The sequence below is a fragment of the Schistocerca piceifrons genome, chromosome 1 (genome assembly GCF_021461385.2).
Source record: "Schistocerca piceifrons isolate TAMUIC-IGC-003096 chromosome 1, iqSchPice1.1, whole genome shotgun sequence".
NCBI classification, from domain to species: domain Eukaryota; kingdom Metazoa; phylum Arthropoda; class Insecta; order Orthoptera; family Acrididae; genus Schistocerca; species Schistocerca piceifrons.
Window position 1 is genome coordinate 532,575,909 of NC_060138.1, and position 523,786 is coordinate 533,099,694.

At 42.2% G+C, this 523,786-nt stretch overlaps 1 protein-coding gene across 5 annotated transcripts; it reads left to right on the forward strand.

The window, feature by feature from the left end:
- Positions 1–120,852: 120,852 nt before the first annotated feature.
- LOC124798904 (phosphatidate phosphatase LPIN2) lies at positions 120,853–441,459 on the forward strand. Of its 5 annotated transcripts, XR_007016978.1 has the most exons (22): positions 120,853–120,934; positions 260,098–260,169; positions 307,107–307,170; positions 403,900–404,226; positions 404,440–404,696; positions 405,004–405,810; positions 406,522–406,802; positions 408,739–408,819; positions 411,365–411,624; positions 413,824–414,030; positions 414,190–414,340; positions 414,471–414,702; positions 423,543–423,793; positions 427,383–427,532; positions 429,135–429,291; positions 429,372–429,520; positions 429,634–429,761; positions 430,457–430,568; positions 433,643–433,757; positions 436,671–436,774; positions 437,056–437,244; positions 439,924–440,061. XR_007016978.1 is itself a non-coding variant. In XM_047262446.1 (21 exons), exons 5-21 carry the CDS (start codon positions 404,508–404,510, stop codon positions 440,114–440,116), a joined length of 3,564 nt encoding a protein of 1,187 aa, XP_047118402.1. In that variant the 5' UTR covers positions 120,853–120,934; positions 260,098–260,169; positions 307,107–307,170; positions 403,900–404,226; positions 404,440–404,507; the 3' UTR covers positions 440,117–441,459. The 5 variants fall into 5 exon arrangements, 4 of the variants coding, with proteins under 4 accessions (XP_047118402.1, XP_047118394.1, XP_047118421.1 ...); XM_047262446.1 differs by lacking the exon at positions 437,056–437,244 and having other exon boundaries at positions 413,827–414,030; positions 439,924–441,459; XM_047262438.1 differs by lacking the exon at positions 437,056–437,244 and having other exon boundaries at positions 439,924–441,458.
- Positions 441,460–523,786: the final 82,327 nt, after the last annotated feature.

Consider the following 523,786-nt stretch of genomic DNA (forward strand, 5'->3'; position numbering starts at 1 on the left):
AAATTCCAGATTTGTGGGCTATTTGGACGTGGGAGTGGGCCGATGTTTGACTGCATGGGGATGTGAGGTGGACATACTCTTCGACAAGATTACATTTGACCACGTCTGGCCACTGCAAGGAAGAATCGCCATATTGTACACCAAGCACATCGTAACTGCTTCTACTCTGCGCCTGCCCTGCAAGATTCTGTGTCATACCCATCTCTGGACGGAGACTAGCAGCAGTCGGACCAGGGAATTACCGTCCCATACGTAGTCTGCCGCTAACACCACAACACAGACGGCTGCATTTGGAGTGGTGCCATGAGTCGGAAGCATGGCCTGCTGATGAATGGCATCGCATTGTGTTCAGCGATGAACTGCGGTTCTGCACTACACCGGATGACGACCACTGGTTGGTCTGGCGGTGACCCTGGTGGGTGCAGCTTGTTACTGACGGTGTCGTGGTGTGTGTGTGTGGGGGGGGGGGGGGAGTAATCGGGCATGGCTTCAGATCACGGCTCATAGTGATTAACGGAACTCTGATGGCACAACAGTTCGTTACAGACATCCTTTGCCGTCTTGAGTTACCTCTCATACGACAGCGTCGTGGTCCCAATTTTCAACCGAACAATGATCGTCCATACATGGTATGTGGTTTTGTGAACTATGTGTGTCATGTTGAGGTACTGCCACGAACAGCAAGACCCTCAATCTGTTCCCGAATAGGACATGTGTGGGAACAGCTCGGACGTCAGCCCTATCCTGATGCCAGTATCCAGAACATCATGGATTAGTTAGAAGAGAGGTCAGCCATTTTGTCTCAGGAGAACACAGAAAATTTGGATTCCCTTCCGAATCGAATCAGTGTATGGATCTAGGCCAGAGGTGGTGCAACGCCATATTGAGAAGTGAGCTAATACTGACACGATATTTATAAATTTGAGTCGATTTTGTAATCACTACAGCAACGTCACACGTCCTCTGAACCAGTGAAGCTCCATTTTGTTTCTTCCTCAAATGGTTCAAATGGCTCTAAGCACTATGGGACTTAACATCTGAGGTCATCAGTCCCCTAGACTTACAACTACTTAAACCTAACTAACCTAAGGACATCACACACATCCATGCCCGAGGCAGGATTCGAACCTGCGACCGAGCAACAGCGCGGTTCCAGACTGAAGCGCCTAGAACCGCTCGGCCACAACGGCTGGCCGTTTCTTCCTCTCCTTCTGGGTGTTTCACGTGTGTTATCCGGTAGTGTAGTGACAAAATTTGTTGGTAAACTTTCGGTGTCACATCAAGATGTCCATTTAGAACACATCCCATTATAAAGTACTAACTATTCCTGAAATACAGCTGTAGTAGTTTTTACTTATAAGTGCACTATTCAAGTACGGAGTCAGTAGACGATTAAGATGGAAACAAGACACACAAAGGGGTTTGTCGTATCGGCCGCCGCACAGCAGCCGTCAACTCGGCGCGGCGTGCTACAACACGCGCGGCACACAGCGAGTACCGCTGGCGCCGCACACGATGTCAATAACTGGCGCAAGTGAACGCGTCGTCGCGGGGTTAGCGGCAGCGTACACACCACTGTCGATACGGATTACCCTGGCGGCGCTGCCCTTGCCACCAGAGTGAGCAACCGTATAAGGGCGCCATCTACCAACACACTGATTGGCCGGACCTGCGGATTTAAGCGAGCTCCCTGAGCTCGTTTAAGCAGTTCAATCTTCGCCGATGACTGTGTTACTACCCGGCTGCTGGATTCACGACGACCGAACCGTACCGTGGCCTCCCTGGCTGGAAACTAGCGACGCGTCGGTATCGACTGGTTGGGAGTGGTTTGGACTTGTATTCTCTACTAGTGACTCTGGTTTCTCCTTGGCCCTGCAGTCAGCGAAGTGTTGTGTAGTCGAACTTAAGTTTTGTGTTGAGTGACAGAAGGTCAAATAAATTTGGTTATCACGGAATATTTGTTGTGTTATAGTGCGGACATGTGATATCTCTTTATATTCGATGAATTATTCTGATACAATTCTACCCTTGAATGACGTTTACTAATTTTCTATTTTCATACTCGCAGAATCCATGCGCAAAGTAGTTTCATACAATAGCTGTGCCATGAGCGCATAATTATTCTTTGTAGTACTCTCTCTGGCGGTTGTTAGAAAAAAAGCTTCCGAGATTATCTTCGTGCCGATTAGCCGGAGCATTGTTTGAAGAATTGTAATCTGAATATTGCGATTATGACAAAAGATAACTGATACGAAATTGTACGATTAAAAGGGATATATATATATATATATATATATATATATATATATATATATTCCTCCTTCATACAAAAGGTGTGTATTTGACATTTGAGAATTAATGATATTCATCGATATATTGCGTAGTTGTTAATCAATAGGGAACTTCCGAAAGACTGGATACGAACCTGCATTTAGTAATCCAAGAGCTCCATTACTTCTTCGAAAGGTTAAACTTCATCAAAGCCAAATATCCGCTTGATCTGAGGTTTCCCGACTGATTATACAACGCTCCCAAAATTACGAGGCATTTTATTTGTACAGATTAGCAGACTGAAGCAAAGCACGAGCCTGCAGAGAAGAAGAATCATCGCCTGATTTCATTCTAACAAGTAAAATTTCTGAATCATTTTGAGTGACTGAGTTATGATTGTGTTTCCTATTATGAATGATTGATTGCTCGAACGAATTGAGAACTACATAACTACATAATTACATAGATAGGAGGAAAAATTACAGACATAACAGGGTTAGTTTCTACACAATCGCACTGCCCGCCAGAAGTTTCCGCGCGACCGCACTGTACGCCTTATCGGTATTTGTGAGACAGGAGACAGCGGGCGACGTCAGAGTCCACAGATAATGAGCTGGGAGACAGTGGGCCAAGGACGCCGCCGGCAAGTTCACTGTCGCCGCCATTATATCTGCGCCGCGCCTTGGGAAATTTCGCGAGCAGCGCCTGGGGACCGAGCGGCAGTGGAACGGCGGAAAACAAGGCGGGCCGCGATAAGACTGGCTACTCTGTGGCGTCTTTGTGTCTGCTCTCCCGCTGCGCGCCATCACACACTGCTGACCGGCTCCCGGTTTTTATATTTGCTTCAGAACGATTAGTGGTGTGATATTATTTTACAGCATTTCCTCTAAGCATACGTGTACGTCTACAAAGAAATTGTGGTGATATTACTTGAACAGGAAATTTGGAACATCGCTGGCAAAATATAAGGGAGATTAAGGGGATAACGTGAGAGCGGTAGTTGTGTACAAGGTGTACCAAAAACAATTTTATGAACGAACATACGGACAGTAATAATAAGTTGTACCTGTCTGGGCCAGTCGCAGTGGCCGAGCGGTTCTAGGCGCTTCAGTCTGGAACCGCGCGACCACTACGGTCGCAGGTTCGAATCCTGCCTCGGGCGTGGATGTGTGTGATGTCCTTCGGTTAGTTAGATTTAAGTAGTTCTAAGTGCTAGGGGACTGATGACCTCAGATGTTAAGTCCCATAGTGCTCAGAGCCATTTGAACCATTTTTTGGTACCTGTCTGGAACGCGAAACTGGTTTTTCTGCACTTAGTGAACAGGTGCCTTACACTACGTTATGCGTAAGCAATATTCCACAGCTTCAATGTGTCTGAAAAGCGTTATAGCCAGAAACTATTGCACTGCGTAATTTAGATTGAGGTGAGAAAAGCCATGGGATACCTCCTAACATCATCTCGGACCTTCTTTTGCTCGGCGGAGTGCAACAGCTCTACGTGGCATTGACTCAAGAAGTCGCTGGATGTCCCCTGCAAAAATACTGAGCCATGTTGCCTCTATAGCCGTCCATAATTGCCAAACTGTTGCCGGTGCAGGACTGTGTTCACGAACTGACCTCTTGATTATGTCCCATAACTGTTCGATGGGATTAATGTCTACCGTTCAGGTGCCCAAATCGTTCACTGTAATTGTCCAGAATGTTCGTCAAACCAATCGTGAACACATGTGGCCCAGTGAGATGGCACACTGTCATCCACACAAATTCCATTGTTGCTAGGGAACATGGACTCCATGAATGGCTGCAAATGGTATCCAAGCAGCCGGACATAACCATTCCAGTCAATGATCAGTTCAGTTGGACTAGAGGACCCAGTCCACCTCACGTAAACACAGGCCACACCATTATGGAGCCACCAACAACTTGCACAGTGCCTTGTTGACAACTTGGATCCATGGCTTTATGGACACCACCCTCGAACCCAACTACCAACTCTTACCTACTGAAACAGGGACTCACTTGACCAGGTCACAGTTTTCCAATCGTCTAGGATCCAACTGATAAGATCAAGAACCCAGTAGAGGCGCTGCAAGCGATGTCGTGCTGTTTGGAAAGGCAAACGCTTCGGTTGTCTGCTGCCATAGCCCATTAATGCCAAATTTCGCCGCACTGTCTAAAGGATACTTTCGTCTTGCGTTCCACTTTGACTTCTGCGGTTATTTAAAGCAGTGTTGCTTGTCTGTTGGCACTGACAACTCTACGCAAACGCCACTGCTCTCGGTCGTTAAGGGAAGGCCGTCGGTCATTGCGTTGTCCGAGGTGAGTGCTAATACCTGGAATTCGGTATTCTCGGCACGTTCTTGACACTGTGGATCTCGGAATATTGAATTCCCTAACGATATCCGAAATATAACGTTCCATGAACCTATCCCCAACTACCATTCCGTGTTCAAAGTCTGTTAATGCCCGTCGTGTTGGCATAATCGAGTCGGAAATCTTTTCACGTGAGTCACCTGAGTACAAATGACAGCTCCGCCAATGCACTGGCCTTTTTTACCTTGTGTACGAGACGCAGTAATCACTTGTACATGTGTATATCGCTATCCCACGATTCTGTCACTTCAGTGTAAAATACTTTTTTGTAACAACCGCTCTCGTCGTCAGAAACGACACAACCCTCTCTTTCCAGGATGCATCCTCTGATTCGTTAGAGATGGGGTCATAAAGCCATTGTATCTTCTCCTGAGGCAAGATGGCCCACAACTATTGTAAATGGTCCTTGATATCCTGGCTATTGCCACTGGGACTGTTTAGTCGTCCGATCTCGTCCTTCGCATGTTCCATCAGGGACAGAAATGGGGATATATGTGACACGAAGTACCTCAACTCCACGCAAACAGTTTATACACACTCGTGCCATGTGTGGACGAGCATTGTCCTGTTGAAAAATGGTACGACGAGACTGTCACGTGAGAGATAACACATGAGGAAGTGGGATGTCCGTGATGTATCTTTGTGCTGCTAGACTTCCCTCAATTGCCAGAAGTCGTGACCTGAAATCATACACGACAGCTCCCAACTCGATGACGCCAGGCGTAGCATCCCCCTCCCCAACAACACTGTAGAGACTGCTAGGCGAAGTGACGGCAGAAGCGACAGCGTTGCAACTCACGCTTGCTGCCGGCGGGCGTTAGTCCCTGCCCTGTAGCGCATTTAATGAAGTTTTTGGACGTACACTGATGAGCCAGAACATTACCACCACCGACCTACCATCGATATAAGCCCGTCCAGCCGATAGCAGCGTCACCTGGCGAGGAATGACTGCTATGCAGACACACGCACGGTGCATGTAATATCAGTGAGCGTGCTGTCCGTGTGTAGAATAGGGAAGAGGAGCGACCTATCTGAGTCTGGCCGAGGGCAGGTTGTGATGGCCCAGAGGCTCGGCACAAGCATTTCGGAAACTGCACAACTTCTCGAGTTTTCGAGGAATGCTGTGGTGAGTGTCTTCAACAAGTGGCGAAACCGAGGTGAAACTACTCCCAGACGTCTTGGGGCTACAGATGTCGGACATCGTAGGCTGAGCAGACTGGTAAAACAGGATGCTGGGCAGAGCACAAGTATGTCTGAACACACAGTGTACCGAATGCTCCTAACGATGGGCCTCTACAGCCGACGATCCATGCATATACCAATGTTAACATCACGACATCAGCAACTACGACAGAAATGGGCACGTGACCAATGACATTGGACGTTGGCACAGTGGGAGAGCGTTGCATGGTCTGAGGAATCCAGCTACCTTCTTCATCATACCGATGGGAGTGCACGAATCCGCCGTCTTACTGCAGGAAAGCTCCTTGACACCTGTGCTGCGGGACAGAGACAAGTTGGCGGGATGTTCCGTCTTTGTAACTAAATGAAAGGCACTTTGTTTTTTACCATATGCGTTTCGCTTCTTTTATTTATAAAGCATCTTCAGTGGCCTGTAATACATGTTTGGTGTGTATCCGTGTGTGATATTTTTCATTTGTTTTGTGTGTGTGTATTTTGTTATAATTGAGTGTGTCATTCCTTGTGAGAAGGCTTTCCTTACTTTTTTCAGTGTGTGAATGTGTCATTCTTTATGTGCTGTGTGTGTGTGTGTGTGTGTGTGTGTGTGTGTGTGTGTGTGTGTGTGTGAGTGAGAGGGAGGGGAGGGGAGATTCATTAACGATTCATTCTTGTTTTGTTTCACATTTCTGTTTGTTGTTATTTCAGTGGCTAACATGATCAGTGAGTCATTGCTTGCGACCAAATCAAAATAGGCAGTTTTTAACTCACTGATCATGTTAGCCACTAAAACAATAACAAGCAGATGTGAAACATAATCAGAATAAATAATTAATGAATCTGCCTCTCGTCTCATCCCCCCCCCCCCCCCCACGCGCGCACACACACACACAAATTCACTCAACAAATGAAAAATAAAGGGGGAGGGGTGTGACAGCACTACACACAGTACCCTCTGCCACTCAGCGTAAAGTAGCTTAGAGAGTGTAGCCGTAGATGCAGATGATGTAGACTGGTGCAGTGAATCACATGCCAGTTTAAATGAAATACAGGGTGTAACACGGAGACAACGACCAACGTCGTGGCTCTATAGAGGGTGCCTTAAAGAACAAATTGGGGACAGCAAGTACACGCTGACCAGCCACAACATTGTGACCTCCGGCACGGATAATAGCGGCGGTGCGTTATGGCATGAAAGCAATGAGGCCATGATAGGTCATTGGAGGAAGTCGGCACCACACACAAGTCACCTAATTCCCATAAATTACGGGGAGAGATCCGTTGAGTTCTGACACCACGATCGATCACATCCCAGATGTGTTCGATCGGGTTCAGATCTGGCAAGTTTGGGGCAGCACATCAATTGGAACGCGCCTATGTGTTCCTCGAACCACTCCATCACGCTCTTGGCCTTGTGATATGGCGCATTATCTTGCTACAAAATGCGACTGCCATCGGGAAACATGATCGTCATGAAGGGGTGTACGTAGTTTGCAACCGGTGTAAGATACTCCTTGGCCGTCATGGTGCCTTGCACGAGCTCTGGACCCATGGATTCCCACGTGAATGTTTCCCACAGCGTAACGGAGCCACCGCCAACTTGTCTCTGTCCCGCATCACAGGTGTCGGAAATGTTGTTAACATTTACATCGATTTCTCTTCACTTTCTCCTTCAATGCTTTTTGTCTTGTAGGCGGCTATTCCTGCCATTTGAAATTTTATTTCTGTTTTACTTTTTAACCAGAAAAATTAAAATTAAAAATTCAGTTGCAAGTAACGGGCTACGGCTATTTGCACACATACAAAAGATAAACGGAATTTTAAAATGTGAATTAGCTAGTACGGACTCTGCGAAGAACCTAAATCAGGATGACTGGGCGGGGATTTGAATCTAGCTTCTTACGAACGCAGTGCTCTTTTCTTATAATCTCAGCAGCTCGCACAGAGTGATTGCGGCCGATTGCGTGCCCCAGTACGAGTATTAACAACAAATAAATGTGTGGTCCATCGCAATGTATCTCGTGCGGAGATAAACGGTCTAATTTCAAACCAGATACAGTTCTGGGACCGAAAATTTGGATCGGATACCTCCCTTGCCTTCAGTACCTATCCAAGAAGGGATCTTATCGTAGCTGAATTGAAAACGCTCTCGCTAGAATTATTAAGCGCCATAGTCTAATTATATTTGCATTACGATCAATTACTCTTATAATATAAATAATCGCATAAAGAACCATATTTAAATCCACTAATAACCTTCAGAATCATTTCTGGGGAAATTTCAAGTTACAGGGACAGTATTTTCACACTACAAATCGCATTATAACAATTATACCAGCAGAGAGTTCTCAAAGTCCTTGTTTTTTGACAATTGATTCACAATATTTTATAGTCGTTAACGTCCTGAATCGTTACTTACATTTCCCTTTTCTCAAAAAATAACGAAGGCATGAATGTAAAACTAGCACTAAAAACAGCCTCTACAGCGACTTCGAGGGATAGTATTAGCACAGATGGGAGTCAGATAAATGGACGCATACCTATTTACAAACCTGTCAGTGCGTAATAAATTTCTTTTTCGTAATACGGCTGAGATTATGTCTTAAAGAATAGTCTGCAACGCACCTTCTTCAACTCCGTTGGACAATATCTTCGCATAAGTTTTTATAATTAATGTTTAGATTATTTTGAAAATAAAATTAGCGTTTTAATACGTTAATACTGCGTTATGTTAAGCATGCCACTGTATTACAGTTAAACTAAATGTACATCCTTAATTTCTTTCTACACTCAAGAAGATTCTCCACTTTTGACCGCTGGAATACGACTAATGTGCTGTAGAGCTGGAAATAAAAATATAGCGACAATGAACTCTAAATCTCTTCTTGCATATTCCACTGCTCGCGGAGGTTACCAAATGAAAGAGCTGAGATTGCAGAAAACAGAGCAGTGACCGACATATATAATTTAAGTTAGGATTTAACTCAACCTGCTATTAAGAAGCGGAGATTAACTGAGAAACAAAGGGGATGTACAAGATTATTGTTTAAATATGTGTTCGATTCTCTACTGTTCGAATCTTACATTTTGCGAGGTAAATGTATTCTTCGAATCACCTCTGAAAACGTTTGTTTGAATTTAGCTATGCCGCATACAATTGTATCATTACTGCTGCATGTTCCCACGTTTCGATATTGATGGACTGTCAATAGCAGAAGTGTTACTGTTAATTTCCTTATCAAATGAAGAGATAAGTGGTATTCACCGTTCTCTACGAGTGTTATTTTCTTTGAACGCAACAGTTAGGATGACTTGATAGTGTTTCAAGGTTCTAATTAGATAAGCTTCGTCAGTCTTAATTTTGCACGTGGCGTACGCTGATGGGGGCTTTAGGAGGGAAAAATGGTATTTCATTGTTTACAAATGCTGTCAGATTGTAAATTATTTTTTATGTAGTTGGCAGAAGTAATTCACTGAATATTCATGGAGAGCGGAATATTTAGATCGGATTTTAGACTGCTGTTTTCTGTTTTATTGTTCACAGTATGCCGCTAACACGCTGTCTTTTTTAAGTCCGTTCTAGTCTTTAAGGAAATATAGAGAAATTTCGTTACAGACATTATGTCTACCACTGGTTTCGTGGAATGTGTGGAAGGGATCGCAATGCGCATTAAAACGTTTTTCAGCAAGTGGAAAATTCGAAATTTGAAACGATATACCAGATAATAAGTGAACTTTCAAAGACATATTGACGAGATAGAATCTGCAATAGACCCTCTGGATAGTTAGCGAAAAGCTGTACAATTCTAATTGATTATGCTATTAAAATGAAGCGAATTAAAAGAAAAATTGCTTGCAATTGTCTGGGAGACCGAAAGAGGGAGGTTCAGCTGAAATATTAGCTTCTGTCTGGGGTTCTTCCGCCGACTGATGATTTTACTGACGTTTCGTGAGCACGAGTGGCTGGCATTGTCAAAGCTTCACCCTCCATTGCCGGTGGTGAACTGGAGTCGAGCTCGCGGCCGCAGACTATACGTACCTGGAGCGCCGACGTCCGAGGACTTCTCGGCGGTCATTTCGGGTGTGGTTTTCCTCTTGCTACCTGCGACGGTCGTTCGCTGCAACACGAGTATCCAGGAGTTTATCTTAAGGCTTTCTTCTTTCTTGTTGAAGCCATTTCCGTGATTTTATTATTTCTACAGCCTCTCTGAACAAGCGCTTGCGTTAGTGGGACTTGCGTGTCGGTGAATTTTACTACGTGGTCGGTCTCACTCAGTGCATTCTCCGCCACGGCCGATTTATTCACCTGCCGTAACCTCCAATGTCGCTTTTTTTCTTTGATACTGGTGTTGATTGATCGTCCAGTAATTCCGACATAAACTTTTCCGCATGCGCATGGTACGCGGTATGTTCCCGACATTGCAAGTGGGTCCCTTATCTCCTTTGACAATCTAAAACACTCTTTGATCTTCTTTGTTGGTTTGAAAATCGTCTTTACGCCGTGTTTGCGCAATATACGGCCGATTCTGTCGGTCACTCTGGGAATGTATGGCAGAAAGGCCGTACCCGACACTTCGTTTTCTGATTTGTCACTTCGCCGAGTGTTTGGCTCTGTCACACTGCTAATATAACTTGTGGAGTATCCATTGCTCCTCAGAACATTTTCCAGGCGTTGCATTTCGCGTCTGAGGAGCTGCGGCTCACATATTCGTCCTGCTCGTGTTACGAGTGTATTAATCATGCCTCTTTTCTGGCTTGGGTGGTGGTTTGATAGTTGGTGCAGATATCGGCCCGAGTGTGTTGGTTTTAGGTACACACTGTGTACCAATAGGCAGTTTGTCAACAAGTGGCCACGAAAGACTTAACGATTTTGAAACATTAGCGTAGTTTCCTCTTTTGATTAATTTTTATAACATTCATTCCTAAATGTGTTCTTCACGTAAATGAGACTGTGTAGTGTAGAATATAGTCTGTTTGATGTTGATGAGGAGAAGAAATAGAGAGAAAATAGTATGTGAAAACCGAGAAAGAGCTATTTCTTGCTCCTCTCGAATAGCGTCAATCAGTAAACTCCCTCTTATGCCCCATCCTTTAAAGAACAGAACTCCCATGTATAAAACAGCTTCAGATGTTGTATTACCTTAAGTATGAGTTAACGTGTTAAATATTTGACGTTAAGCAGCTAGGCGTGAAAAAGCTTAGAAAAGGTTATTGTGTTTGAAAGTGGAAGTCGCTAAGTGCCCTCACTATGAAACTCTGGATGAGCACAATCACGACAGTTTCCACTCCGTTTTAAGAAAAAGCTAATTTTCAAGAATCCCAATGTTTACAACCTCATATCTCCTTAACTGTGGGTCCTACAATGACATAATTTTGCAGGTATATTCAGTAGTACGTGTGAGTACTTCTTAATAACTAGATTATGACAACATTTTAAATGTTTCATTTCGGCCAATAACTATACGAAATACTGAAAATCAAATTTTAGTCGCCCCTGGAAGCGTTAGATATGGAGCCTACAACTGGAACTGCGCACTGTTCATCGGGTTAGCAATTTAGTAACACAGAGTGGACTGCCGAATGTAAGGTCCACATCCCAACGACAGCACACCGTCAACAATGTCACACGTTCTCTGTGAGACAATGAGTTGGAGAGTAGATTTTAATCCACAACATTAAGGCACAGACTTATGATAAGGAACGCTACGTCAGCACATCTGCTGTCCCAACGAGATATTGGCGATGAAAATCTGTCCCGTCGCCAGAAATCGGTATATCACAGGTCGGACTACGCAATGCTCTAAGACCAATCTTTCTTAGACCATTACAATGAATGACGAAGGAGTTTGTGGTGCAGCTCCTTCTCAGATAAGAAAGCTAACTATCCACAGTGAGGTTAGACACTTGTTACAAAACATACTTCTCCTCCATCGCGACACACTGTAACTCCATTTGAAGTCAATTAAGTTCAGATGTGTGCATTACACTTACTATTTGTAAATCACTTGATTGCTGCTGCACCTCTTACTTCTAAACTGGCAGAAATTGGACAACTTCAGGATGTTAATGTTTTTTGTCTAACTACTCTAATAAAATAATAATAATAATAATAATAATAACAATAATAATAATGTATACAGCAGTACAGTAACCCTTATGTTGTTACTGCCGTGCTGTCAAATTCATTTATCTGTTTCAAAGCGAGTAATGAAGCAATTTCTGGAGTACCACATGTACTATCTGCAACTTGGAGAAGATATTTTCTTGACATATTTAGCATTTATTATGTATATGTGTCACTTTTATCATCAGCGATATACAGGACAAAGCACAACATATACGTGTAGCGACCAGATTATGTGAGGAACCTCTAACATCCACCACATTAATGCTACTAATTGAGGAAAGGTAATTATTGATAACTTATATAATCAACATTAGACTCTTAAAATTGTGATAAAAGCAATGATCTTTTGAAGATAATTTAGTTTCGTGACTGAAACAGAATCGAATCGTTTAGTTTTTACCAATCAGAAAATTTCATTTTAACCCTCAGGGAGTATTATCTCCAGGTTGGGAACCACTGTCGTAGACGAATGAACACACTATAAACATAGTTATAACGACTGTAGTCATTGTAAATCTATGTTACTATACAAAGACAAGTCTTCGTTCAATGTTGTTACCAAAAATTCGAAGAGTTTTTGATCTATTTACTTCAAGTTTGTACATCTTATTCTACTGAACACTCGGACGGACTCAGGTTATGTATGTATTTAACATATATAAGTATAAATATACAGGGTGCTACAAAAAGGTACCGCCAAATTTTCAGGAAAAATTCCTCACACACAAATAAATAAAAGATGTTATGTGGACATGTGTCAGGAAATGCTTGATTTCCATGTTAGAGCTCATTTTAGTTTCGTCAGTATGTACTGTACTTCCTCGATTCACCACCAGTTGGCCCAATTGAAGGAAGGTAATGTTGACTTCGGTGCTTGTGTTGACATGCGACTCATTGCTCTACAGTACTAGCATCAAGCACATCAGTACGTAGCATCAACAAGTTAGTGTTCATCACGAACGTGGTTTTGCAGTCAGTGCAATGTTTACAAATGCGGAGTTGGCAGATGCCCATTTGATGTATGGATTAGCACAGGGAAATAGCCGTGGCGCGGTACGTTTGTATCGAGACAGATTTCCAGAACGAAGGTGTCCCGACAGGAAGACGTTCGAAGCAATTGATCGGCGTCTTAGGGAGCACGGAACATTCCAGCCTATGACTCGCGACTGGGGAAGACCTAGAACGAGGACACCTGCAATGGACGAGGCAATTCTTCGTGTAGTTGACGATAACCCTAATGTCAGCGTAAGAGAAGTTGCTTCTGTACAAGGTAACGTTGACCACGTCACTGTATGGAGAGTGCTACGGGAGAACCAGTTGTTTCCGTACCATGTACAGCGTGTGCAGGCACTATCAGCAGCTGATTGGCCTCCACGGGTACACTTCTGCGAATGGTTCATCCAACAATGTGTCAATCCTCATTTCAGTGCAAATGTTCTCTTCACGGACGAGGCTTCATTCCAACGTGATCAAATTGTAAATTTTCACAATCAACATGTGTGGGCTGACGAGAATCCGCACGCAATTGTGCGTCATCAACACAGATTTTCTGTTAACGTTTGGGCAAGCATTGTTCGTGATGTCTTGATTGGGCCCCATGTTCTTCCACCTACGCTCAATGGAGCACGTTATCATGATTTCATACGGGATACTCTACCTGTGCTGCTAGAACATGTGCCTTTACAAGTACGACACAACATGTGGTTCATGCACGATGGAGCCCCTGCACATTTCAGTCGAAGTGTTCGTACGCTTCTCAACAACAGACTCGGTGACCGATGGATTGGTAGAGGCGGACCAATTCCATGGCCTCCACGCTCTCCCGACCTCAACCCTCTTGACTTTCATTTATGGGGGCATTTGAAAGCTCTTGTCTACGCAACCCCGGTACCAAATGTAGAGACTCTTCGCGCTCGTATTGTGGACGGCTGTGATACAATACGCCATTCTCCAGGGCTGCATCAGCGCATCAGGGATTCCATGTGACGGGGGGTGGTTGCATGTATCCTCCCTAACGGAGGACATTTTGAACATTTCCTGTAACAAAGTGTTTGAAGTCACGCTGGTACGTTCTGTTCCTGTGTGTTTCCATTCCATGATTAATGTGATTTGAAGAGAAGTAATAAAATGAGCTCTAACATGGAAAGTAAGCGTTTCCGGACACATGTCCACATAACATATTTTCTTTCTTAGTGTGTGAGGAATGTTTCCTAAAAGTTTGGCCGTACCTTTTTGTAACACCCGGTATATGTAATATATAAAGAAGGAACGTTTTTACCATAAATCTCAATAAGTTCTTGGCCGATTTACTGCAAATTTTTACATGATACTCTAATGAACATTCAGAGGGACGTTGGTTATATATTTTTGTATCGTATGTAATATGTAAACATATATTTAATGTATAATGGCGAGATGTTATTACCAAAAACTCGAAAGATTCTTGACTGATTTACGCCAGATTTTTACAAGATGCACAGCGAGCATTAGGAAGGACGCAGGCTATAAATTTTAACACATATAATATACAGTAAGTAGATATGTATAATAAATGAAAAGCACCAGTTTGCTTTTGTTCTACAATATTATGTATATGTATATGTAATATGCAAAGGTGAAATATTGTTAGCAAAAATCTCGAAAAGTTCTTCACTGATTTACTTCAGATTTTTACGCAATACAGTAATAAACATTCAGAAGGACGTAAGCTACAGATTTTCTAAACGACAGCGTACATGTTTTATGATAAAACTGACCGCAACAACTATATTGCTGTGCTGTGCTGTGAAAACTAGATGTTTTCTTTTTCTTCCTCTATCAGTTTCAATTACAGTAGCACGACAGGTGAACCACTAAACAGATTGCTTCTCCCATGTATATTCTTTCTTCTTATATACAATTTTAAACAAAAATTGTGTACACAACAATGTACTGTTTTGTTCTCTTCCTTGGCGTCGGTTTTACAGAAAACGGAAAGTCGTATTTATGGCTTATCAGCTCGTGATTCGAATACTGCTACAGAATACGAATCGTCCGAAGCTTTGTAAACCTACCCAATCCCAGATGAAAACTATGCGAAATACTGTCATCAAAGTGGCATTCCCACAGTTCCACAGGCTGGAGAGGTCTTCCTCTCGCCCCATACACCAATGATCCCAATTCATTTTAAGCGACCTTAATTCCCAGTCAAGGTTTCGACTGTAAAAGCAACAAACAAGGCTCAAGATCAGAGAGAGAGAGGTAAGAGGACTGTCTCAATGCAGGATCGCACTCTGCTTGTAAAGCTGTATTATAAGAGTGATGACTGTGCACACGTCGCTCTGCAGAAGTTCCGGACACTGAAGAGTTTGAAAAAAGTCGTTGGTCCGATGACTGAAGTGTGTCTGGAGAAAATGATTCGAAAATTCGAAAAGACGGGTTCACTTGGTGTGCAACCTGGTAGAGGGAGGAAAGAAATTGTTCGACGTCAGTGGAATCAGGGGCCACAGCAATACAGGAGGAGACGAGTGGCGGTGTGCAAACATGTAGAGCACAGAGAATTTCCAGAACATTGGATATACCCGTGAGCACGGTGCGTAAAATCATACGACACATCCTTCTTTGCTATCCATTCAAAATTACCCATTGTGCACGAGTTGCTTTCTGTTGACCTGCCAGCGAGAGAGACCTTTGCTTTAGAATTTCTTGCTCGCATGGATGTGGGTAATGAATAGCCGTGGAAGATTTTGTGGACAGACGAAGCCCATTTCCACCTGACAGGATATGTCAATACACAGAATTGTCGAATATGGGCAACGGAAAATCCACTCGCAAACCAATCAGTACCACTTCATTCTGAAAAGGTCACTGCGTGGAGTGGGTTTACGGCATCATTTATCATAGGGTCATATTTTTTCGAAGAGACAGGTGCTTCCGGTCCTGTTACCTGTACCATCACTGGTAAGCGCTATGAGTGTCTTTTGCGCAATATGAACCAACTATTGGTATAATTAAAAGTAGGAAATGAGGTCATGGATTTGCTGGTAATGGAACACAATACTACTTAGGAACACATGGGTATCCTGGACGGTTTTGTAATACTGATGGTAAACTTTTAAAAAAAGTTGCACAACAAACTGCAAAGCCCTTGTCTATTCATTTGGATTATTTTAATTATGATCAAGGTATTGAGAAATCTCATCTTGTTGGTCATTTGAATAGACCTACAAGTGTTAAATTAATGCCTTCGTTTACATTGGGTATTAATCCAGTCCCTAATAATGCACCAGCAGATTCAAATAGTTATGTCAATTGTAAAATGATTGTAAAAATTACTACAGCAATTGAAATAGGATTCTCTGTAAAAACGTACAATACTTTTGTAGAAACATTAGACCATTCTGGAGAGCTTTACATGAAAGGCGACAGTGAAACTATAACCTCAATTTACAGTGTTATATCATTTGACTGTGGTACGGGAGTAGCAACTACTATAATTGCAGGTACAAGTCGTACTGCCAATATTGTATTAGATGTACCAAAGAAGAAGAGGCAAACACATGAGAATATAGATGTGGAAAGCATAGAAATAGAGGATTTAAATAAAGATACTCATTGTTAATGTTCTAAATACATTTATTGTATATATTTTCATTGTTACAATTCATATTCAATAAACAAATTATACAATGTATAAGGATTTAATTCTTTTACAATTCTTGTATTCCATGATTTCCAATAATATTTCCCAATTCTTTCATCCCATACCTGACCTTCAAAATAATCACAGTTTGAACATACAATAACTGGAGTCTTAGCTAGCATATAATCTCCTTCAAACTTAGTAGGCATATTTGTAGGATTCCCAGAAAATATTGTTTTCAATTGTTCAAAACATCCAGGATCATAATTTGGATCATCCATGACAATTAATCGTATTTACACATTCTTGTAATCCAAATGATTCATTTTTATTATTTATATTACACCAACCAGTATTTAACATTGCTGCTGCAACCATTTGAACAAAAGTGGATTTAAATGAGGTTGGTTCTCCTATTAAATTTAAACAATTCTATTTTCCATTACTTCTATTAAGTATATGAAATAATGTAACAATAAAGTGTCTCATAACTTCTTCATCATCTTGAAACTGGTATCGTAAGAGATCTTTTACAATTTTTCCACTAATATTTTCGTCGTAATAGAAATAATTGAAATTAGAAACATAAGATTCAAAATAAACACCAGCAGCATTACATATATATTCACAAAGTTGAAGTACACTTAAATGACTTGTTTTAATTTGAATATGCTTAATGACATTTGATAACACTATTACTAAGTGTACAAAGTGTTGTATTGGATCTCCATATAGAAGTTTCTATTACTTTATTAATTGGTACAGTCAAATTATTTTTTACTACACGTACGAATTCCTCAAAGGAAAGTTTTTTTTTGTGACTTGTCCACTTTTCGTAAGTCTGTCGAGATGTTGTTGCGATGTTACTATTAGATTCCTTACAGCTTGATTCAAGGGAGAATGACTTGAATCTGGATTTACATATAATTTAATTTCCCTCTTTTTGTGTCTCCACCATTGAGACCTGTTGATATGCTTTATTGTTTGAGTTGAATAAAACTGAGCAATCATAAAACAGTTCTTCATCCTCGATCGATGAAGAGGATGAAATAGCGTTGTTTTTTTGAACTGAAATACTGCAATAAATTTCTTCAGCCTTGTTTGTTGGCTGTGTTAAAGACTGTTGTATATTCTGACTTCCCAACTCTATTAGTGAAATATGTTCTGAAGTAACATATGCACCATCCATTTCGTCTGTTACAGCAATGGACGACGTGGATGTGCTCTGAGCTCGTTTCTGATTTCTCTGCAAGGATGAAGAGAAATCTGTTTCTTTGATTTTGTTTGCAAAAGAATCTAATGCAATTTCTAATGTCTCTATAACACCTCGAGTATTGGCTTTGGATGAACACAGAGTGTGTCCAATTACATTCTCTAAATTGGATACACAAGCAATTAATGATGTGGTCTGAGGTGATTTTTTCCCATTCGCCCTTCAATTTGCTGTAAAGTTGGTAAACGTTCAATTTGATATTTTTTTTCAAAGTGAGAATGCAACCATAAAATGAATTTAGACATTCTTGAGGATCGTCAAATAAATTAATAATTTTAACTAATAGACTTACAATTTCAATTACATCTATTGTTAGTCCGTCAGTATCGTCGTTGTCACTTGTTAGAGTTGTTATTTTTGTTTTCTTAAGGGGAGTTACCTCTTTTTGTTCTTCTGTATCAGAAGTTTTTCTCTTATGCCCTGTGCCTATATCTTTTGCTGGTGTCGTTGGTCTTGTATCGTCTTCGTCTGAATAGTCAGAAGATTCTGATGAAATGTCCTTTTTAGACATATTAAAAAATAAATTTATGTCTTTTTGAGTTGGAGTAAAGTATTTAACTTGTACTTCTCCAGTACACTAATCTTTTAGCTACAACTTTGTTATTATTATTATTAGGAGCAACTACATCAAACCATTTATATGCACAACCCCATACAAAAATATATGTGTATTAATAATTATAACACTGTTTTGTTTAATTTGTTCTACTGACTTCCGTAACTGAAATGTAGTTAATTGTCCAGAACTTGTACCACCAGTTGATGAATCAGTATTACTAGTACTTTGCCGTAATTGTTGATAAGATCGTGGTTGTTCTTCTACTTCCATTTCTGTGGCTGCAGAAGTGCTTGGAATTTGTAATCCTTGATCTTGAAACTTGTTGTCAATTAAATTAGGTTGATTATCAGGTCTTGAAGATGGTCCTGATGTCGGTTTGTTGTCATGTTTAGGACGTTTCGCTTCAGATGGAGTATCGCTAAATAATTCAGTTAAATGAAGATCTTCTAAAGTATCAAAAAAATCCTTGTCTTCAATAGTTAACTCCAATGATTCATCTAAAATATTTCCCTTACGTTTTGCGGCACGTTTACGATTAATCTCTCGTATTGCTGACCAAGGTAACCGTTTCTCTTCACCACGAGCAGTATACTTTGTAAACTTCTCACGATTTGACTCCATAACCCATCGTTAACTAAGGAGAACCAACCATAAAGTCCAACGCTGCCTCTTATATACCTACTCGCAACTTCATTTGTAATACAAATGAGGACATTTTTACATAACTGATTACTTGCCAGCTCTCCAACAGCGTGGATCTGTGGATGGGATCATTTTCGTGCAATAAGGCGCACCTCCGCACATTGCACATCCATTTAAGCAGCTGCTGAAGCGCCATTTGGGAAACGCTACAATTATCACTCGCCATTTCCCTACAGCCTGGCCGTCCCGATCACCTGATCTTAATCCGGGTATATATTTCCGGCTGTGGGGCTCTCTGAAAGATGTTGTATTCAGTGTTCCTATTGTAAACTTAGCTGCATTGAAGGCACGCATTGCGCAACACATTCTAAACGTGACCCCAGAGACACTTCGATCAGTTGTGGAACATCCTGTTTCTCGATTTCAGCTTGTTGCAGAAAAAGTTGGACAGCATATTGAACATGTCTTACGCCAGTCACACGGAAATTAATAATCCGAGTTGATTTTGATTGATGCTTTTTATGCAATTTGTGGTCTCAGGACAATTAAAAACCGATTTTTCCCATGCGATGTGATATGACCTTGCTGTGGTGTATGGGCTTACGTAACTAACAATATCACACCAGTACACCCATGCACACTGAGTAGTACAGTCTGTTTAATATCAAACGTACACCTTAGACATTGTTGTAGGATTGATTTGTCATTTGTAGTCGACCACTATTAAATTATGATGCTTACAGCGCCATCTATTGCTACCTTTTTTTAAGTATGAGGGCTGTTCAATAAAGAATGATCATAATTTTTTATGGTCATCATTTCTCGCGCTAAAGTTTAATCTTATGATATTCTGTTAGCCTAATGTGCAACAAACACGAAGTAGTAGTTTCATTGTTGGGACTCCTGGCAAAGTCAGAGATGTTCAGTATCGCCTACCGCTGCAATGGAGGTAACACGCGAAACAATATGCGGCTTTGAAATTCTGTTTTCGTCTCAACAAATCTGCAGCTGAGGCCTATACAGTGTTACAGGATGCCTATGGAGAGTCTGTTCTTCCCTATAGCACAGCTGTAAGGTGGTTTAAAATGTTTAAAGAGGGGAGACAATCAATTTCAAAGGAAGATGGTCCCAGTTACTGCTCTTACAGAAGAAAATATCAACACTGCTGCTGTCATTGTTAGAGAGGATCGACGAATTGTCTTAAGATCACTTCCTGAAATACTGAACATTTCACTGGGTGCCACCCACACGCTGGTGACATAAACATTACATATGACACGCGTTTGTGCGCAATGGGTTCCAAGACTGTTGATTTCCAAACAAAAGGACATTCACGTGCAGGTCTGCATGCAATTAAAGTTAATGTTAGAGGAAGATCCGGAGTTTCTTTCAAATGTAATCACTGCTGATGAAACTTGGCTGCATCATTTTGATCCTGAGAGCAAACAGCAAAGCTCAGTGTGGAAATCTCCTTCATCACCAACCCCCAAAAAAGCAAAAGTGGTTGTTTCTGCTGGGAAAGTTATGGTCATCTCATTCTTTGATATTCATGGAATGGATTATCAGCGTGTTGTACCTGCACACACATCAGTAACTGGACAATACTCCAGGGATGTCCTGAAAACATTGCAAGTCCATATCAGGCGCAAAAGACCACATTTCCCTGAAGCAGACTGGATGCTGCACCACGATAACGCGTGGCAGCATATTGCCAATGTTGTTGCTGAATATCTTGCAAAAATCAACGTGAAGTCCATCCCTCACCCTCTCTACAGTCATGATTTTGCCCAATGTGACTTTTTTCTGTTCCCTAACATGCAGAAACGCCCTGTTGGGAGGCATTATCAACCATCAGAAGCAGTGATGAAGGCTGTGGAGGCGATTTTGAAGGACCTCTCAAGAAATGTTTTCCAGCTTGTATTTGAAAACTGGCAGAAACGCTGGGACAAGTGCATCGTATTCATGGGAGACTACTTTGAGAAGGACCATCAAAATTACGAGGATGAGTAAAAGTATGCTGTCAAAAAAAAATTAATGACCATTCTTTATTGAACAGCTCTCGTATTTACTTTTATTCTGCCATGCGTTTTCCTCCTTCTCCGATAATATTCTGCTGCAATTTGACGTCATTCTGACCAGTGGTGTTATTTCTACAGTGGTTTGAAAGTTTAACTTTAATTATAATCACCCTGCACATTGGCGCACAGAACGTGAGGACGAAAGTAATTTTTGCACGATGTGTGTCTGCTAAGTAACGTAGCTCGACGAAACTTGTACAATATATAGGAACTGATCCATTATGGTACTGAACGTGGCTGAAAGAGACACGCAGAGAGACCAACAGAGATGACATTTTTATTCAAAGGCAATAATTACACTGAAATCACAGCGTATTACGAATGTCGGGACGTGATTCTTAATAGGGTGTGTGATCACCACGGTCGACAGTGCATGCTCTACAACGCGCCCCCATGCTGGCCAGGAGGGTGATAAGGAGTTCCTGTGGTAGGGAGTTCCATTCCTCCACTAGCGCGGTTGACAGCTTTTGGATGAGCGTTGGTGTATGTGGGGGTGCTGCAATACATCTACCCAACGCACCCCACATGTGCTCGATGGGATTTCAATAGCGGGAACGGGCAGGGCCGTTCATTCGCCGAATGTTCTCTTTGTCCAAGAGCTCGTCCATCTGCGCTGTTCGATGTTGACGTGCGTTGTCATCCATAACAATTTTTGGTTGTTTGCTCTGCATTCTATGACCGGGAGGCCTTTTCGGGCAGTTCGGTCTCATCCTATTGTTGTTACTCATTTAACACCACCCAGGAGGCACGTGTGACTTAGGGTATGTCACGGACGCGAGTAACCTTGCCTTCTCTTAAAATTTGTGAGCATCATTCAGTGTCGGAAACTGACAAACCTGCTTAGCAACATGCTAAGCAACAGACTTTTCCAGATTTACTCTGATAACGACAGAAGCAGAGTCTTCAAAGTTGTAAGCAGGCTGTTTAGGTTTTTATATTGATAACGCCACGTAGCGCACTGTATGAAAATCACTGGCTGTGCTGCGTGCAGTCTGTGGCTGGGTGGCATTGTTGTAATATTCGCTATTGTAGTGTTGGGCTGTTGGCTGTTAACAGCGCGTAGCGTTGCGCAGTTGGAGGTGAGCCGCCTTCAGTGGTGGATGTGGGGAGAGAGATGGCGGAATTTTGAGAGCGGACGATCAGGACGTGTGTCCATCAGAAAGAGTAAATTTGTAATATTGGATATCATGGACTGATATATATATTATCACTTTCGAACACTATTGAGGTAAATACATTGTTTGGTCTCTATCAAAATCTTTCATTTGCTAACTATGCCTATCAGTAGTTAGTGCCTTCAGTAGTTTGATTATTCAGCTGGCAGTAGTGGCGCTCGCTGTATTGCAGTAGTTCGAGGAACGAATATTTTTGTGAGGCAAGTGATTTGTGAAACGTATAGGTTAATGTTAGTCAGGGCCATTCTTTCGTAGGGATTTTTGAAAGTCAGATTGCGTTGCGCTAAAAATATTACGTGTCAGTTTAGTGTTGATCAGAATAAGTAAAGAGAGTAATGTGCGTTCAGTTTTGCTCAGCTGTTTGAAAAGCAAATAATGTAAGAGGTTTATCAGCACAGTCATTCATAAATTTTTCTAAGGGGACGTTTCATAAAGTAAGTGGCGGACTACCTCAAGGATCTGTATTGGCCCCTCCTTTTCAATTTATACATCTATGACCTGCCAGCCACAACCTCAAGGAAATTCATATATGCTGATGACATGTGTTTGGTAACCCAGAGCTCCAGTTTCATCACTGCTGAAAGCGCATTAACTGCCGACATGGAAATCCTGGACTCATACTTCAGGAAATGGTGCCTCCGCCTAAACCCTCAGAAAACTTTTACTTCAGCATTCCATCTAGGAACAGACACTCTGACTATAAACCACAAGTTAAACTCCGAGGCCAAACCTTGAAGTATTGCAGCACACCGTAGTACCTCGGAATAACACTCGATAGGTCCCTAACTTTCCGACAACATCTCTCCAACGTGGCCGCAAAAGTGAAGACCCGTAATAATATCATTCAGAAGCTTGCTGGTACCTCTCGGGGTTGCAGCGCTCAAACCCTAAGATCGACTGCTTGGCACTATCATACTCTGTCGTTGAATACTGTTGTCCAACTTGGATGAAAAGTGCTCACTGTAGCAAGATAGATGCGCAACTCAACCAGGCATGGCTACCAGTTTTAAGTAACATCCAACCTCCAGCTATAGAAGATCAGATGCTCTCCTGAAGACCTGGAAAAACATTCAGAAGAACCCCCAGCTACCCGTACACAGCGATATATTAGTAGCAGGACATCAGCTCCTGAAGTCAAGAAAACGACCTTGGCGAACTGCACTACACCTTGAAGCCTCCGACTTTAACATCAACGAAGTATGGAGAAGTCAGTGGGAAAAATCGTCAGTGTTCAACGATCATCTGATTGAAAAGCCTTCCATGCGAGTTCCAGGTTTCACACTTCCCAGACGTCAGTGGAGAACCATCAACCGCATTCGAACAGGACAAGGGAACTTAGGATATCTAAAGCACAAATGGGGCTGGGAAACATCTCCAGATTGTGACTGTGGAGCTGCCCTGCAAACAATCACATTGTTGGTGAATGCCCGAAACGAGTCTTTGGGGGATCAATAAATGACATCCACCATGCATCACCTGAAGGGCTCAGCTGGGTCAACAGACTAGGCTTAGAAATCTAAGAACTTGTGTAATGTGTAGATAATTTAGCACAATACTTTGAACATTTGATTTTCTACATGTATTTTGCTTGTCATTTCTTACACTGTATACTCTTAAAATTATGTATTTGATCCAAGATCTGTGTCATCATAAGATAAATAAATAAATCCATGAAAATGAAATCATGGCCAAAAGCACACCAGAAAAAACACACGTGGCGAGGGAGTACACTGTCAAAATAACATTGGCCGGTGGGTGTACCGTGTTCAAATATTTGCACGTCAGTGCACCCCTGTAACATTATGCCTCCCCACACTGTAACAGCTAGACCATCAACACGATCGTGTTCGACAATGCTGGACGGACCTTCATATGGCGAGTGTTGAGAACACGTATTGCACTCGGAAATATTGTCGATATTTTTGTCACTAAACGACAGTCTGGAACTGTATCGAATACCTTCCGGAAGTCAAGGAACACGGCAGAAGTGCCTTTATTCGGGGATTCCGGCTACAAATTTCTGGGGCTTGTAGAGGAGAGTGAGCACATAATATTTTGAATAGGAACCCATGTCCGTAAACGTACCGTTTCCGTACTAAGACGGTTTCAGTTCAGATGTTTAATTCATCCACTTCTGCTTGAGGAACTGAATTACGCGAACTGAAGGTAATAACCCGAAAGGAAACACAATGAAACATTCATTTATCGCTTAACCACATTTGTTTTTATTAAGGCTGAAACACTATGTTCTGCATTACGCTGAGTTTTGTGTTGCAATAATGTAAGCACATAATGCTTAAGAGTTAATACAAACAAATGTGCATAAGTGATAAATGGATGTTTTGTTATGTTTCCTTTCGAATTGTTTCCTAATAATAGTACTACGTCACGGCTAATTCAGTCCTCAAGCAGCAGTGGACGAGTTAAGCATCCGAATTGAAACCGAGGTAGAAGGGAAACGGTACGTGTCGAGACATTGCTTCCTTTTCAAAATATTATCTACTCACTCCCCTCTATCGGTCCTAGAAGTTTATAACGACAATTTCCAGACGCACTGTATCCCTACAGCAGCTCGACCGGTCGCTGTACCTCACTCCATATTTTTATGATGTACTTTCGATTATGAAAGGTATTATTTTATTCTGTTCCATGAGCGGCTCAGCAAGAAATTGACAGCGACTGTAGTCCTCACATCCGAGAGGGTGGTTAGCGCCACCGGACATATTCGCCATCAAGTCAGAGGGTTGGGGAAGATACCAAGAGCGTGATATTCTTCCTAAGCTTATTTTTGTTAACAGTGAATGAAGAAACAAGATGTAATTTGTGTTGTAAGACCTTCAGTCCTATTTGAGATCATGCAACGTCAAGAGTTGTACTCTGGTTTTGGAATGTTGTAAAAGTCACAAATTACTGAATACATTAAAAGCTATAGCGTAGCAAGACACTATAAGCATAGTTTTGCAATAAAACATCTGTGAAGTGTTAAAATTAGTTTGAAGATCATGGTGTTCTGATCTATGCTGATAATTCTGAGAAGACAATATTTGAGGAAGTGGTACTGGGATGACTAATGGCATTATAAGAAAATTTATTATTAAAGAGGAAATTCATATTGACACTAATGAAAATGTGAAAATTATCATTGACTGGCAAAAACTTACACAAGTGGCCACAGAACTTCAATAATCTGATTTGTGATCTGGTCAAGGTGATTAGTGATACTGAAATATTCTTTGTTTAGAACATACTGAAAGTTTCAGTGAAGTGAGTCTCTAATTTCAAACCCAATTCTGCGTTTAATTTGAAAAGTGGATGCTCTCTGTCAGAGACTGTATCATTCAACTGTGCAGAGGTAATTATGATCTACCGTGAAAACAAATTACGCGGATTATATCAAAAGTGCAAATGTTTGAAGTTTCGTGACATTATATGCCCATTTATCTTCTATAAGTGAAGGATATTTAACATTAACTAGCAATGTTCGTAAACAAATGGACCATATGCTAAATAAGTGTTTTTTTGTGGGACGAAGATACTGTTACTAGCCGACTAGACGGCTCGTAAAAATTGTGCCTGCGCTTGTCGGTATCGATACTGCATGACATGTCGTTGCCGTATCTTTCATATGTGTGTTGAAGTCAATTCTGACTGAATAACAGCGCGATTAATTACACATAAACAGTTTTCTGATTTCACGCTTAGCTTGCGATACCGCAGACAGTACGTAAAGCGGTGATTTCATTCAGCAGGTGTTTGTGTACCTGTTTGTATCGGCATAACATGCCATGCTGTATCTTATCTTTTAGAAGTGGATTTAAGTTAGTTCGGGCCGAATAATATAAACAGCTTTGTCATTTCAAGTAAAATAATTCCTTATCTTTGCTTCAACAGTGAAACATTGTTTTTGAGTTTTCGCAAACAAAGGATGTTTTCTTGACAGTGCTGATACCGCGTTCTTCGTATGAAATACTATGTACTCAGCTAATTTATCAGTAGTCGAACTAAGAGACCTTTCAAAATAAGGAAATGACAGCTTCAAGGATACGCAGGGAAAAGGCTTCATTGGAGTATTTCCAGAGATGATTTAACGTTTTCTTTTCTTCTGCTTTTATGATGCCATTATCGCTTTTTTCGACTGTAGCATATTTGAAAGGGTTGTGAGCGGCTACCATGTTTTCGAGAGCGTAGCGTATAATGCATCGACAGCTACATACGTCCATGCAAATTACTGTTGTGGCAGAACAGTTATCACTGTGCAACGTGTGTTTCCTCACGTTTCTTCGACGTATGGAGCGCGGGATGAATGATTGTTTAAATGCCTCTGTGCGTGCTGTAATGAATGTAATCTTGTCCTCACGATCCCTAGAGTACCAATACCTAGGGGCTTGTAGTACATACCTAGACTCATCAGTTAAAGCCGTTCTTGAAACTTTTTAGTAGACTTCCGCGGGATATATTGTATCTATCTTCAAGAGTCCGCCAGTTCATTTTATTCGACATCTAGGTGACACACTATCACGGATCAAATAAACCTGTAACCATTGGTAGTGCCATTTTTTGCATACGGTATATATCCCCTATTAGTCATATCTGGTATGTATCCCACACACTAGAGTAATATTCTAGCACAGGTTAGTTTTTATCAGATAATACTTCCTTATACAATGAAGCGCCGAAGAAACTGCTATAGGCATGCGTATTCAAATACAGAGATAGGTAAACAGGCAGAATGTGGCGCTGCGGTCGACAACGCCTATATAAGACAACCAGTGTCTGGCGCAATGGTTTGATCGGTTACTGCTGTTACAAAAACAGGTTATCAAGACTTAAGTGAGTTTGAATGTGGTGTTATAATCAGCTCACGAGCGACGGGACACAGAATCTCCGAGGTAGCGAAGAAGTGGGGATTTCCCCGTGCGACCATTTCATTAGTGTACCGGTAGCGAAGAAGTGGGGATTTCCCCGTGCGACCATTTCATTAGTGTACCGTGAGTATCAGGAATCGGGCACAACATCAATTCTCTGACATCGCTGTGGCCGGAAAAAGATCCTGCAAGAACTGGACCAACGACGATTGAAGAGAATCGTTCAACGTGACAGAAATGAACACTTCAGCAAATTGCTGCACATTTCAATCCTGTGCTATCAACAAGTGTCAGCGTGCGAACCATTCAACGACACATCATCGATATGGGCTTTCGGAGCCAAAGGCCCACTCATGTATACTTGATGACTGCACGACACAAAGCCTTACGCCTCGCCTCAACATTGACAGTTGATGACTGGAAATATGTTGCATGGTCGGACGAGTCTCGTTTCAAATTGTATCGAGCGGATGGACGTGTACGGGTATGGAGATAACCTCGTGAATCCAAGGACCCTGCATGACAGCAAGGGACTGTTCAAACTCGTGGAAGCTCTGTAATGGCGTGGAGTGTGTGCAGTTTGAGTGATATGGGACCCCTGACACGTCTAGATACGACTCTAACAGGTGACACGTACATAAGCATTCTGTCTGATCAGCTGCATCACTTCATGATCGTTGTGCATCCCAACGGACTTAGGCAATCCCAGCAGAACAATGCGACATCCTACACGTCCAGAATTGTTACAGAGTGGCTCCAGGAACAATCTTCTGAGTTCAAACATATCCGCTGGCCTCCAAACTCCAAAGACATGAACATTATTGAGCATATCTGTGATGCCTTGCAAAGAGCTGTTCAGAAGAGATGTCCACGCCCTCGTACTCTTACGGATTATGGACAGCTCTGCAGGAATGATGCTGCTAGTTCCCTCCAGTACTACTTCAGATATTAGTCGAGTCCATGGCACGTCGTGTTGCGGCACTTCTGCCTGCTCACGGGGGTCCTGCACGATATTAAGGCAGGTGTACCACTTTTTTTTTTTTTTTTTTGGCTCTTCACTGTAGATACCTGCACCGTCTGCAAATAGTCTGAGGTTGCAATGAATATTGTCTGGCAAATCATTAATATACAATACGAACATGAAGGGTCCAAATGTCAAATGCTTTTTAAAAGTGAAGAAATACTGCGACGCACTGAAGAAAAATATTCACGTTTCGTTCGGACGAATGTTTTGTAAGGTACCTCTTTCGTGAACGACAGTTTTAGGGGATTCTTATTATGAATCTCAGGAAGACATCTATTTTTTCTTCGATTACTTTTGAGCGATCGTTCCACTTTAAATTGTTGCGTACTGGTAGTTACAGATATTTAATGAATGTGTTTCCACAGATTGTTCGGCGATCGTGTATTGTAACAATAACGGTTCTTTGCACGTATTTAAGCGCAATTCGTTATATTTATTTATGTTGAGGGCCAGCTACCAGCCGCTGCACGAGGCATCGATCCTCTGCAGATCTTCCTTCATTTTCCTGCAAGGTTCTTGCGCTGAGACTTTTCTGTATAACACCTCTATCTGTTAATAGTCTGGTGGTGTTCCCAACGTCATCCATTAAGTCATTTTTAATGTGCTGCGAACAGTAATGGTCCTAAACACTCCCTTGGGGTACAAAGCTCTCTTACGTCTGATGATTTCTTTCGTTGAGAATGACAAGCTGCTTTGCTATTTGCTGATATTACGTGCGCTCGTTCATTCTGCGACGATGTGAAACTGTTTCAAACGATTTCTGGAAGTCAAAAAACACGGTAGAGCGCCGGTATCTACTATCTTCTGCGCCTCATAGAGTACCAGAGCGAGCTGGGTTTCATACGATCATTGTTTACGGATTCATAAAGAAAGATTTACGCTATCCTTAAAGATAACAATATGCGAGTACGAAACGTGTTCCGAAGCTCTACAACAGACTGATGTCTGTTATATAAGCCTATAGGTGTGCGCGTCTCTTCGACGATGGAAATGATATACTTTCTGGAATTCATTGTATTTTGTTGATCTTGGATACAGCTGTTGCCAGTGATCCAGTGAAAATATCGTCGCTTCGTGTCGCAGGATCGCTGCGCACTTCTCTGCGTGGTAACGGCTGGGCCGCTCCTACTTGTGGTAGGATAACAGCGTCATTGTGACGTCAGAGGTGGGCTCCCTGCAGCTTAAGTACCCTCCGCCTCGTTACCAACTTCCTGCCTCTTAAGCCCCTCTACGTGTACGCAGAGCGGAGCGCGCAAGGTCACAAACTGAAGGCACGCTGTAGCACGGGCACAAACTGCGAAACGAAACCCGTAGCTGAGTAGTTCTTTCTGAATTGTGAAAGTCAGAATAACCAAACAAATTCATATGAAAACACCTTAATCCTCCTGCTGTGGCACAACCTTCGTGTGGGATTACCTCGTTATTCACCCTGCAGTGCGTATTTAAGACAACGTACCCACTCTTCGTCAGATCGCGAGATACACTCACGAAGATACCACCTCACATGAATCCACAGATAATTTCCAAATGATTGGAAAAGAGCACAGGTAGTCCCAGTCTTCAAGAAGGGTCGTCGAGCAGATGCGCAAAACTATAGACCTATGTCTCTGACGTCGATCTGTTGTAGAATTTAAAACATGTTTTTTGCTCGCGTATCATGTCGTTTGTGGAAACCCAGAATCTACTCTGTAGGAATCAACATGGATTCCGGAAACAGCGATCGTGTGAGACCCAACTCGCTTTATTTGTTCATGAGACCCAGAAAATATTAGATACAGGCTCCCAGGTAGATGCCATTTTCCTCGACTTCCGGAAGGCTTCGATACAGTTCCGCACTGTCGCCTGATAAACAAAGTAAGAGCCTACGGAATATCTGACCAGCTGTGTGGCTAGATTGAAGAGATTTTATCAAACAGAACACAGCATGTTGTTCTCAATGGAGAGACGTCTACAGACGTTAAAGTAACCTCTGGCGTGCCACAGGGGAGTGTTATGGGACCATTGCTTTTCACAATATATATAAATGACCTATTAGATAGTGTCGGAAGTTCCATGCGACTTTTCGCGGATGATGCTGTAGTATACAGAGAAGTTGCAGCACTAGAAAATTGCAGCGAGATGCAGGAAGATCTGCAGCGGATAGGCACTTGGTGCAGGGAGTGGCAACTGACCCTTAACATAGACAAATGTAATGTATTGCGAATACATAGAAAGAAGGATCCTAAATTGTATGATTATATGATAGCGGAACAAACACTGGTAGCTGTTACTTCTGTAAAATATCTACGAGTAGGCGTGCGGAACGATTTGAAGTGGAATGATCATATAAAATTAATTGTTGGTAAGGCGGGTACCAGGTTGAGATTCATTGGGAGAGTCCTTAGAAAATGTAGTCCATCAACAAAGGAGGTGACTTACAAAACACTCGTTCGACCTATACTTGAGTATTGCTCATCAGTGTGGGATCCGTACCAGATCGGGTTGACAGAGGAGATAGAGAAGATCCAAAGAAGAGCGGCGCGTTTCGTCACAGGGTTATATGGTAACCGTGATAGCGTTACGGAGATGTTTAGCAAACTCAAGTGGCAGACTCTGCAAGAGAGGCGCTCTGCATCGCGGTGTAGCTTGCTCGCCAGGTTTCGAGAGGGTGCGTTTCTGGATGAGGTATCGAATATATTGCTTCCCCCTACTTATACCTCCAGAGGAGATCACGAATGTAAAATTAGAGAGATTCGAGCGGGCACGGAGGGTTTCAGACAGTCGTTCTTCCCGCGAACCATATGCGACTGGAAGAGAAAAGGGAGGTAATGACAGTGGCACGTAAAATGCCCTCCGCCACACACCGTTGGGTGGCTTGCGGAGTATAAATGTAGATGTAGATGTAATGATTACAAACAGATTCTGTACGCTCTCACGGTCTGCATGTGGGCATTAATTTTGTAATGTACAACATAAATGTTTCTGTTTCCAAGAACAACTTTCTAATTAGTCTTAAGAGGATTCTTTGATTTTCTGTTACAATCTCAACTCAGAGATCACGCTTAACTAAGAGCCCTATCAGTTCAACATAGAGAAAATATACGAAAGTAGGAGATTCTTCACCTGTGTTTTACTGGTCGATGCTCGGAATCTTTGCCAACATTGGTCAGCGAGTTCCTGCTCTGACGAAAAACAGCGAAGTTCAGAGCGCCCGGAAGGAGTACACTTCACAGTATGATTTGATAAAGTAATTTCAGAGAGTAAAGACTTCTGGTTAGGAGAGGAGAGACGACTCATGAGACGAGTCTTGCTTCCATTAGATGGATGACTGTACTTAGGCATTAAATACAACGAGATGGCTGAAGTCACATTTCCAGCTGCTGCTGCAGCCGGCTACTTTATTTTGCTAAGTTGGACCATCGTCACAATCGCTGATGACGTTTAGGCGCGAAGCTAACTCGCTCCCTTCAGGAGCCGAGTAAGCAGTTGTAAAACTAGTTGCTCTCACTGCGCATTTAGGCAGTCTTCCGTGTGCTCACTACTTTCAACTAACAACTTACGCACTAACTGGTCACATCCGCGGATTAGTAATTTAAATGTGTTTCATCCTCCCAACCCCTTTGTGCCACGATAATGCTATAGTGTTAAGATCCGTCGACCGTTTGTCAATGGCTCTTTTTAATACATCGATGGGTATTTCTCACGTTTAAAGACAGTAAATATTATTTTTATAGTGATCAGTTGTTCCCGTCCATAGCCAGAATATCCCTCCTCCCGTTAATACGCAAAAACAACAAGTGAGGTTATTTTGTAAGAAATATTATTGTAATGTTTATAATATTATGTAACACATTAACTATATTTCTTTTTTATTCTTCCAACAGGAAGAAGGCGTGCTAGACATTCAGTACCAGATGATTCATATTGTTGTGTTCGTCAGTCCGAAGACTGGGTTGATGTAATTGTTCATTCTAATCTGCCCTGTGGAATACTCTTCATCTCTGCATAACTAGTGCGACCTACATCCATTTGAATCTGCTTACTGTAGCTCAGCCATGATCTCCCTCTACAATTTTTTACCCCGCCCAAGTTGACAATTCCTTTATGTCTGAATAAGTGTCCTGTGAACCGACCTCTTCTGTTAATTAGTTTGTGTCTTTCTGCCAACGGTCCTGTCAAAAAGAGTGCAGAGGTGGACAGAGGTTCAGAGCGAACTCTTTCCGTTGGGGTGGGAAGAATCAGTAATGACCAACGGCATGAGTATGCAGAATGCAGTGGAAACCACTGCATTAAAAACACATAATGTGTACCCACAGGATATGTGGCCTGTAACAGAAAAGTTGGCATGATGATCTCTCTATTGATAAAAGATTCTGGATTAGTCCCCCATTCGGATCTTCAGGACTGGAGTGCGAAGGGGGAGGTGACCATGAGAAAAAGAATGAATAACCAACCAAAGGATAACGTTCTACGAGTCGGGGCGTGGAACGTCAGAAGTCTGAACGTGTTATGGAAGCCAGAAAAGCTGGAAAAGGAAGTGCATATACTCATCTAGATGTAGTGGGGGTCAGTGAAGTGAACTGGAAAGAAGACAAGGATTTCTGGTCAGACGAGTATACGGTAATATCAACAGCAACAGAAAATGGTAAAGGAGGAGTAAGATTCGTTATGAATAGGAGAGTATGGCAAAGAGTGAACTACTGGGAACAGTTCAGTGATAAGTTTGTTATCAAAAGAATCGACAGCAAACCAGCACCAACAACGATAGTTCAAGCATACATGTAGTCGTCACAAGCGAAGATGAAGAGAGAAAGTATATGAGGACATTGAACCAGTAATTCAGTACGTAAAGGGACATGAAAATCTAATAGTTATCGGGGATTGGAATGCCGTTTCAGGGGAAGGAATAGAAGAATGGGTTACGGGAATATATGGGCTTGGTTGTAGGAATGAGAGAGAAGAAAGAATAACTGAGTTCTACAATAAATTTTAGATGGTGATGCGAATACTCGAAGAAACACAAGACGAGTTGGTGTTCTTGCAAAAGCGATTTCAATTAGATTACGTCATGGCCAGGCAGAGATTCTGAAATCAGATATTGGATTGTAAGGTGTACCGAGGAGCACATATAGACGAATAATGATGAAGAGTCGGGTGAAGAAGAGACTAGTCAGGAAGAAACATTACCCAAGGAAATGGGATACGGAAGCACTAAGGAATGAAGAGGTATGCTTGAAGTTTTCCGAGGCTATAGATACTGCGATAATGAATGGCTCAGCACGCATTTCACTTGAAAAGAAATGGACATCTTAAGAAAGGGCAATCGCAGAAGTTGGAACAAAAGACATAGGTACCACGAAGATATCTGCGAGGAAACCATAGGTAACAGAAGAAATAGTCCAGTTGATCGATGAAAGGCGGAAGTACAAAAATGTTCAGGGAAGTTTAGGAACATGGAAATAAAAGTCACTTTGAAATAAATACACTCCTGGAAATTGAAATAAGAACACCGTGAATTCATTGTCCCAGGAAGGGGAAACTTTATTGACACATTCCTGGGGTCAGATACATCACATGATCACACTGACAGGACCACAGGCACATAGACACAGGCAACAGAGCATGCACAATGTCGGCACTAGTACAGTGTATATCCACCTTTCGCAGCAATGCAGGCTGCTATTCTCCCATGGAGACGATCGTAGAGATGCTGGATGTAGTCCTGTGGAACGGCTTGCCATGCCATTTCCACCTGGCGCCTCAGTTGGACCAGCGTGAGACGACGCTTCATCCAGCCCCAAACATGCTCAATGGGGGACAGATCCGGAGATCTTGCTGGCCAGGGTAGTTGACTTACACCTTCTAGAGCACGTTGGGTGGCACGGGATACATGCGGACGTGCATTGTCCTGTTGGAACAGCAAGTTCCCTTGCCGGTCTAGGAATGGTAGAACGATGGGTTCGATGACGGTTTGGATGTACCGTGCACTATTCAGTGTCCCCTCGACGATCACCAGTGGTGTACGGCCAGTGTAGGAGATCGCTCCCCACACCATGATGCCGGGTGTTGGCCCTGTGTGCCTCGGTCGTATGCAGTCCTGATTGTGGCGCTCACCTGCACGGCGCCAAACATGCATACGACCATCATTGGCACCAAGGCAGAAGCGACTCTCATCGCTGAAGACGACACGTCTCCATTCGTCCCTCCATTCACGCCTGTCGCGACACCACTGGAGGCGGGCTGCACGATGTTGGGGCGTGAGCGGAAGACGGCCTAACGGTGTGCGGGACCGTAGCCCAGCTTCATGGAGACGGTTGCGAATGGTCCTCGCCGATACCCCAGGAGCGACAGTGTCCCTAATTTGCTGGGAAGTGGCGGTGCGGTCCCCTACGGCACTGCGTAGGATCCTACGGTCTTGGCGTGCATCCGTGCGTCGCTGCGGTCCGGTCCCAGGTCGACGGGCACGTGCACCTTCCGCCGACCACTGGCGACAACATCGATGTACTGTGGAGACCTCACGCCCCACGTGTTGAGCAATTCGGCGGTACGTCCACCCGGCCTCCCGCATGCCCACTATACGCCCTCGCTCAAAGTCCGTCAACTGCACATACGGTTCACGTCCACGCTGTCGCGGCATGCTACCAGTGTTAAAGACTGCGATGGAGCTCCGTATGCCACGGCAAACTGGCTGACACTGACGGCGGCGGTGCACAAATGCTGCGCAGCTAGCGCCATTCGACGGTCAACACCGCGGTTCCTGGTGTGTCCGCTGTGCCGTGCGTGTGATCATTGCTTGTACAGCCCTCTCGCAGTGTCCGGAGCAAGTATGGTGGGTCTGACACACCGGTGTCAATGTGTTCTTTTTTCCATTTCCAGGAGTGTAGTTAGTGCAGGGAAGCTAAGACGAAATGGCTGCATGAAAAATGTGAAGAAATCGAAAAGAAAATCATTGTCGGAAGGATTGACACAGCATACAGAAAAGTCAAAACAACCTTCGGTGAAATTAAAAGGAAGGGGGGTAACATTACGAGTTCAATGAAAATTCCACTGTTAAATGTAGAGAAGACAGCAAATAGAAGGAAGGAGAACACTGAAGGTCCCTATGAGGGAGATAACTTATCTGATGAAATGAGAGAAGGACCAAGAGTTGACAGGGAAGAGACAGGGGATCCAGTGTCAGAATCAGAGTTTAAAAGAGCTTTGGAAGACTTAAGATTAAATAAGGTAGAAAGGGATTGATAACATTTCATCGGGATTCGTCAAATCATTGAGAGAAGTGGCAACAAAACTGGATGGTGTGTATAATGTATGAGGCTGGTGATATACCATCGGACGTTCGGAAAAACAACATCCACACTCTTCCGAAGATGGCAAGAGAGGCCAAGTACGAGAATTATCGCAATCACGTTAATAGCTCATGCATCCAAGTTGCTGACAAGAATATTATACAGAAGAGTGGAAAAGAAATTTGACGATCTGTTAGACGACGATGCGTTAGGGTCCGCAGCTCGTGGTCTCGCGGTGGCGTTCTCGCTTCCCGAGCACGGGGTCCCGGGTTCGATTCCCGGCGGGGTCAGGGATTTTCTCTGCCTCGTGATGACTGAGTGTTGTGTGCTGTCCTTAGGTTAGTTAGGTTTAAGTAGTTCTACGTTCTATGGGACTGATGAACATAGATGTTGAGTCCCATAGTGCTCAGAGCCGTTTGAACCATTTTTGATGCGTTAGGCGTTAGGAAAGTAAGGCACCAGAGAGGCAGTTTGATGTTACGACTGATAATGGAAGCAAGACACGTTCGTAGGCTCTGTCGTCCTGGAGAAAGCGTTGGACGATGTTAAATGGTGTTAAATGGTGCAAGATGTTCGAAATTCTGAAAAAAATAGAGGTAAGCTGTAGGGAAAGACGGGTGACATACAATATATACAAGAACCAAGAGGAAACAATGAGAGTGGAAGACCAAGAACGAAGTGCTCGGATTAAAAATGATGTGAGACAGGGATGTAGTACTTTTCCCCTAATGTTCAGTCTACACATCGAAGAAGCAATGACGGAAATAAAAGAAATGTTCAATAGCGGCATTAAAATTAAGGTTGAAAGGAAAGTAGTGATAGGATTCGCTAATGTCACTGCTATGCTCAATGAAAGTGAAAAAGAATTACAGGATCTGTTCAGTGGGTACAGAATATGGATTGAGAGTTAATTCAAGAAAGAGAAAAGTAATGAGGAGAAGTAGAAATGGGAATAGCGCGAAAATTAACATCAGAATTGGGGATCACGAAGAAGACAAAGTCATGAATTCTATCACCTAGGCAGCAAAATAACCCATGGCGGACGGAGCAAGTAGGCTATAAAAAGCAGACTAGCACTGGCGAAAAGGGCATTCCTGGCCAAGAGAGGTCTACTAGAATCAAGCATAGGCCTTAATTTGAGGAAGAAATTTCTGAGAATGTACGTTTGGAGCACAACATCGTATGGTAGTGAAACGTGGACTGTGGGGAAACCGGAAAAGAAGAGAATTGAAGCATTTGGCATGTTGTGCTACAGGAGAATTTTGAAAATTAGGCGGACTGATAAGGTAAGGAACGAGTAGGTTCTCCGGAGAATCGGCGAGGAAAGGTATATGTGGAAAACACTGAAAAGAAGAAGGGGCAGGATAATAGGACACCTATGAAGACATCAGGAAATAACTTCCTTGGTACTTGAGGGAACTGTAGAGGGTAAAAATTGGAGACGAAGAAGGAGACTGGAAAACATGCAGCAAACTGCCACTGCTACTTGCATCCAGCAACTACCACTCTGTGAGTAAAAAGTTGGCACAAGAGAGGAATTCGTGGCTGGTCGCATCAAACCAGTCAGAAGACAGACTGATTAAAAAGAAACAGAAAAATTTAAGTGAACTGTTTGTAGTCCACCTTTCACATCCGTAAAAGAAAAACTATTTCAGAAAAGACTTCGTGTTATTTAAATTTATATTAGACCTAAGCAAATTTCTCTTTTTGAGACAAGTTTTTTTTGCCATTGCTAATCTGTCTTTTTATATCCTCTTTCCTTCGACCATCAGCAATCATTTACTTACTTTCCTGCGAGAGTAACAAAAGCCATACACTAACTACTTTTAGTGTCTAATTTCGTAATTTAATTCCTGACTAATCTAATCGCCTGACTTAATTGGGCTACATTCCATTACCTTTCTTTTACTTTCATTAATGTTCAACTCTTTATCTTTCCTCAAGGTACTATCCATTCCGTACAATTCTTCTTCTACGTCTACATCTACATCTATACTCTGCAAAGCCCCATGAGGTGCATGGCAGAAGGTGCGTCCAACTGTAGTAGTTATTATGATTTCTTCCTGTTCCATTTACGTAAGGAACGCAGGAAGCACGACTTTTTGAATGCCTCTGTGCGTGCAGTAGTTATTCTAATCTTATCCTCACGATCGCTATGTGAGCGGTACGTAGGGGACTTTAGTATATTCCTAAAGTCATCATTTATAGCCGCTTCTTAAAACTTTGTTATAGACTTTTTCGGGCTAATTTGCGTGTATCTTCAAGAGTCTCCCAATTCATTTCCTTTAGTATCTCTGTGACGCTCTCCCACTGATTAAACAAACCCGTGACCATTCGTATTACCCTTCTCTGTGTACGTTTAATATCCCCTGTCAGTCCTGTGTGGTGTGGATCCCACACACTTGAGCAATATTCTAGAACCAGTTGCATAAATGATTTTTAAGCAATTTTCTTTGTAGACTGATTGTACTTCCCCAGTATTCTGCCAATAAACCGAAATCTACAACCTACTTTACCCACAATTGAACCCATGTGATCAATCCATTTTATATCCCTCCAAAATGTTACACCCAGTTATTTGTATTAGTTGGCCGATTCCAACAGTGACCCACTGCTCTTATAGTCACAGACTACTACGTTTTCTCGTTTTGCGAAGTGCAAAATTTTACATTGCTGAACATTTACGGCAACTTGCCAACCTTTGCACCACTTTAAAATCTTATCAAGATCTCACTGAACATCTACGCAGCTTCTTTCAGATAATACTTCATTATAGAGAACTGCATCATCTGCAAAAACCCTGATTTTACTAATAATGTTGTCTGCAAGGTCATTAAAATACAACATGAACAGCAAAGGACCCAACACACTTCCCTGAGGTACTCCCGAAGTTACTTCTAATCTGATGATCACTCTCCCTCCAAGATTACATGCTACATCATGCCTACCAAAACGTCCTCAATCCAGTCACAAATTTCACTTAATACTCCAATGACCATATTTCTGACAATAAGATGTGGTACTGACTCAAATACTTTATGGAAATCAAGAAATACAACATCTACCTGATTCCCTTTATCTGTAGCTTTCAGTACGTCGTAAGAAAAGTGCGAGTTGGGTTTCACATGATCGATGCTTTTGAAATCCATGCTGGTTCGCATTGAGAAGCTCATTTTCCTCGAGATACCTCGTTATGTTTGGGCTCAGAATATGTTCTCAGATTTTACAACAAATGGATGTCAAGGATACTGGACAGTAGTTTTGTGGAACACTTCTATTATCTTTCTTGTAGACAGTTGTGACCTGTGTTTTTTCCGAGAACTGGGCACGGTTTTTTGTTTGAGTTATCTACGATAGATTATAGTTAGAAGAGAGGCTAACTTAGCAGAAAAGTAAGTATAGAATCTGACAAGGATTCCATCGGTTCCTGGAGCTCTGTTCAATATTAATGATTGCAGATGTTTCTCAACACCACTGACAGTAACACTCATTTCATTCATCTTTTCAATGGTGCAAGGATTAAATTGGAGCAATTCTCCCGGATTTTCCTTTGTAAAGGAACATTTGAAAACGAAGTTAAGCAGTTCACCTTTTACTTTGCTATCCTCAATATCAGTTCCTGTGTCATCCTTTAGGGACTGGACACCATTTTTGTTGCCACTAACAGCCTTTACATACGACGAGAATTTCTTTATGTTGTGTGAAAGATCATTTTACTATACTCTGCTACGGTAGTCATTGAAGGCATCACGCATTGCTCTCTTGCCAGCCAAAAGCGTTTCACTCAACATCTCTCCATCTATAGTCCTACGCTTCGCTTTACACCTATTATGCAGTAATCCCTGTTTCTTTAGAAGTTTCTTTACAGCGATTATATGCCATGGAGGTTCCCTCCCATTATAAACTGTTCTATTGGGTTCCTATCTATCAGAGGGAACGGTCAACTATTCTTCTAAACTTGAGCCAAAGTTCCTCTACATGCTCATGACCTGTGCTGAAAGTTTCAAGTTCCTTGTTGAGATATGGCACTACTGATTTTTTATCAGGTTTACCGAATATATATGCCCTTCTTTTCTTGTAGTTCTTCTTTGTAATTTGATAATCATTGTTGCAACTGATAACAGTGACATGAGTGGGGTTCCAAATTCTCTGTTCTAGATTGTTTTCACAGAAGGCGTTTAGTAAAGTTTCACAGTATGTCTAATCACACCCACCACCAACAAAACTATCATTTTCTCTATTAATTGTTGGATGATTATTGTCCACTGATGATTACAGTATGACTGAGGAACTTATATACAACTGAACTGAGGTTTTCTCTACAGTTTTCAGTGACATCAGGAGACAAATCTGATGGGCGACAGAAGTATCCAATTATCATTTTATGCCCACTGCTGATGCTGAGTCTTGCCCAAGCAATCTCACATGCAGCTTCAATTTCTATCTCAGTGGATTTGACTTTATTGTCTACCGCAACAAATACATCACCTCCGTTTCCCTTTTTCCTATCCTTTCGATATACACTTAAATTACCCCCAAAAATCTCACTGCTATCAATTTTAGGTTTCAATGATCTTCCTGTACCTACTATTACGTGCTTTTCATGAGCGCTTCAAATTCTAGCACTTTGTTACCAATCCTTTGGCAGTTTACCATCAGGATTTTAATAGTCTCATCAATTTAGAAGCAAATGTTTCCTTTTATCTTCTGTCTGGACAATTTAAAAATCTATAATATGGTTAACAAGCTGTTTGTTTAACTCTTGGACTTGTTGATTGACAACCAAATTTCTTTTGCATTTTTACTCTAGAATTAGAATTTATCCATGTTAAACAGTCTCTTCCCCCAGTGTTGCTGTTGTTAACTATTAAATTACATTCTTTTTTACACTCTCCTTGCATTCGAAAATTATAATTATTTGTTAGATATTTGCACATTTCTTCTTTACTAAAAATACAAGCAAAATCTTGTGCTATGTCTAAATCTAATAAGTAATAGTGTTCCTTTTTAATTTCTTCTAAAATTTCTGGTAACTCTCTTAAGAATACATTTAACTTCAGCTTGTTCTTTTTTGTAAGGAACACCAATAGGATTATTATACAGTATTTTTGCCTTATAATTTCTATATCTCTGCTAATAATTTTGTTTAACGCTTTGAACTATTTGTGTATTGGAATTTTTGCTTTAGTTCATGGGTAATCAAACTAAATTTAGAAACTCTAGATCTCAAAAAACTGTTAAAGCTTCCACAAGCTTCTTTTTTATGAGAAATTTTCTGTTTTAATTTTTCCTTTACAATCTATAAAATGTTATTTTTACGACCATGTTGTTGCTGCAAAATAGTTCTGTAATTGGTATAAATTCATCCAATTTTTTTCTCCTTTTCTGAAAATAATATCTCCAGTATTTGCAATAAAATTATTATTCTTTGAATTTTCTGTAAATAACCAGAACCCAAATCTTTTGTGGGATGGTTTTTATTTCCAAGTAGCTCTCTTTTAGGATATTTTTTGTTTGTAGTGCTTATTTTATTTCCAACTTCTGTTTATCAGACAAATTTTAATTTGAAGTAGGTAGAATTAGAGATACAAAATTATTCTTACAGGACATAAAAATGCATAAAATTTAATTATTTTCAAAAGGTAGTTGAAACTGGGTAGCTGAAAAAAAGTAAAAGTTATTTTCGTACCTCTATGACTTTATCTCTAACCAATGAGTAAACCACGAAGGGTCATAGCCTCAACAATGTGAAGACAAAAAGCAAGAAAAATGAAGTACTTTATCCTTTAGAAATATTTGGTGGATTATTCAAAGATTATAAAGAAATTATTTGGAAAGGAGTTTTATCTGTAATCCTTACCTGGTCTCCAAGTGCTGGAGTTGCCATTTTTCTATGAGCTGACCATAATCAATCTGGCATTGAAGATGTGACTACACTTACTAAGGCAAAATTGTTGTGGAATCAATGGAAATCTGTGCCCTGTGGTTGGATACAGAATATTCAGTCGACCTTGAGCAAGAGAGACTAATAATTCGAGGATTCCCATATTTCTTTGAACCATAAACCATAGAGATTGCTGGGTTGAATGGAAAGAGAAATTTTGAACTAGATATCACCAATTACTATAATTCAGCAAAATCTGATATGCCTTATTTCGTCTATGTAGTTTTCCAGACAAAAAGGAAGAATAATCAACTGATTGACTCTTCCTTGTTTGTTCACATCAAATTACAGAATACCTATATAAATAATGAAAGAAATGGAATCCAGATCCACCAGATAACTGTCTGAAAGTGTGTGATGCTTCACTAGATTTTAAGAGAGCCACACAACTGAATAGTGACATAAATAGAAGTACCTTCAGTTTTACAGAAAAGTATCTTATCTGTATTAAAGATATGTCTATGAGAATGAATTTGTTAACTACTCAGAAAAGAACAGTGAATCTGTGTACCACATTCAGGGCTAAAACTCCGAATGATACTCTTGCCTGTATAGTCATGTATGGGAAGAAACATTTAATGTATGATGCTCAACCTAGAATTTTGAGTGAAAATTCTTAATCTTCAAAAATTTTATTCTTATACACTACTGGCCATTAAAATTGCTACACCACGAAGATGACGTGCTACGGACGCGAAATTTAACCGACAGGAAGAAGATGCTGTGATATGCAAATGATTAGCTTTTCAGAGCATTCACACAAGGTTGGCGACACCTCCAACGTGCTGACATGAGGAAAGTTTCAACCCGATTTCTCATACACAAACAGTAGTTGACCGGCGTTATCTGGTGAAACGTTGTTGTGATGCCTCTTGTAAGGAGAAGGAGTGCGTATCATCACGATTCCGACTTTGATAAAGGTCGGATTGTAGCCTATCGCGATTGCGGTTTATAGTAACGGGACATTGCTGCTCGCGCTGGTCGAGATCCAATGACTGTTGGCAGAATATGGAATCGGTGGGTTCAGGAGGGTAATACGGAACGCCGTGCTGGATCCCAATGGCCTCGTATCACTAGCAGTCGAGATGACAGACATCTTACCCGCATGGCTGTAACGGATCGTGCAGCCACGTCTCGATCACTGAGTCAACAGATGGGGACGTTTGCAAGACAACAACCATCTGCACGAACAGCTCGACGACGTTTGCAGAAGCATGGACTATCAGCTCGGAGACCATGGCTGCGGTTACCCTTGACGGTGCATCACAGACAGGAGCGCCTGCGATGGTGTACTCAACGACGAACCTGGGTGCACGAATCGCCAAATGTCATTTTTTCGGATGAATCCAGGTTCTGTTTACAGCATCATGATTGTCGCATCCGTGTTTGGTGACATCGCGGTGAACGCACATTGGAAGCGTGTATTCGTCATCCCCATACTGGCGTATCATCTGGCGTGATGGTATGGGGCGCCATTGGTTACACGTCTCGGTCCCCTCTTGTTTGCATTGACGGCACTTTGAACAGTGGACGTTACATTTCAGATGTATTACGACCCGTGGCTCTACTCTTCATTCAATCCCTGCGAAACCCTACATTTCAGCAGGATAATGCACGACCGCATGTTGCAGGTCCTGTACAGGCCTTTCTGGATACAGAAAATGTTCGACTGCTACCCTGGCCAGCACATTCTCCAGATCTCCCACCAATTGAAAATGTCTGGTCAATGGTGGCCGAGCAAGTGGCTCGTCACAATACTCCAGTCACTACTTTTGATAAACTGTGGTATCGTGAGGAAGCTGCACGGGCAGCTGTACCTGTACACGCCATCCAAGCTCTGTTTGACTCAATGCCCAGGCGTATCATTGCCGTTATTACGGCCAGAGGTGGTTGTCCTGGGTACTGATTTCTCAGGATCTATGCACCCAAATTGCGTGAAAATGTAATCACATGTCAGGTCTAGTATAATATATTTGTCCAATGAATACCCGTTTATAATCTGCATTTTTTCTTGGTGTAGCAATTTTAATGGCCAGTAGTGTAAATGGAGGTTCTGCTGAAGATGCTCAATAACACAAACAGTTCTAATTTCTTTAAAAAGAGTAGTGAGTTGGAAGTAAGTAATTTATGTTACATTACAGGATGTCAATATTTAAAAACTAGATACAGTGAGATAACTTGTATGGAGCTTGATAGTACATTTTAAATTATTAGTGGTTGGGATTTTCAATTTCCTGAAGATGGAAATATTGAACTGTGATATAAGGGAATGAAGAAACTTAAAAACAATGATAATGAATTTCATGATCTAGAATTTTTGGTTCAATTGGAATTGGCTGCCACTGACTTGTTCATTATTAGTTTTTAAGCTATCCTTTTAAATATTTTTTGTTCAATAACTAATTTTATTTGTTAATTTATGCCAGTGCATGTAGTATGTGGTACGTTGTTGATTTTTATGTAGACGATATTGTTTGCTCAGTCATTTATGTTGTAGTGCGCTCAACATGCCCATTAAATAATGTCTGAACCACTACTTCCTCTTTAATGACTTTCGACTCTTATAACTGCAGTGTAGTTTTTGTACAACTTGTTGATAATTTATCACTCAGTGTATTTTATTCCTACTACCTTCAGAATTTGAAACAGTGTGTTCCAATGAACATTGTGGAAAGCTTTCTCTGAATCTACGAACGTATGATTGACTTTCTAGAACTGTTTTGTATGATAAGCTGTAGAGTCAGTAGTGCCTTGTGTGTTCTTACATTTCTCCTGAACCCAAAGTGATTCTCCCTGAGGTCGACGTGTACTAGTTTTTTCATTCGTCTGTAAATAATTCGTGTCAGTATTTTATAAGCATGACTGATGTTCGGTAATATTCATACCAGTCAACACCTGCCTTCTTTGGAATTGAATTTATTACGTTGTTCTTGTACACTGTGTAAAATTAACTTTAATAATACAAATGCAGTAACTTGTAATGTTGATTGTGCATTCCATGTAATAAGCTAAACCTAAACGTTCTTTAATTTTTAATGAAAGTTTGTAAAGTAATTAATAATTTCTTTAGTCGAATAACTTTCGACGTAACTGTTAACATAGAAGATGTAGTTCGGTGAAAGTCCGAATACGAATAAAGAAACAATTAAATAAAAAAATTGTCTCACTAAACGCAATTACTTCGGTCAAAATCTTTGCACAAGGCTTTTGTCAGAAATGACGTGGAATGTCAGCATTTGTGGATAAAGCTTTGAGTACATTCACTAAGAGAAATTTAAAATCCAAGAATCTGTTGAAATCGAGTCTCCGCCTATCAGATAAGTTTTAGTTTTTCTTTTCGAATCGGTGTAACTCTCCTTTCGGTATTTCCCAGTTTTCTTCAATCTGCCCAACAGCCAGACCACATTTATGTTACGTCTTCAGTGCCAGGTCAGCTTTCCTTGTCCTTATCTACAACTTTTCTCTTTTTCTAGCCAACATGCTACCTTTATCTTATTACTTTTCGCTCTCCTCTGTAGTTCTGACTCTCCTCATATTAGACAACATGTATTCCGATACAGTCCAGATTTGATACTTGTGCTGCTGCGTTTATGGTAGTAATTCATCCTTCCATTTGACGGGAACGTAATGATAAAAGTTTTTACGTATATAAATAATTAAAAATCAGCAGCAAATCGCGTTGAAGAGGACCGCAGTAAGACAGCCGAAACGTCTGCAATTTAGTTGCTTTAGTAGTTTACAATGACTCGGGCCAATATCCAAAACTATTTTATGCAAAATGACACCGGTCTTGGTAGCCTCGGAACTTATAAAAACAAACAATTTTTCTCACATATTTTGCAGTAAAAGAAAAGCAAAGAGCCTCCAATTTCTAGAGTTTCTTATCCAAACGATTTGTTCATTTTTAATATTTAATAATAAAGGTTACTTTTAATTACGCATATTTCATACGCTACAAACTATTTTATTTACACTTGTTCAGTTTGTGGCTGCTTGTATACAGGTGACACAGGTTAACTATAGATTCTAAGAGACGAAGGGGTAAATATTAAGAACGAGCGCTGAATGTTGAAGCACACGCGCTGGCGCTTGGCGGCATGTAGAAGGGACGTTACGACACATCGCGTGTCTCCTCGTTAGTCGTCAGTACGATGTGATTTCGTCAGGAGCGGCAGAAGGACCTGGTGAGCGTCATGTGGAGAACAGCTAAGCGGACGGAGATCGTGGTCGGATGGTGGCCTTCCGAACGACCTTGCCACGGCTTTCTCTCCAGGAAGCGGCGCGCCGAGCTTATGTCCAACCCAACACCGTGCCAGATTGTACTGCCACCTGCCTTCACACCCACCCAGATCGTCCAGGACGAAACCAGGTCTTAAATTTGCGATCCTGGATTACTTTTTAAGATTCCGTACCGCAATCGGTAAAAATGGAACGCTTATAGTATCACTTTGTTATCTGCGTGTCTGTCCGTCTGTTAAGATCTCTATTTCACAGAATGGGTAGGGGTATCAAGTTGAAATTTCATGTCACATACTAAGGTCTACCGTCCCTTTGCTGTACGAAAACTTTAAACTTCTATGTCAATGCAGTCAAAAGATACGGCATTTACATAAGCTGATACTGGCAAATTCGCTCATCAAAAACTGTAGAGTATGTATCTATGTAGATGTAGGTTCTGTATGTCTAGCCGATCGTCAACGGAGCTCAGAGTGTTCGGCCAGACGGCTGGCTGCCCTCTGTAATAAAAAGACTGAGTGAGGTGCTCAACTAAGAACTTGAAGGGGTGTTTATGTGACGTTCGCCCAGACAAAATAATAACAACGACGAAGAAAATGAAGAATTTAGGAAACAAAAGAAAGGCATTAACGACTGTGTCTGGAAACCGAGGAGTCGCGCAATTGAATCTCGATCGAGCAGCGCATTTTTTCAGTTTTTGGTTTCAGTTGGCTTTCACCTCTCACATGGTGACCGTACGAAATTCCCGTCACCGGTTTCATTCATATTGATAGGGCGTGTAGGGCACGACTGGGACTTCATGCTATATAAATAAGAAGACGCAACTATCAACCGTTTTCGAGAAACCCGAGTCCTAAAATTTTAGGCCTGCTTATACGCCTTGAATGGTCGTTAGCACTCAAGGAGTCCGAAACTGAGAGAATAAGCAGTTAGTTTCGCAAGCATCAAGTCTTTGGATCGAATCTGCCTACCGGTAGTTATTTTTCATTCTCACGTTATTCTTCCAACGCGCAGTGTTAAAGTGATCCAGTCCAAACGCACTCTGCTGGTGCAACCTTATTTTTACATACTGGCAAGCAACCTTGTAAAAAGACTATAAAATTGCGTGTATATCTTCGAACAGAATAGAGAGGGATAACTTCTAGACAAGTATGGATAAAAATTCAACCAATCATACACCATCAGTCATCTGTACCAATATTCGGAGATATGCTTCCATATGCGTGGTTCCCTGCTAAAGCGTCTCATGACCGAGAACCGCTTATTAATGTAAACCAATTTTGTTTTTGCAATAGATACACTAAAAAATCGTGCACATGCAAAAATTCTTCGCTCATCAAATGCTGTGTGTCGCAATAATTATTTGTTTCCATGTTTCTACCATCAGTATCATCCTAATTCGTGCAATGATTCATAGTTTACCTATTACATCTGTTAAAAACGTAGATACAATAATATGAAAATGTCTATCTGATTTGATTGTAAGTTTTCGCGTATCTTTTTTTTTTTTATTTACAGTCTCTTTACGAAAAATGTTTTTCTCCATTTTTCAGGACAAATATTATGCTTATAGTAAATGAATCATTAAATACTGATAGTTTGCACAGTTATAATAAATCTGCCATTAGAGTTACGTGGCAATGAAGAAAATTACCAATAGCGAGATTCAATCCAGAGACTTTTGTGCTTATGGAACTACACACTTACTCGCTCGGCAGCGAACTACTCGAGTATTTGGGACCTTAAAAACTATATAAAGAAGCCTAAAATTTTCAGACTCGGTCTTTTGGAAAACGGTTGAGAGATGCGTGTTCCAGTTCAAATATGTTGAAGTCCTAGTCATGCTCCACACACCCCGTCAACATGAATCATACCGGTGAGGGAAAGTTCTTACGGCCCCCTTGTCAGTGATGTGAAGAATCCCCAGAAACAACACGTAGTGCGGATTCCACATTAAACTGATGTAGGTTAGGAACGCAAGACGCCGAAGTGACGTACAGTAGAAAAACTTACACCAGGCCTTTATATATACTGTAACACCCCACCCATCACTTAGCTGGTTTTGGCGTGTGTTCACTCCAACTAATTAACTAACAGATCAACAGAGAGTGCAAAAACTGCGGCAATATCGGATAACGCAAAAAAGTAATATGGCTCTGTGACTCCTGATTGAACTGCGGTGGCAGTGTTGACATTAATTTATTCAGAATTGATCACTTTTAGTTAAAAAGGGGTTCACATTGATGTTATATTAAGCTATTGAACACCAGATGCAGATGTTGAACCTAAAATTAATTAAGAAAGTGACTTGGGATTTCAACTACTTGATTGAAAACAGATGCAGTCGATTAGCACAAATTTATTTAAACTCCTGACCTTCAATCATCACATTACAAGACTCTCCTATCAGGCAGTGGTAATAAATTGCGTTTGTGTGTAGTAAAGCGCAATAACTCAAAAGTAACTCCTATCAACTGTCCCAGACGTAATGCGAAGTGCGAGAAGAATTCTACAATACACAGCCCATGAAACCCTCGTGGAAACTTTGTCGATGTGATCCACAAATTAATCAGTGGTCGGAGACGGCGCGATAACACCAAATACAGCGTGGCCGAGCGGCATCGTTGTGCAGACGTCGGCCGACCTTGTGGCGCTGCAAGGCTGTGCTCGTCTATTCACTCCTAGATATCTTGCTCAGTACATAGCTGAACCAAAACTTTCTATCTCCAAGCTCAATCGTTCCATTTGCTAAGTCCTAAACTGCAGAGATGCTCACTCTTTCTCAGGCAAGCTGAGTAAAGAACGCCACGTCCGCACTCTAGGCAAGCTGGGAATGGAAGACCTCTACGGAGACTTCTCACAGTCTGCTCATTGCCTCGGTTTCCCCTCCAGCAAAATCACTTACGCCAATTGCAGCACAAGTCGCGTTAATTATGCGTCGCTTCCCAGCAGTGACCAATGCCTGCTCTGAGAAGTGAATAAATTCCCACAAAATTTCCCTTCCTTTCAACTTCTGCTAGTTCGCTGCTCCCAGGCCACCCGTCAAGGTTAGCATCTGCACATCACCAAGTTTTCCGGAATTCTGACTCCCAGGAGAGTACTTCAAATTCCTTGGTCCTATGTTTCCATCAGAGGCCGGTGTATTTCATTCTGTCGCTCTTCACCTGATTTGCTTCAGACTCTGCGGACCATGAATTCAGTGTGAAGTTGCTATAGTCATGAACATGCATATTTTGACCTCTGTTGACTGCTCCACCATAGCTTTGCGCGGCTTTTTCGCATGTTTTACAGAAGACGGGACGACGGACATTTATCAACAGGCGTACAAGTTCTCTGTCTGTTTCCTGGTACACCAGCATGGAGTCGGGGTCAACCACCCACTCACTGTCACTCATCTTAAGGCGGCTGGAGACCGCGCCGTGTTACCGCTTTCTCAGAGCTTGAGCCACCCTAAACTGCCTGTTGTCGCTTCTCTTCGCCATTCCCCAGCCAGCCACAGTCGACTCTAAATGCTTCCCTGGGGTAAACTAGAGTCCAGTAAATCGACTCGTTTCCACAAAGTTTTTTTACTTTAAAACCACCACCTGACATTAATTATTCCAATATGTCCATACTATACCCTCTAGAAGATGCATTGTGCCTTGTCAGCCATTTTTTGTTCAGCCCTACTGTTCACTCAACGTGAGTTGGGTGATCTTTAATGACTTCATGTAAGGGGCATAGTTCTTGCCATCTTACAATATTTAACAGCCAAATAAACTGGTACACCTGCCTAATATCGTGTAGGGTCCCGCGAGGATGCAGAAGTGCCGCAACACGACGTGATATGGACTTGTCTAATGTCCGAAGTAGTGCTGGAGCGAACTGGCACCATCAATCCTGCAAGGCAGTCCATAAAGCAGTAATAATATGAGGTGGTGTAGATCTCTTCTGAACAGTTCATTGCAAGGCATCACAGATATACTCAATAATGTTCATGTCTGGGGAGTTTGTTGGCCAGCGGAAGAGTTTAAACTCAGAAGAGTTTTCCTGCGGCCACTCTGTAGCAGTTCTGGACATTTGGGGAGTCGCATTGTCCTGATGGAATTGTCCAAGTCCATCAGAATGCGCAATGGACGTGAATGGGCGCAGATGATCAGACAGGATTCTTATGTGTCACCTGTCAGAGTCGTATCTAGACGTATCAGGGGTCACATATTACTCCAAATACACTTGCCTCACACCATTATAGAGCTCCCCCAGCTCGAACAGTCCCTTGCTGACATGCAGGGTCTATGGATTCATGAGGTTGTCCCCATAGCCGTACACGTCCATCCACTCGATAAAATTTGAAACGAGATTTGTGTGACCAGGCAACATGTTTCCAATCATCCCGTTCTTGCGGGGTCTTTTTCCGGCCGTAGCGATGTCGGAGATTTGATGCTTTACCGGATTCCTGATATTCACGGTACACTGGTGAAATGGTCATACGGGAAAATCCCCACTTCATCGCTACCTCAGAGATGCTGTGTTCCGTCGCTCGCGCGCCAAATATAACAGCACGTTCAAACTCACTTAAATCTTGATAAGCTGCCATTGTAACAGCGGTAACCGATCTAACACTTGGTGTCTTATTAAGATTGCCGACCGCAGCGCCATATTCTGCCTGTTTACATTTCTCTATATTTGAATATGCATGCCTGTATGAGTATCTTTGGCGCTACAGTATATACCGGGTGATCAAAAAGTCAGTATAAATTTGAAAACTTAATAAACCACGGAATAATGTAGATAGAGAGGTAAAAATTGACACACATGCTTGGAATGACATGGGGTTTTATTAGAACCAAAAAAACACCCCATATTGCTAGACGCGTGAAAGATCTCTTGCGCACGTCGTTTGGTGATGATAGCCGCCACTTTCGTCATGCTTGGCCTTCCAGGTCCCCAGACCTCAGTCCGTGCGATTATTGGCTTTGGGGTTACCTGAAGTCGCAAGTGTATCGTGATCGACCGACATCTCTAGGGATGCTGAAAGACAACAACCAACGCCAATGCCTCACCATAACTCCGGACATGCTTTGCAGTGCTATTCACAACATTATTCCTCGACTACAGCTATTGTTGAGGAACGATGGTGGACATATTGAGCATTTCCTGTAAAGAACATCATCTTTGCTTTGTGTTACTTTGTTATGCTAATTATTGCTATTCTGATCAGATGAAGCGCCATCTGTCGGACATTTTTTGAACTTTTGTCTTTTTTTGGTTCTAATGAAACCCCATATCATTCCAAGCATGTGTGTCAATTTGTACCTCTCTATTTACATTATTCCGTGATTTATTCAGTTTTCAAATTTATACTGAATTTTTGATCACCCGGTATATATATATATATATATATATATATATATATATATATATATATAAAGTAAGATTGTACGGAACCCTTAGAGCGCAAGTCCTTATTGCTCTTGTCCACCCTCTTTTAACTGAAATTTTAAACATTGTTGCTGGCTGAAGTCCAGCAACTGTGCGTTAACTTACTTACAGAATGTACAGGGTGTACATAAAGTCCGGGAACACTTTCAATTATTTATTGCACAAGAACCAAACATTGTACAGATATCATACATATGTCATTTTGAAGAGAAACCCTGAAAGTATTTTTTTTTTCATGTATACCGCCACAGCGTAGTTTGGTAATTTGCCGATAGCGCTAGTCGCAAACACGGCGCGTTCAGGTGCGGCGCGAATTTTCTGTGTGTTTGAGTTGATGAAATGGCCTCCCCGATCACCAGATCTCACTCCGTGTGACTTTTTTCTGTGGGGACACATTAAAGATATTGTGTACGTACCGCCTCTACCACGTGATGTTGCAGACTCCAGGAGAGAATACGGGAGGCGACCGCCACAGTCGACGATGCCATGCTGGGACGAGTACGGCAAGAATTCGATTACCGTATTGACGTCTGCCGGGTCACTCATGGTTCTCATATCGAATGTTTATAAAAAAAAAAAAAAAAAAAAAAAGGTTTCAGAGTTTCTCTTCAAAATGCAACATGTATGACATCTGTACAATATTTAGTTCTTGTGCAATAATAATTCAAAGTGTTCCCGAACTTTATGTACACCCTCTATGTGTAGCCACCTCGGCTGCGTAAAATTGTTGTCAAATTGACCATGGTTTCGACAGCACTAAGGCAGTCTTCATCAGAATAAAAATTACATAGGATTACCTGTCATCACACCATGAGTGAAAAACATCCGAGCAAAAATGCTCTCGTCAATTTAATTGGTCCTTGCGTACCCCCCATATAGCCGTCCGTACGCCCCATATAGCCGCCCAGAATTGCGCTCAGCTGTCATATGGGGAGTCCCATCTATCTTTGATCAACCCAAAGAACTATTAGTTCAGAATAAAAACAGAAAATACATCAAGCAAATGTTATTTATCTACCACAGAGACAAGAGAGACATTAACCAACATGTCTGCCTTTCTAGTAACTTCGTTCGTTACGAAGACATGAACATATCTTTATTTGGTAACCCACTGCCTCCCCACAAGACTTGTTCGATATCGTATCACAATGTACCATTCACGTAACCATGGCGTTAATAAAACCGTTACACAAAATTCATTTTGACTGTCCTCTGCTAGGATACAATGCAGGTACCCGGGTCAGTGTAAGCCGTCCACAGGCTGGAGCTGACACTTAGCAGATGGAATCACGAGGGAAATGCACGCCGGTCAATCAGTCAACCGTCTTCAGTTGAAGCTTATGTGAGTACAATGTACACCAACGAAGAGAAGGTAGGAAAGTCAAACACCTATGGAGAATAGAGGTTAGCAAAAGAGCAATGATCGTTGTGCATTTTCCTTTAGTTTCTATTTATTTGCTATCGACTGCAGCAGGTGGATGAATTACGCGTACGCGTTAGCGCATGCGTCTTATGACAAACAACTGGCGCACGAAAACTTTGGTCACAGGTTTACTCTACGGATTACGACGTTACAAAACAAGACTTAACGAGATCTGTCAAAAATTCCGGAACATTCGTAATTTCGCACGAGTGGTGGAAATGCAGTTGGCATTCCTGCACATTCCTGTGTTTAATGTGTAACTGCCGGAAGTTTCATCGTTGTATGGCTGTTAGTTATTGTTCAGTGCAGTATTGAGTATAGCGTTCTGTCGCTCAGTTTGAGAATTTTGAGAAGGCGGAGCTAGACGAGCAACGCGTCTGCATTAAATTTAGCGTGAAACCCAAAAAATTCTTTACAGTGGTACACTAAATCATAAAGGAAGCCTACGGTGATGGACGCTTAAGCCTGACTCGGTGTTACGAGTGGTTCACGCAATTTAAAAATGGTCCGATGGAAGTTAAAGATGAACCTCGCTCAGGACGCCCTCCGACGTCTACCGACGACGCTCATGTCAGGAACGTCAACGAAATTTTGGGTGCCAATCGAAAACTGACTGTCCGAAATCTTGTAGAAAATGTAACATTTCAGTTGGATCATGTCATGAAATACTGACACAGCACCTTGGAATGCATCATGTGCCGCTACGTTCGTCCCACGGCTCATGAGCCAAGACCATAAAGACCTTCGCCTTGCAATCTACGAAGAGCTTTTGGATAGCGCAAATGAAAACGAGATATTCCTTGAGAGAATCATAACTGGTAATGAGACGTGGGTCAAAGGTTATGATGTTGAGACCAAGGTTCAGTCTCCACAGTGGAACGGGAAAGACTCTCCAAGACCAAAAAAAGTCGTCAGGTTAGGTCAAGCTGACAGTTTTCTTTGACTTTCAAGGATTAGTTGGTCACGAATTCGTGCTACAGGGACAAAATGCTAATCGATGGTACTACCGGTTACGATGCCAGTGAGAATATGTGAGATGGAAACGGCCTGAAATGTGGCGAGACAATTCACGGCTCTTGCGTCACGATAGCGCTCTCTTATATTCATCCCTGTTGGTGTGTAACTGTTGCGCGAAAAACTAAATAACTGTGCTGCCTCATCCGCCATACTCTTCAGACCTGGCCCCTGCGGACTTTTTTGTTTCCAAAGTTGAAACACCTTCGAAAGGACGAAGATTTGCAACAGCAGATGAGATAAAAGAAAATTCGCAGACGACGCTTCGCGCGGTTCACCAAGAGTTGTACCAGGGCTGCTTCCGGAAGTGGAAACAACGTTGGGAGCGGTGTATCAATTTCGGAGGAGAGTATTTCGAAGGAGATTATGCGCAGTTAATGAAAAGTGAGCGTAGAAAAATTTTATGGGCGAAGTTCCGGTATTTCTTGAACAGACGTGTTTAAGGAAGTACACTTTTCTTCCAAATACTGTCAATGAAGTGCACTACAAATGAACAGAGTCAATTAAGGTTTCATCTGCAGAGATTATATGTGTAAAATCAAGTGGGACAAATTTCTAAGGTTGTAATGTAGTTGACGCTCCTCTCACGGCTTCCTTAGGAATTTCCAAAACTACCTTTTCATTTCGTTTCGTTACGTTCACACTACCTGATCAAGAGCAGCCGGACGCCTATTACTGGACATTAACATGGGATGTGTCCACCCTTCGCCTTTAATTCTGCTAGGGAAACTTTCAATGAAATATCTGAATGTCTGTGGAGGAGTGGCAGCTTATTCTTCAAAAAATGGTTAAAATGGCTCTGAGCATTAGGGGACTTAACTTCTGAGGTCATCAGTCCCCTGGAACTTAGAACTACTTAAAACTTACTAACCTAAGGACATCAAACACACCATGCCCGAGGCAGGATTCGAACCTGCGACTGTAGCGGTCGCGCGGTTTCAGACTGTAGCGCTTAGAACCGCTCGGTCACCCCGGCCGGCGCAGCTTATTCTTCCTCAACAGCTGACGCCAGAGAAGATAGCGTGTAGAATTCTCGAGTATCTCCCTGGTCACCTCCTAAGTTGTCCACGATATTTAGACAAACAGACTCATTGTCATCTTGAGATGACTCCTGATGAATGCTACTCGGCCAACCAGCAGCAGTCATCAGGAACCACCTGAAGATGGCAACGAGTCTGTTTGCCGAAAGAGCGTGAAGAAGGTACGACGTGACCCGGGCAAATACCCGGGAATTTTATAAGTCAGAAATAGGCCCGGAAAATATCACGTAGCATATCGGAGAAGGTAGTGGCATTGAACGCGGGAACAAATTCGATGTTCTAACTCATCCCAGAGGTAGCAACTCGGGGCACACCATTCTGTTTCATGAATGTTAATGTTGACAAAGCATTGCCTCACAGATGCTGCATTATGACAGGATCATTCTCACGTTGATACAAGTAATCATCTCAGAACTGTTCCTCTATTGTATGCAGTGTTCAGTGCTGTAAGATGTGTTCATATCCTTCGACATTTAGCTTTTTCTTAAGCTCAATAAGAGGACCACCCCTCATGCATGCATCAAGTAGACGAAGGATCTCGCCTTGCGCCCACCGGCTGCTTCCGTTAAAAACCCTGAAAAACATAATATCATGCGGCGAGAAGCGATACTTACGGGCTTTCTTCGGCGCCAGATGCTGAGGATGGTGGAGCAGTGTCCGACAGCGGCGGCCGTGAAGCAATTCCACCGCCGATGGACCTTCGCGTGGATGCGAACGACAATGGGCGAGAAATAGTTGCAATGCTTGATCCCTGGCGTGTGCGGTGTGAAGTTTGGCCATCTGCTGTTTGAACATTCTGACAAAACGTTCCGCTTCTCCGTTTAACTGTGGATGGAACGGTGCACTAGTTACATGCTGTATGCCATTGCGTTCACATGTTTCATTCAAGTTCATTTGACGTGAACTGAGGGCCGTTGCCCGACACTATGATTTCAGGCAAACCTTCGAAAAAAAAAAAAAAAAAAAAAAAGGATAAAGCCGGCCGACGTGGCCGAGCGGTTCTAGGCACTACAGTCTGGAACCGCGCGACCGCTACGGTCGCAGGTTCGAATCCTGCCTCGGGCATGGACGTGTGTGATGTCCTTAGGTTGGTTAGGTTTAAGTAGTTCTAAGTTCTAGGGGGGCTGATGACCTCAGAAGTTAAGTCCCATAGTGTTCAGAGCCATTTGAACCATTTTGAACCAAAGAATAAAGGACAACGCCTGAACTATGCTACGTGAGGTTGTCGAGTTCATTGGCACAGCAAAAGGAAACTTGCTATGAAAGCCTACCACAATCAACCAACGGATGTTCCAAAAAGGACCCGCAAAGCCTATGTGCACACGTTGCCGTGGTGATTGCGACTTGGGCCAAGCAGACAATTTTTGTAGCGAAGCGGATTGATTTTCTGCACATGCGTCACACTGTGACGTCATCTGTTCTATTTGGGTGTCCATACCTTGCCAAATACAGTTTCGACGCGCTAACTGTTTCGTACGAAGAGTCCCCCAGGGTGAAGTACTGGAACATTTCTTTTTGCAACACACGTGACTGTCCACTGTCATTTTCAACAAGAATCATAACTACACAGCGAGACCATGCCGACGTGCAAAGTATCGGCGCACTACAGAATTCGTTGTGCTATGCAATGAGCCAGGCGAAGATGTACGAATGTATTTTAGCAGAATGTTCGAATACGAATCAGCTTCCTTGACCTGTGCAATTTTCCTATAGTTAAGAGGAAAGGATTGAAGCAGTTTAGAAACATGAGCATCGATGTGACAACAAGATGCAACAGAAGCATTAAAATCTGTATCAGTGCCAATCGGAAGACATGAAAGTGCCTCTGCATGACCATGTTGACCTGTCGACGACACACAATCTCGTACGGCTATTGAGACTACAACGAAGCCCATCTTTGTGATTTTTGGGCACTTCGTCCAGAAACCGCGTTCATCGGATGAAACAAGGACTGCAATGGCTTGTGTCCTGTCACTAAGTAGAATTTACTGCCATACAAATAGTGGTGGAATTTGGTGATAGCATACACAATAACCAATGCCTCTTTCACTACTTGTGAATAGTTACACTGAGCTTTGGACAACGCTTTTGATGCGAAAGCAATAGGCCTGTCATTATTACCTAATCTGTGTAAAAGCACTGCACCGATTCCGTAAGAGAAAACGTCAACTTGCAACACAATTGGTTTGTCAGTATCAGAGTGAACCAAGCATCTATCACTGAGAAATGCATCTTTAAGTTTTCGAAAAACTTCTTGGCACTCATCTGTCCAAACAAAGGGGACGTTCTTGCGACGTAAGCGATGCAGTAGAGCTGCGATTTGTGAAGCAGTCAGTTTGAACCGAATATAATAGTTCATTTGGTCTAAGACGGACTGCAATTCTGTGATATTGCGAGAAACTGACAGGTCACGTATGGCTAATAATTGCGACTGAAGAGGATATACACCTTCACTGTTTATGACGTGACCAAGATACTGCAACTCAGGTTTATGAAAATCACTCTTGTCCAGTCTACACTTTAGTCCTACATCAGATAACACACGAAACAAAGCACACAAATTTGCAATGTGTTCTTCAGGTGTACGACCAGCAACGACAATATTGTCCAAATAGTTTGATCAGTTTGGAACTTGAACAGTCAGCTGTTCCATATACCGTTGGAAAATGTCGGGTGCAGAAGAACTGCCAAAAGGCAAACGCAAATATTTAAACAAGCCCAAATGAGTGTTCACTACACACACGGTTTGAGATTCTTCATCTAGTGGTATCTGAAGACATGCGTCGCGCAAATCAGTTTTTGCAAAGTAGCGACCAGCGCCTAATCTGTCCATGAGATTCTCTTGACGTGGCAATGGATAAGTATCAATCACAGTTTATGGGTTGACAGTAGACTTAAAGTGAACGCAGAGGCACGACCTGAAGGTTTGGGGAGCAAAACCAGTGGAGTTGCCCACTGACTAGCTTGTATCGGCGCAATAGCTCTTGCAATTATTTAAGTTCACCAGCTGCTTTGTCCTGTAAGGGAATGGGAACAGTTCTGGCCCAGTAAAATTTCGGCTGAGCATTGTCTTTCATAGTAATATGTGCAAAAAAATTGTTAGCCTTGCCTAAACCTTCAGAAAAGAGTTCAGGCAATTCTTCCAGCAAGCTAGCTACACTGTGTTTGGCATTAAATGCAGTCACTGACAATACATTGTCGTGAATTTGAAAGCCAAACAAATTAAGGCCAAATACGTTCTCACTACCACGTGACTGTAGCACAGTGAAAGTCTCAGTTCGCGTATGCGAGCGATACATGGCAGGGAAAGTACATTTTCTGAGAATGGGAACGTCTTGTCTATTATAAGCTGTCAGGTGCGTATTAGGTTTAGACAGGCGTGGGAAGCCGAACAGTTCATACGTGTTACGATTCAGCAATGTAACAGAGGCATCCGTGTCCAATTGAAATTCACACGATCTCCACAAGGATGCAAATGAACAAAAAGTTTGTTGGACTGGTGTAGCACTGAAGAAACTGTTTGCTTGCTTCTTTTGCTGGTGCCAGCAGCAGGCTTTTATACACTGCATTGCACCACATTCACACATAGGCCCTGTGACTAGATTTTTGTGAGTGGGCAGAATTCGCATGTTTGCTCCGTTACAAACATATGGATTGTACGCGACCTTTCTTGCCACAAGCGTAACACTGCATGTCTGGACGGGATATCTTGGCGTTTGTGCCGTGAATAGCACCAAAGGCATGACTTAATTCTGTTCACTGGTGTAGCCACCTGTTTAGAGAACTGATTACGCATCTTGGCACAAGTGTGCTGTTGCAGCCTACTGGGCCGATTGTGAGCAAGGGATGACTCAACTCGACAAATTGGTGCCTGCTCAGATTTTTTGACTGCTGCAGCATCTGAATAATGCTAATCAAGAATTTGCACTATGTGATGAAATGATAAATTTGACTGTTTCAAAAGCTGTTCTCTAAGTTTGACATCAGTTGTACTGTACATGATCACATCATGCAACATAACATCTGAATGTAAAGCACTGCAAACACATTTTAATTTGCATTTCCTTGTCATATCCTGAAAATGTGTTACCCACTCACGATAAGTTTGTTCTGACCTTCTCTTGCAATGAAAGAATTGATACCTAGATGCCATCACATTCACTTGTTGGTCATAATACACTACTGACCATTAAAATTGCTGCACCACGAAGATGATGTGCTACAGACGCGAAATTTAACCGACAGGAAGAAGATGCTGTGATATGCAAATGATTAGCTTTTCAGAGCATTCACACAAGGTTGGCGCCGGTGGCGACACCTACAACGTGCTGACATGAGGAAAGTTTCCAACCGATTTCTCATACACAAACAGCAGTTGACCGGCGTTATCTGGTGAAACGTTGTTGTGATGCCTCTTGTAAGGAGGAGAAATGCGTACCATCACGTTTCCGACTTTGATAAAGGTCGGATTGTAGCCTATCGCGATTGCGGTTTATCGTATAGCGACATTGCTGCTCGTGTTGGTCGAGATCCAATGACTGCTGGCGGAATATGGAATCGGTGGATTCAGGAGGGTAATACGGAGCCCCGTGCTGGATCCCAACGGTCTCGTATCACTAGCAGTCGAGATGACAGGCGTCTTATCTGCATGGCTGTAACGGATCGTGCAGCCACGTCTCGATCCGTGAGTCAACAGATGGGGACTTTTGCAAGACAACAACCATCTGCACGAAGAGTTCGACGACGTTTGCAGCAGCATGGACTATCAGCTCGGAGGCCATGGCTGCGGTTACCCTTGACGCTGTATCACAGACAGGAGCACCTGCGATGGTGTACTCAACGACGAACCTGGGTGCACGAATGGAAAAACGACTTGTTTCCGGATGAATCCAGGTTCTGTTTACAGCATCATGATGGTCGCATACGTGTTTGGCGAAATTGCGGTGAACGCACATTGGAAGTATGTATTCGTCAATGCCATACTGGCGTATCACCCGGCGTGATGGTATGGGGTGCCATCGGTTACACGTCTCGGTCACCTCTTGTTCGCACTGACGGCACTTTGAACAGTGGACGTTACATTTCAGATGTGTTACGACCCGTGGCTCTACCCTTCATTCGATCCCTGCGAAATCCTGCATTTCAGCAGGATAATGCACGACTGCATGTTGCAGTTCCTGTACGGGCCTTTCTGGATACAGGAAATGTTCGATTGCTATCCTGGCCAGCACATTCTCCAGATCTCTCACCAACTGAAAACGTGTGGTCAATGGTGACCGAGCAACTGGCTCGTCACAATACACCAGTCACTACTCTTGATGAACTGTGGTATCGTGTTGAAGCTGCATGGGCAGCTGTACCTGTACACGCCATCCAAGCTCTGTTTGACTCAATGCCCAGGCGTATCAAGGCCGTTATTAAGGCCATTGTAGGTTGTTCTGGGTACTGATTTCTCGGGATGTATGCACCCAAATTGCGTGAAAATGTGATCACATGTCAGTTCTAGTATATTTGTCCAATGAATACCCGCTTATCATATGCATTTCTTCTTGGTGTAGCAATTTTAATGGCCAGTAGTGTACTTGCAATGTAGTAAAGAGTGGAACCGTCGCCAGAGGTCGATAAGACGGTGACTCCCAATCTGTGAAAGCTGCACCAGCTCCATCCGGCGTCCCTGGAGACCTCCGCAGCGCATGTTGGCTGCGTGCCTGGCGAGTGGCGAGGCCCCTGGAACTTCCGCAGTTGCCGACGGTCGTAAGGAAGTTGCAGCGCCGCTCACGGCTACCAGACGATTGGCCCATGCCGGGCGGAGTGGCCGTGCTGTTCTAGGCGCTACAGTCTGGAGCCGAGCGACCGCTACGGTCGCAGGTTCGAATCCTGCCTCGGGCATGGATGTGTGTGATGTCCTTAGGTTAGTTAGGCTTAATTAGTTCTAAGCTCTAGGCGATTGATGACCTCAGAAGTTAAGTCGCATAGTGCTCAGAGCCATTTGAACCATTTTTTTTATTGGCCCATGCAAGCCTGCTCTTACACAAACTGCTTGATAGCCTCTGGCATACCACCAAACCTCGCAGTGCCATCGTCAATATTTTCTCTGCCATTTTTTCTGTTTCTCAGCAAAAACGAAAGATCTGCATCCACATCCTGTAAAATGTAGACGAAATATACCCAGAAATTAAAAATACTAAAAAATAAATGTAATATGCTAAATAAGATGCAAATGAGGGAAATATAGGAATAAGCAGTGTTTTACAGTTCTACGAACTACCAGCATGGTGGAATAGCCTGGGTCAACAACTTCTGTTAATCAGTACAACGAAAAACCAGTCCAAAGTTGCAAATTTCACTTTTTTTATTCACTCAATGATTACTTTCGGCTTGAGACCAATTTTCAAAACATCGTAACATAGTCAGAAATGGTACGAGGTGTGGCTAGAAAAAAACCGGACTAGTACTGGTGAAACAATAAAACGAATGCAATAAGGCTGAAAGTCGCGTGGCCTGTCACGTGACTCTCGCTCCGCCTACTGCTCGAGTTTCATCTGCCTCCTGCACTCAGTCTGCCCGTGGCGCCTGTTTTAAGTAGTTGACGTTTTGTCTGTGCGTCGGAAAATGTTGAGTGTACAGAAAGAACAGCGTGTTAACATCAAATTTTGTTTCAAACTAGGAAAATCTGCAAGTGAAACGTTTGTAATGTTACAACAAGTGTACGGCGATATGATTGTTTATCGCGAACACAAGTGTTTGAGTGGTTTAAACGATTTAAAGATGGCCGCGAAGACACCAGTGATGACACTCGCACTGGCAGACCATTGTCAGCAAAAACTGATGCAAACATTGAAAAAATCGGTAAACTTGTTCGACAAGATCGCCGCTTAACAATCAGAGCAGTGTTTGAGTTAACAGGAGTTGACAAGGAAAGTGTTAGACAGATTCTTCATGAAAGTTTCAACATGAACAAAGTGTGTTCAAAAATGGTTCCAAAGTGTCTCACAATTGAACAGAAGGAACGCCGAAGAATGATTTGTTCTGACATTCTGGAAAACGTTGAAAGTGATCCCACCTTCTTACAAAATGTTATTACTTGCGATGAATCGTGGTTTTTTACTTACGATCCCGAAACTAAACGCCAATCGATGCATTGGAAAACTCCTGGTTCTCCACGACAAAAAAAAGCACGAATGTCAAAATCGAAATTCAAGGCAATGATGATTGTTTTTTTGACATCAAAGGGATTGTGCACATTAATTGGGTACCAGAGGGACAAACAGTGAATCAGCATTACTACATTAGCGTCCTAGCTACCCTACGTGAGCGAGTACGGAGAAAACGGAACGATTTGTGGAGAAAAAAGTCATGGATCCTTCACCAAGACAATGCCCCAGCTCACAGTGCGTTGTCAGTGAAGACGTTTTTGGCAAAACACAACATTCCCATCTTAGATCATCCACCCTACTCACCTGATTTGGCCCCCTGTGACTTTTTTCTTTTCCCTAAAGTCAAGTCAGCTTTGAAAGGAACTAGATATGAGACTGTTGAAGCAGTAAAAGAAAAAGCGACGGAAGTAATGTATGGACTTACCGAAAATGATCTGCAGCATTGCTATGAACAGTGGAAAATTCGTATGGAGCGGTGTAGAGACCGAGGAGGAGAGTACATTGAAGGAGATAACATGAAATTGTAAATAATTGTAAATAAATGTTTTTTCCAGCATCAGTCCGGTTTTTTTCTAGCCGCATCTCGTATTTCCGAATATGAAATTTCGACTGTGTTACGATGATTAGAAAATGGGTCCCGTCCCGAAACTAGTCATCCAGTGAATAAAAAAAGTTAAATTTGCAACTTTGGACTGGTGTTTCTTTGCACTGAATGTTTTACAGTTCCTGTTATACACTGCTACTGGTCGTAGCAGACGCCTAGTTGACAAAGTCACACACATGATCATTTTTCCAGTAATGCGCCGTCTTCACGTTAATGGAAAATAAAATCGATTCACGTTTTAAATCAGCGTGCTAATATTGAATATGTTTCGCCATTTCCCTTTGACATGCTAGAAACAAAGAGAGCTAATACATTTTGTTTATTCACTTATCGTGTCGGAAGAAAACAACATAGATTACAAATATTTACATCTTAACTAAGGACGAATAATAGGGACTGCAGATCTTGCACATCTACAGAACAGAACTTGGTAATCAAAAGAGCACTGACAGTGGGCACAAAGCGAGACGGTAGAAGTGGGCCAAGTACCCAGCGAGTGACAGGGGAGAAAGAAACCTTCAGAAACAGCACTCACATCCTGCCCCATCACACAGCCACACGTATCAGTTCTGTATCAGTTTGAACAAAACCGGAATATATAACGGATACTGTGTATCAACCGTGTCCAGAACCATTCCGTAGTGAGACCTCAGAAATATTTGGTCATTCACCGCGGAACAAACTTGTGGTGCACCCACTTCCCCTCTCGTCCACCAGCTCAGATCTTGAGAGCGCTCTTTACAAAGGCTGTGGTCCGCCCATCCCCTCATTCGCAAAACACAGGCTCCATTAATTCATTCTAAAGCATAGGGCTGTGGAACGAGTCAACGTATACGTTAACAAAAATGGAGCAAATCATAATTACTTTATATACTGCACTGACAAAGATCTGCTCCTATACTGCTTGACGTCATTTGTAGTTTTTCAAGGTAAATTTGATTTTTTATTGAGGTGACATCCAATAACTAGTCCACATTGGGAATCACAGAGCTCTCCTGAACCACCCACTGTGCAATTACTACTTCTCCACTGACTACACAGTACTTGGGTTGGGTTGATTTGGAGGGAAGAGACCAAGCAGCGAGGTCATCGGTCTCATCGGATTAGGAAAGGAAATCGGCCGTGCAAAGGAACCATCCCGGCTTTGCCTGAAGCAATTTAGGGAAATCACGGAAAACCTAAATCAGGATGGTCGGACGCGGGATTTAACCGTCGTCCTCCCGAATGCGAGTCCAGTCTACACAGTACTCTCCGCGTCCTTCTATACGGGAGGGTCGCCACTCGTGCCATAATGGTCAATATCCAGATGGTTTTGATCATAATGTGTACGATGCTGTTGGTCTGGATTTCTTTTTCTGGCTGCAAATTTTCGTTGTATATCAGGAGGAGCAATTCCTTCTCTTCTCCTCTTTCCAGTCAAATACCGGCGGTGAGAATCTCTTTCACCAGCAGGATTCGAACCCGCTGCTACCTATTTGAACGCCAACGCACAGGCGTGCGTTAGTGACCTCGGCAGCGAATGACGGTGGCCGGCCTAGTGGCGTGACACGGCGTGTTAGCATCACGCGAGGAGCGGTGTGCGTCACGCGTGTTTGGGACACCGAGACGCTCCATACTGCTGTGTAAGCATCAGGGCTCAATTTTGTTTTGTCTGAGTATTGCGCGAAACCAAGTGAGTTGTAAGCAGTCTCCTTCGTAGACTAACTGTGCAACAGCTCTGCTATATTTTGACACAACATTTTTTTCTCTCAAATGTTATCAAATATGGCGCAAATCTGTTGAACGAAGTAAAGACGGACTTCTACGAATCTTTTACGCAGCAGACGAAGTGGGGCAAGGGTTACTAAGATCAGGCAAGAAGCCTGTCGTTGGGGGAAGACCTGAGAGGCAAATTCAGATAGAAAACTTCTCCAGAAAGGTTGGACCATACATAGCCTGTATTGACAGGTACATTCGCTGCTCTCGTATTGTGGGACCTGTGGCATACAAGGCACGTGCATTCAGGTGTACAGAAGTACAAAGCATGTGCAGAGGTCCTCTCAGTTTCTGGCTGTTCTCCCCGGGTTGTCACTGTCAATTTGCCGTGGCTTTGTTTGAATTTGGTGTTCACTGCGACCTAAAAGAGTAGGGCCGGCCCAACGAGGCTCGTTGGTATTTTGGAATTGCGCAGTCTTCCATTGTTTTACATTCCCAGAAGAAGTTTCAGTTTAATTTTGCTTCCCTCTTCCTGAGATGAAAACTTTTTTCTTTTTTTCTAAATTCGTTCAGTTTGAATTGTTTCCTTTCACATACTGCGGAGGAAGTGTTCTCAACTCTCATAGTTTTTAGCATCCACGTACACGGTGTCCCTAAATAATGTATACACTCTTTGAAACAGAATACCTCTTTAATTAATAAAGGAGGCAGAAATACAGTTTTTATGGGTAATAATTTAGAAGGCGGTGTAAAACATAACAATGCTTTATTTGTTTCAGCATTGTCAACAAACATGTCGGTATCGTTTGAACCACGGAAATGGGTGATAAAGTGTTACTGGAAAACAGAGAATGTGAGTGCGTTTTGCCAACGTTGGAGAGTTGAATTTGCAACACCTCCACCGACAAGAGTAACAATTACAAGAATCAGAGATAAGTTTGAAGTCGAAGGAACGGTGTACAATATGAAGAAGGGATATAGCGGACGAAAGAGAAGTTCAACACACAACGTGAGTGTTCAGGTAGTAATCCAGGCATACACACGACCCCCGAAGAAATCTGTGAGGCAATGCTCTCGTGAGACTGGGATCTGCAGAAGCAGTGTTCATAGAATTTTGCGGTCTCAGAACTTTAAGCCTTACATTCCATGCTGTTAACGAGGATGATCCTGATAGGAGAAGCGAAATTTGTGAGTGGTTCATCAACAAATGTGAAGAAGAGCAACGTTTCCAAGATCGAATTATTTGGTAAGATGAAGCGACGTTTAAACTTGATGGAACAATTAACCGCCATAAGTTTATGTACTGGGCCAGGGAGAATCCATATGTAACCGAGCAAAGGCATGTTAATCCACCAGGAGTAACAGTCTGGTGTGGTCTGTCTTCGAGAGGGTTAATCGGGCCGTACTTCTTTGACAACACTGTCACGGGTGACTCCTACTTCGAAATGTTGGAAATGATAATTTCTGGTCTTAGAGTTGTGTTTGGAAATGAAGATTATTACTTTCAACAGGATGGGGCACCACCTCACTTTCACCTGGATGTGAGGGCATTTCTCAATCGTAGATTCCCTGCCAGATGGATAGGACGAAGAGGGAGTGTGGAGTATCTCCAGATTTAACTTCTCTAGACTTCTTTCTGTGGGGTACTCTCAAGAACACAGTTTACGCTGCAAGACCACACACACTGGATGATCTTAGAGAGCAAATTGGGCAAGCGTGTGATGCTATTCAGTTGGAAACAATGAAGTTGGCATGTCGCTTAGTCGTAAGTCATTGTCGACGGTGTATTGCGATTACCATTTTGAACATTTACCACCTTAAGTCGGACCATGAGGCACCTAACACCACAAAAATTGTATTTCTAACCCCTTTCATTAAAGAGATGTTCAGTTTCAAAGATTATCTACATTATTTTGGGACACCCTGTATTTGTGTTTTGGGCTACTCTAAATATGTATTTGGATCGTATACGCTAGTTTCTCTGCCGACGGCATAATGTGACGGTGTACATTAGCTATGATCTTTCTGTTTAAGGCGCGCGCTAGGAATCTACTTTTGAACAAGCAATTCAGTTCCCAAAAGGACTGCAAGCCACTTTTATCCTCCTGTTTATATGTTGCAGTGTTCTTCTATTTGTTATTTTCAGTTGGCCACAGCTGCAAAAAAAAATTGTCAATAGTTCAACAATTTATTACCTATATTAAATGTTCATAGTCCACTTATCTGACTACAACCAAATTTGGTCTTCATACACCGAGCCAAGTGTGTTATTAATTCATTGAACTTAGAGTCAGGAGAAGCGGAGTCCAAATCACTGCCTGGACACCCATATTTGGGCTTTCCGTTGTTTCCCTAATATGAGTGCGGTTATAAAGTGCCTTTGAAAAGAACATTGTCGATACTTTCCGGATCCAGCAAGGCGGAAGTTTCTGATCTCTCCGTAGTAACTTTGCTGAAGCGAGCTTAAAACCTAGCCTTCTTCATTTTTTAATTTAGTTAGTTATTTGACTTACGAGATTATGTGCTCCGCTAAGTTCTTCAATTCTCTGTTAAAGTTATTCTCCAATCGAAAAAATTTCTACTAGCCCTCGTCATTCAAAAATGCAAGATGCTCGGGGTATGATCCAGTGATTAGAGCTCTTTCTTCGTCCCTACAAAGCGATTAAAAATCAATTTGTAACCTATCTGTAAAATATTCGATGTGGGGGAGATTGTTCTGGGCGACTGTGGCTTGAACAACATGCGATATCGACCCACCACTCTTGCTGCCACACTCGGCTCACGCGAGTTCACAAGCTCTCCTGGCCGCATGCGAGAAACTAGGCACTAGGCAAGACATTACTAATTTCTTTTAAGTTTCATGGAATGGAATGCTTTTCAGTTGTGACAGAAAACGCGCTCGGATACTAGTCACACAGAGTGTTTCCGTAAGAGCGTACAAAAGTTTAACAGGTCATAGAGGATAGACAATTTGAGGTAGGGAACCTGGTGTCGGAGAAGCCAGCTTAAGGAGATAATAGGAAAATCACATTACTATGTACTTTTTTATTTGCTTTAGTTATAATTAACTGCAAATATCTTTATTGACACAATGAACGTACCATTTGTACTGTATCTTACAAAATATGCTGAAACTGACGGGCATCAACCTCAACGCAAGTATGACATCGGCGAACAAGATTCTGACACACCCTGATAAATATCCATAGTGTGCTTCGAACCACATCACAGACAGATACAATTCTAACAACTGATTCCATCTCCTTATAGACTGGATTCTCATACACAAGTGACTTTAGATATCCCCGCTGCAAATAATCAAGGGGATCAGGTCAGATGACGTCGTAGGATATGGAATAGGACCTCCCCCTCCAATCCCGCGACTAGGAAATACAACTCTGAGATGGTCCACGAACTGAGGCGGTGCACCGTCATGTTATATCCGCATCCTCTCACGAACAACCAAGAGTACGTTCTCCAGCAACCCAGGTAGAACTCTTTGTACGAACCTCAAGCCAAGGTGGCCATACAGACCACCAGGTAGAAGATATGGCCCAATGAGATTGTCACCTACAGTGTCGGCCCACATATTCACAGCAAAACGTACTTGATGGTGTGACTCTACTATAGCATGAGCGGTTTCTTCGTCCCACACATGGCTATTCCTGCTGTTGAAATACCATCACGATAAAATGAGGGCCCACCAGTAAAAAGCACGATTTGGAGGAAATTTGTTCGATCAATCCGTTGTTGGAGCAACCGGTGACACAATGCGACCCTTCGTGCAAAGTCAGTCACAAGCATTGCATGGACTCGTTGTGGGTGATATGGGTGTAATTGTTGTCGTGTAGTGCTCGCCAGGCGCTAGTATGTGCAGCGCCCATTTCACGTGCAGTATGACGAGTACTTTTAGTGGGGTCCGCTGCAACACGTTCCAACACCTCCTCTTCAAAATTGGGTGTGCGAATGGTCCTCATCCTGCCAGGTCCCACATTTCTTCTTTCCAATGAACCAGTCTGCCCCACTTGTCGATCGAGAGAAATAAACACTCGTCGTGACAGATGACGCCTGTTAGGAAATCGTTTCCTTTACAGCCTTTCAGCAGTTAGAGCGTTGCAACGTGCTTCCCCATACACAAGGTGCATATCAGTCAGTTCTGCGAAACTGTACCGGCACTGCCCCATCGTATTGTACTGTAGTTCTCTGGATAACACTGAGTAATGAATGGGACTGTCGTTGATTCATAGCACGTTTTGTCATGTGATAATTAAATACGATGCAACGGAGCCACCTTATGGACGAGTAAACTAAACAAAACCTGCCTCATGACTTCCTAGTAATCAGGCTCATCCTTCTTTGTTTCCTTGCAGGAAATAAAGAATGTACACGTTTATAAACAGCACAGTTCGTGTAAACTTGTGTGCGTGTTAGCTGTAAACAATCTGGAAAACAGTAGTGCTAGAAAAAGCGGTGAACAAGTTCACTTTCGTATCTCCTTAAGCTGGCTCCTCCGACTTCAGGTTCCCTACCTCAAATTGTTCGGGGAGCATTCTCTGCGCCCTGTTACATTTGCACGCTCTTATGGAAATATTCTGTATGAGAACTACATTATACAACAGTATGATGTGGCATTATGTGGGGGATCTGTTACGAATGTGCTCAAAATGCAAACTGCCACTGTCTACACCACAAAAATTTCTTGTAAACATTTGCCCCTTATACCTCATAATGTACTGTGTGTAAATTACGAGGGCTATTCGGAAAGTAAGGAACGATAGGTCGCGAAATGGAAACCGCAGTGAAAATCAAACCTGTTTTGTTTGCAACAGTTAGCTACAACTTTCAGCTACTTATCTCCAGAGTCGCCGATCCGACTTAGACGTTTGTCTAGCGTTGTACCAACTTTCCAACACCCTCGTTATAGAAGGCAGCCGCCAGTGCTTTCCGCCAATTCTCTACACTGCCCCACAGCTCGTTGTCTGTGCCAAAATGTTGTCTTCATAGCCAGCGGTTCATGTGAGTAGAGATGAAACTCAGAGGGAGACAATTACGGGCTGTATTGTGGGTAATCAAACATTTCCAATTGAAAACGATGCAGGAGCATCTTCATTGTCCCTGTGGGATGCGGCTGAGAATTGTCTTGACGAAGAAAACGCAGGACAGGTATGTAATGTTGGCTGCATAGCTTCAGGCGAAATTTCTCAGCAGGCCCTCGTACTTGGTGCTACACCACGTTTGGATACGTGCATTTCATCGCGTAATATACAACTATAGGAAGCATAGCCAGAGTGCTGACGATATTTTATCTTTAACTTTGTTATCGGTATCATACAAGGTGTAACACCACGGAGAAGGGGTGAAGAGAAGCAATTGGGCGAATAGAAAAGAAATTTTCAAACTTATTGTATGCTGCCGTGTCGGAAGCCAAACGGGAATTCCATTCAAAAATTTGTTTTTCTGGGTTGGTAGTGAGTCAAACACAAAAATTATAAATTTCAACGTCGGCGACACTGTCAGTTGATGTTTTGTTTAGCCTTCGACAGGCATCGAATCTGTTTCTAAACATGCTTACTTCGAACTTTATCTGTACATAGCAATCGAAATTATTATAATGGATCAAATATAATGACACGATGTGCCTGTATTAATTTGTTACAAGTTAATAGTATTGACATGGAATAGTATTACTAAAGGTGGCACACCAGAGAGACAGTTTATTTAAAAGTGATTAAGGACCTCTTTCTCGCAACAATTATAAATGAAAGTTTCTCCAACTGCGAGTTGGTCGAAAGCAGCGATAACAAAGTACAAATTCATGTGAATGCTGCATTACTCTGGAATGCTAGGTTAGCTGTGATTCGTTCATGTAACAAGAAGACTTATTTACGATTTCTGGACTGGGCTAGGGTGTTTATAGGTTTAAAAGCCTTCCGTTAACTAGCAAACTCTTTTCTGCGACTAAATACGATATATATAACAAGGTAAAATAATTTTCTTCGACAAAACCTTCTGAGATAATCACCGCTGCACGCAGATGACATTCAGACTGTTGGAATCTATGGGGACTGACAGTGGGTTCGAGCCTGCTTGCAGTCCGGCTTTAAAGACGAAAGACTTATCTTCATTTAAGTCGTTACATCAAATATAAATTTTCTCCTTATGCAGACCAGTGATCATTACTCCATCGAGAGCGCTACATTTGCATGGTAGCCTCCAATCCGTCTGAAATGCTCCGCTAAATAAATAAATGTCGTGTGGCTAGTGCCTCCCGTCGGGTAGACCGTTCGCCGGGTGCAAGTCTTTCGATTTGACGCCACTTCGGCGACTTAAGCGTCGATGGGGATGAAATGATGATGATTAGGACCCGGGCGCTTAGGATTGACATTCTGTCGCGCTGACCACTCAGCTAACGGCGGCTGACAGTGGTCCGCTGAATCCTTTTGTAAGTTCAGTTTTAGAAGAAATAGCAGCTGCGGCAGCGTCGAGCATACAGAATTCTACGGCGAGCGTCTTCTTAATGTTACGCTGGTGCATAAGATCGTAGCGTCTTTCCATAACTTTAATAAACACAACAGGTACACACAACATCTACATCTACATCCATATTCCGCAAGCCACCTGACAGTGTGTGGCGGAGTGTACCTTGAGTACCTCTATCGGTTCTCCCTTCTATTCCAGTCTCGAATTGTTCGCGGAAAGAAAGATTGTCGGTATGCCTCTGTGTGGGCTCTAATCTCTCTGATTTTATCCTCATGGTCTCTTCGCGAGATATACGTAGGAGGAAGTAATATACTGCTTGACTCCTCGGTGAAGGTATGTTCTCGAAACTTCAACAAAAGCCCGTACCGAGCTACTGAGCGTCTCTCCTGCAGAGTCTTCCACTGGAGTTTATCTATCATCTCCGTAACGCTTTCGCGGTTACTGAATGATCCTGTAACGAAGCGCGCTGCTATCCGTTGGATCTTCTCTATCTCTTCTATCAACCATATCTGGTACGGATCCCACACTGCTGAGCAGTATTCAAGCAGTGGGCGAACAAGCGTACTGTAACCTACTTCCTTTGTTTTCGGATTGCATTTCCTTAGGATTCTTCCATTGAATCTCAGTCTGGCATCTGCTTTACCGACGATCAACTTTATATGATCATTCCATTTTAAATCACTCCTAACGCGTACTCCCAGATAATTTATGAAATTAACTGCTTCCAGTTGCTGACCTGCTATATTGTAGCCAAATGATAAGGGATCTTTCTTTATATGTATTCGCAGCACATTACACTTGTCTACATTGCGATTCAATTGCCATTCCCTGTACCATGCGTCAATTCGCTGCAGATCCTCCTGCATTTCAGTACAATTTTCCATTGTTACAACCTCTCGATATACCACAGCATCATCCGCAAAAAGCCTCAGTGAACTTCCGATTTCATTCGCAAGTTCATCTATGTATATTGTGAATAGCAACCGTCCTATGACACTCCCCTGCGGCACACCTGAAATCACTCTTACTTCGGAAGACTTCTCTCCATTGAGAATGACATGCTGCGATCTGATATCTAGGAACTGTTCATTCCAATCACACAATTGGTCTGATAGTCCATATGCTCTTACTTTGTTCATTAAACGACTGAGGGGAACTGTTTCGAACGCCTTGCGGAAGTCAAGAAACACGGCATCTACCTGGGCACCCGTGTCTATGGCCCTCTGAGTCTCGTGGACGAATAGCGCGAGCTAGGTTTCACACGATCGTCTTTTTCGAAACCGATACTGATTCCTACTGTGTAGATTTCTAGTCTCCAGAATAGTCATTATACTCGAACATAATACCTGTTCCAAAATTCTACAACTGATCGATGTTAGAGATATGGGTCTATAGTTCTGCACATCTGTTCGACGTCCCTTCTTGAAAACGGGGATGATCTGTGCTCTTTTCCAATCCTTTGGAACGCTACGCTCTTCTAGAGACCTACGGTACACCGGCGCAAGAAGTGGGAGGGGGGGGGGGGGGCAAGTTCCTTCGCGTACTCTGTGTAAAATCGAACTGGTATCCCATCAGGTCCAGCGGCCTTTCCTCTTTTGAGCGATTTTAATTGTTTCTCTATCCCTCTGTCGTCTATTTCGATATCTACCATTTTGTCATCTGTGCGACAATCTAGAGAAGGAACTACAGTGCAGTCTTCCTCTGTGAAACAGCTTTGGAAAAAGACATTTAGTATTTCGGCCTTTAGTCTGTCATCCTCTCTTTCAGTACCATTTTGGTCACAGAGTGTCTGGACATTTTGTTTTGATCCACCTACCGCTTTGACATAAGACCAAAATTTGTTAGGATTTTCTGCCAAGTCAGTACACAGAACTTTACTTTCGAATTCACTGAACGCCTCTCGCATAGCCCTCCTCACACTACATTTCGCTTCGCGTAATTTTTGTTTGTCTGCAAGGCTTTGGCTATGTTTATGTTTGCTGTGAAGTTCCCTTTGCTTTCGCAGCAGTTTTCTAACTCGGTTGTTATACCACGATGGCTCTTTTCCATCTCTTACGATCTTGCTTGGCACATACTCGTCTAACGCATATTGTACGATGGTTTTTAACTTTGTCCACTGATCCTCAACACTATCTGCACTTGAGACAAAACTTTTGTGTTGAGCCGTCAGGTACTCTGAAATCTGCTTTTTGTCACATTTGCTAAACAGAAAAATCTTCCTACTCACAGAGTCGTTAGCCATCGGTATTTACTCTCCTTCACTACTTACAACAGCCCACCAACGCTGGGGTAACGTTTCGATAACGATATTGTGGAAATCACATGGTTTTGAGGCGAAGAACTCGTCGAGCCATGTTCGGAGCATATTTCATCCAAAAAGGAAGCTCTTGAAGATCGTTCGGTAGGGGGGCGCAAAAGGTGAAAATCTGAAGGTGCAAGATCAGGTGAGTAAGGTGGGTGCGGAATCACTTCCCACCGCAACTCCTATATAGAGTTTCTTCTCAGTCTAGCGGAATGCGGACGGGCGTTATCGGGCGTAGCATCACTTCACGTGGTCTTCCTGATTCTTGTTCTTGAATTTCGTCTGCAAGATATCTCAGTTATTGACAGTAAATGTCAGTAGTAATGGTTACACCCAGGGAAGCTACTCGTAGTACATCACCCCGTCACTTTTCCACAACATGCATAAGATTATCTTTCATGGATGCGCTCAGGTATTTGTACGGGGAGCTACTGTTTTTTTTTTTAATGAACCAATCGTTTCTTATCCCTGCGTTAGCATAAAGACCCATTTCTCGCCACCAGTCACGGTACAGAACAGGAATGGTAGGTGTTGTTCACGAGTCAACTGATAAAGAGCAAGCAGAGATGCACACGTCGTCACCTGCTGATTTTTATGATTTTGGCTTAGAACATGCGGTACCCGTACACCAAATACGTGAACCATCTCCACTGCATGCAAATGTTGCACGATGGTGGAATGATCACAGTTCATCACATTTGCCAGTTCTCGAGTACACTGACGTGTATTAATGCGTTTAAAATCGTCAAACGCCGAATGTCTTCCTGAACGTGGGGAGTCAGTAGTGTCAAAACTATCCTACTTAAAAGGAGAAAGCCAGTTTTTTTTCCGTGCTCTGTCCAGTGGCATTATCGCCATAGAAAGCGCAAATGTTCTGACTGACTCCGCTGCTGTAACCCCTCTACTGAACTCAAACAGAATATGTTGGAAATCTTCTGATTTCTGCACTTGGCACATAATTTTCTAGCGTTCACAACTCCATTCTCTACCTCCAAATGACAAAATGGCAATATGTTACCTCAAATAGCTACAGTGAACTACAAATAAAAATTACAGTCGATAAATAAACCCATAGCAACCGGAATACCAACATGCAAAACAGAAACACTACGAACTTACGCACCAATCTAATATTTTCAGCTCAACGAGATACCGAGCAGCGTATCCGACAAAATTTGCTGACAAAGAAAATCTATCGCTTTAATCCCTTTTTCTCGGATCACTATAAGAATCTGAACAGGTGTATACAACAGACTTTAATGCACTGTAATTTAATAACCTTAGACAGCATTTAATGAACTTCAGTGTGTTAAACTTGACAAGAGTAATAGGTTAGTGAACTATCTGTCAGCAGCTACGTAACTAAGTACCAGAAATATGTCACGTAAATAAAATATTGCCCTTTCGCTGTTAAATAGTTATTTCATTGTGTTGTTTTGGTTTAAGTACATGCTAAGCAAATGTGCAGTTCCGTTTCACTAACCAACAGTTCAGTTTTAAACTTTAATCTGACTTGTGTTAGGCTCATTGAAACTGTAGGGTTGTCTTTTTCTAGCTCTGTGAGCGAACAGAAAGAGTAACCTTCAGCGTTTCTTCAGCAGAAGACTACGAATTGTACGGAAATGAAGAACCCCCTGGCACTTTTCTCAGCCCAGAAGATAATGCCGTGATTAAAGAATATGGAAAGAGTAAGCGGTCATTTAAATTCTATACACGTAATAATTTGTTATTTAGAAGGCAAAAGTTATGTTTTTTAAAAGAACAAGACCGATTGAACACGTTTATTTTAACAGACGAGAAGTCATTTTTTAACCAAGGAGTTCTTGTTCAAAAGCTCTTGGTTACTTCTGGAAATAAAATTTGTTGATTAAAGGTATGATAATTTAGGGAATTGATGTCAGTGACCTAATCTATTAACAAAAGGACAATTTCGTCAATTAAATGTTACAGCAAAGTAATTAAAAACATAAGAATTTTTATTTGGAAAACAAAATAAAAACTACAATTCCTGCATTAAGTTTGGTTTTTATATTAGAAAAACTTTTTTAAAACAGATAAATTTTGCTTCTTATTCTTTTAGATCCATACCAGATTTTAGCGTGTCCCTAGTCATCTCAGATACCAATAAATAGAAAGAGTAATAAGATTAACACTGCTGTTTCTATTCATCCCGTTATGCTAGGTCAATAGAAACACCAAGCTTTTATTTTTTATGTGGTATAAGCATGAGTTGGTCCCAAGACTAATTGTAAATTTAAATTTATGCGAAAGACCTATAATCCCATAGAATTTTGTTTTTTAGATCTCCTCTTAGCCGCGCGGGATTAGCCGAGCGGTCTCGGGCGCTGCAGTCATGGACTGTACGGCTGGTCCCGGCAGAGGTTCGAGTCCTCCCTCGGGCATGGGTGTTTGTGTTTGTCCTTAGGCTAATTTAGGTTAAATAGTGTGTAAGCTTAGGGACTGATGACCTTAGCAGTTAAGTCCCATAAGATTTCACACACATTTGAACATTTCCTCTTAAAGTTATCTATTTTTTTGTTTCAATGTTGAAAACTGTTTCTATTCACACCATTCCAAGGTACACATAAGTGAGATTTAATGCTCACATCGGTATGCGTGCGACAGCAGGCGCACCTGCTATGTTCCAAAACGCCGCGCATAAAAACGGGATTTTCCGATGCACATGCCTCGGGTTCTATTGGTGATAAAAAGATAGGGTCAAATGTTTTGGATAGCCTTTGAACTAGGGACCATTTGTACACCCATCATGAGAATCGTCTTAGTGTCACTATCCTACGGTTAAGATCAATGGGAATATTACACACTTCCTCCTTCTTAAGCCAATGGAGCAAATCCGTTGGTTCTTTTTGCATTTAATGTGATCTACGGTGGACTTGATGTGACTTACGGAGGTGCCATTAGTTGTTGGGCGATTCCTCGGAAAACCCAACAAAATGGTTTTTTTACTATATTTTCGGCGTCACCAGCGGACCAAAACCCAGCTGACGGTTCCACGACGAATGTTCCTTTACTTCAGTAAGGCAATTACACCGTCCCGCATTGCCGTTTGATAATAATAATAATAAATACGAGCTTTCGGAGTATCGGAGCAGACCTGCGATTGGATTCAAGAGTTTCTTGCAGGTAGAACTCAACACGTCGCTCTTAACGGAACTAAATCGACAGATGTAAAGGTAATATCCGGAGTACCACAGGGAAGTGTGATAGGACCGTTGCTGTAAACAGCATATATAAATGATCTAGTAGAAACAGTCGGATGCTCTTTAAGGCTATTCGCAGATGATGCAGTTGTCTATACCAAAGTAGCAATGTCAGAAAGTAGTAAGAATTTGCAGAACAACCTGCGGAGAATTGATGAGTGGTGCAGACTCTGGCAGTTGACCCTGAACGTAAATAAATGTAACATACTGCGTATACATGGGAAAAGAAATCCACTACTGCACAGCTATATAGTTTATGACAAACAGCTGGAGACAGCGTCTGCCCTAAAATATCGATGCGTAACTATCCAGAGCGGCCTTAAGTGGAATGACCATATAAAACAGATAGTGGGAAAAGCAGACTCAGATTCATCGGAAGGGTCTTCAGGAAATGTAACTCATCCATGAAAGAAGTGGCTTATAAGGCACTTGTTCGCCCGACTCTTGAGTATTGTTCATCTATCTGGGATCCCTATCAGGTAGGATTGATAGAGGAGGTAGAGAAGATCCAACGAAGAGCGGCGCGTTTCGCCACGGGATCGTTTAGGTGGCGAGAAAGTCTTACGGAGATGCTAAACTAACTCTATTGGCACACGTTACAGGAGAGGCGTTGTGGATCACGGAGAGATCGTGAGAAGAGACAGCAGCAGTAGGGAGGAAGGAAGGAATGAGATATTAGCAGTAAGAGAGCGAGAGGGAGACAGTGACACTGAGCGGAGACTTGGTAGTAGGACAGAACGATGGGGGCTGTGCCTGTGAAACAAGAGACAATGACAGAGAGAGGCAAAGAGATAATGGCAATGAGTTTGGCTGAATGAGTGTGAGTCAGTGAGAAAGGGTAACTGGTAGTTGATGGGTACGCGCGACTTACAGCGACGGACTAGTGGGAGCGAGTAAGTTACAATTAGGTGAGCTTGTGTGAACTTGAGGTGATATGCATGTTAAAAAATGCACGAATATGTTCGCGTGCCAAAATTTTGGGGAAAATTTTTCAAGGTGCAGAGGAAGGTAGAATGAGGTAGCTGGTATTCCACTTGTCAGTCAGTGTCTTTTTCGTCCAAGAGGCCTCCGTTGAAACTACACTTCTCGTGACATAGGTACGCTAAGTGCAACGGCGGAACGGTGATCTTAATGTCCCGGTTGATTAGGGCACGTAATTCATATACATAAATTGCAACAGCTCAGCAGAAATAAACAGATGCACGAGGCACGGAGCTGGCGGCGGACTCGCGAGATGACGCTAGCAGAGCGCCCTCTCAAATATGTTCAAATGGCTCCGAGCACTATGGGACATCTGAGGTCATCAGTCACCTGGAACTTAGAACTACTTAAACCTAACCAACCTAAGGACATCGCACACATCCATGACCGAGGCAGGATTCGAACCTACGACCGTAGCGGTAGCGGGGTTCCAGACTAAAGCGCCTAGAACCGCTCAGCCATTCTGGCCGACAGAGCGCCCGCTCACAGCCAGCGAGCAGCCTGAGGCCTATCTGTATCCCGACGCCTGCTGTCCAGGCGCGGCTTTTTCGCACAGTGGGCAGGCCGCCAGGCGGTGGGAGGCGCCGACACCGACGGGTTTCGCAACCGCCTCCCAAATAGACCGCCGTGACCTTCGATACGCTACTTCCCAGACGCTCATCGTGGTCACGGTGCCTCGACGGGTAAATAAAACCTGGTCGCCAGCAGCGAGAGCACCCCGACCCACGAGCAGTACTTGGATACAGTGAACATGACTCTGCATCTCAAAACGAAAGAACTGGTAGTGTAGCATGTGTCACGCTAAGTTCAGTTGGTTCCAATAGTCAATGGTGAGTACCATTGACTACTGGAACCTACTGAACTTAGCGTGACGCATACTACACTGAAGAGCCAAAGAAACTGGTACGCCTGCCTAATATCGTGTAGGGCCTCAGCGAGCAACATCGACTCGACTAATATCTGAAGTAGTGCTCGAGGGAACTGTCACCATGAATGCTGCAGGGCTGTGCCGGCCGCGGTGGCCGAGCGGTTCTAGGCGCTTCAGTCTGGGACCCCGCTACCACTACGGTCGCAAGTTCGAATCATGCCTCGGGCATGGATGTGTGTGATGTCCTTAGGTTAGTTAGGTTTAAGTAGTTCTAAGTTGAGGAGACTGATGACCTCGGCTGTTAAGTCCAATAGTGCTTAGAGTAATTTGAACCATTTTTGAAACTATAGGGCTGTCCATAAATCCGTAAGAGTACGGAGATCCCTTCTGAACAGCACGTTGCAAGGCATCCCAGATATGCTCAATAATGTTCATGTCTGAGGAGTTTGGTGGCCAACGGAAGTGTTTAACTTCAGAAGAGTGTTTCTCGAGCCACTCTGTAGCGATTATGGACGTGTGGGGTGTCGCAGTTTCCTGCTGGAATTGCCCACGTCCGTCGGAATGCACAACGGACATGAACGGATGCAGATGATCAGGCAGGATGCTTACGTATCACCTGTCAGACTCGTATGTGGACGTATAAGGGATCCCATACTCCAACTGCACGCCCCACACCATTACATGGCCTCCACCAGCTTGAACAAATCCCCGCTGACATGCAGGGTCCATGGATTCATGAGGTTGTCTCCATACCCGTACACATCCATTCGCTCGATACAATTTGAAACGAGACACGTCCGACCAGGAAACTTGTTTACAGTCATCAAAAGTCTAATGTCGATGTTGACGGCCCCAGGCGAGGCGTAAAGCTTTGTGTTGTGCAGTCATCAAGGCTACATGAGTGGGCCTTCGGCTCTGAAGGCACATATCGATAATGTTTCGCTGAATGGTTCGCACGCTGACACTTGCAGATGGCCTAGCATTGAAATCTGCAGCAATTTGCGGAAGGGTTGCACTTATGTCAGCTGAACGATTCTCTGCAGTCATAGTTGGTCTCGTTCTTGCAGGATCTTTTGCCGGGCGCAGCAATGTCGGAGATTTGATGCTTTACCGGATTATTGATATTCACGGTACACTAGTGAAATGGTCGTACGGAAAATTGTCCACTTTATCAGTACACCAGCCGGCCGTTGTGACAGAGCGGTTCTAGGCGCTTCATTCCGAAACCGCGCTGCTGCTACGGTCGCAGGTTCGAATCCAGCCTCGGGCATGGATGTGTATGATGTCCTTAGGTTAGTTAGGTTTGAGTAGTTCTAAGTCTAGGCGACTGATGACCTCAGATGTTAAGTCCCATAGTGCTTAGAGACATTTTAACCATTTGAATCACCACATCGGCCGGCCGGTGTGGCCGTGCGGTTCTAGGCGCTTCAGTCTGGAACCGCGTGACCGCTACGGTCGCAGGTTCGAATCCTGCCTCGGGCATGGATGTGTGTGATGCCCTTAGGTTAGTTAGGTTTAAGTAGTTCTAAGTTGTAGGGGACTGATGACCACAGATGTTAAGTCCCATAGTGCTCAGAGCCATTTGAACCATTCACCACATCGGAGATGCTGTGTCTCGTTGCTCTTGCATCGACTATAACACCTTGTTTAAACTCAATTAAATCTTGATATCCTGCCATTGCAACAGCAGCAACCGATCCAACAACTGCACTATACACTTCTTGTCTTACACAGGCGTTGTCAAGCAAAGTGCCGTATTCTGCCTGATTACATATCTCTGTATGTGAATACGCATGCCTATATCAGTTTATTTGGAGCTTCAGTATAGTACGGCCTCTGTAAATAAACATGACAACGCATCCGCCCGGGGGTTTATCGACGAGGGTCGGTGTGCCTGCAAGGCTGAATGTGGTTTTTAGGCGTTTTCCCACATACACTGGGTAAAAATAAATAAATGTCGTGTGCCACAACGGTCTGGTGCAAATTTTTCAGTTGGACCCCCCTTCGACGACTTGTGTGTCCTCAAAACCAACGACATTCGCTCTTACCCGAAAGGTCACCCATTCACGTACTAGCAGGGCCAACGTTACTTTACTTCGGGGATCGGTCTGGAACCGGTGTTACGAATGGGGCAAGGTCCTTGACAACCCCTGGTACCCTAGTCCCCCTAGTCCCGTCTCTATTACAAGATTCGCAAACATTTAGAACACTTTCGCTCACTTCCACATGAATGACACTAAACGCTGTCATTTGAGGCACGGGAGTTGCCTGGGTGGTGACTGGTACGTCTTCCGGCCATCCGTTAAATTAACCACGATGGATCCGTAAATAACCATGCCTACCCTAAGCTGATGCACGACAAAGACACAAGAAAAAGAAGAAGAATCAAACGTGGCGATTGCTGGAACGTATCTGCTGCATGGAAAGGAAAGGAGGTTGCCAAGTCGAAATTCAAAGAGGTTATGTACGCAACAATAGCAGATTGATTAGCGTTACACGACTCTGTATTTTAGAATTCAGTTTACAAGGGGAAGGCGATCAACCGATTCAGTTTTTATTTGGTAGGTCGCTTGCGCACAATCTAAAATGAAAGACTGTGAGATACTCTGGCTCGACAACTACCCCTAAAATCTATGACGCGCAGTTGACTCTCAATTGACGAGATCGATAGATAACTGAAAACCGAGCATTTTTCATCTCAAATAAGGGGTCCACAAACGCATATTTTCCTAGAAATCTAGAAAGGGAACTTTTTCGACTTCCGCTTATGCGCTGTTCAACGAAAGCGCCGTTGTTGTGGCGACCAGGCTCTGGCTGTGGAGAGGAGAACCTATGTTCGATTTCCATTATCACTCTACAGTTTTTATAAGTATTTTTGCCATTTCGAAATTGATAGTCAGTGAAGCGTTAGTAAAGTATGTAAATCAAAACGAAATAACAACAAGGTAGGAAAAATACATTTATGAAACGACTTGGATCAGTAAAGAATTAGAAATTTAATCATAATCGATTTACAATGTCTCTACATTCAGTCTGTTACATGTCCTTAATATCCTTCGAACCACTAAATGGGTGATGTCATATAAACATTCGAAGTAAATATACATGGGGCACCAAGAACATCTAACGAATGAAATTTCCGAGCAACAGCATTGTTCTTTCCGAAGATTCAGAGGAAAACAAACTTGGTTTACACTTTAAAATATGTATTTTTCGGAATTAATTTTGATTGATACCACGAGTACGATAACACAGTAACATTTGTGCTGAAAGTTGATCATGATTTATGCTGTGAATCGCTACTGCACCCAATCAGTTGTCCATTTACTGCTGGGTTTCCAGAAACCGATTATAATTTTAAAGCCTTGGAATAAAGTTTTTAATTTTGTGATAAAGTAAGCTTCACATGGCTGGCACACATGTGTGCAGTTTGGCGGTGTTACTTCTACAGTGCAAGTCGATTGACCCTCATCCTCTATAAACATGCTGTCACACATGACCGTGTTAGTTTGTCCGCCCCATGAGTCCAATACCACATAAAACTTGATATCAGCCACGTTCGGTTTTAAAATGTTCTTAAGATGTGTTTTGAAAATTGAATTGTTCTATTTCCAGGATTTGGAGCAAGTTAGGTAAACATTTTTCAACGGGACGATTCAGATCTTCGATACCCCGAGGACCAAATTAATCATTAGTTACTTTTAAGCATGGGGAAACTTAGGCAATAGTTTTCCAGATGCTGTGATGAAATACTGCGCCGTGTACGAATATGTTATTTGATGTACACTACCAACTGCGACAAGAGTTAGTTTTTCTCCTGGTGCGACAACGTGTGTCTTGCTGCAGTCTTATTCCGAACTGGCTTCATGCAACAAGGCTTAAAATTTTAATTCTTTACCAATACGAGTCGGTTGAGAAATTTATTTGCCTACTTTGTTTTTATTCCGTATTGATTTATTTATCTTATTAACCCTCCTATGCCTGTATGCCTGTCACTTTCGAAGCGAAGAACAATACAAATAAATAGAAAACTCGTACGTTGGCGGCAGCAACTTCAGCGGCAGTTTTCTCAAAAATGGGGGGCTCTTGGGAAAATAGAGTCTTTCATTTTAGGTTGTACATAAGTATCCTGCAAAATATGAGCCATGTTATGGAATCTCATAGTTGAGTGGGGGGGAGGCGGGGAGGGGGGGGGGGGGGGGAGAGGATTGGGAGGAACTACTACTGAGTCAGCTGCATCGGGACTTTATGCGGAATCAGCGGTGACGAGTGAAAATATGTACCAGACCAGGATTCGAACCCGCATCTCCTGCATACTAGGAGTTGCGTTCACCACACGCCACCCGAACTCAGTGTTTATCTCGCAACTGGGTGGACTATCTCGGAACGATTTCTGGCGAACCCACATTCCCACCTAGCGCCACGTATCCGCAACCGCCGTCCATGTACTCTATGTTCGCTACTTTGAGATTCCCGCAGGAGGTCGAACGTAATTGTGCATTCACATTGAAGATGGTGGATTCGTTGCCCATTAAGCCAAATTAATTATATGAATGCGTGGTGTCTGCTCTTGCGGACGTGTCCGAAAGAACAGATACCAAGTATTGATATAAATAATAAAAAGATAGCTGAATCGGTTGGCTAGGGTTGAGGTCTTCCCCTTGTTAGAGTAGTCTGCATCCTAAAATTGGTGGTATAGGATCAAAGGCTTTCCCTCTTACATAGCCCCCCCCCCCCTCCGCCACCACCTCCGCTATCCCCGCCCCTCTCCACCCGCCCAGTTTTAGTCTAGTATCGCCTTATTAACGTTCTAGGCCTTTTCCCCGTGATGGTATTCCAGCTTGTTATCGATTACCTTATCTATGCCACCGACTCCCTTAAGAGACAATGAAACCGCGGTATACAAAGACGTCCAACACAAGATAGTTATAGCTGTGCTGACTGTGGATAAAAGCGGACTTACTGTGTCTTATAAAACAGCCTAATAAAAACGTTGAATGTTCATGCTCCGTGGTGACATTTTCTTTTTAATTTGTAGAATTGAAACCTTTAGTGTTCTAGAATACTTAGTCGATCCGGGAGTAGAAAATTGCATAATCCGTTTTCAGGATGAGAGAGTCTCGATTTGGGTAAATAGTGAGAACAGAGGAGAAAATAGCCGACGGATATGAAATCAGACATACTCCAATTTAGCTTCGGGCTACAACCATATCGTAAAAGCTCTGTAGAAACATAAATTGACAAGGACAAAATGTATTATGAAAGTTAGTGTAACTCAGGACCAGCATTCAATGAGAAGAATGTCGTAAAGATCCGGAAATCACCCTCAAATTGGTCGAAAGAACTGACTTCAGCGCTTAAGACTGAACCAAGATGGTCCTCGTTTCCTAAATCTGACACATTGCCCTGCAGCCGTACCAACTTGGTTGCGGAATTCGTAGCCGTGTGACTGCGTCTCTCTCTGTGGTGCGCTCTATAGAATTAGAGATGATACCAACTCCTGGAGTGGACATTTTTTCGGCCTTGAATCTCCTCACTTCTATAGCGCAGAAAATAGCTTTTTATCCATCCGTCTGTTGTATCTTGATCCACACATGAAGGGCAGATGAGCACACTTGTAGTATGAAATGGCGGTGTTTCCCTTCCTCTTATAGAATCGATCTGCCGTGTAAAACTGAATATAATCTGATCATGTCCCCTCAGGCCTCATTTGCTCACGGAGGAACGGTAAACTGCTGTTTTTGCTAAATGGGGACAAACAGCAGGAAGCGATCGCTGTGAGAATAAGGAGCAAAAAACGTGATGTGGACAATAGCCAAGAAATGCACGGTGTCAGTGCTACAGGATATTTATTAATTCATCATGCCTGTACAGTGCAGTGCAGTGGACGACACGCTTGATGAAACCACCGTTAGACAAGGTGTTCGAAGAGCCAACAGGGGCCTCGAAGCTAGCGCGACCACGGTGCAGCAGCTACTGACGCAGAACTTCAAATAGGCGATCCTCCAATTCAGCCGCGTCGCAGGCAGTCGCAGGTACAGGCAGTGTCTGCATGTCGGGAGTGGGCTCCAGATACACGACTTATTTCAAGTGTCTCCACCGGTAGAAATCTAAAGGGTTCAAGTATGGCATCTGGCTCGGTCATACAGCTGGACCACCTTGTCCGAGCCATCGGCCAGGGTAGATGTTGTTGAGATGTCTCTGCACGGAAATACGGAACTCAGATGGAGCACTATCTTGTATTACCCACATTACCCTTTGGGTCACCAAAGGCACGTCTTCCAGCAAGGGAGGCAGGGTCATCACAGGAAGAACAGGTACAACTCATCTGTGATGCATTGTGAAAGGGTGACTATTCCCAGGACACAGCAGCCAATAATCCCCGCTCGCACACTGAGGCTGAACGTGTGCTGGTGGTTCGCTGCCACCGTACTATGAGAATTCTCCATATCCCACAGGTGGGTGTTGTGAAGGTTAGCTATGGCCCCTTGTATAGGTCGCCTCATCTGTGAATAGTGTGGATGACAGGAATTCCAGCATCTTGGTGGCCTGTGTGACGAACCACCGACAATAACATCGCCGTGGAGATAAGCCCGTATGTAATAAGACCTGCACGCATTGTAGGCGATACGGATGGTGGCAGTCGCGCAGAATGTTCCACGCAGTTGCCTGATTTAGCCCATGCTGGCACGCCGCACGCTAGATGCTGACACTGGCGTCATATTCTACAGTGTTTGACACCTGTTCCTCTAAGGCTTATGTATGTACTGCCCGCACCCACCTTTCATATTTACTCATTCCCATAAACGAGCACATCTCACACAAACGATGACACACTGTTTCAAACAGTTTATGGCGCGATTGCTGTCAGTTCTCCCGGTACAGTCCTGCTGCTGCCGACCATTGTCATTTGCCTGTCCGTATGTACAGACCTCGTCAGGCTGTTGCTTGATGGGAGTACTGGACCGTTGTCTCACAGTTCTTAATTGCACGACACACGGCCACTCCTGAGTGAGTGAGTAACAGCAGTGAAGCAGATGTCCCGCAGTACTGACGTGTGAGCGGATCGCTGTCATAGATAACATTGTCTTCTTGAGTGTGAAGCTAAATACTAGTACTGACAGAACATTTCCATTTTGCTGGTGTGTTCTCATGTGAGCTTCCACTAGTTGAAACCTACAAGATCTTTTATCTCCACCTTCACGTGGATGTATCTCCCCTGGAACGCATTTCCAGCTATATGTCTATATGATCTGTTTTGCTCCTTATCTTTTCAGTGATTGTTTCGTGCAGTTGGCCCCATTTACGAAAACCAATCTACTTTCAGGGCCGGTTGTAATTCAATTAAAACTTATGAGCCCGTGGTCCAATATACAGGGTGAGTCACTTAACGTTACCGCTGGATATATTTCGTAAACCACATCAAATACTGACGAACCGATTCCACAGACCGAAAGTGAGGAGAGGGGCTAGTATAATTGTTTAATACAAACCATACAAAAATACACGGAAGTATGTTTTTTAACACAAACCTACGTTTTTTTAAAGGAACCCCGTTAGTTTTGTTAGCACATTTGAACATATAAACAAATACGTAATCAGTGCCGTTTGTTGCATTGTAAAATTTTAATTACATCCGGAGATATTGTAACCTAAAGTTGACGCTTGAGTACCACTCCTCCGCTGTTCGATCGTGTGTATCGGAGAGCACCGAATTACGTAGGGATCCAAAGGGAACGGTGATGGACCTTAGGTACAGAAGAGACTGGAACAGCACATTACTTCCACATGCTAACAACTTTTTATTGGTCTTTTTCACTGAAGCACATGTACATTACCATGAGGGGTGAGGTACACGTGGTTTCCGTTTTCAATTACGGAGTGGAATAGAGTGTGTCCCGACATGTCAGGCCAATAGATGTTCAATGTGACGGCCATCATTTGCTGCACACAATTGCAATCTCTGGCGTAATGAATGTCGTACACGCCGCAGTACATCTGGTGTAATGTCGCCGCAGGCTGCCACAATACGTTGTTTCATATCCTCTGGGGTTGTAGGCACATCACGGTACACATTCTCCTTTAACGTACCCCACAGAAAGAAGTCCAGAGGTGTAAGATCAGGAGAACGGGCTGGCCAATTTATGCGTCCTCCACGTCCTATGAAACGCCCGTCGAACATCCTGTCAAGGGTCAGCCTAGTGTTAATTGCGGAATGTGCAGGTGCACCATCATGCTGATACCACATACGTCGACGCGTTTCCAGTGGGACATTTTCGAGCAACGTTGGTAGATCATTCTGTAGAAACGCGATGTATGTTGCAGTGCTCTCCGATACACACGATCGACAGCGGAGGAGTGGTACTCAAGCGTCAACTTTAGGTTACAATATCTCCGGATGTAATTAAAATTTTACAATGCAACAAACGGCACTGATTACGTATTTGTTTATATGTTCAGATGTGCTAAAAAAACTAACGTGGTTCCATTTTAAAAAAACGTAGGTTTGTGTTAAAAAACATACTTCCGTGCATTTTTGTATGGTTTGTATTAAACAATTACACTAGCCCCTCTCCTCACGTTCGGTCTGTGGAATCGGTTCGTCAGTATTTGATGTGGTTTACGAAATATATCCAGCGGTAACGTTAGGTGACTCACCATGTATAACTGTTTCCTGACGTTCATCCTCATATGCACGACCCATCTTCTTACAAGGGAACCTCCCCATCGCACCCCCCTCAGATTTAGTTATAAGTTGGCACAGTGGATAGGCCTTGAAAAACTGAACACAGATCAATTGAGAAAACAGGAAGAAGTTGTGTAGAACTGTGAAAAAATAAGCAAAATATACAAACTGAGTAGTTCAAGGGAAGATAAGCAACAATAAGAACAATAGGAACGCAGGAGCGCAGTGGTCTCGTGGTAACGTGAGCAGCTGCGGAATGAAAGGTCCTATGTTCAAATCTTCCACCGAGTGTACATTTTAAATTTTTAAAACTCTTATGTTTTCATCACTTTTTTGGGAGTGATTATCAAATCCACAAAAAAACCTAAATCGGTCAAGGTAGAAGAATCTTTTTGCCCATTCGCCAAGTGTACAAGTTAGGTGGGTCGACAACATATTCCTGTCATGTGACGCACATGCCGTCACCAGTGTTGTATAGAATATATCAGATGTGTTTTCCTGTGGAGGAATCGGTTGACCTATGACCTTACGATCAAATGTTTTCTGTTCCCATTGGAGAGGCACGTCCTTTCGTCTACTAATCGCACGGTTTTGCAGTGCGGTCGCAAAACACAGACACTAAACTTATTACAGTGAACAGAGATGTCAATGAACGAACGGACAGATAATAACTATGCAAAAATAAAGAAAGTAAAATTTTCAGTCGAGGGAAGACTTGAAACAAGGATCTCTCGTGCAGCAGCTCACTCTACCGCGGGTCCACGGCGCTTCTAAGCACACTTCTTCCATGATGTTGCTTATGTGGCCCATGGACTACTCAGTTTGTATATTTTGCTTATTTTTTCACAGTTCCACACAATTTCTTCCTGTTTTCTCAATTGATCTGTGTTCAGTTTATCAAGGCCTATCCACTGTGCCAACTTATAACTAAATCTGAGGGGGGTGCGATGGGGAGGTTCCCTTGTTAGGTCCCATTGAGACATAAACTGACGGGAAAAAGTATCGCAACACCAAGAAAGTTGGTAGACATGTTTCTACATCCGAAAGGTGATGTCTGTTCAGATTTCGCACAGCTTGTATAAGAGTGGCACTAGTATTGCTATTATGAGGATGCAAATCAGGTTTGACAAAAATGCACGTTGTAATGGCCGTGAGTGTTAGTTATCTTTGAGATTGGACGTGGCGAGTTGATGTTAGTCAAGGATGCCTCTAAGGCGACAAAGACGCCATTATCGACACCTCACCGAGTTTGAACGACGTCGTGTTATAAGGCTGGACGTTCCTTCTGCGATTTTGTAGAAATACTTGGCAGAAGTGTAGCCACTGTACATGATTGCTAGCAGCGGTGGTCACAGGAATGTACGGTCGCAAGAAGACCGGGCTCTGAGCGGCCACATGCCACTACCGTGAGGAAAAACTATCGTGATCAGCATACATCTCTGGTGCATCGTACTGCATCTGCAGCAGAAATTTGAGCAGCAGTTGGAACCAAAGAGACACAATGAACTGTTACAAATCGGTTACTTCAAAGACAGCTCGGAACCAGACGCCCTATAGCGTGCATTCCACTGACAACAAACCACCGCCAACTGCGAGTTAATTTGTGTCAAGCGATAGCTCATTGGAGGACGAGGTAGAGATCTGCTGTGTTTTCTGATGAAAGCTGATTCTGCATCGGTGGAAGTGATGGCTATGTGTTCGTCAGAAGGAGGCCAGTTGAGTGCCTGCATGCTTTGGACTTACACCTGGAGTTATGCTGTGGGGTGCGATTTAGTATGACAGAAGGAGCACTCTCGTTGTTATCCCCCGCACTCTATAACTGCAAAATTGTACGTCAGTCTGGTGGCTGTAACTGTTGTGCTGCCATTCATGAACGGCTTTCCAGGGAGTGTCTTCCATGAGGATAACTCTCATCCACGTACTGCTGTTATTACCTAACATGCTATAAAGTGTGTTGACATGTTTTCTTGGCCTGCTCGATAGCAAGATCTGTCTCCAATCGACCACCTATGGGACATCATCGGACGACAACTCCAGCGTCATCCACAATTAGCACTAACCGCCCCTGTATTGACCGAGCAAGTGCAACAGATATGGAACTCCATGGCACAAACTGGCATCCGGCACCTGTACAGCATAATGCATGCACGATTGCATAGTTGCGTTGAACATTCTGGCACTTATACGAGTCATTAATGTACCAGCATTTCACGTTTGCAATGGCTTTTCTCGCACTTGTATTAACCTGTGAACTTGCAATATTAATCACTTACATATGTTACCTAGACACGTGTATTCCAGAAAATTTCATTACTCTGCATTAATTTTTACGTTTGAACCGTGGCGCGGCTGGCGCCTGTGTTCTCGCACTTACAAGGGGAGGCCGCCAATTGTGAAATTCAGATTCGATTCATACTGCGCATAATAAAAGCTCATGGCCAGAGGTGTAATGTGGCAAAGCACCAAGATGCACTTCTCAGCCGTTGTCGAGAAAATCGACAGTTAAAAGAAACCTTGCGGTGAAATACTCTCTACGATTAATACTTGTCTACAGCGTCGTGGCGCAGCGGTAAGCGCTCGGCTTCGTAATCCGAAGGTCGCCGGATCGAATCTCGCGCCATGCAAATTTTTTTTATTGTTAGTTTTTTGTAATTCAAATATATGTATATAAATTATTAATGAATTGCTTATGCATGTTGGTGAAGGCGGATCGCTCTCCAATTGTACCGCCTCCATTTTTCCGTTTTTTTTTTTAACAGGGTGTACCAAAGCTCTCCCGTCCGCACTGATTTTCGACAATGTTATAAGTTGCGCTAGGGACCGCATGTACCTTCTTTCGAAGTTAGCAGGCAACTAGGCTGTTATGCGGCGGCTTGTTTCGGCCCATTCAACATCTGTCATTCAAGTGTAACGAGCGAATAACGGAGTTTATATTTCATACCTGCCACAGCAAATTTGTGTTCGTGGGGTCTCTATTCTAATTCGAACGTTTGACTTACGCTATACGTATTCGTTTCGGAATATCGTTTCTACGTCTTCCGTTAACTATACGTGGTTAACATTATGAAGACAATTAATAACATTTGCGAAATACAACTTTGTTTGCGGAAAACATAATGATGTTCGAAGTCGCCAGTTTTTCCGCGACAAACGACTTTCAATAACTTATTATATGCATAATTGTTGCAACTGATTGCCGGGAATTATATATATATATATATATATATATATATATATATATATATATATATATATATATTTGAATTATAAAAAACAAATACTAAAAAAAAAAATGCATAGTGCGAGATTCGATCCGGCGACCTTCGGATTACGAACCCGAGCGCTTACCGCTGCGCCACGACGCTGTATAGAATTATTAATCGTGGAGAGTATTTCACAGCAACGGTTTCTTTTAACTCGGTTTTCTTGACAACGGTTGAGAAGTGCATCTTGGTGCTTTGCCACATTACACCTCTGGCCATGAGCTTTTATTATGCGCAGTATGAATCGAATCTGAATTTCACAATTGGCGGCCTCCCCTTGTTAGAATGGCATCGCTGCCATCGATTATAGGGTCACCATCTTTGCCTTCCGCGATTCAGGTCGGTGGTCGGGTGGTTAACAGAGAGTAAAGAGACAGCAGAGTGGATATTCGCAGGGTCGGAGCTGGCTTGTTGACGTTTACCGTAAGGCCTGTGGTACGACGCCTGTACGCTATGGGCAGGGTCAGCGAGAGATCCCGGTAGTGACTTGATGGGACCTCGGGTTTGGTATCGCGGTGGTGCACTGTTGTGTTTTGGGGCTTTTCTGCTGCGAGGGCATGTATAGGTTCTTGTTAATGGCCATTGAAATTGAGATGTGTCTATGGCGTGACGGAGGAAATGTGTGATGCTCGCCGCTGTTGCATGTAAAAACGCTTCGTCTGCCTTGTGTCTGTGCAGGAAATTATGTGAAGCAAATAGCTGATACCACGGCGACGTCTTGCTCTCACGCGTTGTTGAATATATTTCGGAATTACTGAATGGTGAAGATAACCCACGTGTAAAGCAAATCAAGCCATTTGCGCCATACTAAGGTACTGTTTTATTCTGCTTAAATCTGTGTCAGTTATTTGTGCATTTATATGCCCTGCTTTAGTTTCAGAAGTTATACAAGTGTGTAAACAGAGAGCTATGTGGAAAGGGATGTAAAGTTGAAACCCTTCCAATAACTGAATACACTCGAGCTCTGTATTACTGAAGGTGCCTTTCGATACCAGCACCTACCTTGGGTAATAAGTGTTATTCGGAGGTTGTCATCGTACTGTAAGTAATTATTATACACAAAATTGTTTATTCTGATTATACTAAATTGGAGATGTAAGGTCGGTTGTGTGCCGCTGTAAATTACTATTGTCTCCTCTGTGTGGCAGCCTAGCGTTGTCAGTGGCTTCAATCATTATTCCTGTCATATTTCGAGTTTTGTATTCGCGGGTTTGCTTAAGCTGACACTGTTGAGTTGTAAGACCTATAAACAGGCAAGTCAAACTGAGTATTCTATGAGCTCAAGACGATATTCTATTACGTGGTACCTTAGTTTGTTAAAGGTTAGAAGTATTTTACGTGTTATTAATATTCTGCTGTTTGCTTTGTCTAAAGAGGAGCTAGTTCTGTGAAGTTGTCGTTTATATTTTATTAGTGTGTTACGCGTTGTGCCTTTTCATGTTAATTGTTTTTAAAAAGCTACAAATGACTCTGTGTTTGTTACAGGTAGCTGAAACTGACGTGTTCATGGGGGTCGCTTCCTGACGGGGTTGATAGTGGCCCTTTTTGCCACACCACATCCGGCTATCCTCCTTCAGTACATTTTCTCGCTTATATCGTTACTAAGTTTGTCGAGTGTAATTAGGGCTTACTGTAATCACCTTATATGTTTAAGTTAAGTATCTCCCTTGTCAGGAGCGAACCTTCCTGGATATGGTCGTATTCTCATCTGTAAAGATTGATAGTATTATTCACTTGTTCTCGTCACAAGTATGATTATTTATCTTGTTACATTTAATGTCAGTAAAATGTAAGTGTTAGCGAGGTCCGAATTGGGACGTTGTATTCTCCTCTTGTGGAAACAAATTTAAGTGATTTTATTCCTTTTTTTAAGTAGCTTTTAGATGCGTACATTTTGCCTCCATGTTTGGTGTTTTTATGGCTTCCACGTTAATTAAAATTACAATAAAGGTAAATTTGGCAACGGAGGGTTTCGCGTATTTATTAGTTGCTAAGTGGATCCTAAGTTAAGTGCAGGAACCCTACCAACGTTGTTGCTATTTTTTCCGCCAGTGTACATTAACCACTCGGCGCATAGTATTGAGAACCTAAAAATACGAACATGGGCTCATTTGCTCTTCAACGATGTCTCCCTCTGGCGGGAACTAAACTTCGACATTTACTTTTGTGTATCGGCCATGGCCTATGAGCCCCAACGTGTTGATGGATCACTATCGTGACCAGAGAATTTAGTGTTCTTATGGAAATTGGGAACAGATGTCGGCCCCATGTACTACAGCCTTGCTTGATTCTTTTCCGAAGATAGACAAGGATTGAACAATGAAGTGACGGAGAAAACTGTGGAACACTTTTTCGGCTCTGTTTTGTGAAGGTTCTCATCGGTCTAGAGCAACACAATCGCCGCAGCGTGAAAAGAAATCTGTGTCCTGTAACTTCCTGTACAGCGTCCTCTCCCAACAACGAGAACAGAACTCTGTTGTCACGGACCATGTGACATGTTTGTCGCGAGTGCTAGGTAATAGTAGACGCTACTGCAAAGGACGAAATAATACGACGAATTTGGTGGAGGAAGGCCACTGAAACTTCATGGTAGGTTAAAGCTGTGTGGCAGACCGGGTCTCGAATCTGGGATTTTGCCTATGAACTGAGCTATTCAAGGATGACTCACGATGACGGCAGGAGAGAGGTACCGGAAGAAGTGAAGCTATGAGGGGGATCCTGGATCGTGCTTGCATAGCTCAGTTGGTAGAGCACTTGCTCGCGAAAGACAAAGGTCCAAAAGCTGGCCGCTGTGGCCGAGCGGTTCTAGACGCTTCAGTCCGGAGCAGCGCTACTGCTACGGTCGCAGGTTCGAATCCTGCCTCGGGCATGGATGTGTGTGATGTCCTTAGGTTAGTTACGTTTAAGTAGTTCTAAGTCTAGGGGACTGATGACCTCAGATGTTATGTCCCATAGTGCTTACAGCCATTTGAACCATTTTTTGAACAAAGGTCCAAGGTTCGGATCCCAGTCTTGCACATAATTCTACTTAGTTGCAACACACACTCCACTGAAGAGCGAAAATTCATTCTAGAGGAAGAGGGATAATTATAATGTAAGGCAGAGATTATTTAGTATGACTATTTAGTGTCTAATGTTTGTTAACATTTAATATCCACAAGATTCTTGTAAACTTACCCTGAATAAAAGAACTTGCTTCTGGGAACCTATTCCTTTACATGTGGTTTACCACTCGTTATATGTGGATGAACCAAAGTTTAATATAGCGCTAATTACATGTCAAAAACGACCTTTCCTCCAAATACAGTGTAAGACAAAAAAATACAAACCGACGCAACACGAAGAAATTATCCGAATGGAACGGAAATCGCAGATGTGACGTATATGTAGAAACAAACAAATGATTACAGTTTTAGAAAAATTGGATGATTTATCCAACAGAAAGAGCTTCACAAATTGAGAGTCTGAGCTGCATTACTGCTCAAATTACGTGCTAGAGAAACCAAAATTGCAATTTAACCACAGCTACTCAAAGGAGATAGGAAGCTAGGGATCTTTGCTTGTGGGCAAACTCGTAGTTGGTACATAATTTTAATTTCAACTAAAGAACAGATTTCATTATTACAGAATCAGAATAACAATACATAAATTTCATTCGGACCTTTGTCCTCTTAAAAAAAATACAAAATACAAAATGGAATTACCGAAGATCAAGTCTTTAAATTTCGGACGCTTGTCCTTCACCAAACTTACAAAAACTATGTGATTGGATCATGAATTAATATAACAAACAGCATTTTAAAAATATTAATTAGATCTGATTGCAAAAGGATCACAGACGGTCACCACCATAAGCACGCTATTAAGTCCATTGCTCACGTAACCAAAATTTACACAACACTAATGATTCACATTTAGTTATTTATGAAAAGATCTCGTCCTTCCCGGCGGACAAGCCGGATATTTAACTAAAGGACGGAACTGCGGCTTGTACTCGGAATAAACGAGTAGAAAGCAATCGCCAAGCAATTTCGAAGATGATCAGGCTGCAAGCCAGGGCAGAAAACACGCCGGACACACAAACGATCTCAGCCTGCCCGCCAAGGCGGCAACCCCATCTGCCTCACATACCAGATCATTTCTGTAACGCCAAATAATTCACGCGGCAGACAAATTCAATTTGTCATTCGCGTTTTTCAAAATTGTGCAAGGCTTACTAACTAAGTGACTATCTGTAGCCTAACTGAAAACCAAGCTGAGACATTTACCGAATAAAAGAACAACTAAAATTACACTGACTTAACCAAAGCTCTGCCCTTCATATTAAAAGAAAGTCTAAAACCAAGACTGGGCGAAGAGCACACTAACCAACATACTTCATCAAATTAACACAGCAAGGAACGTTTAAAACAAGCAGTAAAACTCTATTTCCTTTTGCATTTGCCGAAACAATTAGACTCTGTTCCGCGGAAACAACACTTCAAAGCCTTAGACCTCGTAACTTCAGCATAACACTGTCTTATTCAGAACCATCCTTAACTGATGTCCGACAGATACAACATGCCACCATAAGCTTCACAAATCTTCACAGGTTAACAGCAGAATATGAATCATACGTAAATTCATGCTTCCAGTTACGCGATGAGAAGACGTCCAGCATGAGACGACGGACCCGCCACCGTCTCGCACGCAATCGCGTCGACTAATCAGCACCGTACACACGGCGCGCTGCAAAACGGCGAGGACGGCGAGGACAGCGAGGCCCAGGCACAGCGGATGGAGACGAGGGCCTGCCTTCAAAACATGTCGCCTCGTTGAACGCCGACCGGAGAGAGCCCCTCGGCCATACGCTTAAAGCCGGAAAACCCCTGGCCAAGCAGTCAGAGATACAAGACCAGGCGTGTCGATATGAGCGACGCAAGGGGAGCATAACTAGCGCCAGTCGCCACGGCTCAAAGTCAATAATGTGTTTGTCCACCTCTGGCACATATGCAATCAGTAATTCGACTTGGCATTGATTGACAGAGTTATCTGATGTCTTCCTGAAGGATATCGTGCCAAACTCTGCCCAACGGGCGCGTTAGATCGTCAAAATCCCGAGCTGGCTGGAGGGCCCTGTCCGTAGTGCTCCTAACGTTCTCATTTGCGAAGAAATCCGGCGACTTCGCTGCCCAAGAAATGGTTTGGCAGCTGAAACTCTCGCCATGTGCAGGTAGGCATTATCCTGCTGAAATGGAAACCCAGGATGGCTTGCTATGAAGGCCAACAAAACGAAATGTAGACTATCGTCGATATACCGCTGTGCTGTAAGGGTGTCGTGGATGACAATCAAAGGGGTCCTGCTATGAAAAGAAATGGCACCCCAGAGCATCACTCCTGGTCGTCGGACTGCATGGCTGGCGGTAGGATTCGTATCCCACCGCCGTCTGGTGCACTTCCAGACACGTCTTCGCTGGATCTATAGTGCGACTAGGTTTGCGATAAGCCTTATCCCTGCAGTCTTCATCCATTAACGCCTATCCAACTGAAGCTACATGACAGATTGTCCAGTATCCGCTCGATAACCACACCGTTCAAAACAGTAGTCAACCCCCATAGACTTCACATAATACTATGTAACACCTTCATGATAGTTCAGGAAGAACGAAAACCAGAAGTTTATGTCACATCCAGCTGAAGCCACACATTGATAATTACAAAAAATGTTCAAATGTGTGTGAAATCTTATGGGACTTAACTGCTGAGGTCATGAGTCCCTATGCTTACACACTATTTGACCTAAATTATCCTAAGGACAAACACGCACACCCATGCCCCAGGGAGGACTCCAACCTCCGCTGGGACCAGCCGCACAGTCCATGACTTGATAATTACATCTCGGAAGTAGAGCTACCAGGTAGTGGGGACGCTGATTGCTATTTTTCGCCTGCTGTTCCGAGTAGAAGGATTAAAATCAGGTGATTCACCGGATCAGTTGAGGTGCGATAAAGTGTCTAAGTGTTCATCAAACCAGCTACATATGTGTGCAGCCTTGTGAATATGGTTGTTGTCATCGTGGAAGATGGGAGTGTCCACACCATAATCATCATAGTGTTTGTTGGTCACCAAGAATGCTGGAAATATCCTGGTTCACGTTCACGGTAACCTGAGTAAGTGGGCCCGACTCACGGTACGATAAACACAACGTCACAGAACCTCTGCAGTCTGAAATACACCCTCCATAAGCTGCGAGATGAATGCGTTATTAGACCGTCGGTGAACTAGATTTCTTGCACTGATTTAAAAAAGTAGCGAGTCGTCAGGTCATACTACACAACTCCAACCAGCTATTATCCAGTTTCTGCGTTTTTTGGACTGTTGAAAACGGGCAGCTTTATTTGCCTCTGTGAGCAATCGTCTTCTACAAGGTGCCAGACTCCAAGTAACCATTACATGCAATTCTTTTTTCAATATTCTCTCCGTAACAGGTTGAGGTAAAATAAATTCATTGATAGCAGTAAAGCCTTTCACACTCGGAAAATTTTAGAACTTCTTAAACCGTATTAAGTGGCAGTTAATGGTGCACCATCCCTTGTAGACATGTTGGACAGTCAGAGATGCGCTGATCCAAACAATCGACTAGCACATACAAGCCACTTCACTGCCATGTCCGCCCCATTAGCTGAATGGTCGGCGTATCTGATTGCCATGTAGCGGGTCAGGGTTAAATTTCTGGCTGGGCCTTGCCACGGTTCGCGCGGGTCCCCCGTCGGAGGTTCGACTCCTACCTTGGGCATGGATGTGTGTGTTGTCCTTAACGTAAGTTAGTTAGATTAAGTAGTGTGTAAGCCTAGGGACCAATGACCTTAGCAGTTTGGTCCCATAGGAACTTACCACAAATTTCCAAAATTTTCCGGCTGGGCCGGAGATTTTCTCTGCTCGGGAACTGGGTGTTGTCTTGTCCTCGTAATCGTTTCATCATTATCGACACGCAAGTCGCCCAGCGTGGCGTCAGCTGAAAAGACTTGCGACTCGGCGGCCGAACTTTGCCAAGTGGGGAATCCCAGCCAACAGTGCCATAGGATCATTTCATTTCACTGCCAAGACTTTCTGTACGTCAATGGTGCAGATTCACATGTACCGGTTCTACACCGTCGACTCCGCTTTGTACTGACTAATGTACTTTTTTAAGGGGGTGATCAATAATTTGTATAGTGAGCTTATTTTACTACCCTACAGCTAACTAAACTAATCTAACACACTAAGAAATGAGGTTGTATGTCGCCTGTTGGGCGCCACAAGCTTCACTGGAAGCCCTGGTCCCATGACGACAAATTTACTGTCCATCGCCGGTTGGGCGCCAAAGGCTCCACAAGAAGCCCTGGTCCCATGACGACAAATTGTTCAAGTGGCGGCCTGCCGGTCGTTACACGAGCGCACAGACCGGCGGCCTCTCCACCTGGGGGTCCCAGCGTTTTAATTTCCGGACTCCGTCCATTGCAGGAGCGCCGCCCGCGGTAATTCCCCGTAAAACGCTGAAAAACACCGGATTGGGGATTAACAGCTCCCTCTGCATGCAGAGAGAGCACAATTAGGTTAGGTTAGAGAAGAGGACCCCAAGCGCTAGCGGGCCGTTTGCCCTATTTAACTCCCTAGTCGTCATCACCTTGTTTGGAGCTCACAGGCTCCAAGAGACAAACGTGACCGACGCCGTTGTACACCACTAAGACGACCAGATGGCATGGAAGATTCCCCAGCAAACAGTGCTGCGCTTTTGATAACTTCTCTCGGGGATTGGCAGAGACGCTGGAATTTTCTGCGAGACGGGGAGAATTTGACCCGAAGCCTAAGTCGTAGCCCGTCTGATTCGAGAGCTCTCTAGCGTCACTGTTAGCAGGTAAGAAGCAGGGAGGAGAGGAATCTTCTTAGGGGACCCCGCAGGTTCCGACCGGCAAAGCCTGACGCGAGGGCGACGGACGGCCACTGCGGCCGCCACTCCCATCTCACCACGTGTAGGGGCGTTCTTCCCACTGTCTGAGACCATTAAACCCCAGTGCAATCAGATATTAACTAGTATCCCCCTCTTTCACCATCATCAACATTAACACGTAACTATACTTTAGAATGAAAATGCAGTCACTTTGAATGCTTTTATTTGTACAATGACGCAAGATAATTGATATTTAGTTTTTTAGGTATTTCATTAAAACTGTAACTAATGAGTCAATCAGACAATTGGTACTGCTTATTTCTAACAACCTTTTTATCCTCTTCACTCCTGACATTAAAAAAAATTCTCAGGGAATTTTTATTTCCCCATTTTCCACCAATACTAATAAACAAGCTCGACACTCATGCAAATGAAATACTTTTTTTGATGATTCAGTAATGCATAAATGGAAGTTCCCGTTTGTGGACCTGAAGTCTCATTTATTGTGAAAACTTACTAGTCGTAGCTGCGTATTTTCTCTCCCCTTCCATCCAATAATTTAAACGTTTTACTCGGCAATACATATATTTTATCTGAAACAGTAAACTGTATGGGCTAATGCTCACAGAAAATAGGGTTCTTAATGTTAATGTTTTTTAAATATAGGAATTCTAATACAGGTTTTTGTTGATAGTCTAAATTAACTTCACAGACGAAAGAAAATAATAATCATACAATCATTTCTGTTAACTAACAATTTGCCGTTGCTGTGGTCTGTAGTCGGAAGACAGGTTTGATGCAGCTCTCCATGCTACTCTATACTGTGCGTACCTCTTGATCTCCGATTAACTACTACAGCCTGCGTCCTTTTGAATCTGTTTACTGTATTCATCTCTTGGTCTCCCTCAACGATTTGTCCCCATAACTCATTCGAATCCTGCCCCGGGCACGGACGTGTGTGATGTTCTTAGGTTAGTTAGGTTTAAGTAGTTCTAAGTTATAGGGGACTGATGACCTCAGATGTTAAGTCCCATAGTGCTCAGAGCCATTTGAACCTTCCATGCCCCTGGACTCTTATTACTGTCGTCTGGTTTCTGTTCAAGTTGTAAATAGCCTTTCGCTCCCTGTATTTTGCTCCTGCTATCTTCAGAACTTCAAAGAGAATATTCCTGTCATCGTTGTCAAAAGCTTTCTCTAAGTCTGCAAATGATATAAATGTAGGTTTGTCTTTCCTTAACCTATCTTCTAAGATAAGTATTGCCTCAGTATTGCCTCAGGTGCTCCTACATTTCTCCGGAATCCAAACTGATCTTCCCACAGGTCGGCTTCTAATAGATCTTCCTTTCTTCTATAAAGGATTCGAGTTATTATTAAACTGATAGTTCGGTAATTTTTACACCTGTCAGCAACTGCTTTTTGTGGAATTGCAATTATTACATTCTTCTTGAAGTCTAAGGGTACTTTGCCTGTCTTATATATCTCGCATACCAGACGGAAGAGTTTTGTCATGGCTGGCTCTCGCAAGGCTATTAGTAATTCTGTCGGAATATCGTCTACTCCCGGGGCCTTGTTTGACTTGGGTCTTTCAGAGCTCTGTCAAATTCTTCTCACAGTATCATGTCGTTCATCTCACCTTCATCTACTTCCATTTCCTTTTCTATTATATTGCCTTTAAGTTTATCTCATTATGTAGACCCTCTATATGCTCATTCCATCTTTCAGCTTTTCTTTCTTTGCTTAGGACTTGTTTCCCATCTGAGCTCTTGATATTCATACTGCTGCTCCTCTTTTCCCCAAAGATCTCTAATTTTCCTGTAGGCGGTATCAATCTTTCGCCTAATGAAATATGCTTCTTAATCCTTACATTTGTCCTCTAGCTATTCGTGCTTAGCCATTTTGTACTTTCTGTCAATCTGATTTTTTTAACGTTTGTATTCCCTTTCGCTTGCTTCATTTGCTGCATTTTTATATTTTCTCCTTTCATCACTTAAATTCAATATCTCTTGTGTTATCCAAGGAATTCTACTAGGCCTTGTGTTTTTACCTATTTGCTCCTCAGCTGCCTTCAATATTTCATCTCTTAAAGCAACCAGTTCGTCTTCTACTGTATTCCTTTTCCTTGTTCTAGTCAATTGTTATTAACGCTCCCTCTGAAACTCTCAACAGCCTCTGGTTCTTTCAACTTAGCAAGTTCCCATCTCCTTAATTTCTTACTTTTTTGCAATTTCTTCAGTTTCCATCTACAGTTCATAACCAATACATTGTCCGCCTCCGGTAGCAGCGTGGTCAGAGCAACAAAATGTCAATCCTAAGGGCCCGGGTTTGATTCCGGGCTGGGTCGGAGATTTCCTCTGCTTGGGGACTGGATGTTGTGTTGTCCTAATCATCATCATTTCATCCCCATCGACGCGCAAATCGAAAGACTTACACCCTGCAAACGGTCTACCCGACGGGAGGCCCTAGTCACACGACATTTACATTTTACCAATAAATTGTGGTCAGAGTTCACATCTGCCCTGGAAACGTCTATCAGTTTAAAATCTGGTTCCTAAATCTCTGTCTAACCATTACTTAATCAGTATGAAACCTTCCTATGACTCCAAGTCTCTTCCTCATATACAATCTTCTTTCATGATTCTTAAACCAACTGCTAGCGATGATTAAATTATGCTCTTTGCAAATTTTACCAGCTGGCTTTGTCTTTCATTCTTTTCCCCCAGTCCATGTTCACTAACTATTTTTCCTTCTCGTCCTTTTCCAGTCCCCTAACACAAGTAAATTTTCGTTTCCTTTAACTATCTGAATAATTTGCTACCGCTAGTAAATAAATCTTTACGTTTCATGATAAGCTTCAAAACAATTATTATTCACAACACATAAATACATTGTACATTTGATGCACATTTCTATTGTCTTGGAAATTCAGCCAGGTTTCCTGCATTTTGAGGTAGTTGGCCAACTTTGTAAGACTTAACAACTGAAACTGGTTGCAGCACATCTCTTCTTGGCTTTTTATTCAGATTTTCTACATCATCTTCATCTCAGAGGAATGTACTGAGCCGGCCGTTGTGGCCCAGCGGTTCTATGCGCTTCAGTCTGGAACCGCGCGACTGCGACGGTCGCAGGTTCGAATCCTGCCTTGGGCATGGATGTGTGTGATGTCCTTAGGTTAGGTAGGTTTAAGTAGTTCTAAGTTCTAGGGTACTGATGACCTCAGATGCTAAGTCTCATAGTGCTCAGAGCCATTTGAACCATTTGAATGTACTGAACTAGGACGTCTTCTCCTAGCCAGTGGCACAACATTTTAACGTTTTTATTGTTTTCCAGTCAGTTTCGTGTAGTTTAGGAGGACAATATTCAGCCAAGAATGAGAATTCCCTGTCAGACAATTCCACATTGTTGACATTAAAAATAATTACTGATTTCTCATTATTTAATATTTCATGCAATGCTGTAGACCGTAGAAATAACTGTTATTTAGGTATTCCATTATTGGAGAGCTTTTTTTTCTTTATTGTGATTTTCAAACCTTTACATAAAGGTAGGCCGACAGCGGCCTATCTATGCCGCTCTTCGGCCATGGAAAAAGATACATTAAACAGGAAGACAGAAAAACGTACATGGAGGATACATATTCAAATAAAGGAAGGTGTTCACAGACGCACTGGTTGTATAAAAAAAATATTCAGCACTATACACAAATGGAGACACAGAGTTGCACACGTGACTGTAAGAACAGTGAAGGAGAGACACTGATGATCTGATGGGAAGAGAAACACTAGCACAGTGGCGACGAACTTCGGCGCACGAAAACATACTGTTTGGACGTAAAAGTCGGGGGCCTGCGATAGGGAAGAGGGGAGGGGAGGAGGGAGGGGGAGATGCCAGAGGGAGAGAAGAAGGGAGAGGGGGGAAGTGGGTATGATGGGGGGGGTGGAGCCCGGGAAGGGGGGGGGGGGAGAAGGAGAGAGGAGACGGGAGGAAGTTGAGGAGGGAGAGATGGGAAAAGAAGGAGCCCTGGGGGAAAAACACAGGAGGAGGAAGTGGAGGATCAAATCTGGTAGGAGGGGTAGATGGAGGGGACGAGGGCATCATCAGGGAGGGGGAGTTGGCGGAAACCACCTTGGGCAAGGGTATGGAGTGTGGTAGGATGGAGAGCGGGTGGGATACAGATGTACAGGCACAGCAGCAGGGTGGGAAAGGATGGGAGAGACAAGTGGGTGAGAGGGATAAAGTTTATGGGAGGTGTAAAGGATCGGTATCCGTTCAAGAAAGAGGAGGAAGTGTAGGAAAGGAATTAAGTCGTAGAGGATCCGCGTGGGGGATGGGAGGCAGATGCAATAGGCGAGGCGGAACGCGTGGCGTTCCAGAATTTGAAGGGACTTGTAGAAGGTAGGAGGGGCGGAGATCCAGGCAAGATGGGCATAACAGAGGATGGGGCGAATGGGGGATTTATAGGTATGGAGGATTGTGGAGGGTTCCAGACCCCATGTGCGGCCTGTATTGGAGATCTGACTGAATTTGGCAAATATGCATTAGGGCCTGACGTCCACATACGAGGACCTTCAGAAAATGTGTTATTTCGTAGTAATGAACAAAATTTGTGCAGATCTGAACTAATGCTCAACATCTAGAAACGTTAGCGTCCATTAAGCAAAAAACAGATGTTCAGTCTAATATTTAGGCATAATAAATATTCACATACCTTCCCGGTTTGCAGAAGTAATCATTTTCTGCTTAGGACCAGCTGTAAACTAACGCATGAGTCGTTCCATGCAAGGTGCAGCGCCCTGGTTTTAAAACTAGGAAGTGGAAGGTCCACACTCGCGGACCGTCGGTCAATAAACGGAAGAGTACGCCTGTTTACGGAGAAAAACAATAATGAACGAAGGTCCACATTTGTGGACCGAAGGAATGGAGAGGCTGTGGAATGGTGAACAATTCTCAGTGCACTTCGTTCGCTACCTACAATCTTCCTCAGAAAAGAAGCGAACCATCCACATTGGGGTAGGCACACGTTGCAAAAGATGTTTCCTGCGCACCACTCCTCTTCCTAGCGGCACTTGCTTTACCCACGCCTAGCACGCCCGTTTAATAGCTTAAAGTTAAATGTGTGCACTACGCTGTTTGTAAATCACTTGTTTGCTTGACTCCTTATTTCTGAAATGGCGCCGGCCGTTTTGGCCGAGAGGTTCTAGGCGCTACAGTCTGGAAGCGCACGACCGCTACCGTCGCAGGTTCGAATCCTGCCTCGGGCATGGATGTGTGTGATGTCCTTAGGTTAGGTAGGTTTAAGTAGTTCTAAATTCTAGGGGACTGATGACCTCAGATGTTAAGTCCCATAGTGCTCAGAGCCATTTGAACCATTTTTTTTCTGAAATGGCAGACATTGGAAAACTTCCGGTGGGACTGCTGGAATTACTGCAATCTCATCCGAAAGGTCTGCTGCAGTTCTTGAGGACTACGAGGGTTGTTGCGATACCCTTTAAACTTGAGGGCTCCGCCCACAAAGTAATCGCACACTGACACCGGGTGACCTGGGTGGACAGCCAGTGCCACGACCAGACTGACCTCTGCAAACTGCTCTGCCATGACCTGCCAGGTGTGGAGGTTGTGTAAATGTGCTCCAAGGCTCGGAAGGCTGTGCGGGCAGTTGCTCCATCCTGTTGGAAATAATTGTAGGTCTTTTCCTCCTCCGTTAACACTGCCACAAATGGTTTAAAAATATCCGGGCCATTTTTATTGCCCCACCCTGTACAATGTAGGAAGTAGATGTGAGGTGTGTGGACTATGTGAGGAAAATGTTCATACATTCATTTCACAAGCTATAACATCCATGGTATTCTGGCACGCGTTACTTCTAGTATTTGTAATAAAAACATTTAATTATTGGGAACTTACGCAGTCAATATTACAGTCCTATGAAATAGAGACAATAGCAACGATGTTTTAAAATTAATTTAGTTTCATGATCGAAACATAATAGAACCCTTTTTCGTTTTTCCCCTCAGGGGGTAATTATCACATGTTGGGATTCACTGGTGCTTACGTCACACTGTTCTTACGCAGTCGCCCCACGTTTCTAAATCCTCCACAGTACACTCACTGATCGACTTGTTGAGAAGCCTTTAGGCATCAAGCTAGTGCTTGGTCTCACAGTTCTCAGTGGCAGAAGCTACTCATCTGTATTCAAGTGCCTGTTTGTTCATCGCATCGGAGTTCCATCCACATCACTACATCGATCCCCAGGTGTCATCGCCAGATCAACGTCGAGAGGCCAGCTTCTGCTGTCACGGACGATCGCTACTATCACCACCGGACCGCACGCGCTACGACAGCCAAGCTGTCAGAAAAAGGACATCCCTCGGAACCGCTTGAACCACTGCTACGACGACAACAGCAATTTACATCACACACCTTGCTGCCTGAACAACTGCTATGTGTCAGACGTTCGCTAGACCTTCCCAGAACTGGCGAATTGCCTGACGTTCACAAGCAGTTTTTAACGTTTATAGTCGCCGAATTACGACACCGACTTCGTGTTTTTCTAACAGAAGTATTTACTTTTTTCTATTTGAAAAAAGCGTCTAAGAGAACTTCAACGACATAACATGTATGAGACTTGATCAAATAGTATGAAGATAACAGAGCCGCGGACCACTGCCCCGTCGTCAGGAGGAGAGGTTCGACAAACGTCTGCCCTGTTATACAAATGTAAGCAAACAAGTATCTCAGTTATGGTTCTTGGGTTTACCTGCGCGCTTGAAACCCATCAGTCTGTGTTCTACTGTTGGAACAATCACATAACTTGCTCGTACAGCTTCTGAGGCATGCACAACGTATATGACAGTCGAAACAATGAGTGTCGCCAAGCTATTAGAGCAGTGGTGGGTTTGTAGCCTGAAGAGTATACGGCTCCTGCAAAGCTCTCACGATGTCTTTGCAAAGACTATAAAGAAACTCTAGAAACTGGAAGCGTGAAGACTAAAATACCCAAGGTAAAAAAAGTAAACTTTATGAAAATAAATGAAACTAACATTTCAACAGCAGTAAAACGCATTGCAAATGTCACTAAGAGACATCTCGGAAGTATGAATGGGTTCAACCACACGAGTGTTCTGCGAATTCTACATTTCATCGCATTTCATCCTCTTCACATTTCGCCGCATCTGCAGCTTCATGGCAATGACTTCCAAAATTGGTTACAGTTCTCCGAATGTTATCTACGAAAAGTGCAAAGTGATGCGGTATATCTACGCAAACTTTTATTTAATTAGAAACATCGTTTACAAGCCATGGGCTAGTCAATCTGCGCAATATGCACTAATCGTCAGTTGAAAAGCCACGCTGACTCAAAGAAGAGGATGAAAGCAAGGCTCTTAGTTAATCATCGTTTCTTGCGTGTTTTTCAAGACCGGCAAGACTGGTCCCTGTTTTGTTAATGAGACTCTAAATGCATTCAGGTATCTCGAGTTCCTAAGATATGCTGCTGCCGGAGTTGTTGGAAAACACCCCACTGGACTTAATCAGTGTGGTACCAACATGTCGGATGTCCCTCCACTCCGCACATGTAATGACAGACCCTCTTAAGAGAACATTTGGAGAACATTGGAACTGTCGGCAAAAATAAAAACAAGATGTCTGTTAGAAAACACCGACGACTCACGAAGGCATGAAATTCCTTATAACACATGCTTGTGCTGCCGTTAACTCCAGATGAAATTCAGTGTGCAGTAGAGTTTCTCCAGAATCACTTCATAGCGCTTAGCAGTGCTCAACGTCAACATTTTGAGCATTTGGTATGACAGCCACGATAACAAACACACGAACCGTACCTGAGTTACGTGGTTGCTTACATCTAGTATCAGAGGGAAATCGTTTGTGGAATCTCTTCTCCTGAAGGTAGGAGAGTCGTTTCTTGACACTGTTACGTCAAGTCCTATACATGTTAATTCGTTGAAGTTCTCTTAGAAGTTTCTTTCAAATGACCAGAAAAAAGTGTATAGATACATCAGCAAAAAAAAAAAAAAAAAAAAAAAAAAACCATAGTCGGTATCGGAAATCGGCGACTATAAACGATAAAAATTACTTGCGAACGTCAGAAAATTCGCCATATTGTTGTATACTCCAGGATTGTCAAGCTAGCGACTCATTCCCAAGAGAATCTCCATCATCATGGAAACCAGTGACCTATGTTCTCTTTCACCCCTACTCAGAATCATCTCCTCTTTAAGGGGAAATGGAGGAACTAAACACAGCCATAAACCCCCCCCCCCCCCCCAGCTAAGAAGCAACCAGAGCCTCCGGTTTATAGTGTGGACAGCAGTGACTAAAGGGATTGATTTGAGACTCAAAAAAGAAAAAAAAAAACGAGGACGAGGTCTGTTCAAAAAATTCCGGAATATTCGTAATTTCGTGCAAATGGTGTGTTTGAGCGAAATGCTGTTGGCATCCCTGCACACGTCTGCTGTGTTTAGTGTGTAACTGCTGCAAGTTTCATCTGTGTATGTCTTTTAGTCGTTGTTCAGTGCTGTATTGAGTGGAACGTTGTGATGACAAAGTTAGAGGAGCAACGCGCCTGCATTAAATGTTGCGTGAAACGCAAGAAAATATTTACAGAGGCACGCCAAATGATGCAGAAGGCCTACGGTGATGAGTGCTTAAACCGCACGCGGTGTTAACAGCTACCGACGACGCTCATGTCACGAACGTCAATGAAATTTTGCGTTCCAATCGAAGACTGGCTGTCCGATATAATGCAGAAGAGTGTAACATTTCATTTGAATCATGTCATCAACTCCTGACACATCGTCTTGGAATGCATCGTGTTGCCGCCAAGTTCATCCCATGAGCCAAGACCAGAAATACCTTCACCTCTCAATCTGTGAAAAGCTTCTGGATCGCGCAAGTGAGAACGAGATGTTCCTTAAGAGAATCAGAACTGGGGATGAGACGTGATTCTACGGTGATACAGTTGAGACCAAGGTTCAATCTTCACAATGGTTCGGGAAAGGTGCTCCAAGACCAAAAAAGCTCGTCAGGTCAGGTCAAATGTCAGAGACATGCTCATCTTTTTCTTTGACTTTGAAGATTTAATTCATCACGAATTCATGCCACAGGGGCAAACTGTCAGTCGATAGTACTATCGGGACGTGTTGCGACGCCTGCGATAAAATGTGAGAAGGAAACGGCCTGAAATGTAGCGAGGCAATTCACGCCTCTTGCATCAAGATAATGCACCCACCCTGTTGATGAGTGACTGTTGCACAAAAAACGAAATCGCTGTGCTGTTTCATCCTCCATACTCTCCACACTTGGCCCCTGAGGACTTTTTTAATTTCCATAGTTGAAAACCCCGCTGAAAGGACAATAATTTGCAGCGACAGACGAAGTAAAAGAAAATTCGAAGACGGCGCTTCGCGCGGTCCAGCAAGAGGTGTACAAAGTCTGATTCCGGAGTGAAAACGGTTTGGGAGCGGTGCATTAGTTGTGGAGGAGAGTATTTCGAAGGAAACCACGCACAATAAAAAAAGTTCAAATGTGTGTGAAATCTTATGGGACTTAACTGCTAAGGTCATCAGTCCCTAAGCTTACACACTTCTTAACCTACATTATCGTAAGGACGAACACACACACCCATGCTCGAGGGAGGACTCGAACCTCCGCCGGGACCAGCCGCACAGTCCATGACCCACGCACAATAAGTAAAAGTTAGACCTCATATAACCACCAGAACGAGAATTTTAAAATCCCACTGATATGCCCTCACTGCAAGCAACACCGTCTTCACAAACGGAAGATAAAGATGCACGAACCGAAAATCTCAGCTCTCACCCTCTTCCTTTGTCAAAAACGTGGACTCACTGTCCCCATACTTATTATTGATAAGTGACTCCTGAAAGCTGCCTGTTAAACAGCCACGTTTAATATTCAGTTTTGTTATTGTATGTTTCTTTTACTTCGTGAAATAGTTTCGTGGCATAATAGCAATGACGGTGCTGTGCGGAGCATCGGCTACAAATGTGAACATCTTTGGAAGTTTAGTCTGTGAGGATTGAATGAGTCTTGCTTCAAGACGCTTCCGGTAGTGCAGGCCTGAGGGCTGACCGGTCTGTAGTGCTATTGGTTGGTCTGGTGAGCAATGTAGGGAGTTGTTGAGTGCGGCCTGTCGCAGGGAGGTTTACTGTTCGTGACAGTGTCGCTACTGGGACGGTCTGCAATGTGTGGTAACCGAAGAAAATTTCACGAGCCACGATTGCTAAAAAAACATTTTTTGGATGACCAGTTTCGACAGATCTACAATGTCATCATCGGATCTTATGCTTCGAAATATGTTGTAATATTTTAAAGCATAAGATCCGATGATGAAAGAGCAGCCCTGTTGAAACCGATCACCCAGTAAAATGCTGTGTTAACGATCTTGACTTGTGGAATTCTCTTCAGTTACCAGGGCTGTTGTTTGGTGAATGGTTTACGTTGCTGGAGTTATCATTAGACATCATCCATCTCCAAAGTAATTTCATTAATAATTCGTGAGGTGCTTGTATTCCATGGGTAAATTTACATTCATGTTTCGGATTTGATATGAACACCGCGAGTGGACTTAACGTTCCACATGCCATTATTAATCCATTATGAGGTCAATAGCTACGAAGTTTGCAACAGAATCAGACTTTAGACTCTTAAGACGAAGAGTAATTCACTTTCATTTATTTTAACTTATTAAATGCTGTGTATCGTGCATGAATTTACAGTAAATAAGGCGAGATGCTGGAAAAGCTTGAAGAAACATTGTACGTACTTCTACCGAAGTGTATATGTTCAGTATTTCATATCTGATTGTTATAATCACTTCTCGGTTTTACATCTTCATTCCACGGTGACCGACTACGAATCGTATTGGTAAAAAAAATATTCATTATTCCTGGAATGAGATGATTTTTCGTGTTCACTTGTGTCCGATTCCTGATGGCATGCCTGCTAATTACCATTGTGCTGTTACGTAAGTGTGAACTGCTCCTTCAGACATTGAGAACATTTATAGAGCCGTCATTTGCGACTGACTGCTGAACGACTCTACTCCCTCAACGTACATTTCGCGCAAGCACCGCGACAAGGTAAGAGAAATCTGGGCTCGTACGGAGGTATGTAGATAGAAGTTTTTGCCTCATTCCGTTTGCGAGTGGGACAGAAAAAGGAACGACTAACAGTTATACATGCACCGTATGGTAGCTTGTGGAGCATGTGTGTATAGATAGATGTAATATGAGGTCAATCATTTTACCTTTTAGTTTCACTATGTTCCTTATTATACGTCAGCGATGGAGTGTCACGTGAACCCCTAGTACTAGATCTAGATTATCACGCAGACCAGGTAACAGTGACCAGTGTGCTCTGTTAAAGAGGTTTCTAATATTTCGCCGGGTGCAGAAACTGAGCGCACGTTAAGTGTGAAGGGATCATACATGTCATGCTGTTCGACAAGTCCTGCGAGTTTGAGTTGTTGCAGGCTGTTACTTCTCGGTATTTTAAGTTTTATACGTATTGATATATAAAGAGATGTTTCATGAACTCAAATGGGAAGACGACGCTCTTTTCTTGAGGCACTATTGCAGAAATTTAGAGAACTGGCATTTGAGGTCACTGTGGATCGATTCCATTGCCGCTAAAGTACATTTTGCATAAGGGCCACGAAGATAAAATACGAGAAATCATGGCTGATGAGTAGGCTTGTAGACAGCCGTTTTTCTCTCGCTCTGTTTGCGAGTGGATTAGTAAAGGAAATGAGAAATAATGGTATGATACCCTCCGCCAAACATAGTAGGGTGGCATATGGAGTCAGCAAGTAGGGTAGATGTAGATGAAAGAGATCACTATAAAGCATGGGACTGTAAGAAGGCTGTCACTTTTACCGAGAGACAGAAATGATTTGGTCAAAATACGCTGAAGATGAAGGGTCACATAATACGGTGATAGTAGTTCGTGCGTAGAAAGGTCGTTGCAGGCGACAAAACAGTAAGCTCCATATGTTCCCTCCATTCGCACTTGTAACGGCGGGGATTCATGCACTTCTAACGACGTGTACCGCACGAGACTAGTCACGCGGCGTGATACACCAGTGATTAGCAAACAAACATCTACCCGGACACGTCGATTAATTCTAGGGACTGATACACTTGTGGAGGTCGCCAGCCGCTATTTGACTCGCAATGTAGGGTTAAAATAGTCGCTTCTCCAGTACTAACGATAAATACGTGCATTATCAGTGCAAGCGTGCTCAAGACCCTACCACGGGAGATGAAAACAGACACCACAAACAGGCAATGTACGCCTTCCAGCTGGTTCCTTATAGCTTCAGCGGAAAGTTCCATTAAGACAAAACAGGATAACAGTTCAAAGCTATACCCGGTCGAGAGTCACTCGGAAATCAAAACACTTCAAATTTCCAACGAAGAAAATGAAGTTTATGAGCTTCAATCAACCCTCACCATATCCGCCACGTCTATCAATACTACCGTCAGATAGATGATACACTGGCGGAAATTAATACTTTGAGCGAACGATACAAAAATGGTACTCCAGTAATTCCACGCTTGTGGATTCTCTTGATTAAAACTTCATGATGAGAACGTTTTTATGATTTTCAGACAGGAAGAAAGTCATTCCCGTAGATGAAAAAAGGTGAGAGTACGTGATTGCTCTTTGGTGTGTCTAACGTTACTGGGACTTGTATTGTGTATTATACTGGGGACCTAGAAACGACGGATAGGCTTCGTCCCACCGTAGCCCTCAGTGGTTCACAACCCCACAACAGACCGCAGCAATCCACCCACCCCACCACCGCCCCACACCGAACCCAGGGTTATTGTGCGGTTCGGGCCCCAGTGGACCCCCCTCCCCCCCTCTCCCCCCCCCCCTCCTCCGGGAACATACCAGACGAGTGTAACCCCAAATGTTTGCATGGTAGAGTAATTTTGGAGTACGCGTACGTCGAGACAGTGTTAGCGCAGCAATCGCCGACATAGTGTAACTAAGGCGAAATAAGAGGAAGCAGCCCGTTGTGATGATTTGAAAATGAGTCTCGGCTCTAAGCTAGTCATCGAATGAATACAAAGTAAAAATTTGCAACTTGGACTGATTTTTCGTTCTACTGATTAACGGAACTTACTGACCAAAGCTACTCCAGCATACTGGAAGTTCATAAAAGATGTGATCAGTTTTGTATTACCATTCGGAAACAACGAAGATCAGGCTTTAATGTTCCCCAACAGCTTCATTAGAGGCGGCATAGGAGCTCGGAATGGGCAATCATGGTAAATGATATTTGGACTACCTTGCCAACTGAAACATCCCAGTATTTGCGTCAAGCTATTTGAGGAGGCACCAAAAGCCAAAATCTGATTTAGTGAACAGGGCTTTGAATCCGCTCCTTCCGAATGAAGATCCAAGTGCCTCAATTGCTCCGATGTCTCGCTAGGCATGTATTGCTCGTTGGCAGACGTGATCGAGTTGCAGATGCATCGCTGTCTACTCTTCTCGAACTTGTCCAGTGGCATTCCGAAAGTCATTTATATACTATTCTTGAAAAACTATTATCTCGGTCTCGGTATTAAGTTATGGAGCAAGTGATCAGACTGTATCAAAGGCAGCAAAGATGATACTGAAGTAATAGCAGATATAACCACTGTAAAATAGAAAAAAAAGACATTGGTACTCATCAAAGAAATGCTCTGCTCATTCTTCGTGGATACAAATATTTCGTTTTTCATATCTCACTAGACAAAGAGTTACACGCCACTAATTTCCAACATTGGAGTAGTGTCAGTAGGTTCTGGAGTATGTACTGCTCCGAGAATGGCACAAAATTCTGGTACATCTTACAACACAAAGCCATAAGAACAGACGACTCACAATTTTAAAAGCACTTTCACACCGTAATATCTTGTCTGATTTGTGAAATATTTACATCATTGTATCCGCGATCTCGAAATAATGCACTGCACTGTTCCGTTTAAAACATCAACGTTGATATCTTCTCGACGCGTTCACTTCTGCACACCCTGTTTGCTGCGACTATAAGCAGCACCTTTTCTACCATTAGGCAATACCAGACGGGAAAAAGTGAAAAATCCGTTTTAAAGCGACCGAGGACAATGCATGAAAATTGAGGGCTGTCTTCAGCAACTGAGGACGTCTGGTCACTTTAGCTTAATGATTAAAAGTGTAAGAGAAGAGCCGAGCGGTCTAAGGCGCTGCTGTCATGGACTGTGGGGCTGATCCCGGAGGAGATTCGAGTCCTCCCTCGGGCATGGGTGTGTGTGTTTGTCCTTAGGATAATTTAGGTTTAGTAATGTGTAAGCTTAGGGACTGATGACCTTAGCAGTTAAGTCCCATAAGATTACACACACTTTTTTTTTTTTTTTTTTTTTTTTTTGTAAGAGAAGATTTGCGCAGTTGTGCCGTTGGGTGTTGTTGGTGCTTGGTGGCGTGGCGTGGGAGGGGTATGGGAGTGACTGATGGTAGTAAAAAGTGCGGACGTCATTTTTCAGTTCTCGCCTATGGCGACAAAACACCTAGTAATGGCCCTGCCCCTTAAATGGCCCTGTTTTTCAGGTTGCTCATTATATGTACAGCCAGCAAAGGATATTGAATGTCATAGTGCATTTCAACATTTCTGGATGACGATAAAGTAATAAATACGAGCTAATATTCTTTTATCACATAGATAAGAAAAATTCCGCCTTTTGCAACCGACCGTTTTATTTGTGTCTACTAAAAATGCCTCCCCTATTCATGTTAGGCATCTCCAGTAGTCTGTCCATTGAAGAAACCTATACTACATGCACCTAGTACATGTAGAACACCACACAGGTACATGAAAAGGACATATAAATGAATGTACGTGTAAAACACACAACTATATAGTTGCAAATAATTAGATAATTAAATGAGCTTCCAACAATCACAACAGCTCTATTATCAAAATATGTATAATTACATAATTTTCTTGTATATTATAGACCACTGAAGATGCATAGCACGAATGGGTGACACATGTTTGGTACACATAAATAAAATATTCGGTTGTAAAAGAAGGAACGTTTTCTTGTCTATATGATAAAGCATCACTGAAGCGGCAGCGTATTAGGAGGAATAACTGCATTTATTAAAAATATGGGCTACATACTCTCATATGGAGGAAGGCTGTCTGACGCATCATGTGCCTTGCAGAGAAGGTTAAGGTTCAAATGGCTCTGAGCACTATGGGACTTAACATCTGAGGTCATCAGTCCCTTAGAACTTAGAACTACTTAAACCTAACTAACCTAAGGACATCACACACATCCATGCCCGAGGCAGGATTCGAACCTGCGACCACAGCAGTAGCGCGATTCCGGACCGAAGCGCCTAGAACGGCTCGGCCACCGCGGCCGACGAAGGTTAAGGGATGTGCCGCTATCCCTTCTGTACATTACAGACCATTTTTGTTCTCATTGCTCTATCTTGACCAGACCAACTCCTAGAAGAAACGCACATACTTTTCATAAGAAAATGTGATAAGTCCCGCGTACTGGGCACTGACTACTGTTGCAGAAAAGCTGCCTCCCGATTGTGGACGTTCCTGATAAATCTTGGTACGTTTCAGGTTTATTTTTGGTTCATGAAACCCAGACAAATTTGTGAACGCAGGCTTCGTGCTGAGATACGCTGATGACGTCGTTGTTTTAGCTGAAAATAAATGTATTGAAGCTGCGTTAAGTAGAATAGATAAAATTAAGAGAAAAATAACACAAAAATAAACGAGTCTAAAATAAAGGTTATGATCTGTGCCAAAGGAAGGGAAGAAAATGGTTCAAATGGCTCTGAGCACTATGGGACTTAACTTCTGAGGTCATCAGTCCCCTAGAACTTAGAACTACTTAAACCTAAGTATCCTAGGGACATCACACACATCCATGCAAGAGGCAGGATTCGAATCTGCGACCGTAGCGGTCGCGCGGTTCCAGACTGTAGCACCTAGAACCGCTCGGCCACCACGGCTAGCCGGAAGGGAAGAGAAAGCTAGAATACATGTATACAACAAGCTATTGTAAGAAGCCGACTCATTTTCTTATTTAAGAAGCAACATCACGAGAAACTGAAGAATCAAAAAAGAAATAATAAACCGCAACAAAAAGTGTCTTCAGTGGAAAAATGGAGAAATTAATCACGAAAAGTAACAAGCTACCATTCAAAAAGATGTTCACAAAAGCCCACGTTTGGAATGCGGCGCTGTATGACTATGAGATCTGGACTCTAGGGACCGCATTAAGTAAAAGATTGAAGTCTTTTGACAAGTGTTATTACAGGAATTTCCTGAACACGATCACAAATAACAAAGTCCTTAAAAGAATGGGAGAGGAGGTTACTGATCACGGTTGTAAAAAGAAGAGTTCAGATTTATTTATGTCATCAGTTGAGACATGAGGGCATTCTAAAGAAAATAATAGAGAGGTGTGTCAATGGGCATTAGAACTAGAAGAAGGTCACGACTGTAGTACACAGATTATACACTCCTGGAAATGGAAAAAAGAACACATTGACACCGGTGTGTCAGACCCACCATACTTGCTCCGGACACTGCGAGAGGGCTGTACAAGCAATGATCACACGCACGGCACAGCGGACACACCAGGAACCGCGGTGTTGGCCGTCGAATGGCGCTAGCTGCGCAGCATTTGTGCACCGCCGCCGTCAGTGTCAGCCAGTTTGCCGTGGCATACGGAGCTCCATCGCAGTCTTTAACACTGGTAGCATGCCGCGACAGCGTGGACGTGAACCGTATGTGCAGTTGACGGACTTTGAGCGAGGGCGTATAGTGGGCATGCGGGAGGCCGGGTGGACGTACCGCCGAATTGCTCAACACGTGGGGCGTGAGGTCTCCACAGTACATCGATGTTGTCGCCAGTGGTCGGCGGAAGGTGCACGTGCCCGTCGACCTGGGACCGGACCGCAGCGACGCACGGATGCACGCCAAGACCGTAGGATCCTACGCAGTGCCGTAGGGGACCGCACCGCCACTTCCCAGCAAATTAGGGACACTGTTGCTCCTGGGGTATCGGCGAGGACCATTCGCAACCGTCTCCATGAAGCTGGGCTACGGTCCCGCACACCGTTAGGCCGTCTTCCGCTCACGCCCCAACATCGTGCAGCCCGCCTCCAGTGGTGTCGCGACAGGCGTGAATGGAGGGACGAATGGAGACGTGTCGTCTTCAGCGATGAGAGTCGCTTCTGCCTTGGTGCCAATGATGGTCGTATGCGTGTTTGGCGCCGTGCAGGTGAGCGCCACAATCAGGACTGCATACGACCGAGGCACACAGGGCCAACACCCGGCATCATGGTGTGGGGAGCGATCTCCTACACTGGCCGTACACCACTGGTGATCGTCGAGGGGACACTGAGTAGTGCACGGTACATCCAAACCGTCATCGAACCCATCGTTCTACCATTCCTAGACCGGCAAGGGAACTTGCTGTTCCAACAGGACAATGCACGTCCGCATGTATCCCGTGCCACCCAACGTGCTCTAGAAGGTGTAAGTCAATTACCCTGGCCAGCAAGATCTCCGGATCTGTCCCCCATTGAGCATGTTTGGGACTGGATGAAGCGTCGTCTCACGCGGTCTGCACGTCCAGCACGAACGCTGGTCCAACTGAGGCGCCAGGTGGAAATGGCATGGCAAGCCGTTCCACAGGACTACATCCAGCATCTCTACGATCGTCTCCATGGGAGAATAGCAGCCTGCATTGCTGCGAAAGGTGGATATACACTGTACTAGTGCCGACATTGTGCATGCTCTGTTGCCTGTGTCTATGTGCCTGTGGTTCTGTCAGTGTGATCATGTGATGTATCTGACCCCAGGAATGTGTCAATAAAGTTTCCCCTTCCTGGGACAATGAATTCACGGTGTTCTTATTTCAATTTCCAGAAGTGTATTATAAAAGATGTCGGCTGCGGTTCCTACTGTAAGATGAAGAAGAAAGCAGAAAGACGTGAAGATTGGAGACTTGCTGCTATCGACGTTGCTGCCAACCAGACAGCTACCAACGAAACCTCGTATTCAGCACTAAAGGGAGGAAGGCTTGTAGACCACACTTCGGTTTCATGCCACCAAAAGATACACGAGTGTTGTCTTCTAGAAACGTCTCGCCAAAGAGATTCCTACGTAGTACTCAAGACGATAGCATGTTGTATCGTGTATTCCAACAAAGATGTGTGTAATAAAACGGAAAATGGCACGTACGACTAAGCACACAACAGATCAGAGCCCATGCAGAGTTTTTCAGCAATAAGTAGATCAATATAAATAATCTAAATAAAATTAAATTACAGTAAACCAAGGAACAATGTGTTCTAAAATAATGTAGGCTAGAAGAGAGTGTACCTGGACTGAAAAACTGCTTTGTCACAGTTCCACGCAAAGCCTCCACATCACCTGGGAAGTGAAGTAGGGTAATTAGTACAGGGCCCATCGATATTGTCTGTCATCCGAATGAGGCGCGGAACTAGACCGTGGAGAAAGTTGGACGTGCCAGTGTCTGGTCACTGTGGATTGCTTAGTAGAGGTACCAGAATCATTCTACGTTAAAGGAACGAATAAAAAAATCAACGGTCTCAACTGTAGGGTAGCCGAAAGACCTTAGCCAGTAGTTCACACCAACATACGGGACTTCACAGTCCTCTGTTTTAGCAAAGATAACAAATATCTCCAAACTCTTCTACTTTAGGTTTGTAGTATTTCTGAAAATTGGAATGAAATTCATCAGTTCGCTGTACTGTGTTCTCTGAAAAGAAATCACTTATTTGTGTTACGCTAATAGTGACGAGCGAATGGAAAATCAATAAATAAAGCTGAGCCACCGAAGGTGCTGTGGGGAGAATGAAGACATCGTTATTCAGAAATTCGTCCTCATTCCTGACGACAACAGAGTACAGATTCAGTCTTTGAATGATGATCGAACAAGTGACTTTTACTGACCGCTATGCAACTGCACTGAAAATTAGGACCAACATATATTTCGTTTTATTTCTTTCATCCGTACCAGCGGCTTTCGCTACGGCCATAAGGAATCATGTGCTGGAAGATGGACGAGGGTGCAGCAAAGTACACATATTTATCCTTCAATTAGTCCGCAGTGTGAGATAGATATGCCTAGATACCACATTACAAATGTAGCCACACTGTATCATAATCGCATTACAATAAGGAGACAAAAGTGATGGAATACCTCCTAACATCGTGTCCGACCTCCTTTTGCCCGGCATAGTTAGCAACTCGACGTCCCATGGACTCAAGAAGTAATTCAAAGTCCCCTGCAGAAATACTGAGCCATGCCGCCTCTATAGCCCACCATAATTGCCGAACTGTTGTCGGTGCAGGATTTTGTGCACGAACTGACCTCTCAGTTATGTCCCGTAAATGTTCGATGGCATTCACATCGGGCGATCTGGATGACCGAATCATTCGCTCGAATCGTCCAGAATGTTTTTCAAACCAATCGCGAACCATTGTGGCCTGGTGACATAGCGCATTGTCATCCACTAGCATTTCATCGTTGTTTGGGAACATGAAGTCCATGAATGTCTCCATTTTTTTCATCATCTATCTTTTGAGTGGTTGGATGCGGCACTTCACGAATTCCTGTCCTGTGCCAACCTCTTCATCTCAGAGTAGCACTTGCAACCCACATCCTCAATTATCTGCTAGATGTATTCCAATCTCTATTTTCCTTTATAGTTTTTACCCTCTTAGACTTCCTCTAGTACAAAGGAAGTTATTACCTGATGTATTAACAGATGTCCTACCATCCTGTCCCTTCTTCTTGTCAGTGTTTTCCATATATTCCTTTCCTCTCCGATTCTGCGTAGAGCCTCCTCATTCCTGACCTGATCAGTCCACCTAATTTTCAACATGAGTCTGTAGAACTACATCTCAAACTTCTCGATTCTCTTCAGTTCCGGTTTCCCCACAGTCCATGTTTCATTACCATCCAATGCTGTTCTCCAAACGCACATTCTCAAAAATTTCTTCCTCAAATTAAGATCCGTGTTTGACACTAGTAGAATTGTCTTGGCCACGAAAGTCCTTTTTGCCAGGTCCTCCTTGCTCCGTCCGTCATTGGTTATTTTGCTGCCTAGGTAGCAGAATTCATTCACTTCATATACTTTGTGACTATCAATTCTGATGTTAAGTGTCTTGCTATTCTCATTTCTGATACGTCTCGTCGCTTTTGTCTTTCTTCGATTTACTCGCTGTCCATATTCTGTACTCCGTAGACTGTACATTCCATTCAGGAGATCTTGTAATTTTTCTTCACTTTCACTGAGGACATCAATGTCATCAGCGAATCTTATCATTGATATCCTTTCACCTCGAATTTAAATTCCAGTCCTGAACTTTTCTTTTACCTCAATTATTGCTTCTTCGAAATATAGATTGAACAGCAGGGCCGAAAGACTACGTGCCTGTCATACATCCTTTTTAATCCGAGCACTTCGTTCTTGGTCTTCCACTCTTATTATTCCCTCTTGACTCTTGACTCTTTCTACAGCTTACCCCTATTTTCCTCAGAATTTCAAACATATTTCACCATTTGGCACCATCGAACGCTTTTTCCAGGTCGATAAATCCCGTGAATGTATCTTCATTTTTCATTACTATTGCTTCCATTATTAATCGCTACGTCCGAACTGCCTCTGTGGTGCTTTTACCTTTCCTAAAACCAAACTCTTCATTTAACAGTGGAATTCCCATTACACTCTTAATGTTACCACTCCTGCTTTTAATTTCACCGAAATTTGTTTTGACTTCTCTATACGCTGAGTCAGACCTTCCAACAAACATTTCTTTTTCGATTTCTTTACATTTTCCATGCAGCCATTTCGCTTTAGCTTCGCTGGAGCTCCTGTTTATTTCAGCCCTAAGCGACTTGTATTTCTGTATTCCTGAATTTCTCTGAAGATTTTTGTACCTCCTTCTTTCATCGATCAACTGAAGTATTTCTTCTGTTATCGATGGTTTTTTCGCAGTTACCTTCTTCGTATCTACGTTTTTCTTTTCAGTTTCTGCGACTGCTCTTTCTGGAGACGTCCATTCCTCTTCAACTGAACTGGCTACTGAGCTATTCCTTATCGCATTTTCTATAGCCTTATAGAGCTTCAAGCGTATCTCTTCATTGTTTAGTACTTCCGTGTACCACTCTAAGTAGCTGAACATAAACATTTCAGGTCAATGATCGGTTCAAATGGAGGAGGGGAGCCAGTCCATCCCATGTAAACACAGCCCACACCACAACAGCCACCACCAGCTTGCACAGTGCCTTGTTGACAACTTGGGTCCAAGGCTTGGTGGGGTCTGCGCCACTCTCGGGTCCTGGTATCAACTCTTACCAAATCAAATCGGGACACATATGATGAGGCCACTTTTTTCCAGTCGTCTAGAATCCAAGTGATATGACCAGGAGCCGAGGAGAGACACTGCAGGCGATGCCGTGCTGCTATCAAAGGCACTCGCGTCGGTCGTCCGCTGCCATAGCAACAGCACTGTCATCGTACGTCCCCCAACAATTTATAGGATTACTTCCCGCAGTGTTGCTTGACAGTTGGTGCTGATAACTGTACGGAAAAACCGCTGCTATCGATCGTTTTAAGTGAAGGCCGTAGATCACTTTGTTGTCCGTGTGAGAGATAATGCCTAAAATCTGGCACTGTCGGCACAATCTTGACACTGTGGATCTGGGAATATTGAATTCCCAAACGATTTTCGAAATGGAATGTCCCATGCTACCATTGTGCGTTCAAAGTCTCTTAATTGACGTCGTGCGGTCATAATCACGTCGTAAACGTTTTCATACAAATCACCTGAGATGCCGGGAGATGCCGGTTGTGGGCTTGCAACCAATTTGTATTCGTGCTACACACATTGCGCTTACACCTGGAGTTATGGTCTGGGGTGAGATTTGTACGGCAGCAGGAGCACTCTCGCGGTTATCTCACGGACCCTGACTGAAAATTTGTACGTCAGTCTAGTGATTCGACCTACTGCACTGACATTCCAGGTTTTTTTTTCCCAACAGGATAAAGGTCGCCAACACTCTACAGAGTGTCGACATGTTGCCTTGGCCTGCTCGATCACCAGATCCAATAGCGACTTCGTTGGATGACAACTCCAGCGCTCTCGACAAACAGCATTAACCATTTCTGTATTGACATACCAAGTGCATCAGGCTTGGAACTCCATCCTACAAACTAGCATCCGGCACCTGTACAACAGAAAGCTGGCAGGTTTGCATTCAACATTCTGGCGGTTACACTGGTTATTAATGTACCAGTATTTCACTTTGCAGTGGCTTATCTCGCACTTACATTAACCTGTGAGTCTGCAATGGTAATCACTTAAATATGTTACCTAAACAAATGAATTCCTGAAATTTCATTGCTCTACATTACTTTTTTATGTAGCGATTTTTTCTGCTAGTGCGGTATATGTTTGACTACAGTAAGCAGTTTCAGCTGTATAAAGGATACCGTAGTTATGAAGATATGAAAAAATTTTCGCAAGACAGACTAAGGTGGAGAGCTGCATCAAACCAGTCTTCAGACTGAATACTACGACAGCAGCTATATGTTTTCGGGATTGTAAATGCCACCAGGTAAGTGTATATTGTAACCGAATTTTTTAGTGGATGCTTGTTTGTTTCCTTTCTCCTTCCGAGACTACAGATCGATTACGAAGCGCCTCCACCTGAATGTCTGGCGAGTCACGCCCCCCTTGCTGTCGGCTGACTCCTTCTCAGAAGCGGCGCGAGTACAAAAACAAGTGATGTTTTCGCTGGCGCCGCTCCCGCTACGCAGTAGGCCGAGAGTTAGCTGTAAACACTCCACTTACGCGGCCGATCGCACTACGCGCCGAGTCGGTCCGTACGGCGCCAGGAACACGCCAGGTCCAGGGCCGTGACGTCAGGGGCGCCGATTGGCCGCTGCGGCAGCGCACGGCCCCGCGATTGGTCGGCGCGGGAGGCGTGTTCGCTCGGTTCCAAGGCCGGTCGCTGTCAATGAGCTGCGCGACGCTACATATATATATATGGCGGCGTAGCGGCGCCGGGCGCCTAGTACGTCACTCTCAGTCGGTCTGGCAGGTCCGCGAGACAGTGCCAGCCACCCAGGGTCGCAGCTACCGCAGTCTTCGTGATAGCGCAGGTATGCAAAGCTTTCTCAAATATACTTCGTGGGACTGGCGGAAAAAGTCTTTTAGTTGTTAGCTGCATAACTCTCTTTCTGCATTAACATAGACATACACGGTGTCCCAGGAAGAATGGTTTATATACACGAATACGAAAAGGATGTTCATTTGAAGCAAAAAAACCTTCATATGGACATGTGCCCTAATCCGAATGCCTTCATATGGACATGTGCCCTAATCCGAACGGTTTTCGAGAAAGAACACATTTAATGTACATTTGTTTTAGGTCTAGTGCCACGCACGTGTACTTCTTATCCATGCAACTTTTTTGACGTTTTATTCTAGAGCAACATACATCATTGTTTTGAACTGCTTTGCTCGGGATATCTTTCTGCCATAGGAATAGGAATGGACTTAAGTTTTAACCCTGTGGGACTCCCTCTCTCATTTCTTACCCTTCCAGCATTGTTCGTATTATTCACCACGGTGTTTTGCATTCGGTTTGTTAACTGTGATTCAAACCAGTTGTGTGCAAGGCCATCAGTTACATAAATAAATAACAATTTACATGAAACTCTTCTGGGTCTGGGCTCGCATTGTCAGTGTGTAAAACTTACGACTTTTCTGTCACTATTGTTGTAGGCGGCCTTCCTCAGGTTTCTATAAAAAAATTAAAAAAATAAACTAGCTAAGGAAGTCCACTCGCAATAGTGGTCGATACGTCGGAATTTTTACGTATTGTCAATGCGGTCACATACCCAGAATAATTTTATTGACTGTGACAATGGCCGCGGATGGTTACGTTTGCATACATTAAATATGTTACAGCTCGGAAACCATTCGGAGTGGAGCATATGTCAATATGAAGTTTCTTGCTTTAAATCAGCGTTCCTGTCATATCCCTGAATATTGACCATTTCTCCCGGGACACCCTGCGTAATAATCGAAAAGGTAACTTCCAACTTATCGCTTATTTATGTAAATTTGTTACAAAAACGTGAATGCGCTTATCTTTGCGTCCGCTCAGTTCAATATCGACCAGAAGAAGAAAAATTACGTGTGCTTCTCATTTCTCATTTATTTTAAGACAACTGAAACTGAGTTGGCAGCAGAGACAAAATTGCCCAGCTGAATACCTAATCGATAGTAAAGGATACCTGACGATGAAAATAAAGGTGGAAACGCTGCGTAAAACCACGAAACTAATCAATAAGAGTTACGTCGTAGAAGAGGGCAGGTGTGATACAACTTCTATTCTCTCACTTTAGTGTTCTGCCACCATCGACGAAAATATGCAAATCACGTGCCATATATTGTCCACATTTAACTGCTTTACACCTTAACCAGCCGAGGGCACCCCAAACGATGTTAAAAATCGCTATAATTCAACTATTAACGTAAAGAGATTTGGAAAGGGTGATCTACGAAAAATACACAGCAGGTTTCTACATCTACAGGTATACTCTCCAAATCATTATGAAGTACATGATAGTGTACTTTCCATTATACCAGTTATTTGAGCTTCTTCCCATTCGATTCAAGTATGGAGCGCGCCAAGAATGATTTTAAAACGCCTCTTTGACCGCTATAATATCTATATGCATATTCCGCAAGACACCTTATTGTGTTTGGTTGTGGGTACTTTGTGTGCTATGCCACTATTCCCATTTCCTGGTCAGAATCCCGGATGGTGTGCAGGAAAAATGATTGTTAAGTCTCCGTGTAAGTTCAAATCTCTGTGATTTTACGTTCACGGTCGTCTCGCAAGTTATACGCTCACAGAATTTTAACAGTAGCCCGTATCGCGATGCACAATGCATCTTTTGCAACGTCTGCCACTAGAGTCGGACGAAGTTCTCAGAGACGCTTACGGGTTCCCTAAATCAACCTGTGACGAAACGTGCTGCTCTTCCTTGGACCTTCTCTGCTTCCTGTATTATTCCTTCCTGATACAGATCCCGACTCAAGAGCAATATTTGAAGTATCGGTCGAAACACGGTTTTATAAGCTACCTCCTTTGTTGACAGATTACGTGAGGATTCTCCTAATGAATCTGTCTGGCATCTGCCTCTCCCGCGGTTATTTTTACGTGATCGTTCCGCTTTAAACTAGTCCATAACTTTAAACTGGTCCGTTCACATACTCGCTGATATTTAGTGGATGTGACTGGGCCTTTCAGCCTTTTCATTTGCCGTATATTTCCACACAATAATCGCTTTACTCTTTAACTACTCGAGGGCACTCCAAACGACGCTTAACGTCTCTAAAGCTCCACCCTTTTCGTAACAAGGTACGGAAAGTATGATACACGAGGGCTGTCCAGAAAGTAAGTTACGATTGATCGCGAAATGAAAATCACAGTGAAAATCAGAAATGTTTCATTTGTAACAGTTAGCTACACCTTTCAGCTACTTCTCTACGTAGTCGCCGTTCTGACTCAGACATTCGTCGTAGCGTTGTACCAACTTTCCAATACCCTCATCATAGAAGGCAACCGCCAGTGCTTTCCGCCAATTCTCTACGCTGGCCTAAAGCTCGTTGTCTGTGCCAAAATGTTGTCTTCATAGCCAGCGGTTCGTTTGAGCAGGGATGAAACTCAGTTGGAGACAATTACGGGCTGTATTGTGGGTAACCAAACATTTCCAATTGAAACGATGCAGGAACATCTTCATTGCCCCTGCAGAATGAGACGGAGAATTGTCTTGAAGAAGAAACCGCACGACAGTTATGTTATGTTGGTTGCATAGCTTCAGGGGAAAATTCTCACCAGGCCCTCGTACTTGGCGGGAGACACTATTTTCTATAACATCTTTACGTGCTCACTAAGAGCTCAGGAATGAAAAGAGCGACATAATTCTACCTAGAGTCATACTAGAGACACTGCCCAACACATCTTGGCACAGCTTTATCGGATTTTCATAGTCGTTTCCATTTCGCGACCGATCGTAACTTACTTTCTGGACAGCCCTCGTATATACGTATGAGGGGTAGGAAGGATATTGCTTTGAATGATCCCAATTTCATTTTGCGTTTTGAATCAGCTGCAACAACTACTGTAATGTTGCACGGACTTCCGCGGGTACCTATCCACGAATGAGTCACATTCTAAAATTGCCATTTCTGAGATAACTAATTTGTGCAAATGCTTATGAATGGCACAATTTTTATTCAACGATCTAAAATTAAATGCCTCCTACGATTAAATTCAGGGTAACCAAAGAATTATTCACAAAAATATTTTAAATCGTAAAAGAATAATGCTAGGTTGTCAGTGGAAATTAAAAATATATAATAGAAAATAATCACAACAGTTGAGAAAAACTTCTCAGATAGTAATAAAAGCAATTAGGAAAAATGCCCGTCAAATACACATTATAATGGAAGAACAGAAATAAGCATAAAAAGGAACACAATATTTCCGATCACGCTCGGCAATTGTAAATCTGCAGTTTATAAAATGACAATCAGTGCTAGAAATGCGCTATTTTTTTCTAATAAATATAAGGCCTACATCCCATATTCCAGAACGGGGCAAGTAACCCAGATCGAGCTTGGAATATTCTCTCATGACCGACTATAAGTTAAAATGTTAAGTTTTGTTCCACCAGACAAAGAGACAGCGGCATAGAGAGTCCCATCTTTCTTCGCAGTACACACTGAGCATATCAAAACAAAAGTCAATAGGGAAGTCTTTATCGTCTTATCTACTTCTTCTTTGTACATCTAGCATTTTTTTCTTGTATCGATTGGGAAACGAAAAACTTATTTCGGTGCGTAATCCACACAGTGGTAATTTTTCAGTGCAAGCAATGGAGCCTATTGATATTCACAGTTGTTCTCTGCCATCCAATTTCTTCTTTTTTTATTTCTGCGGTGCGTCGTAATGAAAATTATGTAAAAAGTTATGAAACAGCCATTACTACTACCAGTAGTTGAATTTATCCTCATTTTTCATCTACGACAACTTTCCGTAAACTCTCTCTCTATATGAACACACACACACACACACACACACACACACACACACACACACACACAAAGCTCTCAGACTCCTTTAACAGCCAGAAGTTGTTTGAGACAGAGTAGTAGGAGGGAACGCTGCCAACAGACTGCGCAACTCTTACGCGGCGGCGTGCCGCATTAGTAACCCAAGTGCCATGAATCGAATGCCCCGGAGCATAGGCAACCCCCCAGACGGGCGTGTCAGGCGCCGCGCGTATCGATTACGTCTCAGGCGCCACAACCATTCGGCGCCGGCGTACGAAACTGATACTGCGGGAAATCCATAACAGACTTACGTGGTGTGTGTAACTGTCGTGTAGTAAAGCTGTTTCTGGTCGCAGATGTGCAACAAAATTACTTTCTGCCAACACATATTTCTCATGTTTTCATTATTTATGAGTTCGTTTGCACCTTAACATACTCACGAATATTCCGCTTTTAGAGGTCTGTTTATAAAAGATTTTTAACTTGTGTAAGTTCGTAGTATTTCACGGCCAGTAGAATGCCGACTTACATAGTCGCCCTGAGAACGACCACTCCAATATCGGTCGAAACGTGAGCATTTGACTAATTTTAGTGTTTCATACTGATGGGGCCTAGTACCCAAAATGATTCTATTCAAGTTCTTTGACTTGGATAAATTCGACTTCTACTCATGGAGAAACCTGATTGACACTTGGTAGAAAAAAAAATTTAATTTAGTCCCAATTGAAGTATGACAGTGCACGCCATATACTGCTTGAGATATGTGGTTGCTAAAAATAGCCAGTGAATGGTCGAAATCGGTCACAGTTAAAAGTGCGTTACTGTGATTGTGCCTACAGGAAATAATAAAAATATATGAGTAATGAAAATAGACATGTATATTCATTAATACATTTAGTTAACGGATTTCTTCCACTGATGACCTCATCTCACCCATTAAATATTTTCAAAAAGAAGTGAACTATTAAACATCTTAATCGAAGGAAGACGTTTCTTGTAGATAGTTTCACTTCTGACCGTGCTCACTCATTCATAGTCTTGTAGTAACTTACCTTTCTAGGAAACAAGTGCTTTGCAAACCGTATACCTGTGCAATTCTTTTACCATTCAGTCGTTCTCTCTACACTTTCTTGTATTTTAATGCGAATTTTAAACAGCTTTAATCGCAAATAATTGCACATCATATGATATACTTTCTCTTTTAAGGAACAGTACTTCGCATTCCATTGCTCTTTCACGAGTTTCTTACATTTTTGCAGTTACTCACCAGTATGGGAAAGGAAGAGGGAACCCTGATGTGAGAAAGAATAGAAAAATCAGTGAGATCTGGCAGAAAGGATAAACGTCAGAGCGGATATCATTGTATGTGAAGTAGCGTTGGGACAGGATATGAAGTGTGTATAGGTGCAGGATCAGGGAATGTGCTGTTGGGTCAGCAGCATTCTGGGGTTATTTACTCTAGATAAGGGGGGTGGGGGTGGGGGGGGGGGGGAGCGATAAAATTGCTCGAATGTTGTTTACATAAGGTAGCTAAGGTAGATGGAGATGTTCACTGTGGCTGCAGGAATTTGATGAGCTGGTTCCGATAGCTTTTCATAATGGATGAACAGAGAGAAGAATTTGATAATTTGGTATCAGGTAACGGATATCTTCCGCCTTTCTTTGCAAGAGGCGATGCATTGGAGACGACGAAGAGAATACCAGCGCACGGATATCCGACCTGCTTTCTGGGTGGACTGGCGACTTTCTAGCAAATATAACGCAGCATATTGCTCTTAACGGCCATAAGTACCTTATGGCGTATCCTAAGACACAGTGATATAGATATTTTTGTTAGTGGATTACGTTGGAAACTCCGTGAACACGGACATACACTTGGTTCACGAATTGGCATTTGATCCTCAACATAAACAAATGCAACATACTGCGAATATATAGGCGGAAACTCACTTCACTGTATGAGTACAAGATTGTCAAGCAATAGCTGGTAATATGCAAACGTGCGGAATGATTTGAAGTGCAACGACGGCATAAAACTAGCAATAGGAAAGGCATAAGACAGATTCATTGTGATAATCCTCAGGAATTGTAGTGGACCAACGAAGGGAAAGAGATTGCTCACAAAATCCTCGTTCGACTTGTACTTCAGTGATGCTCCTCAGTATGTGACTCTCACAAGGTAGATTTGACAGAGAAGATCCAAAGGAGAGCAGCGCGACTCGTGACAGGTTCATTTAGTGAACGCGAATCCAGTTTCAGTGGTAGATGCTACAAGAGAGCCAATGCGCTTCACGGTGTGGTTTAATGTTAAAATTACGAGGGAATGGATACCTAGAACAGCCAGTCAACATACTGGTTCTACGTTCTACATAAACCCTCTGATAAGTATCCTCACATTACTGTATAATGCGAAACTGACTGCTAGATGTCACTAGAGGCGAGGAGTGTTGTGTTGTCAGTAAGGAAGCGGTAACAGGAGAATGACTCGGTTACCAGAGGACAGTGACTTTGAACGAGGACTATTCATCTAACAAATTTACCAGTGACATTTAAACTAAAGCTCCACGAGTCGACTGTCGGTGATGTGATTGAGAAGCTAAACCGAGACCAGGCAGTCTAATGTACTGACGGCAGAGACTGTGGAGCACTGCGGAGTGTGGCTGTGAATAAATCGCATGAAATCGGCAAATGGAATCACTCGTGAGTTCCAAAGTGTTACCAGAAGTGCAGCTAGCACAATGACTGTGCAGTAAATCAGTGGAGCGACTCTTCATAAGCCACACACTCCTGTAATTAATGTTAAGCGTTGCTTGATGTGGTGGCAAGAGCGACGGCAATTGAATGGAAGAGGTGGGGTTTGGCGAATGCCTGGAGAATAACTTCTGTGACGTGTAGTGCCATCAGTGAAGTATGGGGAAGGTCGTGTTAAGGTGTGGGGTTGTTTTTCGTGGTTAGCGTGTGACCCTTCCCCCCCCCCCCCCTTTCCTGTTGCGCTCTAGAAAACACCAAATACGGAAATATATGAACGCATTTTACAGCACAGTGTACTACCTATAGCAGTGGAACAGTTCTGAGATGATGACTATATCAGCATGACAACACGCCCTCCCGTAAATCAGCACCTGTGAGGCAATGGTTTGTGGACAATAAAATTCCCGAAATGGACTGCCCTTTCCAGAGTCCCGACTTCAACACCACTGAACACGTTTGAGGAGACAGAACTTCGGCTTCGCTTCAGACCTTCTCCGATTTCGGCTCTTGAAGAAGAATGGGCTGCCATTCGTCCACAGCCCTTCAGAAACCTCTTTGAAAGTGTCCCCAGCAGAGTTCATGCGGTCGTAAATGAGAAGGGTGGACACATCCCACGTTAACCTCCCTAAATAGATGTCTAGATACTTTTTATCGCATAGTGTGTCTCGCGAAAACATCATGGAGGTAAAATTAGAGCCATCAGTCTTGTTTGAGAGACTTGACAGCTGCCTTTCTTCCAGCACTCCATTCGCGACTAGAACAGGGAACCGGAGAAGCGACAGTGCTGCACGATGTGCCCGCTGTCACACTCTGTAACGTGGTTTCTGAGTGCAGGTGTAGATGTAGACTGGAGATGTAGACGAGCCGAGAGGCGAGAACATAGGGATTACTGGAGCTCGACACGGTCGGTGTGCGCCAGTGTGAGGCAGTGAAAGCCGCCAAGGACGCGGGCCGGCTGTTTGTTTACTGGAGCCCAGAACCCAACCTGACAGCGGTACGGAGCGCTCCGTCAAGGACTCGCGCCCGAGGTCGCCCAGTCGTAAGATCGGTCTGTATCCGCGCCGAGCCCCCTGCGTTGCTGCGGGGACCTCTCATTGGCTGAGGCGGCGCTCGGCGACCACGAGGACTTATCTCCTTTGCCGAATTTTGCTAACGCCAGAAATTAGTTGCATTGCTGCATATACTCGCCTCTAGGCAGAGGCCGTCGGTTTTAACGAGAACTTATCAGACGCGTGAGTCCTTGCTTGCACGATTGCTGTCTCGGTGGCCGTGGTCGTCTAGCGGGTAGAGCACTAAACTCCAGCTCTGTAGGTCATGAGTTCAGTTCCAGATTTAGAGGGGGGTGAGGGAGTTTCTTGTTTCAGTCCCTCCAGAACTACCAGCACTGCCTGCCACCAAATGAATACCGAGGATCTTTCCCGGGGCTAAAAGGCAGTCGTGGCCACGGGCCCGACACTCTCCCCCTCCTAGTTCCGTGGCAAAGAAAGTTGCACCCTACCTGTAGTCAGGCCAATAGCGCGGTCTTAGCTTGCCTAAGAGACTACACCTCACAGTACTGTCTCGTGTTGCTCGCTGGTTACTGGGTACGTGCATGGGTACAAATCCAAAGGTACATCTTTCAATTCCCAGTCAGTCACGTTGTGTGTTTGTTTTGCTTATCGCTTCTTTCACCCATACCAACACCCCTTAATATGAAAAATGGCAAACTGTATCGAGGTTCGGATTCCACGTTTCATTGTAGGCTTCCCTATAACTGGTCGGCTTGCTCAGTTCAAAGTTGGGAGGAGAGCTATAGACTAACGCCTAGTAAATCAAACCAGCAATCGAATTGAGGACAAATTTACTTTTTTACCTCTCTTAGCGGCCATGAAGATAATGACTAGGCAACCGTAAGCTTGTTCGTAGGTGTAAGAGCAGTCATCCTCCCGAAACGCGTTCTTGACTGGAATGAGACGACGCTTTTTCATGGTACAATAAAAGATATCCTCTGCCACCCACCTCCCAGTGACTTACATGGCGTAGTTGTAGACTTAATTGTAGTTTTAGATAAAATAATGGAAGGCAGATTGAAGGACTATAGGACATCTTTGTAACAATTGTGGACTAAAGAAAGTATATCGTTAATTTCAGATGCAATAAGATTGGCAAGTACAAAGGTACCTCATAATTCACAACTAATAGTAAACTAGCGACTCGCCCCACTGGCTGGGCGACTTCTCTGGCGAAGCAGTAGTAAATTATATACATAAACCTTCCTCGTGAATCAGTCTATCAGTGGAAACTGTATCAAAATTTCTGGGGTAGCATTCACATAATGACAGAAAAATGCGGCGGTCGAAATTAATTTGTGAATAAATCAGAAAGGCGGGTAAGTGTTAACAAGGGCATAAGGCAGAGTTACAGGACGTAAGACAGAGTTACAGCTTATCACCGCAGTCCTTCAAGTAGTACAACAAAGAAGCAATGAAGGGAGTGAAAGAAAGCATCGGAAGAGGAACTGAAGTGCAAGGATAAGGGTTAGCAAGGCTAAGATTTGCAGACAACATAACCATTCTAGTTGGCTGTAAAGGTTAGTAAACCTTCTGAAAGGAAGGAACTACCCAGAACGACTCATGTGCAGGGTGATCACAATAAAACTATACAAAACATAAACGTCTGAACAGTCTTGAAGGCCCAGTGGTACCGAACGGCCGTCGTGTCATCCTCAGCCCTTAAGAGTCACCGCATGTGGATGTGGAAGGGAATGTGATCAGCACACAGCTCTCCCGGTTATTATCAGTTTTCGTCACAGGCGGCGCTACTTCTCAATCAATAGCTCCTCAACTGGCCTCATAAGCGCTGAGTACACCCCACTTGCCAACTGCACTCGGCACGGTGACCCACCCATGTGCTAGCCAAGCACAACAGCGCTTAACTTCGTCGATCTGACGGGAACCGGTGTTACCACTGCGGAAAGGCCGTTGGCAAAATAAAACTGCCCAGAAATGTATTTCATGCATCCTAAGAAAGGCAACCCAACATACATCACCAGCTTGCCCCCTACAAGGCAGGTGATATAAGTTGCATTGCCTGTCTTAAGACGCTTGAAATGTATTTCTGGACAGATTTATTTTGGTCATTTTGTATAACAAAAGCAATGGCGAAGGTGTTAAGGTAAAAGGCAAAGTTCCACATTCTGACCGTATACGGGCCAATCAGGCTCGTCCTATCGCTGTGACATCCTCATTAGATGAAAAGAGCCCCCAAACTTAGTGGATATTCTTTGGGTATGATACTTTTTTCTCTGTGTCAATAAATGTGTAAAATTATATGAAACTCTACGTAAGCGAAAGATTAAGGGAAGATACCAGAAATAGGTTAGCATAGCCAAGAAAATTTTCTTCAATAACAAAGCATTTGAAAGTTTAAGAATAAAGAACTGAGAACATGTGAAATGTGGTGCTGCAGAAGAATGTTACAGATTATCTGCGCGTATAAATTACGAAATGAATCAGCACTAAAAAGAACGGGTGGGGGAACAAGCCTCCAGAAAAAGGAATAGATTATCGGGGCATCTAGGAATAGTTAGCCTGGATCTGGAAAGAGCAGTAGAGGGGAAACATAGCAGGGATGGATACCATCTGGAACACACCACACAGATTACATGACAATGTTGTCGGGCCTGCTGATTGGCATGCCTGGAAATCCAAAGGTCGTGGGATCGAATCCCGAGAGAAATTTTTCAGTCTGTCATTAACCTAGCCTCCACCTCTCAACGACGTGAGCATTTACCAGGAGCGACACGTGGATCGGATTTCACGTTAAGCCCAAGGTCCCCTTCTTCTGAGAGAATTATTGGGGTCGGTTAGCGACACCTAAATCACTGGGACGAATGACTTGTACCAGGCGGCTGGGCCAGGCGGAATTATTTTTATTGTAGAGGATGTCGAGCGTTGCAGTTAGGTAGAGATGAAAAGATTAGGACAAGGTAGGGAAATACGGAGAACAGCACCAAACAAGTGAAAATGCTTTACGTTAAAGAAAATGAAGGCGTTAAAGCAAGAGTTAATAAGATAAAAACAGCGCACTACCTCACTACCGATATCTCTAATCAATATCCCTCAATTCTAAACTTAGACACTACTCTACAGTAATTCGCTCAGCAACACTTTATGCCTCAGACTCCAAACAAAAATTCGATGGTGACAACACACTGGAAATCACAGAAAGTAAAATACTAAGGAAAATTTGGGGCCAGAGACCAAACGCAATACAGAAGACCTCTTAATAGTGAACATTATATGCATATTGAAAAAAATTGCAGACATAATTATGAAAAGAGAATTGCTTTCTGTCGCAACAGACTGACAAACACTGTTCATTTATTTGGCAAATTTAAAAGGGAAGGGACTAAGACGAGATCCTAATTACTTAACAAGTTATTGAGTACCGACTGCCACTGAAAGAGAAATTACTAGATTCCAAAGGCTTTGACGAAAATCCCAACAAGACTGGAGCCACGAGGGCAGAAGAAAGAAGAGACAAACATACAGAAATTATGAGAAAAATATCGAAGAAAATATAATAGTAGTCCACAGTGGCTCATACGTAAAGGAAGAAAAAAAAGGAAGAAAAAGAAGAAGAAGAAGAAGAGATCCGCTGAAAACGCCTTCTGGCGGCTTCCGGCGCCCTTTGTGAAAGGCCATATTGCTCCAGTGAATGCAGGCACAGTAGTATCATGAAACATACGCTGCCCTTTACCCTTTCAGAAACAAACGCTGTAGTAGTATTAAACTAGAGAAGCCTGGCAACTCTTCATATGGGGAAAAATGAGATACACGTGATAAGAGGGTAGCATATTCACCGAGCTTCAAAACTTGGACATCTGGAACAGGGAGCTAAATCAGTCAGAATTTAGTGAGCACATCTATTGTATTCGAACACAAAAAGAAAAAGTCTCGAGAAAAGACGGTTCATTGTCAGGGTGTGCAGAAACCAACAGACATGGTTGTCAGAGAGCTGAAGTCAGGAGCTTAAAACTATGTCAGCTGATAGACTGCAAGCAATTACTACTACTATTTTCTTCTGCAACCATTCCATAATCGCATTTCTCGCGAAGAATTACACTGATCCACTTCTGGTCGACACGAGTCATTTCTTTCTTATATCAAACGCGAAAATTGGACTGCCTTTAATATGATTCCAGGAAGGTAGATGATGGCGATTTCTTTAAGCTGTTCGCTCTTCTCAGGATCGAAACAACATCAAATCACTCCCTTCGTGCATGTCAATACTGAAGTTTTTCGCAGAAATGAAGACACTTGCACAGGATGGTCCAGCTTGGAGAGCTGCATCAAGCCAGTCTACGAAATGAAGACGACGAAAACAGCTACATGTGACACTCCGGTAATATTGTGCTTGCTGCGATTAAAATAAACTTCAAAAAATAAATCGTAAACAAGCACCACTATTTGGTTTACGTCACATTTCTTTGCCATCTGTCTCGTACAGCTTAAAGGGAGAGTTCTCAATGTCGGCGATAAGAGTTGGCGACCTTTAAGAGCGGCAATTTATAGTTGGGATTTGGACGATCGTATCATTTTCATGCAATAATCGAAAACTTGACGGAGAAGTATGTAATTTCCTTCTCTTAGTAGAGATGGAAAGAAAATACATGGAAGTAATTATATCACTGCCGTTTGTCCACAGTGAACTTGCGCAGATTTCTTCTAATCACAGCGCGAGCGATTCAGTTGGGTTTTCTTCCTCTTCACATCATTCAAACACTAAGAATGCGTTGTGTGGAGTTCTTGTGAAACAGTTTTCAGCGACGGCGCTGTCTGACGTCTTTACGCTACATTCAGTAACCGTGACGAAGACGGCAAATGATGCTACTGATGACGTCACGGTTAGCGATAATCTCGCCAGGTGTTTGTTCTCATTCTTGAAAACAACGCTATCAGCGGTGGTCGTATTTATCGTTTTTATCTGAGACTGTGCGGTGAGTGGTTAGAACGCAGTTCCGACATCTACCGCTAGAGCGCTGCAGAGTGGCCTTTCGCGCGTTGCCTGGCTGTATTTCGTCACTTCACTGCCAAGTTAGTTACGGTTGTTGTGAAATCAGGGCAGGTTAGAGAACATTTTTCCACGCAAGCGAGATATTATATGGCACCCTGCCTAGCTCCATTCCCGCTCCGCCAGGAAATTATTTACCTTTACTTGGACTCTTGTTTTGGATCTTAAAACCTTTCAATGAAAGCAGAAAGTCAGACCTATTCTACAGCTCTAGGTTCAGTAAAAATAAGCAAAGAGGAAAAAATGAAAACAAAAAATTTGTTTTTTTCTTTAGTTTAATAATGAAACGTTTTACAATCGTAGTTTACAGTTTGAACTTCAGTCGAAAAAGTGCAAAAGAAATACAAAAAAATATCGCCCAATTTTACGAGTATACTGACGTGTCCAATGTAAGAAAATGTTTAGCTGTGCAAGTTATATTTCTAGAAAACTCACCACCAAGTAGCTAAATTCCATAAAATTGATATAGACGATATTTTATGTATACAGCTGAAAAGCAAAACACAAAATTGTGTTTGACAAGAAAGTGAAGTATTCCATTAACAAAGTCATGTGCAGACGGCACACGACCACAAACTGTAACATGTTAAGATAGGCCTTGGGTGAAATTTGAGCCCTACTAGAAGGGGACTTCATCGAAAAGTTTGTATTTCATATAAATTTATACTAACCAATAGGACAATATTTCATACTGAAAGTCAGTGACAGCTCGTAAGAACTCGCTCACCAGTTCTGTCGCCAACAGCTCTTTGACGGATCCATGTTTGCGCGAATGTTTTTCCTTCTAATGACGTACACATTAATTATGGTACACACTGTATACAAATTTTGCGAGTGCATAATGTTTGAGAGTCTTGAGCTGCTCTAAGCACGTATCTTTCGTGCAGTTCAAAATGGTTCAAATAGCTCTGAGCACTTTGGGACTTAGCTTCTGAGGTCATCAGTCCCCTATAACTTAGAACTACTTAAACCTAACTAACCTAAGGACATCACACACATCCATGCCCGAGGCGTGATTTGAACCTGCGACCGTAGCGGTCGCACGGTTCCAGACTGAAGCGCCTAGAACCACTCGGCCACTCCGGCCGGCTTTCGTGCAGTTAGAGTTGATGAAAGACAAGAGATATGCTTTTGTTTCAGGTAAATTTTATTTATAAGCGCAGCTGCGCAAAACATCCAGAAATAATACGCATTTCTTACAGGGGTATATCAAAATGTTACCTTGGAGCTACACACTTTCACAGTGGGAATTCCTACAGTAGAGAATGAATCCACAGGGAGACAGTGCTGTGAAAGGAAACATGCGGTTCTTCTGGAACAAAATAAGAGAAGAATTCTTAGTTGAGGACTAAAAAAAAAAAAGGTCGGAGTGGCCGAGCGGTTCTAGGCGTTACAGTCTGGAACCGCGCGACCGCTACTGTCGCAGGTTCGAATCCTGCCTCGGGCATGGATGTATGTGATGTCCTTAGGTTAGTTGGGTTTAAGTAGTTCTAAGTTCTAGCGGACTGATGACCTCAGAAGTTAAGTCCCATAGTGCTCAGAGCCATTTTTGAACTAAAAAAAAGAGTGTAAAATAAAAGCAGCTACACTCAAATAGCTTAAGGAATTCCAGCTGCTATGTTCAGAGGCTGCCTTCAATATAAGGTTGCTTTCACACGGGCACAACTATTACAAGCGACATTTATGTGGGTAATAGTTGTCACAAAAACCCATTGCGACAGCCCCTTACACACTCTCACTACATTTGATGCTCTTCAGTACGCCTTGTGACTGACGATAAAATGGAGAGTTACCTGTATGCTAAATAGTATATTACTTCTTATGTGTAACGTTCAATATAATATAGTTATCACTAGCGCCCCGTCCCAACTTCACACCGGTTGCACTAAGTTTCTCTGGCCTGACGACTTGTCTGGCGTAGTGGTAATAGATTATATACATAACCTTATCCATGAATCAATTTATCTGTTAGTGCAAACCGTATCAAAATCTCTACAGTAGTCCCTCACATTAGCCTTCACGTACAGAAAGAAAAACGCAACGGAGAACTTAAATTCCCAACATGTAATGATAAATACGTGTAGATTACGGTCAAGTTTCAATGCTCTATGTCTATGGAGTTGCGGTGGCTGTCAAATTTACTGATTTTCCCACCAGATTCCGCCTCTCCTGCAGTTGACAACTTGTAGCTCTCATCATTGCTTCAGGATGTCATTCCAAGCCCCAATTAAATAAGGAACATATAACAATACATTATTATACACTGATCATTACTACAATTATAAATTACAGACACAAACCTCCCTCGTGAATCAGTGTGTCTATTAGCGAAAACTGTAGCAAAATCCCTGAGTAGTTTCTGCATACAGGCACACCAAAACGTAGATTCTGTTAATACTAAGCAGTCACTATTATATTAATCACAAAAAAGTCCGCCCCGGTAGCTGAGTGGTGCCGGCACGGTAGCTCAGCGTGTTCGGTCAGAGGACTGCTCTGTAATAAAAAACTGAGTTAATCGATCATCAACGAACTTCATCGGATGTCTTACGACGTCCGCCCCGAGCAGATACAACGAACAAAAGCGAACAAAATGAGATTTAAAAAAAAGTGGGCAGCGCGACAGACGCAATCCTAAGGGCCCGGTTTCGATTCTCGGCTGGGTCGGAGATTTTCTCCGCTCAGGAACTGGATGTTGCGTTGTCCTAATCATCATCATTTCATCCCCATCGACGCGCAAGTCGCCAAAGTGGCGTCAAATCGAAAGACTTGCACCAGGCGAGCGGTCTACCTGACGGGAGGCCTTCGCCACACGCCATTATTAAATTATTAAATCACAAAAAACCACCAATAAAATAAGCTGGTGCGACTCTTTACGGAACATACATTGTATATTAAGGCAGGAATATGACTCCTTCTCGGAAAGGAATAGAAAAAAAGTACTCACATCATTGAAACTTTTTTATTTTCCATGTAGTCTTCTAGTAGATTAATGTACTTGGTCCAACGATGTTCTAATGCCTTGATCCCATCTTGAAAATGAGTTTCCTCCAGGCCTGCAAAATAGTTGTCAACTCCGGCCATTAATTCTTCGTTTGAAGTGAATCTTCGACAACCAAGAAAAATTTTCAGTTTTGGGAAGACATGGATGTCTGACGGAGCCATATCAGTTGAATAAGGCGGGTGCGACAACAATTCATACCTTAGTTTGTGTAATTTTGCCATGGCGACGGCACATGTGTGCGGGCGCTCATTGCCTTGATGGAAGATAACTTTCTTCCTTGCAAAACCTGGCCTTTTTTCGCGTATCTTTTGTTGCAATTTGTACAGAAAGTTAGCTTGGTATTCTCCAGTAATTGTTCGCCGAGTGGGGAGATAATCAACGATCAGAACCCCATTCGCATCCCAGAACACTGATGCCATGATCTTTCCCACCGAAGGAATTGTCTTTGCTTCCTTTGTTGGCGGAGAATCAGCATGTTTCACTGCTTTGACTGTTGTTCTGTCCCTGGAATATAGTAGCGCACCCAAGTTTCATCTGTGGTCACAAACAGGCGCAAAATATCTTGTTCGTTTCTCCTAAAATGGGCCAAACATTGTTCCGATATGTGCATTCTCAAGAGTTTTTGATCCAGCGTCAAGAGTCATCGCAGCACCCATCTTGTAAATAATCTTTTCATTTCTAATTCTTCAGTTAAAATGTGATATACCCTGATGACATCTGACAAGCGTGTGCAATTTCGTGCACATTCAATCGGCGATCCACAGTGACCATTTTGGCACTTTTGCAATGATTTCTGGAGTAGTAACACATCTTGGCCGACCACTGCGTGGATCATCATTTCCCGACCAAATTAAATTCATTTGTCCACTTGGTAACAGTTGAATATGAAGGAGCAGAGTCCCCAGTGTATTCTGGAAATCAGTATGAATGTCCTTTGCTTTCATACCTTTCTTTATTAAGTAAAAATGGTTCAAATCGCTCTGAGCACTATGGGACTTAACTGCTGAGATCATCAGTCCCCTAGAACTTAGAACTACTTAAACCTAACTAACCTAAGGACATCACACACACCCATGCCCGAGGCAGGATTCGAACCTGCGACCGTAGTGGTCGCGCGGTTCCAGACTGCAGCGCCTAGAACCGATCGACCACACCGGCCGGCTTTTATGAAGTACTTAATCACTGCTCGAATGTCGATTTTTTCCACCTTCGCAAATTACTACGCGGGAACGGCAACAGAGCCACGTCACCGCCACAGCTCTCTTCCAAGAGCACTGACGTGAGAGGTGTTTGCAGGCAACAGTCCAATGAATATCACGTGAACAACTCGTTGCGCTAGCGCTGACCTCTCGTGGTGAATCCGAGAACTTTCCAAACTACCCTCGTATTACGTTTTATGGTCGGAAATATTGAGTCCATAAACAAAACTGATTACAGTAGTGGTTTCGGAATTCAAAATAAACTTATAACTCCACATAAACAAAAGCATGTTGGGGTCACTGCGAATGCAGCACTGCATTAGAAAGTACGAAGAGTTCTAGCTCATCTCCTTTTCAGAAGAGTATACCCCATTAAAGCAATAACAACTCTTAATTAATTGTCCCTTGTAGTTACTGTGGTGTCACCGCCAGACACCACACTTGCTAGGTGGTAGCCTTTAAATCGGCCGCGGTCCATTAGTATACGTCGGACCCGCGTGTCGCCACTGTCAGTGATTGCAGACCGAGCGCCACCACACGGCAGGTCTAGAGAGACTTATTAGCACTCGCCCCAGTTGTACAGCCGACTTTGCTAGGAAAGGTTCACTGACAAATACGCTCTCATTTGCCGAGACGATAGTTGGCATAGCCTTCAGCTACGTCATTTGCTACGACCTAGCAAGGCGCCATAGCATTTGATACTTAATATTGTGAAGCTTGTACAGTAACGAGAGATGTTCACCAATTGTGGATTAAAGTTAAGTATTACAGCAACTGCGTCCGTTTTCTACGTTCTCATTTCCTTGTAATGTTCCAGACCTCGCGCCAGTCAGCGTGTAATTAAACGCGTGCATTTCGGCCTCCTCTAGCAACACAGTGTTGGCTCTTCTGCCAACACTTCGGTTACAACTTACAGCATTTCGCTCAGGTTTTTCAGACTCCTTACTAAGATCAACCGGCCGGCGATGAGCGATTTATCGTTATACCTCAATGTCTCTGATCACGACCATCTATGAGCAGAGAAGTCCCTTTAGCGCTCGAAATCAGCAGATAAATTACAGTTCAAACCAGCCTTCGTTACCGGTTTTGCAAATTTAAAACTGTCAGATTTCTCGCCATTAATTATCGTCATAAACCCCTGGATTAACCCCTCCAACCATATCGGCCGAAATATCCTATCGCGTGTAAGCGCCTAACTATCCTAACAAAAGCACTTCGTGATCGGCCGACTGAAACATCATTCACGGGCGTCTAGCGTACGCGGAAGGCTTTCTACACCGAAGTGACAAAAGTCATGGGATAGCGATATGTATGAATACAAATGGCGGTATTGTCGCGTACACAACTGCAAGAGGACAGTCCGTTGGCGGAGCTGTCATCTGCACTCAGGCGATTCATGTGATAAGGTTTCCGACGTGGTTGTTGGCGCACGACGGAAGTTAACAGACATTGAAGTCGGAATAGTAGTTGAAGCTAGACGCATGAGACATTCCATTTAGGAAATCGTTAGGGAATTCAATATTCCGATATCCACAGTGCCAAGAGTGAGCCGAGAATACCAAATTTTAGGCATTGCCTCTCACAATGGACAACGCAGTGGTCGTTGGCCTTCACTTAACGACCGGGAGCAGCGGCGTTTGCTAAGAGTTTGTGTTAACAGATAGGAAACACTGCGTTGAATAACCGCAGAAATCAATGCGAGACGTACGACGAACGCATCCGTTAGGGCAATGCGAAGAAATTTGGCCATAGTGGGTTATGGCAGTAGACGACCAACGCGAGTGGCTTTGCTAATAGCACGACGTCGCCTGCAGAGTGTTTCCTGGGCTCCTGAACGCATAAATTGACTCAAGACAGGCGTGGTCAGATGACCCCCGATTTCAGTCGGTGAGAGCTGATGGTATGTTTAGAGTGTGGCAAAGACCCCACAAAGCAGAGGACCCGAGTTGTCAACAAGGCACTGTGGAAGCTGGTGGTGGCTCCAGAATGGTGTGAACAGTGTATCATTGACTGGAAATGGTTATGTTCGGCTACTTGGGAGATCATTTGTGGCGATTCATGTAATTCATGTTCCGAAACAACGATGGAATTTTTTATGGATGACAATACGCCATGTCACCGGGCCACAGTTGTTCGCGGTTTATTTGAAGAACATTCTGGACAATTCGTTAGCGCCTGACATAAAGCCCGTCGATCATTCATGGGTGATTTTCGAGAGGTCAGTTCTGGCACAGACTCGTGCATCTGCAACACTTCCGCAATTATGGACGGCTATAGAGGCGGCTTGGCTCAATTTTTCTGCAGGGGACTTCCAATGACTTGTTGAGTCCACGCTACGTCGAATTACTGCACCACACTGGGCAAAAGGAAGTACGACAAGATATTAGGAAGTATCCCGCGACTTTTGTTATCTCAGTGTATAACGTTTTCTGTAAGATCTCAGCCACTGTCAGCCAAAGTTTTTCGCGTTTTCAGAGTGAGCCTGACCAAGAGAAGACTAAGAGTCGAATCAGAAATTCATATAATACTGTTTGTAAGTAACTTTAGTTCTCTATCCACAAGATGCCATATCATTTAATCATGTATGTTATATTTTTAAAGATATTCAAATCTCTTCAGTATGAATTTTCACTCTGCAGCGGAGTGTACGCTGACTTGAAACGTTCAGGCAGATTGAAACTAAGTGCCAGACGGGCAGTCGAACTTGTGACCTCACCTTTCGCTGGCAAGTGCTCTGTGGACTGAGCTATCCAAGCATGCTAAAAACCCGCATTCACTGCGTTACTTTCGTCAATGACTTTTTCTCGTACCTTTCATACTTGAAAGGTTCTCCTGCATACCTCCTGGCGGCTCAAGATAGTTCAAATGGCTCTGAGCACTATGCGACTTAACTTCTGAGGTCATCAGTCGCCTAGAACTTAGAACTAATGAAACCTAACCAACCTAAGGACATCACACACATCCATGCCTGAGGCAGGATTCGAGCCTGCGACCGTAGCGGTCGCCCGTTTCCAGATTGTAGCGCCTAGAACCGCACGGCCACTCCGGCCGGCTCTCCTGGAGGCCAACTCTCCTTTCCTCCAAGACGTGCTAGTCCCGTAAGGCACGCAGAACTTCTTTGAAGTTTAAAAGATAGTAACTAAAGCTGCGGGGGAGCGTCTGGAGCCGTGGTTGAATAGCTCAGTCGGTAGAGCATTTGCCCGCGAAAGACAAAGATCACAGGTTCGACTGCCCATCTGGCTCACAATTTTAATCTGTCTGGTAGATTCAATATAAATCTTGCGTTTTTTTGGAATAGCCATAAAGCAGATTTTGGCAGCTAGACTTCAAACGTTTGAGGATATGGAAGTTCAGAAGCCAGAGAACTCTGTAGCACTTTACGCCCTTAAAACTAAACTGTTTCTGTTTGCCGCTACTCGGAGGAACTCTAAACACAGTTACTGGAGTTATATTTCAAGAGGCCATACGCGTTTCACCTATGGATGACTGTGCTGTGGCCGAGCGGTTCTAGGCGCTACAGTCTGGAACCGCGCAACCGCTACGGTCGCAGGTTCGAATCCTGCCTCGGGCATGGGTGTGTGTGATGTCCATAGGTTAGTTAGGTTTAAGTAGTTCTAAGTTCTAGGGGACTGATGCCCTCAGCAGTTAAGTCCCATAGTGCTCAGAGCCATTTGAACCATTTGACTATGCTGTTTGCCAGCCGGCAATTGGGCGACGGCCCGTAATTGGCTACTACAATATCGAACCCCGCGCAATCTAAAGGTTCAACGACCGCATTACTGTGAAGCCATTAGAAAGACAACTTGCCCTACGATTACAGACAAGAGGTGGGAATGGCCTTAGCAGTATCTGCCGAGTAATGAGCCCGCATCCTGCGACAGGATCGTGGCCAGCGTAGCGAAGTGCGGTACTTGAGGCACCGCACTAGCTAACATTCGGCAGGAGTTTGACGGACATCCGTCAGCGTACCTCGATTTCGGCTCCATGCATGCTATGTGCTTGCCGTGACTGAGTTGAAGCTTCTTTTTATCTCACACAAATATAACGGGGCATTCTTACACACCTTGTTTTCTCTGCAAAAGGTTTTACAATTTACCTGTACCTGCAGTAAGGAACGTAACATAGCACTGCTGACAATGGGGGAACCTCACATTCCTTGCACCAAGCATGAGGTGTTTAATCGTGGAATGAAGGTCAGTTTTTGATGCAGTAATACCTCTTTAATATTTATAGTCTTGCAAAACTAGATTAGACATCATTATGAAAAACGTTCACATTAGCAGTATTCTCCTCTCCGACCTGGCAGTGAGGTACCAAACGTGTAGTTGTGTTGATGTTTTTGTTATGAAAGATTATGAAGTGAGATTTAGTGCTTCTGATACTAGGGAGCAATATCTAATGAAAAGAAGGGACAGAGTGAAATTCAGTGCCTGCCTTGTGGTCCGTTCTTGCCAAAATTATTGTGAAGCTAAACGCACACACCTTTGCTCACAGTATTAAGAACCATTTAATACTAAGAAAATCCGCAGCGTAATGGGTCCAAATATCCTGGATGGACATTATGGATTACGAGGAAGGGTAGACCTATACTGCTAAAATGAAAGATTCAGTTAAAAAAAATAAGACTAGTATGTTCGGGCCATCTGTTTGCGGCAAATTTGAAGAGGCTGACAGCAAATTTTCAGTATTACATTGATGAATAGACCCTCGAGTTACTAATATGTTTTACATTTCACAACTGGTTTCGGCTCTTATGTTGAAGTCATTTCCCCGTAGATCTGAAATTGACACGTAAACGCATAATGTAATGGATACGTAAATGCTGTACATAATAGGTCACAAAAGATCGAAACAATGTCGTGATTACGAAAGGAAGTCGGGTTGATTTAAAAGTGACATGCCCAATAACATCATAGGAAAATTAGGCGTTTCATGACTGTGAAAACTGTACATTCTGATTCACTGACAGTAGTGTCATATGTTACCTTTAGAAGGATATATATTTTGACGTGTTCGAAAGTTTAAGTTGAATGCTTTAGCAATTGAAAGTAGTTATTATTTAACAAAATTCTAAAAAGTTGCGGAACAACAGCACTCTCTAAATATAAAGGAACTAAAATTTTAATGTACTTAACGGTAGCCGTAAAATTTCCGAGAAATAGTTCATGGAAGTGAAAAGCATCTTGAACTGGCTGGATTAAATCGAGGGTATATCTCAGACCGGAAAAAATATATGTCAGTGGTCGACAACTTTAAAGACTTCCATGCTGAACAGAAAGCCAACAGGGAAATTTTGAAATTTGTGGTAAGTTCCAATGGAACCAAACTGCTGATGTCATCGGTCCCTAGGCTTACACACTAATTAATCTACCTTAAACTGACTTACGCTAAGGACAAACACATCCATACCCACGCCCGAGGGACGACTCGAACCGGTGAGCCGCGAGAACCGTGCGAACCGTAGCAAGGCGCCTTAGGCCGCTCGGCTAGTGATCAGGAGGGTGGACAAACAAAAAGAAGACAGATTGTTTGAAAAAGAATGCCAAAGCTTTGGGCTGTAAAGAAAGCTTCCAGTTATGTGTAATAGTTACCTAACCTAGTCTTTAATAGCCATTATCATTTTTTAAAAAAAGAGAAGAAACGTCTCTTCTTGCTTTTCTGCCAAATTCCGCTGATGAAAGTTTCACTGACGCCAGGACTCGCAACTCTGTCGTCCACCGTTTGATCGACGGCCTTGCATCATCCATAGTTAGTGACATTCACAAGTTTCGCGAGATTGCATTTCACACAAAAGCAACATGTGTGGTAAGCATATTCCGTTTGATGCAGTGTATACGTGGCAGGGCAGCCCCGCCTCAGATCCACATACAAACTGTCACTGCGGGACTATACTTCTGGTGCGAGTTTCTGCTGACGCGTATTCCTCATTCAGAAAACCGTCTACTGTTCGCAGAGAAGAAGATGGGAAAAGTAATCAATTATTTTATTTTAACCACGAGATGTCTGTATAAAAAACCAAAGCGATGGGTTTACAAATGAAACAATATTTCACGGCTTAAACTATAGCAAAATTATAGAACAAATACGCAATTTGAGTGGCCGTGCGGTTCTAGGCGCTACAGTCTGGAGCCGAGCGACCGCTACGGTCGCAGGTTCGAATCCTGCCTCGGACATGGATCTGTGTGATGTCCTTAGGTTAGTTAGGTTTAATTAGTTCTAAGTTCTAGGCAACTGGTGACCTCAGAAGTCGCTCAGAGCCATTTGAACCAATACGCAATTTCAGTTACTTACGGTATATTGCAACTTACTGTGATGGCATGAACATTAAAGACAAAACATTTTTGTCTAAAAAAGGAAGTGCGGTATAACTGACAGCACATTTAATCCATAAAATAAAGCTGAATCACGTTTGATAAAGTGATTGCAATCTCCGTGTGAACATACTGCAACAAACAAATGGACAGTAAACAGGTTATATAAGCTGCCGAGATAAAATTTCTAAGATCTGTGCCAGACTATGAATAAAAAAGAGGTAATAATACATGGAACGAACTGATCATTTTCAATATAAATGGTGGAAAACAGGGCACCAAACTAAAACGGAAATAACGTTTAGAACGGATGAACAATAAAGATTTCAAAGATCTTTTTGGAGTGCAAGCCAAAAGGACGATGGGAGCACAGTATCTCTCGAAGAAGGATCCAGGCACATTGGTCTAAGTGTTACAGATAAAGATGATGATGATGATGATGATGACGATGATGAAGATGCAAATGAGTCCCAGGAACGGATTGAGAAGCTAGAGACGTACACTGGGCATTTAGGACTGAATGATAGCGTCACGCAAATATTCTCTATACAATTTGGAACCATTTTCGTGACAGTCAAGTTCGCGAACACCTGAATTACGTTCAGACGGTAACATCATGAAATAGAGAATGATCAAAGCCTGGAGCTGAGTGAGCATTATGTTGTGTATTACATTAGAGCCTTGTCAGACACACAGTGAGAAGTCACGTGTCTCCTCGGCAAAAACGATGCCACCATGGCTTTAAATAACGTCGTACTCTGAACGTTTATCTCAAGCATCACTAGCAATATCTCTCTCTCTCTCTCTACTGACTGCAGTCGGACTTGACAGCGAGAGCCAAGCGGCTCGTACACAAACACAAAGGAGACACAGTGCGTGCCGCCGGCCCAATTGTTCGCTACTCACTATATGGTACTTATGGTCGGAGGTCCCTGGCAATACAGGCAAGGAAGGCTACGACAAACGAACAGCGCTCGCCGCTACACTGACGAGGAGATGTGTAACATAATAATATATCTTTTTTTCCTTTTTATTTGTTGGTATCTGCGAAGATATCTCGTAGACAGCGCTTTTTCATTGGCAGTCAAGTCGCCGAAGTGGCTTCAACTAAAAAGACTTGCAATGCGGCGGCCAACCCCGAAGGGGATAGCCGGCCGGAGTGGCCGTGCGGTTCTAGACGCTACAGTCTGGAACCGAGCGATCGCTACGGTCGCAGGTTCGAATCCTGCCTCGGGCATGGATGTGTGTGATGTCCTTAGGTTAGTTAGGTTTAATTAGTTCTAAGTTCTAGGCGACTGATGACCTCAGAAGTTAAGTCGCATAGTGCTCAGAGCCAGCCCGAAGGGGATATCCCGGTCAATACATACCATACGATCATTTCATTTATGCCGGCCGAAGTGGCCGTGCGGTTAAAGGCGCTACAGTCTGGAACCGCAAGACCGCTACGGTCGCAGGTTCGAATCCTGCCTCGGGCATGGATGTTTGTGATGTACTTAGGTTAGTTAGGTTTAACTAGTTCTAAGTTCTAGGGGACTAATGACCTCAGCAGTTGAGTCCCATAGTGCTCAGAGCCATTTGAACCCATTTCATTTACACTGACGAGCCAAAACATTACGACTAGCTTCATAACACCGTACCGAGCGAGGTGGCGCAGTGGTTAGCACACTGGACTCGCATTCTGGAGGATGACGATGCAAACCTGCGTCCGGACGTCCTGATTTATGTTTCCCATGATTTCCCTAAATCGCTCCAGGCAAATGCAGAGATGGTTCCTTTGAAAGGGCACAACCGACTTCCTTCCCCATCCTTTCCTAATCCGATGGGGCCGATGACCTCGCTTTTTGCTCCTCTAAATGGTTCAAATGGCTCTAAGCACTATGGGACTTAACATCTGAGGTCATCAACCCCTTACATTTAGAACTGCTTAAACCAACTAACTTAAGGACATCACACACATCCATGCCCGAAGCAGGATTCGAACCTGCGACCGTAGCAGCAGCGCGGTTCCGGACTGAAGCGCCTAGAACCGCTCGGCCAAAGCGGTCCGCGCTTCCCTGGTGGATGACGACGTACATCAGACACAGAGCTTCTAGAGGCATCCAGTTTGTCGACCTCTTTGCTCCATCTTCAAGGCAGTGCTCAAGTGGGCGTAAGAGCTACGCGATTATTCGTAAGAAAACACGCATTGATCATCAACGAAGATAATAAGAACGTGATTAATCAGGCATTCCCTGCGTGTCTCAAGTCCTCTTTATTCCGGGCGATAAGATACCTGCAGACAAACAGTCTGAGATTGAGGCTTCCACTCTGTCGCCTCCGCTTAGAGATATGAAGCGATACGAGATGCCCAGGCAAGCGCAACGCATCTCCTTTGACATTTCCTGGATATGATATTTGAAGTTAGTATCAAAATGGGAAACCCGGAAAAAAAGAAAACTGAAACATTTGAGATGTGCTGTTGCTTAAGGATTCTGAAAATTAATAGGACTGATAAGAAATGAGGAGCTTCTCCGTAGAACTGACGAGGAAATGAGTATGTACAAACTATGAGGGGGACTTCAAAAAAAAAATAAAAATTAGTCCGCTAGCGTTGCTACCTCTGGATCACGGGGTCCCGGGTTCGATTTCCGGCCGGGACGGAGATTTTTTTCCACTAGGGGATTGGGTGTTTGTGTTGTCCTCATCATTTCATCACCATTCTGGAAAGTGGCGAGACTGGGTTGTGTAAAGATTGGGAATTTGTACGGGCGTTGATAGCCGCGCAGTTGAGCGCCCCACAACCCAATTATCATCAAAAGATAATTTACATTGTAGTCTCTCGCTAGAGCTATTGAGCAACAAGAGTGACACATTGTCAGAAGAGAGTACGAGTTCTGGGTTTCCTGCAGACTCAGCTCTGCTGCGGTATGGATAACAGTGTGGGAATGAGATGGCGCGCCGACTGGAAACGCACTCCAAAGTGAAAGCACGCGGGGCAGTACGAATCCTGTATTACAAAGTCTAAAGTGCGCACAAATTCACTATGAAGTTCTGGTGGTGTATGGACCAAATGCAATGTTTCGTCCAGCCGTTGTGAAATGTTGCCAACACTCTGGTCGAGACTGCAGAAGCGTGAGCGATGGTGATCAAGAAGGAAAGCCATCCACCTCGACCACTGACAACTGTGACCAGGCAATTGAGATTCTGGTTCGCACCAATCGCAGATCTTCCGACGATGATGACGTTTACACATTGATCTCGGATGGCTCCGTGAGCAAGGAGCAGATTTCTTTCGTCTAGAAACCGAGCGATTGGTAGAACGTTCCAACCACTGTTTACAGAGATATTGTGACTGTTGAAAATTAGTGTCACTCTGAATTACATACTTGGCCTGCCATAATAACATGTAACTTAATTTTTCTACATCTACACCTACATCTGCATGATCACTCTGCAATCAGCAACTAAATGCCTGCCAGAGGGTTCAATCGAACAAGTTTCAAACTGTTTCTCTACCGTTACTCTCGCTAACAGTACGGGGAAAAAACCAACACTTACATTTTTCCGTGGGAGCTCTGGTTTCTCTTACTTTATTACAATGATCACATCTCTCTGTGTGGGTGGGCGCGAAGAAAATACTTTCGCGTGAGGAAGAAAAAGTTGGTGATTGAAATTTCGTTAAGCGAAAGAGTCTTTGTTTTAATGAAAGCCACTCCAACTTGCGTATCATATCCGTGACACTCTCTCCCGCATTTCGCGATTGCCCTTCTTTGAAAGTTTTCGATGTCCTCCGTCAGTCCTATCTGGTATGAATTTCACACCGCGCAGCAATACTCCAGAACAGGACGGACAAGCGCAGGATAGGCAGTCTCTTTAATAGACTTGTTGCATCTTCTAAGTATTCTGCCAATAAAACGTACTCTTCGGTTAGCTTTCCCTAAACATTATCTATGTGATCATTCCAACATAAATTACTCGTAATTGTAATCGCTAAATGTTTAGTTGAGTTTACAGTCTTTGGAGTTCAAATAGTTGAAATGACTCTAAGCACTATGGGACTTAACATCTGTGGTCATCAGTCCCATAGACGTAGAACTACTTAAACCTAACTAACCTAAGGACATCACACACATCCATGCCCGAGGCAGGATTCGACCCTGCGACCGTAGCAGCCGCGCGGCGCCGGACTGAAGCGCCTAGAACCGACTATAGACTTGCGTTATTTGTCGCGTAACCGAAATTTAGCGGGTTCCTTTCCAATATTTAGAGTCAACTGCCACTTTCTGCATCATGTATATCTTGTCTAAATCATTTTGCAGTTGTTTTTCATCATCGGCAAATGACAAAATCATCTGCAAACAATCTAAGAGGGCTGCTCGGATTGTCTCCTAAATCGCTTACATAGATCAGGAAGAGTAGAGGGCTTATAACACTTCCTTGCAGAACGCCAGATATTATTTTTGTTTCACTTGACGACTTTCCGTCAGTTACTACCTTTCTGACATGAAATCACGAATCGAGTGGCACCACTGAGACGATAGTCCATAGGCACGCAGATAGATTAGACGTAGTTTTTCAGGAGTTGTGTCAAAATCTTTCTAGAAACCCAGAAATATGGAATCAATTGTTGATCCCCTGTCGATAGCACTCATTACCTTGATGCCTCGTTGTAGTTGATAGGAGATGTTTTAAGACATCAGGGAGTAACTTTCATGATGCGAGATGGAGCCGTAGAGGGCAAAAATTTTGGAGAAAAACTAAGTTTAATATGTATTTAACAAATAAATGAGGACGTTGATGTTAGCGCTACTCGGAGGTGAAAAAATTGACAAGGGGCGAGAGAATCGTGATGAGCCACTAAGAAGTATAAGTCGCGTTTGCCCACGGTCCCAGGATTTATAAGGCCGTACCTACACATGGGCAGAGAAGCAATCAGCTTTTCTGATTGATAAGTGGATTAAACGGGTTCGCTCCCTGGCAACATGAAGGGATTTTCCTTAGTGTGGGAACTGGAACGACATCTACGAAGCCGCGAGAGGGTTACTGAGTAAGTAGCTGAAGGAGAAGTAGAGATTCCGGTTTCGAAAGCCATCATTTATGACCAGGGAGGGGAGTGCCTAGAGTAATCACCCACTTCCAAGATTGCCGTCAGACGACATCTTAGAGAGCTTGCACTCGAGACCAAAAGGTATGGAGGCAACTGAATTTATAGTGAGTTATTCAGGAAGGATGAGTGTCAGGCAACGTGAATGACTGGCCGAAACACTGTCCGGTGTGATGTACCATGTTCAGCTAGATAGGAAAGTACTACACGGTCCAGTCACGTTAATGTGACAAATGGTTATGTTCGACGTGAACGTGCAGTAACCACTCACAGACGTCAGGTGGCAGCAATAGCAGTGGAGGATATATAAATAGTGTCGGGGTAAACAGCGGAATAGTTGTCGTAATGCGGAAACGGAGCGATTTTTCTGAGGTCCAAAAGGGTACGACCATTGGCTTTCGAACCAAGGATGGAAGCATTTCCGCAATGGCTGAGCTCGTAAAATGTTCGCGTGGCGCTGTTGTAAAGTATACTGTGCAAAGGACATTGGCGCTAGCCAAAATCGGCGCCGAGGCAACTGGTTCACCCCAGGCCACAGATAATAGGCGTGAAATACGGCTGCGGAGATGTGCTCCGGTGAATAGACGTGCGACTGTTCTGACGCCTAGATACACCAAGGGGCTAACAACAGTGTCTCATCAACGACCGTTCGGCGAACGTTTCTGGTATGGGTTCCGCAGCAGGTGCCTGGTTCATTCGACCGTGCTGACTGCTGTACATCGCCAACGAGGGCTGGAATTTACACGCGTGTACCGTAACTGGACGTCCATTGAGTGGTGACAGGTGGCCTTCCCAAATGAATGGCGTTTTATGCTCCATCGGACAGATGGCCGTCCGCATCTACGGCGTGAAACGTCTGAAAGCAAACACCCTGCAACAATCGTCGGAAGGGTCCAGGCCGGAGAGCATTCCCTGCGTGAACTCGTCGTTCTCGAAGGCACAATGGATCAACACAAATATGTATCTGTTCTTGGGGATCAAGTCGACTTCTACATACACATTATTTTTCCTTGGCACGACGGCGTCTATCAGCAGGACAATACAACGTATCACACAGCTAGCAGTGAACGTGCGTGATTCGAAGAGCACCAGGATGAGTTTACTGTACTCCCCTGGCCACTGAGCTCCCGGATTTAAACTCAATCGAGAATCTGTGGGACGGCGACGACGGGGCTGTTCGCGCCAAGGATTCTCGACCGAGAAATCTAGCGCAGATGGAGTCGGCATGGTTGCAAATCCCTGTCGGTATATTCCAGAACCTCATTGACTCTCTTCCTGCATGTCTCACTGTGATCCGCGCTCCAGAAGGTGGTTATTCAGCCTGTTGACAGGTGGCCACATTAGTTTAACTGTACACTGTGTTACCAGATAACAGCTGTCTTTCACGGCACGGTAAAAATATTTGATACAAATGAAACAAGCCTGCATTCAGTTATTTCGATGAGTGTTTACGTTAATTTCGTTATTTACAGGGTTCCCAGTCTTTCGTAAACAGAAGCAAGTAAGGTCTTGGATTGAAATGAAATGATCGTATGGCATTGTTGGCCGGGAGGCCCCATGAGGGGAAGTTCGGCCGCCCTATTGCAAGTCCTTTTTAGTTGACGCCACTTCGGCGACTTGCAAGTCAATGATTATGAAGAACACACAACACCCAATCATCACGAGGCAGAGAAAAATGCCTGACCCCACCAGCAATCGAACCCGGGATCCCGTGCGCGGGAAGGGAGAACGCTACCGTAAGACCACGAGCTGCGGACTAGGTGGGTCTTGGATTGATCGGTAATGAAACAATGCAAAATTTATCGCATTGTCGTTGCAAGCAATGATCTTTAACACAATGTGTTGTTCCAAGTTTTGGATTATTTCACAAGCTCGCCGGACGCACAATTACTCATCCCCTTAGAAGAGCATAGTTGCCTACTTGGAGCACTATAGATGATGTGGAACTGATGGTAGGTGCTCAAGTGACTGTCCACCGCTGGCGTAAAAAATGGCAGTGAAACAGTGCGTATTTACCATTCGGTTGTATGAAATCATCGTAGTAAGATGGGTCGAAGTGGGGACATTACAGAATGGCAGAAACGAGTTGTGTTTGGTCGTACCCGTGACCATACTGCCAATAATGTTGCCTAATACGTTGGTGTATAAATGCTTTCTGTTCAGCGGCTCTACAAGGATCAGTGCATCATTCGCAGCCACGTAAAATAGTCTCAGAGCAGTGACCGTAAAATGGTCGTTGAAGAAGTGAGGCACGCCTTGCCGGTGACAATTGGCGAAGTCACCTGAGTCAGGCCATGTTAATTCTTAATGTCGGAGAAAATTCTGAGACAGATGTTGAATTCTGGCAGTAAACGTCTTTGCAAATTGTAGCTCTGCGGAACCTAATCGTCAATGAGTGGCTTCAGCTGGGCGGACAGCTGTATGTAATGCGGAATTGTTCTCTAAATGCCGTGCGACATGGAGCCGCCAACATAAAATGAGGCAGGAAGTGTTGTCAGTAGGGAAGCAGAAACAGCAGAATGAATCGGTTATGAGAGGTGAGTGACATCGGACGTCACCTATGCACTGAATGCCTCCTGAGTAGCAGATCCACCAAGAACATTTCAAATCTTCTAAAGATGCCCAAATCGACTACTGGTGATGTGATTGTGAAGTGGAAACGCAATGTATCAACCACAGCTAAAGAAAGACCAGGCAGACCCCGTGTACAGGCGGACAGCGACCGCACGGCATTCCCTAGGGTGGTTGCAAGAAATCTCATGAATTTAGCGGAAGTAATCCCTCGTGAGTTCCAAAGTGCTACCAACATATTGTCTGGGCATAGGAAGTTGAAAGGAGCGGGGTACAATGGTCGAGCAGCTCCTCATAAGCCACACATTCATTATGTGATCAAAAGTATCCGGACACCGTACTGAAAGTGACTTAAAAAGTTCATGGCGCCCTCCATCGGTAATGCTTGAATTCAATATGGTGTCGGCCCACCCTTACCCTTGATGACAGCTTCCAGTCTCGCAGGGATACGTTCAATTAGGTGCTAAAAGTTTTCTTGGTGAATGGCAGCCCATTCTTCACAGAGTGCTGAACTGAGGAGAAGTATCGACGTCGGTCGGTGAGGCCTGACACAGCGTTCCAAAACATCCCAAAGGTGTTCTATAGGTTTCAGGTCAGGACTGTGTGCACTCCATTCCATTACAGGGATGTTATTGTCGTGTTACCACTCCGCCCCAGGTCGTGCATTATGAACAGGTGCTCGATCGTGTTGAAAGATGCAATCGCCATCCCCGAATTGCTCTTCAACAGCGGGAAGCAAGAAGGTGCTTAAAACATCGATGTAGGCCTGTGCTGTGATAGTACCACGAAAAACAACAAGGGGTGCGAGCCCCCTCTATGAAAAACACGGCCACACCCTAACACCACCGCCTCCAAATTTTAATGTTGGCACTACACAGGCTGGCAGATGACGTTCACCTGGTATTCGCCATACCTACATTCTGCCATCGCATCGCCACATTGTGTACCGTGATTCGTCACTCTACACAACGTTTTTCCACTGTTCTGTCGTCCAATGATTACGCTCCTCACAACAGGTGAGGCGTGATTTGGAACTTACCGGCGTGATTTGTGGCTTATAAGCAGCCGCTCGAACATGAAAGTTTTCTCACCTCCATCCTAACTTTCATAGTGGATCCTGTTGCAGTTTGGAATTCTTGTGTGATGGTCTGGACAGATGTCTATTACACATTACGACCCTCTTCAACTGTCGGCGGTCTCCGTCAGTAAACAGACGAGGTCAACCTGTACGCTTATATGCTGTATGTGTTCCTCCATGTTTCCACTTCACTGTCACATCGGAAACAGTGGACCTAGGGATGTTTAGGAGTGTGAAAATCTCGCATACAGACGTATGACACAAGTGACACCCAGTTATCTGACTACGTTCGAAGTCCGTGAGTTCCGCGGAGCGCCCCATTCTGCTCTGTCACGATGTGTGATGACTACTGAGGTCGCTGATATGGAGTACCTGGCAGTAGGTGGCAGCAAAATGCACATAATATGAAAAACGTATGTTTTGATCACATAGCGTATATCTAGTCAATGCTAAGCGACAGCAAGTTGTTGAAGAGCGCCGGTGCTTGACACTGGATGACTGGAAACGAATGATTTGGAACCAAGAAATACGCTATATCACGCGGCAATCTCATGGAAGGATATGGTTGAATTTATACTGCAAACATGAGTGGTACCAACAGTGAAGCATGAAAGACGTGGTTTTACAGTATGGGAGTGTTTTTCGTGGGTAGGCAGGGGCGACCTTATTGCGCTTAAGAACACGCTAAATGCGGAAGGACTTCGTCGAGCAGAGGAACAATTCGTAGACAAAGTTTGTTTTTATGAGTATGACATTACACCTTCTCATAAAGCAGCGTCTGTCAGGCAACGGTTTGTCGACAATAACATTCCTCAAATGGACTGACCTGCACAGAGTCTTGATCTGAAGCCAGTGGAACACCTTCGCTCCAGACCGCAGTGTCCAACATCATTACTTTCTTCGGTGCGATTCTGGAGGAAGGCATTCAGAACTCTAACTGAAAGTGTCCCCAGCAGAGTTCAAGTCGCCATAAGGGCGAAGGGTGGAAGCACCGGACATTAATGTCCACTAACAAGTATCCACATACTTTTGATCAGATAGAGCAGCATACCGGAAGAAAGTTGTGGACACTCTTTCTTGTCAAATTGAAACCATTATCAAGACTGGAGGTGGTGTCACACTGTATCAAAGCGATTTCTCATAGGGTTCAAAAAATGCTTCAAAGACTCTGAGCACTATGGGACTTAACTTCGAAGGTCATCAGTCCCCTAGAACTTAGAACTACTTAAACCTAACTAACCTAAGGACATCACACACATCCATGCCCGAGGCAGGATTCGAACCTGCGACCGCAGCGGTCGCACGGTTCCAGACTGTAGCGCCTAGAACCGCTCGGCCACCTCGGCCGGCTTTCTCATAGTGAAGACTCTTTTTTGTGCCATACGGTTACGTGACAGAATTACTGAAATCTGTTTCTTTTAATTCAGTGAAAAGTGATGCTGATGTGAAGGGCTGCAAATCGCCGTCCTGGCCTGGTCGCCACATGCCCTAGTTACGTCACCGGCGTTGTTGTGCCTGAGACCGGAGAGGTGGCGCCGGCGGGTTGCGGGCCCGCCTTGACGTGCCTTGCGGAGGTACGGGAAAAGATCGCGACCCTGGCAAGCCCTGGGAATTCGCACGTGTTTACGCGGCGGCACGTGGTGGCTGCGGCTGCTATGTTTAGCCTATTAGCCGCCTCCCGCCATATTCGGCCCCTGGCACTCGTGTTTTCTGCGCTCTCCGTCTGACCGAGAGGCCGATGCGAACCGGACGCCGCTGCAAGCGGTAAACAGCGGCCGCAGTCGCCGCTTATCTTCAGACCGTGACTCCAGTTGCGAAACCCGGGATGCGCTTCTTTTGTGACGAGATCTGCTGACGGTCGGGCGACTCCTATCATCTGCTAGCGACGTCAGTTGCCAGTTCTCGGCATTTTACCGCTCTGTGGAATGGCAGATATACAGTGCAACTAAAGTTGAAATTCCAGGTCGGCGAAGAGGTTGAAAGTTGCGACACTATTTGTAATCGTCGTGCCGGCCGGTGTGGCCGTGCGGTTCTAGGCGCTTCAGTCTGGAACCGCGTGACTGCTACGGTCGCAGGTTCGAATCCTGCCTCGGGCATGGATGTGTGTGATGCCCTTAGGTTAGTTAGGTTTAATTAGTTCTAAGTTCTAGGCGACTGACGACCTCAGAAGTTAGGTCGCATAGTGCTCAGAGCCATTTTTTGTAATCGCCGTGAGTACTGCCTAGATAGCTAGACTTTAGTACACTTAGCTCGGCAGGACTATTGTACTACTCTAATCTCGTTAAGTTCGGGTGTTCTGCCGGTGGTCCGCCTCTTCCCAACACGATATTGCGGCGCCGTTGACTCGACTTCATCAGGTCTTCCCTGGTCTCAGGGGAAAGCTGATGAGGACTTCGAGTTACGGTGTCAAATATCGTGTTGGCAAGACGGCACAACACCCGATGCGAGCGAGATGACAACAAGTCACTGGGAAAGCGTAAGATATTCAAATTGTACTACTTTCACTAATTATCACATTTGCTTATTTTTTGAAAGACATGTATCTTTTTAAAAGGGGTTCGTGGTCTCCTGTGGCTGGTTAGGGTAACTGCATTTTATTGAAGGTAAAATCTAGATTGTTACCGTATATCACGTTCCTCTTCAATGTCTTCTGTACGATAGATGTTTCGACCCCTCTGGTGGAATATTCTTCAGGATACCGGTACTGTTAAATACCAGTGTCACGTTTACTAATAAAAAGGAGTTTTCACGCGTTTATGCTGAAGAAGCGTAGTTATTGGGTGAGGTTCTTCCGGTAACCATTGGTGGGCCATCGTCGTTAGAAAGCGAAACAGGCAGCACAAAATAGGGAGTGTGTTTATTAAGATATTGTAGTCACGCCGCCGAAGTGGCTTCCTGATCGTTGTTTGTATTCTTCGCGCACCGTATTTATGTCCTTGGTGGCAGGAGGCTGAGAAACTGTAAGCCTATAGCCCTCTTCTCTACTGAAGTTACTTTTGTTTTCGGAAATTTCAGTCGCTTCTCGGAGTTTCCAGCTATAAGTGTTGGTTTTCTCGCGCAGCACACGTACCATGTTTAAAACAGTATCTTGACCGCAGATCTTTTGATGTTTCAGCGGGTGAGTTGGTGCAGTCGTTAGCACACAGACACGCATTCGGGAGGAGGACTGTTCAAATCCACGTCAGACCATCCATGATTTCCCTAAACTGCTCCATGTTAAAGTCAGGATGATTCCTTTAAAAGGGTACGGTCGATTTCCATCCCCTTCTTTCAAACATTCCGACCTTGTACTCTGTCTACAACAACCTCGATGTCGTGAGACTTTAAATCCAAATCTTCCTTCTTTTTCCTGATGTTCCGCTACCACAAATTTCACAAACTGTTTTAACCGCATACTCTTTAATACGTTCTTTTACAATCCGGACCCTTTCGTCCGTATACACCATGCCACAGCCACGCGTCACGTCAACGTTCCCCCTCTTTGCAGCTACCGGTTTCGCTTATTATGTACAATGACGATGACTTGCCAGTAGCAGCCACAAGAATTTTATTTATCTAATAACCCCACTACCTCAACATAAGCGCGGGAAAACTCCCTTTTATTAGTGAACGCGACACTGGTCTTTAACAGTGTTCGACTTACCGAAACACTAGAATATTCTGGAGAAGATCCCAGCATAGGGGTCGAAACGTCGATCGTTCGGAAGAAAATTAAGAGCAGCGTGACTGGGCATATAGCATCCTAGAAGATTTTGGTTCCAATGACATCGGCCACGGAAGACTGCGGAGTTAGATAACTGCATTTAGCGTGATTACTTATCGCCATTTATCTTTGTACCTGTATTCCACTAGCGTCCTTAGAAGCTGTACTACTGAGAATTGGTCACTTCCATGCTAGGAACCACAGTGATGTACATAATGGTAAATGGCTCTGAGCACTATGGGACTGTACATCTGAGGTCATCAGTCCCTTAGAACTTAGAACTACTTAAACCTAACTAACCTAAGGACATCACACACATCCATGCCCGAGGCAGGATTCGAACCTGCGACCGTAGCGGTCGCGCGGTTCCAGACTGAAGCGCCTAGAACCGCTCGGCCACACCGGCCGGCGTACATAATGATAATAATTGGTTAGTCGGGGTTATCCTGTACTATCGCCAGCTCGGTCACCGGGTATGACACCAACGATTTCTTCTTGTAACGCTACGTGAAGAGGCTCGTTTACTAGACTCCAATCGATATTCACATGGATCCAGTTGCCATGATTGTCGCAGCCGCCAGGTAATACGGCAAACTTCTGCGATGATTGTGCAAACAGTCGACGATGCTCTGCTGTACATCCTGCCGTGGTCAAAGTAGTCGACATTTTGAACAACGCCTGTGAGGGAATAGTTATGCGTTTGTTACATGCTGTACTCTACAGTGACAGAACAGGTAGAACACACTATTACAAATGTGTGTTTCCTCTGTTGTTGCATTAATCTGTGTTGTGTGTTGCTCTGTTTGGTTAAGCTCATTACAGGCCTACCGCAGAAACAAAGGTAGATGGGATAACAAACCGTATGATATCTTATATCAAAATCCTCAGAATATATCCCTGAATGACCTCTGAAATTTTGTTGGAAGAGATCTGATTCACACAATGTGAAGTTTTTTCATTGAAGAATGGAGCATGGGAAGAGCGACTGACTGGACGCCGCTGTGCGAGCTGTTATTCGCTTAATTCAACCTGCACAATCTCTAAGACATAGATACTTTGAGGTCTAGAGAATATTCATAGTTTGATTTAGGCCTAGAAAAACTGTTTCTGAAGTTTTTTGAGCACTTTCTCACGAGTTGCTCGCGCGGAGTCTTTCTTCGAGGGTTTGCCAGTTGAGTTTTTTCCGCATGTCACTGACGCTCTATCTTAGGTCAAACAAACCGGTGGCCTAGTGTTGCCCATCTTTGGGTACATTCAGAATCCCCTTTCAGTGCAATTTGGCGTGAGTCCCACACAGCTGAGCAGTATTCTAGAATGGGCCACCCGAATGCTTTGTAAGCCATGTCGTACGAAAATCGTTCCACTTTCTCAGTATTCTACTAATGAAATGAAGTTCGGCAACTTACACCCAGTAATTTGTATAAATTTACTGATTTCACATGTGACTCAATGAAATTGTAGGCACAGAATGCCAATTTTTCTCTTTTTGTTAAGTGCACGGTTTTACATTTTGTACCTTTAAAGCAAGTTATCAGTTTTCCAAAATTTTGAAATATTGTAAAGATCTGACATCGTTTTCCAGACAGTAATTAATTACAGATTAGTGCATCACCAGCAGTAAGTCTGAATATGATCTACCAGATTATTAATACATAATATGAACAGCAAGCGTCCTAAAATACTTCCCTTGTGCACGCTGAAGTTACTTTCACATCTGTCGACGGCCCTCCATCCAAGACAACATGCCGCGTCCTCTCTGCCAAGAAATTGTCGACCCCGCCATAACTTTCGTTTCGTATCACAAACGATCGTACTTTCGTTAATAAGCGTTGGCGTGGCACTGGGCCAAATATGGTTATTGCGGCTCTTCTGTTGCCAAAATACACAGAGTTGTTCTTATGGGGCAGCCGCAACTATGTAAGTCCATTTAGTAAAATGAAGAAACAGCACAAGAGTTGCTTAATCCACCATCTTTTGTTGTGTACACGACAGGTTTCCGAACACTTAAAGTTCCATCACTTGGTGTAAAAAGTAAAATCAACCATCTGAGGTCATCCTAACCACAATATCATCATGGAACCGAAGGTATAGTGTCAAAAGGATAAAAGGGACATAAATTCCATCCAAAACCGTCTCCTCCCCCATGCTGCGCGACCGGAAGCACAAACAGGAAAGCTATCTGCTATCTAGTAAGCACTAGGTACAAACTATCCACGAAGTGCGTTGCATTGTATTGTATGGGACTGGGGACCTAGAAACGACGGAGAGGCTTCGTCCCCGCCGTAGCCCTCAGCGGTTCACAACCCCACAACTGACTGCAGCAGTCCACTCATCCCAACGCCGCCCCACACCGAACCCAGGGTTATTGTGCGGTTCGGCCTCCAGTGGACCCCCCCCCCCCCCCCTCCCGGGAACGTCACACACCAGACGAGTTTAACTCCAACGTTTGCGTGGTAGAGTAATAATGGTGTACGCGTACGTGGAGAAAGTGTTTGCGCAGCAATCGCCGACATAGTGTAATTGAGGCGGAATAAGGGGAACCAGCCCGCATTCGCCGAGGCAGATGGAAAACCGCCTTAAAAACCACCCACAAACTGGCCGGCATACCGGATCTCGACACTAACCCGCCGGGCGGATTTGTGCCGGGGACCGGCATGCCTTCCCGCCCGGAAGGCTGTGCGTTAGACCGCACGGCTAACCGGGCGGGCAACGAAGTACATAACTTTCCTGTTTGTGTCACGGGTCGCGCAGCACGGGGGAACGGTTTTTATGGAATTTATGTCCCTTTTATACTTTTTACACCGAACTTTCGGTTCCATGGCAACACTGTGCTGAGGGCGACCTCAGATGGTTAAGTGATTTTATTTTTTCACCACAAGATGCATCTTTAAATGTTCCGAAAGCGGTCGTGTACTCAACAACAGATTGTGGATTAAGGAACACTTGTATGGTTGCTTCATTTTACAAATATTTCCAAAATGTAGAGCTGTCCTTCCAGGCAAACACTTCGCTTTGTTGTTAAACTGTTATACCTTAGAATAACCGGTCACCCACTGGGTCGGGTTGTTCCGAGGCGCACTATAAGAGAGTTCTTCTCGGGAAGGACTCCGGTTGTTTACCATCAAGCTACGTCGGTCGCAACAACCGAATGTATTTGGAAAGCTCGTTCTCCTTGAGGGCACTCTATCGGCTCCGGCCGTGGCATTCTGTCGCTGAGCAAGCACCGCCTACGACCTGTGTAACAGCCACGTAACTTATGTGACAGTAGTGGCCTCCGCATTCAGAGAGACGAACTTGTGACGAAATGATGCGACGAAAGCAGTTCCGTAGCTCCGCCACGCAGGTCTTGAAGGCTAGAGTGCCCAACACGAAGAGGTACACATACGTCACACCGACTGTTGTCTCTTGGAAACGTCGTTTAATTGTTTTATTAGGAGGAGATTAGTGTTTAACGTCCCATCGACAACGAGATCATCAGAGACGGAGCGCAAGCTCGGATTAGGGAAAGATGGGGAAGGAAATCGGCCGTGCCCTTTCAAAGGTACCATTCCGGCATTTGGCTGAAGCGATTTAGGGAATTCACGGAAAACATAAATCTGGGTGGACGGACGCCGATTTGAAACGGCGTCCTCCCCAATGCCAGTCCAATCTGCTAACCACTGCGGCACGTCACCCGGTTAATATTTATTAGCTATTTGTGTACTATATTTTTTTATTATATGTGGGGCTTCAATAAGTAAAGCAATACATTTTTTCTCGACCAATTTCGGTTGAAAAAATTCAGATTTTGTTGTGGAACATCGTGGAGTATTCACGCTCCAGTCCCTGTAGATTACTGAAGTTGCGATAGATGGTAACGCTATATTTAGCCTTCAAATTGACGTCTGTACGGAGAAGCGTTCCCAGAGCTGTCAGTGAGTTTCTTTTAGCGGGAAACCAGAGCATCCCAGACATTCGTAGGTGCTTGCAGAATGTCTGCGGAGAACTGGCAGTGAACAACAGTTCGGTGAGTCGTTGGGCGAGGCGTCTGTCATCATCACAACAAGGTCGCACAAGTTTGTCCGATCTCTTGCCGGCCAAAAGCTCACTCCTGCAATGTCGGAACGTGCGGATACACTTGTTCGAGGTGCTTGACGGATCGCAACACATCGCTTCTCAATTGGACGTCTCTGTTGGTAGTGGGGCTCTCTGATGTCCTCCCTCATGGTGCAAGCGTGAATTGAATTGTATCGTGCCAGCCTCAGGCTATTGAAGAGAAGGCCTCAGCGTGTTCTTCGCCACAAAAATGGAAACGAACTTCCTCGTTCTCCATGAGAACGCAAAGCCTCGCACAACTCTGCGAACCCGAGGGACATCGTTGTACTGTTCTTCCCCATGCGTCCTACAGTCCGGATCTCGCATCTTCCGTCTTCTATTTGTCTGGGCCAATGAAAGCTACACCCCGCGGGAAGCAGTATGTGGACGATGAGGAGGTTATTGATGCACCAAGACGCTGGTTCCGACGTCATACAATAGAGTGGGACCATGCGGACATGCAAGCCCTCTCAGTAAGGTGGCGTAAAACCGTCGTACCGAACGGAGATTATGCGGAAAAATAGTTTCGTAGCCCCTCGAACAAACTAGTGTGTCGAACAGTGAGAGAAAAGCAGTTTTACCTTTATCGCACCTGACTAAAAAGGAGAAAAAGAAAACGGTGGTCAGCCTTGAACTGAAATGAATAACAGCTGTAGATTGTATGATTCCACAAAACAAAAATGGTTCAAATGGCTCTGAGCACTATGGGACTTAACATGTGAGGTCATACGTCCCCTAGAACTAGGACTACTTAAACCTAACTAACCTAAGGCCATCACAACACATCCATGCCCGAGGCAGGGTTCGAACCTGCGACCGTAGCAGTCGCGCGGTTCCGGACTGAAGTTCTATAAAATACTTAGGAAGTGCGTCTGTCAGACTTTTAAGTTCCATAGTGATGGAAGAGCTTGGGTCGTCTGATATTAAATTTTTCACGGTGGAAAACAAATTCTCTTCATGACGTTTTTAATTTGATGTCCAAATAACTACATTTTTTTATTTCTAATTTAACTGCAACCAATTTCGAACCAACAAGATATCATCTTGATGCACATAACGCAGTAAATGATGTCAGTACATCCGCAACCAAAAATATCCGGACATTACTGTGTAGTGCGGAATAGACCATTAGGTGTCACGAGAGGAGGACTAATGTCCAATAATAAAAATGCTCAAATGTGTGTGAAATCTTATGGGACTTAACTGCTAAGGTCATCAGTCCCTAAGCTTACATACTACTTAACCTAAATTATCCTTAGGAAAAACACACACACCCATGCCCGAGGGAGGACTCGAACCTCCACGGGGACCAGCCGCACAGTCCATAACTGCAGTGCCCTTGACCGCTCGGCTAGTCCCGCGCGGCTGTCCATAAATAGCTGTCGAGATACTTTTCATCGGATAACGTATATCATCTGAACATGAAGCAGCTCATCCAGCCAACAAAGCGTGTGGCTGCACCTCAAGCACCAGACACAACCAAAAATTTTCGCCTGTGAAAGTAGATCTCTCAGTTCAATTCCGTTTACGAATGTCAAAAATACCTCAAACTGAGCGATTGTGGGAAAAATTTCTCCTGCCTAAACTCGTAAACTTACTAACACGGTGGAATGCGCCATTACCAATGAAAATATAATTATTACATTTGAGTAAATCTTTCGATTAATTACTTAACCAATACGGTTTTGCGTCTTTAATAAATTGACTGGAGAAAGGTGGGGCAGCGTCCAGCCTGAACAATTTTAACCATAGTAATAAAAGCAGGTCGTTCCATTTTTTAAAAAATCTCACCAGTGAAGTGCATATATTCATACGTTCAGATCGCAGACGCCAGTCTATAGTATAATTATGCCACACGTTTTACACTCGCCTATTATGACATTTGTGCAGACTAGAAAATCTCCTACCTAGTAATCAGCGTGTATTCTGCAAACAAACATCTTGTGAAAGTAAATTTGCTCTTTCGGTGCATGAGATCCAGAGAGCCGTAGATAATGGTGCCCAAGTTGTGTTCCACGTCTCCGGAAAGGGATTCTATACGGCTCCGCACTTTCGCTCAGTGGACAAAAGAAGTGCTCATGGATTACAGAACCCGCTTTGTGATGGGATTCAGAATGTCCTAGCAGACAGATCTCAATAGGCTGTGCACACCGTCACATGGTAGCAAAGATAACATCGTTTTATCTAGAACAACGTTAAGCCACACGGTAGCAAAGGTAAAACTTAATCTTTTTATCTTCGCTAACATGTGATTTTGCCTTTTTCAGCCACATTTGTACTTCAATTTGCATACGAGGAACCAAGAGTGGCGTTGTTATGTATTTCCATTGTTTCGTCTTCTGATTTTATACTGTGGGACCTGTTATACCATAGTTTACATAATGTATAATATAAATTTACACCGTACAGAGGAACGGACTGACTGCTTCAAAATTGCACAAAAGCGAAATTAAGGTGGCCCATCATAAAATATAGACAACCACTAACGAACATAACTTCTTACAATCAATTTATAGCCAATTAAGTTAATGGAATCTACTTTATTTTTCAGTCGTTTACGTATAACTCTCGCAGAAACCGTGTAGATAAAATTACACTAATCAACAGCTCGCACAGTGGTACATAAGTGACCGTGCTTCCCTCGTTCCATCAGCGAAGGGAACGAGAAGAAATAATAGGGGATAATAAAAAAATGTGGACTGCCAAATATTTGATGCTGGTTCGCGCACTGTAGCTGACGGTGTATAGTCTATTCGACTTGACGTTTAGCTCTGGGTTTTCACTTTCCAGAGAATTTAATTACATTAAATGTTATGCAGCAGAACAGGAGCCTTGTTTCACATATATCTCTCGGCATATTCCCACTTGTTATCGTCTTACCTTATTTTTAGACTGCTCAGTTTTCTGCGAAATACCGCCACTTCTCAGACTGCCGCTATTTACAACGCTATACGAAGGTAACACCAACAAAGTTTCGACCCAGAAAGTCTTCCGCAGAGCCACCCCCCCCCCCCCCCCCCTCCTCACACACACCTGATGAATGTCGTGCTTCCTTTGCTTGTGTTTTCTACTTCCGTGAAAACATCTGTAGACTCGCCGGTGCCCGTGTTTGCTATTCTGAGGCCCCGACATAGAAAGCACCAACCAAATGCTTCAAATTTATCTGAAATTGCGTCAGTCTCTCGAAACAGAAACGAATCTCACCAGCTTGTGTAGCAGTCGTGATATCGTGAAACTTGACCGGGACTCGAAACCAGAACATTACCTTTCGCGGACAATACTCTTACCAGCCGAGCTATAAAAGATCGGCACCCCTGTTACAAATCTGCAAGTTGCTCTCTCCTGGTTCTCAAACTTTACAGCAATCCTTGCAGTGCTAGTCTAGTAAGGTGTGCAGCTGAGGTTCTGCGAAGTTTGTAAACTGGAAGTGAGTCTCTGAGGGTTCTTCGTGCCTCGTGCTCGATAGCTCAAGTGGAAAGAGTACTGCCTGCCAAGTCAAGGTTCTGGATTCGAGTCCCGGTCCCGCACACAGTTTTAATCAGAACAGCGCACGTTACTGTGTAGGATAAAAGATTCGTTCTGGATTCGCAAATTCGGCTGAACTGCGTAAACTTCTTCAAAATGCCATTGACTTTTAGCGGTATAGGTAACTCCTTTTCGGTTCATTGGAAAGAAAAGACTTTCACTTGGACTAGAACATTCACTGATAATTTTCTGAAAAGACGTAGAACAGAGTTTTCCAAAGTGGTACACATTAAATGCTGCCGAGTTATAAAATAATAGAGGAGACTAGAATGACATCAAGAAACTGATGGGATACGTTGTGGCAGAGCGAAGCTCTGGAGACCACACCATCATTCAAGGCCGGATGTTTTTTTGTTTTCGTAACAACGAATAAAATCTTCAACAAAGTCGTCTGTGAACGCCTGGCGGCCAAACAAAACGTTTAAGTGCAGTACTCCATCTCTATTATTCTAAACTTCACTAGAGTTCTGCTGTGTACATAAGTTCTCATATCTACCGCAGACGGAGCATATATTCGGATTGGAAAAGTTGTGGAAAGAAATCGAATATTTCATTATGAAAATGAATCATCCCAGCATCTGACTTAAGTGATTTAAGAAAACCAAGGATGATGGACCCAGGTTCTACCGAAAGCCAGTCCAGGTTGAAACTTCCTGGCAGATTAAAACTGTGTGTCCGACCGAGACTCGAACTCGGGACCTTTGCCTTTCGCGGGCAAGTGCTCTACCATCTGAGCTACCGAAGGACGACTCACGCCCGGTCCTCATAGCTTTACTTCTGCCAGTATATCGTCTCCTACCTTTCAATCTTTACAGAAGCTCTCCTGAGAACCTTGCAGTTTTAATCTGCCAGGAAGTTTCATATCAGCGCACACTCCGCTGCGGACTGAAAACCTCATTCCAGTCCAGGTTCTTAATCACTGGACAAACTCGTTCCCGACGTTTATGGTAATTAACAACTACATATTATTTTAGTCAGCTGTATTAGTACAGCATTTTTATTTGCAGTTGTCACATCGGAAGATAATGCGACGTTTTTTTTCTGTTCTGCGTGTCATGTCTTTTCAGAAAGATGGCGACCGTTGTGCTATATTTTTCAAATTTCTTAGATGCTCAAATCAATGTGACAATATCTGGGATGTCGAGCCAGCACAGGAGGTTGTGCGACGTTGAAACTCTTCTCCCACCAAAGGCATGTTTCCTTTCTATCTTTCCTTCAATGATAAGTTGCACTAAGCTTCGGAAATTGTGTCCAAAATACAATTCTTTCCTGAGTTTTATAGTGGTTATGACTTCAGTTTTCTTATCAGTACGGCGAAATACCTCATCACTGGTCAAGTGGTCCACCTATTGATCATTAGCATGCAGCGGTACATCCACATTTCAAACGCCTTCACACTGTTCATGGATGAGATTTTAAGTCTCAAAGACTCTGCTTTACGTAGTAGTACAGATAACGCAGCCGGCTGGTGTGACCGAGCGGTTCTAGGCACTACGGTCTGGAATCGCGCGACCGCTATGGTCGCAGGTTCGAATCCTACCTCGGGCATGGATGTGTGTGATGTCCATAGGTTAGTTAGGTCTAAGTAGTTCTAAGTTCTAGGGGACTGTTGACCTCCGAAGTTAAGTCCCATAGTGCTCAGAGCCACTTGAACCATTTTGAACAGATAACGCAAGTAATGTATGGTAAATCGAAGATCGCAATTGAGTTTTTTAAATGCTGCCCGTGCTCTGCTCTTTATCGTGATTCCATATTTCTGCTAGCTAGCATCTTAGGAATTCAATTTTTATTATACTCTGAAGTATGTCCTATACAGTGTGATAACCTTTTTGTCTGTTCTTTTATTGTTAATTACCATAATTTCAGTTTTTTTGGAAATATGTTCAAACTGTTTGCTAGTGTTCCTCTGTTCAGGAGTTGTATGTTAGTCGCGCGGGGTAGCCGTGCGGTCTGAAGCGCCTTGCCACGGCTCGCGCTGCTTCCCCCTTCGAAGGTTCGAGTCCTCCCTCGGGCGTGGGTGTGTGTGTTGTCCTTAGCCTAAGTTAGTTTAAGTTAGATTAAGTAGGGTGTAAGCCTAGGGACCGATGACCTTAGCAGTTTGGTCCCATAAGACCTTACCACCACCAGGTCTATGTTATCAGAAAGTATCACATCGTCCTTTGCGTAACATAGGTTGTTTACATGTGTACCATTGACCTTGATTTCTTTGTGGATTGGTTCGATGATTTTCGACAGATAGCTTCGGAACATAAGGTGAAGTTCGCCGGAGATAATCGGCAGTCTTGTCTGATACCTTTTAGTATTCTGAGTTCATCTGAAACACGGTTGCCAACCTTAATGTGTCGCGTTTCGTTCCAATACAGCTTCTCAACTGCTCATTTTAAAATAGATTCTATGAATCTGAGCTGATCAATAAGACTGTGCTGTTTAACATTGTCAAGTCTTTTCACGATGTATGAACGTCTGTTTACTGACTGAGACCATTTTTCGGTTACACCTCGACTGTCAACAATTAATAAAGGAAAGGAAAGTATCCCTGTAGGTCGCAGATCATTGAAATATGGGAGCTTGATTTCAATGAATCATTCAAGACAATAGAAATCACACATTGGCTGTTTGAACTTTCTAGTACTTTTCTTTTCATATTTTATGACAGAGCAATCCGGGCGGACTGTTTGAGAATTCGGCGCTTTACAGGGATTGGATCTTTTCAGGTAAGTCTCAAGGAGCCGCGATGGGGGCGTTCCCAATAGAAATATGTGCTGCTTTAATTGTTTTAGTTCATGTACAGTGAAAAGTATATGCGACGCTTCAAACCAATGTGCAATACACGTCCCGTACTTTCCCCACACACGCAAGCCGCAACATAACACTTCAACCGCCTTGAAACGTGCTTCAATAAAATTCTGGTACATTCCATTAAAACCATGCGCCTGGAGATTAAACAGATGATGGACAATTGGTAACTATGTGGTGGGCTGACGTCACATTCCCCGCAAACTTCATACTACAAACCATACTGAAAAACGTCGTTCCATGCAAGCAGCATATTTCATAGCAAGCTAGTTTTAATACAGTAAGCATTAAATGTGAAATTTTAACTTCGCAAAACGTCGTCTGCCTGGTGTTAATTCTGTCAGCCAGTCACGGCATAGGACATGTGACGCCATCTAAACGTTACTATGTCGTCACATACGTCACGCGCTGTCCCCGCGCCAAAAGTTGCAGCAACTTCTAGGCATGTCAGGTGCCACCGACGCAATAGCCTGAACTACTAACATTGGCCCACTTACCAGAGGACATCCCGTGGCGCGAGAATTGTACGACATATACAAGATTCAATTCATACTAAACGATCAGTACGATAGCTTCTCGTGAAGTAGTATTTGTTGGTTTTGCCACCTCACAAGCAAATTAGCACCGTTAAAGCTAACCTTGGCGTTGGGCTACACTACAGGCTGCCTGTCAACACAACCTACAAAATAAAGCAAACAATAATGCAGACATACTGAAGTGAACTTTGTCGACGTTCTGTTTTATGGCCAGATCCTATATTTGTTTGATGTTGCGTGTCCTGTGTTGCGATTAAGTTGATGGGTGGCAATCGAACGACATACAGCTGGTTTACAGCTTGGGAAGCCAAAGTATCATGTTACATTGGATTACAAATGGCTCTGAGCACTATGGGACTCAACTGCTGTGGTCATCAGTCCCCTAGAACTTAGAACTACTTAAACCTAACTAACCTAAGGACATCACCCACATCCATGCGCGAGGCAGGATTCGAACCTACGACCGTAGCAGTCGCACGGTTCCGGACTGCGCGCCTAGAACCGCGAGACCACCGCTGCCGGCGCAGTACATTGGATTACATAAGTAATCCTATTGAGAGGGGTCTCTAGGATGTTGAAAGAAATCAAAGGCGTATATTTTATCAAAGTACATTACAACAGAATGAATTAATATTATGAAAATTATTGTGCTACTGCAACCATGTTGATTATAAAGTAGCCTGCTACTGTGAAAATATTCTTCAGAGCAGTAAGAGAAATGACCCAACAAAATTGTTTAATTTAATCAAAGATGACACCATATTACCCACAAGCCGTTTAAAATGAGGAAAACATGGTATTCATTCATATGACTGACCCCTTAAAATTGTTGCAATTGTTGTTTTTGGTCATCAGGAGGCTAATCAATATCTGTATTTTTGGGGCCTAACCAGCTGTCAGAATACCAAGTATATTGATGAGGTTTGTGAAGAATGTAACACCAAATTTTTATAATACGATTCTGTATTCTGAAAATACTGTTCTAGTAAGTTAAGTTTTCCCAGAAGTCATTCAGTAGTTAATTAATAAATGGTATATTCAGAACAACAAACTATTTTCTTCTTCGTTTTGTTCACCATAATCGATGTTTAAGGAAAGCCTCCAGCTGTGCCAGTCATGCTTTGTGCAATGAAAAACTGCACCAGTTACTTCTTTTGCCATGATTAGCGCAACGCGTTTCGAGAATTCATTCTCATTTTCAAGTGCATTTGTTTACATACATATCTTTAGCAACATTTGCATGCGTGATTTTCAGCCTATCTTGCAACGACGTTGCATTTTCGAGGCTATACTGCTATCGGAAAATCGGACAACATGAAAAAAAAAAGGCTCTGAGCACTATGGGACTTAACTTCTCAGGTCATCAGTCCCCTAGAACTTAGAACTACTTAAACCTAACTAACCTAAGGACATCACACACATCCATGCTCGAAGCAGGATTCGAACCTGCGACCGTAGCGGTGGCGCGGTTCCAGACTGTAGCGCCTAGAACCGCTCGGCTACTCCGGCCGGCGACAAAATGAATCTTGGAATGTTTCTTATATGCTAATGCTAGAGATGGTATTTTTTCTGTCTATATACAGGTTTTGTGCCTCCCTCCTCCATTGCACAGAATATCACACGCACGCAATTCATCCATTACACTGTTATTTTTTATCAAACATTTTAAGTGATGAGCTGCGTGTCCGTGCTATTCTGTGCAATGGAGGAGGGAGGCACAAAACCCGTACATGCACAAACAAAAATACCATTTCTAACATTAGCATATAAGAAACATTCCAAGAGTCATTTTGTCAGATTTTACGATTGCAGTATAACCTCAAAAACACAACGTCGTTAGAAGAGATGCAGAAAATCACATATGCAAACTTCGCTAAGGATGTATATGTAAACAAATGCACTTGAAAATGAGAAGAATTCTCGAAACGCGTTGTGGTAAGCAAGAAAAATTAAGTAACTAGTGCAGTTTTCATTCTGCTTTTCTTTCTGCTTCAAATAAGTTTTAGCAGTAATCACGCGAACCGCAAACGTAGATGAATGAGGCTTTTCTGTGATTCTATGCAATGTGTTTCCAATTGAGGTTGCTGTCTATTTTTAGCCCCAAAAACGTCTTTGATGGTTTTCGTATTTAAACTGACGTTCTAAGAAAATATGGAGGTACGATGCAACGGATTTAATGAGCTTACGGGAACGTATCGTTCTTGGCACGAAAATAGTGGCGAATGCGACGACAGCCCACGGTAGACATCTTGTGAGTTATGCTCAGATTGTAACGTCTTTCCCACACGAGCCGTCAGTCCCGTGAGGACGGGACGCCCGCGGGCTGACAACAGCTGCTCTCATGCGTGGAGCGGCTGGCTGAAGCCGGGTGACCTTGGGCGGCGGCGCTTACGACCGCGACCGCCCAATTGCACGCTTGTTGTCCGCACCGGAAGCAGCCAGGCTGGAGAAGACCAGCAGCCGGCCAGCCGCCTGCTGCAACGCACGATCGCCGCCGCCCTTGCCCCCACACTTACGCCACTGACAGCTGAACTGCGCCCGCCTATTCAGACTACCCCGTGGGGCTCCTCGCACTGTGTAGCCTCCCCACTATAGTTGTTTCTGTCTGAAATTTAGCCCAACTTTACCTCCTACCTTATAAAACCTAAGTATTACCAAAACCATGTTTTCACAAACTGCTACCCAACTGACACTCACATGCTAACCCTTGACCAAACACAACCTAATTTGAAGTGAACTGTAACTGATCTGAATGCAACTTGTCTTTACATTAAATGTTCAACTGAAGGAAACAATATGGCCCTAATCAAAATTTCCACTTACATCGCGTCTTGAAAACACTGTTGCAGATTTCTCGAAATCACAACCGCAAACAGCAAGCAGGCAGCGGCTCCGCTAGATTTCTATTTCTAAATAAAATTTCCAAACTGTATTCAAAATGGTTCAAATGGCTCTGATCACTATGGGACTTAACATCTGAGGTCATCATTCCCCTAGAACTCAGAACTACTTACACCTATCTAACCTAAGAACATCACACACATCCATGGCCGAGGCAGGATTCGAACCTGCGACCGTAGCGGTCGGGAGGTTCCAGACTGTAGCGCCTGGAACCGCTCGGTCACCCCGGCCGGCCAAACTATATTCAGCCTGTTTCATACCACACGGTACCATGTGTTAAATATGTAATGATCAATGATGGGATGGATAGAGTAACTATTCCTATGAAATTAAATTCTAAGACAACAATTCTAAAATGAAGTATGTATTCAAAAAGACAGAGTAAAACTTCGCGTGATCTTCACACTTAACATAGGTCTGAACAATACTATGCTTAACAAAGTACTATGCTAACAGTGAATGCCTATAAAAAATCTGCTTAATCAGTTAACATGTTAATGCATGGCCGGCCGAAGTGGCCGAGCGGTTCTAGAGGCTACGGTCGCAGGTTCGAATCCTGCCTCGGGCATGGATGTGTGTGATGTTCTTAGGTTAGATAGGTGTAAGTAGTTCTGAGTTCTAGGGGACTGATGACCTCAGATGTTAAGTCCAATAGTGCTCAGAGCCATTTGAAACATTTTTTTGTTAATGCATGACTCGGTGAAATGGGGTGGTCTTTCTTTCAGCTATGAGCAAATGTACAAAGTTAACTGACAACAATCATCCTAAGAGACTAGGTAAGCAGTGCTGCAGTCTTACCTCAAGCTTCTTTTCTTCAAAAATAATAACATTATTCAAACTTTATATCCTCTTCACTTTCTAATATATACTTCTTATTCGTCCTTGCTGTCCTTTACAGTCTTCCTTCATCTAACGGATATAATCATAAGTGAACACAGCATTACAGAATACCTGGCACACTCCAATTTCGAATATGCGCAGAGATGAAGACTGTGCAACAAGACCAAAGATTGTTTAACAGTAACGTAACTTGCTCTCTCTCTCTCTCTCTCTCTCTCTCTCTCTCTCTCTCTGACGTGCACATCGGTAACATACAAAAACCAAAATGACATGACCACCTTACAATTGTCAGTAACCGTCCTGGTATATCTATCCCCGCTGTTCTCATGAGTGGCTCTCGGTAAAACGTCCCGAAATACATCGCGAACAAACGGCCAAAGAGACATACGTGCTATTTATAACTAGTGAGTAGACTGACTACTCAGTACGTAACTAGGCTCTGCTCAGGTGCTGCCTGCAGCCATCGATCTGATCTGATCATACATGACTTTCACGACCGGTTGCCTTATTACTGGCGAATCTTCCGGGTCGTATGGTCGTGACCCATGAAACTTTTTTAGGGTGCGGCCAATATAGCCGGAAAATTGGAAATTTGTGGTAAGGTCTTATGGGACCAAACTGCTGAGGTCATCGGTCCCTAAGCTTACGCACTACTTAATCTAACTTTAACTTACGCTAACGACAACACACGTATCCATGCCAGAGGGAGGATTCGAACCTCCGACGGTGGAAGCCGCGCGGACCGTGCAAGGCGCCTTAAACCGCACGGCACAATATAGCCGATTTCATCGCCAGAACGTAGAGATTTCGGACGACAATAGGTGAAATTCAAATTACGAGACTTCCTGACTGATTAAAACTGTGTGCCGGAGCGAGACTCGAACTCGGCACTTCTGCCTTTCAGGCGCAAGTACTCTTACCGACTGAGCTACCCAAGCACGACTCACGACCCACCCTCATAGCTTTCTTTCCCGTCCAGTACACAGTTTTTATCTACCGTGAAGTTTCATATCGGCGCACACTCCGCTGCAGGGTGAAAATTTCACCCTGAAAACACCCGCCAGGCTGTTGATAAGCCTTGTCTCTGCAGTATCCTTTCTTCCAGAAGTGCTAGTGCTAGGTTCGCAGGAGAGCTTCTGAGAAGTTTGGAAGATAGGATATGAGGTACTGGCGGAAGTAAAGCTGCGAGGGCGAGACGTGAGTCGTGCTTGGGTAGCTCAGTCGATGCCGGCACCGTAGCTCAGCATGTTCGGTCAGAGGGTTAGCTGCCGTCCTCAGAAAAAAAAGAACTAACTTAGTGAAGGGATGAACGAAGAACCTGAACGGGAGTCATCGGCCGTCCAATCCGAACGAATTCAATGTACAATATAGAACAAAACGAGGTAAAAAAAAAAATCGGTAGAGCACTTCCCGCGAAAGGCAAAGGTCCCGGTTCGAGTGTCGGTCCGGCACACAGTTTCAATCTGTCATGAAGTTTCATACCAGCGCACTGGCCGCTGCCTTCGTTCATAAAATTCAAATTAGTTTGTTTTTTCGGCCACATCGATCGTCACGGTACGAAACATAGATTGTGAGAAGGCGATAAATTTAGTTAAAGAAGGAGTTTGAGGCAGCCTGAAAATGAAAATATCACGGTCGGGACGTAGTTCGGAATCTATAGACTGGAATCGCATGTTTATTGGAAACAGCAAGCAGGCAAAATAATGGTCGGAAATCTTGGGTGTAAATTATAAACTCAAAAAATAATTTCTTCAAGTGAGAAGGATGGCGTATCTTACCGTCAAAGCTACTGTCGTGAACCTTTTCAAGGTTGTGAAAGGCGGGCTGTCTACAAATTATTATTACTGCTTACTCGCGTACTGGTGCCTGTAGGGTGGTGATTCTGTTTCTGTCACATGAAGTGGTTTGTAATATGGTGTATGTGTTTCCACTTTCCAGTGCTAGATGTTCAGACTGTCTTAATCTAAAGTTTATGTTTGTCTTTCACACGTAAGCTGAATGGCAGTCACTGGAGATTAACTGACCTATGTATACACAGTTTCAAATAAATTCAGCAAAACAGAGTGTTTGTAATCTTGCTTTTCAAGGTCGCCAAAAATCGTCTCGAATACGTAAAGCCGAAGACTCATATGTGAAAGACTTTCGGATAGCAAAAGTTAATTTAGAGTAGCTGGAGAGGTCTGATTCGAACTTTTTTAATTTGTCTTCATAGTGAGTATGCAGTGGACCCCCCCCCCCCCCCCCCCCGTCTTCAAAAGGTGACAATATCCGGCTTCACAACGCTGCACGCCCATGTTCCTGGTTGGACTAAAACGACGCATTTGCCGCACCTAGACTGGCCTGCTAAATTAGCCGATCTTTGTTGCACTGAAATCGTCTGGAATTACACTATTGGCCATTGAAATTGCTACACCAAGAAGAAATGCAGATGATAAACGGGTATTCATTGGACAAAGATATACTAGAACTGACATGTGATTACACTTTCACGCAGTTTGGGCGCATGGATCCTGAGAAGTTAGTACCCAGAACAACCACCTCTGGCCGTAATAACGGCCTTGATACGCCAGGGCATTGAGTCAAACAGAGCTTGGATGGCGTGTACATGTACAGCTGCCCGTGCAGCTTCAACACGATACCACAGTTCATCAAGAGAAGTGACCAGACGTTTTCAGTTGGTGAGAGATCGGGAGAATGTGCTGGCCAGGGCAGCAGTCGAACATTTTCTGTATCCAGAAAGGCCCGTACAGGACCTGCAACATGCGGTCGTACATTATCCTGCTGAAATGTAGGGTTTTGCAGGGATCGAATTAAGCGTAGAGCCACGGGTCGTAACACATCTGAAACGTAACGTCCACTGTTCAAAGTGCCGTCAATGCGAACAAGAGCTGACCGAGACGTGTAACCAATGGCACCCCATACCATCACGCCGGGTGATACGCCAGTATGGCGATGACGAATACACGCTTCCAATGTGCGTTTACCGCGATGTCGCCAAACACGGATGCGACAACCATGAAGCTGTAAACAGAACCTGGATTCATCCGAAAAAATGACGTTTTGCCATTCGTGCACCCATGTTTATCGTTGAGTACACCGTCGCAGGCGCTCCTGTCTGTGATGCAGCGTCAAGGGTAACCGCAGCCACGGTCTCCGAGGTGATAGATGGTCCATTCTGCAGCAAACGTCGTCGAACTGTTCGTGCAGCTGGTTGTTGTCTTGCAAACGTCCCCATCTGTTGGGTCAGGGATCGAGACGTGTCTGCACGATCGGTTACAGCCATGCGGATAAGATGCCTGCCATCTCGACTGCTAGTGATACGAGGCCGTTGGGATCCAGCACGGCGTTCCGTATTACCCTCCTGAACCCACCGGCTAACAGTCATTGGATCTCGACCAACGCGAGCAGCAATGTCGCGATACGATAAACCGCAATCGCGATAGGCTACAATCCGACCTATATCAAAATCGGAAACGTGATGGTACGCATTTCTCCTCCTTACACGAGGCATCACAACAACGTTTCACCAGGCAACGCCGGTCAACTGCTGTTTGTGTATGAGAAATGGGTTGGAGATTTTCCTCATGTCAGCACGTTGTAGGTGTCGCCACCAACGCCAACCTTATGTGAATGCTCTGAAAAGCTAATCATTTGCATATCACAGCATCTTCTTCTTGTCGGTTAAATTTGGCGTCTGCAGCACGTCATCTTCATGGTGTAGCAATTTTAATGGCCAGTAGTGTATTTTGAACTAAGAGTGAAACGCAGGTATCAACATCCCTGCAAGCTGGTAGCTCTACACTTTGAAGGAGTGGCTTCAGCTGGTAACGGCATACCTCATTATCAAGGATACAGGCAGTGCTACACGATATAAGTGTGATGTCTCCTGAAGAACGAGTGCATTACTTGGGTTAGTTGTCAAGTCACTAGCGTTTGTCTTAACGTTCTGCCACCACACCACGTTTGTCATGTTGTCTTTTATTGTATATGGAACAGGACATCGTTCTGAGATGACCAAGGAATTGCTGCAAAGGATACTTCTGAAAGCATTCTGTCATTATAGCTAGATTACTCTTCTTCCAGCTAAAAGAAATATAGGTGAAAGCACTTTCGCTCAAGCACAGCTGAAACGTTCATCGAAATGCGTATACCGATTCTTCATTTATATGTGAAAAAGTTTGATACAGTGAGAGAATTAGTACTTTTTAATTCATCCTGCCGCATCTCTCAGTGACAACTGACCCTTTTTTTCCAAAAGGAAGTCTCCAATTATTTAGAATAATTGCAATGTACGTTTTTGAAAACTCAGGAAATGGTCAAATGGCTCTGAGCACTATTGGACTTAACATCTGAGGTCATCAGTCCCCTAGAACTAAAACTACTTAAACCTAACTAACCTAAGGACATCAGACATATCCATGCCCTAGGCAGGATTCGGACCTGCGACCGTAGCGGTCGCGCGGTTCCAGACTGAAGCGCCTAGAACCGCTAGGCCACTCCGCCGGCGAAAACTCTGATTAAATACTTATATATTCAACCGATTATCAGCAGATGGTGGCAAACCATGCTTTCACGTGAACAGGCATTCTGTTCTACATACGTTCCCGTGTAATTTATAATTATGTGATTTGAAATAAGATGATTTTATTCTGTATTTCGTACAGCGCTGGCACATTTGGTGAAAGATTAACGCTCCCTGTGTCTCTGTGAGTGCTGTGTCGCCGTTGATAATACGGCGCCCTATGCATGGTCTCGAAAACAGCCTTTGTAGGTGCTTTTTGTGAAGTAGTCGGGTAACAACAGACTATAGATGATACTATTTACTGCGCCATGTGTGTTAAGTTTATTCACATTCCACCAACGAACGCTACAAGAGAGGAATTAACGCCTCCGTAAGAGCTGTTGCTTGTTTGCTCTTTCAGATCACTGCAGGAGAGTTATATAGGGAGCTGAAGGATATTCGCGCAAGCTTTTCTCTCTACGTATTGGATAACTGCGATATCTGAGAAAAAGTCCGAATTTACAACTACCGATGGTTTTGTTGAGATATAACATAAAGATGAGAGTGGTTCTATTACTTTTATTGCGGCACACCAGAAGCTGAATGTGTCTATGGACGACTCTCTTATTTTTTTAATGTGAAAGTACCGAATCGTACCGTGGTTCGAAGACCACTTTCAACTGTAATCAGCCCTGTTACTGTATGGGTTATTCAATTCAAAGGTCAGAGGAACGCTGGGAATGCACTGTGGAGCTCCTGCTCGTGTCGCCAGTACAGCTGTGCTGCTGAGCCTGCTGCAGCATAAACGAATGTATTTATTTCGAAGGGCATTAGGACCCATTCATCGCTGACTCACTACCGGGCATTGACACAGCCTACGAGAACCCCGCTCGGCGCATCAGCCGCTCTCCCCCCCGACACTCGGTGGCTGAGGTCGCGGTTCGACCTACACGATGTGTATCGATCTCTCGCAGCGCGCCGCAGCCGGAGCGGCTGCGGCATTGGTCGACTTGGTCACGTGACACGGCGCGGCGCCCGCATCGACCGCCGGGGACTGTCCCCGATTCCTGCTCTCTCCAGACCCCAAGGCCGCTCCCGCACCCCACTCCACCTCGCCTGCTTTCGCTGGCAGCTGCCTGCCGGGACGGGGCGTTTGTTTGCAAAGCACATGAAATGGAGCTAGTTAATTCGCCCCAGTTTCCATGCCCCCCCCCCCTCCTTCTGGATTGCCGAAGTCTGATTCACATGCGTATGTTGTTGATCGCTGAATTTTGAGCAAAAGCAGTTCATTTCGCGCAGTCCTCATATCTACTCCCACAAAAGCTCACAGACGATTCCAACGGTGTAGCAAAATAGTTACGGAGTTCCTAGTACCTCGTAGATAGTACGCGTGCACCATCTCAGTATCGATGGAGAGTATGCAGTATATTTGGATCACACAGGCACTTTTTCAAGTCACTGTTCAGTGTGTCTTATGTGAGTTAAGCGAGGGAAATACGACAGTCTTTGTATAATCCGCGCATTACAAACTCACACTCGTCGCATTCACATCAGTAAATGGAAAATGTCCATCCGATCGTTCCTGTCAATCACCGCTCCGTATGTCGGTTTGCACGTCCAAATTGCACTGGAATTTACGAAGTTTGCTGCAGGATTGTCGAACAGTCTATCTCGAATACCGTTTTTCTATATTTCCTCAAATGTGTTTTGAGAGAACATTGTGGGCCTCAAACGGTGGAGCAGTATGTGACGTCTTTCACAGACAGACATAACTTTCTCAGAAACCAAGGCCGAATATGTCTTCCATTCCCCTTCCCTGCATCCTCATACCGATATTTATGTAACTATAGTCGTCGGAATAGCTGAGCTTCAAATCTCGATGATGCACACCAGCTAAATGGAAGATGAGCCTAATAACAGTCCACGAGACTTCTTGGATTCTTGTCTTGTTAGAATGGTTTCGGTAACTAAACTACCCCGTTCGTCCAAAAAGATCCGAGACTGATTTCATTCTTGCCGTACGAGCGATGTCAGCGCAATAACTACCGTGGCAGCTTGTACCAACACTTTTCAACATGTACATTTTTTGTGTGTGTATGTGAAATCTTATGGGACTTAACTGCTAAGGTCATCAGTCCCTAAGCTTACACACTACTTAATCTAAATTATCTTAAGGACGAACACACACACCCATGCCCGAGGGAGGACTCGAACCTCCGCTGGGACCAGCCGCACAGTCCGTGACTGCAGCGCCATAGACCGCTCTGCTAATCCCGCGCGGTAAACATGTACATTCGACCAGTAATTTGTGAGTAGGCAGTTGGTAATGAACCTACGGCCTTAATCTGTCAACGTTGTGTGACGAATCGCAATGTAGGAATGAACTGAACATCACTAAATCAAGTGTTCAAACTATTCTCCAAAGTGTGTTCAAAAAGAGCGAAGCGTATTCGGTGTCCAGCACATATCGGCCGGCCGCTGTGGCCGAGCGGTTCTAGGCGCTTCAGTCTGGAACCGCGCGACTGCTACGGTCGCAGGTTCGAATCCTGCCTTGGGCATGGATCTGTGTGATGTCCTTAGGTAGATTTAAGTAGCTCTAAATTCTAGGGGACTGATGACCTCATATGTCAAGTCCCATAGTCCTCAGAGCCATTGGAACCATTCGAGCACATCTCGACTCCCGAACAAAAAGCGATGGCTCGTGAACGCTTGCCGCATCATGATTGAAACGAATACGCGAACAGTTCTTTTCTGTAAAAAGTCCCCATGGGTGACGAGACTTGGTGTTATCAACACGAGCCTACAACAAAACGATAAAGTGCGTAATACGTCTCTGAGCGTTCGTCAAGACCGAAGAAGGTGAGAATGTGGCGCGCGAGTTGAACACTATCACAAAGCAGGATTTCCGACAGTTGCATATGGTCATGACTCAAGCTACTCTGACTCCCCTCTGCTCGCAACGCGCCAGAGGTTCTCCATACACAAAGATAAACAACGACACAGCTACTACCATTTCGTCGTTGCCATCGAAACATTTCAATGAAGTTTCCTTGGCTATTACCCAGAATTTCGTTATAATTACAATCAATTATATACAGTCAGAAATAAGTAACATATTACATGGATTACATATTAAATATAGTTCCTATAATAAAGTTTACAGCTTCAGAATCATAAGTACAGTACAAGTTATCAAAGGATCAAAAAATTTTTGATTGATGTAGAAGGTATTTTGTATGCATTTTCGGTGTTACATGGCGACATACCATCAGACTTCCGGAAAAATATCGTTCCGTGCGTTGTATTCAAATGGGGGATGACTTTGTAGCCGCCGGAGTAGCCGAGCGGTTCTAGGCGCTACAGTCTGGAACCGCGCGACCGCTACGGTCGCAGGTTCGAATCCTGCCTCGGGCATGGATGTGTGTGATGTCCTTAGGTTAGTTAGGTTTAAGTAGTTCTAAGTTCTAGGGGACTTATGACCTCAGCAGTTGAGTCCCATAGTGCTCAGTCATTTGAACCATTTCTTTTTTTATGACTTTGTAGAACACCTGCACGTTGAAACCACCGTCTACACTTTCAAAGCAACCTATACTAATGCGAAATTTTTTCCCAGTTGGAATTTTTCAAACATAGGCTTCGCATTCGTTACTTCTTCGGTTAATATGAAAACGTTATTGAGTAGTGTCTTTTATTACTCGTGAGCCATATTTTACAATTCTCAGACTAAATTTATACCAGCTAACAACTGCAAAAAGAATAACAGAAAAGATACGCTAAATTATACACAAGTATCTGACGACAGTCTGGTATACGATTCTGCAAGGAATTCTCAACTCCAACACATTAGGAAGCTCCAAGAATTTTCACTTCATTCCACAAATCGTCATTAATTTACGAAGTGATAGAAAGGTCGGTAACTCGTAAATAATGGAGGAAAGTGAACTTATACACATACATTCTGTCTTCCTGCAGTTCCAAAATGTGTCTGACCAGGAACGAATTTATTTGGTAGACGACAAAAGCAATATTAAATGGAGCGAAGGTTAGAGCTCATATCAGAGTTTAATGTAGAGTCGACAACGAAAGCTCTAGAACAGAAGACTAGAGAGAAGAAATTGCCGGTGCCATTGTCGTGGTTTCCCTACTTGCTTTAAGGCAGTATCTGAAGGGTTCCTTTGAAACAAATGCTGGTATTTTGATTCCACTTCCATGCTTAATTTGACCTCGAGTTTCGTCTACACTGGACTCGCATTCGGGAGGACGACGGTTCAATCCCGCGTCCGGCCATACTAATGTAGGTTTTCCGTGATTTCCCTAAATCTCCCCAGGCAAATGCCGGGATGGTTCCTTTGAAAGGGCACGGCCTACTTCCTTCCCCGTCCTTCCCTAATCCAATGAGACCGGTGACCGCTATGCCTAGTCTCCTCACCCAAAACAACCCACATCAAGTTCCGTATCGAATGACCTCTTGATGTTCCTTTTCACTCTGTCTCGGCACAGACACAGTGAAGCCATGAACCCAAGTTGTCAACAAGGCACTGTGCAAGCCGGTGGTGGCTCCGTAAAAAATGGTTCAAATGGCTCTGATCACTATGGGACTTAACATCTGAGGTCATCAGTCCCCTAGAACTTAGAACTACTTAAACCTAACTAACCTAAGGACATCACACATATCTATGCCCGAGGCAGGATTCGAACCTGCGACCAGACTGTAGCGCCTAGAACCGCTCGGCCACTCCGGCCGGCGGCTCCGTAAAGATGTGGGCTGTGTTTAAACGGAATGGACTGTGCCCTCTGCTCCAACTCGACCGAAAATTTGCTGGAAATCCTTATTTTCGGCTACTGGAAGATCATTTGCAGCTATTCATGGATTTCATGTTCCCAAACAAGTGTCGTGTCACTGGGCCACATTGCTCGCGATTGGTATGAAGAACATTCTGGACAGTTCGAGCGATTAATTTGGCCACCCAGGTTGCCAGACACGAATCTCGTCGAACATTTATGGGACATAATCGAGATGTCAGTTTGTGCACACAATCCTGCACTGGGAACACTTCTCAATTATGGACTGCTATAGAGGCAGCATGGCAACGGCCTTGCCGCAGTGGATACGCCGGTTCCCGTGAGATCACAGAAGTTAAGCGCTCTCGGACGGAGTCGGCACTTGGATGGGTGACCATCCAGGCCGCCTTGCGATGTTGCCATTTTTCGGTGTGCACTCAGCTCGTCATGCCAACTGAGGAGTTACTCGACCGAATAGTAGCGGCTTCTGTCAAGAATGCCATCATAACGACCGGGAGAGCGGTGTGCTGACCCCACGCCCCGCCTATGCGCATCCTCAATGAGGATGACTCGGCGGTCGGATGGTCCCGGTAGGCCACTCGTGGCCTGACGACGCAGTGCTTTATAGAGGCAGCATGGCTCAGTATTTTTGCAGGAGACCTGCAGCGACTTTTTCGGTCCATGGCACGTCGAGTTACTGCACTTTGCCGGGCAAAAGGAGGTCCGGCATGATATTAGGAGGTATCAGACGACTTTTGTCACCTCAGTGCGTATGTCATGTTCGTAGTGTAATTTTTCTGTTCATATGAATGTGTGCGGGTGTGCCTAGAAACGAGGAAAGTTTAGTTTGCGGATATCTGGGACGTGAGACGCATTCGTCAGAGAAGGAAAATCCCGGCTGCCAGCGCCAGACCCCATGTGAGTCACTGGCCAGACGGCGGCCTGCAGATCGACCCCTGGCTTAGCGCCGCCGCTGCTGTCAGCGTCCTTCCCGCTTGTGCGCCCGCCGCCAGTGCAGAGGCTACGTTACGTGGCGGGGCTGAGTGGGGAGGGGGCGCGGGATTAAGTAACAGATGCGCCGACTGCTGCAGCGTCGCCAGCCCTCCGCTGCAGTCGACTCCGCCGCAGACAGCGGTATCGATTACTGTCGCGCGCGGCACGCCGGGAAATCACTGTGTGTAACAAACCACCAGCCGCCAGGCGTGTCACCCGCAGTTAACGACTACGTTCGCTCCTGAGATGCCAGCTCCATCATCAGAATGCCCTCCGTACTCTTGCGTCCATTTCATACTTCCGTAATGCTGCTTAAGAGTGATGACGTAAAAGAAACTCGAACCTCAATCTAAGTCAGTCACTGGAATAAATCCAATTGCAACAAATGAACATATGTACCGGACCGGGACTCTAACCGGATTTCCTGAACACGTGTTCATAGAGAGGTCTGCGCTACGCTTGGTTGCGGATATTAGCACAGTCGTTGCATTGGCACTCCGTCAAATGTGTCGGCAGGGTATTATGATGACTTACAGCACTCTACCTTCCTTTAGGTGGTCTGCAGTCAGTCGTGTTGTAGGCTACGTTAGTATTCCTCGTGTTTGTGTGCCTTATTGTACAGTACTGTTAACTCTGGGTACGTATCATGGTGTTTTGCCTGCTTCCAAACGTAAATTCACTTATGTGTTTACTGTTCTTGCGCCGTTCGCACGTGCAAATGGTGCAGTACATTTACATTTTCTCTCTTCCACCACTTGTTAACAATGAAAGCGTACCACTCGACAAGTGAAATGGCGGATATGATATTCTGCTATGGTTTTGCAAATGGACGTAACCAGCGAGCCCGTTCCCTCTACGCTGAAAAACACCCACAGCGCAGAGTACCTCTGATAAGCTGTTCGGCAGACTTTTACAGCATCTGAGGGAGACATGTACCCTTGCACTTCGGAAGGACGACAATGAAAGGCCCCGCACAGTCTGCAGCGTGTGCTACGTTCGATGGAAGAAACCCCTGGGACCCGTGTGCAACGACTAACAGCAGCAAAGGCGAGCCTCACTCGTATATGGGGGTACTTCATGAACAACTGCTCGCCGGCCGCTGTGACGGAGCGGTTCTAGGCGATTCAGTCTGGAACCGCGCTGCTCCTACGCTCGCAAGTTCGAATCCTGCCTCGGGCATGGATGTGTGTGATGTCCTTGGTTAGTTAGGTTTAAGTAGTTCTAAATCTAGGGGACTGGTGACCTCAGATGTTAAGTCCGATAGCGCTTAGAGCCATTTGAACCATTTGAACGACTGCTGTACCCCTATCTTCTACAGCGTGTTCGGGCCCCAAGGCCACAGGATCATCATGGCAGACAGTGGTTCTGTCAACGGCTGTTGCAGATGTGTGCCGCAGATCCACTGTTTACGTCCAAGATTTTATTCACCAATGAAGCAGGGTTCGCAAGAGATGGTGTTGTTAATTTCCATAACCAAAATGAACGGGTAGATGTAAACCCCAAGCAATTCAGGACAGAGGGCACCAACACCGATTCTTAATTAACGTATGGCGTACTTGGCGGTAGGACATACTTGCTACATTCTTCATTATCTGGACTTTCTCAGTAATGTATTTCCTATCTTGCTGGAGGCTGTGCCACTGCAGCAACGAATACAAATGTAGTTCATGCATGACGGCGCACCAGCACACTATGGTCACAATGGCCGCGAACGTCTGACGCACAAGTTTCAGGACCGCTGGACTGGCCGGGGAAGGGGGGGGGGGCACACCTTGGCCTTCTCGTTCCCCAGACCTCAATCCCATAGACTTTTGATTATGAGGACACTTGAAGGAACTGGTATACACCACGCCAATCAACAATGTACGGACGCTGCAGGGTCGCGTCTTCATTGTGTGCCAGCAGGTACAACAACAACCGTATACACTTCAAAGGGTGCATCATTCCTTACACCGAAGGGCAGAGGGGTGCTGTTTCATGAATGGACGCCACTTTGAACACCTCCTGTAAACAAGTGTTTATAGCAGAAAGTATACATTTCCTGACTCACGCTTATTGAACTTATCTTTGTTTCGATGAGTACTACCGTCACTCAAAGTATTTTCTCTGGTATTCCGGCAGATATTTGCAATTTCGTTTCCGTATTATGTAACTGGACTAAGCCCAGACATATACTGGGTGTTACAAAAAGGTACGGCCAAACTTTCAGGAAACATTCCTCACACACAAAGAAAGAAAATATGTTATGTGGACATGTGTGGGGAAACGCTTACTTTCCATGTTAGAGCTCATTTTATTACTTCTCTTCAAATCACATTAATCATGGAATGGAAACACACAGCAACAGAACGTACCAGCGTGACTTCAAACACTTTGTTACAGGAAATGTTCAAAATGTCCTCCGTTAGCGAGGATACATGCATCCACCCTCCGTCGCATGGAATCCCTGATGCGCGGATGCAGCCCTGGAGAATGGCGTATTGTATCACAGCCGTCCACTATACGAGCACGGATTGCGTAGACAAGAGCTTTCAAATGCCTCCATAAATGAAAGTCAAGAGGGTTGAGGTCAGGAGAGCGTGGAGGCCATGGAATTGGTTCGCCTCTACCAATCCATCGGTCACCGAATCTGTTGTTGAGAAGCGTACGAACACTTCGACTGAAATGTGCAGGAGCTCCATCGTGCATGAACCACATGTTGTGTCGTACTTGTAAAGGCACATGTTCTAGCAGCACAGGTAGAGTATCCCGTATGAAATCATGATAACGTGCTCCATTGTGCGTTGGTGGAAGAACATGGGGCCCAATCAAGACATCACCAACAATGCCTGCCCAAACGTTCACAGAAAATCTGTGTTGATGACGTGATTGCACAATTGTGTGCGGATTCTCGTCAGCCCACACACGTTGATTGTGAAAATTTACAATTTGATCACGTTGGAATGAAGCCTCATCCGTAAAGAGATCTTTTCCACTGAAATGAGGATTCACACATTGTTGGATGAACCATTCGCAGAATTGTACCCCTGGAGGCCAAGCAGCTGCTGATAGTGCCTGCACACGCTGTACATGGTACGGAAACAACTGGTTCTCCCGTAGCACTCTCCATACAGTGACGTGGTCAACGTTACCTTGTACAGCAGCAACTTCTCTGACGCTGACATTAGGGTTGTCGTCAACTGCACGAAGAATTGCCTCGTCCATTGCAGGTGTCCTCGTCGTTCTAGGTCTTCCCCAGTCGCGAGTCATAGGCTGGAATGTTCCGTGCTCCCTAAGACGCCGATCAATTGCTTCGAACGTCTTCCAGTCGGGACACCTTCGTTCTGGAATTCTGTCTCGATACAAACGTACCGCGCCACGGCTATTGCCCCGTGCTAATCCATACATCAAATGGGCATCTGCCAACTCTGTATTTGTAAACATTGCACTGATTACAAAACCACGTTCGTGATGAACACTAACCTGTTGATGCTACGTACTGATGTGCTTGATGCTAGTACTGTAGAGCAATGAGTCGCATGTCAACACAAGCACCGAAGTCAACATTACCTTCCTTCAATTGGGCCAACTGGCGGTGAATCGAGGAAGTACAGTACATACTGACGAAACTAAAATGAGTTCTAACATGGAAATTAAGCGTTTCCGGACACATGTCCACATAACATATTTTCTTTATTTGTGTGTGAGGAATGTTTCCTGAAAGTTTGGCCGTACCTTTTTGTAACAGCCTATGGTACTCAACACTTCTTCCATGCGACGCCTAGCGTCGATGGAAAGCATATGTTTGTTTCCCGTTACAAACAAAATGAATTTAAAGTGAAATTTTAGGTGCCCATTCGATAGAGCGCTCCCAGTTCAGTCTAGTGCGCTATTTTTTTTACCAGTATGTACTGACAGGGAGAGTAAAACAAGAATAGTAACCAGTACTCCAACGGTGATAGCACTGCCCTGGCACACGCTGACTCATACCGCCAAGCATGCAGCGTTATTGAGGTTCTGCTGGATTGCTGTTTATTCTTAGTGTCCCTGTTAATACATATCGATAGAACGAATATCGAACTAGACAAAATTGGGAGCGCTCTATCAAATGTACACGTAAAATTTCGACTTAAAATAATTTGCACTTAATTTTCTGTCAGTGCTTGGCAGAACATGATAATGATATTAAAAAGGAAAAACACTTCCTAATGTTCTGAAAACTCATACTTACTTGGTCACGAGCGGGCTTTCGGCTTCTCAGGCCATCTTTAGGTAACAACTGTATGTCGCAAACAGAGATAAACATGATGGGCGACTAACACAGATATTATTTGTGCAGAAGATACAATAATGTCAAAGTATTTGCAAAGGAAAATATTACAATACCTTCCAAAACGGACATAACTATTTAACTCGATACAGAGGAAACTGCAGCTCTCAGTACTCATACATATCCAGAAGCAGAATGTCCCACATGTAAAGATCATCAAGAATTACAAAATGAATAAATGAGGCTATGTGACCGGCGTCTTGTTCAGACAGAATAGTTTGAAACTGTGAATTAGGAGCGGCTGGTCCCTGCGGAGGTTCGAGTCCTCCCTCGGGCATGGGTGTGTGTGTGTGTGTGTGTGTGTGTGTGTGTTTGTCCTTAGGATAATTTAGGTTAAGTAGTGTGTAAGCTTAGGGGCTGATGACCTTAGCAGTTAAGTCCCATACGATCTCACACACATCTGAACATTTTTTGTGAATTAGGAAAGAAAGGGAAATACATTGTCTTTGAAACCCTAATTAAAAATTCCTCGTTGTATGTGGCCACCGAAACGGATCTAGCCAGGCGGTCATTGGGCATATTCAGAAGAGAGACAAATACGTAACGAGAAGATTAGATCACAAATGGGTATAAAAGTGTCATTAATATTGAGCAAAAGCATTTAATATGGTATGATGGCCTCCAACGGATGGATGAATCCAGGTTACCTAGTAGGACCATACTTTGAATAGCACCGAGCAGCAGAAAAGGAGCAACGAGGGTAGTTTGGAAAGAGGGAAAAGTAAAAACAATGAGATCAAGATATTTAAGAGAAGATTAATGGTCAGTCTGGAACCGCGCGACCGCTACGGTCACAGGTTCGAATCCTGCCTCAACCATCGATGTGTGTGATGTCCTTAGGTTAGTTAGGTTTAAGTAGTTCTAAGTTCTAGGGGACTGATGACCTCAGATGTTGAGTCCCATAGTGCTTAGAGCCATTTGAACATTTGAAGATCAATGGAGCGTTAGAGAATCGTGGGAATTGAACATCGTAAAACGCCGCAAGATGTTCTAAAACTGATATAATAATAAAAAAAGGCAAACGTTATCTGAAAAAGTGACTGAAGAAACAGATGTAGCTTTGCTTCATCTGCGTGGAACTGAGGCACAGAGAAACCCCTGTTACCCCACATTGTGGATGCAGGAGATTCAGATTTATTGCTGTACACGTAAATTCAGATTTATTGCTGTGAGGAATTTCATTCCCTATTTGCAGGGCGTATCAGGAACACCTTTTACAAATTTCGGAGATAGTAGCCTCGCATCAAAGCAGAAAAATCTATATAAACAATTCTCAGAGAACCTTTTTCTTAGTTAGTAATGGGTGTTTACATTCAGTGTGTTTCGGGATAAAATCCGGTAACTGAAGTTCGTAAGCAATAATTAAAATTTATTTTGCTGTCTAAACCACTGATACTATCAATTCAACTTAATTTCAAATGGCTCTGAGCACTATGGGACAACATTTGAGGTCATCAGTCCCCTAGAACTTAGAACTACTTAAACCTGACTAACCTAAGGACATCACACACATCCATGCCCGAAGCAGGATTCGAACCTGCGACCGTAGCGGTCGCACGGTTCCAGACTGAAGCGCCTAGAACCGCTCGGCCACACCAGCCGGCCAACTTAATTTGTTGGTGCATTCTTTATATTCTTGATTAGAATGTGTTGCTGTGGAGGTATCTTAACATTCATCTAAATTTTAGTTTAATTAGTTTTGAACTTTTGACTTAAGTAGTAGTAGTAGTAGTAGTAGTAGCAGCAGCAGCAGCAGCAGCAGAAGCAGAAGTGTGCTACGTAACAAATTATCAGTCTCACTAATGCAGGATACTCATTTCCTGAGCAGGTGGATATAATTTTATTGCTCTGTCGCACGGACGGAAGTGATACAATGCTCCATGGCGATGTCCAAATACGTTTCCAGGCAGAAGACGGTTGAGTCGTACACTTTAGCCTGTGACTGAACGAAGATGAGTCTTATCTCCTCCTCCTCCTCCTCCTCTTCCTCCTTCCCCTTCCCCTAGTTCGACAAATAATTGTACAGCCGTGCTAAGTGGATTGCTGAAAACCTGATTCTATGACAGCAAATTGTGCCATGTTGCGTTGCATGCAGTTAGATAATATTTCATTTCTTAAAGTGGTGATCTTTTCGACCTCGATTTTTCACGTTTTTCCTCACTCTGTGATTAAAGTGCTGACGGTGGTGTCAATAACCGGTTGTTTACAGGCAAATGGTATTCTGTTGTTGCGATAAGTTGTTACAGTATGACAATGGAGTGTCCACGTGGGAATCAAAGACGGTTGTCGTTTATTTAATGCTGAGAATAGGCTCCGGAAACCGCGCATCAACATATTGGAATGGTCCATTTCTGGAGATCGGTGAGGACTTTACGAGAAAGAAGCAGATAACAGTCTGGGGGCTGTATTGTGGCAATGTTCCATAAATCATCACATCCGCGTTGAGTGCAGGACAATGCCGAAACCGCCACCGCTGCGAAGAAAAGGCATAGTTTTTCGTAAGCACCTGTGTTAGAATTCTTTATCCAAAAACTGTAGGAGAGGACAAGTGCCCCCTCTTGGCTTCCTGCCCATAGTCTCCATGCGGTTGCCTGTGGAGGGTGATACTCAGTCTTGACTACAGTAACCAGATTCAGATGGATGTAGCGTACAGAAATTATCCAGAGATGAAGAAGTTTGCAAAGGATAAACCAGCAAGGAGAGCTGCATCGAACCGGTCTTCGGACCGAAGACCACAGCAACACAACTATGACCATTGCGTCTCACTCGTCCACATAACTCATAAAGTACGGCTTAATATGGTTACTTTCCATAGTAAGAAATTGTCTCCTTTAAGATTGTCGGTGACTTGTTAAATATCTAGTACATGTCGGATTCGGGGTTGGATTTGGATCCATTTTGATTTGTCGTTAACATACTTCCTCTAGAATACTAAATTCAAACTGAAATCTCGGAACTGCGGGTACATATTTAAGAAGTACAGAGCCAGGCGTAGTGAGTGAGTCAGCATCTCCGAATCGCGCTAGTGAATAACGATTAGCCGTTGGGAAGAGGCTGCGTGAGTCAGATTGCTGGTGCGCGGTGTGGGTGTCGAACAGAGCTCTGGCCGAGCCTGCAGGGGACTTTGGACCACTGGCTCAGCTCCAGTACAGAGAGGGGCACGCGGGATCTGTCGGCCGCGGCTGCCAGCGGGCGTGGGCGGCCAGGTACACACGGGTACCTTCTGGACTGTAGACTCCCACACAGTCCGGAGACCGTCCATCAGTCTACACCACTGGCCATTGAAACTGCAACAGAGCGAAGGCAGCATGCGTGGATATGCTAATGATCAGCATCTTTTAAAAGCACAAAAAGTAGGTAGGTGCAACGCCATCTGCATTACGTGTGTAGGGTAAGATTGCGCAGCGGTCTTCTCATTCTGAAATGGTATTTCAGTGTAGCTTGTTTGTGGGAACGCCGTGTTATGGCTTGCGTAAGTAGGAGAAATGTCTGCCAGCATGTGTCGGAATTCGAAACAGGAAGAATCGTCAACTATAGACACCTGGTTTTCTTTCCGCGGCATTGTTGCTAGCCTGGGACGGGATCAGACGAATGCTATCCGAATATGGAATCGATGGGTTCAGAAGGGCCATACTGGAAGCCACCAGCAGCTCAATAGGTCTGTGCGACTAGCGCTGGGAGAACATATAGAGGGTGGGCAAAGCCGCCGTCTATGGAAAACGTTGGCATTCGAAACAGCTGCCAGTCGCCTCGAAATGAATGAATACGGGTGCTGCATGGTTTTCAAGGGTATCTTATACTATTTTCCCTGCAAAATATTCGCAAGTTCAGCTAACGATGAGGGAGGTGGATAGCCATCACCAAAGTAGTCCACAAAGGGTCAATAATATTGAGAACTGGTGACTGCGGTAGCCAGATGAGATGCGACAATTCATCCAATCGTGGACAATGCGAGCTGTGTGAACAGGGCTTCCGTCGTCTTGGAAAACAGCATCACCGTACTGGAACGAACATTGTGCCATGGGATGGACCTGAAGAGCCGAAATGGTCACATAACCCTTGGCAATAATGCGACCTTGCAGAGTACCCGTGGGGCCCATGGAACACCACGATTTGGCTGCCCAAACCATCACCGAACCCCCGCCATGTTCGACGCTTGGGAAGTAAACTCAGCCGGAAGCTCGAATCAGTGTGCAACAAGACTCATCCGACCAAATGACGTTCTTCCATTACTCCGTAGTCCAGGATTTACGGCTTCAGCTCTATGTTTCCCTGTTATGTGCATTTGCATCAGTGATGAGTAGTTTTGGATTTCAAGCTAGCCCTGCAATTCCGTGCTTAGGCAGATCTCTACGTGTCGTGCGCAGACAAGGTTCGAGAGTGCGACATTCGGTTCTACAGTGACCTTTGCAGCTGTGGTCGTCTTACGTTTCGATACAATCCGCCACAGTCACCGACTGTACCGCACTCTCAATACAAAGATGTTTTTCCGCTTTCCCTGTCCGCGGTATAAGTCTCCGATGCGGCATCTCTTTAAACATCAGACATCTCGGCCACAATGGTTACAGAAACGCTCGCCATTCAGCATCAACAATGTGCCCATGTTCTGATTCACTTAGCTCCGACATAATGCCCTCACAACTGCTCAGAACACTGTCTTAACTCGACAGATACTTGCAACTTATTGGGGCATTGCACATCTGCCGTTCGTGGTCAAATAAAACAGCGCAACCTACACTGAAGCGCGAAGGAAACTGGTATAGGCATGCGTATACAAATACAGACAGATGTAAACAGGCAGAATAAAAAAAATTGTTCAAATGGCTCTGAGCACTATGGGACTTAACATCGGAAGTCATCAGTCCCCTAGACTTACAACTGCTTAAAACTAAGTAACCTAACGACGGCACACACATCCATGCCCGAGGCAGGATTCGAACCTGCGACTGTAGCAGCAGCGCGGTTCCGGACAGAAGCGCCTAGAACCGCTCGGCCACAACGGCCTGCTTAACAGGCAGAATACGGCGCTGCGATCGGCAGTCCCTATATAAGACAAGTGTCTGTTGCATTTGTTAGATCTGTTACCGCTGCTGCAATGGCGCGTTATCAAGATTTAAGTGAGTTTGAACGTGGTGTTACAGTCGGCGCACGAGCGATGGGACACAGCATCTCCGACTTAGCACTGGAGTGGGGATTTTCCCGTACGACTATTTCAAGAGCGTATCGTGAATATCAGGAATCCGCCAAAACATCAAATCTCTGATCTCGCTGCGGGCCGGAAAAAGATCCTGCAAGAATGGGCCCAACGATGGCTAAAGAGAATCTTCAACGTGACAGAAGTGCAACCCTTCCGCAAATTGCTGTTCATTTCAGTGCTGGGCCATCAAGAAGTGTCAGAATGTGAACAATTCAACGAAACATCACCGATATGGGTTTCCGGAGCCGAAGGCCCACTCGTGTACCCTTGATGACTGCACGACACAAAGCTTTACCCCTCGCTTGGGCCCGTCAACACCGACATTGGTCTGTAGATGACTGGAAACATGTTGTCTAGTCCAACGAGTCTCGTTTCAAATTACATCGAGCGGATGGACGTGTGCGGGTAAAGAGACAACCTCATGAATCCATAGACCCTGCATGTCAGCAAGGGACTGTTCAAGCTGGTGGAGACTTTGTAATGGTGTGGGGCGTGTGCAGTTGGAGTGGTATGGGACCCCTGATACGTCTAGATACGACTCTGACAGGTGACACCTAAGTATCATGTCTGATTACCTGCATACGTTTGTTCATGTGCACTGTGCATTCCGACAGACTTGGGCAATTCCAGCAGGACAATACGACACCCCATACGTCCAGAATTGCTACAGAGTGGCTCCAGGAACACTCTTCTGAGCATAAACACTTCCGCTGGCTGGCAAACTTCCCAGACATGAGCATTATGGAGCATATCTGGGATGCCTTGCAACGTGCAGTTCAGAAGAGATCTCCACCGCATCGTACTCTTACGGATTTGTGGATAGCCTTGTAGGATTCATGGTATCAAATCCCTCCAGCACTACTTCAAACAGTAGTCGAGTCCATGCCACGTTGTGTTGCAGTACTTCTGCGTGCTCACGGGGGCCCTACACGATATTAGGCAGGTATACCAGTTTCTTTGGCTCTTTGGTGTATATTCTTCCTACTAGACGTACACGTACATAAGTATAATAGGTTATCTGCTAGCCTTACTAACGCTGCATTTCCACTCGCCAGCACCGTATCTATCACAGCCGTACTCGAACTCTGCTGCGTGTAGGATGATCAATAAAAAGGATTGAAAAATAAAATGGTGAGACGGCAAATAGAACTGGTCTCAAAATTTCAGCTGAGAAACCAAAATTCATGACAAACATAGAAATGCACCAAAATTCATAGAAACACAGATAGCTAAAAGAGAGCGAGTACGTAATTTCAAATGTCTTGGAGAAAACAGAATGCATTAGAAAAATTTTCAGTAGATGTAAGATTTAACAAAATGGGGAGAGCGTGTGGTTTTACAAAGAATATTTACAACAAGAAAGGCATATCTAGAAAAACAAAACCAAAACACTATACCACAGTGGTACTACCAGTATGCTTGTAAGGATGTGAACGCCTAACAATGAACTATAAGCTGGACAGAATATTGGTACTCGAAAGGCAGATAGTTAGAAAAATAATGGGTGCAATGCAAACAGCAGATGGCTGGAAAAAAGTACTGAGGAGATCTACCAAAATGTAGAGAAAATATCAGAAGCAATGGCTAAATGAAAACTAACCTTTTTTGGATATCTCTACCGAATGAACGGGAACAGGCTCACGAAAGAAATATTCCTGTATTTCTAGAAGAAGAAATCGACAATAGCTTGGATTACAGAAATAAGAAGAGATCTACAAAGAAACAACATCAAAGGATCAGAAATACCAGACAGTAGTCTTTTTAAGAACAAAATATTAAAGTTAAAAGGCTTTCAATGCCGAAGAAATAAGAAATCGGGAATAACATTGACAGAAGAAATGGAAAGACAAAATGTGGAGAAGACAGAGGAGCCGGCCGGAGTGGCCGTGCGGTTCTAGGCGCTACAGTCTGGAGCCGAGCGACCGCTACGGTCCCAGGTTCGAATCCTGCCTCGGGCATGGATGTGTGTGATGTCCTTAGGTTAGTTAGGTTTAATTAGTTCTAAGTTCTAGGCGACTGATGACCTCAGAAGTTGAGTCGCATAGTGCTCAGAGCCATTTGAAGACGGAGGACTGGAAAAACAGAAAATAACAAGGAAGGATGAGGAACTGAGAAACCTCTGACGCAACTCATTTCCTGCGCATGATTTCGAGCGTCATTCAAAGGAGCATCAAATGCCTTTCTAATCTGTTTTATTTGTTACCTTTAGTTATATGATTCTACAGAACTTTCATTTTCTTTTAATTTTCAAGTTTTGTTCACAAACAGTGAAAAATAATTTATTATAGATGGGTATTCTATTATTTTCCTAACTAACCTAAAACTTTCAAGCAGTTAAATGTTTTTTGCACAGCCAGACCTTATGCTGCTCTGTTTGATACCCCATTTGTCCATTTCTCACTCTTCGCTTGGCTATGAAAATTTGGACACAAGTACATTGTGTAGTTTATAGTGTGTCTTGTTTTCATACAGCTCAAAGATCTGACCATAAAGTACACAAGCTTATGTAATTTTTTTTGTTGCAGGTAAGTCCTCGTTTATTTGAGGAAGAATTGGGCTACGCATTGCAGCAGTGAGTAGTCATTGCCACCCAGTACATTAATTTACCGACTATGCCGAGATACTGAATGTCTTCGCAGAGAAATATAGTAACGACACATCCAACACGCCCGCCATGAAGCGGCTCTACGATATGTTGTAGAAGACACGGAGCGTGGCAGATGCGGCCAAAAGTGCAGGAAGTGCCGACATCGGAGAATCTGTTAGACGAGCAGGCTGCCAGTATGAGCTCTCCGTTGTTATTGCCCACAAGGCGCTGCCAGGGCGTCTAGATAAGCAAACGTACAAAATTCCTGCTGGTCATGAGGTGTTTCCTGAAGGCAATGGAAAGCATGTAGCTTTGAGTCTGTGGTTCATGTCATCTTCAACGCCAAATGGGAAAGAACTCTATGATAGGTTCCGGTCTGACGTGGATTGACTCCACCTTGATGTATATGTGAAGGTTCAGAATTCAGCCTTTTAGTCTACAGGAAACACATATCAGCTCTGAGAGTGCAGTCTGGACGATAGAAAGTCTGTGTTTCACAAGCTACGTAGACCATCTTTATCATTTCTTTCATAGCTCTGAAATATTGACCGCTAAGTTCAGATGATGCAACAATTTGTAAATACCATACCTGTAGCAATAGACGACTTGCCCAATAAGTAGATTCCAAGGAGACGACAGTGACTTCATAAAGGCCTCACTAAAGGTTATTGGATGGTTAAGTTCTTTCGACGAAGAACTCTGCAGAAACTACTTAATTAATAACGTAGCTAAATGTTCACTTGCTTTATTTTTATAACAATTTGTTAATAATGTCTTATGTTTGTCTTATATCTTAATTTTGTGATTGGAATTTGTCACACTTATCTTTAGTTCTGCCATGTGTTAAATAAACATACGAATTACATCTACATCCATGCTCTGCAAACTACTGTGAATGCATGACAGACAGCACTTCCCATTGTACCACTTATTAGGACTGCAGCGCGGGAAGAAAGAGTTTTACATGCATAATCTTGTCCTCAAGGTCCCTGTGGGTGCGATGAGCACGGAGTTGTTGTATATTCCTAGAATCACCATTTAAAGTCGGTTCTTGAAACTTTTTAAGTACGCTTTCTCTGGGTAGTTTGCTTCTATCTTCGAGTTTCTGCCAGTTCAGTATCTTCACCTCTGCAACATGCTCCTAACGGTCAAACAAACCTGTGACCATTCGTGTTGCCCTTATCTTGGTACTTTCAGTATCCTCCGTTGATGCTATTTGCTACAGGTCCTACACACTTGAGCAATATTCTCAGATGCGTCACGCGAGTGATTTGTAAGCAGCCTCCTTTATAGACTGAGTGTATTTTCCTCGTATTCTACCAATGTACCGTATTCTACCGCCTGCTGTAGCTGCGACTGAGCGTACGTGATCGTTCAGTTTCATATCCCAGGTACTTGTATGAGGTGACCGATTCCAGTTGTGTCTCGTTGATACTGTAGTCTAAAGTGTATTTTGGTTTAGTGAAGTGCACGATTTTACATTTCTGAACATTTAACGCAGTTGCTGATCTTTGCACCATTTTGAAATCTTGTGAAGATCCAATCATATTTGCGCATCTTTTTTCAAATGATGCTTCGTAATCGGTAAGTGTGTCATCTGCGAAAAGTCTGAAGTTACTGTTAATATTGCCCGCAAGGTAATTAATATACGACACGACCAGTAAGGGTGACCACATACTTCCCTGGGGCACACCCAAAGTTACTTTCGATCCGAGGTAACATGCTGCGTTCTCCCCAACTAGAAATCCTCAATCCAGTCTTAAATTTCGCGAGCGGTCTAAGGCGCTGCAGTCATGGACTGTGCGGTTGGTCCCGACGGAGGTTCGAGTTCTTCCTCGGGCATGGGGTTTGTTTGTCCTTAGGATAATTTAGGTTAAGTAGTGTGTAAGTTTAGGGACTGATGACCTTAGCAGTTAAGTCCCATAAGATATTTTGCTTGATACCCACCCGTAATTTCATAATTTTGATAATAAGTTACAAACACAATTAATGCAGTTTAAGTTCTCGTTTCCAGAACGCGTTCCACGGAAAAAATGTAAAAGTGTTGTAGTAGCTTCAACCGTATAAGAAAATGGCACATGGGGCTAATTGCGACTGGGAACAGTGGTACGTCACTGGAGCAATATAAACAGTCGAAAGAGAGGCAAGCTACTGGCCGAACATTCGCGAAACATACATCAAACCCTCTCTTACTGCACGGCGTGGAAGCGTCTGCAAGCATTTGGACAGCTAACAATAGCAAGCGCGGCGTGAGGACAGAAAGCGTTCTGAAATAAAGAGCGATGTCTGCTGCTGAGATCCTGTCTCCAGTGTAGGCTGTGAGCCAGTCCTTGTGGTCTGTCTGCGGTGCAGCGGGCCGCTCCAGTCATGAGAGCTGGAGCAGGCCGTGTTACGACTTCCGCCCTGCTGCAGCTTGTCTGTCCAGTCCCGCACTCGTCAGCACTGTTTATTACCACGAACACATACGCCGCCATGACGCTGCTCTTGCCAGCGATACGCTTCGAGGTTGACGTCTTTCACCTTTACTTTTCTGTCTTACACTTTTAAGGATAATGAAAACTAAAAAACACACACACACACACACACACACACACACACACATACTCACATACTCTTCGCAAGCCACTGTACAATGTGGCGAAGATTACTGCATACCAACATTAGCGATTTTCTCTCCCATTCCAACGAGGAATGCGCCGTAATGCCGGCCACTGGTGGCCGAGCGTTTCTAGGCGCTTAAGTCTGCAACCGCGCGACCGCTACGGTCGCAGGGTCGAATCCTGCCTCGGGCACGGATGTGTGTGATGTCCTTAGGTTAGTTAGGTTTAAGTAGTTCTAAGTTCGAGGGGACTGATGACCTGAGATGTTAAGTCACATAGTGCTCAGAGCCATTTGAACCAATGCGCCGTAATCTCTTATTTTTTTCCTTGATTTCTACGGAAAATATTCGACGGTGGCAGCATAATGGTCACGCAGTCTTTGTCGAATACTGATTGAGTCTATAAGTACATGCAACACAGTTTCGCAAGAACAACACCATCTTTTCTCCATAGTTTCCCACTGCAGTTCCCTCGTCATCTCTGTCTCTTTCGTACGGGCTGTACCTGGCCTGTTACGATCTTAAGAAAGCATGTCAGAAGTCGTTCGAAGTCTACTCCCATGCCTACCTCTGAAGGACTCCGAATACTGGGTCATTACTTTCGGACAACTTCACACAAACGTCTTGTATGTCGTTTCTTTTGCTTATGCATTGCACTTTCCCAGGATCCTTCCAAACAATCTAAATCTTCTATCTGCATTGCCTACAACTCTTTATAGTTCAATTTTAGAACGTAGCACTGCGGCGTTCATACGGGATCAACGTAGATGAGGAGCTCTTAAAATACGCGTGCAGTTCGGTGTTTATTGATAGAGAACTTATTTCCCAAAGTGTAACGTTCCATGGCGTGTATTTGAGCCAACTTTCTACTGCTGATTGGTGGCTAAGGAACGTATCATACAGCTCACAGAAACAACGTCGCCATCAAGGAATTCTTCTGGTGATAAGCATCTGCCTGTTGTATCGTCGAATGTAATAGGTTTTGAGTGAACAAAGCAGCTAGTGCTTTGATGTTAGCAGAGAGGCAGCAACAGCAGCAGAATGGGTCGATCAGAAGAGCTCAGTGGGCTAGTCGGTGGATGTCACCTGAGTAACAAATCATCCTTTTTAAAACTGCCGAAGTCGACTATTGTTGACGTAACTGTGAAGTGGAAACGTGAAGGAACAACCATAGATAAAACAAAACCAGGCGACCCTATATCACTGACAAACAGGGACCGTGAGCATTGTGGAAGATGGCTGTGAAAAAGCACACGAAATCAGGGGAGAGAATCACACGCGAGTTCAAAAGCGCTGCTAGCATTCCAGGTAGTACAGTGATTGTGCATAGGGAGTTAAAAAGAATGGTTACAATAGTCGAACAGCTTTTCATAGGCTACAATGTCTGTAGTCAATTAGGTAAAGAGAAATGCCGTCAGCCACACACCATAAGGTGCAATGTGGAGAGCAGAAGCCGATTTAGACTAGAATGACGCAGTGGTGAAGGCGTTGAACCACTGTTGTGGACGAGATATTTTCATCAAGGAAGGAACTTGTTATAGACCATCTAAATCACCTGAGACGAATGCTTCATCAGCCTTGCCCAATTCAAGCTCGTAGTGCGTCGGCAATGACGTCGATGTTAACGACAGCCTACATTAAAACTTTCGATATTTGTTCCTCGTTCCATGGGAGGAAAGTAAAAAGTGCCCTCTCAACTGTGGACACGGTTCGATTGACGGAAAGTGGTTGCAGGAGTTCATTCAAGAAAGCATGCGGCCACCGCAATCTCCGCCTTGTTGGCGCCGGCTACCAATCTCCAGGCGGCAGTGAAAGCGACGCCAACGTAAGGGAACTGGCCATTGGCCGTAATCGGTTGCGTAACTCCTGGACAGAAGGCGCGAACCTGTCTCCACTCTGAAGTCCGTACAGCTAGAGGAGGCACCTGTGAGCTGACCCATAACTTAGGTACCGCGCGACTGCGTCGCTCGCCTGCCGCGATCAATCACGTGAAGCGAATTGTTTACGCTTCCATGGCAATATCTCAGTTTATCAAATCGTGCATCGAACAGATCTCAGTTACAGCTTAATTTCAGCGGGGTAAGTTGTGTTTGTAACACTCAAACGCGGCCTCGCGGGATTCGCCGAGCGGTCTGAGGCGCTGCAGTCATTGACTGAGCGGTTCGTCCCGGCGGGGGTTCGAGTCCTCCCTCGGGCATGGGTGTGTGTGTTTGTCCTTAGGATAATCTAGGTTAAGTGGTGTGTAAGCTTAGGGACTAATGACCTTAGCAGTTAAGTCCCATAAGATTTCACACACATTTGAACAACTCAAACGCGCTCGCATAATACAAATGGATGTCATTTCTACAGTGCTGTCCACTGGGTGACAAAAGTCATGGGATACCTCCTTATATGGTGTTGGACTTCCTTTTGCCTGGGGTAGTGTACCAATTCGATGTGACATACGCACAAGAAGTCGTCGGGAGACCCCTGCAGAAACGTTGAGCGATGCTGCCTCTATAGTCGTCCATAATTGCGAAAGTGTTGCCAGTGTAGGATTTTGTGTACGAACTGACTTCTCAATTATGTACCATAGATGTTCGATGGGATTCATGTAAGGTGATCTGTGTGCACAAAACTTTCTTCAAACCAGTCGTGAACAATTCTGGCTCAGTAACATGACGCAGTGTCATTCATGAGAATTCCATCGTTAGTTGGGACCATGATGTCCTTGAACGGTAGCAAACAATCTTCAAGGAGCCAAACAGAACCATTTGTAGACAACGAACGGTTCAGTGGGGCCAGGGCAACCAGTTCATTTCATGTAAGCACAGCCCACACCATTACAGGGCCACCACCAGCTTGCACAGTGCCTTGTTGACAACTTGGGTCCATGGCTTGGTGGGGTCTGCGCCACTCTTGGGTCCTACTATCAGCTCTCACCACATGAAATCGGGACGCTTATGACCAGGCCACGGTTTTCCAGTCGTCTAGAATCCATCCGATATGATCAGGAGCCTAGGAGAGGCGCTGCAGGCGACGTCGTGCTGTTAGCAAAGGCACTCGCGTCTGTCGTCTGCTGCCATGTCTCATTAACGCCACATTTCGCCGCACTGTCCTAAAGGACATGTATGTCGTACGTCCACCATTAATTCAAGTAGTATTGCTTGTCTGTTAGCACTGACTACTCTACGCAAACGCCGCTGCTCTCATACGTTAAGAGAAGGCCGTCTACCACTGCGTTGCCTGTGGTGAGAGGAAATGCCTGAAATTTGGTATTCTCGCCACACTATGGACAATACGTCGGAAATCTTTTCACATGAATCACCTGAGTACACATACAGCTCCGCCAATGCGCTGCCCTTTTATACATTGTGTACGCGATACTACCGCCATCTGTATTTGTGAATATCGCTATCCCATGACTTTTGTCACCTCAGTGTATATTTAACTTTCTTCAAGCGAGTTATCTCAGTACCTTTGATGACTGCATTCAGGTAGATTCATATGGACGTCACCGAAACTGAACGGGGCGGAACAGCAGTTAGTTACGTGTTCCATTGAACAATCTCACAGTAACCGTTACGATGTGGAACGTGTCCAGTGCATAAAAATGCATGGGTGAATCAAGGGGTTTTTGTGTTGTGATCGCACAATACTGAACGCCAACAAAACGCCACGTCTCCTAGTCGAGTGCTTAAACATGGAAATAGGGTTATGATGTACTAAAAAACAGTATTAAGGAAGTATCATGGCAGCAGAGCAGCGTTACCGGGATGCGCAGACGGAGGCCAGCGCACCGCATGCTGGCTTTTCATCGAATGGCGGTTCGCACCTGACTGTTCGTCCACATAAATCTTTTTCTCGTTTTTCATTCTCTCCCGAAATGAGGGGGTGAGACTTTATTTCCACAAAGTTCTTCTGAGCCACATTTGACGAATGACAATTTTGCGGTTCTCTACGTCAAAAATTGAGCCATATGATATGAACTTTATTTTATTTTGTGTCCCTTATGCAGTCACAGTGAAGGGTGTGAGGTTCACGATATTAGGAAGTCCGTACACCCCTGATGTATTGTAAATCCTACATTCTACTGGAAACTGGAGGAACAGGAAACGTATGCACCAAACATTTTGAAAGATTGTTTATTTTCTCTCGAGAAGCTATATGCATGCAAAGGCAACAAAGAACGGATGGCTGCACACCGTCCTTTTGTTTCGCCCTTTGCATCTTCTTTTCTTTCTTGTTGCTAAACAACGAAGTACCGTATCAGGGCACAAAGGAATAGCTGCCAGTGGCATTGCTTTATATCAATGGGGCAAGTTCAATTTGTACCGAACCACATTCGGACCCGGATCTCGTGCTTACTAGACAGATGCTCTGACCACTAAGCCATCCGGGCACTGTGGTCACCACAACCGCACTGACACCCTAGCAGACTGAAATTCTCAACTCATACCACACACCCTCCCGTAAGAGTTAGAGCTTGGTGTGCATCTGCACTGAGGGGATCACTGGTCATCATAGCCTTTTTTCAGAATGTCCGAAAGAACGGACACCATACATACAAATGTTCTGTATTATTCTCGCTCACTGGAGTTGACTGTTTCGTTGTTGAAGAAGCTATCACTAAAAAAACTGTTCTTTATCTGTCTAACTCTTATTGATACAGAGTGTCAGTCTTTTCGTTGCCGAGGTATTGCAAAATCTAAATAATTTTTTGCATTCAGACATGTCTCCCCTCGGCTAAAGAACAATTGAAGGAAAAATATGAAGTCCACTTGCAACCTTTGCAATAACTGTAGTATATGGAGAGGTTGTAACAATGGAAAATTATACTGAAATGCAGGAGGATCTGCAACGAATTGACGCATGGTGCAGGGAATGGCAATTGAATCTCAATGTAGACAAGTGTAATGTGCTGCGAATGCATAGAAAGAAAGTCTTTTATCAGTTAGCTACAATATAGCAGGTCAGCAACTGGAAGCAGTTAATTCCATAAATTATCTAGGAGTAGGCATTAGGATTGATTTAAAATGGAATGATCATATAAAGTTGATCGTCGGTAAAGCAGATACCAGACTGAGATTCATCGGAAGAATCCTAAGGAAACGCAATCCGAAAACAAAGGAAGTAGTTTACAGTGCTCTTGTTCGCCCACTGCTTGAATATTGCTCACCAGTGTGGGATCCGTATCAAATGGGGTTGATAGAAGAGATAGAGAAGATCCAACGGAGAGCAGCGCGCTTTGTTACAGGATCAATTAGTAATCGCAAAAGCGTTACGGAGATGATAGATAAACTCCAGTGGAAGACTCTGCAGGAGAGACGCTCAGTAGCTCGGTACGGGCTTTTGTTGAAGTTTCGAGAACATAACACTCACCGAGGTGTCAAGCCGTATATTGCTCCCTCCTACGTATACTTCGCGAAGAGACTGTGAGGATAAAATCAGAGAGATTAGAGCCCTCACAGAGGCATACCGACGATCTTTCTTTCCGTGAACAATACGAGACTGGAATAGAAGGGAGAACCGACAGAGGTACTCAAAGTACCCTCCGCCACACGCCGTCAGGTGGCTTGCGGAGTATGGATGTAGATGTAGATGTATAAACAAAGAGAGCAATACAATATAGATTCAGAACATGCAAAATCGTAAACCCCACTACTATAACAAGTGCGGGCGCGTCGAGAGTAGATTAATAACCAATGTTAGCAGGCAACGTCAACATCAAAGCTTTCTTCCCGAGAGTTCTTTACGCTGGCGTTTCGTTCCGTTTTCTTGACGACCTTTGCGAATGCCGCCATTTGAAACGCATTCTGGAATGTTTTGACATTCCTTTCCGTTGTGTGATGTTCACTGTGAATCGCCCTTTATGCTCTCAACAGTCTCTTGTAGTTTTCTACCCAGCATAATACATAGCCACTGCGACAACACGTATTACATAGTACAAAGGTATGCAGGTTAATATTCCGCGCAAGCCCATGGCAGCGATATTTTAGTTCTGTACGTGACCCATTTTCCGCCCACTCATTTCAAAATGAACTGGGTTAAAACTACGGGATCTGTCCATTGTAACGGCATCCCAAGAGCCGAGAAGATTCCACCGGCTGTAAGCGCTTTCAGCTCCCACCACTGGGTCAGTACCATTGGCTCGGCTCCACTTTTGTGTAGACTGCGGCAACTAAAATAATTGCCGGCAATTTTGGCGTACGTTTTTATTTTGTTCAGCGTACATAACCTGAACGTATTCGAGGTGAACTAGTTCGCGGAACTGTTTGCCTCCGGCATGTTGTGTACCGCTTTCGCAAGCGTTCCTTGAATTACTTGCCTTCGAGGAAAGAAACAAAAAAATTTCCGAGCTCTTAGCGTTCCGAACGAAATGTATGTTTACTCCATCCATTGGAAGACGAACAGCAGTCTCGCAAAAGCTTTTCCTGGCCTGTTTCGTAGGACGTTCTAGAAAATTAGCGCAAACAATTATATATGTGCGTATTTTTTTGAATTTAATCTAGAAGAAAGATCATATAGTAAAAGAACCAGGTGATTTATCATGAGTGTATACCAGGCTTCAGGTCAAGAAACTATTTCGCCCTTAGAATTATTATGAATTTTCCGTTTCTTTTACATCGCTGGTGGCTCTTCACCACAAATTTAGCTGTTAACGGAGAAGAATAAGTTGCAAGACGGCATCCTTTTGATGTTCTTAACGTCCTCACAGTTACAAAAATGTTAAGTTTTAAATTATAAATTCATTTACCATGGCGTCCTGATATTTGGTAGAACTTTATACATTTTCAGTTAATGTTTGTATTAATGAGGTTGCTTAACAACATTAAAGAAGTAACAAAATGCGAAAATCACTCAGCCACATTTCTTCAACAAAATGTACTAAGGTATTTGTTTTCTTTTTTCAGTTTGGTTTCATTTTTCTTTTCCATGGTATGTAAAAGCCTCTGAATAAGAGACATATTTATACCTTTTAGAAAAATTATGTAAAATTATTGCTGTTGATATTCATCAGTGCTTTGCAGAACACTTTAAACTATAATTTTATTATTCAGTATGCTTGATCTATGTATCGTAAAAAGATAGAGAGAAAACGTGAATGACTCAAAGAAATTTTAATTTCAGTGTCTCTGAATCTTACCTTCTGGTAAGTATGATCTTATACCACGGAATAGTGAGACAGTATTTGGAATTTATAGCAGGATGGCATGTCAACTAATGTTCTTCCGCAATACGACGAATAACAACCGGTTTTGTAGATTCGTTAATGCTGTTTCAGTAACCTTTATTTTTTTTTAAGTTTTAACCCTGACCGCATTAAAGAGTCTTATGCCACTTAGTATCTGGTTGCCTGAATGCCAGCTGTAGCCAATGACAACAACAAAATAAGCCACTATCTCTAGTACTGATTATGCGGCTAGCTAACGAAAGACAGATCAGTCTTCTATTGTAACATCTCACAACGTTATTAATGAATTAGAGCAGTTTACAAACTTAGTCAATTCCTAATACATACTTGGGTCATATACAGGGTGAGTCACGTAAAACGTTACACCCCTTTTATTTCGTAAACGGTTGCACATATCGAAACGTCAACCGTATTAAAGTGAACCATCTATGTACTTTTTTATTATAATCTACTATTATAATCTACTGAGGAAACACGAAATGAACAAATAAGACAAAGATAAATTAAACCTATAAAACACACTCAAAGAGACAAAACTAGTGAGGAATCTAACATCTCAAAATATAATTTGAATCTTCATTACGGAACTACTGGTATTTTCCGTTTATTTTTATGATATCAGTAGTTGATTACTAGGCACTGTGCGGAAGATATTTATCCAGTATTGTATTGGGTAGGAAAAGCGAATTATTACAGCCCATTATTTTATCTCAACTCCTCCCCTGCCCTCACATCCCGAAGGGTAAAATGTCAACACTGTCACTCAGTTACCCCAAAAACTACAGATTGAACACTAATGTAGTTAGTTTTCGATTAATTTTACATGTCACCCCCTTCACATTCCCACGCCATCGCTAAGAGTGCTGGCGGTGTCTTACGCCAGCAGTATAGTTTACCACATACTGAGTCATATACGCAACAACTTTGCTTCAAATTGCCTTAGACAAGCCACATTTATACCTACATATGACAATCTCCTTGGTCCCATCCCCGCAGATAGGGATGCTAGGGACATATTACCACCACGATAACTGCCTACTGCTACTAAAAGCCATTAGTCATACACGCACCACAGTTCGTTCAAACTTCTCCACACTTTCCAGGGTCATACTGGAACATACACAAACACACCTTTCCAGAGTCATACTGGAACATACACAAACACACCGTGTGTGTGTGTTTGTGTGTGTGTGTTTGTGTCTGCGTTGTTTAGGGGTATTTTCTGGCTGTTTTGGTGTGGTGTGGTCTCCGGCGACTGCGATTAATTCGGTTTGCAGCCCCAATAACCCCTGTTTATGTGAAAATACTTTCACAGCAGTGGAAAATGCAGTATTACGCAGTCAGCGAAACGTACACCACTAAACACAGAGTAGACAGTTATGTAGAAATACAAAAGCGTTGAATATTGTTCTGGTGAGGTTACTGAAAACGTCGTCCGTTTATATTTATACATAACTGACACCTGGGTGCTAATGATTGCCTATCAAGCTCAAAACGACCAGGTACACTCCTGGAAATGGAAAAAAGAACACATTGACACCGGTGTGTCAGACCCACCATACTTGCTCCGGACACTGCGAGAGGGCTGTACAAGCAATGATCACACGCACGGCACAGCGGACACACCAGGAACCGCGGTGTTGGCCGTCGAATGGCGCTAGCTGCGCAGCATTTGTGCACCGCCGCCGTCAGTGTCAGCCAGTTTGCCGTGGCATACGGAGCTCCATCGCAGTCTTTAACACTGGTAGCATGCCGCGACAGCGTGGACTTGAACCGTATGTGCAGTTGACGGACTTTGAGCGAGGGCGTATAGTGGGCACGCGGGAGGCCGGGTGGATGTACCGCCGAATTGCTCAACACGTGGGGCGTGAGGTCTCCACAGTACATCGATGTTGTCGCCAGTGGTCGGCGGAAGGTGCACGTGCCCGTCGACCTGGGACCGGACCGCAGCGACGCACGGATGCACGCCAAGACCGTAGGATCCTACGCAGTGCCGTAGGGGACCGCACCGCCACTTCCCAGCAAATTAGGGACACTGTTGCTCCTGGGGTATCGGCGAGGACCATTCGCAACCGTCTCCATGAAGCTGGACTACGGTCCCGCACACCGTTAGGCCGTCTTCCGCTCACGCCCCAACATCGTGCAGCCCGCCTCCAGTGGTGTCGCGACAGGCGTGAATGGAGACGTGTCGTCTTCAGCGATGAGAGTCGCTTCTGCCTTGGTGCCAATGATGGTCGTATGCGTGTTTGGCGCCGTGCAGGTGAGCGCCACAATCAGGACTGCATACGACCGAGGCACACAGGGCCAACACCCGGCATCATGGTGTGGGGAGCGATCTCCTACACTGGCCGTACATCACTGGTGATCGTCGAAGAGACACTGAATAGTGCACGGTACATCCAAACCGTCATCGAACCCATCGTTCTACCATTCCTAGACCGGCAAGGGAACTTGCTGTTCCAACAGGACAATGCACGTTCGCATGTATCCCGTGCCACCCAATGTGCTCTAGAAGGTGTAAGTCAACTACCCTGGCCAGCAAGATCTCCGGATGTGTCCCCCATTGAGCATGTTTGGGACTGGATGAAGCGTCGTCTCACGCGGTCTGCACGTCCAGCACGAACGCTGGTCCAACTGAGGCGCCGGGTGGAAATGGCATGGCAAGCCGTTCCACAGGACTACATCCAGCATCTCTACGATCGTCTCCATGGGAGAATAGCAGCCTGCATTGCTGCGAAAGGTGGATATACACTGTACTAGTGCCGACATTGTGCATGCTCTGTTGCCTGTGTCTATGTGCCTGTGGTTCTGTCAGTGTGATCGTGTGATGTATCTGACCCCAGGAATGTGTCAATAAAGTTTCCCCTTCCTGGGACAATGAATTCACGGTGTTCTTATTTCAATTTCCAGGAGTGTATTTCACAAATAATGGCTGCATCTTCAGCTAGACGGGCAACCAGCTCTTCTGGAGTGTGTCGTACTTCAAACGTTTCATCTCCCATCACAAGAAGAAAACCAAAGCAGTTCAGCAACATCTCTAAAACAATATTCATCACACTGCAGTCTGAACACCGTCTCTGAACATCACTAAAGTCAAGTCCTTCACGGACCCCTGGCGGGGAAACGGTGTTCCTGTGACTTTTTGCCACAAACAATAGCGTTTCTTCTTTTTGTCTCCCCTAAATATTCCAAATTTTTGAATATGTTTTTTTTTTACACCGTATACATACTGCACGTCTCACCTCAAGTCATCAGGGTCATTTTCTCTGGTGTTTGGGCAGATATTACCCATTTTGTTTTCCAATATGTAGGTGCAGTCAACTCAAATACGGCTCGTCACATGTTTCATACGACACCTAGTTGCTTTGATTCTTCTCTCAAACAAAACAATAAGCCACGTTTCCCTTGACTCTGGTGTCGACACTGAAACACGAGACGAGCAAATAATTTTGTTTGAATTTACTCCCTGTTTTGAGTCATCGGGCTTACGACTGGTTTGATGCAGCCAACCCCGATTTCCTCTCCTGTGTCAATCTCTTCATCTCGAGTAGCACTTGCAACCTACGTCCTCAATTTCTTCCTGGATGTATTCCAATCTCTGTCTTCCTCTACACGTTTTGCACCCTGCAGTTCCCTCTAGTACCGTGAAAGTCATACGCTGATGTCTTAACAGATGTCCTATCATCCTATCCCTTCTCCTTGTCAATGTTTTCCACACATTCCTTTTCTCTCCAATTCTGTACAGAACCTCCTTATTCCTTACCTTATCAGCCCACTTAATTTTCAACATTCGTCTGCAGCACTACATCTCCAATGCTTAGATTCTCTTCTGTTCCGGTTTTCCCACAGTCCATCTTTAACTACCATGCAACGCTGTGCTTCAAACGTAGCAACTCAGAAATTTCTTCCTTATATTACGACCCATGTTTGATGCTAGTAGACTTCTCTTGGCTCTTTTCGCCAGTGCTAGTCTTCTTTTGATGTCCTCCTTACTCCGCGTCCGCAGCTCTTGGTCTAGTGGTTAGCGTTGCTGCCTCTGGATCACGGGATCCCGGATTCGATTTCCGGCCGGGTTGGGGATTTTCTGTGCTCGGAGACTGGGTGTTTGTGTTGTCCTCATCATTTTATAATTATTCGTGAAAGTGGCTAGATTGGACTGTGTAAAGATTGGGACATTGTACGGACGCTGATGACTACGCAGTTGAGGGCCCGCAAACAATCATCATCATCATCATCATCATCATCATCCTTACTCCACCCGTCATTGGTTTTTTGCTGCGTACTCCTTCTGCACATTACAAGAACGAAACTCAAATATCTACAGAAACAAAGGAGGAAAGGTACCTAACAATGTTTAGGTAATAATTACGATTTTATTAGACATATCATAGCGCGTTCTCGGCAAGTCTCTGCTCCGTGTAGCTTCTGCGAGATAAGAGACAGAAGGGCTGATCTACCGCGTAGCGTGACAGCAGTCTCACCACAAACCGCGCGCCAAATTCCCAGGCCGTGTTAGGCCGGCCTTGGGTGTCGCTCTGTGAGACTGGGAGGAGGCGGAAGGTGAGCAAGAGCTAATCCTAGCTGCAGCCCAGCTTAACGAAACAGCCGACACGTAATCGAGGTGCAGTACACTTCCGCAGAGCGGGGGCGGTTTCGTATATGCAGACGCGGGGGTGGTGCTATATCTGACGGCTGCAGGCGCAACGGGACCGGCTGCTCTGGCAGCAGCACTCTCGATTCGTTGGACGACTCCTTTTTTAGCCTCCGCCATTACGCCCACCTCCGCAGACGAGGTCGCTAACACAGCCATGTACAAAGGCGCTCGGCTCGGTGGTAGCCAGCCCGCGTAATCCACGTTAATGCAGATGAGGTGGGAAAACAAATGTATAATATCCGAATAAAGTATTGGTACCGTGCCGTTTGACACAGTCTCGTCGATTAACTTCACTCTAAGAAAAGAAAATAACCAATAACAAAAGACGCACCACGAAGGAGTAGAAAAGATGGATGAATACAGACAAACAAATGATTACATTTTCAGAAAAATTGGATTTTTTATTGAAGAGAAAGAGCTTCACAAATTGAAAAAGTCAATAACGCCTGGGTCCACTTGTCACTTGTTGAGTGACAAGTGGGGTTGTTTGGGGAGGAGACCAGACAGCGAGGTCGTCGGTCTCATCGGATTAGGGAAAGACGGGGAAGGAAGTCGGCCGTGCCCTTTCAAAGGAACCATCGCGGCATTTGGCTGGAGTGATTTAGGGAAATCAAGGAAAACCTAAATCAGAATGGCCGGACGCGGGATTGAACCGTCGTCCTCCCGAATACGAGGCCAGTGTGCTAGCCACTGCGCCACCTCGCTCGGTGCCTGGGTCCACCTCTGGCCCTTATGCAAGCAGGTATTCGACTTGGCATTGATCGACAGAGTTGTTTTCTATCCAATTGGCGCGTTAGATCGTCAAAACTCCGAGCTGGTTATAAGTGTCCTGTCCGTAATGCTCCAAACGTTTTCAGTTGAGGAGAGTTCCGGAGGCCTTTGCTGGCCAACGCAGGGGTTGACAGACATGGAGACAAGCAGCAGAAATTCTCGCCTTTTACAGGCAAGCATTATGGTGCCGAAATGGTAGCCCAGGGTGGCTTGCCATGAAGGACAACAGAACTGTGTATAGCATATCTTCGACATACTGGGTGTAGAATATCTTCGACGCGGATGACAACCAAAGAGGTCCTGCTGTGAAATGCAGTGGCACACCAGACCATCACTGCTTGCTGTTAGGTTGTATGGGGGGCGACAGTCTCGGTGGTATATCACTACTCTCCGAGGCATGTGCAGACACGTCTCCATCCTGGAATCTCTGAAGGACACGGAGGTGCCTAATAATACTCGTGTGAAATAGCGTAATCAGCACATGACAGAGGTGCACCTGAAAAAGGGATCATTAGGGTCTCTTCCTGGTCGGCTGGTCGAATTGTGCAATATACGAGTTTCTGGGGCATTCGGATGTAACATTGGCCCGATGTTGGACCGCAGGGGAACGCGAGGCCAGGGATAACTCTTCTTCAAGGTTCCAGCCGACCAAACCTCACCACCAAAAGGAAGGATGGCCCTATTGCGCACAAAGCACATCATAATCCCTTCACATCAGTGCCTGGCATCCAGAAACAAGTAAAGGGCGCCCTGCAACTTTCTCTGTCATTCCACACCATGCAGCAGTTGGACTACAGAATTAGCGTCCCACGTGTAGGCTGCCCTAGCACGACAACACAAACTGTGCGTTTGGAGTGGTACTGTGACCCGAGAGCGTGGACTGCTGTTGTGTGGCGTCGCAAATGTGTTCAGCGATATTCTCCACTACCCCCGACGATCCGCGACCCGCGAGTATTTCGGCGACCTAGGGAGTGCTCCCATTCTTCCAATGTTTTGGAAAGCGAAAGCGTTGTTATTCCTGGCGGCATGGTATGGAGAGCCATCGGGTATGACTTCATGACACTGCTCGTAGTGGCTCAGGGAACTCTGATGACACAGTGGTATATCACGGGCATGCTGCATCGTCATGCGTTACGTGTTATGCGAAAGTACCGTGGTGCCATTTTTCAACAAGAGAATGCTCGTCCATGCATGGCACGTATCTCTATCAAGTGTCTGCGTAATGGCCCAGTAAGATTCCCAGGTCTTTCCCCAAACGAACATGTGTGGCATCAGCTGAGACATCAACTCCATTGCAGTGCCGGTATGCAGGATAACAAGGACCATTTACAACAGTTGTGGACTAGGGTGTCTCATGAAGAGAATCAGTACATGCATCCAGTCCAGAGGGAAAAGAGAGGGGGGGGGGGGGGCTGCAACATCATACTGATGGCGGTCTTTGGTGTGACGTCATAAGCGCGTGACTGCGTGTGAGATCGCTCTCTAAGTTTTCATCTATTTTTAGGTTTCAGATATATATTTTAACTGTTTTTGTGATAATATTTACTATATAAGTGACTTATTAGTGGTTTCTTCATTCACCTCTGCATTTCTTGTGTTGTGGCCTGATATTTGTGAGTGTTTCGTATCGAGCAACTTAACCTCTTACCCGTGTTTACATTCCGCGCTGACCAGTTGCAGCTGTAGCGGCGCATCGAAAGCTAAGTACTAATTAATAGTTTGTGTATAGTAGTTTATTTAGGAACTTTAGTAGTCTTCAACCGATGTTCTTGGTGTTTTCCGGTGAAATAACTTCAGAAGAAATTTTTGCGAACTGCTTTCAGTTTCGTTACTGTTATTAGACGTTTGATTTTCTTTCTGTGTTAGTATTTTGTTATATTCTCGTTTGTTGTTGATTAATACTGTCAATAATAGTAGTTACTTCCCTTGTAGAGCAAGTTTGTGATAATTGTAGTCAGTTTTTAACATCTTCTTATTGTAGTAGCGGAACTTAGATAAAGTTGTTTTCTTGTTTCAATAATTGTAAAATTTTACCATGAGTGAGAAGTGTGGGCTTTGCCGTAGGTTCGTGAGTAGTGGATTGCGGTGTGAGACTTGTTCGAAGTATTTTCACTGGGGGGAATGCAGTGGGGAAGCCAGTGGGCATTCTGGTGAGATCCTCTCCTGGAACTGCAGGTTATGTAGCAAGAGTAAGTTGATAGAGGAGCAGGAGCGTAAGATCTGTGCCCTTCAGGTGCAGTTGAAAAACGCACAGGAGGAGCTAGATAGGATGAGGAGGGAGAAGGGGGTTGGGGAATGGGAGCTGGCTGTTGGCAAGAGATCTGCTAGGAGAAGGAGATTTTCAGATAGTTTTACTATTGGTGTTTGTAATAGATATGACCAACTGTCAGAGTCTAGTGGAGAGGAATCTCTAGTAGCTGTAGATGTAGGAAGTATGAAGCAGACCTCAGCAGTTACGGTGGCTAGGACAGTTGCAAAGTCTAAGAGAAAGAAGAAGGTTCTGCTGTTAGGTAGTTCTCATGGTAGAGGTGTAGGCCAGCAGTTGCAGGAAGTTTTGGGGAGTGAGTACCAGGTCACCAGCATTGTGAAGCCTAATGCAGGATTGGCTCAGGTGACTTTTAACATAGATGGGTTATGTAGGGATTTTACTAAAGAGGATCAGGTAGTGATTGTGGGTGGGGCTGGTAATAGTATTGATAGGGATGGGGAATATGACATAGATGGTGACCTGGAAAAGATAGCCACTCAGACTGGCAACACGAATGTGCATTTCGTGGAACTGTTTCAGCGTCACGATCGGCCTCATCTCAATACAGCCGTCAGGCGTAATAACATGAGACTTGGGGGTGCGCTGATGACAGAAGGCATGAGTCACATTTCAGTGGTGTCGGTGGAGTCTATCAGTAGGACGGGTTTCACTAGACATGGCCTGCACCTCAACAGGTATGGGAAGGGGAGGTTGGCAAAACTTATAGGTGACAGCATAGGTGGGGGTGGTGGGATCACTCATGGGAAAATTCCGGTAGTTGTGGGTGTTAGAGCTGTACCTTTTTTAGATTGAAGTCAGCTGATAGGTATTCCTGCTTAAGGGAAGTCTCTCTAACAAAGAAACCACTTTCTACAAAGCTTGGGTATCCGATTAATGAGGGAATTAGTATATTTCATCAAAATATACAAGGTATTAGAGATAAAGTTAGTGAACTGCTTATAGATGTTGACTCTGAAATTATTGGTATATCTGAACACTTCTTAAATAAGGAGATAATTCAGAGGCTTCCTTTACCAGGATACAGGTTGGCTGGCAGCTTTTCTAGGAGCTCTTTGCGGTGTGGGGGAGTAGCCATGTATGTGATAAACGGTATCCCATTTGAGTCAATTGATGTTTCAAAGTACTGTACTGAAAAGGTGTTTGAATGTTGTGCAGGTGTGGTTAAATTTAGTGGAGCTAAACTTCTTACTGTTGTTATTTATAGATCCCCAGACTCCGATTTCACAACATTTTTGCTAAAGCTAGAGGTGGTTCTTGGTTCACTTTATAGGAAATACAAAAAGTTAGTTATATGTGGTGACTTCAATATTAATTGTATAAGTGATTGTGCAAGGAAAAGGATGCTGGTAGACCTCCTTAATTCATATAATCTTATGCAAACCGTATTCTTTCCAACGAGAGAGCAAGGGAACAGTAGAACAACCATAGACAATATTTTTGTTCATTCGTCATTATTAGAAGGGCATTCTGTTAGCAAAAAGGTGAATGGCCTTTCAGATCATGATGCACAAATTTTAAGTCTAAAAGATTTTTGTGCTGCAACACATGTTAAATATAGTTACCAACTTTTTAGGAAAGCTGATCCAGTTGCTGTACAGACTTTTGTAAACCTTATCAAGGAACAAGAGTGGCAAGATGTTTATAGTGCTGATACAGTAGACGATAAATACACTCCTGGAAATTGAAATAAGAACACCGTGAATTCATTGTCCCAGGAAGGGGAAACTTTATTGACACATTCCTGGGGTCAGATACATCGCATGATCACACTGACAGAACCACAGGCACATAGACACAGGCAACAGAGCATGCACAATGTCGGCACTAGTACAGTGTATATCCACCTTTCGCAGCAATGCAGGCTGCTATTCTCCCATGGAGACGATCGTAGAGATGCTGGATGTAGTCCTGTGGAACGGCTTGCCATGCCATTTCCACCTGGCGCCTCAGTTGGACCAGCGTTCGTGCTGGACGTGCAGACCGCGTGAGACGACGCTTCATCCAGTCCCAAACATGCTCAATGGGGGACACATCCGGAGATCTTGCTGGCCAGGGTAGTTGACGTACACCTTCTATAGCACGTTGGGTGGCACGGGATACATGCGGACGTGCATTGTCCTGTTGGAACAGCAAGTTCCCTTGCCGGTCTAGGAATGGTAGAACGATGGGTTCGATGACGGTTTGGATGTACCGTGCACTATTCAGTGTCCCCTCGACGATCACCAGTGGTGTACGGCCAGTGTAGGAGATCGCTCCCCACTCCATGATGCCGGGTGTTGGCCCTGTGTGCCTCGGTCGTATGCAGTCCTGATTGTGGCGCTCTCCTGCACGGCACCAAACACGCATACGACCATCATTGGCACCAAGGCAGAAGCGACTCTCATCGCTGAAGACGACACGTCTCCATTCACGCCTGTCGCGACACCACTGGAGGCGGGCTGCACGATGTTGGGGCGTGAGCGGAAAACGGCCTAACGGTGTGCGGGACCGTAGCCCAGCTTCATGGAGACGGTTGCGAATGGTCCTCGCCGATACCCCAGGAGCAACAGTGTCCCTAATTTGCTGGGAAGTGGCGGTGCGGTCCCCTACGACACTGCGTAGGATCCTACGGTCTTGGCGTGCATCCGTGCGTCGCTGCGGTCCGGTCCCATGTCGACGGGCACGTGCACCTTCCGCCGACCACTGGCGACAACATCGATGTACTGTGGAGACCTCACGCCCCACGTGTTGAGCAATTCGGCGGTACGTCCACCCGGCCTCCCGCATGCCCACTATACGCCCTCGCTCAAAGTCCGTCAACTGCACATACGGTTCACGTCCACGCTGTCACGGCATGCTACCAGTGTTAAAGACTGCGATGGAGCTCCGTATGCCACGGCAAACTGGCTGACACTGACGGCGGCGGTGCACAAATGCTGCGCAGCTAGCGCCATTCGACGGCCAACACCGCGGTTCCTGGTGTGTCCGCTGTGCCGTGCGTGTGATCATTGCTTGTACAGCCCTCTCGCAGTGTCCGGAGCAAGTATGGTGGGTCTGACACACCGGTGTCAATGTGTTCTTTTTTCCATTTCCAGGAGTGTATAATGCTTTCCTCAAGACTTTTCTCGTGCTCTTTGAAAGTTGCTTTCCGTTAGAACGTTCAAAACAGGGTACTAGCACAAACAGGCAGCCTGGGTGGCTGACTAAAAGAATAAGAATATCTTGTAGAACAAAGTGGCAATTATATCAAAACGTTAGGAACAGTCAAAATCTAAATGCAGCAGCCCATTACAAACAGTATTGTAAGGTGCTTAAAAAAATTATTAGGAAGGCAAAAAGTATGTGGTATGCAGATAGAATAGCTAAGTCTCAGGATAAAATTAAAACCATATGGTCAGTCGTAAAGGAAGTGGCTGGTCTGCAGAGACAGGTCGAGAATATAGAATCAGTGCGTAGTGGGGATGTCCGTGTTACTGATAAGTCGCATATATGTACAGTACTTAATAATCACTTTCTGAATATAGCAGGTGAACTAAATAGAAACCTAGTCCCAACAGGGAATCATATAGCGCTCTTAGAAAAAAGTGTTCCGAGACTGTTACCTGAAATGCTCCTCCATGATACTGACAAGAGGGAGATTGAGTTAATAATTAAATCACTAAAGACCAAGATGGATATGACGGGGTATCTAGCAGAATACTGAAGTATTGTTCCACGTATGTTAGCTCAGTACTTAGCCATATCTGTAACTTTTCCTTTAGGAGTGGTCGGTTTCCTGACCGATTAAAGTACTCGGTAGTGAAGCCACTTTATAAAAAGGGAGACAGGGATAATGTTGACAATTATAGACCTATTTCTATGCCATCGGTGTTTGCTAAAGTTATCGAGAGGGTTGTATATACAAGGTTACTGCAGCATTTAAATTCACATGATTTGCTGTCAAATGTACAGTTTGGTTTTAGAAATGGCTTAACAACTGAAAATGCTATAGTCTCTTTTCTCTGTGAGGTTTTGGACGGATTAAATAAAAGGTTGCGAACGTTAGGTGTTTTCTTTGATTTAACGAAGGCTTTTGACTGTGTTGACCACAAAATATTACTGCAGAAGTTGGAACATTATGGAGTAAGGGGAGTAGCTTACAATTGGTTCGCCTCCTACTTTAAGAACAGAAAGCAGAAGGTAATCCTCCGCAATATTGAGAGTGGTAATGATGTTCAGTCCCAATGGGGCACTGTTAAATGGGGCGTTCCCCAAGGGTCGGTGCTGGGGCCACTGCTGTTTCTTGTTTATGTAAATGATATGCCTTCTAGTATTACAGGTGATTCAAAAATATTTCTGTTTGCTGATGACACCACCTTGGTAGTGAAGGATCTTGTGTGTAATATTGAAACATTATCAAATAATGTAGTTCATGATATAAGTTTGTGGCTTGTGGAAAATAATTTGATGCTAAATCACAGTAAGACTCAGTTTTTACAGTTTCTAACCCACAATTCAACAAGAACTGACATTTTAATCAGACAGAATGGGCATGTTATAAGCGAGACGGAACAGTTCAAGTTCCTAGGCGTACGGATAGATAGTAAGCTGTTGTGGAAAGCCCATGTTCGGGATCTTGTTCAGAAACTAAATGCCGCTTTATTTACCATTAGAACAGTATCTGAAATAAGTGACATTTCAACACGAAAAGTAGTATACTTCGCATATTTTCATACCCTTATGTCATATGGTATTATTTTTTGGGGTAATTCTTCTGATTCAAAAAGGGTATTTTTGGCTCAAAAACGGGCTGTTCGAGCTATGTATGGTGTAAGTTCGAAAACCTCTTGTCGACCCCTATTCAATAGTCTGGGAATTTTGACGTTGCCCTCACAGTATGTATTTTCTTTAATGTCGTTTGTTGTTAGCAATATTAGCTTATTCCCAAGAGTTAGCAGCTTTCACTCAGTTAATACTGGACAGAAATCAAATCTGCATGTGGAATGCACTTCCTTGACTCTTGTGCACAAAGGAGTGCAGTATTCTGCTGCATCCATTTTCAATAAGCTACCACAAGAACTCAAAAATCTTAGCAGTAGCCCAAACACTTTTAAGTCCAAACTGAAGAGTTTCCTCATGGCTCACTCCTTCTATTCTGTCGAGGAGCTCCTGGAAGAGATAAAAAATTAAGCAAATTCCAGTGTTACATTCTTGATTTTCTTTATTTAAACTAACGACTTGTCGCCTGAATATGTTTCTTATATTTCATTTTATCTGTTTCTACAATCGTGTTATAATTTCATGTATTGACTCGTTCCATGACCATGGAGACTTCTCCTAAATGTGGTCCCACGGAACAATAAATAAATAAATAAATAAATAAAATAAATAATTGGGCTCATACTGCCAACCGGAAATTTGACTCGATTTTGTAATCACCACGATAACTTCAAATATCATCTCAACTCGTGAAGTTTCATATTGTTTCCTCCTCCTGTCATGGGTAATTTACTTTTTTTGCTAGGCAGTATATAAGAGGATTCACATTTGTGAGGGATGACTTTCAAAACCCTGTTTGGCCAACAGTATTTACAGTTGTGTCGTTTTTCATAAATCGATTTAAACGAATGCAGGCAAAGTTCCTTCAGACATGTTTCGCTTCATTCCCTGCCCCCATCATTGTCCGACTTGGTTGACGTGTGTCTCGAATTACTTAGATGTCGACGGACCACTAAATTACATTGCTCAAAAGAATTAGGAGAACATGAGTTCTGGGCGTCTGCCATACTCCATTGAGCAATAACTGATGACTGGGTATGTTACTGAATTATACATTTATCTTTCAAAATTAAGTACACAATAATAGATTATCACAGCCTCGATCGTTTACATAAAAAGAACTGAAATGTCCGATAGGCGACGCAAGCAGAGTCGAAACAATCATTTACCCCGTCATCCTAGTGTTTTTCATTGGACTTCTAGAGCCTCAATAGTGTGTATACTCTCCGTGAGCGTTTGTCACTGCCTGACAGCTACATAGCATGCGCCATATAAGTTTGTGGAGCTCACCCTGTAGTATCCGTTTCTGTTCTTCAATGAGGGCCCATAAGCGTTCTTGGAGAGGCTGTGGTGGGACCACCACAGACACGTCTGTTCAGCAACTCCTGCATGTACACGTTGTGGTTTAGGTCGGGTGACACCACCGGCCGTTCCTTTACTTCAATGGCCAGGCTTCACAAGACATTCCTCCTGACGCTCGCCACATGGGCCCTGGCATTAGAAGGAATTCAGGACCACCATATGCAGCATCCACCAAATGGTCCAACAGGATCTGTTCGGTGTACTGCCTGATAGACAGAGACAAGAGCCCCTCAACATCGCAGAACCATGGAAATCTGTCGATTTCCTCGACAACACTGGGCACTTACTGCTAACCACGAGTCTCCGCACACCAACCTTGTGTCAGAGGACATCTGCACTCGTCTGTGAACAACACATTTCGCCAGTGACGGAGTTGCCAGTTGACATGGGAACGGTAGAATGAACGCGAGCTGCAAGATGATGTCACGTGAAGCGAGGTACTGTAACAGGACGTCTGGGTCATACGGTCCATCCTCGTAACCTGCTCTTTACAGTACAATCGGACACAGCCGTTCCAGTGGCCCTTCTGAGATAGTGTCCAGTGCTCTGGCGGTATCCCTACGACACTGCAACGCTTAGATGGCCAGACATCGATCTTTACGTGGGGTTGTAATGCGTCGGTGACCTTGCCAGCTCGCCTTGTGAAATGACCTGTCTCCCTTTAGTGTGCCCATAACCAATGGACGAAGCATGCAGATGCATTGGCATCTGCGGCAACATGACCTAAATTGCATCCTTTTTGGATCAAACAGGCTGCCCTTGCAACTTGCACAGCATTAAGATGTCGCAGTGCATGTGCGTAGTTGAATACAACGTCCACAAATGACAACTTCCATCTGTATATCTGACCGGTATTCACTTCCTTCTAAGCTGTCAACTGACATTGTAATGCAGAACACAGCCAGTAGACGGCAAATAATTTTAATTGTTGTCTACATTGACAGCTAAGATCTCAAGCCATTCAGTAAAACCACAAGTGCCGCCTGTATCAAAACAGATTTTGATACACGTGTTCCCCTAATTCTTTCGAACAGTGTATCGAGACAGTTCCACCCTGTCTAATATGGCTTCACAGGGATAAATATTCTGTGATAAAATTAAAGGATCTGTATAACACAGGAACATTCTAAAGGAAATATTGCACAGAACCATGCTGCCCAGTAGGTTAGTACGGATGCGGCTTTTGGATAGAAAAATAGTGCTTCCTGAATATAAAAAAGCAGCAACAATATGTTGCTCTTAAAAGAATATATAATGCTATTACTAATAAGTAACACTCCTTGTGAGCGCTATCACAAAAGAGAAGCGACATAACGATGATTTTACATAAGAATGGAAGCGTACAATTTCATTTATTTATTATTTAACCTCTGTTCTTTATGAAATGTAACCAGATTCCACCATGTGAGGTTCGTATGTAACATACTTTACAATCTAATTTCTAGCATATTTTAGAGGACTTTTTTTCAGTAGTGCGCTTCCAGTGTGCCCATTCCTGACGTTTAGTTCTTCGTATCGGGAATACAAAGTGACGTCACAATCAAAACCGACACCCATACTCAAGGCTGGTGTCGAACCTCCACTCTCCACGTTGTGTCCGTCGACGTTGTGGTCGTTAGAGTAGAAATGCTAGGTCTGTTGTTCAAAATCCGCGAAGGAAATGTGCGGGATTTCTTGTGTAACAGACAAAGAGAGATGTACTGCCGTATTATCTTATAAAATACTGAAGCACTGAAATATATCCGATGTTTCCACCGTACTGAAGTGGCGTTCCACAGGGCATAGTCTGAGGAAGGCATTTGCAACACGGTCGAAACGTCGGGTATATTTGAGTATTTTATAATAAGATGCGATATTATATCCAGAGGGATTATAATGAGACTGACACCCGACGCGGAAGCCTAGTTATTTGCGAGGGGCTTTCAATAAGTAATGCAACAATATTTTTCTGAAAGCAGGTTGGTTCTATTCAGGTTTCCACTACGCCATATTATTTTCCACTCTTTTGGCTACAAAGCCCTATGTTTCAACATAATCTCCGGTCAGCGCGACGGCCTTACGCCTTCTTACTGGGAGATCCTGTATGCCTTTATGGTACCACGCTACTGGTCGACATCGGAGCCAAATTCTTGCTGCATCAATTACCTCCCCATGTCCCAATTACTGTTTCCCGCAGAGTACAGACTTCATTGGGCCAAACAGATGGAAGTCGGAAGGTGCGACACCTGGGCTGTAGGGTGCATGAGGAAGAACAGTGCAACGAAGTTTTCAAAGCTGCTCTCGGGTGCGCAGACTTGTGAGAGGAACGTGAAGTTCGTTTCCGTTGTTGTGGTGACGAATACAATGAAGTCGTTTCTCCGATTTCCTGAAGGGAACGCAGCTGTGTGCGGCCGCCCGGTGCGCGGAAGAAACGGACAGGTTTGCGAGACCTTGTTGCGATGACAGACGTTTCGCCCAACGACTCACCTCGCTCTTGTTCGCTGCCACGTCTCCGAAGACGTTCTGCAAAAAACGTCCCACAACAAATTCCGCATTGTTTGAACCGAAATCACTCGAGAAAAAATGTGATGCCTTACTTATTCAACGCCCTTCGTATATCAGATCAACCCAGAGTTTGCCTGTGGCTGCTTACGGAATACATACCGAAAATTTAACCGCTGTCGTACCTCCCTGGGTGGAGACTGAGATTTTCTTTCTGCTTACAAGAGAACCTCCCCATCGCAGCCCCCTCAGATTTAGTTATAAGTTGGCACAGTGGATAGGCCTTGAAAAACTGAAAACAGATTAATCAAGAAAACAGGAAGAAGTTGTGTGGAACTATGAAAAAAATAAGCAAAATACACAAACTGAGTAGTCCATGTGCAAGATAGGCAATATTAAGGATAAGATGACACCAGGAGCGCCGTGGTCCCGTGGTTAGCGTGAGCAGCTGAGTAACGAGAGGTCCTTGGATCAAGTCTTCCCTCTAATGAAAAGTTTAATTTTTTATTTTCAGACAATTATCAAAGTTCAGGCACTCACACATAAACAACTTCGCTCTCCAAAATTCCAGGACACGTTCAGATTTGCTCGGACATATGCAGGATTTGACGGTCTACACGCGGAAAAACTTGAAAACGTTAAAAACATGCTTTGACAGGGCACAGGGAAAACTGTGCGACTGTGAAACTGTTGCATTCGTTTGTTGCAGTTTATGTGACAAACTCTTATGTTTTCATCACTTTTTTGGGACTGCTTATCACATCCACAAGAAAACCTAAATCGGGCAAAGTAGAAGAACCTTTTCACCCATTCGTCAAGTGTACAAGTTAGGTGGGTCGACAACATATTCCTGTCATGTGACGCACATGCCGTCACCAGTGTCGTATAGAATATATCAGACGTGTTTCCCTGTGGAGGAATCGGTTGACCTATGACCTTGCGATCTGTTTTCGGTTCCCATTGGAGAGACACGTCCTTTCGTGTACTAATCGCACGGTTTTGGGGTGCGGTTGCAAAACACAGACACTAAACTTATTACGTCAATGAACGAACGGACAGATCATAACTTTGCGAAAAAATAGAAAGTAAACTCTTCACTTGAGGGTAGTCTTGAACCTAGGATCTCTCGTTTTGCAGCTGCTCACGCTAACCACGGGACCACGGCGCTCCTGAGCTCACGTTATCCTTAATATTGCCTATATTTCACATGGACTACTCAGTTAGTGTATTCTGTTTATTTTTTCATATTTCCACACAACTTCTTCCTGTTTTCTTGATTGATCTTTCAGTTTTTCAAGGCCTATCCACTGTGCCAACTTATAACTAAATCTGAGGGGGGTGCGATGGGGAGGTTCCCTTGTTGGAACGAAGTCACCTTTCCATCTGCTTGTTGACACTGTTGTAACAAGAAGCTTGGACGAAGTCAGCAGCATTTCAAAGCCACACCCCTCCCCCTTTTTTGCGGCGTTTGTTTGGTGATATGGCGGATCTCCGAGAAACACACAGTGACTTCTGTGAGCTGAGGTTTCGCGCACAGGCACTTTGTCCAGTGCAGAGTAAACAAGCCGGCCCTCGGCGTAAACAGAATGCGCGCCGTGTTTGCCAGGGCCCTTGGCTCCTGCGCGGGATGTTTGTCGGCGTTCGGGCGCCCGCGGCTCGCGCCTTCCCATCGCACTTGTTTGCTCCTGGTCCCCTCTCCTGTTACTCTGTCACCGTCTCAAGTAGTGTCGCCATTGTGCTATTCACGGTTCTTTGTTAAGAATCGCAGCTCGGATCTCATGATACCTATTTCAACATTAGCTTTCAGTGTAGTTATCCATAACGCTCGGACATCGCTAAGCGGATTACATGGACACATACCATCTGAACTAACGTCACTGAAATGGAACAAAATTAACACTGCTAAAGTAATCAATTAAATGCGTGGATGTGACACTATATCAGGCAAGTTCGGTTTGAAATTCTGGACAAACAAATATACGTATCTGAGGAGACCATTTGCTTCAGGTTGGGGGTTGGGTTGATTTGGGGGAGGAGACCAAACTGCGAGGTCATCGGTCTCATAGGATTAGGGAAGGATGGAGAGGGAAGTCGGCCGTGGCCTTTCAAAGGAATCATCCTGGCATTTGCCCGGAGCGATTTAGGGAAATCACGGAAAACCTAAATCAGGATGACCGGACGTGGGAGGCTTCAGGTGATTGTTTACAATAAGCAGGAGAGCCGCGTTAGAGTCCAGGACTCACTACTGTTCGTGATGTCGCCAAAAGGACGGTTTCTAATGTAATTTGTGAGTCACTAATGATGGTAGCACATCTTGTGAGTTCGGTGCTGTTTTCATGCCATAGCACTCTGAGTTCAGAAAAACTTGAAAACGGCGTTTTAAGAATAAATTAGTTACACAATCGAAATAAAGTCTTAATAAATATACAGCCTAATGGGGAGAACGTCGTCGTCAATTCAACAGGTTTATAGCTAGGCCGCCCAATATAAACATGTCGAGATTTTACACATTATTATGGGAGGCTAAGTAACGTTTACTGAATGCTGCACTACGTTTCAAAGTGAGGCAGGTACACGACACGTGCTCTTTCTTGAATACCGGCTCTCCACTGAAGTCTGCGAGAACAACGTTCAAGGATTCCCACCTTTGCCGACCGGTGTGGCCGAGCGGTTCTAGGCGCTTCAGTCTGGAACCGCGCGACCGCTACGGTCGCAGGTTCGAATCCTGCCTCGGGCATGGATGTGTGTGATGTCCTTAGGTTAGTTAGGTTTAAGTAGGTCTAAGTTCTAGGGGACTGATGACCTCAGATGTTAAGTCCCATAGTGTTCAGAGCCATTTGAACCATTTTGATTCCCACGTTTCTACAAACGACGGTCGGAAAGTTTTACAAATTGTTCAGTTCTTCGACAATAGAAATGCGCTCCTTGGTCACGGGGAAGCCGTTTGAGAACTGCTGTGTGAATGTCCTCATCATTGGAACCCCCCAGATGTTCTTTCTGCTTGTCGAGAAGATGGAAATCGCTCGATGCAAGATCTGAACTTCCGAGCGGCATGACCGACGTGTGTGGTGGCTTTGTCAAATTTTTGGCACCATTTCATTACGGATGGTCACGACACTGAATGTGGTGCGTATACCGCCAGAATTTGACGGTGAATCTGCATATAAGTTAGAGGTTCTGCCCACAAGAATCGTACAGTCCCGCACGCTTCAACTTTGGAACATGTTTCCAGTTGCCGAGCCACTTCAGCTGCACGCTGAGGCACCTGTTATTCGTACCACAGCAGACCTGCGTCTGCAGCAGACCCAGAACATGTACACTCTTCCGACCATGCGCCACTCTTCTTCCCAATTTTAGAGTGGAAACCTTACCTTTTGAAGTTCCTAAGAACTTGCCGTAGATTTCTTTCCTCGTTCATCTCCCTACATTTATTCCTTTAACTATCGCTGTCGTGCCCGCACACCACCATATCAACAACAATTTTTAACTATCCACTAACTTCACACGAAAGTGTCTGCATTTTTTTCTCAGCTACTTCACCACGGCAGGCGCTACATTACCATGCAACACTGTGCTCCAGATATATATTCACGCAGTTTTCACAGAAATACGATTGGATCGAAGAATTTATTGTTGATATATCCCAGTACCTTATACGGACAACGAATGTTAGACATGACCAATGTCAGTATCGAGTGTGCCGCAACTAATCGTAATAGGACCGCGAATGTTCTCAACACACACGAACAATGTAGCCATTAAGATCAACTCTACTAACTCACATTGTTCACTAACGATCACGTTAACAGGAATATAGGTGAAGGAAAGTAAGAAGACTAAGACTTGGACTTCTCCAATTCGATGTATTGTATGGCAGCTCTCTTTAAATGTGGATAAATGCGAAAAGAGGATAAAATGCAGGAAACGATCCCTGAGAAAATGGCGTATTCACATAAGACCAGAAAAGTGTTCCACGGCAGGTACACCCTTTTGAAGGTGTATATAAAAGATCTGACAGTGACCCCAGTATCAGCACTAAGCAAGTAGCCTGCCAGCATGGCGTAAGCCGACCGTGTGTAACATTCTCCAAGACAACTGCCACTACCCTTACAATGGGTACATGCCTTGTTACCTACGGACTTACATCCATGGCGACGGTTTTGTCGCTGATTCGCAGCACAGAACATCACGGTGTTGGAATTTCTGTCATCCATCATCCAATTCACATATGAGACTACCTTAACGAGGGATAGTATCATTAACCTTCACAACACCCCCGTGTGGGATGGAGAATATCCACGGAGTGATGGCCGCGAATCATCGCCATCGGTTTAGCTTCAGTGTGTGCGCGGGTACTATTGGCGACCGCCTCGTGGAACCATCCATCCTTCTAGAACGCCTCAGTGGTGAGACATATCTGGCTAAAACTCTACTATAGACAGAACATTCCAACTCGTCTGGTGTGCTTCCCATCACTAAAACCTACACTGTCAAAGATCTTACATCTCCACCTTCAAGTGAGTGTATCTCACTTGAAGCGCATCTCATTTTTGTTGTTCTCCCCCTTCCGTGTTTCGGCCATTTTGCGTAATCTTGTTTACCGAACTATGTTAGTAACCTGAATTAATTCACTTCTTCACTGCTCTTTAGGAATCAGATGTGTTATCCACTGAAATGTTGCTGTGAGGATTTCTACAGCCAAGTCACTGTCGCTTCCCTTCTTCTGTCCATTCGCAAAGAGTAAGTATTCTGTGTGCAACAACTACGAACGGACAGTGCCAACGGAAATTTAGAAAATACTTGGTAAATCAATATGTCGCTAAGAACATGGCCTGTCTGGGAACGGAGCGCGACTACGACAGCACAGCAGCGCAGTTCGCGCCGCCGCGCTGTGTCGTTCACTGCCACGTCAAGGTCAGCCATCTTAACACGCTCTCACCTCTGTAACACATGATCAGCGTCGTGCTTTTCCACTTAGCTACTTTGCTTCCGCTGCCTATTTTAAGGCATAGACGTGCTTCCATGCGTCTTCATAAATTACAGAAACAGGGAGCAAAGAGCGAAGTGATAAAATTGCAAAAAGAAGACCAGTAGTTACCGTACTATAATAGCACATTTTGCTGGGAAGTATGGCAGCCTAAATGGAACTGTGACTCACTGAAGAATCAGTCCATTTATTGTACTAATTGGTTCCGCATGATTTTACGCAACACCAATTGTTTTTAGTTTCCTTACCGAACGTATTTTAATACATCTTTATTATCAACAGTATGGTCTTTATTACATTTGACTGTCATACGCGTTGGATGCGACTAAACTTCGTGGTTTTGAAATTAGCGCCTAACGAATTTGTAATATGCTGACTTGTATATAATACGTAATTTAATGACTTGTGGTAGGTTGAATCATTCACGGAGTCATTAACAGCCGCGGAGTTCAGAAGATCCAACATGGATAAAATAACATACATATGTAGTGTTTTTATTCCTCCGTCTTCCATGCCTCTGCATGCTTGGGTCCGGGGAAGTATATCGGTCGACGAGTCTAGCCTTGGTAAGGAACTGCCGGTTGATCTAATTTTGGGGTGTGATTTAATCAATAAAACCGGCTTGGTCATGGATTATTCCGGGCACACCTTTTCCTTTAAGTTCACTCCTGATGAGAAATTTGGCCTTTGCGAATGCGCTAAACCTACTGTGCTTCTAACTGTCGGCGCGTTGGCCTTTGACTTCGTAGCTAACGAGTTTGATCTGACCCGTTTATTGCCCCATCAGGATTCTCAGTTACGCGATTTTTTGCACACTTTTCCCCAGGTCTGAATGATAACTTGCATGTTACTAACGTTCTTGATTATCATATCCGTCTGTTCGACAATATTCCGGTTAGGCAGTCCCCATATTGCCTCTCACCCCCTAAGGTGAAGATACTCAATTCTAAAATATCTCAGATGCTCTAACAAGGAGTGATTAGGCCCTTCTACATTAGCTTATGAGTCCCCAATATTTCTTGTACCTAAAGATCAGGGTCGCGATTTCAGACCTGCGGTTGGCTACCGCCGTTTAAACGCTAAGGTTGTCCTCGAATCGGTACCACTACCTGATCTGCATAATTCTTTTACTTGGTTTGCCGGCGCTGATTGGTTTACGGTCCTTGATTTGAATCAGGCCTATTATCAGATTCCCTTGGCTGAAGAATGTAAACATGTTACCACATTTTGTACTGATTGGGACTTGTTTGAGTGTAACAGAGTTCCTTTCGGGCTAGCAACTGGCGCGGCTGTGCTTACTCGTTTGCTGGATAATATCCTTGGCGACTTGAAGTTAGTCTGTGTGTATAATTATTTTGACGACTTAGTTATCTATAGAGGTACGTTTCAGAACCATTTGGAACATATTCAGCAAGTTCTTTCAAGATTATAGATAGCCGGGCTGAAGGTTAAGCCTATTAAGATGACGCTAGCCAAGCAGCAGGTATCTTTCTTAGGTCATATAGTGTCGGGTCAGAGTATTCGCATTGACCAAGAGCGAACTAAAGCCTTACGGGCTTTGCCTCCGCCTACTGATAAGCGGGGAATTGCTAAATTCATAGGCATGGCGAACTACTTTAGGCGTTTCGTTCCCAGTTTTGCTCAGTTGAGGGCACCCTTAAATCAGTTACACCGGAAGGGCGCGCGTTTTGAATGGAGATCCGCCCAGGAGGCTGCCTTTGAGCACATTAAGGCAGCAATAGCCAATCCTCCGGTTCTTGAAGTACCCGATTTTAATAAAAGGTTTGTTGTTCAAACTGACGCTTCTATAGTTGGTATTTCAGCTTTTCTCTCCAGAAGTTTGAAGGGCAGAGACAGCCATTAGCCTACGCGTCTCGTCGGTTAACTAAGGCCGAACTTAAGTACTCGGTCTATGAGTGCGAGGCTTTGGTCGTTTTATTTGCATTAGAGAAGTACCGCTTCTACCTTGAACATCGGGTTTTCCAGTTAGAAACCGACAATCAGGCTTTGAGCTAGGTGTTGGCTAGGCCGCGTAAAACTGGCCGTATTGAACATCTTCGAAGCATGGCAGTGATATCTAGGCTGAGTGTTGTTCCGGCAACATTGAGACTCATGACACAGTGATGGGGGTACGAGGTAAACGGGAAAACGTGCAATTGTTGCTATTAGATAACGCACAAAAGAGCTGGTTCATACGCCTAGTAAGAGAATTCTTAGTTGGATGAGACTGAGTACCAGCCCAGGATTCGAACTTGGACATCTGCCTTACGCGGACACTGCTGTTCCATTGCATGACCCCATGAGGATTCCGTTGTGCATATTATAATACTTCATAAAAAAGCTACCAATCTCAGATTTGATGACATTCTTCTCTAACACATTTTATCGTTTCTTGTCGTCAGCTGTTTCGAAAATTCCTCGCCAGATGGCTGCATTGTATTTACAGGACAAACTGTGAAGTGGTCAGTGAGTGGTTCTCAGTGATCGATGAAGTTACTCGGCCGGTAGATAAGGCAACAGCGATCTGAAAGGATACTTCCTAGCAGAGGTGTGGTGTTCTGGGAGAGATTTGCTGTTTAGTGAGCACTCAGATGCCCGGCAGCCAAAAGACTCATATCAGAACGCGGAGCCATTGGTAAGCTGAACGTGGTGTTTAATTGAAAAGAGGCGGACTTAATGAGGTCCAGCGGAAGACAATAAATGCCGTTCGTATCCGTGGAAACTTAGAGTGCTGTTTCTGTCAGTATATGTTTCCTTGCTTGACTTTGAACTGTTATCCTGTTTTCTTTAAGGAGGTAACTATCGGCGGGAGCTACTGCAAGCCAGTTGGACGCTTTGTAATGACTGTTTACGGTGTTTTTTCCAAATTAGTGGTCTAATTTCATAGTCGTTTGGATTCCTACAGGGCATTAATTAGTTATATAGGACTAGTGACAATTTTAACTCTTTTTCGCGGATCAGAAAGAGTTTAGCGACTTTTAATAATTTTTTCATAGTGTGGGGCCACAGTCATAATATATTTCTTTAAAGTCAGTACCGCATTAGACTGTTATTTATTTGCACTGTTACATTTGCACGATCATGATTTCGGCTTCAAAGTGACATTAATAAGTGTTTTAATGTTATATAATGCCTAAGATGGCATTCTGTCGTATTTAAAATACACTATTAGACACATTTTGAATACAACAGTATGCCATCTTAGGAACTGTATAACATTAAAACACTTGATAATGGCACTTTGAAGCCGAAATTATGATCGTGTAAATGTAACAGTGCAAATAAAAAACAGTCTAATGGCGGTACTGACTTTAAAGAAATTTAGCGAGTTTGGTGACTAAGGCATTCTTCCTTGCAAATGCGAAAACTGCACACAAATGTGTTCACACGTTAATAACAGGTACTGCATATAATACATTTTAGCAGAAACCAGTGTTCCACATTCATCCTCTCACCACAATGAAATTTTAAATGCAATTAATACACACTGTTATACTTTCGTCATTGGATCTACTAGTGAATCCTGTACAGCAAAAGTTTACCAAATGCAGTATCATTCAGTGTAGTGGAAGTAAGTTTACATTGTACCACACGATACCATGTACAAACATCCGCTTTGACATGGTATACTACTGCTGCACAATAGTACCTGCTACAACGAATACGTCTTCTGTCACTAACACCACGAAGCGTACTCTGTGGGAAGAAGCAACACATACTCATTTCCGTGACAAAATGTAATAAAGTTGAACACAAGGTCTGTCAAAAGCTGCTAACATAAAGTTCTCCATCAAATGCGAGAAATTACGAAAAATAGATGCGAACAGAAATAAAGTAGAATACGAATAATATACTTACTACACATTTAAACCGAGCAGTTCACATATAGATTCGTAGGTAGCAACAAATGTATACGGAACACTATGCGACGAAGCCCGCTTTTGTTTCATATGAAAGAAAAATAATATGGAATTATTTACTCCGCCTAATATTACAGATGCTAGCAAAAATGAAGCAGAATACGAGCAATATGTCCAAAACGCAATTCAAAGAGTGCAACACACACAAGAAGTCACAGTGAGCAACACAGTGTGACGAAACCAGCTTTGACACTGACGGAAAAAAATCGCAACATCAAGGAGGAGTTGTGCGACAGCACGAAGGCTGGTAGGCGTGTTTCTACATCTGAAAGATGATGTCGCTTCAGATTTCGCGACACTCGCGAAAGAGTGGCACTAGTCGCGCCACCATGATGATACAAATAAAGTATGATTTAAATACACGCTGTAACGATCGGGAGCGTTACTTACCTTTGAGGTCGCTTTTAAGGCGACGAAGTCCCCATTATCAACATCTCAATGAGTTTGGTTGGTTGATTTGGGGGAGGGGTCCAAAGAGCGAGGCCATCGGTCTCAGCAGATTTGGGAAGGATTGGGAAGGAAGTCGGCGGTGCCCTTTCAAAGGAACCATCCCGACATTCGCCTGAAGCGATTTAGGAAAATCACCAATGAGTTTGAGCGAGGTCGTGCGATAGGGCAACGAGAAGCGGTATGTTCCTCCTACGATATTACAGAAAGACTTGACAGGAATGTAGCGTGGTTAATGATTGCTGGCAGGGGCGGTCACAAGAATGTACGGTCGCAAGAAGACCGAGAGCTCCGAGGTGGTGTTGAATGTATGGCTCTGGCGCATCGTACTGCATCCGCAGCAGCAATTTGAGCAGCAGGCGACACCACAGTAACACAACGAAGTGCTACAAACCCGTTACTTCATGGATAGCTCCGAGCCCGACCTCCTGTAGCGTGCATTCCACTGAACCCAAATCACCGCCATTTGTTTCAATTGTGTTCAAACAGGAGCTCTTTGGGGGAGCAGGGTGGGGATCTGTTGTGTTTACTGATGAAAGTTGATTCTGCCTCCGTGCCAGTGATGGGCGTGTGTTGGTTAGAAGTAGGCCAGTTGAGGGCCTGCAGCCAACCAGTCTGCGTGCTAGAAACACTTGACCTTCACCTACACTTATAATCTGGAGTGCGATTTGATACGATAGCAGAAGCACTCTCGCGGTTATTCTATTCACCCTGACTGGAAATCTGTTCGTCAGTCTACTTATTCGACCTGTTGTTCTACCACTCATGAACAGCGGTCCGCCGGTCGATGTGGCCGAGCGGCTCTAGGCGCTTCAGTCTGGAACTGTTCGACCGCTACGGTCGCAGGTCCGAATACTACCTCGGGCATGGATGTGTGTGATGTAGTTAGGTTTAAGTAGTTCTAAGTTCTAGGGGACTAATGACCTCAGATATTAAGTCCCATAGTGCTCAGAGCCATTTGAACCATTTTGAACAGCAGTCCACGGGGTGTTTTCCAACAGGATAACGCTCGCCCACATTCCGCTGTTGTAAGTCAATTTGCTCTACGGAGCTTCGACATGTTGCCTTGGCCTGCTGGATCACCAGATCTGTCTCCAGTCGAGCACATACAGGTCACCATCGGACGACAGCTGCGGTCTCATCCACAAACAGCGTTAACCGTCCGTGTACTGACCGACCAAATGCTACAGGCATGGAACTCCAGCCCACAGAGTGACACTTGGCACCGGTAAAACATAATGCATGCACGTTTGCATGTTCACATTCAACATTATGGCGGTTACATCGGTTATAAATGTGCCAACATTGCAGATTTTCAATGGCTTATCTCGAGCTTATATTAACCTGTGATCTTGCAATGTCAGACACTTAAATATGTTACCTAGAAAAATGTATTTCCGAAATTTCATTACTCTACATTAATTATTTTTGGTGTCGCAAGTTTCTTTCCATCAGTGTATGTACTACGAACAAAAACAAGTGTGGAAGGTTATAAATTACCCAATAGAAAACTGGGATGAAAGGTGATCAACTTGCAGCGCTCCAGGGGACAAGGCAGCGAACGAAAATCATCTTATCCGATGTCCATATGAGTTTCACCCCCCTGTGTGCGACCTAACATGTCATTAAAGCTCTTAGGAGGCGACACATGTAATTTTTCAACGCGACCGTTCGATTGAAAAGAACTTGACCGTCTTCCTTGCCCCCAATTTCTGCCTATACTCTGAAGACCTCATGGTCAACTGGACAACTTCCTTCCTTCCTTTTCAGCTTGAAGACAGCTTTACCTATTAGTCATTATCATCTTCGTCAATTCGGAAGATGAGCAGCAAGCGGTGATACATATGAGTAAACAGTAATATATGTCCTTTTACTCAATGATCCGAAATTCATGAGGATAAGCGGCATACACGAAAGACTGTAGTGTAATGTAAAGTTCGCCCTGTGAAGAAAGCGGATGGTAATGGTTACGTTATTATATATTCTGGTGAATCAGAAATAGCTGTTAGGGTCGCTACCAAGAGTTGTTCACGGCCAGGAAGAGCAAGTTCGAGGAAGGCAGCTGTGTAGCAGCCCTCTTGTCCTATTGCGTCGTGTACCGCCTCTCACCGCTCCCCTGCAGCCTCACAACGCATTAAAGAGTTGCCTGCCGTGTAGCGGCGGATGGGGTCGCTTTAAGCCGGACAGAACGGCCGCGCGCCGGACTCCGCTCTTGGCACCAACACGCGGAGACGCGTCCAACTCCACCTAAGACATTCATTCACGTCACACGAGTAAACAACGGTTACGTATAATTCGCGGTCAAGGTGTCATATAAATGTTGAAAAATGTGACCATTTTAAAAGAAACTACAAAGCGTCATGTACCATTACATACAACACACACTGCCGGACAGAAAAAACTGAAGCACGCGAAAGACATGGTCGGCTGTCAACGTCTCTTCGTACATATACACACTATCGGCCGGTATGCAAATGATTAGAGTTGCTGTTCCCTGTGACAAGTACGACGACCACCAGAGGGCATTAGTGTCGTTCGCATTTAGTGTTCTACCCAGGCGTGGTGGCGTCGCGTACTCGTTTGAGACAGCATTATCAGCACCTGACAGAGGTCGGAAAGGACCTCGTTGTAGGCCTCTATTCGGCCGGCTGGTCGATTCCTGCAATATCGAGATTTGTGGGGCATTTGGATACGACAATGCCTGATGTTGGACTGCAGAAAAAGTGAGAGCAAGCATACTTTTTTAAATGCAGCCTAGTCGCCAAATATGGGGTGTCTAGGAAACCTACTTTCTCGGATCGCTAGAAAACATTCAAACAAATCGTATTAATGAGTTTTATTATAAAATTTTAAAAAATACAATACTTAACTTGGTGTTACACAGATGTGTCGCAAGCAAAGGGCGACAGACAAAATAAGAAATATGTTCTATAACACTCCCCAAGCCTGCGTTACGTAGACAGTACAAGCAAGTGATTAGAGTTGGCGCTTCTGTCCAAGTTGCTAGTCTTCAAGCTTCTGTAGAGGTGGTCGCGACAAGCCGGGCACGACGTTGGTATCCTCTTCGCATGGGGGCCGCAGCTGACACGTTGTCGTCCTGGCGAGGGGTCGGTCAGCGTGTGATCGGCTGACGTCTTCTCGCAGCCCTCTCTGTTCTATCGGTCCTGACTGGCGTACCAGCGCGTGACTTTACGCCGTAACGTACTTGATATCAAGTTCCGGTCGACCACGTCTCACCATCCGAAAGGAGTATCGCCTTATTGTCCACCAAGACCAACTTATACATTGAATTTATTCGCAATTGCAAATATGGAAAACCATTAGCTGTGGAATGGAAGGCGACAGTGAAAATTTGTGCCGCACTAGGACTCGAATCCGGATTTGCCACTTATCGCGAGCGATCGCCTCGCCATTCGGCTATCCGTGTACGACTCACGGCCAGACACAAACTTACATATGCCGTCAACCACGCGTCTACAACCTGTACCCGTACATCTATTATGCATATACCCGTACAGGTCAGACATTTTACTTGAAAGTCGCCTGCCCGGTATCGGCAGATAAATACGATATTGCAGAGCCTGTATTATTCCGAACTACGATGCAAAGTGCCCTTGGACGCACACGCATCGTAAAACCATCGTAATTCCTCCATATCTGCGCTTCACATTCCAGAACAAGTAATGGACTTCCTGCTACATTCTGCTTGGAGACTTGTAACATCCGGACTAGGGGCTATCATCCCATGCGTAGGCCGTGGTTGGAGTGGCTTTTTGAATGGGAAGCGTGGACTGATGGGGACGAATGACGCCGCATTGTCTTCAGTAATGACTTGCGGTTCTTCGCTCCCCCAGATGGTGATCGTCGTAGAGAGTAGCGGAGGCCTGGAGAGAAACCCCATTCTTCCAATGTTTTGGAGAGACACAGCGGCGTTGCTCCTGTGGTCATGTTGTGGGGAGCCGTCTGATATAAAGTCAGGTCACGGCTGGAATTCTGACGGCACAACGATACGTCACAGAAATCCTGCTTCCTCGTGTGTTACCTCTCATCTGCCAGTGTTGCAGTGTCATCTTTCAAAAGAACAACACTCGTCCACACACTGCACGTGTCCTTATAAACTGTCAGCGTGATGTTGAGGTACTCCTATGGGCAGCAAGATCCCGAAAAATGGCTCTGAGCACTATGGGACTTAACTACTGTGGTCACCAGTCCCCTATAACTTAGAACTACTTAAACCTAACTAACCTAAGGACATCACACACATCCATGCCCGAGGCAGGATTCGAACCTGCGACCGTAGCAGTCGCGCGGTTCCGGACTGCGCGCCTAGAACCGCTAGACCACCGCGGCCGGCCCAAGATCCCGAGATATGTCCCCTATAGAAAATATGTGGAACCACCTCGGATCCAGAAAAATTATCCAGAATATCAAGGACCAGTTACAACATTTCTAGGACAGCTTATCGCAGGAAAGGATACAAAACACTTACAGCACCCTTCCCATCCGAATAATACATGCAGAAAGGTTACAACACCTTACTGATAAGTGGCCTGATACTGCGAAGTTCTGTCTAAATTTCACTTGATTACACATTGCAGTAACATGATCCATGAAGTTTCATTTCTTTTCCTCCTTCCTTTCTCCGTACTTCATTTATTTTGCTAGGTAGTGTACTTACTGCTGCCGCGCGGGATTAGCCGAGCGGTCTAAGGCGCTGCAGTCACGGACTGTTCAGCTTGTCCCGGCGGAGGTTCGAGTCCTCCCTCGGGCATGAGTGTGTGTGTTTGTCCTTAGGATAATTTAGGTTAAGTAGTGTGTAAACTTAGGGACTGATGACCTTAGCAGTTAAGTCCCATAAGATTTCACACACATTTGAACATTTTTATTTACTGCTTCTTCCTCTTGTCGAATCGGCCTTCTACAGATCACACTATTTCCGATGGACATTTTTCCTTGTGCCAGTGCTTCCCTTTAGTCCAATTTTCCCGCGTTCGTTCTAGTCTGACTTAAATGATTTGGCATGTGACTTGTAACGTCCAGAGTAGCGACATTGTAGCGCCTAGCACTGTTCACAGGAGGACGTCACAGCTCTGTGTTCTCCACACTGATCTACTGGTTTAAACTGTTTCTCTCTCTTAACAAAATCACGCAAATAGTCTGAAATTCAAGTAAGATGTAGATCTGCGAAGTATAAACATCTCTAAAATCTGTTCTTTAACTACCGTCAAGTTTATGTCAACTTTCTAAAAGTCCTTTCTCAGGTACTTACCCGTCCGAAAAACAGTTTCATATTTATGAGGCTGTATGTCGAAAATTATTAAGCTCCTCGTGATACATTTTTTTGTTTATCACCAAAATATCTGGCTCGCCAACGTGTCTTTCCAAAGCTTCCTGGCACTTTTCATTTTCTACGTATAAGCTTAGGAAAACAGTCGTATTCGCAGCTTTCTCAGTATTTAACTAATAACAGGAATACGTTTAAAGTATCTATCATCGACAAAAAAATCACAAAAGAGTAGTGAAATATGGCTCTGATCACTATGGGACTTAACTTCTGAGGTCATCAGTCCCCTAGAACTTAGAACAACTTAAACCTAGCTAACCTAACACACACCCATGCCCGAGGCAGGATTGGAACCTGCGACCGTAGCGATCACGCGGTTCCAGACTGTAGCGCCTAGAACCCCTCGGTCACCCCGGACGGCAGTAGTGAAATATAGATGTAACATACCTCTGTAAAGTTTCTTAGCACCTCAAAAATCCATTCCCAAATCTAATTAGGGCTTCAGTTATAATTTTTTCTTGAAGTAGGAGTACCTTTCACGTGTGAATAATTTCCCGCTCCTGACGGGTAAAATGCTTTGCGTAGCGCGAGTGCCAGAACACAGGGAGCCGCCTGTGGCAGTGCGGTTGCAACCGGTGTACATACCAGGCCAGCCAAATCACAACTAATATCAATAGGACCTCGCTTTTCCTTCCTCACTTTTCAGCGTTTTGTCAGTTTTTAGTTTTGGCTATTCTTGGGGTTTCTTCTCGAGCTGAACACATTTTTTGGATACCAAGTGTTATCACCACTTATTTCAGAATCTGATTCTACCGCGGTGAGACACGCCACCTTATCTTGAAGAGAGAGTAGTGAAGATCCGATTACTGAATGAGCAATGCAATCGTAGAAAACAACCCCCTTCCCACGAATGATGTCTGTGATTTTTCCTGCAGCGCGGGTGAAATAAAATAAAACTGGCCCGGAAAATATTCAATGCACGTTAAGATAGGCAACCACACTTACATCATCTGCCCCAGGCGTGGATGATGTTCAAATGGCTCTGAGCACTATGGGACTGAGGTCATCAGTCCCCTAGAACTTAGAACTACTTAAATCTAACTAACCCAAGGACATCACACACATCCATGCCCGAGGCACGATTCGAACCTGCGACCGTAGCGGCCACACGGTTCCAGACTGAAGCGCCTAGAACCGCTCGCCAACACCGGCCGGCGTGGATGATGTATTTTGGGTTCAGATCTTAAGGTGCACGGAATATTTTCCATGTCAATTTTATTGTGTCCACGCTGTGCATGTCCACAGAGTTCATGGTTCCGTCACCTTCTAAATTCACCATTTTCTTTTACTTCACCTAGAATTTTGCTCAATATCTGTTTTCCTCTTACTTCTAATTTTTGCCTGCCGGAGTGGCCGAACGGTTCCAGGCACTTCAGTATGGAACCGCGCGACCGCTATGGTCGCAGGTTCGAATCCTAACTCGGGCATGAAACTGTGTGATGTCCTTAGGTTAGTTAGGTTCAAGTAGTTCACCCATAGTGCTCAGAGCCATTTGAACCATTTTTTTTTCTAATTTTTGGATAGGAATTTCACACAGCAAGTTATTCTGAGGCACGAAGGGCCTCCGGTCGTATTAGTGTGTTGTAACGTCGTAATTCGGCGTTGATGGATACTAATTTCCCCTTGTAGACCCTTGTGATTAGCTCATATCTATTGTCCTGGTCCGACGACAATCTTAATATCTCGGATATGCACAAGTTGCAGGTGCACAGTTGCTGGCAGTCCAGAAGCCAGTGCAGTAGTCGAGGCAGCGCTTGTATGCCATCAGATTCGGAAATTCCATCCACTGAACGGCGCGCTAGCTTCCGGTTGTGTGTGTTGTTGAGCAAAACGCCGTCCGAGGCTCTGCAAGTGGTGACAAAACCCCGCGAAAAGCAAGAAGTGAGCTAGTAGGCCGAATTGATCGTGAAGGTCACGTAAGTGCTGTAGACAGTCGGTCGACCTTCCGCGTCCACACTTCAGGAAAACGCAGAGTTAAATCAGCCGGGCAGAAGGACGAGTAACGACAGACGACATTCAGTGTCAGCTTATCACATGGCACGTTTCCAACAGGAAACGATCAGAAGAATGTGCTGGAAACAACTGTGTTTTACTATGTGGCAGCGCCCCAGGATACGGTCATTAAAAATTAAAATTATCCCATTAACAATACGGTACCACACCCTGCTCACAGTGGCCGCTCCATGTTTCATGAAGTGCGAAACTGAGACAACAAATGTGACGTTGCGATTGGAAGCGCTTCCTCAGAAAGTATCACAGCAATCTTAGGAACACTTGAATAAATGTTGAAGTAAGTGTGTGAACGCAGATGTGGAAGACTTTGATGGATGTTGTACCCCTGTTGCAAGGTTCGCTTTTTATCTTTATTTGGCAAGTATATATTACTGTGATTTTGTGACTGAATATCCTTCCTGCCACCCGTCGTAGATTGACGTGGGAGAAGAAGGTGGTGTCCGCCATTGCTCGTGAATCGTGTAAGCTTCGTTGTGTGTGTTGCCGTTTTTTAATTTTCTGGGTGTATTGTTTTCTGAGGCGGGGGTTGTGGAGCAGGGCAGCATTTGCCTAAGCAAGTATATTAAACCGTTTAAAAACCACACACATTTTTCTGTATCGGGCTAAACACGAGACAGATATTTCCGGAAAAGATCTAACATACACCTTTATACTCAACACCTGCTTTTTAGAAACTTTTCTTTCTTCAGGAAAGTTTTTCTTGGTATTGCCACCTCTTATTTCGTTACCAAATTTCAAATCTGATCTGCTACTCTCAAAAACTCATTTCCTAATTCAATTCCTTCTTTATCATTCTACTTCATGTGGCCACATGCCGTTACCCTTGATATGTTTTAATTGATATATTTATCTTATAGCCTTTTTCTTCAGTACACTATTTAGTCTGTTGAGCTGCTCTTCCAAGACTCTGTACCTTCTCTGAAGGATTTGCAATGCCATCGGCAAACCTTGCGATTTTAATCCATTTCCCAGAACGTAATTTCGTTTCCAGTTGCCTCCTTAATTTTGTATACTGCTTGCCCAATATTCAGACTGAATAATCGAATTCCCTTCGCAGTTACTGCATCCATTTCATATCCCAGTATTCGTACACCACTTCTTTGGCAGTCGCCTTGATATACTTAGGGTAATGCAATTATTTTTCACTTAATTGGACGTTTTTGCTAATGACGCATCTTCAGACATAGTGTATTTAAAAAACGTGAGCAAAGAAACGTTTGTGTATAAATTGGGTTGGGTTGATTTGGGGGAGGAGACCAAACTGCGAGGTCATCGGGCCGTGCGTGCCCTGTCAAAGCAACCATCCCGGCATTTGTCTGAAGCGATTTAGGGAAATCACAGAAAACCTAAATCAGGATGGCCGGAGACGGGACTGAACCGTCGTCCTCCCGAATGCGAGTCCAGTGTGCTAACCTCTGCGCAACCTCTGTGTATAAGTGTTCTGTTTTCCGGTCACGTCAAATCTGGGTACAACCTGATGCTATCGACTGTCACCTCCACCGCTTTCGTCAGAAGTAACTGACGAAGCGACCAAACAATTGCTCGTAACGAAAGCGATGAAGGTTGTATTCGAAAGTTTGAAGTTTCCCAGATTTGAAGCGGTAAGAAAACCGACAGCGTTTTATAGAAGTCATCGCTATGAACATACTTCCCAAATAAACATTTAACTATGGAAGCCCAGAAATAATATAGCAACGTAAATAATAGACAGAAGCGTAAGAATTTACTTCATTATAGTTCTTAAAAATGACCTGGAATAGGAGACGATGGCGAAGTTGCGCCATTAGCAGGAACTATACCGTCATTCACCAGGAATGACTTGGGAAAACAACAGAAATCCCAACTGCGGTCTCGCAAACTAAGCTCCATCCAAAATGGAGAAAAATAGATTGATAACTGAACCAACCAGCTTTGTGGACAGTGTTCCCTAACACTGCATGAGAAACGTTTCGGCGCCTAGCTATGAAGAATCCTCATTATTCAGAGTCGGTGCTGTACAAATTGGACGTAAACGGATAAGAAAGCAGCTGAAGATTTTTTACTCGAATGAAATGTAATTACGTCAGAATCGTGTCTAATTATCATTATGTGCGTTCAATATAAGCAGCAGATTCCGTTAGAGATCGTTTCCATCCCTGATTCCAAAATGTATACTTCCAAAAATTTTCCATCTTATTGAGATACTTTTTCATTCCGTGCTGTAATGTAACACTAGTTCGTCTGCAAAAACCATGTTGTCGATAGAATTACTTACATGCGCAAAGCAAATCACAGCGCAGTCGAGTCAAACACTCTTACGGTGTTTGTACGGCGCATATCAGGCTTTTAGTGGCCGTTATCGGGAGCACGCCTTTTAGTGACATGCTAGTTAAGGCGACTGTTTGTGTTGTAGCAGCGTTATGACGATAAATATTGTTTCCTTTTTGTCGGCAGCGGAAAGTGGGACGTGCGTTAAAATATTTATTCAAGGCAGCTGCGTTTGTACACGCTACAACGCAGCGATGGCATTGCAGACGCTTCACTGAAGCGTAGGTTCCTACAACACTTCACGTATTGATGAGGCAGAAAATCATCTCGGAAAACGTGTTCGTTTATAAAGTTTGATAAATGCTGACCGGCTACCGCTTACGCTCATTATCACGCTGGAGATTCCAGCTAGATGAGGATTTTACGCCAGACAGGAAGACAAAGGCTTAAAGTGCCAGTATAATGCTCCGGCAGCCGAGCTAATGCCGGCCTCAGTAGCAAACATACAACTTCTTGTTGGAAAAAAAGACTGTCTTATTTTATTCGGACTAAGCATATTCAACTTTTTGGGATAAGATGATACCTACATCGAACTTCCTGCTGTATTTTATGGCACTGTTGACTGTTTGTTTGTTGGTTGGTTGTTTTAGGGGTGGGGATCAAACAGGAGGTCACGGTTCGTTTGGATTAGGGAGGGATAGAAGAGGAAGTCGGCCGTGCCCTTTCCGGAATTTGTCTGAAGCGATTTAGGGAAATCACGGAAAACCTAAATCAGGATGTCCGGACGCGGGTTTGAACCGTCATCTTCACGAATACGAACCCACTGTGCTAACCAGTGCGCCATATCGCTCCGTGACTATTTGTGAAGATGTATGTATTTAGCAGAACAATAAGCAAGATTTAACACTCTTCTGAAATTCATATTTCGTGGAATAATAAGCAACATTCAGTGCTTTTCTGAACTTCAGAAATATGAAACTCTCAAAAACAATCAACATTGCCACAAAATGACGCAGGGTTTCCTATGTAAGTAGCACAAAAAGCAGTTATTTTCTTACAAAGTTGGGCACGTTTTTTTAGTTCAGTTTTATGCCCCGATAAAGTAAAACAGTCGTTTTTAGCATTCCACACCTCAGTCGATAAAAACGAAACGCTTACAGGTTCACCTTGTTCTCTGTGTGTCTCTCTGTCCGACTGTTCTGAATCCCTTTTCTCAGGAATTAGTTGGTGTATCAAGTTGAAATATATGTCTCATATTAAGGTATACGTTCCTTTGTCGATAAAAAAATGGAAGTATGTAAGTCGATGCAGTCAAAAGATACAGCCGTGTATGTCAATTATTTTGATAGTCAGAAATCACTCACAAACCTACAGGCTACTTCTCGTTCACCCAGAATCATCAAATTTACCAAGAAGCAAGGTTTCACACACCAACAAAAGAAAAAACTTCGAAAATGGATAGTCTGCAATTATGTAACACTAAAAAAATGTTTACCACTTGTTATCAGTCTTTGTCCGTCCGTCTGTTAAGATCCCTTTCTCTCAGGAACGGGTTTACGTATAAAGTTAAAATTTATGTCACGTAGTAAGGTCTATGACCCCTTGGCGGTATAATAAACGTTAGCTTCTAAGTCGATGAAATTAAAAGATTCGGTCATCTATATCACATATTTTGATACTCGTAAACTCGCTCATTTAAACCTATAAAACCTTGAAATAGAATCATGAAATTTGGCAAGAAGAAAGGTTTCGCAATACAAATACAGCAAAAAATCCGAAAATTGTAATTATATCACACGAAAAAATATTTTTATTGCCATTTGTTATTCGACTTCAGACTTGAAATTGAAACATTCTCGAAAGTCTTGGAATCTGTGGGACCAATATCTTGCCAGTATCAGTGTCGACAACAGGCAAAAATCGTCGAAATCCTCGATTCCAGCAACGGATGAAACGTCTGCATACATAATTAAATCTGTTTGGAACCCTTAGTGCACGAGTCCTACTAGCTCTTGGCCATTTTTCTAACATTGTTTATCGATTAGTGAGCACTACGGATTTATTTAAGCACATGCATATCATCCCAGTCCAACGGATCATTATCTACGGATACTGTAGAAATTATTTATTTCATTATTTCAGTTTCAGACTTTGGGCCATTTTCAATCGGTACTGTTAAAGCTTTTGCTTCAGCAGCATATCAGGCTTTAAATCATCCGCCATGCATACATGAACTTGGCTTGTATACATGTCGGAGGATCTTAAAGCCTGACATGTGCTGAAGGAAAATCTTTAGCAGTAGCGATTGAAAATGGCCCAAAGTCCGAAACTGAAATAGTGAAATAAATAATTTCTGCAGTCAACAGTGTGTACGACGTCCTTTAAAAAATTCTAGATGATGTGCACCCGACCATGAGAAGTTAATCTACGGATATATTAGTGACTTTTTAACTCTATGAATTTATCTACAATATTCCCGCAAGCATGAGCAATTCTGAGATGCATAATGAACAGTACGTTTAACCTACTTTTCGTTGATTCAGATTATCTGCACTATATCTCTTGGCAACCTGATAAGGTTTCTTGTGCCAGAACACAAAATTCCGCGCTGTGTTGAAAAGAAGGATGTACAGCCTCTGCGGGACAGGAGAACGTGCCTTCAACATTTTATACGAAGGCCCGTTCTAAATTCTGGCGCCAGTTACAACGGGCTAAGCACCAGCCTTGCGGATTATTCCCGTCTGCAGTTTTCATCTGGTGAGCTGGCAAATTTCCAGCCTGTGACTCGCTCCCAATTGTCCCCGGCAAATTCCTCTCAACCTTCAATCACGGAATTAAAATTTCGCTACAGTAGCAAACGTGTATTCGGTCCTTATTAAATTCTATTTTATGACGTTCAAATTTTTCTGACCATCAGTTCTAAGTAATGTGTCAACTAACAGTAAGTACGCCTTTTAAAACGGTCCAACCTTTAGTCCACGGAATTACTATTTCGTAAGAATTGTCAACTAATATCCAATCTTCTTCAACTTCTGGCATCCTACGTTACTGATAAGTAGTAATATTAATGCTTGGTGAACAGTGCTGACAAACATTATGAAAATCTTTTAATACGATCATCAGCTTTAAAAGTTACGTCATACTGTCGATAAATTCGCTGCTGTTAATGTTTTTGGTGTTGAGACAGCAACCAGCCACAAATTTAAGTTTTTTTATTCAAAAGGTACCGTTACCGGTTTCGAGTCATTGCGATTAATCGTCAGACGGCTTCCATTACAACACGTGCTGCGTTTTTTACTGATTAGTTATCGTGAAATGTCGGTTTGGAGTACTTTCTTTCATAGTTTTCGTCCAGCAAAGTATGTCTTGATAACTGTACCGTTCTCCATGCACTGACCATGACTCTAGCATATTGCTACATTTAAGTACAATAAATGCATCTGACTAAATCCGTGCCCGCATCTCGTGGTCGTGCGGTAGCGCTCTCGCTTCCCACGCCCGGGTTCCCGGGTTCGATTCCCGGCGGGGTCAGGGATTTTCTCTGCCTCGTGATGGCTGGGTGTTGTGTGCTGTCCTTAGGTTAGTTAGGTTTAAGTAGTTCTAAGTTCTAGGGGACTGATGACCATAGATGTTAAGTCCCATAGTGCTCAGAGCCATTTGAACCATTTGAACTAAATCCGTCTTCACCAGAACAAACATAAACAGTAACAAATAGTTGAGTTAGATACAGATAGAGTTTATGATAGCTGCTACAATATTTTTATTCATTAGACATTCATAAACGTTACCTTTTGATCTTACACATCTAAAGGTTTTTTTCCATGGGTGAATGAATTCGTTGATCGTCCACGTACAAGTATGTGGGCTAAGTAAAAAAAAATAGTACAGGTTGTAGAAAATAAAATCTAATAAGAAGGTTGGTATATGGAAACAAGCCACACAACCTTAGATTAGAGATGTACTGTTGTGATATAAGGCCATAACAGTGATTATTAGTGTCAACATGTTCATTGACCTCTGTAAGGAGTTTTCAAGATACGAATCTTATCAGTCGCAACATCGAGATAAAAGTTGATTGAGGACACATTAATACAAAAGTACATAGGTAAAGCTGACACCAGGCACCCCCACTGCGACGTCCGGAATAAAACCTGTTGGTAGTTCTGTGGAGGACTCTTGAGTCATACAATCCGCTTGCCGCTTGGGAACACAGGACATTGACGTACGAGATTCCGTAGTCCATTTGTCACGCTACCTACGTAAGACTACGCTGCATCCATTAAACGTACAACACCATGAAAACAGCATTCACCAAACGTACGAAACGTCACATTGCTATGAAAAGTACAACATGCTTGACTATTGCAAATGATTATCATTTCAGTACATATGGTCAAAACAGCTAAGAGAAAAGGTATGTAAGTTACCTAGCGAATTTCTCATTCATAAATCTTATCTGAATGTTCACTGTAAGAGATCGTGTTATGCCTCGTGCAAGTTTCTAACAGGAAAATATCTAAAATTGTAAAAATCAGTAGTCCTGCATCTCATGATAGTTTCGAATGCATTGTGCTAGATGTAACGCCACTTTACATTCCGTGCATTCTCACGTCGTTTCGCTTGGTACTTTGTGTTTCATCCAAGCTTTACACATCGAACATTTTTTAACGTTACCTCTGCTTTATTTATTTGGTAATCAATATATGTTTCCTTTCTCTGACCGTGTATTGCTTTCTGGATAATGTACGTATTGCGTAGAGCCATGTCATACGTACAAAAAAAAAAAAAAAAAAATTAGCCGGCTTTCGTTTCCACGAGTGTGACTGTTCATGTTTACGTTTGGTCCGCATTTGCTTCCACGAGTTGGATTCGTCAAAGTACGGCAAGAGGTTAGGGCAACATATAGTAACACAGCCGTATCTGTCCGCCAGCATATACCATAGTTGGAGCCATTGTGGCTCCCATAGGTGGTAGATCTATGTACTAAACTTCGCTCCCTGAATACCTCAGAGTCACGTACAGATTTAATCACTATTGCTCCTACTACACTGTATACGCACAATAAGAAAAAAAATTTCATATTTGCTATCCTCCAGTTTTAATGGGCAGCTACGTATTACGTGGACTACATATTCAAAGAAGACACAGCCGTGCACCTATACTGGCTATGGCGGGTGACAGTACTCTTTTTGTAGGTTGAGGGAAGTTCTCAGAGATTGTTCTCGGAGGCGTCACATCCGCACAGCGTTGAGGCCGCGTGTATCTGGTGATACGTCCGTCTGACGGCGGATGTTGTGACAGATCCCCTCCCCGGTTTGTAGAGGTTTGTCCCAGACGTGTCGCCACCGAGCGTAGAAACTTCCACACCACATCCGGTGTACCTCCCAGGTATACCTGTATACGTGACCTGCGCATCTACACAACCATAGTGTACCAAATGACAGACGTTCTATTCTACACTTCCTGATCAGAAGTATCCACACACTCCTATGTAATGTGGAACTGACCACAGGTGCCACGAGAAGCGGAATCGCCAGTACAAAAGGGGGAGGGCGGGGGGGAAAGTTTGTGTTGTCAGTTGTCAGCAGAGATGATCGTTCAGGAGAGCTCAATGATTTCGAACGTGGACTAGTCATTGGATGTCACCTGAGTAACAGATCAAATGGTTCAAATGGCTCTAAGCACTATGGGACTTAACATCTGGGGTCATCAGTCCCCTAGACTTAGAACTACTTAAACCTAACTAACGTAAGGACATCACACACATCCATGCTCCAGGCAGGATTCGAACCCGCGACCGTAGCGGTCGCGTGGTTCCGGGCTGAATCTCCTAGAACCGCTCGGCAGTAACAGACCCCTCAGGGACACTTCAACCCTTGTAAAGCTGCACAAGTCGACTACTGGTGATGTGACTGTGAAGTTGAAACGTGGAGGGACAACTACAGAACTACAGCTAAACTAAGATCAGGCAAGCCTCACATATAGCCGGCCGAAGTGGCCGAGCGGTTCTAGGCGCTTCAGTCTGGAACCGCGCGACCGCTACGGTCGCAGGTTCGAATCTTGCCTTGGGCATGGATGTGTGTGATGTCCTTAGGTTAGTTAGGTTTAAGTAGTTCTAAGTTCTAGGGGACTGATGACCTCAGCAGTTAAGTCCCATAGTGCTCAGAGCCATTTTGAACCTCACGTTTAGACGGACAGGGACCGTCTAGCATAGCGGTGTGATTGTAAAGAGATCGCATCAGATCAGCGCAATGAATCACTTCTGAGTTCCACTGTGCTACCATCCAACGCAATGACTGCGCGTAGGAAAAAGAATGGAGTACGATGCTCGATCAGTTCCTCATATTCGTATGGCATATAATTATGTAGTCAGTGCCAAGCCACGCTTGAGTTCGAGTTAAGAGCCAATCCCATTTGGCAGTCTATGACAGGAAACGAGTGATTTTGGAATGATGAAAGATGCTATATCCGGTGGAAATCTGATGGAAGGGTTTGGGTTTGGCGAATGACTAGAGGACGTTACCTGCTACCATGTGCAGTGCTAACAGTGAAGTAAAGACGAAGCGATGTTACGGTATGGCGGTATTTTTCGTGATTACGGTGTGGTCTCTTTATTGCGCTCAAGAAAACCCTTAATGTGAAAGAAATGAACCCATTTTACAGCAATGAGCACTGCTTAGAATAGAGAAGCAGTTGATGATTGATAGTATCAAGATGACATTGCACTCCTATTATAAAGCTGCGTGGTTTGTGTACAAGAACATTCCTGCAATGGACTGGCCAGTCCGGAATCAGTTGGAACACGTTAGGAATATGTTAGAACACCGGCCCTCGGCCAGTATTACTGCCTTCTCTGGTTTCGGCTCTTGAGGATGAGTACCTTGTCATTAAAGACATTCAGACATCTCACTCAATATGATCCAGCAGAGTTCAGGCCCTCATAAATTCAAACGGTGGATGCACCCTATGTTAACGTCCACTGTGGCTGGATAGTTTTGCCCGATTCTTGAATATTGTTCATCTATCTGGGATCTCTATCAGGTAGGACTGATAGAGGAGATAGAGAAGATACAACGAAGAGTGGCGCGTTTCGTCACGGGATTGTTTAGCTGGCGAGAGAGCGTTACGGAGATGCTAAACTAACTCTAGTGGCAGACATTACAAGAGAGGCGTTGTGCATCACGGAGAGATTTACTATGGAAATTTCGGGACAGCACTTTTCAGGAGAAGTCAGACATCATGTTACTTCCCTCTACATACATCTCGTTTCGGGGTGCACTCAGTCTCGTGATGCCAATTGAGGAGCTACTCGACCGAATAGTAGCGGCTCCGGTCGAATAAAACCATCATAACGACCGGGAGAGCGGTGTGCTGACCACACGCCCCTCCTATCCGCATCCTCAAAAGAGGATGACACGGCGGTCGGATGGTCCCGATGGGCCACTTGTGGCCTGAAGACGGAGTGCTACATACATCTTGCGTATTGACCACGAGGAGAAAATTCGAGAAATTAGAGCCAATACAGAGGTTTACCGACAACCATTCTTCCCACGCGAGTGGAACAGGGTTGGAGGGATCAGATAGTGGTACCGAAAATACCTTCTGCCACACACCATTAGGTGGCTTGCGAAGTGTGATGAAGATGTAGATGTATAATGTACGACATAGATTAACCCGCAAGACACCACGTGTAACTTCTTAAAGCTTTATTATTACTTCTAAAGTCGAAGACATTTATTTACTAAGATAAATAAAGAACAGAATACTTATTTACAACCCTCAACATCTTTTCCATCCTGCTCTACCACTAGCGGTAGGACCTGTTGCACAGACCGACTAATATGTGTTCCGTCAGGTGTCTGAAGAATTAAAGTCCCCATTATTCCGTCTCTTCCTTGTCTTCTTTCATTTATGCGGCCTCCATGCACGTGCGCATCGGTTGTGTATCCCCCTGTAACAAGGAAGGCGTCTGACAGGTTTCCTGTTAGGACGCTAGACTTCATGATAGTTTGTTATTTCGAGAGGGCGCTATTTCTTCCATCTCGTTTTGCATCTTTTCTCTTTGCCTCTCCTCTCCTCGAAGATCCTTCGTATAGTGAGCTCAGGACCGGTGGGTAATGTAGTTAGCCGTTCGCATGTTGAGAATTGACTTGATGTCAGTGTTTCCGCGTCGCCATGCGTGATTGGTGGCAATTTGATTGCAGCTTTTATTTCCACGAGTAAAGCTCTAAGTATATCCTCGTCTACAACGGATGTTTAGAAAATCTGTCTCTGGCAATGTTTCGTTGTCTGTACCATACGCTCCCACCAGCCTCCCCAAGCCACCAGTGATACAATGAATTTCCATGAAACACCGCACTGATGAATGTGCTAGCTGACCTTCGTGTTCTTACAGAAATGAGAGAAGTCTTTTAGCTCCATGTTCGCGACTTGAAATTATTTATATTATGAGAATAAATAGTGTTTGGGAGTCCTCTCCTGGAGGAAAATCTTCTGAATTTCATCAAATGATAGAAAATTCGTATTCAGTTTTTCATCGTCATAAACAGTTTTCACCGTATAAAAACTGAAGCTCAAAGCAAATGTCAAGCGACGAAAATTCCCAGTGTGTATATTACGGCATGATCTATTGGCAATCTTACGCTCTGTGTGTCCGCAAACACGACTCATACTCTCCACACTGTTTTCATCAAAGTGGACACCTGCTGTGGCGTGAATTTCAGATCAATATGCAGGGTTTACTCTGAATGTTCTCTCAACTTGTTTACTCCACCATCTGCGTGAACTCAGCAGTGTCTCACAGAACAGATAAATCACGCTTTGGGCGCATGTATGTGAAACAAACAAAAGAGGGGGCGGATTTCGTCCTTTACTCCCTGTGAGATGGTGTTGACAATAATACTTGCTTCCCAGAAGCTTTAGGTAAATAATGGTTAAACAAATAAGTTGTGAGAATATTTCGACTCGATAGAAAGTTCTAAAGAGCCAAACAAGTAGTGAGTGTATTCCAAAATTGTTCAAATGGCTCTAAGCACCATGGGACTTAACCTCTGAGGTCATCAGTCCCCTAGACTTAGAACTACTTAAACCTAACTAACCTAAGAACATCACATACAGCCGGCCGAAGTGGCCGTGCGGTTAAAGGCGCTGCAGTCTGGAATCGCAAGACCGCTACGGTCGCAGGTTCGAATCCTGCCTCGGGCATGGATGTTTGTGATGTCCTTAGGTTAGTTAGGTTTAACCAGTTCTAAGTTCTAGGGGACTCATGACCTCAGCAGTTGAGTCCCATAGTGCTCAGAGCCATTTGAACCATTTGAACATCACATACATCCATGCCCGAGGCAGGATTCAAACCTGCAATCGTAGCAGCAGCGCGGTTCCGGACTGAAGCACCTAGAACCGCTCGGTCACAACGGCCGGCGAGGATATTCCGACTTAATAGAATGTTCCAAAGAGCCACATTCACACTTCCTCTATTTCTGTAACGGCTAGTCGATTCGTACTACAGTGGAATAGTGTGTGTGTGTGTGTGTGTGTGTGTGTGTGTGTGTGTTTTGTTTGTTGTTTGTTGAGAGGAGACGTCAATGTGAATCAGAGCGAGCATGCTGATGCGGCACGCGTATTGTGCAACACAACGCAACGGCAGGGAAAGTGGTAGTGGGTGGCTTCTCCATTACCGCGACGACTGGCCGTGGATCCGCCGGAAGATATCAGCTCAGGCTGTGCCAACCTGTTCCACAGAAGCGCCTGAATGTTACAGTAAGCTCAGCATCAATGCATTGCACAAAACGCAACACTAGCAGAAACAGCCACCTAAGTGTTTGACACCACGGAAAACATTTACAGTGACGTAGGACAGTATACGCGAACTCATTAGAGAGGATGGTAGTATTTCTTTTTATTCATTTGTTTTCTGACTGGTTTGATGCGGTCCACCCCGAATTCTTCTCCTGTGCTAGCCTCTTCATCTTATAGTAGCACTTGCAGTCTACGCCCTTGTAAGGTGGCTACAATTTCGCACCTTACAAGCACTCATTCACATACTTTGCCGTGATCTACAACCACATTAGGTATTATTTGACAGGTAGTACATCGTATATATGAATATTTAAAGGAGACTGACATTGTCACATACGCCTTGTAAATAATTTTTAATGCTTATTGCATGAAAGGTGACGGAGTGTCTTTATTATCATACTAGTAGAGGTTGGAAGACAGTGGAAATGAAACCGCAGACAGAACTCAAGCCTTGGGTGGAAGGCCCACACAGGTGTGTTGGTCCTGCTTAAACACAGGAAATAGCAAGACGGACGTCGTAGCACCTAAGCGCTGGAGCACAATAGAGTCGCGACTGGCCGGCTTTGTAGCCGAACCGGAAGGATTATACTTCAGAAAGTACTAAAATCTTGGACGCAGGTGAGAGGATCGAAGAAGCGGCACCTCGGAAACCACGCAGGCTTGGTTATTTCCAAGGGTTTTTACTCAGAAGCGTACCATTGTACGAGTATAGGATTCTCCTCGCAAACTTTCCGCGCTGGACGACAAAAGATTACAATATGGTTGCTCGGCGTTTGGAAGAATCTGTAGACAGGGAGAATATTCCGTGGTTTCGGGAATATGATTTATTTTCGGAATTACGATGGTGGGGAGCCAAGCCTTGCTGGCAAGCCAGCGGTGGAGATACGAGGTCTTCCGTTGTGAGCGCCCTTGTGTGACGGTCGCGCGATATCAGCTTTTGTTGCTACAGATGGACTTGCTGTCTTTGCTCTCAGTAGAGTTTATAGTTAGAACAGTTAGGAACTGTACTGTTGCGAACCTATACGATTCTGGACTTAACCTCCGGTCGGACATTGTTTCCGATGGATAATCCGGACAGAAAAGCTTGCCTAGAGAATTTTATAGCGTCATCTACCCAGACGTTATTTGAGGTTTGTCCTGCGTTCAACCATGTCTCGTCCAAATAGCATACAGGCTAGCCTTCATCTCTCAACAATTGTATGGTTCGCAGATGATGCCACTTCCATAAAATATCATCCCTGGCTATTAGTGTGCAAACGCGTCCAAGCAGAACATACTTAAAATTAATTCTTTTAATGATTTATAAAACATAGTTCTCCGAATCAAGTTTATAATCCCCATCCAGTCACCCACACATACGTTTTTAATGTTTTTATGAATACTTTAAGGCAGATACTGGGATGGTCCATTTGGAAATGATACATCTTTGTCCTATCCGACATTGCGTTCCTTTTGTAATGACATGGCACCCTAATCATTTCTCTTTTCCCCTTTTGCTTGAATCGGGATGTCTCTCGAACCTGTAAAGATCTTAGCTTACTGTACTTTTATCTTATTATAAGGACAGATTTCCACCGGTTTCTTTACTCAGCCAAAGAGGCAATCAACTGGGAAAGTATACCACACTTGCAACTCGTCGAAAGCGAGTGTGGGAAGGTGCCGAATGTACCCGACTGTGGGGAGCTCCCAGTTCGGCATCTGAAAAATGGTTCTAATGGCTCTGAGCACTATGGGACTTATCATCTGAGGCCATCAGTCACCTATACTTCGAACTACTTAAACCTAACTAACCTAAGGACATCACACACATCCATGCCCGAGGCAGGATTCGAACCTGCGACCGGAGCAGCAGCGCGGTTCCGGACTGAAGCGCCTAGAACCACGCGGCCACAATGGGCGGCTGGACATCTGACCCAGCTCCGCTGGTTACACGGGCATTATAGTGCCTTACGAGCGTTTACCTTTAAGGCGTCCTCTCATGGTACGTGAAAACAATCGTGGACGAGGAGTTGGTGACCTCGCATCGCAATTCCACGTTCCATTACATCGCGAAGCTTGAATGGGATATCTGGCACTTTAGATTTTTACCTTATTGACGGGAATGTGGTCAAGATGCAGCGTCGATTTTACGTCACAAGCAGAACTTAGGAGACACCGTAGGGAGTTCGTATTTTGTGGTTTATATATTATAGCGTAGCTGTGTGAATGTAATTTGTTTGAAAGCACCAGCAAACTGAGAATCTCTCGAAAACGCGTCGTTTTATGTACGATTTATTATAATAAAATGATAGGGAACTACACATCGGCAGATAAAGGGTTCTAGAGTTAAAGTGCTATGAAAGTGCGACTTTTCAGTTCTACGGCACAAGTGAATGGTTTTTTGTTCAATTTTTCATAGTTAAACGTCAAGTAATCATATTTTTAGCTCCAAGCTTCAGACACTGTGTACCATACAACTAAAACTATGTTGTCAGTTTTCAAGTCTTACTATAGTTGATAGGCCGGCCGCGGTGGCCAAGCGGTTCTAGGCGCTTCAGTCCGGAACCGCGCGACTGCTACGGTCGCAGGTTCGAGTCCTGCTTCGGGCATGGATGTGTGTGATGTCCTTAGGTTAGTTAGGTTTACGTAGTTCTAAATTCTAGGGGACTGATGACCTCAGATGTTAAGTCCCATAGTACTCAGAGCCATTTGAGCCACTATAGTTGATAGTGTCGTAGACTGTAAGGAGAAAGGTAGCAAGTTCGCATCTGGCCACTTCCAAAAGTTTTTTCGACTTTTGTCCTCTAAAAGATTTTGTGGCTTTCTTATTAATCTAATACAACTATTATCTCCGACAGTCGATATTATTAATAATATATGAGGGGCAATCAAAAAATGCTGTTTGAAGGTGTTGCTGCGGCGTATACGTAACGTAGTGCGACTCGGATGCGGATGTATTAGCTCAAACATGTAATCAAGAGAATAGTATGGCATTTGTGTCTTTCCGTTGTGCGTGCAGTAAATACGGGAACATGAACTATGGCACGTTCCTTCAGACGTAGGAAGTCATTTCTGAGCATGTAGGAACGACGACGAATACCGTGTGTAATGTGATTCGCAATTGGTCACACTTCCGGTGTAAGGACAGCATGCCCTTGCCTGGGTCATATCTGCGGGCGTGCATGCCTCGGGGCCGGTGTGCGCCTGTGCTGGCAGCTGCCCGCTCCTGGCACGTGTCGGTCGCGTGCGCGCGCCCACAACACGCCCAGCGGCGTCCACTCACGCGCCGCTACACGTGCTGCTGCCAGCTGCCAGCTGACTCCCTGCTACACCTGTCCCGTCTCACACACACACACACACACACACTTGAACAGGCTTCACCTGTCTGACTTATGGAGTAGCCTTTATATCCTTGCATTGCTGCCAAAGTTAATGTTGCTAGGGACGTCCCGAAATTGGGAATACGAGCAACAATCGATACTGTACCGCGACATTTATGTCTACGTATATATTCCGTAAGCCACTAAACACTACACGGCAGAGGATACCTTCTGTCATTCACTGCTAGTCTTTCCCATCCCTGCCGCGCGGGATTAGCCGAGCGGTCTGAGGCGCTGCAGTCATGGACTGTGCGGCTGGTCCCGGCGGAGGTTCGAGTCCTCCCTCGGGCATGGGTGTGTGTGTGTTTGTCCTTAGGATAATTTAGGTTAAGTAGTGTGTAAGTTTAGGGACTGATGACCTTAGCAGTTAAGTCCCATAAAATTTCACACACTTTTTTCCCCATCCCTGTTCCATTTGCAAACAGAGCGCGGTAAAAATGACTAACTCTACGCTTTGTACGAGCCTCCGTCGTGACTTAACGGGGCTTCTTGCCTCGGTGGAAAGTACACTCCTGGAAATTGAAATAAGAACACCGTGAATTCATTGTCCCAGGAAGGGGAAACTTTATTGACACATTCCTGGGGTCAGATACGTCACATGATCACACTGACAGAACCACAGGCACATAGACACAGGCAACAGAGCATGCAAAATGTCGGCACTAGTACAGTGTATATCCACCTTTCGCAGCAATGCAGGCTGCTATTCTCCCATGGAGACGATCGTAGAGATGCTGGATGTAGTCCTGTGGAACGGCTTGCCATGCCATTTCCACCTGGCGCCTCAGTTGGACCAGCGTTCGTGCTGGACGTGCAGACCGCGTGAGACGACGCTTCATCCGGTCCCAAACATGCTCAATGGGGGACAGATCCGGAGATCTTGCTGGCCAGGGTAGTTGACTTACACCTTCTAGAGCACGTTGGGTGGCACGGGATACATGCAGGCGTGCATTGTCCTGTTGGAACAGCAAGTTCCTTTGCCGGTCTAGGAATGGTAGAACGATGGGTTCGATGACGGTTTTGATGTACCGTGCACTATTCAGTGTCCCGTCGACGATCACCAGTGGTATACGGCCAGTGTAGGAGATCGCTCCCCACACCATGATGCCGGGTGTTGGCCCTGTGTGCCTCGGTCGTATGCAGTCCTGATTGTGCTGCTAACCTGCACTGCGCCAAACACGCATACGACCATCATTGGCACCAAGGCAGAAGCGACTCTCATCGCTGAAGACGACACGTCTCCATTCGTCCCTCCATTCACGCCTGTCGCGACACCACTGGAGGCGGGCTGCACGATGTTGGGGCGTGAGCGGAAGACGGCCTAACGGTGTGCGGGACCGTAGCCCAGCTTCATGGAGACGGTTGCGAATGGTCCTCGGCGATACCCCAGGAGCAACAGTGTCCCTAATTTGCTGGGAAGTGGCGGTGCGGTCCCCTACGGCACTGCGTAGGATCCTACGGTCTTGTCGTGCATCCGTGCGTCGCTGCGGTCCGGTCCCAGGTCGACGGGCACGTGCACCTTCCGCCGACCTCTGGCGACAACATCGATGTACTGTGGAGACCTCACGCCCCACGTGTTGAGCAATTCGGCGGTACGTCCACCCGGCCTCCCGCATGCCCACTATACGCCCTCGCTCAAAGTCCGTCAACTGCACATACGGTTCACGTCCACGCTGTCGCGGCATGCTACCAGTGTTAAAGACTGCGATGGAGCTCCGTATGCCACGGCAAACTGGCTGACACTGACGGCGGCGGTGCACAAATGCTGCGCAGCTAGCGCCATTCGACGGCCAACACCGCGGTTCCTGGTGTGTCCGCTGTGCCGTGCGTGTGATCATTGCTTGTACAGCCCTCTCGCAGTGTCCGGAGCAAGTATGGTGGGTCTGACACACCGGTGTCAATGTGTTCTTTTTTCCATTTCCAGGAGTGTAGTTCAAGCAATCTGTACTGCTGTTCCTGCTGCTGCCTGTGGTGTTTGTTACTTCTTGGTTCGAATTTTTGTCTCGACGTCACTGTTTTGGACTTCGTCTCTTCTTTTGCTGCTGGTGCGTGATCGCTACTCGCGCAGTAGGTCCGGCCAGCGTGTGGTCGGCCGCCAGTGCATCTGATTGTCCGAGCCACTGCCCAGTTGCTTTTCTGACTCCCGCGTTGTGGCGTAGAATCACGTTGCTATTTGCCGGAAGCGCTGTTTTAGCGGCGGTATTCAAAAAAAAATTAGGAAATTTGTGGTAAGTTCCTATGGGACGAAACTGCTGTCATCAATCAGTAGGCTTACACACTACTTAACCTAACTTAAACTAACTTACACTAAGGACAACACACACACACACACACACACACACACACACACACACATATGCCCGAGGGGGGACTCGAACCTCCAACGGGGTGAAGGCGCGTGAACCGTGGCACGGCGCCTAGACCGCGCGGCTACCATGTGCGGCGCGGTATTCCAGCAAGCTGGCGAGCGAACTCTGCCGGGAGGAGACGATCCGCCATCTCCTCCATTTCTCGCTACGGTCCGCACACCAAGCCATCTCAGCATCGTTCGTAAGAGTCCGGACACCACATGTCTTCGCGGCCCTTCCGTGACATGTTTGGTGGTGGCTCTGAGCACTATGGGACTTAACATCTGACGTCATCAGTCCCCTAGAACTTGGAACTACATAGACCTAACTAACCTAAAGACATCACACACATCCATGCTCGAAGCAGGATTCGAACCTGCGACCGTAGCGGTCGAGCGGTTCCAGACTGAAGCTCTTAGAACCGCTAGGCCACTGCGGCCGGCGTTTGGTGGTGGCAGGAGGATTGTTTTCTAAACTTTCTCGGTAGTTCAAATGGTGCAAATGGCTCTAAGCACTAAGGGACTTGACATCTGCGGTCATCAGTCCCCTAGAATTAGAACTACTTAAACCTAACTAATCTAAGGACATCACACACATCCATGCCCGAGGCAGGATTCGAACCTGCGACCGTAGCAGCAGTGCGGTTCCGGAATGAAGCGCTTAGAACGTTCGGCCACAGCGGCCGGCTTCTCGGTAGTGTTTTGCGAAATAAAATGCCTTCCAGGGACTCCCATTTGGATTTCATGGAGTGTTTCCGTAATACTCACGAGTTGCTCGAACCTACCGGTGACAAATCTAGCCTAATGGATTTACTGGTGGCCAACTCTTTTTACTCCGTCGCTGACGTTTTTCGTAGAACCAACTGATGTGAATACAAAACAATATGACCACTTGTTTAATAGCTTGCTTGTTCACCCCGATGACGGCGTCTGTGGAGAAGACCATCAGCCGAGTGCAGCAAAAATGTAGTTCACCCCTAGATCCGTACCTTTCCATTGGTCGACTGTCGAATCCCGATGGTCCTGTGCCCACTGCAATCATAATGGACGATGTCGTTCGATCAACATGTGAACACGTAAGAGTGGTCTGATGCGGAGCTCCAGGTTCAACAATGTACGATGAACGTTGTGCTCCGAAACACTTGTGCGTGCACCAGCATTGTTGTCGCGAATGGGTCGCTGATGTGCGTAGAAATGCATAAGATTGCACAAGACGAACATGTAGGAATGCAACCTAACGTCAGCCAGGGCGCTGGGAAGCAGGAGAGGTTGCGTTTTGTGGCAAGGTACGCTGGAGCTACATGGCCAGCTACGACAGAATGTTCTGGAAGGACGACAGGATACGGGAGACGTGCGTGATCGCGGGGGATTGCATCAGACGAGGCTGTATAAGCAGGGCCGCCGGTGCTGCTAGGGAGGAATCGACAGTTGCCTTAGACGCTGGACCTGAGTTACTCTTCCCTCGGGACGGGACTTAGTTTCTCGTTTGCCCAACTTACATTCAATGTGTTGGTGCCTCTTAGGGTTCAACAGTGGTCTTATCCTACCTCGTGTTTCGTCTCAGTTATTTCATCAGAAGTATACGTCCCTTAACCCACCGAGTTCCCTTATCTGCAAAGAATTTCCAGCTTGTTTTCCAGCACCAGGACCTCGAGTTGGACGAGCCATCTCATTACTGGATTTAGCGTCTAGCTTCCATCCTAATCCGCTCGCAGACGAAACATTGCACGATACTACAGACGAAACATTGTGCTCTTTCGGCACAGATGCCGCAGATCACCATCTCTCCTCAGACAAGCCTACGAACCCCACGTTCTGTGAAGAGTCATGCACTTCAACCGTTTAGCACCTAGTTTCAATGTCTTTCTACCTCTTTCGGTAGATGCTCACGACAGTAGCACGTGAACGTTTGGTCAACTTCGTCGTTTCCGAGATAGTCTTTCACAGGATCTGCGTAATAATATCTTCCCTTTGTCAAAGTCGCCTATCTCAATAGAGTTCCCCATTTGCTAGGGTGGTTCTCCGTCCATGTCTCCTTCACTTACATACTCTTGTTAGCGCATCACGTGCCCGCAACAGGTTACGCCCAACATCGCGGTGGACAGTGGTCGTAAATGTTTCGACTCATCAGTGTATGTGTTAGTAATAGTATGAAATAGCGCGAGTATTAGTATACTTTCGCAGTACTGTAATGCGACCAAGCTGTAAAACGGTTTCTTCTATCTGATGATCGCTGCACAATAGCCTAAGAATTATAGTACTTTCAACATTACTGCCCAGTCAGCAATCGTGATAATCTAATATATAAGAAACTATCAGCCTCGTTTGCGGTAATGAAACCAACCTTTACCTAGGTTTCAGCCCAAGTAATTGAGCCTTCTTCAGAAGATAAACGCGGTGGCCGAGCGGTTTTAGGCGCTTCAGTCCGGACCCGCGCGACTGCTACGTCGCAGGTTCGAATCCTGCCTCGGGCTTGGATGTGATGTCCTTAGGTTAGTTAGGTTTAAGTAATTCTAAGTTCTAGGGGACTTGATGACCTCCGATATTAAGTCCCATAGTGCTCAGAGCCATTTGAACCTTTTTTTTTTCAGAAGATAAACCTGATTATATAATATGTCTACGAGGGCATGGTCTAGAAATAAAACTAAAACAGCCGGAATAGGCCTAAGAATTATCCTACGTCACTCAGTGGATTGAACATTTACATGTTTTGTGACAAATTATTTATTACCTTTTAAAGAAAATTATGTTTAAGAATTTTTTACCCATTCCACATCCATAAGGGACATTTCACATGGCATCTTTGGGACGTACATTAGCATATTTCTTTTTCTTTCCAATTATTGTTTGTGTATTCTCGTTTTTCTGACATGATCTACATCCTGTAGGATCTCCTCATTGTGGATCTCTTGAAACGAGAAGTACATCAAATCTAATTTAACACCTCTGATCTGCTTCCAAGTCTTCCCTTAACACGACCCGGTTTGGATCCCAGATGAATGACTCCAAGTGATGTGTCGCTTGTGTGGAAAAATGTTCTCCATCCAGCACGTATGGGTAGCAAAAAATTTATGTCAAGGCCAAAATTTTGTTTCCTGTTAAAATATTACTCCTGAATCACGACACACGAATTTCGATCGAAATTCCTCTACTGAAATCTAATAAGACCTAATAAAACATCTCAGCTGCAGATGAAACCATTATGTTGGATACCGGAAGCATCAAATTCGGGTTGTAGAATGTTTTCAGAAACATCCCATTTGAGAGAGACAGTTGCAAATGCAGTGACGATACCTGCCCCTTCCTGATACGAAAACGTAGCTACCTGGCTGCATCTTGTCAGTGCTATGCATCTGTCAGTATTTTGAATCGTTTAAGAGCCATTCTTATCAGGAATGAGTGCACAGCACGTGGGCCGTGGTTACGCAACTAGTGATCCTGTGTAAGCATCCAAAGTCGCCACATTGTTATGTTATCTTCACAGTAACAACTGACTAGAGGTGACTGACCCGTGCAACTCACCTTTAACAAAGAGCATTAGGCGCCAACTATCGATCTCTCATGTCGTATCTTCCACACGAAAGAACTCACTCCGACGCTAGTGACTTCATCGTCGATGGAAATTTTCACACTAAACTTCGTTTTCTCTTTCTCTTCAGAAGTGGCTGCGCACGCATGCCAACAGAATGTGGTGCCGCTGGTGGAAATATTTTGAAAATCAGAAATTCGTACAAATATCTTGAAACATTGTTTATGAACGCCGTACACTCCTTCGTAATTTTTTCTCAGCTGTGTGTCACAGTGAACCGATAGTTCTTTTTCTTAATATGTCCCAGCATATAAAAATTGAAGTGTCAAAATTCTTACCAGAAATACACTCCTGGAAATTGAAATAAGAACACCGTGAATTCATTGTCCCAGGAACGGGAAACTTTATTGACACATTCCTGGGGTCAGATACATCACATGATCACACTGACAGAACCACAGGCACATAGACACAGGCAACAGAGCATGCACAATGTCGGCACTAGTACAGTGTATATCCACCTTTCGCAGCAATGCAGGCTGCTATTCTCCCATGGAGACGATCGTAGAGATGCTGGATGTAGTCCTGTGGAACGGCTTGCCATGCCATTTCCACCTGGCGCCTCAGTTGGACCAGCGTTCGTGCAGGACGTGCAGACCGCGTGAGACGACGCTTCATCCAGTCCCAAACATGCTCAATGGGGGACAGATCCGGAGATCTTGCTGGCCAGGGTAGTTGACTTACACCTTCTAGAGCACGTTGGGTGGCACGGGATACATGCGGACGTGCATTGTCCTGTTGGAACAGCAAGTTCCCTTGCCGGTCTAGGAATGGTAGAACGATGGGTTCGATGACGGTTTGGATGTACCGTGCACTATTCAGTGTCCCCTCGACGATCACCAGTGGTGTACGGCCAGTGTAGGAGATCGCTCCCCACACCATGATGCCGGGTGTTGGCCCTGTGTGCCTCGGTCGTATGCAGTCCTGATTGTGGCGCTCACCTGCACGGCGCCAAACACGCATACGACCATCACTGGCACCAAGGCAGAAGCGACTCTCATCGCTGAAGACGACACGTCTCCATTCGTCCCTCCATTCACGCCTGTCGCGACACCACTGGAGGCGGGCTGCACGATGTTGGGGCGTGAGCGGAAGACGGCCTAACGGTGTGCGGGACTGTAGCCCAGCTTCATGGAGACGGTTGCGAATGGTCCTCGCCGATACCCCAGGAGCAACAGTGTCCCTAATTTGCTGGGAAGTGGCGGTGCGGTCCCCTACGGCACTGCGTAGGATCCTACGGTCTTGGCGTGCATCCGTGCGTCGCTGCGGTCCGGTCCCAGGTCGACGGGCACGTGCACCTTCCGCCGACCACTGGCGACAACATCGATGTACTGTGGAGACCTCACGCCCCACGTGTTGAGCAATTCGGCGGTACGTCCACCCGGCCTCCCGCATGCCCACTATACGCCCTCGCTCAAAGTCCGTCAACTGCACGTACGGTTCACGTCCACGCTGTCGCGGCATGCTACCAGTGTTAAAAGACTGCGATGGAGCTCCGTATGCCACGGCAAACTGGCTGACACTGACGGCGGCGGTGCACAAATGCTGCGCAGCTAGCGCCATTCGACGGCCAACACCGCGGTTCCTGGTGTGTCCGCTGTGCCATGCGTGTGATCATTGCTTGTACAGCCCTCTCGCAGTGTCCGGAGCAAGTATGGTGGGTCTGACACACCGTTGTCAATGTGTTCTTTTTTCCATTTCCAGGAGTGTACTATCGTTTTCAAAGTTTTGATTATATTTTGATGGTTTGTGACTGCAAAAGGCGTTTTATAGTGTTATGAAGTGGAATAAATCATTTGAAAAGAAGAGAAAACTGCTATTACAGTTTAACGTGCTGAGCTATAGCTTCCAGGAGAGGGAGGCGAGGTAACAACGAATCGGAAACGTGTCCAGAATTTACCAACTTCGCGTTGGTACAACTGCCAGCACGATGATTTTTCTGCAGTTTTCCACACTCGTCCAGGTAAATACCGAGCCGTTTCCCCATCTATGTCACAAAATGACAGCACACAAATGGTTACCAGTATGGTTCACACACAAAATTTACATGAATCCCAGATAGAGGTGGCGTAGGACTCTTCTAAGAGAATTGTGGCGAATCTTATCGTATCGTGCCATGGTTTTAAAAATAAAACTGCCCGCTCGTGACTGAGAGAGTAGCTATCATTAGCGGCTGGTATTCCCATTGCTGGACAAATACTGAACAAACATAGATTTGACGGTAAAATCCGTCCAAATGCATTAACGTGCGTTTCTAGTGATTGTATATTATGACAATAAAACATCTTGCCTTTTTCTTCCAGGTTTGCGTTTCGTAGTGCGTGAGCAGTCTACTGTCTACGAAACACTTCTTTGGACGAATCACAGTTTGTGAGGTGAGTACATATTATTTCGTGGTATTTTTTCCCGAGCGCACGCTAATTACAACGATATTTACTTTTTTTTAGCAAGCAGTTATGTCTTTGAAACAGAAAAGTATTCAAATCCCAGTCCATCACTCCAGATTTAGGTATTTTATCGTTTCCCTAAATCCTAACAGAGTTATAGCAATTCACGAAATATGAGGTTTAACGTATCGCTTATAAATGTTGTTTTGTCGGTAAAATCAACAACGTATCGCTTATAAATGTCTTTTTATCGGTGAAGTGAACAAACAAGTAATAATAATAATAACTGAAAAAAGAATACCATACGTGTGAAATCTCTAAGACTGGAGCCTTGCTCGACATACAGAGCGTCTAAGGAGGAATGGTCAATATTCAGGGGTATGACAGGAATGATCACACGAAGCGAAGAAGTCCACTAAACATGGGCTCTAAAATGCATACCTTAAGAACTATGACCACTTGTTAAATAGAAGAGATATGTTTCTCAGTATGAGAAATGGACAAGTGGTCACAGTTCTTAAGGTATACATTTTAGAACCCGACTTTGCTTCTAATAATCGTTCCTGTCACATCACTGAATGACCATTCCTCGTGAGACATCCTGTACACAGAAAGATCCAAAGTAACCTAAACCTGTCACGGATTTAGTTAATAATATGAATTGCTATCACATGTTCATTTCTTCCTTAAAATGGAGCAATAGAAAATTGTCGCACTACGGCAATAGGGGACTGTGCATATTACTTTTTATTTTATTTATTTTTATTCAACCTAATCTGATTAGGGCGATCAGCCCCTCTCTTACAACGAACCAGGGTTTCACACATATAACACCTTTTTTACATCACAGTTGCCTAACAAATAACAATTTTAATATGACAAATAGCATTAAAATTGTTTAATGTCTATAATCATAATCTCAGGAAATAATACTGACTGTGAACTAATGAAGTTAATGCTGGCAGTGCTTCTACTACTGCTGCTGTCGTAACTGATGATGATGATAATCACGAGCCTGAAAACGAAATACTGAAAAATCAACAGTGAAACATATTGCAAAAACACACACGCAATGAGTCTTCTACACAGGATTGGTTATGGTAGTCATAACCATAATATTCCAGTCGTAAAATTTCGATGTAAATAATGGTTCTACGTTAATTTTTTGTATGGTTGCAGATGACAAACCATGAGATAAAACAAGTACATTAAATAACAAAAACAATCCAGGAAATCCACCGGATATAGTAACAAGGCTTATATATAAAAGTTTGTCTATTTTGAAAATATGTCAATACCGTCTTAAAAACCCAAATTTATATATACAAGTAATAAACAGTATTCTTCCTGTTTTATAGAAGGATAATGAAAACCCACTGATGATGCTGAAACTTTAGCGAAATATATTTCGGAAATAAAAAGAAAAACAAAAATGGTGTTTTGCTCAAGACAGACCCTCTCCAAAAACAAATCTACGTTCCCGTACTTTGAATATATCGGAGAATACATCAAACCGACAGCTCTTGCAAAAACCTCACGGCAAAATCGCCTCCAGAAAAGCATAGTCCAAAACCTCTACAACAAAAAGTCCATGTCAAGACACCAAAAATTCGACGCAACAACACAGTCATAAAACCAACAGTCGTCTACGCAAGTGAAGCACTGACCTTCAACAGAAAACACGAACTGGAAGAAACCAAAAAAGAAGAGAGAAAGATCAGGAGGAAAATTTTAGAGCAAGAAATACTCAAGATGCTTACCTTCTGCAATGAATCAAAACAACACAAAAACTTTCAAACATCGAAACTGAATTTAAGAAAAGGCGAATGGAATTCTTTGATCATTTCAACTGACTGCCAGAAAAGCGATTGACAAAAAGGATAATAGACTACATAATATCACTTAATAACTCAACATCTTGGCTGAGTGAAACTCGAAAGGACCTCAAAAACGCAAACGTAAGACCAACTGTGAGGGATTTCGAGAACGTGACTAAACGATGGAGTGGGACAAAGGATATTGCTCTGATGGCAACGGGTGTTCCTGCCATGTTATCAGACGAGAGCGTTAAGGTAGAGGAGAGAGATGGCGTACAATGTACGTTGATAAGACAATAGAGAAGGCAGAGGGTACGGAAATCTCTACACTTTTCTGTGAAGAATTAGGATAACTGTGAATATGATGGTGAAATATGGTCAGAGAGTCGAACATCACAGTACAACGAACACACTCATACATAATCAGTTCCAGGCGCCGTGAGGTTTCCTGAGAACGTCCTTGTAGGAAAACATCGTTGTGATCAATAATTGGAACTATAAGTATTTGTACAAGTTTTTTTTTTTTTTCAAGTCAAAAGGGAAGGGCTTTCTACATTTTTGTAGGTCATGGGGAGACGCTGATGGATTCTTGCACACTGCCGTTACGTGCTCAGCCCTTTTCCGCCACAGCCGGCCGAAGTGGCAGAGCGGTTCTAGGCGCTGCAGTCTGGAACCGCGAGACCTCTACGGTCGCAGGTTCGAATCCTGCCTCGGGCATGGATATGTGTGATATCCTTAGGTTAGTTAGGTTTAAGTAGTTCTAAGTTCTAGGGGACTGATGACCTCAGAAGTTAAGTCTCATAGTGCTCAGAGCCATTTGAACCTTTTCTGCCACAACTGAAGTCAGTAAGGCATTGAAGTATAAAATTTTAGCCTCCAAGATCCAAGCAAGTTCTTAGTCCAAATACTGGAATAAAAAATCACCCTCAATTGCGTACCATCTTATTGTTCAAGCTCGTCGCCGGTTGGCTGAAATGAACCGAACTGGACAAAGGTACCAGTTCGATAACAACTCACTGCGCGTACATCTGTAGGGAATGAAAAGTAGGAGAAAGCTGAAACAAGGGATATTTACGGGAACTGAGAAAACACAGTTATAAAATGTGCCCTCGTTAGCAACAGACAGCTACCTAGTGGTGTGTAGCATCCGGTATCGCTCTCATGACGTCGTTGTGGCAGGGCTTCTACGGACACAGTGTCGAAGTGCCATCCTTATCCGTGACGGCAGACTCACTGCCACTGCTACGATCTGAGTCCAAGGTATTTTCATCTCGCTCAAGCGTGTTCCAGGTGTGCTGAATAGACCTGAGTTTCCACACAAGCACCATCGTATCCATGGAAAGCTCATCAAGCCATTTTGACACAACTAATCAGGGATGTGGAGTACTGCAGGCGTAAAAACGAAGAAAGAAAGGTTAGGGTTTAACGTCCCGTCGATGACGATGTTCTTGCAGACGTAGCAAAAGTTTGGATGGAGAGGGAAAACAACCGTGTACTTCTCAAAGGAATCCTCCAGGGTTGACGACATACGAGGCGCGTTGAGTAAGGAAAGAAACGCAGTTTTTTTTCTGAGAGCAGGTTCGTTTAATTCAGGATTCCAATACACCACGCTATATCCCTCTCTTTTGTCTACAAAACTCTATTTTTCAACATAAGCTCCGTACAATCGACAGCCTTACGCCACCTTACTGGGAAGGCTTGTATACCAGCATGGTACCACTCTACTGGTTGACGTCAGAGCCAACGTCTTGCTGCATCAATAACTTCCCCACCATCTACTTACTGCCTCCCGCGGAGTGCATGCTTCACTGGGCTATACAGAAGGCACTTGGAAGGTGCGAGATCCGGGCTGTAGGATGGATGAGGAAGAGCTGGTGGACGAGTGTGTCAGCACCACCAACAGAGACGTCCAGTTGTCCAGTGAGGTGTTTGGCTGTGATCCGTCGACCACCTCGAATGAGAGTGTACGCACGTTCCAACACTGCAGGAGTCAACATTCTGCAAGTGCCTATGAACATCTGTGATGTTCTGGTTTTCCGCCTAAAGTAACTCAATGACGGCTCTCTGCTTGGAACCCATCGGCATTACAGACGCCATTTTAAACGTTATGTATAGCGCCGCCACCTATCGGAACATCAAGTTACTATTGTGGCTGAATCGGGAATATTCCACGATGTCTCTCAGCAAATTCCACATTTTTTTAAACCGAGATTGACCAAGGAGAAAAATGTGTTGCATTACTTATTGAACGCCCCTCGAACATTCCTTACCTATGGCGTCGTACGCAGCCGCAACACATTCGTGAATATTATCTGTTCGAGCACTGCATGAACGAGACGTTCTTACGCATATCGGATCACACTGTTTTCGCCTCCATTGTCTTTCTGTATTACCTAGAGTTCATGCCCCTGTCGGTAAATGGTAGTTCTTCTGGAGTTTCATTTTTTTTTTTTTTAGCGTTTCTGCCTTCAGAAATATGGTGGTGACGTCCGAGATGGAAATAAAGAAAGTAGGAATTCTATTCTGGAAAGGACAGATAACTAGTTCGTATATATTGAAGAAACACAATTAAGAGGGTCAAGCGAGCACGATATATGGGAATTTATGGACTTTATTTTATATGATTTAGGATGCTGTTTGTCATTGAATATCAGGGGACAGAATCTCACGGCTCCTAACTTCTTAACTTCGTAACTTGAATTACGTGAGGACGATTAATATTTTCATTGATGTTTGGTCATATAATTAGTTTCTTTAAAAACTATTATGATTGTTACTGATGACAGTCAATTAAACTGCAAGTAATCATTTAATTTCTTAGTCGAATTTTCTCCGATCAGTTGAGTCCATAGTGACATTGTACTTTCGCAAGGCCGACCTGCTCAAATGGTTCAAATGGCTCTGAGCACTATGGGACTTAACTACTGTGGTCATCAGTCCCCTTGAACTTAGAACTACTTAAACCTAACTAACCTAAGGACATCACACACATCCATACCCGAGGCAGGATTCGAACCTGCGACCGTAGCAGTCGCGCGGTTCCGGGCTGCGCGCCTAGAACCGCTAGACCACCGCGGCCTACCCGACCTGGTCCTACAATTTTAACTGGGCAGTAACGAATGTGAGTATCGAGAGACTTTCATGTAACGAAGCTGATCCGTAGCACTTTAAAGAGATCATGGACGTTCCCATAACAAGTGGCACCCAGCAAGTGCACGTGTCTATTGTCACTCTCCCCTCCCCTCACCCCCCTCCTCTCCCTCTGCCCCTCCATAGCAGAAGTCACAGCATGCGCCGACGCTACAGCCGGAGCTACCAACACTCGTTCACAATACAAGGCATTTCTCTAAGGCCCGCTGTAGGCGATCGAACAGTTTGCCAAATTATTTGGCAGTGTACCGTTTCGTTTGGCGTGCCTGGCAAAGACGGGATTTGGCGTGTTTGAGAGAATTTTGGATTGACGGCCAATTTGACAAATAACTTCACGTTAGATTTGACAAATAGAACTCAGTTGCTTGCCAGACTTCCGAGAAGAGGGACCGTATGCATTTGGATGTTGACAGCGTATTTTAAGAGAAAAACAATTTGTATTTCGGTTCATATCGTTGTATCGTGAATTCTCTCTACTGCGTGAACTAAGTTCGGAGAAATGTATGGACGTAGAAAAAAGATCAGATGCCATTACGAAAATAGGTAAGATGTTATTACTTTCCTGTCTCAATACAACGAGGGAGATATACGGAATTAGTATTTTATGCGCAATCTACTTCAGAAAGTAAGTGACACATGTCGTCCCTTGCTAAGACCATGGCGCAACGAGTGTGCCGCATTGTCAGAGGAGAGTACACGGCTGGTCCCGGCGGAGGTTCGAGTCCTACCTCGGGCATGGGTTTGTGTGTTTGTCCTTAGGACAATTTAGGTTAAGTAGTGTGTAAGCTTAGGGACTGATAACCTTAGCAGTTAAGTCCCATAGGATTTCACACACATTTGAACATTTTGGAGAGTACATGTTCCGGATATCCTGAAGGCACGGTTCTGATGCGGTACTGATCACAGGTGTTTCACAGTACGTGACTGAAATGGTACGGCAACTGGAAGTGTACTCCAAAGTTGAAGTGCGCGGGACAGTGGTACCATGCGACTTCCATCGTCTCTGCAACCTGAAAGAATATCTGGGGGAAAAGATTTTCCAAAGATGAGGACGTTCGCAGCGATTCTCAAATGGCTCTGTGACTAAGGAACGGATTTCTGTCATCGAGAAACTGATCCGTTGGTAGAACGTTCAGACTATTTTATACAGTGACTTGCTGACTATTTTGAAAAATAGCGACCAAACTGCTGAGGTCATCGGTCTTTAGCTTTACACACTACTTAATCTGACTTAAACTAACTTACGCTAAGGACAACACTCACACCCATGTCCGAGGGAGGTCTCGAACCTCCGATGGAGGGAGCCGCGCGAACCGTAGCAAGGCGCCTGAGACCACGCGGGGTAAGTGTGAAACGTCCCCTTTGAACAATTATACATGACTGTGCTTAAACTGACACACAATATTTTTAGTGCAACGCAATCTGACTTTCAAAAAATCCGTACAAAAGAATGGCCCTGACTAACATTAATCTATACGTTTCAAAAATCACTTACCTCACAAAAATCTTCGTTACTCGAACTACTGCAATACAGCGAGCGCCACTACTGCCAGCTAAATAAAAGATTCAAACTACTGAAGGCACTAACTACTGACAGGCATAGTTAGCGAATGAAAGATTTTGATTGAGAACAAACAATGTATTTACCTTAATAGCGTTCAAAAGTCATAATATAAATATATAGCAGTTCATGACATCCAGTCTTACAAATTTACTCTTTCTTAGTGAGACACGTCCAGATCGTCCGACCTCAAAATTCCGCCATCTCTCTCCCCACGTCCACCACTGCTGGCGGCTCACCTCAAACTGCGCAGTGCTACGCGCTGTTAACAGCTAACTGCCCAACACTACAATAGCCAACAACAATGCAAACCAGCCACAGACTGCACGCAGCACAGCCAGTGATTTTCATACAGAGCGCTACATGGCGGTGGCGTTACCAATGTAAGAACCTAAATAGCCTACTTACATAGCCCCCATGCTCCCCACAAAAAATTTTACAAATTGTTTTGGGCAGTGGCCAACAATGATTTGATAAAATTTTTCATAATTACAATAACAAAGATATCAAATGCACACACTTATTGATACAATGTTGGTCAAAAGCTAAAATTTTCTCACAGTCCATAAAGACAGTCCTGATCGTTCATCACAGTAAAATAGCAGTGTTTTTCTCAAAGTCTGAGCAGTAAAAGAAAATGCACATGGAAGTAGTGGATTTCCTTGCAGTCTTGAAGATGTAGTGTTGTCCTTCCAACAGAAAGACAGTGCTGACTCTTGACATGCAGACAGGTAATGGGCCACAACAGAGCAAACCCACTGCAGAGTCAGTCGAAGTTTTGAAGAATATTGGTAGGTAGGTCATCACAGAGTAGACCCACTGTAGTCCTGGTAGAGATTACGGTATTGGTGAGTCATCAAAGGTGTAGACCCACTGTAGTCCTTGTAGAAATAATCGTATTGTTGGGCCATCAAAGATGCAGACCCACTGTAGTCCTTGTAGAGACGGCCAGCAGCCATCTGTTGCGACTGTGTAGGTGCACAATCACCATCAAAGAGTCTTGCGGACAATATAGCAAGTTCATAAACCACCACTTGTGCACTCACAAAGTTTTTGGAATTGTCCTTAGAACCAGCAATGCTGTTAATCAGTCCCTTGCTGAATTATTAACACACGTCCAAACACTAACAGTCCTTTTTTTTTACATATTGTGCATATACTATGACCAACAGAAACGTGTGCAGTAAAATGTAACTTGATTTGACGAACTGGTGACTATTACAACTGTATAACATGAGAATACAATAGCAAAGGTACAAAATAAATCATTAAAGAACATAACAATACAGATAACATTTGTAGTGGTACAGGCTTTACAAAAGAATAGAAATAAACATATACACCAGTGTTACAGGAAATATGATATAATTAAATACATAAAAGATCAGAATAGCTTTTGAAACATCAACTTCACACATGAGCATTAAAACAGAACAGAATAAATAATGTCCAAACATCTTTACAAAGAAAATAACATATTATTAGAAAAATTCCACAACATAACTCATATCAGCTAAACACATAAAGACAGGAGAAACACAAATTCACGTAGTGTAATAACACAAAAATACAGGACAGGGTTTGTTTTCAGTGTGACATTTGGTAATGCAGTCCAACACAAAACTTCATTCCATAGATCTTTCGTCTTATTTCAACATTTGTTTCCACCAAAAAAATCCTATCCAAGCATGCTTTCTGTATTTATATGTTCACATATTTCTTACCTCATTATTTATTTTCCATTATCTTACCTCATCATTTATTTCCAAGAAAATCCTACCTAAACCTGTTCTCCGTAAACCCTACTTTTTTGTTCATATCCTCTTTCAAAATATTTTTTTGGCCAAACCATTTTCTTACAGCTTCTCAATGCATTTCTTCCAATTCATCGCAACTCGTTCTCTTATATAGCCTACCCTATCTTCAGCTAACTTAAATCTACTGAGCTCAGATGCTAAACTAAGGGACAAGGCAATGCAGCAGCACAAAACAATTAACACAAACAGCAATGACAAAAAAAAGCAAATTGGCAAAGCAAGCAGCACTAAATGTAATAACTTATATCTAAACATGACAAACCCACAAGCAGAAAAAATAGTACACTAAAGACAACAATGCAGATAAGGGAAATGTATATTCACATCTTAATGTCTATGTAATTAAAGTGGTGCTCCACAACTTATTCTACAAAAGAAATTACTAAGTACTTGAAAAGAAAATTCTGTGTGCAATTCCTGTGAAGGGAAATGTCTTTTTGTGCTCCTTTGGTTTCTTTTTTTTTTTTTTTTTTTTTTTTTGAAGTACATCATAAAGTTATTATTTACTGGGTCTGTAGCCATAAAATATTTATATTAGTACATCTATAAAATTTTATTTTAACCAATGCTGCAGTGCAGCTAGAAACTAGATATTAAACAAAATAGGCAAAGCAAGGCGTGAAACGTCTTTCACTAGCCATATGGCATTTCATAATCCAGTAAACAATCTTTCAACTAGCAAGACAATAAACGTTAAATGTTTCTCATCATTTCATTTCAGCAAATATCATAAATTAAGAACTCTACAGTGTAATCATGTTTTCAAGTTTGAGCGTGTCGTATTTGCGATGTTTTCTACAAAGAACTGTCAATATCGAGGTTAATGGCCTCTTTTTTTCTCCACCTAATGGCTTTTTTTCTCCAGGCGACGCACAGCTGGGCATCAACGACGCATTACGTCGAGGTCACTTAGCTTTCTTACCGAAATATTTACGACACCAGTTTGCACTACAGTGACAGTGTCCTCGGAGTCTTTCGTGACGGCATACATGAATAAAACGTTCTCGGTTTTCCAGCCGCGTCAGTTCAAATAAAATGCTCGAGCTTACGATGGCCATCTCCGCCATCGTCGTCAGGAGTTCAGTGTGCAAAAAATTTTCGCCTGCATTGTGATACACTCACGCATTTACACACATTTCATAACTCTTAAAGTACGATTCTCAGCTTATTGATCATAAACATACCTCAACAGCATAATACACATCGTCATCGTAATAATATCATAACAGATCAATCACATCTCAGAATCGTCGCAGCTTCTTTCAATAATTTCAAGACCTTCAATAAAGTCATCTACCTCAAACGTACTTCAAAAATCATGATCCCTTACCAAATACATCATTCAAAGCTCTCATAGTATCACAATGGTTCCGAAAAAAATATGAACAGTTCACAAAGTACAGACAAAATACAATTTCATAAGTGTGAAGTTATCCAACTGTGTAATTACGTAAACATCTGACACTGATGTAGTAAAATAAATGTTTGTCTCTCTCAGTTAAATGATCAGATAGCTGTGTAATTTATGTGTTAGAGAAATATGGTACCGATGTGTAAAGTTGTATAAGCAAACACCATATTAGCTAGGGCTCCTTGTGCTTGCCAAACACATGGTACACAAAGTAGGCATGTACACCTCTTAGGATTAATGTAATTATACCCTCAGGTGTTACAGATTACAGCAATGGAATGAAATGTATCACGGAAAATCTCTGTATCATTGTAATTCAAAAATCTTTAAAAATAAATGTTTTAATTACAAAATTAATCACTCAAATACGTGTACTGTAGCGCTAAACTGTGCGTCTTGTTGTAAGATAATCTCTGTGGAAGTGCCGTAGTTATCGTCCTCCGAAAGCTAAGTTCTGCAGAAGTCAATGTACTTACCTCATGATAAACAAAATTGAAATGCTTTGCGTATAGATATCTTACTTATTACGCTTATTACCGTGATGAAGAAAGTATTGCGCTGTAACGTATTGTTGTGCTACAGAAAAGGCTGTCTCATTGTAGCTATACCACAAAAGTTACTACTAAAACATGTTTTACTTTCCAGAATAATTCAGAAAAACTGTGCAGATATAAAACAGAAACACCGCAAAAGCAACATTGTAAATTGTCACTCATTAGTAGCGTCGTGATAAAATCGTGTAGCTGTCACATAAACTAACCACTGTGTCATCTGGTATCTCACAGAAAGTACTTTAAATCCAGAATGTATTTTCAAGTAAACCAAAATTTGCATTAAAATCTCATTAGCAGTACCAGTATATGTTCTAAGTATGTAAGCCTGATAGTCGTTACGTAATCGTGCAACTAAGAAGCAAGAACGTACAAATAACAACACCGTGTCGTCTGTTCACTACAACAATGCATTCGTAATTTCTGTTTAAAAATGTTCCCTAGGTTCTAGACTGGATAGTTAACTTTAAAACATAGTTGCATGTTAACAGTTTCTAAGTGTGACAAAGCATACTAGTAACGTGAAGTGAAAAGTTTTATAGCAAAGACTAAGTTAAAAAGCAGATTATCTCTCAATAAACGGTTTTACATGTGAAATGTGGTGCAATCCTTTACTCTTCCTAGTACGCAGAGGTTCAACTTGAACGCAATTATCATGCGGTATACGTCGGTAAGGAATGCTAAAATTTTTCTCAAGGTTAGCGTCTATGTTATTTTTCTCTGAGCCAGCCGGCGCACGTGGCTGCCTGCGGTGCGAGTCATTGTCTGCTATCTCTTTGTTGGCATGCGTCGTTATTGGGATTAGGAGACCAAACTTCTACAAATTCACCTTGTCGAGAGGGTCATGCCCTGTTTGAATCCCGCCAGTTCTGATGCAATTCGGGTCTGTCGTTACGATCATATCGTCTGTCGTCATGTCGGTAGATTCCATAGTTTCTTTCTTGTGGGTCACGTGGTGGAGAATTTCTCCCTGAATCGTAACTGCGCACTGGACCGTTGCGTCTGAAGTTATTCTGTCCCCCTTGATAATACTTATTTTGATTCCCATATTGTCTGTTTCTCTCATTGTCTCTGTGATAGCCATTACTGCGGAGAGGTGATCTTTCCCTGTAATTATTACTACTCTGCCAACAGTTGTCATGCAGTTGGTGTCTGTTTTGGTCACGATTTACGTTGTAAGAATAGCCTTGTCGTGTCCATTTATTATTTCTGTCATCGCGGAATTGTGACGGATGTGACCTGTAATTGTTGTGCTCCTGTTTTCGCATTCCGCGATTGTGAGCGTCAATTTCCAATTCTTGTAACAGTCCCTGAAAAGCTTCAATGTCGTCTTTGCAACGTCCTGCCAAAATAATATGTCGTAAATGTTCAGGCAATTTGATTAAGCAAATGCGGATGAGTTCTGAGGGGATGTAAGGGTTTGACAGGTGCAACATGTCTTCAAAATATTTAACAAGACTGGAAAATTCAGATTGTTCGAAACGTTTCATCATTATGGTGCCATGTTTTACTCAGTCTTCTGTAGCTTGAGACCAATATGCTGAGAGGAAGGCATGATAAAATTCTCCTTCACTGTGACAATCGTGAAGGACAAATCACATTCTTTCAGGTGGTTCATTCTCTAAGTAGCCACACATAAATTCTAATCTATGCTCTAATGATCAGTTGGGAGGAAAACAATGAGACAATTGATGGAGCCACGCTTGTGTATGAATGTCGTTGCCAGAATTCTTAAATGTTTTGAATTTACGTGTAGTAATGAACAGCTTATAGTCAAAATCATCGTGTCGGCGAGTAGCATATCGGTCATTGTTACTTCGTTTCGGCGGTTCCATCTCAAAATTCGGTGTACCTTGCCAATTTCTTTCATAATTTCCGATGTACCCCGTGTTATTATTTTGTGGCTGTTCCGTATTTCTATGTCCCTCTTCCCGTATTGGAGCGCGAGTGTCCTCTGAAATACGTAATTCTTGTATTGCCTGTGTCAGCTGATTTTGTACTTCACGGATTTCTCTTTGGTGTTGCGTATTAATTTGATTCTGATTTTGTTTGAATTTCCTAATTTGTTCACACTCTTCTGTGTCATTAAAGACGACCGGTTTTGTGTCATTCAGATTATCATCTACCTTTGTAGTAGATAAATTATTTAGCTGATCCGAAAGTTCAACTACTTTCTCTTGATAATGAACTAATTTCCTCCGTGTGTCTTTCTGAAACAATTTCCAGAGTATCTACTGTGTCCTTTAAGTGAGTTTTTGCAAGTTGCGTAACCGAATTGGTAGATGCAACTGAGTCAGTTTTAGCTTGCAAGGTCTCATGATTTTCATGAACAATAGTTTGCAGTTCTTTTATGGCTGCTTCGTGATTCTGTAATGCATTTTCATGCCGCGAAAAAATAGGTTGAAAATGCTCACAAATTTGTGTTTTTACGTCATTACAGACTTTTTGACATTTCGATTCAATGTTATGTAACTCAGTAGTTAAATCTTCACATGTTTGTTCAAGCATATGTTCCACTGAGTCTAACTTTTGAAGCTTTTGTTCCATTGCGTCTAACTGTTGCTGTGTTTGTCTCTGGTGTTGTTCCATTGTGTCTAACTTTTGAAGATTTTGTTCCATTGTGTCTAACTTTTGAAGATTTTGTTCCATTGAGTCTAACTTTTGTAGCCTTTGTCCCATTTGTTGCATTAACTGTAATAACAATGCACTGGTGTCTGAAACATGTTCCTCGATGCTTTTCGACAGTGAAGTTGCACCGGCAACATTCACATTTTGACAAGCAGAAAATGTGTCTTGACTTATTTGAGAAAACGGTGAGGACCCAAAACCTGAATCTGCAGTATTTGCAAGATTGTGTCCTGTCATTTCGCATTCCTGCGGCAAACTGTTGCCGACCGATCGATCGATAATGGTTCCCTGTTCACTAATTGTTTCACTGTCTACACCATTATTTGCAGCCCGCTCCATTTCCCTATGCACAATTACCAAATTACTACTTTGAACATTAGTTAATTCATTACTCGGCGGCGCTAACACACTGCTTTCGTCTTCACTGTCATTTCTCAGTTTACTTTGGAGCCTAGTATTACGTTTTTCACACGCAATAATTGTCACAATATTTCACACAATAGCACAGAAAAGCACAATTTGAAGAGCAAAAATAAGAAAACACATTAACATAGCACCGAAAATAATATCTAGTTAATCGCAAGCGCAGCTGCGAAATACTTGGTGCAAACTACATGTATGCCACAACTGTTTTACTGTACAACAATGAAAGACTGCAACTACAAAGGAGATTCTCTCTACAATTACGCGCTAGAAATAAACAAAAGCTACACTAATTACACAAACTACAAGAAAAAATCAGAAGATTCCAGTGAGGTATCCTCGGGTAAGGGTCGACATATGAAACGTCGCCTTTGAACAATTATACATGACTGTGCTTAAACTGACACACAATATTTTTAGCCCAACGTAATCTGACTTTCAAAAAATCCGTACAAAAGAATGGCCCTGACTAACATTAAAACTATACCTTTCACAAATCACTTACCTCACAAAAATCTTCGTTACTCGAACTACTGCAATACAGCGAGCGCCACTACTGCCAGCTAAATAAAAGATTCAAACTACTGAAGGCACTAACTACTGATAGGCATAGTTAGCAAATGAAAGATTTTGATAGAGAACAAACAATGTATTTACCTTAATAGTGTTCAAAAGTCAAATTTGTAAGACTGGATGTCATATATAGCAGGTCATGACATCCAGTCTTACAAATTTACTCTTTCTTAATGAGACACGTCCAGATCGTCCACTCTCAAAATTCCGCCATCTCTCTCCCTACATCCACCACTGCTGGCGGCTCACCTCCAACTGCGCAACGCTACGCTCTGTTATCAGCTAACTGCCCAACACTACAATAGCCAACAACAATGCAAACCAGCCACAGACTGCACGCAGCACAGCCAGTGATTTTCATACAGAGCGCTACGTGGCGGTGGCGTTACCAATGTAAGAACCTAAATAGCCTACTTACAAGTGTTAGTCTCAAGTGAAGTACAGCATTCATTAGAAGTTATTTGGCCTGCCTGCTATAATAATGTGTATTGTAATTTCTGAAGTCTCAGGCTCTCCGGTTTTTCGATAGGCGTCTGTGTATGGCGATGTCTTGCTACTTTAAATAACTGACATTTGAGACCAAGTAGATAATCGTTGAGAAACGGGAATAGGTCTTTGCACGACAGTGCCCTCATTTTAAATACGAGGGCGAAGTAATTGTAACAGGTTATTAAAAGTTTGACTGTCCAATTGGAGAAAGTTGATGTAACAAATCATCAGGTTCTGTGCTTCTTATTTTCTTTAACAGATTTCCATGTGTATACTTATCTCTTACCCCTCCTTATCTCTTTATTCCTAGGTTCAGCGTCTTATTTTCTTTTCATTAACCCACAGTGCTAAAGTCAAAGTAAATAATGCTTTGTCTGCGTTGGTAGCTATTCCCACTTGCGCCAAAATACTTGCAAAATAAATGCAAGGGCTGCAGCAAAAATGTGTGCTTGTTTGACAAAACAGACAGGGAATTTGCCAAACAAGTTTCGTTGTTTACAGGGTCCTTTGCCTCGTTCCTGTAAAGGTGGAGATCTGGTTGCCATACTAGCCCACCGCTGCAACAACAAATGCACAACTTTAACTCGTGCCCCATTTGACGCTGTCTGGCTAGTGCAGGGGTAAACCGAAGAGTAAACATCGCAGGAGCCGGGCATTGTGTAGTGCCCCGTGCTGGGTACGACCTTGACACTGAGCACCTGCTGTCTCTCAGAGAAGGAGAGTATATAGCACTCAAGATCTGACCGCGGTCATATGCGCCGATATAGCAAGTCTTTCCCCATACTGCGTCGGAAAGCCACACGGTAGGCCAGTGTGAAAAGTTCCTTTCGACCGTATCTCGAAGCTTCTGTGACGTAGAACGAAATCACACTCGCCGCCTCGGGCAGAGTCCCCGTACTCCTTGATACGCGGCGCGCGTGACAAATTACACGGCATACTGATCCATGGATTAACCGGAAACAGTTACGGCCGGACCCGGATTAGTTCTCTTTACTGCCACGGTATCCAACCAGATTAAATAACGGTCACGAGCCTCGCTTCAACATGCAGGACAGCGTTAAACTTCTCACTGCTTCGAAGTCAGTAACGTAATTCCAAGCCCCGCATCAGTCCATCTACAGATTCCGAGAACCAGGCACTGAATTGCAAAGTGTAAAACGATAACAGTTAACAGTTCGTGCACTGCTTCCAACTGGTAGCTAGAAACACCCGGCAAATATTACCACCACAAAATAACACGAGTATAGTTCAAAGTCAACAGGAAAACAAATGGTTCAAATGGCTCTGAGCACTATGGGACTTAACATCTGAGGTCATCAGTCCCCCAGATTTAGAACTACTTAAACCTAACTAACCTAAGGACATCACACACATCCATGCCCGAGGCAGGATTCGAACCTGCGGTCGTAGCGGTCGCGCGGTTCCAGACTGAAGCGCCTAGAACCACTCGGCTACACCGGCCGGCTCAACAGGGAAGGTCACATAAAAACGTCACCCTCACATTTGCACAGAAACAAATGAAATTTAACCGTAGCCAAGTTCGTCACCTGTACACAACGCCACCTCCAGCTAGCGAATGGATACAAGCACTCCTGCGATGTATTTCTTTTTACCGAGAATGTCCACACTCACTACTCCTCAATATTCACCAGGAAATACGGGAAGGAGTGACTGAGCAGTATAACACACCCGTGCCTGGGGACGTACTTTGTACTCCCACAATCTTCCGTGCTGCACTAAGTAACTTGGTTCACCACAGAAGTTCATCTACTCGCGACTAAGGAAACAAGTAACGAAAACACTGCCTCCGCCACAGGGTGCACACGACTTCTATCTTACCAACCCCCTCCCCTCCCCCCACTCCCCCAGAGGGCTGCTGATCAGCTGCTCACTTCCTCCAATTTCAAAACTTCACGCGAAATTATTTAATTTTTAGATATTCCAACCATTCGTAATCAGGAGCAGAACTTAGACATTTTCATTGGTCGTTTCTTGCTTATGCTTACGGCGCTGCTATAAGGTGCTACCTTCTGACAGGACGAAAGAACTTTTTCTGTAACGGTATGTTGGAAACACCAGCCGTCACGGAAAAATTACCCTTTCTGTAAGCCTGCCATGTTGCCTCCAGTCACAACACCTCTAGGAAGATTAGTGGAATACCGATGCACCGGCTCACCCCCTGCTGCCGGATATTGGCTCACAAGGGGTCCATCAGCCCTGTTAACAACGGATTTTGATGAGTCTTAGGTATGTTGTAGAGGATCCTATCCTGAGTAGCTTGCTTGCGGCTTTTCATGCGACGGATCCTAGTTTCCGAGAACGTCTATGTAGAAATTTTACGCATACCTCCTACATCCATCAAGTCCATGTTGTTTCGGCCAAGCGAGCGTGGTGGTGGTTGTTTGGGTTCAAAATGGTTCAAATGGCTCTGAGCACTATGGGACTCAACATCTTAGGTCATAAGTCCCCTAGAACTTTGAACTACTTAAACCTAACTAACCTAAGGACATCACACACATCCATGCCCGAGGCAGGATTCGAACCTGCGACCGTAGCAGTCCCGCGGTTCCGGACTGCAGCGCCAGAACCGCACGGCCACCGCGGCCGGCTGGTTGTTTGGGGGAAGAGACCAAACAGCGAGGTCATCGGTCTCATCGGATTAGAGAAGGACAGGGAAGGAAATCGGCCATGCCCTGACAAGGGAATCATCCTGGCATTTGCCTGGAGCGATTTAGGGAAATCACGGGAAACCTAAATCAGGATGGCCGGACGCGGAATTGAACCGTCGTCCTTCCGAATGCGAGTCCAGTGTGCTAAGAGCGAACGTAGTGCAGGGGCTAAAGTTCACGGCTACCTAGGTGTCGATACTGGTTCAAGCCCTGCCGGCGTTCCTCTTTTTTATAGTGCAAAATCATTGATAAATAGTCCTCTTAGAAGTATCAATTTCATTATAAATCAGTTATTACACCACACTTTCTGCAGTACAGTGTACAACAGCGACCAGGACTAGCACACAGGCGGCTAGGAAATGATGTTTTACAACTGAAACAACTGGCGACATCCCGGTCACGTGAGACGCCAGACTATTTCACAGCGATAGGAGTGCTGTCTCTCCAATCAAACAGCTATCCCTAATCCATCCCCCCCCCCCTCCCCCCGTATGTATAGTAACGCTACTGCGGTAACAAGGCTCAGTTCAGTTTCTGTTAGTCTTCACTGACTATAGAAAGGCTTCCTTAGAAAGCAATTTATTTTAAACAGTTTTTTTTTCTTCAGCAGGCATTTCTCTCCATCTTTCTAACGTACACTCTGATTATTCTATGTCACTCTGACTTAGTATTGCGTCTCTTACTTAGAAATGTTTTATCGGGAAAGTCAGCCAATGTTCCGCCAGTGCATTGTAAGTGTTGCTCTTATCGCATACTGCTCCTAGGCTGCGCTTCCTGGTTTCAGACCATTCCTTTCCTGTGAAGTTTCTAAAGAAGGTCGGACTGTAACAAAATAATGCTCTCTGTACTGCATCTACTGTAGTTTCACAAGACAAAACATACTAAATGCTTCGAGGATTTGTTACTAGAGTTTGCGAAATTTTGCTGTTCATCAACTAGCAGCTACCACAACAACCTGTAACCAATACTGTGCGATATTATTTCCGTTATATCTCCTCCTTCTATCTTTACAACCTTCTTTTCGTTCTCACTTTCTTTTTTTCCATGATATAAAATTACCAATAATTATTACTGTGATCCTCATCTTTTAGTTATGCTTGGGGCCCTGTTCCTTCTTCAAGAGAAATTTTCCTCCTACCTGGTGAGAGGTTTTCCTACGTTCCCCCGCCATTTCGGCTTGTACTGCAGCATAATCTTCGGAATTCCTGTATTGTCCATTCGTTCTGTTCTTTCCATATTCGCTTATCGTCTTATATTCTGTCCCTTATATGTAAAAGTTCCACTTCCTCCAGTATATAATTTTTTTATCCATGAACGTATAACCTGCCAAAGATCTTAAAAACATCATCTCTGCACCTTCTAAATTTCCTCTTGTCTACTCTATTTATTGTCCAATTCTTGCTGCCGTATGCTAATTATATACGGTAATCGTAAAAACAAATTTCGAATTCTTCAAGAACTTTTGCTTGTTGCTTAACAGTAGTACTTTTCATAACAATTTTATAGATTTTTGTGGAAAAAAATTTAAGCGTCGCTGTTTCTATATTGTGGAGTCCGGGTTCGATTCCCGGCCGGGTCAAAGATTTTCTTCGCTCGGGGACTGGTTGTTTGTGTTGTCCTGATCATGTCATTTTATCTTCGTGACAAAGACGCAGTGCCGTAAAATAGAGACTTGCACCAAGCGGCCGAACGATCTCAGATGTGGAGGGGGAGGGTGTTCCGCCAATATCATATGTCCACTTCATTTGCATTCTTGCAACTGTGGCACGTGTCTCGGTGTAATCAACTTGACGTCGCTACTTGGACACTGAAGCAACAAAAGCGCACACGTGTGCTTACACAAACGACGTATGGTAAAAAATGAACGAACTAGAAAAAGCTACTGAAATGACCGAAACGCACCGCAGTAAGACAAAGGTTAGAAAATATTATTGTCCATAGTATTTAAGTACAAAATCGTCCCATTATAAATGCGGAATAATTTCACGGGACTAATGGACTTCACTGAAGAAGGAGCAGCCACATCGGATGAGGTATGTAGATTGAAACAGAAAATCAATCTCCTTTTCGCAGAGGCATCAAAATTATTACAGCCCACGTAGCTCACGAGATGAAAGAGACGTAATTATCAGCCGTACTGCAGCCTGTTCCGTTATTTCACGGGCGATTAACTGAATTAGCAAATCGTATTCCTACCGACGTCTTTGCTGACAAAGGGCCGCAAGAAACGTGGGAAACACGACGCGAAGTCTTAACATGTTCCCGTTGTTCCAAACACGGTCGCAGATGAACGACAATGCCGGAGTTTCAGGTCACTTCGCACAGCTGGCGCTAGTGTGTCACGGGTGGCTCGTCATGCGGTGGGGGGGAAAGGGAAGGGGAAGTGAGCTAACTGGAGGGGGAGCAGCGTGCTCTCAACAGCTGTTCGGCTTGAATGCGATTTCCTTTGTCTCCTCTGACCGTGAAAATGTAAAGTGGAAAGGATTGACGGCTTTCGTTTCCATTCGTAATCGGTAAAACAATACGTATATGTTGTGTAAGATACGAAATAGATTTTATCACTCCATGGATCAAGAAATACGAACACTGTCAAATGATGATTTGAACTTACAATTCTGTACCCAGCCGCACATACCAAGTCAGTCGAAGCACGAGTGAATGAGTAAACCGGTCTTCGTGTGTTTAAACTATCACATTCAGCGCTGGGGCTGCTACTTTAATTCTTCCATGAGTACTACATAACCAAGCACATCTCTCGCTGCTAGTCAGTAGAGACGTGTTTGAAAGTAGACAACGATAACCAAATACATTAATTCCTAGCTCCTACAGTGTCCCTTGGAACTAAATTTTCTGAACGTCGGTAACGAGCGCGTATAGATTCTCTCTTGTCACCAGGGAAGCCGTAATCGACTGTTATGCTAAACATCTGAATTGTTTCTCGCGACTGAGCTATCGATCGCTTTGTACCGTCTGTATGATGTCTGCGTAACTTATGCGTCCGACAAAATGGCAGAGTGGCAGGCTTCTTCGTAAGGCAACATACGTTTTAATGTAAATGTCATCATTAAAGAAAGGAAATACATTCACAAGAATGAAACGCTCGCTCGACATGCCGGACTCGTCCACTTACAAACAGGGACAGACGTGTGAATAAAAGACATCAACAGAATAAAACGTAAGTGGTACGCATTGCTATCATAGTCTTGTAAGTTCTGCTCACGAGCTTCACTGAATCTACTATCCAGTATGCAAATATTAAGGTAGCATATAACATAAAATATTATACTGAATATCGATGGATGAATAACATGATGTGCGTATAGAGCACAAACAAAAACGAACCGAATACTATACAAAATGGCTCTGAGCACTATGGCACTTAACATCTGAGGTCATCAGTCCCCTAGAACTTAGAACTACTTAAACCTAAGAACATCACACACATCCATGCCCGAGGCAGGATTCGAACCTGCGACCGTAGCGGTCGCGCGGTTCCAGACTGAAGCGCCTAGAACCGCTCGGCCACACCGGCCGGCTACTATACATGATCTTATGTTAACACCATAGTTATTGCGATTTTTTATGCATGATCAATACGTCAACACTGTCAAGTACTGACTAGAGAACAATTTGTGAACGTGTTTATTTACTTCCTAAGTTTCGAACAATAGGTTTCCTCACAACATACTTCATTGAAATTCAAATCAGAACAATGGCTTTGTGGTAAATTTTGTCATTTTTAATTACGTCTTATTTATTCTACATTTTGATTGTCCTTTGTGTGAATTCATTATCATCAACTGTGTTTCACTGTAATATTTTGCGTTAAGTATTTCTTGAGCACAGTTAACCCTAGAGCATTAAAGGGGGGGAAATGTTACATTGCTACTAAATCATTGTACATTTTATTACTCCAAATTTTATTCAAAGCAAGTCATAATTTATAGGTTATGCACTAGTTTATTACAATCATTAGATCTCCAGCGGAATGTTACATTCAAAATAAATATAACATTCTCTGCTTTTTAACTCTATAATGACAATTTGATGCTCAAAATGTTGTAGAAGAGAGGTCATAATTTATGTTATGCACTAGTTACAAATTATTAATTTTATCTCCAAGTATTATACACACAAAATGAGCAGTTTTCTGATTTAGACACTATTATTACTGTGTAAGCAAGACGTAGCTCGGTCTTCGATAATCATCCAGGGATTCTTCTTCAGATTCCTCGTTTCTCTCAATTGCTATATCAAATTCTGGGTCTACATCACTGTCACATTTACACAAAATATTATCTTTTTCAAGAAAATCTCCCTCTTCACAATGCATTGTCTATTTCTTCATCAGCTTCTTCAAGCAAATCAGCCAGTATGTTGTGTCAAAATCAGACACAGCACCATCCATATTGCGCTCCTTTCAGTAGCAAAAGAGGAAGTGAGCACTTAAGATACACCCACGATGCCACACTACAACAAATATGTCGTTATTAGAAAACAGGCACACCATTCCTTATATTTACGACAATAGCGCCAGTGTCAGCAACCCGTGGAGTAAGGCAATAATTAATTTAGCCACTGTTAACAACTATGTTTGCCATGAAGGTACTCAAAGAGCACGTGTCGCTCAAGTGTTTAGACTGGCAGAAACCGCGGCGAGATACCAACTGCAATTGTAAATTATACAACAGTTAGTAATCTAGGGTTAAAAGTGGGCAGCAGAGGAAGTAATGATGCGTTGAACATAAGACAGCTGCAGAGAACGTAGCGCGCATTTTATTAAGATGTAGATGGTGCAATTTCTCTTCACAGTTAAGTTGTAGGTAGTGCCCGCGATGAAGTAGAACAGTTTCTTCACTCGATATAGTGCAAACAACCAGACACATACAGCAAATTAAAACCCAGTACTGTATTCAAAATTGACTGCTGCATGCAACATTATTTGACTAATAAGGTTTGCATTCGTCGGATTCGGAACACTGATGACCAAGTCCTCTGGTTTCTAGTGATTCCTACAGTAATTTCATCTTTTAGATTTTCCTTCATTACGCATATCCATTGTGCTTGCATGTTTACAGACCTGTTTAAGGAGTACTAACACCGTTTATTTCTGTATAACACGTTTAAACATCTCCCTCCTCGCACCCCCCCCCCCCCCTCCACACACACACACACACATACACATAGAGCAGAGTCAGATGGGAGCAGCCACGTTATACATACACAGGGTTTAGAGTAAAGATGATTAAAATAATAGGATTAAAATACAGTGAAAATGATACCTTCTGATGAACTACTTCAAAAACAGAGATAGTATGGCTTGCTAAAATGATGATATTGACGACGCCGGTGCTGCTTTTGGGAAGTTCTTTTGTTAGCTTCAGTAAATGCTGTGTTGATAGGAAGGGAGGATGAAGGTATGAGGGACAACGGAACAATAAGGATACCGTTAATTCGCGACATCCTAATCGAATTTTTAAGCATAACGAAGCCCAGCACAGTGACATCTTGTCGGGGTGAGGCGGGGAGGAATTCAGTAAAAACAAGCTGCGCTTTCCTCACGCTGTTCTGAGCTCTGGTATTATACACATCATCACTGAACCGCAACTGTATTGTTAGATCGGTAGCGTTGGCAGCGGCCTGGCAAAACGCTCGTGGCCGAAAGTCGACCGGTTTCAGCCGATCCACAAGTAGGGGGACCTCGCTCAGGACGTTGTGAACAACTACGTCTAAGCCGTTATGTTTGGGGAAGGAGTTTATGTTGTCCACGAAAAGGCGACTGGAATAGAAAAGAGTGATGAAACTTCCTGGCAGACTAAAACTGTGTGCTGGACCGAGACTCGAACTCGGAATCTATGCCTTTCGCGGGAAAGTGCTCTACCATCTGAGCTATCTAAGCACGGGCCGTGACTCGCGCTTGGATAGCTCAGATAGTAGAGCACTTGCCCGCGAAAGGCAAAGGTCTCGAGTTCGAGTCTCGGTCCGGCACACAGTTTTAATCTGTCAGGAGGTTTCATATCAGCGCACATTCCGCTGCAGAGTGCAAATCTCATTCAGGAAAGAGTGATAGTGGGTCAGGAGGCTGCGAGAGGTATTGGATCCTTAATCTAAGGAAACGATTTTGTTCATTATAAATAGTTTTCTTGAAAGCCTGCGACTGTGGAAACCATGGGTTTCTTCATAAATAGCTTTCTGCTACAAGTCACGATTTTCTTTTATGTTCTACATGACGCGTTTCGGGAAATGATTCCCATTTTCAAGAGTGTTTTTCATTGTACTATTTCATTTTTTCGCAATGTTTTTGGTGTGTGAGGTTCTACTTTGCTATACTGCAATATGTAAAAAGAGCGCAATTTTTTGTTACTTATCGCTACTAACTACATATAAAATTGATAACTAATAAAAAATTGCGCGTTTCTTACATGTTGCAGTAAAGTCAACAGAACAAAGAAGAACCTCACACATCAAAAACATTACAGAAAAAAGTGAATAGTACAAAAAAATACACACCTGAAAATGGGAATCATTTCCCGAAATGCGTCGTCTAAAAATAATAAAAGAAAATCCTGACTGGTGGTAGAAAGTTATTTATAAACAAACCTATTAAGGAAACTATGTGGGGGCAAGGACTATAGATGGTAGGACCCGTAGTTGCCAAGAAGGATTTGTTGGTCAGGAAAAGCGAGCCTGTGTGAAATTGCCTTGTGCCACATTCTGTCAGAAAATCGAAGAGCGAGCTCACATTCGCTACCCAGAAGTCACTACAGGTTATTCCAACAAGCATATAGGTTTGCCGACCCTTCCGCAGCGCTTCGTTTGTATCCGTGGCGGAGCAGTGTCCACATACACACAGAAGCGTTTACTATTCATTAAATACGTTAAAGCAGTTCGGAATACAGAAATTAGTAGCTAATATAACTAATACAAAAAAAAGTTTGGACAAATTACGTAAATCACAGCACACTGTACTGCGCTGCTAGCCGGGAAACTGATTCTTAGTCACTCGTGTTTTCCTGGAAAGGCTGCTTCTCGAACACAAGCGCCCCTCGCTCTTCGATCCATAGACACATTGTAGGATTTGGAGGGTGTGTAGGTGGAAGGTGGGTGGGACATGTCGGTGGGTGCAAGTCAGCAACTTGAGACTGGGGAAGATTTGTAGAAACGACGAAGCTGGAGACGTTAAAGAAATTTAAGCAGAGAGCATAGAGGATGCTTGTAGGAGAGCGAAGACGGAAGCGGAAAGCGAGATGCTGTGCACGACGTTCCAGGGACTTTAACAGTGAAATTTTGGAGGTGTGGATGTCCAAGCTAAGATAAGAAACGGTCGGATAAGGTGTAGAGGGTGATGGATGAGAGCTTCATGTTAGTTTGCTGCCGACAGTTAGTCCAAGATACGAGGGCTATGCGGAAAGTAAAGTTCCGATCGGTGTAAATGAAAATGTTTTATTTGCAGCAGTTTGCTACACCTTCCAGCTACTTCTCTATTTAGTCGCAGCTCCGACTTCGACATCTGTCGTATCAACTTCCCAGTACCCTCGTCATACAAGACTGCCACCTGCGCTTTCTGCCACTTCTGCCAAAATGTTGTATTCATAGCCTGTGGTTCACATGAACAGAGATGAACGTCAGAGGGAGCCAAGTTCGGTCTGTATGATGGTTGATCAAACACTTCCCGTCGAAAACGCTGCAGGGGCGTTCTCATTGCCCCTGCAATGTGCGGCCGAGAATTGTCATGAAGAAGGAAATGCATGACAGGTACGTTATGTGGGGTTGCATGAAATCAGGCGAAACCTCGCATCAGGCAGCCGTACTTGGCGGGAGACACTACTGTTCTAGGCATCTTTACGTGCTCACTGTGTCCTCATAACTGAGAAGAGCGTCATGGCGAGATCGACAGGAATACTAGAGACACTTCCGAACACACCGGCGCAAAGCTGCATCGGATTTTCTCTATCGTTTCCGTTTCGCGATCTCTGGACCTTAGTTTCCAAACAGCCCTCGTATACTAGTGGTTTAGTATGATGGGTAGTGTGATTAGGGACAGACCTTTAAATTGTCCAATGTTGTAATGGCTGGCGATCATTCAAGAGCGGATGACGTGGGTAGCGGGCGCGTCTGGTCGCAGCGACAGCCGCACAGAAATACTGTCCGCCTGGCCTGTAAACGTAGAAGCTGCCAGCACACCAAAAACTGTCCAAGGACGAGGCCCAGTGCGATGGCTGGACTCAGTACTTATTGTAGTTGTTCTGTGTTACCGTGTTATTTCGATTTAATGAGCAGAGCAGGTTATCCTTTCACGTTTTTGGGTTCCAATTTTGATGATCAGGTTGCACAATTTTGCACGAAATAATGCCCACCATAATAGCTCACTGTTACCCAAACTGTGTTCCACAGAACAGTGGTGTTCCTCCGTAAATGAATAAGTGCTCCACGAGAAACTGTTAATAAAATTTCGTTCTTTTTTCCAGATTTTGACGATACTGATTAAAAAAAATGGTTCAAATGGCTCTGAGCAATATAGGACTTGACTTCTGCGGTCATCAGTCCCCTAGAACTTAGAACTACTTAAACCTAACTAATCTAAGGACGTCACACACATCCACGCCCGAGGCAGGATTCGAACCTGCGACCGTAGCGGGCGCGCGGTTCCAGACTGTAGCGCCTAGAACCGCTCGGCCACACCGGCCGGCTATTGATATTTAAAAATTTTATTGTGATTTCTGCGTTATTATTAATGATTTAAAATTGAAATAATCACTGAATAAAACAACTTTTTCTCATTTCTAAAAATTTTACTAACCTTCCAAACAAACAGTGTTCCACCATAGTTCAAGGATTCTCAGACTGTTCCCTCAGAGGAAAAATTTGGGAAAACTGCCCAAGACCTAGAAGTTTGTCGTCCCTCCCTACATCGAAAATATGAATTGTTCAAAATACCATACAGTCATGATCATATCTGGTTAAAGTCATCATCATTTAGGTGTTCGTTAGTAGTAGTGCAGACTCTTCAACCACTGCCACTACAATGTTTTTGTAGTGTTTCTACAACTGTAAAACTTCTGCTTAGTTAACTTATCTATGTTCGCATACAAAAGTGCTCTGTCCGTTACACTTTGAGCTGTGCACTGCATATGTATGTCAAGGTCTTGATAACAAATCTAATCAGGTTGACTTCTGGTCGCATGTTTACGACATTTGCCTCCTCGTTTGCGTAAATTGTGTATAAGTGAGGTTGGAAGCCTCATTTATTCTTGAACATAAATGTTTGTTTTCCAATTTTCGCGCTCTCTCTCTCTCTCTCTCTCTCCTGTCGTAGCTTAGTAATTAATGTCGGTAGCTATTCCGAGAAAACTACACATTTTTTCTGCGTGCCTGTGGATAGTTACTGCAGGAATCGGTTTCTGGAATGTGCTTCGGCAGAGGGCAATATACTAATGAGGCTGGCCTGCCTTGAACTTAGAGCCCTGTGGCGTAACCCGTCTGCCGTACACGAACGTTTGACACCTACCTAGCTAACACACGCTGATGAGCGAACGTGCCAGACGTCAGTAATGCTCCACCTATACAATCGACATGGCGCTAAACCTGACCTGGATACCATGTTATATGACCTATGCAACAAATGCAGTTTGTCTTGCGGGTGAAATGTCTTGTTCTCTAAGCCCTAAAGCCTTTATTTTTCGTTTTTTCTGTTTTTAAGCTATATGTTAGTTTAAGATAATCTGGCTCACTAAGTTTGCTTGATACTAAGGACAATTCCCATTCGGGAAAATACATGCGATGCGTAAGAGAACATTGCTACGAATAAAGAGTTGACAATTTGTTCGCAAATATATATGCCGATATCATCATGCTGGAGTTGTTCTCACTGTACTGGTTAGCTGTGTTCAAGGATTGATACCACGTTTCGTGCTTAATACAGTGTGACAGAGATTTTTAGGGCCAACATTACACAAACGGTAAGAGGTTGCTAAACTACGGTCAGAAATACTTGTTTACTTTCTTCATTGAAGTAATCAACATGCACCATGCAGTAACAACTTCGGTTCTTAGCTTATGTGCTAAACAACGACCGCCAAATTCAATGCATGCATTACAATGGCGCATAAAAGCTTGTCGCACTCTGTCAAATACTCGTATTGTCTGTTGTACAGTGAGAAAGACAGCTAGGACTCTGTAGCTCACTTCATTTTCAGGTTGTATTATAGTTTGACACATCAACAATTTATTGTACCTCTGCAGGAGACATCGCCGGCCGCGGTGACCGAGCGGTTCTAGGCGCTACGGTCTGGAACCGCGCGACCGCTACGGTCGCAAGTTCGAATCCTGCCTCGGGCATGGAGCTGTGTGATGTCATTAGGTTAGTTAGGTTTACGTAGTTCTAAGTTCTAGGGGACTGATGACCTCAGAAGTAAAGTACCATAGTGCTCAGAGCCATTTGAACCGATCTGCAGGAGACACCAAGATGATTGTACTGTATGTACATTGTTTTTGAAGGCAGCGACTGAAACATCGATGAGGCAGGCAACTGATTGTTATGAAACAGAAGAAATTTACAAACACGTGTCTCACATACATTGCCCACTCAAGAACTCGTACTACCTGTAATATGTATTTTCCGACCATCGATTCCCTGTCTTAAAAGAGTCAGTATAGTCACGCTACCCTCTGTATAACATTCGCCCTAATTGTTGGAGCGTACTGTGCATATATCGTTATCTAAGGACGATAAAAAGGTACTTGTTCCCTTCTCACGTCCCTAAACTACTCAAAGTTTCTCTACGAGTCGGTTTGGATACACCCTTGAGGTAATAATTACTTGTGGGTCAACGGTCGAGTGCAAGTCTTTCGACTGGACGCCATTTCGGCGACTTGGGTGTCCCTATCCTACCCCTGTTATCCATCCGGAGAAAGGGAACCTGCAGTGTAACGCCAAATCCGATCTATTTATCGTTCCTGGCGGTTACTCACATCGTAGAGAGGAGAAGGTTGGATAAAAGGGAGACTGAAAATTTCCGTGGTCCGATCGGGATTCTATCCAACAACCTCACGATTTCCAGGCACGCGCTTTATGCTAAGTCTTCCTCAAATTCTTTTTCACCTCAGAGGTAATTCGTTGAAAGAACGTTGTAGGGCCGACCGCGGTGGCCACGCGGTTCTAGGCGCTGCAGTTCGGAACCGCGCGACTGCTACGGTCGCAGGTTCGAATCCTGCCTCGGGCATGGATGTGTGTGATGTCCTTAGGTTAGTTAGATTTAAGTAGTTCTAAGTTCTAGGGGACTGATGACCTCAGATATTAAGTCCCATAGTGCTCAGAGCCATTTGAACCATTTGAACATTGTAGGAAGGCTTATCAGAATCTACTGAATCAATGTTAGACACTAGATTCATGACACAGCCTCGTGCCAACAATACTTCGAATGTCAGACGTATAAGGTTGCGCTTGTTTGCTCACGTTCACGATCGGTGGTCTCTGATAAAGTCTTTTATCCATTCCAAAAACATCGGAAGAACATCGCAAGAGTTAACAATATCATCTCTGTTCTGCGAATCAGTGATAACTGTGGGGCAGAGGGTACTTTTTATTGCACCATATATTAAGGTTACTTCCCGTTCCATTCATATAGGGAGTGTGGGAAGAAACTGTCTGCCCGGTTTAGTGTAGCGAGGTGTTATTTATTTAATTTATTCTGCACGGCCTTTACATGATAAGCAGATAGGGTTCGAAGAATATTCGTAGTTGCTGCCCTGAAGAACAGTTTTCTAAGCAGTTTCTTGAGAAATGTACGTAGAATGTCGGTTAATCAGGAAAATTTTGAATATATCTGTTACACTCTCTTGGCCATTCGCGCCGCTCTTCTTTGCACATGTCCAACATCCCTTGTTAGTTCGACGTGACGTGGCTATCATTCATTTGAAAAATACTCTTATGATTTTTCTGTACTGAAGCTCTTCTGTAGACAAACCGCAGCATCCTGGAAAGGAATCACAGCCTTGAAGGACATCAGATATAGAGTGCTTCCCGCATATAATCGATCCAGTAATCAATGATAGTTAAAGGAAGGTAGACATGTAATTTAATTTTGGATGTACTAATTAGTTACGAGACAGTAAAACTTCATGCTCGAATTTTATGTGTTTAATTACGTTGGAATGAGCAAGGAGAGCTTCAATAACCTCGCCGGATACAGGAGTCACTGTGCCCAAAGATTCGGCTTGATAGCATTAGCTGGGAATTTTTAAATTAGTCCATAAGATGGCCGCTAATGAGAAGTAATCGTTGTGCAATTTGAAAGCAATCACTTCTTTAAAAACTCTCCCCCACCACGGATCCGTGTGCAACGTGTACTAGAGTCCCTCGGTGTGGAGTCTGTACAACCCCAAATCCAAGGTTTTAACCGCCCGCCAACCTGGTTACTGAAGAGGCCCGGAGTGATTTTAGATTTATTGCAGTACACGAGAGATTGCACTCCTGCCACCGTTTTTAATGCAGCATTTTCTGCCATTTTATCTGAGCACCACGACTATGTAGCTGTTTTTACGGATGGGTCGAAACAAGGGGATTCTGTTGGTTGCTCAGTTGTTTTTCCATATCGTGTTCTCAAGGTCCGACTGCCTCAGACTTTTACTGTCTTTGATGCAGAATTGTTTGCGATCTTGCGGGCACTGGAGCACATGAGACATTCTTCCTCTCCTAAATTTCTTGTCTGTTCCGATTCACTCAGTGCCCTTCACTCATTGCAACGTTTGTATCCGGCAGACAAAATTGTCCAGACCGTCCAGGATGCCCTCCTCCGACTACAGCGACTGGGGAAGGTTGTAGCTTTCTGCTGGGTTCCGGGGCATGTTGGCATTGCTGGGAATGAAAGGGCAGATCTCGCAGCCAAGGAGGCGTGTCTCGCCCCACAAGTATCTCAGTCTGCTATCCCCTTGCACGCACTCACCTCGCTGTTGAGCTCACGGGTCATGCGTCGGTGGGAGGATGAGTGGCTGGAAGTGACTGACAATAAGCTCCGTATAGTCAAGCCCACAACGCGTGTGTGGTGTACTTCCTTTCAGCCCCATCGACGGGACGAGATTCTCCTCACTCGGCTTCGAATAGGCCACAGCCCTATGACGCATGGCTTCCTGTTCCGGCGAGAGGACCCTCCAATGTGTGGTGCTTGCGGCGTCCAGGTCACTGTGCGCCACGTTTTATTGGATTGCGTTTTATTTTCTGACCAGCGGGTCGTGGCTGACTTGCCAGCGGACCTGCCGTTTCTTTTAGGCAACACTCGGACGAATGTGGTTAAAGTTTTAAAGTTCTGTGCCTTGTCAAATGTTTTTACAAAGATTTTAGGGAGAGGATTTTAATTTGCTCACTGTGTGACAAGCTCACCCATATTTTATGTAAGTGGCCAGCCAATAACAATTTCCTGTGACATTCTTGTTGCTATGTTTCCCCTTTCCTTAGGTTTTACTTTCTTATGCAGCATTTTCCTTCTTTTCCTGCTTTCTTTGAGTGTGTGCTTTCGTTTTCTTAGGTCTGTCCCCATTCGTTCCTTTTAATGTGTGTCAGGGCGCTGATGACCTCGATGTTGAGCGCCCATAAGCCCCAACACACCACCAACAACTGAATGCCTTTCCAATTGTCCCTCCCTGTTCCAGGGAGTGGCTGTAGGCGCAGATGCTATCGTCACTAGAGAATTGTTAACATGCAGCGTTAGGTAGTCTCCTATTTTTCTCAAATCAAGCTGATAAAACTGTAAGTGTACTTCAACTCATTCTTACCGTGTGCATACGCTTCTTTCGGATCAGGTCGTGGCAGAGACGAGTCGTCCTATACAGGATACAAAGGGTGTACCATAGAGTTGGACGAACAGCCGTTAGCATGAGGCTTGCATCTTTGTATGTGATTCGATACACATGGTTAGCAAGTGTTGGAGAGCCGATGAAATCAAGCAATCCGCGCCACATTAAGGCATATTTTGTGTACTATTAATTTCACCACCCGCTTTTCGAGGTTATTCGTATTTCAGCGCCGTCGCGGCTGCCGCAGTGCCAGATGCTACAGCTTCCTCTTCAGAACGTGCAACCAATCCAAGAAAGAACCAGTGTCGGGAGTTCAATTTTTCACAAGTGATCCCATTCTTGCTATACCTTCTTGCTTTTTCTAACCATTTATTTATGCTTAGGTCTTGGGTATTAGTCTTGCAGTGTGCTAAAATGTGTCAGTACTAGGCTACGGTCAGAGAAATGATTGTTGTGTGCACTGCCTTACATGCGATAGGTACAGACCCTATTTTAAATTGTTGATTAAAATTCCTTTTAACGATTCCCGTGAATTGTTATGATGCAGTACCTGCCACGTACAGCGCGAGTATTGTTATTTGTCAGTGATTTACCTTCTGTATAACGCTCATCAGTGAGAACCGAAGCTGCCCGACATGCTGAAGAAAACACTTAATACGATGGGCCATATTTGGATGTACGAGGGCTAGTCATGAAGTTTTAACTGTCACCTCGAAAAAAAAAAAATAAAGTTTCACAACAATTTTTTTGTTTTAGTTTAGTCCTCGTACACGCTGAAATCCACTCGCCAGAGTATCGTACCTCGACGGTAAGGGGACCGAAACAAAATAGCACAGCCCACTGATCAAGCGTAGTATCTTGCGCTAATTTGTTTTCTGCATTTGGGGGGGAACAACAGTCCATGCCGAGCTAATGCGAGTGTATAGTAACAATTTTTTTTTAAATTTGTGGTAAGTTCCTATGGGACCAAACTGGTGAGGTGATATAAGACAATTGTTAGCTGGTCCAGGCACTTCCAGTGTGGTCAAACAAATCACAATTATGATAAACGAAGTGGCGGACCATCTGTCTGTGAAGAGCCGGGAATTAGAAGAGGGGTGGAGGCCCCAGTGCTCTTAGACAACTGAGACAACTGTGGAAAAAGTGGAGAAGTAGTCGTTGTTCAATTGCACGACATTTTGAATATGACAAAAATTGCCACCCTCCGGTGTCTACGACGGCTCACTGTTGCATCTCAAGGGTCGGGCGACAGGGTTCAAGGAAGAGAAAAGTAGTCGGTTGGGCTAATTGAGAGGGTGTCTTGAGCTCACTATGTTGTTAAAATGCCCTTATCACAGAAGGTAAGGCTTAGAGTAAGTAATGAAATGACAAACACTGTATTTTACACTTCTGACTTCATTCATAAAACAGTGTCAACTCGTGATATACTTACTCTAAAGGAAATGTATCCACGAAAAGACCAAGCCTTCACTCCGAAACAATTACAATCACCGTTCTTCCTACTTAAAATGAAACTGTCATGCTAACTGAGCCCGCATCCACGACACGACACGAGGAAGTCCATAGCTCTGCGACTAGGATTTCATCAGTTGCACTTTGACTACTTCAGATAACTCTATTATGTAAATTTAAGGTGGAGGGAAGGGGAAAGGAAAAGACTAACTCAGCACGCCTCCCTGCCGATCCACATACCCGCCCAGCACCACATATGCGCAGGACATGTCCGAAAAATCAGACAGTAGGCATTTACATAATAGCATATAACTGCTTTTAGCCTAGCCTGGCTATTCTCTTCGGGTGCCCCTACTGATACTACTACCAACTTCCTACTCTGACTGCAATAGATCTCTCGAAACATCCTATTTCCGAGTTTTATTCAGTTTTCCTCTTCGTCCCCGCCAGTCCCTGACATGGCATGTTGTCGAAGTGTCCTCATCGTCGCAATGGCTCTGACTGTCCACTATTCGTCGGAGGCTGAGTGGAGAGAGAGAGGCATCTATCATTAAATAAAGTGTCAGTCGTCCTATGGGCTCTTCTTGACGTATAAATGCCCCTTCCAAAGACACTCTCCCTTTATCCCTCTCTTCCCCTCCCTCCTTGTCTGCAATTATATCGCTCTTGTTTTTACAGCTTATAGTGTTATCGCTATAGACGCTGGCCCCTCTGACCAATATATTTCACCGATGCGTTTAAGAGCCTCCTACATTTTATGTAAACGTCCTCCGAAGTCTGACTGTTGTTGCACTTCGGCGACCAACACCCCTTGTCTTGTAACTTTCCCGTGCTACATTTCGAATTCACAAGACAAGGCCATTTTCTGTGGGTGCCATATCATATCCCATCCATCAAAGCCGCTGAACCGAAACGCAGCGGAAGAGTTGCAGCTGTGTCAGGCCAATCCAGGTGATTTCTTTAGCCATCTAATCGCCATGGACGAGTGCTGTATGTATCACTGCGATCTCGAGACAAGGGAGCAAAGCAAGCAGTGGAGTTCATTGGGACTGCCGTAGTGCTGACATTACGCTTACAAGGGGCAAACCGTCACAAGAGTATACCAACAAATCTACGAGGGGAGCTGTCAAGACGAAGTGTAGTGGGAAGCTGTTCAAGGGGATGTTTTCGCTCCATTGCTATTCCCCAGCTCATTCTGCACGGGACACAGCCACACATGCTGCTTCTTTTGGCTATCAAATTTCCCCCGCCCCTCTCTTCTCCTTTGTGTTCTCCTGACGTGGCACACAGTGACTTTTACCTCTTTATCCCGGATCAAGAAACCATTGCGTGACAGGCATTTCTAAACTGACAACAAGGAGCCTTTTGAGATGGAACATTTCCTGAGCAGCCAGAATGCAGACTTCTACAATCTAGGCCTCCGCCAAGAGATCCATAATTGTGAAAAATGTCCCACATTGAAAGATGAATATGTGGTGAATGACTAACACCAAGTTTTATAGTCACAGCATTTTTTTTCTTCTTTCGAAGAGGTAATTAAAATGTTAGGACTTCCCCTCGTATGTATTCCTGGGTAATCGTCGCAGCAAATTCACTTACGACAACAGGCATCATTCAAGACATGAGAGATGTCTACCGGGTGAGTCTTAAGAAAGAACGTATTTCAATTGTTTACTGTAGAAACTGTAAAACGTAGGAGCACATTCCGCATGTCACTGCACAGAGGAACGTTCGAAGTTATGACACAGCTGCGCTGTTGTTTGTTTGTAGCAACATGGCGACAACACAACAAGAGAAATCATTTTGTGCGCGAAGTCAATCCATTGTTAAAGTGCAACTTGAATTCAGCTGACGATTCAGCAAGAAGTCGCCTCTGCAGGAGCATATTTGTGAATGGCATACAGAGTTCTTGGAAGTTGGTTGCATATACGAGGGGAAGAGCACTAGTCGGCCACGTACGTCTGATGAAAATCCGAGCTGCATTCACACGGAGCCGTCGGAACTCAACAAGACGGGCAGGCCTGGAACTTCAACTTCTTCTAACAGCGGTGTGGCGTGTTCTGAAACGATGCCTACATGTGACGGCTCACAAGTTGCAGATACTGCAGCAATTGAGTCCCGTCGGCCGTAACAGAAGAAACGAATTTTACATTTCAATCCTCCAGGATATGACAGAGGACACTTTTTCCGAACAACTCATCTTTTCGGACGAATTGACGATTCATCTGTCGGGTAAGTTAATCTTACAACTCTGGGGACACAGAATCCTGGCATTGTCGTCGAACATGGAAGAGACTCACTGAAATTGAACGTCCTTTGTACCGTTTCTGTTCACAAAGTTAATGGACATTTCTTTTTTGCGGAGGAGACTGTGACACGAGTGTCATACCTGGTCATGCTGCAAAATTGGTTGTTTCCTCAACTTCAGGAAGATTTCAATGATTTCATCTTTATCCGTGACGGCACCACGCCTCACTTTCAACTTGAGGTGCGGCGTTATGTCAACAACACCATCCCGTAGTGTTGGAAACAAGATCTTATTCATTGCTTTTTGCGATTTTTTCCGTGGGATGCATAAAAAACACAGCTTTGTCCTATCTGTGGCAACCACTCTTAAAGAACTGAGAAATCAAACTGTTGAAGCTGTCGATTCAATAAACAGGGACCTGTTAATTCGTGTGTGGAATGAAATGAACTACCGTTTCGATGATTCTCGAACAACGCATGGTGCTCACATTGAGTGTATGATACAGTGTTTGTGCAAACGTAAGACTTCCTCTATCCAGTGAGATGCTTAATGTTTTTCTATCTTTCATAGTTTATCTGTAGTAAATAACTGAAAACTGCACTTTCATTTTGAATCACCTTGTATGTCGATATCCAGTAAGGAGTCTGATTGCCATGCTGCTGAACGTCCTGAATCTACCATCATCACCGTCATCATCATCTATTGTCACCTGTAATGCACATCTAAATCCACTCAAAGAGGCGCCCTGAGAAGTGTCTCGTCAACACGTCCAGTTTCTCATCAGCACAAGTTTGTTGTGCGGACAAAACACAAGGCATTAGCTGCCAGGCGCCGGCGAGAGAACGCGGAAGGGTGTCCGAGCGTAGCGTGCGATCCCGTCTGGAGGCCCCCTTCAGCTCTGAGCCGAGTGTGTGGCGGAGAGGCGACTCCGGCAGCGGCAGTCCCTGGTGGCTTAGAAAGCTGCCTCCGCGTGCCATTGCGCAATGCCTGCAGCCGCCCAGCTGGTTGCCCGGCGAGTGTCAAGGGGCCATCACTACCGGACCCCGAGCTGCACTTCGTACGGCATCCTTTCTGATAGCAACAAACACCACGGCCGGAGCATTGGGCGCTGACCACAACTACGCTATTGTCTGCGAAAATCGGAGCACCTCGCGAGTAAGGTGCTAATGATATTCAAACACAGGAGAGTCAAAGTAGAGAAAGACGATGAGGGTTTAACATCCGGTCGACGGCGAGACGGAGCGCAAGCTCGGACTCAGAAAGATGGGTAATGAGCTCGATCACGTGCTTTCTGAGGGAGTCATCCCAGCATTTGCCTTAAGCGATTTAGAAAAAGTAAAAAAATAAAAATTTGTATGACCGGATGGAGATTTGAACTGCCATCATTGGTAATGTGGACAGTGTGTCTCAACTTTACTCCACCTATGTCGGTGGGTAGAATGAAGAATAAATGACCACACTTAAAAAATGATAGCACTCACATTACTTGAACAGTGTATGATGTAATTCTGATCACTTCGCCGCGTCTTTCATAAATCAGAGATCGATTACGATAAACTGATCTGCACAGAGGTGACGCAACTTGGGGGTACGTCTGATACCGTGTCGAATCTCCTTTTTCCCGGCGTAGTGCAGCAACTGGACATGGCTTGGACTCAACAAGTCGTTGGAGGGCCCCTGAAGAAATATTGAACCATGCTGCCTCTACAGCGGTCCATAACTGCGGAAGACTTGCCGGTGCTGGATTCTCTGCACGAACCGCGATTATGTCCCATAAATGTTCAATGGGATTTATGTCGGGTGATCTGGGTGGCTAAATCATATAGACAGTCAAACGCAAGAAAAATAATGAGTGTAGTACGTTTCTAGAGTTGAGAAGAAGAGATTACTGCAAGATAGAAAGAAATGAAAGATGCCAGCAAAGGACGCAGTGAAAAATTCATTAAATGCTCTATATTTTGTGTCATTTCACCATCTTCTTACTACTGGCTGCAGCCAAGAGCTATCAAAAACATCATGTTATAATATATGTCATATTACAAAGGTTGTGTATCGGTCAGTACTGAAGAGATTTGAATTAAGAGCACAGGAAATCATGGGATAGTATCAGTATGGATTCAGGGAAGGAGGAGGAAAACGAGATGTCATTTGTCGAAGAATACTAGAAGATAATAGGAATATGTAAATTTGTTTGTTGGTCGGGAAGAGGAGTTTAACGGAGGTAATGAACGGTATTTCTGAAGATACTGAAACATTTTGCGTAGAGTGGAAGCACGGAAATAGGTAAATAAGATGAAAAGTGGTAGTGAGAATTGGGGATGAGGAAACGGCCGAGACGGGTGTTGGAAGAAATGTTAGTCAATGATTTTGTTTGCTTTTCAATGTTTATATAAAGCACTACAAAACGAAGAGACATAATAATATGAAGAGAAAGCATATAGACAATTAAATACATAAATGATCAAGCTGTGTAGGTAACATCACAGGAAGTGCTACGTTGTATCATGCAGAGTATCACAAAAATGGGAAAAGCATAGGGAATGAAGATAAATGTAGAAAAGGCCGAAGTAATGAAAATCAGAAAAGATGACGGTTCCATCAAAATATGTAAGGGAAGACCTGAAAGGAAGTATTGAGGAAGTGTGATGGTGGTAAATGAAGGCACTGAGAAATTTTGATGATGGTAAATGAAAGCTGTGAGGAGAAAATAAAAAATGAAGTATTCATCGGTAAAAGCGCTCTTGAAAAGATGAAACGGTTGTTAACAGAAAAATAAATCTGAGAGAACAAAGAAAGATTCAACAATTCTTTGTCTGGAGTGTAGTTTTGTACTGGGTGTTTCACAATTCCTATTAAAGGTGTAAGTAGGCTGTTTATGTTTTCTCTATGTAAGTAGGCTGTTTATGTTTTCTCTATGTAAGTAGGCTGTTTATGTTTTCTCTATGTAAGTAGGCTGTTTAGGTTTTTTATTGGTAACGCCACCTCTGTATGACAATCACTGGCTGTGCTGTGGGCAGTCTGTGTCTGCTTTGCATTGTTGTAATACTCGCCATTGTAGTGTTAGGCAGCTGGCTGTGAACAGCGCGTAGCGTTGCGCAGTTGGAGGTGAGCCGCCAGCAGTGGTGGATGTGGGGAGAGAGATGGCGGAGGTTTGCAATTTGTCATGAACTGATATATATACATTATGACTTGTGATGATATTAAGGTAAATACATTGTTTGTTCTCTATTAATATCTTTCATTTGCTAACTATCCCTATCAGTAGTTAGTGCCTTTAGTAGTTTGAATCTTTTATTTAGCTGGCAGTAGTGGCGCTTGCTGTATTGCAGTAGCTTGAGCAGCGAAGATTTTTGTGAGGTAAGTGATTTGTGAAAGGTATAGTTTAATGTTAGTCAGGGCCATTCTTTTGTAGGGAATTTTGAAAGTCAGATTGCGTTGCGCTAACAAAGTATTGTGTGTCAGGTTAAGCACAGTCCTATATAAATTGTTCAAAGGGGACGTTTCATATGTCGACCCTTAGCCGAGGATACCTCACTGGAATCTTCTGATTTTTTCTTGTAGTTTGTGTATTTAGTGTAGCTTTTGTTTATTGCTAGCGCGTAATTGTAGAGAGAATCTCCTTTGTAGTTGTAGTTTGTCATTGTTGTAGAGTAAAACAGTTGTGGCATGCATGTAGATTTGCACCAAGTATTTCGCAGCTGCAATTAACTAGACATTATTTCCATTGCTACGTTATTTTATTTTGCTCTTCAAATTGTGTTTTTCTGTGTTGTCGTGTGAAATACTGTGACAATAATGGCGTGTGAAAAACGTAATACTAGGCTCCAAAGTAAACTGAGAAATGACAGTGAAGACGAAGGCAGTGTGTTAGCGCCGCAGAGTAATGAATTAACTGATGCTCAAAGTAGTAATTTGGTAATCGTGCATAGGGAAATGGAGCGGGCGGCAAACAATGGCACGGACAGTGAAACAATTAGTGAAGAGGGAAGCATTATCGATCGATCGGTCGGCAACAGCTCGCCTGAGGAATCCGAAATGACAGGACACAATTTCGCAAATACTGTAGATTCAGGTTTTGGGTTATCACCGTTTTCTCAAATAAGTCAAGACGCATTTTCTGCTTGTCAAAATGTGAATGTTGCCGGTGCAAATGCACTGCCGAAAAGCGTAGAGAAACAGATTCCAGACACTAATACATTATTATTGCAATTAATGCAACAAATGGAACAAAATCAGAGACAAATGGGACAAAATCTTAAAAAGTTAGACACAGTGGAACAAAATCTCAAAAAGTTAGATACAATGGAACAAAATCAGAGACAAACACAGCAAAAGCTTCAAAAGTTAGACACAATGGAACAAAATCTTAAAAAGTTAGACTCATTGGAGCAAACTCTTGAACGAACACGTGAGGATTTAACTGCTGAGTTACATCACATTGAATCGAAATGTCAAAAAGTCTGTAATGACGTAAAAACACAAATTTGTGAGCATTTCCAACCTATTTTTTCGCGTCATGAAAATGCACTACAGAATCACGAAGCAGCTATAAAAGAACTGCAAACTATTGTTCATGAAAATCATGAGACCTTGCAAGCAAAATTTGACTCAGTTGCATCTACCGATACGGTTATGCAACTTGCAAAAACTCAGGAAAACTTAAAGGTCACAGTAGACACGATTGCAACACAAATGGACACTCTGAAACTTGGTTCAGAAAAACATAGAGAGGAAATGATTTCACCATCGGATAAAGTAGCCGAACTTTCAGATCAGTTCACTAACTTATCTACAAAGGTAGATGATGATCTGAATGACACAACACCAGTAGCTTTCATGGACACTGAAGAGTATGAACAAATTAGAAAATTCAAACAAAATCAAAATCAAATCAATACACAGTACAAAAGAGAAATCCGGGAAGTGCAAGATCAGTTGGCACAAGTAGTACAAGAATTACGTATTTCTGAGGACACTCGCGCCCCAATACGGGAAGAGGGACACAGAAATACGCAAAAGCCACAAAATAATAACACAGGGCATTTCGGTAATTATGAAAGAAATTGGCAAGGTACACCGAATTTTGAGATGGAACCGCCGACACGACGTAACTATGACCGAGATGCTACTCGCCGACACGATGATTTTGACTATAAGCTGTTCATTACTACACGTAAATTCAAAACGTTTAAGAATTCTGCCAACGACATTCATCCACAAGCATGGCTCCATCAATTCTCTCATTGTTTTCCTCCCAACTGGTCGTTGGAACACAGATTAGAATTTATGTGTGGCTACTTAGAGAATGAACCAGCTGTAAGAATGCGATCGGTAATTCACGATTGCCACAGTGAAGGAGAGTTTTACCATGCCTTCCTCTCAGCATATTGGTCTCAAGCTACACAAGACCGTGTAAAACATAGCATCATGATGATGAAACACTTTGAACAATCTGAATTTTCCAGTCTTGTCAAATATTTTGAAGACATGTTGCATAAGAATCAATATCTTTCAAACCCATACAGCCCCTCAGAACTCATCCGCATTTGCTTACTCAAATTGCCTGAACATTTACGACATATTATTTTAGCAGGACGTTGCAAAGATGACATTGAAGCATTTCAGGGTCTGTTACAAGAATTGGAAATTGACACTGACAATCGGGGAACGCGGAAACAGGAGCACAACAATTACAGGTCACATCTGTCACAATTCCACGATGAAAGAAATAATAACTGGACACGACAAGGTTATTCTCACAACACATATCGTGACCAAAACAGACACCACCCGTATGACAACCGTTGGCAGAGTAGTAATAATTACAGGGAAAGATCACCTCTCCGTGGTAATGACTATCACAGAGACAATCAGAGAAACAGACAATATGGGAACCAAAACGATTATTATCAAGGGAGACAGAATAACTTTAGACGCAACGGTCCAGCGCGCAGTTACGATTCAGGGAGAAATTCTCCACCACTTAACCGACAAGAAAGAAACTACAGGAAGTATCGACATGACGACAGACGATGTGATCGTAACGACAGACCTGAATTGCATCAGAACTGGCGGGATTCTAACAGAGCTGGGCCCTCTCGTCACGGTGAATTTGTAGAAGTTAGGTCTCCAAATCCCAATAACGGCGCGCGCCAACAAAGAGACAGACAATGACTAGCACAGCAGGCAGCTGCGTGCGGCCGCTGGCTCAGGGAAAAATAACAAAGACGCTAGCCTTGAGAAAAGATTTAGCATTCTTTACCGATGTAAACAACATGATAATTGCTTTGAAGTTGAAAGTCTGTGTACTAGGAAGAGTAAAGGATTGCACCACACTTCACATGTAAAACCGCTTACTGAGAGATAATCTGCTTTTTAACTTTGTCTTTGCCATAAAACCTTTCACTTCACATTTCTAGTATGCTTTGTCAGACTTAGAATCTGTTAACATACAACAATGTTTGAAGTTAAATATCCAGTCTAGAACCTAGGGAACATTTTTAAACAGAAATTACGATTGCATTGTTATAGTGAACAGACGACACAGTGTTGTATTTGTACATTCTTGCTTGTTAGTTGCTTGATTACGTAACAACTATCAGGCTCACATACTTAGAACATATACCGGCACTGCTAATGAGATTTTCATGTAACATTTTGGTTTACTTGAAAAGACATTCTTTATTTCAAGTACTTTTTGTGGGATTAAATATGAGTTAGCACTTGGTTTCTTTGACAGCTACACAATTATATCACGACACTACTAATGTGTGACACAATTTACATTGTTGCTTGTGTGCTGTATCTGCTTTATATCTGCACAGTTTTTTTGAATTCTTCTGCAAAGTAAAATATGTTTTAGTAGTAACTTTTATGGTATAGCTACAAGGAGACAGCCTTTTCTGTAGCCCAACAATACGTTACAGCACAGTACTTTCTTCATCACGGCAATAAGCGTAATAAGTATGATATCTATACGCAAAGCATTTCACTTTGTTTATCATGAGGTCAGTACATTGACTTCTGCAGAACTTAGCTTTGGGGGACGATAACTACGACACTTCCACAGAGATTATCTTACAGCAAGACGCAAGTTTAGCGCTACAGGACACGTATTTGAGTGATTAATTTTGTACTTAAAACATTTATTTTTAAAGATATTTGAAGTACAATGATACAAAGGTTTTCAGTGATACATTTCATTTCATTGCTGTAATCTGTAACACCTGAGGGTATAATTACATTAATCCTCAGGGGGGTACACACTTACTTTGTGTACCATGTGTTTGGCAAGCACAAGGAGCCCTAGCTAATATGGTATTTGCTTATACAACTTTACACATCGGTACCATATTTCTCTAACACACAAATTACACAGCTATCTGATCATTTAACTGAGAGATAAACATTTTTTTACTACGTCAGTGACAGATGTTTACGTAATTACACAGCTGGATAACTTCACACTTATGAAACTGTATTTTGTCTGTGCATTGTAAACTGTTCATATTTTTTCGGAACCATTGTGATACTATGAGAGCTTTGAATGATGTATTTGGTATGGGGTCATGATTTTTAAAGTACGTTTGAGGCAGCTGACACTTTTGACATGAGCAGAGAATTGTTTTAGGCTTAGAAATTATTGGAGGAAGTTACGACGATTTTGAGATTTGACTGAAGTGTTATGATGTTATTATTACGACGACGATGTGTATTATGTTGTTGAGGAATGTTTATTATGCTACGTATTTCTCACGATGAAATATTGAAGAAGTGTCGACGAATATGTATATGTATAATGAGGTAAGGAGTAATGAATAGTGGGTAGGGACTCTTGACTTGTGAAAAAGGATGTTGGAAACCAAGAATCGTACTTTAAGAGTTATGACATGTGTGAATCATGTGTGAATGTATCACAATGCCACTGAACATTTTTTGGACACTGTTATATTCATAGGATTTTGTTTCTACAGATTTGCAACGCTAATTCTTGACCTGTGAAGTATTTTTATGTGAGACTGTCACTTTAGCGAAAATTGCTGTTGTAAATATTTCCGTACGAAAGTTAAGTGACCACCTGCACGTAATGCGTCGCAGGCACCCAGCTGTGTCAGACGCCTGGAGAAAAAGTCATTAGCGCGTGCCTTTCAGAGCACAGGAAGAAAAAAAAAAGAAAGGGAAGGCCATTATCCTGGCCATTGTCATTCCTTTCGAGAAAGCATCGCAAAAACGACACGGTCGAACTTGAAAACATATGATTACACTAGCTCTTAATTTACGATATTTACTGAAATGCCTACTAAATGACAAGAAATATTTTTACATCTGCACACCTGATTATGACAAGCGTCTTTCTATGAGAGTTGAGAGAATTTCTACTAACTTACGAAATGTCACATGACTACTGAATAATATTTTTATGCTTTGCTTTTCATAGTTGCTTATTTCATTTGACATCTGTTTTCCAGCTGTGTTGCAGCATTGCTTTTATAAAATAAAATGCATTTGCTAATGTGAACACTTTCTGTCAACAGATCTATTAAATAATTATTTTATGATCCACATTCTTTAAAAAAGGAGCACTTGGAAAGGAAAGAACAATAAGAAGGATCTAGTAACAGTAACACATAATTTTCTTTTCAAGTACATGGTAATATTTCTTTTTACAATCAGTTGTTGTGGTGCACCACTTTAATTACATAGATATTAAGATGTGAATATACATTTCCCTTATCTGCATTGTTGTTTTTACTGTAATATCTTTTTTGCTTGAGCTATGTCATGTTTTGATATAAGTTATTACATTTGCTGCTGCTAGCTTTGCCAATCTGTATTTCTTGTCATTGCTGCTTATATTAATTGTTTTATGTGCTGCTACATTGCCTCGTCCCTTAGTTTAGCATCTGAGCTCAGTAGATTTAAGTTAGCTTAAGAGGGGGTAGACTATATAAGAAACTGACTATGGAGAATAGGTAAAGAAATGCATTGAGAAAACAGGTTTAGGTAGGATTTTCTTGGAAATAAATGTTGAGGTAAGAAATGTGTGAACATATAAATACAGAAAGCATGCTTAGATAGAATTTTTTTGGTGGAAACAAAGGATGAAATAAGAGGAAAGATATATGAAGTTTTGGGTTGGACTGCAGTACCACATGTTACACTCAAAACGAACCCTGTCCTTTCCCTTTTGTGTTATCCCACTATATGTTTGTGTACCCTTGTGTATTTGTTTTCTTCCTGTCTCTGTGTACAGTTTCATAGAATTTTTTTCTCTTTTAATATTAAGCTACATTCACTATGATGAGGAATACTGTTATCCTCGAATATAATTGGCATTAATAATATGTTATTTACCTTATAAATATGCTTACACATTATTTATTCTGTTTAATGCTCATGTGTGAAGTTGATGTTTCAAAAATTATTGTGATCTTTTATGTATGTACTCATGTCATAATTCCACTGATGTATATGTTAGTTCGATTCTTTTGTAAAGCCTGTACTACAGATGTTATCTGTATTATTATGTTTTTAATGATGTATTTTGTACCTTATGTTATAAAATTGTAATTGTCACCAGTTCATGACATTATTAACTTGTTAGTTACATTTCACTGCACACGTTTCTGTTGGTCATAGTATGTGGACAATATGTGAGAAGTAGGGACTGTTAGTGTTTGCACGTGTGTTAATAACTCAGCAAGGGACTGGATAACAGCATTGCTGGTTCTAAGGACAATTCCAAAAACGTTGTGAGTGCACAAGTGGTGGTTTATGGACTTGCTATATTCTCTGCAAGACTCTTTGATGGTGAATGTGCACCTGCACAATCGCAACAGATGGCTGCTGGCCATCTCTACAAGGACTACAGTGGGTCTGCATCTCTGGTGGCCCACCAATACCATTACCTCTACAAGGACTACAGTGGGTCTGCACCTCTGGTGGCCCACCAATACCATTATCTCTGCAAGGACTACAGTGGGTCTGCATCTATGATGACCCACCAACGCCATTATTTCTACAAGGACTGCAGTGGGTCTGCACCTCTGGTGGCCCACCAATACCACAATCTCTACCAGGACTCCAGTGGGTCTGCTCTGTGATGACCTACCTACCAATATTCTTCCAAACTTCGAATGACTCTGCTGTGGGTTTGCTCTGTTGTGGCCCATTACCTGTCTGCACGTCGAGAGTCAGCACTGTCTTTCCGTTGGAAGGTCAACACTACTTCTTCAAGACTGCATGGAAATCCACTACTTCTATGTGCATTTTCTTTTACTGCTTGGACTTTGAGAAAAACTCTGCATTTTTACTGTGATGAACAATGTGGACTGTCTTTATGGATTGTGAGAAATTTTGATCTTTTGACCAACATAATATTAATAAGTGTGTGCATTTTATATCTTTGTTACTGTAATTGTGAAAAATTTTTGTCAAATCTGTATTGGCCAGTGCCCAACACCATTTGTAAAAAATTTTTGTGGGGAGCATGGGGGCTATGTAAGTAGGCTGTTTATGTTTTCTCTATGTAAGTAGGCTGTTTATGTTTTCTCTATGTAAGTAGGCTGTTTATGTTTTCTCTATGTAAGTAGGCTGTTTAGGTTTTTTATTGGTAACGCCACCTCTGTATGACAATCACTGGCTGTGCTGTGGGCAGTCTGTGTCTGCTTTGCATTGTTGTAATACTCGCCATTGTAGTGTTAGGCAGCTGGCTGTGAACAGCGCGTAGCGTTGCGCAGTTGGAGGTGAGCCGCCAGCAGTGGTGGATGTGGGGAGAGAGATGGCGGAGGTTTGCAATTTGTCATGAACTGATATATATACATTATGACTTGTGATGATATTAAGGTAAATACATTGTTTGTTCTCTATTAATATCTTTCATTTGCTAACTATCCCTATCAGTAGTTAGTGCCTTTAGTAGTTTGAATCTTTTATTTAGCTGGCAGTAGTGGCGCTTGCTGTATTGCAGTAGCTTGAGCAGCGAAGATTTTTGTGAGGTAAGTGATTTGTGAAAGGTATAGTTTAATGTTAGTCAGGGCCATTCTTTTGTAGGGAATTTTGAAAGTCAGATTGCGTTGCGCTAACAAAGTATTGTGTGTCAGGTTAAGCACAGTCCTATATAAATTGTTCAAAGGGGACGTTTCAAAGGCTTCTTGTGGTCGTCGAGTGACGCAGTAGATAAAGTCGTGAAAAGGAACCCAAGTCCGGAAGTGCAGTCCATGTCCGAAAATATACCATCGGGATATAGAATACGCCCGCTTCACGGTGCGTACACAGCGGAGACAATGAGCTAAGAACTGTGCACTCTGCAATGTTTCGAGGACTTGCCGGAGGGTTATCTTCTACATGACGAAGGACGCCCTCTTCAAAGTCGGGAGTGTGGCGCGTCCGTGGAGCACTAGAGTCAACCCTCCTAGCTGCGAGCGTACCAGTTTCTCGGACCCGTTGTTGTATTGTGACGAAAATCGTATGTGACGTTATAATTACAATAGCGACTGGCGACGCCTCCCTCTTGTCAGTTTGTGTGCGTTGTCTTAAGACAGACCAAAAGGAGAGAGTTCTTACTGACGTCACGTCAAGTAAACCTTGCTCTAATCGCCGAAGCGTTGATGGCGACAGCTGCTACCAAAAAGAGGGCATCCGCGATTCAAGGGGAAACGTTTTGTACACGGACACGGCACCAAGGCGAGTGCGTTGAAAGGCTACAGCCATGTGCTCGTGGAGTTTATCGCTTTCTGTCCTGGCGCCACAAGGCCACAGAGCGCAAACAGCCGCACCCCTCAGCAGTACACTATACAGTATGGCGTTGGCGCGTGTCCGGAGAGTGTGAATGAAGGCGAGAGTGGCTTCTACAACAACTGGACTGGCTGGTGTCGTGTTGGGTTGCAAACACTGTGCTACAGAAGAGAGCCACCTGTTCCTGCCCTGTAACATTGTCTTTTATGCAGTAAATTTCATGTAGGTGGTGCCCCAGACATTGTAAATACTTAGAGAACGTAATTATTACAGAGATAAGCAGCTGCTTAAATAAAAAGTTTTTATTTGCTACAAGTTTCCGTCATGTAAATTATCACTAGTTACCTGTATAACAACGGAAAAGCGTGGATAGCATTTGGCTAAGTTTTGTCATCAGAATAAATAAATGAAATGTGACATATTGTACTTAGCGAACCGCAGAAGATAATGACACAAGTTTTGAAGTATCTTGTACACTAGGGCCACTCTTGCTTAATTTAAATGCAAGAGAAATTTCTATAAACGTAGTTCTGGTTGATTTCTAACATGTTAGATATCTCTTTTCATCTCTCTTTTTTTCTTGTATCTTATACATCTTTTCTGTTATAGGTTACCAGTGTGTTGATCTGCAGCGCCACATCGGTCGAGCGGATCGCATCCTCGCCCAAGGGAGGTGAGTAATTTTGAACAAACATCCTTAATTATTTTATATTTGTTGTGCAAGACGCTGCTAGTCCACGAAGATTTCTATAGAACGCAGTCTACTGGAAATATCCAACTGATACAAGTGTTTCAGCGGCCAGTGTCGTAGTTACCTCCAGGATATACATGCTTCTGTCTGAACAGATATACAAAAAGGAGAGTTTCTGGTGTTACCGAAATGATAACACTTACTGTTCTCTACACAACGTTTATTATTCTAGTCAACAAATTAGAGACATGGGATGTAAGGCTTACAGTGCAAAAAACCTCATATTTATCTGACGGTACGTTGCTTCTTTACTCATACATTGTTTTAGATTTTCACATAATTTTACACATAAGCCTGTCACCCACAAAGATCACGCAAAATGGAAAGCAAATCTACTTAAGTTTGGGTAATGGCCAGTGCCTATATGAAATCAAAATTTTTGCTATGGCCAGGACATGAATCTTAATCTCTTGCCTTTCGCAAACATTCGCGTTACCATTATGCTATTCCGACCCGGAATTCTCAATATCACTCGATGCCTCCTCATACATGCCGAATAATTAAAGCAGAAGTTATCTCATCACGTCAATAACATACGTAACTGCAAAGGAGCAGAAGTGGATCGCCGTGGCTGCTTTCTAGAAGCAGGGCATGCCACTATACATACATACTATTGGTATGCGAAATTAGTGACGTATCGTTCCTTATCACTCACTGCATTAAAACATTCACTGGCTGCCTAAAATCGGCCAAGGTCCTCCGTTTCCATTTAAAAGGACGGAGAACTACTTACTCCATCCGCTGTTGTCTCTCTCCAGTACTGTAACCAATTACTGACGATTGTATTTTAGTGCGTTTTACCATCTACTTGCTTCTCTTTCGTTGATATGCACACATACGCATGTGCTCAGGTATATCATTCAATTTTATCATTACAGTGGGCGCATGCTGTAATAGCACATTTAAAAGCCATAATCATTCGCCAGGAGGAAATAGAACCTGTGACCTCATTTTGACGAGGCACTGACATTACACTCTAAGGCCACCGAAGCAGCCAGAAAAGTGTTTTCCTTCCTTTCCGTAGTGTTTTTGTTGAAGTCATCGCTCCGAAAAGTGATTGGATGCAGCTCTCCACAGTAGCGTAACTTGTGCAGTTCTCTCCGCCTATGCATAACTACTAAACCTATATCCATTTCAGCCGACTTCTTATAGTCTTCTATGTAACGAAAGCAATTACATTTGATGAAAGTACAGTTTACATGCACAAACAAAAAACTGTGTAATTATCATTATTTTGCACTCAATATAAAGTTCTTCATCACGATTAAAGGTAAAAATTTTTTCTATTATTATTGATAAATGCGAAAGTTGTTTAGCAGTAACAGAAATATGTTTTATATAAGCTCGCCGACGTATTGAGACGGTGATTGATGTGTTTTTGTTTTGAGTTTTCTTTAATTTTGCCTTTTCTTGAGAAAATTTAGTTTCCTGGCGCTTTATGATAAACCTGTATTTTATTATTTTTACGTGATCCCCCTGTCTTACGTAACAAATCAACACCTTTCGAATAAAACCTGAATGAAATATTGACAGATTCAATCTTGCTATAAACATTGTTTGCTTTTAAGTAACAGACAAAAGGATAACAAAAATGTTCTGTACGTTATGTGACTAGTTATATATCCTCAATCAGTTTCTAGACGGTTCACTACCTCCGATTACTAGGGTAATCTAGTAAAACACGAATCACATATGCAAACAAAGCTATCGAAATCATGTAACGCCCAATATATATGCAGCACATCTAACGTACGGGTAAAGCGGTTCCCACCTTATCTGACCAAAGCTACTAGGAAAGCTACCGTAGTCTACGCTGACTTAAGATAGTCTAAGGTAGCCTGCGGTAGTTCTACAACTCTAAATCTTCAACATTCTTATCTAACACCATATTTCAAAATACTTTATTGTTTTCTTGTCTTTAATAATTATCGTCCTCTTTTCACTTCCTTATGAAGCTACACTCCGAACATTCACTGCCAGGAAAGGCTTTCAATAACTTAAATTTATTTTCGACTTTAGCATATCCCTGTTTCCCAGGAGAGATTTTCTTACTAATTCCAGTATACATTTTATATACTTTCTACCTCTGCCATTCTGGAGTAAATATGCAAATTCCTCGCCACTGCGTTGTCTCTTTCCTTCTGCACTGTACAAAGTGTCTGCAGATAATACTTGTACATCTCGGAAGCAAATTTCGTCACATTTCTTCGAGTCTTCACTTGGCTTGTTAGCATTAATAGTACGGCCTGCAACATTATGGTGTAATACATATTACACGAGCGACTTTCTGGTCAGAATCGAATACTCGTTGTGGGTGTTTGCCTCGAGCTTGCGTGTAAATTAACCACCAACCACGTCACAAGTGGGTCAGTTGACGTCAGTGATCAATTCACTGTACCTAGTATGGATTTATAAGATTGTGAGTACGCCGGAGACAGCGCATGCGCAGAAACAGGAGAGTCTATAGTCGTTTACAAAAATCGAAAGTTGACCTATCTCGTCGCACTCAGTCCTAGTGTAGTAATGGATTTCGTACTTTTGTTTCTTCCTAATCTTTATTTGCAACCGAGACAGCCTCTTCTTTCTTGATAATATATATATTGTTGTTTGCTTTGTTCAGGCGACACATTGTAAAGGCTGCACATTGACCTGTTTTTCCTACTATCGTCATTTCACAAGAGATACGGAATATCTGCAAGGGAAACATTTGTTTACGTATCAAATGCGTGAACAAGGACTAAGTCTACACTGTATAGAAATGAGAACTTAAGTAGATAACTAATTTCAATGAAAATTTTTTCAGCAGTGAAAAGTTGGATACATTTAACGACAAAAATAATTTTCCATGTTTTTTCGCACCTACAAAGAAAACCAGATACTAAGGATAAAGTAAGATGGCGCTCTTTACTGCCTTGTAAGTATTATTTGATAAATTTGTGAGGCCAGCAGCTTGTGGTCTTGTGGTTAGCGTTACTGACTCTCGATCACGGTATTCAGGGTTCGATCGCGGCCTAGTCGGGGACTTTATTCCACTCGAGACAGGGTGTGTGTGCGCGTTGTCATAATCATTTACGCGCAAGACGCCGAAGTGGCGTCAAATGAAAGAACTTGCAGCCAGGCGGCCGCATAGCGCAGACGGGACTCTAGGCCAATAAGGCTATACGTACATATCATTGCATATGTTTGTGGGTATGTATTTTCTCGGGACAAAACGTAGATGTTTTGAATTGTTTGGACGACAGTGTACCTCTTCTTTCAGTTCTCAGAGGTGTGGAATATTAACCATACGCTCTTTGTCAAAAACATCAACTACGACTCTTGCTTTCGTCATCGAGAAACGTTGTTATCTTTGTTGTTCCTACATTATGCTACTACATTTGGATTTTTTCGTAAAAGGATCGCCCCTCATAACCCCACTTTCACCGTTCATGTGCCAGACTGCACAGCCGACAGCTCTCACTACACGCGAAATTTTAACACTGATGTGTAAACAATAGCGACCATGCCTGACAGGCGAGACTCGTACAGGCATAAAATGCCAGGGGGCGCTTCAGTAGACTTACTTGCCACGAATAGTCGATTGCAACAAGAAAGTCTCTCGTGTGAAGAGGCTGTAAGAAAGCTGTAAATGAGGCTGAGCACGTCCCTACTGAGTGACCTCGCGCCTTGCGGTTTGGTGGCGGTGGCGTACCCGCCGGGTTTCAAAATCGCGCGCGGCTGGGGCAAGCAGCAATTGGCTGCGACCTTCCCAAGTGGGACAAGGAGCGGCTGTCGAGAAAGCCCGTCCCCCGTCCGCCGCGCGCCGTCGCCGCCGCTCTTGCACAACGGGCCCTGTCTGTTGCACCTGAGGCGAGCACCTCCCACACTGCCTCTGCCCCTGCGATCCTCCTCGCTTCCGTATTTGGCCGTCCGGCGCATTTCCTGCAACAGCTTACTCCTCCGGCAAGGTAACTTAACGTTGTTAGCGGCAGTGGCACTATTGTTACAACATCGTCCGGAAAGGGGGGGGGGCAGGGGAGATTGCCCCCATTCAACTAGGTATGTTATCGACGCGCGGGCTCGACACAGTTCTTACTTTTCTTTTATTTAATTGCATCTATTTGCCGTCTAGTTGCACAGCTATTTAGACAGTTATTTCATCTAGTTATCCTTCTATATTTGTTTGTTACGGTAATACCCCATTTTCAACATATCACACCATTTCTTGATAATATATTATCACGGCAAATACCAAAACATTGCACACACGTAATCAGTTATAAAAATGAGCGCAAAGGGTTTATTATTGTGGTATCAGTTTGCCTGTTGATTCAACCAAGTAATGTGGTTGCTGTGGCTCAGTGTTTCCATGTCTCAGAATTTAGACCTGAATATCTGTCCGTAGAAAGTATCTTGCGACATGGACAGAGATTCCTGGCTGTCCGTGAATGTTGTGACTCTTAACACCTTCCTCTCGCGACCTGCATGTGAGGTTAATGACGGCATATTTCTCTGTCTTTTCTGAAAAAGACACAAAGACGGTAAAAGTACGTTCTTGTTTACTTTCGCTTATAAGCTACACGTTTATTCTTGCTGCAATATAGCTATTTGATTTCCCAAACTCATCTCGCACCTTCAGTGAATTTTTTGTTATTTTAGTCTGCCTTGATTAACTCGTAACCATGGGTTGAATCACATTTACACTTGACGTGCAAAATTTCGGCGCATTCGAGTAAAATTTTTTGCTTACTTTGTTTTTCCACATGTGTTTTGCGTTTACTGTATAGCGCGAAGCTCATTACAGGCGATCTGCAAATCAGTTAATGTTGGTAGCACGAAAATTTTTAGCAAAAATCATTAGAGTTCTCTGAGTTAGGGGAAGTAACCTATATTAGATTTGTTGAAGCAGAACAAACCACAATCTCTTACAAAATAAAACACAGAACGATTCGAAAACTGCATTTATCTATCGCAAAAGATGGCAAATGGCTCTGAGCACTGCGGGACTTAACTTCTGTGGTCATCAGTCCCCTAGAACTTAAACCTAACTAACCTAAGCACATCACAAACATCCATGCCCGAGGCAGGATTCGAACCTGCGACGTAGCGGTCGCGCGGTTCCAGACTGTAGCGCCTAGAACCTCTCGGCCACAACGGCCGGCATCGCAAAAGATACCAGTGCTGTCACGTCCCTGGTATACACTACCTATGATGTGCTTAACTGAGAGAGTATTGCCGGCCGAAGTGGCCGTGCGGTTCTAGGCGCTGCAGTCTGGAACCGCGAGACCGCTACGGTCGCAGGTTCGAATCCTGCCTCGGGCATGGATGTGTGTGATGTCCTTAGGTTAGTTAGGTTTAACTAGTTCTAAGTTCTAGGGGACTAATGACCTCAGAAGTTGAGTCCCATAGTGCTCAGAGCCATTTTTTGAGAGAGTATAGTTTCTACTTTGTATGAGCTCTGTACATATTATTTCGCTTTTAGACTGTTAACTTTCAGATGCAAGCTAATACTTTCAACATTCTTATTTATAATAGGTTTTGACGTTGGCTAACAACACAAGAAAAAAACACCGCGAATCGAAGGTACGACGCTACTTTTGGAGCACTCAACCATTTGGCATTTCTTTGTTGCAAAGGAAAATAGCGGTGAACCGCGAAAAATTCTTGAGATTTCGCGACATATGACTCGGGTTACACTTGCATTATCCATTTCATGTAGCCCACCCGGTTAGCCGTGTGGTCTAACGCACTGCTTCCCGAGCGGGAAAGCGTGCCGGTCCCCGGTAGGAATCCGCCCGGCGGATTAGTGTCGAGGTCCGGTGCGCCGGCCAGCCTGTGATGGTTTTTAAGGCGGTTTTCCATCTGCCTCGGCGAATGCGGGCTGGTTCCTCTTATTCCGCCTCAGTTACACTGTGTCGGCGATTGCTGCCCAAACACTGTCTCCACGTACGCTTACACCACGCAAACTTGAGGTTACACTCGTCTGGGGCCCTATTCTGTATCGTTCATACCGATCGGTGTAGTAGGCTAGTCTCGGTAGTGACGTCATTTTCGGTTCTTTATCGAAATATCCTATTCAGTAAGCTTCTGAGACTTGTTACCGAACGATCCTCCCAACCCGTTTGACAATGTAGTAAGCCTACGTTCCTCTACACAATAGTACAAGAATTGAGAGCTTTGTTTATGTTGTTTGGCGAGGCCAAGTGGTTAGCGCGCAGGAATGCGATATGAAATGGCGCGGGATCGCGCACAGATGGGTACAAGAAAAAAAATTTTTTTTCCTCTCCATATTTGCAACACGTTCTGAGACGTTGTTATTCGTGTAAGTTAAGATTTTTCTGCAATATTCGTTATTACTTACATGTAAGAGCGCACTTCCTCAGTAATGATTTTGTGATTTCTGCGTGTTTAAAATACGAAATATGAAATTGCTGGAGATGAAACTGTTGTGAGTGAAACAACCGACAGTGACCCTTATATTTTTTCTTGTCAGAAATAATTCACCATTTTTTCCGAATATGTAGCGATTTCCGAGTATGCGGTTAGACAGGAATCTAAGAGCACAACTTAAATTACTGGGAATGTAACTAGCAGCTGTCATCTTCATAATCTTGCTTGTCATAAGTATTTATCTGCGATCGAATTCTCAACCACAGTAGACAGAGATGGAAGATCTCCGCCGTAATATTTTTAGACTGTAGCACCATATACGAGACATTTTCATTCATGAGATGCGTGTTATAAACTTCGACGAAGTTCTCGAAAATGCGTTTTTTTTCCAGTTTTGTTTTTAAGACCCAAATCGTTGACGCATCATATAGGGAAGTGGGCTACTTAATCATATGGATCTCTAGCAGCGAGTTATAACCACGTTCTGTATATCTTCTTATTCTCTGAAACTCTCAGAATTCATTTTTCGAGTGTTTTTATAGATGTATTAGTACAATGTGGCACTACACACTATTCGTGGTACTACACACTATTCTTAACTCATTTTCCGAAACGTAAAATCCAAAATACGATGTCAGTGTGAATGAGAATAAGATGAAATAAAGCGGCATTTACGACAATTTGAAGAATATTATGCATGCATGGAAACATGCGGTCAGAGAAACTGTAAAAATTTCTATGCATTTCAGCTGAGAATCATGGAAATGGATATACTGCGCCTGATACTGTTAAGGAGGAGGCAAGAGCGATGAAGGCGAGCATGTCAGCTCGATGGAATGCGGCGTCATGCGTTATGGCAACGTAAACGCAATTTTCGGTACTTGGAAGAATAGCGCGCCTGTGTCGTCTGCTAGCCGCTTTGTGTTAGTGGCACTGCGCGCTGCAGTTCGCATGCGCGGATCTGCGGGCGCTTGCTTTTGATTGGCTTGCGCGACACGAACCGACAACAGCGCTTCGGTTCTCAAGACCCGAACGGTATCGCTACCGAAATGCATACTGAATAATGCAGGGACTCTAATTCGAGTACTAGACCGTTCGGTGCTCTTGAGTACCGAAACGATCGGCACAATGGCGGAAAGATACAGAATAGGCACCCTGGAATGGGTTCGGTGTGGGGCGGCGGTGGGGTGAGTGGACTGCTGTAGCCTGTTTTATGTTTGTGAACCACTGAGAGCTGCGGCGGGGACGAAGCCTCTCCATCGTTTCTAGGTCCCGGTTCAATACATACATACATGCATACATACATACATTAATCCATTATGTGTTGTGGCTTTCTTCAGACACTGAACTGATAAGTCTTTTTTGTGTGGCGGGGTAGGATACGAGTCCGGTATGCACAGATCAAGAGGGGAGAGGGGGAAGGGGGTGGTGCATGTCTTGTCCTTGCTGGGTCCTTCTTTGCATTCATCTCAGACGACGATTGATCAACAGCAACCACCCAAGGAAATCCTTAACGAAGACGATGGTAAAGACAAAATGAATAGTTTGCTGGCGCACAAGAGCGGATCTTGAAAGACAACTCCTAGTTCTATAGGAAAGTGAGACATGTAGTCACTTCCCGCCGGATCTGTTACATCAGCACTTCCGCGTATCTTAAGGATATCGAAGTCTGAACAAGGTACCAACGTCAGGTGCACAAGAATCAGAAGGAACATCAACGTAGTCGTTAGTGTCGGAGTACATGCTCGGACGGAGGAGGAACTGTCACGACACTCGCCTTAAGCGGGAGAGGGGAACCGCCGAAAACTTAAATTTGGATGATCGAACCGTGCTTTGGACCGCCATCATCCCGAATACGAGTCCGGCGTCTTGCCACTGCTTTACCTCGCTCGGTCAGAGGAATTCGAGAGCGCTTGCTTCCCCTAAATCATGTGGGTGGAAGGTGCCAATGCTTCCTTCAGAAAGGCTAGTACTAATGTCTTTTCCAGCCGGTGAGTCTCTTATCCTAATGTGCATGTTAGATTGCCACCGACTGATGTTACAAACCAGGTTGTGTTTTCTGCCACACAGTGCTGACTTGGCACCTTTAGGTTTGGATTCCGTACGTACTGCATTCTCTAAAAGAAACACGCATTAACCTTTACCACACGAGCTGGTAGACAGTACGTGAGTAAAATGTACTTCCACATTCGTGTTGCAACCTAACTTCTTGAAATTTTCCAACATGGTTTCCACAGCGTTATAGTAATTTGGAAGTTCGTGATGCTTCATCATTTTGTGAATTCGAGGACCAACAAAAAATACTAGATATCAATTTTTCTAGACTGATGAAGGGAAAACTAAAAACACTTTTCAAATGAGCATAAAAAGTAGTTAAGGACATATATTTATTTCCAATCGTCTGATATCATGCAGACTGGTGTGATGAAATGCACGCATCAGGTTCGTCGAATCGTCCTCAAAGAAACGCAATAGACATGCACTTGGACGGAAATGGGGGAGGGATGGGGAACACGTCTGCGACGAGATATGTGCCATAATTCTCGGAGACGGTTTCGCAGTCGCCCATCTGTAGCTCGTTAGAAACAGACACGAAGCTTGCCGAAGAAAAACGAAGGAAGCGGTTGGTGAAGAGCAAAGAGCATGTCTCCCTCCGCAACACTGCGACCTCGCAGCTGCCGGTCGCGTGATATACGGCTCAGTTGCTGTGGTCGCCGATTCCGCTAATGCGAACATAAGTTGGTTTAAACCCTCTTCGGGGGGGGGGGGGGTGTACTGTAACTTTCTCACTGATGTAATAGATAGCGAAAGCTTGTAACTGTAACAAGGGAAAATGGTGACGTACGAAACTGCTAGAGGATCATTCGTTTTCGATAATAGTCGATTATATGGTTCATCATGTTAAATCACAAGTTCTTAGTGGTGGTCTTCAGCCCTAAGACAGCTTTTACGCAAATCTCCACGTCAGTCTGGTCAGTGAAAGCATTTTCATCTCTGCATAACTACTCAGGTCTTCTATAATTTTTACCACCCTCCCCCACCCCCCCCCCCCCCCCGCGCGCACACACACACACACACACACACACACACACACACACACACACACAAACTTCCTTCATATCCATTGATCCCTTCGTTTGATTTGATCAAGTTATCCCACAATTTTATTTTCGTTAGTTCGATTTAGAACCTCTTAATAGCTTACTCGAACTATCCATCTGATGTTCAGCATTCTCCTGTAGCAGAACATTTCAAAAGCTTTTATCCTCTTCTTTTTTGAACTGTATGGACTGCCTTATCGTCCACGTTTCACTTTCGTACAAGGCTACACTCCATTGAAATGCCTCCAAAAAAGACTTAGTGACACTTAAATTTATGTCAGATGTTAACACATTTATTTATTTATTTATTTTAGAAACACTTTTGAATCAGGATACGATATCAATTATTTCCCGAGGAGCAAAGGTCTTTTTGACTCCAGGTGTTCCTTCGCACATTTGCTTCCCAGTTCTCTTTGTTGTTCTCCCGCAGATCTTCTCGATTTTCAGTTCTGCCTTCACGATGAATCTCATCCAAAGTTTGTATTGTGAACACACACTTCTTGCTATCATTTGGAGTTTTGAGGTATTAAAACTCACTATATACTTTTAAAATGGTTTGTAATGATCATTTGTTTCCCATTTGTAGTCGAACATCTTTTTGGTTAGTCTATTTGGTCATTCGGTACGGGTGTCTCAGGAACGCCGACCTCCTTCCTTCATGCTTTCCACGTGTTACGAAACTTTTTTTTTCTTATTTAGAATTTGGAGGTCCCCACACAATCATCCATCACTTTTTACATTGCTTACACACATTCTGTTGTGCGTCCGCCTCCCTAGCGCAGCGGTAGCGTTACTGCTTCCACTCCACTGCCCGGGTTCGATTCCCAGCAGGGGACTGGGTGTTGTGTGTCCTTCATCATTATCATCATCATTGACATGCAAGTCGCCCAAGTGGCGTCAACTAAAAAGATTTGTAATACGGCGGCCGAACCCCGAAGGGGATATCCCGGCCAATAAATGCCATACGATTATTTCTTTTTTTTCTGTTGTGCGTTTATGATAGCCGTCTTACCGCAATTGCTCTGGTTGCTTTAGACTTCAGTTTCAAATGACAATTTTTTTAGCAGTTTAATATATCGATTGACACATGCTAAACATTGTTTTGCTATGTTACCACAATTGTTCTTTGCCCGATTATAAGGCCTTCTGCGTTACGACACAACGGGCATTCCTAGAAAAATCGCGTTTACAGCCTCAATCTGAAGCACGATGACGTCCACTCAGCAGAAGCTTTTTGGTGTGCTTCAGTTGAACAAGTGTAGGTCAGTGATGCGATGTTTCGGAATTGTTTCGCCTCTGATGAAAAACATCTGTCGTTTTTATCTCCAGTTTGAAGAGGCAGGATATCTATCCAAACGTGAGAGTCCTGGTCGAAATTACGCTTCTAATGGAAGAGTGGAGAACATTCGACTATCTTTTAAGCGGATCCCACGAAAGTCTGCTCGTCGAGCAGAACTTCCAAATCAACATACGGCTAGCGAGTCTAAAGCGTTGTTCGCTCTACAAACCATACCGACTGCAGTCTGCAGTTAGTCTAAGCCTTCGTGTTTCTCACATTTACCGCGGTAAATTATCAGTGGTAAGCAACATTTCATGGTAGCGGTACAGCAAGGGGGCATAATGCTCGGATATGAGGACTCCAAAACCCTCATGAATTCGTAGAGCAAAAAAGATATGCACGAAGTGAACGTGTTTTCGCATGAGACGGTATATGGCGCATTCCTTTTTTGATTACCATTCCGTGACTGGTATATGTCGTCTTGAAATGCTGCAAACATGACTTTTTCAATTTCAAGAGGACTATAATAGTTTCATAAAGGAACAGGATGAAACGTCATCACAGTCATAATGTACGTGTTTCTCTGTGCCACTGTGCCTCAACGCAGAAAAGGGCGTATGGGACCCCAAGGCACAACCCCATGTTCTTAGCCTCCAAGATCTCGTCCAAATGTTCTTCATGGGATTGGCAGTTGACATGTAGAGGATTTATAGAAACATAGCCTTAAACTTCAGGGTTCTAGATCGACATGACTACTCTGGTTGTCTGGCAGAGGGTTCATCGAACCACCTTCCCACTATTTATCTTTGTTCCAATCTCTAACAGCGCGTGGGAAACATGAACAATTAAATCTTTCCATACGAGCTTTGATTTCTCTTATTTTATTACGATGCGATGATCAGTTTTATGTTGGTTGGCGACAGTAAAACGTTTTCGCATTCAGAGGAGAAAGTTATTAATTGAAACATCGCGAAAATATCTCACCTCAACGACAAACGCTTTCGTTTCAATGATCGCCACCACAACTCATGTACCATATCCGTGAAACTCTCACCCCTTTTTCGCAATAATTCAGAACGAGCTGCCCTTTCTTGAACTTTTCCAATGTACTCCGTCAATCGTATCTCGTAACGATACCATACTGCTCAGCAACACCCTAGCAGAGAACGACTGATAAGTGAAGAGAAGCCGATCTCTTTAGTAGACCTGTTGCATCTTGTAAGTGTTCTGCCAGTAAAACGCAGTCTTTGATTTACCTAACCCACAATTTTATCCATGCGATCGCTCCAGTTCAAGTAGTTCGTAATTGTAATTCTTAGTATTTGGTTGAAATGACAGCCTTTAGATTTACGTGATTTGTCATGTAACCGAAATTTAACGGATTCTTTTACTACTCATGTGGATGACTTGGTGCTTTGAATTATTTACAGTCAATTGCCACTTTCGCACCATATAGATGTCGTGACTAAATCATTTTGCATTTGGTTATTGTCTGACGATGACTTTACTAGACGGTAAACCACACCATCATCTGCAGACTATTTAAGAGGGTTGCTTAGATAGTCTCCCGAACCGTTTATACACAGGGTGTTACAAAAAGGTACGGCCAAACTTTCAGGAAACATTCCTCACACACAAAGAAAGAAAATATGTTATGTGGACATGTGTCCGGAAACGCTTAGTTTCCATGTTAGAGCTCATTTTATTACTTCTCTTCAAATCACATTAATCATGGAATGGAAACACACAGCAACAGAACGTACCAGCGTGACTTCAAACACTTTGTTACAGGAAGTGTTCAAAATGTCCTCCGTTAGCGAGGATACATGCATCCACCCTCCGTCGCATGGAATCCCTGATGCGCTGATGCAACCCTGGAGAATGGCGTATTGTATCACAGCCGTCCACAATACGAGCACGAAGAGTCTGTACATTTGGTACCGGGGTTGCGTAGACAAGAGCTTTCAAATGCCCCCATAAATGAAAGTCAAGATGGTTGAGGTCAGGAGAGCGTGGAGGCCATGGAATTGGTCCGCCTCTGCCAATCCATCGGTCATCGAATCTGTTGTTGAGAAGCGTACGAACACTTCGACTGAAATGTGCGGGAGCTCCATCGCGCATGAACCACATGTTGTGTCGTACTTGTAAAGGCACATGTTCTAGCAGCACAGGTAGAGTATCCCGTATGAAATCATGATAACGTGCTCCATTGAGCGTAGGCGGACGAAAGTAAAATGAGCTCTAATATGGAAATTAAGCGTTTCCGGACACATGTCCACATAACATCTTTTCTTTATCTGTGTGTGAGGAATGTTTCCTGAAAGTTTGGCCGTACCTTTTTGTAACACCCTGTAGATTAGGAGCAGCAGAGGGCCTTTAACACGTGCTTGGGAAATGCAAGATATCACTTTCATTTTACTCGATGACTTCCCGTCGATTACTACGAACTGAGATCTTTCTGACAGGAAATCACAAATCCAGTCGCACACGTGAGACGATACTCCACAGGCATGCAGTTTGATTAGAAATTTCTTATGAGGAACGGTGTCGAAAACCTGGAAATCTAGAAATATGGAACCAATTTGAGATCCTCTGTCGATAGCACTCCTACCTTCGTACGAACAAAGAGCTAACTGCGTTTCACAAGAACGATTCTTTCTGAATCCGTGCTACTTGACGATAAACCCTTTTCTTCTAGGTAATTCATAATGTTCGAAGTGTTTGTGGGCATTTGCAACGTCTCCCTGTTTTGTAACATGTTTCCACCAATAAATATAAATGATTAAAATGAAGTCATTTTCTTAACACAAAGTATATTCGGCTCTTGTTTTCAAGCGTACTGTAGCCCCTCGAATACTGTTGTGAGGCGATTGAGTGAGTCCTGCGGCTGCTGAAGCTATACTGTGTTCATCTTAAGAATAAACCTGATGTAAACATTACGCCATGTATTCTTCCGCGTTTGCTTTAATCTCATTGGATTTAGTTTCACGTGGAGCGGAAGCCAAGCTGTGCCCAGTACAGACAAGTAAGATCTAAGATCATAAGGATGCGTTTTATGCTGTGTTCCGCACATAGACTTGACCTATAACGCGGGACAACAGCTTTATCGGCGCATTAAACTTTGAAAGCACTGACCAGCCAGACGTCCAGCTAACATGCAATGGTATGAGCAGTTGCAGTTCGGACGTTAAAAAAGACGAACAAAGAAACAATGTAGCTTCGAATGTCACTGAATTTTTAAAAAGAATGAAATAATATTCAGCCAAACTCCAGCACTGCAGTACGCTTCTTAGGTGACGAGACGGCAAGCGTAAAATGCTCTCGTTCTCACCTGACATAGTATTCTAATTACAATCATGAGCCATGAAAATTCCTAATTAAAATACAGGGTAATTTTTCTGAGCGAGGTACGTTTGATGCAAAAGCATACTGCATAGCTTTCACCATACTGTTGGATACTGAAGCCACTGAAGCTATTAATTACAATCAGTCCTTTGCTAATCTCTCCCTCACGGAGTGGCCGCGTGGTTTGAGTCGTGATGTCACGGACTGCGCAGCCACTCCCGCCGGAGGTTCGAGTCCTCCCTCGGGCATTGGTGTATGTGTTGTTCTTAGCGTAAGTTAGTTTAAGTAATGTGTAAGTCTAGGGACCGATGACCTTAGCAGTTTGGTCCCTTAGGAATTCACACACATTCGAACGTTTGCTAATCTCTTAGCACCTTCCTTATCTGAATCCGAGAAATACGTGTCAGTTCTGGAACTGTCATCTGATTCGTTGATAATGAGCCGATCAACAACAGAATCCACGAAACCAACCAGGCGCCGCATTTTCTCCTCTTCCTTTATGACGTGCCGTCTGTATCCCTCCATTGTTCGGCAGTGGAATGTGAAAAAGCTGCGTGCGTTAGTTCCATTACGTCTGGCAGCTTAACGGTCTTGTTATTTCTCGGGACAAATCCTTTAACTTGGCTCCAGATCAGTTCTGTTGGGTTCATATAGTAATGGTACAGTGGCAAATGTAAAAATGCAGCATTTGTATGTTGAGCTCGATGCTGTGAAAATGATTGTTTTCCATGTTTCTACGACAATTACCAACATCTGTGGTATAAACCAATAGACACAGTCTACAAAAAGAGTATTTGGTTCTTCATTTTTGTCTTAAAAAATTAAATTGTTTTGCTTTCTTAATTTAAGCAACGTTTATTAAGTCTTTCATAAAATATCGCTAGTTAAAAATTTATATTTGAAATGAAAACAGAGACGTGCATTATTCATAAAATAGGATGATTAATTTTACAATTACGAGATGTAGGTATTTCAGATTGAACGAGAAAAAAATGACGTCGACGAGACTTGAACATGTGAACCATGACTTACAGAGAATAAACAATCTGCTACGCTACCGGTAGCGCTACGCATGGAACGTAAATATCGAACTCAACTGTGTCTAATACAGTCAGTTGCAAAACTTCAAAGACGATTATCTCTGTAAACTTGTGAAAAACATTAAGAACTACCTATTTCTCGGCACTTTTTAACCGTGTTCCACACGCATATTTCACTAAGGAACAGTAAAAAGCCTCAGGCATTTTCATAGTGCGTATTAACAGCGCGACAGAGCACAACAGTGCAGAGGCTGTGACTTACACGATTTTTGGAGTAAAAGCTACATAGCTAAAGTGTGATTAAGAAATACATTCGAATATCTTTAAAGTTTCATTTAACGTTAACTTAGTAATTATGTATAGCATACATAAGTAGGACCTACTTCCAAGAGCGTAACAACACCAGTGTACGTGTGCTACCGCTCTTGACCAATCATCACGTTTGTGTTTGTTTACATCAGGTTTATTCTTATGATGAACGGAGTATAATAGCTGCTGCTGCTGGTGGGGTCGACATCCGACCGCCCGTCTCTATCTCTACCACAGCAGCGGCGGCTGCGTTGCCCAGGGTCGGTGCCCGCTCCACCTGCTCTCCGCTCACCCATTGGAAGACGCTCCACCGTGCCAGGCATTTGGGGATTTCCCCGCTGTAAGGCAGCCAGCCGCCATGGACCAGGAGTCTCCCGGGCCAACTCTCTCGACGTCTCGCGGCCGCTACACAACTTCTGCCGCAGTCCATTGTGCCTATGACATCAGCCAGTGGCTGCGGCTTCGTCTGCTGCTATAAATAGCAGTCGGTGACGCCTTCCCACATGTCTAACCAGGACACAAAAAGACGAACAGCTACACTACTTTCTGGCCCTCGCACTCATGTAATTTCAAAACGTATTCCCTCCCACACAAGAAATCATTCCTGAGAATTAACGATCCTATCACGCGAAGCATTACTCACCCTACGACTAATTTAAGAAGATAGGCTGAAGAAAAGCAAATCTATGTTTATACCGTTTGTAGATTTACAGTAAGCTTCTGACAAAATTGGACTACGATCTCTGAAATTTTTAAGGTAGCACGGATAAAACACAAGCAGCGAAAAGTAATTTATAATTTGAACAGAAACGTAACATGAAAGGGAAGCCGCAGTTGAGAAGGGAGGCTTGTAGCGTATCCCAGATGTTATTCGATCTGTAGATCGGGACAGCTGTAAAGCAAACCAAAGAGAAATTTGGAAAGAAAATTAAAGTTCAGAGAAAAGAAATAAAAGCTTTAAGGTTTCCCGATGACACTATAATTCTGCCAGAGACGCAAAATGTCTCGAAAGAGAAGTTGTGCGGAACGTATAATGTTTTGAAAAGAGGTTCTAAGACGAACATCAACAAAAGTAAAACAAGGATAATGGAATGTAGTAGATTTAAATAAAGCAGAATACTCAAAAAGTAGTAAGGTCTGCTATTTGGGGAATAAAGTAACTGATGGTGTCTGAAGTAGAGAGAGTGTAAAAATAAAACAGAAAGCATTTCTAAAATTCTGTAATTTGTTAACATCGAAACACAGAAGCTGGAAAGAAAAACACAGCTACAAAGAAGGTAACTATAAAGAAACCATGGGTGATAGAATAAATACTTCAGCTGATCGATGAAAGAAGGAAGTACAAAAATGTTCAGGGAAATTGATGGATGCAGAAGTACAAATCGCTGAGGAATGAAATAAATAGTAGGTGCAGGGAAGCTAAGAAGAAATGGCTGCATAAAAATGTGAAGAAATCGGAAAAGAAACGATAGTCGGAAGGACTGACTCAACATATAGAAAAGTCGAAACAACCGCCGGTGACATTAAAAGCAAAGTTGGTAACATTAAGACTGCAACCGGAATTCCATTGTTAAATGCAGAGGAGAGAGAGGATAGGTGGAAAGAGTACACTGAATACCTCTATGAGGGGGAAGATTTGTCTGATGTGATAGATGAAGAAACAGGAGTCGAATAGAAGAGAGAAAGGATCCAGTATTGGATTCAGAATTTAAGAGAGCTTTGGAGGACTTAAGATCAAATAAGGCAGAAGGGATCGATAACATCAGAATTTCTAATATCATTGGGGCAAGAAAAAGAAACGACTATCCACGTTGGTGTGTAGAATGTATGACTCTGGCAACATACCATCTGACTTTCGGAAAAATGTCGTGCACACAATTCCGAAGGCTGCGGGAGCTGAAAGGTGCGAGAATTATCGCACAATCGGCTTCATGCATCCTAGTAGCTGACAAGAATAATATACAGAAGAATGGAAAAGAAAATGGAGGATGTGCTACATGACGATCAGTTTGGCTTTAGGAAAGGTAAAAGCACCAGAGAGGCAATTCTGGCGTTGCGGTTGATAATGGAAGCAAGACTAAAGAATAATCAAGACATATTCATAGGATATGTCGACCAAGGAAAAGCGTACGACAATGTAAAATGGTGCAAGATGTTCGAAATTCGGAGAAAAATAGGGGTAAGCTATAGGGAGAGACGGGTAATACACAATATGTGCAAGAGCCAACGGGGAATAATAAGAATGAACGACCAAGAACGAATGCTCGGACTAAAAAGGATGTGAGACAGGAATGTAGTCTTTCGCCCCTAGTGTTCAATCTGTACGTCGAAGAAGCAATGATGGATATAAAAGAAAGATCAGCCGTGGAATTAAAATTCAAGGTGAAAGGACAGTCTAATGAGTGCAGGGTATGGACTGAGAGTAAATCGAAGAAAGACGAAAGTAATGAGAAGTAGCAGAAATGAGAACAGCGGGAAACTTAACATCAGTATTGATGGTCACGAAGTAGATGAAGTTAAGAAATTCTGCTTCCTAGGAAGGAAAGTAACCAATGGCGGACGGAGCAAGGAGGACATCAAAAGCAGACTAGCACGGGCAAAAAGGGCATTCCTGACGAAGAGAAGTAAGTCTACTGGTATCAAACATAGGCCTTAACTTGAGGAAGAAATTTCTGTGAATGTACGTTTGGAGCACAGAATTGTATGGTAGTGAAACATAAACTGTGGGAAAACCGGAATAGAAGAGAATCGAAGCATTTGAGATGTGGTGCAACAGACGAATGTTGAAAATTAGGGGACTGATAAGGTAAGGAATGAGGAAGTTCTGCGCAGAATCGGAGAGGAAAATGGTTCAAATGGCTCTGAGCACTATGGGACTTAACATCTGTGGTCATCAGTCCCCCAGAACTTAGAACTACTTAAACCTAACTAACCTAAGGACATCACACACATCCATGCCCGAGGCAGGATTCGAACCTGCGACCGTAGCGGTCACGCGGTTCCAGACTGAAGCGCCTAGAACCGCACGGCCACTCCGGCCGGCTGAGAGGAAAGTAATATGTGGAAAAAACAGACACAGAGAAGGGCCGGATGATAGGACACCTATTAATAAATTAGGGACTGACTTCCATGGTACTAAAGGAAGATGTAGTGGGCAAAAACTATAGAGGGAGACAGAGACTGGAATACATCCAGCAGTTAATTGAGGACGTAGCTTGCAAGTGCTACTCCGGGTTGAAGAGGTTGGCAAAGTAGAGAAATTCGTGGCGGGCTGCATCAATCCGGTCAGAAGACTGATGACTCAAAAAAAAAAGTCGAATATAAATTTAAATGTTAGGAAGTCTTTCCTGTATTCAGTGTATTTTTAATTATTTGTTCCAAAGGTCAAAGAGCTGCAATATGGTTACTGTCATCCGCCCTCTACTAGGGAAAAGTAATCAACAGATTAGAACAAGCCACTTTAGTGTGTGTTGAAGATACTTTCGGGACTTCAAAGTAAAATGTTAATGGAGGAACACGATAATGAGCAGAGTGGGACTCAATTACCCACGGCAAAGAAGAAGAAACGAAGCGCACACTGTTGCTAAGCAGTAATTACGAGATACAGAATTTACATATTTTATCTCGTTTAACTCGACATCAAATTGTGAAAAAATATTCTGTTTACGGGATTTGTTTTAGGAGGAGACAGAATAAATGGGTCATCAAGAACGAACGAGACGATGTGGTATCCAAAAGGCGTACTACATTAGATTTTTACGAAACAATGAAGCGTCAGAATTAAAGGCGATTCATACACATTACACTGGAACAAATATTGTCGAATGATCGTGAGCGAGACATATCGTCAAAAAAAAGTGCCAATCGGTGCCTGATTGTTGAGCTGCACATGCCGCATGTCATCCGCATATAGATGTTTACGAATTCCTCCCATTGCCGATTTCCGGGCGTAAACACGACTTGGCTGTCACTATGACCTTGTCGTCAGTTTGCTATGACGTCTAATATGTATGCCCGTTGTTCTATTTGCTAAGTGCACGTAGAAATAACTGTTACGTTGAAGCTGCCGAATAGTGGTAAATGATACGCTATTTGTTATTCACATAATATACAGTCTCAGGGGAACCGTGATCCATTTAAACACTGTTTGATGGATCTAACATACGGAAAACTAGAGAAGTTCAAAGTTCAAATGGCTCTGAGCACTATGGGACTCAACATCTGTGGTCATCAGTCCCCTAGAACGTAGAACTACTTAAACCAAACTAACCTAAGGACATCACACACGTCCATGCCCGAGGCAGGATTCGAACCTGCGACCGTAGCAGTCGCGCGGTTCCGGACTGAGCGCCTAGAACCGCTGGACCACCGCGGCCGGCTACTAGAGAAGTATTATTTCTACTGTACTAAATTATGTAGCTGTTATTTTATCCGCACTGGATCTGGAGATGGGTGTTATATCCGGAAACCAGCCATGAAACTTTTTAAATGTATTTGTGGTACGTTGAGTTTTCCAACAGTAATCAGTAACAAAAGATCTAGTCCATTACACTAATAAAGATGCTACCTTACAACTAAATAAGACACTAAGAAATGTGATTGTACGTCGCCGGTTGGGCGCCACAAGCTCCACTGGAAGCCCTGGTCCCATGACGACAAATTTATTGTCTATCGTCAGTTGGGCGCCACAAGCTCCACGAGAAGCCCTGGTCCCATGACGACATGTTACTCAAGTGGCGGTCTGCAGGTCGTTGCACGAGCGCATAGACCGGCGGCCTGTCCACCTGGGGGTCCCAGCGTTTTAATTTTCAGACGCCGTCCCATGCAGGGGCGGCGCCCGCGGTGTTGCCCCGTAAAGCGCTGAAAAACACCGGGCGGGGATTAGCAGCTCCCTCTGCAAGCAGTGGGGGCGCAATTAGGTTAGGTTAGAGTATGGACTACTGCAGTTTCCCGCGGCAATCCAAAAGGACCCCGCCCGCTGGCGTTCTGTTTGCCCTACTTGAATCCCACGCCGACAACACCTTGGTTCAAGCTCATTCGCTCGAACAAAGAAACGCAACCGACGCCGTTGTAAACGAGTGTGACAACCAGACTGCATTCAATATATCCCAGCAATCTGTGCCCGCTTTTGGCAACTGCCCTCGAGGTTTGGCAGATACGCAGGAATTCTCTGCGAGATGGAGAGAATTTGGCCCGATGCCTAAGTTGTTGTCCGTCTGATTCGAGAGGGCTCTGGCATCGCTGTCAGCAGGTAGAAGCAGGGAGGAGTCTCCTTGGGGACTCCCCAGGTTCCGACCTGCAAAGCGTAGGCGAGGGCCACTGCTGCCGCCACTCCCACCCACTCACTCCTTACAGGGCCCACGGCACTACTCACTTCTTTTTTCAGTGCTTACGTCACACTCCTCGTATGCCATTACCAGATGACAGCAGATATGCGACAGTACACTTATATTACCAAATCCCACATCCCATCCCCTGTCAACAGTTTCCAGGAGCCCAGTCATATCATTCTCCTAATTAAGACAGTGTACATGAAATATATCACAATCACCCACTAGATGCCATTTAAATAGAGCAATAGGTGAATCGTTGCCTGAGCACTTGCCAAATTTCCTCACATCTCTCTTTCATTGCCAGCCGTTGAGGAATACTCACCTGTAAAATTACTTGTTGCGGGCACCAACAGAGGAAATTTTCAAACCATACAGTGTGTAGTAGTGCCATTATACGGCATTCAGAGTTGGTCCCAAACATAACACGTTCGTCATTAATATAGCTAATTCAAATATAGCAAAATTGCTTATAACAATATTCTGTTTAGACGAGTAAGATGGAAAGAGTTGACCGAGCCGCATCGTCAGCCATGTGTGCTGTTTTGAGAGGTACGGCTGTTTTGTCCAAGAAATTTTTGGCACGTTCCCCCCCAGTGTGTGTGTGTGTTGCGAGACAGATTAGATCAGGAATGAATCTGTGCCAACAGTATCTGGCGAGCTTCCGCGGCTTTTCTGAATGACGGACAGTGACTCTGCGAGGGGAGTAACATTGTCGCTCGTGTGCCTACATACCTAGGACAACAGTCAAGTGCCTCCACTCTATGAGTGTTTGCCTTCGATATTCCACAGAGTTTTCCTGCAGAGTCTGCTTCAGTAGTTGCGGAATCGAGGGCATATACTTTTCGTCATCTTGTGGTTTGTTTTTGTTGCCGAAATTCAGCTGTACTGATTTTATTCGTCTATTGGATATGGCTGAAAAAACAAAACTCTTCTGTAAGAAATGCCTTAAGAATTTCCGTAGAAAAACAAAAATTTTTACAAATATTAAATACGCAATGAACACAGATATTAGTCAAATCGAATATTTTTGAAAACTAGACATCTTGGGGAGATAGTACAAAAAATGCGCTAGAAAAAAGCTGCTATACGGGAAAGGATGCATAAGATGGGAAGAGAATAATGTAGTACGACTAAAAACTTTTACAACAAACAGTGCCTGTCTAAACATGCAGAAGTAAGACATTACAGTAACATCACAATACAGTAGTGAAGTCAGATTATCTGTATGCAAGTGACTATATTTTAGATAAATTAGAAATACTAGAAAGTCAACCGAATAATCAGGAAGACATTAGGTCCATGAAAAAATGGAAGGCTGAAAATTACATAGTAACGATGAAATTTATCGAAGCATTGAAAATATATCACAAGTAATGAGAAAAATAAGACTGGGTTTTTTTTGTTTTGTTTTTTTTTTTTTTTTTTTTACATTTATATCGAATGCAGGACAGTAGATTAACCAAACAATCTTCAAATTTTTGTAGGTTATGAAATCAACAACAATGGATTCATGAAGTAAAAAATGATTTAGAAAAAGTAATGTAAACGCTGAAGAAACAACTGACAGAGAAGTACGAAAGAAAAAAGTATTGAATATGGAAAGGACTCCAAGGTAGGAGACTGAGAAACTGTTCTGAAGGAATCAGAAGATAGGAAGAAAAAGTCATCGTGAACAGATGAAAGAATATTGGAAGATAAGAAGAGAACAACCAATAAGGGAATGAAATTGGCACATGCTCCTTACATGGCCAATGCTAGAAGAAAGACAAGAAAAATGATCCTGACGCTCCCCCGTTATATGGCTAATTTGAACATCGTGTACGTCTTCAAATAACTTAGGGAATGCAGCCGGATAAAGTCCTCGGCCCTTCATCAGAATGGTCTGCGGATCGTGGTTTACTGGTTGGGGTTGGTGCCTCTAAATCGCGGAGTCCCAGGTTCGATTCTCTGGAGTGTCGGAGATTTTCTTCTCTCGGAGACTGGCTGTTTTGTGCTGTCCTAACCATTTCATTTCATCTTCATCACAAAACGCGCAAGTTGCCGAAGTGTTGTCAAATGAAAAGACTTGAAGCAAGCAGCCGAACAACGCCAGTTGTTGTCAGATATTTCAGCTCATGAGGTTTCGCGAAACAGACAGCAGTACTGTTCAAGCGTTCTTCCAGCAGATGAGCTCCCCTTGTGACTCACCTGCTGTTGTTCCGTAGTAGGCTCCATAATTCAATAACAGCAGGGCTGCATTCGTCCTGGGAGAACGCCCCGGACTAATTTTAGAACTTAACATTTACCTCTTCAGATGTCCGTATTTTCTGATGTATGTAAAAGGAGGACTGTATATCCCCACAATGTTGGTATCTGTTGCTTATACAGCAAAGCATAGACGACATCCTGTGAACCGTTGTTGCTTTGTTTGTCCTGTAGCTGAGTCAGTTTGGTGCCATTATCTCTCTCTCTCTTCTCTCTCTCTCTCTCTCTCTCTCTCTCTGACTCGCTGTGCCCTATCTACACCTGCAGTGCTATTGACCTGTCACGAGACTCACGACGGCTTAGTGCTCACTGGGCACACCTATCGTGTCTCACGGAAGCCAGTCGCTGTCTAAGCCTTTTGGTATTATTCCCGCTGTTCTCTACTTCTGAGTATTCCACTCAACATTACCAGAAGTACCTTCCGCGTTCGTGGTTTCATGGTTCAGAACAGCTGCAGTGACCTCGACATTGTACTGCCCCTTCTCTTCTGGTTATGCTCCGTTATTTCTCGTCTTTCTCTCCCATCTTATTTTTGCTTCCTGATATTCCAAGTTATCAGTTCGATTACCGCAATACTGAACTGGGAAACGCCGTCACATAGAGTAACAACTAACCTGTGAGCCCTATATCTGCCTTAGCCCGTACTAAAGTAAAACAGAGATCCTCGGGGAACTTAAATGCGAAATTTGTGAGAAAGTGGCATTGCCCTCGCGAAACTCTGTAGGTTATATTCTGGTTAGACAGAAACTGTCTGAGAAGCTTGTAAGGATGTAGTAGATACAATCAGCGTCAGTTGTTGTCATATCGTAGATGATAAAGCGCAAGACTACTGAGCCTTTCTACTTTTCTGCCGTTCCATGTACAATATTTGTATCGTTCTCTTGTTCGATTTTAGGAAACCTAATGAAGATGTTTGGCGACACCGTCCTGGCGGGCCGTTTGAATTTGTATGTACAACGACCTGGTACGCTAACTTCAGTACTAATTAACTCGTAAAGGACGCAACGTATCGAATTTTTTTCTTGACAGTTATTTCTCAGCACAACCAACCCTGCAACACCCTTACAAGTTTTTCAGACTGTTTCTAACCACACTGTATGGAAAGCCGGTAGTTCAGGAAGACCGTACGACAGTTCTGTTGCCATCATGAATATATCTCGCGTAAAGATCGTGAGTGCAAGACAAGAGAGATCATGGTGCGTACAGAAGCAAACAGTCATATTTCCCTCGTTGTATAGGACAGTGGACTCACTAAATTAACACGAAAAACTGCGTCACGCACTGAACAGTGGCTAGCGGAGTACACGCTGGAGGAAGAAATAGCGCAACACCAAAAAATAATAAAAAGTAATGAAATTTTGTTATTACATATTTAAACGATTAACATTGCAAGTACACAGGTAAATGTAAGCGCGAGATAAGCCATTGCAAATGTGAAATTCTGATAGATTAATAACCGGCGTACCCACCACACTGTTGAATGCAAGGCATGCAAACGTACGTTGATTGTGTTATACAGTTGCAGGAAGCTCCATGCCTGTTTCACTTAGACGGTCAGTACAGGGACGGTTAACCCATTACTGGCCATTGTCCCTTTTTTGGGACGCGTATCTTTTACTTATTTCTACGTAAGTAATGGAGCTTTTAGCCTTTATTGTTGCACCTGTAGCTTCAGTTAACTGCTATAATGCCTGTAAATGAAAATAAATAATTTTTTTCTAAGTACTTCACGTCAGGAAAATTATAAACTTGCCGATTTTTTGTTCTCGCACTTGGCAGCACTCTGTCTGCTGGTAGTTCCTGGACGACAAGGAGCTGTGATTTAGTTGTCTGGGCGTGTTTGTTATGAACATACGAATGTCCGTGTAAGATTAAGTAAACTTCAGATTTTTTGAAGTAAGTGCAATATCGATATATTTTATGTGTCCCAATAATGGGACAATGGCATGTTACACTATCATTTATTGTTGGTGTGCCCTATTCTTGTATACACGTATTATACAGAGAAGAATTGCATTTTACGTTCTTTATATCTGCTTTTTTCCATATTCTATTCGAATTTTACGATTCCAACGGGATAAAAACATGCCGCGTGGACTTACACTTGAAGAAATTCTAGTAGAACTAGAGAACCATCAAGGGAGTGACGATGAAGATGATGACGTAGAATTGGCGATTATGCCACCCGATGCAGATGTAATAACAGATGAAGAAGACATTGACTAAAATGTACTGAACAATGAGTCTGTTGTACAAGATGTAGCCGGTACTTTAGAGCTCATAAGCAGGCGAGATGAAGCTAATGCTACAGTTGTACCTCCAGAGGCCAAAAGAAGGAAAGCGTTAGGATATGGAGCAGAAAGTGGTACGTTTCTTGGTGTACACGACAAGTGTTTTGCTTTATTTCATACTGAATAGACATTCAATAATGTTAAAACATTCTTTATTTATTGTTTGTGTTGCTTCTTACAATATTATGCATGGAGAATAAGGTTGTGAATTTGGATAGCGCATTTGGCCAATGTCCCAAAAATGGGACGGTCTGTAGTTTTTATGCTAATAAACTGAAAATTTTCAAAACAACTTTTTATTCAATTAATCACTCAATGTAACGTATTTGTGTATAAAAGTTTGCAAAAAATGATTCGATAGAGTTTTGGCCAGTAATGGTTTAATGCTATTTCTGGATGACGCTGGAGTTGTCCGGTTACGTCCCGTAAGAGCTCGATTGGAGAAAGATGTGCTGATCAAGCAGGTCAAGGAAACACGTCGACACTCTGCATGTTGGTCTACAACAACGGTATGTGGGCGAGTATTATCCTGTTGGAAAATACCCTCTGGAATGCTTTTCATGAACGCAGCAAAACAGGTCGAATCAGAAGACTGGCTTACAGATTTTCAGTCAGGATGCGTGGGATAACCACGAGAGTGCTCCTGCTGTAATATCATATCGCACTCCAGACCATAATTCCAGGGGTAGGTCCAGTGCGTCTACCACGCAGACGGGTTGATTGTAAGCCCTCAACTAGCCTCTTTTTAACCAACAAACGGCCATCACTGGCACCGAGGCAGAACCATCTTTCATCAGAAATACAACAGACCTCCACTCTGCCTCCAATGAGCTCTCGCTTGACACCACTGAAGTCACAATCGGCAGTAGTTTGTTGTCGATGGAATACACGCCACAGTGCATGTAGCTGTTCTTGAAGTAAACGATTTGTAACAGTTGGTTGTGTCACTGTCGTGTCAACTGCTGCTCAAACTTTTCAGTACGATGCGCCAGAGCCATGTGCCGAACACTGATGGTCTTCCCTCTCGGTAGTGCCACGTGGCCGTCCGGAACGCAGTCTTCTTGCGACTGTATAATCTCCTATCCACCGCTGCCAGCAAGCATGTGCAGTGTCTACATTCCTACCAAGTTTTTCTGTAGTATTGCTGAAGCAACATCCAGATCCTCGTAGCCCTATTACATGGCTTTGTTTAAACTCAATGAGGCGTTGGTAGTCGCGTCTGTGGCCATAAAGATATTCTTGACTAACATCAACTCAGCACGTCCAATCTCAAAGGTAACTAACGCTCACGATCGTATTTAAAGTAAGTCTCATTTACATCCTCATAGTGGTGCTACTGACGCCACTTCCGTGCGACTGTTTTAAAATCTGAATGGACAACATCTTTCAGATGCAGAAACTCTCCGACGAACTTTCGTTTATGTCGCACAGCTCCTTCTTGGTATTGCGAATTTTTCCCGTCAATGTATATACGAGGGGAAATCAATAAGTAAATACATTTTGTTTGTTTCATTGGTTGATAGCACTGACTCAACAACGATATGCCTTAACCTCACTGGTTTTTGTCCGTTAGCAATGTTGGTTCAGTGATCAGCTCTTTTCGTGATTTCCGAGAATTTCATTACTAGTGGTTCTCTGTTCGCATGCATTAAACAAGAAATTAGGGAAGTTATCCGTTGTTTGCACTAAAGCGTCAGAGCTACTTCTGCAGAATGCAGCTTCAGTTTGGTCATAGCTATCTTAGAGAACGAAGAATCTGCGGGTGGATAAATTGCTTTAGAAGTGGCTTGGTATCTGTCTGCAACGATGAGCGTTCGGGTAGGCTGTCCACTTCGAAAGTGGACAGGAATATAGACACTGCTGGGAGCACGATTTTAATGATCATGGTGCCAGTTGTTGCTCCAAGTTCAGCGTCTTCAATTGTCCATGAATCTGTACTGTCGCAAAGTTCGTGTCCTATGTTTACCACGTCGACTGACAAACACAACGAGGAACGTTTGGAAATGTCAAAATCAGATGTAAGTCGTTTTGAAAAGGGAGAGACTTTCTCAGTTACCTGTACGTAGTAACCGTTAATGAGACATCAGTCCATCTCTACGAACCATAGTTAGCGACAAAGCACGTTTATTTATTTTTTGTTATTTATTTGAACAAGTTCCATTACAGTATTTGTAATACTACACGTTCGCAGTGTGTGTGTGTGTGTGTGTGTGTGTGTGTGTGTGTGTACTGTAATATTTGTGTTGTATGATGATGATGAGAGAATGAATAATGCCAGATGCTGTGAAATAATGAGAGGTCTGAAACGCAAAATCAAAACAGAAGGAAGCATCCTAGAGGCGTAATTTTGCTTGGGGATAGTGCCTGGCTTCATTCAGCTACGGAAAATTATTAACTGCATTCAAAATCTTGGTTTTGCGCTGGCGGAGCAATCACTGTACTTTCCTGACCCAGCTCACAGTGATGTTCACCGTTTTGATCTGGCGAAGGAGCGTCCACTTGAATCCAGGATTCCGTCGGATGGAGAGGTTGTGGAGGCGGTGCAAGAGTGAAAGTGCACGATGCCGCAAAACTCCTTCCAGAACGGAATAAAGAAACTTATCAAGATACGGACCGAGCGCAAAAATGTTGAGAGAGAATATGTAGACTAATGATGTTGCCGACAGCGTACGTTCAAAGACTAGTTAAGTAATATATTGCTTGCTCATGCATCTATCTCGCGGAAAGGTCACGAAGGTAAAATTAGAGAGACTGGAGCCCACACGGAGACTTGCCAGCAATCATTCTTCCGCGAACCCGTGACTGGAACAGGAAAAAAGGGAAGGGACAATGACGCACAAAGAACCTTCCGTCACACAATATAAGATGGTTCCCGGAGTGTAGATGTAGGTGTAAACATAGCCGTGCATCCATTTCTGTAAAGAGAAAAAATTGCCTTTACTTTTTGACATGCCCGTACCGTCCGTCGTGGGGCTTTGTCGAGGCTCCCACAGTTTTAGTGCCCGAAACGACTGTCCCGGCGTGGTTGGGACATTAAGAGGACAATGATAACCACAGAGAGTTGTGAATACCGTGTACGTGTCGGGAACTGACGAGGACGGGGCTGTCCGGTCATCCGTACTGCCTCGTGACTGCCGCAAATATAGCAGCGCCACAAGGGACACGGGTCGATACGGCAGTCGCCTGCCCTGCCTGGCGCCGTCGCGCTGCTGCTGGCGATCGAAGGCTGCGTCGCTTCTGCACGCTGTTGCTGTTGTGGAACCCGGGTGTGGCTCAGCGACCTCCCGTACCGCGGAGAATTTTCGAAACAGGACTGGATCTGCTGGCCCCGGGGATCCAGAGAGCAATAGACAGCAGCCGCGTAGCTGTAGGTATTAGCAATGTCGTCAAATTCTCGAGTGCACCACAAAAAAAAGAAACTTGCAAATAATGCACTTTATAGAGCAAAAAGCCGTTAGCAAGCAAGGAACTTCTTAGAAACTGAAAGTACCACCACTTCATATGAATGGGTGGTATTTGTACTTTTAAACATTTCCAGAAGAACAAACGCGCATTCATATAATCGATTCGCCTCGAAGGAGAATGAATCCACAACCTTCAGTATGAACGCTCACTTACGTTCGACCTCCAGTGGGAACCTAAAATTATCAATCATAGAGGGCATAGACGGGGCGGCGGATGGATGGCGCTAGGTGGGAATGTGAGTCATCCGAGGAAACGTGCCGAGATAGTCCGCGCACTAGCGTTAAACACTGTGTCTGGGTGGCGCAGGGGTTTCGTTAACGCAACTGCCTAGTAAGTAGGAGATCCTAGCTTCGTATCCCAGTCCGGCACATATTTTCACTCGTCGCCACTCAATCTGCAGAAAGTTCTGATGCAGCTAATATCATCCTTTCCTTTACTTTACTTTCCCTCACATAGTACAAACACATGTTTCGCGCTCTTATTTCATCTCATCTATCGTGAAATTCTCGCCAGATGCTGACACTTACGTTACTATTTTCTAGAGCATTCTTGCTATTACTAGCATAGTGGATAGAAGTGCCAATGGGAGAAAAAAAGGTTCAAATGCCTCTGAGCACAATGCGACTTAACTTCTGAGGTCATCAGTCGCCTAGAACTTAGAACTAATTAAACATAACTAACCTAAGGACATCACACACATCCATGCCCGAGGCAGGATTCGAACCTGCGACCGTAGCGGTCGCTCGGCTCCAGATTCTAGCGCCTAGAACCGCACGGCCACTCCAGCCAGCGGAGAAACAAACGACTATCGTTAGAACTATGAAATCATCAATTAATGACGCATCAAAGCATATAGACTGACTCGAGCGTGAAGGTTCACCCACTCTATTGATTCCCCTTTGTTGAAGGAAAATTGTGTGGATGTTGGTACGACTCACGGAGCCTCAGTTAGTTGAGCCTGCCAGAAGCAGGTGTACTGTCGAGAAGCCGTGCCCCCCAAACCTCTATCACATGGAGCTAACTGGAAGTTCGAGGAGCAGCCATAAGACTAGCTACTACTTGTCTGAAAAACATCACTAGACACGAAGAGTTCAAAAAATGTTAACTGTTGTTGTTTAAATCTGTGAGGAAAATATTAGAAATGCTTTCCGATATTTTTTAAATGATTTTGTGATGCCTTCTCCGCTACGGTCGCAGGTTCGAATCCTGCCTCGGGCATGGATGTGTGTGATGTCTTTAGGTTAGTTAGCTTTAAGTAGTTCTAAGTTCTAGGGGACTGATGACCTTAGAAGTTAAGTCCCATAGTGCTCAGAGCCATTTGGACCATTTTTTGATGCCTTCTCTGACATTTTCTTCACTTGATGTAGATTGTACAATTTCAGCCTTAGGCCATTTCTGGGATCTGACTCGGAAGCATTGTAAATTGAACGTGTTAGTATCATTTATGCGTTAACATAATGACAAGTCATATCCTAAGACAGACTAGGAGTAGCATAACTTACTTTCTGATAGCTTAAATTCCGTAATACACTTCGGAAATGTATATTTTAATCTACCGTTTGGTGTGGCTCCACATAGGACCTTCTGCAATGGGTCATGCTTGGTAGACCAAAGACACCCAGGGATAGAACCCGCGTTCTTTGACTTCTATAAGTTTCGCGATTCAGTTCTGCGTATGAGAAGCATTTACTAGATAACAACATTGCCTTAAGAACAATTCTTTCGCACCTCCATTTCTAATGACCTCGTCAACTAATGGGCGTTAAACCCTAATCTTACTTCCGTCTTCTTCTTCTTTTTTAAAGGACTAGACGCTGTTCATTTGGGAGAACTTTTACCATCGTAGTCCAAGCTGCGGTGTGGAATGTGAGGACGTGGAAGTCAGAGTACACTGTAAGTCATTAATCAGTGAAATGCTTAGTATCTATTCCGTTTGTTTTCGTAATTTGTTTCGAACCTGTTTGTCAAACAAGCGCTTAATTTGATCGGACGGGTTTGAAAAGTCACCTAGAAACTAAAACAATACTGTCTGGTGTACGAGACCAGAGGTCGTTAACCTGCCTGAGAGTGGATTGAACGATACAGGTTTCAATCTCGTGTGGCCCTTGACTAAGTTGTCATTTGATAACGTGACCTGAAAACTTCTGGTTATGTCGTTGTTCAGATTGTTCAACTGTACCTAGTGAACTGTGCTTCTCAGCGTCAATGGACCTTTCTTATGCCAGCTGTTTCTCCATTCGTTTCCTCGTGAAGCAGCGCTTGCACGTTTTAAATGTGCTTATTTGGTCCTTCCAAAAGTGTCAATGCTGTCTGAAGACTTACAGTCGAGTGTTTTGAAGCCTTTTGTGATCATTATTATGATCCTAACAAGGGAACCTCCCCATCGCACCCCCCTCAGATTTAGTTATAAGTTGGCACAGTGGATAGGCCTTGAAAAACTGAACACAGATCAATCGAGAAAACAGGAAGAAGTTTTGTCGAACTATGAAAAAAATAAGCAAAATATACAAATTGAGTAGTCGATGTGTAAGATAAGCGACATCAAGGACAAATGTAATCTGAGGAGCGCCGTAGTCTCGTGGTTAGCGTAAGCAACTGGTTAACTAGAGTACCTCGGTTCAAGTCTTCCCTGGAGTAAATATTTTAACTTTTTTATTTTCTAGCAATTGACGTGTGTCAATTATCAAAGTTCAGGCACTCACACAATCAACTTCGCTCTCGAAAATTCCAGTTCAGATTTGCTTGGACATATGCAGGATTTGACGGTCTACACACGGAAAAAATTGGAAAACGTTAAAAACATATGTTTTGACAGAGCACAGGGAAAACTGTGTGACTGTGAAACTGTTGGATTCATTTGTTGCAGTTTATGTGACAAACTCTTATGTTTTCATCACTTTTTTGGGAGTTATTATCACATCCACAAGAAAACCTAAATCGGGCAAGGTAGAAGAATCTTTTTACTCATTCGCCAAGTGTACAAGTTAGGTGGGTCGACGACATATTCCTGTCATGTGACGCACATGCCGTCACCAGTGTCGTATAGAATCTATCAGACGTGTTTTCCTGTGGAGGAATCGGTTGACCTATGACATTGCGATCAAATGTTTTCGGTTCCCATTGGAGAGGAACGTACTTTCGTCTACTAATCGCACGGTTTTGCGGTGCGGTCGCAAAACACAGACACTAAACTTATTACTGTGAACAGAGACGTCAATGAACGAACTGATAGGTCATAACTTTGCGAAAATAAATAAAGTAAAATTTTTACCCGAGGGAAGACTAGAACCAAGGACCTCTCGTTTCGCAGTTGTTCACGCTAACCACGGTACCATGGCGCTCCTGAGCTGACACTATGCTCGATGTTGCTTATCTTGCACATGGACTACTCAGTTTGTATATTTTACTAATTTTTTCTGTAGTTCCACACAACTTCTTCCTGTTTTCTCGATTGATCTGTGTTCAGTTTTTCAAGGCCTGTCCACTGTGCCAACTTATAACTAAATCTGAGGGGGGTGCGATGGGGAGGTTCCCTTGTAAGTACTTTGCCGATGGGAGCGTAAGCTCCTGGTAGGGGAGGTCTCAGGGGATGAGCCAGATTACGGGAGGTAGTCTGGTCCTCCTGGTTGTGGTTTCGGTGTAGTTCTAACAACGTTATATCTGTAAAAAATGTTATTGTTATGAAACCCAGAAAGAATCCTCGGATATACGGCAGATGTCCTTTATGACTTTATCATGTGTGTGGTCTCTACGTACTTCGTTCGAACGTTCGCATTACGTAAGTAAACGTGACGGCAGAGAAAATACACTGAGATACTAAAGGTTCACGACTTATGCGCATGCTATAAACATTCTGGGAATCCTCACAAAAATACGAAACTAAAAATAGATACACTTTTAAATTTAAATTTTAATATGTTGGAGAAACTATACAGCAGAGTCGACCTGAAAGGAGCATATGGTTTAACTAAAAATATCTATAACAACAAACTGATCTCCTATATTACAAAACTAATACACTATACCATAGTGATAAGACCAGAATTTTTAACATGTGAATGCCAGCATGGATTACAGAAGTGATGAACAATAAGATGTACAAAAGAAGTACCCGAACAGTTCTCTACGTCAGATGTGGTTTTTTTTATATTTATCGTCTCTTACGACAGAAGTGTCAGTACCAGATTTTAAATTGTAAGACATTTCCAGCGGCAGATGTGGACTCTGACCATAGTTATGTTCATGAACTGTAGATTAAAACAGAGAACCATTGCAAAAACGTAGGAAATCAAAGAGACGGGCCCTAGATAAGTTGAATGAACCAGAGGTTGTTGATAGTTTCGGAGGGAGCATTACGCAATGGTTGAATGGAACGGGGGAAAGGAATACAGTAGAAGACGAATGGTTAGCTTTCATACTTGTCATCTATTTATGTGCACAAAACAAAGCCGTAGGGTTTCTTTTTACTGATTTAATGGAATTTATATTTTTTGAAAATATTGGTTTGGATTTGACTGATTGAACGTGGAAAACAATAATTGAATGTAATTCTTCGATAGAGGCTCTACTTCTGCAGAATAAAATATGAAACAGGTAAATTTTCGTAGTTGTTTTACTCCCTTGTATAATTGTGATGGTTTCTGCACTCCATCTGTATCAAGGCATCAGAGCAGCGAGATGTTGCAAGGCGACATTGTTAGGCGGCTAATAACGAATATGAATCAGCACACCTTTCGCGTGTAAACAAGCCCGGATCGCGAATAGAAATGATCGGAAAAATGATCTCAAGAACGTATGGATTTGAAATGACGGAATAAGCGACGAATTAATACTATCAGTGTTCGTTCATGGCCACCCAACAACGTTCCCGCAACTTGTCTCCAATGAGGCCTCAAACATTACTTTAAAAAAACACACAATAAAATTCCAATACGGTAAGCGTGGACTAGGAAGAGCCATAGAAATAGTGACACAGCTACGTAATATAAATCCACTGTAATTATTCAATTAAAGTACAAAAACATGAGCGACATTCACGAAATACGTGTGCTACGGCAACGAAGAGAGAGAAGTGAGTAACATTCACTTTTTATCCAAGACAGGGGAAGGAAGTGCGCACTCTTGTTCCCTAGAGACCAAAAATTAATTACCTATCATCGCTTTTCAAAAATGAATCGGATGAATAAAGAAGGGAAAACTGCAACGTCGAAGGAGTATATAGAGGGACTACACAAGGGAAGTGTACTTCAGGGCAATAATATAGATAGGGAAGAGGACTAGATGAAGATGAGATAGAAGATTTGATACTGGGAGAAGAGTTTGACAGAGCACTTAAGAATCCAAGTCGAAACAAGGCTGTTGCACTCAGTCTGGTGTGCAACAGACATGAGACAGGCGAAATACCCTCATATCGGTACGTCAAGAAAAGTGTAATAATTCCCATTTCAAAGGGAGCAGGTGGTGACAGGTTTGAATATAACGGAATTATCAATTTCATAAGTCATGGTTGTAAAATATTAACACGATACAGAAGAACGGAAAATTTGGTAGCAGCCAACCTAGGGGAAGAACAGTTGGATTCTGGAGAAATGTAGGACGACCTGAAGCAATACTGACGCTTCGAGTTACAATAGAAGATTGGTTAACGAAAGCAAAATGTACGTTTATAGCTTTTGTAGATTTGGAGAAAGCTTTTGACACAATCGGTTGAAATACTCTCTTCGAAATTCTGAAGGCAGCATGAAATTAATACTGAGGTAGCAGTGGCTGATAAGAAAGTGACAGAGAGTTGTAGTCTATCCACGATGTTATTCAATGTGTTCGTTGAATAAGCACTATATGAAACCAAAGAAAAATTTGGAAAAGGAATTCAAGTTCACGGAGAAGAAATAAAAAACTTTGAGGTTTGCCGATGACATTGTAATTCTGTCAGAGACGGGAGAGGACTTGGAACAGCAGTTAATGGAATGGACAGTGTCTTGAAAGGAAGATATACGATGAACATTAACAAAAGCAAAAGAAGGGTAATGGAATGTAGTAAATTAAATCAGGCGGTGCTGAGGGAATGAGATTAGGATAAGGAACACTGAAAGCAGTAGATGAGTTTTGCTGTTTGGACAGTATAAAGACTGATCATGGCCGAAGAAGAGAGGATATAAAATATATACTGGAAATGGAAAGAAAAAGTTTCTTAAGAAAAGAAATTTATTAACATCGAATATAGATCTGAGTGTTAGGAAGTCTTTTCTGGGAGCTACTTGTCTGAAGTGTAGTCTTGTACGGAAGTGAAACGTAGATGATAAGTAGCTGAGACAAGAGAATAGATACTTTTGAGAAGTAGTGCTACAGCAGAATGATGAAGATGTGATCGATAGATCACGTAACCAATGAGGAGGTACTGAATATAAGAAGAGAAGAAAAGAAATTTACGGCAGAACTTGACTAAAAGAAGAGACAGAACACCCTGCGACTTCTAGGAATTCGATAATCGAATGAAGTTCAAATGGTTCAAATGGCTCTTAGCACTATAGGACTTAACATCGAAGATCGTCAGTCCCCTAGACTTAGAACTACTTAAACCTAACTAACCTAAGGACATCACACACATCCATGCCCGAGACAGGATTCGAACCTGCGGCTGTAGCAGCAGCGCGGTTCCGGACTGAAGCGCCTAGAACCGCTCGGTCACAGCAGCCGGCTCGAATGAAGTGTTTGGGTTAGAAATTATAGAAGGAAACAGAGATGAATACAGTAAGAAATTTAAAAGAATGTATGTTGCACTAGTTATTCGGAGATGAAGAGGCTTGCACAGTTTAAAGTAGCGTATAGAGCTGCATCAAACCAGTCTTCGTACTGAAGACCACAACAATAACACCAATTGTAGAAGCGACTGCCTCAGAGAAGCTACAAAGCCGCTGCCGCTGCCGTGCGTGGAGGGCTGGGCGAGCTTTGTCTAGAGCCGCTCCCGTATGACTGAGTGGAGTGGAGCGAACGCCCACGCGTCGTCCCAAGACCGCAGTCGGCAGCCGCCGAGGCACTCTCGCCGTAAACTGCGCAGCCGTGGCGCATCCCAAAGGCCGGCCGCCTGCCGGCTTTCCCGTCACGCCAAGGGCGGACCCCGCCGCGGCGGTTATGGCCACGGCTGCGTCTTCGCAGTGTCCTTTCCCAGCACAGTACTCTGGCAGACGAAATCTGATATTGCCACCCACATTTACGAATCTTCTCAGTGGATCAGACGAATGAGATCCGTTGAAATGAAATGAATGGGTGACGAAGGTGATAACAGTGCGATGATGCATTGACACTGAATGATGCCGGCTGAGACTGATCAGAAATGCTGAGCCAGCAGCGTAATGAATATATACGTATATAGTTCTGGCAATACCGGCCATGACCTCCTTCTTCTATGCGGATGCACTCATATTCCCCGAACTCTTATGGGACTTGGTAATAATGTCTTCCACGAGTAATGAGTGTGTTGGGGTAGAACGCTACGAATGTAGTGTGTGGACATACAAGATGAGAATGTGGGTCTCGCGGGAGGCGTGCGCGAAATAGTCTCTGTAGTCGCACTATCATCAGTGCCCTCGGTGGCTCAGATGGATAGAGCGTCTGCCATGGAAGCAGCAGATCCCGGGTTCGAGTCCCGGACGGGGCACACATTTTTCACCTGTCCCCGTTGATATATATCAACACCCGTCAGCAGCTGAAGGTATTAATATAATTCTAATTTCGTGTAATGAATATGTCGCAGGCGGAACAGGGAAGTGAATGACTAGTAGTGGTGCAAGGTAAGTACGCTTCGTCATGCACCGTATGGTGGCTTGTGAAGTATGTAGATGTAGGTGTACCAGCGTAACACATGAAACTGTTACACCATCAGATCTCCGGAAACAAAACCGTTAGCACTGTACAAGCGGTAATCGGTCCTTTATCGAATCTCCGATGTGGTCATGTACCGGCTGATCTAAAAGTCAGTATAAATTTGAAAACTGAATAAATCACGGAATAATGTAGATAGAGAGGTACAAATTGACAGACGTGCTTGGAATGACATGGGGTTTTATTAGAACCGAAAATATACAAAAGTTCAAAAAATGTCCGACAGATGGCGCTTCATCTTATCAGAACAGCAATAATTAGCATAACAAAGAAAGACAAAGCAAAGATGATGTTCTTTACAGGAAATGCTCAATATGTCCACCATCATTCCTCAACAATAGCTATAGTAGAGGAATAATGTTGTGAACAGCACTGTAAAGCATGTCCGGAGTTATGGTGAGGCATTGGCGTCGGATGTTGTCTTTCAGCATCCCTAGAGATGTCGGTCGATCACGTTACACTTGTGACTTCAGGTAACCCCAAAGCCAATAATTGTACGGACTGAGGTCTGGGGACCTGGGAGGCCAAGCAAGACGAAAGTGGCGAGTGACCACACGATCATCACCAAACGACGCGCGCAAGAGATCTTTCACGCGTCTAGCAATACTTTGTTTTTTTTTTGGTTCTCATAAAACCCCATGTCATTCCAAGCATGTGTGTCAATTTTTACCTCTCTGTCTACATTATTCCGTGGTTTATCACGTTTTCAAATTTATACTTACTTTTTGATCACCCGGTATATCTGGAGCATAGCCCATGGACGTAAGGGTTTACAGCCTTCCACAATACAGCCACGCGCTACACTTATACTGGTGTCTGCATTTAAAAGCTCTAGTATTTCTAACCTTAATACTACATTCAGAATGTCTTCGTGTTCGTATTGTGGAACAGAAATGTCCGTGTTCAGCGCCCTTCACATGAATCGTTAATCCTCCTGGCGAAGGCATTATCAAATAACTCCGCCCGTTATCCTGAATTCTTGAGACCTATGACCATATCGACCGATAAAAGAACTAAACGACCACTTCCTTCAATACGCCATTACAAATCATCTGTCGTCATAAGTTATTTGTGTGGAACGACACACAGAGATAGTGCTCTGTATACTATATTGCAAGTCTTCTGCCACTGGATGATTATCAGTTGTATGCTTTCGAGACTCTGGAGGTTTACCAGTAATTGTTATTCTTCCTCAAGATGCGTGACCCTAACCAACATGGAATATTCCGGACCTGGAGGGAATTTTGATACCACCATGAAAGGCGGTGGAAAGTGATATTGTGCTGGGTTGGAAGTTAGGGCAAGTAATGAAAATTTTACTTATTTTCGCAACAATATTAAGAGATGGAATTGGTCGGGGAAGTTTAGAACAATTAAGTTCAAAGTGGTTCAAATGGCTCTGAGCACTATGGGACCTAACATCTGAGGTCATCAGTCCCCTAGAACTTAGAACTACTTAAGCCTAACTAACCTAAGGACATCACATCCATGCCCGAGGCAGGATTCGAACCTGCGACAGTAGCGGTCGCACGGTTCCAGGCTGAAGCGCCTAGAACCGCTCGGCCACAACGGCCGGCAATTAAAGTACTAACTAAGCGGAAACTAGAATGTTGATTGTGCCACGTTTCATTTGCGTACCCCTTGTCTCAAACTCAAGCAGGCTGTGAGAGCTGGCCGAGGGTAGTGGCGGCGGGAAACTTCAGATCCGGAGCACAAACTAAAGAATTAAAGAATTCAATTTCTGGAAGAGCCAAGTCAAGCGTTGTTTGAATATTGAGTACATTGTAACGCGAACTGTTCTAAAGCTGTCACCGTCTGGAAAAAGCAGTTGCAATGTCTCGAGACATTTTCCTATTGATAGATTCTGCGGTAAAGGGTCACGGGCATGGTATTAAGCGATAATTTCGGTATATTTTGGTGGACATAAATTAGAACTTCCGGACTGGGCTTTGAGGCTGTATACTGCGGATTCGGCTATGCTTTGCTATTGCGTCAGTTGTCCTGTAGTGCGCTGCGCCGCAGTTATGACGCAACAAGGAGCAGCCGGCCACGTTGGCCTCCTACCTGTAGCCACGTTGGCAGTGACGCGTATCCGCGGGAGCGTTAAACGGCTGAGCAGCGCGAGCAGGTGCGTCTGCTTCCAGCCAGGCACCACTTGCCAACAGCGATCACCATCAAGTGTGTATGTATCTGCTTCGCACACAGCGGGTCTGTTCCTTGCAGAGGAGACCTATATGTCGCATTCATAAAGTGCTCAAAATAAATGTTGTACCACCTGCATGTCTGTAGCCGCTTGAGGGCTCAGATTCAACGGGAGAAGGGAATGCAGGAGAAAATTTATGAAACCAAAATAATTTTAGTGTAAAGTTGAAAACACAGTTACCAAAAAAGGGAGCCTATTGAAACGTACACATCTGCGAAACCAAAATCTCCTGCTGTGTAACATTCAGTATCGTTTTGCTGCACCCCTTTTAACATGGTTTGGTGTTCCTTCGTGGTCTGCCCAAAAAGTGGTAGAGCTGTTTCTGAGCCGAAGCCTGTCCACATTTCGACGTCGACCTCCAATGTTCAAGGAGGGTTCCCGCGACTGATCCCAAGCATGCTCAGTCGGGTTCATGCCGGCAGGTGTCACAGGCCATTCTATTCGGTTGAGTTCTTTATTCTGGAGGAAGGCGTTCACATGTTGGCGCAGTGTGCTCTCCCATTATCGTCTTGGAAAAGGAACCCATCGCCGAAATCTTGACTCTATAGTTAGCTTTTAGTACGGAGGATCCTTTCCCAATAATGCAAAGCCGTCACGTTACTCTCTATAGCGCTGAATGCAATCGGACGTTCTTGCCTGACATAGGCCCAAGACACGACTGATTCACCTCCTTCTGGACTTCTTGGGATTATATGCCTGAGATGCATGTTGGTGCCTTCTGCGATGGGAACAGCTGGAATGCAACCTGGATGAATAGCTTCGAGTTCTCTTCACCGACGAATGCAGCATCTTTCTGACGCATGTTCCCTTACCTACCTTCTTCTAGCACCACACTGTTTATGGTTTTGTACTCTAGTTCGCAACTGACGCTTATAGGACAAATTAGCCGTATGGAGACCGTCTTGGTCGACTCAGTCCTCCTAGTTGCCTCCCCAAAATAAACACTCTCAGTTGTGTTGATCCTCCTCGGGTTACAAACAAGCCATAATTTGTTGGTAGCAGCCGTCACCTGATGTTGGTATTGGGTGACCGCTACAAGGCGGATCTTCAGTGTTTTGTGTCTCACGACAGTATTCGAATATTCAACGTCGCTGTGGTGTATGCCTTTTCGGCGGGCAATTTAGCGTGCTGACAATACTTTTGCTCTGTAACAATATGCGCACGATCTAAACTGGAAACAACATACTGAACACTATACGAGTACATACGTCGCATTGTCCCTTTCTCAACTGCAGACACTCTACACAACTGCACAGAAAACGTAGATTTACTTTCATCTCCATTGCACAGGTATGGTTAAGAGTATTGAGAAGAGAAGTTTCCCATCTAGAAACTACAAACTGTAATAGTCTTTGTGCAAACCTTTACTTGGAGCAGTTTATGATTCCTTGAGGAAAGACATGATGCCACCGAGCCGCGCGGTGTAAGGCGCCTTGCAACGGTGCGCGCGGCTCCCCCCGTCGGAAGTTTGTCCTCCCTCGGACATGGATGTGCGTGTTGTCTGTCCTTAGTGTAAGCTAGTTTAAGTTAGATTAAGTAGTATGTAAGGCTAGGGACCGATGACCTCAGTAGTAGATTAAGTAGTATGTAAGGCTAGGGGCCGATGACCTCAGTAGTTTGGTCCCATGGGGACTTAACACAAATCATCCCACCGAGTTGTATTTTAATATTGTATTTTATTGAGTACTAGTTCCGGATATGGCCTATTTTCAAGTGTACCTGAAAACATAACACAGCATAATGAAGAGACAGTTACGACATAAAATCCAATACTACTACACACAATGCAGTGCTTAGACAAATATAGTAATCATATATATTATTTCTCAAGTCAACATCCCTTCCTCTCAACGCATACTAATCATGCAGGGATGAATGAGGTATCGTTAGAAATATTTTTTAATCGGCTTCCGACATTGTATACCGATTTTGCGCTAAAACTTATGGTTTTTGGAAAATTTCAACATAAGAGACTTTTAACTATCAAGGAAAAGGGCATCTTAATGCCCAGCTTCTTGCCTATGTTTTACAAAGCTAACTTATTAATCACGAATAAGGGACTCCGTTTTCAATTATCTTGTTACAAATACCATTTTATTTGTTTTGAAGTACTTATTAACTGGACAGCAGTTTTTATACAGCATTACCATAAATAACAACTGTGACCATTACGGTAGTGCATCAAATGGTTCAAATGGCTCTGAGCACTATGCGACTTAACTGCTGAGGTCATCAGTCGCCTAGAACTTAGAACTAATTAAACCTAACTAACCTAAGGACATCACACACATCCATGCCCGAGGCAGGATTCGAACCTGCAACCGTAGCGGTCGCTCGGCTCCAGACTGTAGCGCCTAGAACCGCACGGCCACTCCGGCCGGCAGTGCATCATCTCTGCCCGTCGTATAAGTTTACTTTTCTAAACGAATATATGTTCGAAACGACAAGCATTGCTACTATGGCCTAACGTCCTTATTATTTTGTTCAAAATTATGTGCACGTAAATGTATATACAAGCATGTATCATAAATTCATGATTATTATTTCTCGTCGTTCGGTCCATTTTTAAAGATTTTTCTCTTTGTTCCCACTTGTCCTAACGACTGCACTCAGTCCAAATGCCATTGTTATTTAAAACCAGAAAAGTGCGGAAGTTTTGCACGGGTCCCCTGGTTACCTACATCAGTTGTGGATACATCGACCGTGCCTCGTCATACAAAAATCGCATGCCATGAATAAATATACGAATAACAGCACGTATAAAAAGGTTCTGTACCGTTGCACACGTTCGACACTGTTTCGTACCGATAGTGCTATAAGATCTTTTGTATCTACATTGTATGACTGATAGTTACAGTTTTCCAGCACAGACTTGTATATATGTGACGATATCTTAAACAGCTCTGTGTAGGTGTTTCGTATCTGTGGATCACAAGGTTTGTCTTCTTCATATCACTGGCTATACAGGCTAGGAGGCCTGGAACAATGCTCATTATTCAGTGATATGATAGGAACGACCATTCGAAGCAGAAAACTTGTAGTAAATACGAACTTTAAAATGTACACCTTAAGAGCTATGTGCACTTAGTCATGTTCGATATCATAAAAGAAATCTGTTCTACTGCAAGCTCTTTGCTTTCCATTTTATTCTGGAACTGTCTTTCGATTATGATGTGTTTCTAGATGCACTTGAATAGACCACGCCCGAAAATAGTAGTGCTGAATAAAGTCCAATTTTAAAATACAGCGTGCTACAATAACACCTTTCTTCAAATTTATCGAGGTTGAGGTTATCACCCAGAAGAAAATAGTTTCTGATACCGGTCGTTACTTGAGTTTATTGCACTAACGATGTAGGTATTAAAATCCAGGGAGAAGAAATAAAAACTTTGAGGTTCGCCGATGACATTGTAATTCAGTCAGAGACAGCAAAGGACTTGGAAGAGCAGTTGAACGGAATGGACAGTGTCTTGAAAGGAGGTTATAAGATGAACAAAACAAAAGCAAAACGAGGATAATGGAATGTAGTCGAATTAAGTCGGGTGATGCTGAGGCAATTAGATTAGGAAATGAGACACTTAAAGTAGTAAAGGAGTTTTGCTATTTGGGGAGCAAAATAACTGATGATGGTCGAAGTAGAGAGGATATAAAATGTAGACTGGCAATGGCAAGGAAAGCGTTTCTGAAAAAGAGTAATTTGTTAACATCGAGTATAGATTTAAGTCTCAGGAAGTCGTTTCTGAAAGTATTTGTATGGAGTGTAGCCATGTATGGAAGTGAAACATGGATGATTAATAGTTTGGACAAGAAGAGAATAGAAGCTTTCGAAATGTGGTGCTACAGAAGAATGCTGAAGATTAGATGGGTAGATCACGTAACTAATGAGGAGGTATTAAATAGAATTGGGGAGAAGAGAAGTTTGTGGCACAACTTGACTAGAAGGGATCGGTTGGTAGGACATGTTCTGAGGCATCAAGGGATCACCAATTTAGTATTGGAGGGCAGCGTGGAGGGTAAAAATCGTAGAGGGAGACCAAGAGATGAATACACTACACAGATTCAGAAGGATGTAGGTTGCAGTAGGTACTGGGAGATGAAGAAGCTTGCACAGGATAGATTAGCATGGAGAGCTGCATCAAGCCAGTCTCAGGACTGAAGGCCACAACAACAACAACAACAACAACGATAACCGCCACCTATTTCGGAACCAACCACAGATGTTTATTGCCAGAAACTAGTAAATGACAGTGGCGTTCACCAAAGTGAACACTCCTGACTTTCAAAGTGATCTCCTGAGCAGCGGTAAATGAAGTAAACTTCTAACTTGTTGCTACTGGTTGTATTCCAATGCAACGTGGGCGGTGTTTACCGGACATTTGAATGTCGCTGAGTCAGTATTCCTACGTGCGTCAGAAGCAGCAACATAAACGCTTGGCCGGCAAATCCTCTCAGCTGGCAATAACATGACGGTGGGTAAACAATTATTGGCAGACAAAGCCTCAAATCCATTAGCAAGTCGCACCCGGTGACGGCTGGCTGCTGTGGTGTTACTTGCCAAGGAGAGTCGCAATCAGCTGGCGAGCTAGATATCATTGCGCAAATCACACTCAGAGCAACTACCTCTATTCTCGCTCCTCGCATCGTGTAAACAACTACGTCATGCTCCGATAGGTATACAATTGGTGAGCTCAGGTATTAGACCGCTAACAAAGAAAAGCATCCTGTCACGGTGAGGTTGTAACTCGCTTCTCCGGGCACTTTGGAGCGTGGCGAACCCAGGCGGTTGGTTGTTCTGCGTGCTGCCCCTCACTTTCAGCGGTAAACACGAGACCGCCCGAGGACGGAAGGGCTCCCTTTACAGCGCACGCTCTTGCTGGTGGCTCGTAAACACGGATACGTGATTATTTTAGGAGCACTACATGTGTGAGCAGGAGGAAAAGGTCTCTGCACAGCAGGACCTGTGAGCTAGAGCAACGAAAACTGTGCCAGAGTTCTGCAAACGATCACTGTGTCTACCATTCACTGGGTACCTTCCGTTCTTACGAAAACGAAGACAATCTCAGAAGAGGTCGTGTTTTGTTATTCTTACCATCAAAGGGAGACTTCACGGATATCGAAAGAATCGAGTCATACGTCAACAGGCGGTAGCTGGCACGGCATGGTTCTGCAGAGGATGCTAATAAAAAAAATTACTTTTGAATACATTATGGGAGTGGCAGTGATCAATGTCTTACAATTATTTACTATTAAAAAGAGTCTTGATCACGATGTATTTATCAAGGTGACCGGTTTCGACCACTACTGTGGTCATCTTCTGACCTTGATAAATAAATCGTGATCAAGACTGTTTTTAATAATAAAAAAAATAGTTTTAGGCTGCCGCTAGTGGCTACTATAAGAATTAAATATATGCAGAAAAAGTTGCTTCTTCTAAAAATGTTTTTTTATAGCTGCTCAACTGCTGCTTTTTCGTTTACTTATTTATACTGAGCATTTGCACACCTTTATTGGTTTCAGAGACCATTATACCTCTAGCGTAATGAAAAGGTTAAAATATGAACGTTAATATTTACAGGAATTTACATCAACGAGTCCAGATATTCTGATAAATTATAGTAGTGCCTGCTCAGGTACTTTTATGGGCCAGCTGGTATAACGTATCGCGCAGCGCCTTAACTTGCGTGACTGGGATGTGAGCCAGACCCAAATCGAATTCGCGTGGCGGTTTAACGACCTTGGCTATTACACTCGGCCAGCCTGAGTATGGTTTTTAGACGGTTTCCTACGCTCGTTTAGGCAAATGCTGGGATTGTTCTCAAATTCCGCCTCGGTAAACACAATACAAAAACCAGTTAAAATACGGTATCACACATAAATAAAGTTTGCACGATTCACAGACAGATGGCGCACACGACTTCCCTTCGTTAGGTTGCCTGATGACTGTGCCGTCAGGAAGGGCATCCGACAACAAAGTTAAATAATATAAAATAATTGCCAAATCTCGTGAAGGCTGACCCTGTACTAGACGACGTAAAAGATAGGTGAAATAAGCAACGTCATCTTTTACTCTGTTTCTGAGTACCTGCGATTTTTCAATTTCCTACCTGATGTTTAGCGACAACCTGTTTTAGACTGTTGCCGCAGAATACAAAACTCTACTCGGAACCCTAGACAAAGATGCATAATCTAGAAAGAAATTACGAAGGACATTCAGTAGTTAAAGAGACAAACTGATGTAGAAAAAAGCTATGTATTTTTGCAAAACGAGACTTTTACTGTTTCTCAGTATACTTCCCGCCATTGTTAATACGCTTAATCGAACAATGAACTAGCTTTTTATACCTGATGCAAAGAAGTCTTTGTCGTGTTGCTACAACCGTTTTTCCACAAGTTCTTTAGCCTCCTCGTTGTCGCTGAACTTTCTCCGCCTAAGGCGTCCTTGAGTGGAACACACAAATTAAAATTTTATTTATAAACGGGTCACCCACCCTTTCATAGCGTTCTTTCAAGACTGTTCGCACTCGGTCTCGTTTCCTTGTTGAACTGCATTAACTCTTTCGGGATCTACCCTGCACTTGTTTCTCAGTACTTGAGCTCGTTACGGATAATGTTATGAACTGTGCCAACACTTTCGCAACTGTATTTGCTACATGTTCAACTGTAGCACGTCCGTCTTCACCAATAATGTCAGTGCGGGTTTCCAACGAAGGAGTTGACATTTCAACTGGCTGGCCAGCACGTTGTTAAACAGTAACTGAGGTTCGACCGTTTGCGGACTGGTATGTCCACTTATTAGTCGAGCACAATATTACTGGAACTGGGAGTTCGGACGCTCTGGTCGGATTATAGTGAGTCAGCGCCTAGTCGGGGTTGATAGTACAGTCCATGCACAACTGACCAGAAAGCATTGGCAGTGCGGTGTATTTTCCGTAGTCAACAGTATTTTCGATAACGGCTAAGTGCAATAATATCGTGACTGAACAGTATAAAAATTGCCGCGATTCATACAGCTTTCACCATACTCTAAAATCCGCTGAGAAATGGGTTTAGCCGCATTTTCACCTTTAGAAAGCAAGAAACGGATCATCGAAAGTTGCTTAACTAATGTGGAAACTTTAAGCGAACACACCATCGTTAAATGTAACATCAAGATTGCAAACAAAACAGTTTTTATCCGTCACCTTTTACACCATCGTTAAATGTAACATCAAGATTGCAAACAAAACAGTTTTTATCCGTCACCTATTCTCAGCTCAGCCCAGTGATGCCAAAGTATAGTCATGAAAGTACAAAACTATTCTTATAAACTGTTTCATATCTTATTAAAAACATGCAGTTAGGTGGAAGGCATGTATGTCTACCCACGTTACTTTTTTGTTGGGCTTTGACGAATTAACATGTTGTAATCACATGCAAGTTGAAGTAACTTTGATTCATTTCTACATAAATTTGTCTCTCTAATTACTGAATGTCCCTCGTATTTTTAATTCTAGTATTTTTCGGTGTGAACTGCACAGCTTATCCTAAATTCGGTCTTATTGCTTACTACTAATACCGTTAGGGAGTTAGATGTAAGTGCAAGAATCCCAAGATCCCTAAAGAGGCTTTAGCAAGACGATCAGTTATCTACTTTACATAATACTCTTACTGAACGCTTCTGTGGAATAAATATTTTGGCCTCAGCTGCAATGTCACAGAGGATAAAACTGAGTGAAAATAAACGGAGCGTGTTAGCAATCCAGTCTACTGGTCACCTAGTAAGAGATGTGCAAAGCAGGCAGAACTGAGATTCCCGGTTAACTTATTTACGAGCTGTTGCTCAACAGTTCCATTTCTGAGGCTACTCCCCATCCAGAAACGACTGTAATGTATTAATTGGTTTGAGAGTCGAATCAACGATAAGAGGTTGAGAAGAACGGATAAATTACAAAAAAGGCTCTGAGCACTATGCGACTTAACTTCTGAGGTCATCAGTCGCCTAGAACTTAGAACTAATTAAACCTAACTAACCTAAGGACATCACACACATCCATGCCCGAGGCAGGATTCGAACCTGCGACCGGAGCAGTCGCTCGGCTCCGGACTGTAGCGCCTAGAACCGCACGGCCAATACGGCCGGCGGATAAATTACAGTTATACACACTAACATTCAGGAGAGTTAACAGAAATTTAGATAAATAAAAACTCCATGTGTAGAAAGATCACCTTGAAAAGCAAATAAAAGATGAATAAACGCTGTAAACATCCAACACTGCGCGAAACCATCGTTGACTACCTTTTGGTGCGGTAAGGAACCCAAAATATACTAGGAGACAACCAGGGACGGCTAAAGGAACAGATCGAAATTTTGAAGCATTGTTTTTTTGTACTGAATTTGATATTCTCAAGAGTATAAATTCTTGCGAAAGGAGGAACGTCACTAGTAATGAAATCACTTCGTGAAATAGTTTCTGACCGGATTGTGCAGCTTATCTGAAAACGTCCGGTGATAAGATACACGTGCTTGTATCTTCAAAGAGAACAAAGCCGATGATTAATAAAAATCACCACTGTTTATCAGGATATGGATCCGAAACGACGTGTTTGACAAAGGAATGTCAGCTGATTAAGTCAGAGACTGCACTTGGAACGTGTACATTATCAGGACGATTCGATTGGAACATTCTAGGTTGTCCTTCAGAACTTATAAAATGCCTACCAGTTAACGTACAAGTCCGTGCTAATACATGACACGTAAAAGTTAACGACTGCATGATTACAAACTACGTAGTTAGATGGAAATAATATATGTGTAGCCCACATTATTTTTCAGTTCCGCTTTGACGAATTAATGTGGTGTAGCCATATGTAACTGAAAGTAACTTTGTGGGCAAAACTCGTGAAAGCAAATTAACTGCACGAAGCGTATAAATAGGTAAATAGGGTGTGTGGGTATTACGTTTTATGTCTAGCAAGATCTGGGATATGATCGTATTCCCTGTGTTGAAATTTGTTTTTATTGAAGCACCGTTGAAATGCATCCCCAGACCTGTGTTATTTGCTTAGCAAGTAATATATATATATTTTTTGAAGGAAGCTGACACGTGTATTTATCACTTAAGTGAGAATTAAAGGTAAATAAAATCATAATATGACAAAATAAGTGGGATAATGCTAGACAGTTCTTCTCAGAGTGCTACAAAGTAGTGGAAACTACCGCCTTTGCAAGACTTGACGTCAAATAGTATGTACTTGGTACATCCTATCAAAACATTTTGAGAAAGCACCGTATTATCCACGTCCAGAAACCGGCAGTTCCTGGGATGCTAAACGTTGCCAGAGGTCGGGTTCGTCTAATCTTGGGGTGAGGAAGAAAGTGCATTGTGCAAAATCACCACTGTGCGGTGGATATGGAAGTGTCTCGACTCGCAGCTGTTAGTGTTGTGGCGCCGTGTCTACAAGTGCATTGTAGTAGCAGAATAAATTAAAGTCCCACGCTTGTAAATCTTAATGTGAAATGCTCCAGATTGCCGATCTGTGGTTACTATGCGTTCTTGAAGTGTTACTGAGAAGTGTCTTCTCGCAGCTCAGGAAGTTTAAGTCATTTGTCTGACCACAATCCTCACTCGTTTCGCTTTAGCTAGATGAGGAAGTTCCTGATTGGTAGCTTCCACTATTGTGTAGCAATAACGTCCACAAGTGCTACATAGGACTGATATTTGGTAGCAAAGGGATAGTGAATCAAGTTCAAGCTCAGGAAGTAAATTTTGGCTGAGTAATTGTCACCTTGAAAGGAGAATGGCCATTTGGGACACATGTTAATGAACACTATCGGTTGTAGCCACTCCACAGGGAGAACAAAATACTGCAACGATTTGTGTGTATCTATACAACAGAGGGCCAGGTTCTAGCCACATTATCATCCTTTACATGTCCGCCCCCGGTAGCTGAGTGGTCAGCGCGACAGAATGTCAATCCTAAAGGCCCGGGTTCGGTCGCGGCTGGGTCGAAGATTTTCTCCGCTCAGGGACTGGGTGTTGTGTTGTCCTAATTATCATCATTTCATCCCCACGGACGCGGAAGTCGCCGAAGTGGCGTCACATCGGAAGACTTGCACCCGACGAACGGTCTACCCGAGGGGAGGCCCTAGTCACAGCCGGCCGTTGTGGTCGAGCGGTTTTAGGCGCTTCAGTCCGGAACCGCGCTGCTGCTACGGTCGTAGGTTCGAATCCTGCCTCGGGCATGGAGGTGTGTGTTGTCCTTAGGTTAGTTAGGTTTAAGTAGTTCTAAGTCTAGGGGACTGATGACCTCAGATGTTAAGTCCAATAGTGCTCAGAGCCATTTGAACCCTAGTCACACGACATTATTATATGCTCTAAATGTTAGACACTGTCATCTCTTGGCGCCTTTGGTCCAATATAGCCTATACGCTACATTGCAGTGTATGGAGAAAGAGTAAAAAGCAAAGGTAAGCTGTCTTCATTTCGAAGTTTGGATTGAATACGGAAGTGCTATATTATGTATAGTCCTGTTGGAGCTGGTATCCGTTTGCCTTCTTTCGACTTTGAATTGACTTATCTAACCGGTCTTAGGAGGGACCTGCAGTTTAACTTGCAATCGTAAAAGGCATAGATCACATTAACAAAACATTCCCAGCTGTGAAAGAAACGACAAGTGAAAGAAACATCCTAGACCGGACAGGGGATCCGAGGCCCGGACTAGAGGCGGTCGGCACGCGCATCAGGCTCGCTGTTACTCGTGACCTTGGCCGCTGTTCAGGAGTGGGGCAGTGAGAAACTCGGACTCGAGTAACAAAGGCTCACGAGTGAGGCGGCTCGGGTCACACACGTAGCAGAAGGGGAAATCGGAGAACTATGGTAATGCGTGACCTGCAATGAAAACTGCACGCATTACAAGTACGATGAATTCATTACTTCATCGTCACAATAATCTGATCTTTGCATTTTCTTCCTTTTTGTGTTTACATACATTCTAGTATAAAAATCTACACACAGTTCATTCATTGACCGTTAGTCTAGAAACAAAATGTTTGTATGCTATAATCATACTCAGTTTATGAAGTTCTGTTCAGTGAAAGAAATTATATTCTTTAAGATGTGACATCGACTCCGCTATTTGGTCCACAGGACTGAAAGTATTGTTTTCAGCGTTTGTCTGAAATTAAATATGGTATTGATAAACATTTGCTGTGTCGACTACAGCTCCCTATCTCGATGTCTTACAAAGTCCAAAATAAATAGTGTTTTTCGAAACTACGTAGACGGCAAGAAAAAGCAAAGATGGAAACATTATGCTGGTTGTTCCCATAATGATCTCAAGCTGAAACTTGGACAGTCCCTTCGGTAAATAAGAAATATTATTCAAATTTTGCGCTCAAATCAAAGGAAAGCTTTTTCTAAACCTGTTATCAAAATGTTTTACATTCAAACTCCCGTTTCAAATTTTTTTTAAACCGAAACCTAGCGATATTCCCGGAACTTCGTCTGGAACTGAGCTTTTTAACTTTGTCTGGAATCGAGATAAATAAGATGGCGAGCGAAGGAAATGGACCAGTTTTTGCAATTTTAACATGTCATTGTTCAGAAATTGTAAAAAGTGCAAGAATAAACTTAGGCACTATCATTTCAAATGGTTGTAAGTGTGAACACGGGAAACTTCACGAAAATCCGATAACACTGGTTGAGCAGCGTGTTCATATGACATTAAACGACACGAATCCCTAAAAAAACTGAACGACTTGGTATTTTAAATTACCCCAGCTGGAGCTACACCATACGGCATGCTGAAAAAGAGAGAGTGAAAGTGAGAAAGAGAGGGAGATATATATACGAGCGTATGATAAACTCCTTCCTTCTAAAATATCTCTCTTCTTCATACCTCCTATATGTTACCACAGATGACGTGTCATTGATCTCATTTGTACTACGATTGCAGTACACCCGAGGTGTCTTATTTACCCCCAACTTCCTGAGTGGAAGGCATAAGTTCTAATAAATGTTCATCAACCTACAGTCTTCAATAGTTGTTCTCCCCTGGGCATAATACAGCACGTAGGTCGTGAATCCGTTATCTTGTGGTTGTAAGAAACTCTTAGCGAGGAACTGTTATTATACAAATAATTAAATTTCCGATCAGTTCGTTTATACGGGATGCCATCCACTTTTTAGTGGCAGAACACTAGAAACTGCACAATTACATTCCACTTTGGAATTTCAAATAATTTCTATTCTTCAACAAATTAATGAACTGCATATTTCTGCAATTACAAATACACACTTTTCCCAACTACACGTCCATACAACCATACAGTGCTAATAAAGTCTTAACCTGACACCGACCGCGGCAGACATGTCTGGCCTCCGAGGCTTCCAAACCTGCTCTGATCTTACAGCCGAACCACTTCGCCTGCTATCCAATTTAGGCGAGGATCCGAAGATCACCGAAGTGATGATAGCACGCTATTTGAGAGATGCTTTAATATGAAATCCAAGTGAATACGCTGCATAGTTTGTCTAATATTAATAACAGAAATTTATCATTTTGGGGCGCAACTTCCGAACGCAGCAGCCAATCGCGGAGAAGAGCCACAATTTAGGCAGTCTTTTTCACGATACCCGTACCGAGCAAACCAACTGTCAGCGGTACCTCACACTACATTACGTCATATTGTCACTGCTGCCTTCTCAACTGCTCTAAAAAGAGCTTCTTGTAGCCGAGTATGATCGCTACAAAGCCAGAAATATTACAACCAGGTCAATCCAGACCTGTCCAGTAGAATGTATGTCCCATCCGTTACCTCCGTAGAACAAGCAAGCCACTTCGTCGTCGCAGCATTGTGAACGAGTGGCACACGATTGTCAGCGAGCTAGGGGAGAGCGTTGGGAACTCGCAGCCTGGCTGTGCAAGTATACTGCCGAATTCTGCTCCATAGCACTTCGTGGCTGCGAGTAATCGATTATGTTACATTGCGGTGACGAGCTTACGAAATAATCCGAAGGCTATGACTGTCTGTACCGAACACTAGGGTTTATAGTGTGACACCCATCGACTGTGGGGTACAAATCCACGCTTTTGGTCGGAATTGCGCAAAAGCGAGGCCTGGCGGTCATAACCTCAGTATAGTGAGAGAGCACATCCTTCACATTATTCTCTCGAGAAGGTCCGAGCCCAGAAACGTTTGCCATCGATTTAAAGATTGCATATGACACGCCCCGTTGCACAGTGTGAAATTCTGTTTCTCCCTGTTACGGTATGTAGCGTTGTCATTCTGCTCCTATGACTGAGCCTTGAAAGGAAAGGAGAATGCTAACCAGCAACTGACACTTGCTTATCCTACTCGAAGGAGAGCAAGTGGGTGCCTTGTAAGGTGCCAAGCTTGTACATCTGCTCTTACGACCTCATCGTCCATTAGACGCTGAACATTAACCTTCTTTTTTTTCACAGACCAAACAATAATTACGTTTAAATTGCAGTTGTTTCAAAGAAAATGCCTTTTGCATGCTGCACATCGATTTTTTTTTATGTCGGGATCCCCGAAATCCGCTTTTCGTAAACTGATTTCCCAACACTGCTTCTGGGTGGTGAGGTAAATACTCCGGTATCGATTCGAAAATGCGGTTATGGCTGCCGAACTGCCACTTCCAAAACTGATATTCGTTGTCTGATAAACTGTTAACTGTCCCGGCGGGGTCAGGGATTTTCTCTGCCTCGTGATGACTGGGTGTTGTGTGATGTCCTTAGGTTAGTTAGGTTTAAGTAGTTCTCAGTTCTAGGGGACTGATGACCATAGATGTTAAGTCCCATAGTGCTCAGAACCATTTAAACCATTTGAACCTTTACTCCGACCTGGTGAGGATAGCCAACAATTGAGTAGTATTCGAGAATGGGTCAGCCTAGTGTTTTACAAGCGGTCTCCTTCAGAGCTGAACCACAAATTCTTAAAATTCTCCCAGTAAACCCTCCCTACCGCAGCCCTCACAAAAAAGTACGAAAATACTGATAACTGCACTTGTTCGTGCAGACGAAATCGTACATTTGATTTACAGGAATCGTTAGTGTAAAATACTTATTTTTCGGAAAACCGATTATTTGGTCGGGCTAGAGAATTCGATGCAGCCCTAACACGTAGCGGAAAACTATTTCCGAAATTTGGGTTTCGTTATCGAAGTGTTTTGTAGCATGTAAATGCGGTGAATATAATATTGGAAGAAAACAATGCTTTTGATTGTGTACTAAGTTGTGTGGCGGATGATCTCTTTTCAGCTTTAATTATAATCTATTAGTCGTAGTTCGTTTCTATATTTAGTTCCCTGTTAGCAGTCATTACATAAAACAACCATGTCATAAAAATAAACGTACAATTGAGAGGACAAAACAAACAATCAATTTGAAACATAAAATAGTTGTTTCTTTGTGCACCGCAGCGAATCCCGGATGTTTTTATCCTCGAAATTCGGCGCACGACAGTCAGTGTTGGGCCGCTCACGTGCCTGTATCACGGAGGAGGAAACGCACTCTTCCGGTTACGTGCACGAGCCCGAACCCTGCTGGCGCGCGGCCCGCTGTTGTGGCTGGGACAGACCCGAACCCTCTGCATCCGCCGCAAGCTGCCGGACTACCGCAGAAGTCTGTCGGCTGCCCTCTCAGCTGAAACACACAGTATTACGGGCGCGCCAGTCTTCGTTTCCTCGGTCCGTATCACGAGGCGCGTAAGCCAAACGTAGGTACCAAGAACCCGTAAGCATTTCCTGTACGGTATTTTTACATCCCTTCGCTCATTGCTCAAGAGTTGAGAATAATTAAAAATGTAATCATTTTCTTCCAAGTGGCCAAGGACAAAATGACAAAATGAAACAACAGAACATAAACAAATCATAAGCATCGCAGAATTAAATAAAAAGACAAAGAAAAGAATAAAATAAAAAATTGCCCTAAACTAAACTGCACACTTAAATAGTGTTCATTCTATAATAGGCCACATCGGTAACGTTTCATTTGCGATTAAAAGTTCACTTGAACTTCGAATCCAAGTGTACTGGAGCATGTGGGAGTTCGTTGGGTCTTCTTGAGACGAGGATATTGAAATCCATCGAGAAACCCCACCTTTTCAGATTGTCCTTGGATCAGCCAGCACGTGAGTCCAGCCTATTTGGTGACTTCCATTAAGTCCACGGTTGTTTGTACCCAGGTTGTAAAGCATTACCATTAGGTGTCTGCATTTCTGATGTCTCAGCTTGTAATATGCCCCGTCGGTGTTAATTTGACCTATTATCCACATTGGTCTTTCATGAAAATTTGAGAGGCGCAAAGTTTGCAATAAACTTTCTTGTTTATTTAGCTCGTCATGTAGAGTTGGCTCCAGTTCTTCTTGTCTCGGGGTCTGATTCCTGAAGTTGAAAATGTCACATTTGAGGTCCTCACGGTTGAATTGATCTAAATACATTTGAAGATTGTTGTTGCATAATTTTTGTTTTTACGTAAATATATTTTTTCATATTTTAGTGTATCGTACAGTTTTTTGATTTTTCACATTAACAAAGCCGAAATTACATTGTTCGCACAAAATACAAAAGTACGTCCGATCACATCAGAGGCATGCTTATGACCCCCACACTATGTGGAAATAACTGTATTCCAAAGGGTTGACAGTTTTTCTTAACAAATGAATTTCTGTTAGTTTCTGTTACATTATTGCTTCCTATTATTATTCCATAAATGAATCCATAAATAAACATCGTAACCAGTACAGTATTACATAATCAATAATTGAAATTTTAAATTTGCCAATACTTCGTGATTTCAAATGTTTCTAAAAAAAATTAATTTTACATTCAGAACTAGTACTTATTTACTATAACATAGAGACTAAAACATTTTATAAAGTAATTCATTTCCATAAATGTTAGCTTGAAATATGTAACATACTGAGTATAAAATTACATGAATGTTTTCAGAAAAGCAACTGAGATAATATTGACCTGTCCAAAATTCGAAAAATAATTCTGGTTTCAACAACTAGTGTTGAGGAAAAGTAGTGCTAGAGGAGGATGTCAAGTTACAAGCTCTAATGTAGAAGACAAAGGACCAGTAATCTGGAGGTCAGCGTTTCAAGTCTCTTCTGGGCATCCCGACTTAGGTTTTTCGTAGTTTCCCTGAATCTCTTAAGCCGATGTTTGTCTCTATCGATTTCATTCCCTGTCCTGACCTAAATAGATTTTGTGCTCCGTCGTTATGGATCATATCGCCCATGGGACGCTCAGCCCTAATATTCTTTCCTTCCTTTCAGTGCACACTGTGTCAGCCCGCATTTGCAGCGAATAGGACTTCAGGAATAATGTTCGTACGAATCATGCTCACTCGACGGAACTTGTGCTACGCTAGAAGCGCAGACTAATCCTTTTATGTCCCAGACGTAAAAATGGCTGCATTGATTACTAACCGCGTGCATTGCAAAAGATGAGAGCAGACGGTATAGTCTGTATGTATTGTAAGCACCGCTGTTGTACGAAAGAGTTACTGTTTACTGCAAATAATTTACTGCAGAATCTTAGCCAGCGTGTAGAGTAAATTTAAAATGGTTATTAGTATGTAAGGGGCCTTGCCGCAGTGGCTACACCGGTTCCCGTGAGATCACCGAAGTTAAGCGCTGTTGGGCGTGGCCGGCACTTGGATGGTTGACCATCCAGCTGCCATGCGCTGTTGCCATTTTTCGGGGTGCACTCAGCCTCGTGATACCAATTGAGGAGCTACTCGACCGAACAGTAACGGCTTCGGTCAAGAATACCATCATAACGACCGGGAGAGCGGTGTTCTGACCCCACGCCCCTCCTATCCGCATCCTCCCCTGAGGATGACACGGCGGTCGGATGGTCCCGGTAGGCCACTCGTAGCCTGAAGACGGAGTGCTATTAGTATGTAAGACATTGGTGCTAGCAGCTATCAAGCACGCCCTGTACACGCCGGTATATCAGATAGTCAATAATGAGTATAAATAGGCTGTACCTCCAGTGCCATCCATTGCTCTCCGTCAGTACTCTCATCACGTTTATGTCAACAAACACCAATGCGCTCACTACTCAGCAGCAAAGACTCTTGAGGCAAGTCATGTTTCTGATTCTTCGGAAAACTGTCTGCGTTAGCTGATTCTCATCTCACACAGAAAGTTATGGAGTACCATCTTCAAACAACCGCAGCTGATGTACGGGAAACTGTTGCCAGTGAGTAGGTGTAAAGAGATACAGGATGATATGGATGGAATTTCTATTTAGTGCGAAAAATGGCAGAGTGATATAAATGTACCTAAGTATTTTGGTGCGGATGGATAGGAAAATATTAGTATAACATTTTAATACATGTAGAATTAAAGGGTATGCTGCTTCACTTAGTCATATCCATTGAATATCTCAGCGGAACGTTGCGAATCAACATGAAATAGAACGAGTACATAAGTTTCGTCGTTGAAAAGGCGACTGTCCGACATCGGTTTCCTAGGGAAGTTAAGCGAAAGTATAGCATACCTCTACATCTACATCTACATCCATACTCCGCAAGCCACCTGACGGTGTGTGGCGGAGGGTACCTTGAGTACCTCTATCGGTTCTCCCCTCTATTACAGTCTCGTATTGTTCGTGGAAAGAAGGATTGTCGGTATGCTTCTGTGTGGGCTCTAATCTCTCTGATTTTATCCTCATGGTCTCTTCGCGAGATATACGTAGGAGGGAGCAATATACTGGTTGACTCTTCGGTGAAGGTATGTTCTCGAAACTTCAACAAAAGCACGTACCGAGCTACTGAGCGTCTCTCCTGCAGAGTCTTCCACTGGAGTTTATCTATCATCTCCGTAACGCTTTCGCGAATACTAAATGATCCTGTAACGAAGCGCGCTGCTCTCCGTTGTATCTTCTCTATCTCTTCTATCAACCCCACCTGGTACAGATCCACACCGCTGAGCAGTATTCAAGCATACTGTAACCTACTTCCTTTGTTTTCGGATTGCATTTCCTTAGAATTCTTCCAACGAATCTGTCTGGCATCTGCTTTACCGACGATCAACTTTATATGATCATTCCATTTTAAATCACTCCTAATGCCTACTCCCAGATAATTTATGGAATTAACTGCTTCCAGTTGCTGACCTGCTATACGGTAGCTAAATGATAAGGGATTTTTCTTTCTATGTATTTGAAGCACATTACACTTGTCTATATTGAGATTCAATTGCCATTCCCTGCACCATGCGTCAATTCGCTGCAGATCCTCCTGCATTTCAGTACAATTTTCCATTGTTACAACCTCTCGATATACCACAGTATCATCCGCAAAAAGCCTCAGTGAACTTCCGATGTCATCCACAAGGTCATTTATGTATATTGTGAATAGCAATGGTCCTACGACACACCCCTGCGGCACACCCGAAATCACTCTTACTTCGGAAGACTTCTCTCCATTGAGAATGACATGCTGCGTTCTGTTATCTAGGAACTCTTCAATCCAATCACACAATTGGTCTGATGGTCCATATGCTCTTACTTTTTGTTATTTAACCTACTGTGGGGAACTGTATCGAAAGCATATAAAGGAGGTGGCGTACGTACGTTTATGAGACTCATTATTGAGTACCGTACTCATTGTGTGTTTGCAACCCCTATCAGGGCGGATTAAGGTAAGACGTCGGAGCAACTGAGACGCGCGCTGTTAGATTTGTTACCTATCGATTCGGCCTATACAAGAGTCATACGAGCTTAGATGTGAATCCTTAAATGAAAGACGCGATACTTTCATGAAATGCCATTGAGGAAGTTTAGAGAACCACTATTTGAGACAGACTGCAGAACAATGCTACTGTCTCCATCTCTCGTAAGAACAAAATAATAAACATCGGGGCTCATACAGGCAAACGTTTTCCTCTCGCTCGCTCCATTCGTGATTAGGACGGGAAGGAGAACTGCACCCTCCGTCATGCACTGTTCAGTGACTTGTGGCTGGCAACAAAGGCTCGACACGCTGAAATATCACCTACCGAGCTATTTTAATCAAAGTATAGTGCGGCTAAAGAGAACTTCACTTTCATCAGTCAACGGCCACCTCCCTCTGCCCTCCGTCCGTCGTCCGTTACAGCAAACAGCTCGCACATCGGCGATGTAGGTGTAGATGCATTAAAGCCTGTGTAGGGGAGTCCAGCTTACACATTTGTCACTGGTGCATGCGTGACATCATTGCGATAACTTGTGGACGCTTCGCGGCGCCAGAGCAGCTGAAGTGTGACTTGGTGGGCGGTTGCGTTGAATGGGGGGCGTAGTGGTGTTAGTAGCAAGCTGCGGCTTGTCAGTCCCCGCCAGGGCTACATCCGCAGCACTCAACACGACGCTGCGCAACTGGCGATGTACAGGCTGTTTGTTGCAACGGACGGGGGAAGGAGGGCCCCAGGAAGCCGGCCGCTGGCCGGAGCAAGAATAGGTCTCTGCAGACGCCTTATACTTTGATTAAAATAGCTTTGTGAGTGACGTTTCAGCGAGTCGGGGCGTTGGTGCCAACCATTCAAGCGTAGTTCTTATTCCGCCGTCACGTACTCACTGTGTTTGCTGTGTACGTACATGCCGTCTTGCCAGTTGTGCCTGGCTGCACGTCGAGGTGTGTTTCAGGCAATAAGAAAAGTCGTAAGACCTACGTGCAGAAGTATAGTACTATCCCGCAGAGGTCAATTTTTAGTGTAATTATGGCACATATATCGCGGTGGCGTATGATGACTTCTCTGGAGAACGAACAACTTCTCAGTGAGAACACTGATCGTATGAAACCCAGCTTGTGCTGTTCGGTCAGGAGATCCAGAAGGCAGCAGATAGCGAAGCTGAGGCTGTTTTTCAGCTAGCGCTAGATACAATTCCGACAGGTGACGAAGTACACTACATACACTTTCTATAGCTTTATTTACGTCCAAAACACGTCTAGGATTTTCACTCATCTTCAATTGGCATAAAGCAGTTATATAATTTATTATATTATATTCGAGTCGATTGCATTTTGAATGTTTCAGTTGCCCTCGCAAAATAATAATTCCTGTAGCTACCGTGGTTTTCATGTCGTACAATTAGTCTTATATACAGTTAAGTGCACATAATTTAATTTTGTGCACTGTAATTTCTTGCTTCGGACTTATCTACATATCTCGCCGAATTTCATATATTCTGCAGTATAGCATTCCCCATGTGACAGACTTACGGGCTGCACCAAGTGAGGTTGCGCAGTGGTCAGCACACCGGACTCACATTCCGGAGGACGACCGTTGGTCCCTTCCCCCAAATCAACCAATTAATTTAAGGATTGCCTTACACACCAAATTACGCCTAGTGAAAGATTACAATTTTCGTGCTTCTTTGGAAAGTACATCTGAAGTCGGTTGCACTATTGTACTTAAAATCTATGACCATCAAACTCCATAAAACCTCTTTATGAATGGGGAAAACGATGCTCTGCTGTTGTCTTCTTCATAGCTTAATATACTATGCGTGTTCTGTAATAATTAACGCTAGCTTTTATAAAGGCAGACTATTTGTTATTCAGATAACTGTAGCACAAATAACAGTAACATTTTTGATGAATAATGTGGAAATGGCATTTTACAGCAGAAAACCACGTGTTTTGAGACAGACTTTAAGTGGTTATTCAAATAGTGGCGAGACTGATCCAGAGTAATATTGCATTTTTTACGTTGAAGACTAGACTATCCCAAAACGCAGAATTTTGATGGTTTACCTGGACTAATGAAACAAAGACGATGGCGATAATCTGTTGGCAAGAACAATAAGAAATAATATGACATACCTTACATACAGTCACAAGATTGCCATTTGGAAGAACATTAGTACGTCCTTACTGGTCAAGCTGATGTAAATTCCTTCACACTATCAGGATTCGAAACGGCATTTCTGTGTTCAGCAGTCCTTCGATAGCATCTTGGGTTAAGGGGCGACATTTGTTTGTTGTTGTATGAAGTTCCACCGCTAACTTGACATCGCGGGCTGTCTGAAGGTTGCTACTCACGTCACTACATGGTGAATGTGTTGCTCACATTCTTGGCAAGGCACCTCTGAAAGCTGGCGTAATATCACAAGAGATAAAAGACATACTGAGATAAAATGCCTACGCGTTTCTGCGGGGGGCGGGGCGATTGTTTGTGACGTCACCACTTACGCGCGAATCGCCCCGTTTTCACGCCGAGCGCTTCCATTCTATCGGGGCAAAGGCCGCCTCCCAGTGCGCAGCGATCCAGTAAACAACTTAAAACGCATAAACCATAGCGCACTTCGTCGTCCCTAGCAGTCTCGCCAGCGGTCTGGAGGGCAACACGCAAACGCAGCCGCGCTGAACATCGCAGCAAGCTTACGGGGAACAGGTCAGCTTTTCACCTGGAATGTCAGAATATTTCAGATCAGCGTGGGTCACTGATTTCCGCTTTACTGCGTTTCAATTTACAGCGAATAATCTACATTGTTCCACTGATATATAGATGACTTATGAAATGACCTGGAATTATTAAGATTTATTATTATTAAGGCTAGTAAACTTTGTTTTTTGCTGCCTGAATCCTTAAATTATCTACATTTTCTCTGGCTCTTAGTAGATGGCTCAAATGTCACAGTAACATTTGTTTGTGTCTATAGGTTCCACAAATTGCGGATTATTATGAGGGTTAGTTTGTAGTTTGGTCTGCCATGCAGCTTCCATCTTGATCTTTTTTCTGGTGCATTTGATTTATGGTCAGTATCTACGTTCAGATCGAGTGAAGCTATATACGCGTCGCGAGTGATTTATGATCAGCTTGAGATTGAACTTTTGTGATTGAACAGACGAACTAAAAAGACTCCAGCCAATAGCTTAATTATAGCTTAATTGTAGTTATGTACACATAAAACTACAGTTTGCTGCCATTTTTTGAGTGATTGGTTAGTTGTTGTTCATCTTCTATTTGTGTGAATATTTTTACAGTTGTTGCAAGTTGTCAGTTTGAATCATTCGTCGTATCTGCGTTATTACCAATTACTTCTTCTGTCTACGTAAGTTTAATTTCTTCGTGCACTATCCAGAACGTATGATGGATATAGATCATAAGCAAAAGCCATTTTTTGAGAAATCTTAAAACTATATCGGTCTTTGTCACTATTTTCTTTGCAACTGATAATGCTAGATGGTCCAAAGCGTTATAAATTCGATCTAAATGAGCCAAGCATTTTGCTCAGACTGCACTAGTTGTGCATCTGTTCGCAACGCTGGACTATAGAGGCACTGTAATATAGGAGTACAGCATGCTCCACGCAATTAACATGGCTTATGAAACAGTGTTGAATATAAGTCACGAGACAGTGCAAAATCTGTAATATATCTGTTGTATTTTAAGTCTGGCGATGAGTGACGGCGCTGGAAAGTAGTAGCGAGTAAAACTACTGTGAACTCAACGCAGATTTATTAGCCACTGTCGTATTGTAGATGGTATTCCCATATACATTTCTCTTACCTTTGAACTGACTTACCCTGTGCTATTTATAACGGAAATTATAGTTTAACGTGGACTCTTACCCACGGTCGTAACTGGTGGCTTCTTAGAGAGATGCATATGGCGGGCGTATTTATTGTCAAAATAACACTGCTGTTTGTAGAGATTAAACTGCAGTTTTATACCCAAAAGTAGCGAACAGTGCAGTCGTTACAGCTTAATGATCCGTCGAGGTTCTCACTGGCGGGAAAGCAGGCCTGATTAACAAGCGTGGGGGAAGCCACGCAGAGTTATGAGTTCAGTATCAGTTGGAAACAACTGACTAATAATGGATACTGACTAGTAGCAAGAGCCATTTGTTGTGAAATCTCAAAATTATTTCGCCCTCTGCCGTTATTTTCTTTGCAATTGATAAATGCGAGATGGCTCTGGATTCTTAAGGCTTCCAGTAGCGCTGTATCTTTTATTAACGATGGTGTTTCTAGGGTTCGTAACCAATGCATGAAAGGTCACCTGCCTGCTTCTTGCAGTGTACCATAACAATACTTCCATTCTAACGAAAATCATGGAATCTTAGCTTTAACTACGAAATGACAAGAGTGTGATATAGATAGATGCCATGTTCATTAACCAAATAAATAAATAAATAAATAAATAAATAAATTCGTACTCTTAGATTTCAATTTGTAAGTTTCCTATTGTAACAAGCCACTAGCACGATCTGGATCTGACTGACTGCATATGTACAAGTTTTGAGATTTGATTTTGACTTCACCAAATCTCGGACAGCATCGGCCACCGACGCTATTTAGTTATAAATTAAACAGCTACTGACTACTGTTCACATTAAAGGCCACTGTTATTTTACACGAAGACCATCCCAGAAACCACTCGAACGGAAGTGCTATTCCTTTGGGATGTCTTTCATACACATTAGACCTATTCAGTTTTGCATAGTTTCGCGCGCAAATTCGTGCGACCCTCAGTCCCAGGTATGTTAATGACTGCCCGCCACATTTTAGGAACGGTTCGGAGCATAGACTCTGTGTGCCTGAGCTATTTAGTCACATGTGTGCGCTCTGTGAGGGAATCTCCCTTCAACACTCCCGCTTTGCTCACAAGGAGTCATCTAAATGTTCTAAAATTACGTCTGTGGCCAAGACGAATAACTGAAATGAAATGAGGCCCAATAAAATATACCTGCGACAGAATCTTTATAGTGCACTGTCAGTTGCCTATGCGAATAAATAAATAAAAATTAAACGAGCTATGACATTTTCCCACTAATCTAGTCTTACATTTTGTGTCACATGCAAACAAGGCAGCACTAAACAGGGTGGGATACATCACTGATTGACTGGAAATTGATACCGGTGAGCCATACTACGCTTATCACATACATTAACCTTAAGTGCGTAATATTTCATTATCTGAGAGGCGTTTTAGGTAACAAGCTACATTTAAAAAAATCAGGTTCAGAGTCACTATATTGAAACCAGAACACATAGATAAGATTATCTTCTTAAAGGTAGCTGTCCTCGAGTTATCATCGTTTTCCGAGTTGACATGTGGCTCCTTCTCGTCAGCCCAATTCGATTGTCGCATGAGAGTCAGGTATTTAAAAATGATCAGAATGCGAAAACTAGTTGCGCCATGTTTAGCTGTGTCAGTTTTCTTTGTGTTGAATTAAATTAAATTCACCGAAATTAAATACGTGGAATCATTTGTCACTGATTTTCCCCTCCTGTTGTAGTAGGGAGATATATCTGTTACAATACTAGTTTCGTATGGCTCAATGGTGTGACTCAAGTCATTCACTTGGACGCCACTTCGGTGGTTTGTGTATCCCTATCCTGCCTCAGTTAGCCAACTGGGGAAAGAGGATCTATAGTTTTTTTTATTTTATTTTTTTTTACGTGGGACCCGAGGCCTCCTCTCATCGTTGAATCAGTTACAATGAATGTTTGCTTCGTTAAATCAATTTCAATGAACGTTTGGTTCGTTCCTGGGGATATAAAATTGTTGGTTAAGGCGGCTGCTCGCAGTAAATGAAAGATCCAGTTTCCAGAGAATCGTTTGAAGATTATCTTCATGCTCTGGTATTTCTCAAACATGTAATGTATCGAAGCAAGATTTCAACAGAATAATAGTATGCCTACTTAACATGTCTGTATGTCGAAGGCCAGAAACATTTTTATCTTCCGAGATATCGCGAAACATGGGAGAGAGTGTCTCTGAAATGATACGGGATTTAGGGTGGACATCATTAAAACAAAGGTGGTTTTCGTTGCGACGGAATCTTCTCACGAAATTCCAATCACCAACTTTCTCCTCCGAATGCGAAAATATTTTGTTGACACCGACCTTCATATGGAGAAACGATCACCACGATAAAATAATGGAAATCAGAGCTCGTACGGAAAGATATAGGTGTTCGTCCTTTCCGCGCGCTATACGAGATTGGAATTATGAAGGTAGTTCGATGAACCCTCTGCCAGGCACTTAAATGTGATTAGCAGAGTACCAATGTAGATGAAGATGAAGATAAATATTTTTATACTGAAGTACGTTTTCTAACAGTATAGAAGACTCGTATAGAGATTCAATGGTTATTAGCGTTTGAAACAAAGTTTTTTCGCTAAAATTATCTGTACAATGTGCTAAATGTGAGGCTGAAGTCTGCTAACAAAGCGCAGTCTCTGTCCAGTTACTGTACTTCGCAAAGCAGCTGAACTGTGGCGGCACACTTGTGCCTCACATTCGTCATAGCAGCCAGATATTTTTGAAAAAAATCGCTGTAAATATTGTCAGTCATGCCACTATGTTGTTGTTGCCGTGTTGGTAGACATATAAACTATTGTAAAAGGCATTGGCTTGGTGTCTATCTTGTCTACGACAATGCGTTCACTCTGCAGTTCGTAGCAGTTTACCTGCATTGCTACTTCCTTTTCATTATTGCTCCTGCATACTCCCTATTTGATTTTGTATTTGTAACCCTGTAGTCACCTGATTAGAACTGCTGTTCTTCCTGACAGTAGCCTTCAGTAATTCCCGCTATATCCATCTTTTATCTATCCTTTTCCGTTTTTAAATTCGCTAATCTAACTCCCAGATTAAGGGAGCTAACATTCCACGCTTCCATCCGTAGGATGCCAGTTTTATTTTTCCATATGACAGCACACTACTGAACCGTCAATTCCCAGAGATGTGAATAGGGGACTATTTCACACTCTGGTTGTTTTAACCAGCAGGATGTCATCACTATCAAGTCATACGGTAGAGCTATTGATCCTCGGAAAAATAATGGCTTTAGTTTCCCCTTGGTTTCGGCCGTTCTCAGTACCAGCACGGTAAGGCCATGTTGGCTAACGTTACAAGGCCATATCAGTCAATCGACCAGATTGTTGCTCCTGCAACTATTGAAAAGATGCTTCCCCTTTTTCAAGAATAACAAGTTTATCTGGCCTCTTCCTTGCGATGTGGTTGCACCTACGGTACCGCTATCTCTATTGTTGAGGCGCCAAATACGTCCGTCCCACTTCGGTAACTTCGATAATTCATTTGGGACTGCTGTTAAATAATACATCCTTTCATTTATCAACAAACATTTTCTCGTGCTACGCTGTTAGTGACTTTTACTTTTAGGTTGGACATGCATCAGTAATAACACATGGAATTCGGCCACAACATTTTATTTTCCTATCAAATTTAAAGCATTCCTGGGTTAGAGCTCCATTGTCAAGGATGACATTATGTTTCTGAAGTGTACAGCAACTTCAGTTTATTCAGACAGAGAACATTTGTCGTTTACATCGACAGAAGACTTCCATATTCGTACCAGCACTTCCGACATTCGACCAAGTTTCTTGCATACACGACAAATTTCATGTAGTGTTAGTGTGAATGTAAAAGTTTTTTGTATATGGTAACGTCAGACATTTTGTTGTTAAATAAAGATGCTAAACTGAAGCAGATGTTACTTTCATAACGTCAAAGAAATCCACGAAATTGGTAGTTGTTGCAATACAGAAACAATTGGTCGGACAGGAAATACACGCCCCTTGTTCCAAAATTTTGAACCGATTATCAACATAATGGGTGCCTATGTTGCATAAGAACGCCTGAGCGTCATAATAGTTATCCGAAGGTAAAGGAAACAATTATCACGTAGATGGTGGTGACATCACGCTGTTTCAGTAGCCACAATTATACGTGTAATATGCTATGTCTATGCTCTCCCGCCGCTGTTTATTAAGGAGTGACAATATGTCGATACAAACGCTTGTCATCAAACTTCAGTCCTTGGAAAAGCAGAAGAAGAGATCAAAATCGAAACCATCTCCCGACGCTGCACAAGGCTTCGTCTTCAACGCGCGACATATTGGCGGTCGACATAACGGCGCACGTTTATGGACAGTTCTGTTACCGAATTTGTGTCGTAAGTGTGGTCTAGTTTTTCAAGCGTCGCAGTATCTTTGCAGGGATCCGAAGGTCTCTGCCTCGGATGTAAACAAGTAATTGTTTGTGTTTCTTGAACTAAGCTAAGAGGACATTTTAATGTCCATTACGTTTTATTACAGCTGTTGCCATGAACATAACAGAAAAACTAGTTATGTTAATTCAAGTCAAGTGTGGTGTAGCAGACGGTTACTACAAGGCTAACGAGTACTGTTATTAGCAACAAGTGTCTGGAGCTGTTACATGAAAAGAGACTACCACAAAGCATCAAGTGAAAATAATATAATAAACGGATGTACGTCATCCGAAGTTCCTACATTTTGAGAAACATCTGACTTTGATTTCCTTGACGATCTCAAGGCCCAAGGATCGTAAACGACAGGTAACAATGTAACTGAGATCCTGTTCTGGAAGATTCATATTCATTTCTTGACTATGGAAAGTTGTGTACGCAAGTACAAACACCGTCTTGAGAAATGAGTGATACGAATCTCGTTCCAGTTAAGGAATATTTCTTGGAACAAAGATTTTTATTCAGAATACATTATCTGTAGCATCCATCCTTATTCAAATAACATGACTATTAGCTGTGCCAACTTGGTGACCACTTTCCTCCGGTGGAAACTGTTTTCGATCGGACATTGACGCAGAAGCACGTTCTTTTGCTATTGTGCACGTTCGCCTCTAGCTGACCACACAGGGTAAGGCATGGATGGATGAAACATTAAAAGCGAAAGTCCTGTCCTTAGACGGTGGTTAACACAGTTGACCCACATTCTTGGGGACGCTGGTTCAAATACCGTTTTCTGTGGTAATCCTAAGTCGTTTAAATAAAATGCCGGATGGTTCCCGTGAATTGTAGACGGCCGATTGTTTTTCCGATTCTTGTTTCCGTCTTTGATGTCATCGCCATCGATGGTACGTTAAATCCTAATCTTCTTTTTTTCAATTTTACACATTATGGACAGAGAACGGCACTCAGGCTGCAGCTAGTTGGCATCCTCCGTCGTAAAGAAACGTTCACACTACTCTGTCTAAAATTTCGCCGCGAACGAGGAAACTTGCACATATTCAGTATTAGTTTGTAGTTCCCGTTAACGAACGTAGCTATCGAAGGTTGTGATACAATTTTGGATAAACGTGGTGGTCGTAATAATGGTAAACTGTTACTGTGCGGGTAGCTACTATATATAATCCGTAACTAGAATGAGAACCAAATATTCAGAGTGTATTTACTATTATGATCCTTGCCATACAGTTTTTCGCTTCCGAACACCGTAACTTCAAGCACATCTGTGTTTTCAATATACAGTACTTCCATTCCCAGCGGTCTTCCGCCACGCACATCACCTATCACTGCCATGTTTGTCAGCTTTTTTACCTGATACGTGTATCTGTTCCGACTCGTCCCGTGGCAAATTTCCATCGAACTCTCCCTGGGCTGTACTTTTCAAATACCGCTCAGTAATAAGTACACGCCCACTACTTTAAGGATTTGTCTTGTGTATTACTAGCTATTACTCGACGTTGCTTTATTATTTATTCATCCCGATCTTGCTTCTTCTTTGGCCTATTTTCCTTTTTCTACGGGGCCGGCGTTGTGGTATGGGTTGAGGCAATGTTAGTGAAAGTGCTGCTATGATGCTAGTGGTACTGTGATGACCTGCTGTCACGTAGTTTTCCACCGTGGATCTCATTAAAAGTTTCTAGCGATATTTGAAGTGGTACACTGCCCATACCCTGTCGCGGTGAAGATTTGTCCATAAGCGTTACAAAACATTTTATAGTGCAATCTACTGTACCAAATTACAGCTCGATGGCTTCGCTGTAGGTGGCTTGCTGAAGTGCAACACGGACGTAGGCGGCAAACAACGATCAATGAACGTCGTTTGAGACTGCAGTGGCGTGTAAGGCCGTGAGTCACGCCTACAGAGGTCAGCGGCCTTTGTGCTTTGGCGTTGCAGGAACGCACGCAGTGCATCGCAGCGGAAAGTGTCTGCTCCCTGCGGCTGGCCTCTGACAGGAACGGACCTGCGAGTGAACAGATTGGACTGAGAGGAACCGCGGCTTGAGGGCAGGCTTTGACTTGCCGCAACGGCTCCAGTCCACGTCGCACGGTGCAACCGTTTCCAGTTCGTTTTACGGACTTGACTAATGGGTGCAGGTTTTGGATGAAGAGCTGCATATGACGCTGAGGGCGTCCTTACGTAGACATAGACAACTTCAGTATTTCGAATCAGCCAATGAAACTTAATGACGTCCTTACATCGTAACAAAATGGCCATTGTGTTATATATAATATTAGCTGACAAAGCCAGCAATGCCCGACTATTTATTTTGTCAGTTTTCTATTAGAAATGAAAACCAAAAATGAACAATGTTTGTTGTGTATTATAGAAAAATTTCATTTCCATGTATTCTTGAAAAAACCTTTGAAATTATGAAACAGTCGTACAAAGAAGTATGCGTAATGTACAAGTGTATGAATACGGCTGCTTCGCGCCTCTACAACGCGATTTTGTAACTGTCTCTGTGGCAACGCCTCTTCATAGTTCTGTAGACGGCTATTGTTTTTGCCTACAGCCGTTAGCATTTCGCTGTTTAAAGCTGTCAAAAGCGCTATCAGGTGTCAGAGATTTCTTCAAGTTAATCTGACTGTAGGCGTGTCTTAGTAGGAAAACTTCATTCACGATAACGGTGTCCAGGCCAAAGAAATTTTGATGTTACTTTTTCATATTAGTACTGCCCGAATTTAAAAATTTAAAATGCTTTCGTAATCCAGTCATTAAGAGGTATATTCTTATGTTAAAGGTGTTACACAGCGAGACAAGCATTAACAGTTAGGAACTGTGTGTTTCTTTTGAGGCAGCTTAATTCACAGCGAGCCAATACCCACACTGTATTCATCTAGTATTTGAGATGAACGCACTTAGTGACTTGGAACAAATGTTACATATAATTTCAAACCTTTACGAATCTTTTCTCGCAGACGCCCCCCACAAAGCGATCAAAGGAAAAAAAGTTTACCACTAACTACATTTTCGCTGTTCATGCAGTAAAACAGCATCATCAGGTATAACGTTTTAATATATTACTTATTTACTACTGACTCTATTCGCAACATGTTTTCCAGATGGTGTCCACATATATCACAGAATGTATCTGCAAAATTAAATCATTATTACGACACAGACCAGGCGATATGTCGTCATGACCACAGATCCGTAAAACTAGCTTTTGCGTACAACGGAGCGCAAATTATCAGACAATACTCATCCAGTATTTGAGAATGACAGCAATTAGCGACTGCCAACAGAATTTAAACATAAGTTCGAACCTTACCTAAACTTTTTCTCTCTTACATGCGTGACGTCAAATATTTAACACATTAACTTATTTCTAAAGTAATAGGATGTTTGAAGCAGCTTTAAAAATGGGAGTCTGATTATTTACAGAACATGAGTTTACTAGTTAACTTTAGCCTCAGAAGCACAGCTAAAACTGAATTTCCATACGCAACAAAAGTGTGCATTCGTTTCTATACGCTGCAGCCAAAACACTAGTGTCACCGTTTTCAATGTGGCGCCATCCAAAGTTGTAAGGGCAGGCATCAATATAATCGTGCAGGTTATTGCAGCAAAAGTACGCCAAATATTTAAAAAAGCGTAACACATGGATATCAGATACACTGAAAATTCATGCGTTGTACTCAACCAAATTTCGAAGCTCATGGTTTATCCCAATTACAAACAGAACTCACTCGTTGATTCTGTCATGACGCACCTAGTGATACATGCAACTGAAATCCATATAGTGTCTTGTTTCAATAACAAGAGCTTCAGTAAAATGGAAATTATAGTGCCTCTATCCTACAGAAAATTCTCTTGTGATTCCAATTTTCAGACCTTCAACTGCATGTGTGGACGGATTACCCTGTCGTAACCACAATGTGAACAAACTACTACCAATGAATAATTATAATAGGTTCTCTGTAGATCCTTAATTTCCTCCACAGTAAGAGTGGACTGGGTCACTGGAAAACTACATCTGTTATTAATTGGTAAATTATACTTTTTATCGACAATGTAATATACACATAAACAAGTTTTACCCATTGATTCGTTCGTATGAAGCTCGTATACATTCGGCGTATAAATCTGTTATTGTGTACTCGCAAGAGGAATGACAAGTATCGGGATTGTCAGCAAGTTTGTAAATGAAAGAGGGAAAGAGAATACTATGCGTTTGTTAACATGCAGAGCCTTATTATATCATCTTATTTTATTATAATTGCTGGAATGTTATCGTGCAACGTAAAATGCTCAAAGTTTTGTGTATTGGTTGCGAGTACAGTAATAACAAAATAATACTGAATACAGAATAAAAAGCAGTCATTGGGCCAGCATGGACGAAGACTATGAAAGAGAGAGTTCCACGGCAGAAGCGACATCATTTTTAGAGTTCCGCTAAGACGTGAAACCGCAACGGATTGAGCACGGATCTGGATATGACTGTGTATCCTCTGAACCCTGAATACTTGCATAATCCGCGGAAGAGAGCGGAATCAGGCTTCTGCACAGGAGTATTGCACACCGAGAAGCCACGTAACTTCGTTCGCCAAAGCGGTGAGCCCGTTCTAGGACTGCCTATTAGAAACACTTCATGGATACGACGGCCAGTATTGCACACAGTTCTGTCCTGCGGCGAAGCATTGATAACCACCGCTGCTTTACGAAAAGTGTCATTGAGACTCGTCACGCTTTACACCGAAGAGAATTGTGTTTGCGTAACTGACATGTACTAAACAGCGAAGTCAATCACATACTCGTCATTACCATCGGAGACAATACAGTGGTTCCGCATTCACGTCTTGGGCAAGGTCCTAGAGGAGGCAGCTCGCCATTGTCTTGCCCTGACCTATCATGAAGCATCAAAGGGTTGATTACGATAACTGCTTGTGTCTTGCAGTACTGTTTCTATTGTCGTGGATGAACTAGGAGCGCAAAGCAAGAATATGGTTAAACTGTGTACCGGATTGTTGCTTTCGAATAGCATCAAATTTTTATGAAATTTTTCCCTATAGTAAGATATTATTGGAAGTGCGCTTTTGTTGAATGAAAGTCACGTCCTTCACTGACGAAAGAGTTCTGTGAATTTTTTTACTCTGCACGATGTGTTGTAGGTTTCCAAAGGTCGAGCGCTGCTTCCCGTGCATACCGAAGAAAAACCTCCAAATTTCAGACACTAGTTGAACGCGCCGCACCCAGCAATTTTGTGAAGTAATCAATCATGGCAAGAGTAGTAGCTTCTCAAAGTAAACACCCGTTAGGCGCGCGAGGTAGCCACGCGGTCTAGGGCGCCTTGTCACGGATCGAGCGACACCCCCCGTCGGAGGTTCGAGTCCACCCTCGGGCATGGATGTGTGTGATGTCCTTACTGTAAGTTACTTTAACTTAGATTAAGTACTGTGTAAGCTTAGGGACCGATGACCTCAGCAGTTTGGTCCCATAAGACTTACCTCAAATTTCCAAATTTTCCACCCCGTAAATAGTTAGTTACTGCTCCATCCAGTGCCTAAATGTTCTAGCTAGAGTAGAGGCTCCCAAACTTTTCATCTGACGGAGCACTTTGAGACTCCTGGTACTTCGATGGAACACCTTGTTTATTTTTAAGGCTAATAAATAAAAAATCGTAAAAACTTGTTTTATTCAGTAATTACTTCAGTCTTAAATCATATCTAATAACGCAGAAACCATAATAAAGTTTTAAAAAATAATTAGTATCGTCAAAATATCGAAAAAGAACGCCATGTTATTAACAGTTCTTCGTGGAATGCTTACTGACTTTTCATGGGACACCAGTTTTCCGCGGAACAAAATCTGGGAAACTTTGATCTAGAGTAACCGCTGATTGCAGCAAAATTTTAAGACCTTGGGTCTGAATCGTAGGTGGGACGTTAAATCAGTAAATACCAACTATGGATGGATGTCAATAAACTTTCATCATGCTGTGCGTGCACAAACACCATGACAGTAATGTAGACAAAGCTTCACTGAAAGACGTATTTCTATAACATTCGGGGTCCTTTTTTTCGTTCTTGTGCATATTTATCGTTGCCGATGAGTTTTTGCTCCACTATACAGCCCAGAAAATGAATAAAAGGCTTGTCTAAGATGAAAAAAGCGATATTAATTTTATCCTTGCAGTATTTTCCAACAGACATAGTGACTTTGTACAACAAACACTGCCCACTGAATCTGCTTCCGCATTTTCAGAATAAGATAGTTTTCTTCGCGTGAAAATATAAAATATAGTAAATCAACGTATTTCATAGTTAAAAAATAGCATTGACAAATCTAGCATCCATATACATGTGAAAATATCAAGAAAGATCAAAAAGGGTGTAACAGTGGGAAGGAAATAAAGAGGAAATGTGTGATCTGAGGCTTTCCCGGAGAATGTGCTGTATTCAAGGTTCTCGGGTGTCCAGCTGGATCCGATCGTCGAAGTTCCACAATATTTCGGTGAATAACCGTTCCGCCATCATCAGGTGCTGCTGATGGAATGATCTGTCTGCGCTGTGTCCGTGGTATTTATGTCCACGGGGTCCCGAGTCGTACCCCGGCGCGGACGGCCGGCGGAGTAGAAAGGGAGCAAGCTGCGATGGAGACAGGCCTCCGGCAACGCCATGGATACGGATGCCATCTGCCGTTCACATGTGTGATGGTATGATGTAATAGCAACATTGTACATTGTAGAGTATATGTTGTTTGTTATTTTACTTTCATCTAAGTATCTGAGAAGGTTCATGTGAACCGAAGCAGGGCATTTAGAAAAAAAATTGAAATAGTCTAGACGGCCAATAAAAATATTTAATAACATAGTGCGACTGTGAAACAGTTTTGAATTTGAGTTTAAAAAGAACAGGGATGACTATTACTGGCGAAATCTCCAGCGACTCCGTGGGACGTAATCTTTAGGAACGTGTAAATTTCTCTCTCAATCATTCGTCACTTTTGTCATGTGTTGTAATAAAAGAAAGATAAAAGATCAAGGCACGATACCTCAGATACTACGTTTATGTCAAGTCGTTCTTAAATGGAATACATAGAAATTTAAGAATGCTTACTTGCTTTAAATTCTAAAATACGAATGTAACATTCATTGATGTGGGCTGCATAGGCCTTGCCTGGACTTAGAAAGCCACTTAACATATCGTGTTATATTTTTGTTTAGAAAATAGTAGCACCACTAATCGAGCCTATGTGAAACCATCTTCTCTGCCGACATAATGGTAGGCCTTTGCTAGACCTGTCGCTGTCTGTCTTGTTAGGGGAGTTCGTTTACTCCGAGGCGCAAACAGTTCAAAGATGGCGTGCAAAGCTGACTCACGACTTTAACCGCCACGCACTGATGGAGTGGGGGCGAATCCGCCTGTGCTGGAGCGCGAGATAGAATCGTCCTGACTTCCAGCGCACTCCACGCGTGTCACGACTGAGAGACAACTGTATCAGGTATTTGTGCTATGCGAAAGCTAATATCAATAACTGAAACATACTGTAGATTTCCGGGCACGCTCTGATAGAGGCAGGTTCTTAATAAAATTCTGGTCAAGTGAGGGGAGCATTTATTGTTTCGCCGTACACCCCTTTATTATTATCAAACTGCGGTCCTAGGACTGCATGTCGCCAAATCAAGAATTCGTGCGCCCGCAGTTCCGACAAACAGCCGAATCCACAAACGTGAAATACCGCAAGTAGTTTCTTAGGGGTATAGTTTTCCTGCTCAGTGGCAAACAAAACTACTTACAGAGACAGTAATATTTTAAGATGAGCTTATTTGAAATGATGTTGGTGTATTCTGCCGTGAGATAAGTAAAGTTGGCTGCTTACCTCAGGGGCAGAACTGTAAGTAGCGCGGCCACTGCAGGGTTAGACCAAGGTTTCTCGAACTTTGTGAAGTGAATAAGTGCTCCGCGAAAAACTCTTAGTAAAACGGAGGCTTTTTCGACATTTTGATGTTAATAATTTTTTAAAATTGTATTATGGTTTCTGTGTTATTAGTTATCATTTAAAATTAAAGTAATCACTGAATAAAACAAGTTTTCCCGTTTGTTTTTATTTTATTTTATTTTACTAACCTTCAAACTAAACAAGGTGCTGATTCAAAGTATCCGATTTTCAAAGCATTCCATTACAGGAAAAGTGTGAAAACACCTGGGTTAGATAATGAGAGCAAAGATGTTTTATGGTTTGCCCTCCATTACTGACAACTTACGGGCGTGCGCCTCTCGTACCGATCAGCTACTATTTTGACATGGAAGTAATATGAACTCGTGAATGCGCATTACAGCGACGGTCATCTTCAAATGCGGTACCTATATGTAGCAAGAAACATTAAATTAATTAAGGCTGTTGTAACACAACGCGTTGGGTAGAGCAAAAATGACTTTTAAAACATGTATATGATAATGTCTCATTTTGCATATGCATTTAAATATGAGTGCAATTACCGTTGTTAATCAGTTAATCATCTGCTCACACAGACAACGCAACACTACTTCGTCAGCAATTAGTGTCACAATGTCAGGGTCGTTGAGCGTGGCAGCAGCCTAAAACAGAGAACAATCTACATTAAGTGTTATGAATAGTGCTGACTTTTGACGACCAACACTCTGTGTGGGTGACCAACTAATACGCCCTTACTATAGTTAGTCTATTGGGGACTCACAACATACTAATTTATGCAGGTTACCAATTAATAATAAGATCGGTACATACGCGGCCCGAGGTGTTCCCCACTATGTCAGTATTGACTCTTGAGCAAATAAGTTTGACGGCTACTGAGTCTAGACCAGTAGCTGCATCATATTAAGAGAAAAAAGTCTGTTAGTGTCGAGATTTCGATCGTCCTTCAACAGTCTTCATCTAGCCACTGAAATATCTGACTGTCGCACATAGCGCTCTCCTGTATGTAATAACGTGACTTCGCATTCAAGCCTAGCAGCTGCTATTAGCCTGCATGTTCATGCTCTCTGAAGGGCTCTCTCCCTGTTCTTAATGTCGGTTTTAAAAACCGGAGCGTATACTTCAAGTAGTTCCGCAGCAGACTTCTCAAAGTTGCGGGTCACACCGTTCCATGCCCCTCTCCTGAAAAACTGCAGTTGCGACAACTGAGCCAGGATCCTTTGTGTGGCAATAAAACACAATGATCCATCAGGAACGGAAACGGACGTCTGATATGTCATCAACCCCAAGTTTGGTTTGAATGCCACATGATTTACTAGGGACATTCTTATTGGAGATAGTATGCCGTTGTCTTACTCAGACTTTTGAACTGACTTGCCCAGCCAGTTATGGAGACCTACAGTTCGACATGGAGTCCGAACCGCTTTGGAACTTGACATTTTAACTTAAACAAATCATCACCTGAGGTGGAAAAAAGATGACAAGTGACAGAAAAAATCCGTAGACTGAACTGAGATTAGTCTCCAGAGCTCATGGTTGTAGTTTTACACTTCGAGACCGAGCTACACAAGCGGGCTCTCTCTGTGTGCACTCCTCGTGTTCCATTTGCGGCTGAATGTGACAACAGGTGTCAGATGCCTATAACATCGTTGTCTCAGTGTTGAGAATGGGTGGAGTGATGATACGCTGGTCAAAACAGGGAGAAAACAAGATAAGGGTTTTACTGCCTGCCACTGACAAGCCTTTTAGAGACGGAGCACAACCTCGCCTTCACAAAGGAGCTATCTCGGCAATCGCGTCGTATAATTTAGGGAAACAATAGCAGAGTTGAATATAGGTGGTCGGCTGGGGACTTGAAACCCACCCATCCCGAATACGAAAACTATAAGGGGTACAGTGAAGAGTATCTGATTCATCAGAGAATTTTCATCTAGGATAGCTACAAGTGAACCATTCAGTATTACCATAGGAAGACAGAAGAGGCCTCCTCATTATTTAGACTCGTCAGTTGGACTTCTGACTGATAGCTAGGTTATGTAGCACAAGTGTTCAATTTCCAGTATTTGTGTATGTCCTTGGCTAATTTTAACAGGTAGGATGTTTTAGTAGCGTGATGAACCGGAATCTGTGGCAAGCCACTGTTAGCGTAAAAGCTGATTAGTCAGCGTGTGCCAGGAAATGACACTGGAGTTTAATTTCACGGCTTTGGACTCGCTTTCAAACAACTGGGTGAATACTAAAGAGGTCAGGGCAGGAGCATGCCCGAATAGCTACTAAGAAGTAAGCTGTGAGAGGTTACGTTTTTACGTACATACCTCCTGTTCCTTTTTCGAATACAGAGTTGGTAAGAAAGTACCATGGCTGTTTATTTTTGCCGCTCTAAATTTCCGCTTGGGGATATTCCGCTTACAGATCGGTTTACAAATACATACTCTACAGTATTAATTTATTTGGTTTGGTTTTCGGGTTAAAAGCTCATATTCAGACAATAACTGACAACAGTCATCAAATATGGTATTATACTGGTGAACAATTTTGTTATAGACGCCATAGAAAGAAAACATGGTGCAAAAACGGAATAAACGTTATCTTTGATAGTGCAGTTGTAAGACAACTGAAATATGAGCTAAAGAATAAATAAATGTAAAGGAAATATTCCAGAAAACATTAAAACTGAATTTAGTTTTTGGTGTGCTCCACTGTTTACGTTATTTGAGCTAGAATAACAACAAAACACGTAGCCTAATTCGTAAGTACGGCATATTTCCAGTGAAATATATAGGACTGTACAAGGGAAGTGAACTTGATGAAAATATTGTAGAAAGAGAAGAGGGAGTTGATGAAGTAGGTGGAATATTTAATACTACGAGAAGAATCTGAGTGATTACTGCAAGACCTCAGTCGATAGAAGTCCCATGGAGTAGAAGACATACCATCATAATTATTAGGATCCTTGGGAAAGGTAGCCATGGGAAAACGATTCCACCTTGTAGCAAGATAAAGCGTGTTCATAAGTAATTGATACAAAAGTAACCTTTAATTGTGAAAAGCGTAGCCGGCCGTAGTGGCCGAGCGGTTCTAGGCGCTACAGTCTGGAACCGCGCGATCGCTTCGGTCGCAGGTTCGAATCCTGCCTCGAGCATGGGTGTGTGTGATGTCCTTAGGTTAGTTAGGTTTAAGTAGTTCTAAGTTCTAGGGGACTGATGATCTCCGATGTTAAGTCCCATAGTGCTCAGAACCATTTGAACCATTTTTTTGAAAAGCTTAAATAAGTTACAGAAATGTTAGATGCAGTACTGAATGCAGCATATTTTCAAGTTTTAAATCCGCCTAAAATAGTTAGTTCTCGATGTTCCCGCTAGATGGCATGCATAAATTAGTTATTGCAACAGTCATCATAGAGTCGTACAACGGTGCAGAGCGCGCGCAGTGTTGCTCATGGTTTCATAAATCAAAATCCGCTGCTACAGTTCAGGGATAAATATCGCAAGCCAGCATCTCAGAGACAAATTATTATTAATTGGTACAATCGTTGACCTAACTGGCTGTGTCTCACGTAGGGCGCCAGCTCAGGTCGGCCAGCAGTCTCGAAGCGGTTAACAAGATCGGCAGTCTTACACTGGTAGTCCGGGTAAATCCAAGAGACGTGCCAGCTGAGAATTGATCGTGCGTAGTGGTGCAGTGTGGAAGGTATTACTGAAGCGCCTGTCATTCAAACCCTGCAGATTGGAACTGTTGCAAGCTTTAAGAGAAAGTGACAAAGAAGTGTATAAATGTGTAACAAAATGCAGACTCAAGACGATTTTCTTGATAAAAATGTGTTCAGTGACGAAGCCACTGTCTTAACATGTGGTAAAGCGAATCGCCACGATATTCGGATATGGAGTAAGCAGAAACCACGTCACGTAATCGAACTAACAAGATTTACGGTCCTTTTTTGCAGAGAGAACACTAACTGACCTGTCATACCCGGACATGATTGAACATTATCTAATGTCTCAGTTGCAACACGACATGGGCAGAGAATTTATTTTTCAGGAAGATGGTGCGCCACCACACTTTCATCGTGAAATTGTGGCGTATGTTCGTAGGAATGTACCGGCTTGGATTGGACGTAATGGGGTAATATCTTGGCCACCACGACCATCTGATTTAACCCTAATGAACTTCTGCTGGTTCCCCTTATTCCGCCTCAGCTACATTATGTCGGCGATTGCTGCGCAAACAAGTTCTCCACGTACGCGTACACCACCACTGCTCTACCACACAAACATAGGGGTTACACTCGTCTGGGGCGAGTTTTGCTGTTTGGTCAGCAAAATAACTGATTATGATCGAATTAGAGAGGATATAAAATGCGACCACCAACCAATCGTTGAGTGTGCTTTGGTTCACACTGTGTTTGAGCTTAAGAGAGCAAAGTGTAGTGAATGTTGCCGTCAGATATTGAAATGTAGACTAAAGACGTATTAAGTACGTTTTGCTAACAACCATTTTCTTTAGTTAAACTATGAAATGTTATTGAAGCTCTGGACCAGAAAGTTCGTCCATGCTCTCTTCCGGCTCTAAGTTCAGTGTTTCCAAAGGTTTTTCTAGCGCTGCTGACAATAAGGAATACGGTGGTAAGTGAACACGCGAGGACCCGACCTTCTCGGGAGTGCACGGCGGGGCTGCCTCCCATGGGCTCGGCGATGTCACTGGCAGCGAGGCTGCCGCGAAGGCTGAGTGGCCAGCGACTTGAGCCTCCACAGCGTGCTATACAGTACGTGGCTTCGAAGGCTCACGAAGAGAGCACGAATGCCTTAACCCGCTCTGTAGGACAGGGGTCAAAATAAGCGAAAACGTGTCTCTGCTTATCCGTAGATACTCGACCGTTTCTGGAAAAAGAGAGAGAGAAAGAGAGAGAGAGAGAGAGAGAGAGAGAGAGAAAGCGAGAGAGAGAGAGAGAGAGAGAGAGAGAGACGGTCAAAGATTTCGTGGTATTTTCGAGGTACTTTGTGTGTGTTTTATCGCGCGATATCCTCAGACGAAATCGTAGTACAGCTGTTAGCATCGTGGCTTCTTAATCTTGCGCCTTATTTTCAAATCCTGATTATTACTTTTATTTTTGCTTTTCATTTACGTATCCGCCTCTGTAGAAGACAACTAAACAAATGTTTTTTACTGTATATTGATATAACGTTGTCCTTAATCGTCTGCTAAATGTATGTCAGACGAATGAAATAAAAAAAAAGATTATTTGAAATTGTTTTCCGTTTAATTCATCTAGTGTGTCTTGATTCATTATCAACTGCAAGCGCCAATTTTCGGAAAAGTAATCCGTCATGCATGGTTTTCAGCGAAATTATTGCCAACGAGCCAAATCTGAACCAGTGTTAATGAAGTTTCCTTCGCGAGTGAGACACATACGAAAAAATGTCACTGTGGCAAAGTGCCTTCCCGCGATGCTTGTAGTGTTGGAACATCTGTGTTTCTATTGTTTCTATGATCGGTATCATGCAGCTGAGCGCATTAAATCTCGCTGAAGAATAAACATATGAATAAAACATAAGAATTGATATGTGAACGTAATATTAGGCTATGAGAATTTAAAGAGACTGTAACCCCTCAACATACCGTACACACATTTATAATAAGTGTGAGACACTTATTGTGAAATCCAGTTGTAATTTTACAATCAATACAACGCCCTTGTATCCCTTAATTTGATAAGAAAATTCGTGTAGTAACCTTCTACGGACATGGGTGGACAAATGAAAACAATAAAAATAAAATAAATAAAAACAATAATCGGGTTTCGAATGCGACGCTAAGTTAAGATGCCGTGACGCTAACCGCTGAGACACCATTTCATCTGAGAATACTGCACGGTAAAAGGCGCATAAAGTAACTCGGAAATACATCGAACTCTTTGATCGTCTGTTTTATTTCCAGAAACCCTCGAGTATCTACGGGTAAGTCGAGACATGGGTTTACTTATTTTGACTCCTCTTCTACTGAGCCAAGTTCCTGGGAAACCGGATGATGACACTTGCCGTGTTCTCCTCGTCAGTCAGAGAGCGGACTGCCCGGCAAGCAGAACCAAACAGAACGCACTGTTGCCCGCTGGAGTCAAAGTGCGGGCAGGGCTCAGCGTTCCAGTTGTCGGATGGCACTCGTTGAGAATCAGTCAGCTATACGTGTGTAGTAGATCCGATGACTGTCAACTATTGCTTTTGTTTGCGCTCCCTTTGAGGAAGCGAAGAAAGTCGCTACATCATATTAATAGCAAACAAAAAACTGTGGTGCATTTCACCGTCTCTTGTCTCGTAAACATCTAGGAACATTACACACGCTCGCGCTAAATAGATGTTGCATTTAAAATACTCTTTGTGTAAATAATTAATACTACGAAAGCCTGTCTCTAGAGGTTTGGTAATAATACGTTATAACGGGATTCACAATCTGGAGCGGCGAAGTTCAGCCTCTCATTTAACCATCTAGATTAATGATATTTGTGCTTCACTAAATCGCCTCAGAGAATGCTGGGAATCTTTATATGTAGGCCGAATCAGGAGGAAAGGTATAGGCTTTGAGGAATGATAGTATTGGTGATTCTGAACAAAAAAAACTACAAATGAAAATGTGACCTTTTCGCAACCGAATCCGACATACAGCTGTTTGAAAAACACGGGCTTCAGCCCTACTGAAAGTACATACGACGTCGTGTTACCAAAGGGATAGTCTCAAAGTATTCCGGTAACACATTCTGAAGCAAATCAAGATACTGTACTCCTTTGAGACGGTTATCTAAAACAACTGGACCAATAAGTCAGTCATCAATAATACCGCATCACACGTCCACTGAAAAACGTCGTTGAAAATTTGTTTCCACTGTAGCATGCAGATTTTCATCTGCCCACAGGTGAGAGCTGCGCGTGTTATTGATACCTGTTGACTCATCAGTGAACAGAAAATGTGGATATCAGTGTTCCGCGCGAATGAGTTCAGACAAGCAACACACCAATTCTCTACAATAGCTGCAAAATCCATTGCAGTTGACGGTGGACATTTTGAACATCTTTTGTGAGGAAATGTACACAATTAAACAAAACATTAGATCACAATATTTCATTACCATCGCCTTCATATGTCGTGTTCCCCATTGTTTTCATTAGTTTCCACGGAAACTGTTAGGAATAGGACATAACGTTTTTTGTTCAGAATCACTAACACTATCACTCTTCAAAGCGGGTACCTTTTCTTCTTTTAGTTAGGCACAATCTTCCCTGTTCGAATGACCTAACGGTTCGTCTCTAATGACTTCTTGGAGCACAGTGGTGTAGGGGTATGCAGTGCTCGCGCCTTGTGCAATGTTTACACTTTGCGCTCAGGCACTGCACATCTGCGATAGAGTTGGAGTCCCGTATACTATCAAGGCATAGTCAAAGAAAGGAAAAGGAGGACATTAGCGCACGGCTGATCACTGCCTGCCGGAAGGGTTTGGTAGATAAGCGCACTTGCAGCCACATGTTAGACAAGCGGCTGCCATCTCTTGAAAGTGAGTGTGGGACGAATGGTTCCATTTCATGAAAACCTGGCGACACCCGAATGAGTTACAGCACTAATAAGTTTCAGAAATAGCTTGGTTTCCCCAAAGCAAACAGTCACTTCGGACTGAACATTAGACGATTTACTGTAGAAAAATGAAATGAGAAACTGAATGGATATTTGCAGTTTAACTGAATCTATCAGCAATTAAATGTACGTAGAAAATTTCTAAAGAAAGTAATTATAAGATCAAAGAAAATATCATTTGTGCTAACATATTTCAAGTTAAGAATTTAGGAGCTGTAGGATTGTGCCTTCTGGTGCTGCGATAATATCTGAACAATAAAAAGTGACGCGCGGTTATGGCGCTGCAGTCTGGAACCGCGAGACCGCTACGGTCGCAGGTTCGAATCCTGCCTCGGGCATGGATGTGTATGATGTCCTTAGGTTAGTTAGGTTTAACTAATTCTAAGTTCTAGGGGACTAATGACCTCAGCAGTTGAGCCCCATAGTGCTCAGAGCCATTTGAACCAATAAAAAGTGAAGCCCATTAATTTTCTTACACTGAGGTGACAAAAGTCATGAGATACCTCCTAATATCGTGTCGGACCTTCTTTTCCCTGGCGTAGTGCAGCAACTCAACGTGGCGTGGACTGAACAAGTCATCGGAAATCGCCTGCAGAAATACTGAGCCATGCTGCCTTTATAGCTGCCCATAATTGGAAAAGTCTTGCCGGTGCAGAATTTTGTGCATGAACTGACATCTCGATTATGTGAAGATGATGCTTGGTTTGTGGGGCGCTCAACTGCTCGGTCATCAGCGCACGTACAATGTCCCAATCCTTACACAGCCCAATTTTAACCACTTTCGCGAATGATGATGAAACGATGGGGACAACACAAACACCCAATCAGCGGACAGAGAAAATCCCCAACTCGGCCGGGAATCGAATCCGGAACCCCGTGCTCGATTATGTCCCATAAATGTTCGAAAGGATTCATGTCAGGCGATCTGCGTAGCCAGATCATCTGCTCGAACGGTTCAGAATGTTCTTCAAACCAATCGCAAACAACTGTGGCCCTGTGACATAGTACACTGTCATCCATAAAAATTCCAACGTTGTTTGGGAACATAAAATCCATGAATGGCTGCAAATGGTTTCGAAGTATTCGAACATAACCATTTCCACTTAATGATCGGTTCCGCTGGTTGAGAGGACCCAGTCCATTCCATGTAAACACATTGCACTTCGCTATGGGGCCACCACCAGCTTACACAGTGGCTTGTTGGCAGCTTGGGTCCATGATTTCGTGGGGTCTACGCCACACTCGAACCCTACCATCATCTCTTACCAAATGAAATTGGGACTTACCTGACCTGCCAACGGTTTTCCAATTATATAGGGTACAACCGATGTAGTCACGAGCCCAGGACAGACGTTGCAGATGATGTGCTGTGAGCAAAGGCAGTCGCATCGGTCGTCTACTGCCACAGCCCATTAACGCCAAATTTCGCCACACTGTGGTTCTAACGGATATGCTGGTTTCTGCGGTTATTTCACACAGTCTTGCTTGTCTGTAGCTCTGGCAATTCTACGCAAATTGCCGTTGGCTACTGCGACGCACGTGGTGAGAGGTAACGGCACACCCTTGACTCTGTGGATCTCGGAATATTGAAATCCCTAACGATTTCCGAAATAGAATGTCCCATGCATCTAGCTCCAACTACCATTGTGCGTTCAAAGTCAGTTAATTCCAAACGTGCGGTCATAATCACGTCGGAAGCCTTTTCACGTGAATCACCGCCAATGCATTCCCTTTTATACCTTGTCTACGCTTTACTACCGCCATCTATGTATATGTATATGCATATCGCTATCCAGTGACTTTTGTCTCCTCAGTCTATGTCCACCATTTTCTATATTTTCCCATTACTTTCCTAGTGTCTACCTTGGACAGTGTCTCTGCGGATGACCGCTGGTCGATACGGATCAGCGCAGAAACGACTCATTTTTGCAGTGTTCGCGGAGGTAGTATTCGCAAATACATAGCGCGCTGTCTCCGACGCGATAGATACGGTGCGTACCTAGCGAACACTGCACGTGCAGGGTAGCTTCTGTACCTCAGGCAGCGCCCAGCTCGGCACTACACACAGCATTGCTAAACACAAAACAGCAGGAATGACTGACCAGCAGACTGCGGGCCTTGGGACGATGGGCCGGAAAGGAGGACCTGTTTGCGGGAGAGGGAGGGCCAGGTGTGGGGTGACGGTGACGTACGCGTAAGGCGTGTGGCGCCAGATGAGGCCAGCCTGTGGCGCGATGTCAGGTGACGCCGCCCGCCAACCAGGCGCGAGCACGGCTCGCTCCCTCGCTCGCTCTCTCTGCCGCGCTGCGCCGGCGCCCTCAGGTAGGGCGCTTCCCAGAGATCCGGCCGACGCAACCTGCGTGCGCGTCGCGCAATCACGTAGTATGGGCGTCACACCAGATAGTATCGACGCCCAGCTAAAGGAACCTCACTTAGGCATTTTGTTTTCCGACTTGGCTGTAACACGCTGACGTTGGTGCTATTTTAATAACAATAAGTTTATTGCAGCCAAATAGCGATACAAATTCAATCTACAGTGATAATAATAAGATAAATTAGAAATTTCACATATTGTGATTTGCACAGTCACTTATTGTTCGTGTCCTTTTGGTACAGAGCTCTATATGGTAACGTTTGATAATTTGGTGACACAGTTTACACTCACACATTTCGTTTGGTTCATGATATGACGTGTTGTTGCAAATAAGGTGGTGGAAACCATGGACTGCCAATCTGGTGATCACGTGTCTCATTTCGAAGTTTTCCTTTGTCCATGTTCGGTCAATCATGACACCTGTGCTGTAAAATTCTGGAGGTATGTCTTCCCTTTTTTTCTTCAATGTTTTAAGTAGGCTTTCCAAGGCGCTGCTATTAGTTGGCATCAGGATTGTCCGAAGGTCTTCAATAAGGAAGGGTTCCATAGCCAGCAGGTATACAAGTCTCGATGGTGTCGTTTTGGACACTCCCATTGCTTTCTTTATATAGGTCGCCTTCACTCTTACTAGTGTTGTTAGGTTGTTCACTGTAAGATGTGGTCCAACAATTTCTATGCCGTACGTCAGTATTGGGAAGATTTTGGCTCTGAATAGTGCCATTGCTGTTTCTAGGCTAAGGGATCTGATGTACTGTATTTCATGTATTGCCATTATTGCTTGCATTGCTTTCTCTGTTACATGTTTTGTGAAACATTTTGCAGTTGTTTGTATTGTGACCGCTAGGTACTTGTAGTCCGGTACAATCTTCAGTTTTCTCTCTCGTATGAAGATCTCAGGTGATGCAGGTGTTCTTCCTCCATTTCTGAGTAGCATCATTTCTGTTTTCGCCACATTTATTTCGAAGCCGTGTTCGACACACCAATCTTCTATATCGTTTATCGCTTCTTGTAACTTTGCAATATTCTTTGCACCTATTACAATATCGTCTGCATATGCATATGAGACTACACCCTCCCTTTGGGGTATTCTTACAATTTCTTCCGCTGCAAGGATAAATAACAGAGTACTCAGTGGGTCTCTCTGTAGTACTCCGTTTGATTGGAGTATCGGCTCCGATAGGGAGAGATTGTCTGATATTCTTACTTCGTTCCATTGCAGTATTACGCTTATAATTCGTGTCCAGATGTTGTTTTTTCCCAGGGTTTCCTCTAGTTTTTTGCTCATTAATTTTCTGTTTATAAAGTCAAAGGCTTTTGTAAAATCTACGAATACTACATAGAACTTTTCTCTGTCTTCAAGGGCTTTCCATACGCTCTTTAGCAGGAATTTTATTGCTGTCAGAGTTGATCTTCCCTTACTGAATCCCATTTGGCTTTCGGGGAGGTGTTCATCGATTATTTGCTTTATTCTTTCTATTATTATTTTTGTGAACACTTTGAAACGTAAGTTTTCTAGGGCTATGCCTCTGTATTTGCTAGGTTCGTTGGGGTCTCCTTTCCCTTTATAAAGGGTGATATTTTGTCAACAGATTTTATTTGGCACGTGGCAAAAATAAGGCAAAATAGGTCATAAGACAATATTATGAAAAGGGAAGTTGCCACTCACTATATAGCGCAGATGCTGAGTTGCAGATAGTGACAACAAAAAGGCTGTCACAAATGAGCTTTCGGCCAGTAAGGCCTTCGTCAAAAATAGACGACACCCAAGCGCGCGCGCACTCTCACGCAAACGCAACTCTCACACACGTGACTGCTGTCTCTGGCAATGAAGGTCATAAAACAAACATACGAAAATATTAACAAACTAGTGTGATATTGTAACGACTAAACATTAATAGAGGTTATCAGTGTCAGCTTTACATTAGAGCTCCATCTGGGAGAAGATATTATGAACCTTTCAGTCCCAATGAAATTCCTCCGAGGCAATAGCTGAACAACGTGTGATATGTGGGAATGCTGCATCATTCTACAGGAACCAGTTCGAAAAGGGCGCCCAAAACAACATGGCGCTGTGGGATGTCTCACTTGGTAAATTGTCTGTGCCACCTGTCGACAACAAACGACGCGTTGCGCACTGTCGTCATATAACAGTTAGTCGAAAAGGATGGGTTACGAAATTTCGGAAGTTTTAAATGAGATAGATTTCGCAGAAACGATTCCTTTCATACCTCATTGTATAGAAGGCACGACGCATGAAACGGCAAAGGTATTTTTCTAATACGAAGTCGCTCTGAGAACGTCCCTGCCACTTATCGCAAAAATTAGTGGACAAATTTCACTATCGAAACTGAAGTTGATCAAGAACAGGCTTCGAAAAATTGTTAGAAGGTGGGCTTCACATTTTGGCTTCGCCCAGTATTGGTTCAAATGGTTCAAATGGCTCTGAGCACTATGGGACTTAACATCGGAGATCATCAGTCCCCTAGAACTTAAAACCACTTAAACCTAACTAACCTAAGGACATCACACACATCCATGCCCGAGGCAGGATTCGAACCTGCGACCGTAGCGGTCGCGCGGTTCCAGACTGAAGCGCCTAGAACCGCTCGGCCACTCAGGCCGGCCCGCCCAGTACTGAAACTGCTATTTTAAGACAACTTTGTTCTAAACTTATTTGGTATGGAGTTAAGTACAAACCAGTTGTCCATTTTAAGGCTCATTTTTCGGCAATCATTGTAATGTATTAAATATAGATAAAGTTTGCTTAGCTGACACATTCCTCCTGCTAGATTGCGTTTTTCTAAAAAAAAAAAAAACAAGACTGCGTGTAGTTACAATATGATGTAACTTATTAAATTGACATACTGATTTTTTTAAGCACAGTTGCTCATAATGATTTGAATACCATAATGATTTTAATTTTTTTGTTTGTTAATCTCGTCAGCTCATTAAAGTATAAATTATGTAGTAAAATTTATACGGTTAAATTATAAACCTGAAATGCTGCATTACTTTGCTTTTAATTCGAAAACTGCTCTAAAATGTTATTTCTATAGTTTAGTCATCTTAATTTCCCCAGGTAAGGATGGCACAACAGATTCAGCCTAATGGTCGATACATTGTAAGTGTAGCCCTGCATATCCTAATGACTTACATAGTTAGTTACCTGCTGGCGGACGACACTGTCGGATGTGTGCATTCCTCTACACTTGTTTCTTCTGGCAACTAGCTATTGGTTAACTAATGCCAATTTATCCATCAGAACTACCCTTTGAAACTACCCTCTACATAAAATTATAGAAAAAATTGTGACAGTAATACGTTTCTCATTCAAAAATTTATGGAGGAGGCGACAAGTACAGTGACAGTTTTCTGAGTAATTATAAGTAATTTCAGTGGCTATAGTATTGTATGTGCAAGTTTCAGGAGGGTCGAGAATCTGATGGTTTTTCTGGAGTATTTTCCGTTTCAAGAGCTGTATGATAGGCGAGCTACTGAAGAACCAATCTCCCTTTCAGACCTGGCTTTCTATCTGTAGACAACCCGGTTTCAGAAAAGAAGTCAAGTGATAGTCTACAAAAATTTTTTCCCTCCATTCCTATCATGGTATCGAGCCATTCTCCTCCTCCACAACACGCCACACATTTTTGCCCTGCGCATGCAGTAGTTCATGTCTGTGAGAAGACTGGAGCCATATCATTCAAGAAACAGTGCGTCGTAGACAGGATTGTCCTCAAGCTACTGTCTCCCTTTTGTCACCAAAGCCACATTACCTGAACGCCCCAGTAGGACGTGGTTAGGCGCACCTGTGGCTCCGCAAACACTGCTAGGTTGCTCTTTTTTTCTGGATTCTATGTAGATAACCCATGTATGCACCATGTACAGTACCAGTGGTTGGCTGAAAGTTACCCTTTTGCAGTCTGTCCTTGAAATTTGGGACCTGCGAAAGCGTGGAACGGGCAATCCTGAACGTCACCGCTATGTGACACCGTCGGCACCACCTCGTTGCAGTCACGTCTTGGGTGGTCACGACATCCCCATTTATAGAGAGTAACAGTTGTCATCCCTGTCCCACATTTTATTCGATTCGACGAGTGACTAGAAGAAGATTGAAGGCCGGGTATTTGATAGTTGGGTTTTAGACTCACTAGAAACCTTGCTAATATGAATATGGCCACTCTGAGATCTAGCCAACCATAGGAATGAAAGTGTTAACAGGCTCGTGACGGTTATCCAGACTAGTTGACGAGATTTCGATCGCATTCTAGAACCATGCTGAATGATATCGAATACGGGACGATAGTGATTCGTCTGTATTATTGCCCATAACCAAGTGTTAGCTTCCTGTCTTCTTACGTGAGATAGAATGATGTGCTGAGCACTGGGAACCACTGAACAGGCGTAGAAGAAATTTATCCGTTAGGGAAGGAACATTTTCGGTATAAATGGGTTGGTTAGTTTCGAGACATATGCCACAATAACTAAATATTATTGTTGACACCAAAAACTTATTGTATTCTAATATCCTAGCCCCCATTTGCCCCCCCCCCCCTTTCTCCCTCTTGCGGATGCCTGTGAGCGGAAGACAGCAAGAACTGGGAAATACGTGTTTTTGTCCACAACAAGAAAAATATGGCTCTCAAGAATTACATTAAGAACAACATTAGCACAATTAAAATAGTAGTGACTTATAAATAACCTTCTAATGAAACTTTCTTCTTGAACATACAATATTCATTTTGTTTCTTCCTTATGCGTTGCGGTATTACACCATTGTCAAAATAATACACGTTTACATACAGGGATAAAAGTTCTTGATCCTCCTCTTACATGTAGACAATATTGAAATATAGTGAGCAAGTTCGTTTGCTGACTTTCGTCAAATGCTCGTCTCCTCCGCTTTTTCATCTCCTGCGGAACAGTACGTTCTTAGCGCACTGCAGTCCAGCACTGTGCATCCGCTGCATCAGCCAAATGAACACATCCCTCGACCGACCTCAGATTCTCTCGGCTCTCTCGGCGCCTCCTACACAGCCAGACTAGATGGGGCTCAGATATACTCGTTAATCAACTGCTTCCGCTTAACGCTCTAGTGGTGGCCGGTTACTATATTAGGTGTGTATTCATATGACAGGATTGTCCTCAAGCTACGGTCTCACTTTGGTCACCAAAAGCATGTTACCTGGACACTCCAGCGGAGAACGTGGTTAGGCGCATCTGTGGCTCCGCAAACACTGTTAGGTTGCTTTTTTTCTGGACTCTATGTAGATAATCCATGTATGGACAATGTATTGCGCGTTGGCTTGCATTGCTGCGATCTGCGTCTTTAAATTCGCTACACGAATAAACTAATGTTATTTATGTCAACATTGGCAAATGCAATTACTAAGATTGACGCCTTGAAACTTCAACTTCACTTAGACTCTGTCGATTATAACGAAGCCAACAACCACCAACACGTCTTCGAAACATAAGTCTATAGAATTCCACTCCAGTACTAGAGTCAGTACTTCCCATCCCCACGTTTCTCACGGTGCAGTTGACGTTAAGCCACAGTACTTGAAAATCTACTCTCCCTAGTTTACCAGTTCCCTGTCTACAACATTACTAATTTCTACCGGTGTAGAAAATGTCCTTGGGATGTGACGTTGTACCGGCACCAAGTTAGTCTTAAAGATTTCATCCTCAAATTTTCCTTTTGATTCTCGTCCTGCAGTGTCTTTAAGAATTCCTGATACAAAAAAAAAAAAAAAAAAAAAAAAGTGTGTGAAATCTTATGGGACTTAACTGCTAAGGTCATCAGTTCCTAAGCTTACACACTACTTAACCTAAATTATCCTAAGGACAAACACACACACCCATGCCCGAGGGAGAACTCGAACCTCCGCCGGGATCAGCCGCACAGTCCATGACTGCAGCGCCGTAGACCGCTCGGTTTCCTGATACAGTTTAAGGACTGTGAAGTCCTTAGGTGAGTGGCGATGTTTTAGAAAGTGAGGTGACACAATGGTTAAGATACGTGTCTCACTTTCGAGAAGATCGGCGTTCAAATCCCCGCTCTTCCATTTCCGTTGTTTTCCTAAACAAATTCTTAATATTGATGATGCGCTGATGCCTCCAACAAAGCTACACAGCATTTATTTCTACTTTTTTTACTTTACACGTTATTTGTGATACATCCTGAAGAGTATTTATGATGTTATAGGAAATCACAACTCTTTTCGACAATGCAGTCTTCGACATTAATCAGAAATCTAGTTATATTACTGCTAATATTTATACAAGAAATTTATCAATATTTCAGAAGTTAATTATTGGTCCAAAAACTATTCGGATTACAGTATGATTGTATCTTGGTTCTCAAATAATTTATCAAGTTGGAGTTACATCATTCTCTGGCGACGGCTTTCTGATAGATTGTCTTGGTTATCTGATACCACGGAGACACCATCTGCAGAACAAGAAGTTCTGATTTAATTCTTGCTGTGTAGTATTCACCGCCAACGGCTTTGCCGCGGTAATAACACCGGTTCCCACCTGATCACGGAAGTTACACGCTGTCGGGCTTAGCTAGCACCTCAATGGGTCACCATCCGGGTCTACCGAACGCTGTGGCAAGCGGGGTGCACTCAGCCCTTGTGAGGCCGATTGGGAGCTACTTGATGGAGAAGTAGCGGTTCCGGTCACGAAAGATGAAAACGGCCGGGAGAGCGGTGTGATGAGCACATGCCCCTCCACTTCGGCATCCAGTGATGCCTATTATGCCCCTCCACTTCGGCATCCAGTGATGCCTATTACTGAGGATGACAAGGCGGTCGGTCGGTAGCGTTGGACCTTCCGAGGACTGTTCGGATGGGGTTTATGGTAGTATGAATTGATTTGTAATTAAAATGAAATGCAATAAAAATTATGACTGAAAATTGCTTCCTCCCTCGCAAAGTTGTCACTGTGAAGACTGAGATGAACAGTGCAGTGGTTTACTACAATTTGGAACAGGTATTCCCCTATTTCCATCCAAACTACGAACTCTGTGAATTGACTCATATATCCAGTTCTTGGTGGACTCGGTAGTTTAAGGCGAGCGACTGGCCTTTTCAGCAAAATATCGTTAGATTTACCACGGATGAAGCATATGAAAATTTTTTGTAACGAATCTACGTTAGAACACAGGTCCTTACCACTCATCCGAGCAACCATCGAACCATGTTCATCCATCCCATTTGGTTGGTGCGTAGGTTCGCAGCGTTTTTCCATAAATTTAATAAACCCAACAGATACACATAACGGAGACTTTAGCCCAACAGATACACATAACGAAGACTTTAGCCTCAATAATACTCATATATTCTTCTTCACTATTTACAACAGCCCATCAACGCTGGGAGAACTTTTCTATTCCACGACTGTAGAAATCACGTGGTCTTGAGGCGAAGAATTCGTCGAACCATATTCGGAACGTATTGTCATCCGGAAAGGAAGTTCCTTGATGGTTGTTCAATAGAGAGCGGAAAAGATAAAAATCTGAGGACGCAAGATAGGGTAAATAAGGTGGGTGCTGAATGACTTCCCAGTCCTCCTCCTGTACGCAGGGTGTTTCCGCAAGTGCGTACAAAAATTTAACAGGACGTAGAGGATGCTCCACTGAACAATTTGAGGTGGGGAACCTGGGGTTGAAGAAGCCAGCTTAAGGAAGTAATAGGAGTAAAATCACAGTACTGTGTACTTCATTTACATTCGTTGCAGTTTACTGCAGATACCTTCATTGGCGTAATGAATGTACTATTTGTACTGTATCTTACAAAAAATGCTGAAACTAACGGCCATCAACCGCAATGAAAGCATGATATCGGCGAACAAGATTCTGATGGTTCAAATGGCTCTGAGCACTATGCGACTTAACTTCTGAGGTCATCAGTCGCCTAGAACCTAGAACTAATTAAACCTAACTAACCTAAGGACATCACACACATCCATGCCCGAGGCAGGATTCGAACCTGCGACGTAGCGGTCGCTCGGCTCCAGACTGTAGCGCCCAGAACCGCACGGCCACTCCGGCCGGCAAGATTCTGATGCACCCTGACAAATATACACGGTGTGTTTCGAATCACATCACAGGCAGCTACAATTCTGGCAACTAATTCCATATACGTAAGCACTGGGGTCTCATACACAAATGACTTGAGATATTCCCATATGAAATAATCAAGGGGATTCAGGTCAGGTGACCTCGCAGGCCATGGAATATGGTCTCCCCTTGGATGGCGTCTGCAAGAAATCTCAGTTGTTGACAATATGTCAGCAGTGGTGGTCATTCCTCGGGGAGCAATTCGTAGCACGCCACTCCGTTGCTGTTCCACCAGGTGCTTAACATTATCTTTTATGTATGCGCGGAGGTCTTTGTACGGAGAGTTGCTACTTTGTTTGGGCTTAACCATTCCTTTCTTTTCCTTGTGTTAGCATAAACACATCATTATCGTCACCAGTAAAGAAACAGGATAGTAATGATCGGTGTTGTTTACGAGCCAATCGATGACTAGCAAGCAAAGATGCTCATACGATCATCCGCTGTGATTTTCGTGATTTTGGCTTAGAGCATGCGGTACCCATACACCCGATTTTTTAACCTTCCATATTGTGTGGAAATACTGCACGATGTTGGAATGATCACAGTTCATCACATTTGCCTGTTCTAGAATACAATGACGTGGATCATTGTGAATTCGTGCGTTTAAACGATCTTCATCAAACCCCGAACGTCTTCCTGTTTGTGGAGAGTCATTGATGTCTTAATAATACTCATTAGAACTAGAAAACTATTTTCTTGCCGTGCTCTGTCCAATGGCAGTAGCCTCCTACGAGGCGCAAATGTTTCTGGCTGCCTCCGCTGCTGTCAGCCCTCTATTGAACTCAAACAGAAGAATATGTTGGATATGTTCAGATTTCTCCATCTGGCATTCCTTTTTCCAGCGCCGAATAAACCCATGGCAATCGGAATACCAACTTGCGAAACTAAAACGCTACGAAGTTACACACCAACCTAATACTACGGAGTGATATTAAAGTTAATAAAATTGACAAAACTTCCGTATAATATTCTAACCAATCTCCCTTTACACAGAACCCTAACGATTTCAGTTCGTGTTCGAAGTAACAGTTTTCTTAGACTAATATAGGCCTACACGAAGTCTCGCAAAAATACGTGATTGCTGAATGCTGGTCTTCTCCTTCCATTTTTAAATTATGAATGGCTACTATAACAAATGTGGACTGGAAGGCCGATGTTGAAACGTTCTCCAATACATTTCCTCTGGTAGAACCAGCGGTAAGTCTCCAGCATGAAAATTGTTCCATCACACACAAGGCATTTCCGGTTTGTTGCTACATGGTTTGCTGCAATAAAGCTTTAGCTTCGCCCAGAATGTTACATTCAACTGCCTATCCTTTGTTAGTGATATTCTGTTAAAAACTGTGCACCCGTTATTCAGAATAATGATCGACTAAGTTTTCTGGACAGACATTCTTGTAGTGCTCTCGATTTAACAGTTTTGTTTCTTCTTCCCGTCTTTATCCGCGTGTTTTGTTTTGTTCGCAGAGATCTCACGTTTCGTGGCAAGTCGAAATATGGAGTAAATGAGCGTGGGTGTAAGAAAAAAAAGAAGCAGATCGTCCTCAGACCACATTATAATCATGGCAGTGTACTTTCCATTACGGAATATCTTTTAAGTGAAAACGTGATTGTATTAAGAACACAACACACAGCGAAACCGTCGCATGGCGACGTGATCGCTCAGTGGTTCGCGCGTAAAATTGCAGCGATCGCTCTCTGATCGCATGGAAATTCCAGGCAATCTGATGAATTGTACGAGATGTGAGGCAATGTGGCCGCTCGGTTGAGATTCGTTTGTCTAGTTATTAGGCGTGGTTGTGTAGTTTTGCTTAGTTTCACTTTGACCACGTTAAGTAAGACTGTTACTTTAGAATTTATAGTTATTCAGCAACCACGAACCACTCTGAGAAGTGAAGCTGAGGTTGGAATTGCCATTGTATTAGGAAGTAATACAAACTACACCCTCCGATTCTGAAGTAATTGGCGTTTTGAAGCTTGTGCTGTAGCAGTTGAATTGATGGGAAGTTTGTGGTAATTGTCACGATACACTGGGATCCATCTGAAGATTTCGATTTCTTTGTGAAACAACTACCATTACACACATTATTGTGGATTTTAATTTCCAAGCCGCGCGGAGTGGCCGTGCGGTTTGAGGCGCCATGTCATGGAGTGCGCGGCCCCTCCAGCCGGAGGCTTGAGTCCTCCCTCGGGCATGGGTGTGTGTGTTGTTCTTAGCATAAGTTAGTTTAAGTAGTGTGTAAGTCTAGGGACCGATGACCTCAGCATTTTGGTCCCTTAGGAATTCACACACATTTGAACATTTAATTTCTAAACAGAGTGACATGCAGCGGTATTAAGTGGGCATACAAGTTTAAATCTTCAAGACAATTCTGTTATACAGCTATATTAAAGTCCCTTATTATTTCATATAACCTGACTCTCCCTCATACAGTTCATAACCCAAGTTCTGGCAGTCAGTAGTTCTGTTGTTGCCCCATATCTACAAGACACATCGAGTTTGCAGAACAAATTGTGCCAATACTTGCAGTTAAATTATGAAACTAATGAACGAAAAAGTTATTAACGACTAATAAATGAAAAACGAGTTCGTAAGCTTCCAAGGTCAGCGTCATTTTGACTAAAATAATTTTGCTGTTAGGCCGCGTCATTTTAAAACACTAACTTCCCGCCAGTACTAAAGTGGTAACCGCCCTGAAGACGACAGTAGCAAGTCAGAAACGTCGGTAATTTAGATGCTGTAGTGTTTTTGAATGGTGTGGTCAAACATCCAATTTTATTTTATTCAAAAAAGAAAAATGATTTGTATTAACCCACTGAGAAGACGTACACAATCCCCTTGGCGTCAGTGAAGAATTTAATACAGTCGGTAAAGTATCCTGCAGTTCCCAAGCAAACCTTTTCAGAACAAATTTAATAAATTACAATCGCCGTTTTTACAAATTTGTTTTCTGTGAGAATTCTTGGGGATACGGAGATCAACCGTCGCTGCTGCTAAACTTAGCAGTTCGTTTCCCATAGCAGAACTTCTGTACACAGTGGCGTTCATAATACTATGCATATGGTGTCGAACACCACATAAAGCAAGGACGGCCTATGATCCCGTAAGTGTAGATGCTCACCAAGCTCGAACTCTTCTGAGAATTTGCGAAAAGCCACGAGTAATGAGGATAATGGGCAAGCGGCACTACATCAGTAGTGTGTGGATAAATTGAGAACTGGGTCGGAGAGGAAATCGACTAAGGTAGTTTGTGCAATTGCGATGACCACTGTGATCGAATGGCCGCCGGAGCGGTAGGTAGCTCAGCGTGTTCGGTCAAAGAGTAAATTGCCCTCTGTAGTAATAATAATAGAAAAGACTGAGTGACCGGCTCAACGACGATCTAGGAAAGGTGTCATGGGACGTCCGCAACGAACAGACTGAAATAAAAAAAATGCATAGTCGTCAGCGCATCTGTCTAGTAAGCGGGAGTTCGAATCCCACCCGGTATAAATTTCCAACTTTCTCCAGTGATTTAAATTAATACTCACTGGCAGCTAAAGTCTTTAATTCTTTTGTGTCTTTGCCCGTAATATTCGTTAAAATTGCTTGGCAAATCGCTCCTGTGTGGCGGTTCCGAGGCGAGTGCTATTGCTAGCGACGGATCGCTGCGATCGGTCGTTCATGCATGGGCCCGTTAGACCTGTGATTGTTTTATATTATCATTTGTTAGAATATGGGACATACGGTCTAGGAATAAGGAATGAAAGTTTATTAAGAGCATTATTACCTAAGCCGACGAAATCAAATCCACATACAGTTCCCAAATGCGACGGTTTCCGAGTGACTGGTGGAAATCACACAGTCATGCATGCAGTTATGCCTCGAGTGTCGCCTTTATTATTATTATTATTGCGAAATTTATGTATAATACAGAACTGCGCACTCGTCGAAGGTCTTCCACTTGGATGTGAGTAAAGGCAAAAAGATCCTGCTAATTGTGCAGTGTTGTCATGGGGCTGTTTCGCGGTGCGTTCAGGTCCCACTTAATAGAGAATATTAAAAAAAAAAAAAAAAAAAAGAAAGAAACCGAATTCTCCGAATAGATGAGTTCATTTCAGCGCATCGTAAAATCTGTTTGGCCATTGTCTACATTCCATGCAGTGAAGGGCATATTTCACAATGATTTTTTTTATTTTCCGTCGAACAAATTGACATTGCAGTGATCAGTGGAGGGAAACATCGGCACCAAGGGTGACTGTACTTTACATTCGCGGTCCCAACTGTTATGTTCTCAAGGAAGAAACATACTGCCAGCGATCAACAGGATAATACAGGCAGTACAACATGCAGCCTTGTGCGGACTAGCAGATAACTCGTTCGCGGATTATACAGTTTACATGTACTCTTTACGCTGGTAGTGATATATATAGAAAAGATTTCTTCAGTTCTCTAAGCGGCTGGAATAATCCATCTTTATGCCCAAAATCTTGCTGCAGATTACTGATTTCAGGGCAGACATAAGAAAATTGCGGCGTAAATAAAATTGCTGCTACTATTATTGAACGGGTCTCCTTTTTATTGTCTTCTGTTAACATCGTAGAACAGTTGAAAGTAAAGTGTATCTATCCTGTATCCTGTGACACAAAATGCATCATTGTCGATAAGTAATTCGTTTAAACGGTCTTTTTCAATCTCTAATTTGTTTGAGTTGCTCTTCATGTACGTCGACATGCACATTCATCTTTTTCTAAGAAGCAGGACGTTATTTTTTGTTACAGGTTTCAGCAAGGCGCTGTAATCGCAAACTCGCTTGTCGCAAGTGCCGCTAGGCGGCAGCACCGCAGCTAGTGACGCGGCTCGTCGCTCAGTGATCAGCTGTGTTTGGCGGCAGAGAGTCGAGTAAGAGGCGGCGGTGTAGGTGCTCGCAGAAAAGTTGACAGATTCAGCTCTTTATTGTGAAGATATACTTGCGTCCTCTTTGATACAAGAATCCCGTTGACACAACGCACGGGAATTTAAAGACTGCCATTGTGAAACAAAGACCTGAGCATATGCTCTATTATCGGGAACAATAACTTCTGGGGAACAGACAGTCTTCTGAAACGGTAAGTGTTCTTGATTAAGCTGTCTGTATTTTGATTCTCTATTCGGGAAGAAAATTAAATGCAAATGTCAGTTTGAGTTATGGCAGTTATTTTCACACGCTTTTTTTTATTTCTAATGTCAGACAATATTAAGATCCGTAACGGGAGCACTTAATTTTGGAGCTCCCTGTAATTATGTACTGAAGCTACAAAATTTACTTTCGACATTTTCAGGTTCTAGAAATGAGAGCATAAAAAGCTGCAAGAAGCATTCTGAAGTAGGACGACAAGAAAACGTTGTGATGTACAGCATGCATGCAATCGGAAAATTCATAAGCAACTTCAGGGACTTCTACAATGAAATCAACGCAGCAACGCTAACAGGTGCAATTGACGTGGTCGTTGTTGAACAACCTGATGGCAATTTTACATGTTCACCATTTCATGTTCGCTTCGGAAAACTGGGGGTTTTGCGTAGCAGGGAAAAAGTGGTACGTATTGTCATATACAATAACTCGTACGTAACAATAGTAATTACATTTTACCGCTAATACTATGCATTTTGAAATGACAGATATCATCTGTTCTTGTAGCTGTTTTTTTCTGTGGCAGAACAATGACGCGCTTGGTGCAAGATGGATTTTCTGTGAATTTGGTGTGCTCGTTGTATTTTGAAGTGTGAATTATCATTTAGTTTGTAGCGAAAAATGTTTGACTATCAGTAACCCTTAAGATGTTTCAACGTACGCGCTTGTGCTACTGATTTTTGATGATTAATCAGTACATCTACTTTCTTAGGTGGACATTGAAATAAATGGAGAACCGCAAGATATTCATATGAAATTGGGAGAGAGCGGTGAGGCGTTTTTTGTTGAAGAAGTTCCAAGTGGTAATGGATCGGATGAATACATACCACCACATTTAGCCTGCTCTCCGATACCTCAAGATTTTTTCCCACCACATTTTGCAAGTCGGGAGCTTCACGAGGAAGAGGAAGAGGCAGCAGCAGAAGCCGATACCGACGTCCATCACAGCAGTGACAGTATACATGATGAAACTACGTTTGTAATGGATGATGTATCTAGTCACCCAGATGATGATCAAAAAGACAACACAAGGTCTTTCGAAAGTGCCACGGGCAAAGAAGTTACTGAGTCTCAGTTACCTGATAGTGCTTCACTAATTCAGCCAAAGACTTTTTGTGCAGAAACTCTGAATGAAAGTAGTGATTCAGCCGAAAAGGTCCGTAAAATTAGCATTGTTCAAGGGGAGTTTAGGCCGATTTCGGTGGATGGAGATTTTGAGCTAGATGAAAGCAGAGACACTGGCGCTCAGCATGACAGTGTTGCTGTTGCCTCTCAGAGCTTATCAGGAAGGAAGGATTCGCATAAAGAGAATTCCGCACCATCCGAGGACAGTTTGAAACCTGTCAATTCAAACAATAGGAGGAAGAAGCGTAGGAAGTCATTGAAGAAAAAGGCTGGTCAGAAGAAGACTAATGGAGGAGGTGGCTCAAGCAGTCAAACAGATCATTCCGAACTGTCAGAGGGCCGGGACGCGAAGGACCAAGACGATGTCGCAGAGCAGTCGTGCCACGATGAACAGGTCAGTAAATTTTCTGCAGATTATGGTACTCATAAAAATAATTGCCAACTTTGGTGATATACGAATCAGTAATTTAACATATTTTGCATACTTTCGTTCACTGAAGTCCTAAGAAATGATATTCTGGTATGATTTTACATTTAGACAAAGATAAAATACCACAAAAGTAATTAGAATTATACGTGGGTTGTTCATACATACATAAATACATACCTCTTGCTAGTATATTTAAGAAGTTCCGAATGCTAACCAAAGCATTACAATAGCGTTATGTGCTGATGAAATTTAACGTCAATCCATTTTCAATTAACGGTTATAGATATTCACAAATACAACAGTAGAAGGAAATATCTGCACTTCCCTTCCCATAATTCATACTTTTGGAACAGAAAGGAGTGAAGTACATAGTTACTAGAATTTTCAGCAGTATGCTCATAAGAATAATAAGCTTCACAATAGGGATGTTTTAAATATAGATTGGTGATCCCTGCATACAAAATTTTCAGTACTGTGGCATAATCCTGTAATAGGATGCAGTCAATTACAAATTTTAAGATGACCAATATGAAGCCGTATTTTTTAATTCCCCTGGAATCGTTTCTTATATTGATGCATTCCGTATCCTCATGGCCCATTGTACAAAATATGAAGGCACTGATTTCATTGTTTCTTGGCGTATGGATTGCATGTTGAAGAAGTCTTGTTTTTCAGGCTGAACCACCTGTCACATGCAGCCACCTTGGAGGTGTTATTGTGGACAGTGATGTGACAACAGTGTACTGTTCAGAGTGTGACACGTGTCGTAAAAGCCAGTTAAAACCAACAATTACGGTCAGCAGTCCAGACCCGCATACTTCTGTGTGTGATGCACAGCCTGATAGTGTACTTGTTGCAGCGGCCAGTAACTTGGCTGAGCTTTCAAGGATACAGCATGCTTCCACAGAGACTGACTTCCATTTCTTCAGTGACACTGAATTGACTCCAGGATGCAGGTAAGAAGTGATGTAAAACTTAATTTTCACTACTATCTTACCACAATAATCTGTTGGCATTGTTCCTGTGAGTATTACGTTGTTCTAAAAAGAATGAATCATATCAGTCCAACCAAAAGAATGCATTAGATCTAGTTGTTTCATTTGGAAGTATTCTTATATCTGAAAATATTGGTCTCATACTTCCTATGAAATGTGGCGATACCTTTCTGTAAAGACTTTATCTGGAAATGTGAAACATGTGAGTGGGGCAGAGAGGCGTTAATAAATTGATAGTGTATGGTAGTAGAAGTCGTAACAAAAGCAACATGAAAATCACTACTGAACCAATTTATTTATGGGGTTCCTTTTTGCTGTGTATCATTCCACTTTGAAGTAAAACATGATTCTTCAACAGGTTATGTTTTTTGTGTGTGTTTCTGCCTAATAACCTCACTGTGGACATGATATTAAATTCTAGTAAAGACAGTATTGGAAAGAAAGTGAATTGGTGTGAAATTTGCAGCATTCCTGTATTATATATTGGTTTTTCTAGCCTTAGAGAGCAAATTGTATACATACTGTCATCTGAATAATATGCAACCACAACTCATGGTGGTTGTAAGAAATTTATGAAAATGACATTTTACCTTAAAAAAAGTATTTACGAAGGTGTGCTTGCAACATATCAGAAATGGAGTTGCAGGATTATAACACAACTATAAAAGATGATGAACGAGAAAATATAAATTGGGGTAAATACAGCCTGAAGTAACTAAATCTGGTTGGAGTTACTCCAAAGATTGAAACATAAAGCAAATGCAACACACAAAGAGTTTATTACATGAACCATAGAACTTCTTGTTCAGAGTAAATTTCAAAAAACTGGAATTGTTATTCTGATTTAGAAATCCTTAAGCGGTGCAAAGAAAATAAAGGCATTATGAAGGATTGAGACATTTCACGTCTGTGGTGCTTTCCAAATATTTATAATAAATAAGATATTGATGCTTAATAAGGAACATTAAAAAAAGGCAACTGAATTGTAGTGAGATAAATGCTCATTATTCTGCAGGATGTATGCTGGCACTTAAACACTCGAGTGTTCTAGGAAAAAGAGTAAACATGTCTTTTACTCAGGTCTGAACAGTGTTTTATATTGACTTTGTGTGTAATAAAAAGTGATGTGTACAAAATAGATTACGTTATATCTTGCACATTTTGACCTCCTTGTGAGAATGTGAAAATAAATGTCACCATTAAATATCAGGAATGTGTAACAGAGAAAAAGTGTTACTGTTTCATGGAACTATTTAACCATATGGTTTATGTGGAAGACTGACTCGGGCACAATGTGTTTGCCAAACTTTTATGCAAGAACAAGTAAAAAGGTTAAATGAAATGTTAGATACAGATGTCCAGGAATTTTATTCAATAGCCTAAAGTAGGAAAGAAGGTGGAAGCAGCAGTGGAGTGAAAACATTGTATTAGGAGAAAAATGTTATTTACTGGAAACAATATACCTTATGACAAGGTTGATTTTCTGCGCAGTGAATGATTTCTTCATATAGCTTGTTCTCTGGAATCTCTCTGCTTTGTGGAATATTGTAGTTTGTCACAGTTTAATTTGTGTCTTGTTAGTTAATATTTCTTTGGAAGTATTGCCATTTTTCAGATATACATTTCAGGCTTCCAGAGTGGGAGGACAGCCAGAAAATTATATATTTCCAAAGGAGACCAACCAATAAATTGTCCTACATAATTTGTGAATTGTGTAACGTGGAATGTGTGTCAGATCACACTGCTGTCGCTTATTATTTGTGCTATGGAATCATTTATACAAAATTAAAGTTCACTTTCTAAGAAGTGTTTTGCTGCTTTATTGTCTAATTGCTGAATTCTCGTATACCAATGCTGATGGAACATAATTGTTTTCTTCTGCTTAACTTCCTCACAGAAGAGAAATTCCGAGCTGCCGAATTACGTCTGCTCTTTCAGAAACAGCCTTCGAAGTTTTAACATCAGTCCTGAGCCATTTGTAAATAACACTTATGAATTAATACACCATTAATTTTATCTGTGTTCTAGTTTTTGTTACTGTTGTGTGGTTCCTTTCATCAGTGCTGCACTTGGTGGGTCTGGGACCCCAGTGAAATCCCTTCTGCATGTATTGTTCTAATTTCAAACATTGTCTACAACATTCTGTGATATATCCTCCTGTGGACGTTGCATGCATGAAATGGTGTAGAGCCATTAGAACTAGTATTTTTGTTAATATTGATCCATTGGTCTTTTTGTAAGAGAGGCAGTCAGTCATTAAAAAATGTTCACAGATCTAATTGAATTTACTGTTATGCTCTTTGAAGTAGTAGTGTATAGCACTATTTTATATTTGTTATATTTCAGTAAAAATAATTCCTGCATGATTGAATTCAAGCAGTGCTTTATAGTTTTTGTACGCATGTAATTGATATAAATGTACACATTCCCTGAGTTTATGAGATTCAGTTTATTTTTCCCGGATATATTAAATAATTATTTATAGTGCCAGTGGTTGTTTCATTTAAAGTAGTGTAGGATATTTTATTAATTATAAGGTTGATTCATTGCTAAGAACCTGAACTAGCCATAAAACTCAAAATTTAATTTGTTTTGGTATTAGAAAGAAGTGTAGCTTTTCATTGTGTTGGTTACTGCATACATTCAAAATACTTCTTAACAGTGATATGCATGATTGGGTTGTAATAGATTTTCCATTCTTTTTGCTGAATTGTGTTAAGATTTTTGGAAATATACATTTGTTATAAAAACCACATGCAGGTCTCCATAAGTATATTTTACTTTCATGTTTCACAGTTTGTTTTTGTGCATTTTCTTCTGCTCGTATCTTCGCCAACTATAATTCTCTCTTTCTTGTCTGACACTGAGCAAGTTGGTGGTGTGCCAAGACACTGCTGACAGTTCAAATTCCTGTTCTGCCATCCACATGTAGGTTTTCTGTGACTTCATAAATCACGTAAGGTGAATGCTTGGATGGTTGCTCTGAGAGGATGGGCTTCCATTTTTTTCTCAGGCTGAGGTTGTGCCTGTCTCTCAAGACCTTGCTTATTGGTGACAGTATGTCATCTCATTAGTGTCCTAATCAGGTTTCATTTTCACATGACTAATATTTAGTCTCTGCTGACCTTTCATCGCAGATGAACAGTATCATCATTCTGTCCACTAACCTATCGTGGAGCTGTTGCTAAGTGTTGATGATCGGAACAGAGCTGAACTTGGAGATTGGGGGGATCAGTCTTCAAATTGAGCATCACCTTTGATTTTATGTTTTTGTTAATGCCAAGTGATTTCTTCACCAAGTTCTGCTGATGTCAAGGTGATTCCTTCACCATGAGTCATATCCTGTTTAATAGCATGATTTTGCTGGCAATCAGTGTAGTTCATCTATAATGTTCTTAACCTCAGAGCCCTTTAACATTTGTCGCACTCGCTCCTGCCAAGCGAAGTCATATGTGTGCTATGTAAAACATGTGTGTTCTTACTGAAATGTTTCATCTCAGTTGGTTTTCTCACAAAATTCAATGTCCTTGAAAACTATTGAGAAGTAGAGTTTATTATCTACATAGAAGGATTTTGTGGCATGTACAGCCTATGAACTAAGTATTGATCACACTTGCTTCTGTTACTGTGTTCAGTACTAGCAATTTACTCATAATTTTTGATGCTATCATTCATGTCCATGGACAGAGACTGACCTTAATTCAATGGCAACCATCCAAACTTGTTTTTGTGGTTTTCCTAAATTACTTCAGGAGAAAGCTGTGGTGATTGTCATGAATCAAGTGTAGCTCATTTCTTTTCCTGCTCTTATCCAATAAAGCAAGTGCTCAGTCACTAATTACCTCAGTGTCAATGGGATGTTTAAGTTAAATACTTCTCTTCCACCATGAGAGCAACCTCTCACAGTACTGCTCACTGTTCACATGTTTCAATCTGAAGAAATAAAGCTGTGCGTCTAAAGACTGTAGGTTATACTTCAGTTTTGTTTATATGTTAGTAGTCAGTTTTTGACATTTGTGTATGATGATGTAGATACAAAGATATTGTTTGTCTATTAAATAGAACGAATTTTGGAGTTGCAGTTTGGTTAGTCAAATGTTGTACAGAAACACAGCAGAAAATGTGAAATTAACTTTCCTGTTCAGTTTTGAAACTGATGTATTCAGTGTAAGATTAAACTATTTAGGTAATTTCCTTCATTTAATTCGAGGAGTGGATGTGTTTCGTACTTTTCATTGACTATTGAGTTAATGTTTTACTTCAGCTATTTAACATCTTGCCATACTTTCTAAATGTTTCGTTCATTCATTAAGCACAATTTAGTTATTGTTAGCCTTCTCTGCATCAGCTTGCTTGAAGATAAATAAAATCTACCTCTTGAATTATAGCGTATGAATAGTCATTTGCATTTACACATTAATTTAGTTATTAAATGTGTTACTATGTGTTACCATTATTTTCTTGACTGTCTCCATACGATTAGTACAGTTAAGTTGGTGACTCAAAAGTCTGATGTGATCTAGCCCACAGGACTCACGTCCCAGCTCCCCAGTGCAGTCAGATACAGAGTACGAGGTCAACAGACAGTCAAAGGGTGTTAGTACGGAAGGATGCCTCAGCCAAGATGAACATGGAGTAATGCAGCAATCATGGCGATGGGGAGAACTGCCTTCCCCACCAGCCAGATCTCTGTCCACACAGAGCCCACGTGTGATGACTAAGGAGAAGCCCGACCTGGAGCCTGTATCTTCTAGTGATGAGGATGTCCAGAAACAGCAACAAGGTTGGTCTCCTGTTTCATGTAATCATTCAGAATTCTGATATAGTTAATTAAATCTAGAACAACTTTCCTTTGAGTGGGTTTATACCACAACAAATTGCACACATATATTATCTGCAAATAATACAGAAACTGTGCTGTAAACAAAGACTTTCTGTTTCGTGTTACATTGTAGTGATGTTGTCTTCAGTTTGTTGCTGTACGGTGACACCTCTCGAAGTTCGAACTGCCAGTGGTCTGTGACCACTGTGTAGATTTAATTTTAGGATGAACCTTGATAAGTTTCACTAAGGCCAAAATTGTCTATTACCACTTATTCACAGACCTACATCTTTATCCATACTCTGCAAACTACTGTAGTGTATGGCAGTGTGTGCTTCCCATTGATCCACATAGTGGGGTTTCTTCCCTTTCTGATCACATGTGGAGTATGGGAAGAATGACCGCTTAAATGTCTCCATGCAGGAATACTTAGGATGCTACTGTATTTACATAAATTCCTTACTTGATGCAGTCTCTAATGTTAATGTACCTAGTGTTCTGACATAATACGCAGTTTACAGAAAAAAAATTACTGAATTAAGCATTAAAGTGTATGAATGGTCAAAGAGGACATTGAAGATGGTAGTTTCCTTGGGTTTTGCTGCCAGATCACAAAATCAATGACTCAATATTTCGATAATCGATTTCTTTGCCATCTTCGGGAGACAGAGCTGCTGCTGAGTCCAGCTGAAAACTTACGCTGAGGCTGGCAACTTGTCCTAAATGGGCCATCGTACCATACACAGCATGTACGGTGCCCACCACTGGTGCTGCACGTAAGACCAGGCTTATGGTGCTGTTGGGAAAGTCTTTAAAGTCATAGAACATTAAAGGTGATCATTATTTGTTGTTATAAGAAGATCACTGCCACACAAGGAATTGCTGAACTCGATATTGAAATAGATAACGCAATATCAACAAATCTTTTATAAATTGGGAATAAGTAAAGAAACAGCTTCCATGTTGCAAGAAACTCAAATCTGGATAATTGATCAATATAATCCTGGAATGTGGTCTAAAGATTATACTATGACACGTTATCCAATGCTGGATGTGTTTTATTAAGGAGAATGAAGAAAGTATACAACCACAGTACGTTCTTGCAGATGTGAACCATGGTGGAGGTTTTGCGTGGCCATATCATGATTTTTCAGTCCATCAGTCTTGTCACACTGAGGGCTGTAGAGTAGTTTGAAGTGACTGAATTAATTCAATGTCACCAATATTGTTCTATTTTTAGAGATGAAAATCGTCACTCTCATTGCTGGAAATGTCAGATTGTTTCGACAAGCCTGAGAAAAGAATAGCATGCCCAATGTGGCCTCTGTAATTTGTTGCTATTTATATATTTTCATGAAAACAAAGGCAGTTGAAGATTTGCTCCTGCTATATATCTCGAAGAATGATGAATGTTTCTTTGTGAGAAATTACACATAACCCCATAACTTCCATTCAGGAGCTAAAAGCACCAGTTACCTGTATGTCAGATTGTTTTTGTTATCAAAGATACATTTTACACTGTATTAATAGACGTTGATATTTTGCCAAGAACCTTAGGTACTAAAGAATTTCTGTAGTTCCACATGTGTGGCTGACATTTTTAACTTATTGTTAATAGTGATAATTTTAGCAACTACTTTTGAAAGGAATACTGTTCCTGCTCCTCTGTAAACTGAAAACTGACTAATTGTGTTTACACAGATGATACTCCAGCAAAATAATTTAAACTTTGGTTATAAGTGGCCTAATATACACATTTAAAATTTTTGTCACAGGCATAGATTCTGACATATATGCATTTTCTCTATTCTATTAAAATTTATGTTAGGACTCTCTTGGCTGTATTTAAAGAGAGCACAGAAAATTGTACTCTTAAGTCTAATGCACATCTTTTCTCTACAAAATAAGCTGCTGCTTGGTGGATGGTACTGCATCTTCTCATTGCTATGCAGGCTGTGGTAACAGGTTAAAAATAAGTTTACTAACAAATAAAAATTGTAGAAGTAATTGGTAAGGCATAAATTAAAGTGATTTTTCTGGTGCCATTAGGATTTATAATGGGCATGCTTGGGGTAGTCTTGCCTGGGGGTGTCAGTTGCATGGTTATTGCATGTAGCTTTGCAGCTATTGCAACATGGCGAATGTTATGTGGCTTTGCAGCAGCAGAGGCAGCGCAGAGGTCCATGCTGAGTGGCATGTTCAGTTTTATGAAGAAGACAAAAAGGATTCGCCACAACCCAGAGTCTGAAGGAATCTACTTGTCTGATCTCAATATGGATGAACTGGACCCTGAGGTGGCTGCCCTGTATTTTCCCACGTCTTACAGGCAGGGCCCCTCTACTGCTGCTCCTCAACATCTTCAAGAAGGTATATGTTGCTGATGCTGCTTATGGTGGCTGGGCTTTATTAATGAATTAAAAAAAAATTCCGATGAGTTTATTACCACTTTATTCATACAATAAACAATTGATTGTGTGTCAGACTATAAATACTAATTAATCTGATAACGTTCCTCTTTTTGTTTAGAACCACAAGAGAGGCAGAGAGAAGATGATGCAGAGTCAGGAAATGGAACGTCTCTACCTCAGTCTCCAAACAGTGTGGAAGGAGCAGTTTGTGGTCCAAAGTCTTTGGACAGTGATTTTGATGAATTGAAACACTCAGTTTTTGAAAAAAAGTATGTATTCTAACAAGAATGCTAATGAAAACTGTGGATTTATATTTAAATTAAATTTCTGTTCATCGGATTATGCAGAGCGAGCTTAATATTTTTTTGCTAAGATATCATGTTTACTGTTCATATACAGATCGTATGGAGAAATATCCTTGTCACTTTGTGGTGGCTTATCAGATGGAAGAAAAGGACCATCAGAGGATGCGTTTCTACAGAATATTATTGCATATGATGATATAGTTAGAGATCCAAAGATTATTGAGAGCCCAAATTTAGTTGTGAGATTCAATGGAAAGTTCTACAACTGGAAGACAGCTTGCCCAATAGTGATGTCACTTGTAGTTTATCAAAAACCCCTGCCTCAGGTTAGTAAAAGAATTTTGTTGAAACCTTTCCACATTGTGAAACATTGTTTTGTGACCTTTTCTTATTTTTGATTGTTACATTATTGAGAACTAAACTTCTCCAAAGCGTAAACATACTGTCTTTTAATTCCATTTCACATCAAAGCATTTGGTTTTTACGTTAGAAAATCAACATTAATCAACATTCTTATTAGAATAATGTACTTCATTACTAATGCATGTGGTATCTTGTGTGGTTTGACTCAAAAACATATCATACATTTATGAAGTGAAGTGTCGATTAGCTACTTTCAACTAAGCATCAGTGTCAAGCACATTTGTAACATCTCCACAAGTGACATCAAATGCAGGTGTTACAAATGTGCTAGACAGTGACGCTTAGTCGAAATTAGCTAATCACATGGTTAAATTAACATTGCATTACAGCCTACTACGGACCATGTTTACGTTTATTAGGCATCTGCAGGCTGTGGATCCCCAAAAATACAAAATTTATGAAGTCATCTATGAGTGAGCTATGAACTGTTACTGTTATCATCCTGCTAAGGTATTCCTTCAGCATACAATTTATTCAACACTGGTGTCATTCAACAACAGGCTGTCATCCTGATTTCACTTTATGCATGTATGTGTAATTTTTAACGTTATTTTTCTGGTGGGGTAAATTTCTCCATAGGCATAAATAAATTGAACAACGTTTGTTTGTAGAAGAACTTAGTGGAACCTTATCTGTTATTTTGTGGTATAGCAACAGTACCGTATTTACTCGAATCTAAGTCACACTCGAATCTAAGTCACACTTGAATCTAAGCCGCACCTGAAAAATGAGACTCGAAATAAAGGGGAAAAAATTTTCCCGAATCTAAGCCGCACCTGAAATTTGAGACTCGAAATTCAAGGGGAGAGAAAAGTTTTAGGCCGCACCCCCAAATCGAAACAAAGTTGGTCCGTTGTAATATGAGAGACAATTTAGGTCGAATGAATGACGATACAGCTACAGTAGTTTGGTTCGAGTCGTAGGCTTGGCAGTTAAGCTTTACCAGGTAGCCATTTCTATGCGTCAGGCGCTCCGTCCCCATTTATACGGGTACCCTTCCTTTTTCACGTGCTTCATCTGGTTTCAATCGATTGCTTATTTTGCTTTGATCTGATAAGTGCTGTTTTCTTTGTTATAGGTGTTTGTCACTCTAAGCTGAAAATGCATTACTGTACTGTGTCATGCATTGTTTGTCACATTCTGATAGTGCGTGTTTATGGCCTGTTGCCGCTCAGGGGGGGATCCAAAAATAAGTAAAAAACCCAGGAATTTTTCATTATTTTAGTTATCAGTTAAGTTTTTGTAATTTTGACTGGTAGAAACTGATACTCCAGCAAAGAATATTACTGTATCCCACTTCTGCAAAATAATACTGTGGCAATAAAACAAATGAGAGGAAAAACATAATAAAACATTAGTTGCAAAGGAAATGTGAGTTATTGCTTCAGTTGCTGAAGTAGAAACCATTAAGGCTTCGTACTTCTGCTATTTTCATTCATTAATGTCATGTTGTTGTTGTTGTGGTCTTCAGTCCTGAGACTGGTTTGATGCAGCTCTCCATGCTACTCTATCCTGTGCAAGCTTTTTCATCTCCCAGTACCTACTGCAACCTACATCCTTCTGAATCTGCTTAGTGTATTCATCTCTTGGTCTCCCTCTACGATTTTTACCCTCCACGCTGCCCTCCAGTACTAAATTGGTGATCCCTTGATGCCTCAGAACATGTCCTACCAACCGATCCCTTCTTCTGGTCAAGTTGTGCCACAAACTTCTCTTCTCCCCAATCCTATTCAATACTTCCTCATTAGTTATGTGATCTACCCATCTAATCTTCAGCATTCTTCTGTAGCACCACATTTCGAAAGCTTCTATTCTCCTCTTGTCCAAACTATTTAACGTCCATGTTTCACTTCCATACATGGCGATACTCCACACGAATACTTTCAAAAATGACTTCCTGACACTTAAATCTATATTCTATGTTAACAAATTTCTCTTCTTCAAAAACGCTTTCCTTGCCATTGCCAGCCTACATTTTATATCCCCTCTACTTCGACCATCATCAGTTATTTTGCTCCCCAAATAGCAAAACTCCTTTACTACTTTAAGTGCCTCATTTCCTAATCTAATTCCCTCAGCATCACCCGACTTAATTCGACTACATTCCATTATCCTTGTTTTGCTTTTGTTGATGTTCATCTTATATCCTCCTTTCAAGACACTGTCCATTCCATTCAACTGCTCTTCCAAGTCCTTTGCTGTCTCTGACAGAATTACAATGTCATCGGCGAACCTCAAAGTTTTTATTTCTTCTCCATGAATTTTAACACCTACTCCGAATTTTTCTTTTGTTTCCTTTACTGCTTGCTCAATATACAGATTGAACAACATTGGGGAGAGGCTACAACCCTGTCTTACTCCCTTCCCAACCATTGCTTCCCTTTCATGTCCCTCGACTCTTATAACTGCCATCTGGTTTCTGTACAAATTGTAAATAGCCTTTCGCTCCCTGTATTTTACCCCTGCCACCTTTAGAATTTGAAAGAGAGTATTCCAGTCAACATTGTCAAAAGCTTTCTCTAAGTCTACAAATGCTAGAAACGTAGGTTTGTCTTTCCTTAATCTTTCTTCTAAGATAAGTCGTAAGGTCAGTATTGCCTCACGTGTTCCAGTGTTTCTACGGAATCCAAACTGATCTTCCCCGAGGTTGGCTTCTACTAGTTTTTCCATTCGTCTGTAAAGAATTCGTGTTAGTATTTTGCAGCTGTGACTTATTAAGCTGATAGTTCGGTAATTTTCACATCTGTCAACACCTGCTTTCTTTGGGATTGGAATTATTATATTCTTCTTGAAGTCTGAGGGTATTTCGCCTGTTTCATACATCTTGCTCACCAGATGGCAGAGTTTTGTCAGGACTGGCTCTCCCACGGCCGTCAGTAGTTCCAATGGAATATTGTCTACTCCGGGGGCCTTGTTTCGTCTCAGGTCTTTCAGTGCTCTGTCAAACTCTTCACGCAGTATCATATCTCCCATTTCATCTTCATCTACATCCTCTTCCATTTCCATAATATTGTCCTCAAGTACATCGCCCTTGTATAGACCCTCTATATACTCCTTCCACCTTTCTGCTTTCCCTTCTTTGCTTAGAACTGGGTTTCCATCTGAGCTCTTGATATTCATACTAGTCGTTCTCTTATCTCCAAAGGTCTCTTTAATTTTCCTGTAGGCGGTATCTATCTTACCCCTAGTGAGATAGGCCTCTACATCCTTACATTTGTCCTCTAGCCATCCCTGCTTAGCCATTTTGCACTTCCTGTCGATCTCATTTTTGAGACGTTTGTATTCCTTTTTGCCTGTTTCCCTTACTGCATTTTTATATTTTCTCCTTTCATCAATTAAATTCAATATTTCTTCTGTTACCCAAGGATTTCTACTAGCCCTCGTCTTTTTACCTACTTGATCCTCTGCTGCCTTCACTACTTCATCTCTCAAAGCTACCCATTCTTCTTCTACTGTATTTATTTCCCCCATTCCTGTCAATTGCTCCCTTATGCTCTCCCTGAATCTCTGTACAACCTCTGGTTCTTTTAGTTTATCCAGGTCCCATCTCCTTAAATTCCCACCTTTTTGCAGTTTCTTCAGTTTTAATCTACAGGTCATAACCAATAGATTGTGGTCAGAGTCCACATCTGCCCCTGGAAATGTCTTACAATTTAAAATCTGGTTCCTAAATCTCTGTCTTACCATTATATAATCTATCTGATACCTTTTAGTATCTCCAAGGTTCTTCCATGTATACAATCTTCTTTCATGATTCTTAAACCAAGTGTTAGTTATGATTATGTTGTGCTCTGTGCAAAATTCTACCAGGCGGCTTCCTCTTTCATTTCTTAGCCCCAATCCATATTCACCTACTATGTTTCCTTCTCTCCCTTTTCCTACACTCGAATTCCAGTCACCCATGACTATTAAATTTTCGTCTCCCTTCACAATCTGAATAATTTCTTTTATTTCATCATACATTTCTTCATCATCTGCAGAGCTAGTTGGCATATAAACTTGTACTACTGTAGTAGGTGTGGGCTTTGTATCTATCTTGGCCACAATAATGCGTTCACTATGCTGTTTGTAGTAGCTTACCCGCATTCCTATTTTCCTATTCATTATTAAACCTACTCCTGCATTACCCCTATTTGATTTTGTGTTTATAACCCTGTAGTCACCTGACCAGAAGTCTTGTTCCTCCTGCCACCGAACTTCACTAATTCCCACTATATCTAACTTCAACCTATCCATTTCCCTTTTTAAATTTTCTAGCCTACCTGCCCGATTAAGGGATCTGACATTCCACGCTCCGATCCGTAGAACGCCAGTTTTCTTTCTCCTGATAACGACATCCTCTTGAGTAGTCCCTGCCCGGAGATCCGAATGGGGGACTATTTTACCTCCGGAATATTTTACCCAAGAGGACGCCATCATCATGTAATCATACAATAAAGCTGCATGCCCTCGGGAAAAATTACGGCTGTAGTTTCCCCTTGCTTTCAGCCGTTCGCAGTACCAGCACAGCAAGGCCGTTTTGTCTTATGCTATTATATTCTGGGGGAACCAACCTCTCGCAAAGGAAATTTTCACTGCACAAAAAAAAGCCATTAGAATAATGTGTGGTGTCCATCACAGGCAATCTTGCAGGTGCTTGTTTCGAAAGATGGGGATACTTGCCACTTCCTCACAATATATCTTTTCCTTGTTGACCTTCCTTTGACTTTCCTTGTTGACCTTTGTCTGTAAAAACCCTTCTGTCTACAAAGATAACAGCCAATTTCATGACTGTAACACAAAAACCAATGACAGTCTGCGCATTGAACTGAAAAGCCTCACTGTGATCCAAAAAGGAGCATATTACTCCAGCATTAAGTTGTTTAATGCTCTTCCACCACACATCAAATGCCTTCACAAAAGATTGCCAGCATTCAAACTAACTCTCAAGGGGTACCTGACAGAGAAATCTTTTTATACAGTTAATGAATATGTGAAAGAAAATGTATATAATCACTAAATTTGTAAGTGTCGTAAACTTAGTATAATTAATTTTATTTTGAATGCCATCATAGGCATATGACAATTATTTATTGTTATTCCTGTAATTCCGTAGGAATATTTATTTTATCTTGACTCCTGTATATATTGCGCACCCTTAACATGTGAAACAAAAATGTTCTGTTAACTGAATGTGCTGTTGTTTAGCTGATGTCTTATTTACATTGTATCTTTTATTTATGTAAGATATATTTCAACTGTGTACAATCTGACACATTCCATATCATAAATATATTACCCATCCTTAACACGTGAAACACAATTTTCTGTTAATTGGTTGTGCTGTTGTATAGTTGATTTTTATTTTCAGTGTATCTTTTTATTTTATGTATACAAGTTACGTTTGAACTATGTAGAATCTGACACGTTCCATATCCTTGTGATTCCCTCGCTACCAGGATCTACGGAACATGATATGAAATAAAATAAATAAATAAAATAAAATGGGCATTGCAGTAATTGCACGATGAATCGGGTCCAGGAGGGCAAAGGTTGTGTACTAGTTTTCCATCAGCTGACAGTCTGTGGAAAAAGGTAGCCCATACTGCCTGCTTCATTTTCAACAAATCATCAGTATTATTTCTAATGGCCATCCCATTTACTGCTGTAGTTCATCAGTCATGTTGTCTGTCAGGCTGCCTCTTAGGGTTTTCCCATCAGAAAGTTTATTTTCTCTCAAACTTTGTTTCATCTTCCTCACCCTGGGGCCCATTCTCTTCTGGACATGACCAACACATTACAGTTTTGTGATCTTCTCGCCACAAGGCTGAGCGTGAGTGGCTACTTCACTGTTCTATGCTTTTGAGTCTCCATCACCTAAGAACTTGGTGCAACACATTCCCCTTTCGTTCACAGATAGACTAAAAATTTAAATAGCTGCAGAGGCCTTGATACCATCACTTCTTCCTTCATAATTTCTGTCACAGATATGCCCTTCTTCCTTCCCTGATGTTTGGTTAAAATCTGGTAATTTCTTACCATTCCATTATCCATACTGGTCACTGTAGCAACAGAATTCTTAGAACTGTAGTCACACTTCTGCCAAGTGCCATCAAAAGCTACTGGTATGTCAGTCATATGATCGTTTATTTCAACAGCTTCATTTGCAGGACCCGCCATTGTCTCACATGCGACAGATATTACAGCAGCTCCAATAAATTCTGCATACTTGTTAATCTTACAAGGTTGGTGTGGCATAGTCGTCACGGCACACATTGTTTCTGCTGAAGTGTGTCCTTTGCCAATAGCTCTCAATCCATAAAACCATCTAACATTTACTTCAAAATAATTATCTTTAACTTATCAGAATTCCAAAATGAATGAGTATATTTACAACTGGCACAATTAATGATACGTTTCCTGGCCCTCCACATATTTTACAACACACACATTCATCTAACATCCTTGTTAGGATGTGTAAATCTGTCAGAATATAACCTAACCTACCATTTACATCACTTTCGTTTTGAGAAAACTGTGTGTCACAACATTTATTTTAATCTCCGCAGTACTAATGGGTGTTTCTCTAGATGATGAGTTTGCCTGTGTTTCATTGTCTGTAACTTCACACACCACATGCTGAACACAATGTTTTCCTTTATTCGAAAATCTATTACCATGAAACCCATGTTTCTTAAAAACACTTCATTTTGGCGTCATACTTTACTTTCTGAGAGATTTACCAATATAGATGCATAATTTAACCTTTAAAAGACAGAATTCCACAGCCTTCTATACAAAATATTTCTAATTTTATTAGATTTTGGAGTAATGCATGTAAAAATTTTAACATTTTCAACCAGTGTAGATTATATTTTAAAAAATAAAATACTTCCCATGTGAGTTTATAAGTGATTTATATATCATTTTATTCGGAAGATTGCAAATTTTATAAGGAGATAAAATCCGAAAACATGAAAAAAAGTTTGAGTTCCTTGGAAAAGTATGCTGTTACTTAATACAGAAAAAGTGTATTTTCACCCAGGAAAAACAGTTTTTTAAGCAGAAAGTCCAGGAATTTTTTTCCTTGTTCATGTATTCACCCTGAAATAGGACTAACAGGGGATATTGAACATATACAAAGAAGGGCAACATGAATGGCCATAGGTTTGTTTGAAATGTGGGAGAGTGTCACGGAGATGGTAAAGGAACTGCACAGAGAGACCTGAACACAGAGATAGTGAAGGAATTCAAGTAGAAGACTGTTGAAGATAGCTGTAAACTATTCTGAGGGAGTCTATTAACAAAGTTTCAAAAACTGACTTCAAATGATTACAGTAGGAATATATTGCAACACCCTGCATATCACTCACATAGGGGGATCATGAGAATAAGATTAGAAGCAGTAAATCATTTGTCCCGCACTACATATGTGAATGGAATGGGAAGAAACCCTAATAACTGGTACAATAGGACATATCCTCTGCCATGCGCTTCACAGTGGTTTTCAGAATATAGATGTAGAAATGTGAACTGAATGATGTTGGGGGCCAAGGCCAGCCAAGGTTGAAAAGGATGGAACACCCAGAAAGGAGTATTTTTGAGCCCTATTATCAGTAATACATGGTCACAACAGCCCTCCAAATTGAAGCTCAGGTCTCACATCCTAATTTTTTTCACTTTACTGAGATAATTTCATGTGCTTAGAAAGAGTCATTAATTTTGAAAGTGAGTTGCCATTATTGCCCCAAATTGTTTGAAGAAAGTCGAACTACTTCGGATATTCTGCATATTTTAATACATTGTCAGAAGAAATAAGTCTTCAAGCTGCCATTTGCCAACCTGACTACCTGCTGGGAATATGCTGTACACTCAGAATTTCATCAAATTGTGACCACAGTCATCACACAAGTTGCAGCTTTCCATTCCAAGCACCACATGACTAAGCAAGTCAATAAAAAGCTTACAATTTTCAAAAGTAATAGCGTATACTGTTTACAGCGTTTATAAAAGTTCAGATCTCTGAAAAGTTTGTTGCTTTATAGGTACCCAATTTGTGCACAAGTTCAATTGTTAAATGTATCTTCCTATAAATGCAGCAAATAGAGCAGTTACAGTATTGGATTGTAAGGACACAGACTTTTCACATAGTAGTTTACCGAATTTATAATAACTATTCTAAAGATCACGTTCTCATAACACTATGGAAATGAACATTGTGAATGTTGGTCAGTATCTTGTAACAAACATTTTGCTAGCAGTGAACATGAAACATTCCATTGTGGACTCAAGCCAGTTTTATAGTAAAAATATGTTTTTAATTACATTTAATTACATTTAAATACAATTAATACAGAGACACTTCCTTTTGAGGTAAGCTTTGTACAGTCTCATTTATTGTCTAAATGGTGAAACTGGCTTACAAATGTATTGCCAATAAAAAAAATTGTTCAGAACTGCAATTGGTTTTTGTTATGAGCAGTTCAGACGTGTTGTGGTACCATAAATATTAGTAACAGTCTACAGTTTATATACTAAAATGATTAAATAACTTTACACGTACATGTGCTATGGGCAGATGATGTCTGCAGATCAGGAGAGTAGATCATGTTTCAGTTTCACTGGGTAGCTGAAAGTACATGAATCTTCAGTTGGTAATTTAGGCAGTAGAAGGTAGTCTGCCCTGTTCTCTGTATCACTCAGTTTCCATTGAAGTAAATATGGTTACTAAATTGTTTGACCTGTTTTCTTTTTTCCCCCACAGGAGGTAATTGATACACTGTGTGCCGAGTACATGACAAGTAAGAAAGATTCAAAGCAGTCAACATACTCTTCGTGGTTTTATTGGAGACGTGCAAGCCAGTCACAGAAACGTGATGAAGCTCCTTCCCAAGAACAGGAGTTATCATCTCCTGAAGCAGAGAGGTTGTCTGATGTAAAGGAGGATGCTTCTGCTTCAGTTACCAGTGGAGAAATGCCAGAACAACTGAAAGATACCTCCAGATTGAAACAGAAGTAAGAATTATTTCTTAAAGATGATGTTTTGTCATTGTGGGCTCATTATTTACAGCTCATTAAAACTTCGCTACTGTGTGTTGTATGTTTGTAACTTAGCTCTTCTCAGTGCATAAGTGCTAGAATACACAATTCCAAGTGTCCCAGGTTCTAACTACAGTCAGTCTAACAATTTTTTCTGTCTTGTATTACTTTTTTATTGTCTATGATGATGATTTATTAATGTGAGAACTGTCGGAACATTACTTCACTTTCTACTACTTAAAAAATTGTACAATTGCAGTAGGTACTACAGCAAGAAACCTTAAGAATGATCATGTGGTTAACTGATGTTGGTCCCAAGCCTTGTGGTAATTGTTGAGCCTATTCCTCCACTTTATCTTGCATGTTCCTTAAATTGTGAATCTAAAGCTTGTCTTGGAGTCAGTGTAATACAAAATGTCCTTACTGCTGCGTTGTGTTTTTATGACATTGACTATGAAAAATCAACAGTGCACAATAAATCCTTGAATGATAAGTTTCTTACAGTTCTTTGGCATTAATAATGATAATAATATAATGATGATGATGATAATCAACGCAATACAGCTGCATTGCTACATTGTCATGTCTTCTGGGGTATTCTGTATTTGCTAGTATTGTACATCCACTTGCGATGTGATCTACTGTTTCTATTTGGTGTTTGCAAAGTCTGCATTTATCTGCTGTGGTATTGAGATCTTTAATAATATGCTTGCTGTAATATCTGGTGTTTATTGCTTGATCCTGTATTGCAATCATGAATCCTTCCGTCTCACTGTATATATTGCCTTTTCTTAGCCAATGGAGAATGATGAATACAAATTATACTGGAACAGAACCATTATAACAGATAAAACAACACCACATAACAAACCTGACATCATAATCACCAATAAAAAGAAGAAATTAACACAACTAATCGAAATATCCATACCCAATACAACAAACATACAGAAGAAAACAGGAGAAAAAATTGAAAAATACATCCAACTGGCTGAGGAAGTCAAAGACATGTGGCATCAGGATAAAGTTGACATTATACCAATTATAATATCAACTACAGGAGTCATACCACACAATATCCACCAGTACATCAACACAATACAGCTGCATCCAAACGTACATATACAACTACAGAAATCTGTGATTATTGATACATGTTCAGCTACCCGAAAGTTCCTAAATGCAATGTAACATATACCGTACAGTTAAAAGGAAGTCACGCCTGATCAAGGTCCGCGTCACTTTCCATTTTTAACCAGACATAATGTCTGGGACAGGAAAGAATAATAATAATAATAATAATAATAATAATAATAATAATAATAATAATAATAATAATTAGATGACGGCATTTCCACAACTGCATTAATAGTTAAAAGAAATAAAGTTTCAAATTCAGAAACTGAATAATATAAACACCATATTTATTCAATTATAAGACGAGATTTTTTCGGAAATTCACTACTCGAAAAATACAGGGTCATCATACATTCACAAATTAAACTATTGCTTATGAGGTCAATGTTTTTACATTGTTAAATAGACTAATATATGGCTCATCGTACATTCACAGATGAAACTTTGGCTATTGAGATTTCATACTGATTTTGTTGTGAACAATCCTTAAAGGAAGGACATGTCAAACAACACTTGTTTGAATAGGCTCAAGAATTCTTGCTATGCCGAAGCTCGATACAGTGGCAACCATGCTCGAACAATCGAGTGACGTTTGACTTGTAGCACCAATGCAGCGATCTGTGTGAAACTATGAACTAGCCACAACAGTGTAATGCTCTGATTAAAAATTGACAGTTTTGAGAAACACAGGAGGAAATAACATTAAATTCTATCAACTTACAAACTTTTGTAAAAGTTCTCCTACATGTATGGGTACCATATATGTATATTTAGGCTGCTTTTTAAGTAAAGATAATGTTCAACGGTGAGAATCTTGTCCTTCAAAAAAATTCTGAACCCAAGCCAATATTATATTTGATTATGAGAAACTAATGATTTATCAAGTGGGTTGCAAATGAGAAATTTGGTCACTTTACACATATTACAATACTGGAGGAAATTGTTGTTAGATTTTAATCAGCTTTGGAACAAGATGATGACATTCAGATGAAACAACAAGAAAAATTAATTTAGAATAAAATATGCAACAAATGAAATAAATCATATTAAACTGACTGTGATTATTGTTGTGAGAATAAATTACAACTGAAGACCTGTTGTGGAGACAGTATAAGCAGATGTCACTAGATTGTGGGCCGATCAAAGTTTGAGAACTGAACAGAATAATGATAATCTCTTACTAAGTATTAGTTGCTGTTGTCATACATGACCTGCAGCCTAAAAGATACTGCCATACATGTTTCACTCTTGCTGAATTACAGCACTATGGGGAGTTGGAGGGGGAATAATGACTCATCTTGGCTGACTACAATGAGAGCAGGGAGGGGAGTGTTGAGCAGGCAGAAATTTCATCGTGCAGCCAACATTGGGAATGTATACTGCTTACTTTGGCTTTTTGTGAACATCTACTGTGTTCAAATTGCAGTTTGTCTGAATCCATTTGCACTTGGAATCGAACTGACTTTAAAATTGAACAGATACTCAACAGTAGTATAAATTTCTGCAGGAGATGAGAAAAGTGTAGATGGGGACCAGTGGCATGCTTAAGTGTTTTGTGCAGTAATCTTGTGGACACTAACTGTGAAGTATGATGGGAAGGACTGGGAGTGTCAGCTGCTGGTTCCACGCAGCCAGTAAAAGAGCAGTGGCCGGATGATATGTTTTGTTGGAAGCAAGAGGCATTGTTAACATTCTCACATCAGTACAGAATCGTAATCCACTGTGTATTTAGGGAAAAAAGCTTTTCTTATGTCCCACAGTAACCACAACCGTAGAAATTGAAATATATTTAGAAGAAACAGCCAAATATTTGTGGCAACAGAGGTAAAAGTTTCACAGCTATCCTGTGAGGATGATAAAAAAATAGTAATTCCGTAGATGACAGGCAAAGTAACAAAAGCTGCAGTGAAGATAAAAAGTAACGTAAACAATTTTTTTATTTCATTTCTCCTTGTGTTATCAAATTGTAGATAATCAATAAATGGCATAAATGTAGAATAGATGTAATGTTAACTCTTCAGACAAATCCCTTACATCAATAAAAGTTTGTAATTTTGATTAGTCAGAATTTCTCAAGGAGCCTCTTAAAAAAGGGGGTTAACTTACATTCAGGGTTCTTATACGTGTATAAATACAGTGTATGTATCAGTAGGCTGATTTCCTCAGTAGCTACAGTGAAAATTTCACAAGCTGTTGAGGTGAATAGCTGCTTTAAATGCTAATCAAATGACCAAAACGCGTGCACGCACACACACACACACACACACACACACACACACACACACACACACACACACAGAGAGAGAGAGAGAGAGAGAGAGAGAGAGAGAGAGAGAGAGAGAGAGAGAGGTTACATTTTTGTAAAGCACCATATACAGTAATTTGCAACCCAAAGCAAAATCCTAAAATATTATACATTGTGTTTCAGGAGCTTGAGTGAAGAGGAGGAAATGGCAAAAGAAATGGAAAAGCAAGAGCTACCAAAATCAGAGACAAAAGATATTAAAACTGATGAAATAGAATGTTCGCAAGAAGCAACCTTCCAAGAGTTGGAAACAATGACAGCTGCTCAGAAAGAGTAAGTTACTATCAGGCTTGGTATTTGTAAGAATGAAAGCTATACAGTAGGTAATGGGAGGGTTCCATACTTAATTTTATAGCAAATTGCATTAAATCAGTTTCTTAAGGCCCTATTGTGATTTTATGTGGATTATTGAAATGTGAACAGTTTAATGCTGTCAATGTAATGTTAGTACTGTGTAACTTTTTTGTAGCAAGTCTGTCTGTTTTTACTGTAAATTTTCACTGTACGATTAATTGTTATAATCTGACCCTTAGCAGCCCCGTTTTTCATTAGTTTTATTGCTGCCGAAGTATTTTGGTTCTCTTTTAAAGGATATGGTACCTTTCAATTGGAAGCATGGCCCTGGGAGCCTCAGTATGTATAATTTTTACCAGTTAGCGATTGAGGAATCCAAGATTTTCCTTAGCCAGACATAATTTTCCCTGAACTTTTACACTGCTTCTAGATAAATGCTGAAGCAAGGGACAGGAATTTCTTTAGATCTTCCACTAATAATTTGGGATCTCTTACAGTTATTATGTTGACTGGGCAATGTGTCACCTAAAGTGCATGTACAAAAAGCCTTCTTTGTACCCCAGTCAGTCAGCTACTGCTCTAGCGGGTTCTGAAGTGTAGAACACTCCTGAGCCGTTTAGATGTATCTTATAGTCATCACTCTTACAGTGCAATTATAGGAAGTTGCAGTCTACCTTGTTACAGACATTTTGAAATAACTCATTAAATTTAGAAGTTCCACAGATTTCAAACTATGTGTTTGAACATTTCTTGCAATTTTACTTGTCCTCTGGCCGAACCTACAAGTTTGCGTTTGTGGAGCCACGCCATATGCATGTGTTTCAGAGTATCTATTTACATATCTGCCACTAAACTTGACATAGCAGCCTCTAGTCAAATGCACTTTTAGTAGAGGACCCTATTATTCGTCCGCAGCTGCTGGTCTATCGGCTAGCATTGCCGCCTCTGGATAACGGGGTCCCGGTTCAATTAGCAGCCGGGTTGGGGATTTTCTCTGCCCGGGGATTGTGTGTTTGTGTTGTCCTCATCATGTCATCATCATTTGTGAAAGTGCCTTGATTGGACTATGTATAGATTGGGACTTTGTACGGACGCTGATGACCACAGAGTTGAGTGCGCTGATGACAACACAGTTGAGTGCCTTGCAAACCAAAGATCACCACTCCTCTTATGTATCCCATGAATCAGTTGCATTCTATTAATCGGTGTGATTTCTGTACATTATACAGAAATTGCAAAGGAATGTAAGGTTTTACACCGATTTCTCCTCATATTTTTCTTGTTTGGTCACTTACACGGTTCCTCCCAGGGCATTTTTGCCACAGATTGAATTTTTTACGGGAGTGGTTTCAGGACTCAGAATTCCAGTCCAAGAATAAAATGCTGAGAGCAACTGGCTTTCCACTAGTTGCCTATCCACGTACTTTATTGTATCATCTCTGTACGCCCTGGAATTCTACTGTTTCTAGGGAATTAATTAATGGTGAATGTTAGGTCTCAGTGCAAATGTCAGTCATTAGAACCAGACTACGTAATTAATTGATATATTGTGACTTATTGATACAATGACTTATTTTTCAGATCAAAAGAGGAAGGGTACAGTGGTTCGAACTCTTCAGATGAGTCAGATGGTGGCCAAACAAAACAGCAAATCGTGAAGAAACCTCTTGAGAAGAGATCCTATTATGATCATCCAGAAAAGTACAGGAAAACTTTGCGTCTTTCTTCTGATCAGATAGTAAGAATGCATTACATTGCAGTGTAATTAATAATTATTTGTAGACGTGCAGAATTGAATTTATTTTTGTTACTTTTCAGGCTAAGCTAAATCTCCAGGAAGGTGCTAATGAGGTTGTCTTCAGTGTTACCACAGCATACCAAGGAACAACTAGGTGCAAATGCCACATATACCGTTGGCGTTATGATGATAAGATTGTTATCTCTGACATTGATGGGACAATTACCAAGTAAGTTGCTTTGACATAACTGTCCAGCATCTTGTTCTTATCATCTCGTGTGTAAATGTACATTTGATCACACATGGTACAGATCCATACTTACAGTGCATCATTTTACTTAGGTCTGATGTTCTTGGGCATATCTTACCCATTGTTGGGAAGGACTGGGCACAGAGTGGAGTAGCACAACTTTTCACAAAAATAAAAAATAATGGCTATAAGCTGTTATATCTCTCAGCACGGGCCATTGGTAAGTATGTTTCTTCTTTTCTCTGTTGTGTGATTTTCAGTTTATGTCAGTAGTGTTAGTGACTACGTGATATGATAGCAAAGTAGCAATTCTTGCCTTTCATTAGCGGTATTTCTCATTGTCATTACACCATAGATTCACGCTTAATTTTTTTTTTTACCTCTGCTAACTAATATATACACTTAGATATTTTAGAAACAAAATTTGTGAAGAACCACTGGGAACACTTTTGATAAACATTTTTTGCAAGAGTCAGGCAATTGTTCATTCATCTATGGATGATTTTTTACATTGATCCTAGACTTATCAGTTCTGTACAAGAATAGCGGCACACACGCGCGCGCGCGCGCACACACACACACACACACACACACACACACACACACACACACAGTAGAATGACAGAGAATGGCAGTTCTTTTTGAATTTTTTAAAATATTTACGTTTCTGTCACTAAACTACCCTTTGCTATATAGTATTAAGAGATATCATTAAATATTTCAGTTTCATTCTGTTATTGCAGTGTGTAGACTAACATGACAATATTCCCCTGTTTTATTTGTTGATATGTCGGTTAGTGTTTGTTCTGATGTGTACTTGTAGCATTGTGAGAGAAACTTTTTGTTCGTTTGTTAAAAAGTCACATAGCTATTTATTTGATTAATTTCCTGAAAAATGATTTTGTTTGTGTACAGGTCAGGCACGTGTAACAAGAGAATACCTTAAGTCTATAAAACAAGGCAATCTCTCGCTGCCTGAGGGCCCACTGTTGCTCAACCCCACCAGTTTGATCAGTGCATTCCACAGGTATTTGTAAACAAAACTCTAGCTTATTGTACACCCACACATGATTCATAAACTCACATTGATGGAGAGGTTGTACACACAAGAAGAGAGAACTATTAATAAAGGACAACAAGCTCTGAAATTTTGTCACTTTTGCTCGTATGTACATTCTCTCATATGTGTAGTGTATATCTTTTACTGGTGCTGTGTGGTATAGAAATTTACTTTTTCAGTAATTCATTTCCAACTTATGATTGCTACTCAAAAGGAAGAAAACTTGTTTCTGCTATAACATGAAGCTCGTGGGTTTCCAGCTGAGTAAGTTCCCCAAAATGGTGTGATGTTGCAATAAGCTCACTTAGCTAGAAACCTGTGAGCTTTATATTAAACTCACTGAGAAAGACAATGAGATGATGATGATCATCATCATACTTAGGGGTAGAGTTTAAATTTGGAAACTCCTGTTACAATGTTGAAAGCTGAAGGCATTTCTTGCCTGGTCCTTTCATACACACCGGCAAACCATGGGATAAGTAGTTACTTAAATGCAGTCATTTTCCTCTTAGGATAGTGTATCTGTTGAAAAAGAAAGTGCTACAGTTATTTTATGTTTATTTTTTCAGCCAGGCTGTTGTCATGTTGTTGTTGTTGTGGTCTTCAGTCCTGAGACTGGTTTGATGCAGCTCTCCATGCTACTCTATCCTGTGCAAACTTCATCTCCCAGTACCTACTGCAACCTACATCCTTCTGAATCTGCTTAGTGTATTCATCTCTTGGGCCCCCTCTATGATTTTTACCCTCCACGCTGCCCTCCAATACTAAATTGGTGATCCCTTGATGCCTCAGAACGTGTCCTACCAACCGATCCCTTCTAGTCAAGTTGTGCCACAAACTTCTCCCCAATCCTATTCAATACCTCCTCATTAGTTATGTGATCTACCCATCTAATCTTCAGCATTCTTCTGTAGCACCACATTTCGAAAGCTTCTATTCTCTTCTTGTCCAAACTATTTATCATCCATGTTTCACTTCAATACATGGCTACACTCCATGCAAATACTTTCAGAAATGACTTCCTGACACTTAAATCTATATTCTATGTTAACAAATTTCTCTTCTTCAGAAATGCTTTCCTTGCCATTGCCAGTCTACATTTTATATCCTCTGTACTTCGACCATCATCAGTTATTTTGCTCCCCAAATAGCAAAACTCCTTTACTACTTTAAGTGTCTCACTTCCTAATCTAATTCCTTCAGCATCACCCGACTTAATTCGACTACATTCCATTATCCTTGTTTTGCTTTTGTTGCTGTTCATCTTATATCCTCCTTTCATGACACTGTCCATTCCGTTCAACTGCTCTTCCAAGTCCTTTGCTGTCTCTGACAGAATTACAATGTCATTGGTGAACCTCAAAGTTTTTATTTCTTCTCCATGGAGTTTAATACCTACTCCGAATTTTTCTTTTGTTTCCTTCACTGCTTGCTCAATATACAGATTGAATAACATCGGGTGAAAGGCTAAAACCCTGTCTCACTCCCTTCCCAACCACTGCTTCCGTTTCATGTCCCTCGACTCTTACAACTGCCATCTGGTTTCTGTACAAATTGTAAATAGGCTTTTGCTCCCTGTATTTTACTCCTGCCACCTTCAGAATTTGAATGAGAGTATTCCAGTCAACATTGTCAAAAGCTTTCTCTAAGTCTACAAATGCTAGAAATGTAGGTTTGCCTTTCCTTAATCTAGCGTCTAAGATAAGTCGTAGGGTCAGTATTGCCTCACGTGTTCCCATGTTTTTACGGAATCCAAACTGACCTTCCCCGAGGTCGGCTTCTACTAGTTTTTCCATTCGTCTTTAAAGAATTCGCGTTAGTATTTTGCAGCTGTGGCTTATGAAACTGATAGTTCGGTAATTTTCACATCTGTCAACACCTGCTTTCTTTTGGATTGGAATGATTATATTCTTCTTGAAGTCTGAGGGTATTTCGCCTGTCTCATACATCTTGCTCAACAGAGGGTAGAGTTTTGTCAGGACTGGCTCTCCCAAGGCCGTCAGTAGTTCTAATGGAATGTTGTCTACTCCCGAGGCCTTGTTTCTACTCAGATCTTTCAGTGCTCTGTCAAACTCTTCACACAGTATCATATCTCCCATTTCATCTTCATCTACATCCTCTTCCATTTCCATGATATTATCCTCAAGTACATCGCCCTTGTATAGACCCTCTATATACTCCTTCCACCTTTCTGCTTTCCCTCCTTTGCTAAGAACTGGGTTTCCATCTGAGCTCTTGATATTCATACAAGTGGCTCTCTTTTCTCCAAAGGTCTCTTTAATTTTCCTGTAGGCAGTATCTATCTTACCCCTTGTGAGATAAGCCTCTACATCCTTACATTTGTCCTCTAACCATCCCTGCTTAGCCATTTTGCACTTCCTGTCAATCTCATTTTTGAGACGTTTGTATTCCTTTTTGCCTGCTTCATTTACTGCATTTTATATTTTTTCCTTTCATCAATTAAATTTAATATTTCTTCTGTTACCCAAGGAGTTCTACTAGCCCTTGTCTTTTTACCCACCTGATCCTCTGCTGCCTTCACTATTTCATCCCTCAGAGCTACCCATTCTTCTTTTACTGTATTACTTTCCCCCATTCCTGTCAATTGTTCCCTTATGCTCTCCCTGAAACTCTGCACAACCTCTGGTTTAGTCAGTTTATCCAGGTCCCATCTCCTTAAATTCCCACCTTTTTGCAGTTTCTTCAGTTTTAATCTACAGTTCATAACCAATAGATTGTGGTCAGAGTCCACATCATCCCCTGGAAATGTCTTAAAATTTAAAACCTGGTTCCTAAATCTCTGTCTTAACATTACATAATCTATCTGAAACCTGTCAGTATCTCCAGGCTTCTTCCATGTATACAGCGCTGTTGTCAGTGACACACACACACACACAACACACACACACACACACACACACACACAGCAAATCTTTTTCTTGTTTACCAGTGACATCACATGGTAATTTGTTGTAGACATAATTAGTTATTGGTTAATAAATCTTTCACCTTCAATTAATTCTATGTTTTTATTTTTTCAGAGAGGTAATAGAAAAGAAGCCTGAGGAATTCAAGATCTCATGCCTCCGTGATATTCAAGCATTGTTTCCAGAAAACAGCAAGCCATTCTATGCTGGATATGGCAATAGAATTAATGTAAGTGTGTTGCTCATCAGAGGCGTTTTGGTATTAGTAATAATATTCGAATATGAAGAGAGAATTGGTTAAGAGTTTGCAATTAAATACAGTGATCTTATGTTTCTGGCAAATATGTGCCTTTCAGTGTCCACTTTTTTTTCTCTTTGAGAAAGTTGTATTCTTCAATCCATTCATGTGGATCAACATTTTATCGTATGGAATTTGTTGGCTGGGAGGCCCTATTCGGGGGAGTTCGGGCACCAGCCACACACACCATTGTGGAGTCTCTCGGCGTGTTTTGTTTGTGAGTATTTGATGGAGAACACTGTTGACAGCACAATACGTGCGGAGATTCATGCTAATGGTAAAATAAGTGCTGTGATTCCCTTTCTTAGTGCTAAAGGCATTTAAGTGCTGAAATTCGTTATCAGATAAGTGAAGTATATGAAGAAAATGAGTGATACGATGGTCCGCAAACAGTTGAGACATCTTGAAGATGGCCATTCGAATGTGCATGATAAGGAAGGAAGGAGGTGACCTCCAATCACGACTGATGACTCAGTGCAGAAAGTTGGTAAAAAGAGGGAGAGGACAGACATTTTACAGTTTTGATGTCGTGAAGTTTCCTCAAGTATCAAGAAGTGTGCTTTTTACATTTGTTATAGAAGGGTTTAAATTATTGAAAGTTATACTCTCACTGGGTACCGAAAATGCTGACTTAGGTGCACAAAAGCAAACATGTAGCCAATTCATTGACTTTCCCAGAACAGTACAATGAGTTTTTTAGTGAAATTGTGATGAGCAACAAAACATGGATGGCTTACGTTACACATGAATGAAAGCAGCAGTCCAGGGAATGGCAGCATCATCACAACCCAAGAAAAATTCAAGCAAACAATTTCAGCCCACAAAATCTTATGTAATGTTTGTGGAAAAGGAAGGAGGTGTTGCTTCTGGATATTTCCCCCTCGTGGCGACACCAGTTATCGTGAGACCTCAAAAAATTGTGCCATGCAGTTCAAAACAAAAAGTGTGGCATGCTGAGTAAGGGAATTGTTTTGTTTCATGACACACACACACAGCCAGTCAAACTTGAGCTGATCAGACCATTTGGCTGGTAACAACTTGATCACCCTTTGTACATCCCTGATTTAGCGCATAGTGACTACCATGTGTTCCTGCAGCATCTGGGTGGTCAGTGCCATGGTGACGACAAAGGTGTCAAAATGACTGTGTTGCAGTAATTATCTAATCAGGCGGTAGAGTTCAACGATAATGGTATTAAAAAGCTGGTTGCACAGTACGATAAGTGCTGCCTTAATATTGGTGGGAATTATGTCGAAAAGTAGATTGTAAAGTGCAGACTTTCACGTAAAAATAAAATGCTGAGAAAAGTCTACTAGTTTTTTATTTTTGTTTCAAAAAGGTACTCAAAAATGCACCTAGTAATTTTCTGTAAAGATGCAAACATTTCATGTCATATTTTTGTTCTTCTACTTGTAGTTGCTGTATGATTTTTGCTTACACATTTCTGAATAGGACATTTTGACCTGGAGAATACTTTTCAGTGCTTTTGAGAACACCTGAGTCTCACTCGGACATTGACTGTACCGTTACATATGTAGGCCTTGGATACCACCTTGAAAGTACTAAGGATTTTCCATTTAGGTTAAACCACTGTGGTATGTAATGTTCTCCTGTCGGTCACTTAATCAGTGTTGACATCAGTCGGTGAAGGAGATTTTCTGATGGCTGAAGTTTTCCTTTGTGAAAGTTTTATTCCTAAACTTTAACCCACACACTTAAACAGTACTCCATGATTGCTTATTGAAACTGAAGTCTGCTGTAATTCATCACTTTTGTGGTGGAATAGCTGGTTACTTTCTGGAAAGAAAATCTTATTTTCATTTCTACTCTCAGTAAGGAGCTGACGTCAAACTGTCACTTTATTGTAACAAAGAAAATGCCAGGATGGAAACAATAAACAAAAATGAGGAAAGATAACCTGTCTCTTGAAGCTTCTTTGGAATTTACACTTTGTCGTTTCTGAAGGTCTTGAGCGACCTTGCCCATTATTGTTTCTGTATTTGTTGCAAACAATGGTTTCATTAGTAACTAGATTTCGCTTAAGAATGAAAAGCACTGTAATAAATTAAATTATTGATAATAATTAATTCTCTCCTCTTCGTTTTGAACAGAAACTACATGTGAACGTAATATTAAAAAAGTATTCCTTAGCTGTTAAAGTAGTCAATTACATGAAATTGAGTAGCATGCTGAGCAGAACTGTTGTGTTTGTTGTTGGGAAGGTGTAAGAATGGTCCACCACTATTCTTATGAGGTTCTAATTGTAATATTTTCGTTCTGATGCTGATAGATAAAGCCGTGCATTTGTCACAAAACTAAAAATAGCTCCTTGGCACCTACTTTATAATCAAAAAGTAACTGCTTCTCTAATAGGTATCATGCCATTTCAAAGTTAGTACTAAGACAACATTGTATTTATTTTACATATTAGCTTTGTCTATTTTAACTGAATACACTGCAATGTAGTGACTCCTTTTTATGCAACCCGCAGAAATTGTGGTGGAATAGTGTTCTGTATTTATGGGACTTGAATTCTAATGAATAAACTGAATACGCGTATTACATGTTATATTATTTTGTTCAAAAAAAAATATTATTTGTTTAAGAAAATAGTGTTTCAACACTTTAATAATTTTTCTACTATTCTTTTGTATTTATAAGCTTGTCATACAGTAATAGAACCCAACTTTAGCCACTTGGTAACATTATTTCATATTAGGGTGTAACACGGTAACATACCTGGATAATTTATTGTACCTGACAATGGGCGCAAAAACTTGAGCTCATACATAAAGTGCTGAGACTGAAATACTGTATCTCATTTGTGTTCGTTTCTGCTTTCAGGATGTATGGGCATATCGTGCTGTGGGCATTCCAATTTTCAGAATATTCACCATTAATCACAGGGGGGAACTGAAACATGAATTGACGCAGACATTCCAATCTTCGTAAGTAGTTTTAGAAAATTATTTAATATTTTGGCACTTCCTCTCACTCTCTCTCCATCTGCCTGTTTATCTTTTTGTAGATAGCTTAAGATCATTTACAATTTTACATTGTAGAAAGTTATCGATTCTTTAGATTTTGAATTATCAAAAGTAAAATAATGATCTTAATTCGGATAGAAATTTAAGGTCTTTTAGTATTTAGTTTGTGGCTGGTGTTCCATTTACAGTATCAATGTAATTTTTTGTGCATGCTGTTACACAATTTTTATTTGCTTTTTCAGTTACTCAGGACAAAGTTGCATTGTGAATGACTTATTCCCACCACTTGTAGTATGTTAAAGCAACTTAAACTGCACTGCAGCTAATTACAATGAGATATATTGTTTTACTCGACCATTTTTACCGATGGCCATCAGTCTTCTGGACCAAGAAATGTTAGGGTGTGTAGCTGTATCACCAGCTGCCATCTGGTAAGGGCTGTGACTGATGCGCATGTTGTGCGTTTGAGACTTCTGCTAGTTTCTTGTGCCTGCATGTCCAGTTACTTCCTTATGTCATTGTGGTTCTATAACTGGAAGGCATTTGACTCAAATGTGCTAAATTTCCCAACATTTGAAATGTTTCATTCTCTGAGATATTCTCTTAATTTTCACATTTCTTCAATACTGGTCTCACCAACATGCTTAAGATTTAGTTAAACTAGTTCAACATTTGATTTCTAGCTGGAGCAGTGATTGACCTCACTCTCATCACCTTAACAGGAGAAATAATGAACAAAGTGACAGTCAATTTGTTAACTCCTCTACTGTTGATTCTATGACATAACCTGCACCTTATTCTAGAAGAGCTTTGTCTTGGATTAGCAACCATGAGAACTTGCAACTAATGGTTATGTGTTTCAGCATGTATGTTCTATTCTTTTGCTAACTGGGAAAAGCAACACTTACATTGTCATCATTTAAAGTCTGTTCTTTTGCTGATGCTTCTTGTTTTCATTGGTGTTCATTACTCAGTAACTTAGTGAAAGCTTTGGCTTCACAGGACAGCCATTTCAGCTTAAATCATAACAAACATGTTCATGAGCATGCTGGAAGCATTTAAATATTATTGTTTACATTTGTGAAAGAGTGCTTATTGTTCCTTAATTTACAGTAGTGTAATCAGTCTTTGTCTGTAAAATACAAACAATTCAAGGAATTTCTAGCAAATAGATTTTGGGAGCAAAAGTTAATGTCATCCAGGTACACACATTGTTAAAATAGTGGTACATGAACAATGGACATACATGTGACTTGATAAATTCGTGCATCTTCAGTAATTTCCTCAGTGCACTAAATCTGCACCATGACTTGTATTTGTCTCTTATATTCATTGAACAGTTACTAAATTTTGTGAACAGTGCCCTTAAACATTAACAGAACTTGGTGGGGGTTGATAGCATTGGAAAGGATTTTGAATTTGTGCAGCGGTAGTATCAGTTTGCACTGCAGTCAGCCGCAGTATGATGTTTTTGTGAAACAATATAGATGTGTGGTTTTATGTTGAAAATTTCTTTATCCTTTATTAATTCTTTCTCATAATTGTAGATACCACTGACTTGGATTTCACACATGATTGTGTCAGTAACTTTCATAACTTTAAAGGGTTTATAAAGTGAAAAAACATCCAGGGTTAATTGATTCAAGGTACATGTGAACACAGTGCAGAGGGCTGGCCGAAGATTTTCTTTAATACACTAGATCCTCATTTGGAAGGAAAAAGATAAAGATCCTCACCCAGTCCTTCAGATGTTCATTTCTCAAGGTTTGCTATGTGGAAAGCCTGGTTTTGATTATTGGTAGTGCCAGGTATTTTTCCTTGGTGGGAGAATGAAATTGGGTGCTTTCAACCTCATTAGGACATTTGAGGAGCTAATTGTATAAATAACTGCTCCAGGATTCAGAAAGTTGACAACTGGAAGAGTGGTGCGCTATTCCCTACATCCCTCAATACTGCATCCAATAATTCTGTAGGCAAAGGATAAGGACAGTGCTGACTTCACACTGTCCTTACCCAGTTAAAGCTGATGTTTGATGTGAAATGACTGAGTTGTCAATAAGATATAACCCTATCCTACTGTCTCCCCTTTATGATGCTTTTAGTGAGAAGTATGGGAACATAAGATATTCATTCGTGGGTAAAAGTAGGAAAACATTGTGCAGTAGATTAAATAGAAGCTGACTGCATTTATAAGTTGTCTTCATGGATTTTGTATTGGTTGGTAGTGATACTCATTACAAGCTTACTGGTTGCTGATTTTGTAGAAGAAAGGGAAGGAGGGAGGGAATTTATGGTGAAAGTGATGGAAAGATACAGAAGTATGGAAGTATGTGGAAGGCATATTAACAGGTATGTTTGGAGATTGCAGCAGAGGCTCATTCTGCTCTGGATTTATTTTTGTATAGTTTTAAATTGCAAATGTACATGATTAGAAAAATATATTTGAATATTTGGAAGTTAGTTGTAAGCCACAGCACGGAATGAAACCTGAATCTCTGTTAGAAATTTTTGGAATAATAATAATAATAATAATAATAATAAAAACACTGTGCTTCAAGTTATTAGCTCAGCTGCTAAATCATGTATTGAAAATATCAAAGATCTGAAATTAAAAGCATTTATGACTCATTTTTGATCTGCAATGATTACCTACAGTACACACATTTGTTCTGAGTGTTGGGTTCATTTGGTCTAGTTTTGAAATTTTACAGTGGGAACAAGATTGTGGTAATTGTTACAACAATACTGATTTTTGCATCATCAAGTTCACTCTGCAACTGTTGTCATGACTTCCTATGAGTTTGAAGATCCTGTCACACTTGTAAAATGTAGGTTATGATGCGCCATACTATCAACTGTGAATAATGAAGTAATATCTTAAATGAAATCATTTGAATATTCAAAATAATTGTTGTCCAATCCTTGTACAAAACACACACGCACGCAAAGGAGAGAACATTTGGCATGCTACTGCAGGAAAACATTTTACAGAGTTACACATTGATCATGGTATCCAAAATAAAACTTTTGAGCTATTTATTACTTGAGTGTTTCTGTACCATTTTCAGTGGCTCCTCAATGTTATCTTCAACTGAAATTTTATTTTCCAGGTATTCTAACATGAGCTACATTGTGGATCAGATGTTTCCACCTCCTCCAGAAGATACAGCTGAAGATTTCTCCAATTTTGTTTATTGGCGAGATCCCATTGCTGAGATAGAACTGGATCCATCACTTGTGTCAGGCCATTCTGCAATATCAGCTAATGAGGCAGGACACAAGAAAGCAGCTGGCACAGCTTAGTTATTATTTATTCATATAAATACCCTCATTTAGATTCTCTGCCACATTGTTCACTTGTTACACAAGTCCTGAATTAAAAAAAATTGCTTTAAAAGAGTGGTAAATGTGTTTGTTGGTAGCAGATGAGCCATTTTATGAAATTAAATACCAGGCTTTGTTTTGTGTGTGTGTGTGTGTGTGTGTGTGTGTGTGTGTGTGTGTGTGTGTAGAAATGTGGTTGACCAGAGAAAGCAGCTTGCATTGAGTAATTTTTAAGTGCAAGCAATTTTTTGACAGTATTTCAGCACTCTTAGATGCAAAACTAAACTGGATCGTAATATTCTGTCCTTTGTACTTGATTTTAGGTGCTAAAATATACATTGTGATTGATTCTCCAGAACAATAGGAGTTCGTTTGCAAATTTACTAAAAAGCCATTAGTTATTTTTTCTTTGTGCCCCTATTGTGAAAAAAAAGGTGAAACACAAGGTTCCATGAAATGCCTTAGACTGTTTCTGTTGTATTTGATGATGAATTAAAGTTTTTTTTTTCAAATTTGGCAAAGGAGCTTGCACCTAAGTGTAACACCCATTGTTATGAGAGGCTACAGCACATTACATCAGCTTAAATAATTTGACCCAAACTGATATGGTTTTCTACTGATGTTTTCGTAGAAAGGTTAGGTAGCTATATGTTGTGAGTCATGCTTCTTTTTTTCCCTATTCTCGAGGAGAATTTTGTGATATATGATTAAGTTCAGAATGATTCCTATTGACCTTATAGTAATTTTTGTACATAGTACCTTATCAATATTTTTTTAGGTCATAAATTTTGAGTTTTTTCTGAAACATGTTTGATCTCTCTTAACTCCATTCCAGATTATATAGGTCTGGTGTCAAGTATCTGTTGCATAAAAAATGAGTTTGTAACTTCGTTTAAATGTAGAAATAGAAAGTTTATATATGTTGCACTGTTCGTATGACTGTTCATTGACAGTGTATTTATTTACACTTCTTGAGCACTAATACAAAGACTGAGTAATGTACAAACTAGCGCTTCACCAGACCTCTTTTGTTAGCGCAAGTAATTTAAATTTAGTCAACACACCATATAGTACAATATTTTGTATTTGTTTTATTGTGTTTTCCTTCGTTGTATGAAGGTTTGTGCTATTTGTACCATTTATGTAACACTCCTTGTGTACTGAATTACAATACCTGTCTTTTCTGACAGCATCTATTAGTTCAGCTTTAGTGATTGTAATTTGTTTTTCTTTTTTCTGTTTCAAATGCCATGACATTTTGTTAAGTCCAGAGCACAATACACCAAATAAAGTTTCAATAAAAGATTTGTGATGATATAAAACAATTTTCAATTATATTTCAGTACTGGATGTTATTTTGCCAGTGTCATACAAACAAGTGAATGACTCAGTCAAGTGGAGAAATAAATTACATACTGTAAGCTTTCTCTATTCATTCACAAATTGTTGCCTGAATCCTCTCATGGATGGAGCCTTCAGGGATGTGGATCAAGCCAAATTAGACATTAACTGGCGGAAGCAGCTGCTGAAGGCTGCTTCTGTCAAGTATGTAATAACCAATTACAACTAATTCTGAAATATTCATCAAGATTATAGTGAGAAATATATCTATATTTCTTCATTAATACAAGCACTGCCTGATGAACAAGTGGAGCACCCAGAAGGCCTGCTCAAATGACAATGTAATATTGTACTGACCATTGGTAATGATCAGTCACAACTCTCTGTGATGGGTAGAACAGCCACCATGGTCCATTAATGATATGTTAGTGTCATCAGGCACGGTAGGTAATGTAAGGGGCGTGAGTAGCGAGATGTCGAGTGATCACCAGTAGTCACAGAAATGCCGCATGCTCCACATGCAACAGTGGTACCAGCACCTGACAAGAGTTTGAAAGGGGCCTCATTATTGGTGCCCATTTTGCCAGCTGATTAAATCATTTTGTGGAGCTTTCAGATATGATAGTGATCTGATGTTTGACTATGTGGGACCAGCCCCCAGAGCTACACCATTTCCAAACCAGGAAAAACTTTATAGTAGCGGGCCCCCCTTTGAGCGTTTGAGGTAGGATGACAAAAATGAAAAAAAAAAAAATAGATATTTAAAAAAAAAGTTCATTTTGTTATGCATATCTTACTGAAGAGTTTGTTGTATAAAACGTTTGTTTGGGGAAATGTAAGAGATGTTATTTAGTCTTAAGCGTGCCAAGGTGAAGTCCCACACCTCTTCACACAGCATTGTTCTGTTGTATGCCATTGTATTTCACTCCGTAGAGTTCAAGAGTGTGTATTTTGTAATGGAAGCCATCAAACATATATTCAGGACAGTGGAAATTGAAATGTTCTGTGGTGCCTCTCCTGCTCCCAGTCAGCCTGTTTGACATCCTACCCCCCCCTAATTTTTTTTTTGAAATTTTTAGAAAAAAAAACCCTAAAGTTACACTAGATGGGACTATTTGTAATGGGAGAATAACATCACTTGGGAAAATTCGCACTCTTTATTGCCTATTAGCTAATAACTTTCTCTTTTGTGTGACATAAAATTAAATGTAGGAAACATAAAACCAGTACAGATTTCTTCTATCCTTAAGTCCCAGCATGTTTTCTCTATAACCTTGCTACAGCTTCGCATGACATGCATTCCTTTCGGCGAAAGAATCCATTACCTCATCAAAGTTCGTAAAGCATTTTGCTACATGAATAGTAATCAGGTTGGATGTAATTACATCTATTTTGTGACTGTCTGCTAGATAAAATGAAATAGGTCTTTCTAATGCTCCAGCAATTGTAACACAAGCCAAATAAGCGATAGTCTTTTGGCACAAATGGTCATTTTTACCTATCCCATTTACATAAATAACATGACAGAATGTCACGAAGTGCCAGTACCAAATGCGTACTAGGCGTATTGCAAGCAAATAGTTTTATGTTAGGAAATAGTTTCACATTTGATTCATATGCACCAGTATCTCAAGCACGAGATTCAAAAGTAGCAGTACAAAATTTTTATATATTTAGAATCATCATATTCCTCCATACAATTTGTGTGATGTCCTCCTTTCTTCTCCTTCCCTGTTATAATAATCTATCTTATCACTAATGCTGTAACTATTCCTGCCATTGTCAAAACTTATTCTCTGGTTAAATTCAATAATCATGTGAGAATCAGTGATTCAGTTATCCCGTGTTTATTCTCCAGTTAGGCATTGTTACATGTTGTACATGTTTTCTGCACATTCTGAGAATAGAACTTAACGTGACTGCTAACTGGGGACTGTACAACTGGCCATTCATTAGTAGTGTAGTGGTCTGGCAAAAATGTTATGCTGAAATTTCATTTTCTTGGATACACCAAGAAGATTATGTAATCCTTCTTACCTGTTATTCCTATTAGTTATTTATTTCTACTCAGGTAGTCTGAATCTACGGGTTTCACTAATGATTATAACAACACTGATCATTCTCTCACCCAGTCAACCAACAAAACAAACAGCAATTGGCGTTCACCTGTTTGGGTTTATTCAGCTCAGCTCGTATGGGCCTGTCTCTTTGTGTGTGGGAAGATTTTTTATTTCTAGATCTGAAGGGGATTCCCCTGGCAGACACATCGTGTACACTATGCATCCATTAAAAAATCAACTTAATGATTCATTCAGAAGTCAACTTAGAATGTATCCAAAGATGTTCAAAATCGTGTCAGTAATTGATAGAGCAACGTGCGCTGGATGGTAGGCACTTTGTGAAACAAGATTTATTTTCTTGAAGAATATTCATTTGGCAGTACCTGTATCCCCCCCCAAACCCCTTGATTTACTAATAATAAAGAAATATTAAATAATATAATAAATATATTTTATACAATTATGTAAATTAAAGTAATATGTTATTAATATAAAATTAAGTTTATATTAAGTTAACTTAAATATTTATTATTTAAATAATCTAATTATAGATAATTCTTTAATTATATTATTATAATTAATATAATTATTTATATTAATATAATATTTTATATTTAAAGTTAATAATTTTATTTATTATATCCAATTATTATAATATTTAATATTAAATTACATATTATTATATATAATATAATAACCTATTTTAAGCTAAAAACATAAGTAGCCATAATCCTAGGTAAATGAATGTATTAAAATAATCAATAATAATAAAATAAACTTATAAGTATTTAAATTTAATTTTATATATATATATATATATATATATATATATATATATATATATATATACAAACAAAGATGATGTGACTTACCAAACGAAAGCGCTGGCACATCGATAGACACACAAACATACACACAAAATTCAAGCTTTCGCAACAAACTGTTGCCTCATCAGGAAAGAGGGAAGGAGAGGGAAAGACGAAAGGATGTGGGTTTTAAGGGAGAGGGTAAGGAGTCATTCCAATCCCGGGAGCGGAAAGACTTACCTTAGGGGGAAAAAAGGACGGGTATACACTCGCGCGCGCGCACACACACACATATCCATTCACACATATACAGACACAAGCAGACATATGTCTGCTTGTGTCTGTACATGTGTGGATGGATATGTGTGTGTGTCTGCTTGTGTCTGTATATGTGTGGATGGATATGTGTGTGTGTGCGAGTGTATACCCGCCCTTTTTCCCCCTAAGGTAAGTCTTTCCGCTCCCGGGATTGGAATGACTCCTTACTCTCTCCCTTAAAACCCACATCCTTTCGTCTTTCCCTCTCCTTCCCTCTTTCCTGATGAGGCAACAGTTTGTTGCGAAAGCTTGAATTTTGTGTGTATGTTTGTGTTTGTGTGTGTGTCTATCGACGTGCCAGCGCTTTCGTTTGGTAAGTCACATCATCTTTGTTTTTAGATATATTTTTCCCATGTGGAATGTTTCCCTCTATTAATATATATAGACGTATCAATCCTCTCCTTTTTAATGACCAACAACTCTACAAAACTTCTCTTCCTATCAACATTAATGATAGGAATGATCCAGTCCATTTCATCAAATTCCTGATTTGGAGTTTGAATAGGGCTTGAGATCAACTTACTTTCATTTATTCTGCTCCTAACAAGAAATAAAAATATAATAATAAATGAGTCATCAATTAAATATTTTATTGTCCAAGCAATAGCATCGACAATACTATTACTTTCAATTTTTTTGATTCAAATAAAGTATTCAATAGGATGGGAAACAGAATTTATTCCATCAATAATAATCAGATCTAGATTATTATTAAAGATTGGGGCTGCACCTTTTCATTTCTGATTTCCAGAAGTAATAGGAGCTTCGAGATGAAATAACTGTCTAACATTAATAACATGACAGAAAATTGCTCCAATAATGGTATTATCATATTGTATTCAACTAAGAACTTTCATTTGAACAATTATCATTTTAAGAATCATTATTGGAGCAATAGGGAGTTTAAATCAAACATCTCTATGTCAACTTCTAGCATATTCTTCAACTAGACATTTAGGGTGATTAATTAGATCCCTAACAGTCAGAGAAAACATCTGAGAACTATATTTTATTATTTACTCACTACTAAGATTAATTATGATATTATTTAAGCAAATAAATCTATTTTTCATGAACCAAATTTATTCAGCCAGAAATATAAAAACTGAAATTAAATTCATAATATTCTTATCTCTCCTATCTCTAGGTGGTTTACCACCATTTCTTGGATCCCTACCAAAATGAATTGTTATACAATCATTAATAGAAAACAACATAACAGCTATTATAACTATTATGGTCGTACTAACTACAATTACACTTTATTATTACATACGTATTAGATTCTCAGCCTTAATTATATCATACACAGAAAATTCATGATCTATAAAGATAAAGTCTCAAAAATCAAGAATTATTCTTCCTATAACAGTAATAATTTCAACAATAGGGTTGATCTCAACATCAACTCTAATCTCATTATACTAAGGACTTCAGTTAATTAAACTCATAACCTTCAAAGTTATAATTAAAAGAATAATCTTTTAGGCCTTAGTAAAATTTTACACCTCTAGAATTGCAGTCTAGAATCATAATTGAATATAAGACCAAAATATGGTAAGGGAGAAAGTATCTCATAAGTAGATTTACAGTTTACCACCTAAAATTCAGCCATATTACCGCAAAAATGATTATTTTCAACAAACCATAAGGACATTGGTACTTTATACTTCCTATTTGGAGCATGCGCAGGAATAGTAGGAACATCAATAAGAATACTTATTCGTGCTGAACTTGGTCAACCAGGGTCTTTAATTGGAGATGATCAGATTTATAATGTCATTATTACAGCCCACGCATTTGTAATAATTTTCTTTATAGTAATATCTATTATAATTGGTGGATTTGGTAATTGACTTGTACCATAATGATTGGTGCACCAGATATAGCATTCTCACGAATAAATAATATAAGTTTTTGATTATTACCTTCATTAACTGTTCTTCTTACATCTTCTATAGTAGATAACGGTGCTGGTACAGGATGAACAGTTTACCCTACTCTAGCAGGAGCTATTGCACACGGAGGTGCATCTGTAGATCTAGCTACTTTCTCACTCCACTTAACAGGTGTATCACCCATTCTTGGTGCAGTAAACTTCATTACAACAGCAATTAATATATGATCAGAACGTATAACTTCAGATCAAACACCTTTATTTGTTTTATCTGTAGCTATTACAGCCCTTTTTCTCCTTCTTTCACTTCCAATTTTAGCAGGAGCTATTACCACACTATTAACAGATCGAAATTTAAATACATCATTCTTTGACCCTGCAGGAGGAGGAGACCGAATTTTACACCAACACCTATTCTGATTCTTTGGGCACCCAGAAGTTTACATTCTAATTCTACCCGAATTTGGTATTATTTCACACATCGTATGTCAAGAAAGAGGAAAAATCGAATCATTCGGAACATTAGGTATAATTTACGCCATACTATCGATTGGACTAATAGGATTTATTGTATGAGCACATCATATATTTACAGTAGGAATGGATGTTGACACACGGGCATACTTCACATCAGCAACAACAATTATTGCTGTACCTACAGGAATTAAGGTATTCAGATGACTAGCTACACTATATGGAACTAAATTCAAGTTCAATCCACCATTATTATGAGCTCTAGGATTTATTTTCCTATTCACAATTGGTGGATTGACAGGATTAGTACTAGCAAATTCATTACTTGATATTGTATTACATGATACATATTATGTAGTAGCCCACTTCCATTATGTATTATCTATAGGAGCAGTATTCGCAATTATAGGAGGTGTTATTCAATGATATCCACTATTTACAGGATTAACCATAAACAATACATGATTAAAAATCCAATTCACAATTATATTTATTGGAGTAAACTTAACATTCTTCCCTCAACACTTCTTAGGGTTAGCAGGAATACCATGACGATATTCAGACTACCCAGACGCATATACATCATGAAATGTAGTATCAAGAATTGGATCTACAATTTCTATTGTAGGAATTATTATATTCATTGTAATTATATGAGAAAGAATGGTTACAAACCGAGCAATTATATTTAGAGCTAATATAAGAAGATCAACAGAATGGCTACAAAATAACCTGCCTGCAGAACACAGTTACTCAGAATTACCATTAATTTCTAGATTCTAATATGGCAGATTAGTGCAGTAGATTTCAGCTCTACAAATAAAGGTTTGACCTTTTATTAGAAAGTATTATAAATGACAACATGATCAAATTTATCCCTTCAAGATGGAGCTTCACCATTAATGGAGCAACTATCATTCTTTCATGATCATACTATGGTCGTATTACTATTAATTACAGTAAATGTAGGTTATGCCCTAAGTTATATATTATTTATTGCCTATACAAACCGAAACATACTTCATGGACATTTAATTGAAACAATCTGAACAGCATTACCAGCAATTACCCTAATTTTTATTGCTTTACCATCATTACGACTATTATTCTTACTTGATGATTCAGTAGACGCAATAATTACAATCAAAACCATTGGACGACAATGATACTGAAGATATGAATATTCAGACTCTATAGACGTAGAATTTGACACTTATATAACACCAGAACAAGATCTAGAAAATGATGGATTCCGACTTCTAGACGTAGATAACCGAACAATTCTCCCAATAAATACAGAAGTACGAGTATTAACAAGAGCATCAGATGTTCTACACTCATGAGCAGTTCCTGCATTAGGAGTTAAAATTGATGCAACACCAGGTTGACTAAATCAAGGAACATTTACAATAAACCGACCTGGGTTATTCTTCGGACAATGCTCAGAAATCAGTGGAGCAAACCACAGATTTATACCAATTGTAATTGAAAGAACTTCAGTAAATTTATTTATCAAGTGATTATCTAAGATAATCTAAGGAGTTAGTTAAATAAATAACATTAGAGTGTCAATCTAAAATAACTAAACAATTAGTACACCTCGAAACATCAGAAGACAAAGTAAGTAATGGTCTCTTAAACCAAACAATAGTAAATTAACGACTACTTCTGATGGGGAAATTAAATCTAAATCCCTCAAATATCTCCTCTCATATGATTCTCCCTATTCATTATATTTTCAGCTACCCTAATCCTATTTAATCAAATAAACTTTTTCTCATTTGAACCTAATGTTAATAAAAGAGCAGAAAAAAGAATAATTGAGATAAAAAACTTAAATTGAAAATGATAACAAACTTATTCTCAACATTTGATCCATCAACTAACATTTTCAATTTATCATTAAATTGAACTAAAATATTTTTAGGACTGTTATTAATCCCATCAATGTTCTGACTTACACCATCACGAATTAATATTATCTGAAATAAACTAAACCTAACCTTACACAACGAATTCAAAACACTACTAGGACCAAAATCATTTAATGGAACAACATTCATCTTTATCTCAATTTTTATTATAATACTATTTAATAATTTCATAGGATTATTTCCTTACATTTTTACTAGAACAAGACATTTAGCATCAACATTTGCAATCGCCCTACCTATATGATTAAAATTCATATTATTTGGATGAATTAATCATACTAATCATATGTTTACACATCTTGTTCCACAAGGAACACCACCTGCATTAATGTCATTCATAGTATTAATTGAAACAATTAAAAATGCCATCGACCTGGTACACTAGCAGTACGACTAGCAGCAAATACAATTGCAGGATATTTACTATTAACCTTACTAGGAAATACAGGACCATCTATAGCAATAAACCTAATCTCACTACTAATTATTGGACAAATACTTCTATTAATTCTAGAATCAGCAGTGGCAATAATTCAAGCTTATATTTTCTCAATTCTAAGAACTCTATATTCTAGTGAAGTATACTAACCTATGTTAGCAACTCACTCAAATCACCCATTCCACTTAGTAGACTATAGACCTTGACCACTAACAGGAGCAATTGGAGCAATAGTCCTAGTATCAGGATTAGCAAAATGATTTCACCTATTCAACATCAACTTATTTATAATTCAATTGGGAATTACCTTACTAACAATAATTCAATGATGACAAGATGTAGTTCGAGAAGGAACATATCAAGGACTACATAAAGGGTTTGTATCAATTGGATTACGATGAGGAATAATCCTATTTATTGCATCATAAGTATTATTCTTCGTTTCATTCTTCTGAGCCTTCTTCAGAAGAAGACTAGCACCAACAATTGAACTAGGAATATTATGACCTCCAATAGGAATTCAACCATTTAATCCTATACAAATTCCAGTACTTAATTCAGCTATTCTTCTAGCCTCAGGAGTAACTGTAGCATGAGCACATCATAGTTTAATAGAATCTAACCATACTCAAGCATTACAAGGACTATTTTTTATAGTATTATTAGGACTATATTTCACAATACTTCAAGCATACGAATATTGAGAAGCACCTTTTACTACTGCAGATGCAGTTTATGGATCAACATTCTTTGTTGCAACAGGGTTCCATGGTCTCCACGTAATTATTGGAACAATCTTCTTAACAACATGTCTACTTCGACACTCAATAAATCAATTCTCGCCAAGACACCACTTTGGATTTGAAGCAGCAGCATGGTACTGACACTTCGTAGACGTAGTATGATTATTCTTATACATCTCTATTTATTGATGAGGTAGATAATTGTTTTTCTAGTATAAATAGTACATTTGACTTCCAATCAGAAAGCTTGATATACATCAAGAAAAACAATCCTAATTCTATCTACAAGAGTTTTTATTAGATTTATTATTCCAATAATTGTTATAATCCTTGCAACAACATTATCAAAGAAATTAATCAATGATCGACAAAAAAGATCCCCATTTGGATGTGGTTTTGATCCAAAAAGATCAGCACGAATACCATTCTCTCTACGATTTTTCCTAATCGCAGTAATTTTTTTAATTTTCGATGTAGAAATTGCACTAATTCTTCAAACTGTAATTATTTTCAAAACCTCAGACATTATAATCTGAACATTGTCAACAATATTTTTTATTCTAGTCCTATTAGGAAGACTATACCATGAATGAAATCAAGGAGCCTTACAATGAGCAGAATAAAGGATTGTAGTTAACTGTAACATTTGGGTTGCATTCAAAAAGTATTGATATAATCAATCATCTTAAATAGAATAAGAAGCGAAATATTGCAGTCAGTTTTGACCTGGAAGATTGGTAAATAAAATACCCTTATTCTCATTAACTGAAGCCAAAAAGAGGCGTATTACTGTTAATAATATAATTGAACTATAAAATTCCAATTAAGGAAATGTAAAGCGAACATGAAAGCTGCTAACTTTTTATGTTAGCGGTTAAACTCCGTTAACATTTTCACTGTAAAAATAATATATCTATATTTATAAATACCTAAAAGTATAAATACTTCCTTAACATCTTCAGGGTCACGCTCTAATTATAAGCTATTTAAGTACATGAAAAATAATATCACTAAAATAAATATTCAAAAAATAAAAGTTAAAAGATAAATCTTAAAATTAGAATCATATCAAACCTGAATATATCTAATTAAATAAATAAATAGTCTATATAAACCTTGACCACCAAATAATTCACCTCAACCATAATCAAATGATTTAGATGAATAATAACCTAACTTTAAAGGAATATATCTAACAAACTTAGTTGAAAGAAAAGGTATAAACCATATAGAACCAGCAAATCTAACAAAAGAAATCATACTTAAAGAAAATAAATCATGAGAAAAATCAAACTTAGAAATAAGGTAACCCAAATAAGCACCTAAAACAACTTTAAATAATAAGGCAAAGCAATCACATGAGGAATAGGAAAAATTAACCAAGACAAAAGACTACCACCAAAAACAGCAACAAACAATAAACCAATTACACCAAACGAAATATAATAACCCTTATCATCAAAAGAAAATCTAGAATAAAAATTATTATCCCCAGATATTGAATAATAAAATAAACGAAACGAATAAGAAGCAGTTAAACAAGTAGAAAAAAATAAAGAAAAAATTAAACAATTAATTCATCTTAAACAAACCATTTCAAGAATTAAGTCCTTTGAATAAAAACCTGGCAAAAAAGGTATACCACACAAAGACAAACTAGAGACATTAAAACAAACAGAAATTAAAGGTATAAAATTAACAATTGAGCCCATAAAACGAATAACCTGAGAATCCTTTAAATTATGAATTATTGAACCTTCACACATAAATAATAACGCCTTAAATAAAGCATGAGCTAATAAATGAAAAAATGCAAGTTTTGGATGACCTATAGCCAAAGAAAAGGGAATTTGAGCTCTCTTAGTTCTAGCTGCTAAAACAATTAATATAGTAATAAGCTTTATTTCAAAAGAGTTAGAAATAAAATCATAATAATAAATATAATTCCAACCATCAAAATTCAATATTCAAGCAATAGAAATTAAAATAGCAACATCACCAATACGATTAGAAAGTGCAGTTAATATACCAGCACTATAAGATTTCACATTTTGGTAATAAATAACTAAACAATAAGAAACCAAACCTAAACCATCTCATCCTAATAAAATTCTAATCAAATTAGGACTAATAATTAAAAACCCTATAGAAAGAATAAATATTAAAACAATAATAATAAAATGATTTATATTCTTTTTGCCCAATATATAATCCTCTCCATAATAAATAACTAAAGAAGAAATATATATAACAAAAGATATAAAAATAAGAGACATTCAATCCAAGATTAATGTTATAACAACCGTAGAACCATTTAAATTAAAAAGTTCCCACTCAACAAAAACTCTATAAGCAATTATTAAATAATAAATACCTAAAATAAAAGTTATAGTTCTAGAAAAGAATAAAGAAAAAAACTCAAAGAACAAATAGAAAATAAATTCATGGCCTAAGATGAAAAACTTCATATCATTGATTCCACAAAACAATATTTCTAATTAAAATACTTAACCAAATTAAACAAAGAAATATTCACCCTTTAAACAAAGAATATTTAAAGCAATCAATGTAAAAGTAAAAGATGATATTCACGAAAATAACCAAGAGAACAAGTATAAACCCCAGAATAATAATTACCATGCTGAGAGTAAGAATATATATATAAAGTATAAACATCTTTAAAAAAAGATAACAAAATTAAAGCAAAAAATATAAAAGAAGATCAAGACATAATTGTATTTAATAATCTAAGTTCACCTACTAAATTTAATGAGGAGGGAGCAGCTATATTTGAGGATCTCAAAAGGAATCACCATAGAGCCATTCTAGGTATTAAATTAATTATACTCTTGTTAATTAATAATCTCCGTCTACCTAAACGTTCATAAATAATATTAGATAAACAAAACAATCCAGAAGAACATAAACCATGACCAACCATTAAGGAAAGAGAACCTATACAACCTCAACAATTTATAGTTATCAATCCACCAATAACCATTCTTATATGAGCAGCAGAAGAATATGCAATTAAAGACTTTAAATCAACCTGATGAAAACAAATAAATCTAACAATAACCCCACCAGATATACCTAAAGATAATAAAAAATAATTAAACTTTTACCCAAATAAAAAATAACCATTATAACACAAAAAATACCATAACCACCTAACTTCAATAAAACACCAGCAAGAATTATTCTACCTGAAATTGGAGCCTCTACATGAGTTTTAGGAAGCCATAAATGAACCAAAAACATTGGCATCTTAACTAAAAAAGCCAAAATTAAAAACACATAAAATATAAAATAATAAGAACCAAAATCAACCAATAAAGGAAAATATCAAGTGTTAGAAAAATCATAACCCTTAAATAAAACCAATAATAAAGGCAATCTAGCAATCAAAGTATAAAAAATTAAATAAACACCAGCCTGTAAACGTTCACATTGATAGCCTCAACCCAAAATTATAAGTAAAGTAGGAACCAATCTAGCCTCAAAAAAATATAAAAAGAAAGAAGACTTAATCTAACAAATGAACAATAACGCATAATCATTAAAATTAAAACCATAAAGACAAAAATTAGGATGCTAAGAACTTAAATAAACTGAACCTCTAGCAGTAATTATTAAAGAACAAATTCAAAAACTCAACAAAATCAAACTAAAAGAAAAATAATCAATACCAAAATAATATCTAATTATATTCAAATCTGCATACGAACAAATACAAATTATAAAAACAAAACTCGACAGAAACATTAAAGAATGAATCAACCATCAACTATTATTCAGCAAACAAAGAGGTATCAAAAATAGTTATAAATAAATACTTTAACATAAAGATAGTCCAAAAGAATTAAAAAAATCATTACCATTAGAACGAATTATTGAAACTAAAAAAGAAAGACCGAAAGCACTTCACAAACAGAAAAAACTAAAAAAAATAACAGGAAAGAAATAATCATAATCAAACTCAATAAGAAAAACAATAATTAATATAAACAAAGAAAGAACAATATACTCTAATCTCAGAAGAACCATCAATAAATGTTTACATTTAGAAGAAAAAACATAAACACCAGCAAAATAAACCAATAAAGAAGTAAAAACAGAGAATATTAACATTAGTTTTTATAGTTTAAAAAAAACGCCGGTCTTGTAAACCGGAAATAAGTCTAGCCCCCACTTTTAAAACTTCTGAGGTGGAAAAGCTTCCATCATCGGTCCCCAAAACCGATATTTTAAATAAACTAACCCCTGAAATGATTAAAATAACAATTATATCACTATAAAACGTAATAAGTATTAATTTTATTAAATTAAGACACCCAATATCAATAATGCTTTTCATTATCCTACAAACTTTTTTAGTTGGATTAATAACAGGAACAATAATGGAAAGATATTGATCATCATATATTTTATTTTTAACGTTTCTTGGTGGTACATTAGTTCTATTTATTTATATTACAAGAATTGCAACAAATGAAATATTTCAACCTAAATCAATTACCATAATTATTACCTTAACAATATAAGTATTTATTATATCAACATTAATTATCCTAGATACAACAATATTTATAGACTTTTTCAAAAATACTGAAACTATAAATATTGATAATTCAATCAATTACCAAGAAATAACAATACCTTTAGAAAAATTATATAACAGACCAACATTCATTATTACAATAATAATAATTATTTATTTATTTTTAGCACTATTAGCAGTAGTTAAAATCACTAATATTAACCAGGGGCCTATTCGTAAAACAAGATAATTTACTAATGAATAAACCCTTACGATTAAGACATCCTTTAATTCAAATTATTAATAACTCTTTAGTTGATTTACCTGCAGCAACAAATATTTCATTTTCATGAAATTTTGGGTCCCTGTTAGGGTTATGCTTGGTAATTCAAATCGTAACTGGACTAGTTTTGGCTTTACATTAGACATCAAATATTGAAATAGCATTTAGTAGTGTAGTACATATCTGCCGAGACCTAAATAATGGTTGAATTATTCGAACTTTACATGCAAATGGAGCATCTATATTTTTTATTTCTTTTTATTTGCATGTAGGACGAGGAATTTACTGTAGATCTTATATATACATACACACCTGAATAATTGGTACAGTAATTCTATTCTTAGTTATAGCAACTACATTTATAGGATATGTTTTACCTTGAGGTCAAATATCATTTTGAGGTGCAACAGTACTTACTAATTTATTATCAGCAATTCCATATTTAGGAACAGATTTAGTTCAATGGGTATGAGGGGGATTTGCCATTGATAACGCAACATTAAATCGATTTTTCACATTCCATTTTGTATTACCATTTATAATTGCAGCTATAGCTGCAATTCACTTATTCTTTATCCACCAAACAGGGTCTAATAACCCCTTAGGACTCAATGGAGTAAATTGAAAAAAATCCAATTTCACCCATACTTTACTATCAAGGATTCTATTACACTCGTATTAATAACATCATTATTAATTATGTTATGCTTAATTAATCCTTACCTCCTAGGAGATCCAGATAATTTTGTACCTGCTAATCCATTAGTAACACCGGTTCATATTCAACCAGAATGATATTTCTTATTTGCATATGCAATTCTACGATCAATTCCTAATAATTAAGAGGTGTTATTGCACTATTCTTATCAATTAGAATATTAATAATTTTACCATTTTATAATAAAACACCGTTCCGAGGTATCCAATTCTATCCTGTTAATCAGATTTTATCCTGAATCATAGTAGTTGTTGTATGCTTATTAATATGAATTGGTAAATGACCTGTTGAAGAACCTTACATTATAGCAGGGCAAATCTTAACAATTATCTACTTTACATACTTCTTAATTAATGTCCATGTTGCAAACGCTTAAGATAAGCGGATTAAGGAATAATAAGTTAATTAGCTTAGGAAAAGCATATGTTTTGAAAACATAAAACTAGAAGTTTAACTCTTCTATTAACTTTTCTTAAAAATTTCACTAAATAAATGAGATAAATAAAATCTTTAGATCAACAAAGAAAATAAAAAAATTTAAAGATAAAGGTAAAAAACTTTTTCAAGCTAAGTATATTAGCTTATCATAATCGAACTGTGGTAATGTACCCCGAACTCAAATAAAGCCAAAGGATATAATAGCAAGCTTAATAAAAAATATAAAAGAATAAAAATCACCACCTAAAAAAATTTAAGCTAATAATATTCTTATAAAAACAATTCTAGTATACTCAGCTAAAAAAATTAAAGTAAAACCTCCTGCACAATATTCAATATTAAAACCTGAAACTAACTCAGACTCACCTTCGGCAAAGTCAAAAGGAGTACGGTTAGTTTCGGCTAAACAGGGAGCAAAGCAAGCTAAAGCTAAAGGAAAAGAAATAATAACAAATCAACAATAAAGCTGATAATTTATAAAATCAAACACGTTAAAACTACCAATTAAAATAATTAAAGATAATAAAATTAAAGCTAAACTAACTTCATATGAAATTGTTTGAGCAACAGAACAAAGAGAACCTAATAAAGAAAAATTTGAATTAGAATATCAACCAGCAATCATAACGGTATAAACACCTAATATAGTGCAGCATAAGAAAAAAAAAACAAAAACCCATAAGAAAAAGAACATATATAAGTTAAGTAAGGGAAAATTACTCAAACAGCCAAAGAAATTATTAAATTAAAAACAGGAGAAAAATAATAAAGTAAATAATTAGATATAATAGGAATTGGCTGCTCCTTACAAATCAGTTTAATAGCATCACTAAAGGGTTGTGGGATTCCTACAAACACTACCTTCTTTGGACCCTTACGAATCTGAATATAACCTAAAACCTTACGCTCTAATAAAGTTAGAAAAGCAACGCTAATTAAAACACAAATAACTAATAAAAGAACATTTAAAATAAATATAAATAAATCGTAAAGTATCAATATTATTTGTAGAAAAAATCTACATAAATGAATTCTAAATTCAACACATTAATCGGTCAAAATAGTAAATTAATTAATATTAATCAATATAATAAAAAATATTTCAACCATTTGGTCCTTTCATACTAATATGGATTAATAATCTTAGGATAGAAACCGACCTGGCTCACGCCGGTCTGAACTCAGATCATGTAAGAATTTAAAGGTCGAACAGACCTAATTACTGGGCTCCTGCACCCAAAATTTTTCTTAATCCAACATCGAGTTCGCAATCTGCTTTGTCGATATGAGCTCTCAAAAACATTTACGCTGTTATCCCTAAGGTAACTTAATCTTATGATCATAAATTATGGATCAAAACAACAAACACAAATCAATGATATAATAATGAAGAGTTTATTTACTCTTCATGTCACCCCAACAAAACATCATCATTAATTATAGAAAGACAAACAAAAAACTATATAAAAGTAAAATGTTAAGCTCTATAGGGTCTTCTCGTCCTAAAGAAGAATTTAAGCCTTTTGACTCAAAAGGTAAATTCAAAAATTTATTAAGAGACAGTTGATTTCTCGTCAAGCCATTCATTCCAGCCACTAATTAAGAGACTAATGATTATGCTACCTTTGCACGGTCAAAATACCGCGGCTCTTTAAAAATCCGCTCAGTGAGCAGGCCAGACCTCAAAGTATTTTCAAGAGGACATGTTTTTGATAAACAGGCGGAAATCAATTTTGCCTAGTTCCTTATAATAAGTTTACAAGGTAAAAATTTTATACAAATAAATATACCAATTCTATCATTATTACAAAAATTCTAAAATTAAATTAATAATCTTAATAAAAACCTAAAATACTTATAAAATCAAAATAAAAACTAATGAACTAAAACGTAATCTTAAAGATAGCTGGTTTAAAGCTTAATATTATATTTTTATAAAACAAATTATAGGTTATTAACTTCAAAGCTTATCCCTTAAAGAATAAATAAGTTAATATTTATACTTACAAAATTAAATAAAAACAATTAACTTCAAAAAATTAAATTTTTTTTTAAGAAACTAGATATCCTAGGAAATGATTAACATCTCATTTCTATAAATAATTTAATAATAATTATGATACATTAAGTATAAATTATTTATAAATCAAACAAAATCGAGACAAGTAAAATAAATACTAAAATTTTGATAAACCCTGATACAAAAGGTACAATAAATAAAATCTACTTTAAAAAATTTAAAATGATATTTCATAAAACACTTACATTACCAATAAACTATAATTTAAAAAATCAATTCTATAAAATATACTAAGACAAAATTCAACAAAATTATTTATATTAAATAATTAAATAAACAAAAAATAAATATAATAAAATAAATAATCAAGATATCCTGATTTGCACAGAAAAATTTTCATTGTAAGTGAAACACTTTACTAATAAGTTATATCTTGAGCCTCTTCCTAGATACACTTTCCAGTACATCTACTATGTTACGACTTATCTCATCTAAATTGAAGCTACCTTAAAATAATAAAAATAGAATAATCAATAATGAGAGCGACGGGCGACGTGTACACACCTCAGAGCCAATATTAGTTAAATGAAATAAATTAAATTACTATCAAATCCACCTTCATTAACAGTATTTCACCATCAAATCCGTTATAAACAAAAATCTATTGTTACCCACCTCCTCTTAGCTATAAGCTGCACCTTGACCTGAAATATTTTATAATTATAAATCTTGAGAATTATAACTCTAAAAAGATTCTCTGATAACGGAGATTACAAACAAATAAATTAAGTAGAGTAAATCGTGTATAAAAAGAAAGAAGACTTAATCTAGCAAATGAACAATAAAGCATAATCATTAAATATAAAACCATAAAAACAAAAAAATTAGAATGATAAGAACTTAAATAAACTGAACCTCTAGCAGGAATTATTAAAGAAGAAATTCAAAAACTCAACAAAATCAAACTAAAAGAAAAATAATCAATACCAAAATAATATCTAATTATGTTCAAATCTGCATATGAATAAACACAAATTATAAAAACAAAACTCCACATGGTGGAGGCATACTCACTGTCAAGATTCTGGTCTACCATATCTGACCACAAGGGAGTATTGCCAATTGTGTGCCCAGCATGTCGTAACCATGTCTGCACCTGCCATCTGAGCAAACCATTGATTGGAGACTAACAACTGGCTTAGAAATTTCCATCCCACATGTAGGCTTCCATTAACACCACAATACAAGTGTATGTGGCCTGCTGGTGAATAGCGTTGCATTGTGTTCCGAGGTGAATCACAGTTCTTCACTACCACAGACAACCATCGTTGGAAACTATGGCAGTGACTTTGTCTCTATTATGAACTCTCTCTCTCTCTCTCTCTCTCTCTCTCTCTCTCTCTCCCTCTCCCTCTCTCCCTGTGTGTGTGTGTGTGTGTGTGTGTGTGTGTGTGTGTGTGAGAGAGAGAGAGAGAGAGAGAGAGAGAGAGAGAGAGAGAGAGATGAGGTACTTCTGTGGCCAGCAAGATCCCAAGATGTTTCCATCAGAACATGTGGGACCAGCTTGGACATCAGTTGTCCCAGTCTCCAGCATATTAAGGACCAGTTGCAAAGTTGTAGGCCAGCTTGTCTCAGGAGAGGATGCAATGGCTTTGATCTCATTCCCGACTGAATTGGTGCATGCACCCAGGTCAGAGGAGATGCAATCTTATGCTAATTTAAGGGGCTATTTAACATGATTGTGTTGTCACTGAAATATCACATAACCTCCTTTTTCGTTTAGTATTCTTAACTGAAGTATTTAGAAAATGGCACTGATATGTTCATGTTTCTGTATCACTGTTCTCAACAGCAGCATTGCTTGTTTCTTTAACATTTGCTTTAACCATTCAGACGTGAAGTATTTTAACCCAGCAAAAGAAATATTTTGCATCAGAATTTGTACTGATACACTGAAAGGAATATCTAGACAGGTTTTTGACTTTTTTTTCTACTCTTCATTAAAAAAATTGTGAGACCAATTGTGCATAAAATGTCAGAAAGATTACAAAACAACAAAAGCGTTGAATTCACAATACTTTATTTCATTCATAGAAATGAGAGAAAAATGCAGGAATAACTTGAAGTCAAATATAAATACAATTAAAAAGGTTAGTAGTTAGTTCACCCTATGTATATATACAAAACAGTTGCTATCCACTTTCATACATATACAGGGTGACAATAATTGAACTATATCAAATAAAATTGTTGTAACTTCTGAACGGTTCGCATTAGGACGTTCAAACTGCACACTTGTCTGTGGGGCATGATGGGAATTAGTACGCACATGATGGTTTGGTTTAGCGACGAAGCCCACTTTCATTTGGATGGATTCATCAACAAGCAAAATTGGTGCATCTGGGGGACTGAGAATCCGCATTTCGCGATTGAAAAATCTCTTCACCCTCACCGGGTAACTGTATGGTGTGCAATGTCCAGCCACAGAATAATCAGTGTGATATTCCTTGATGGCACAGTGACTACCAAACGGCACATGAAGGTTTTGGATGATGGTTTTATCCCCATTCTCCAAAGTGACCCTGATTTTGATGAGATGTGGTTCATGCAAAATGGAGCTCGACCCATCAAAGCAGGAGAGTGTTTATGTACTGGAGGAGCACTCTGGGGACCGCACTCTATCTCTGCGGTACCCAGAGGCCAAGGGCATGGGCCTCGATTGGGCACCATATTCTCCAGATCTGAACACATACGACTCCTTTTTGTGACACTGTGTTAAAGACAAGGTTTACGGCAATAAACCAAAAACTATTGCTGAGGTGAAAACAGCCATTCAGGAGGTCATCAACAGATCAATGTTCTGATACTTCAGCACGTCATGCAGAATTTCACTATTCATCTGTGCCACATCATCGCCAATGATGGCAGGCATATCGAACATGTCATAACCTAATTACAAATATCATTAGTGATGTTTACATGTTGAATAAAGTGTATGCTCACTGTAGTTTGTAAGTAATTTACTTTTTTTCATATAGTTCAACAATTGTTACTCTGTATGTACTCAACATTTGTCACAATAAAAGTGAGAGTTTTACATTTACACCTTCTTACTACTTAAATCCATACGGTTGTGGCATACAATCTGTTGCATCGAGTCTTCCTTCATTAATAGGCTTACACCTGCAATTCTCATTTCATGGTAGTGTGTCATCACTAATTTGTCTTCCTCTCTTTTGATGCCACTTTCACTATTTTTGTAAGCCTGTAAGCAACCTTAATGCAAAACTGCATCAGTCTAACACATTTTTCTTTGTATTACCTTGCATCTAATCCTGTGGAGAGGATAATGTGTGAACTGTGGAAGATGTGTTGGTTATATTGTCATTTTTTGAAGAGCATATATATTGGTGTATTCAGCCATTTTATCAAAGTTGGAGTCTTTTATATATCTTTTGAAATCTGAAAGAGATCTTAATAGCTTAGTATCATTATACATTGCTGCAATTTCTTGAAATGTGTCTGGCCTGATAAAGACACCTTTCTTCCATTTATTTTTCATAATGGTTACATCACCATGTTCTCCAGTCACATGATGATATTCTCCACTCAAATGACAGCCAGAACTGCAATTTTCATTGATCAGCATCTTCAGAAATATTTGTCGCATCATAAGGCCCAATTCCATCACCATGTTCTTGTTTGAAGTTCATGCACTGGGATCCATTTGCAGCAAACATTCATATTCTTCTTCATCACTTAGCTCTCACTCTGAGGAACAGTCACATTCTAATAGTCGAGTCGCAGTCTGAATGTCCTCTTCCTTATTCAACTCAAAAATGTCTGTACAGAAGTTGATGTTACATAGTGTCATAATTATTTCCCATACAATTAGTAATCTACTGCAATTACTCAGATTATTATGAATTTACTTCAACATATACCTTACAACTAAAAGGTGTAATAAGTACAAAACTAGTTGGTATCTTTTCCAGCAATTCAACAAAACCTCAAAATTCGTGCAGTACTAAACAACAATTTGATACTACAACATTTATGTGTCCTATATAACTGATATCATGCTATCAAGTATTTCAACATTGAATTTAATATATAATCTGAAAAAAATAACACTACAATATCATAGATTCCTCTTAGGAGCAGAAATAAGAGGTTGAATCTTAGCTGCCATGCGTGGTCATAGTTGTAGCTAGTTCCTCAATATATTTCTTGCATGTAAAGATAATTGCAGGTAGTAGTGCATAATTACGTGCTTGGGGTCTGAAGGCATTAAAATGTATGAGAGGATAAGGAACTGAAGTATAGCAGTAGAATAGGTATATCCTAAACATTTAAATTAGTGTGCACTTAATATTCTGTTATGACAATTTTAATAGTTTTTTTCGTAATCAGTTAGAGCCCAATGTATTGACTATTACTATTAATCCATTACAAATTTTACTTTTATGGCACAAAATTCAAAATGCTACTTACCTCAAAATCCATGTGTTTTACTATTTTTAGATCTTGTGTTCTTTCTTAATAGAAGTAGTAACTCTATGCTCCCTCAACTCCATCTCACAGAGTTCGTGCTTGCTGAATAGCTATAAGTTCTAATGTAAAGTTCTTATTCCACATAGCGGTAGCAAAATGAAACTAACCAAATCCACACAACCATGCTTAATAGCTAAACAAATGAGTTACTGCCAAGCACCTATAGTATTGTTAGTACAAATTAAAAAAAAAAACAGAGTTAAGGAATTGTTCTTTTCGTATTTACAAACGTCCAGCTGGGATCCAATCAGTTTCCTTGCTGAGATTAATTTGAACTCTTTATGTTTGCATTGTATATTGATCATTATGATACTGTGTCTCTCAGTGAGCAGTCCAGCCTGTTACTTCGATCCAATGTAGGTAACAGTCAGATTCAGTCAATAATTTCATTGTCAAGGATTAGCTCATCTAAATGCCTCTGTAGCATTGCTGTTGCAACCAAATATTACAAATATAAGAAACCGTAGAAAAAGAATTTGCGAAGATGGCATGAGAGTACATTCATTAACAAACATCCATCACCGTTCCCATGAAATATACACTCCGAAGAAAGTGCGAAAAGCTCCCAATAACAAAGAACACATGTAAGCAACAATAGCCAAATGGTTTTGAACCAAATGTGAAGTTCTCTCAATAAATTATAAAATGCCTGCATAGAGACTGGTGATAGTCACTTTGGGTAGGTGCTATGAGTTTCAAATTGTTGCAGTGGAATATAAGCCATTTGTTGATGAAACACTAAATAATAATTTCCAGTCATCAGTTCCTCACCTCAAAGTATTTGTCGGTTTAACCATCTTTACAATTTTGAACCTAAGGCTTTGGGACATACTGTACATCATTTTTCCAGTTAATTACGTTTTCATGTACTGAGCACCCATTGTTGCCCAGTTATTCACTTTTAGATATTTTTATGTGTAGAGGCTGTCACAGAGCCAAGAGGATGTGTGTGGAGTTGTACCAGTTTGTCTGATACACAGTAATGTAATTTAGTTTCCGTTTTTAATGTACTTCCACAAAGAAGAGAATTGTGCCTGTCTATCTTACTGTCTAGACTAGTGTTCACTAACTTACTCTAAGGTTTTTTTCATTATTGGATAGATAAAAAAATCCACACACTAAGTGGCAGCAGGAGAACACATGCATAGTAAAAAGCATAATATGTATGCAAGCTTTCGGAGCCAGTGGCTCCTTGCCTGGCAGAAGGGTTGAAGGGGAAGGAAGAGGGATGAAGGAAAATGACTGGAGAGGTTTAGGAAAAGGGGTAGAATTTGTATTGAAAAGTCCCCCGGAACCCCTGGTCAGGGTCAGGAGAGATTTGCTGATGGAATGAGAAAGAAGACTGATTGTTGGGGCTGCACCAGACGAGATTTGAAAACCTGAGAGCTTAAAGATGGAAGGTAGGGTAATATGAAACAGAGATTAGTGCTAAAACATCATGCACGAGTTAATAAGAGTGAAATGCTAAGTACATTGTATGTGATAGAGGTGGGAGAGAGGGATGGTGAAAAGTAGGTGGGTCAGAAAATGAAAGATGTAGAGAACTAAAATGGAGTGAAGAAAACAGGTACTGTGAAGAAATGCTGAGATCTAAGAAATTAATGTAAATTAAGGCCAGGTGGATGATGACAGCCAAGGACATGTTGTAGCGCTAGTTGCCACCTACAGAGTTCTGAGAAACTGGTGTTTGGGGGAAGAATTCATATGGCAAGTGTGGTGAAACAGGCACCAAGGTCATGACTGTCAAGTTGAAGTACATGCTCTTCAACAGGACATTGTATGTTGCCTATGCCCATTCATCCTGACTTTGTAATCATGCCGATGTAAAAGGTCAAACAGTGTTTACATTACAGCTATTATATTACATGTCATTTCACAGATGGCTCCCCCTTTGATGGTATAAGTTTTTCCAGTTACAAAGCTGACATAGCTGGTGGTATGAGGATGCATAGGGCAAGTCTTGCTGCAGGAATGTTCACAGGGTAGGGAGATGGGTGCAGTAGGAGCATAGAGTCTAACTAGAATATTGTGGAGATTGGGAGGGTGACAAAAAACTGTTCAAGGTGTGGTGGGCAAAATCTCTGACAGAATGGACATCATTTTAGGGCACAATTTTAGGGAGTCACAGCTGTGTCTAAGTAGCTGATTAATACATTGAGGACTAGGATAATAATTGAATGAAGATGATTTAGTTGTAATCTGTCTTGCATATTACTGTCTCTTCCACCGCTAAACTCTCAGGTTTTCAAATCTTGTCCCATACAGTCCCCAGCAATTGTTCTTTCCTTCTCATCCCATATGGTAAGTCTCCCCTGACCCTGACCTGAGTTTCTGGGTGACTTTTCTGAACTTTGTCCCTTTTCCTAAACCTCTTCAGCCCTCTTCTTCCACCCCTCTTCCTCACGCTTCAGCCCTTGTGCTGGTTCCGAAATCTTGTGTACATAATACATTTTTTATATGTGTGTTCTCCACCAGCCACTCAGTGAGTAGACTTTTTATGCATACAATTACATTATATTTTCAAAGATTGATTATTTTTCGTATTTTTTAGTGCATGTCATTGTGTGAGGTGACTTTCTCACGTAGTATAGAATAAAGGTAGTGTAGCAATAGCCTTAGATTGAATTCAGCAACTTCTTCAGTTAGTGTTACATTACATGCATTACTTGTGATGCAGACAGAAATTGGTTGGTAATTGATGAGTACTGTGCCTGGTGAGTACAGATTCATGGGGAATGGGTCACTATTACAAACAGCTGGAAGCTGTGTTGGTCATGTTCGGCAGTCTTTGGGCTGATGCCCTGTGTTACAGTGGCATGGGACATCTGAGACGAGCCGGCCGTTGTGGCCGAGCGGTTCTAGCTGCTTCAGTCTGGAACCGCGCTGCTGCTAGGGTCGCAATTCAAATCCTGCCTCAGGCATGGATGTGTGTGATGTCCTTAGGTTAGTTAGGTTCAAGTAGTTCTAAGTTCTAGGGGACTGATGACCTCAGATGGTAAGTCCCATAGTGCTCAGAGCCATTTGAACCACTTTTTTTTTAGCATCTGAGATGAATGCTTTGGCATCTCTGGAACCTATAGTGACCCCTGGGAGCACTGATGCCACTGCACTATCTGATTCACACGTCTCTGCAGGTTGACACTTGCCTGACAGTGGCAAGTGAAAGAGTCACAAATCTCTGGATGAAAGGCAAAAGTGGGTTCTGGCCACATGGCTGTCCCCTTACTCCTCAATAACAGGTTCGAAGTATTTCCCACTGCTGAACCTACTTCTGACCTGACACTAGATGCTTCATTTGTTGGGGGCACAACTGATCTCTGTGAGAGAGACTGGGATTACTTGTCACTGGGAGCTCCAGTGTTAGGCTTGTCGGGGGTCTCGTCCAAGATGGGGAGGCCCTGGCAGCAGAGAATGCGCATCCTGGGTGCACTCAGCTGCAAATTGTGGCTTGTGTAAGCATGGATGAGGTCTGCCGCATGGATTCAGATGCCTTTCTCGGTCCCTGCAGGCTGCTGGATGACTTGTTGAAGACAGCTAGCCTCACTCACGGAGTAGGAGCAGAGCTATTGCTTCATAGGATCATTTCCTGAACCAGACGCGGTCCTCCGGTTAGGAACTGAGGGGAAGGCTTTAACCAGAGGTTCAGATGATTCTGTAATGAACTTGGATGCAGATTCATTAATCTCCACTATTGGTTGGAGAAATGTAGGACCCACCTTAGTACATCATGTGTGCACTATATACAGGAAACAGCATCTAGAGTAGTGGAGTACATGTGGTGTGTACATGTGAGCCTTTCAGGATAGCAAAATCCCTTCACAGGCCTGAAAAGACATGTTTTGAGTCCAGACAGAGAAAGAAAATGTAAATATAGTATTAGTTAACTGCAGGAGCGTCTAAGGAAACATTCCAAAATTAGTCTTGCTTATAAACTGTAACAGCGCCCACATAGTACTATGGACAGAAAGCTGAATGAAATCAAAGATCAATAGCAATGAAATTCTAAAATCTGACTGGAATGTGTATCACAAAGATAAGTGGAATGCTGGTGGTGCAGGCGTCTTTGTAGTGACAAAAAATATGATAATATCTAGTGAGATAAGAACAGAATGTAAAATAATTTGGGTGAAGTTAAACATTAAAGACGGATCAAATATCGTCACTGGGTGCTTTAATAGACCCCTTGTCTCAGCAGCAGTAGTGGCGGGCATCTGAAGGGCAACTTGGAGAATATTTCTTGTAAATTTCTTGGCCATGGTATAGTTTTATGTCGAGGTTTTAATTTACCAGCTACAGATTGGGAGATTCAAATGATTAGGAAGGGTAGTAGGGACAGAGAATTGAGTGAAGTTGTTCTAAGGTGCTTTTTCCGAAAATTACTGACCAGAGAACCTACTCAGAGCACAACATCTTAGACCTACTGGTGACGAGCAGTTAGCGTAGAACAGGGAATTCGTGAGTGTAAGACCATTATAGGATTACTGAGTATGGCTGCAAATAGCAATATAAAGATAGATAGGTAGCTCTTTCTGTTTAGGAAGAGCGACAAGAGACAGATTTCAGATTAAATGATAGTTAAGCACGGAAATTTTATATCCAGCACTGACAATGGCGAGAAGTAATGGACAAAGTTTAAGAGCACCATACAATATGCTTTTTAGACAGGTATATACCAAGCAAAAATGTGAGGGATGGAAAAGACCCACCATAGGCTAAAAACTCTGTTGGAGTTCTGCTGCAAAAGCAGAGGACTACACAACAAATTTAAACATAGCCAAAGGGTCACAGAGAAACAAAAACTAAATCAAGCATAAGTGGGGCTATGTGTGAATTGTTCAACAAACTGGAAAGTAAAATTCTATCTACCATCCTGACAGTAAATCCTAAAAAGTTTGATCTTACATTAAATCAGTAAATGGATTGAACCCATCTGTCAAGATGCTCTGTGACCATAATGGCAATGAAACAGAGTATGACACAGAAAAGACCGAAAAACTAAATGTCTTTTTCCAAAACCATTTCATAGAGGAAGAGTGCAATGTAGTTCCTCCTTGAAGTTTTTGCATGAATGACAAAATGACAGGTATTGAAATAAGTGAACAAGGAATAGAAAAGAAACTGAAATCACTCAGCAGAGTAAAAGCCATTGGCCCTGATGGACTACCAGTTTTATTCTATGTAGAGTATCCGAATGAACTTCCCCTTCATAGCAGCAGTATACTGTAGGTCTTTAAGAGGAGAAAAGCATTCCTAATGATTGCAAAAGAGTACAGGTCATTGCCATTTTCAAGAAGGGCAATGGAACAGATGAACAAAAACGTGGGCCTAAATCTCTGACATCTGTATGTTGTATAATTTTGGAATATGTTTTATACTCACGCACTATGACATTTCTGGAGGCCGAAAATAACTTCTGTATGAATCAACATGGGTTTTGAAAATAGCAATCATTTGAAACCAAGCTCACTGCATTCATCCATGAAACACAGAAGACAGTAGATACATGTGCGCAGGCAGAGCTGCATGACTCTGGTAGATGTCTGATATAGTTCTGCACTGACACCTAATGAACAAAATAGGAGCATAGGAACATCAGACCAACTGTATAATTGGATCGAAGAGTTTCTGACAAACGGAACATAGCATGCCATTCTGAATGGAGATATGGATTACATAATTGCAGAATAATGACTAGACGCAGTTACTTCCATAAAATATCTGGGAATACGTGTACGGAGTGATCTGAACCGGAACTAAAAAATTAATTATGGGTAAGGCAGATGCCAGACAGACTCGTTGGAAGAAATCTTAGGAAATGTAGCCCATCAACTAAGGAAGTAGCTTACAAAATACTTGTTTGACCACTACTTGAAAATTGCTCATCAGTGTGTGATCCGCATCAGATAGGATTGGATCAAAGAAATAGAGATGATCCAAATAAGAGTAGCACAATTCATTACAGACTCATTTAGTCAAAGCGAAAGCCTACTTCAGTGACAGATGCTACAAAAGGGGCTTTCTGCCTGTTGATGTGGTCTGCTATTAAAATTCCCAGAGTGTACATTCCTAGAAGAGTCAACCAATACATTCATTGCTTCTGCTCAAAAAGACCATGAAGATGATATCAATGAGATTTGCATGGATATGGAGGCTTGCCAGCACTAGTTCGTGCCTCAGACCATACATGATTGGAACAGGTAAAGGGGAAAGTGACAGTAATACACAAAGTATCCTCTACCACGCACCATAACTTGTCTTGCGGAGTATGGGTGTAGATATTGGATACAAAAAGTAATGATCTCTTTCTACAGCTCATACCGATTATTTATGTGTGTCATCCGCTTCACATAATATTAGAGAGGAAAGTTGCTACTCACGATATAGTGGAGATGCTGAGTCACAACAGGCACAACAAGAAGATTCACATAAGTATAGCTTTCAGCCATTAAGGCCTTTGTCAGCAATAGACACACACACGCACACACTTGCACACACACACACACACACACACACAAATGCAAATTGCACATATGTCTGCAGTCTCAGACAACTGAAACCACACTGCGAGCAGCAGCACCAGTGCATGATGGGTGTGGAAACTGGATGGGGGTAAGGAGGAGGCTGGGGCAGGGAGGGGGAGGGATAGTATAGTGGGGGTGGCAGACAGTGAAGTGCTGCAGTTCAGACGGAAGGCAGGAGAGAAGGAGGGGGGGGGGAGTAGGGGAAAGGAGAGAAATGTAAAGAAATTAAAAGACTGGGTGTGGTGGTGAAATGATGGCTGTGTAGTGCTGTAACGGGAACAGAAAGGGGGCTGGATAGGTGAGGACAGTGACTAACGAAGGTTGAGGCCAGGATGGTTATGGGAACATAAGACGTATTGCAGGGAAAGTTCCCACCTGCGTAATTCAGGAAAACTGTTGGTGGGAAGGATCCATATGGCACAGGCTGTGAAGCAGCCATTGAGATGAGGAATATCATGTTCAGCAGCGTGTTTTACTGTGAAACCAGTAATGTGATTTACAAGCTAAGCTGCAACCATTGTGCTGCATTCTATGTAGGCATGACAACCGACAAGCTGTCTGTCCGCATGAACGGCCACCGACAAACAGTGGCCAAGAAACAAGTGGACCACACTGTTGTTGAACACGCTACCATTAGTCACTGTCCTCACCCATCCAGCCTCCTCCCTGTTCCCATTCCAGCACTACACAGCCGTCATTTCACCGCCACACCCAGTCCTTTTAAATTCTTCTACTTACTACCCCCTCCCCCCCACCATCTCTCCTGCCCTCCATCTAAACTGCATCACTTCCCTGTCCACCACCTTCACCATACTATTCCTCCCCCCCCCCCTCACCCCCACCCCGGCCTCCTCCTTAACCCCACCCAGTTGGCACTCCCATCATGCACTGGTACTGCTGCTCGCAGTGTGGTTTCAGTTATCTGAGAATACAGACGTATGCGCAAGTTGCGTTTGCACACATATATATATATATATATATGTGTGTGTGTGTGTGTGTGTGTGTGTGTGTGTGTGTGTGTGTGTGTCTATAGCATCTCCCCTGTACTGGATATTTCATTGTTTGATCCCCTACACACACACACACACACACACACACACACACACACACGTCTCCATCCTTTCCACATTTATGCTTACATATCACCACATTTCCTCCCCTACCACCAAAGCCTTATTCCTAGGAGCATTCTTTTAGTATCACAACATATTTTCCCCAAAGAGTGTCCACTATTTTAGGGAAAAATTACTTAAAAGTGTGGCACAGTTACACTTTACATGCCACTTCTCATACCAACCATCCTCCCCTCAGGGCTTAAATGTGATCAGCACTTTCATTAATTGGTCCAACAACCTGAAGACTATGCGTTCAACACTAATAAGTTCGTTTTTCACACACTCACTCCATTCCCGAAGGTACATGTGAGGTTACTAAAAAGAGAGTACATGAATGAGTCCCTTCCCGAGAATACATGAACAAAAGTGATGGTAAGGGATGGATAATTCCTGTGATTAAAGTATCTTGTGCAAAGATCATGCTCGGCCTCATTCAGAGGGCAAGCTATAGTTGAGAGCTGAAACTCTGTTGCCCACAATTCTGCAAAATCCTCCATTCTTTTATTAAAAAAGTAAAACTCCTGTACTATATTAAAAAAATAAGACACAGCAAGAATATTGCGAAAACTATTTGGAATGTAACAGACAAAAAACAAAGAAAAATAGTGACCTAAATGAAATTGACAGTGTAGCAAATGTGACAGTGTATCAAAACAAAGTAGGCCCTGTTTGTTCTAAAGAAGAGTGGAGTCAGAATATTGTGATAAGCTGATAATCGATGATCTTGGAACAGTGCCCGCAGGGACATAGCTATTATTTTACTTCTTACTTCCTAAAGTAATATTCGGTTCATAACAAGACTGATTTAGAGGTGAAATGTAGAATTCACTATCACAATACTATGAGTAAAACTCTCCAGATATATGAGTATTCAGAATGGAATTTTACATTCTGGTGCAAAAGTTTCTGGTAGACTTCAGGGAGGGGACTAAAAATCTCAACTTAGAAACAAACTGTCCTATAGTTGACCGGTGTAATGGTCGCCTAGTCGTTGATATTGCTAATTGCTGTAATCACACTATTTCACTCCCATTTACGGAGCTTGTTAGCACTTGATGTTTGGTTGGCGCCATTAAAATGCGTTGTAGTAATCGCTGCTGCTTGCTGGATCGCTGCTGTGTTCGATGCTGATGCTGGCTCTAAATCTGGTTGTCTAGGGTTAAAAACATGAGGTCCCGTGTTTTTTATGTGCTTTTGTTGATAAAGAACGAGCGAAACCAACAAATATGTAAACATAAAATATTTATTACTCAGGTGGCCATCTTAATTCCACTGTCCACCAAAGATCATGACACAAGACAAAGTAGTATTTCCGTTGCATGTTCTTTGCATTGTTTATCCACCTCAAACAATAACACACAAACACACTCTACCAAAGTGACATTCCGACTGCCTCCTCGACCCTTCTTGCTGCTTGTATTTATAACATTGTCAAAGAACTACTAAAAAGAGATATCGTTTATAAGTCACATGTACAACTGTTATCATAATTTGTGCAGATAAGTTATTAATTTGCATCGAGTGACATAATTTAACATGTTATGAAAATGACAGACAGATTTGTTGACTTGACAGAATAATTCTCTGTTACAAAAAGTCCATTTTTTAGAAGTTTGTCAATTGACTTCTCTAATTTGCATAAATAAGTAAGTAACATGAATTATTAAGAATTACATTGGTTTTCGTCTAAAATAGGATTGATTACGTGAATACTGAGTGAAGACGCTCCTAGTGAACAAAAAGGTTTCACTGGGTGATTTTTATTTAAGGAGATCCAAAATACCTAAGTTGGCTACTATTTTTCGTACTTCATATTAATTATTTGAGATAAACTTAGTGTTTTTACATGATGACATTTGCTGTATCAGTGATCAAGTGATATAAACTTTTGTGTGGGTCAATTATTCAGTATGATTTAATGGGTTGACTGTTTATGGAGACATGTTGTGCAATCATTGTTAACATACATAATAACTCTTCTATAATCATAAATACTCGTTAAACTAGTTGAATTTGGAGGGTATCACATACTTCATTAGAGTAAAGCCTTTAATATGTTCCGTTACATCGGCTACATACGAGGTGGAATCCAAAATTTTTGGGATTGGTGCTGCCATATGGAAAGTACGAGTAGTAGATCTTTGCACTGCTAGGTGGCGAGAGCTGCATATCTGATGACTCCGTGTGCGGAGTGGCATTCGGCTGGGAGAACGTGTTGGGTGTCCACAGTGATTTCTGTAATACTCTGTGTATGGTGTGCGGCAATTTTATGATGGATCCCGAACAGAACAGTGCATGCGTATCAAATTCTGTCCGAATCTTTGGAAAAGTGCTACGGAGACCCTTGCAATGATTCAGCAAGTGATTGGCGGACAGAGCATGAGCCATATGCATGTGTTTGAGTGGCATGCTAGGTTCAGGGCTGGCCGTACAGACGTCGAAGATGATGCTCACAATGGAAGGCCGTTAGCCACACAACACCAGACATTGTTGCCAAGCTTCAAAAATTGGTTCTTGTGGATGGACATTGAACGATTCAAGACCTTGCGGATGAAGTGGGTATTGATTATGGGACATGTCAACGAATGTTGATTGATATTGGGCATGCATCGTGTCACCGCAAAATTTGTGCCAAGGATCTTGACTACCGATCAGAAGGCACAGCGTGTTGAAGTGTGCACAGACCTTCATCAGACCGCATCTGATGATCCAACCTTCTTGTCACAGGTTATCACCGTTGACGAGAGCTGAATTTACGGTTGTGACCTAGAGACAAAGCAACAGTCATCCCAGTGGAAGAGCCCGGGCTCTCCAAGACCAAAAAAAGTGAGACACCTGAAGAGCAAAGTCAAGAGCATTATCACTGTTTTCTTTGAGACCAAGGAAACTGTGCACAAAGAATTCATCCCACCCAACCAAACAGTGAATTCCACGTACTACTGTGATGTTTTGTGATGGCTTCGTGAAAATGCGCGGCGATGATGGCCCGAACTTTGGCATCAAGGGAACTGGCTGCTGCATCATGACAATGCACTCTGTCACACATTGTTGCTCACCAGAACCTTTGTGGCAAAAAAAAACATTGTGGTTGTACCCTACCCACCGTACTCGCCAGATTTGGCACCTTGCGACTTTGCACTATTTCCAAAACTGAAACTCAAGTTGAAAGGATGTCGGCTTGACACTCTAGAGAGGATTCAAGAAGCATTGCTGGTGGTGATAAACACCCTCCAAGAACACGACCTCCAGAAAACGTTTGATCAGTGGCAGATGTGCTGGGACCAGTGTCCACGTGCGGATGGGAACTACTTCAAGGGTGATTGTGACCATTAGTCCAAAGGTAAGGTTTTCAACAGATGACAACACCAGTCCCGAAAATTTAGGATATCACCTCGTATATAACTTCTAAGAATATACTGTATCTCAGACACGTCAAAAACTGTAAAACTATGATCTGCAACTTCTGATAACTGAGGTATTGTACAGTACTTTCCTTCATGAAATCATCCTTCAGGCCAGCATGTTTTGTGTATGATTTCACCCAGTGCCTGTTTTGAAACTGCAGTAAGAAATTCTAGATTTAGTGGTGGCTATTTTTAGAAATCTTAACATCACCGTCACCTGCTCATGTGGAGAACTTGCTCTTCTCATACAACTTTTTTTTCTGTATTATACTAGGAGATATGAGTACCAAATGATACTTACACATTTCTAAATCCATCCTCGAGTTCGCCCTGCAATTCACGAAGTAAATTTATGTGCAAAAACTGATTTTGCTTAAAGGCCCGTCCACACGCAACGATCTGTCTGCGCAAATGTCTGCGCACATCACATCTGCGCAGACAGATCGTTGCGTGTGGACCTTCGACCATAGATATTAATAGACTGGGCAAGCAGTGCAGCGGCTATACATCTGGCGTGGCTACAACATAGAATCACGTGACTGTTGGCAGAACGTCGGCGGGAGTTCAAGGCAGCATTCTGATTCCTGATTTCACTTCCAATATTTCTCAGTGGATTTCCTGCTAACTTCACCACATTAAATGTAGCTTATGTAAACACAGCTAGAAGTGATAAATTATTGCGTAACCACTGTACAAATTTAGGTTTACAGCCATTACTTCACAATGAACTTTGTGAACTGCTGAAACACTTTCGATGTTCGGCAATATATTCGCCGCGAATATTTCAGTGTTACCAATTATGAGATGCATTCTCTACTAACAATACGCGTTATGCACTGCATAAAATGTAAATATTGCGTGTGTGTGTTTTAGTGTCTTGTTTGTAGAAAGTGTTATAGACTTCATAAATCGGCATAAACAACGAAACCTGTAACGTAAACACACGTGTTGACATCGAATGTAACGAACTCAATTGTGTCGTTCGCCCACAAAACGTAAAGCAGTTTCATTTGAAAGTTCTTTTTTAGTTTAAACAGTTTGTTTCGTAGATGTATCAAATAAGATATCTACAAAATCAGTACCTACTTACATGAATACTTGTTCCACAGATCATGAATACGATACTTCACAATGATGTCTCAGTTTAATGAAAGGTAGACCTATCATTACATGACAATTCTTCCAATCACTTATTTATACCTAAAAAATCGTCTACTGAGTATGAGCTGTCATTCATAGATTGTTTTAGTTTGATTTTAAATGCTGGTTGGCTATCTGTCAGGCTTTTAATGCTTTTTGGTAAATGACCAAAGATTTTTGTAGCAGCATATTATTTATCCCATACATTACAGCTTATTATCTGGAATTTAACATAGGCCATCCAACTACCTTTTTGCAAATGGTATTCAGTATTTGTTTCTGATATTCGTATCTTTTGTAACTGGGAAGTACAAAATAAAAGTAAACCCTGATGAGAAATCAAACACCTAACTTGTTTTTGCAAATTGTTCTTTAAAATAATACCAGCATAATTCACCCCTTTTTGTACCAAAGTCAGATTTAATCCAGGATAGTAAAAATCTTTCTTCTTATGTAGTAGCAATGCTCATTGCCATTGCTTTTGGAGTGGGAAGGGTTATTGGTAATAAATCTCTCTCTCTCTCTCTCTCTCACACACACACACCCACCCTATGTGCGGATGGATATGTGTGTGTGTGTGTGTGTGTGTGTGCGCGCGCGAGTGTATACCTGTCCTTTTTCCCCCCCCTAAGGTAAGTCTTTCCGCTCCCGGAATTGGAATGACTCCTTACCCTCTCCCTTAAAACCTACATCCTTTCGTCTTTTCCCTCTTTCGTGACGAAGCAACCGTTGGTTGCGAAAGCTTGAATTTTATGTGTATGTTTGTGTTTGTTTGTGTGTCTATCGATATGCCAGCGCTTTCGTTTGGTAAGTCACATCATCTTTGTTTATATATATATATATATATATATATATATATATATATATATATATATATTCTTCGAAGTGCTTCGAACAGATGCATGTGTGCGCAGTAGACTTGAAATCTTTTCGTTTCACTGCCTGTATCCACATTTGCCTGCGCCCTTCATCCTTTGGAAACCTATACGAAAGAGAAAAAGCAGCTTTGTAGCGTACCATTTCAAGAAATATATACGATTGCAATGTGCGCCTGGAAACACACACAGCACTTCAAACCGCCAATTTACGTAACTGTGGCGTTCTGGGTAAGGATATGATACACACAATAGTTTATCAGTATTCAAGAAATGCCGCTAAATTATAGTAAACGTGAAATTTAATGTTACTTCCCTTCACAAAACGCTCGGTACAACCATAAGCACAACAGGATACCACCATTGTTTTGCCAATAGTCACGTGGTATAGCAGTAGAGATGTTGGTGCCACGAAATGTACGTCATGACCAGTCTACCAATATCTATGGTCGAAGGTGTGGACAGAAGATTTGCACCAACCTGAGGTGTGTGCAAACCTGGAAGTTGGAGTTGGAGGTTTGAGCGAAACCTCTCAAATCTGTGGGTTCAAACCACATCTGCGCAGACAAGTTGGAGCGTGTAGACAGGAGATCGCCGCAAATCTGGCGCGAAACAGCTGTTTGCTCAGTATTTGTACGCACAGGGCATTAAAATGGCTGATACTCGTCAGTGTTCTCGAGAGTTTGTAAGCGAATTCATTGAAATATATAGAAACCACCCATGTTTGTGTGAGATTAAAAGTAAAGAATATAGTGACCGACACAAAAAGACAGCAGCATACAATGCTCTAATTGAAAAATTGCGGGCAGTTGACGACTCGGCAAACAGAGAAACAGTAACAATAATAAAAAACAAAAAATTCGTTGCGAACTCTGTCTAGAATTCAGAGTGGAGTTTTGTATCCTGTAACAAAAGTTTGTAACAGGTTGCTTCTACACAGTAACGAACTGAAAATGCCTACTCAGAAACAAAGTAAACCGTAGTTCATTGGCCATGTAGGTGTCTCTAATAATATAGGCCTACTGTGTTTCAAACACGTCTACAACACCAAAAATATTATCTGTAACTTGGCAGACTTAATTTACTTGACTTGCCTTCATGAACTCATCCTTCAGGACAGCGTAAATAGCTTCATATGTGTTGGGTATTATTTCACTCAACGCTTGTTTCGATATTGCAGTTGAAAATTCCAAATCCTTGTAGCTCCTTCCTGTTGCTAGGAATCTTAATGTTACCGCCAGCCGTTCATGAAGAGAAATTGCCCTTCTCATACAAGTATTTTTTCTCATAATATGAGGCATTACAAGCTTTAAGAGATAATTATAAGTTTCGACATCCATCCGCAAATAATTTCGCCAGTCGTTAGGTTCGCCCTGCAGCTCTCGCAGTAAATTTACGTGAGAAAACTGCTTTCGCTTTAGCAGCCACTGTCTACACCATTTTTACCGCTTTCTCTGTTTCCTGCGGTTGGTCTGAATGTTTTTTGCAACACAAGTTGCGAACACAGACCACAAAAGAACTTCCTCCATTTCTGTATTTCAAAATAACTGAATTAAATTTTTGACGTTTATGGGGAGCGTAGTCGCTTGCCACTGATATTTCTTTTCTACACCGACAGATGGCGGGCGAGTAGTAGATTGGGGTTTGTGTCGTGTGAACACGCCACATTTGCAGCGATCTTTTGCATGTACAGACATCTGCGCCGATGTCTGCGCAGACAGATCGTTGCGTGTGGACCGGGCTTAAGCAGTCACTGGGTAGACCATTTTACTTGTCTTTCTGTTTTTGGCGTTTTTCCAACATAAGTTATGAACACAGACTGTTAAAAAGTTTCCTCCATTTTTGAAGAAATGAAATAACGTTTGAGGACGAGAGTGTAGTCATTTGCCACTGGAATTTCTTTTCTATGCCGACAGTGGGCAGGCGAGAGTTAGATTGGAACTACGACTGTTTGAACATATCACATTTGCAGCGATCTATTGCATGCACAGACTTTCGCACAGAAGTGTGTGCGGTCAGATTGTTGTGTGTGGACGGGCTTTTAGGGAAGGACGATTAATTACAGTCAGTTGACTAATTGTAATTATTCTGGCAATCAAGTCTTGTGTACTCTCAAGGTGGAACCTGAAGCTTTTAATGCTTGGCTGTTTCATTTCTTTGTCAGATGTAATGAACTCTGCCTTGCTGAAACAACCTGGCAGTCAAAACATGCTCAGAAGTTATGAAATTTCAGTTATAAAAGAAGCCATTACAATTTTGCAACCCTTATACGAAGTAACCGAAGAAGTCAGTGGCGAAAATTACATAACACGAAGCAAAGAAATACCACATTTGTTTGCTTGCCATGAAAGTTAATAGAAAATATTTCGACAGCAGAATGTAGATGCCTCAAAGATAATCTGGAAAAAACTACCGATACACGAAAGACGCTTCCAGAATGATAAAAAAGACAAAACTGTTGGAACTGTGCTCGATTCTAAATCCTTGCCTCAAAGGGCTCCATTTTCACGGTCTCCTTCGCAGTAATTACTGCCGTTAGCAAGTCGAATGCCATCGTTCAGAAGAAACAGACACAGAAAGTAACCTATGTCGAAGAAGCATAATTATAGCTACCATCGGGGCTCCATTTTCACGGTCTCCTTCGCAGTAATTACTGCCGTTAGCAAGTCGAATGCCATCGTTCAGAAGAAACAGACACAGAAAGTGACCTATGTCGAAGAAGCATAATTATAGTTACCATCTGCTGCAGATGATGATTCGTGGAATACGCATGAGACATTTAGTTTCAGTGGAGCAGGAGCAGACCCCTACCACAGTAACAGCAAGTATCCAGGATTTTGTCACTGAAGCTCGACTCTTATTAACAACAACCTGTAATCAAGAGAAAATAATCTCCTCTGCTCGTAAATATCTGGGAATAGTGGTTTCCTCCGCTTCTTTCAAAAGACTGTTTTCTAAGGCGGGTACCAAAGCGACAGCTTGACATTTGAAACTTAGTGGAAAAAGATAACATTAAGTTGGTGTTCCTCAGTTCACCTCTTGAAAAATTTCAGTGCTTGTAAGCATCTTCAGTGCAGCATATGTGTCAAAAACAACAACATTAATCAGCTTTACTAATAAATGTTGAAGAGGTACACATTCTCGCTAAAAATAAAAAGATAGTTATGTATTTCATAATACTAAGCAACTATTGTTGTCTCTAATGATTCCTGCTTAAATTTCACCATGAACAGATTGGTAACCACTGGAGACGGGTGCTGCCCATAGCTCCCCTTTCTGTCATAATATTGGCCCCCATAAAGAAAATATAGGATACTGAAGTCAGTATATGACTGAACAGGCCCATCAGAGCATAGAAAAATTTTCCTGCCATCAGTTCCAATGATTCTTTCAGTGGTATGGTCATAAAAAAGGAGACCGCATTAAAACTTACCATTATATCAGATTCCATGATATTTGGTTTCTTGAGACGTTGTATGAAGTCCTCTGAGTTGCGGATGTGGCGAATATACCAGCGTTTTTTTTTGTGAAAATGAAACAATAATTTTGAATTGAAAAGTAAAAACATTTTATTCAAAGTACTGACCATTGCTTTCTATGCATTTTGACCACCTTTCTGGCAATTTTTGGACACCATGCCAATAGAAATGTTCGTCTTTCGAAGCAAACAATTCAGACACCCAATTTTCGACTTCTTCGTAGGAATCGAAGTGTTCCTCAGCCAATGCGTGTCCCATTGATGAAAACAAATGGTAGTCGGACGGGGCCAAGTGTGGTGAATACGGCGGGTGAGATAGCAGCTCCCAGCCAAGTGTTTTGATTGTATCCTGAACCAGTTTTGCTTTGTGTGCAGGTGCACTGTCGTGTAAAAAAATAACTTTGCCATGTCTTCTGACCCATTCTGGTCTTCTTTCGATCAAGGCATAGTTCAAATTGATCATTTGTTGTCAGTAGCGATTATTATTCACAGTCTCACTGGGTTTCAGAAGCTCATGATACACCACACCTTTCTGATCCCACCAAATACAGAGCATTGTCTTCCTGCCGAATCGATCTGTTTTTGCAGTCGATGTTGATGGTTGTCCCGGATTAACCCATGATTCTTAAAATAAATCCATTTTTCATCGCCAGTAACAATTCGATGCAAAATTGATTTTCTTTCATGTCTTTGAAGCAAAATTTGACAAATGTTTTTTCGGTTTTCCATCTGTCTTTTATTCAATTCATGTGGCACCCATTTTCCACACTTTTGGATCTTTCCCATAGCTTTCAAACGGTCAGAAATTGTTCGTTTGCAACATTTAGCATTGCTGCCATTTGCTTCTGACTCAAAGTATCATCTTCATCCAATATTGCTTGCAATTCGGCGTCTTCGAACTTTTTTGGTGGGCTTCCACATTCTTCATTTCTTACATCAAAATCATTATTTCTGAACCGCTGAAACCATCTTTGCATGTTGCTTCTTATAGAGCCTGATCATCATATGCCTCGACAAGCATTCGATGCACTCTTCAACACTTTTTTTCAAATCAAAACAAAAAATTAATGCTTTCCGCAAACCATCACTTTCTGGTACATAATTCGACATTGTTAACACGATGAAAACATATGATGTTGTTTGTACCATGACTTAATGTATACTAAATATCTTTGACAGATGTCATACCAACCAAACAAAAAAAATTAAGTCTCGTTCACAACAAATGTTCCCTATCGACACATTTGTATCTTAACGCTCATTTCATACCGATACACCTGGTACTTACCTCATTGCCAGTTCCACCTAAACTGTAGGGACTACCTAAGTATGCCGTGTTAAATTAGCCAACTCCTAGAGTTTCTGCAATTCGTGATGGTCCCCAGGACACTACAAAAAGCCGACACAATTTGTTCTTAACAGGGTATGTGATTGCCAAGGATGGCAAAGTACGCTGTGCAACGTTCTCCCACGCTGGCTACAAGGCTGGTAAAGGTTTCTTGTGGTAGGGTATTCCATTTCTCCACCAGTATGGTTGATGACTGCTGGATGATCATTGGTACATGTGGGCATGCTGCAATACATCTCCCCAATTCATCCCACACTTGCCGATGCAGTTTAAGTCAGGAAATGGGCAGTTTATATATCCTCTCGTATCTAGAGCTCGTATCACAATAACTTTGACTGAAGAGTGTATCGTGTTCAAAGATTTGGAAGTCAGAACGCCCATGAAACATTATGCCTTCCCACACCATAACACCTGCACCACCACAATAATGGATGTATCTCTCATATGTCAAGTGGTGGGAACACATAATGCACCCTAGAACACTGAATGTTATCATTTTGGTGGTTCTGGTGTAGGGAGGCATTATTTTGTGTGGACATACTAATCTCCAAATGTTTGAACAGTAAATCACTGTTCAACTTTATTGTGAGACTGTACTCCTCCCCATGAGCGTCTTTTCATGGCTGCATTTGTCCCTGACGTCATTTTTATGGACAGTAAAGAGCCATGACATGGAACAGCACAGGTGGAGGAGCTCTTTGAAGGAGAAGATATCTGGCAAACGATCTGGCCTGCCCATTCCCCCGACTTGAATACTATTGAGCACATGTAGGATGCATTGGGGAGATGTATTACAGCATGTCCAAATGCACCTACGACCATCCAGAAGTTGTCAGTCACTCAGGTGGAGGAATGGAATACCCTGCCAGAAGAACTACTCACCAACCTTGCAGCCAACATGGAAGCACATTGCGGAGCATAATTTGCCACACTGTTAAGAACCATTTCTTGCTATTTTTAATGTGTAGGGGATCATCCTGAATTCCGATGACTTCAGTGTAATTACTGTTTTTCAATAAAGGTATCATGTCTGTTTGTCTCATTGTGTATTACTTTCAGTTACCTTCTGTACTATACTGCAGTAGCTTTTGTATGCAACGGTATTGTCCAGGTTTCATCGAGCTATGTGACTTGGCAGTGACACACCGCGTGAAACTTATTTTGTACTTAGTTTTTTTATAGCACTGTATAAATGCTCTTATTAAAGCTTTTTGTCATGGCTTGCCCCCCTTTGATTCACACCTGTACTGTTTGCGGATCAGGCTGTTATGTATGGATAAGTTCCTACACTAGAAAATTGTAGTAAAATGCAGAAAAACCGCAGAGGAGTGGCGTTTGGCACAGGAACTGATAGTCAGTGGTCTGTCAATAGAAACAACTGTAATGCAATAATAAGCAGATAGGCCTGTTACTGTTTGATAGCACGACTGCCAAACAATTACTGGAAAGTGTCACAGCCATTGAATATCTGGGAATATGCATAAGGAGCGTTTTCATGTGGAAATGCCACATAAAATTCACTGTAGAAAGGTAGATGCCAGGCACTGATTCATTGGAAGTATCATAAGGAAATATAATTCATCTATGGAAGAAGTTAAAAAATCCTTTGTGACAGATTTGTGAATATTGCTCCTTAGATTGCGGTTCTTACCAGGTAAAATCGATAGAGGTAACAGATATGATCCAAAGAAGAGCAGTGAGTGCTGTCACGAATATGCCATCGATTATCCCAGAATGAAACAGCAGCCTGTCTTGGCCAGTGGTTTTCAAACTTTTCCTGTGGTAGAACACTTTCAGAATTCTTTGTCTTCAATGAAACACCTTCTTTATTTTGAAGGTTAATAAAATTTAAAAAAATTAACTAACTTGTTTCATTCAGTGATTACTCCAATTTAAAATCATAACCCGGTAACCATAATAAAATTGTAAAAAAGTAATTAGTATCATCAAAATGTTGAAAAAATGCCATGTTAGCAATTTTTCATGGAGCAGTTATTCACTTCCCATGGAACACCAGTGTTCGGCTCAACAACACTGGTCTAGGCCAAGTGTAACATCCCGTCATCAGTACTATGCTGTACAACAAGTGGTGAGCGACCATACCAGTCAGAACCAACTCCTTATTATAGAGTACAGAAGGAATCATCCTAGACGTGTACCTCTGACCTCAGCACAGCACAGCACAAGGCACAGCGGCTAGCATGGGTGTGGGAACATTGCCATTGAGCAGCAAAAACGTGGTAAAAAGCTCCAGAATGAATTTTCTCTCAGTAGTGGAATGTGTGCTGATAGGAAATTTCATAGTAGTCTTAAACGGTGCTGGACCAATCCTTTCATGGACAGGTACTCTGCCAATTGAGCTACCCAAGCACAACTCGTGACCTGACCCCACAGCTTTACTTCTGGTAATTATTCATCTCCAACCTTCCAAACTCTAGTTGGTAGAACACTTGTCCTCGAAAGGCAAGGGTACAGAGTTCGATTCTCGATCTGGCACACAGTTATAATCTGCCAGGTAGTTTCATGCCAATGTACACACCACTGCAGAGCGAAATTCATCCTGGAAATATCCTCCAGGCTGTGGCTAAGCCATGTCTCCGCCATATCCTTTCTTCCAGGAGTGCTAGTCCTGCAAGTTTCTCAAAAGAACTTCTATGAGGTTTGGAAGATAGGAGACGAAGAAATGGTGGAAGTAAAGCTGTGAGGCCGAGTTGTTAGTTTTTCTTGGGTAGGTCAGTGGTAGAGCACTTGCCTGCAAGAATCAAAGGTCCTGTATTCAAGTCTCATCCTGGCACACAATTTTAATCTGCAAGGAAATTTCATGGTAAAAGGTTGCCTGCACTGATGAGCGACAGGATACATTGATGCAGGGGCTGAACAAAAATAGGAAAACGCCTCACACAACACGTTAGCACGCCCAATATGGTGTAAGGAAGTCGCTGGTATTCATAACAGCTTCCACTCGTCTCAGAATGGATAACTAGAGTTCCTGTATGGGTTCAAGGGAATCTTACACCACCATTCTGGAAACAGCGTGAAACAAGAGTCATGTGACCAAATGACATTCTTCCAATGCTCCATAGTCCAGGTTTTATGGCTTTGGTATCACATTTTTCTGTTACGTGCTTTTGCATCACTGACGTGGTTTTGGAACTTCAGCTCGCGCTGCAGTGGTGCTGATACGGTTTGTGAGTGTGACATTCAGTACTGCAGTAACTTCTGCAGCTGGCGTCCCCCTCTTACTGTTCGTCGCAACCCTCTTCAATGGCTAGCCGCCACGATTACTCAACACACCCTTTTGTCTGCAATGTGATTCAGTGGTTGATGTTGTACCGCTCTCCATGTATGCGATGTAAATCTCCGATACGGTGCCCCTTGAAATACCAAACACTTCGCCTATCTTGGTTACAGAAGCGCCCATCATAGGAGTACCAACAATTTTCACACGTTCAGATTCATATAGCACTGACAGAATGCACTCACAACTACACAAAACACCGTTCTAATTACAGATACTTGCAACATGCAGAGCGTATTGCACAGGCGCTGTTCATGGTCATATACAATAGCGCAACCTTTGCTATCTTATGCAATTTTATTCAGGCAAGCGCTTCTCAGAGAGTTCCATATTATTACCCCACCAGCCCAAGATCTACGATACTTCCGAACTAGGAAAAAAATTGATATTGGCACCGACTATGCCCCCCCCCCTTCCCCCCCAATCCCACCAAGCGTTTGAGACAGGACGTAAAAAATTTAAAAATAATTGATTTTTCAAAATATTGTTCGTTTTGTAGCGCACGTCTTTCTGAAACGTTTTATATGTATAACATATGTGTTGGGGGAAATGTAAGACACGTTATTTGCTCTTAAGTGTCCTAAAGTGCAGCGCCACCTCTTCACACAGCATTCTGCTATCACACGTCACTGTATTTCGCTCTGTGGAATTCAAACGGATATATTTTGTAATGGAAGCCATGAAATCTACATTCAGGATAGTGGAAGTTAAAATATCCTGTGGTGCCTCTCCTCCTCCTAGTCCGCCGGTATGACAGCCTACCTCCTTAAAAAGAAACTCACAATTAATGCTGGGCGAGTTATTTGTAACTGCAAGAATAAGAACTCTTCAGAAAATCTGTACTCTTTATTGCCTATTACCTAATAAATTTTTCTTTCAGGTGACATAAAATTACATACAGGAAAAAGACAAGACACAAGCAGGACAGTACACATTTCTTCAATCCTTAGATCCCAGAATTTTTTTTTCCGTGCTGATCTTGCTAAAGCCTTACACGGAGTGCTTCCCTTTCTACGAAAGAATCTATTACCCCACCAAAGTTCGTCAAACGTTCGGCTACATGAAAAACCAAAATGTCGTTCTCTAGCACTGAAACAGCTGTTAATACAAATAGTACTCAACCTGGCGTGGTTTCTCGATCTGATTACATCTATTTTATCACTGTCTGGTGGATAAAACGGAATAGGCCTTTCTAATATTGCAGTAATTGTATCACACACCAAACAAGCGATACCGTTTTGGCACAAATGGTCATTTTTACCTATCTCATTACATACATAATACGACAGAACATAATTCACAAAATGCCAATATCAAATACCTATTACACTACTGGCCATTAAAATTGCTACGCCAAGAAGAAATGCAGATGATAAACGGGTATACATTGGACAAATATATTATGCTATAACTGACATGTGATTACATTTTCACGCAATTTGGGCGCATAGATCCTGAGAAATCAGTACCCAGAACAACCACCTGTGGCCATAATAACGGCCTTGATACGCCTGGGATTGAGTCAAACAGAGCTTGGACGGCATGTACAGGTACAGCTGCCCCTGCAGCTTCAACACGATACCACAGTTCATCAAGAGTAGTGACTGGCGTGTTGTGACGAGACAGTTGCTCGGCCACAATTGACCAGACGCTTTCAATTGGTGAGAGATGTGGATAGTGTGCTGACCAGGGCAGCAGTCGAACATTTTCTGTATCCAGAAAGGCCCGTACAGGACCTGCAACATGCGGTCGTGCACTATCCTGCTGAAACATAGGGTTTCGCAGCGATCGAATGAAGGGTAGAGCCACGGGTCGTTAACACATCTGAAATGTAACGTCCACTGTTCAAAGTGCCGTCAATGCGAACAAGAGGTGACCGAGACGTGTAACCAATGGCACCCCATACGATCACGTAGGGCGATGAGCCAGTATGGCGATGACGAATACACGCTTCCAATGTGCCTTCACCGCGATGTCGCCAAACACGGATGTGACCATAATGATGCTGTAAACAGAACCTGGATTCATCCGAAAAAATGACGTTTTGCCATTCGTGCATCCTAGTTCGTCGTTCAGTACACCATCGCGGGCGCTCCTGTCTGTGATGCAGCGTCGAGGGTAACCGCAGCCGTGGTCTCCCAACTTAGTCCATGCTGCTGCAAACGTCGTCGAACTGTTCGTCCAGATGGTTGTTGTCTTGCAAACGTCACCATCTGTTGACTCAGGGATCGAGACGTGGCTGCACGATCCGTTACAGCCATGCGGATAAGATGCCTGTCATCTTGACTGCTAGTGATACGAGGTCGTTGGGATCCAGCACGGCGTCCCGTATTACCATCCTGAACCCACCGATTCCATATTCTGCTAACAGTCATTGAATCTCGACCAACGCGAGCAGCAGTGTCGCGATACGATAAACCGCAATCGCGATAGGTTATAATCCGACCTTTATCATAGTCGGAAACGTGATGGTACGCCTTTCTCCTCCTTACAAGAGGCATCACAACAATGTTTCACCAGGAAACGCCGGTCAACTGCTGTTTGTGTATGAGAAATCGGTTGGAAACTTTCCTCACGTCAGCACGTTGTAGGTGTCGCCACCGGCGCCAACCGTGTGTGAATGCTCTGAAAAGCTAATCATTTGCATATCACAGCATCTTCTTCCTGTCGGTTAAATTTCGCGTCTGTAGCACGTCATCTTCGTGGTGTAGCAATTTTAATGGCCGGTAGTGAACAAGCAAACAGTTTTATGTAAGGAAATAGTTTCACATTTCATTCATACGCTCCAGTTTCTTAAGCATTACATCGAAGACTAGTACTATGAAATTTTTATATAAATTTAGAATCGTCATATTCTTCCATATAATTTGTATAATGTTCCCGCTTCTTTTGTTTCCTCGTTCTAACAAACAATCTTGTCGTCACTAATTCTGTAGCTATTCCTGCCAATGTCAAAACTAATTCTCTGGTTAGCTTCACCAACCCTGCCATAATCACCCATTTAGTTATTCCGACTTTATTCTCCTGTTAGGCGTTATTACGTGTTCATACAACGCGTTTTCCGTGTTATTCCGAGGATAAAACTTAAGCGGTTGCTAACCAAGGACTGTACAACTGGCCATTAGTAGTGGAGCGATCTGGCAAAAATTTTGTCAAAATTTCGTTTCCTTGGCTACACCGAGAAGATTAATATGTAATCCTTCTTTACCTGTTACTCCAGTTACTAGTTTATTTCCACTCTGGTACTCTGAATCTATGGATTTCGCCAATAATTATAACAATTATAACAACAATCTCTATGATTGACTGATCTGGCCTTGTAACACTAACCTTGCTGTTCTGGTACTGTGAACGGCTGAAAGCAAGGGGAAACTACAGCCGTAATTTTTCCCGAGGGCATGCAGCTTTACTGTATGATTACATGATGATGGCGACCTCTTGGGTAAAATATTCCGGAGGTAAAATAGTTCCCCATTCGGATCTCCGAGCGGGGACTACTCAAGAGGACGTTGTTATCAGGAGAAAGAAAACTAGCGTTCTACGGATCGGAGCGTGGAATGTCAGATCCCTTAATCGCGTAGGTAGGTTACAAAATTTAAAAAGGGAAATGGATAGGTTAAAGTTAGATATAGTGGGAATTAGTGAAGAACGGTGGCAGGAGGACCAAGACTTCTGGTCAGGTGAATACAGGGTTATAAATACAAAATCAAATAGGGGTAATGCAGGAGTAGGTTTAGTAATGAATAAAAAAATAGGTGTACGGGTAAGCTACTACAAACAGCATAGTGAACGCATTATTGTGGCCAAGACAGACACGAAGCCCACGCCTACTACAGTAGTACAAGTATATATGTCAACTAGCTCAGCAGATGACGAAGAAATTGATGAAATGTATGATGAGATAAAAGAAATTATTAAGGTAGTGAAGGGAGACGAAAATTTAACAGTCATGGGTGACTGGAATTCGAGAGTAGGAAAATGGAGAGAAGGAAACGTAGTAGGTGAATATGGATTGGGGGTAAGAAATGAAAGAGGAAGCCGTCTGGAAGAATTTTGCATAGAGCATAACTCAATTATAGCTAACACTTGGTTCAAGAATCATAAAAGAAGATTGTATACATGGAAGAATCCTGGAGATACAAAAAGGTATCAGATAGATTATATAATGGTAAGACAGAGATTTAGGAACCAGGTTTTAAATTGTAAGACATTTCCAGGGGCAGATGTGGACTCTGACCACAATCTAATGATCATGAACTGCAGATTAAAACTGAAGAAACTGCAAAAAGGTGGGAATTTAAGAAGATGGGACCTGCATAAACTGAAAGAACCAGAGGTTGTACAGATTTTCAGGGAGAGCATAAGGGAACAATTGACAGGAATAGGGGAAAGAAATACAGTAGAAGAAGAATGGGAGGCTCTGAGAGATGAAGTAGTGAAGGCAGCAGAGGATCAAGTAGGTAAAAGGACGAGGGCTAGTAGAAACCCTTGGATAACAGAAGAAATATTAAATTTAATTGATGAAAGGAGAAAATATAAAAATGCAGTAAATGAAGCAGGCAAAAACGAATACAAACGTCTCAAAAATGAGATCGACAGGAAGTGCAAAATGGCTAAGCAGGGATGGCTAGAGGACATATGTAAGGATGTAGAGGCTTATCTCATTAGGGGTAAGATAGATACTGCCTACAGGAAAATTAAAGAGACTTTTGGAGAAAGGAGAACCACTTGCATGAATATCAAGAGCTTTGATGGAAACCCAGTTCTAAGCAAAGAAGGGAAAGCAGAAAGGTGGAAGGAGTATATAGAGGGCCTATACAAGGGCGATGTACTTGAGGACAATATTGTGGAAGTGGAAGAGGATGTAGATGAAGATGAAATGGGAGATACGATATTGCGTGAAGAGTTTGACAGAGCACTGAAAGACCTGAGTCGAAACAAGGCCCCCGAAGTAGACCACATTCCATTAGAACTACTGACAACCTTGAGAGAGCCAGTCCTGACAAAACTCTACCATCTGGTGAGCAAGATGTATGAGACAGGCGAAATACCCTCAGACTTCAAGAAGAATGTAATAATCCCAATCCCAAAGAAAGCAGGTGTTGACAGATGTGAAAATTACCGAACTATCAGTTTAATAAGTCACAGCTGCAAAATACTAACGCGAATTCTTCAAAGACGAATGGAAAAACTGATAGAAGCCGACCTCGGGGTAGATCAGTTTGGATTCCGTAGAAATGTTGGAACACGTGAGGCAATACTGACCCTACGACTTATCTTAGAAGAAAGATTAAAGGAAAGGCAAACTTACGTTTCTAGCATTTGTAGACTTAGAGAAAGCTTTTGACAATGTTGATTGGAATACTCTCTTTCAAATTCTAAAGGTGGCAGGGGTAAAATACAGAGAGCGAAAGGCTATTTACAATTTGTACAGAAACCAGTTGGCAGTTATAAGAGTCGAGGGGTATGAAAGGGAAGCAGTGGTTGGGAAGGGAGTGAGACAGGGTTGTAGCCTATCCCCGATGTTATTCAATCAGTATATTGAGCAAGCAATAAAGGAAACAAAAGAAAAGTTCGGAGTAGGTATTGAAATCCATAGAGAAGAAATAAAAACTTTAAGGTTCGCAGATGACATTGTAATTCTGTCAGAGACAGCAAAGGACTTGGAAGAGCAGTTGAACGGAATGGACAGTGTCTTGAAAGGAGGGTATAAGATGAACATCGACAAAAGCAAAACGAGGATAATGGAATGTAATCGAATTAAATCAGGTGATGCTAAGGGAATTAGATTAGGAAATGAGACACTTAAAGTAGTAAAGGAGTTTTGCTATTTGGGGAGCAAAATAACTGATGATGGTCGAAGTACAGAGGATATAAAATGTAGACTGGCAATGGCAAGGAAAGCTTTTCTGAAGAAGAAAAATTTGTTAACATCGAGTATAGATTTAAGAGTCAGGAAGTCATTTCTGAAAGTATTTGTATGGAGTGTAGCCATGTATGGAAGTGAAATGTGGACGATAAATAGCTTAGACAAGAAGAGAATAGAAGCTTTCGAAATGTGGTGCTACAGAAGAATGTTGAAGATTAGATGGGTTGATCACGTAACTAATGAGGAGGTACTGAATAGAATTGGGGAGAAGAGAAGCTTGTGGCACAACTTGACTAGAAGAAGGGATCGGTTGGTAGGACATGTTCTGAGACATCGAGGGATCACCAATTTAGTATTGGAGGGCAGCGTGGAGGGTAAAAATCATAGAGGGAGACCAAGAGGTGAATACACTAAGCAGATTCAGAAGAATGTAGGGTGCAGTAGGTACTGGGAGATGAAGAAGCTTGCACAGGATAGAGTAGCATAGAGAGCTGCATCAAACCAGTCTCAGGACTGAAGACCACAACAACAACAGCAACAACATATAGCCCCGTCCCGTTTCGTCTGCAAGGTTTTCTGTTACTAGAAGCGGTGGGACAGAGACTATGCACGCATTCTAAAATCAACTTATGGCCCGTTCAGAAATCAACTTAGACTTAATTGTGTTCTGCCCACTCGCCTAGGAAGCTGTTTTCTCGGATCGACAGACAACAGTACAAGCAAATCGTATTAATGGAGTTTATTACATTAAGTTAAATTGACAATACTGAACTCTGCGTACTGAAAGGTGTGTCACAAGCAAATGGCGACCTGTAAATAATCAGTGTCCTTTGGTGTATACAATTTCAAAGCAAGCGAAACGAAACAGTTCATAAGTCACTGCTGTGGCGTTTGTATGACGGCTCGTCTTCGGTTCCGGCCGCGGCTAGGAGGCGCGGCGCTTGTATTCTCTTCGTGTAGAGGCCGCTCCTGTCTCGGTGTCGTCCTAGAGGGGTCTGTCAGCGTACTATTGGCTGACGTCGTCTCACAGCCCTCTCTGCTTTCGCGTTCCCGATCGTTGTGGCGGCGCTTGCCGTTACGCTGGAAGAAGAATGTGTTCAGAAATGTTCAAAAACCAACAGGAATGCGTTCAAAATCATATGAATAGTCGATAGCCCAACGTGTGCTGGGTGTTAGGCTCTTTGTAAAACAGGTTTTTTTTCTTCCACAATCTGCATTTGGCACCCCCTGAAATTGCCACCTGGGTCAGATAACCAGATAGCCCTTTTCCCGGCCCCCCTCTGCCACCTTGGTTTGGACCTGTGTCAAACCCCCGTAGTACACAGGATGAAATAGAGCCCTCGATAACTCCGAAGTCATCTTCCATTGGTAAATATCCGAGAAATGTTTGAATGTCTTGGGTCCAGCTTCCACCAAACTCTGTGATTTCTTAGTGGGGCTGGAGTGGTCATTACTGAAGATGATTTCTAAGCTTTCAGTGTTTTTTTACACCATGAGTCATCGCCTCAATTGTAAGGTGTTCAGATGCTTGTCAGGCATCCAGATTTACTAACTGTGCACTCAAAGAAGATTCTCTAGCAAGTGGCTAAAGGGAATGGCTATATCGATAGAAGTGAATGGCCTCTGTTGGTAGAGATCGTGCAAAATAACGTGGCACATCCACAGGAAAGAATTCTCCTCATGAAGGTTGGGCGAGTCCACCCCATTGTTCCAAGAGATAGGTGCCTCATGCGCAGTGCAAGTTAAGTTCTCCATAATCAAACAAGTGTGCTTATGCACAATGCCTTTATATTTTTGTTGGAAGAGGGGAACAAGGAGGCTAAACTCTCACTGTGCTTGGGAGAGTTTCAGGAACTGCTAGCTATTCCAGTCGCTCAATAAAGAGAATAAAGGAGCTGGGTAAAACACAGCTACACTTCCCAAGTTTCACTACTTGGGAAAGACGTAGCATAGGGAGAAGAAAATTTTGGTAAAACACAGCTACACTTCCCAAGTTTCACTACTTGGGAAAGACGTAGCATAGGGAGAAGAAAATTTTTATTTTTAGCTAATACTGCAGAACAGGTTGTTAGGTAACAAACATAATTTCTGTGTGACATATAATCTTTCTTAGACATTGTCAGTGTCGTAGTAAGTGACGTCTGCTATGCTACTTTTTGATTCCTTTTTTTGTTTAATGATGTTTCCTTATGGTAGCGCGTGATCGGTCTTGTTTATCTTTGGTTAGTCCTTTGTTTGAGACTACAAGGTGTGTCTGAAAAGCTCTGCGAATGGTCTCAAAAATAAAGGAAACGAAAGTTTATTTTTCTGTCTCTCAAAATAATCACCAGTAGCCTGTAACACACTTCTGACGTCGATTGTAAAGCTGTTGGGAACTACCAGCAAATGCATCTTGAGTAATTGCTTGAAGCACCATCATCACGTACTGTTGGATATTCGCATCTGTGAATGATCGTGCTTACACTGTCGTTGCTTATCTTCAACTCTTCTGCTGTCACTCTCAGAGACTGCCGCCAATCATTTACAAGCATCCATCAGATTCCTACGATGTTATGCGTGTTGACACCGTCCTTTCTGTCTCTAAATCATTTAAACCATTCTCGCACTTTTTATTTACTGCTTCAGCACTGTACACTTGCACTAATATTCCATGAGTCTCTGTTGCCGTTTTCTGTAATTTGAGGCAAACTTCGTGTTAACGTGTTGCTGCATTTCGTGCTCTATTTTGCAGTGACACGCGTGTGATGGATATTTTCAGTAAAGCTACTCATTCCACACATTATTTGAAGATAAGGTTGTCGGCAAACAGAAACAACTGATATCAGTCCAAAGTCATGCACCATCATCCAACTTCTGTTAAAAGAGCTGCTCTCATTAGCCACTATACTGATAGTCATTGATAGTGAATAATTAAGAGGTTCTCCACGATTTCCCTTGATCGCTTAAGTTAAATGCCGATATGGTTCCTTCGAAAAAATACACCAATTCCCTTCTCCATCCTTTCCTAATCCGCGGTTGTGCTCCATAGCTAATGACCTAGTCGTCAATGGGATGTTAGAACTTGAACTTGCTTCCTTTTTCTTCCATTATCAGAGGCGGAACGGGGTACATTACGAGTAGCTAACGCGAATTCAGTTGTTCATGTAAATATTTTAGATACTCCGGGACTTAGTAGTCACAAATGCACAGATCTCTTTTAACTGTGTAGCACTGTGAAGGGATGGAGATTGGCGACCAACAATGATTAATTTGTAAGAGAGATTTAATTTTTGCATGACTAGATAAGTAGTCTTTGGTATCTGCACAGGTGTGACAAAGCAAGGAACTGTCATTGTCAGCACAAAATATTACATACTATGCTAGCCAATAGTGACAATAGTGACTTGACTACAAACTGGGGCAGGTGAAACTGGGAAGAGGGAAAGAAACTCGAGGTACGAGTCAGTCTACCAGGAAGCCAAGAGTCTGAAAACACATAGAGATGAGCATCGAGCAGACACAATGCAAGCGATTGAGTGACAGAATAAGCTTAGGAAACGGAAAACATGGTACAGTGCGAGGTGAAGGCTAAGATCGAGATAGTTGATGTTCTTGTATGAACTGCCTGGCTAGGTCTTTTGCCCCCAGAGGTAAACACCTGAGTTAGCGGCACAGCCCTTGCAGTTTCTTGCACACACCATCTGTGACAGCATTTTGCACTATCCCGCTACTATATCTATACCAACTTATCTGCATCCATCTCGATATCTCAAATCCTTCTCCCTTGAAAAAGCCATACAGCTTTGGAAATGGGCAGGTTTGTGATGCAGCAGCGTTCCAAGAAATTGAGGCAAGCTATGATGTTCTGAGTTATACCACTTGGGATGCAACAGATCCATAAGATCCTGTAGCTGACACCCATACATATTCTCTGACAGACTGCACCTACTAATCGGCGTCGCCCAGTACATGGCAAGGAAACTAGACAGTGGGTTGTCTTGGGACAAGGCATATACAGACATCTTCGTTTTGCCGCGCGGTCTAGGGCGTCTTGTCACAGTCTGTGCGGCTCCCCACGTCGGAGGTTAGAGTCCTCCCTCGGGCATGGGTGTGTGTGTTGTCTATAGCATAAGTTAGATTAAGTAGTGTGTCGGCTTAGGGACCAATGACCTCAGCAGTTTGTTCCCATAAGACTTTACCAAAAATTTCCAAAATTACATCTCCGTTTGTGTTTCAAACATTCCCACAAACCGCTCCACCTCTGAGTTAGAAGCCAGCTGAAATGGGGTGATAGTCAGATGCTGGATACCATTACAAACACAAAAATCTGCAAATTCCTGCAACACTAATTTCAACCATTATCAGAGATGACGGTCTGGAGAAAGGCATTGTTAGCAAAAATGACCAGCAGTACACAAATAGTTGCAGTCCACATTGTGGAGGACAGTTTGGCCACATAAGGGAAATTTAAAAATGCATCAACTACCAACAACCACATGCATCCAAAAAAGTGCCTGCAAAGAAGACACACACCCTGTACCAAGTGTGCACTAGAACTGAACACAGTGAATACTGACTTGGTGGCACAGCCTAGTCCTGTGCACAGGCTACAAAAGCTCTCACAAATTGTTCAACATCACAATCAACCCCAGGCTAGCAGAAGTGATGCTGTACCAAGGTCTTCATACAGGACATATCTCAGGGCAATGCACACATCTGCTGGTGTGTGGGAGGATGCAACAGTGGGAAGACGGCCACTCAACAGCTTTGCTTCTCCATTGCCAGCATGAGGGTCCCCTGGACAATGTAGAGCTACTCCTGCAGCCACACCGAATCTGCTCCCGAAGGAGCACACCCTGGGCATACTGTCTGCACTGCTGAGACAATTTTTCAAACAATTGAGTCAGCAGCCATGGTACCACCTAACCTCCTGTGCCATCAAAGGAAACTCCAGTGATGTCTGCTGCAAAGTATTCTCCGGTTGCAAAAACTAGAGCCACCTGTCGATCAAATTCCAGATCAGGTCCTGCTGGCAATCACAATAGCACATCTGTATTAACATGCTATGTGGTGGACTGGCAACGAATATCATAGCAATAATTACTGAGAAACAGAGTCCACCTCTGTAACTGATGGACAGTCTGATGCGGTAGCTCAGAGTGAAGGCTAAATAAGGCGAACTGGGGGCTTGTGGTTGCTAATGGCTAGAAACTATGCTTCAAAGAAAAAACATGAAATTTTTTAACTCCTAAAATGATAACCATTGCTTCCTTTCCCACCTGCGAGTAGTTAAGCTGCACTGTGGAAAGCCTCTTTGATTTGTAATCGATGGGTTGCTCAGTGGGAGCTCTACTTTGGAAGAACTAGATCATTGCTATACTGGGATGCATTAGCGGCCAGGGTTAACGCTTTATCCAGCGTAAAGTAAGCCAAACAGGTAGTGGAACATAAACAATGTTTGAGGAACTGAAAAGCCCATTGGCAGTATGCAGACGACATGTATTTGACACCCCTTTGGCACAGCATGTAAAGATGTGCGCAGCCAGGGAAATCAACTTAGCATAATAAGAAATCTTGCACAAAAGGGTTGGAACTCCTCCCGGCCAAAGTGATGAGGCCATCTTTGGTAAGCAAATGTCCCAAAAATGAACCTTTTGGGGAAAGATTACATATGTCCTCTTGGCAACGTGGACTATTCACCAAAAGGCGTTTGAAAACCACTTGCAGAGTTCGTAAATGCTGCACTCACATAGAGCCTATGACCCATATGTCATCGAGGTGGTTTATGCACAGGAAATGTCGTGATTTAATTGCTCCAAATATTGTTGATAAATTTCATGTGCAGACGAAATCCCAGAGGGCAGGCGATTAAACTGGAGAATCCAAGTCTCGGAAGTGGACCACTTGAGACACTAAATGAACTTTGTTAACTATCTGGAAACCAAAATCAGAAAAGGCATCTAAACAAAAATATTTTGTACCATCTGTGGATTAGCTACTAACAACGAAAGTTGCCATTCTGCATTATTATAACACTCAGAGATGGAGAATTGCCCATTAAAGAAATATACTGCTTACTACAAGATACAACTTGACGCAGTGGCAGTTGCGATGCAGCGCAGCCCAAGAGCCTATGTGTATTTAAGTTAATAGAGATGACCGTTGCTAACGTGTCTCCCTGAAACTCAGTCAATCGCCCATCCACTATCAACGTAAGTAGAATACGCTGAGGTGATGACTACCAGCATACAGAGAATATACTGGAGCAATGCCTGCAAAGGGAGTGGGCAGGTCCTGGAGTATGCATAGGGCTGATGATAACAGAGCTTGTGTGTTGGAAACTGTTAACTTGTCCCCTGGGAAGGCAAAATCTCGAAGACTTTTGTCCCGAGTGCTGAACATTTCATGCACAGCAATTGTAGAGACTAATGAAGAATCTGATATTAAAGCAATATTAAACTCATTTGATAAATGACCTTAATGATGAACGATTTGGATAGGTACTTGAAGTTTGCAGACAAATTACTGGGAAAGTTGAACAAAAATCCACGTCCAAAGAACACATCATTTGGAAGTAGAGGCCAAATTTAATGTTTCTGGAAGTGTTAACAGGCACAACTGCGGGCACTGGAGCGAAGAATATCCTAATCTAGACATCAATATGCATGATAGAATTGCATGATTTTAGTCTTATGTCAAACCGGTAGGTGGATCAAAACAAAATGTCCAGACACTCTGTGACCAAAATGGTACTGAAACAGAGGATGACAGAATAAAGGCCGAAATACTAAGTGTCTTTTTCCAAAGCTGTTTCACAGAGGAAGACTGCACTGTAGTTCCTTCTCTAGATTGTCGCATAGATGACAAAATGTTGGTAATGCATTTCAAACACGTTACCTACGTTCCACATTCACTGGTTCGTAATAAAATGTCATTCGTCATTAAATATCTGTAGGTTACAAGAAAATTGCAAATGAACTGCTCTGTAATGTACTGTGTCTTAGCTTGCAAGATCCTTAGGAAACTAAAGAAAGATAAATGTGGTGAGAATACTGATCAGTGTCGATTTTTATGGCAGTTCATACGCTCCCTATTGTGAAAACTATGTTACAGATCAGCATAAGTGATACTGTTGGCATTCATCCGATATCATATTCCTAAGTGTAGCTTTCTGTCCGCTTGCGGCGAGATAAGGTCCTCAATATGGTCCTCTTTTTGTATAATCACTTGTAACTCCAGCAAATTCCTGGAAGAAAGAAGAGTTCATGCTTCATTGCACACCCAAGTATGTTCACTATTTGTAAGGGATTTAAGCAGAATTTAGAAACTAATGGTAGTGCAAAAAAGTGGCTGTCTTTTATTTACGAGAGAGGTGATCCAAACATGAGCCCCATGTATTACAGGCATGCAAAGTCTGGAGAGCCAGAAATAAAATAAAAAAAAGTTAATATTAGCAAACACCCAAGTATGAATATTTACTTTCCCAGTATAGAGTGCAAATAATTGTAGTTTTACGTGAAATTCGCCCACTGCATTTTTCATGACTCCACAAGAAGCATCATATTCGCCGAATCCATTTTTGTCCTTCGTTGTACTACGAATACAATTTATTGCACACTGGGCGCTTCGTATCTTCACTGTGTCATTTTAATCACTAACATCTGCTTTGGGGCCATATTAGGAGAACGGCCTGCATTGAAAATGGTACTTGATTGCCAAAGGTAAAGCCGAGGTAAAATATGTTTAAAAAATCCAAGATGAAGCAAAGAATACTGTCTTGCAGCAATTAAGAAACTGGTTCTTTAATGTTTATAATTCACCGTGAAACACATTCTGTAACTACAACATACCAAAAACTCACCTTTGGTCTGAAAAGAATACACAAGATTCAGGCCACTCATAGACAACGCTTCGTATTTCACACACTTTACTGGACTTACCAGTAGCATCTGCACAAGCTCAGAGTTTAGCTAGTGAGGCCATATTGGATAAACGGCCTTATTTGGCTCCTTTACCTTACAGTGTATAACAAAAAATTAGCAGGAGCATCTTGACTGTGTGAGTTAGACAGCGCTACTGCAGTGTGGACACACTGAATATGGTGCACCTTATCAACTTGTCCTTGTCAAGCTTGCATACTGTGTTCGAATTACTTCTCTGAAACTCTATATTTGCACCTCAGTGAAAAATAAGGAAAGAACGTACGACAACACAGCAACTTCTATTTATTTTCTGAAATATCACTTTTTAAGGGAAAAAAAGAAGGAAAGAAGGTTAGTGTTTACATCCTGTTGACACAAGGGTCATAGGAAATGGAACACATGTTCAGATTAGGGAAGGACGTGACAGGAAATTGCTGTACCCTTTCAAATGAACAATACCGACATTTGCCTTTAGCGGTTTATGGGAGTTCCGCAAAACCTAGAGCTGGATGATAGGACAGGGTTTGAATCATCGTCCTCCTGAACGCAAGTCCATGCGATAACCACTGTGCCATCTTGCTCAGGGGTGACTTTGTACATAAGTACTGGAAGTGCCAATGTATGTTTTTCAAGCAAATGTTTAGCTTTTTGTCTAATACTACTTGCTCTATAACTCTAATCTGCCACTCATAACTGTCTGTGTCACATGAAATTGTTTCTTCAAGGACTTGTGTTTCTGAGTCTTTAACCTTCAAACATCAATGGTGCACAAATATAGTAGTTTTTTTTGCAAAGAAATGACTTTGATGGGTTTTAGGACAGATAAGAACCCATGTTTTAAAATAGTTTTTATTATAATTTAGCCTTCCCAGCTGATGTACTTCCTTTTATGTCTTGGACTGTGACTCTGGAGGTCAGCACTTAAACATCTCCCTATGGGGATAGACAGCAAAAATGGGTCAGTGGGAACTGTAGGACACTCTGCATCATTACCAGATCTCCCCCAAGGTTAAGGTCAAGGTCACTCTCCTCCCCCCCCCCCCCCCCCCCTCGCTCTACTCCTCACCAACCGGATGAGATGAAAATGGTGGGAAATTAAAAAAATGAGTGTTCTATTGATTAGAAAAGCTGGTCCATCCTTCATGGTTGCCAAATTTATCCAATATGGCGGCCACTTAGTATAAATGATGACCTGCCACGACTCCTTTATGACGTATGATGGTGTGCTGAAAAGTAATGCCTCTTAATTTTTTATGAGAAAACTCTTAAAGTTTTTTAATTAAAACATACTTTATTAACATTCTACATCTTTATTCTTCTCGCCTATATACTTATTTCTGAACATAATGAGCCTGATGACATACACATTTCTCCAAATAAGAAACCAGTTTGTTGATGCTATCACTGTAGAATATTAGACTTTGTTGATGGATTGACAACCTCATCTCTGCTTCCACTGCTTCATCACTATCAAAGTGAAGTTCTCAAAAGTGCTCTTTAAGTTTTGGAAGCAGTTGAAAATCAGATGCGGCCAACTTGAGACTGTATGGAGGATGATCGCCGACAGTGAACCCAAGGCTTTGGACTTTTGCAGATATCGCAGTGCAAGTGTGAGGTCTGGCATTTCCATGCTGAAGGCGAGCGTGCTCCATGTGTGGATGAACTCTTCAAACTCGAAAGTTGATTATAGCACACTGTTTCTCATGCACTAACATACTTACATTACACACCACCATGTTACACAATACAATTCAGAGCCCTCTAAGGGCTGAGGGCTGCAACTTGCATCAGTGAAGCAGGAAAGCAGACCGAATAACAATACATGACATGTAATACATCAGCTGATACTGAGAATGGAATAAAACAGCTTGAGGCATTATGTACTTTGCAGCATGCTGTCATATTTTAAGTCACGTTCCCTCTATGATTTATTTCCCAAAAATGGTGAGAAAGCTGGACCAGACTACATGTGTATGCTGGAACATTAAGAATATTTTGTATGTTTCATTGTGTGTTAGTTTACTTCTGACATGCTGTTGTTCCCTGGCACTTTATGTTACAATTTGACGCAACATCAGTATGTGGCTTTCACTATAGTAACAAGCAAGCACATGTAATAATGTTACAAGATCTGATGATGACAGCGTAGATCTGTCGAAACCGCTCATAGTAACAGAATGTATTCTTACCAATCTTGGCAAAATTGATTTTTCAAGAATTATATTAACTTTCAGATCGCTCCCAACGACTGATGCAATGAAATATTATATATTTCAGTTTTTTCCCTCATGTTTGAAAAAATTAGAGTCACATATACAATCAATATGGAATATGGCAGTACTGTACGCATATGTCAGTGAAATACAACATGTCGAACAAGTTTTCTGACTGTAGTGATAAATGTACAAAAATGTTACAGCATACCAGGTTTACTAAGAAGTAAACTGTTATAGCAAAGGGGGTGGTCGGCTGCTATGGGGGGTTGTGGAACAGGGTAACTGGAGGTCAGGATGCCAGCGGTCCATCACCTAGGCGAGGTAGTAGAGAGGCAGAGAGGGGCTCCCAGCATATGCCAGACATGTGCTCAATGAAACTGCATTGATATACCACAATTTTGTTACTCAGTACTTCAATAGTCATGCCAGTGCCTAGAGAGGCCTATTTCCACAGGAAGTAAGCCATACATCATTGATGAGAAGGCACTGTGGTCAGCACGTGGCTTGACATTGTTGTGCAGGCTAGGAAATAGTGATGCCAATGCCAATGCAAGGACGCTGACACCAGCATGTTGGCATTTCTGTGGCAACTGTATTGCCTAGAGGCGGCCAAGTAGCCCCAGATGAGTAAAGGCTGTGAAGCATGAGATCATGATGTGAATGCAATGTAGAAAGGAAAGCTCATCATACGAGGGCAGTTCAATAAGTAATGCAACACATTTTTTTTCTCGGCCAATTTTGGTTGAAAAAACCGGAAATTTCTTGTGGAATATTTTCAAACATTCCCGCTTCGTCTCGTATAGTTTCATTGACTTTCGACAGGTGGCAGCGCTGTACGAAGCTGTTAAAATGGCGTCTGTAACGGATGTGCGTTGCAAACAACGGGCAGTGATCGAGTTTCTTTTGGCGGAAAACCAGGGCATCTCAGATATTCATAGGCGCTTGCAGAATGTCTACGGTGATCTGGCAGTCGACAAAAGCACGGTGAGTCGTTGGGCAAAGCGTGTGTCATCATCGCCGCAAGGTCAAGCAAGACTGTCTGATCTCCCGCGTGCGGGCCAGCCGTGCACAGCTGTGACTCCTGCAATGGCGGAGCGTGCGAACACACTCGTTCGAGATGATCGATGGATCACCATCAAACAACTCAGTGTTCAACTTGACATCTCTGTTGGTAGTGCTGTCACAATTGTTCACCAGTTGAGATATTCAAAGGTTTGTTCCCGCTGGGTCCCTCGTTGTCTAACCGAACACCATAAAGAGCAAAGGAGAACCATCTGTGCGGAATTGCTTGCTCGCCATGTGGCTGAGGGTGACAATTTCTTGTGAAAGATTGTTACAGGCGATGAAACATGGGTTCATCACTTCGAACCTGAAACAAAACGGCAATCAATGGAGTGGCGCCACACCCACTCCCCTACCAAGAAAAAGTTTAAAGCCAAACCCTCAGCCGGTAAAGTCATGGTTACAGTCTTCTGGGACGCTGAAGGGGTTATTCTGTTCGATGTTCTTCCCCATGGTCAAACGATCAACTCTGAAGTGTATTGTGCTACTCTTCAGAAATTGAAGAAACGACTTCAGAGTGTTCGTAGGCACAAAAATCTGAACGAACTTCTCCTTCTTCATGACAACGCAAGACCTCACACAAGTCTTCGCACCTGAGAGGAGTTCACAAAACTTCAGTGGACTGTTCTTCCTCATGCACCCTACAGCCCCGATCTCGCACCGTCGGATTTCCATATGTTTGGCCCAATGAAGGACGCAATCCGTGGGAGGCACTACGCGGATGATGAAGAAGTTATTGATGCAGTACGACGTTGGCTCCGACATCGACCAGTGGAATGGTACCGTGCAGGCATACAGGCCCTCATTTCAAGGTGGCGTAAGGCCGTAGCATTGAATGGAGATTGCGTTGAAAAATAGTGTTGTGTAGCTAAAAGATTGGGGAATAACCTGGTGTATTTCAATGCTGAATAAAACAACCCCTGTTTCAGAAAAAAAAATGTGTTGCATTACTTATTGAACTGCCCTCGTAGCAATATCTGCCCACATGAGTGGAGGTTGGCAGCCAAGAGTTCGCCTGCCAAAACAACCTTGGAGGAGTAGCTGCGCAGGCCTGGACAAGAGCCAGATACTCTCAGAGTGAGGACGCTATGTCCACAGCATTGAACTTGGCACCAGCAGCAGGGCTGCAGTTAGCATTGGCAGAGTCTGGAGAGTGTAATTCATTGAGCCAGGTCAACTCATAGACTAATGAACCAATGTAGGTCTCTAAACCTTTGACTAAAAGTGACAAATATTTATACAGTCTTTGCTCATCCGTATTTTGCTACAGCATCAATTTTTATGGTGTATGTCACAACAAATGCATGGCTTGGCCGTGAAGTAACTGGGCCACCAATGCTGCAATGGCTCTTCCTTCCTGCCACATAGTTGATATTTCCACTCCAGCTGCGTCCTGTGTTGTGGTAAGTGCCTGAGACTATAGCACAGTTCTTGTTGTATCAACAGCAGTCCCCAATGCATTCACTTTTGGTCAACTCTGGTATGACCTGCTTATGTGGCTTCTTGTATTAGCCACGGCAGGTGTCTATTTTTACTCAGCATTGACCATTTAATTATTTGTACAGCAACAGGCCTCCCTCTTTCAGTAGGTCTGATCTCTGAATTTATGCTCATGGTAATTCTGCAAAATCTGGACATACATTTACAAGTTGACAGCTACATACAGGACAGTTAGTTTTCCTCTTACGTTAGCTCAGCTTAAACCACAAGGTCCACTGGCTGTGTGTTTAAATATTATTTTCTCCTTTTAATTCATGGAGCTGCCTCGCTTCCCTACAGGAAATGGTCTCACTGAATCATTACTTACAGACCAGTTGTATAATATTATTAAATTCTCCCATCTTTAAAAAGTCCTCAGTAGGCGTTTCACAGAAGACAATCTGGATCAATTCCATTTTATGCTAATGTGTCAAAAATCCGTCTCAGTTGCGAAATGCTACTGGTCTTCACCCAGGTTTCAGCTAGAGTAGTCAAGCCTCCTTCAGAAGCATAAAATAAACTAATACATGCCAGAATAAGGCATGGTCAAACATGAGAAGCTAAAGTACCATGGTACCATGTCAAGCTAAATTACTTATCTGAGGAACAGCCCTGACCCCACTCGTAGAAAGTGGTCGGTTAGCCGTGGACGCTACATTGGAACTACTACAGTTCTGTAGACCGAGATACTTATGGTCATAATGTTATGGTGTTGTTTATCGCAATACTGTCATAAATGTTGGAACATTCTCTGAATGGTACTTCAATCCTTTAATGAGGCTATAAGCTCATTCAATGAATAAAGTAGATCTGTGCATCTTGAAACAGTCTCTGTAGTCTTAAGCTCATCTAATGAGTGGAGGAGATCTGTATTTAGGATGTCATTTAAATACGTCAGGTTCTGTATTGGTCACATGTCTGGCAACTTCTCCAGCCAGTTCAGTGAAGCCTTTGTCAGATTCATTATGGTTTTTCCAAATATGGTAGCCGAATGGTAGAACACCATACCTGCTATGTCACAGGTCTTTCCATTTGTTAATGTTCCACTACCTCATAGTACTAACCTCGTCATTCCTCTGGGCCTTCCTCATTCATAGCTGTTTATTATCATAACCTCTGGAGTAAACACAGAGTGCCCACCCCTGAATATATGGATGTGATGTCAGCACTTCCCCTGGACTTCTTGCTGCTTTTCTTTTACCTAAGAATAACTGAAATTCACAGCCCTGTTTGATGATCAGAACCTTCCTAGTTGGACGTATAATTATCTCTGTCTGGCGCAAACGTAACTCATCCTATTCTAGGTGTTCTCAGCGGTAATGCCACCTGTGGAAAAGGAATTCGCATCATTCCTTCTCTCTTCTCAGAAAGTTGGAGGTACAGGATTCATTACCACACTAACATAGTGTCATAATAACACACTCCTGTTCACTTATAAACTGAACACCACCCACAAAAACTTGGAAAATGCAACATGGCAAACACAACAGTATCCTATCCACCTGATATCTGTTGGTGTGATGAGAGTGCATAACAAACACTATGTACCTCCTGCTCTTCAGTTTCCTTTTCTTTCTTCCTTTCTTAGTCTTAATGTCCTTCATTGTAAACGACACTGGCACATGTGCAGAGTACCCACAGTTCGTTGAACAGGTTAATAACTTTTCAAAACATGTTAGGAACAACACTAATCTATGTCCTATTTTAATGAAAATAATCAGTCGTGATGACAACTGATGTTTCATATCTGGTGATTAGTTTAATTCTCAATAGACCATCTTCAGACCAGTGTGTGACACTGAAATATTATATGAAATTGAGGGAGTTCAGGAATTACACAATTATTTACTTAATACAGTAACCAATACACATTAAATTCACAAAAGTGGAACAGTGTAGCTGGAGGTCAGGTTGCTGGCAGCCCATCAGTGCAGGTGGAGTAGCAGTAAGGCAGTGAATGAATGCCCAGTAAGCATTCGACGTGTTGTCAATGAAAGAGCTTTGATAAACCATACATTTATTACTCAGTACCACAATAGTTGTTGTGATGTCAAATGAGGCCAGAATCCTTAGGACATAAGCCATATACAGCACATCAGGGAGGCACTGTGGTCAGTATGTGACCCAATGGTGTCGTGTAGATGAGGAAATGATGATACTAACGATAAGGGAAGGCTGCTGACACCAGCAAGTTAGTGTCACTGTGTGCCAGCCATGAAGCCTAGTTGTGGCTGAGTAGACACAGGTAAGGCATGGCATGGCACATGAGTCATGACATGGGCCCAGTGCAGAAAGGGCAGCTCACCACAGCAATATCTGCCCACATGAGCACAGGCTGGCAACCAGGCATTTGCCTGCTCAAGTGATAGTGGATGAGCAGTTGCGTAGCCCTGGATGACAACAGAGTCTGCAGGGTAGAAGGCCAGCAGTATGAGAGCTAACATCCCAAAGTTGTCTGGGCTCACATGTGGATCCTCTTCGTCAAAACGTCTTGGCTCAAACTCGTCTAGGGGCTGAACCGCATGTGTCGCATTACACGCCCTAAATAAGACACTTGTAACCCTTTGGTTAAATTGTCTACCTGATGGAAAGTTTGCGAAATACATAGTTAACATAACATATAATAGCAGTAATAATAATATTGGGAACTAAATTAACAACCCATAAATGATATAGACCACACTTTCGTGATTTGGTTAGTATAATGTTTATTCAGAAAGCAAACTAATAGCGAAAGTGGTCGTATTTAGAGTTACTGTTACACTCGAGCGCATATCCATTTGACACAATTCGATCATTCACAATCTAATCACGAAACACAAGTCCGATACTCCATACAAAAAGCTAGAGTTCGCACCAGGCGTGCAGCTGCTCACCGCTCAGAGACTAAGTCCCATGATACCAAACAACGCGAAATTTTCTAAGTCGTTTCCCTTCCTAGCTGCCTAAAGGCCGACTGTCCGCTTTCGCGTCTCAATCCGAACTGTACCCTTTGGTGTCTCGATCAGAACTGCCCTCTGCCCGTTGCCGCCCGTCTTTCCCAAGCGCTGAACATCTTCGCTCAACTGAAGCCGTCCATTTGTTTGGCTACAGCTTATTCTCCGTTACTTTTCATTTTAACATATTTAAATAATCAAAGCTTTACCACTTTCACCTTCTAAATAAAGTAACAATAATATCCATTACATAATAGACGTTAAATTCTTTTACATAAAACCAATACAATTTCCTTATCAACTTTGAATGTCACGGCCAGTAGCTTTTGCACCAATATGCTTCCTGATAAATAAATACAGAACAAAAGTAAGTGTTATGCACTAAACTTTACAACAAATATTCTATTACCTAATGATTCAATAAGGTGTCATGCTGTCATCGTTCAATGTGTTTTGTGTGGAGGAAATGATGATCTGATCCTTAACTGAAAAAAACTGATAATTTAAATTTACTATATCTTTTAAGCAAATGAAGTTACAGAATTGATGTTTACAATATTTGACGTTTTAATGATGCGCTTCTATATGGAATTTCGATCGTTAAGATCGACTAAAGCGTTCAGATTTTAGCATTCAGGTCTTTGTTACGAAACTTGTTAATTTCACTTTAACAGTAAATCCTAGACTATTACAGATATAATCAAAATTCAAGTTTTATTGGAATCACCATGAAAATTTGTGAAGGATGGTAGATAAAATTACTGTGGCTTGATTCCCTGCACTACTACATAATTAAATAGCTTTCATAAATGTTTCCCTTTATGGCCTATCTTAGGTCCACTGTATTTAACTCTACTACGTCTCTTTGGCCGCAAATGGCTGCTACTGGGTTTCCCTATGATGTAGGTTCTCGTCTGTCTCACTCGCACACTACAGTGCACAGGCCTCAGTAGACAATAGACGCCTGTGAGTTTCCCCATCTCGTGGTGAATCTGCGCCCTTTGTGGCATGTGGTCCTGGACGACAGGTTCGTTTCACAATTCCTGTAGGCTGACTCTTTCGGCCATATATTTAAACGAGAGTGCAATGCTCGTTAACTCACAAATAGCTGAAGTGGCCTTCAAGTAGTCTGTCAGTTAGAGGGCACTAAGTCCACAGCATCAAACTTGGCACAGGCAGCAAGCAGTAGCAGAGTCCAGAGAGGATGAATGGTTTCGCCATGCATTCTCGTAGACCCATAGACCAATGTAGGCCCTTCTTCACGTCTGATGGCTTGCAGACTGCAATTCTTTTGACTAAAGACGATGAGTACTTATGCAGTCTTGGTGCGCCCCTGTTTTGTTACAGCATCAGTTCCTATCATGTAAGTCACAACAAATCCATGGCTTAGACTTGAAGTAACTGAGCCATTGATGCTATAATGGCTCTGCCTTCTTGCTGTATTATTGAATTCCCTCACCAGTTGTGCCCTGCACTATAATGACTGTCTAGCATTGTAGTGCAGTTCTTTGTTTATCAGTGGCAGTCCCCGATAAAATAATGTTCTTCAGCTTCGATCTGACTCACACATGCAGCCTCTTGCACTAGCCATGGCAGGTGTTTGGCTGTCCCCAATTAATTATTTGTAGTGCAACAGATATCTAAACTGTGTCTAACGATAGTTGTTTCTGGTTGTATCGCGTTTTGCTTGAACATATGACTGGGATGATGTCCGCTGGGAAAGGACTGCTTATTTTTATTCCCATATATTTAATACCAATTGCATACAGTTTCTGATTTGCATCACAATTTTTCATTGTGTTTTGTTTCTAGTGTTAAGAGAATTGTGAATTAATTTTTTTGTACCAATTCTAACTGATGTACTAAAAATGTGCTAACTCTCATATATAAATATATAGCAGTGACAAGATTTTGAATGATAGGAATAGCAGTCTATGGGCTCAGATTTCTTTTACGGTGCATTTATTCTCATAACTTGTTTCTATGATTCAAAAAAATTATGGGACTTGCAGTGCCCCCCTCCCTTTTGATACCACTCCTTTCTTTGATCTTTACTTCTTTAATTAAATTTTAACTTTTAAATAGTATCTAAAAATTCGATCAAAACTTTGATAAGTGTAAGTATCTGTGTGTATGATGGTGACCATGTATACCCTAAGACATTCGGACAAATATGTGGGAGAAGTGATCACCACAATTACCACACACTCCAGTTAAAGTATATTTAATGAATAAAGCCACTAGCAATGAAACAAACAGTCACTAGCAGTATGTGGCAATTATTGGACTTTGATAGTACTCAGGGTTTTGCGAGTTAACTATTAGTACCTCTAATTATGAAACATTACCATTAATTCCATAAACACCAACCAAATACACATAGTCACATTTATGAAGCTAATAACACTTTTGGCACAAAAGCACATTTACCCAACATATGGAAAAAAGTCTGGGAAACAAATATACGTAACCTACACTTTAAATTAGTGCTGCATAAATGTCTTGAAGAACTTATCATTTATAGACACAACAACAGCTCTATGAAAAGTATCCAGTATTCAGTTTGGGAAAGCCGGGGTTAACTGAGTTCTTTGTAGCAACTTGAACTAAGGGCATCAAGAGCACGACTTTTGTGATACTTTGTAAAGCACTTGATGTTCATGTATAGAGTTGTGTGACACTTTGGATAGCAGTTGATATCTGTTCATGTGTGTAACCACAAATAGTTCTGTCTGGAGTCAACTCAGTCTCGATTTAAATTCAAAGTACAATAATGTGCATTTATTTGTCGTTTTCTTACGTCTGACATCCAGGCAGTTGCTAGTTGGAATGTTCAAGTAGGATGTTTGAAGGTTTAATTAACAAAACTTATATAATACAGAATAAGATTAGCTCCAGCAACTGAAAGGATTATGCATTAGTAAGATGTTATAATTGTCAGTATTATTCACTGTTAACAAAATGTATTTATTAACCTTCTGTCATTACCACTACAAAAGAGGGTCGCTACAACGTAAGTTTAAAACAGTTTATGAACCTTTGATCAAATTAATTTGGTGCACAATGGAATAGAAAAGCACCTTTTTCGGCGAGCTGTGTGGTATACTTGCACTTTTTTTTATTTGTGTGGCTCTTATTTTGAAGAGCGCTTTCTCTCAATTTTCATGACCATTTTTCGACTTATTGACAATCACAATTAAAACAGTACAGGTCACACTAAGAGATAACATGCTTTTTTTATCATCCTGTTGTTGCAATACATGTTAACCATAAGCTACACGTCTCAAAGTTTACTTCAAATGCCTCTACTTGACATTGTCATTTGCAGCATTTTAGTTGCACGCTATTCACACATTTGTTGATTAGTAATGTCTAATATTATGCACTATTTTCCACCAACATGTAAATATAAACACTCTGCATAACAGCATACTGTGGGCCATGTCACTCATTGTCAAGCCACTTTTGTATAAATATTCTGGCGCCAAAATTTACATTTATTGCCCCTGCCTGCCTTGCCAAAATGACTCCAGTAAATTATGCTACACATTTACACTCTCTCTCTTGCCTTGCAACCATCTTATACATTTTCAGACCATAAGAAAACTGGCATTCTACGGATCGGAGCGTGGAATGTCAGATCCCTTAATCGGGCAGGTAGGTTAGAAAATTTAAAAAGGGAAATGGATAGGTTAAAATTAGATATAGTGGGAATTAGTGAAGTTCGGTGGCAGGAGGAACAAGACTTCTGGTCAGGTGAATACAGGTTTATAAATACAAAATCAAATAGGGGTAATGCAGGAGTAGGTTTAATAATGAATAAAAAAAATAGGAGTGCAGGTAAGCTACTACCAACAGCATAGTGAACGTATTATTGTGGCCAAGATAGACACGAAGCCCACGCCTACTACAGTAGTACAAGTTTATATGTCAACTAGCTCTGCAGATGACGAAGAAATTGAAGAAATGTATGATGAGATAAAAGAAATTATTAAGGTAGTGAAGGGAGACGAAAATTTAATAGTCATGGGTGACTGGAATTCGACAGTAGGAAAAGGGAGAGAAGGAAACATAGTAGGTGAATATGGATTGGGGCTAAGAAATGAGAGAGGAAGCCACCTGGTAGAATTTTGCACAGAGCATAACTTAATCATAGCGAATACTTGGTTTAAGAATCATGAAAGAAGTTTGTATACATGGAAGAAGCCTAGAGATACTAAAAGGTATCAGATAGATTATATAATGGTAAGACAGAGATTTAGAAAGCAGGTTTTAAATTTTAAGACATTTCCAGGGGCTGATGTGGACTCTGACAACAATCTATAGGTTATGAACTGTAGATTAAAACTGAAGAAATTGCAAAAATGTGGGAATTTAAGAAGATGGGACCTGGATAAACTGACTAAATCAGAGGTTGTACAGAGTTTCAGGGAGAGCATAAGGGAACAATTGACAGGAATGGGGGAAAGAAATACAGTAGAAGATGAATGGGTAGCTCTGAGGGATGAAGTAGTGAAGGCAGCAGAGGATCAAGAAGGTAAAAAGACTAGGGCTACTAGAAATCCTTGGGTAACAGAAGAAATATTGAATTTAATTGATGAAAGGAGAAAATATAAAAATGCAGTAAATGAAAGAGGCAAAAAGGTATACAAACGTCTCAAAAATGAGATCGACAGGAAGTGCAAAATGGCTAAGCAAGCATGGCTAGAGGACAAATGTAAGGATGTAGATAGATACCGCCTACAGAAAAATTAAAGAGACCTTTGGAGAAAAGAGAGCCACTTGTATGAATATCAAGAGCTCAGATGGAAACCCTGTTCTAAGCAAAGAGGGGAAAGCAGAAAGGTGGAAGGAGTATATAGAGGGTCTATACAAGGGCGATGTACTTGAGGACAATATTATGGAAATGGAAGAGGATGTAGATGAAGATGAAATGGGAGATAAGATACTGCATGAAGAGTTTGACAGAGCACTGAAAGACCTGAGTCGAAACAAGGCCCCGGGAGTAGACAACATTCCATTAGAACTACTAACGGCCTTGGGAGTGCCAGTCCTGACAAAACTCTACCATCTGGTGAGCAAGAAGTATGACACAGGCGAAATACCCTCAGACTTCAAGAAGAATATAATAATTCCAATCCCAAAAAAAGCAGGTGTTGACAGATGTGAAAATTACCGAACTATCAGTTTAATAAGTCACAGCTGCAAAATACTAACGCGAATTCTTTACAGACAAATGGAAAAACTAGTAGAAGCCAACATCGGGGAAGGTCAGTTTGGATTCCATAGAAATACTGGAACGCGTGAGGCAATACTGACCCTACGACTTATCTTACAAGCTAGATTAAGGAAAGGCAAACCTACGTTTCTAGCATTTGTAGACTTAGAGAAAGCTTTTGACAATGTTGACTGGAATATTCTCATTCAAATTCTGAAGGTGGCAGGAGTAAAATACAGGGAGCGAAAGCCTATTTACAATTTGTACAGAAACCAGATGGCAGTAGTAAGAGTCGAGGGACATGAAACGAAAGCAGTGGTTGGGAAGGGAGTGAGGCAGGGTTGTAGCCTTTCCCCGATGTTATTCAATCTGTATATTGAGCAAGCAGTGAAGGAAACAAAAGAAAAATTCGGAGTAGGTATTAAAATCCATGGAGAAGAAATAAAAACTTTGAGGTTCGCAGATGACATTGTAATTCTGTCAGAGACAGCAAAGGACTTGGAAGAGCAGTTGAACGGAGTGGACAGTGTCATGAAAGGAGGGTATAAGATGAACAGCAACAAAAGCAAAACAAGGATAATGGAATGTAGTCAAATTACGTCGGGTGATGCTGTGGGAATTAGATTAGGAAGTGAGACACTAAAGGAGTTTTGCTATTTGGGGAGCAAAATAACTGATGATGGTCGAAGTAGAGAGGACATAAAATGTAGACTGGCAATGGCAAGGAAAGCGTTTCTGAAGAAGAGAAATTTGTTAACATCGAGTATAGATTTAAGTGTCAGGAAGTCGTTTCTGAAAGTATTTGTATGGAGTGTAGCCATGTATGGAAGTGAAACATGGACGATAAATAGTTTGGACAAGAAGAGAATAGAAGCTTTCGAAATGTGGTGCTACAGAAGAATGTTGAAGATTAGATGGGTAGATCACGTAACTAATGAGGAGGTACTGAATAAGATTGGGGAGAAGAGAAGTTTGTGGCACAACTTGACTAGAAGAAGGGATCGGCTGGTAGGACATGTCCTGAGTTATCAAGGGATCACAAATTTAGCATTGGAGGTCAGCGTGGAGGGTAAAAATCGTAGAGGGAGACCAAGAGATGAATACACTAAGCAGATTCAGAAGGATGTAGGTTGCAGTAGGTACTGGGAGATGAAGGAGATTGCACAGGATAGATTGGCATGGAGAGCTGCATCAAACCAGTCTCAGGACTGAAGACCACAACAACAACAACAATATTTCTTTGAATGTATTAGCTTTACAGAACCATAAACGTATTAAATACAACATTTTTAATTACCAGTCATTACCATGCCTGTGAGAAGCGGATTTTTTTTATATTGGGTGGTACTACTTCATACTTACTGTTGTCTAGTGGTATTCATTAATAAACAGAACAGAAGTTATATGAAACTTCCTTGCAGATTAAAACTGTGTGCCAGACCGAGACTCGAACTTGGGACCTTTGCCTTTCACGGGCAAGTGCTCTACCAACTGAGCTACCCAACCATGAAAGGTCCCGAGTTCGACTCTCGATCTGGCACACAGTTTTAATCTGTCAGGAAGTTTCATATCAGCGCACACTCTGCTGCAGAGTGAAAATCTCATTCCAGTAGTTAATGGTTCGGCCACCAGATGGTAAGAGTGCACAGATACTGTCATTAAAGTGCTCGTCCTCACTTGGCGTATATTTCTCAGTGTTTTCTAGTGCAGCGTGCAGATGGCGTGATACTACAGCTGTAGTCCTTTTGTGTATGTGGCAGCTTGCTAAAGACTCAGAACTACAGTGATGGAAAAAAAAAAAATTCGCGACACCAGAAAACAAATAACAGGGTAATGGCATTTCAGGAATAGATTTGTATACGAAACAGATTTAAGTAATTAACATTGCAATATCACAGGTTAATGTAAGCGCGAGATAAGCCATTGAAAATGCGAAATACTGGTACGTTAAAAACAGGCGTAACCGTCAGAACGTTGAACGCAAGCATGCAAACATGCATCTACTGTGTTGTACAGGTGACAGATGTCAGTTTGTGGGATGGCGTTCCATGCCTGTTACCCTTGACCGATCGATCAACGCAGGGGCAGTCAATGCTGGATGTGGATGACACTGGAGATAATGTTCCAGATGTGGTCGACTGGTGGCAGATCTGGTGACAGAGACGGCCAAGGCAACATTTCGACAATCTGTGGAGCATGTTGGTTTACAACAGCAATATGAGGACTAGCGTCATCCAGTAGGAAAACACCTCGTGGAATGCTGTTTATGAATGATAGCACAACATAGACAAGATAGATGTACAAATTTACAATTAGGGTGCATGGGATAACCATGAGAGTGCACTTGCTGTCATACAAAATCGCACCCCAAATGATAACTACAGGTGTGAGTCCAGTTTTCCTAGCATGCAGGCAAGTTGCTTGCAGGCTCTCAACTGGCCTCCTTCAAGGACACCGAGGCAGAATCAGCTTCCATCAGAAAACACAACAGTCGTTCACTTTGCCCTCCAATTAGTTCCTGCTTGACACCAGTGAACTCCCAAATGGAGGTGATTTAGGGTCAGTGGAATGCACGCTACAGGGCGTCTGGCTCAGAGCTGTCCTTGAAGTAACCAATTTGTAACAGTTCGTTGTGTCACTGTGGTGCCAACTGCTGCTCAAATTGCTGTTGCAGATGTAGTACAATGTGCTGGAGCCATATGCTGAAGGCGATAGTCTTCCCTCTTGCTAGCGCCACTTGGCCGTCTGCTCACGACCATTACAGCGTGTTTTTAAAGGCAACCTGATCTACATCTTCATAGAGTCGCTACTGGCACCGCTGTTACGCGACTGATGCGAAATTTAACAGACTATTGTTTTTTAGATCTAGAAACTCGCCTTCCGGCTTTCATGTGTGTAGCACAATTCTTTCTTGGTGTTGCAATTTTTTCCCTTAGTGTATTTACCAGAAAGAGCGGGTCATAGCTCATGAGAAATGGGGCAAGGTAGATATGCTTTGAGCTATTTATATTGCTCATACCTATGGTTAATCTCAGAAAGAAACAGATTTTATGCTCTTTTTCGATAATGCCTCTTAATTTGTTTTCCTAGTGTGGTAGTGAATGACAATACTGTTTCTGTCAATGTGTATATTTCAATAAAATGGGCCAACATTCTGTACTGTGTAGAAGTTCATGCATACATCGTTGATGGTTACAATGTATGTGTTTATACAGTGACTGTATCTTTACATTACAATTACATGCACACATGACTGAAGGAACTGTTCCGACGATTACAGCTGTACTACAAAATTTATTCGCATTTTGGGAATCCGGATCGATGTCAGCTGTTTGAGACAGATGAAAATTGGTGCCAGAACGGGAATCGAACCTGAATTTCCCGCTTATTGTAAATGGTCGCAGACTATTTTCATATATCTGAGCATGCCTTCAGGACCATAACCTAAATTTCCATATCACACTTCGTAATTCCTGCACAGAGAGGGACAAATAGTTTATAGTAATTTTAATCCATAGATGCATGGATGCGTCATTGTTGGTTAGAATGTCTGTGTTTATACTGTGTCTCAATGTTCAAATAACAATGTGACACTTTTCTGATGATTACAGCTGTGGTAAATGAATCTGGATTGACGTCAGTGTTAGTGACAGATGAAAATTTGTGCTGGACCAAGACTTGAACTCGAATTTTCCATTTATCACAAGCTGTTCTCTTAACCACTTCAGCCATGTGAACATGTCTCCCAATTCGCAAAATGTAAATCAATTTCACAGAATGTACCACAGCTGTAATTGTCAGAACAGTGTCTGAAGGACATTGGAATCTGAAGGTATGGACACTGTACAAACAGTGCAAAGATCAATGACATATCCAGTCCTTGACAGGCTAAAATGGCGATAAAATATTTGTCTGTCCCTGTGTGTCAATCATGAAATGTGTGAGTATAAGCATTGTGGACTCCGTAACGTGGAAGTTTGTTTCAGCAGCATAGTAGATCAGAGTGTTCGGTCAGAGGCTTAGCTTCCCTCTGTGGAAAAAAAAAAAAAAAAAAAAAAAGCTGAGTGAATGGATCGACGATGAATTTGGATTGTGTCATGGGACGCCCGCCCCAAACAAATGCAACGAACAATAATGAACCAAATGAGATAAAAAAAACTGTTTAAGGCGACCACTCATGGTAAATGGGAAATTCGGGTGCGACTCCCATACTGGCGCAACTTTTTGTCTGTCAAAAACAGCTGACATCAATCCAGATTCTAAAAATGTGAATCGTCTTTGTAGTTCATGCGTGCAGGTTTCTGTGTATCTATTACTAGTTTGTTTGCTCACTACCAGGATATTATGTCGTAAGTGATTTCATTGTCTACATCTTCGAGTGTGACTTCTCCACTGGTCATTGGTATGTGAAAGTGTTTTCATTGACTACAGCTTGGACGATGGCTTTTCCATACAGATATGTATCATGTTCATCTCAAAATGAGCAGCTTTAAGGTATATGCAAGGAAAGGTCATTAATGTTTAAACTGAAGAGGTGTATATTTTTGCGAAATAAGTATTGTTGTCTGTATTTACAAATCTTCCCAGTCTTTCGGCAACAGAATGTTCAAAAATCTTGGAGGTGACAGACAATATTCTGATAATACTGTCAGCAGTTGTGTTAGTTTTGCAATTTATTTAATGTTTTCTGTTGTGTCTTCTTCCATAATCAACTGAATTTCTTTCTGTGTGGAAATCTTCCTTGTAATCTAGTCGTTTATGGTGTCCAAGTCTGTTTTGCAGCTGTCTGAAGACTTTGTAATAACGTACGAGTTCGTTTTCTTTTGACTAGTTTCTCATAGAAGTATTTTTCCATTTTCTGATTTGTGAAGGCTGATTGACTCCAGCCATCACGTGACATCACGCCAACGTTATGTCAGGGTGTATCCACTCTGTTCGTCACGTTAGTCCGCTTAGCACAGTATTGAGTGGTGAACGTGAGATTATGAGTTACTGGGTTGTGTGAATAAAATGGAGAATCCACTTTATTCTCGGAATTTCGGAGGAAATACTCAGGTTTGCATGAACAATGCGATTTGGGGAATATACTTTACCTGAGAATGTTCTCAGCTTGAGGAAAATGGTGGGGGAAGTTGCTCAACGTGAAGAACATGATCTAATATAGTATAAATAAAAATAGAGAGGTTTGTCACAAGCAGAGAACATTCTAGCAAGTTCTTTTTCAGTAAAAATGACAGAAATTATGTTATTCTGAAGGGAAAGAAAGATATATACAGGGTGTTACAAAAAGGTACGGCCAAACTTTTATGTGGACATATGTCCGGAAACGCTTAATTTCCATGTTAGAGATCATTTTAGTTTCGTCAGTATGTACTGTACTTCCTCAATTCACCGCCAGTTGGCCCAATTGAAGGAAGGTAATATTGACTTTGGTGCTTGTGTTGACATGCGACTCATTGCTCTACAGTACTAGCATCAAGCACATCAGTACGTAGCATCAACAGGTCAGTGTTCATCACGAATGTGGTTTTGCAGTCAGTGCAATGTTTACAAATGCGGAGTTGGCAGATGCCCATTTGATGTATGGATTAGCGCGGGGCAATAGCCGTGGCGCGGTACGTTTGTATCGAGACAGATTTCCAGAACGAAGGTGTCCCGACAGGAAGACTTTCGAAGCTATTGATCGGCGTCTTAGGAAGCACGGAACATTCCAGCCTATGACTCGCGACTGGGGAAGACCTAGAACGACGAGGACACCTTAAATGGACGAGGCAATTCTTCGTGCAGTTGACGATAACCCTAATGTCAGCGTCAGAGAAGCTGCTCCTGTACAAGGTAACGTTGACCACGTCACTGTATGGAGAGTGCTACGGGAGAACCAGTTGTTTCCCTACCATATACAGCGTGTGCAGGCACTATCATCAGCTGATTGGCCTCCACAGGTATACTTCTGCGAATGGTTCATCCAACAATGTGTCAATCCTCATTTCAGTGCAAATGTTCTCTTTACGGATGAGGCTTCATTCCAACGTGATCAAATTGTAAATTTTCACAATCAACATGTGGGGGCTGACGAGAATCCGCACGCAATTGTGCAATCACGTCATCAACACAGATTTTCTGTGAACGTTTGGGCAGGCATTGTTGGTGATGTCTTGATTGGGTCCCATGTTCTTCCACCTACTCTCAATGGAGCACGTTATCATGATTTCATACGGGATACTCTACCTGTGCTGCTAGAGCATGTGCCTTTACAAGTACGACACAACATGAGGTTCATGCACGATGGAGCTCCTGCACATTTCAGTCGATGTGCTCGTAGGCTTCTCAACAACAGACTCGGTGACCGTTGGATTGGTAGAGGTGGACCAATTCCATGGCCTCCACGCTCTCCTGACCTCAACCCTCTTCACTTTCATTTACGGGGGCATTTGAAAGCTCTTGTCCACGCAACCCCGATACCAAATGTAGAGACTCTTCATGCCCGTATTGTGGATGGCTGTGATACAATACGCCATTCTCCAGGGCTATATCAGTGCATCAGGGATTCCATGCAATGGAAGGTGGATGCATGTATCCTCGTTAACGGAGGACATTTTGAACATTTGCTGTAACAAAGTTTTTGAAGTCACGCTGGTACGTTCTGTTGGTGTGTGTTTCCATTCCATGATTAATGTGATTTGAAGAGAAGTAATAAAATGAGCTCTAACATGGAAAGTAAGCGTTTCCGGACACATGTCCACATAACATATTTTCTTTCTTTGTGTGTGACGAATGTTTCCTGAAAGTTTGGCCATACCTTTTTGTAACACCCTGTATAGCCCAAAGAAATACCAAAGAGAGAAACTGCTGATTGTACTGGTTTCACAATAAAAACATTATTTGGTTGATGAATCATTTCCTTCCCAAAAATTATGAAAGAAGAAGGGGCTAGCTTTAAAGGGAAAATAATAATATTTTTGTGTTCTTTAGCAGATGCAGGTTTTCAGACTGCTGCAGTGGAGGTTCAAAGTACACACCAGACAATACTGTCACTGACATTTTCAGACACTCTTGGTGATGTACCCAATTTCTCAGGAACATAGAACTATAAACAGCACTAGGTAAGTGGCAATCAAGCTACCAGTTTCCATGTACAGTGAGGGTAGTTGATGTCACGCACAGACCAGACATGAAACCTGCTATATGAGCATAGATATGAAGCACAAGCAGATTCAGCTGCACGTTTGGTGTGCATAGTTTACACTTGCAAGGAGCCACACATCAAAATTACATCATAGGAAGTTCTGCAATTTTAGTAAGAAGGTCCTATAGGTAACTAATTCCAAATGAAGTTCATCTCAGAAATTCAGTCTGCATCACAACAGACAAATGTTGCTACAGTACTGAGTTACTGTTTTTTGTATTGCTTTAACATTCCCTCAGTTTCACTTAGCCTATGCAGGATACCTTTTCTCAGGGCATAAATGGTATTTTTTGTTACATTACAAATAGGTAAGCGTACTGGTTAATTAGAGACCTAGCGATCTGTTTTTCATAATGAAACAACGCCGGCAGCCACTTAAGTACTTCATGTGGTAGTCGACCATCGTGTGTCGTATTTGGGCAAAATTATCTTATATTACAAATCTCTGACAGAGCTAGGCTTTGGAGTAGATGAAAATGCGATTTATCCTTAACATTTCGTTTGTGTAAGTGTTCACTTAACTGCAACAACAAAAAAGTTCCCTCCATGTCAAAAATTCTGTAACATCGTCAGAAAATGCATTTTCGTAAACTGTCCATAGTCGCCTTAATAATTTGTTGCTGCACTTAAAGCTAAAATCGATACATTGTGCAACTGTTCCAGAACCCATTACTTTCTGTTCCATATGTACTTTAAATAGCTTGCCTGTTTGAGTGAGTTGAATGAAATGTAAGATTATGCTTGTGTTCTGTGCCTGATGCAGCACACAACACACATAGGTAACCTTCTCAGAAAGGAGGGTAGGCAGTGAGGAAAAACTGTCTCATCGGAGAATATGCTTCAAATTTTATTCTCATATAAAATTGAGCACTCTCTTAGAGAATTTTTTTTTTTTGCTCTGAGAACCTTATCTGAAGAACATTCTACGTTTAATTCATATGATTCAAAAAGTCAGAATATAGTGTCAGAATTGAGACATCGATAACGTTAAAATTTATTGATGGCCAAAGGAAACTTCAAAACAGATGTTCTTGATCAATTTTGTGCAGTAATGAGCTGAGAAGTGAAACAACATTTCAAAATATTGACATTTATTTTCTAGCATCAAACAATGTTGACAAGAGTTCACCTTATCCAGTATTTTTTTCCTTGTGTAACCAATAACGTCATTAACAGCTGTATTTTTCTCCTTCATTAAAGCTGACTTATACCCTTAAAATGTTATTTAATGAAAATTCTTCATCAACTTATATTATTATTTGTATACAGTGTGAGTGTCAGCTCTATTCTGTTGTTGTAAAACCTAAATAATTATTCACTTTCTGATATCTGGCCTCACTTGTGGGAGAACACTCAGTGGAAAAAATAGCCAAGTCCTCATAAAGATTAGTAAGACATAAAAGCAAAGAATCCTCTACTATAAAATGAATGAACACAGCGAAAATAGGTTCACTTACAATGTTAGCAAATGAAGACTTCATCAAAACTTTCTTTCCGAGAATCCTTCATGCAGCGTGACAGTCTGTGGACAGCATGTGTAGTTGCTGCCATTTGAAATGCATTGTCACCAGAACTGATCATGGCCCTTTGGTTATCAGTCGAGTGAAAGGGGTGAACCAGAGACTTCTAAAGTTCTGTGACAAGCCAGGGTGCGACTTCCGCGACTTGCACCGTAGGGTTGAGAACTGCAGGGCCCCCCTAAGTGGGTCAGTAGGGCACTACACATCAGAGGCTGCTATTCAAGAAGCTGAATGTGTGTAGGGTGCACACAAGACTTTTTAGATTAGGCGAATCTCTATCCAACCCAGATAACGACAGCTGTAGAAAACCCAAATTTACCAGCGTAAAATCGAAAGAAATGTCTCCCACAGATGAGAGTATTAAAATCCTAATGCTAAACTGCCAGAGCACTTGCAACAAAGTGCCAGAGTTTGAAGTGATCTTGAAAAGCAGCAAAGCTCACATAACACAAGGTACAGAAAGCTGATTGAAAGCTAAAATTGATAGCAGTGAGATGTATTGTGAAAATTTAAATCTATATAGAAAGAATAGGCAAATGAGAAATAGCAGTGGTGTATTTGTCACAGTATACAAGAAACTCATATTCACTGAGGCAGAAATTGAAGTTGCATGTGAGATTGGGAAAGACTCAGTATCAGAGGTGTGTGTAAAATCATAATTGGAACCTTCTATCACCCACCAGACGTATGCCTGATGGAATCGAAAACTTAAGAGAAAACCTATGTTCACGTGTATGTAAGTTCCCCAGTCGTACTGTAAACAATGGTGGAGACTTAAATCATCCAAGAGTAAACTTGGAAAATTACAGTTTCGTTAGTGGTGGGCCTAATAAGACATCCTGTGAAACTTTGCGAAATGCTTTCTCCAAAGACTACCCTGAACCGTTACTTAGGAACCCCACTAACGATGGGAATATAGTGGATATAATGGCAACAAATAGACCTGACTTCTTTGAGAATGTCCACATCGAAACTGGTGTCAGTGACCATGATACACTTGTGGCAATAATGAATACCAAAGTACAAAGGACAACTAAAACAAACAGAAAGATACATTGAAGAGCCAGAGAAACTGGTATACCTGTGTAATATCGTTTAGGGCCCCTGAGAGCATGTGGCTCAATACGGCGTGGCATGGACTCGACTAATGTCTGAAGTACTGCTAGAGGGAACTGACACCATGAATCCTGCAGAATACGACGTGGCATGGACTCGACTAATGTCTGAAGTACTGCTAGAGGGAACTGACACCATGAATCCTGCAGAATACGACGTGGCATGGACTCGACTAATGTCTGAAGTACTGCTACATGGAACTGGCACCATGAATCCTGCAGGGCTGTCCATAAATCCGTAAGAGTACGAAAGGATGGAGATCTTTTCTGAGCAGCATGGTCCAAGGCCTCCCAGATATGCCCAATAATGTTCATGTCTGGGGAGTTTGGTGCTCAGCAGAAGTGTTTAAACTCAGAAGAATGTTCCTGGAGCCACTCTGTAGCAATTTTGCACGTGTGTGTGTCGCAGTGTCCTGCTGGAATTGCCCAAGTCCATCGGAATGCACAATGGGTACGAATGGATGCAGCTGTTCAGACAGGATGCTTAAGTATGTGTCACCCGTCAGAGTCGTATCTAGACATATCAGGGGTCCCACATCACTCCAGTTGCACACGCCCCACACTTTTCCAGAGCCTCCACCAGCTTCCACAGTCCTCTGCTGACATGTATGGTCCACGGATTCATGAAGTTGTCTCCATACCCATACACATCCACCCACTCAATACGATTTGAAAGGAGTCTGGTCTGACCAGGCAACATGTTTTCCGTCATCAACAGTCCTGTGCAGGTGTTTATGGGCCCAGGCAAGGCTTTGTGTCATGCAGTCATTAAGAGTACATGAGTGGGCCTTAGGCTCCAAAAGCCCATATCGATGAAGTTTTGTTGAATCGTTGACACTTGTTGATGGCCTAGCACTGAAATCTGCAGCAATTTACGGAAGGTCTACACTTCTGTCACGTTAAACGATTCTCTTCAATCGTCATTGGTCGCGTTCTTGCAGGATCTTTTTGCGGCCGCAGCGATGTCGCAGATTTGATGTTTTACCCGATTCCTGATATTCATGGTACACTAATGAGATGGTCGTACGTGAAAATCCCCACTTCATCGCTGACTGCGAGACACTGTGTCCTATCGCTCGTGCGCCGACTGTAACACCACGTTCAGACTCACTTAAATATTGATAACCTACAATTATAGCAGCAGTAACTGGTCGAACAACTGCGTCAGACACTTGTTGTGTTATATAGGCGTCAATGAGGAATCTGAAACTTTTGGGACAAGACCGGAGCATGTAGAGGAACTCTGGCTCGAGTTTCAAGGAATACTTGACCATGCAATGAATAGGTACGTTCCCAGTAGAAGAGTTCATAATGGGAGGGAAACTCAATAGTATACAGTAACTGTAAATAAACTTTTAAAGCAACAGAGACTACTGCATAATAGGTGTAAAACAAAACATAAAGCTATAGATAGAGAGAGATGCTGAATGAAACGCATTTGGCTGTCGAGAGAGCAACATGTAATGCCTTCACTGAATATCAAGCAGAATACTGTCAAGTGACATTTCACGGAACCCAAAGAAATTCCAGTTGTATGTAAAGGCTGTTAGTGGCACCAAAGTTAGTGCCCAGTCCCTAGTGAGTGAGACAGGGACTTAAACTGATGGTAGCAAAGCAAAATTCGAAATGCTTAACTCCATTTTTAACTGTTCCTTTGGAAAGGAAAACACAGGAGAATTCCCCCAGTTTAATCCGCATACCACTGAAAAGACGAATGAAGTAAGTGTTAGTGTCAGCGGTGTTGAGAAACAGCTTAAATCGTTAAAACTGAACAGAGCTCTAGGGCCCAGTGGGATCTCTGTCAGACTGAATACTGAATTTGTGGCTGAGTTAGCCCCTATTCTAACTATAATCTGTTGTAAATTCCTCTAAGGGAAAACCATGCCTAATTCTTGGAGGAAGACACAGGTCACACCACTCTACAAGTAGGGCAGTGGAAGTGATCCATAAAACTAACATCCAATACACTTGAAATCAATTTTTCATAGAATCTTAGAACATATTCTGAGCTCAAACATAACGAGGTATCTTGAACAGAATGACGTCAATGCCAAACAGCACGGATTTCGAAAACATGGATCATGTGAAACACAACACACACTTTTCTTACATGACATACTGAAATCTTTGGATCAAGGCAGTCAGGTAGATGATGTATTTCTTGATTTCTGGAAAGCATTTGAATCAGTACCACACCTATGCTTATTGTCAAAAGTACGATCATATGTGGTATCAAGTGGAATTTGTAATTGGATTAACGACTCTTTGGTAGGAAGGGCGCAGCGTGTTATCTTGGACGGGGAGTCATTATGAGATCTAGAAATAACTTCGAAGGTGCCCGAGGGAAGTGTGTTGCGAGGCTTCCTGTTCATGTTATATATTAATGACCTTCCAGACAGTTTTTATATAACCTCAGACTTTTCGCAAATGATACAGTTATCTATAATGAAATACCATCTGAAAGAAGTTGCACAAATATTCAGTCAGGTCTTATTGAGATTTCAAAGTGGTAAAGAGATTGGCAACTTGGTTTTAATGCTCAGAAATGTAAAATTGTGCACTTGCAAAACGTAAAACGTATTATCCCATAATATCAATGAGTCAATGTTGAAATCGGCCAACTCATACAAATGTGTGTGTGTAGCACTTCGTAAAGATATGACATAGAACCATCACATATTTTCATTCTTGGGTAAAGCAGGTAGTAGGCTTCAGTTCATTGCTAGAATACTGGAGAAGTACAGTCAATCTACAAAGGAGATTGCTTACAAATCTCATTTGACTGGTTCTAGAATATTGCTCAAGCGTGTAGGACCTATACCAAATAGATTAACATGGGATATTGAACACGTACAGTGAAGGGCAGCACGAATTGTCACAGATTTTTTTAAAGAATGGGAGTGTCACAGAGATACTGAAGGAACTGAACTGAAAGACTCTTCAAGACAGGCGTAAACTATCACGAGAAAACCTATTAACAAAGTTTCAAGAACTGTCTTTGTATGCTTACCCTAGGAATATGCTGCAACCCCCCTACATATCGCTCACATGGGAATCGTGAAGATAAGATTAGAATGAGTACTGCACACACAGAGACATTCAAACAATTATTCTTCCTGCACACCATACATGAGTGGAACAGGAAAAACTCTAATAACTGGTACAATGGGACTCACCCCTCTGTGATGCACCTTATGGTGGTTTGCAGAGCATGGGTGTTGATGTAGAAGTAAGAATACTTTGATGTGTCATGGTGTGACGTGTCATGACAGCCAATGTTATGGCATTGATTTAGTTTGGTCAGTACAGTATTTGAGTTCACATGAAATAATTATTTCTTTTGGTCCTACTTATTTCACACAATTCCCTATTACTTGCTCATGCTATTTTGATTTGCATTTTA

Excerpts from the sequence above, each read along its gene's own strand:
- LOC124798904 (XM_047262438.1), top strand. The coding sequence starts at position 404,508 with ATGTACAGCATGCATGCAATCGGAAAATTCATAAGCAACTTCAGGGAC. Across the intron at positions 404,697-405,003 it reads TGCGTAGCAGGGAAAAAGTG|GTGGACATTGAAATAAATGG; the intron begins GTACGTATTGTC and ends CTACTTTCTTAG. Across the intron at positions 411,625-413,823 it reads TGTCCAGAAACAGCAACAAG|CAGCAGAGGCAGCGCAGAGG; the intron begins GTTGGTCTCCTG and ends GTGGCTTTGCAG.